This window comes from Excalfactoria chinensis, chromosome 2, assembly GCF_039878825.1.
Source record: "Excalfactoria chinensis isolate bCotChi1 chromosome 2, bCotChi1.hap2, whole genome shotgun sequence".
NCBI lineage: Eukaryota > Metazoa > Chordata > Aves > Galliformes > Phasianidae > Excalfactoria > Excalfactoria chinensis.
Window position 1 is genome coordinate 89,005,073 of NC_092826.1, and position 576,716 is coordinate 89,581,788.

General features: G+C 40.3%; 14 protein-coding genes and 1 long non-coding RNA gene across 39 annotated transcripts; 8 read left to right on the top strand and 7 right to left on the bottom strand.

Annotated features, from left to right (window-relative positions):
* Window positions 1-1,629: 1,629 nt before the first annotated feature.
* KCNG2 (potassium voltage-gated channel modifier subfamily G member 2) lies at window positions 1,630-70,883 on the top strand. 7 transcript variants are annotated; one of them, XM_072330331.1, is made up of 4 exons: window positions 1,904-1,960; window positions 42,485-42,558; window positions 44,574-45,391; window positions 68,537-70,883. In XM_072330331.1, exons 3-4 carry the CDS (start codon window positions 44,636-44,638, stop codon window positions 69,347-69,349), a joined length of 1,569 nt encoding a protein of 522 aa, XP_072186432.1. In that variant the 5' UTR covers window positions 1,904-1,960; window positions 42,485-42,558; window positions 44,574-44,635; the 3' UTR covers window positions 69,350-70,883. The 7 variants fall into 7 exon arrangements, with proteins under 7 accessions (XP_072186434.1, XP_072186432.1, XP_072186428.1 ...); XM_072330330.1 differs by lacking the exon at window positions 1,904-1,960 and adding an exon at window positions 2,372-2,430; XM_072330333.1 differs by lacking the exon at window positions 42,485-42,558 and having other exon boundaries at window positions 1,630-1,917.
* A 5,582-nt stretch (window positions 70,884-76,465) lies between these two features.
* SLC66A2 (solute carrier family 66 member 2) lies at window positions 76,466-130,349 on the bottom strand. Of its 4 annotated transcripts, XM_072330016.1 has the most exons (7): window positions 130,334-130,349; window positions 125,523-126,020; window positions 124,924-125,219; window positions 117,252-117,385; window positions 110,857-110,910; window positions 95,036-95,252; window positions 76,466-79,513 (listed from the first exon to the last, which is right to left on the bottom strand). In XM_072330016.1, the coding sequence occupies exons 3-7, from the start codon at window positions 125,124-125,126 to the stop codon at window positions 79,306-79,308; spliced, it is 816 nt and encodes a 271-aa protein (XP_072186117.1). In that variant the 5' UTR covers window positions 125,127-125,219; window positions 125,523-126,020; window positions 130,334-130,349; the 3' UTR covers window positions 76,466-79,305. The 4 variants fall into 4 exon arrangements, with proteins under 4 accessions (XP_072186117.1, XP_072186116.1, XP_072186120.1 ...); XM_072330015.1 differs by lacking the exon at window positions 130,334-130,349 and having other exon boundaries at window positions 125,523-126,071; XM_072330019.1 differs by lacking the exons at window positions 110,857-110,910; window positions 130,334-130,349 and having other exon boundaries at window positions 125,523-126,071.
* A 949-nt stretch (window positions 130,350-131,298) lies between these two features.
* HSBP1L1 (heat shock factor binding protein 1 like 1) lies at window positions 131,299-134,143 on the top strand. 2 transcript variants are annotated; one of them, XM_072329757.1, is made up of 4 exons: window positions 131,299-131,979; window positions 132,076-132,142; window positions 132,725-132,819; window positions 133,788-134,143. In XM_072329757.1, the coding sequence occupies exons 1-4, from the start codon at window positions 131,854-131,856 to the stop codon at window positions 133,791-133,793; spliced, it is 294 nt and encodes a 97-aa protein (XP_072185858.1). In that variant the 5' UTR covers window positions 131,299-131,853; the 3' UTR covers window positions 133,794-134,143. The 2 variants fall into 2 exon arrangements, with proteins under 2 accessions (XP_072185858.1, XP_072185859.1); XM_072329758.1 differs by having other exon boundaries at window positions 131,299-131,898.
* Window positions 134,144-137,459: 3,316 nt separating this feature from the next.
* On the bottom strand, window positions 137,460-146,736 carry TXNL4A (thioredoxin like 4A). The gene is made up of 4 exons (XM_072330069.1): window positions 146,618-146,736; window positions 146,308-146,487; window positions 139,277-139,380; window positions 137,460-138,303 (listed from the first exon to the last, which is right to left on the bottom strand). The coding sequence occupies exons 2-4, from the start codon at window positions 146,458-146,460 to the stop codon at window positions 138,132-138,134; spliced, it is 429 nt and encodes a 142-aa protein (XP_072186170.1). The 5' UTR covers window positions 146,461-146,487; window positions 146,618-146,736; the 3' UTR covers window positions 137,460-138,131.
* An 8-nt stretch (window positions 146,737-146,744) lies between these two features.
* Window positions 146,745-167,431, top strand: LOC140248935 (probable 2-ketogluconate reductase). 5 transcript variants are annotated; one of them, XM_072330070.1, is made up of 8 exons: window positions 146,756-146,937; window positions 147,471-147,580; window positions 151,248-151,632; window positions 152,710-152,881; window positions 153,930-154,105; window positions 154,301-154,397; window positions 154,809-155,158; window positions 167,057-167,431. In XM_072330070.1, exons 2-7 carry the CDS (start codon window positions 147,503-147,505, stop codon window positions 154,963-154,965), a joined length of 1,065 nt encoding a protein of 354 aa, XP_072186171.1. In that variant the 5' UTR covers window positions 146,756-146,937; window positions 147,471-147,502; the 3' UTR covers window positions 154,966-155,158; window positions 167,057-167,431. The 5 variants fall into 5 exon arrangements, with proteins under 5 accessions (XP_072186173.1, XP_072186171.1, XP_072186172.1 ...); XM_072330072.1 differs by lacking the exon at window positions 167,057-167,431 and having other exon boundaries at window positions 146,745-146,937; window positions 151,161-151,632; window positions 154,809-155,858; XM_072330071.1 differs by lacking the exon at window positions 154,809-155,158.
* On the top strand, window positions 167,280-191,204 carry LOC140248936 (probable 2-ketogluconate reductase). Its single transcript, XM_072330076.1, has 6 exons — window positions 167,280-167,406; window positions 185,080-185,464; window positions 186,755-186,926; window positions 188,228-188,406; window positions 188,592-188,688; window positions 189,705-191,204. Exons 2-6 carry the CDS (start codon window positions 185,083-185,085, stop codon window positions 189,859-189,861), a joined length of 987 nt encoding a protein of 328 aa, XP_072186177.1. The 5' UTR covers window positions 167,280-167,406; window positions 185,080-185,082; the 3' UTR covers window positions 189,862-191,204.
* A 2,959-nt stretch (window positions 191,205-194,163) lies between these two features.
* LOC140248937 (probable 2-ketogluconate reductase) lies at window positions 194,164-199,352 on the top strand. Of its 3 annotated transcripts, none has more exons than XM_072330079.1 (6): window positions 194,164-194,185; window positions 195,402-195,786; window positions 196,720-196,891; window positions 197,837-198,012; window positions 198,576-198,672; window positions 199,009-199,190. In XM_072330079.1, the coding sequence occupies exons 2-6, from the start codon at window positions 195,405-195,407 to the stop codon at window positions 199,160-199,162; spliced, it is 981 nt and encodes a 326-aa protein (XP_072186180.1). In that variant the 5' UTR covers window positions 194,164-194,185; window positions 195,402-195,404; the 3' UTR covers window positions 199,163-199,190. The 3 variants fall into 3 exon arrangements, with proteins under 3 accessions (XP_072186180.1, XP_072186178.1, XP_072186179.1); XM_072330077.1 differs by lacking the exon at window positions 194,164-194,185 and adding an exon at window positions 194,327-194,457 and having other exon boundaries at window positions 199,009-199,352; XM_072330078.1 differs by lacking the exon at window positions 194,164-194,185 and adding an exon at window positions 194,478-194,673.
* A 772-nt stretch (window positions 199,353-200,124) lies between these two features.
* Window positions 200,125-211,230, top strand: RBFA (ribosome binding factor A). Of its 2 annotated transcripts, none has more exons than XM_072329298.1 (7): window positions 200,125-200,308; window positions 200,710-200,752; window positions 201,991-202,167; window positions 204,299-204,411; window positions 205,512-205,596; window positions 208,317-208,384; window positions 209,891-211,230. In XM_072329298.1, the coding sequence occupies exons 1-7, from the start codon at window positions 200,193-200,195 to the stop codon at window positions 210,276-210,278; spliced, it is 990 nt and encodes a 329-aa protein (XP_072185399.1). In that variant the 5' UTR covers window positions 200,125-200,192; the 3' UTR covers window positions 210,279-211,230. The 2 variants fall into 2 exon arrangements, with proteins under 2 accessions (XP_072185399.1, XP_072185400.1); XM_072329299.1 differs by having other exon boundaries at window positions 200,154-200,409; window positions 209,891-210,616.
* A 10,698-nt stretch (window positions 211,231-221,928) lies between these two features.
* On the top strand, window positions 221,929-251,419 carry ADNP2 (ADNP homeobox 2). Of its 3 annotated transcripts, XR_011902774.1 has the most exons (8): window positions 221,929-222,294; window positions 226,503-226,660; window positions 228,912-229,031; window positions 232,778-232,867; window positions 236,462-239,989; window positions 240,825-240,875; window positions 245,642-245,749; window positions 246,582-251,419. XR_011902774.1 is itself a non-coding variant. In XM_072327711.1 (5 exons), exons 3-5 carry the CDS (start codon window positions 228,924-228,926, stop codon window positions 239,432-239,434), a joined length of 3,171 nt encoding a protein of 1,056 aa, XP_072183812.1. In that variant the 5' UTR covers window positions 221,929-222,294; window positions 226,503-226,660; window positions 228,912-228,923; the 3' UTR covers window positions 239,435-239,990. The 3 variants fall into 3 exon arrangements, 1 of the variants encoding a protein (XP_072183812.1); XR_011902773.1 differs by having other exon boundaries at window positions 245,642-251,419; XM_072327711.1 differs by lacking the exons at window positions 240,825-240,875; window positions 245,642-245,749; window positions 246,582-251,419 and having other exon boundaries at window positions 236,462-239,990.
* On the bottom strand, window positions 250,745-315,221 carry RECK (reversion inducing cysteine rich protein with kazal motifs). 3 transcript variants are annotated; one of them, XM_072327715.1, is made up of 23 exons: window positions 315,100-315,221; window positions 312,085-312,143; window positions 304,445-304,519; window positions 300,529-300,565; window positions 291,036-291,121; window positions 285,891-285,938; window positions 284,839-284,905; window positions 283,177-283,229; window positions 276,819-276,852; window positions 275,689-275,886; window positions 272,251-272,518; window positions 270,878-271,057; window positions 269,788-270,000; window positions 269,043-269,179; window positions 265,690-265,830; window positions 263,648-263,836; window positions 261,853-261,975; window positions 261,179-261,350; window positions 258,779-258,971; window positions 258,122-258,332; window positions 256,813-256,886; window positions 253,492-253,647; window positions 250,745-250,972 (listed from the first exon to the last, which is right to left on the bottom strand). In XM_072327715.1, the coding sequence occupies exons 1-23, from the start codon at window positions 315,179-315,181 to the stop codon at window positions 250,757-250,759; spliced, it is 3,012 nt and encodes a 1,003-aa protein (XP_072183816.1). In that variant the 5' UTR covers window positions 315,182-315,221; the 3' UTR covers window positions 250,745-250,756. The 3 variants fall into 3 exon arrangements, with proteins under 3 accessions (XP_072183816.1, XP_072183813.1, XP_072183814.1); XM_072327712.1 differs by lacking the exon at window positions 283,177-283,229 and having other exon boundaries at window positions 284,864-284,905; XM_072327713.1 differs by lacking the exons at window positions 283,177-283,229; window positions 284,839-284,905.
* Window positions 315,222-327,719: 12,498 nt separating this feature from the next.
* On the bottom strand, window positions 327,720-363,875 carry TGFBR1 (transforming growth factor beta receptor 1). Of its 2 annotated transcripts, none has more exons than XM_072327487.1 (9): window positions 363,653-363,875; window positions 356,980-357,231; window positions 356,181-356,423; window positions 349,021-349,251; window positions 341,664-341,831; window positions 340,447-340,603; window positions 335,764-335,888; window positions 335,006-335,136; window positions 327,720-331,615 (listed from the first exon to the last, which is right to left on the bottom strand). In XM_072327487.1, the coding sequence occupies exons 1-9, from the start codon at window positions 363,729-363,731 to the stop codon at window positions 331,490-331,492; spliced, it is 1,512 nt and encodes a 503-aa protein (XP_072183588.1). In that variant the 5' UTR covers window positions 363,732-363,875; the 3' UTR covers window positions 327,720-331,489. The 2 variants fall into 2 exon arrangements, with proteins under 2 accessions (XP_072183588.1, XP_072183590.1); XM_072327489.1 differs by lacking the exon at window positions 363,653-363,875 and adding an exon at window positions 361,833-361,967.
* A 72-nt stretch (window positions 363,876-363,947) lies between these two features.
* Window positions 363,948-392,822, top strand: LOC140247672 (uncharacterized). The gene is made up of 3 exons (XR_011902741.1): window positions 363,948-364,736; window positions 365,436-365,593; window positions 392,545-392,822. It is a non-coding gene; the product is annotated as an uncharacterized lncRNA (long non-coding RNA).
* COL15A1 (collagen type XV alpha 1 chain) lies at window positions 371,528-474,817 on the bottom strand. The gene is made up of 36 exons (XM_072327486.1): window positions 474,697-474,817; window positions 474,487-474,569; window positions 453,859-454,406; window positions 450,582-450,656; window positions 450,002-450,097; window positions 442,417-442,543; window positions 441,357-441,475; window positions 434,522-434,584; window positions 433,145-433,252; window positions 431,233-431,295; window positions 427,091-427,126; window positions 426,707-426,850; window positions 419,629-419,682; window positions 418,819-418,854; window positions 418,642-418,725; window positions 412,423-412,488; window positions 411,014-411,049; window positions 409,405-409,467; window positions 406,315-406,392; window positions 406,162-406,197; window positions 401,678-401,731; window positions 401,520-401,579; window positions 399,788-399,856; window positions 398,647-398,688; window positions 396,522-396,567; window positions 392,570-392,659; window positions 390,238-390,287; window positions 388,795-388,896; window positions 387,490-387,625; window positions 383,232-383,293; window positions 380,858-380,986; window positions 380,613-380,672; window positions 379,251-379,310; window positions 378,222-378,407; window positions 375,791-375,906; window positions 371,528-375,387 (listed from the first exon to the last, which is right to left on the bottom strand). The coding sequence occupies exons 1-36, from the start codon at window positions 474,705-474,707 to the stop codon at window positions 375,171-375,173; spliced, it is 3,405 nt and encodes a 1,134-aa protein (XP_072183587.1). The 5' UTR covers window positions 474,708-474,817; the 3' UTR covers window positions 371,528-375,170.
* A 15,949-nt stretch (window positions 474,818-490,766) lies between these two features.
* LRRC14B (leucine rich repeat containing 14B) lies at window positions 490,767-494,022 on the bottom strand. The gene is made up of 2 exons (XM_072330048.1): window positions 493,118-494,022; window positions 490,767-491,412 (listed from the first exon to the last, which is right to left on the bottom strand). The coding sequence occupies exons 1-2, from the start codon at window positions 494,020-494,022 to the stop codon at window positions 490,767-490,769; spliced, it is 1,551 nt and encodes a 516-aa protein (XP_072186149.1).
* A 22,184-nt stretch (window positions 494,023-516,206) lies between these two features.
* SLC9A3 (solute carrier family 9 member A3) lies at window positions 516,207-567,965 on the bottom strand. 3 transcript variants are annotated; one of them, XM_072328458.1, is made up of 17 exons: window positions 567,489-567,965; window positions 542,171-542,473; window positions 536,760-536,920; window positions 535,626-535,704; window positions 534,760-534,937; window positions 533,602-533,822; window positions 531,470-531,672; window positions 530,564-530,653; window positions 528,719-528,789; window positions 526,134-526,263; window positions 524,858-524,973; window positions 524,139-524,268; window positions 523,488-523,664; window positions 522,827-522,902; window positions 522,218-522,331; window positions 520,087-520,330; window positions 516,207-517,037 (listed from the first exon to the last, which is right to left on the bottom strand). In XM_072328458.1, exons 1-17 carry the CDS (start codon window positions 567,682-567,684, stop codon window positions 517,034-517,036), a joined length of 2,493 nt encoding a protein of 830 aa, XP_072184559.1. In that variant the 5' UTR covers window positions 567,685-567,965; the 3' UTR covers window positions 516,207-517,033. The 3 variants fall into 3 exon arrangements, with proteins under 3 accessions (XP_072184559.1, XP_072184557.1, XP_072184558.1); XM_072328456.1 differs by lacking the exon at window positions 520,087-520,330 and having other exon boundaries at window positions 567,489-567,957; XM_072328457.1 differs by lacking the exon at window positions 516,207-517,037 and having other exon boundaries at window positions 519,952-520,330; window positions 567,489-567,951.
* Between the last annotated feature and the right edge of the window lie 8,751 nt (window positions 567,966-576,716).

Below are 576,716 nucleotides of genomic sequence, written 5' to 3' on the forward strand. Positions count from 1 at the left end.
GGCTCATGTAAGGACCAGACATGGATGCATGCCATGGGAGAGCATCTTTTGGGTCTGGGCTGCTTGTCTGAAGAAATGCTACATAGCTAGAGATCTCCTTCCCCAGTTGGGTTAGTTCAACACTTCTTTTTGTATATGGCCACTAACCTACCTGCAAATACTCTGCTTAGTGTTACCAAGAATCTGTCAGAAACAACTTCACTGCTTTGTGAACAGAGCAGGGTCACAGTGAGCACTGTAAGCATGTAAAGTGCGTTTTTAAGACTATAAATCTAAAAGACTGTCTAAGACATTTGAAACTAATTAAAGAAGTTAAGCTGGTGTATGTCATGGCTTCAGTGTATGCCCTGTCACTGTTCTCATAGTTACAGTCTGTGGAACAGAATCTAATGGTAACACTAATAGAATGGATCAAGAAGAAATGCGTAAACACACCTGCAAAGCATTTAATCATGCTCCCTTTCTTATAACTGGGACTTAAGGTGGTGTTTTCTTTGAAGCAGGATCGAGCTCAACCAGTGTTTTCAGGCAGGAAGAATGATGAGGCCATACTCATACTTCTATGTAAGAAGAGCTCAACACAGAAATGTCTTGTTAACTGCAGTAGGAAGGCTTGATAGTAAACAAAGCTTACTAGATTTACTCCAGGCAAGCAGAAGAACAAGAGTAAGAAGGGTCAGTAGTTCTCATACTTTATGGGCATGAAATGAAACTGTCCTACCTTTTGACTTACAGCCCAGTTTTGCTGCTCCAGAAGTGAAACTGCAGCTATGCAGTTATGCTCACTACTCAATTATGGGACACGTATCAAACTTGCACGCAGAACAGCTTGACCCGGCTAACTTCTGAATGTAATAGTACCAAACCAGCATGTGAATAGCTGAGCTCGTAATGTCCTAAAGTGTAAGCAACAATTAGTAAAAGGATGACATCTGCAAGTATGTACAAAGAGCGCCTTCCTAATGCCTGAAGCTAGGATGAATAGGATGAACAAAACCACCTGGGGACAGAGAACATCACACCACACAAGGCATGCAACCCACAGGCTTCTGCAGTGGGCATCCTCATGGCTGCTTACAGAAGAGGTAAGAGTTTGGTAAGAGTTTACTGTTTTGTTTGAAACATGCAGAACTGACCCCTGTCCAAGCAAAGGGCTGCCTGAGATTAGCACCTCTATCAAGTTCCTATACTCTCCTATCAGATCTGCATATATATATATGTATATATAATATATATATACACACATACATATAATCTTTGCTTCAGTCTTAAGAGGCAAAAAGCATAACAGAGAGCAGAACTAGGCAGAAGTTTTCCCTGGGGGAAGAGGAAGAATACTGAAAGAAAATGGAACAAATGCCAACATAAGCAGTAAATAAATAACAGGATGTTAAGACTGACAAGAAAGTCAGGACCCAGAAACCATCGAGAGACATTTAGAAGAAACAGGCAGAGATACAGGGGGCAGGAAATACACTCCAGTGCACTTCAGTCTTTTTGGACGCGAGGTGTTGTGACCCAGGGCAGCCTGGAGTAGCAGCTATTCGCGAGAGCGGGTGGAAGGGCAGGACAATGCCCTTGTTATTACAAACACGGCAGGCATTACTCTCGCTGTTTGCACAGCGGAGCAGCCTCCTCTGGGTGCGCGGACCGTCTCCCCACCACATAAACGAGCAGCACGAGGCTTTACACCTTCCCAAGTCCTGCTCGCAGCCCGGCTCCGCGCACGGCGGTCACGGTCCCTGCGGGCGCATCGCCCCACTAACTCCGCCTGCCCGACGGGCCCCTGGAGAAGCCCCGCTCGGCAGCCCTGCCTCGTCGGGGCTGTCGGGTACTTCTTCACGATGCGTTTCCACGCCGGGATCCCCGGTCGTAGCGGCAGGGCAGAGGCACCGGAGTGATGCAGGAACTCAGAAGGTAGCTCTCCCAGGCGCCGAGCCCAGGGCAGGATTTCAAAGGGGTAAACGTACCCGGGAGGAGCGGCACAGCCGCAAGCGCTCACCCCTCGGGATTGCATTAGGTTTAAGCTGGCGCTTAGCTTTAGGGCGCCTCGCCCCGCAGGGTGCTCGCAGGCGGCAGCTTCAAACCGGGACGACCCGGTGCGCCTTTCTCCGCTGCTCTCGCGGATCAGTGATAACATCGGTGCCGCTTCCCGCTCGCAGGGGCGCTACCCTCCCGGGACATCCTGCGGGCAGCCCCCTCTCCACGCACAGCCTGGCGGTTACCGCCGTCCTTCCGAGACCCGCTGCGGCAGGAAAACGAGCCCGGTGGAGGGTCGGCCACCGCAGCACCTGCCCCTCCGCTGCGAAATGGCCGCCTCCCCGCGGGTGCCCCCCGGCGGCAGGCGGCGCTGCGCGGTCGGCTGGCGGTGGGCGGAGGGGCGCCGCGATGGAGCGGAGAGCGGCCAGCGAAGAGGAAGCAGCGCCCGCGGTGAGAGGGGGAGCGTGCGGGGGGACTTAGCGGTGACGGGCCGCCGACTTTGCGGGAGAGCGGCCGGCAGGGAGCGCGGGACGCAGCCGGGCCGCCGTGAGCCGGGACCCCCGCGCTGTAGTCCCCGTGGGGCGGGCTCGGTGCCCCGGCTGCCGGCCGTGCGGCTCCTCAGCTTCGTGCTGAAGGTAACGGAGCTTGAGGTTGTTCGGGGGGGCTCGGGACTGCCGGGCGGAGCGTGGCAGCGCGGTGTCTGCCGGTGCTAGAACTGCCCGAGAGCGCTTCTCCCTTTCCTTCGTCGTTTTAGGGGTGTTTCTCTTTAGTTGTAGAAATGAGATTTCCTGGGCTGTCACTGGTATAGGGGTAACGTACTCTGGCGTGCGAGCACAGACGAGCCCCTGCTCCAGGAGTTCGAGCTCAGCCCACCTCCCGCCGGGTTCCGGGATCGATCTCGAGGTCTGTTCGATATTCTGTAGGGTTGCCGTATCTACGAAGTAACGCGTGTAGCCAGCGTGACTGATTGTGGATTTCAGTTCGGATCTTAAGCTCTGAGTATGCATGTCAGTTACAGCGATGTTTGTTACACGTGTTACTAAAAGTTTGGGTATTGACGTGTTCTAAGTATCAGTGGATTGTAAATGGGGAGGAAATGTCGAGGGTCTGCGGTGGCTGTGAACTGCACTGTGCAGTGTTCGCATGCCCTGTGGACCTGAAAGCAGGGGTTAAGGTTTCTTCCAGGAACGAAGACTGTTATCTGTAAGACCCTGGATGCCCATGATCACCTTTAACAGCGCTTTTCCCTGAGAGACGAGCTCACCTTTCTGCGTAGCGTTGATTCAGGAGTGACTTTTACAAGTAGGAGCTTTACAGCACATCCCTTGTTCCTGAGGAAGGTTGGCTGAGTCCATAAAAAGTGTCGGACTTCAGCTGAGGACTTATTCTTGGTGCAGCCCGCAGTGCCAAAGTTGTTTCAGTAGGAGAGGCTTCTTTCGGGTCTCCTTATCTGCCACAGCGATTTCCACGGAGCTGGAATTCCTTGAGGATGACCTTCAGAGAGGGAACTCGGCTTTGCTCAAAGGATCACATACCTCGTTTGTTTGCTCTACTTAAGTCTTCCCTAAAGCAATAAGTAGAGCATTTGAAAGGAAACTCACGATTGAACATTCAGTACTTTGTCTCCCTTATGGAAAAGCCAGTAGACATTCGGACTTGTTATGGGTCCTGGAGAGGTTTCTAGCCAAGCACAGAAGATCAAATTTGGTACTGCTACAGGAAAATGTGAGGTGGGGGAAGGGATACTATTCCTTTTCTGTTTCTCATCCTTTATGTGAAGAAAGAAGGTTAAAAATTGGGCATGTTTATTTGTTTGTTTTATCTGGATCACTTTTAGTTGTTTAATCGGCGTGTTTGTTTCTCTGGAATCTCAAGACTTCTGCCTTTAAAAGAACATTGCATGATATTCTCAGGCGGTATGAATCTGAGATATTACTGCACTTGTTAGGAGATGAACAGCACTTGGTCTTGTGCCTAATAATACATTGTGGGAGCAGTGTGTTAGCTGTCAATAAATGTCTGTCGTCTCTTAGGTTTTAATTATAAAATGGTTTTTAAATGGCACACAAAGGAAACTTTCAGCTCAGTGTATGAGTGTGGTAGAGCCCTGTGTGTGAATGACACGGTGCCCACATCTATCAGCACTGTCTCCATTAATAAAGCCCTGTGTTGCTTCTGTGGCTTCAGTTTCAAAGCCCTAAAATATGTGCAGTTTTCAGTATGGTGGTTAGTTGTGGTTTTTTGCCTCCTTTAGCAGTTCTGTGCTTGTAAAACAGTTGCATTTTTTCTTAGAACAAGATAGAGGCAGGGTTGAAATATTTGCTGGATGCTTTTTACTTTTTCTTTGCTGTCACGTTTGATTCCGAGAACAATTTCAGGACAGTCTGAGGTTGCTACTAAGTAATCTGTCCTGTATCGGGCACTAAACGCAGCACTGTCTGGAAGGGCACTGTGAGTCAAGCAAATGCTGGATGGCTTTTGACGTGCTGTGGAAACCCTCTGTAAAAAAAACAAAAAAAAAACAACTTGTACTTCTGTAGCAGATCTGTCTAGCTTTGCAATCTAGTGCCAGAATAGCTGGGGGGAACTATCTGAGTAGTAGCTAACCTACACTAGTATCCTGCACATGCATGTTGTTTATTGAACTTTGAGTAGAGTTTTTATCTTGTTAACTTGCTCCTGGCAATCATTTGGTTGCTTATCTTGAGCAATTGGGAGCACAGAAGAATTGGATGTGATTGCTGTGTCCTGCCTTTGCAAGGCAGAAAGGTAAGGAAGCATCTTGAGACTGAGCAGATGATAAAATACATTTTCAATTTGTGCTATTAAAAGAAGAAACAGAAAACAGGAATAGTAAAAACACCAATTGTTTTCTAAAGCTAGGAATGATCGAGGAGGCTGTATCGTATTTTGAAATCTATGTGGATGCTCTAGGACCAGAATTGATTTTTCATACAGGTTAGTGTCGTTAGGGGGTTTATAAACTTTGGCAGGTGTATGTAGATGATGAGATTCAAGATTGTTTTTGAAAAAGGCTCCAAAAAAAAGCCTGAAAGGAAACTGAAAAGAAACTAAGATACCTCAGGTACCTCATAAAGTGTGCAGCGTACATTGCAGTGAGTTGACTAGCTTATTTGCTTAATTAAGGCATCCATTTTGGGTTACTGACTTGCACATTTCCCTGCTCAGATTAATGTCTTCATCAGAGTGATCGTTACAGCATTTATATTCAATGAACCTTAATGCTTTTTTTTTTTTTTTTTTTTTTTTTTTTTTTTTTTTTTTAAATCAGTCAGATATCTTTAAGTATTCATAATATTCTTGATAACTTTAAGATGCTTTTCCTTCTTTTCTGGTTACAGTTTATATTCTTATTCGGTATCACGGCTGAACCCATTTTCCATTTGAAGAATGTTCAGCCACAAGGCAGGCTCTTGCTTCTGTATGTTTGTGTACCGTCTTGTGTGGAAGACTTTTTCCATGCTCCTTGCTTTTCTTTTTCAGTGGGCTGAAGATGCCCAAGTGAATTCAGATTCTGTGCCGTGTGGTTAAATGTTAAGCAGAAAAAAAGTGTTTGAAGACCTGGCTAATGCAGGACAAGCGCCGATGGTTGTCTCTGGCTTTCACCTGACTTCCCAGAAGAGCAGACTGATGCTCTTCTTTGATACTCAAGATGAAAGAGGGGCCAGAGTCCCTCTGCTTCCTTGATGCTGCCTTTCTGCCCTTACCAAGTCAGAACTCATTTATAACGTCATACTAAAAGGCAGTATGCTTTAGGATGAGTGTTGTACATTTAAAAACTTTCAGAGCTTCCACTAACCTTAGGTGCGTGTGAATACGTTGAAGAGCAATTTCTGGAGCATTATTAAATATTTACAATCTCTGCATCTTTTTCACCCTTGGTGGGTGGGGGGTGGGGGAAGGATAGTCTCACAGCTTCCTAACACGAACTGACATCTCTGTTAAATGTTCAGGTTATGCCAACAGATGTGTCATTTCAGAGCCATAATGATGATAAAATCTGAAACTTCGAAGTGAAACGGACATTTGTGGTATGTTTTCCTAATGGTAGAAAACAAAAGGAAGAGCTTAAATGACTGTAATTGAATCAGGTCGCTTTAACATCTTTCTACTCCGGGTTAGAAAAGGTGCCAAACGATCTCTTTGTCTTTCAGGATTCTAGATAACTAAATTAAAATGGAAGGGATCATTAGAACTGTTAAATGTGGTGCCAGCTATTGAGAAAAATTGACACAAAGTTGCTTTGTTTACAGGGTATTCACACAAATAATGGTTCTCTGTGCTTACTTGGTTAGCCACTGCATTGCATTTTCTGAGCAATCTTGGCAGAAGTGGTAAAGTAAGTTGAAAACAAAGGTTCCAACTGAAGTGTGTTAAATACGAGTTCTGCTCAGCTGACAGGAGGTAAATCAGTATTAGGCAAATGGGAAAGAACGTGAGCGTTTAAAAGGAAAAAGAATTGTATGGAAGATTCCAGGAAGCAATAGTGATTAAACAAAAATAAAGCATTAAAAATGCATCCTTTTGGCATCACTACGAAAGGTGGAAAATTATGAGTTAGCTGAAATTTAAAAATCTACTTAGGAAATCAGGAAAACCTACCAGAAAACAGGTGCTAGGTTGATACAATACATTCAGGCTGGATGTTAGGAAATACTGCTTCTCTCTGAAAGGGTGGACAGGTGCTGGGATGGGCTGCCCCCGTGGGGGAGGTGGTGGAGTCGCCGACCATGGGAGTGTTCAAGAAGCATTCAGATATTGTACGGAAGGACACAATTTAGTGGGAAATGTTGATGGTAGATGAACAGTTGGGCTGGATGATCTTGGAGGTCTTTTCCAACCTTGATGATTCAATGAGTCTATTGATTATGCATGCCAGTGACTGTTGAGATTATTAGATTCTTCTTTTTGAGAGCTTTGAACTTCTTGAAGAAGCAAATACTGTTTAGGTTGAGATGATACGCACAAGAAGATCTTTGAAAGATTAATGTTGTTGGGTTGACTTAGAGCCATTTGCCTAAGTCCTCTATTGATGGCTCCACTAGCAGAATGATTAGACTGGTATCAGCTGGGCAGGAAATAATGAGCCAGTTCTGGTGCTGTCTGTGCTTGGGTTTGTCTTGAGCCCAGGAGCTCGAGTGAGTAGCTGTGGGTATGCTGGTTATACCCTTCTCACTCTGAACTGCATCCCTGCCTGCAGCAGTAGGAGCTCAAATCTTGGTGCATCAAGGATTTGGTGCCCTGGAATGATAAGTAAATTCAGTTTACTGAGAAGAGACGTTCAGTATATACAAATATCCTGTGCCATCCTTTCGGGTTGGTTTGTTTGTTTTAGTATTTCTAGTGAGACATTATTTGAAAGAGCTGAAAATGAAGCTTCTCAGATATACAGAAAAGCAGGTGTGTGTTGGCTGCAAGGCACATTTCTCCATTTAATGCGTATTTACTGTATCTGAATTACAACACATCTGTAATTTCAGAATGTTTAGGAAGAAACTGGACAGGTAAAGAAAAGAGGAAAAGTAAAACAGTCAGATTTAGAATGAAACTATCCTCCAGAGATTTGACGAGGCTGTGAAAATAATCCTTGTGGCAAACCTTGTAGCCCTGAAAAATATCCCTAATATCTTCAGGTCTCACTTTGCTGAGACTTTCGGATTCTGTTTGTTCACGGTGTTGAACAGAGCAGGATTCTGAATCCTAAGTTCATTTCTATATGTTATTTTCTTTTTCCCATTTAGTACTGAACTTAAGGTACAGTCTTTAAATCTTTGGCACATCAAACAAGCTTTGAATCAAAGAAAAAACTGTTTGCCACTGATCTGACTAAAAACAGGTCATCTCCTATGGTAAATCTGCTCACTGTATGAACTTATGAGGCTTTGTGTTATCTTGATATCTCTCTCTCTTTCACCTTCTCCTTTGGCTCTGCCCCTCCTTTACCATGCCTCGTCAGTACACGGATTGTGAGCCCTCATTTCTGTACCTCACATTGCTGCTGTGTTGGGCTGTCATTGGCATGAGCTAGAACAATCTTGTTCATAGCTAAGCTGAAAATTTGGTTACAGCTGTACTGGCTTTGATGAGTAATAATATAACATCGTATGCAGCAGCAACAGGAACATGCCTGTTTAACCACAGAAATTATGTAATTAACAAAGGGAAGGATGTGTGATTCCCTTCAGTGAGCTGAGGTCATGTTCTTTGCGTGGGTAGTGTGAAGGAATGTCAGCCTAAGGTTTAGCATGCTGTTCGAATTGGATTATCGAACGTACTGATGGATTTTTCAGCACACAGGATAATTGTTGTGATATTTGTTTTTAAAAAGATAGCCATCCTGTTTCAGAAAAGAGATGGAAACAATTGCTAGAGAAAGTGCATCATAAACACTGGAGAGGTCAGAATAATAGGGAAAGGCATAGTCAGGGCTTGAGGAATAGGAGGGTCTTTGAACTTGAGACTGAAGAATCCTGGGTACTTCCCTTTGGTGGCTGGTGAGCAGTAGGAGAAACAGTTGTTTTCCTTCAGATTTTCAGTGTGTTTTTTTTTCCAACCAATAAGGGCAGGAAGCTGGAGCCTCCATGGAGGCTCTGCAATCATAATATAAATCTGTTTGACAAAAGTCAGAATGAAGCCCAAATCTCTGTTAGTTCAGAGCTTTCCAAACATTATTCCAAGACTAAGGTCTGTGTAGCTTAGGATTCTGCTAACTGACTTGTTAGAATTAAATTCTTATGTGGCTCTTAAGAATGATTTCTCTTCTCACAAACTGTCTCTGATAGTATGATTGAGTTAAGGAGGTAATGCATTTAAAGCAGTTGATTCCCAGGATTCAGAATGCACACTGAGAAGTTTTAGTTTGTAATTCTGATATACTAAGTGACTCTTTATGATGACTCCTGTAAATTTTGCATGAAAATTTTGATACACCATCAAAATTGACACCATACTTGTATGCTTTGTGTTTCCTTTCCTCTTCTATTTTTTCCCATTAATGAATTTTCAATTATATTTTGAGAGCAGAAGCTTGCTGTGTTTCTCCACACATTACTGTTACTGGACCTCTTGCCATCTCTTCAAGCTGTGCAACATTGTCAATCAGCTGAGCTGTTAAATTTATTTGCAGTAATACTAACCTAGTTGTAACCTTACCTGGCTGTTCACAATAATGGATGATTTTACCTTCCAGCAGATTGTAAACCTAAGAAATCAGTGAAGCCACAAGAAGCTTGTTTGGGATTTTTATTGACATAAACATGCGCTTACATTGAATGACATCATTTATATGATGTTGCTTAATATCCAGAAGTACACATTACAATCTTGGCCCTCCTACGTTTAATCACAGTGATGGTTCCTGTGGAAGTACTCACAGTAATATTCACAGTCTTACTTACAAGCTAATTTTATGTACAACATTTAAGTTCAGCTGAACTTGTGTCTGCTGATTAAGGGAAAGTCATGGTTCCACAGCAGCACATTAGGACTTCTCTACTCTTGATCCTACACAAAGGGAGGAGCAATGCCAAGCAAACCAGTTCTAGTTCAGATATGGTTTGTTTCCAGAAGTTCTGTAGCTAGAGTAATTTTTTTGTTCCTTTGTTGTTCCTGATGTTTGTCAAGGGACAATTCAAGGTCAATTCAGGGTTGTCTTTCAGCTGTGATTTTTCATTTTATTAGATGCCTGATATATCATCGAAGGCTTCAAAAATGACTTTTCTGAGTATGACTCAAAAACCCGTGAAAACCTTTGAAAGTATATGCGGTCAAATGAAGCTGATTAGTGTTATATATGAAATAAAGAAAAGGAATTTTTGGATTGTTCTTTGTGACAAGCTGGAATGTTCTTGAAGCTAGGATAAGGCTCCGTTTTGTACTTAGTGGCTTTGAAACCAAAGACTGAGTCCTCTGGGGTTATGCACAACTTTATCAGAGAGTATAAACAAACAGCATATCCTCCACATTTTTGAGTCGTAGCAGTTGGTAACTGTAGATTTTTAATCTTCCCTCTTGTATGTATGTTCTTTAATGTAAATGTCACTAAAATATTCTCATTTCAGTATTACACTTAGTATTTCCTGAAATTTATTGAGTTCAGTCTGTCTTTGTGGTTTTATGAGGTTTCATGCTGTGAAGGCTTCCTCTGACTGCAGAAATACTTGAATTTGTTCTGGAGACTGCTGTTAAGGGCTCGCAATGGAAGCAGTTCCTGGGGAATGTTCTTGGTTGTACCGATGTAAATCAAAGGATCCTGACCAGATTTGCCTTTGTATAAATGAGAGCACATCTGAGTCCCAGATGCTTGTTCTAGTATTTCTTTGTACTTGTACTGTAAGATAGAGTTGAAACCTTCAGTCATGGATTAATAATATATTACCCTTGGTCTAAGCAATGGTGAAAGTTCTGATTTGATTTCTTTTCTACCTTAAAAATAAAAGTCTGTGAAAAGAGCATACGTTCAGTTCAGTTCCCAATCCTGGCTGGCTTTACCCTTATTTGCACAAATGTTCCTACTGAATACATAGATATCCTGAAGCGAGTATGGACTCCTGCAAGCAAGGGGTTTCAAGAGTGGGGTTTTACAGAACTTCTGAACACTTTGCATTTATCAAACCTCATACATCCTCATTACTGCTTCACAGCTGTGATGCTTTGTCATGTTAAGAAGCGTGGTAAATTGCTTTTGATAGCCGTATTGTTACTCTATAGGTTCTGATAGTGAATTACACTGTGGCACTTGTTCAAATTTTAGATATGTGTTTACTTCTCAGAAATACGCTTTTTAGTTTCATATCAAAGGAGAACTACAAAGATGGTGAAAGGTCTGGAGGTCAAGGTGTATGAGAGTGACTGAGGTTCTTTAGTTCGCTCAGCCCAGAGAAGAGGAAACTGAGGGGAGGCCTCATGTTGGCTTACAGCTTCCTCACGAAGGGAACAGGCAAGCAAATGCTGATCTCTCTGGTGTCAGCAGCAGGACTTTTGAGGATGACGTGGAGTTGCATCAGAGGGTCCTAGAATCACCAAGGCTGGAAAAGACCTCCAAGATCATCCAGTCCAACTGTCCACCTGTCATCAATATTTCTCACCAAACCACATCCCTCAGTACAGCATCTAAATGTTCCTTGAACGCCTCTGGGGACAGTGACTCTACCACCTCCCTGGGCAGCCCATTCCAGTGCCTGACCACTCTTTCAGAGAAGAAATTTTTCCTGAAGTACAACCTGAATTTCCCTTTGTGCAACTTCAGCCCATTCTCTCTTGTCCTGTTGTTAGTTACCTGGCAGTAGAGGCCAACCCCCACCTTACCACAGCCTCCCTTCAGGTTGTTGTAGGGAGTGATATGTTCTCCCATGAGTCTGCTCTTTTCCAGACTAAATAATCCTACCAGCTGTTCCTTATACGACTTGTCATATTGACTATTGGCTGAAGGTTCTTTACCAGAGGGTGGTTGGGTACTGAAACAGGCTCCCCAGAAGAGTAGTCACGGCACCAAGCCTGCCATAGTTCAATAAGCGTTGGGCCATTGCTCTGAAGACATGGGGTTTGATTTTGTGGTGGTTGAGTTGGACTCAGTGATCTTTGTGGGTCCCTTCTAAACTGGGATATTCTATGATTCTAACTCTTTGCCACTATTGCTTCAGGGATTTCTGCAGGATGCTGGCATGGTATGCTACGATTCTTGCCTTGTTCTTTGTCAGAAGAGGTATATGAGGCCCATAAGGATCTATTTAAAGAATTTTCATAGTATTTTTCTTCTCAATAACCTAGTTGTTCCCTGTGTACCTTAGCTCAATCAACCTCAATTGCAGGCAGTACTGTTGAAGAGACAGTGTACAGATCTCAGAGGAATGCGCAGAAATAATTTGCAATCCTGATGGAGAGCAATGTTTTCTTAATTGTCTTTTTTCCCAAATGTTAAGAATTCACTGGAGTATGTTAGATTATGCCACTCTTGTTATTCTTAAGAGTGAACATTATTAGAAAGAAAAAAGAAAAATTAATCATAGCATAGAATTATCCTCCTTTATAATTTTGAAGTTATTCTATGCATCACTGGAGACTTCAGCACAGAATAATGAAACAAGAGAAATGGCCTCAGTTACGTTAAATAGGATAGAAAGGTATAAAAGAAATCAAACAGCTTATTTTCAGAATGTAAATGAAAATGCAGTGTTTGGATTTGCCTTTGTAGGGGCAAACTGCCTGTGTGAGCAAGACAGCCATTATTGTGCATTATGAACATTTTATGTCTTGTTTCCTTTCATTATTAATGAAGGATCTCGGCAGACTTGAAAGGTGAGCCCTTGTGAACCTAGTGAAGTTCAACGTAGCAAAGCACAAGATTTTGCAGTTTGTTTAGAGGAGCTCCAGATACGTGTACAGACTGGGAGAAGCACTCCTTAAGAGTAGCCCTGTGGAGATGGGCCTACGGATCCTGGTGAGTGAAATACTGAACATGAGCCAGCAGTGTGCTCTTGCAGCTTGGAAGGCCAATGGTATCCTGGGCTCCATCAAGCAGAGACAGGAAGGTGATTTATCCCTGCCACGTGACGCCCCATCTGGAGTTCTATATCCATGTCTGGGGCCCCCAGTATGGCAAAGATGTGGAACTGTTGGAGAGAGTCCAGAGCATGGCCATGAACATGATCAGAAGGCTGGAGCACCTCCCCTATGCTGACAGGCTGAGGGAGCTGGGTTTGTTCAGCCTGGAGAAGGCTGCGGGGTGACTTCATTGAAGCCTTCCAGTATTTAAAAGGGGATTATAAATAGGAGAAGATTGTAATCAACTTTGTACGAGGGTAGATAGTGATAGGACAGGGGGGAATGGTTTTAAGCTCAAGGAGGGAAGGTTTAGATTAGATGTCACAGGTAAGTTTTTCACAGAGAGAGTGGTGATGTACTGGAACGGACTGCCCAGAGAGGCTGTGGACGTCCCATCCCTGGAGGTGTTCAAGACCAGGTTGGATGGGGTCTGGGTAGGCTGATCTAGTACCAGATCTGGAGGATGATGGCCTTGCCTGTGGCAGGGGTTGGAACTTGATGACACTTCGTCCCTTCCAACCCATACCATTCTATGATTATTATACGTAGATCACTCTGAAAGTAATGCCTCCTATTTATGTCTGTGGTAACTACAACAGACACAAAGAGCACAATAACTCTATTTGGTAAATTCTCAGCTACAGAATGTTATTTTTCAACATGATCACCAGCATTAAACATTTTCATTGGCCATTAACAAGAGCCCGCATTCCATGCTTATAAAAATCTGCACCAGCAAAGGAGACTCACTGTTTCACAACTGCTGTAATGGCATTGTTGCTTGGTAGGTAGATGTTGTCCTCACAGTCCATCTTTCATTGGCTTGAACAGATGGAAGTCAGAAGGCACTAAATCCAGACTGTGCAGTAGGCATGGTATGACATTCCAGCCAAGATTGGTAGTGTGCTCCATTGTCTCAAGACTGACTGGTTTGGGGTTGACATTACTGTGTTGCAAGAAAAAGGTGGTCTTTTTCTCTGTCCTGACTCTGAAATTTCAAGTCTCCAGCTCAGAACTGCAGTGTAGCGGTCACAGTTGATGGTTTGTCTGTGTCCTGGAAGAGACAAAACAGGAGGAGCAAGAGGCTACTGTGCTGCTAGAAAAGTATGATATAGTTAGCTGTCACTGAAACCTGGTAGGACGATTCCCATGATTGGACTGTGGCTATCAAGCTGTTTAGAAGGGACAGGCAAGGAAGAAGGGGAGGGGGTGTTGCTATCTATAATAAGAAGGGAATAGAGTATGAAGAACTGTCCTTTAAGAATAGTCACAAGCAAATTAAAAGCCTATGGGTAACAGAGATTGAGACAACAAAGGGATATTGGTGATCATTATCTACTACAGGCCACCTGATCAAGAAAAGTTGGACACCAGCCAGCAATGTGCCCTTGCATCCCAGAGAGCCAACAGTATCCTGGGCTGCATCAAAAGAAGCAATGTCAGCAGGTCAAAAGTGTTGATCCTGCCCCTCTCCTCTGTGCTGGTGAGGCCTCACCTGGAGTACAGCATCCAGATGTGGAGTCACCAGTACAGGAGAGACATAAACCTCCTGGAGCGCATCCAGAGGAGGGTCACAAAAATGATCAAGGGTTGGAGCACCTCTCCTTCAAGGAGGGGCTGAAAGAGATGGGACCATTCAGCTTGAAGAAGGCTCTGGGGAGACCAAATAGCAGCTTTTCAATATGTAGAAGGGAGCTACAATAAAGGGACAGGCTGTAGTAGAGTCTGTTGTGACAGAACAAGGGGAAATGGTTTCAAGCTTAAAGAGGGTAGATTTAGATTAGATTTAAGGAAAAAGTATTTTACATTGAAGGTGGTGAGACACTGAAACAGGTTGCCTAGAGATGTGATGGATGCCCTGTCCTTGGAGACTTAACCGGGTGAGGCTAGATAAGGCCCTGGGAAACCTGTTCTAGATGTGTATATCCCTGTTCATTGCAAGGGAGTTAAACTAGATGTAAAGGATTCTGTGATAATATGGAAGGATCACTCCTTTCTGGTTCCAAAAGTCAGTGCACATCACTTTACCCACTGAGGACTGCATCTTGAAACTTTTCTTGGGTGAGGAATTTACGTATCACAACTCAATGGTTTTTACTCTGACTCATACTGGTGATGCCATACCTCATCACTGGCAATGATGAAATCTAGGAAACTGTTACCTTCAGCTCTGTATTGCTTCAGTAGGTCCTCTCAGATTTGCATGCAGTGTTCTTTCTGTTCCCATGTAAGTGTCTGTGGGACCCACCTGGCGCACACTCTACAGTTTTCCACTGTTGCCACTGCTATCATTTTCAGTGCATTGAAACTGTTATTCAACTCCATACACAGTTCCCTGGTTGCAATCCACTGATTTGCATGGATGAGCTGATTAATACGCTCTTCATTTTGTTATGTAACAGATGTGCATGGCCTTCCAGCATGTGGCTTATCTTTCACATCTGTATCACCACACACTGGTGGTACCACCCACCACTCCCTGTGCTCACATTCACTGTGTGGTATTCAGGAATGTTCAGCAAGTGTCAGTGAATGTCACTGGATATAATTTTTTCTGTACGGAGGAATTCAGTGACACACCTTTGCTTCATCCACACTTTCATGTCAGACTGCCCCTCTGCTGCCATTCACATGCTAACAAAATGTAAAGGAATATCAGTGGGAAGGTTCAACCTATAATGGCATAAGAACATCCACCTTTGATGTTGTGGGCCAACATTATAAAACAGAAGGCATTACTTTTCAGACAGTCCTTCTAGTTTGCTACTAGTGAGAATGAAGATGAAGGCTAATGAATGAATATGATAATGAAATGGATATCCTTCTGCCATTTCCATCGTTTTACCAAAGCCAAGTAGTGAATGTCAGAGCACCAGGAAATAATGTGTGTTTACAGAAATCTGGAGTGGATTTAAGCATTTTTCTGTCGCTTACTCACCCATTTCTGATACACCATCACAACAGCATAACAATAAGTATAATATTAATACAGTTATGTGTAGATTGTTGTGGGTTTTTTTTTGTTGTTGTTTTTGTTTTTGTTTTTTTAAGTGGTTTAATTTATCACTTTTTATTTCCAACTTGCATTTTGTTACTGTCTTTGGAGCTGCCTTAAACTTTATCTGAGAGCAAGTAATATGGTAGCTGTAGAGGGTGTTAAATGCATAACCCTAAAGGAAACTGAACATTTGAACAAAAAATAAGACAAAGCTCAGTAAGGAAATCTGTTTTTCAGGGTCAGTTGTTTTTTTCCTTGTGTTTGCACTTACTGACTGTGAGAGCTCTGGCCAGTTACTTCCTGCCTTATATTTGGAGGGACAGTCTACTTCCTGGGGGAAGAGGGAAGGAGTATGAGACTTACAGGGCTGGGAAGCTTGTGTTTGTTTGCATAGATGGCTAGAGGAGAATAGGGACCAAACTATCATGGCTTTCAGTTGTAGAGCACTTCAGAGAATGTGTTTACATGGGAGGTACTGCTCAGCATTAATTATAAACTAGTGAAGTTGTTTTATTAAAACAAGTTTTAAAGGGATAGATCTGAGCTCGCTCTCATCAGTTTAGCACATCTTCTTGCCTCTCTCCTGCTCCCTGATGCCGTGTAAGGGAATCAGAACAAAACTATGGTTTCCTTGCACTGCCTCAACCCCATATACTGCTCAGAAGGATTCTGGTGTAATGAATTGAGATAAATCTGTGAAAGGAGAAGATGCTGAGGAATGATAAAAAGTGCTGACGGTTAATTAACCGATTAAATTAGGGTTACATATCTAACAGGAAAAAAGAAAAGTAGTGAAAAGAAAGGAAAATTGATACTAGTCTCTGTCTTAGAAGGTAAAAGATTATATGAGAAAAAGGAGCAAATTAAATTCACAAAACTAAACAGAAAGAGATGGGTGGATTTAGAATAGCTTTCATCAGAGCATAAGATTACTTACAGTAAAAGTTCCAAGAGAAGGAGGAATATAAGTCAGTAAAACAGAATGACTCTGAAATAGTGTTCGTATTCTAATTATGTGTCTGCTTTTGCATACTCTGAATTTTACAATAGCATCTGACTGGATTTATTTTACTGAATCAGTTGTGGTTCTTTTTATGGAAAATCTGCAAATGCTGACAGAAGTACTATAGGAACACATAATTATATTAAACTTTAGCATTTGTTATTCAATATGCAACATGCTCTGGATTTTAATAGCCAAGTCTTCTTTTAGTTTCTGGTTTGTGTGTTTCCATTCACCAAAAAATGAAAAATCTACATTTGAGCATGTGGAGCTGAAGTGATCTTTAGCTCCACATGAACAATGGTGTCCTTCAGGGTCAGTACTGGGACTGTTGCTCTTTAACATCTCCATCAATGACATCAACATTAGGATCAAACGCACTCTCAGCAAATTTGCAGATGACACCAAGCTGTGTGGTGTGGTTAACGTGATTTAGGGATGGGATGCTATTCAGAGAGACCTAGTGGGCCCAGGTGAATTTCATGAAGTTCAAAAATCCAAGTGCAAGGTCTTGTACCTGGGTCATGTGCATAGGAATTGCCAGGTCATGGCCTGAACCAATGGTTGAGCACCAGGTGAGAAGGTGTGCCTAGCCCAGGGAGCTCAAGTGCAAACAGTGCACCTGAGTGACTCTGGGTCCACCCCTCCTTACTCACATTTAAGGGTTAGCAACTGCGGGATTAGCATTTCTGGGTAGAGATAGTGTTCTTTTTGAGCTGTCACCAGTCATCAGAAAGCATGAGCTATTTTTTCTTATTTGGCATCATCCTTTGCTCCACAGTGTTTGCATCCCAGTAGAAGGCAGTGCCGTTGCCTTCCTTTGCTCCAGTCATGACAACTCCTACTGACAGTACAGGTGGGGGGACAAAAAGGTAGAAGACAGCCCTGCTGAAAAGAACTTGAGGGTATTGGTGGATGGCAAGTTGGACATGAGCCAGCAATGTGCCCTCACGGTCTAGAGTACCAACCATGTCCTGGACTGCATCAAAAGTATTATGGCCAGGGAGATGAGTGGAGTGATCCTGTCCCTCTACTCTGCGCTGGTGAGGCCTCACCTTTGTGTACAGATGTAGAGTCCTCACTACAAGAGAGATCTGAACCTGTTGGAGTCCATCCAGTCTGGGTCACAAATGTGATCCTTTATGAGGAGGGGCTGAAAGGCCTGAGGCTGTTTAGCTTGGAGTAGAGAAGGCTCTGGGAGGACTTAGTGGTGTTCTTTCAGTATCTAATGGGGGGCTATAAGAAAGAAGGGGACAGACTCTTTAGCAGGGTCTGTGGTGATAGGACAAGGGGAAATGGTTTCAAACTTGAATGGGAAAGATTTAGATTGGATATAAGGAACAAGATTTTCAAAGTGAGGGTAGTGAAGCACTGGAACAGGTTGCACGGAGAGGTGGTAGATGTCTTATATTTGAGGCATTCAAGGTCAGGCTGGATGGACCAGGCTCCAAGCAACCTGATCTGGCTGTAGATGTCTGCTTGTTGCAGGGGATTTGGACTACATGACCTCTGAAGGTCCCTTCCAACTAAACAATTAAACAGCTGATTAGCTGTTATGTGGGCATACTTCTGTGCATACAGACAAGGAGGTGGTAAAAAAGTGACCATAAACGTAATTTACTTTTGTCACTGTTTGGATAAATGAAAGGCTATTAGTCATTGCTTATTGAAGGTGTCAGGAAATTTTCATTTGTTGCTCATGTATTCCATGATAATGATGCAACAAATCCTATTGTGTTAGAACATGCAGCTATAAGTAATGATGAAGAGCAGATGACATCAGTGTACAGTGCGCTAAATGAAAAGGCAGGGTGAAATTCCTGAGACAAATACTGAAGAAAAGCTTGTCACCTGAAAAACTGTTTTAAGCTGTGACTGTTGCAGAAGTCAGGTTTTAAGGCCTGTGGGGATCAGTCCACAAAAGCTTTGAAGGTAAGTGTTAGGTTAATTAAAAAGTAAACCCAGCTTCAGTAATCCATATTGAGTCAGAGTAACCATAAAGAGCAACTTTTGACTTTGTGGCTTACATTTGATGGCAAGGAATAATTGGGATGAAGTTCTGTGATAGAAAACTATCTCTTACAGGACTGTTTCTTATAACACATGACCAAATGGTATGTGAATTATATGTGTTATGTTGTATAAATGTAATGATGAATGTCTCTGTGAAAGACAAAATGGATCTGATAGCAAGGAGCTATCAGGATTTAGCTGGGAAGTACTGGTAGTGGTTGGACTAGATGATCTTCTAGGTCTTTTCCAACCTTGAAAAATTCTGTGATTCTGTGATTTTGTGAGCTGGAACTGATGCATAATGAGTTGATACTGTGAGGTGTTTGTTTGTGGTGAAAGGATCTATGCAAAGGGAAAAAGTATGATGTTGTACTAAAGAATGACTTATTGAGAGAGTAAATAAACTGTTTACTTCTCAATTGAGTGAATTTATCATTAGTAAATAAAACAGTGCAAGCATCTCCTTTGCCTTTTTATTATTAGGAGAGCAACTGAAAGAAAGCTAAGAGAAGAATAGAGGGTGATTTATTCATGCTCTAGTAAAAAATAAAGTGATCGAGATTTGGTTGAAAGCATTACTCACTTGTGAGGGTATAAGACTGAATGTCTAAAAATAAGGTGCTTAGCAAAAATTATGACATATCCAGGAGAATTTGGAATGGAAATGTCTCTGACAACTATAAAATTTCTCACTGCTGTCTATCTAGAATGGCTGGGCTGGAGGTAGTGGAACTTCTGTAGTTCCAGTCTTTCCTGTATGGAAATAAAGCCAATTGGGAATGTGAGGTAGGGGGTGGAAGTGAGAATACGTGTTGGGTCTTCCACTGCCTTATCCTCATCTCATTGCTATGATTTTACATTCTGGAATGCTCCTGTGCTGTGGTTTCTCATTCTTTGCTTTCTTTTTTTTATCTCATAGAGTGGAACCTCACTGGAGCTGAGGCAGCGCTGTTTTGTTGTCTTTTTTCTGTGTGTAAAAAAAACAGAAGTCTGAAAATCTTAACAGACTTACATGTAAAATGAGTGAGGATGTTCTATGCTGATCTGAACACAAAATTAAAACAAACCTTCCTAACTTAGATTCCAGAAGGCTATTGTGAGACTGCATCTACAGTTTTGGGGCACCTTATTAGCTGTATATTTATAGTATTTTATGACAATGTGACAAGCAGCACAATATGTAAGTATTTTGAAATAGCAACCAGTTTAAGCCTGTTTTATGTTTATACATACATCATAGAAAATTTTTTTACTGTTCTGGACTGGTGAATTCTGTGGCCCTAATTTTCTTTTGTTGTAACAGATTGTAAATTGCCTTAAATTAAGTGTGGATGCAGAGCATACATAAAAGTGGTGCAGTAGTAGAATGTGAGATCCTTACATAGGTATTACAGAAGGGGATATTCATTTGATTTTTTACTTTTATTTTTTTTTGACTGATCAGTGTTTTTATATAAAATAGTGGATAGTAAGAGTTTTGAGGAAACTTGACTTCTTTTGTACTGTGATTCCTGGAGAATGCAGTTCAACGAGAGTATCTCATATTTTTAGATGACAACATTTACCCAGCAGCAGAACAGGTGATAGCTCCTGATGTTTGCTGACCCTTTCACTGGCTTCTCTTTTGTCATCTGGCTCTTCCATGTGCATATGTGCCTTAGAAGGCATGTGTGAGTACTGTCTGAAAGGAAAATCCATAGCGCTTCTGTTATTTAAGGACTGTTATGTCTTTCATAAAGCCATTATGTGATCAAGGTATATTTTTTTTTAGAAAAAAGAATAATGATTTCCCTTTTTCAGCTTAGATAACACATGTATTGTCAGAAATACACATATTTGTTTCTAGCTGCCTCTCGTGGTAAATACCTGTGTATGAGCTGACACTGGGTTGTGCTATGCACACTGGGTACATGGAAAAAACCAGCATCTGCAGTAACTGCATTTAACAGAAAGACACATACTTCCTGATATAAATTGTTAGAATGTGATTTCTTTCAGTAAAACAAGAAGCACTTAATAATAAATATACCTCCCCAATGTGAATCTTATTGAAAGCTTCTTCAAGCATGGTACTTAAGTGCAGAAAAATTCAGCTTTATATGCATTACAACACCGTGGAAATCTATTCATTTATAACAATACTTTTGTTGTTTCAGACAGTAACTTAGAGAGATCAGCTGATTCACAGTGCTGACTTTTGATATAAGAGTGCCATGCTAAGGTCCACTTGGAATTAAACTCAGCAAGAGATAGAGTCCACCCTCAGCAAGTTTGCTGAGGGTATGAAGCTGGGAGGGAGGGGGTTAGGGACCTCAACATCTTCTTTATGAGGAAAGGCTAAGAAATCTGGGATGACTTAGCTTGGAAAAGACCGAGGGTATCTTATCAACACTTACAAGTACCTGAAGGGTGAGTGTCAAGAGGATGAGGACAATCTCTTTTCAGTAGTGCCCAGTGACAGAACAAGGGGCAACAGTCATAAACTGGAAAATGGGAAATTCAGTCTGAGCACGAAGAAGAACTTCATTGTGTGAATGGCAAAGTTCTGGAATGGGCTGCTCAGAGAGATTGTGGTGTCTCCTTCTCAGAAGATATTTAGACCTACCTGGTTGCATTCCTGTGCAACTTGCTCTAGGGAACTTTCTTTGCTGGGGCTTTGGACTCAGTCTCCAGAGTTCCCTTCCAACCCTGTAATTCTGTGATACTTATAAAAATTACAGAAATTGAGAATCATTTGTTGCTTCCAAGAAATTAAAAAAAAAAACAACCAACAAACAAACAGCAGGTAGTGTTCCCTTCTGTCCTCTTGCATGGAGACTAGGAACCAGGCAGAAGGAGGAAAGCAGATGAGTTAAATGTATGGCTGTGTGTATAGTGTTTTGCAGGGCTTTGGGTTCTGCCTTTGGTAGGCTGGGCCTGGTGATGTGGGATGGGATGCAACTGACCAGGATAGGCCAAGAATATGCTGAGCTGCAAGCTGTCTGGGCTAGTCACCAGTGCTTTAGAATGGATTTGATGAGGAAAGGGACTGTACTGCTAAGTGAGGGAGAACAGCCAGGGAATATGGCCATTTTAGGAGGCAGCAGAGGAAAATGTCAGATTTGTCCTGGAGAATTCTGGGAGTTGCCCTTCAATGTAATGCAGCTGATAGCATAGCTGAAGTGCCTTTATGCCATTGCACAAAGCATAGGAAATAAGCAGGAGAAGATGGGAGCTGTCGTGCAATTAGAAAACTGTGAATTAATTGCTATCACAGAAATGTGGTGTGACAAATCACACAACTGGAACACTGCAGTTGAGGACTGGAAGCTTTTTATAAGGGATAGATAAGGAAGAAAGGATGGGGCAGATGCCCTGTATGTTAAGAAGTTGATAGACTGTCAAGAGCTGCCACTTAGAAACAGCTATGGTCATCAGGTTGAGAGCTTGTGGATTAAAAGTGGGGACCAGACTAATAAAGGATGTCTAATGGTTGGGTTCTATTATAGGCCAACTGATCAGGGGAGGGCCTGTTGACCAGGTCTTCTTGCTTCAGCTACAAGAAGCATCCTGCTTGTAGGCTCTCATCCTGGTGGAGGATTTCAACTACCCAGATATCTGCTGGGAAAGCAACAGGATGAACTGCAGGCAACCTAGTAGAGTCTGAAAATAACTTCTTGATATAGGTATCTGACAAGCCATCCAGAAGTGAATTGTTACTGGGCCTGTTGCTCACCATTGTGGATCATTAAGGAGGTTGAGACTGGTGTCAGCATGGGCTGTAGTTGTAGTGACCATGCCCTGGACAACTTCATGAACTTATATGAGCCTGGCAAGGGGTGGTGCTAGGACCGTGAACTTCAGGCTGTTTAAGAAATTGTTGGAAGAGATCCCTGGGAAACTGTCCTTAGGGATATAAAGCAGAACAGAGATGGAAGTCCTTTAAGGACTCTTTTCTGAGAGATTAAGAGCTCTCCATCCACCAGCATATGAAATCAAGCAGTGAAAGCAAGAAACAAGCATGACTGATCAAGGTCTTGCTGGTCAAACTGAGAGATAAGAAGGAAAAACACAGGCAGTAGAATCTGGGATGAGTGACCTGGGAGGAATACAAGTATGCTGTTAGGACTTGCAGAGGTGAGATCAGTATATGGAACTGAACTTGGAAGAAGATGTGAAAAATAACAAAAAGGGATTCTACAGGTACATTGGTCAGAAAAGAAAGGCAAAGCAAGCTGTATCCTCTTTTGTAAATGAAAAGCGAGAACTAACTACAACAGTTTGTTCTTTGCCTCAGTCTTCACTGGCAGTCAGGCTTCCCATGCCTCATGTGTTGCTGAACATCTAGTTGGGGGGTAGGGGAGCAAAATCCCACTTATTAAGAAAGGGAGAAAGGAAGATCTGGGGAACTACAGGCTGGTGAGCCTCACTTTTGTGACAGGGCAGATCATGGAACAGATAGATACCTGTGGAAGCTATGTTAAGGCATATATAAGATGAGGAAGTGATCTGAGACAGCAAGCATGGCTTCACCAAGGAAGCCTGACCAATCTGGTGGCCTTCTGTAATGAGGCAATGGCATCAGTGGGCAGAGGTAGGGCAACTGATGTTATCTACCTGGACTTGTGCAAGGCCTTTGATATGATCCCCCACCAAATCCTTATCTCTCAATTGGAGAGATGTGGATTTGAAGAGTAGACTGTTGGGTGGATAAGAACTGGTAGGATGGTCGCAGCCAAAGGGTTGTGGTCACAAGCCACCACCTGCACATAAATCTGTTGACAAGTGGTGTGCCCCAGGGATCTGTCTTGGGACTAGTTCTCTTCAGCATTTTTATCAGTGATGTAGACAGTGAAATCAACTCCCTTTCAGTATAAATCATCATGTGAAAACCAGATTAAAAAACCTCTGCTGGTGAAAGGGCTGGAAAGCATGTCCTTTGAGGAGAGGCTGGGGATACTTGGGCTGTCCAGTCTTGAGGCAGCCAAGAGATCACCTCATCACTCTCTGAGGAGGGGAAGCAGAGGGAGATACTGGGCTCTGTTCCTGGTCATCGGTGTCAGGACTTGTGATAATAGCAAAAAGCTGTACTGGGGGGGAGTCAGATTGGATGTTGGGAAACATTTGTTTACTGTGATGGTGCTGTAATAGGTTTTCTAGAAAGTTGGTTGATGTACCATATCTTGTAGTGTTAAGGAGATGTTTGGAAAAAGCCTTGATTAGTGCGCTTTAACTTTGAGTTAGCCCTGAAGAGGTCAGGCAATTGGACTAGATTATTTTTGAGTGTTCCTCTCAACAGAACTTTTCCATTCCATTCCAATGTGTAAAGGTATTCAAAGGCACAAGAAGATTTTGCGTACCTGGATCAAGTCTGGTTGCTTAAACACTGGTATCCAGTACTCTTTAAGATGTGCTAGCATACTTCTCTTAGTGTTTAGCTGTTCCTACATAACATCTATTGTTTTCAGATATTGAAGAGGCACTAGATGCCTCTGTGCGTGCACTGGTTTAAAACTGCCTTGTTTCCATTGGAAACCAGTGGGAGCTGATGGCTGTTTTGACCGTTGTCCTTCCTTGCACCGTGCTCCTGAGAGTTATGCTTGCATACCCACAAATGTTTAATGCCTCAAATCTCACGTTTGTCATTCCTCCATCTGTTCAGGGGAGTATATGTATGTGGAATACATACATAAGTGTGAGAAGTAGAGGGAATACACAGTGTGTTTGTGCAGGCACATGCACAAATGCGCATGTGATTGTGCTTAGTGCCAGATACGAGTTTACTTGTAACTGTTTTCTTAGCTAATATTCCAGACTAAGGACCTGATTCTGAGAGAAGCAGAGAGTCTTTCAAAATGTTTGACACTTACTGACTTAATGTGAAAAGTGCAGAGATTCTGCATATACTTGGATTAGTCTCTAAAATAATTTAACAGCTTAATAGCTTATTTGACTCTATTCAAAGCCTTTTGTCCTTTACTGTGCCTTATCATTCACGGTCTTGCAGGAAATTACTTATTTCTTTTTGACTTTGTAATTATAAGCATAAAACCACCAAGTGATTGTAGTTCATTATCATATTTTATCTAAACCAACATGATTTATATTTCCCATCAAGCACAGAAATTTATGCTATGAACAGGGTTTATTTTATAGCATCAACAGGATCTTTTCTGTTGGTTAGTTCTGTCAGGCAAGCATTGCCAGTGATCCCCTCTGTTATAGCAGTGCAAAAGGCCTGAGGATTTACATGTACAGGAGGATGTTTCCATCACCTTTTCAATTACTCTTGATTGAGTTGAAGCTAGGGCTTATGTAGTATGATGATATGCTTCAACACAGTGCTTATGAGACCAAATGGGCCTGCGTTTTGCTGTCCAGGTACAGTATTATTCAGCAGCCCAGTATTTATTTATTTCATGCAATTGTGTGGGATTGAGTTTGGAGCACAGATTTTCTTATAGGAATGGGGACTGAACAAACTGGAGAGCAGCTGCTCATTCTGAGTTTAAGTGTAATGATTCTGTGTTGGTACAGCTTTGTTTAATGCTGAATGCATTAAATAAAATGAGGTTGTTTAAGGTGCAAAATACAAAAAGAATTATGTGCTACAAATCAGATTACACAAAATTGCAGAAGTTGAAAGAGACCTCAAGAGTGCATAAAGTCCAACCCCCCGCTAAAGCAGGTATCCTACAGTAGGTTGCTTGGCTAGGTGCCAGTGGGTCTAGAATATCTCCAGAGAAGGAGACTCCACAGCCTCTCTGGGAGACCCGTTCCAATGCTCCATCACAACTAGCATAAAGAAGTTCTTCCACATGTTTATATGGAACATCCTGTATTCAAGTTTTAGGCCATTACACTTTGTCCTATCACTTGGCACCACCAAAGAGCCTGGCCTCATGTATTTGCCTCCCACCTCTCTTTAATGTTTATAAATACTAATCCCCCCTCAGTCTCTTTTGCCCAGGCTGAATAGACCCAGTTTACTCAGCCTTTCCTCATCATGGAGATACTCCAGGCTTTTAATAATCTCTGCAGCCCTCTACTGGACTTGTTCTAGGAGATCCCTGTCTTTTTTTTTTAACTGGAATGCCCAGAATTGGACACAGTGTTCTAAACGCACCCTCATTAGGACAGAGTAGAGGGAGAGAATCACCTCCCCCAACCTGCTGACCGTGCTTTTTAATGCACCCCAGGATGCTATTGGTCTTCTTGGCTGCAGGGACACACTACTGGCTCACGGCCAACCTGTTGTGTACCAGAATACTTAGGTCCCTCTCTGCATAGCTCCTCTCCAGCAGTTCATCCCCTAACCTGTTCTGATGCATGCAGTTATTTCCTCCCCAAGTGCAAGACTCTACACTTACTCTTGTTAAGCCTTACCAGGTTCCCCACTGCCCAGCAATCCACCCTGTGCAGGTCCTGCTGAACAGCAGCACAGCCTTCAGGTGTGTCAGCCATTCTTCCCAGATTTGTATCATCTGCAAACTTGCTGCAGCTGGACTATATCCCTTCATTCAGGTAGTTGATGAAGGTGTTGAACAGGACTGGACCCAGTACCAACTCCTGCGGAACAGCGCTAGTTACAGGCCTCCAACCAGACACTGCTGCTGACAGCTCTGAGCGCTGTCAGTTCTCATTCTACCTTACCATCCACTCATCTGTCCTGCACTTTGTAAGTTTCATAACAAGGATCTTGTGGGTGACGATGTCAGATGCCTTGCTAAAGTCTAGGTAGACAACATCCACTGTTCTCCCTCCAACTACACAGCCAGTTATGACATCATAGTCGGCTGCCAGGCTGGTCAAACATGATTTCCCCTGGTGAATCCATGTTGACTACTCCTGATCACCTCCTTCTCTTCCATTTGTTTGGAGAGAGTATCCAGAACAAGTTGTTCCATCACCTTTCCAGGGTCAGAGGTGAGTCTGATTGGCATGTAGTTTCCTGGATCCTTATTCTTGCCCTTTTTGAAGACCGGAGTGACACTAGCTGTCCTCCAGTCTTCAGGCACCTTTCCAAAGCTAAGACCTTTCAAAGATGACAGGGAGTGGTTCAGCAGTCACCTTTGGCAGCTTTCCTCAGGACCTGTGGGAGCACACCATCGGGGGTATGGATTTTTGTGCATTGATTTTTGGGCTAGATGCTTTCTAAGCAGATCATCCTCAACCAACAGGATGTCTTCTTTTACCTAGACTCTCTCTCTTTTAACTCTGGGGTTTGGGAATCCTCAGGGGTAGTCTTAGCATTAAAGACTGAAGTCAAGAAGGCATTCAGAATCTTCATTTCAGCATTCCCTGTTACCAGGGCAGTCAGTTCGTTTAGTAGGGGACCCACATTTTCAAAACCAAAAAAAAACCAAAACCAAACACAACAAACTTGTTCTCCTTTACCTCATTTGCATGGTTTAATTCTCCAATACGGCCTTAGCCTTCCTCACTGCATCCCTACAGGACCTGGCAACATTCCTATATTCTTTCCAGGTGAACAGGCCCTTCTTCTACATTTCCTGAACTCTCTTCTTTCCTTCTAGTTTATCTGTGAGTTCTCTGTTTATCCATGCATGCTTCTTGCCACCTTTCCCCTGTTTCTTACTCTTATGGATGCACTGATCTTGAGCTCAGAAGAAATGATGTTTAAGCATCAAACAGCTCTCCTGGACCCCCTTTTTTTCTAATGCCCTGTCCCATGGGATACCTCCAAGTGGGTCTTTGAAGAGGATAGAGTCAGCTCTCCTGAAGTCCGGGGTAGCAATCTTATTACTTGCTTTGCTTCTTCCACACAAAATCCTGAGCTCCATCATTTCATCCCAAGCTGCCCCAGGCTTCACATCCCTGACCTTTCCTGGTTAATAAGAGCAAGGTCAAGTAAGGCACCTCCTCATCAGCTCCTTCACTGCCTGTGTCAGAAAGCTATCTTCATTTCGTTGCAGGAACTGCCTAGACTGTGCGTGCATGGCTGTGTTGCTTATCCAATATCAAACTGATTAAAGCCCCCCATAAGAATCACTGCCTGAGATCATGTGGCTACTTCCAGCCGTTCCATTGCATCGCTTCACCATTCCTATGGCAGATATAGCCATCCATAACAGCATCCCTGTCATGTGATTTGTCCCACCTTGTCTCCATGGTTGCTGTGAGATCACGACCCTGTGACCACACACACATCTCTAGTTCTTCCTGTTTATTTCCTGTGCTATGTGGATTGGTATACAGGCATGTTAGAAAAACAGAGGGTGCAGACATCCCTAGAGGGATGCTAAAAGGTTACAGCAGGGCTGTTGACTCCTCTGAGAAGTCCTCACAAAAATCCTTTTGAATGATTGAGAGGTTTTTCCCCACAGTTTCCTAAAATGACAACATTCCCTGGCCCTCCTCTTTCTCAAAGAACTCCATCCCTTTCCCCCACTGAATCTAGTTTAAATTTCTGGTAATCAATCCAGCCACCTTGCACCTCAGAACACTTAGCCCCATCTGCTCAGTCACATTCCATCTGATGCCCACATACCTGCTCTCTCAAAGACCTGCCCAAGATTATAGTACCCAAAACCGTGATCCTGACACCATCCCCTCATCCAGTAATTTACCTGACCTATTCTCCTGCTTCTTTCTGGCTCCCAGCCACTGGTTGAGAGGGCACTAATTGCACTCCTGATCCTCCTTTGTCTTTCCAAGGGTTGCAAAGTCCCTTTTAATGTTCTGTAATTTCCTTGTTGCAGCCTCCTGTGACCCTACTTGAATGACAAGTGGGTAGTAGTTGTTTTTAACAGTTGCACTAAAGACTTCTTAATGTCTCTGACATGTGCCCCTGGAAGACAGCATACCTCTCTGGAGACGTTATCTGCCTGACAGATAGAGGTCCTCAGTGCTTCCCAGCAAGGAGTCCACAATAGCTAGCACAGTAGCACAGTAGCCCTTTTTTGGTGGCACTAGTTCTAATATGATTCCTCAGTTGGCCCTGATCCGTGTACTTGCTGCTTCCTGGGCTCTGACTGGTATCCAGACACTCTTGTCTCCAGCCCCAGAGCCTTGTATCTGTTTCTTGGGAGGACTGGGGGAGTAAGGGAAAGGTATCTCCTCCTTTGAGCAGAGATGAGTGTCCCTCTCCTTTCATGTTGGGTGCTATCATGTCCTTTATCCTTCAGGTGGGAAGCTGGCTTAGATGGTATGTTTTCCTTTCAAACGTCCTTTTGAGTAGGTGTTACCTACTTATCTGCCAATTTTATTCACATTTTTAGACGACAGTATCTGTGTTTACTCCTTACTGTGCAAGAAAGTAAATGGAATATGAATTTGTATTTTATGAAATATTTATTGAATTATTTCAGGAGGAGAGAGAACAAAAGTTACTTTTGTGCGCATTTCCTCCAAAATTATTGTGTCAACAGTAGAGGTGGTTTATTAGTGTGAAAACAATAAAATAATGACGTTTTGTTTGGAAGTAACGCTATAGAATAAGTGTATGGGAAACTGGCAATCGCAGCCTGAACCTCTGATTAATCAGCTGAGGCAAGTGTCGGGTCAGCTGTTGGAGCACAGGTGAGGGTAATTCAGTTGTGCTCCCAGAAGGAGTAGAGCTTGATTCCACCTCTCCTAGACTTCATTTAAGGGCTGACCACCACTAAGGCAGCACCTCTTTGAGATTGCTCCTTCGTGGAGATTGGATAGCCAGCCTCAGCATTTTCCAGCTGGATTGAAGGCATCCATGTTGGTGAGTTTTTCCTATAGATAGCCTTTTGGATATCTATCACCATCCTTCTTGTATTATTACCATCTTTTGTATTATTTCCCCTTACAAATAAGTAAAATAGAGGTAGGTAAATCTGGGGTGTTCTACTGCATGGCTCGATACAAATATCACAGAACTGTTAAAAACATAAGCATTGTGCTATAAAAATGCTTTTAATCAATACTGTCACTGTGATAGCAGAGGAAAGTAGGTCTTTATTGAGAAAACCTGTGTGACCTGATGAGTTAGCCCAGCTGCAGCATACATTCTTTGGTACTCAGTAAGCATAGTCTAAAACAAAACAAACAAACACAAAAAAAAAAGGTATGGAACTGTTCCTACATGTGTGAGTATCCAGTTTTCCATGTTGGAGTCTCTGACCACAAAAAAATTAGGACAGTCTTCCACTGCTGAAAGTGAAATAATCACGTGTATTTTCTTAGCTGCAAAATAAACTGTTTAGCTGCTGCTAGATAAAGGTAAAATGAAGAAGCTGCAAACTTAGAAAACCAAATTCCTCAGCTCTGTATACCCAGGTCACCAAGGTCTTGGTCAGTTTTTTCTTTTCCATTGGTAATGGAGTTTCCACATGTCTCTTTTCACAGATCTAGTGCATCTTATTGTTGGCAAGGTCATCAAGGCAGGCAGTAGTATGATCCTGTAGTACACAGTTTTCACGTTCAGTTTTGGAGTTACAGTTCTGCACAGATATCCAGTGTAATTCAGATGTGGGATAAGTTTGATTTGTAAGAAAGATGGGGTGAGAATACAGAGGCATGTAGGACAAGGAGTAATGGTTTTAAACTAAAAGAGAGTAGACTTAGATTAGGCATTAGGAAAAGGCTATTTCCTCAGAGGGTGATGAGGCACTAAAACAAGTTGCTCAGAGAAGTTGTGGATGCACCATCCCCAGAGAAGTTCAGGGCAGGGCTGGATGGAGCGTTGGGCAGCCTGATTTAGTGGATGGTATCCCTTCCAGTGGCAGAGGGGTTGGAACTAGGTGGTCTTTAAGTTCTCTTCCAGACCAAAGTGTTTTGTGATCTGGCAGAGGGATTTATTTTTTGTAGCACTTGCAGAATAGGTATGCTTTGTGAGTAACAGGATGTCCTTTTTCAGCATGAAAACAACCGCTCAGAAACAAAACCCTGTCAGTAGCAATGATGCTTTAAGATGAACTCCATAGCTTTATTTTATCCCGATGTTTGTGTTGCTGCTAGTAGTTGCAGTAGAATAATGGTGAGAAATTTGGTGGAAGCTGAATGTGCTCTGAACAGAGCAGTACTTTCTCTTGGGGCGCATGAGTTGTTCATTTGCTAGGCCAGTACAATATCTGCAAAATTAATTAGTAGGTAAATAACCCAAGTAAATAACCTCTGAGCATTACCTGAAGTCCTGTATTGTTTTCATATAATATCCAAATATAGATGTGTACAAAACAAGGTTTTAAAAAATGCTATCAGCATTGCTCAGCAGTTGGCTGAAATAATTGCACAGATAAATGAAAAAGTATGTATTTGAATTAAAGGGTTTATCTGCAGCATGCAGCAATGGCAGGTAAGGGCAGGAGAAAGCAGGATGCTGAGGATTGGAATTACATGGAAACCCTGGACTATTTTAGTTCATTTTCATCCTCAAGATCAAGAGTGTGAGGGATGTATAACTATAACCCCAAACTGTGAAAGGTCTATTTTATTACCTGTTTGAGGAAAAAGTCCAAATGTCTCCTGCTATTTTAGCAATCAAAAGCATCAACGCTTCCACCCAGAACCTCTGGCTTTATCCTCTTAACTTTTTTAGGAAGGTTAATGTAAGTACAGGCATCGATCTAAGAGGAGTTCAGAATAGAAGATTATAACATGAAGTTGGATGGCATTTTAATATAAATACATGAGTGATACTTTGCTAGTTACATTACTAATTTACATATTTATTTTTTTAATTCACATTGTTGCATAATTTCTAGTTTACCGCACCTGAAAGCTGCAAATATACATGTTCCTTAGTAAATACTACGTAATACAGAATGACAGTGGGATATGCAGATAGAGATGTGTATTAATTGTGAAAATATAAACTTGTATACAGGGTAAGATCTGGAGAGTCATCTCATTTAAAAACAGGTCTGGTAGACAGGATTCCTTAATTCTGCCTATGTAGTGTAGGACAGAGAATGCTCACTGCATTATGCAGAAGATATTAGCATTTTGTCATTATTCCGAGTGTTCCGTTTGTGGCACCAAGCCTTAATGGAGCTCTGCAGCCGCGTTAGACTCCTCACTGTTTAAAGGTCACTTCATCTTGCAGCTCTAGAAACTGCAGTCTCATCTGTATTGTGCTAAAATACATGTCCCTGTCCATGTGGGTAGTTTTATTGGGATGAACAAAGCAGAAGTTCTGGAGACAGAAGAGTCTAAAAGCAGTTGTTTGTTTGTTTTTTAAATGTTTACAAGATTTAGGTAGTACGTGCATGTGAGCATGCAGGCCTCAAGGTAAAAATAATTTGGTAGCATACAAACAGTTTAAATGTTTGATATTTCACTTGCTTAGTACCTGGGGGTTCGCTTACATTATAGGGCAATGCTGAAATTTAGAAAGAAGTTTGTTCTTGTTGTAGAGTCACAGAACTGTTAAGTTGGAGGGGACCTGGAAAGGTCATCTAGTCCAACTCCCCTGCAACAAGCAGAAATCTAAAGCCAGATCAGGTTGCTTGAAACCTGGTCCAGCCTGACCTTGAATGTCTCAAATATAAGACATCTACCACCTCTCTGTGCAACCTGTTCCAGTGCTTCACTATCCTCACTGTGCAATGAAAATCTTGTTCATTGTATCTAATCTGAATCTCCCCCATTTGAATTTGAAACCATTTCCTCTTGTCCTGTCACCACAGACCCTGCTAAAGAGTCTGTCCCCTTCTTTTTTATAGCCCCCTTTAGATACTGAAAGGACACAAGTCTCCCCTGAGCCTTCTCTTCTCCAAGACGAGATGTGTTGGGGCAAGTAGAAGAGATCATTCCTCAACTCTAGCTTCTCCTTTTCCTTATGGGCTGGAATCTGACAGATCCTGTCTGCTTGGAGTCGCTAGTAATTGCTTCCAGCTCCACAAATGGCAGAAGTACTTTCCGAAGAGTTTGTGTCTCTTTCTCCTATCCAACAAAGTGCTACAAAGATGATCAAAGGGTTTGAAAACCTCTCCTATGAGGAAAGACTGAACAGGCTAGGTCTTTTCACTCTGGGGAAGGCCTAAGAGGGACCACATCACAGTAGTTAAAAAGAGCTCCTAAAAGAAGACAAGGGCGCTGTCTTTGCAAGGAGCTACATAGAGAAGACAAGGGGCAGTAAGTACCATTTGCACTGGGAGAGGTTTTGTGCTGATGTAGAAAAGCAGTGTTTTACAGAGAGAACTATCGGTCACTAGAATAACCTCTCCAGAGGCATGGTGGAATCCCCTTCGCTGATTTTCAAGATGCTCAGCTAGAGACAGTAGATGTCATCTAGTGTCCCTTTTCCCACAAAAAGATGGGCTTCCTGATCTTTTGAGGTCTCTTTCAGCCTGAACTGTTGTGCAATTCTATTCCCTTTTTAAAATGAATTATAAAACTCCCTGCTCTTTCAGACAAAATTTGGAGGAGTGAAGGGCTTATCATTTTGCATCATGTTATCTTTATGCCTAAGTATGTTTTAGTCTTCTTGGGACTTACACCCAGTCATGACTTGAGTCAGTGCAAACCTAGCATTTCTGGATAAAAAATTTAGAAAGCATTTTGGAAATGTGCATCCAGACATATAATACAGAAACTGAAGTGAATACCTGAGACAAAGTGTGCATGATGTCTCCATCAGAGTCACAGGAGTGCTCTCATAGAAGAGTGGATTGAAAATCCCTGGGGTCTTTTTCTGTCAGATAGGTATGATCATTTCTGAAAGAAGGTTACATTCAGCAAAATGGAGCACTAAGGTGAGTGGGCTGCTTCAGAAGAATCCCAGTGATGCATCTGTCCAATGTCAGGTGTCTCCCAGAGGCTTCAGAATATCTTCCTGCTCCCCATCCCAACCTCTGTTTATGCTTTGTATTCCCACTGACTTATGTTCATGGTAGTTTTAGTCCCCTGATGCCAGAGTTTCTGTACTTCTGTGAATCATGCACAAGTTTATTCTGAGAGACAACAGACTCTGGCAAGCACAGCTTTGCCCTTGTGAGGCCCCACCTGGAGTACTGCATTGAAGTTGTAGGCCCTAGGGGCCCTCTGCACAAGAAGGATGTGGAGTTCTTGAAGCAGGTTCAGAGGAAGACCACGAAGATGATTAGATGGCTGGAACACCTCTTTTTAGGAAGGCAAAGAGAGTTGGGGTTGTTCAGTCTAGAGAGGAGAAGACTCCAGAGGGACCATACAGCAGCCTTTCAGTATAAAAGGGAGTTTATAAACAGTAGGGCATCTGACTTTTTACATGGGCTGATAGTGATAGTATGAAGTTTTAAACTGGGAGAGGGAAGATTTAGATTAGAATTCAGTGTTAAGAATACATTATTTACTTAACAAGTATTGAGGCACTGGAACAAGTTGTCCAGAGAAATTGTAGATGCCCCATCCCTAGAGATGTTCAAGGCTGGGTTGCATGGGGCCCTGGCCAGCGTGATCTAATTGGTGGCAATCCTGCCCATGGAAGGGAGTTGGAACTAGGTGATCTCTAAGATCCTTTTCATCCCAAATCATTCTGTGATTCTGTGATTCCATTCTGCCTCTGTCAACTACTGTGCAGTTGAAGGGTGCAAATAGCTTCATAGGAACAATAAATAAACTCTTTTTTTAGGACTCTCAAAGTGAGTGGAGGTGCACAAAATGTTATTTTATGCTACTGAGAAAATGGTAAGGATCTCATACTTAAAGGTAGCTAGACAGACCAAGTCTCTGATTTCTTAAAGATTTCATGGCAGTAATACATTCACTATACAGCTCTGGCAAATGTCGTAGCTCTAGATAACTCATAATCTGCCTAATAGAGACAAATAGCTATGGATGCATGTCATATTCAAGTTAATTTAATTTGTTCATCTTATAAATTGAATTGTTTCAGCTAATTGCATAGTGTGGGGAAAAAAATGTGATGAGGGTGTTCAGACAAGAAAAATTCCTTTTTACCTCTACTAAGTTAATGAAGCTATTAAAGAAAATGTGCATTCTGGGTATGCAAACAATGTCCATCTTAGACTGAACTTTGCCGTGACACTTCCTATTTTATTATCATTTTTTCTGTTGCTGTTGGGTTGCCTGATGCAGCCTCTCATCATAGCCCCATCTTATTCTGGGAAAGCCTTCTGTAGCTATTCTGTTCCAGTACTACACAAGGGGCTTATCTTTATCAATTAGATGAGGGCATCTCATCTAGGTCTGTAAAGGCTGTCCCCCTGCCTTATGTAATTCTGATAAACCACCAACAAAAAAAGTTCAAAGTTCTACTTCTTACCTGTTCTGAGTAAGTTTATGAAGTTCTAGACATTGAAGTTTATTTTCAATAAATAGAAAAATTTGAAAAACTCAGATTTTGTTACATGGAAATTACCCTCTGTGAAATAAATGTATCTCCCTTCTGGTATACCCTTTAGAAGCTCATAGTAATCTTATTCTGTGCTAATTTTTGTTTGTGTGGGTTTGTTTTTTTGTTTTTTTTTTGCCTCGAATGCTTTGAGTGTAAATCTGGCAACATCTACTGTAATGTAAATGTCTTCATGAATTTTGAAATCTAGTTTTGTTTGAAAACTCCTTTTTGCACTGATGCCTCTACTTCAGAAAGTTTGCTAAAGAGTGCTTTAGCTGCTTCTGATGCTACCATTCCATTTTATTCCTTATGAAGTGCTTTTTATGACATAAGAGTAGGAAATCAACAGGCAGAGTTCAGACCCCTATTGTACATGGAGGAGTACAAATGTGTGGTAAGATTGTTTTTGCTTAGAAAGCTTGAAACAAAAACTTGGAAAGAAATGTGAGACAAGTACTGTCTTTACTGTATAGTGATGCTTTAGCATGAAATGGGGAACTAAGTTTGAAAGACTTGGATCTGTATTGATGTAGTTGACCTCTTCTCAATTCTGAGTCCAAGTCACAGTCTCCTATTGACTTTACTGTATTTGTCTTGGTGTGTTGCTTCATCTACTTGAACACATGTGGAACAGTTACTTTAGCATGGGAATTTGAATGCAGGCATAAGTGTTGCCCAAGGTAGTCTAATGCAGCTTTTATGAATGTTCTGTTGTCATGGAAAAGTATCAGATAATGCGAAAATATTCAATGAGGACAAACTCAGAAGCTAATCCACTGAATTAGAAGACTGCATTTTGCTAAGCAGTGTCTATTTTATTGTTTCCATATGCTGGTTGTCTCATTTTCTTTTTTAAATTTCTGTATTGAATCCCATCTGTTCTGTATTCTCTAAGCCTCTGGGGCAGGTGCTGTTGTCTCCTTATGCTTCCACTATGCCTGGGAGGAACTCCAGGTTCTACCAGAATATAATAAGTACTAAAGTAAAAGTGGATCTTCTGAATGTTTAACATTGTGTTAATTCTAACGGCACCAAATGTAAGGTCAGTTACATGTGTAAGTTTTACTACTAAAATAATTGTGTACATTGTAAATTATAAATAATGTCACAGTAAGTTGTGGGAATTGCTTTGGTAGTAGGCAGCAGTGTCAGTTTCCAATATGTTTCTGACTGAAAATGGCGGAGCACTGCAGGATGGATTCACTCAATCAAGTCTCCTTGGACTTGAGAGAAAACATTTTATGTTCACCCTAATCTATGTTTCATGTAAATGACTTTAAATTATGATACAGTAACCTATGCCCTGTCAAAGTGTGTTTCATTTCATGTGGAAAATTTTAAAACATTAATTAGTAAAATGCCTTATGATTTCCTTTTGCCTCCATAGCATAAGTGTAAACCTCCAGAACTTTGTTACTCACAACAGATGTTTAAAAAAGAGTATTCATAAAATCACAGAATACCTGAGATGGGAAGGGACCTTTGTAGCTTATTTACTTTGGCCCCCACTGCTCAAAGATGGATCAGCTGGAGATTGTATCCAGGTGATTTTGAGTATTCCCAACCTCTCTTGGCAGCCCTCACAGCGCCAGCTCTTAGGCTTAAGGAAAATACAATTTCCTATATTTCTGTTTGTGCCTCTTGTCCTTTCACTAGACACAACTGAAAGAGTCTGGCTCCATCATCTTTACTGCCCCTCACTGTGTACTTATACACAGATGAGGTCAACCTGAACATTCTTCAAGCTGAACAACTACAACTCTTAGCCTTTCCTTATATGTTGGATGTTCTTAACTCTTAATCGTTTCATGACCCTTTGGTGGTCTTGCTCCAGGACGTCCAAGTCTCAATTCTGGCCTCCCCAGTATAAGTGAATGTCACTGCAAATTGATCTCACCAGTATCTCACCTCTCTCAAACTGCTGGCAACAATCTGCCTAACACAGCTGAGGATGCTGCAGGGGTCTTGGCCAGCTTGTATTCCACCAGGACCTCCATTTCCTCTTATGCTTTCTAGCTGCTTGGTGCCCTACTTGCATAGGGATGTGGGGTTATTCTTTCCCAGGGGCAGGACTTCACATTTCCCATTTCTTGAACTTCAAGAAGTTACTGTCAGCCCATTTCTCCATCATGCCCAGGCCTCTCTGTGTGTAGCTGATGCCTCAGCAGCTACTCCTGATTTCATTTTGTCTGCAAAATGGGTGAGTACTCTGCCTCATCATCCAAGGTCATTAATGGAGATATCAAAACGTACTGGTCATTACAAGTGACTACATTCAAGTTGCGCTTTTTGCCATTTGATCACTACCCTCTGAGCTCAGCAATTGAAACAGTTTTCAGGTCACTTCACCATCTACTTAGTCTAGTTTCAGTTTAGTCAGTTTGTCTATGAGGCTACTGTGGGCATCCCTGTCAGAAGGATTGTTAAAGTCAATATGAAGAGTTTTCACCTCTCTCTCCTTGTCAGGCGGATTTCTCTCTTCTTAAATCCTTGCAATCTGTTCATAATCTCCTTTTTCATGTGTTCCAATAGCTTCCAAGATTATTTGCTCCATCACATTTATGGAATCTAGGTGAGGCTGATTGCCCTATAGTGTCTCTGATTCTCCATCTGGCCCCTCTTGAAGGTAGGAGTGACATCTACTTTCTTCCAGTACTCAGGAGTGCCTCCTGATTGAAAGATTTTTCAAGGGTGGCCTAACAGTGACATCAACCATCTTGCTTGGCATTTGTGCTGTCAGGTCCTATAGGCATGAGTATGTCCAATACATTCAAGCATTCCCTAGCTGGTTATTTCTTTACAAAGAGTAAGTTTTCCATGTTTCATGCTTTCCCCTTCAGTCGTGAAAGCTTGGGATTCTGGTGGGCAAGTCTTAGCAGTAAAGACTAAAGCAGATGGAATTAGTTAACTTGGCCATTTCAATTACCACTGTCTGCTGTGCCATTCAGTTGAAGGCCAATATTTTCTCTCATCTTTATTCTGCAGCTGATACAAACAGAATCTCAAAATCACAGAACTGTGGGAGTTGGAAGGGACCTCTAGATATCATCAAGTCCCTTGACAAAGCAGGTTCCTTACAGTAAATTGCATAGGTATGCGTCCAGGTGAGACTTGAATATCTCCAGAGAAGGGGACTCTACAGTGTCTGGACAGCCTGCTCCAGTGTGCATTCACTATCACAATAAATTAATTTCTTCTTCATATTTGTTATGGAACTACCTGTGTTGCAGTTTTTGCCCATTGCCCCTTGTCCTGTCACTGCACATCACTGAAAAGAACTTGTACCCATTCATTTGACTCCTACATTTTAGATATTTAGAACAGTGATGAGATTCACTCTCAGTCTTCTCTGGGCAGATCTCCAGATCTTTCAGCCTTTCCTCGTAAGGCAGATGCTCCAGGTCCATAAACATCTCTGTAATTCTCTGCTGGACTCTCTCCAGTAGTTCCCTGTCTTTTTTGAGCTGAGGAGCCCAGAACTACAGGCACAGTACTCCAGATACGGCCTTATCAAGGGAGAGGATATGGGGAGGATCACCTCCCTCAACCTGCTGGCCACACTATTTATAGTGCACTTCAGGATACCATCAGCTCTCTTAGCTATAGGGGCATACTGCTGTCTCACAGTCAACTGTTTGTCCACTGGGACACCCAGATCCTTCTCTGTGGAGCTCCTTTCTAGCAGGTCATCTCTTGTCCTGTACTGATACGTGTGGTTATTCCTCCCCATGTGTAGAACTCCACACTTGTATTTGCTGAATCTCATAGAATTCCTCTCTGCCCAACTCTCCAGCCTTCCCAGGTCTTGTGGAATGGTAGCACAGCGTTCAGGTGTGTCAGCCACTTCTCCCAGCTTTGCGTCATCAGTGGATTCACTGAGGGTGGGCTCTGTCCTTTCAGATGTGTTGTTGATGAAAACATTGAACAAGACCAGGCCCAGAACTGACCACTGGGGACCACTGCTAGGTACTGGCCTCCTAGTAGATTTTTCACCACTGCTCACTACCCTCTAAGCTCTGCCAGTCAGCCAGTTCTCGGTAAAGTTCATTGTCCGCTCATCTATCCCACTCTTCTTAAGCTTACTGATGAGGATGATATTGGAGACTGTCAAAAGACTTGATGAAGTCAAGTTACGCAGCATCCACTGCTCTCCCTTTCTCTGTGCAGCTGGTGATGACATCAGAGAAGGCTGCCAGATTGGTCAAGCGTGATTTCTCCTTGGTATATCCATGCTGACTACTCCTGGTAACTATCTTTTCTTCCACTTGCTTGGAGATGGCATCCAGGATAAGTCATTCAATCACCTTCCAAATGATGGGGGTGAGGCTGACTGCCCTGGAGTTTTCTGGGTCTTCTTGCCTTTTTGAAGTCTGGAATGGCACTGGCTTTCCTCCAGTCTTTGGCACCTCTCCTGTTTTCCATGACCCTTGAAAGAAGATAGAAGCAACTGCGGAACCACACACTGCCGGCTTTCTCGGCACTTGTGAGCGTATCTTATTGGCTCACATGGTTTCTGCCATGTTTGCCTAGACAGTCTCTGACTTGATCATCCTTGACCAAGGGGAAGTCTTCCTTTCCCCATACTCTCTCTCTTACTTCCAGGGCCTGGGATTCCTAAGGGTGATTCTTAGCTGTAAAGACTGAAGCAAAGCCTTTTTCACTAACTCTGTTTTCACAATGTCATCTGTTACAAGCATATTCACCTCACTTATTTCCAGCATAGGCCATTTCTGAGCTTGGAGGAGGTGATACTTATAAAGTGACCAATTTTGGGCCTTCCTGAGGACTGCTGCCAGTAGGATTCTTTGAAGCAGTGCCCCGAACAAGCCAAAGTCTGCTCTTCTGAAGCACAGTTGTGATCCTGCTGTTCGTCTTGTTGCCTCTTCTCACAGGATTTGAGCTCCACCATCTTATAGTCAGTGAGTATTCACAACCCCAACTAGTTCTTCCTTGCTCACAGAAGTGAGGCCCAGAAGAGTACCTTCTCTCATTGGCTCTTCAGTTACTTATGTGAGGAAGACATCAGCATGCTTTAGAAGCCTCTTGGTTGCTTGTACTCTACTGTATTTCTCCTCTAGTAGATATTTGAGTGGTTAAAATTCCTTCAAGAGGGGAGTGCATATTTGAGTTGTCTGAAGAAAGCCTTATGTACTTCTGTCTGTAGTAGAAACTTCAACAGTGTTGCCTACAGTGGCTGGCCTGCCAGCCCTGAACCCTAAGCTCTTGTCTGTTTTCTTGCCATCCCTAGGCAGAGCACCATGCATTCCCCTGCTCCTGAACATGCCAGGCAGATCCCTCTCCTCATCCTAGGTTGTCCTCTTTGAAGGGCTTGTATGCAGTCATGGTGGCACTCCAGTTGCATGAGCTATCCCAATCCTCCCTGTAATTCCAATGAGGAATAGCTCTGCAACTACACACAGATCTTTAATTCTTCCTGTTTGCTTCCCAGGCTGCACACATTATTTTACACACACTTCAGAGGCACCTAGTCATGATGATTTCCCAGAACAGGTAGAAGCACTGTACCTGTGGTACTCTTATTTATGTGCACATGCTCAAGGTTGGTCACGCTTTAGCCCTCTTCTGCTTATCACAGGGTCTCTCAGCTCCATGAGCCTGTACCCACCACTTCTTCCTTTGACTCTTTTCCCTTCTGTCACGTTTTAAGTTCTCTTCACAAGGCTGACCATTCTGTTGGCAGATATGCTTTTGCCATACTTTTCATCCTTATTCAAGGCAGTTTGAGACCAATGAAGACACATGCAAAGCCAGATATGACTGAGATGCAAAATTGATGATAAAACAGCATGCTGATCAGTGTTTGAGAGAGGAAGGTTGATGAGGGCAGGCAAGGTGAAAAGGCCATGAGTAGGGAAATAACCACCTCTCCATTCAGGGGAAGGCTTTAGTCATTCATTAAATATTTAAGTGAGAAATATCTGTATGCTGTATGAATAGCAGTATGCTGTTCATTGCATTTGTCTGAACTTGTACATGTATGGAGGCACATACTTGCATACGTATAGAAGCCAAAGAAATCACTTCTCAGTGTGTGAAAATTGTTTGACCCTGCTTTAAAAAGAAAAGAATCTTCAGTTTGTATAGCCCACCCTGTATGAGATCGTGTAACTGAAACATTTATATAGCATTCCTTCCACAGCATTTAAAAATGATGAACAATAAATATCAAGTCAAATTCTGCCATGTGTCATTTCACAGGGCAGCTTATACCATTTTATTAGTATTTTAATAGTTCTTCCTGCACCCATGTGTTTGATCAAACAGTATAAATGCCAAATAGATTATAATATAGTATCATTTCTGAATGCATTGGCTTTTAAAGTTAATCTTGAATGGGATACTTTACAGAGAATTTGTTTTGTCAAATAGTGCTGTTGTGCTCTTTATATTTGTTGTAGTTTGCATAGAAATAAACGGGAGGCATTACTTTTAGAATGCTCTGTGTACATTCACAAAATACAAAGTTAACCATCTGTTAGTCAGAGATTTTGTAATAAAAAATGTACTTCCAGGTTTTCACATTCAGTTAGCTGCTTCTTGGAAGAAAGAAGGAACAGATAAAAGGTGATATTCAAAATATTTCTATGAAATGTTTCTGGTTCCTTTATGCAACAACCTGCTACGTGGAGTAAAGGGGAAAAGCAAATCCTGACCTTGATGTCAAAACAATGTAAATTAGTTTTTAAATGTTGACTTGTGTAACAGGCAAGGCATGAAAACAAAAGCACAGTGCCTGGAGTAGTGGTGATGAATATTTTATCTTACTGACAAAAAGCAACAAGAGACTAAATCCTTAAAGCAAATGCTGTGCTGACAGTGCACTCTCATTATGACAGTAACGGTATTTGCAGTCCCAGCTGTACTCAAGCCATTGCTATAAAAGCACCCATTTCTCAAAATACACGTTGCTGCTACTTGTCCTTTACTGGCCCTTATACAAAGAAATGTGCTTTGGTCTGTTGTTTGGTACTGGATATCCAAATAACATTTTTTTGATCGAAATGAAGCTAGAGGCATTTTTGCATCATTAGCTCTTCTGAAATGTTAACACTGACAAGAAGTATATGCTGGTGTTAGAGCACGCTTTTTTGTATGTAACCGAGCCTTTCCCTAACTTTTTTCAAATGTACAACACAAATGCTTTAGTAAAATTTAAAGCCTATCTTCAGTGAAATATAGAAGGAAGAATGCCACTGTTTCTGCTGCATGACTGTAATATTTAGTGAGTGACTCATGGCCTTGAGTAGCAAGCATTCACTACTTGTTGGAGATTGTTTTGATTAAGTCTAATGAACTGAGAGGTAATGAGTTGATTATGGATTAAGGGAGATGCTTCTCTGTCAATGTATTCTAATGCGTGCTCTATATTTTCCTAGCACCCGCTTGTTCAGTATTCCCTGCAGCCTGAAATACGAAGCTCAAAGGGAATTACAGAATGTTGCTTCTAAATTATGGAATTAATGCCTCATGGTAACCATCAGGATGAGGACTTTCCTTACGTTTTTTCTTCTTTATTTTTTTTCAGCTTAGAAGTTTTCCACATTCTGTGTTTAAGATTATTCACCATCGCAATCACTGCATCCATTCTTTGTCCAGTGTTTTACGTAGTCCTAATACTGACACCAGTTTCTTGTTTCCTACTTTACATGCAATTACACAGTAGCATTTCAAGACATCCGATTGCTGATTTGGAGAAACAGGTGTGGAGAACTTAGGTGGAGAGCTCTTTTAAAGGTGAGGAAGCAACATAGCAGGTGGAAAAAAATGTTTGGGAGATCTGTGCATTGTGATGTGGTAAAGGAGGGGTAGGCAGAAAGCACAAACTGAATCGTAGAGTTACAGTGCTTAATTTGGTAAGGCAGAGTGGAACAGCAGATTAGACTTCTTAGCCCCCTGAGCAAAGCTTCTTGCAAGGAGAATGTTTTGCCTTACGTTAAAAAGCTTCCAGTTTCCCTCTTGTCTTGTAGCCTGAGTAGGAAAGCATGGTAAAGTTACGTTCCCAGTTTCTTTCTTTCTGTCATCCTTTTGAGAATACAGTCACACAGAAACACAGAATTATTGGGGTTGGCAGTGGCCCATGGGGATCATCAAGTCCAGCCCCCTGCTAAAGCAGCTTCCCTACAGTAGGTTGCACAGGAAAGCATTTAGGTGGAACTGGCAGAGGTGATAGCTGAGCTACTTTCCATCATCTATGAGTGCTCCTTGTTGACTGGTGAGGTCCCAGAAGACTGGAGGCTTGCCAATATGACTCCATCTACAAGAAGGGTTGTAAGGAGGACCCAGGGAACTGCAGGCCTGTTAGCCTGTCCTTGGTGCCAGGGAATGTTATGGAGCAGATTGTCTTGGGGGAGATCACGTGGCAAGTGCGGGACAATGGGGGGATCAGGCATGTGTGGGAGATGTTTCTGACCCCGAATAATTTTAGTGGCCCTTCACTGATCTCTCTCTAGAAGTTCTCTGTCTTTTTTTAACTGAGGAGCCCAGAACTGAATGCAGTACTCCAGATGTGGCCTCACCAGGGCAGAGGAGAGATGGGGAGGATCACCTCCTTTGACCAGCTGGCCACATTCTTCTTCATGCACCCAAAGCACTGTCGTTCTTCATGGCTAACCTGACAGTCATAATGACACCTAAGGCCTTCTCAGAGCTCCTTTCCAGCATGTTAACCTCCATTGAGACCAATGGGAAAAATCCAGATTATTTCATCCTGGTTGTTTGTTCAGAAATGTCTATCAGGAAGAGGGCAGAGCAGTCAACACCTTATGCCACCCTGTAGCCTAATGTGATCAAGTGGATTCTGCATTATCCAGACGTAAAGGCAGCAGGTGTGTTGCTTCCAGCTCTGCTTGATTGTAAGGTTCAGTCTCACATCTTGGAGCTGCTGCCAGGCTGCAGGGTGCCCTTTCTACCTCCATCAGACAAAAACACAACAGAATCTCAGGCAGCACCCATGATCCCAGAACATTTCTGTTCTAGATCACCACCTCACTCACTTCTGGGATGTGTACCTCTGTGTGGGAGATGTTATTAGACTTTATGGCTGTTACCTCAACATTGAGAGCACAGCTTTTCTTCTTTTTGGAGGTGGGACTCTTCCAGTAGATATGCCTGATACAGCTTTTAATCCTCTTTATTGGGCTGCCAGTGGCAAATGAATTTTGATACTACATGCTCTGCACTTAAGCAACCAAGCTGTTTTGGGTGCTGGCTGCAGATTCTCAACTCCAGCATATTCACTGCAGTTGGTATCTAAGATTGGGAAATCTTAACTAGGAATTACAAGCCTTGCCACAGTCATATTTCTGATTGTACTGTAGGCATACGCTTTATCCTCATGCTTCAGGCATTTTTGTAATTAATAAATGAAGTAGATGGGCCAAAATAATAACAGTTTGCAACTACATTTCATTAGCAACTTAAGTTGCTGAAATGAAAATTGCCATTTATCTAAAACCCCCAGTTTCTCTTCCCTTAATGCCTGGGATATTGCTTGAATCTCTAGAAGAGGCTTTTCTGAAAATGGTAGTATACTGTTTGTTTTTTCCAGTCATTCACTGACAAAACTTCTAGAGAGTTTGGCTTCCAACTTTACTGCAATTTAAGTTCTTACTTTCCACTGGGTATAGAGGAAGTATAGTTCTAAGGTAATAGGATAAAAAGTAATATCATGGAGAAAAGATTATTGGGATAGTTTTTTTTTCTCTGGCAAAGCCCTCATTTTGTTGCCGTTTAAAAATTCTGTTTCACAGACCGACTCTCCAATCAAGGTCCAGATGCCTTTCTTTGAGTAGCCACCCAATGACCTCAGCAAATGTATCGAGAAATGGCATTACTCACTGGGAATGCAGATCCTGCGTTCAGCTCCTACTCCTTCAATAAGTTGGAAAACTTGTGTGAAGTGCAAACCAAGAAAGGATTTTTCTACAGAAAGGCCAAACTTTTGCACTCCAATGAAGACTTGTGCTACTTAGCACACCTGGATGACCGGACCAGGTTTGTGATCATCAATGTAGGTGGTATCAAATACAAAATTCCGTGGACCACCTTGGAGAACTGCCCTTTGACCAGGCTTGGGAAGCTAAAGTCTTGCAACAATTATGATGAGATCATGAACATCTGTGATGACTATGATGTTAGCTGCAATGAATTTTTTTTTGACCGTAATCCTAGTGCCTTCAGGACGATCATGACTTTCTTGACAGCTGGGAAGCTGAGACTTCTCAGGGAGATGTGTGCCCTTTCTTTTCAGGAGGAGCTTGTGTACTGGGGAATAGAAGAGGACCACCTGGAGTGGTGCTGTAAAAGGAGATTGCAGCAGAAAGAGGAGGAGGCAGCTGAAGCCAGGATGTATGAAGGGGAGATGATGTGTAGTGAAACTACTCAATGTGCCTTCCAGGACAATAACTGGTTGAGTTTGTGCATGAGAAATCTCAGGGATATGGTGGAGAACCCCCACTCAGGGATTCCAGGGAAGATCTTTGCTTGTATTTCAATCTCTTTTGTTGCCATCACTGCAGTCAGCCTCTGTATCAGCACCATGCCAGATGTCAGAGAAGAAGAAGATCGGGTGAGTGCAGCATTTCTCAGAGTAAAGTGGGTTTTGCCTTGTTGACTCCTCAGGGAAGGTGACAGGCAAAGCAACCAAGGAGGTATGGTCTTTGATATTCATTTTTACTGGTTGCCCAGAGAAGTTGTGGTTTCCCCATTCCTGGAGGTGTTCAAGGCCAGGTTGGATGGAGCCCTTAGACTGACTTATTGATTGGCAGCTCTGCCCATGGCAGTTGGGGTGGAACTAGATGATCTTTAAGGTCCCTTCCAGCCCAAGTCATTCCATGATTCATGCTGTGGAAGGCATAGAAAATGTTTATACCGCTTAATCTTCACCAGTTTGCACAAGCAGACAGCTTTATCTAACAGATTTATTTTCTGTTATTGTTAACAAGATGACAAACTAGCTGCTGTGGTTATAAAAATTAGCTTTGCTTGAGACTTAATACTTTGAAGTGTTAAGAGCTAACAGATCGATTTTCCTTAAAAGTACTTTAACATACGGCTTTTAATGAATTCTCAGTACCTGACTGTAGAAAACACATTTAAAAATACTTTGATGCTATAGGCGAGGTAAAGGGCAGGGAAGCTGAGGGAGCAGTGTAACAGCAGAAACAGAGTAAATGTCCCAGTTTTCAGACGTGCGTAGTATTCTCAAATGTAATCTGTGGATGCTTCATGCCCTTGAAAATCAAATCTGTGGATATTTTGTTTATTTCAACAAATTTCCTAAGGGTTTTGTTCTTCATTCGTGTTTCACATTCCTAGGATTAGTTGTATGTAGGCCAATGAGACTCATCTGAAGACTGATAGAGAAGGGCGCTTACATTTTCATTAAATATGTGCTAAAGTAAGCTTGGGGTGAAAGAGTTTGTGGCCTCTTTCATTAGTTATACTCAGATCTGACAAAAATGTGAAATATTTGGGCATCTTTTCCAGCTCCATGGTCATTAAGGTGATTGTGAAATTGACCTACTGAAAACAGTACTTCATCCAGTTGAGTTCTGTCTATTAACTGAATGCTCAGCTCACCTCACAGTAGATTTTTCCTTGTGTGCTGTCATCCAAGTGCTGAATGGCTTGTTGCTCACTGCTGTTAAGAGAGTGGTCATTAACTGACGGGAGACACTTAGTGTTTTGTACTGTTGAAAGTAAAAAGCATGTTGATGGAATGGATCCAGTTATTCCACGCTGCATTTGACTGAGTACTTCATGTTCAGTTCAACCCCACTCTTCATTTGCTTGCTCAGGTTAGGTATCAAATGAGTTGCGTGATTTGAATCAAGCTTCTCAATAGCAGCAGTTCACTCCAAGAAAAAAAAAAACAGAACATCACATTTCGCATGTTGCTTAACAGTAGAGTCATTATAAGATCTTTGTTTTTAAGGCTTTCTATTATCATCATCATCATAGTATCATAGTATCGTGCGAGTTGGAAGGGACCTTAGAGATCATCGAGTCCAACTCCCGGGATTCAAGCCCCTCTGTGTAGCAGAGCAGCGTTTCTACCACTTGCGCCACAGGGGGGATTCGAACCCTGGGCCTCCGGTGCTGCAAGCAGCACTTTATACCACTGAGGACAGCTAAACCAGGTTAAAAGTTATATTGTCCTAATAAATAAATAATTTTTTAAAATACTATTTCCAAAATGCATGCCTTGTACTGTAATTAACCAGAAGTGCTAGAGTATGCTGGAATTTTAAGCACAAGGGGTATTTTGCTGTTGAAAACTGCAGTGTGTTTAGTGTTTAGATGTCCCTGGGCTTAAGTGAGAACTAAACAATTGCTGTAAGAATGATCAGCTAGAGGTTAGGCGCCTTATATTTTTACTAATCATCTGAATGTAAACGAGGACTATCCACTAATAAAATTTCTTGTGTGGAACACAGTAATTGAAAGGATAAAGTAGACTTGTGGCTGGAATTGTTGGAAGGCTGGAGCCGTTAAAAGCACACTTTCATACAAGCAAGTACAAAATTGTACAATGAAAATGAATACAATTTTGCTCTCACAGAAGTAGAAAGTCTAAAAAGGATTTAGAGGAAAAGCAACTGAAGGTGAGTTTATACTGCAGTATAAAGTCAAAAGGGTTAACGCAGCCCTTGAGCAGGGTGCCAGAAGGTTTTGTGGCTGTACGTGGCACTGGTGAGACTGACATAAGAATACTGCAGTCAGTTCTTGAGTTCATATTTTGATAGATTTTTCATTTATATATATATTAATATTATATATAATATATAATATTATATATTACATATATAATATATATTATATATAGATAGATATATAATAGGAGAAGCTGTGAAAAAAAACGTACATATTAGGCATCTGGAGAAAATGCCATATGGTAAAAAACCTAACATTTTCATTTGTCTGAGTTATAAAAAAGAAGATTGTAGGGTAACCTGATGAAGCAAAAAAGAAGGGTTGGGTTTTTTTTGGTTTTTTTTTTTGGGGGGGGGGGAGGTGGGGGTGGAAATATATCAACTAGAAGACCTTCAAATTAAGCAGAGAAGGGATATGTGATTCAAAGCTGTAACCTGATAAATTTATATGGGAAACTACATGCCTATGTTCGGTATCACGGTGATTAATTACTGGCGCAGAGTAGGAAGAGAATGAGTGAGTCTTGTATTTTTTGATGTTTTCAGTTCAAAGCTTGATGCCCTTCTGGTTGTTAGCCTTCAGCTAAACACATTCTACTTAAATCAGAAATAAACTACTGATTTCACTTCAAGTTGCAAAGGTGAAACGCTTGTGATATAAAGGAGATCAGAGTAAATTATGTGTTTTTCCATGCCCTTATATTCTAAAAGTGCAGAGCTCCTGTAAATAAGCTTTGTTCTACCCTTTGCACAGAGGACAGTGGACAGAGTGGAAATTGTTTCTTATTGAGACAAAGGTATTTCTGTAGTGCAAGGAATAAATGAAGGATCACTTTTAGCATAGCTTACTTTATGTAATGTTCCTTGCCTGATAACTGAGTGCAGACCAGCATTGTATTTGAGTTGTAATTAGTTGTGCCAGGATTTCTACATGGTGGCTGATTTTGGTCATACACAAATGGATGTAAATTTCTATGGAGATGGTCTCAGCCTCAGTGAGGCTGAACAAGAAATCAAGCATCTCCCATGTGGAATGACTTGTAGGATCAGAGACCTGAGTTGCATGTCATCTGTGCATGGTTCAGCAAGCCAAAATAGCTCATCAAATAATAGTGTGGAGAGCCCATACGAATTCAGAGTCATGCTAATCATCCTAAGTGGTATCCTAAGTACCTCGTGGAAAATCTGTGCCCAGGGTAGCTATTTGGTCTGATTTTGCAGTCTCCTAATAAGAAGAAAATGTATCTGCATCCCTTCTGGCTGAGGAACAAACAAACAGTAAATATTGTTTCAAGGACACACAGTACTCAGTGTGTACATTTTGCAAGCTATCTGGCTGGAGTTATTGTTGTGATTCTATGTCAGAGCTGTCCTGATAGGTACTCTGATTAACAAGCAGTGGTCTTTTCCCTGAGATGGCATTTTCTGGAAAGCAGTAGATTTTTATGCCATTTTATATCCTGTTACTGCTACAGGGAAAGAGAGGAACCAATAATGAACAAAACACACTGAAGTACAATTTTTCACACCCTGATTTTTTTAATATGATGTGAGTGGACCAGCTGTTACTTCCAGTGATGTTCTGCAAAGGTGTAAGTGACCTCACACAGTTGCAAATGTAAGACCTTGAAAAACTTAATTAACAAGTACACAAGAAGTTATGTGTTTGCCTATCTCTTTTATAAAATACTGAAGAAAAATAAGTCAGATTTTGTTAATTTTATTAGCTGCTCCAGATGTTCTGGGTGACAGTGACAATCCCTAGTGGTAAGAATGTGGGAAGGATAGTGTTCTGTAGCACTGTAGCCATCTTGTTCTGATTAATGGTTGCCCTGATTGATCTCAAATGTTACTGCTGTCAGTTAAATGTCAGATTCAAGGTGCTGCACAATAATTGATAAAGCTGGCAGAATTTAATCCTAAACAACTTTTAATTTACCAAGTTCAGACGTGTTCTGTGCTTAAAACAGTAAGAGCTGAACAACCAAATGACTTTGAGAGATTAATCTGAAAGGAAGATGGTCATTGTGCTAGATTCTTCATGTTTTCTTGATGAAAACAGAAATTTCATCCATTTCTACTTGAAAAAGAAAGCTCCCTGCTCACAGAAAAATGGTGATAAGCACAGAAATTAACATCAACCATTTTGTCCTAATTCACAAAAGCACTGAGCTTAATTTGTAGTGGTGTTGTGTAAAAGCAGGAGAAGGAAAGCAGATGGTAATGGTACTTCCTCCTTCACTGTGCTTTCTAATGTATTGTGAAATGCTAGTCTAATTAGAAATGCTCTGACAGGAAGTTACAGTTCAGTAACCTTAAGCTGAAGAACATTACAACAAAGAGGAAGATTCATAAATAATTAAGTTAATAATATCTCATAACGAAGCCTGAAACTACTTCTAGTCTTAATTTACACGCTGTGCTTCAACATTCAGGAGAAACAGATAAATTGTGAATATGCATTCTAAACTTGTGACAAAAGATTTCATTTTGCAAAGGTAGATGACTAATTTCAGACAATGTTAAGAGAATGTTGTGTAATGAGTTGCCATGAGAAGCCGTTAATGTATGGGCTGGACAAGCAGTCAGTGAGGTGGGTTGATAACTGGTTTAACAGTTGGGCCCAGACAGTGGTGATCAGTGTTGCTAAGTATGGTTGGAGGCCAGAAACAAGTGGTGTCTGTTTGGAGTCAATTCTTGGTTCAGTCTTATTCAACATCCTCATTAATGATCTAGATGATAGGTCAGATTGTACTTTCATCAGGTTTTCAGACAGGAAAGCAGAAGTTCTGCTGACATAATACTGTGAGGCATGGATGATACTCCCAGAGTCATGCTGAGTATCATCTAGAGGAGACAGGCCAGAGAAATGATATGGTAGGAACCTCATGAAGTTCAGCAAGGGGAAGCAAAGAGTCCTGCAGCTGGGGTTGAACAGCCCCAGATCGTAGGACATGCTGAGGACTGCGCAGCTGGAAAGCAGTTTGACAGAAAAGGTCATAGGGGACCTTGTGGACATCAAATTGAACATGAGCCATCAGTGTGACTTTTTCTGCTTGGAAGGCTTAATGGTACCCTGGGCTCCATTACCCAAAAAATTGCCAGCAGGTTGAGGCAAGTGATTCCTCCATTCTAATTAATTGTTGGTGATGCCAACCCCTAAAGTACTATGTCCAGCTCTAGGCTTTACAGGAGAGTACAGGAGGGACATGGAGCTACTGAGAGTCCAATGAAGGGCCATAAAAATGATGGAGGGTGTGGAGCATCTATCCTAGGAGGAAAAGATGAAAGAGCTGGCACTGTTCAGCGTAAAGAAAAGAAGGCTCAGAGAAGTCTTATCAGTGCCTATAAAACCTAAAAGGAAGGTGCAAAGAGTACAGAGCCAGGCTCTTTTCAGTGGTGCCTGGTGACAGGACAAGAGGCAGTGGGCATAAACTGGAAAAAAGGAGGTTCTGTGTGAACGCCAGGAAGCACTTCTGCATTGTGCATGTGCCTGAGCATTGGTGCAAGCATCTGAGAAAGATGGTAGCGTCTCTTCTCCTTGTGATAGTCAGATGCCACCTGGACATGGGCCTGGGCAGCCTGCTCTGTATGACCCAACTTAAGCAGGGGGACTGTACCAGCTGGACCCAGGAGTCCCACCCAGCCAATCTGTGATTATTAATGTTGATTTAAGAAGAGTTGTTATTGTTGGTGTTTTCTGTCCTAAGATTGCACTCTGTTTGAGGCTCTGGAATGAAGCTTTCCACTTGTGTGGAGTTCTTGATCTAGCACTTTGTTTTGTGGCTGTTCAGCTACTTTTTTGCATGTGATACTGAGGTCTTCTGAATTTTAACTCAGCCATGTTTGTGTTGCATAGATAATTTGTTATCATGAATGGAAGTAATAAAATCATAAATTACATTTTTCTTTTCTTTGTGGAATAAACTCTTAAAGGAATAACCACATAGTGAACATAAAACATATTTTAAAAAGATTCACTTCTGGAATTGTGAATAACTATTTATAGCATTTAAATAGAGTGCCCTCGCTAGACTCTGTTTACTGATATGCATCGGTCACTCGAAAGATAATCCCTCTTATTTATTTCTGTGAAGACTTCTGTAGATAAAAAGGCCACAGTAACACTACTTGATAGAACAAATTATCAGCCACATAACACCTTTTTAATATAGTCACCATTAGCTATGCATTTCAACCAGTGATGAACAAGAGCCTGCATGCCATGCTCATAATTGTATAGCTGTAGCAAGAGCTTGTCTTTCACTATCACCACAGCTGAAATGCACCACCTCACTGTGATCACATCGACTGTTTGGTTTCCAGACATGTTCAGCAAACACAGATGAATGTCAGTTCTTGCCACATGGAGAAATTCAGTGACACACCTTTGCTTCATTCTCATTTCCATGTCAGACACCATTTTGTCAGACTGCCCCTCTGCTGCCATCTTCTGCACAGCAATAAAATGTAATGGAGTATTGGCTGGAAGGTTCAACCACTACAGCCATCCTACCAACATCCGCATCTTATCTTATGATCCAATGTAATAAAATAGAAGGCATTACTTTGGGAGCAGCCCTTGTGATATGTATACAATAAAGTGATTTAGCAAACATTAATTGTAAATAAGGCAGTGACTTAACAAGATCTGAGGTGGCTGCATACACTTTTTACAGCATAAACACGCTCTCACAGGAGACCTTCCCATTGAGTCACAATTGAAGCACAGAGGTAAGGAGCCTGGGTGCAACCAGATCCAGTCCTAGTCCCAGACTTGGTTGATGGTTTATGTTTAAAATCAATCCAAGGTATGATTTAGCAAAGCAAACAAAGACTAAGACAAACTTAGTCACTTACCAAAGATATGTATCAGCAGGGAATCTTGATGTCAGAGTGGAAAGAATCTCTGTGCAGGTGCAACCAGCTCAAGAGGAGGTCTTGTAATGTGGCCTGCTGCCATGCAGGAGAGCTCAAAGGGCTCTTGGGCTTCTCACTGTTAATGGGGTTAGATGATTGACTCATAGTCATAGTTTGCTTTTTAGGCACATGCTTGATTGGTCCTCAGCTGTTGAGCCAGATGTCTGCTATCAGTTCTTTTGTCCCTGTTTGCCTCCATGCCTTCCCCCTCTAGTTTGAGACAGATTGGTGGCTGTTATCAGTACTGTTGCTCACTGTCCCCCTGTGTAAAGCCCTGTGTAGAAGGCCAGGCCAAAGGTAGGAGTTGAGGGAAGAAGGTGAGGCCAGGGAAAGCTTACCATCACAATCTACCCCGTGTAGTTTCATCTCTTATTTTGTATTGTCTGTACTTGGATTATGAGTGCATTTTCATACATTAGCCTGGGAACTAGGGTTCTAAGCAAGGAATTTTTTAATTATTATTTTTGTAAAAGAAACCATCTTAGTTCATACGAGATGCACTTCTTAGTGTTTGGTATCCTTACTAACTGAGACTGAAGAGTAGCTGCAGGATTCTGTGTTGTAAGTCTGACTCATCATGATGTGGTCTCCCAGCTCCTATCTGATGTTATAGAGAAACTTGCTGTGCTCGTAGCTTTTCAGACAGCTTAAGTTCAACAGACAGTAATTGAAACTGATGAGGTTTGAAAGATAAAATGGATTTTGCTTTTGTGGGTCACACACTTAGCTTTAAAATCAAGTAGTCAAGGACCTCAGCACTGTACAATCTAAACCTTAAATGTTGAGTTATGTAGGGGTTCTTTTTGAGTTGTCAGCATCTTTTATCTGGCTCCCACGGAATCTGCAAATCCTAATGGCAAAGTATTCTCTACAAATACCAAGAAGTAGTGGTCATGTCCTTTGAGTTTTTTACAGTGAACCATGCTTTGCCCATGATTCATCTGAATTACACAGTCCTTAGTGTAGAAGAAACATCATAGTCTTTTTTTTCTGAGTCGACATCTAAATCTTTACCGATCATCCAAATCCAGCAATTTGTGTGAGAGTGTATCTTAGTATCAGCTTAGTTTACTGAGTTTGCGGTTGTTGTATGTGCACATAAGGGAAACACATTTGATGCTGCAAGTCCTCAACATTGCTGTTTGGCAGAGTGCTGCTCAATGCCGCAAGCATTCTTGTTGTCACCTGCCATGCCCTCCTCTACCCAGGCCTCCATCTGCCTGGAAGGTACCTGGTCAGGTCACACATATCACACTAGCTTTGACAGCACTGGTCTGAAATAACCCTTCTCCTTTTGCAACCCTACCTTAAGATGCTGACGAACAGAAAATGATTTAAGGAATGATTAGTTACTCCTGATAATGCTTGTGTGGACAGAGTACTACAAACTATCTGGTATTTGGTCATGGCTGCTTTTGGAGAGCTCCCTCAATTTCTCTTTCTGCTTGGCTTGATTGCTTTTCATGGAAGAAAGGAGATTACAATAAGGATTTCTGCAGTGCTCCTTCCCTTGAAAAAATATCAAGCCTTCCTGATTTATTCAACCTATTTAAACTTCAGCAGATATGTCTAATTGTTGTGTCATGGCTGCTTCATCAAGATGAAGTATAGAAAACACAGTATTAAAAAAACAAACAAACAAACAAAAAACCCGAAGTCATTCTCTGTTGTAGCAGGGGTGTTAGGAGAACCTGAGAGTTTCCTTTAGACTGCAGGCAGAGCATGATACCATGATGCTGTGGAACAGCTTTGCAAAGAGGCCCTCAGTGAGACAGTCTGTGGACGCTCTGCTCAAAATTCGCCATTACAGCGAAATTAGAGTCTGTTGGCTTTTACTAGTTTAGAGTCTCAGAGCAGGGTCTGGAATAGCTTCTCCTAGGTAAAGAGATATGGTTTTAAGGAGCTGCCTTGGAAGATTTTGAGGACAGGAGGTTACTCTATAGAATTTGGGAACCACCTGAGAATCTACATAGTGTTTTAGGCTTAGAAATAATAAAATGAAGAGAGCATTTCTTTGCACTGTTAGCTTGGGGATTCAGCAGGAGTTGAGTAAGATAAAATTCCCATTGACTTGTTAATAACTTTGTGATGTACTAATGAACTCTCTCTGTCTACAGAATATCTTCTCATGAATAAATAGCAGGCTCAGGTTTTCTTTTAAATATTGTATAATATGCTGTAGTATGACATTAGTGATAAATAATTAAACAACTAAGAATTGTCTGTAAAAGCACTGGTAACTCTGCCACGGTATTAACTGGTTTGTCTTTGATACGGTGTAGCTCGCCAAGCAAAATGTGATCGTTTTTAGTTTCTTTGGTTAATTTCTGTGGTTTTACTGCCATAGGTATCTGTACCTACCAGATCTCCAGGTAAATCATCCAGGGAGTCTTTGGAGCAATTTCATGGTAATAGTTGCTTAGCCTCTAGCCATGTTTGTAAAATTAATACAGCAATTCAGTATAGCCTGTGTTATAATATCCTCAGGGTACAGCAAATTGTCAACTTTCCATAGATTGTTCCACTGCCTTTTGCCGAACAGCTTGTGCTATATGGTAATATTGAACACTGTCCTAGTGTTTTGAAAGAGAGGAATCTTTTATTTATGTGTAATAAAAATAGCATCTCGATATTTACCTCAGAACTCCAGGGTATGTCACTATCCATCCCAAAGGCTCGGAATAAAAGAAAGCAATCAGATTTATGTTTGGCTAGCTCTCTTATAACAAGGCTGGGGCAATGAACTGATTGATGTGCACAGCACTAAAGTAGTTAAAATTATACTTACATTTTTGTTGCTTAAAATGTAGTGACTGAGATGAAATATAGAAGTTTTTGAAATTGAAGAATTTTGATAGTGTCCATGGGGGCATTAAAATTCAAGATGAATTACGATTGGAGCGGCATACAGATGGGAAATTTTGCATTAGCTTTTATAACAAAGGCTGAAGAAAGGACTGTAAGAAAGCTCTAAGGCAGGTGAACTTCAAAAAGGTAAACATAATGTTAATTCCAACTAAACCATGAAATACTGGGTGCTGTCAGCAACATTTTTGAGAACAACAGCATCATTAATTCTACTCTGTTCAGAATAATACTCATTAGTCAAAGTTAATAATACAGTTTCTATAAGGTTATGAAGCTTCCTGATAAAATAGCTTCTAATGTAGGCACTTTATTTCTGTAAGGTACTAGAATTAGTGCTACATAATGTCCTCCTTCAATAAAAATGGCACTTCTCAAAAACTTACCTCCAGTGTTAAATGTTATACAAATTTCTATTAGCTTTTAAACTAGCAGGGAAGTAACATGAGAAATCATCGCCTAGCGTATGTGGAAAGACATGCAACTGTCTTTGGTTTTGGCCTGGTGTTACTTAGGTGTTTTGTTAGTGGTTTGGGAGAAAATATAAAATGTTTGCAAATGAAATTTACACATAGCATAGAAATGTGCTAGAAGTACCTGACTGTGAGCTTGGCACTGTAAACTGAACTGAATTGGATGAGTGCCATGAGATGAGTCTGACCCTGTGCTAGCTAAATCCTGACAAAGGGGCCATGCCCATCACCAGCTGTAGCTACAGGACATGCTGCAGGGGCATACTGCAGTCAGGGCTTAGTCCCAGCGGTCCGTTCTCTTCAGACTTTGGCTTGCAGGTTCATTCACAAGCAGAATGCTTCAGCCAGAACAGACTGTTCACTTGGATAAATCCCAGCCCTCTGACCGCTCTGGCATTCCCATGCAGGCACACCTACATTCTCCTTCTCCCTCTGCTCCAGCTAAGCCTGGATACAAAGAGGAAATACAGAGAATAGTGTGAAGGTTCCAGCCCTCCAATTCATCCTGAGTTGTGATTGGAACTCAGCATGCTGTGCAGAGATGATGACAGAACAGAAATTCCAGCACCTTTCTGAAAAGTCTGCACACAGTTCCTATGGGCGGAAGCTATGGATGTTTTCTCCCCATCCACAGATAGCTGCCTCTGCACACAGCGCAGCCTAATCCTAAAGTCAGCCATGCAGTTTTTATATTCTGCTTCAGTGTCACAGAAAGCCATTGCCATTGTCTTGTGCAGAAGAAAGGAATATGGAAGAGTGCAGGCTTTCACAGTGGTCAGATCCATCTTGTAAAAATTCATCCACTTCACCAATTCAGGAACACAGTTTTATAGAGTTTCAGCACAAGGCTAATGCAGGAGCTGATTGCCAGCTGTGACTGAGCCACTCCCCAGCAGGAGAGCCAATCCAGCCAGAGGCAAGATGTGCAAATACTTCACTTGCTTTCAATTAACAAGATAAAGGGAAAGATGGGAAAAGAACAAGCTTGAAAGAAAGTGTAGGAGGAAAAGAGCAAGCCTGACTCTGTCCTCCATTCCTCCAAGATGAAAAAACAGGCAGCCCCAATCTTTGTTACAAAAAAAAAAACAAAAAACAGTAAAACTGATGTGGATCACTGAAACAGAACCAGTGATGAGTGGGAGGCAGGAGGAGAAAAGCCTGTAAAACGAACTGAAAGAAGGTGAAGGAAGGGGGATACTGGGGAAAATAAGAGGGAAAATAAACTTTAAAGTGCTGTAAAGAATCAGTTGTTCTTTTTAATCCTATTATTAAGTTATAAAAATGTTTGCGCGTGAAGGTGAAAATGTGGTGTGTGTAACTTGGCAGCAGCTCGTCACCACGCAGCCATTTGTTCACTTCCCATGGGTTGAGGTAAAAACAATTTTCTAATGCACACAAGGAAAACAGAAACAGAAATGTGGTTATAACAACATACGTAGCCGCAATGCAATTACTTGCTGACCAACTAACAGCACCAGCATGATGGCCACCAGCACCGTGAGGTCTCACCGCCACCAACCAAGGCCAGCAGCCCCTGAATAGCAGCCCCTCCAGCCAAGTGCCCACATCATTATGGCCTTCCGTATGGTGTCATGTGCTATTGAACATCCTTTGGTTCAATTCAGGCATCTGTCCTGGCTCCACCCTGCCCTGTACCGTCATAGTGGCAACCCTGGGTGTGTTCCCATCCCTCAGCAACAAACAAAATATCATTGGCTGAAACCAGAGCAAAAAACAAGATAGATATTTTAGTGTATGAGGCAGGTTTGAAAAAGAAGAGGATGGTGCTTGGCTTAGGAAGCTCACAGTTGCATACACTGCTCATGTGTTTGGGAGTACAGCTAGAGACAACAGTATTGTTTTTTCCCAGATGATAGGTCAGTGAGAAAGAGTTCATAATCCTACTGCTTTGTAAGGCAGCTCTGTCTATCTTGCACTCTTCCTTTCAGAGGAAAGTGTTGAGTCTGTATGTAGTTACTTCCTATAGAAACTGTTCAAACTGCATGTAAGTGCCCTTGACAAGTACTCAGCCCCGTGCTGGTTCTGCAGTGTTTTGATATATGCTGCCAGTTGCGGGAGATAACCACCATCTTAACATTGCAATCCTGCATGTTTATGAGAAGCAAACGTGCTCTAAATGCTAAGTGTCATTCCTCGAGTTTTTTGAAGCAAGGCTGCAGAACTGCGTCTGCCTTGTTTTCAGAGTGCTAGAATAGAAATTACAAACTAGGATTCTCCAGAAATCAGGAGATAAGTTTATTTGCAAGGTAACTGGGCTTCTTCACATAAAAACTCAGAACCAAGCATTTACTTAGGTTTGCATATAGTTACTTTTTAAAGTTATTATTGTAGTTCCAAGCCCCAGGGGCTTTGCTACCATTCAGTGAGACCTGGACAGGCTGGAAAGTTAGGTGGAAAGGAATTGTTTGAGGTTCAACAAGAGCAAAAGTAAGGTCCCACACCTGGGAAAGAATAACTGTATGTATCAGTACAGGTAAGGGGATGACCTGCTGGAAATGAGCTCTGCAGGGAAGAATCTATGTGTCCCAGTGGACAGTGAGGTGATCGTGAGCCCACAGTGTGCACTTGTGGCCAAGATGGCCAGTGCTATCCTGGGATGCGTTTTAAAAAGAGCACGGCCTGCACATCAAAGGAGATTGTCCTCACCATCTCTTCTGCTATGGTGAGGCCACATCTGGAGTACTGTGTCCAGTTCTGGGCTCCTCAGTTCAAGAAAGGGAACTTGTAGAGAGAGTCCAGAAGAGGGCTACAAAGATTATTAGGGGCCTGGAGCTTCTGTCTTACAAGAAATGCTGAGAGTCCTGTGGCAGTTTAGCCTGGAGAAGAAAAGACCAAGAGGGGATCTTAGCAACACTTAAAAATATCTAAAGGTCATATATCAAGATGATGGGACCAGTAGTGCCCAGCAACAGGGCAAGGGGAAATGGGTGCAAAGAAACACAGGAAGTTCTGAATGAACACGAGAAAGAACTTCTTTACTGTGAGAGTGATGGAACACTGGAACAGGCTGCCCAGAGAGATTGTGATGTCTACTCTGGAGATATTCAAGACCCACTTGGGCACTTTCCAGTGCAGCCTACTCTAGAGAACCTGCTTTGCCAAGGGAGTTAGACTAGATGGTCCCCAGAAGTCCTTTCCAACCCCCATCACAATTCTGTAATTCTGTGATTCTATGACCATAGACATGTTCTTGAACATAGAGGTTGTAGGTAACGAGATATCATTAATAACTTACTTATATCTTTAACACAACCGTGTGCGGGCAAGTAAGATGGGGATATCAGATCCCAACTCCCAGCTTCAACAGTTTTAGCAAAGGGCATCATTTCTTTTGCTAGCTGAAAGTTACAGGAATGCATGTGGAAGTGAGTACAGTGCCCTGTTGTCATGGGTTACCCCCTCACACATTTCCAGAAATGGAGAAGCCTCATCATAAAATGTCTCAAGGCTTTCTTGATCTTGCAGGAGGGCTATTTTGGAACCTTATTTGTCTTCTATAGTCCAGATTCTAAACTGTTCTGTAGCTATTTACTCTCCTGCTAACACTGTCCTTCAGGTTAATAATAGCCATAGAAACACAGAATAGTTGAAGTTGGAAGGGACTTCTGGAGGCCATCCTATCCGAATCCCTGCTCAAGCAGGGACACTCAGAGCAGGTTGCTCAGGACTTTGTACTTCTGAATGAGTTCTCTTTGCAGTCCCTCTCTTCCCAGCTCCTGCCTCATCTGTTGGTTGCCATTACTTCCACGGCAGCATTGCCCTTGCATTGAGTCATGAATAACATTGGCTGTTGTAGCATAACCAGCCAGCATGGGAAGCTTGAGATATCCTGTTTGACTTTGTGCTGAAGGGTACTTAGGAATGCTAATTAAGGATTAAGCAATTAAAGATTAAGCAGCTAAGCAGTAAAAGAATGAAAATGATTAAATGCCATTTTGTGATCTGAGCTGAGGACTATAAACAACCAGGTAGCAGATGGAGGTGATACTTTCAATTAGTCCATACAAATCTGAAAAAGAACATTTGACCACGCCATGGTGTATGTAGACAGAAAGCATGCCTCTTTTCTGCCTTCATTTGATGGTGGCAGACAACTCAAGTGTGTTTGTCTGTTCTTAAGACATCATCCTTCTTGAACAGAAGTGGTTTTTGAACAGACAAAATCCTATGCTTACATTGGGACTCAGTGAGCTCCACAAAAAGATATCAGTTGTTTTGTGTATGTGTGCTTATTTGCTAAGCAAGAACTCAGTGTCAAGACTTGTGTCAAGGGCGAAGACTGACAATGGTGAGAAGCTGTGAATATTCATTATAGTGAAGCAGAATACAAAGTGAAGGAATACTAGCCCCATGAGGAAGTCACTAGGCAGTGAGTATGCATCATAGCCTTAAGAAGCATCCTCAAGGAAAATGTTGCCCAAGGTGCATTGCTCCTCCCTGTGATCTAGCCTAACCCCTTCATTCTTCTATGCAGTGTGATTCGGACAGGAGATAGACGGCATCAGCTGGCTGCCAGAGCACAAACCATAACCACAAGTTGCTCCCAGCCAAGCCACAGAGTCTGAGGAGTTCTCAAGATCTTGAATGTCTTCTTCCCCGGTCTCTCCATGTGTGGTACTGTTCTGTTACTGATAGGCATCTGAAGAGTTGGGAAGTTGATGGTGTCCATGGGCATTTATGGTCTCTTTAATTCTTCACATGCTGTGTATTCTTTGCATTTCTTAGTTTTTGATTGCTTTCCATAAATCACAACCAGATAATACATTTCCCTCCAACAAATACTGTTGCTCTTTAAGAAGTGGGTGGATGCAGGTGTGAGAAAAGCTGGTTGAGAAGAACATACTCATGGGAAGACATTTTGTGCAACTGCAGTACTAGTTACTTGCTTTCCATTCTTCTCAGCAATTCATCTCCCTCTGATATTCAGATATATGTGCTCAATCTGTGTTAAGAGGACTAGAGGATTTGCAGGGAAAAAGGTTAAATGGGTCTCTTGGCTTAATGTTTATCGCTTAGAAATCTCCAGCACTATCTTTGGTTACACTGTTTAGAGCTGTGATCACAGAATCACAGGGTTTGGAAGGGACCGCTAAAGATGAACCAGTCCAACCCCCTGCTAAAGCAGGTTCCCTGCAATAGGTCTCACAGGTAGCCGTCCAGACAGGTCTTGGATATCTCCAGAGGTGACTCCACACCTCTGGGCAGCCTATTCTGGGGCTCTGTCACTCTGACAGTGAAGAAGTTCTTCCTGTACGGAATTTCCTGTGTTCTGGTTTATGCCCATTAAATACTGTTAAGATTAAGCATGAAAGCTGAGGCACCTCCGTGGCCCAAAGCAGCAGGCTGCTTATGGATTGAGCACAGTACTTCTAGGAGCTGGTTCACTTCTTGAGCCTGTACAGTCTCCTGGGTCATGAAGGCCACCTGTGTTTGTTTATTTTGCATCTCCCTTATTTCTGTTGGTGTTCCATGTTTATTTGCAGCTTCACCAGCAAAATAAAAGCCACAGGCTGAAAGGGTTTGAAAAGTAGTGATTTGGGGCTGTGTTGTATTTGGGGTCAAAAGAAATCCACAGAGAGAAATCTAAAGTCGGTATAGGGCCTGCCCATCTCCTCCTTACTCATCAGTAATGCTATATGGGAGCTATCTCATATCAGTGATACCACTAGAAGCTGTTCTTGACAATCCTCCCTCATAAAGACGAGGCTTTCATTACCTTTTCTAGCAGTTGGATGAAGCATAAACTAAGCTTTGGTTGCAGATCAAAGTGTCCATGGCAAGAAGCAGAGGGCTCTTCCATGGCCCCTTTGTGACATCACAAACAGAAACCATTACTTTGAATTCACAGCCAGAGAACTCTGAGAACAGACTGTGCAGCAGCTGAATCATCTGACCCTAGGAGTACAAAAACTGCTCACAGCAGGCGAGCTGCAAGTTCAGACTAACCCCGGCTTTAATGGCCAGTGTACCAAAAGACAACAGCAGAGTCTGCAGCTGGTCAGCAGGAGAGAAGCATGCCAGTGCCTTAGGGCAGGGGCTGAACCATTCCAGCACTCCTGCAGCAGGTCACATAGTCAGGCACTCATCCTTACTGTGAAAATTGGCTGGAGAGTTAAATCAGAAAGTCGCTTTCCATCAGGATTTTTTTCTTTTCTCATCAGAAAATGCCAGTGAGTGAAATCTTTGGGTTTTCTTCGTGCGTGTGTTTGTGGCTGGTAACCTTGTTGATTTTGCTGGAACATTTCTCAGGAAAGGAGTCTTCATTTCAGAATAATTCTTGGGACAAGAGAGGATCCCAACCCAACAAGATAGTGCCAGGCTGTGGCAGAGCCCATAGCAGGTTTTCATGCCTGCTTCAGAGCAGAGCTGGCTTACTTACCTGCCAGGCAACAACCCCAACTATTGGACTGCTGCATAACTGGAAGTGGGGAGGAGAGGAACATCCATCCTCTGTCCGCAGGCATTCAGTGAAACAAGCACTTCAGCCTCACCCCCATATCTGGCAGGAACACCATAAGGTGCTGGGCTGGGGGCTGCCTCTCTGTGACACCAGGCATGTTTTGTACAAGGGCCTTTCTTGGCAGGTCTCTGTTAAGCTGCCCTCCCATGCTGAGACCCTGGTTACATCAGAACTTCAGATTCCACATTTCTATTAAATAACAGTTTAATCTGGCATGCACAGAGCAGCATTTAAAAAACATGACCCAAAAGGCAAGGAGAATCAAAAATACCTTTCAGAAATGCCATTATTTTAAAGCTTATGTAAGGACATTTGTATGCAATTCTTCTCATGGATTTGGGTTTTTTTTTTTCTTTATATTTTATGGGGAGATAAATCCTTCTCTATAGGGGCAAAGAGAGTGGGACTGAAACATATTTGTGGAGCTGTTGACTCTACAAAAACTACACAAAAACTGAAACAAAGAGAGGTCATCTGACATTTGATGTCTCTTCATATCGGAGGGGGGAGGTGGTGTCACAGCGTGGGAGATTCTAGAGAACATTCATTGTTTGTTCTCAGGAGAGATCAGGGGACAAAGCAAGGATCAAGAAGTCCAGAATTTTTTGTAAGCTCAGTCCAGGGGTGTGCTAGTGAAAGGGACCCCGCATCCAAACCAGAACACTTCTGAAAGGAGGCCACAACGAGTACCGTGCAGAGCAATGAGTACAGCTGGATTTGAACTCTGGTGACACCAGCTTTTCTTTTAGTAATTTTCTCAGTAGTTCCTTTGGCAAAGAGAATGCGTCCCCAGAAGAAAGATTGCAGTTGGCTTTTTGACAGCAAATTTCTGTAAATCCTTGTGAAAGAGGCACTTTAATTTAACTGCACAGAATTACTCACTAAGACCTTTCTTTCTTTGTGTGTGTGTCCTGAATTGACGTTAGCATATGGTTCCAAAATCCTGTGCAACTGCAGATACATTTTTACCACACCACTGTTTTTAGTAATCAAAAACCTAGAACTCAGTTTATTTAATTACATGACTGTACACACGTTTAAGACACTGTTAGTCTTTCAATACTAGGAAGGTGTAATGGGAATGTCTTTTGTGCTTGCCATTTGTTGATTTTCGTTCAGACACCTAAAAGAAAAAAGAAATGTACAAAAACTACAAGAAAATAAGTCTTCTGTGGCCCATCTTTATGAAGCTAAATATGAAAGTGCAACCATTAAAGTATATCAGATGATAAGACAAAGAAACCTGCTTAGTTAGAATGAGAGCCAGCTGTTTGACTTAGGAAAAGCAAAAAGCAGTTTATTGTGGTTAATGTGCATGTTTATGGCCATGATATGACTTGACATTTTTTTGGGAACATACAGTTTTGACACAGATTTGTTTTGGACAGAACACTATCCAGTTCCCTTGAGACTTGTTTTTTTTTCTGTGTTCTGATCACTAATTAATTATTGGTTTCTGTTTTTTCCTGTCTGTGTGTGTGTTTCTTCGCTTCTTGATTTTGTTTTCTTGAGTGGGAAAAGAACTCAAAAACCTCAGCAGAGTGGCCAGACTCCTGTGTTCGTAGTTAAAAATTCTGGAAAGGAAAAGTTGCTTTTTTTTTTTTTTGCAGTGGTATAATCAAAGGGGAAAAAAAAACAACTGCAGGCAAAAGCAGCTGCGAACAAAAGTAGCAGAGCACAAAGAGCATGAAAGGCGTTTATGCTGTTACTGTTTGTGATTTCATGTGAGGATTGGTTCAAGTCATACCCAGATACAACTGAAGCGCAGTCCAGGGAAGGAGAAGACATTTCATTAAAAAAAAAAAAAAAGGCCTCTGGCAAGATAACTGACAGACAGGTCTGCTTTCTAAGGCCTGTACAGACCCTCTTATTCTCAGGACAACTACTGGACAGAGCCTGCCCTGCTCAGATTGCAGTGGGTTAATAATGATATTGAGAAAGTGTAGCTCTTTGCTAGAGATAATTACGCATTAGGTAAAAGAGGGGATTGTTTTATCAATTAAAATGAACTCTGAGGCAGGACAGCATCACTCCACTCTGCTGAAAGTAAACATCACAGCATCCACAATGTTTGCTGCCAGCTGCAGAAAGTGGGGAGAGTGGAAAAAAGCCAGAGGCCGCCATTAGCTCTGAATGGAGTATATTGCAGCTCTTTATTGCAGTGATGAGTGAAGATGCTCGTTTGGTTCTACTGTACTGGATGGTCCAAACCTCAGATGCAGCCAAGCCTTTCATGCTGTGCTGGTGAAGCTTGCCAGGCTGCTCCTGTGCTTGTGTTCGTTATGTAGTTCTACAGGAGGAGTGGAGATATAAATAACAAAGTTCTAGCTTTGTGAACCTGCACGGGATAAACATGTCACAACGTAGGAGGGCAGATAGTCTTATGAAAGATGTCTCCACCAGTATTCCATTAATGAGGAATAATTTTCCCTCCTGTTTGCTCCCCCACCAAAACTCATACAGAAGGACTTTGGAGACTTACCTTTCCTTTTGTACAAAGTGGAGACCATGGGGACAAGTTAGATGCCAAAAAAAAAACAACCCAACAATTAAAATTAGCACCTTTGTAGGTCTTCTCCATGCCTAAATTATACGTAGGCTTCACTGACCTTTATCATTGAATGGCAAGAAAACTATACACAGTACATGTCAGAATCAAGACCATCAGCTAGATCTCTTAAAGCAAGCTACATTTTAGCCTCCATACGTGGCAGTCCAAGTAGTGACGTACCCTTCAGAGAAATAAAATGTGCATTTTAGGTTTTCCTTCTTGCCACTTCTTCTGCTTTGCTCCAGCCATAATCATTATTCTGTGGGTTTTCTTCAGAAAGTCTAAGCTTGATCCTTTTCTGCAAGTGCAAGGATAGTATCAGGAGCTGCAATTCACCTGCAAACATTGTCCTTAGGCATGAGATCAAGCATATTCTGATAAGAGATTCCCAGGCAGCAGGGCTCTAAGACAGCAATGTCTAGTTTCCTGATAATGAGATAATGAGTTACTATAGCACAGATGGAGCCCTTCCACTGACACTGCGAGCTTTATCTCTGGCCCACAGAGCCAGATTTGTGCAGTGGTATTAGTTCTTATCTAATGGGAGAGACTTGCAGCATAGTTGTGATATGATGGCAGAGAAGTCCCTAAGAGCAGTATGTTTTGTCCCATGTGTTACATTTGCAAAAAAGATACTTAGGACCAAATAATTCTATGATTCCTGATTTTATTTTTTTTTTCAGTAAGGCAGATATAAATTTTTAGCCATTGCATCCATCAAGATTAGAGAGGAACTAAAGGATTCTAGAAAAACAAGATTCTCTCTCCTCTCTGCAGTATGCTTAAGATTTGGTAGCAGCAGTTTTTTCAACGGGATAAATAATTTTTCTCTCCATATCAGCATGACCCCCTAGGAAACAATGGGATGTGTATCATGCTAATTGAAAGTGGAATTAAAAAATCCTTACAGTTGTAGAATCATAGAATCATCATAGATTGGTTTGGGTTGGAAGGGACATTTAAGCTCATCTAGTTCCAACCCCTTGCTATAGGCAGGGACACCTCCCTCTAGACCAGGTTGCTCCAAGCCCCTGGCCTTGAATGCCTCCAGGGAGGATCCACAGCCTCTCTGTGCAACCCATTCCAGTGTCTCATCACCTTCACAGTAAAGATTTTCTTCCTAATACCTGGTCTAAATCTATCCTCTTCCATTTTAAAGACATTTCCCCTTGTCCTGTCACTACATGCCCTCATAAAAAGTCTCTCCCCAGCTCTCCTGTAGGCCCCCTTCAGGTACTGGAAGGCTGCTATAAGGCCCTGTGGAGCCTTCTCTTGTCTAGGCTGAAGAGCCCCAGCTCTCACAGCCTGACCCTATAGGGGAGGCTCTCCAGCCCTCTGATAATCTTTGTGGCCCTCCTCTAGACCCACTCCAACAACTCCATGTCCTTCTTGTGTTGGGGATCCCAGAACTGGTCACAGTACTCCAGGTGGGATCTCATGAGAGCAGAGCAGAGGGGCAGAATCACCTCCCTCAACCTGCTGGTCACGCTTCTCTTGATGCATCCCAGGATTGGATTGGCCTTCTGGACTAGCTTATGTTGAGATATCAACTGACACCTCCAAATCCTTCTCCTCATACCTGCTCTCAAGCCATTCTCCACCCAACCTGTGTCTGTGTTTGCTGGATTGCCACAATCCAGGTGCAGGACCTTGTGCTTGTCCTTGTTGAAGTTCATGAGGTTGGCACGGGTCCATCTTTTAAGCCTGTCCAGGTCCCTCCAGATGGCATCCCTTCCCTCTAGCTTCTTAATCTTTTGTATTGTTTACTACAAGGACCATAAATGCAGGCTCCGAAGATTCCTTTTCACATTGTCATCTCTTTATTCACTGTCTTGGAGAAGAGCACCTCAGCATTTTGGGTTATGTCTTGGGGTAACAAGTCTGTTATGTCTTTGTGATGACACTGCTCTTTCTGCTGACAGTCCTGGAAACATGCATCCAGTCACACCCCCACATTTGGGGAAATGCTGTAGCTAGCGCAGAAAGTCCCATCACTCCTTTGCTGTTATGTTTCACAACAAGGATAAAACAGTGTATAAACATTTAAGGGGTGATTAAACTAGGATGTATTGCTGTGCAGTAAAAATTTCCTCAGCTCTGTGTAGCAAGAAGACACCTGTGGTTAGTGTGTGGGCAGAACTGTTGGTAGTTCTGCTAGATTCTCAGATTGTCTGGTGGTAAACTGGAGAACAGCTTGACGCAGCCTAACTGCTCTTTAATAGGATTTCATTGCTGTAATTTCGCATAGGCAAGCAGAATGAGGCTTTACATTTGTATCTCATACCCACTGCGTTCACCGGGAGCTACATACCCACTATTGTGGATGAACTCCTACAGGAGTAGAAGAGTTTTCATGAACTGTTCCAAGTCAATTTGTTCACCAAATACAGCCCTTAGATAAATATACACTTCCCTTTCTCTCAAAGCCACCAGCACATTAACACTTTTATATGAGCATTTACAGAGAAAGTGGTACTAGCCCTATAATTGTCCACATAAAAGTATATTTAGAGAAGCTGGGAGTTACTAGCAGCCAAGTAGCGGAGAATTACCACAGCATTTCTGTTGCTGAATTAACAATCAAAGAACAGTTATCATCAACATTATTGTTCATCACTGTTCAAATGCTCCAAGGCTAGCTTGCTTTCAGGCTTTGTAACAAAAGAAGTGGGGTTCTGTTTATTTTCCACTAACCGAGCTTGTGGCACTTCGTTCTAACCCTTTTCTACCTCATAAAGTTTGAAGGGATCATCTTGGGTCAAAGAAAGCTGTAGAGAACAGGTCTTAATGAGAAGCAGCTGTAGGAATTGGGGTTACCTACCCTAGAGAAAAGAAGGCTCAGGGGAGCCATGTTGCTCTCTGCAATTACCTTAAAGGAGGTGGTAGCAATTCAGAGGTCGGTCTTTTGTCCCAAACAACAAGTGACAACAACACAAGAGGGGATGACCTGAAGTTGCACCAGAGGAGATTTATTTTGGATATTAGGAAAATATTTCTTCACTGGAAGGGTTGTGAGGCTTTGGAACAGGTTGCCCAGGGAAGTAGCTGAGTCGCCATCTCTGGAAGTATTGCAGAGGTTCTGAGGGTGTGGTGTAGTGATAGGTTAACAGTTGGATTGGATGACCTGAGAAGTATTTTCCAACTTAAATGCTTTATGATTCTGTGGTCATTATTTGTTACAGGTTTCATAATTAAAAAGTCAAGTCCCTCTTATTTTTCTTTGAGAAATACCTACAGTTGTCAGTACTTCATATAAGCTTTTTACTTTAGGGCTAGTGGGTTAATGATTACTGTCATTTCAAAAACATTCTGTATTCTGTGAGCATCGCAACATAAGTTCTATAGGTGTTTGTGAGCCATTTATATGCCATTTGTTGATCAGAAAAGGTGGAATCTTCAACTTATCAAAATCTTTGAATTGTTTACTAATCATTTCTAAAAGGTGTTAAAAATCTTGGAAATGAAGTGTGAGCCACCAGCCTTTCAGCAGGGGGGCTGTCTGGCTGACAGCTGATACCATCACACCAAATTCATGGCAGCCTGCAGAATATCATTAACCTGTCTTGCAGACAAAGTCATGGCTAGTTGATCTGCTTTTCAGTTATCAGTTCCAACTGCTCTTAGTAGAGATGATTATAGCTTGGTAGCTAGCAATTTGTATCACTGTAACGCGGTATTGGTAATTTTAAGAGCTACAGCTCTGTTTCTTCAGTATGTTCTCTAACTAAATTTCTTCCTGTTTTGTTTTTCCTGCTCCTTTCCCCCCCAGGGTGAATGTTCACAGAAGTGCTATGACATCTTTGTGCTGGAGACAGTGTGCGTGGCTTGGTTTTCGTTTGAGTTTCTCCTGAGGTCCATCCAGGCAGAGAACAAGTGTGCTTTCCTGAAAACCCCGCTCAACATCATTGACATCCTGGCCATCTTGCCTTTCTATATCTCCCTCATTGTGGATGTGGCCTCCACAAAAAACAGCAGCAAGCCTGGTGGGGGAGCAGGGAACAAGTACCTGGAACGAGTGGGCCTGGTGCTGCGCTTCCTGCGGGCCCTGCGCATCTTGTATGTGATGAGACTGGCAAGGCACTCGCTGGGGCTGCAGACTCTGGGGCTCACTGTGCGCCGCTGCACCAGGGAGTTTGGGCTCCTCCTGCTCTTCCTTTGTGTTGCCATGGCCCTCTTCTCACCACTGGTGTATTTGGCTGAGAGTGAACTGGGAGCCAAGCAAGAATTCACAAGCATCCCTACCAGCTATTGGTGGGCCGTGATCTCCATGACCACTGTTGGCTATGGGGACATGGTGCCTCGTAGCATCCCCGGACAGGTGGTAGCCCTGAGCAGTATCTTGAGTGGCATTTTATTGATGGCCTTCCCAGTCACTTCCATCTTCCATACCTTTTCCCGTTCCTACAGTGAGCTAAAAGAACAGCAGCAGCGAGCAGCAAGCAGGCAAATGCACCAGCTGGAAGAAAGCACGAAGCTCGCTGGTGGGGGCAGTTCCCAGTGGATCACTGCTGCATTCCCTCCAGATGCTGCCAGGGAGGATGGGCAGCCAGTGCTGAACCAGGAAGCCAAGAGAAGTTGTTGACTTTCCGCAGCTAAAGAAGTGAGTTGGCTGCACAAGAAGCAGTGAACATGAGGGGAAGGATCAACCTGCAAGCAGAACTCCCCCAAACTGCATATATTAGGGACAGACACACACGAGTTTGTCCCTTAAGAGCAACTTTGGATTTTAAGGGCTCACTGAAAAGTGTCCCTAGAACCTCTACCAAATACAGCTTTGCTCCATCGCTAACTGTAGGGCAGCTCTTTTCTCTTGAGCACCTGTTTTTGTGAGCCCCTGGTAGCAGCCAGCCAGGAGGCCATAAGGGAGCACAGAGGGTGGCCAGGTGCTGCTGCTGGGGCAGTGAGTGTGCCACCTCCTCCCAGCCCCACCACTGCCTGTGACACTCCTCCCATGCACCCCACACCCTGAAAGTCTGTTCCAGCAGCTCTGCCAAGGAACCCAAGGAACGCCAACCTCAGACAACCAAAAGGATGAGGAGATGAGAAGGACAGAAGAATCCCTTCAGCTTTCCAACGGGCTTGGTTTGGTCTCATAGAAATCAGCACTATGGTCTGGGCTGCCAGCTACCAGCTCCAACTTGTGCTGTTGCTCAGTATGCATTATTTAGTAGATACGTGTATTTACCACAGCAAGCTTTGTGTCTTAGCCCCATGACAGAAATATACAATCTTCCTGACTATGGTACTGAATGTTAAATTGTTGGGTTCTTTTTCTTTGCTCACTGTAGAATATAACAAATACCTTTAGAAATCACATTTCTCCACCTTCTTTTAATTCTTTCCATCTCAAAAAACATATTTAACAGATGAATAAGCCTCAAATATATGCAGCACAAGAAGGGGAGGGCAATATTAAGTCAGCAGTAGCTTCCAGCTCTGCGTGATCTTCCCTGGCGGTGCTGTCGGTGATTGCAGCCATGTGCAAACAGGGCTGGTCCAGGATGCAAGAAGTTAGTGTAACTCCTCCAGTGGGCTCCGGTCCGAGCCACAGCACAGCAGCTGAGACCTGCATTAGTTGTTCTTTTCTCCTACTAACAAGAAGACATTCCTCTCATCTAAAGATTAGAATTATTATTCTGGCTGTTCCTCTCAATTTTCCAAACAAATGCAGTCACTTGAAAGGGAAAATGAATCATATGGTAGCATCCGCATGTTTGCTTACTGATGCCATTCCCACGAGTTCTGCAGTACTCTAATGTGCAGATTCATGCTCAGAGGAGCTGTGCAGCTGGCCTCTGTCAGCACACTGCATGCATCTCAAAGGACTCTTACTTTCAGGGAGGAGATGGAGCACAGTTACTTCCTGTGCCTACACCTCTGATGGTATTAGCAGAGCTGTAGGACCAACCATGGTGTCACCTTCCTGTTTGCCTCTTGCCAGGAAGGGAGCAAGAGCAGATGTATTAAAGGTGGGATTTGTTGGGTTTTATCAGCTTATATTATAATGCCTAGCCTACACTAGCAAACCTCTGTATTGAGCCATTCCTTATAGGAATGGAGCAAGGGAAAATAAATGTCACACTTTATTTTAATAAAAAGTGGAACCTTTGTTGCTGAACAAGTGCATCTGGTAGTGTTTACAAATCAGGTGACGTGGGAGGTGATGTTTCTTTGTGCTGGTGTAAAGGCGTGCATCCCAGCGTTCAGCCCCAGTCCCCTCTAACAAACACAGCTGCCTGCATAGGGCTCTGCCTGCCGTCCGTGACCTGGGCACAAGGAACTCGTCTCCCTGTGCCAAACGGGGCACAGGGGATGCGGGATGCTGCTGGGGCTGACTCAGACTCCTGGCAAATCAATATCGGCAATTACGTTGCTGTGACTCACTGCAGATTGTATTTTTTTCTTTTTCTTTTTTTTCCTGACACTGGAATTTCTTGCATTAAGGCTTATTAAGGTTTGGCATCAACGCACAGCATTGTGGCTGGCTAAGTGCATGCCAGCAAAGTGAAGAGTGTGAGTGGGCACTGCATGGCATGGTGACGGAGAGAGCATTTGTATGTTCTGTCTTCAGGTAGGCCCTGATGGATTCAATGGGCAAACACACAACTGAAAGCATTTCATGGCATTTCATATTCCATGCACATCACACGCTGTTCAGAGCTACACATCTGCCATGAATGCAGTGATCACGCAGTTCTCCATAGGGTGCAGAATGCATCTCATTGGAGTGGTGAGGGCCACGAATCAACAGCAGCATTATGTTATTCTTAAAAGAGCCATCTTAGGGCAGATATCCTTGAAGAATGAAGAGCTTCACGCAGGCAGTGCTAAATGTTAACCATTAATTAATACCTTTATTTGGGCCTACAGCATGAAAAAACTGCACTGAGACACCTAACTGCATCTCAGCAGCTTTGTAGAAGAAGATGACACATCATATTATTGCTGTGCTCCATGAAGTTGATATAGTCCTACAATAGTGAGTTCTTTGTGATATTAAGCAGCATATAATTAATTCCAGCATGCACAGAGTTTTAATAAAGTGACGAAACCCACTCATTATGTCTGTTAGTCAGGTCTGGCTCTTAATGAAGCTTCATTCTATCGAGATGACAAATGAGGAAACAAATATAAACCGGGAACTGTTTAAACAAATTATTTTTGGAAGCCGTCCCCCAGCATGACTGCTGTGATGAGTGACGCTCACTATTTTGATCAGCAGCTGGACAGTTGTTGGCTTTGTGCACGGTTGTTGGTTTTCCTTTGACACAGCATGCAAATTACAGCAGGCCATTTATCTCTTACCCAAATGCTGCACTGTTGTCTGAAGGCATTCCAGTGCCACTAGGTAGCATAATCCTTGATGGGTGTAGCACATTCTTTTTGCATCAAAGAAAAAGTGTCCTCTGTTCAGTACATGACCAAGACTCTCTGCACGTGGGAGCAAAGCTGCCTCTGCTGAGCAGTGCTTAGAGATGGTACTTGTGGGGTGGGACATGGGGAGCAGAAAGTCCCCAGGCCCTTAGGATGGGAGCACTATGACATGAGCTCCCAGATCAGAGGCTGCAATGCTACACACTTGTGCTGCCCAACAGGACTGGGAAAAATGCAGAGTCTGAAGAACAGAAATGCAGAATGCAAAGTCACATCAGATAAAAAATGTGAAGGCATACTTGCACTAATGTGTTTTATTTTGTATCTGAAGTCTCCAACAAGATCCTTGTTAGGAAACTTATGAAGTGCGGGACAGATGAGTGGATAGTGAGGTGGATTGAGAACTGGCTGCCTGGCAGAGCTCAGAGCTGTGAGCAGCAGAGTCTGGTTGGAGGCCTGTAACTAGCAGAGTTCCACAAGCACTGATGCTGAATCTGGTCTTGCTCAGCAGTTTCTTCAGCTACCTGAATGAAGGGATAAAGTCTGCCCTCAGCAAGTTTACTGATGATACAAAGCTGGGAGGAATGGCTGACACATCTGAAGGCTGTGCTGCCGTTCAGCAGGACCTGCACAGGCTGGATTGCTGGGCAGGGAGGAACCTCATAAGTTTAAAAAGAGTAAGTGCAGAGACTTGTACCTGGGAGGATGCATCAAAATGGGTTAGGGGATGACTTGCTGGAGATGAGCTCTGCAGAGAAGAATTCAGGTGTTCTTGTGGACAAGTTGTCCATGAGCCAGCAGTGTGTCCCTGTGGTCAAGAAGGTCAATAGCATCCTGCTGTGCATTAAAAAGAGCATGGCCAGCAGGTTGAGGGAGGTGATCTTCCCTCTCTGCTCTGCCCTGGTGAGGCTTCATCTGGAGTGCTGAGTCCAGTTCTGGGCTCCCCATTTCAAAAAAGACAGGGATCCTCCTGTAGAGGGCCACAAGGATGACTGGGGGCACGGAGCATCTCCCTGCTGAGAAAAGGCTGAGTAACCTGGGTCCGTTCAGACTGGGGAAAAGAAGACTGAGGGTGGACTTGATTAACATTAATAAATATCTAAAGGGAGGTGGGAGGCCAGGCTCTTCTCAGTGGTATGTAGTGACAAGATAAGGAGCAATGGTCTAAAACTTGAACATAGGAAGTTCTATACAAACATGCAGAAAAACTTCTCCACAGTGAGGGCGATGGAGCATTGGAACACATTGCCCAGAGAGGCTGTGGAATCTCTTTCTTTGCAGATATTCAAGACCCACTTGGATGCCTAGCCATGCAACCTATTGTAAGGAACCTGTGGACTTGATCTCTAGAATTCCCTTTCAATCCCTGCAATTCTCTGACTCTGAATTCTGGCAGCTGCCAACAATAATCATTTGAAAGATATTTGAGAACTAAAGATGCAGTTAAAAACTTGTAAAGGGACAGTGTTGGAGTAGCAGAGTTTCTGCCACTCATATGGCACACGCACAGCCAATTCCCACTTCCTTGCAACCTTAATTGAGAAAAATGACTATTCTTCACTGTCATACATCAACAGGGCCAGAACAGGCAGAGCTTATGGAAGCCTCACAGTAGATTTACAGAGGCAAAATACCTATTGATCTCACAGCATGTGTCTCCTCCTAAGTACAGCCTTAAGAGAGTACAAGGCTTGGCACAGAAGTGGGAAGAGACAGATGAAGAGACTGATGGGTAAACAAATTCAGCGTGGTTCTCCTGGTCACAGAAGCAGTTGGACAGAGGTGGGGAAGTCATGAGCCTGTGCTTCCCATCAGGACATTTCCAGACACAGATGCAGCTTGGGCTCTGGCTGCTTGTCACAGTGTTATCTAGATCAGTGTATGTCCTTGACAGGGGGGCAGTAGGCCCGTGCCCCCCCCCAGCCCCTGACAAATGGGAAGGGAAAAAGGGAAAGGGGTAGGGAGATGGGAGCTGGGCTCAAGGAAGCAAACAGAGAAGCAGCAATGACCTAAGGAGGAAAACTTATTTTACTAATTACAATCTAATTGAAATTGAGACTAATAAGTCAAGTAAAACAAAAGAGAAAGAGAGAGGTTTCTGAAGACCGAGAAGCCTGCTTTAAAATTGAAGGCGCCACGGCTTGAAAGCACACCCACACTCACTGCCAGGCAGTGAGAGAGAGCCAGTGTCACTTCCGTGACGTGTTTCCCTCTCCGACCGTGAGGTCCTCTGGGACATGTAGTTCTTCTCCATGCTCCACATGATGATATGATGTGGAATACCAATAGCAAAAATTACAAAACCATGGCACTGCTCTACGATGAATGTATGGGTATCTGTCCAGTTTCTGGGTGTGCTTCACATTTTATTTTATCAGTTTATCTTACTTATTGCTGTTGTCACATGTATTCAGACTGTATGGTTATTTACCAGTATATTTTGAGTCCATTACTGAAAGCCACTAACAAAGCTAAGGCTGTCAACCCTTGAAGCATTCTTGGCACTTAGCCCTAAACTACAGATCACAGAACCATGGAATGGCCTGGGTTGTAAAGGACCACAAAGATCATCCAGTTTCAACCCCCTGCTATGTGCAGGGTCACCAACCACCAGACCAGGCTGCCCAGAGCCACATCCAGCCTGGCCTTGAATGCCTCCAGGGATGGGGTAACCGCAGCCTCCTTGGGCAACCTGTTCCAGTGTCACCATCCTCTGTAAAAAACTTCCTTCTAATGTCTAACCTAAACCTCCCATGTCTCACTTTAGGGCCATTCCCCCTTGTCCTATCACTGTCCTTGTAAACAGCCATTCCCCCTCATGCTCCCTTCAAGTACTGGGAGGCCACAATTAGGTCTCCCTCATTCTCCCTCTCTTCTCCAAACTAAACAAGCCCAGTTCCTTCAACCTTTCCTCGTAGGAGAGGTGCTCCAGCCCACTGATCATCTTTATGGCCCACCTCTGGACCTGCTCTAAGAACTCCACAGCCTTCCTGTTCTGGGGGCCCCAGGCCTGGATGCAGTACTGCAGATGGGGCCTCACAAGAGTTGAGCAGAGGGGAACAATCACCTCCCTGTAAGTTCACAATGCAATTTAAAACACAGCATCTCCACACCAAGTTCTTTTACTGTCCAATGTGAATCAAAAGTGCCAGACCTGAGCCTTGCCTTTTAAGCATTCTGACCTGCACCTAGCTCTGCAAGTAGCTACACACACCCAAGTGTACAATGAAATACTGACACTTCACACTGCGGAGCTGTGGCTTTGAGTGCTGTCCAGGTCTCGGCAAGCCTGGTGTCTGTAGGCAGTGGGACGAGAGCCCTGTGGCTATCTTTAGCGCTCTGCCAGAGGCAGCTGAGAGCACAGGGGCTTCCTGCTGTTCCACTAAGGGCCAGTCCCACCACTGGCTTCCTTCAGCAAGGGCAGCATCACCTAGGACAGAACAGACATTGAGAAATGAATGCATGCAGCCTCAGCTGTTGCTAGAATGGCTTGGGCCAGTCTCTCCATTGCACACAGAATGTAAGAAAGGCAGTTCTCACTCTTAATCCCCCACCAACTCATTTTCCTCTGTCCTTACTTGCACTTCACAGATTAGCCTACCATTACCCTCCCATACAGGACTCTCCCTTCAGCCCCTTACTTCTGCATACTCTCCCACCTCCCTCCTCTCCACTCCCCAGCCTGCCCTTTATTTTTACAAAATCAAGCTCCCTCATCTCCCCTCCCTAGCCTTCCTTCACTTGTACCCAGCCATCCCTCCTCACTGACTCTTGTTCTCCAGCCTCTTTAGCCACCGCAGGTAGCAGCAGCAAACCCTCTTCCCACTCTGAAACAGCCAGTGGCAGCCCTACAGTGCCTGGAGCCATGCACTGGCCACAAGGGACATAGTGGCTGGCCAGGAGATTACACTCATTTTCCTCATCTCTTGTGTAGAGGCTGAAAAATCATGTCCCTCGGCTGTATCCCACCTTCTACCTCCTTGTGCAGTTTGCACAGTACTTTTTTAAGCTACATAAAGTATTACTATCTCTTAGCAACTTGTTTTTACAGGCATAGAAGAAGGTAACTTTAAAAAAGCAAAAAACCAAAAACCATGAGGCTAAGTTTACTCCAAAATGTATGAAGAGCTTGGGGCAGATTCCAGAATTCCTATCTTGTACCATGGCCTAGGGCAAATTATGCCTTGTGCTCACCCACCCCTCAGGAGAAACAGAGCATGCCAGTTATTCCTATGAAGAATGCTTTATGCAAGAGAAATTACAGTAGCAGCTAAGAGGCATATATTTTATGTCTAAACAAAACAAAACGAAGCTGCAATTTATGTGTAATAGATAACTTTTATTTTAAAAAACATTGCAACTGACAGAGAAAACAAACTCCGTGACATTCAAAGAGATGTATTTAAAGTAATTCATTTCTTAATCTCTGAGGTGATCACTGATACAGATACTTCCCAGCAAGTAAAGAACAAAGTCCTGTAACATTTCCTTTGTAAAGTATCTTGCAAAGTGATATTCAGGAGTTCCTGGCCAAGAGTCCTACCTTATTCAATGCCATTATACAGAAGATAGATGTGTTTTCACTGGCTTCTCTTCCAGTATATACAGCTCTGCTGTGAATGAGACTGGTCTGGGTACTTACAACAGACTCAAGAATCTGCCCATGGAGGAGTCCCATACAAAAATAACAAGTTATTTTATCAGTAATACCCATAGTTCAAATTCAAAGAGGTGGCCAAAAGCATGCACTCCCAAGTGAAGCTCTCACATACAGAACCATTTTTCTTAACACCAATGTATTCCCGATATCCCCATTTCATAGATTAGAAAAAGACTAGCATATACAAAAAATTTTATCATTACAAGTTATTAAAAAAAAACAACCACAACTAAAACCCAGATCATTAAAACACACAGGAAAGTGTTCATTTGCATACAGTAGAAATACAATCCTCATTAAAGCAGCATATCAGAGACGCCAGCTGATAATTATGTTTTTGATTTAAAAAGACAAAAGCCAAGCTGTTCTTTAAACGCAATCAGAACACTGGGGAAAAAGGAGGAGCAAAACATTCATAGTCTGCCATGCCAGGGTACATTGTCATTGTAAGGTCACTTCAGGCCTAAGAGTAAGGTGTCAAACAGGGAGTATGGAGGCAGCACCCAGGCAAAGCAGCTGGGCCCAGCCCTGAAAACAGCTCTGCTCAGCCAGATCTATTGGATAGCTGGCTCCTAAGGGAGCCCCCTTTCCTCCCCCATCCAGCAGTGCCCAATGAAGGAAGGGTGGCTCAGCCTCCAAGCATGATCTCTGCTTTCTGCCAGCAGTACGCTCGTGCCAAAATGGCACATGTATCAGGAGCCCTGACATCAGCCTGGGCTGCTGGGAGCGAGACAGGCACAGGTCTGCCAAGTGGTGCAGCCTGCAGGGCTGACTCACTGTTCCCTGACTCGCAATGGGCATTTCTAACCCAGTGTCACACAGCTACTGCTGCAGCCTGGTGCTGGTGCCCCACAGAGAATGGCTTGCCACCCCTGAAGACAGTCCAGACTCAGGTCATGAGAGTCTCAAGTAAAACAGCATGGGAAAAGTACCTGATTTAGATACTGAAGGTATGAAATCTCAGACTTGGTGTCAGTGATAAGAAAACATAAGCTCTTATGCTAATCTTGGAAGAAAAAACCCAAAACTATTCTGAAGAATCCGGCCCCTCCCTCTTGCCACACCTGCACTCACCCAGGGTTCACTGGCAGCAGGGAGGGTGTCTCGCTGGGAGGAAGGCAAACCTCAGCTGGGCTGGGGTCTCACTGCAGCTGCCCTCACACCAACAGCAGCAGTTTCCCTACAGCAACAGGCAGAAGCACAGGAGCTTGGACATAGTTCCCTATGGGTCACGCAGCACCCACAGCTTCCAGACACATGCAGTGCTCAGAAAGGGCATGGTGACCTATGGTGGCAAACAGCCAGCATAGACAACTACATCTATAAATAAACTCTCTGCCCCGTCCCTCTTTCTAACTGTTGGTTCTCCTGAGAGCTTGAAAGATCTTAAGAAACAGAAAAAGGAAAACGTGGACCAATGCCAGAAACACCCGAATATACCAACTGGTTCTTGTTTGGCATTAAGCAGCACAAATGTGAATTTCAGCCTCCATAAATGAAGTGGTGAGATACTAGTCTTATTCCACTGGAGTCCATAAGAATTGGACTCTTTCAGACTTCTTCGCTGCCTGCTCTGAGGCAATGAAAGGGGAGACACTCGGTGGCTCACATTTGCCAGCTAGAACTACCTCCTAGCAATACTGGCAATGCACATCTACTGGCCTCTGGGTTGGTGGCAGTGCTGCACTCTTGAGCACGGCACAGTCTGTCTGCAAAGCTTGATGCACCAACACAAAACTGAGCCGCAGCCCCTCCCCTGCAGTCTCCTGTTCACATCTCCTGATGGCTGACCACTCGACTATCTGTGCCTGCTTTACATGTGGTGCAGCATCACCCATATGCAGACCCCATTCCTCACCCTGATGTATCTGTCTGCCACACTGAGCAAGTATCAGCATCTACCCACTCGCTCTTCTGCATGCTGATGCTGTATGTGACAGCTTCGTTTTCAGTTGCTCACCTCTTTACAGGGCCTCTCTCCCTACCCCTCTCTGCTTACTAGACACTCTTCTTCAAGAAAAAAAAAAAAAAGCTCCTGCATTTGCTCTTCAACACTTCTTCCTACATCGTGGAGATACTGAATGCTAACACATACCACAACCTTCCTACCAATATACAGACTTTATATAATATAAATAGGTGAAGGTTTCAGACAAAATATAATATAATTTCTGTGGTGTAACATTTTTTAAATAGCATTATAAACAAAATGCCTAGCCCTTGTGATTAATATACAAACATCTGTGAACTGATAAGGCTCATAGGTACATACACAAAAATAAAGTGCCCCCCTCCCACCAGGAAACAGTTTTGTACAGCAAAGTCTGAGAACAGAGAGAACAAGTTATTTCAAATAAAACCTCCAGAGCTGGAAGCGCAGCCAGATTTTCAATTCTTCTCATTTCTGCTTCAACTCAGCAACGCAGGAGTACTTAGAAGTGGAAGAGGAGGTGCATGGCAGACTCTCAAGTGCCATGGGCCTGCAGCCCACCCTGCTGCACATCTCACAGAGCCTTGGTGCTGGCAGGGTGTGTGGTGTGAGATGCGGGCTTTTGAGGGTAGGAGCTGTACAAGTAAACCTGCAGCAGAATAGCCATGTCCACAAAAACCTGCAGGAGTCCACAAATGGAGAACTGTAACGGGGCCTTATTCAAGATGAAGTAAACAGTCTTGAAAGTGTCCCCGCTGGTCCACATCAGCACCATCTTGACACTAAAAGACAAAAGAGAAGGGGAAAAATACTTATTGAAAGGAAGCTTAGTGTGTGACTAGAGCTGTTCCAGTGGGTGCTAGTATCCTCCTGCACCAGCAAGGGTTGATGCTCTGCAGTGGGTCAGGACTCCTTCTCTACCAGGACAGAACACTTGCATAGCCACAAGATGTGGCACAGTGCTTGGAAGGGAGGGCCAAGTTCACACCCACAGCCTCCAGCAACCTGACCTCAGCCATTACAGCTACAAATACCCATGGCTATGTTGGCATCCAATATTTTAAAACATCCAGCAAGAATAACTGACTTGGGGGTGCTCTGTAAACATGACTGCCACATGCTGATAGCATTGACTACAAAACAAGATAATCTACTGCATGGAAAACAAACAACCAGTACCTACTTGTTTATGCATGCCATTTTCTACTCACAAGATGTGAAGTAACACATATACATGCTCTCTCATACACAAAGAAAACACAAGACCTAAAACCCAAAAAGTCAGGTTGTCCAGTAATAAAGATGGAAGGAAAATGACATGTCTGCAGCTGTTTACCAGAAGGCTGAGTATCCCTAAGGATTTTCCTCAAGGACACAGAACAGTGCCAACCCAGACTTCCTTCTGTTTTGCTGTATCACCAAGCCATCTCCTGTCCTTCAAGTCAGCTCTTGCTTTTCCATATTGTGAGAAACTCCGGGGAGCAGAAGCAAGTTCTTCAGACTTCACACAGACCAATTCTCAACAAGACACAAACAACCATTTCCTGAAGGCTGTTTCTGATCTTTGTGTACTTCAACTGAAGGGCTTTCTAAGCAGTCACATAATTTGCAGTGGACAAATACTTTGTAGTTCACAGTATGAGCATTATGCACGATTTGTCATAATTATGAATAATTACATTTTACCAGCACTGACTTCATCAATTGTGGTCATGCACATGCAGCAGGGCAGGACTTAATTTCCTAAATGTTCAGACAGGGAGCTAGAAACATTTGTATTTTGGACGCAAGCATACAGTACTGTTGCAAGCCAAATACTGCAGCCAACTCTTCCCCCCAAAAGGTGGGCAAGAGCATCAGTTTATACTGACCCAAAGCTCTACAGAAACATAAGCCTTTTTAACTCATATCATACCACTGACAACATAAAACAAGAAGCCTATGATGTTATGAACACCCCAAAAGGAGGCTACATGTGGAAGCGTAAGCAAGGGCATGGGGTTGAGGGAGCAGCCATTCCTCACCCAAAGTTATTAAAAAAAATGCAAATAAATAACCAGAAAAGAAGGAAAACAACTGCTAAACCCACAACAGCTGCTCTGTGCAAGCCTGCACCACCTGCCTTGCACACATTCTGAGTCTCAGCGGAGAACATTATGTCCCACTTACAGGAGGTTCACACATGTAGGGGGTAGAAGGGATTGCTCAGGTTTTTAATTAGGGAGGGCGATAACTCTAAGCGTAATAAAACTGACACTGCTTGCAGGCAGCCAAAATCTTTCCTCCTCCGATTTTCTGCTTATCAATTCTTCTGGGCAACTAATCACAATGTAATTGTTAACCTGCCCCAGTATGGTTGGAGATTGGCATTAAAAGAGCAGCACAGGCTAACCTTGGCAGGCCAGATAAATTAAACGCTGTCAACAAAAAGGCAGCTGATGCATGCCACAAAAGATCTGAATAAGAATTTACAGGATGTTCATCACATATCCCATATGTATATAAAGCTAATGGGATCTTAAGAATGACGCTATTGGGAACTGAAGCTGTGGACAAAATACAGACTGTCTGATGGTTTATAGTATGCAAGTTTCAAATTCCACATAGGGAATAATGTCTGGGGGAAACCTTATGGATGCCTGTAGTTCAACAGCACCTTAGGCACCAAGCCCTAGATACACACCTCTAGCTGTATCTCACATTATGCTGAGTTTGATTTAGGTTTACATGGCAAGGTTTGGTAACCAGGGGCTGCACAGGTGGCCTCTGTGACCAGAGCCCAGAAGCTGCCCCATATCAGATCACAGCCAGCTCCAGCCCATGGGGAGGGCCACAGTGGAGTAGGCCATCCCCCTGCAACCCATGATCTCCACAGGTGGTCATGGTCTGAAGAAAGCTGCAGCCCACAGAGAGACCCTGCAAGAGCACATCCCACGCCAGACAGCCTGCTGACAGCAGTCCCCATTCCCCTGTGCTGCTTGGAGGGAATTAGGAAGGTACGGATGGCAGGATGTGTTTAGGTTTCTCACTGATGCAGGTTGTTATTAAAAGGCAATATAGTGCATTAATGTGCTTTAACCTGAGTCTGCTTTGCCCATGATGATGCCTGTAGGTCAGTGATCTCTCTGTCCTTATCTCCAGCTCTTTTTTGTTGTTGATTACGCATACCTGACCAAATAGATATACTGCTCACATATTTCTAGCTACCATGTCACTTCAGGATGCCACACAGCTATTTTTTTTTTTTTTATCTGCAGCTTCTCAACATTGTCCAGTTGATTGGGAAAGGGAGGCAATTCTTGCATTTGTTCTTACTTTTGAGATGGAAAACAAAGCAACCAACCCTAGCCAGATCAACTTCCATCTTATCTGCCCTGGAGAAGGAAAGGAGAGTGTGCCTGTGCAGAAACAGAATTACTGCCCAAGTAAGTGTTTTTGTTTTGCAGTTGGTTGCATGGAATAAAGAGTAAAAACATGAGAGCACACCTCAGCCCTTCTTCCACTGCTCTGTTATAACCTCCATTTGCTGAACAAAGCTCCAGTCTGTTTCTGTAAGATGTGTGGGACTCATTTTTAACAGGCTACTGATATGCCATTTGAGGCAGCTGATGAGTCCCTTAATTTTCTTTCCCTGCAGAACTACATAGGCAACATGATAGAAGATGTGCAGGATCACAGCAACAGTGTGAGCCTCTCCCAGAGCAACACTATGCAGCAGTGGCCCTACTGCAGGCTGCCAACAGTGGTGAGCAATTGCTTGACTCTGCTTCTCTGCAGCAGCCCGTACTGGGTGCCACCAGCTGAGAGACCACAGCTCATCAGTATTCATCTGACCCTCAGCACCATGGTGCAAGGGACTGCTGCATTGCTAACACAGATGAGCACTGCTTCAAGGGTCAGGCAGGTTCCTCCACTGCCACTGCCTGACACTGAGCACAGAAGAGGCTGCACACAACAAAGGCTTTCCAGCCTATTTCACAAGGCCCAACTTCACATTTGATCTTTCTGACATCTCCAAAGTTGTGTGAGTGAACTGAGCTTTGGTGCTCTGTGCAACAGTCTACACAGTAAAAAGCAGGAGTTAAGAGTAAATAAACTGGTATCCCTCCTGTAATATCTCAAAGCCACACTGGAGAGCTGTGACTGGCAGGAAAGATTTGCCTTCTTGATATGAAGAGTACAGTCATTAGGTGAGCACAATGGCCATTCTGCTCTTAGAAGAAAGGAGTGGGTGTGAGGTAAGTGGTGCTACAGAGCAAGCTGGGGAGTCAGAAGGTACATACAGCAGCTTTTGGTTTTGTGATTACAGCAAAGCCAACGGGAGAGGCAAGAACTGAGCAGAAATAGATGATACTGCCAGGGGCTGAAACAGACTTGAAGGAAAAATAACACATCCCAGTAATGTAAATCATGACTGCAGTATCCAATGACAACAAATCTCCTAAAAATCAAGCACTTTCCTCACAACTAATCTCATTACAAGGAGTTGCTAATGTGGCAGCAGTCAGTGTCTGTGTAAATTGCAACTGACCACGAAGAGGAAAAGCTCGTACTTCATCTGCTTTTAAAATCTGAAAAAGCACTTATTTATTCTGCTGTTGGAATGAAACCCCAAAGTTACATCATAATTGCTGATCAGACACTGACTAGCTGTGGGTTGTTAAATGCTATTTTTTAATACAGTAATATAAAAATGTCCTGCAGTGCTGCCGCTCTATGCCACTGATAGCACATGTTCTGAAGACTGTACCAATCATCATTTACTAAATAAGATGCAAGCTGGAAAACAGCATTCATTGGTCTCAAGAAACAAATTACTTGTCTAAATCAGGCTTTCTGTATTTTGTGCGTCAAGTCTGAGGAGACAACACTAGAGATTAAACATCTCTAAGAGCACACTATCTACAATTAATGAACCATGATTTTTAAAGAATACTCAAGTTTTTCATGTGTAGAAATAGTCAAGTATACTAACAAGAGAAAAAAAGTATTTCTGCTCTAACTGTACTAAAGGCTGCGTAACTTACAAAACAATGAGCTTAGCAAGCTTTTTAGGCTCAAAATACACAATATACAAATTACCGAGGACTAATTCTGCTGGAATCAAAGCTTTTCAGCATCTTCATTCCTCCTGTTCAAAAAGCAGAAGGTTGTCACAATCACAAATGTTTGATTTTCTGCTGGAGCATTACTGAGCATGCTCTGCTCAACATTAGTCATTTCTTGATCATTACAATCCCTTTTCTGCCTTCAACTGAAAGAGCAAAACTGCTAAAAAGATCCTGATGAAAAAAAGGACTGAAAGAATGTCCTCTCTTCCCTGCTAAACCACTCTGTCTTAAGATTAGCTGCAGACATCCATCAAAATAACAGTAGCACATAGCTGAGCTGGAGAACAGCAGTTTGCAGACCATGGGCTGATACTTGGCACTAGCCTATGCAAGAAGAAAGATGACAGCACTCGCTTCCTGTTTGCTGTGTCGATTTTCTCACATGAATGTTATGACTCTGCATGTTTGGAGCTTAACGCACAAACCCAAAAATACCCTGCAAACTGGAAGACACAAAAAGAATCAGATGTTAGACAGTGACTTCTACAGAGAAATTCTGTAGTGGTCTGACCAGACATATCAGCAGCACAAATAGCAACAGGAGTTGCCCTCATGTAATTACATCCTGCTATAGCTACAAAATTAGTACTAGTAGTGCTCAATCAATAAACACAGATCTGAACAATCATTTTCAATAACAGAAAAATGAATATGATGTATTAACCAACTACTTCAAGTATCTTGTTTACTGTTTTCCTTCTGTCCTAGGCAAGTGGAACAAAAAAAGAATTAGCTTGGATTCCTTTTGTACAGAGAAAGGTGACCACAGCTTCCCCAAGTCAGGGCCAAGACAAAGGCAAAGACAGATTCACAGCATGATTTTTTAGACTGACAGTCTCAGGCATTTATTCATACACTGGCACATGGCTTCCATATAAGTTAATGTTAAATAAAAATAATGGCAACAGTTCATAGGATATAAAAACAGAACAATCATTTAAGATCTGAGAAGTTGCATCCCCTTCTGGAAAAAGGTCCACATCAAAACAGCTTCTCAATGAATATTCCAAACACTGTGTTTGGTTTTGGGAAGGGAGGAAGAAGGGACAGAAACCATCTCTCTTGAAACTCAACTGACCTCCCCCAACATATTTGCATAGGAATGCATGAGAGAGAAAGTAGATTTAGTTTGAATATCCTGACTCAAGAAGTAACTTTCAGTTCCCATTTGATGCTCCAAAACAAGTTACTTACAGAAGGCAGCAAGTATCCCTAAAACTTCAGTCAGAGGGTGATAAGTCTCTACCAGTGCAGTGCAGTCCAGAAAACGCAAAACCCTCATGCCATGGTATTTTTTAACACTGTACAAATGAACAACAACAACAAAGTAAATACTGCATTTATTCCAAGCAAAAAGCCACTAGGCTTAACAAAAGAAGCCCTCTTCTAACGTTAACTAAATTGCTACGCGTACCAGAAACTATTTTTAAAAGAGGAAGGGAAGACAGAAGAATCAGATACCCAGGCCAGTGTCTAGAGTTTAAAAATCTGGGAAATAAACAGGCCTAGCCAGACAGGACCTTCTGCGTGACCAAGCATAGATCCTGTTTTTAATACTACACAGCCAGCTAGGAATTCAAGAATGAAACTATCCTCCAATCCTACATGCTCTCTCTCAAAGAGAGTCCCTTACCTCACTTTCCAGCAATTCCCCCAAGGCTGGAACAGCACTGACAGTCTCCAGGAGTCAGTTGTCCAGCCCCACACTGATAGCAGAATACAAATTCAGCATTTATTTTGGATTGCTGGAGCTGAGTTACAGTCACATCCTTAAGTAATGGATACCACACAGGGCTACATACAAGAGCAATCTGAAAGTTCCTGTAATTACCAAGCACTGTAAACTTCGCTGAGGAAAAACAAAATGTGTGATTTTGTTCTGGAACACAAAAAGACACACTCATAGATAGACACAGTCTAAGTGACTTGGTAGCATCTTCAATATTTGCATTTCATGCAGAAACACAAAAGAGACATCATAGAAAAACAAGGTGAAGAGATAACTTGATTATCTTTCCTCACGAACAACTGTTTCTGAAACTCCCAAGAGCATAAGCATCTCAGGCATTTTGACACTGCTCAGTATATTCTAACAAAGTGACTTTTGTGAGTATATATCTGCTAAAGGAGAGTTAAGGGAAAAACTACAACACGTAGCGTTGGGGATAGCAGACGACCCAGAATCACTGCTCTAGCTATTTCAAGCAGCTACGCCAAAAATTTAGTCTGTAGCAGTCCACAGACTGGTAGTCCTTGACATCTACGAAGTATTTCCTAGAGCTCTGCAAGTTAGACCATATGGTGCTGCACAAAGACAAGTGGCAGCTCTTAACAACCTTAAACACCCTAAGGCTACACAGCAGGTGCTAAATCTCATCTGTGGATCAAAGGAAAGACTTGAAGATGAATGTCCTTCCTTATAGGATATGGATAAATGGACACAGTCCAGACTCCAAAGCTTAAGTCTACTCCTACATCCAGCACAAACACGTATCCAAAAGGCTCTAGGTTCTGCTACTGATGGATTTGGAAATTTCAAGAACTGTCACAAGAGGGAACTTCTTTCCTCAGGTGAAAACAGAGGCTTGGGAAACAAATCACACCTTGTGCTGCTCACAGTGCAGCCCACAGCACCATCTGCTGCCAAAACAATGCCTTCACAGTAGTGTCAGTTTGAAGGAAATGGTGTAGAGCACGCCTAAATTATACCATCCTTTATGATCTCACTCAATTTCTTCTTGAGCGGTTATCCCCTTCACTCTTCTCCCTCCCCTCAAGGCACTTTAATCACCAGGGCTGCAAGTATAGCTGCTAGCTAACACTTCTGCAGACACTGTCCTGCTGCTCATCTCCAGCGGTTGTGCACAGCTAGCTGAGCCTGCCTGTGCTCCCACACCTCACATTCCAGCACCTGGTTACAGCAGCCTGCCCATGCGATGGGACTCCATTGCTGCTCCCACAGGGCCAGTGCTCAAAATAGGGAAATAATGCCTGTGTGTAACACCATTTAGAGTCCTTCTTTTTGTAACTTTAAATATGTTGGGACACAATCAATTTAAAGAGGAATAAAAAGATGGGATAAAAGAGTATTGCTTCAACACAGCTGTATATCCCAAGGCTCAAATTGTAAAACTTTTAAATCTTCCTTTCCTCCTGCTCAAGGCAACAAAGAAATAATCAAACTCTTAGTTCCATTTAACTTAGGGTTCTTTTAGCACATTTCTTGATATGGACTAAGCATATTTTTAGTGTTCCGGTGATCTGCAGTTCTCACTTTGGTCAACAAACAGCATATCAGGCCTAGTTCTCCTCCCTGTTCCAGATGACTGGCATTCAGTCTCCGAAGATAGCACACCTAAGAGAATACAAAGTCTAATAATAGTCATTTTTTTAAATGAAATAACCAAATCCTTCAATATCTCTCATTTTAAGAAAACACTGGAGAAGTAGAAATCCCAAATAAAGAGTTACTACTTAGGAAAAAGGACTAACATTACTCTCCAGTCAACTAGATTGGAACTAAGATAAGGTATTTGGTGTTTGCTTCTCCGAAATGCTTCACTGTTACAAGAAAATAATCCTTTGCAAACACTACACAGAAATATGTCAGTACCTATGTTCTCACATGAAACACTATATGTTTCTTGAATACCTTCAGGGATGGTGACTCAACCACCTTCTACAGCAGCCCATTCCAGCACCGGACCATTCTTTTTGGTGAAGTTTCTCCTAACATCCAGCATGAACCTCCTCTAGGGCAAACAGAGGCAATTCCCTCTCATCTCAGTGCTAATTACTCGGACCCCCCATCTCACCACAACCTCCTTTCAGGCAGTTGTAGAGGACAATAAGGTCACCCCCTAAGCCTCTACTTCTCCAGAATAACAATCCAGTTTCCTCAGTCACTCCCCAACAGACTTGTGCTCCAGACCCCTCAGCAGCTTCATTGCTGTCCTCTGGACACACTCCAGGGCCTCAGTGTCCTTCTTGCAGAGAGGGCCCCAAAAGTGAACACAGTATTTGAGGGATAGCATTTACCAGAGAAGAGTACGTGGGACAGCCACCTCCCTGCTCCTGCTGGCTACACCATTTCTGATACAAACCAGGATACCTATGACCATCTTGGCCACCTGGGCACACTGCAGGATCATGTTCAGCTGAGCATCAACCAGAACCCCCAATTCCTTTTCCTCTACACTGTTTTCCAGCCACTCTGCCCCAAGCCTGTGCATGGAGTTGTTAACACTAAAGTGCAAGTCCTGGCACTTGGTCTTGCTGAACTTCATCCCACTGGCTTCAGCCCAGTGATCCAGCCTGTCCAGATCACTCTGTAGGGCCTTCCTATCCTCAGGCAGATCAGCACTTCCTCCAACTTGGTGTCATCTGCAAACTTATTAAGAGTACAATTAAAACCCTAATTCATATCATCAATTAAGATTTAAAAAGGATGAGCCCCAATATCAACCTCTGAGGAATGTGATCTGTGATTGGCTGCTGGATTTAACTCCACCACCACTCTGTGGCCTTGGGTCTCCAGCCAGTTCTTCACTGTCATGGGGTTATCCTTAGATATAAATCCATGACAAGGGGGCACAGGCCCTAGGAAAAAGGAAAAAACAACAACAACAAAAAAAAAAGGACCCAGCCAGCCCCAGGAGCTGGGGAAAGGAGAGGGGAAGGGCAGAGAGTGAGCAGATGGTTTTAACAAATAGAAAACACAAGGAGAGACAAGAGTACCCAAAGTAGGAGTCAAACCATGACAGTGTGAGGGAAGCACATGCTTTTCTCCATGACTAGCTGAGACAGACAGAGGCACAGAGAGAAAAATGCCCAAAAAGGCAGTAACATGGAACCAGAACGTTAACACTTTAACTGCCACTGTTCTGCATGATGTTCTGATGTGGAATACAGACAACAGAAATCACAAAACCACAACATTCATCCAGCAAAGTGTGTATCTGTCCAGGCCACAGGCTTCCAGCTTCGCTGTAGAATACTGTGGGTATATCAAAGGTTTTGCTTAAATCTAGATAGACTACATCTAAAGACTTTCCACCATCCACTATACTGATCCCTCAATCACAAAAGGAGATGAGGTGAGTCAAGCAAGGACCTGCCTTTCATGAACATAAACCTATGTTGCCTAGGCCTGGTCCCTGGGTTGTCCCACACATGCTGTGTATTTTCACTCAAGATAATCTGTTCCATAACCTTCCCTGGCACTGACACCATGAACTCTAGCAGAACTACCCAGGTTTTGGATTTTCAAGAATCAAAGCAGTTTTGTTTCCAGATTTTAAAGTAACAGAGGAATAAGACATCTTTAGAAAAGTTTCCTCTTTCAGACCAACTCTGACCCTTTGTAACTTGGAAAGACTTGACTTCATGCAAAATATCTTGTACTAAACTTCCCTGCCAGCAGAAAACAGCATTACCACCATTCATCCCATGTTTTCATAAAACATGTAACATTTTCTCTTGTATTTCAAATTTTCAGGGTAGAGAGAAAAGCATTAACTGAAGACAGTGCTGATTAGACATGCTAGCAGTGTTTTATTTCCATCACAGTGAAGAAGCCTTGAACTATTTGTAAAAGAGAAATGCATTTTGTTTGAAGTAATTTCCTTTGAATTTGCTTCTTGAACTGATGAAATCAGGTGCTAAGGGAAGGAAAAGAAAAAAGACAAGAAAGTAGGAAGGATGGGACACATACAATATGTGCAAGAGCTTTAGCAATTCACACCATACTACAATCTAGGCAATGCTTAAGGGAAGTGGCTACTGTCACTCATACTGTTGTTAAGTGCTGGAAGCATAAGGGAAGGATGGTTCCATTCTGCACCCTGGGGTTTTCTTTAACCTATCTTCTCTTCGTTCCGTTCCTGAAATCCCTACACATGTTGAGTACACAAGCCTCACAGAACAGTCTTGGGAGCCCCACAGTGCATTATGGCAAATCTTGAGGGAACAGCTCTGAGAAAACACTGTAGGCATGCATGGAGATGAGCACAGTGCTGAGCTCTTTGTAGTCACCTTCAGACAAAGCATCCACAGAAAGTCAGCAGAAATTGGAGTACAGAATAGGAAAGGAAAAGAACATGGGACTAATGGTAGAGAGAAGAGGTTCCTGGAACAGGAGAGTGGGTGAAAACAGAAGGTAAGCTGTTCACTTCTGGGAAAGAGTAAAATGGTTTTCAAATCATCTGCTTGCACACTGAAAGGATTCTGTCTCCGGTCTGAGAGCACCGAAGAGTGTCTCCGGTCTGAGAGCACTGTTTATGTTTGTGATGTAATAACACTTAGAAAAAACTTAGTAGTAGTTTGAGTACTATTTTTTTTTTTTTTTTTTTTAAAGTAAAAGGCTGCACCATTCTGCAGCCGTTCCATCATCTTATTTGTTTTGACTGCTTTAAGGATAAAGCATTTACTATTTTAAGGGTAGACATTATGCCATAGGGCATCTGGAGACTACAGTTCCAAAGACTCTCTAGAATGGTCCTCTCCTCAGCACCTTCCTTGGTGAAAGTTCTGGATGGGACGCAACACTTTAACAACCCAGGTCACCACTGCATTGTACAGCATCTACTTCAAAATTCTCATAAAGGCATCTCTTATTCCTACTCCTATTTGATTTTGATCCATGCAAGTTCTGATAAGGAAAAACAAGAGCTAGGGGAAGCACAGCCTACACTACCATTGTTTGTATCCTCCTCTACTTCCCTTCCTATTAGCACTTTTACAAGTCATTTTCCAGTTATTTATTCTCCAAAGTATATATAAGTAACAAAATTGCTGTAATGGATGCTAACTGCATCTACCATCTCTTTTCAATGAAACTAAATTAGCCAATATGAAACTAATATAAAAAGTTTGTGCCTTAGCAGAAACACACATAACTCTTGCTCATTCTCTGAGTTGTGTTATCTTGTTATCTACTCACTATTCAAAAAAATCCTTCCGCCTAAAAAAAAAAAAAAAGAAAACCCCACAAAAAACATATCAGTGCCATTTTTACAGCACTTGCCCAGTATGCTTAAATCCAAAATGTCATTACAGCAGGTGACCAGACGCTGAGTTAGCCAGTACTCTATACAGCTTTCTACATCTGTCCATCACAGCACCTTGCTAATCAGGCGAAAAGTCCAGCAGCTCACATTAACCTCTGCAGAATTTGGATACAGCAAGGATTTGTTTCTGGGACAAACGCTGTCCTTAGAAGTCCAAAGCTTCCCTTACAAAATTGATATAAAGAACTGCTTTACATCAGAAAGGAACAGTATTGAATAAAAAAACCTACAACAAAATTTTACCTCCCCAAGAAATACTGTCTTCTAGTATTCATTATCTGTAGTAGAGAAAAGGATATACATTTTGTATGGATTTATCTCCCTTCACACTGCATCTATTTTACTGGATACATTTCAGATAAACGCTTGCTTGGAACTAACTTACAGCTACAGCATGTCTCGTAGAACAGTTCCAAATGGAAAAACATTAAGATTTACAACTCTTGGCTCCATCTGCTTGTGAGACAATAAGGGTCAATTATTTCTCCTTTAGTGACTTATGTTTTTTTATAAAACAAACAAACAAGATAATCACAGTGACCAACACTGCACAATGATCTGATTCAGTCTTTTCAGTCCAGTCTTCTCAAGACAGACTTATATGAACAGAAAGACGATATAATTGATTGTGCTGTCTCAGTGTGTTAAAATGCTTAGCCTTTTACCCAGTATCAGCGAGTCTTGACAAAGGATACACAGAAAAGAGGTTCTTTTCAAGAAGACAGAAACAGGACAACAAGAGAGACCACAGCCCCCCCCCCCCCCTTGTTCTGTCTGTCCAACCCCCCAAGCTACATGAATGGCCCTAAGCTATGGGCGTTCCTCCTGTACAGGAAGCAGCTGTCAAGAGACAAAAGCACACAGCCAGGAGCTAATCAACCACTGAAAGAAGGCCTTCCTTACTGGAACCACAAACCTCCAAGCTAACTGTGGGTGGACAGATTTGGCTATCACCTGTACTGTGGCATCTGAGACTCTGCAACATGCAGTCCAGTTCAGTTCTGCTGCTGGTCCTCCCTTTCCTGGATCTGAGGAGTTTCTACCATCCAGTGACTCTGAAACTCCAGGCACTGGCTGAAAAGAAACCGTAGCTCCATGGAGTTGGAGCAGCAGTTCACTTTTATAGAGGGTCTCTGACAAGTGACTTCACTGAGCTTTTGTGAAAATCTTTCAATGAAGGGCAGTTATCATTCCAGAGCAGAGTATGGCAGGGCAACAGACATAAATGAAAAAGCAGGCTATCACAGAGCAAACCTACCCTTCTGCAGACCCAGAAGATGTAGAAGTGTTTAGATAGGACAAAGGTGGTTTTAGCTTGCTTTTAGTTCTCACTGATCTAGCCTATTAGTAATAGGCAATATATCACATTCACCTCCCTCAAGCTGAGTGATGGTAACTGGCAAGTGATCACCCTGTCCTTATCTCAACCCACAAACTCTTTTCATCTAATTTTCCTCTGCATGTCCTGAGAAGTAGTGACAGAGCAGCACGGTGGTGGATGTAAAACCACCTCAGACTTTTCAAAACAGAGTTCCAAGGGTTTTCTGCCTTCCGCCACAGCCATGTGTCCCATTTACATCTCTCTCCTGGCTTTCCACCTCCAAATCTGTTTATCTGGAAAGAATTACTACCTCAAGCATGAGATACCCCCAGTTTCTATTTTAAACAGATAGGAGCGATTGGGATGGGGAGTGCATAGTGTTATTTGACACCTTTTTTTCGAAAAACAACACCATATCTGCGAAGTCTGGCAGGACACCTTGTTCAGATGTGATCACATACTGTAGTTTTACTTTCTATTCCTATTTTGACTGTTTAGTTTCGCTAAGACAAAAACAGACCTAACATATGAGATGTTATGTCCCATTCAGTCCTACTTCAGAGACAGATAATTCTTTCTGTCTGTTTTCCTTAGTCAGGCCACAAGGATCTTTAAAGAACCCCTTTTCTGACCCTAGTAAACTGCAATGCTTTTATCAGAGACATGGCTCCAGTTATACACTATAGGTGACTGTGGAGAAAGAAGTTATCATCATCCAAAAGGTCGCTAAATAGACTTAATCAGCTTAATTCTTAGTGCTTTCTCCATTAAGCTTAAAATGGAAAAGATACATTTCCACTGAGGCCAGCTAACAGACTATCTGGCAGCTTGTCCATTATGGCCCAGTTGACAGGCAAAGGATCACCAGCTCAATTGTTTCTGACAGTGTAAACTATTTCTGCATGGAGTAGTAAATGTATCCCAGTGGGCATCAACTAGCCCCTGATAAATACCTATCAAAGTTCATAAATTCAGTTCTACAAGCTGCATGGCAGGACTGCTAGATGCTTACTTCAGCACTTGCAGGACTGAGGTCTCTTCTCTGTTTTTAAATAGAGAAGTAGGCACAGGAAGGGAAAAATCAGAAGAAACAACAGCTCCTTCAGCAGAAAGTAAAACATCAGCAGAAGTCACTGTCATAGTAGGAAGAGCTTGATAACGCTTATAGACCATCAGATCAACTCAGGATTACACAGTGCTAGAAAATGTATGTGGTTCTTGCAATACATATAAAGCTGCAATGTGACCTGGAAAAAGATAAGAGCAACTGCATTTGCATGAACATACCCCAGCTGCAGTAAAGTAGCATACAGCTTGTACTGCTATCTTATCAGTACCCACACCTATCAATATCCAGTAGTATGCAAAGTACTGCTTTGGGAGTAGAATCCAAGGGAAAAATCTGCAGGTACAGCAGATAAGGAAGGTGGCTATCCTTAGATCTAGTCCTGTTTGATGGCAGGGGAATAAGAGTTTCTACACTATCTTCTGTTGACTGAACAGTGGTCTTTACCAAAGCAGTTCTGCATGAGAATTATGCAACTCTGTGTTTCCATGCAAAGAATTAAACCATTCATTTGAAGCACAAAGTTTTTTCCTCATTTTACTAAATAGCAAATACAAGAAATTAGAAAAAAAAGAAGCTCAGGTCCCCAGACAGGAGCTAAGGAAGCATTATCTGGAAGCAGCTATCTTAATATGGCATTATAATTCACAGATTAAAAACAAAGGGGAAAGTCAAACCAAAGTATAAATAAGGTCTAGAAGGTAAATAGTCTTCTGGATATCACACAGAATTGTCCAAGGCAGTATGTGCATGCAGAATACCCAAATACTTTGGAAGGAAATCCTGACTCAATATCAAGGGTGTTCCAATAAGAAAATGCCTCGAGTATCAAAGCAGATTTCTAAATGAGTAAAAGGAATAGTATCAACAGACATAACTTGCTTTGGTGTAAGGGAGGCAGAGACAATTATTTGTTTTCATCAAAGCAAAAATTATGTCAGCAAGTTTAAAGGCAATTAAAGAGGAACTGTTTCAAAGCAATGAATGAGAAGACAGTCACTGATGACCAAAGTACTTCTTGAAATGAATTTGTTGCTGTACTGTTTCCTACAAACTGGTGCACTGATGCAGTGTGGTGAATGTTTTCTCACTGCAAAAGCTCTACAAGTTGCATTTGCAATTTGGAAGCCTTAGTGTTAATACTGATAAATACAATAAATGGTATGAAGTGATAATCTAGTTCAATGTCTCGAAAGCAGGCATAAGATTAAAGTTCTCTGTCCTACACCTGCTTACACAAATAATCTCCCTATGTTTGAGCTCTTTTAAATGTCAGGTACAAGTTTTTACATACTGATGTTATTTGCCACTAACACTACTAACATATTACAGAAAAGACCTGAGTAAATTTGTAAGAACAAGCAATGAGCATGAGTTACAACAATTAGTAGCTGTAGACTTTTTGTTTAGTACTTTAGATACAGAGGACCTCTTCAGACCATTTCTAATGGCAATAGCAGTAGCTCTACGTATTATTTTAATACAACACATTTCATCTTGGAACTGTCCAGCTAGGCCTGAACAATGGTTCAGATCTTGGGGATATAAATAAGCTCCTACTGTCTACAGCAGTGCTGTGCCATTTTAGACTGACAGAGGGTCTATCCCGATAACTGCAGTATTTTCAATTAAAGTTTAGAAAGATGACACTGCCCTGCACAGAAAGCACTCTCACGCTGTAAAAATATTTACCTAAGCACACATGCACATACTTGTTTTATTTAAGGCAAACACCATACCTCATTCCTTCTGTGGACCTATTCTGGTAGTTACGGTAGAGCTGAGGAACGCCTAACATAGCCTCTGTGAAAACTGCAAGGAAGCCCAAGGTTTCCACAAAGAGAGATGAATCAAGCCAGAGGTAAGTGATGTAACCAGTGACACCAGTGAAGGTCAGGACGCACTGCACGTAGTCTGTAAACTTGCTCCAATGCCAAAAATAGTTCAAGTCAAAATCTGCAACAGAACAGAAATGGAAGAAGAATAAAACTTCCCAACCTGGTTCAAAGTTTATCAGAGTAGAACTGAGAACTGGTAAATATGAGAAAGTCAGTCTTTGGGAGCACAAAGAAATAGAAAATAAGAGAATAAGGACTTAAAAGGGAATAGAGGCAACTCAACACCACCAACAACAAAAAAAAAAAAAACAAACCATGACTTGATCTAGAAAACTTTTTTTTGTGGGGTTTGTTCAACATGGAAACAATAATAACAACAAATTACAAATTATCAATATATTTACAAAAATGAGTTTTAAAGATAAAGTGTTTGTCTTCAGATATGAAGCACAAAACTCTGGCAATGAACCTAACAGAGCTGACGTAAGAAGGGCTCACAAAAAAACTTCACACTGCCAAGTACAGGTGCCCACCACATCAGTACAAGCATGCTCTTATTTAGGACTATTGTCTTCACTTTCAAACTGCATCAGTCCAGCCTGAAAGAAGGTCATGTTAAGTCCATATCTCTGCTTCCTGGTGTGTTACTGCTGCCTGCAGTAAGGGCAGGCTTCTGTGCACAGGCAGCACAGCTTTGTTGAAGAAGGTGCAGGGCTGTGAAGAGAATCCAACCTGGAACAAGACTTCCCATAGACAGCACCACTTTCCATTCCAAGGACAAAATGCACTTTCACATTTGTACTTCACTTTGCCAGCAAAATTATGTGCAGGGCTTATACCCATTTTTATATCTCTAAAACCAAAGCTCTGTATCACTAAACAATACCCACATGAGAAAACAGGACAAAGAACAAACCAAACATGATACTTGCTTACATTAACATGCTGCTGGAAGATACACAGCTATCTTATTGACAAATTATACACCGATTTATGTCACTGCCTTTTAAGCAGAAGTACAGAACACTATAAAAGAAGTCCTGCTGTTAACTCTGGCAAAGAAGATACTGACCTCTGCTGGCCAACATTAACACCAAACTCAGTGAAATGAGAATGAATCTGCACAGACAGGTAGGTGCTTAAGGGTAATACATATTCCAAATAATGTCATTTTCTGCACCTTTTCACATTTCAGTGTGTGGTAGACATTCTTTATTAACTTAATACCCTTTTTTCAGTACTCAGCAGCAAAATCATGCCTCAAGACTGCATTCAGTTAACTAATTTTACTTTGTCATACAAAGAGGAAAGCAAAACTAGCTAGAAGCTGTATTTAACCTATAGAATAGCACTAACCTATAGAATAGCATTATGTCACCCATTATCCAGAACTAAAATAATGACTACACTGACAGAGCTGTTCAGTACTTTCTGGCAGTGGCTCCTTAGCCTCAGAATCCACTGGCAGGGATGCACTAAATAAAACAGTAGACCTAGTGCCGGCATAGCCAATTCAACATGACAGCATTACACATGCACTGTGTGCTCTGTTAAGGCTTTCCTTTTTGGAGGTTTACAAAAGAACAAAACAAAATGAAGCAGAAAATGGGAGACATGAGACAGACACTACAACAAAAGTAGGAGATGTTACTATTATTATTATTATTTTTAATTCCTACTGCATCTTCTGGAGAGAATAGGAAGAACCGGGAAGATCTGCAACAAGGAAAATGATGCCCAAACTTTCCGTTCCCTCCACTTTGCTGACCCTACATCTGTGCCATGAGGGTGGACAGACACTAGGAAAGGATTCCTAGAGAGGTGGCTGATGTTCCATGAACCTATCAGGGTTCAAAACGTGTCTGAACAATCAGTCATTAGCGTGTTTTAACTTTTGGTTAGCCCTGAAGAAGTCAGGCAGTTGGAGTTCAAGATCTTTCAAGGTTCATTCCAACCAAACTGCTCTGTCCTATCCTTATTCTAACAAAGTAGAGAGAGGGAGAACAAAGGAAATTCACTCAAATTTTTCCATGATCTTCTCAGCTTCTTAAGCAATACCAAGAAAATGACTTAACAGATGTAACACTATTCCAACTGTTAAAATAGCAAGAGATGGTCTCTGGTAAAGAGGCATCTGGGCTTACTATGGAGACAAAATAATTAACAGCAGAAATAAAGTAGATGATAAAATAAATAAATAAATAAATAAATACAATTTAAAAAAGCAACCTCCACTACAGAAAAGAAGAGCTACTAATAGTTTGTTGTTTTTTTTGTTTTTTTTTTTGGTTTTTTTTGAGTAAGATGTGATTATTTGCTTTTACCAGATTATTTCTTTAAACCCTAATTCTGAGATGTTCTCAAAGAGTCTTATGCCCTTTTAAAAACATTTCAAGCACTGTCTTTCAGCCCTTAAAAATAAAACTGCTTTTCGTAATTCAGACCTCTTACATTCAAGCACACTAGGAGGAAAACCTGAGCTGACTTTTCAGTAAGGGTCAATGTTCAAAACATTAATTCAGACCAACACCAGAAAATTAGCAGCTAGTGGCAGCCATAGGCGAGAGCACATAAGCCTTAATCCTCCAGACAGTACCATCTGTAGAAGAGACTGTCTTGGCTATCAAGCTGCCTATGCAGTCATCATACCTCGAATCAGAACCCTACAGCTCAGCTTGGAACTTGCTTGCATGGCACCTTCTGCAAGCAGGACCATGAACCCATCACTTATTAAACCCTCAATGCAGCTCCCTAGTTGCCCTGCATACATTGGGTTTCTCCCTTTCTTCTCCACGTGCTCAAGAGTCCTAAGATATTTATCATAGTGCAGCAATTCTTTATTTCCCCAAATTAATTTTATTAATAGAAATGAAAGAATCATACCTACATGCAGATGTCAAAGTTACAAGTTTGTGTCAGTGTTCACACGGCTTTTGTGAAGTCAGCTACAAAATCCATGAGGTAATCACATGCTTAAGTACTTGCATAAGGCCACAGATTTTGTAGCTGACCTCACTGAAGCCATGTGAACACTGACATGTGCTTACTCAGTGTTGCTATACTGTAGTCCATTTCCACTGATGTTAAGTACTCACATCTCTGAACCTAGTATTGGGCAGACAAGAAATCTGGTAATTAAGTCATTTAGTCATCATCCTTGGCCTGAAAATCTTACGTATTAGTTATGTTATAATGACATACATAACTGAGAGAACTGGTGTGTGACACAGGGCTCCAGCTGAAGCAATAGTTAATTACTAAAAGGAGAGAAACAGATTCTCTTCTGTTTAGTCTCTTGCTCAAAATCACAATGATGCTATACAGTGTCTGATCCACTGCACTAGATTATGAGTACATTCTAGTTTCCATTATAATTTGATTGATAATGTTTTCCTTGAAATAAAGGAAAAGAGAGAGATAAGAACAATCTGAACTTTTGCATTAGCCTCTCAGAAAAACATCTGAATTATATTAAAAACAGTCCAGTCGCTAATTGTTGTATTTAACAGGCTTACTTTCCAAATGCTGAAGTCTACTTTAAGACACTGCACGTCAAAGTCTGCATTACCAGCTACTTCCAGGAAAGAAAGGAACAGCCTAGCTAAAGAAAAAAAAAAAAAAAAAAAAAAAAAAGTAATTGCATATCTGTCCTTTAACGTAGGTCCCAGTTTTTGTCTCCCCTGCAGATATCACTCTTTTTCTCTGAAAAGGTATAACAGGAAATTCTACCATGCCACAGTGTATTTCTACTAAATATCTTAAAACCCGACCAAGACCAGATGCATATCTTTCTGTTCTCTGAAATGGCCGGGCACTGCTTGCAACGTTCACTTTACTGTTCACAAGACCCCAACCTGCCCAGAAAAAAATTACATGAATTTCTAACCATACGTAGTCAATTTAGTTGGAATGGTAACTCCCAAACACTAATGTCCTGAACTGATCTGAACTGACATTACTGCAGTGAAAGGTACAATCTTATTACCTATGTTTGAGATCTTTAATCCTCTCAGGGAGCCACATTTTAAACATCTTGATCCATTTATAGATGAGATACTTATGTTGGAAAATCCTATTCATGCCAGGGAAGGAGCAGCTCAGCTGATCTTTCGTGCAGTAACTGTAGAAAAGTCTTAACCAACTGAGCTATGATAAGACAGGCAACAGGCTCCCTCTCACATGCTCTTGAGTCAAAGCTTGTGATCTCTGCCATAAAAAGGGGTTCATCTCTGAACAGCAGGCAAACATGATGTCCCTCCTTATCTCAGCCTGACAACAAGGCCAACTCTTAAACCAGTTGGAAAACAGAGACTTGCAGTCCCTAACTGAGAAACATACTCAGAGCACATACATCAATTGACAGCTCTAAGGTATGCTCCAGCACTGAAATCAACAGTTGTATCATAAAATAAATTTTTCCATATCCTTGAAGAGGACTCAGAAGGCACCTACAGCAGGGATTAGGGCCATGGCACTGATTTCTGTACACCTGCAGTCCTTCAGTTGTACCAGATCTCTCCTGCTTCCAGCATCATTCACCTCCCAACAATCCCAATTTCAGGGTTGCAGCAGGATGCAGAAAAGCACATGTGTTAGCAGAGGCATGTCCAACCTGTGGGCTGTACACTATCCAGCGCTGCTCACAGTGCAGCCTGCCCCTTGCCCCACACCATCATGGCAGCCCAACTGTGCATTCCTGGGCATGCAACCATTAATCACCCGCAGCCAAACATCAATATGCTGTTAACCCTATCTGGGCTGAAACCAGGGCACAGGGAAGGCACAGTGCTTACTCAAGTTACAACAAATAATTTTATGCATTTTGATACATTGGCTAAATACAGTCCTGTGAATAGAAAAAAAAACATGCAGCTGTGCTTTCCATTTTGATAAAGGAATTTGAGAATAAGTTTCAAGATAGCCCAAAAAATGATCAATTTTTTTTGTATATTTGAGTTGACATAAACTCATTACTTGTGAAATTTCAAATGGAATGTATAGATTTGCAATCCAAAATTCGATCCGGTCTCTTTATCATACTTTTATGAGACTTATCTTACTAGAGAGAAATTGCCCTCACTTCATTGTCATGTCTTACTCATTATCAATTCTTGGCAGTATGCACATTTGTGAACAACTGTTTTCAAGGATGAAGAACAGGAAGAGCAAAATTTCATCAAAAAAACCTGATGAACAGCTTGAAAGCTAAGAATGGCAACTACTGCCATCAAACCATCCTGATGTGTTAGTCGCACAAAAACAAGTTCACATATCCCACTAGTTTTATGTCTTTTTTGCTCTCTTTTTAATGTTTTAAGAAAGAGACATTAAAAATTAAAGTTTTGTTGTTTACATGCATTAGCTATATTTTATGTATTTTACAAGGACTGATCTGAAAGTAATGCCTCCTATTTTATTATGTTGGCCTATGATGTCAGAAATGGACATCAGTAGCATGGCAGTAGAGGTTCAACGTTCCTGCCAAAATTCCATTATATTTTGTTATGTGACAGATGGCAGCAGAGAAGTGGTCTGACAAAAATGGCATCTGACATGGAGGTGTGTATGAAGCAGAGGTGTGGAAGTGAATTCTTCTGTGCTGAAAAAATTACACCCATTGACATTCACTGATGCTTGCTGAACACTTATGGAGGGCAAACAGTAGATGCGAGCACAGTAAAATGGTGTGCAGCGCATTTCATCAGTGGCAACGGCAGGCTATCCCTTCTGGTGCAGATTGTCATGAGAGTGGTGCACACGCTCTTGCTCATGGCTAGTGAAAATGCATAGCTAATGTTGGTGACTGTTGTAAAAGAATGTTTCATAGCTGAAATTTTGCTCTATTAAGTAGCGCTACTGTGATATTTGCAGTTTCTTCCATGAAATTAGGAGGCATTACTTTCAGAGCAATCTTTGTAAACACAGCCCTTAAACAATTTTTCTTCACGCAGTACAGCCCAGATAAGCCAAAGGTTGAACACCCATAGGTTAGCACCTCTCACCTTGCCTATTCCCAGCAGCACCAGGCCAGCTAGTGAGTTTCTCCCATCTCCCTTCTGAAATTCCTGCATCCCTCACAAGGCACTCAGGAAATAAGTGGTGTTATAAGAGCTGGAAGACTTCAAATGACTAGCCAGATAGGCACTTTCTTCCTTCATTTCAGAAGGACAAAAGGATTTAGCACTAGAGAGTGAAAACTGATACATTTAAATTTGCTTTCATAATTTTTTTGAAGAAATGACATATCTTCAACACACTGCGTGAAGACGGTGTGTTTTTTACATTCGCTGGAACTGAAGAGGAACTTGCTATCTTTCACTCTTACAAAAGAGAGGAAGTGAGAGTTTAGCACCAAGAAACTCTTGCTCTAATTCTACCTCCTCCTCTTAAAAAAAATAAAAATAAAAAAATTAAGGAATCCTTCATCTTGCATAGATGAAAATGTTACTATCACTTCTTTTTGTCTTCATTCCTTCAGGCCTGTGATTTGGGAATTTCTGCATCACTACAAACTTCTAAGCACCTGCACAGCCCTCCCACCACTATATTCAAGCATCTCATGTCAATCTTACAACATTCCTGTCCTACAGTCCCTTCTTACTTGACATTCACACTAGTAACTAAACACTGACTCCCTCTTCAGAAGTGAAGTAACTCAGAGTCATGAACCTTCTGGAAATAATAGCCCAGCCCATATAATAATGAAATCTATGTTTTATTTCTGCTGAAAGCACCTACTCAGCTTACTTCTCCTTACCTCATTTTTTGTGATGTCACCAGCTTTTATAATCTCTTATTACTACATCTCCATTTTGTCATATCAAACTCACCTCCTCAAAAAAGTTACACAAGAATGGGGGAATATCTGTCTTATTTTTGGCCCCATCTCAAAGCTTCTTACTTTCCATACTGTTCCTCAGCACAACATACCTCTAAGTATAGGACTTTCCTCTGGGAGGAAGATTAGCCTTCTCAAACACGTTAATACTGAAGTTATCTACTGTATTATTGCTATTTCTGCACTCTGCTCAGTACAGAAGACAACTCTCTTCTTCCTATTCCAATGCACTGACCATCCTTCTCACACACAGTCTCCATGAAGTTATCTGAAAAGCTGGAAAAAAGCAGCTACTGGCTGACTTACAAGATGACTGACAGAGAAAGACAGCTTAACAGCTAGATGAATCATAGAGCTAGGATTGCCACTGAAACATACTAGCGGTGAACCAATTAGTGCTACTGAAAACCAGCTATGTACTTGACAGTTGGGAGTGAGAGGGTCATGAACAGCCATATAAAGCACACTGAGACAGTGAAAGCACAGACTTCCAGGAGTGTCCCAAGGAAGACAGGAAACCCAGGGAGCACCTCAGCAGAAGAAGCTTTAACAACTCTGGCCACAAGCATTCCTGATTCTGCTCACCTCCTGGTCAAGAGCATCAAAAAATCCACAGCAAGTCAAACTAAAAAAATAACCCCCCCAATCCTGCACCAGCAGGCACAGTTCTGAAGTCAGGCCTTTGCTCTCAACTTCACTAAGAATGAAAGCAGCGGATTATAGCCACGCTCAGTCTTCTTTTGGCTACATACTAAGGTAACTATATAAACCAGCTTCTTTTTTAGACATTAAGCTAAGCAGAGATGATACGGATGCTACAGCAACAAGAACACATAGCAACGAGATACCAATTTTCCAATCATTTCAACAGCATTTTACATTATCCTCAGCATGGTTTATCTAAGCTATCACCCACAATCCTATCAGGCTGTACACGACATCCAGACAAAAGATTTTTTTCTAAGCAGGCATTTCCTGAGTACTGCAGAGCAGATTGCCTTGGCTCCACATTCTTGTAGCTGGAGTTATAAATTCTCTATGAAAAGTTTATTTTGAATAGTAATGTAGCTTATTCTTTGAAGTCTAAGTCTGAAAAGATATTAGGAATACTGTGATACTGGAAGTAATGGGGACTCGTCATAGTCATACTCCATGCAAAGACTACAATTAGATAAACAAAACTATTTCTAAATCCTACAAAAACAAAATCTTAGCATTAGCCCAGATGCAGGCTGCCTCAGATACTACAATGCCACAGATAATACAGAAAATTATGCCTGCTTCAACATCAGAATTGGTTGTTACACAAGATGCATTTCTGAATATCAGAACACCCTATGTCTGCAGTTTAATGCTCCATTACTCAAGGCACCTCCAGGATCTGCAAATAAAGGTAACAGTAGGAGACTTAATTAAGTTTCTATCTTCATTACTATTAAAGTAAAGGTAATGCAATCAGAAGCTGCTCGTTTCCAAACAGAAGTACAAGCCCCTCTCATTCCCCTCAAGCTGCTTAGTTCCCTGAAACACTTCCCACTGAAACCACACAACATGAGTTTTTCCTCTTTTTTCAATATTCTACCTCAAAAGAAAAAGAAAAAGAAAAAAAAAACAACAAAAAAACCCTGTAATTTCAGCCAGATCCAAAATGTATTCCCAGAAACTGCTATGTCAGTAGTAACTGAAAGAGTAAGACAGGACCAAGAGGAATGGAGCTAGGGGTGTAGGGGTTGCACAAGGAAAAAGGAGTATCAGGAAAAACTTGAGTGCCAAGGTGCTTGACAGCAAGGTCAGTCTAACTGCTGCTGCTTTTTACTTTAGCTGCTATATCCCTTTATAAATATAACCAGTTTAAAAATAAAAACATAATAAATAAATAAAGCAACACAAGTAGAAGACAGTGCACTGGTAGTGTTTGCCCAATTAGATGACTTTGCCACCACAGGGTACAGCCCTTGGTTCTTCTGCCCGTATTATGCAGGGTTCTGCCCTCCTCTGCCAAGTCCTTGACACATCCCTGAACCAGGAGGGCAGAGAATGGCAAGAAAGACAACAGATGAACCATAAATGATCAACTGCTTAATAGTAGGCGTATCCATGAGTAATTCATTAAACTTCTGTGTGCAGCAGATGCCAAAAAAAATGCTCAATTTTTGACATCTACTGCACAGAAATTTAATGAGAAACTTGTGGATAAGACTCTTAAGTCATTCTGACATTTTGCACTGTTCACCAAGTGAACAGTTACATGTTCTACTGCATCCCACTCCCAACAAGAAGAAAGGTCTATCTAAAGGAATAAACAGTGTCTCTGAAGACACAAAGAATTTAAAGCAAAAGAAACTTCCTTAAAATAACTCCTGTGATAATTACAAGATACAGCATACAAAGACCAGAGAAAGGCAGCAACATAAAATTTCAACATAAGCAAGGAGTCATTTCAAGTTTTAGTGGCTATAATGACTTAAAAAACAAACAAACAAACAACAGATGAAAGGGAATAGAGAATCATTCATAGAATGGGTTGGTAGGGACCTTAAAGATCATCTATCCTCAGCCCCTGAAGATTTTCCAGCACCAGCTACGTCTATGGAATTACACAACTCAAACAAGGCCTGTATAATATAAGTTAAAATTCATCTGTCAAAACTAAATTCTGGGTTTTGGATTTTTTCCCCTGCCTATGGGAGATGATGCAATGGATATAATGCATATTGATCACAGAGCAGAACAAGGAGTAAATAGGGCACATAATAAATACATATGAAAAGCAGCTCTCAGAACATCAGGAAGGCCAGTCACGTAGTTTCTTTCATACGAAGGAAACACACTTATTACAAGCAATCAAAGAAGCTGGCTACGTATGTCCTGACCCTTGCTATAAATTCATGATTTGCAGAAAAAAACTATATATATATATATATATGTATATATATATATATACACACACACATACGTGTGTGTGTATATATATATATACATACATATATATATACACATACACACACACCCTTTATCTATTGCTGATTCAAGAGAATAGAAGGAAACACTTTTTCCATAAATGCCCTATTTTTCCTCAGCCTCACTCTATTATCATCTTCTTACACAAAACTTACATAATTATTTTAGTAACAAGATAAAGAGAAATTTAAACATTAAAAGAATTTCTCTGAGGAACATAACTAATCAAAAATTTAAAACATGATTATGCATGCTTACTGAGGCCTATGTTTACCTATCTATTATTTAAATAGCTCTGCATCTACTTCATAGGTTTCAAGAGTCAGATACTAAATTCAAATACTTACTGGCTACTTCACTGGAAGCAGAGCTTAGAAAGCTTTATTTGCTTCTGCAAGAACCATTTTTAACTTTTTCAGTTTAGCTCAGTAAAAATGTTTCATTTATTCAAACATCAGGAAACAAGATGAGTTCAATGAACACCCACTTTCCTCTCTGTCTTTGAATAATGACTCAGAGCACAGTAGGATGAGATGGCCAGAAAAATAAGTAAAGCTTAGTAAAAATGTATCTAAAAATCAATTTTTTTTTAAGCCTTCAAAATATAAGTGCAGTACGCTGTAGTTCATTTATTATTATTGTTTTTGTTACTCCACATTTGAATTCGAAATAATTTTGAAACAACGGAAATTTGATAAACTGCAAATAAAGATAATCCAACACATGACCATTTAATATATTTCTAACATGCTAAAAAAAAACAAAAAACAAAAAACAAAAAAACCCTGCTTGAATGAATAAAGGCTCCAAGGTGTACTCAGCAATACATAACTTGCAAAGAAATCCTTCTCCTTTCATCCTGTCTCTCCACTGTCACAATGTCCTGCTCAAGCCTGTACAGGTTGTGACCTGGAACAAGCAGCTGTTTAAGCCAGCACTGCTGAACACAGCACTGTCACACTATAGGCTGCAATGGAAAACCTTTTATCTATTTAATCATGAAAGAGATGGGCTGGTTCTTCTTCACAGACACATTATAGTTTTATTACCTTCTACATACCAACTTTAACAATAACTTTGACTTTTTTCTTTTAAACACATCTCTAATTGGTACAAGTTTAAATTGTTTGTTCTAATATTTAATGCAATCATTTCCTCTAAAACAATTTATTCTATTAAAGTATCATGACAAGAGGAAAGGAAGGGTACTGTACATCCTCAGAAGTTGACTATCATACCCTAGCAAAGATGAGACAGCATGAGCATAGAAAGATATTTAAAAGACTAAGTTCAGAAGAAACAGATTTCTTACACTACTGAAAGCACAACTAGCCAAGAGTTCAGTTATCAATGTCTATAGCAAAGCCTGTGCTACTGCAGCATTCCCACCAAAGAGTCCTTGCAGTGAATGCCTAGCTCTATACTGTCCTCTACAATGCCTATTCCCTCCAATATTCAGAAACAGGAATAATTCATAGGCAACTTTTTTTCCTCATCAACATTTGTAAACTGCTCTTCAGGCAACCTGTTAATTTACCAACATCGGAAGTAACAATCCAGTGCTGCACCAAAGGGGTGTTTCTTTCAGCTTCTGCTCTTCAGCATGCCTTGTGTCTGCAAGTTAACTTAAAAAAAAAAAAGACTCAAAAAATCTACATTAATAAGGACTACTGTGAACTTATGGTCAGAAAACTGGCAAGCAAAATTTTGTAACAGAGAGTGGGAAGCTTTATATGATGCACTCCTGATCTTCAACACCACAGCACGCAGTATTCATCCCAGCAAGTCTGAACAATCTGAATGAAGTACAACTGAAGATTCTGAGCTAGTGATTCAAGCCCTATGCAATCAGCAGAGACAAAGAGGCTTGTCTTCACTGTCTGCAGATGACAGACGAGTCATTAGTCTTTTCTTTAATATAAAAAACTGAAATTTAAGATGTTTCTCCATGCTGAGCCCAAAGCAATGAGCAGCAGCAGCAGCCCCAGACTAAATGAGAGCTTAACAATCCTTTTCCTTGTAAGTACATCTTAGGTGAGAATTGTCATTTATGAATTGGGAACATATAGTGGAGGACAGTGGGAATATTTCAGGAGAATAAAGCTATCACTAATTCTTTATATTCAAGGATCATTGGTGTAGTGCATTACAGGCTGAAAGCATGACATACAAAATGCTCTTTTGTAGTAAAATCCATTACACAGAAGCCATCCCTTTCAACAGATATGATGTAATTTTCCATTATCTGCATAGTAAATGATTATACAGTATCACATAATTTTAGAGTATACTACCTTTAACATGCATAGTTGCAGCCACGAAATGTATAAACACTATTTAAAATAGTAAGTGAAACCACACTTTTGCTAACACAGTATTAACTCTAGGTAATGATCTTCTGTGATCCTGTTGTAAGCATGACAGAGCACTGGAATAGGTTGTCCAGAGGTTGCGCAATTTCCTTCTGTGGAAATACTTAAGATCCATCTGGATGCCCACCTGTGCGACCTATTGTAGGGAACCTGCTTTAGCAGGGGGGTTGGACTGGGTCATCTCTAGAACTCCCTTTCAATCTCAACAATTCTATGACTAAGGTCTGAGCTCACAAGATCATATTTTATTCTCCCTTGATGCAGTAATGAAAATAGCAAAGCACTGGTGCTTCAGTAACATATGCCTTTCAGTATCCAGCAAAAGGAAATACTACATTAATGTCTTCATTTATAATTAAGGTCTTCTGAAACTTAGTCTTATTAAATACATTCCTTATATCTAGCTTAGAAGAAACTAGTAACTTCATATTCCAAGCACACTTTAAATGACAGACAGCTAATAAGACATATAGGACACTGGATGTAATGCAAAAAAAAGTTAGGCTAAGTGCAACGAGTTGGAGGCACCTGGATCATCACCTCCACATACAGTTCCATTCATTAAGAGTATCATTATTGTTATTTCTTTTCCAACTCAATGCACTGTATGATTCAGTGAAAAAATTGATCACCACAGGGACAGTCAGGCACTGGCATAGGTGCCAAAGAGGTTATGGAATTCATATCTTTGGACATACTCAGTTCACCTAGACAGGACTCTGAGCAACCTCATCTGACTGGACCTGTTGTGATCTAAATCTGATCAAGCATGCAGAAGCAGTGACATGCTCAAAATGTAGGCAACTGGAAAAGTTTCAAGTCTCTCTAACACTCCAAAGCAGGACCTCTGCAGCATATGTTCCCTGATCAGCATGATCAGGAGACAAATATATTGTATATGAATATTCAGATGTTTCATCACTGACACTGTGCTTAACTGATTAGTCTGGCTCCCACCACAAGGAAAAAGATTTCTCAAAATTTGTTTATTCGCTGTTTTTACAGCCCGGTAAGATTGAGTCTCTTACAAGTTCCAGTTTAGGGCTTCACTCAAGATTTAGAAACCCAAGTGCACCCCCATGTGGCTACAGGTTGCTTTTTTCACTCCAGCTAAAGTGCACACAAACAAAATTTAGACTTTATTCACAGGTTTAATTCTTCACCGCAACAAGGAATAGATGTGGTAGTCATGCCAGAAGCAGTATGCTCATAGCCACAGTATTCTCAACAGAACCTGTTCAAGCCATCTTTCTTCTACAAGACTACAAACAGCTGAGCTGCATGAAACTTCACAGACGCTTCTGAAGGGCCAAACAAAAGGCACTGGCAGCCCAACCTGTTAAGACATCAGGAACACAGTGCTGAGCCTACATGCCTGTTGTATCTCTTGACCAGGCATACCCAACCTGCAGCTGGTAGGCCACATGAGGCCTGGCGCAGATTGTCTTATGGCCAGCTTCCTGCCCTGCACCATCACAGCAGTGACTTTTCCCCATTCAAGGTGCCTGGCCCAACCCTGGGCACACACCCATCACTCAACAACAAACAAATATCAGCGTGCAACTGGCACTGTCTGTGCTGAAACTGGGACACAGGGAAAAGGCAGTGCAGTACAAACTCAAGGATATCGCACAATCAGTTAAACCCCCTGCCAGCTAAGGCATGACTTATGCGATGATGTAAAGCACTCATTAAACCACCAGGACATACTTCCAAATGCATATTAAACATAAAGACATCAAAACTTCTCAACTGTTTGCACCAGTAAGAATTATCCCATTTAAATAGAGAATAGATTTGCTAACTCATCACTAAACTTCACAGAAGTAAATCAACGACTGTCCTGAATTGGAGGAAACCCACAAGGATTATCAAGTCCAGCTCCTGGCTTTCCATCTACAAATATGAACAGATGCCTGAGAACACTGTCCAAATAATAATTGAACTCTGACAGGTTTGGTTCCATGACCACTGCCAAGGGGAGCCTGTTCCACTACCCAACTACTCTCTCAATGAAGAGCTTCTTCTTAACATCTAATATGCCCCTTCTTCCCTGACACAGCTCCATGCCATTCCCTTAGGTTTTATTACTAATCACCAGAAAGAGGAGATCAGCACCTGCCCCTCTGCTCCCCTTGCAAGGAAGCTGTGGGCCACCATGAGGCCTCTACTCAGCCTCTTCTTCTCCAGGTGGAACAAATGAGGGACTTCAGCTGCTCCTCATATGGCTCTGCCCTCCAGACCCTTCACCATCTTCAAAGCCCTCCTCTGGATGCTCTTCAACAGTTTTATGTCTGCCTCATATTGTAGTCCCAAAACTTAACCTAATGCTCAAAGTGATGTTTCACCAGTATAGAACAATCCCTCCCCTTGACTAAGTAGCATATAACTCACCAAATACTTCAGATTTAAATTAGTTAAAATTATGGTGTTTTCTTCTTCTACAAACTTCACCTATTTAAGCATTAGAACCAAGTATTTTTTTTTTAAACAATAAGAACTTTAAAAAACACCCACACAAAAATGAGTTAAAGGTCACGTTAAGTTACTTATTTCTGTTTAACTTTAACCACTTTAAATAGAATGTTTAAAAATGCTTAATCACAGGCAGCCATTTCTAACTCTGCTACTGTAAATAAAGAACTGCTGAATACTAGTAAAAAGGCAACAGGAAGATAGGCACAACAAGGACAGGTCTGTTAAAGGTTTACATTCCATTGGTTAGTGTTGCAAGCCAGTGAAAATGATTACACATGAAGACAAACAGCAAAATAAAAGCTGGATACCAAGTCCAGAAAAAAAACATGTTTTGAAAACAAAAAGGTGCCTTGCAAAATACTGCTATCAAACCAATACATGGTACATTTTGGCACTAAATCTGAAAGGAGAAATCAAGAAGATGAATAAAATCTTAATTTAAAGAGTCTATTTAATCTTTACATGGTTGATCTTTCAAGAAAGTACTCGAATTATAAACAGATTAATGTCATTCTGAATTTCTCAGAACTACATCCAGATTCCTTAACTGTCTGTTGGTAAGTATAGAAATAGAGACCACATAAATCATCGCAATGACGTAGGCTGAACATCAGATGTTGTAAGAAATTTCTCATCTAGCATTCTGAACAATGATGAAAGATACTCTTGTCCTGTAATCTTCCTAAGCTGCCTTTAGAGTCAGGGCTAGAAGAGGAGAAATACAACCCTAAAGACATGAATCCCTTTATCAATTTTGCTTTTATAATTTGGAGAAGAAAGAGAAAGATATAACTGCAGAAATGCACAATGGAATTAATTCAACTGGTCATTAAAAACTGATTTATAAAATAGAGCTGAAAGCATCTTTTCCTGTGAAAGTTAGAGATGAGGAAGGGAAAATTAAAACAAAACCACACACCAGGCTTTAATACGTCACAAAAATGAACATTTGTCATAGAAATGATAATACAATCATTTCTAATAACGGTCACAAAAAATAAATAACATAGCAAAGCACAAAATATGTGGTTGGGATGACAGCTTCATGCAGAGTGGGTTTGTACAGTACATACCCAGGTAAGATCTCTTGGGAGGTGCTTTAATTTCTTCATCCTTACTATCTGCAGCTGCATTAAAAGAAAAGTTGAGAAGGAAAAAAGAAAGGAAAGACAAAATAGATTTGTGTGATTATATGAAGCAATGGGTCTTTTAGTTCATATTTAGACAGTCAGTACATTTTGCCAAAACAACGCAGGACAAGTTTTAGTCTCCGTGCTTTCTATAAAGCTCTCACTCAGTGATTTTAAATAGGGTTGAAGAGCAGGAAGGCCCAAAAGAGTCTCAATGCACAACTCAACAGCAATTCACCTAGGGAGAGAAACAGTCAACTCTCTCTATTTTTCATTATCAGAGAAAACAAGTTGTTACCCAGTAACTTCGAGTATATAAATGCATGTTTAACTAGCTAAGACAGTATCAGTTGCATTACTTCCTGTGGATAATGCTGCTCTAATTTCAAAAAGTCTCAGTTTAAGCTAATCACATCAACAAGGATGGAGTAGACCCCAACTGCAATTATTCTCCACATTAAAATGTTATCACTCTTTAATACACCCAGTGGAAAATAATGTATTCTGCAACAGGGCTTTTTGGTGATAATATCAACACTCTTCAGGAGATCCAAGTGCTAAAATAAGATACAGTTTATAAAACAGATTAGGACAACAAGCAGCTGGAAGGAAGACAAAAGTGGGTAAATCATAAGGAAAAAAAAAAACCTTAATGTAATACCAGAAGATCACAAGTTCTACTTGAGCCTTGGATCTACTGTGAGAAGATGCTGAAGAGCCTGTTTTTAACAAAAGCCGTTTACTGATTTTCAGCATATGGTGCAGAATACCTGTCACAACACCTTGGATGTAATTGGAATTGAGTGTTTGTTAGAGAAAGAGTGAAGGCTTGCTTAGTTTGGGGAAGAAAAGGAAGACTCTTGGTTGGGTGCCATTCAAAGTCTCTGTGAAGTTTCTGTCCTGACCTGTCAACACTTTTGCAAGTGATTATATGCTTTTTAGCAGTCTGTTTCCTGAAAAGGTCTTGGATCTGGAGTCAAGACACACAGATTTTGTTTTTCAGTATGTAGGTGACTATAGCATGGTAGTACCTTCATGCTCTAGAAATAATACAGAATTTTGAACAGGAACAATTTTAACGAAAGAAACCATCACTGAACCTTGAATTTTTCCGTACTGGATCACCAACACAGCATCAATATGGATGCAGCTACAAAAAACTATTTTCAACATAGTCGCTATTAGCTATGTGTTTTTACCAACAATATACAAGGATCTGCTTTCAAAAATCTCAAAAATCTGCAACAGCAAAGGTGACCTATTGCTGTTGTTGTCTCTCCTGAAACATACCTCCCACCACCTCACTGTGCTTATATCCATCGTTTTGTCTCCAGAAACATTCAGCAAGCACAGATGAATGTCAATGGGTACAATCTTTTGAGAACTGGGGAATTCAATTTATTTCTATACCTTTATTTCACATGCACTTCTATGTCAAACATCATTTTGTCAGACTGCCCTGCTGCTGCCATTAATCACACAGCAAAACAGAATAATGGAATACTGGCAGGAATGTACAACATGTACTGCCATTTCACCAACATCCACTTCTGCCACTGTGGGCTGAGATGATAAAATAGGAGGCATTACTTTCAGAGCAGCCTTCTTCACTGAGAAAACAACAGCTGATAGGAGTTTTCCTAATTAGCTCCTCATAAAGAAGCTAAAAGAAATAATCAAGCAGTACTAGAAAGAGTCCGCAGGAGACTGTATTTTTCCTTCTGTGTCAGTCTGTAAATGAACAGCTTTACATCTAAGTTCTGAAAAAGGACAAACATTTTAAATCAATGATACCACAAATCAGGCTAGAAAATACAAAACAAGCTTGTCAGGATTAAAGGAGCCTGCTCCTTAACACTTCAGTAAAAGTGTGCTTAAAATGTCTTGAACTAGCCATTATGAAGCGACTTTACTGTGAGAAAAATGGAAAAATAAGGGAAAGTCCCACATAAACCAGGATCAATGATAAACACATACCAATGTGGCTAGGAAAGAAATACAGCATTTACTAGTAATGCAAGAAAGGAGAAAAAGCTTCACTTCCTAAATATTTTGGATTACTTAATAGAAACACTGAGGTAGAGGACAAAAACGAAAGATACAAATTCCAGATCAGTCACATGAAGAATGATATTATCACAGAGATACTGTGCACCCTCCACTCAGGATTCTGTAAGGTTCATGACAAACACTGACTTCAAGCACAGCTTCTTGCTGACCTGGCAAACTATGAGGAAAGAAAGTAAGAACACAGACTTATCAGTTTGTCTGAATCACCATAAAACCAACACGATAAGATCGGGAGTAAGATTAGAACCACAGACCTCACTCCTACCTATACTGGGTTTGAAATGCAAACCCAACTCCCTGCCCTCCTTTAAAGAAATTCCACATTATTGCAACCAGTCAAATGTTTGAGACATCACATTGTAGGTGGCAGAGTCAAAGTCCTCAGTGTGCCTGTTTTGTACAGCCAGATGATTCTTGAGATAATTCTTCTATCAAAACCAATTACACTTAAGAAAACAATTTTAGCTAGTCTCAAAGAATGCAAGCATTCCATAGACTAACAATTAAGGTCCACAAGTAGGCAAAAAAGAAAAAAAAAATACAATAAAATAAAATCAGTCTCTTTAGCTAATTAAATGTAACAAGCTGAGTTTCAGGAAGGATCAAATGACACAACACAACCTTGAGGAGTCTCCATGACCTGGTAAGGGAAAGACTAATTACTCTTTGGAAGATTGTATGTCTTTCAGGGAGAGTTGTTTGAAGAGAGCTATATACAAAACTGAATAACCTCCCTTTTTGTCCAAAGGTTACTGATGGTTACTGCAAGAGAGTGAGTAAAAGGGCAAATAGAGAAACCTTTCAGCAAGTTCAAGAAATGCTAGCTTTGAGTAGCAGAAAGCATGGTACTCTCTCTTCTAAACACTCTCTGGATTCTAAATTTTAATCGCTGCTAAATCTGGGCTGAAAAGAGCTAAGTTATTCATCCTGCTAGACTAACGTTACCAGACATGGCAATTGGTGTTCAAGAACTGTATTACAGACCCTGTTCCACACGAATTCACTTACCTTGACAATATCATACTACATGTCCTAAGACATTGAGGGCATGGAACGTGTTCAGAGGAGGGCTACGAAGCTGGTGAGGGGTCTGGAGCACAGGCCTTATGAGGAGTGGCTGAGGGAACTGGGACTGTTCAGCCTGGAGAAGAGGAGGCTCAGGCGAGACCTTATTGCTCTCTATAACTTCCTGAAGGGAGGTTGTAGTGAGCTGGGGATTGGCATCTTCTCACATGTAATCAGTGATAGAACTAGAGGGAATGGTTTCAAGCTGCACCAGGGGAGATTCAGGCTGGACATTAGGAAATATTACTTCTCGGAAAGGGTGGTCAGGCACTGGAATGCACTGCCCAGGGAGGTGGTGGAGTCGCTGAACATGGGGGTGTTCAAGAAACATTTGGATGTTGTGTTGAGGAATATGATTTAGCTGGGAAGTATTGGTAATGGTTGGACTGGATGACCTTCTAGGTCTTTTCCAACCTTGATAATTCTATGATTCTGTGATTCCATAGTAAGCAGGAATGGAATGAGTTTCCTCAGCTACTAGATAAATTACCACACAGCCAATGTCTACTGCATTCTAATAAAGGCTGTGGATATCTCGACCTGAATCAGACCCTCAATTATTAGGGAGTAAGGAAGGAGAACAGAAAGAGAGAATAAGTTATATACTCACAATTGCAAAAGACTTAATAAAAAGCTGATAATATTAATTCTGATCTTGTTTGTAATACGCTGCGATACAAAATTCTACAAGTCAAACACAAGAAACTATTTTGCTGTTTACCCTTCTTCTATAAGAAACAAAAACTACTGATGTTTCTCATCCAGGAGGAAAAAATGTGAAGACCTTCTGCTGAGAAAGAATATTTGATTACATAAGGAATACAAGATTTTAAAAAATGACAATACCCATAAATTCCATGCTAAAAAAGAAGCAAGGAAATTATGTACAAAAGGACAATCTTCCATCTCTGATATGACAGCACCTCCTGTTTTGATCACAGAATGGCTTGGGGTGGAAGGGATCTCAAGGATCATTAAAGTTCCAACCCTCCTGCTACAAGCAGTGCCACCAACCTCCAAATCTAATACTAGACCAGGTTACCCAAGGCCCCATCCAACCAGATCTTGAACAGTTCCAGGGATGGGGCATCCACAGCCTCTCTGGACAAACCTTCCCTCCTTGACCTTAAAACCATACTGCCTTGTCCCGTCACTGCCTACATCTAGTAAGAAGTCAATTCCCCTGTTTTTTCTAATCCCCTTTTAAATATGGGAAGGGTGCAAGGGGCTCCTTGCAGCCCTCTCCTCTTCAGGCTGAACAAGCCCAGCTTCCTAGGCCTGTCCTCACAGAAAAGGAACTCCAGATGGGGCCTCGGAAGGGCAGAGTTGAAAGGGACAATGACACCCCTGTCCTTTCTGGCCTCTTCTTATGAGCCCAGGATACCATTGGCTTTCTGAGCTGCAAGAGAAAACGGACAGCTCATGTTCGTGTTTTTCACCCACCGGGACCCCTAGGTCCTTCTCCATAAGGCTACTCTCAAGGAGTTCTTCCAGTCTGCACCCCTATCTGGGCTTGCACTTTGTTATACTGAACTTCATTAAGTTCACATGGACCCACCTTTCAAGTTTGCTGAGATCCCTCTGGATGGCATCCCTTTCTTCTAATGCGTCAACCGCACCACTCAGCTTGGTGTCATTGGCAAATTTGCTGAGGGTGTACTCAAGCCTGTCATCAGCATCATTGACGAAGATTTTAAAGAGCACCATACCAAGACAGAACTCTGTGGACACCACTTATCACTGGCCTCCAACTGGATATAGTGCCATTCACCACAAACCTCTGTCTATGGCCTTCCAATCAATTAATTATCCACCAAACAGTCCACCTCTCAAATCCATATATTTCCAATTTAGAGACAAGGATGTGGTGGGGTACCATGTCAAATGCCTTGCACGAGTCCAGGTAGATGACATCAGTTGTCTTCCCTTTGTCCACTGACATTGTCACTCTATCATAGAAGGCCACCAGATTGGTCAGACACAGCCTTCCCTTGGTGAAGCCATGCTGGCTGTCTCAGATCACCCATTCACCTCTTGCATGTTTTAACACTCTTCCAGGAGGACCTGTTCCATGATCTTCCCAGGCACAGAGGTGAGGCTCACCAGCCTGCAGTTCCCTGGGTCCTCCTTCCTCCATTTCTGTAAATTGGAGTGACGTTTCCTTTTTTCCAGTCCCTGGGGACTTCACCTGACACCTATGACTTTTCAAATAAAATAGAGAGCAGCTCAACAGTCATATCAGCCAGCTCATTCAGGACTCTGGGATGCATGTCACCAGGCCCCATGGACTTGTATACACTCAGTCTCATGAGGATGTCTCAGACTTGCTCAGCACTTACAGCGGGGGTGAGGGGGATTTATTCCCCCAGTTCCCAACTAGAGGCTCAGCGATGCAAGCTTCATGGATGTGAGAAATACAAGAATCCTGGCTGCCAGTAAAGACCAAGGCAAAGACCTCATTTAGTAATTCAGCCTTCTCCAAATCTGTCGTATACAGTTCTCCTTTCTCATTTACCAAAGGAGGTATGCCCTCTTTGGCCTGCCTCTTCTGTTCAATTTACCTCAAGAACCCTTCTTGTTGTTATTAATATCCCTCAACAAGTTCAGTGCCTTGTCTTTCCTAATCCCCTCTCTGCAAGTCCAGACAGCATTCCCAGGTGACATGCCCTCGTATCCACAGCCATTACAATCCCTTCTTTTCCTCCAGTCTGACCAGCAGGTCCTTGCCAAGCCACCACAGTTGATGGCCAGAAATTTAATAAGCAGAAAATAAATTCTGTGCAAAAGCAAGTGTTGGTAACTACCAAATAAGATCTCAGGTAACAGCATACAATCAGGATCTAACCTATGAACTTGACAGAAAGCAGAGCTCAAAAGACATTTTATTATACATAACAGGATCTTAAAAAATAAAAAAAAAAAAATATCCACGGCTAGCAAAACAATATGAAACTCAGTTCTGTATCCTATGAAATCTTAGTCAGAACTTCCATTTCCAGACTAAGCCAAGACCCATTTAAAACAAAACTACAGTTTTAAGTACTCACACGGAAGAGAGTGATTTCAAAGAAGAAGTTAGTAAAACACTGATTTATCAAGAAAGGAGGCTAGGTTGCAGTTTAGGCAGAACTTTCGTTCAAAACACAGTGCACAATATGTTTTCAAAAAGACTCAATCCGCAACAGCTAGTCCCTGTCACTAACCTGAAAAAGAGCGGCGTTTTATGTTTAGGTCGTTGGACACACGTACTTCAGTGCACAGTTTCAGCATCAGTAACATAGTAATGATCATGATAATGCTTTGCCACAAAAGAGGGGATTCAAAGCGCCTTCCAAACCTAAAAAACAAACAAACAAAAAAAACCATAAAACATCTCAAAGATAACAACTGTTGCATTCAGTTACTTTCATTCTTTCACCTTAAACACCTGAAAAAAAGAAAGCCTTAGCAACCCCTTCTGTAACAGCTATGAAAGGCTGATAAAGTCACTAGTTAAATCTAGATGCACATATAGTGCAGTTACAATCCCCCTGTTGGAGTAAGATAATTATTATATAAAACACCCCTGTGGACTGGCCCTAGAAACTCTGAAACCAGAATCTTAACTGTTTTTGAAGATAGCAGCAAACATTTTGAAACAAGCAGGCTTAGTGAGTAGTTGAATCAATACGAAGAGACCGGTGAGTTATGCTCTGCTTCACACTGGTTACTTGTTCTCTCCATGCTTAGTCTATAGATCTCACAGAGACACCTGTGTGAACCTTACCTCTTTTTTTTTTTTTTTTTTTTTTTTTTTTAAATTCAAGTGAAGTCATGAAAACAACTTTGTAGAATTACAACAAGATCTTCTGAAAGAAAAAGGCAAAGATAAGGCTTATATCTTATCTGCTTCTAGATATCTGAGTGGAAAGATCAGGTCAACAGAACATATCAAACAGGTCATCAGTTTGTTTCTAGTATGCATAAAAGCCTGAAGAAGAAAGAATTCTAGAAAGAAACTAGAACCAAGCATGCATGCTTACCCCTCTCTTCTTCAACCCAAAGTAAGAAATTAATCTCTTTACTCACAGATGACATTTGGTGAGCACTCCTACAAATAATGCAGAAAAAGCGACTGTGGGCAGTCTCTGCTGCAGGGCTTTCTCCTAAGTGATTGCATAAGGTTCTACCACGTGAAAATGAGATCTTCCAAAGAATGGTGACCTTCCAAACTCCTCTTTCCACATTACTTGATGGAATTTTAGTCATCTCCACCAGGACTCACTAAAATGGGTCAGGAGTAACAGGTGGAAGCTTTTCTTGAAGAGTCCTTAATGGATATCAGATTATAATGGGAAGCCTGCAGACACACCACAGTGGGCTGCTTCTCTTTGCTCAGTTATTCCTAGTTTTTAGCCTTGAAGACAAAGATGCTGAGGATAACATGTGGCAAAAAAAACAAAACCACAGCTGCACTCCCCAGTTCCTTCAGGCTGTGCCACACAGCTCACTGGCCTTCTTGATTCTTTCACAAGAAGGCCTTTCTCTGTGCACATCATGCTATAAGAGACCTCAACTGTACTGCCACCTGAAGCTATGTTCAAGGCCTACCTCTAGACAGTTCACATTTTACAGAACTCTGGTAAAACCTAACTTCTTCTGCTTGGACTACTTCAGTGGCAGAGCTGCTAGTAAAAACTAACTAGGTTTGTCATCATATTCTCTTAAACAAGAGAAATGGCCAGCACATCAAGAGAGATGATCCTGAGCCTTGATTCTGTCCTAGTAAGGCCACAACCAGAGTACTATGCCCAGTTCTGGGTTTCTTAGTTCAAGAAAGACAGGGAACTTCTACAGAAAGTACAGTGAAGGACTGGAAGCTGTTTCTCACTTGGTTGGCAGGAAAACCTCCTTATGCAATAGCTTCAAGGCTCTAAACTCCAGTGATAAGTAAATGAGGATTATGGGAAGATCCATTCAAGAAGTTGTTTAGGGCAAGGAAGTTGATTCTACACCTCAAGACCGCCTCCACCAAGACAGAAAGAAGGCTAATTGTCTTAGGTCACTCCTTTCCAAGGGGAATGGAGGGCCCCCAGATGTCAGACAGATCCTACCCATAGGTAAGAACACTGTCTTTCTGTGACCAAGATCAGGAGTATTACTACAAGGCTCTCTAGTGTGGTTCAATCCTCTGAATTTTAACCATTACTCACGGTTCAAGCTGGCAGGGGTGAAGTTACTGAGAGAAGCCTGAGGGCTATCAAAAAAGACTTCAGGGGACTGGAGCAGTTAGTTAATGGAGTACAGATGGCATTTTCCTCTATCCCTTAGGCAGCAGGAAGGGATACCAAGAGGATCAGGAAAACCTATCTGATAAATACATGGCTGAGAGGCTGGTGTCCCTGGAGGAATTTTGGCTTTTTCAGCCATGGGGGCAGTTTACTCAGCGTCTGTCCTGATGGAATCCATCTAGGTCATAGGGGAGTAAAGAACTCTGGCCCAGGAGATATCTGAGTTTATTGACAGAGTTGCAATGCCATACTCCATCATATTTAAAAAAAATCACGGCTGCCAGGCAAAGTTCCCTAAACTGGAAAAAGGGAAACACCACTTCCATATTCAAGAATGAGACAAAAGAAAGACCCAGGGGACTACAGGTCAGTGAGCCTCATCTCTGTGCCTGGGAAGATGTTGGAATGGTTCCTCCTGTAAAAGATCTTAAGGAACATACGAGGTGTGGAGGTGATCAACACAGCTCCACCAAGGGCAGATTGCGCCTCACCAATCTGGTGGCCTTCTATGATAGAGTGACAGCATCAGTGGACAAAGGAAGAGCAACTGATATCATCTATCTGGACTTGCACAAGGTGTTTAACATGGTCCCCCGTTATATACTTACCTCTAAATTTGAGAAAAAGGGATTTGAAGGCTGGACTATTTGGTGGATAAAAAAATTGGTCAGATGGTCATATCCAGAGGGTTGCTGTCAACGGGTCTACACCAAGGTGGAGGCCAATCAGGAGTGGTGTCCCCCTGGATTCTGTCTAGAGATCAGTGCTCATCAACATCTTTATCAATGACCTGGTTAGTGGGATTGAGTACACACTCAAGTTTGGAAATAACACTAAGCTGAACAATAAAGTCAACACAACAGAAGGGAGGGATGCCATCCAGTGGGACCTGGACATACGAGTATCTAATGAGGCTTAACAAGGCCAAGTGCAAGGATGCCCTCAAGTAAAGACAATTCCAGACACAAGTACAGACTGGGAGAACAATTGATTGAGAACAGCCCTGTGCAGAAAGGTCTTAATGGATGAGAAACTGGACACAGAATAGAATCACAGAATTGCTCAGGTTGGACAAGGCCCTCAAGATCACCAAGTCCAACTACAACCTAACCATACTACACCAACTCCAACAACTCACTGCACAATCATGTCCCTGAGCATCACATCCAAACAGTTTTTAACACACTCAGAAGGATGGTGACTCAACACCTTCCTGGGGAGCCTATTCCAGTACACTTTGGGCCCAGCCACCCAGCCATTGTTTCACCCAGCAGAGCATACACCCATCCAAACCATGGGCAGCCAGCTTCTCCACAAGAATGCTGCGGGGGGCAGTGTCAAAGGCTTTACTGAAGTCCAGGCAGACCAACCACATCAACAGCCTTACCTTCACCCAGCAGGTCACCTTGCCATAGAATGAAATGAGGTTCAAGACTTCATCCAACTGTCTATAAAGTGTCTTGTTCATCTCCTCATCCTGGTTCAGAGGCCTGTAGCAGACTCAGTGAGCCAGCAGCGTGTTCCTGCAACTCAGAAGGCCTGTAATATACTGTATTGCATTACAAGACTTGTGACCAGCAGTGTGAGGGAGGTACTTATTCCCCTCTACTCTGCCTTCGTAAGGCCCTATCTGGAATACTGTGTCCAAACCTGGGGCCCCAGTACAGGAGGGATGTAGAGCTGTTGGAATATGTCTAGAGGAGGGACATGAAGATAATCAAAGGGCTGAAGCACCCTTCCTGTCATGAAAGTTTGAGGGAGTTGAGCTTTTTTTAGCTTGAAGAAGAGTAGGCTCCAGGGAGAGCTCACTGCAGCCTTCCAGTACTTGAAAGGAGTTTACAAGCAGGAGGGAGACTGACTTTTACATGATTTGATACCAATAGAACAAGAGGAAATGGTTTTAAACTAAAACAGGGTAGATTTAGGTTAGCTGTTTGGAAGAAATACTTCACTCAGAAGGCAGTAAGGTGCCAGGACAGGTTACCAATGCCTCATCTCTGAAGGCATTTCTGGCCAAGCTGGATGGGATCATGGACAACCCAGCCCACATCAACAGGGTTGGAACTAGGTGATCTTCAAGGTTCCTTCCAATCTAAGCCGCTCTATGAAACACTACTTCAAGCTGCTTGCTCTACCTCACAATGATATGGGGACCTGCCCAAGCAAGACTCCTTAAGCTAGCTTGATCTAGGAGCACTAAAAGATGCAAGCCCCCCTGCAAAGTTAGGTGACAAAATGAGCAACTGTGACATCCATAGTACTCAAAAAATTTAGACTTCCAGTGTCAGACTGTATAATCAACAAAAATAGAGTGGTGTGGTTAGAAAGAGATAATTGGAAATAAATGAAAAATGTTCACTTGTGTAGACTCACAGGGAAAACTTCAAGAGCAACCTCCAGAAAGAGATCCTTCCCCAGTGGCAGTCAGTCCTTAAATAGGATTTAGGAGAGGTGGAGCTCCACCCCTTCCGGTCCCACAACTGAATTACCTTCACTCGTGCTCCCACAGCTGACTCATTGCTCACCTCAGGTGATCAATCAAAGGTTCAGGCCATGATTCAACAGTTCCCATACACAGACTATGAAAAGACATAACTTTTCACGGTAAAAGAATATTGTTTAAAAGACAGAAACCACCACTCTCTTTTTTCCCCCTTGTGCTAGATAAATGCAAAACAAAGAGGGGGAAGGCTCTTACATTTTATCAGCATTTCAACTGCCTCTAATACACCTAATGCAAGGTCAGGTGATGAAGACAAAAGAAACATTGAAGCCACAGTGGAGACTAACAAGTCACTGGGAAAATATCTGACTCCATCAGCACACCTCAATCCTACAGCAACAATCCTGTTACTCCAGTTCTGAGCACGCGCAAAACAACAAATGTCAATTGTGCAAAAGAAGCCCAAACAAGAACAAACACGTTGTGTCCCTTCCAAAGATGTCTCTTGCCTAATGTAGTTCTGCCTCACCTCACGAAGACAATTCCATTTACTGTGACAGCAGAAATCATCAAGCAGTAAAAGCTACTACAGGCTATACTACTCTGAATCAGCTTCCTCAGCTCTTTGGGAAGTTAAAAGACTAAGCACGAAAGTACACAGAACACTGCATATCAACACAAGGGCCACAGGAAATAATCCACAGTTGACAGCTGTCTTAAAAAAAAAACAAAACAGCCCATGCAATAACAATTTAGTCAGCAACAAGTTCAAGAAACAAACTAGTTTACAGTAAGATTTCTCAATATGAATTTCTGCTTGACATGTAAACTTCCAGGACTTTATGGACTAAACTGCCTTTAAAGGAAATAATCATGGCCTGCAAAGCAACACTATTAGAACTCAAAAAGTTTTTAAGGAGTACCACTTCAAGTACTTAAAGGTGGAGAGGAAGTTGTGATGGCACAAACTGTATCCATAATAACCAAGAGCAACAAAGAGAAGCTAAAATGAACTGAAAATCACAGTCAAATGTCAATGAAGATTTCAAAAGTGAGAGCTAGATGAAGGTCTGGATTGGTCTGATAAAGGAAAAGACTTGTCATATCAAGTTACTGATCAGACAGGAAAGTTTATATGCAAAACTAAGCAAGTTGTAAGAACAGCTCTGTTCTAGCACAAGAACAGGTGTATTAAGTTTTAAATTTATTGAATAATTCAATCAAAAGTTCCCATTTCCCTCCAATGACAATTAGGTATATGATTAAAATAATTATTCTGTTAACATCAAATTATCTAGAGTGCTACATATCAAATAAGGTACATGCCATCACCAACAGATAACACTAAACAACACAAAAATTGTACTGCCGAGCAGCTCTATCAGTGCATTTTAAGCATGTTCACATAAATCAGAGGCTTTTGTTCTGCTACCTTATTCTATTCATCTTACTGTTATTTACTGGGTACCAGTAGGGATACCTGGTCTTTACAGAGAAACTATCCTCTTGCTGAACGCTGAATTGCCATTACGCAAATCTTTTCCTTCCAACAAAAATCAGAAGGCCATAGAGTGGTTTCTGCAGGCTCATGCCTGTCATGGAAGTGGCTGCACCACAAGCCAGCAGCATCCCTTACACTGTCACTGCAGCCAGGCAAGACACACCTGTGCACATGCTGCATGACGCCATTCAGTATCACCAACAAGCTCTGATACCACCAGAGCTTACACAGACCTAGTATGTGTCAAGAATAATATTAGATAGCTTAGACACACACAGGATAATTTTTTTGTCCTTTAAATTAGTCAATATAACTACATCCTCCTTCTTTTGAAATGTTGACAGAGCTTTTAAGGTTGATATCAAATATAAATTTTTCAACATCTGCAGTACTTGTTCTTCTGCATACACTAGTTACACATAGCTATAACCAACTGAAAATAAGTTTTTCATTTCTGTCAAGTCTCATTTAACAGCTGCACTCTCCTGGGCTACCTACAAACTGCCAGCAATTCCATTCTGGTGCAAATTCGAACCAGAAACTCACTTCCCCACTCCTGCCAGCTCCTCTACCTTCCTTTTGCCCTGTGCTGCTTTCTCCAACTCCTGTCCTACACATTCCTCTTGTAAATGCTTTCTTCCCAAGATAACACAGCTCTAATGTTAACAGCTGGCTCTGACGTAGTGACGTTTCCTCATTTCAACTGCTATTTGTAGTCTCAGGAAACGGTCCCCAGTGTTTTCTGCTCCAGCACAGCGCCCACATGCTGTATTTTGCTGAAGATTACTCCAGGAAGACACATACACTTCAGAAGTCTGAGAAGCTTTAAAAAGAGATGAAGCCAACTGTAGGAAGCAGCCTGTTACCTGTCAGTTCATTACATTCTACAGAGCAACACATTACAGTCAAAGTGTTCTTAGAATAACTGTTCTTTAGTTGCAACCATTTCCTGGACTCTTTTACCTTTGAGTTCTAAAATACATTCCCACTGTTGAATCCTTCCCCTTACTGGGAGCAATGAGGAATACAATAAGTAAATAAAGTTCCCCTACAGAAGCCATGCTCTAACAAAATTTTCTTTGTTCAGCAGCACAGATCCTAAACGTGGAAACAAACGTGCCCTCAGATGCTGAGGAGTGTGCTGAACACAAGAACAACGTGCTGTAAAAATACTCCCCACCTGCTTATCAAAAACATGTATCTGCAGCTGCGCATGGAGCTCTGGAAGTGAAACTCCTCTGAAGCCAGTTGGCATCTCAGGAAAACGCACAATCTCAGTGGTTTTAACACTGCCTGGATACTAAAGTACACGTGCAAAACCGGAGCCTTCACTCAAAGAACAGAGCTTTAAGGGCAAGGGAAACACAAGCCACAGCAAGGAGCTCCGGCTTAAAACAAGCCTATTTACCAGCGTTCGAGAAAGCCCCGTTTGGAACATCAGAGCACTGATCGCCAGTTCCGGTAAGGGCAACAGGCAGCGCTGTGCGCCCAGTTCCTTTAATCTGAGCAGTCACCCACGCAGGACCGGGCACGCTGCGCTCTTCGGGAGAGGGGAAGAAGCACATCGACGACGTTACCTCCCCAGTCGTTCTAACTAAGAGCTCGGAAGCCGGCAGGGAGGAGCCGCGGAAGCACGCCACTCAGCGCACATCCCCACTCACCAGAACAGTATCCGCAGGATGTTCGCGACCAGCAGCACCAAGCACACGTAGGTGGAGAAGCCCTCGGCGTTCTGCGTCCTCCTGATGTCGCGGTACTGGGGCACGTAGGGCACCACGCCGCCGAACACCATGGCCCCCGCCGCACCCCACGACACCAGCTGCTGCATCGGGCCCAGCAGCCACTCCAGGCCGGCCGCCTCCATGCCGGGCGGCAGCAGGAAAAGGAGACAGCCGCGCCTCCTCCGCCGAGCTTCAGATGGGTGCCGCTGCCGCGCCCCGCCTCGGCTGGCCGGGACCTGCGGGCGGGCGGGAGAGTCAGGGGCTGCTCGCGGCACCGGTGGAGCCCCAGCAGCGGCGCGGCACGGCGCCCGGAGCGGGAACAGAGCGTGAAGAGGGAAGAGAAGGGGTGGGGAAATGGGAAAGCTGGGGGAACGAGAGCAGCGGCGGCAAGGTCGGACGAGAGAGTAGCGACAGAGCCGCGGCTCCGCACTCGCAACCCCCCAGCGGCCGAGCAGGCCCTCGGGCGAGATCCCTCGTGCACGCACCAACCGTCCCTCCCCTCCCCTCCCCTCCCCTCCCCCGCACAGGCGCGACCCGACCTGCTCCCCGCGCGCCAGCCGCCGCCATCCCGCTCCGCCGCGGAGCTCCAGGAACGCGGGGCCGCCCGCCGTGACGCTGAGGTAAACGGCCGCGTTCCCACCAATGAACCAAGGGACCGCCCCGCCTCGGCCGCAGACCCCCCTCCTCCCCCGCCGGCGAAGGCAGCTTATCCGGATCTCGCTCTCACCTCCGGTTTTTTCCTTCAGAGGGACTGTGAAGATTGCGCGGCGGTGGCATTAACAATTGCTGCTCCTCCGCACCATAAAAATACATGCAGTCTTCCCGGCGGAACCGAGCAGCCGTGTTCAGTCAGGTTCAACAGCGAAGCCACTTCTTTCCAGTTTGGGCTGCTTTTTGGTTGTGGGTTCTGGATTGACGTGGGATTTGTGGATGGCGGTTGCTTCACAGGTGAACACTGCAGCAGCGGATGTAGCACATTGCCGCGTCTTCTAACTCGTCTGTCGTTCTGTCCGTTCATTTTAAAATCATTTCATCTCCTGCATTAGGCAAATATTGCTACGTCATCCGAAATTCGGGAATAAACTCATTAACTCCGATGTGGTGTTAGCGAGTAGGCATTCTTTATTTATGACCTCAGATGTGCGAGGGGATATCCCCACACTAACTGCATACCTTCATCAAAAGACCTTCAGCTTATATACACTGCATGTAAAAGGTTTCCCGGTCTGTACATACATACTCAATGCTCCTTGAGTAAGTCAACAATTCCTGCTTAGCATCAGACCAACCTTGTTTTACTTCGCGTTTGCTAGCTTTGTGAAAGCGAGAATTGTTTAGTTCAGTGAAGCTAATTTATTGCTATCAGTTACACTGAAGCATAACGTTTTCCTAAGGTTGGCTCAGCCCATGGATGCACTTCTAACACAGACAACTGCTTTGAAAATATGGTTCATATTATAGAAAATGTATAGAACAGTTAAACTCTAAAAAACTACGCCCTCTGAAGAGGGAGAGAATAGTGGATAGCAAGGCTATTTCAGCAATAGATATCTCAGTGGATAGCAAGGCAAAAGCTGAGAGTGCTATTTTAAGTATATTCATTGCTAAGCAAAAATTCTGTCTTCTGTTTCTTCTTTGGTTTTCTGAACTTTGGAACTTTTCTAACTTTTCCACAGCTATTTTTTGGCTTTACAAACACTTTCATAGAATCATAAGATATCCTGAGTTGGGAAGGATCTATAAGGATCATCGAGTCCAGCTCCTGACTCCACAGCATACCACCCAAAAATCAGACCATTTGTCTGAGAACATTGTCCAGATACTCTGGCAGGCTTGGTGACATCACCACTTTCTGGGGAGCCTGTTCCAGTGCCCAGCCACTCTCTCAGTGAAGAATGTTTTCTTGATATCACAGAATCATAGAATCACAGAACGGTTTGGGTTGGAAGGGACCTTTAATATCATTTTGTTTCTAACCTTCTGCTATAGGCAGGGACGCACTTCCCCAAGACCAAGTTCTCAAAGTCCCATCCAGCCTGGTCTTTTAATCTACCCTCTTCCAGTTTGAAGCCATTTCTCCTTGTCCACTCACTACATGTCTTTATAAAAAGTCCCCCCCTTTGAGTACTTCACACAGTACTCAAAGTGAGGCCACATCAGTACAGTGTAAACCAGGACAATCACTTTACTTAACCAGCTAGCAGTGCTGTGCTTGATGCACCTTAGGAACTCGTTGACCTTCCTGGCTGCCTGGGTAGCTTGATTCCAAACAAGACCCCCTTTCTGCAGGGCTGTTCTGTAGCATTGCATCCCTCAGTCTGTATGAATAGCCAGGGTGCAGAACCTGGCATTTGCTCTTGTTCAGCTCTATGTGGTTGGTGGGAAAACTAGCAAGACTGTTACCAGGAGTAAATAAATAAATAAATAAATGCAGAAACAATACAGCTCTACTACGTACTCCTAAGGGAAAGGAGAGCACTTAGCAACTAATAAACAGGTGAGAGGCAGCAATTATTTATTATTATTCATGCATCAGAATCACAGAATCGTAGGGGTTGGAAGGGACCTCCAGAGATCATCAAGCACAACCCCACTGCCAAAGCAGGTTCCCTACAACAGATCACACAGGTAGGCATCCAGGCGGGTCTTTAATATCTCAAGAGAAGGAGACTCCACAACCCCCTGGGCAGCCTTTCCCAGTGGTCTGTCACCCTCACCATAAAGAGTGCACATTCGTGCGGAACTTCCTATGCTCCAGTTTCTGGATATCATCCCTTGTCCTGTCTCCACACAGTGCTGAAAAGAGTCTGGCTTCGCCAGGATGCCCAGGTCCCTCTCTGCAGAGCTCCTCTCCAGCAGGTCATCCCCCAGCCTGTACTGGTGCATGCAATTCTTCCTCCCCAGGTGCAAGACTCTACACTTGCTTTTGTTAAACCTCATCTGGTTTCTTACCCAGCTCTTCAGCCCGACCAGGTCTCGCTGAATGGCAGCACAGCCTTCAGGCTTGCCTCCTCCCAACTTCACATCATCAGCAAACTTGCTGAGGGTGGCTACTATCCCCTCATCAAGGTTATTGATGAAGATGTTGAACAAATCCAGACCCAGCACCAACCCCTGGAGGACACCGCTAGTTACAGGTCTCCAACTGGACTGCACTGCCAATGACGACCCTCTGTGCTCTGCCAGTCAGTCAGTTCTCAACCCACATCACTGTCCACTCATCTATCCCACACTTCCTCAGCTTTGTTATAAGGATGTTGTGGGAGACAGTATCAAATACCTTGCTGAAATCAAGGTAGACTACATCCACTGCTCTCTCCTCATCCACCCAGGCAGTGACAACATCATAGAAGGCCACCAGGTTGGTCGAGCACGACCTTCCCTTGGTGAACCCATGCTGACTACTCCTGATAACCTCCTTTTCTTCCAATTGTCTGGGGATGGCATCCAGCACAAGCTGTTCCATCACCTTTCCAGGGACAGAGGTGAGGCTGACTGGCCTGTAAGTACCCAGATCTTCCTTCTTGACCTTTCTGAAGGCCAGAGTGACACTGGCTATCCTACAGTCTTCAGACAAGTCCCCCATTCTCCAAGACCTCTCAAAGATGATAGAGAGTGGTTCAGCAGTCACCTCTGTCAGCTCCCTCAGTACCTGTGGATGCACCCCATCAAGTCGCATGGATTTATGAACATTGGTGTTGCCTACGTGCTCACAGACCACCTCTTTCCTGACTAAAGGGAAGTCTTCCATTCCCCAGATCCTCTCACTAACCTCTGGGATTCCTGAGGGAGAGCTTTTCCACTGAAGACAGAAGCAAAGAAAACATTCAGTATCTTCACCTTCTCAGCATCCCCTGTTACCAGAACACCCCCCTCACTTAGTAGGGGACCCACATTCTCCCTAGTCTTCCTTTTGCTGTTAACATACTTTTAAAAGCCTTTTTTATTATTATTTTATTATTATTTTATTATCACTTTTGCCAGATTCAATTCCTGGTGGGCTTTAGCCTTCCTAGTTGCATCCCTGCAAGTCCTGACAACACTTCTATATTCTTCCCAAGTGGTCATACCCTTTTTCCACCTTCCACAGACCTTCTTCTTCCCTTCGAGTCTGCACATGAGCTCCTTGCTCATCCATGCAGGTCTCCTGCCACCCTTTCCCAATTTCTTGCTCACAGTGACACACTGATCCTGAGCTTGGAAGAAGAGCTGTTTAAATGCTGACCAGCTCTCACAGGCTCCCTTACCTTCTAACACCCTAGCCCGTGGGACAGCTCCAAGTACATCCTAGAAGAGATCAAAGTTGGCTCTTCTGAAGTCCAGGGTAGCAATCCTACTTTTTGTTTTGCTTCTTTCACTCAGGATCTTGAACTCCACCATCTCATGGTCACTACAACACAAGCTGCCCCTGACCTTTACCTCCTTAACAAGTCCTTCCTTGTTAGTGAGAATAAGGTCCAGTAACACCCCTTCCCTTGTCAGTTCCTTCACCACCTGCATCAGAAAGTTGTCTCCAACACATTGCAAGAATGGTCTGGACTGCACATGCCTGGCTGCATTGCTCATCCAACAAATATCTGGATAGTTCAAGTCCCCCATAAGCACCAGCACCTGGGATCGTGATTCTACTTCCAGTGCTTATGCATGGCCTCATCAACCTCCTCCTGATCAAGGGGCCTGTAGAACACACCCACAACAGTGTCACCCTTACCAGCCTGCCCCTTGATTCTCACCCACAAGCTCTCGACTGCTACATCACTCTCCCCCAGGTGGAGTTCAATACATTCTAACCGCTCTCACAGAAAGAGCAACTCCACCACCCCACCTCACCTTTCCTAAAAAGCACATAGCCCTCCATGACAACATTCTAGTCATGCAAGCTGTCCCACCACATCTCTGTGATTGCAATGAGATCATGGCCTTGTGACCGCATGCAGATCTTCAACTCTTCCTGCTTATTTCCCATGCTGCACACATTAGTGTACAAACACTTTAGGGAAACAGCATCTCCCTGCCCCAGAATGAAAAAGCTACATGGATACAGATGGTGTTTATATATAAAAGCAAACCATATCAACACAGAATCATTAAGGTCCCTTCCAACCCAACGGACCTTTAAGATCACCTAGTTACAACCTTCTACTATTGGCAGGGACACCTCCCACAGATCCAATTGCCCAAAGCCCCATCCCTCAAGCCTGGCATTAAAAGCTTGCTTTCAGGGAGTGGACTGTACAGTTATACAATTGTACAGTTATACAATGTATAGGTAAACAAAGGTTAAACAGATGTTTTGTATGAAAGATCATCATGATAGAAAGATAATCTATGACAAATGGAAAATGCTCACCGATGTTGAAGGTTCGCAGTAAACTCCACACAGGAGCAATCTCCATAGAAAGAGATTCTGCCTTAGTGGTAGTCAGCCCTTCAATGAGATCTTTACCTCCACCTGTGCTCCCGCAGCTGACTCATTGCTTGCCTCAGGTGGTCAATCAGAGGATCACACTGTGATCAACAGTTTCCCATACAGGGACATACACTGCTAGATTATTCAGATTTGATTTTTCTTTCTGTAACATGAAAAACAAGTAGGAGAATCTGCAAGAGTGGGATGACGAGGATGTACAGAGGAGATGCCATGATTATGAGAAGCAGGCAGCAATGGCATCTGCTTTGATGCCAGCATCTCTCCACATGTGTTTCCACCCCTTCCTAAATCAGGTAGGAGAAAGTAAAGAGGGAAAACTATTACATTTAATAAGAAAGATACGAAGTAGTAGACTGACAAGAGATAACCTCTCCAGCATTTGAGGTTATTAGCTCAGGAGATAAACTTATAGATGAAAGCAATGCTAAGTCTTTGCCATATCTACAATGCAATAAGACTAAGGAAAGCTATTGCCTAACAGTAATATTCTTCTAACTATACAGGCGCTGTTATACAGTGTTATTACAGAGACCTTTGCAGCAGCTGTACCAGGAGCTTTTGATGCTGCAGAGCTAAAAGCTGTGGATGACCTACATGTTGGCAGGACTGGTAGGAAGCAGCACACAATTACCATTGATAGTTTTGGTCCTTCGCTTAGAAATTCAGGCATGGTACATTTACATAAGAGCAGGTATTTGTACCACTCTCTATTATGAGACTAATTACAAGAGAAAAGGGAAGCAAACAGAACAGCTTTGGCCTTGTTGGTTGGCAGACATTTTTCTTCATTTATCACTTTGGTTGTGTGCAATTCTAAGACACTTGACGCTCAAACCTTATTAAGAACAACAAACCAAAGGTAGATTATATTAAATATGCTTTAATCAGAAAGTCGCTTAGAGAGTGTGTAAATATTTGCAAGACTTTAAGTTTTGCTCTACTTCTAAGATTCTCAGCAAAGAACCACGTGCAGAACCACCAGCCATATCTCCAGTGCTCTCCCAGTAACTCAACAGAAAACGCAGCTACTCCTGACCTTGCCCCTAAGCATTCCCCTGATCAGCCTCCCAGAGCCATTCGGCACAACTCTGAGTGCAGCCAGCAAAGAGGACTGCCCGCAGCCAGCAGGGAAGGGCAGTCATCCTTCTCTCACGTCGCAGCGGTGACGCCAGCAACTCGGCAGGGAAAAAACGGCCACGCTGCCTCCGTTTGTCGCCACAGCAGGCACGCCCGCGCCAACTCCTCCCGTGTTGACGTTTTTCAGCACAGCAGCCTCCCGACGGGAACAGCGCGGCCGCGAAGTTGCAGCGTGCCGGCGGGGAACCGCCTGATACCGCAGCGGCCGCCGTCCGTCCCGCCAGGGAGGGAGGGCGGCCTCCCTCGTCGCATTGCGACCGGCCCGTGCGAGGCGCGGACGGCCCCACCTGTCCGCAGCGGTGATGGCGGCCGCGGAGCCGCCGGGCGCGGAGCGGCTCTCACAGCTGGTGAGCTCGGGGTTCGCTCCGCTGGAGGCGGGGCTCGGGGGCTCCGCGGCTCGCTGCTGTTGGAGCTTTCCTCTGAGCCAGGTGGGAGGTAAAGGGTTGCGCGCTCTCTGTTGGGAGGGAGAGGAGCAGTTTCGGTAGGAAGCTCCCTAGCGTCGCTTTCTGTTTTTCCTTTCCTAGGCGGAAAATCTGCTGTATCAGCTGCAGGAGAATTTTCAAGCACTGGCAGAAAGGATAACGCTGAGAAATATCCTTTAAACAAACAAACAAACAAACAACAACAACAAAAAACACCGAGACAAAAACCCCAAGCCAACTGGGTTATTGCTCCTGTGGCACTAGTTCCAGGAGAGCTGCAGTTCCTCCACGTGTCTAGTTTTGCTTTTCTGACACACACACATATCCCCACTTCCAGGAATTTGCTTCTTTGGAGATAATTAACGCTAAGAAATTGGTGTTTATCAGCAGTTATATTCTGATCACGTTTTGGTTATGTATGTTGACCACGTGCTATTACCTAAAATAGTTCCTTGAACAGGGACAGTATTTTACACAGAAAATAGTCCTGTACACTCATGGGCAGATAGGAAACCACTTGAAAATCTATAGAACTTGAGTGCTTCTGTGTTGCAAGAGAAATTGGGATTGCCTTGTTTTAATACAATCTTGTGCTACAACTGCAAGACTCATACTGCGTTGGTGTTGAGCATGATGAAGCCAAAGGGCTGAGGCATCTCAAAGAAAGCTTTGTATTTTTCTCACAGAAGAAAAAGAAATAGTATACAATGATAACAATTCTTATTTATAGAAGTTCCCTTTAACTTTTTACTGGAAGAAATGGGTGAGCGCATCAGTGACCTTGAGAAGCACGTTGCTGACCTAATGGTGGAGGCTGGAATAGAGAACACTGACGATGGATTGAGAGTAAAAAAAAAAACCTTCAGCTTTCTTGGTTTTTTTTTTTTTTAAATTATTTTTTTTTTTTTTTGGTTGTGTGTGTGTTGCCACTTAGTTTAGGAGAAAATAGTTTCGATTTTTGTCATAACTTGCTTTACTTTGATTTTAGTATATACTGAGGATTTACTTTAAACATCTAAACTTACCTTGGATTTATTTTTGCCAAGAGCCAAAAAATGCTAGCACTTCTTCAGAAGAGCCAGAACTATAGCTTGCCGCATCTGTCTCACAAATCTAAGCAGTAGTGCAAACTAAATATGTAAACTCAGGCTGCATGTTTGCAAGAAACTATGTGTGGCTTAAAGTGCTTCTGTCTATGGGTTGTGTCCCTCAACTATACTAACAGGACAGGCTGAGGAATCTCTCTGCTATACATTCATGTATATAACTTTTAAAAACTGCTGCAGCTTCCTAGTGTGGCTCAGAACACACCTCATAAACACCATTTGCCCAGACCAGAGCACTGATTCATCCTTGCAGCAGTAAGATGTGGGGTTGAAGTGGTAAGTATTGTTAGGAGTTATAAACAGTGATATAAAAATCATGGGATGCTAAGGTACCCTGCGTGATTTTACATCACAGTATGTTGCAAACAACCCCACAGATGGTTGCCTCAGTGTTGTCAATATTTATTACACATCATGCAGTAGGTGCTTGTGTTTCCTTCTTCCTGTTCTTGCAAGCTTTCCTTGTTTAAACTGACCGAGACTGCTTACTCAGCAAAAGACAGGAATGTTTTAATTATGCTGAAGTAATTTTGGTTGTCTGTTCATTTTGTTCTTTTCCTGAGGATAAGTTATGTAATTATTTTTACAAAAATAGAAAGGTAGTCTCTTGAAAGCGTATTGAAATGTATAGAGATCTTCGTATTTTATGCTGAATCATGTCCATGCATAATTTAACCGCTAACCTACTTATTCACTGTTTCTTTACAGCACTGAAATAAGCATGTGAGCAAGGAAGATAAAGGGAGAACAGCTCTGCGCTGAGTCTGGAGTATGTCATCACTTACAGTCAGTATTGCAAAAAGTGTCAGTGAAACAAAGACACTTGTATCACATAGTGATAGAATCTTCATTTTTCTTTTCCTTTGAATTCTTGTCCCAGGAAAGGAGTAGAAAGATAGGTTTATTCATCTAAATGGGACGCTATTTCCTATAACTGGGAATAAATCATTAGTCTCGGGGGAGGAAAAAAAATATGGATGGAAGACTATCCTATATAGTTGTGAGCTTACTAGTCACAAACTTTTTCAATGTAAAAAGTGTATTTTATTTAGTATTACTAATATTAAAATTTCCTTCATGCTTCTTCATTGCCTTTATGTTTTTCATTCAGCACCCCCAAGTCCTCCTTAGGGCTGCTCTCAGTCCAGTGATCACCAAGCCAGTATTCATTTTTGGAATTGCCTTGACCCAGGTGAAACAAAATGACTAAGATTTGAGAGGACTGGTTGATAAATATATCCTAGCCATAAGGACGTTCCATTGAACTAAAAGCTTAACAGCGTTTTTATACACCAAGAAAACCCCCAGTACTTTAGGCATGGAATATTTTGGCCAAAATCATGAAATCTCTTTCAACAAATGCGGAAACTGAAGAGCTATCAGCTAAATATAACACCTCAGCTAATGAAAGATATGTTTATAAAACTGGGATTTGTTAATGCTTAGCGTCTACCACAGATTACTTCATCCAAATCAAAATATAATTCCAGTTGATGTTCTAAGCAGTGAAGATTTGCAAGCACTGTCAAACTGGGAGAAAAAGTTGGCTGCTTTTCAGATAAATTCATTGACAAGAACCTCATGAAGTTCAAAGACAAGTGTCAGATCTTACCTCGAGGACAATAAGCCTGTGCCACAGTTCAGCTGTGAGAAGTTGACTGACTGGCAAGTAGGTTTGCAAGAAAAGGGGGAGACTATACACAAGGTAGAGGCACAGGAGTTTCCAGTTGGAACACTTTTCAACTGTGAGGGCGTTCAAGCAGCAGAAATGCCCTTCCAGAAAGGCTAAGGAATCTCAATCCATAGAGTTATTCATCACTGCTCAAAGGCTTATGCAATTCAAGCATGACCTGCTTTGACTGGGACTAGACTTTAAGCAATGCCTTCCACCATAAACCAAAAACTGGGAATATGCAGTGTACTTTATTCACTCACAGTCATCCTTCACACCTTCTAAATTCTCTAAAAATGAATAACAAAGTGCATTCTGCTTCTGCTTTAACTGATTAGACAAACACAGGCAAGGCCTGGACAGCAACTGATGATAAATACAGACTAAGCCTCTTACCCACTGTACTGAAAAACACTGTTCAGTGATACACCCAACCCAATACAGTCTCTAAAATTATTTCAGAAGCAACCTCTTCCAGAAGCTGACATCCACCGCATGTTGAAATGGTTTACATCATTATCCCCAACATATGCATGCTTAACATGCAACAACTTGCTAAATAAATCACATTGATCCAGATCACACTGCAGATCAGTGCTGGTAGGATGTTAAGTACAAAAACTTTGTTTTTACAAATATGCCTTTAAACAACTGGCAATTCACAATTGGCAAATAAGTAGTTATTATTTGTATGTGCTCAATTGGTAACAAACAGGTTTTTTTAATTAGTTTTGTGGAAGTAACTCTATAATTAGACTTCCTCCTCGATGTCAAAGAAAGGAATTGAGTTACAAGAGCTGCTCTGAAAATAACACCTCATTTTATTATGTTGGCGCATGATGTCAGAGGTGGATGTTGGCGGTATGGCAGTAGAATTTGAACCTTTCTACCTTTCTGCTAATATTCCATTATGTTTTGTTGCTGTGTGACAGATGGTAGCAGAGGGCAGTCTGACAAAACAGCATGTGATGTGGAGGTACAGATGAATCAAAGGTGTGTAATTAAACTCCTCCATGCAGAAAAAATGGCACCAACTGACATTCATGGATACTTGCTGAGTGTTTCTGGAGACCAGTGCATGTAAGCACAGTGAGGCAGTGGGTGGTGTGTTTTGCCAGTGGTGACAGCAACATGACTGACTAGCCGTGTTCTGGATGCCATGCACAGCTGTCACACCACAGAATAAAGCGTGACAAATCAGCTCAACACAAACTGGCAGATTATAACCAGAGAATTGTATACAGAACTGAGTATCAGCTTCAGTACACTGGAAACTATGGTAACAATGCTGGAATATTGCGAAGTTTGCACCAGGTGTGTCCCACAAATTTTCAACACAGAAACAACACTATATGCAAGTTTGTCAGAATCTAATGAACCAATACAAGGCTGAAAGTGACACTTTCCTCTATTGCATCATTACCTGTGATGAGACGTAGTGTCACCAACTATGAGTTGCAGTCAAAACAGCAGTCCATAGGATGGCTACATGTGAATTCACCTTGAAGAAAAAGTTCAAGATGCAGTTCTCAGTAAGTAAAGTGGTGTTCGGTCTTTTGAGATAAGAAAGCAATGATCCTTCTGGGTTTCCTGGAACACGGACGAACCATCAATTCTGGCCACTACATCGTGATGCTAAGCTGAAGGCTTGAATCTTCAGTCAGGTCAGGTCAGAGGAGTCTTCCTCTTGTAACACAGTAACTCCAGACCCCACGACTACCTGGACTATCCTACCACACCCACCATACAGTCCCAATTTGGTGCCTTCTGACTTCTGTTTGGTCCAATGAAAGACAGACTGTGTTGGCAATATTTTGCTATCAATAACACCACCAAAGCAGCTTCTATTTTGATCTTCTGACAAACTGGACTTAAAACACAGGCACCTCCTTCTGCACAGTCTGACTTACTTTTTGTTAATTCTGTAAACATGCATGTATCAGTTACAAAACAAAAAAAGCTTTGCTTTTCTTAATTTTTTTGTTCTTAATTCTTCTTTATGTTTATGAGAAATGCACCAGGATTTGAGTTTTGCATTCCTTAAAGTTCACTGTTTCCACGATGTTAGCCAAACACATATGAAACTTCGAAAGCCATACACAGAATCATAGAATCACCAGGGTTGGAAAAGACCTACAAGATCATCCAGTCCAACTGTTCACCTATTACCAATAGCTCCCACTAAACCATGTCCCTCAACACAACATCCAATCGTTCCTTGAACACCCCCAGTGTCCACCACCTCCATGGGCAGACCATTCCAGTGCCTGACCACCCTTTCTGAGAAGTGCAGAACCCAATGTTAGCCTCATGAGCATATTAACATTTTGCTCTGTCATTTGATAAATGGGAGCTCACACTACAAGAAGTTTACCCTTTAAGCATCGACACTGCAGCCAGCTCCAGAACTGCTATTACTCTGCCTACTACAAATTACCTCAGACTGAATAATCACCATAAAAAATAAATTCCATCATCACATCCAATTGGATTTGCTGGAAGATGAGTTGTGAATCACAGACGTTTTAATTTTTTTTAAATATGAATAAATACACCTTAGTAAATTCCTATTTTTTATTGTATACAAAGACCAAGATGCTATGCAAGAAAATCCTGAAAAAAAGTGATAACCCTTTCTCTGCAAGGTTATGACTTTGCATCCAATAACATCTATTTTCATTCCCAACTTCAAAGAACATTAAGGCATATAAGTGGAACTTGTTCAATTCTTTATTAAAAACAAACAAAAAACAAACAAACAAACAAACAAAAAGAAACCCAACCTCTATTGTAATTTCCCCAGATATCTGTGTAACAAAATGTCTTAGTTTCAGCTGGGACAGATTTGTTTTCTTTAGAACACTTGGTATGATGCTGGGTTTTGGTGTGAGAGAGAGAGAGAGAGAGAGACAGAGAGAGAAAGATAAAATAGATATATATAACATGTTATTATCCTTATCTCTCTCTGGGTAAATAGCTTTATCTCATGCCCTGAGTCCTACTTTCTTTTTTGTTTCCCTTAATTCTCTCTGCCATCCTACTGGGAATGACAGGAAATATGCTTAGCCACCTGCTGGATTAAACCACAACATAGAAGTAAACAGCTGAAATATTTTTCTATGAACAGGCTTTCTGTGTACCAAAATACATCATACCAAAAGAACAACAAAAAAGCCTAGAATGCTACTACAGTCATACACTTTGAGGCGTTGTGTGAGGCCTTCCTTTTCCAAATGGAATTCAAAGTTCTTAAATAATTAACGCACTCAAAATTGAAAGACTGTTTATTTCTTTTTTAATATACATATGTATGTACACACAGAAAAATAAATTTAAGTGGAGAAAGGGTTAAAAAAGAAAAGCACAGCCCCAACAAAATGTCAGTATCTGTACTTAGTAGAATAATCTTTTGGTGATACCACTAAACCTCGACCTTTGCGGGCTCCTCTATAAACAGTTTCTATAATGTCAATCATCTCTTGTTTATCTTCCATTGCCCAGTTGATCTTGTTGTTATTACCTGTACCTAAATCAATCATGATGTGTTTGTTCCTTTAAAGGGAGAAAAGAAAACAGACAGGTTAGTAGCATAACAATAATTAAAAAATAAAAAATCAGCACCCCCAAGAAAACTCAAACCTGCATCCCCCTCCTTCAAGAATGCTTTGTAGGTTTCAAAATAAATCTTTACACATAAAGAGGTTTGCTAAGAAGCCTCAAAGAAAAGTGAAAGCTCTTTATCACCTCCCAGTTGATATTCTATTGCCTGTTCCTAAAGCTCAATCAAGACTGCAAACATGCAAGATTTCTACTCCATGCAATCACTCTTCATCATAATCCTTGTTACTTGCATTTATTTCCCAGGACTGACTAATGTGAGAATTCCACAACTGTCAGTAGTACATTTTATCTTTAAAGAGGCGTCATAACTCCAAGAAACTTTTAACACTTTTGGTACGTCTTCAGAGGAAGTCTGACTGCTGTATTAGGGCAACATTTTATACATGGATTTTCAACTTATATTAAAAAAAGCAGTTTTTACCATCACTAATTTGTGCTTTGTTATCAAAATAGTGATACTGTGCTAAAATGCCTTGCAAAACAAAGCATTTTCTATTCAGTCATATAATAACAGAGTGGCTTGTGCTGGAGGGTCATCTTGTTCCGACCCCCTTGCTGTGGGCAGGACTGCTTACCACTAGATCAGGTTGCCCCAAACTGCATCCTGCCCAACCTTGAACCTTCAGAGATGGTGCATTCACATCTCCTTTGATAAACCAGCACCTCACCACTCTCTGAGTAAAGAATTTCCTTCAACATCTCATCCAAAAATAAAATATTTTATTTTAAAATTATTACCCCGTCCTATCGTTACATTCCCTGGTAATAGTTTATACTTTTCTAGAACAACTGATGTATAAGTACCACCAGTATACTGATATGAATCTCTAAGGGACCTGTAGTTCTACTGATACACTGTACTATAACACATTCATTTGAATTATATTCTAGAACCACTGCGTACCTGAAGAAAAACATGACTGTACAGGGATCATACAACTCATACATCTTGTTGAAGTCTGGTACTTCAGTGATATCCACAAGATAAATAACGGCAAAGTTTTTTACCTGAGGAGAAGGAAAAAGAAAATACAAAAGCAATATATCAGACATGTTCAACCCATGAGCCACATGAAGCCACTCATAATGCAGCCTAGGACAACTCGTAATGAAGCCCATGTCTTGTTACGTACTACCATGGCAGAGGTACCCTTGCCAACTAGGAGGCTTAGCCATGCACAGATCACTCAGGAACAACCAAACAATGGTGTAGCACGCTCCTTTCATAGTTAATGTCTTAAATCCTGAAAGAAAATAACCTTTTTGTTTTTCTACCTAGAGCCATTCGTGGCCATTTCAATTTTATATGAAAGATACCTAAGAAACTTAAGAGGATGTTCAAAATGAACAGTTCTACTAAGAACCAATTGGTGTTACTCTCCAGTTAGCCTTAGGAGGCAAAAGGTGGGTTTTAAAAAGTAATCTGAAGTTTCCGTTTTAGAAACAAGAATCAGAGTTCAGGAATACTTTAGCTTATCTTCTGAAACTTAGGTATCTCATTCAAGTCAGCCGAGTTATTTAAGAAAACTCATTTTGAAGGATCATTTCATTCAAATCATCTTTGCACATTGCAGGTTACCTCTATAATCCAAGTATCTTAAACATTAACTGAATCTTCCTTCTCTCCTACATATGAATAAGAAAGCTACTCATCTAAAGAAGTGCAACAGACAAGAGGGTGGCTAGTCCAAAACCCTGTATGTCCAAAGTGGACCTCAGACATAGAGAGGACTCTTCACTTTGAATTCAAAATTGTGGAAATACTATTATTTTCAGTTTTCTTTCTTCTTTCAAATTTATTTCTTCTTGCTTTCAAGTCTAACAAGATTAGAACTAAGGACCACAATGAAGATACTCTTTCAGAGCGGTTACCACTCTGAAATCACTTAGCTCTAGAAAGTACACTGTTTTTTATTCTGTTTGGATGCTGACTGCTACATTTGCCTATGACGCGGGCCTCACTGTGCAACTAATCAGCAGGCCTAGGATTTAGGTCTGAGAATAAACTAAAGACAGGGGTGAGATGAAAGATAGGGTACTGAAGAAGCTCAACAGTGCCCATATCACAGTATCATGCGAGTTGGAAGGGACCTTAGAGATCATCGAGTCCAACTCCCAGGATTCGAGCCTTCTGTGTAGTGAAGCGGCACTTCTACCCCTTGCGCCACAGGGGGGATTCGAACCCCGGGTATCTACTGTTCAGTGGCACAACAGACTGGGCAGGCTTGTCACCAAGAAGCATTTTCTTTCAATACTGTCCAGAGCTCTGAGTACTTATGCAGATGTCTCTGTGCACAGTACTGACCAGTTTCACAGCCAGAAGGAGCACTTACTATCTTATCTATCATCACAATACTGGAGCCAGTCCTCAGCAATACAGAGCCCCTGAGCTGCCTTTACAGCCAGCTGTGTTTTAAAAGGTTTGTTTAGCTTTGGCTACATTTTAGGCAAAAGCAAATCCAGTACTGCTGAATTCAGGCTGGCACGGTGTTACAATCAGAAAGATTAATGCAGTGGAAGGGTGATACAGGAGTGTAACAGCAAAGGGACTAGTGTGGATGGAATGGTGTTCCAAAGCAAAAGTGCTTATCCATCTCTGAAGATCTAGGCTCACAGGAAAGACTCCACAAGGGAGGGATCAATCAGTGGCTGAACCATGACTCAACAGTTACCATACACATGCAAGCAAGAGCTGATCTATATCTGAGCTATTAAGTTTGTGGAGACTTATTCCTTACTATTTTAATTTCTCCCTATCCATTGCAATGTGAATGCATCTCTCAGGTAATTGTGAATCCCCATACAGAACAAGCTCTAACCCTAACCAAGTTCTGATGGAGGTGAAACTATTTTTTTTTTCCCTTATAATTTCAACTCCCTGGAAAACATAAGTCTTGCAATGCTAGCTGATGGTCCAAAGCACTCAAAGCAACTACATAAGGAAATCTGACATCAGAACAAAGATTACATCTTTTAATTTTCCTAGCAAGTTTCTAGACAAAATGAGGTTTTTGTATGTCTGTTTTTATGTTTAGATGTCCTGTGGATAAGGAAATTGCAGGAAAAAAATAAAGGAACTGAAAATAGCTTTTGCAGTGATTCAAACTGAAGAAGCCTAGCAGATCTGTATTATTGAATTGAAAGGCTGTAAAAACAGTGAGGCAGGAATTTTCAGGTCTGTTGTCAATATCTGACATTTTTAAAATTACAATTATTCTGTAAGTTTAGGTGTTAAATTTACACGGGAAAAGAGAAAAACACTGTATTGCTTATAACTAACAGTTTTGTTACTGCTAACAATCTGGCCAGGCATCACCAAGACAAAGACTAACGGAAGAAGAATTGCTTCTCAGTTCTACAGACTGAAAAGGAAAAAGAAACAGTAACAGGTAAGTCCTCAGAACTGAGTAAGGTAGCCCAACCCATTTCCTTTTGCATAACTACCACAATGAAGAAGAAGCAATGCGTGATATTGGTGGCTGATTCAACTTCTCAGCGGTAGAGAGCCATTTGTCATCTTGACCAGTCACTACCTAGAGAGGTCTGCTGTCTGCCAGCGGCCTGCATCAAGGATTCAATAGAATGGTTGCCATACCTTGTACATCCTACTGACTACTGCCTGCTGCTGCTGTTTCACGTAGGCACCTGTGACACCAGCGAAGTAGCTGTGAGCAACCTGAAGAGTAACGAAGGGACAAGATGGACCTAGAAGCAGCACTGGAGGACTTAGGAGCACAGTCTTTTCATCAGTCTTCCTTGTTAAAGGGATGGGGAGGGAAAGGGCTAACAAAATTGAGAAAAATCAATACATGGTTAAGGGACTGGTGTTGTGGCTTCAGCCACTTATGCCATGGAACTAGCTTTGAGAAGCTGGTCTTCTGGGGACAGATGGGGTTCGTTCATTCCCAGAAGGGGGAAGACTGTCTTTGGCAACTAGCTTTCCCATTTAGTCAGGAGCACTTGCCGGGGAGAGGATCCTCAATCCATCCCACTTTGAGGCTGATAGCAGTGATGGATGCCCTGGGCCTGGAGATGGATCACAGGCCAGCAAAACAGCACCTAAGGTGCAGGACAAGGGAACTTCCAATTGGTAAATCAGTCTCAACGGAAGTTCAAATCAAATGTCTGTACACTAACACAGCACACATGAGGAACAAGCATGAACAGTTATAGACATCAGCATGCCTACATATTATAATGCTATAATGTCATGGAAAGTACAGCAAGAATAGCAGAGTGGTAAAGTCTTTGGCTGCAGCAAATGAGGATGAGCCCAGATGCAACAGCCATGGATGCAGAAATGAAGGAAGAAAATTTGCTTACCTCTGGAAGGCCTCAAGTAGGCAGGCGCACCTGAGTTGGCCCTGCCTTCCCACCAGGTGCTCAATCACTGTTTCAAGCCGTGACTTAGCATTTCCACTACACTGGGCTATGATGTCATTGGCATCACTGAGATGTGGTGGGATGGCTCTCATGACTGGAATGTAGGAATAGATGAGTATACACTCTTTAGGAAAGACAGGTAGGGAAGAAAGGGGGTGTCAACCTCTACATCAATGGCCAGCTGGAGTCCACAGAGCTCCATCAGGAAATGGATGAGAAGCTGACACAGAGCATATGGATTACGATTAAAGTGATGGCAAGGTAAGGAGACATCATAGTGGGGGTTTGCTATAGGCAACCTGACCAGGAAGACTGAGTGGATGAGGCCCTCTATAAACTGACAGGAGTAGCTTGTACCTTTGTATTCACAAAACATAGTCCTCATGGGGGACTTCAGCCGCCCTAATATCTGTTAGAAGGACAACACAGAAGGGCATCAGAAATCAAAGAGGTTCCTGGAATGTGTTGACAATTATCTCCTCTTCCAAATGGTACAGAAATCCACAAGAAAAGGTGCTATATTGAAACTTACCCTCACCAGCAAGGAGGGGCTGATGAGTAATGTGAAACTTCAGGGCAGCCTTGGCTACAGAGACCGTGAAATGGTGGAGTTCAAGATCCTTAGGGCTTCAAAGAGGATGTGCAGCAAGGTTGCTGTTCTGGACTTTCACCTCTTCAGGGTGGAAGAGTGACATGAAGCCCTGAAAGGAAGAGGGTTCCAAGTATTTAAGGACCATGCTCTCCAAGTCCAGAACAGCACATGCCAAGGAAGATGGACAAGAACGCCAGGAGGGCTCTACGGATGAACAAGGGACTCCTGAACTTACTTGGGTGCAAAAAAAAAAAAAAAAAAAATCAGCAGAGGGCTATAGGGAGCGGAAGCAAGAATGGGTTACCTGAGAGGACTACAAAAGTTGTTTGAGCAGCCAGGGACCAGGTTAGGAAAGCTAAAACCCAGACAGAATTAAATCTTGCCAGGGACGTAAAGGGGAAGAATAAGGATTTCTACAGCTATATAAACAATAAAAGGAAGGCTACAGAAGATGTGGGCCCTCTCTGGAAGGAAACTAAAGATCTGGTCATGAGGGGTATGCAGAAAGGTACTTAATGACTTCTCTGCCTCAGTCTTCAATATCAGGGGCTCTAGTTGCATTGCCCAAGTTGCAGAAAGCAAAGGTGAGAACTAGGAGAAGGAAAATCTGCCTACTGTAGGTGAACATTAGGTACAAAATTACCTAAAGAAAATGTGCTATGCTACTATAGGACCCAATGAGATCCGTTCATGGGTTCTGAGGGAACTGGTAGATGCCAAGTCACTATCCATCAAATCTGAAAGGTCACGGCAGTCTGATGAAGTTCCCACTGATTGGAAAAGGGGAAACACAACCCCCATTTTCAAGCAAGGAAAAAAAAAAAAGATTCAGGAACTATCCCCACCTCTAGGCCTAGCAAGTCACTACTAAGGTATATGGGAAATAAAGAGGAGGTGATTAGTGGTAACCAACACAGCTTCATCGAGGACAAATCACACTTGACAATCTTGGTGGCCTTTTATGATGGAACTACAGCATCAGTGGATAAAGGAAGAGCAACTGATGTAACATACTTGGACCTGTGTGAAGCATTTGACACCATCATGCATGACATCCTGGTCAGCAAATTGGAGAAAAATGGATGTGATGGATGGACCACTCACTGGATAAGGAATTGACTGGATGCTTGCACGCAGGGAGTTGTGGTAAACAGCTCAATGTCCAAGTGGAGACCAATGATGAGTGGTGTTCCTCAGGGGTTGGTGCTGGGACCAGTGCTATTTAATATTTTCATAGGCAACATGGACACTGTGATCAAACAACAGCAAGCTGAGTGGTGCAGCTGACATGCTAGAGTGATGAGATGCCATCCAGAGGGACTTGGGCAGGCTTGAATGGTGGACTCATGCCTGCCTCACAAAGTTCAGCAAGGACAAGTGCAAGGTTCTGTGCCTGGCTCGAGGCAATCCCAAGCACAAATACAGACTGGGCAGAGAACAGCTTGAGAGCAGCCCTGGGGATGCCAGTTGATGAAAGACTCAATATGAGCAGGCAGTGTACACTTGCAGACAAGAAGTATCCTGGGTTGCATCAAGAGGAGCATGACCAGCAGGCCAATGGAGGTGTCTGCCCCTCTACTCTGCTTTCATGAGACCCCAGTTCTGGGGCCCCAACACAAGAAGGACATGGAGTTGTTGGAGTAGGTCCAGAGGAGGGCCACAGAGATGACCAAAGAGCTGGAACAGCTTCCCTACAAGGACAGGCTGAGAGAGTCGGGGCTTTTCAACCTGGAGAAGACTCCAGGGGGGACTTTATAATGGTCTTCCAGTACCTGAAGGGGGCCTTCAGGAAAGCTGGGGAAGGACATAAGGGCATGAAGTGACCAGGGAAGAGGAAATAGCTTTAAACTAGAGGGAAGATTCAGACTAGATATCAGGAAGATATTCTTTACTGTGAGGGCAGTGAGACACTAGAACAGGTTGCCCAGCAAGATTGTGGAAGCCCCCCCCCAGAAGCATTCAAGGCCAGGATGGACAGGACTTTGAGCAACATGGTCAAGCAGGAGGTGTCCCCACCTATAGCAGGGGGGTTGGAGGCAGATCTTAAAGGTCCCTTCTAACCCAAATCATTCCATGATTCTGTAAGTAAACGGATTAACTTTCCTTCTACTTTTCATGTAACCTTAATAGAAAGGCGGTGGCACAACTAAGGCTTAAGCAAAAAAAGGCACAGCTACTCACAGTTGACTACAGTTAGTAAATGCAAAACATCTGAAAAATCCTCCCTGAACCAGCAGTTTTCCAAAATAAGCTATTCATTGACACGAACAAGGAAGGACTTCCCAATTTAATCAGGCAGTTCCCCAGATGGAGATTTTTAAATAATCAGTTCTGTTGTTCTTTCTTCCCCCAGTGAGTCCTACTAGAAAAAAAAGTCTGTTAAATTGCCAAGCATCCTGCCAAAATTAAACACAAGAAGTAATCTGAGCATAAGATGCTTCTGCCACATTAAACATAAAAGTACAACATCAAATCATGGTGCAAATCCTTGCTGCATTCTGTTACATCTTAATATTTAACTGTAGGTGTGAGTCCTGCATGGAGCCAGAACTTGGGCAATGATCTTTGCAGGTCCTTTCCCAACTCGGGATATTCTGTGATTCTAAGTATTCCTATTGAGAAGCGTAAGTGCCGTGTTACTCAGTCACAGCAGCCCTACTGCCAAGCACCCGCCTCTGTCTGAACACTGACAATTCGTTAAATGATGGAGTATGAACAGCCAGTGGTTCTGAGTTTTCTAAACTTGCACTATTTTTCTAACTTGCACTATTTTTCACCACATTGAATACCACAAAGATCAGGGCAGGCGAAGGCTTCAGGAGATGCTCGTGAAAGCATGCCAAATAGCTTCACCACGAGTTCACATCTCCAGAAACCAGATCAGAGTCCACCTCACACACTGCACAGAACGCTTAAGATGGTGCACACAGAAGGCCTATGGCGGCCCATCTCTGCCTTACCTTCTCAGCAATGCTGTACAAAACTTCGTCCATTTTCATGCACGTTGGATCCCAGTCGTGCCCGAAGCGGATGACCACCACTCGATCCTCCTCCGACAGGATGGCCTGGTCCACCTGCCAGCCGTTGTGTAGGTGAGGCAGCATGTACGACATCCTGGCGGGCAGAAGCGCGGCGGCGGTCTACGAGGAGATAAGGAACAGCCGGCAGCTGAAAGCCCGGCCAGCCCACACGCCGCAGCTGCTGCAGCTCTCGCACCGGTACCCCAACAGCTCCCTGCTCGGGCCGCCTCACGCTCTGCCCCCTCCGCACCCCAAAGCCCCCACGCCGTCCCTCTCTTCCTTCTCTCGGCTGAACTCAGCCGCGCGATCGCCACCTGAGGCGCAGCGGAAGTGACGTAACCACCGGAGCGACCGGGCACTTCCGCTCTGCTGCCGCTACTGCGGCGACAGGGGGCGCAGGTTTTGTCACGGGGCGCGGCGCGGGACAACGAGGGGGAGCGGAGGGGAAAAGGGGCGGGGAGGGGGCAGAGTTGTTTGTACAGTAGTTTGGAGTAGTGGAAGCGTTGGGGCTGGTGGGCTGTAGGCCGTGTCGAGTCGGGGACGTGGCGGAGGAGTTGAAGGCAGCGCGAGGTGAGCGGCCGACCTCTCGGGTGTCTCTGAACCCCCTTCCCACCCGCTAAGAAGCCGACACAGCTGTTGGGGCCTGGAATGATGGATGTTTCCCCGCGGGCCGAGCGTGCTCAGTTAGAGGGGCGTGTTGTGCTGCCCGTGCTGCAGACAGCCAACCTGTTATCCACACGTTATCCACAGCGTGGAGCTGTACTAGGGTGTCTGTGCAGCCAGCCTAGGGGAGGGGCTGGATGGCGGGAGGAAAGTCAAGTAGAGAGGTTTTCTCAGTGTTCTGCAGGTTTGTGCTACTGTCGCTCTCCAACATTAACAAGTCCCTGTGCTTCTGCGGGCTATGATAAAGGAGCTTCTGCATATGATTCCTGATAACAAATGTTCCCAATTCAGTAACCCATGGTGATAAACATCCTAATGCTCGAGCTAGTGCTGATTGTGGCTTGAGTGTTGGGTGAAAATATGGATATATTTTAACCTGCTGCAGTACAGCTGCATATTTGTATTCTGTGTTTCTTTACAATATGTCTCATACTGCCCAGCTTATCCTTAGAAGGGGCTTCTGCTAGCAGTCATGCTCAAATATCGTATGCTCCATGGCCTCTGGCAAGTGGCCAAAGGACTACAAAGGACAGTGCCTGAACACCCAAAGGTAAATATTTCTGTTGAAATTTCCAGTTTTTAAACCAGGATGCTTCCATTGCCCGTGCTGGGTTTCAGAATGGAATTGACTGTTGAGATAGGCCATTCCAGGCTGTTGTGGTTCTGGCCCAGTTTGGCCTGGATCCACAATGAAATGGGACCCGCTGGGTGTGAGGGGGATAGTGAAAAGGTGTAGAGATGGGCCTAAAAACAAAACAATGACAATGAGCTAAGGGAGAAAACTAATTTGCTAAATATGATAGTGGAAAGTGTGATAATACAGTATAATATAATTGGAATTGAAAATAATAAATGAAACTGTCCAAAACCAAAGGATGCTGATGCTGAAGGCGAGATGGCTAGGAAGCACACCCCAGTGACCAGCAGTAAAAGAAGGACAGCCTCATGACTTCCGAGCAGTTTCATCTTTCTCTCTGAATGGAAAATGGAAATGGAATACTGAAGTCTTCTGGGAGATGTAGTTCTTTTCTCTGAAGGGTGTCTGGAATCGATGAACAATCCATGGAACTGGAGTATTAATTTTTTAACTCCCAGTGCACTACATGATGCTGTGATGTGGAATACTGGTAACATAATTCATAAAACCATGAGACAGGCTGATCTTTTTGCTTCCTGAAAGTCACATCTGTACTTTGTATGGTTTTTTTTTTTTTTTTTTTTTTTTTTTTTTTCAAAATGTTAGCTTGTAGCAGACAGCAAAAAAGAAAAAAGCATTTTCAACAGAATCCACAGAAACCTGAACTAGTGCTTTGGGGAGTAATCCCAGGAGAGTCAGTGGAGTTTGTATCAAGTTACTTTGCTACAGAATCGTGTAATTAAAAAAACCCAACAAACTGTATGAAGCCCTTGTTCTACAGTAGCTCATGGGATGTCCCCTAGAAAACTCAATTTCAAGAAAGTAAGAGGAAGTTAGTTTCACTTCAGATGGCCCTGCAGAAGCAAGGAGTGATCTCCCATTTGCATGCCAGGCTGTGTTGGAGTTTGGTGCCGCTTGCAATGATTTTCACTGAAAGCTTTCAGAGACATTAGCAGTCATTTGTCCTCCAGACAAAAACAGTCAGGGAGAGCAAGAGTTAAACAAGTGCTTGAAACAGTGGATTGCTCAAGTTTCTATGAAAGGAGATTCTGACACTAGCAGCCAAGTCACATGATATTGGCCTTGACTCAGAGGCTGCAGCAGGTAATAGGGACTGTGTTGCAAACACAAGGAAGTTACATGCTGCCGATTCATCCAGGAGTGGTGAAATCTGTTGGTAAAAGAAGCATCAACAGAAAGGCACCATTCCAGGCTAATTCTTTGATTATTATTGAGGTAATTAGTTTTCATCTGTAGATAGTAAGTGGGAGGAGTTTATTCTGAGTGATGTACATTATTAACTTCAATTTAAAACAAAGATAGGAAAAGCTATGGAGGCTTGTTTTGCTATGATTTGGCTAATTCCAAAGTGATACAGCAGTGCCAGTCAATGGCTGTGAAGGTAAGTTGTGAGTCAAGCTCCACGAAAGAAATAAGGCTAGTTTATGAAAACACCAGCACTGAAGTTAATACCTATGAGTAGGTCTGTTTATTTGCCTCAATCCGTTTGTCTCAAGCTGAGTCATATATTCAAAATTTTCAGTGCAAGGACTAGAACTTGATATCAGTATACATGCATTCTGTTAATGTGTTACAAGTGGTTTTGGATGTATACACGTGTGGAAGCAGATCATTTTATGTGAAAACATGGAGAGAGGAAATCAAAATACCCTGTCATACCCTGAGCAGGTGATATATTTAGTATATTAGACAGGACATTCAGCATCTGAATAATTATGCTCAGGAGCAAAGCATTCAATCTGTTAAAAACTATTCACTTGATGGTTGACCAGACAAATTTAGCTTGTAAAGGTATTCATCCAGCTGTCACTTCTCATGGACTTATGCATGACAGGAAAAGTGTAGCTTTTAGACGGGGGTACAAGACAAGCAAAGGTAGTGCTCCATGAGAGCAATATGCGCTCATCAAACCAAGGTTAGTATCTGGAATGCCTCCTTCCCTTTGCAGGATTCCTTTAACTGTATTTATGCTGTTGCTACCATTATCATTATTTTTAAGGTTGTACATTGTAGTTGCAGAAGACTTGCTTTTGAAGCAACACTGCAAGCAGTCACTGTGCACATCAGATGTAGATGAAATTGTGATTTATTCAGCATGTCCACAATAATGAACAATTGCAAGGAACACAGCCCTCTCTTTCTTTCTTTTGCTTTCTTTCTTTTGCTTTCTTTCTTTTGCTTTCTTTCTTTTGCTTTCTTTCTTTTGCTTTCTTTCTTTTGCTTTCTTTCTTTTGCTTTCTTTCTTTTGCTTTCTTTCTTTTGCTTTCCTTCTTTTGCGTTTCTACAATAAATGTGGGTCTGACTCTGAGCATCACAATGATGGTGATGCAGTCATCATGGTGAAAAAAGGAAATGGTGTAGTACAGTCCTGTCTTACTTGCTTATATTAGTCAACTGATCATTGTCCAGGCAGTCTTCTGTCATGTGGCTGCATAAGGTTTAGTTGCTGTTCAGTCTGACTAAGTTGCTGAAGTAGCATCAAGTTCTGGTAGTCGAGATGCTGGATAACACTGTCATGATATGACATTGTCTTGCCTTTCTGTCTGTGTGTTCTTTCCAGAGGAGGAGTCTAACTTTTGCTTTTGAAAGTCATGTTGTATGATACTCTGAAAAATAAACAGACTACAACTGGGAATACTGGCAGTGCTTTCCCAACCACTTGGGGACGGTAGATTTCAAAAGACTTCAGCTTATAGCAATAAACAGATGACATACAAATATATATAATCATATAAATATGACTGTTGTTGAGACTGAAATCATTTAATAAATGCAGCTGTATTAAGTTTGAGTTTGCACAGGAGAAGGGTAATCACAGCTTACAGTATGTTGTTTGTCCCAGGGCTGGATTCTGAAGTTTGCCTGAGAGGACGGGAGTAACAGGAAATTTCTGCCTGGCACAGCATGCCCAAAATTAATCAGAATACTGCTGTAGAAGAGAGGTGCAGACTCATTCAGCACAACCCAAATCTAGAGTATGGTATATGGGACAGAGACCCATATGTGTGAGTGGAGTGCAACAAACAGAATCATAGGAAATGAGACAGGAATATTCCTAAGATATGTAGTAAATCTTCTGCTGCTGTTTTTGTCACTGTGGTCTGTTTTTGTCATTTAGGGCTGCATTTTCAGCCCTCAACTTGCATACATGGCTATCTGAGGAGCCTTTGTGATAAATTTGCGCAGGTTGTTGCAGACAGGACCAGGCTCAAGGTGAAGATGATACCACATTTGTATGAAAACAGTAGAGTTTCTGGGCTGAAATAAAGCTGTCTATCTGAGAGCATCTTGTAGGACCTGAATTGGATTTAGACCTGAGAAGGTGACTGTAGCTTGGTGTTGCAGTGCAATCTTGTGCTTAATAGACATATTGAACCATTTTGTAGTGCAAGGCCACACTGGTTCCAAGTGACTGAATTTGTTCTGTATCATTAGAAGGACAATGCAGCTCCATTATTTTTCTGATTCACAGGTGTGAAGTTAAATGATCACTACACCATCACGGTTTGAATGACATTCTCCTAAATAGCAGCGTGCTTCTTCTATTGCTCCACTGCAGGTCATGGCAGAACCACAGTTGCCAGGTCTTCTGATTATGGGTATTGGAGGAACTCATGGTGTTCAAGAAAGCCTTGCTGCACTTCTGAAGAAACACTTTTGTCTTATCACCATGAAAGAACTACTTGAAAACAAGAAAGAAATGGGCAAAAAAATCCAATCCATTTTTGTGTCTGAGTTCAGGCCAACTATCGACCGGGAGCTTCTAGAAAGCCTGCCTAATTTAAAGGTCATTGGAAACTCTGGTGTTGGAGTGGATCACTTAAACTTGAAAATGATTTCTAACTTTGGTGTAAAAGTGACTAATACCCCACACGCCGTTGCTGACTCCACAGCAGACATGGGAATGGCCTTAATGCTGGCATCCGCCAGAAGACTAGTGGAAGGTAATGTTTTAAATCTGGTTCCATCTTCTCCAGTTCTTTGACATATCTCAACTTGCCACCTTAGAGATGATCCATCAGAATCAATATTTGTGATGCTTTTGCAAGAAAAGAAGTGTTCTGAGATCTCTCTTTTCAGAGGCTTCTACTATTCTCAAGTCCCACTTCTTCCCAAGGCAACAGTGACAGGAGTAAGACATTTGTCTAAACTATGTGCTTTGAATTCCTGTATGATACCCTGGTTAGAATAATGTGTGGGCCATATTTCTATCTGAATAGTCGTTGAGGGTGTTGTTTATAGCTTGAAAACTGAATATGAAATGCATCAAAATATAATATTACTGCTTTTCTTTTTCCTTTTTCTGTACTTCCTAATAGTTGTGCAAAGGTACACAGCATGAGTATACAAAGCAATAGAGATAGTCATCATAGAGATGACCTCATCCCCACTGCTTGAGCAGAAATTATTAGAGTATGTTGAGTGCTGCTCCAAAAGTATTGCTTCCTAATTTATCACTTTGGCCCACCATGTCAGGGGCAGATGTTGGTGGTATAGCAGTAGAGTTTGGACTTTCTTGCCAGTATTTTATTAAGGTCAAGTCCAGAATTATAGAGGCTTCATGAGACTGCTGGGCAATTTAGAATCTGCAGCATAACTTCACCCCTTTGAAATAGTATGTCTGGACTGGGTTGAGATCCAGGAGATAGACGGTGAGTTTTACTCCTGGCAAAAAAAATTAAGTGAAGGCAGTGCTTGTGGGGTGGTAAACACCACAGAAGCTGTTTTTAAACTTCAAAGAAAATACTGCAGACACTTAAGCCTTATTTCCCTAAGGTGGTCATTCCTCTCACCAGAATACCACCATCAGGAAACATTTGTTACTGCTTCCAGTCATGTCTGTTACACCATCCAAGACTTTCTAAAAACAGCCCCCACCCACAACCCCTTTAAAATTATTTAGGATGCTCTGTAAGGGCCGTTTCAGAACCCAACTACTATGACAGTGAGAAACTTTTCCTATCTTTTTTGACCTGAATTTGTCATCAGTTTGTATCTGTTTAGCATGTTTTTACATTCAGGCTCCCAGATAGCAGTTTCTCCAGACACGAATTATTTTGCTGCTGACTGGCTGGGAGTTGAAGTTACCAGGGCGACTCTTGGAATCATTGGGATGGGCAGAATCGGGTATAAAGTAGCTCAGAGAGCCAGAGCCTTTGAAATGAGGATCCTTTACCACAACAGGAACCGCAGGTAAAAACGTTTGTTTGCTGTGTGGAACTGGTCCAGGAGCAGAAATGGAAACCACAGCTCTGGCCTGTGTCTCCATTCTTCCTAGGCACTAGCAACATTTGTAAATAGCACAGAGATCACCGCCAGTGTGCCTCCACTGCTTACCTCTGCTTACCTTGGTTTCCTCCTTCTCCCTTCATGAAGCAGCCCCCCTTCACCTCCCCGTATTTGTGCCTTCCTTCTCAGCTATCGGCAGGCTTGGAGGAAGGGTGATGCTAACTTTTCTAAAGATGTGGGCCAAGCAAGCCAGACTCCATCCTGCCAGAATCTTCTCACAGGCTCTGGCAATGTCCCTAGTCATCCAGGGTGTCACTCCTTTCTTCAGCCCAGCCAGTTCACTCATCACCTTCATGGCAAAAATCCTCACTTTTGTTTTATTGTTCCCTTTCTTTGCCTCCCCTTCCTTCCTTTTCCATTGCAAGTTCTAACTCGCAAATCAGGCAAAGAGTAGACAGTGACTGTACAGATACATCAGCAGGAGAGAACAATGGGAGACCCTCTACACACTCATCCTAATATACTTAATACCACCTGTGTGCTTTGCTTTCACATTTACATCACTCCTCCAGGGTTCTGCCACTCCTCTATCCTCTTGGTCTCTCTAAACCACTTCTGTCTCTCCTCCCTTCCACCACTTTGACTCACACACAGGGTGGTGATGCACTGGAACAGGTTGCCTGAGAAGGCTGCGTATGCCCCATCCCTGGATGCATTCAAGGCCAGGCTGGATGTGACTCTGGGCAGCCTGGTCTGGTGGTTGGCGACCCTGCACATAGCAAGGGGTTGAAACTAGATGATCATTGTGGTCCTTTTCAACCTAGGCTATTCTATGATTCCATGATTCACTGGTATTTAGCAATGTCTCTTCCTTTATCCTGGCCCCAAACCTCTTTAATATCTGTACTTTTTGAGACAACGCTTAGGATTGATTAATTGCTTGCTTGGTTGGTTTAAAGTTAAAAACAGTTCAAAATAGTTGTGTCTAGTAGGCTGTGCATTTTCCCTTCAGGAGCAAGGAGGAGGAGCAGGCTGTTGGTGCCTGCTATTGTGAGATGGAAGACTTGCTGCAGAAATCTGACTTTGTTATGCTGGTTGTGAACCTGACACCTCAGACTGAAAAACTGATTGGGAAAAAAGAGCTGGGGCTGATGAAACCCACAGCCACTCTTATAAACATCAGCCGAGGTAGGCATATCTCCCAGAAGTAGTTATAGCTCCATGGTGAAGGCTAATAAATACAGTCTCTGTTTTGTTTGGTTAATGGTTACTAGAAAGACATTCTACTTTCAAACAAGATGTAGATCATTGAATTTATTTCCACTAGGGTTTTGAGATGGTTTCCCACTCTCAGGTGAAAAAATGTAAACTAATTTGTTGCAGGTGCAGTTATTGATCAAGATGCATTGGTAGAAGCTCTCCAGAATAAGACCATTAAGGCTGCTGCTCTGGATGTGACATACCCTGAGCCTCTGCCAAGGTAGAATAGCTTCCTTTTCATTCTATTAGTCTGAAACTTGTAAAATGATAAGCAAAAGTGTACTCATGACCTTGATCTCTTTGGGTAGATTCTCACTGTTTAAGGGCACAACCTAATCTCATTTTGCACAATCCTAACTTGATGACCAGCTATTATCCCTACCCAAATTTTCAAGTCAACATCACTGCCAAGTAGACAGTGAGGCTAGTAGAGAGGAGGAAGAAATGGGAAAGCAAATTTACCATCATTTTCTGTTGCCCTATGTACGTGGCCTCTTTATATAAATGCCATTGCTAATTCCTGAGGGCCTGTTCTAAGCAACTAGCAGAAGAATTAGTTTCTTGTGTGATATCCTTTCTGTTCTTTCTGCTTCTTGCGGGTGTAATATGCTGTCTTTGCTGTTTCTTGCAGAAATCATCCTTTGTTGAAATTAAGTAACGTCATCATCACCCCACATATTGGAACTGCAACAGTTCAAGCCACCCACATGATGGCAGAAGAAGCAATAGCAAATATGCTGTCTGTTCTCAACTGTCAGCCCATTCCAAGTGAAGTGTTTCCCCAGTGATGTGCACCAGACGACAGCGCTAAATCTCTGACCTGTGAGAAGGCACGATTTCACACAGAGCCACTATTAGTTTTAAAAAGGAAAGCGGCCGTGTTCCTGCACAGCTCTTTTTGTCACTGCGCTTCAAAGCTGTCAACTCACTCAGCTTATTCTGTACTGGCATTTACAAAATCAAACCAACCAAGTGGAACAGGTAAAACCGTTTTGTTTGAATACTTTGATGTCTCCATCGTGTCAGTGTATTATTTCTTCAGGGTTCCCTCAATGAGTGCTGGTCCCTTTCCAAGCACCATCTCTTTTTGAAGAGCAGGGGAACTGGCAATTGCAAGATGTCAGAAGTCGTGCAAGCAGGGTACAGGATGGGCTTGGCTTGATCTTCTAGAGCTGCGGTGGTAAATCGGTGTCTGGCAAAGGGAGGTAAAGTCAGGTGACAGGAGTGAACAACAGATTTGCTGTTCACCTCTGTAAGAAGAATGTTCACGTGGCCAAAGCACCTTCACCGGAGCTGAAGGTGGCCTGTACTGTGGGAGACAGCTATCACAGAGTGCGTTTTAAAATACGCCAGTAGCAAGAGGAGGATGAGATTTTTCTGAGTTACTGGAAAACACACGGAAGATGGGAAAAAGCAGCCGAAGCAGGATTGACAGGATGTTGCCTCAGTTCTGAGGGGCTCAGAAAGCCCCACTGGGTGAGCATCTCACCTTTTGAGCACAGACATTCCCTGCTTCAGCCATGGATCTGCCAGCAACATCAAGGGGTAGGCAGTGGAAGGGGTCACCTTCCGCCCAGCCAAAGAAGCTGGAGGCAAAGCTGTCAGCGTGCAGATGAAATAGCCACACTCGTGGCACTAGAGAAGAGTCCCCCTCCGAGATGGAGTAGGGACTGGCCTTCCATCCCCGTCTCCTCACGCAAGGTTCCTGCCTTGGATTTCACCACCCTCGCAGCACACCGTGGTGCCCATGCAGCTCCGGGCAGCCCTGCCAACGCGGGCCCGGGAACTCTGGACAGGTGGGCACCTGGCTTTACAAGGCACCCGCTGTAAAGCGTGCGTTTCACAGCGACCAAGGAAAGACTCGCAGTGCTTGGGTTATGGGGTTTTATAGGGCAGGGGTTTTATAGGGTAGGCGTTTTATAGGGAAAGGGTGGTATGGAAAATGGCGACTTGCTTTTAACAGTGTCACCATTAACGTCGCCAAAAGTGAACGGTGGTCCTTGTTGAGCTGTTGGGTGACACTGGCTGGATGTCTCACTCGGGAGTCTCGGTGCTGGCAGAACTCTCGTGGTCCTTGTCGTCATGCACAGACACTACTTTCCGGACCTAAGGAATTCAGTGTAAAGCTCTGTAGTTTTGTGAATGCGGAGACACGCAGCGCAAGTCTCCCTGCAGTACAAGAGTGGCTCTGCTCATGCGTGTCTAGAGAGAGCAGGCTCACGATCCCTGTCATGTAATTGCAGCCCTTGTGGCCAGTCCCAGTCTGGGGTAGCCTGCTGTGGGGCTGACTGACCAGGCCCTGAGTCAGGCAGGGGCTGAGACTTTGGCCTGAGCAGATACAGGCTGTGAGGGCGAGGTGCTCAGGCGGTCCGTATTCTGGGAGGAGAAGGAGGGACTCAGCTTGGAGAACGGAGGGCTGCCAAACACTTGGACGACCCTTCCGTCTGCAGCTGCCTGAGCTGCACTGTGAGACTTCGACCGGAGGGGGTGTCTGTGCGGAGGTCTCCAGCTCCACAGCCAGTGCTCTCCATCCCACAGGCCCAAGAGGGTCTTCCCGTGGCTTGCTACGGCTAGCTATGACATGGTGCTTACGGGAGCCCACACCACCTACCCGTATTGCCTTGCCCGGCCGTGGCCCAGCAGGGGGTGCAGGTTTTAATCCAGTCCCAGCCAGATGAAGGATGCTGGATTCTTTTATCGGTCGCCGACTCCACCGCAGCACTGCAAGCTCGCTGTAGGCACACAGTGGGAGGGGGTGTGAGCACAGGGAGACGGCTCTCTTGCTGGGCTCCCAAGCTTGGTGCCTGCCGCAACTGCAGGAGGTGGCTGTGCCGAGAGCCCGCTTCCAGGAAAAGCCCCTCTTTTGCCCCGCTGCTGCAGGGGCGGGGAGAAGGGCAGCGTGGGACAGCAAACTCTGCCTGTGCAGAGAGCTTTACCTCTGGAGCCGGTCCTGCAGATCCCTCTCTGCATCTCTCTGTCCCTGCTGCTCACGGGCCACCTGCCTCGCAATACACTGCACCACTTCCCGCAGGGTCTCATCTGTCCTTGGAGAAAGCCTCCTACCACAGCAAGGACAAAACCTGTCTCACTCTTCTGCTGTGACACCCACGCCTCTTCCCTCACCCAGTCTACTCCACACGCGGCCCCATTTGGTCCCATGGCCTCTTTGATGCAGGACGACGTCCATGCGTAGGCTGCTTTGGGCTCCAGGGAGCCTCGTGGCATTTGGCCCTAACCACAACCACACTCATGGCCTCGCAGGTCTCAGGGCCCTGTGTGCGGCACTGTGGCTTGGAGGCTGGTGCCCTTGATCGACAGCACGGGTGGCTCACCACCACCCTGCCTTCCCAGGCCTCGGATGGAGTTGGTGCACGCTTACCGTTTAGGGATAGCAGTGCTGTCCCAGAAGACTCTGGGCGGCTGCTCCTCGTCCTCTTCCTGCTCCCCCATCATTCTCTCCATCAGGCTGAGACTGGAGCTGGAGCTGGAGCTGGATTGCTCTGATTCGCTCTCAGACAGAGAGCTGAAATACTCTTCCTCTGGGGCAGAGGATTCCTGTACAGGAAGAGACACCCAGCCCTGTGGTGCTGCTTCCCAGCATGCAGTTCCCTGCAAGACCGTTCCAGTGGGGACTGCAGTGGGACAGGACCACAATCAGGAGAGGGACCTCAGCACGCTCTTGGGGCAGTGTCCCAGCGTGACCAGTTTGGTCCTCTTGCTCCCAAAAGGCAGCAGTCACCCATCCAGCTGTGCTGCACCAACAGTACTACTCTGGCCCAGGTGCTAGAGGTACCTAAGAACCTCAGGCCCCCTGGATGGGAAAGTGCTGCTGCTCTCTCGCAGTAATGCAAAGTACCTGAGCCGCTGGCATCTCCGCTTCTTCTGGCTCAGCCTCCATCTCCTTCACTTCCACCTCTTGCTGCTTGCTTTGCTTCTTGCTCTCTCTCTGCAGCTTTTTGTTCTTTTTTTCTGCCTCAGTTAAGAACTTCTGGACATGTTTTGGATATTTATGCTCCTCCTGCTTCTTGGCCTGCTTGGCCTGCTTGACTTGCTTCCCCGGCTTCTCCTGCTTCACCGGCTTCTGCTTCACCGGCTTCTCCTGCTTCACCGGCTTCTCCTTCTCCTTCTTCCCTTTCTTCTCCTCCTTCTCCTTTTTCCCCTTCTCTATCCTCACCTTCTTCCCCTTCTCCTCCTTCTCCTTCTTCATCTTCTTCCCCTTCTCCTCCTTTGCCTTTTTGATCTGTGCGATCTTTTGCTGGAGGGCGACCTAAATGCAACAGCAGGCAGCGTTAAGTCTCTGTGGAGGCTGAGGGGTTTCCCTTCCTGCGCTCCATTCCACCCTTTGTCTTATGCCTTTCTGCTTTACTGCCAGGCTCCTGCGGACCCAACTGAAGAGCCCCTCTGTAACAGCCAGGAAAATAAACAACCTCTGGACTAAATGCAGTCTGGCAGCTGGCAGTTCTAGACAAGCCTTCAGGAACATCCCCAAATTAGCTCTTGGGGTGGCTTTCGGGAGGCTAATGGAAGTCAACAGCTTATTCTCAAGTGTCATCATAACTGATCTCTCTTCAAGCGAGATGTCACGTGAACGCGCAGTAAGGAACGCTGTGAGAATCAGCGGAGCTTCTCTACAGTTCAGTAAGACAAATGCGCTGCAGCAGTCTGTGACACGTACCGTTCTTCTCTCCACCTCCTTAGCAACAAAGTCCACCATCCTGGGAGTCACCAGAGGAATGACTTTCTCTTGCTCTTCTTTTTCTTGTAAGGGTCTCCTCAGGATGGCCGGTAGCTGCCTGCAAAGACATGGTGGGGAGAGCTGACAGGAGGGCAGGAGGTGCTGGGTTTGCACTGCGTGCTTGAAAGTGCTTCAACATCTTCCTCAGCAAAAAAGAGTCTGCAAGAGCCCCCGAGTGACCCATCTGGTGTCTACCACTTCCCTTGGAGACCCGGGAACAGCCTGCGGTGCTGACAGCAGCCCAGAAGCACGCACAGTGCTATTCAAAAGCTCCTAGGAAAGGAACACCCCCATCCTGTCTCAGGATGTTTCTTGTCACTTTGGGCAATGGGCTCGACAAACAGAAAGGTCCCTTTTCCTTCCGTCTGAAGGCAAGCAAGAAAGACTACGCGCTCTCGCAATGAGCATTTGCCATTGGTTACCCAGCTAAGAAGTGATGCTACGGGACGTTTGTCCTGTCGAGCTGCTCGAGTTCATACAGCCTCCGGATCCGGGAGAAACTTCACTCCCACAGAGGCAAGAGCACGGCATCACCCATGTTTCTTTTGCCAGGAGTCTCACCTGGTGCGAGGCTCTTTCTCCTCGGCTTTCCGGACACTGCCTGGCATTACAGTCAATGCCGGCAATCTCTCTGGAGAAAACGCTGCTCGATGAAGGAGGCGCGTCTCGCAAAGGTCCCCTAGAAAGAGGAAAGGAGAAAATGCCAGAAAAGTTGCGTTTCTGGCACGGTTTTGTTCCATCTCTTCACGGCTATGGGGCAGCGTTGTTCCCCGGGGAATGCTATTTGGATGCCTTCACCTCGTCTGTATGCTGAAATGGGGGAGGCCCCGGCAGATGCCAGTGGTCTCAAAGAGCCGCTCCGGGGAGGGGACTCGTTTAGCACAGGAGGAGCTGGCTCTTGCATCGCTCGATGCATGTCCCACGCACACAGCTTTGCTACTGGGGCGTGCTCACACCAGAGGAAATGGCTTTTGAGACATCTGAGAATACGAAGGGAAGCAAGGGTAGCGGTCTCTCGGGCTGGCAGGACAGGCTGCTGAGTGGAGGCCACCGGGCAAGTGTCTTCTGATGGGGAGATCCCAGTGGCCACTTGTGTGAGAGGGCTGCCCCGAGAACTCGTTCTGCAATGGATCGCTCAGGCTTTCCCATAATGGGTACAGAGAGTCACCGGAAGTGTCTCATGCTCTTCTGGGTGCTCTGTGGTAATGTCAGCCCTAATCGTCTCCAGATGAGGAGGAAGGAAAACAAAGAGCCCCCTGCTGGCAGCCTACGGGTCCCTTACCTTTCCTGCCTCTGACACCAGCTCTAGCCCAGCCTTGCTCGTGTCTGGTCTTCAGATGGTATTTCAGGTCCACCTTTGCTGTTTCGGTCACTTTAAATATGCTCTCGTGCGTGTACCTGAAAGAGGCAGAAGCAGGCTGAAGGAAGTGCAACACTTCCCCTTGCAGCCTGACCCAACAACGGAGCGACAGACCGCAGAGACACTGGAAGGCCATCATTTCACAGAGCAGCTCATTCTGGAGAACCGTACAAGGATCTCCAGTGTCTGCAGGGGCAGGCGAGGCCCCATCAGTATGTGCCAATGTTTTTTCTGTCCTTGCTGTGAGAACGGTTTTGCTCCCAGCCAATCCTCCTGGCTGCTTCAGAGGAGGAAATATTCCTCTCACTCAGAACGCTCACGCAGAACAGACCGGTCGCTCGCCACCCAGCTACCCAACGGCCCTTTCCATTCCCTTCTTGCCCTCCAAGTTTCTTGCAGATTAATGTCTTTGCAGCTCTCCAGGCTCAACTCCATGCCCACCACCACTTTTGGATGTCACTGCGCAGCAGCTACGATACGAGACAGCTCTGCGGAAGCCCACCACACTCAAGCTCCCGTTTGCACGAGAACCTGTTCCTCCTCTAACCCTTGGGTCCCAAGTGGTACACACTCTCATTTGCAGGACGGAAGAGGCACTGGGAAAACCGGAAGGAAGACTGGCCTAAACTCCCCCCAGTTCCGACACTGGCATGGATGTGAAACGTGATTTGCTTCTCCAAATGCAATCCAACTGAACTAGGGCATGCAGGGAGTTCCCTGTGAACCAGGCCCCTAAACACTGAAAAGTACCGTAGCGAGTACCATCGGCACCTGAAAAGCGGCCGTCTCGCTCAGGCACGGGTGGCAGGAGCAAGCATACTCACATTGGGAAGACAATGACACGTCCAGAAGTTGTCAGGGAAGCTGCGCAGTCGTTGCGCGAGATGACCGATTTGCTCATTTCTGGCATCTGCAATCAGAACGGAGACAGATGATGGGAGATGGGGACACTGGGAATGGCTGGCAGCTCCAGTCTTCTTAGCCCAACACAACGAGAGCTGCCAAAGGGAAGGGTTTGGGCCTCAGCAAGCCTTGCTCTGCCTGTGCCTCTGCTCCATGCTCCGAGTTGGGGCTGAGCAGTGACGCCCACCGTTAACTCTGGTCGCCTGACAAAAGGCAAGGCCTTTTGGAGGAGCATATCCAGGCGCAGAGCTGGGCCGCCTCACGTAAGGGAAGAGCTCTACAGAGCCTGCTTTCCTGCAGACCACCAGGAGCCCGGGTGGCTGAAGAAGCATGGCAGGCCAGGAGAAAGCAGTCCCCTAGTCCCCGGAAGGCCTTTCAGAAGAATCTGAGGTAGTGCTGCCAAAACGCAAAACCTACCCCAAGAAGAGCCTGCAACGCTTCAGTAGTCCCGTTGAGCTTCCCCAGGTAGTCCTCATAGAATTTCATTTGGACCCGTTTTCCTTCAATCAGCAGCATGCCAACATCCCTCCAAATGAAGGCAATGTTCTGCCTCTTCCCTATGCAGGCACTGAAAAGGCACACGGTCCTTTCCACGCAAAGCAGCGCCTCGCTTTCAGAGATGCCGCATTCTGCGGCTATCTCATCATATGGAAGTTGATGAAACGGGTCGGGTCCTGGAGAAACAAGAGGAGGGGGAACGTGAGCACTTGGAGAGCCACTGAGCGCGCTACAGTCAAAAGTCAGTGGCTCCCAGGCCCTCAGGCAATACACTTAATCTGTGGAGATTATGAGGCGGAACCGTTGGTACGTCTCTGACAAGACGCTGAGACACGGAGCCAGTGAGACTGGAATGAAAGCCATTGCTGAAGCAAGTGAGAGAGAGCGCGCTGTTACGCTGTACTGCCATCTGTAATGGTAATCTGGCACACCTTCCCCACTCTGGTGCCAGGGCGAGCACCTCTGTCAGACTCCTCTCTTCCTACCTGCAACATCTATGAAGTTGTACTGGAGGTCGTGGTCCTGCGCAAGAGCCTTTGCCAGCAGAAACACGGGTCTGTCAACAGCAACCAGATCCTTCTGCTGGCTGGCTACGCGCTCTCTGACAACTGTGAAAGTCCCCAGTCCAGGAATGCTCACAGCCTGAACGAGAAGAAAGGGTGGATCAGAAGCAGTTCTGCAGGGAAGGACGGAAGGCTACTTCCCTCTCGCCCCTCGTCCCCGTGAAGAACCAGAGAGCGCAGTCCTTTGGCTCGTACAGACGCGAGCGGGATTCCCAAACTTGCAGTCACCCCCAAGGGATCCACTTTGGTCATTCAACTCTGCCAGCAGAGGACTCGGGAAGGCCCAGAAAATGTCCATCCCTCTTTCCATCATGAGGCCTGGACCTCCTGGCATTTCTGAACTGACACTGGAGCTAGCCTGTGGTCCATTTTGCATTGCAGTGTCCCTCTGGGGCGTGCTTCCTGCTTCCACGGAGGGGAAGAATATCTGCGCTCCGTGGCTGATGGGCTCTCGGGGCTAAATCAACCACGAGAGGGAGGAAAGGAGAAAGAGGCAAGTCCCACCTGGTAGAGAGCCAGCTGTTGGCCAAGATAATAGGATGCGCTGGACCAAATCCGGGCGAGCTCTGGAAAACAAAAGGAAGGACATGTCATGCTCCCAGGCGGCCACCTCAAAAGAGTTCAGCACACGGAATTCCTGTCAAAGGAATGACGACAAGCAACTCATTTCCACCGGCGACTTCTGCTCGGCGATCCCTGCGAAGGCAGGGGCCACGTCGGGAACACAACCCAGGAGCCACGCCTGCCCAAGTGCTCCTTCGGCCCCTTGGGTGCTGAGGCAGCTGCCTTCTTGCAGCAACCATCCCCAACTTCCTCCCTCACCTCTCTGTTTTCAGAGATGTCCCTGGGCCTGACAACACGTGTGAAATCGGGCCTTACCAGACTTTCTGAGCTTCTCAACAGTTGGAGGCGAGCGAGGTCTCGAGAAGAGGGAGTCTGCCATCTTACTTCCCCCCTTGCTGCAGCAGGTGAGCAGCCTTCCGGCAAAACAGCCCTCCTCCTCAGCCCTTCACCCCTGCCTCTAGTTCTGCTGCTCTCTGCCTACTCCTCCTCACGGCACAGCAGCTCGTCCAGAGCACAGCAGTGGCGAGATGAGCTCCTCGGCAAGCGCCTGGAGTCTCGTCGGCCTCTCTGCGAGATGTGGGGAGGACGCGTGGGCTCGGCGAGCTTAAAGGGGGCGGTCACCGCCGTGACGCGGGGCTGTGCCATTATGACCCCCGACCGCGTCACAGAGGGGCTGCACACGCCCTGCCGCGGGGCCTGTCAGAGCGGGCTCTGGGCAGGGACGCTCTTTGGGCGCGGGCCTCGCGGAGCTGCGTCCCGATCACCAGGGGCTTTGCCGGGGCGCGGGGTCGCTCTGCCCCCCGTCACGTCCTCGGACGGAAACACCGGGCTGTAACTGCTGGCGCCTCCTGCCCACCGTCGTGTGACTCCTCCCGCCTTTGCCTCTTGCCTGGACGTGGCAGGGTTGGGGCAGCAGGTGGTGGCCTGTGCGAGCGGAGCCCTGCGGCTTCCCCGTGTCGGATCACAGCCAGCCCAGACGGCTCCGGCGCTGACTCTGGTTACGGCAGAGGGTTGTGAGCTTTGTGATCCGTCGGCTAAACGCAGGCCTGCGAAGAGCCAAGACTACGCAGTCTTGCTTTCCCTTTGCTAAGGGAATTGGTGGCTGGGTTTCAAGGTTGCTGAAAAAACGCTTTAATAAAAAGTATAAACACTAAAATGATCCTTGCTGGCTGTAGCCATCAGCTTCATTACAGATTCTGTACGTGGCCCAAGAGAGTTCCTCTTCCTTTGTTCAGGGCAGCCCAGGCAGGCCAGAAGGTTGGATGCTCACGCAGCATGCGTTATAAAAGCCTTTGGTTGCTTGCGTTAGTCATTCGAAGACCCGGGCTTTCATAATTGCAGCATTTATTTTTACGAAAGCTGAAGTGGTGAACGGTCTTGCCGTTCTTATTAAACACACAAGGACCAGTGACAAGGAACGCGTCTTGAAACACAGCCGATGCATCAATTTCACATCCAGTATCAAACAGAGAGAGGCTATGCTAAATGGGTGGCCAGGGAAGCGAGCTCCCTTTGTGCACAGCTGAGACCTCACCGTGACACGCACAGCTCTCAGCAGAAATCAAACCGATAACCCGGTAATAAAAATTGAGACGCTTTTGAGAGCTGCAAAGCTGAGAACGGGAGACTGAAATGGTAATCGGTAACAAAAAGAGGCCCTGATGAGAAGCTGTTCTGTGGGCAGTTTTCCAGGGCTGCTCCTCGGGTGCACTAGAACCCTTCCCCTTCATTGTCATCGTCAGTGTCTTAATTCCTGAAGGAAAACGATGTCACGTGTCTGTTTCCTACGCCTGGCCTTTTGTGGGCCGAAAGGAAGCTTTCATTTCTAAACGTAGCTTATCCTTATGCAGGTACAGCAGAAATTCGTATTCACATGGGAATTAAAAGATGTGCCTGTAGGCTTCTACGTTGCACACACCTTTAGCCCTAAGGTAGACGACTGAATACTCACGCGTTATACTGTGGACACAAGCGGTCTTCAGACGTGTGACAAACCTAACGGCTTCCAAATGCTTTACGCTTACTAACTTGGCCATCAAACGTCCGGCAGTACTACAACCGGTGCAATTTCTGGTTGATGCAAAGATATTTCACTTCAGCCCACAAAGCAGGAGTGAGCCGTACTAGAACAACACTACGCAGAGTGTAAACGACATTGAAACCACCTGGCAGGCACCTCAGTTGAGAAAGAAAGGAGATGCTCCACAAAGCAGAAGTGCATCTGTTGAATAAATTTTGGCCGTCTACTTCTAGAGCACAACAGCAGAATCTTGGGAAATGAGACAGGCATATTCCTAAGACAGGCAGCAAATCTGCTGCTGCCATTTTTGTCAGTGAGGGCCGTTATTGTCAGTAAGGGCTGCAGTTTCACCCCTCAAACTGCATACATGGCTATCTGAGCAGCCTTTGTCTTCCTGCAGAATATGATATACTTGCGGGGGCTGTTGCAGGCAGGACCGGGCACAAAACTGCCTAGGCAAGGGGAAAGCTCTAGCGAGAAGGGCTGTGTTGCCAGCGGGCCTTAGCCTGTCACCTTTAGCACTCTTCCCCACTGGTTCAGCCTCTAGGCGTGTGGATGTGCAAGAGATTGACTTTTAATGCTGAATTTCAGAGGCTGTACGTTCGCATGCAGTGGTTTAAAACCGTGGGAGCAAGCAGCGCAGTAGCTGTGCAAGGATGGTCCTTCATTGGGACGTTTTTGTTTGACCTAACCCGTTCCGGGTCCGGTAGGTTTGTCAGACCTGTCTGAACCTCTGGCTCCCAACACAGCCTACAGCTTCACCAAACACAATTCATAGGCAAGCAACTTTGAGTAACTTCCTGGCAGCAGTTCTGTACCACCCTTTGCCATACATCAAGTTGTTGGTTAGGGTTAAGAAGCTGCCAGATTTGTATGAAAGCGGTAGGGTTTCTGGACTGAGTTGAAGCTGTCTGAGGGCACTTTGTAGGACCTGAACCACACTGAGACCCGAGAAGGTGACTGTAGCTTGGTGTTGCAGCGCAATCCTGTGCTTACTGGAGATATCGGACCATTTTGTAGCGCAAGGCCATGCTGGTCCCAAGTGACTGAATTTGTTCTGTATCATTAAGAGGACAATGCAGTTCCGTTATTTTCCTGATTCACAGGTGTGAATTTAAATGATCGCTACACCATCACGCTTTGAATGACGTTCTCCTAAACAGCAGCGTGCTTCTTCTATTGCTCTACTGTGGGTCGTGGCAGGACAGAGTTGCCAGGCCTTCTGATGACTATGCCTGTTGGAGGAACTTGTGGCATGCAAGAAAGCCTTGCAGCGCTTCTGAAGAAACGCTCTGTGTTATCACCAGGAAAGAACTACTTGAAAACAAGAAGGAAATGGGGGAAAATAAAAACAAAAACGATCCATGTTTGTGCCTGAGTTCAGGCCAACTATCGACCAGGAGCTTCTAGAAAGCCTGCCTGACTGAAAGGTCCTCGGGAACTCTGGTGTTGGAGTGGATCACTTAAACTTGAAAATGATTTCTAACTTTGGTGTAATGGGTCTCCAGGTTTGCCAAGCTCCAACCACCTTGCCGCAGGCGCAGGGCCTCCAACCTCCGGATTCAATACTAGACCAGGCTGCCCTGAGCCCCACCCAACATGGTCTTGAAGGCCTCCAAGGACAGGGCATCCACAACCTCTCTGGGCAGCCTGATCTAGCACCTCACCACTCTCTTGGTGAAGAGCTTCCCCCTGATATCCAACCTAAATCTTCCCTCCCTCACCTTAAAACCATTCCCCCTTGCCCTGCCGTTATCTATTCTTGTAACGAGTTGACTCCCCCCTCCTGCTGCTCTGGATGTGACATACCCTGAGCCTCTGCCAAGGTAGAATAACTTGCATTCATTCTATTGCCCCGGAACTTGTAAATTGCTGAGCAAAAGTGTACTCATGACCTTGATCTCTTTGGGTAGACTCTCACTGTTTAAGGGCACAGCCTAATCTCATTTTGCACAATCCTAACTTGATGACCAGCTATTATCCCTACCCAAATTTTCAAGTCAACATCACTGCCAAGTAGACAGTGAGGCTAGTAGAGAGGAGGAAGAAATGGGAAAGCAAATTTACCATCATTTCCTGTTGCCCTGTGTACGTGGCCTCTTTATATAAATGCCATTGCTATTTCCTGAGGGTCTGTTCTAAGCAACTAGCAGAAGAATTAGTTTCTTGTGTGATATCCTTTCTGTTCTTTCTGCTTCTTGCGGGTGTAATATGCTGTCTTTGCTGTTTCTTGCAGAAATCATCCTTTGTTGAAATTAAGTAACGTCATCATAACCCCACATATTGGAACTGCAACAGTTCAAGCCACCCACATGACGGCAGAAGAAGCAATAGCAAATATGCTGTCTGTTCTCAACTGTCAGCCCATTCCAAGTGAAGTGTTTCCCCAGTGATGTGCACCAGACGACAGCGCTAAATCTCTGACCTGTGAGAAGGCACGATTTCACACAGAGCCACTATTAGTTTTAAAAAGGAAAGCGGCCGTGTTCCTGCACAGCTCTTTTTGTCACTACGCTTCAAAGCTGTCAACTCACTCAGCTTATTCTGTACTGGCATTTACAAAATCAAACCAACCAAGTGGAACAGGTAAAACCGTTTTGTTTGAATACTTTGATGTCTCCATCGTGTCAGTGTATTATTTCTTCAGGGTTCCCTCAATGAGTGCTGGTCCCTTTCCAAGCACCATCTCTTTTTGAAGAGCAGGGGAACTGGCAATTGCAAGATGTCAGAAGTCGTGCAAGCAGGGTACAGGATGGGCTTGGCTTGATCTTCTAGAGCTGCGGTGGTAAATCGGTGTCTGGCAAAGGGAGGTAAAGTCAGGTGACAGGAGTGAACAACAGATTTGCTGTTCACCTCTGTAAGAAGAATGTTCACGTGGCCAAAGCACCTTCACCGGAGCTGAAGGTGGCCTGTACTGTGGGAGACAGCTATCACAGAGTGCGTTTTAAAATACGCCAGTAGCAAGAGGAGGATGAGATTTTTCTGAGTTACTGGAAAACACACGGAAGATGGGAAAAAGCAGCCGAAGCAGGATTGACAGGATGTTGCCTCAGTTCTGAGGGGCTCAGAAAGCCCCACTGGGTGAGCATCTCACCTTTTGAGCACAGACATTCCCTGCTTCAGCCATGGATCTGCCAGCAACGTCAAGGGGTAGGCAGTGGAAGGGGTCACCTTCCGCCCAGCCAAAGAAGCTGGAGGCAAAGCTGTCAGCGTGCAGATGAAATAGCCACACTCGTGGCACTAGAGAAGAGTCCCCCTCCGAGATGGAGTAGGGACTGGCCTTCCCTCCCCGTCTCCTCACGCAAGGTTCCTGCCTTGGATTTCACCACCCTCGCAGCACACCGTGGTGCCCATGCAGCTCCGGGCAGCCCTGCCAACGCGGGCCCGGGAACTCTGGACAGGGGGGCACCTGGCTTTACAAGGCACCCGCTGTAAAGCGTGCGTTTCACAGCGACCAAGGAAAGACTCGCAGTGCTTGGGTTATGGGGTTTTATTGGGTAGGGGTTTTATAGGGCAGGGGTTTTATAGGGTAGGCGTTTTATAGGGAAAGGGTGGTATGGAAAATGGCGACTTGCTTTTAACAGTGTCACCATTAACGTCGCCAAAAGTGAACGGTGGTCCTTGTTGAGCTGTTGGGTGACACTGGCTGGATGTCTCACTCGGGAGTCTCGGTGCTGGCAGAACTCTCGTGGTCCTTGTCGTCATGCACAGACACTACTTTCCGGACCTAAGGAATTCAGTGTAAAGCTCTGTAGTTTTGTGAATGCGGAGACACGCAGCGCAAGTCTCCCTGCAGTACAAGAGTGGCTCTGCTCATGCGTGTCTAGAGAGAGCAGGCTCACGATCCCTGTCATGTAATTGCAGCCCTTGTGGCCAGTCCCAGTCTGGGGTAGCCTGCTGTGGGGCTGACTGACCAGGCCCTGAGTCAGGCAGGGGCTGAGACTTTGGCCTGAGCAGATACAGGCTGTGAGGGTGAGGTGCTCAGGCGGTCCGTATTCTGGGAGGAGAAGGAGGGACTCAGCTTGGAGAACGGAGGGCTGCCAAACACTTGGACGACCCTTCCGTCTGCAGCTGCCTGAGCTGCACTGTGAGACTTCGACCGGAGGGGGTGTCTGTGCGGAGGTCTCCAGCTCCACAGCCAGTGCTCTCCATCCCACAGGCCCAAGAGGGTCTTCCCGTGGCTTGCTACGGCTAGCTATGACACGGTGCTTACGGGAGCCCACACCACCTACCCGTATTGCCTTGCCCGGCCGTGGCCCAGCAGGGGGTGCAGGTTTTAATCCAGTCCCAGCCAGATGAAGGATGCTGGATTCTTTTATCGGTCGCCGACTCCACCGCAGCACTGCAAGCTCGCTGTAGGCACACAGTGGGAGGGGGTGTGAGCACAGGGAGACGGCTCTCTTGCTGGGCTCCCAAGCTTGGTGCCTGCCGCAACTGCAGGAGGTGGCTGTGCCGAGAGCCCGCTTCCAGGAAAAGCCCCTCTTTTGCCCCGCTGCTGCAGGGGCGGGGAGAAGGGCAGCGTGGGACAGCAAACTCTGCCTGTGCAGAGAGCTTTACCTCTGGAGCCGGTCCTGCAGATCCCTCTCTGCATCTCTCTGTCCCTGCTGCTCACGGGCCACCTGCCTCGCAATACACTGCACCACTTCCCGCAGGGTCTCATCTGTCCTTGGAGAAAGCCTCCTACCACAGCAAGGACAAAACCTGTCTCACTCTTCTGCTGTGACACCCACGCCTCTTCCCTCACCCAGTCTACTCCACACGCGGCCCCATTTGGTCCCACGGCCTCTTTGATGCAGGACGACGTCCATGCGTAGGCTGCTTTGGGCTCCAGGGAGCCTCGTGGCATTTGGCCCTAACCACAACCACACTCATGGCCTCGCAGGTCTCAGGGCCCTGTGTGCGGCACTGTGGCTTGGAGGCTGGTGCCCTTGATCGACAGCACGGGTGGCTCACCACCACCCTGCCTTCCCAGGCCTCGGATGGAGTTGGTGCACGCTTACCGTTTAGGGATAGCAGTGCTGTCCCAGAAGACTCTGGGCGGCTGCTCCTCGTCCTCTTCCTGCTCCCCCATCATTCTCTCCATCAGGCTGAGACTGGAGCTGGAGCTGGAGCTGGATTGCTCTGATTCGCTCTCAGACAGAGAGCTGAAATACTCTTCCTCCGGGGCAGAGGATTCCTGTACAGGAAGAGACACCCAGCCCTGTGGTGCTGCTTCCCAGCATGCAGTTCCCTGCAAGACCGTTCCAGTGGGGACTGCAGTGGGACAGGACCACAATCAGGAGAGGGACCTCAGCACGCTCTTGGGGCAGTGTCCCAGCGTGACCAGTTTGGTCCTCTTGCTCCCAAAAGGCAGCAGTCACCCATCCAGCTGTGCTGCACCAACAGTACTACTCTGGCCCAGGTGCTAGAGGTACCTAAGAACCTCAGGCCCCCTGGATGGGAAAGTGCTGCTGCTCTCTCGCAGTAATGCAAAGTACCTGAGCCGCTGGCATCTCCGCTTCTTCTGGCTCAGCCTCCATCTCCTTCACTTCCACCTCTTGCTGCTTGCTTTGCTTCTTGCTCTCTCTCTGCAGCTTTTTGTTCTTTTTTTCTGCCTCAGTTAAGAACTTCTGGACATGTTTTGGATATTTATGCTCCTCCTGCTTCTTGGCCTGCTTGGCCTGCTTGACTTGCTTCCCCGGCTTCTCCTGCTTCACTGGCTTCTGCTTCACCGGCTTCTCCTGCTTCACCGGCTTCTCCTTCTCCTTCTTCCCTTTCTTCTCCTCCTTCTCCTTTTTCCCCTTCTCTATCCTCACCTTCTTCCCCTTCTCCTCCTTCTCCTTCTTCATCTTCTTCCCCTTCTCCTCCTTTGCCTTTTTGATCTGTGCGATCTTTTGCTGGAGGGCGACCTAAATGCAACAGCAGGCAGCGTTAAGTCTCTGTGGAGGCTGAGGGGTTTCCCTTCCTGCGCTCCATTCCACCCTTTGTCTTATGCCTTTCTGCTTTACTGCCAGGCTCCTGCGGACCCAACTGAAGAGCCCCTCTGTAACAGCCAGGAAAATAAACAACCTCTGGGCTAAATGCAGTCTGGCAGCTGGCAGTTCTAGACAAGCCTTCAGGAACATCCCCAAATTAGCTCTTGGGGTGGCTTTCGGGAGGCTAATGGAAGTCAACAGCTTATTCTCAAGTGTCATCATAACTGATCTCTCTTCAAGCGAGATGTCACGTGAACGCGCAGTAAGGAACGCTGTGAGAATCAGCGGAGCTTCTCTACAGTTCAGTAAGACAAATGCGCTGCAGCAGTCTGTGACACGTACCGTTCTTCTCTCCACCTCCTTAGCAACAAAGTCCACCATCCTGGGAGTCACCAGAGGAATGACTTTCTCTTGCTCTTCTTTTTCTCGTAAGGGTCTCCTCAGGATGGCCGGTAGCTGCCTGCAAAGACATGGTGGGGAGAGCTGACAGGAGGGCAGGAGGTGCTGGGTTTGCACTGCGTGCTTGAAAGTGCTTCAACATCTTCCTCAGCAAAAAAGAGTCTGCAAGAGCCCCCGAGTGACCCATCTGGTGTCTACCACTTCCCTTGGAGACCCGGGAACAGCCTGCGGTGCTGACAGCAGCCCAGAAGCACGCACAGTGCTATTCAAAAGCTCCTAGGAAAGGAACACCCCCATCCTGTCTCAGGATGTTTCTTGTCACTTTGGGCAATGGGCTCGACAAACAGAAAGGTCCCTTTTCCTTCCGTCTGAAGGCAAGCAAGAAAGACTACGCGCTCTCACAATGAGCATTTGCCATTGGTTACCCAGCTAAGAAGTGATGCTACGGGACGTTTGTCCTGTCGAGCTGCTCGAGTTCATACAGCCTCCGGATCCGGGAGAAACTTCACTCCCACAGAGGCAAGAGCACGGCATCACCCATGTTTCTTTTGCCAGGAGTCTCACCTGGTGCGAGGCTCTTTCTCCTCGGCTTTCCGGACACTGCCTGGCATTACAGTCAATGCCGGCAATCTCTCTGGAGAAAACGCTGCTCGATGAAGGAGGCGCGTCTCGCAAAGGTCCCCTAGAAAGAGGAAAGGAGAAAATGCCAGAAAAGTTGCGTTTCTGGCACGGTTTTGTTCCATCTCTTCACGGCTATGGGGCAGCGTTGTTCCCCGGGGAATGCTATTTGGATGCCTTCACCTCGTCTGTATGCTGAAATGGGGGAGGCCCCGGCAGATGCCAGTGGTCTCAAAGAGCCGCTCCGGGGAGGGGACTCGTTTAGCACAGGAGGAGCTGGCTCTTGCATCGCTCGATGCATGTCCCACGCACACAGCTTTGCTACTGGGGCGTGCTCACACCAGAGGAAATGGCTTTTGAGACATCTGAGAATACGAAGGGAAGCAAGGGTAGCGGTCTCTCGGGCTGGCAGGACAGGCTGCTGAGTGGAGGCCACCGGGCAAGTGTCTTCTGATGGGGAGATCCCAGTGGCCACTTGTGTGAGAGGGCTGCCCCGAGAACTCGTTCTGCAATGGATCGCTCAGGCTTTCCCATAATGGGTACAGAGAGTCACCGGAAGTGTCTCATGCTCTTCTGGGCGCTCTGTGGTAATGTCAGCCCTAATCGTCTCCAGATGAGGAGGAAGGAAAACAAAGAGCCCCCTGCTGGCAGCCTACGGGTCCCTTACCTTTCCTGCCTCTGACACCAGCTCTAGCCCAGCCTTGCTCGTGTCTGGTCTTCAGATGGTATTTCAGGTCCACCTTTGCTGTTTCGGTCACTTTAAATATGCTCTCGTGCGTGTACCTGAAAGAGGCAGAAGCAGGCTGAAGGAAGTGCAACACTTCCCCTTGCAGCCTGACCCAACAACGGAGCGACAGACCGCAGAGACACTGGAAGGCCATCATTTCACAGAGCAGCTCATTCTGGAGAACCGTACAAGGATCTCCAGTGTCTGCAGGGGCAGGCGAGGCCCCATCAGTACGTGCCAATGTTTTTTCTGTCCTTGCTGTGAGAACGGTTTTGCTCCCAGCCAATCCTCCTGGCTGCTTCAGAGGAGGAAATATTCCTCTCACTCAGAACGCTCACGCAGAACAGACCGGTCGCTCGCCACCCAGCTACCCAACGGCCCTTTCCATTCCCTTCTTGCCCTCCAAGTTTCTTGCAGATTAATGTCTTTGCAGCTCTCCAGGCTCAACTCCATGCCCACCACCACTTTTGGATGTCACTGCGCAGCAGCTACGATACGAGACAGCTCTGCGGAAGCCCACCACACTCAAGCTCCCGTTTGCACGAGAACCTGTTCCTCCTCTAACCCTTGGGTCCCAAGTGGTACACACTCTCATTTGCAGGACGGAAGAGGCACTGGGAAAACCGGAAGGAAGACTGGCCTAAACTCCCCCCAGTTCCGACACTGGCATGGATGTGAAACGTGATTTGCTTCTCCAAATGCAATCCAACTGAACTAGGGCATGCAGGGAGTTCCCTGTGAACCAGGCCCCTAAACACTGAAAAGTACCGTAGCGAGTACCATCGGCACCTGAAAAGCGGCCGTCTCGCTCAGGCACGGGTGGCAGGAGCAAGCATACTCACATTGGGAAGACAATGACACGTCCAGAAGTTGTCTGGGAAGCTGCGCAGTCGTTGCGCGAGATGACCGATTTGCTCATTTCTGGCATCTGCAATCAGAACGGAGACAGATGATGGGAGATGGGGACACTGGGAATGGCTGGCAGCTCCAGTCTTCTTAGCCCAACACAACGAGAGCTGCCAAAGGGAAGGGTTTGGGCCTCAGCAAGCCTTGCTCTGCCTGTGCCTCTGCTCCATGCTCCGAGTTGGGGCTGAGCAGTGACGCCCACCGTTAACTCTGGTCGCCTGACAAAAGGCAAGGCCTTTTGGAGGAGCATATCCAGGCGCAGAGCTGGGCCGCCTCACGTAAGGGAAGAGCTCTACAGAGCCTGCTTTCCTGCAGACCACCAGGAGCCCGGGTGGCTGAAGAAGCATGGCAGGCCAGGAGAAAGCAGTCCCCTAGTCCCCGGAAGGCCTTTCAGAAGAATCTGAGGTAGTGCTGCCAAAACGCAAAACCTACCCCAAGAAGAGCCTGCAACGCTTCAGTAGTCCCGTTGAGCTTCCCCAGGTAGTCCTCATAGAATTTCATTTGGACCCGTTTTCCTTCAATCAGCAGCATGCCAACATCCCTCCAAATGAAGGCAATGTTCTGCCTCTTCCCTATGCAGGCGCTGAAAAGGCACACGGTCCTTTCCACGCAAAGCAGCGCCTCGCTTTCAGAGATGCCGCATTCTGCGGCTATCTCATCATATGGAAGTTGATGAAACGGGTCGGGTCCTGGAGAAACAAGAGGAGGGGGAACGTGAGCACTTGGAGAGCCACTGAGCGCGCTACAGTCAAAAGTCAGTGGCTCCCAGGCCCTCAGGCAATACACTTAATCTGTTGAGATTATGAGGTGGAACCGTTGGTACGTCTCTGACAAGACGCTGAGACACGGAGCCAGTGAGACTGGAATGAAAGCCATTGCTGAAGCAAGTGAGAGAGAGCGCGCTGTTACGCTGTACTGCCATCTGTAATGGTAATCTGGCACACCTTCCCCACTCTGGTGCCAGGGCGAGCACCTCTGTCAGACTCCTCTCTTCCTACCTGCAACATCTATGAAGTTGTACTGGAGGTCGTGGTCCTGCGCAAGAGCCTTTGCCAGCAGAAACACGGGTCTGTCAACAGCAACCAGATCCTTCTGCTGGCTGGCTACGCGCTCTCTGACAACTGTGAAAGTCCCCAGTCCAGGAATGCTCACAGCCTGAACGAGAAGAAAGGGTGGATCAGAAGCAGTTCTGCAGGGAAGGACGGAAGGCTACTTCCCTCTCGCCCCTCGTCCCCGTGAAGAACCAGAGAGCGCAGTCCTTTGGCTCGTACAGACGCGAGCGGGATTCCCAAACTTGCAGTCACCCCCAAGGGATCCACTTTGGTCATTCAACTCTGCCAGCAGAGGACTCGGGAAGGCCCAGAAAATGTCCATCCCTCTTTCCATCATGAGGCCTGGACCTCCTGGCATTTCTGAACTGACACTGGAGCTAGCCTGTGGTCCATTTTGCATTGCAGTGTCCCTCTGGGGCGTGCTTCCTGCTTCCACGGAGGGGAAGAATATCTGCGCTCCGTGGCTGATGGGCTCTCGGGGCTAAATCAACCACGAGAGGGAGGAAAGGAGAAAGAGGCAAGTCCCACCTGGTAGAGAGCCAGCTGTTGGCCAAGATAATAGGATGCGCTGGACCAAATCCGGGCGAGCTCTGGAAAACAAAAGGAAGGACATGTCATGCTCCCAGGCGGCCACCTCAAAAGAGTTCAGCACACGGAATTCCTGTCAAAGGAATGACGACAAGCAACTCATTTCCACCGGCGACTTCTGCTCGGCGATCCCTGCGAAGGCAGGGGCCACGTCGGGAACACAACCCAGGAGCCACGCCTGCCCAAGTGCTCCTTCGGCCCCTTGGGTGCTGAGGCAGCTGCCTTCTTGCAGCAACCATCCCCAACTTCCTCCCTCACCTCTCTGTTTTCAGAGATGTCCCTGGGCCTGACAACACGTGTGAAATCGGGCCTTACCAGACTTTCTGAGCTTCTCAGCAGTTGGAGGCGAGCGAGGTCTCGAGAAGAGGGAGTCTGCCATCTTACTTCCCCCCTTGCTGCAGCAGGTGAGCAGCCTTCCGGCAAAACAGCCCTCCTCCTCAGCCCTTCACCCCTGCCTCTAGTTCTGCTGCTCTCTGCCTACTCCTCCTCACGGCACAGCAGCTCGTCCAGAGCACAGCAGTGGCGAGATGAGCTCCTCGGCAAGCGCCTGGAGTCTCGTCGGCCTCTCTGCGAGATGTGGGGAGGACGCGTGGGCTCGGCGAGCTTAAAGGGGGCGGTCACCGCCGTGACGCGGGGCTGTGCCATTATGACCCCCGACCGCGTCACAGAGGGGCTGCACACGCCCTGCCGCGGGGCCTGTCAGAGCGGGCTCTGGGCAGGGACACTCTTTGGGCGCGGGCCTCGCGGAGCTGCGTCCCGATCACCAGGGGCTTTGCCGGGGCGCGGGGTCGCTCTGCCCCCCGTCACGTCCTCGGACGGAAACACCGGGCTGTAACTGCTGGCGCCTCCTGCCCACCGTCGTGTGACTCCTCCCGCCTTTGCCTCTTGCCTGGACGTGGCAGGGTTGGGGCAGCAGGTGGTGGCCTGTGCGAGCGGAGCCCTGCGGCTTCCCCGTGTCGGATCACAGCCAGCCCAGACGGCTCCGGCGCTGACTCTGGTTACGGCAGAGGGTTGTGAGCTTTGTGATCCGTCGGCTAAACGCAGGCCTGCGAAGAGCCAAGACTACGCAGTCTTGCTTTCCCTTTGCTAAGGGAATTGGTGGCTGGGTTTCAAGGTTGCTGAAAAAATGCTTTAATAAAAAGTATAAACACTAAAATGATCCTTGCTGGCTGTAGCCATCAGCTTCATTACAGATTCTGTACGTGGCCCAAGAGAGTTCCTCTTCCTTTGTTCAGGGCAGCCCAGGCAGGCCTGAATTTCAGAGGCTGTACGTTCGCATGCAGTGGTTTAAAACCGTGGGAGCAAGCAGCGCAGTAGCTGTGCATGGATGGTCCTTCATTGGGATGGTTTTGTTTGACCTAACCCATTCCGGGTCTGGTAGGTTTGTCAGACCTGTCTGAACCTCTGGCTCCCAACACAGCCTACAGCTTCACCAAACACAATTCATAGGCAAGCAACTTTGAGTAACTTCCTGGCAGCAGTTCTGTACCACCCTTTGCCATACATCAAGTTGTTGGTTAGGGTTAAGAAGCTGCCAGATTTGTATGAAAGCGGTAGGGTTTCTGGACTGAGTTGAAGCTGTCTGAGGGCACTTTGTAGGACCTGAACCACACTGAGACCCGAGAAGGTGACTGTAGCTTGGTGTTGCAGCGCAATCCTGTGCTTACTGGAGATATCGGACCATTTTGTAGCGCAAGGCCACGCTGGTCCCAAGTGACTGAATTTGTTCTGTATCATTAAGAGGACAATGCAGTTCCGTTATTTTCCTGATTCACAGGTGTGAATTTAAATGATCGCTACACCATCACGCTTTGAATGACGTTCTCCTAAACAGCAGCGTGCTTCTTCTATTGCTCTACTGTGGGTCGTGGCAGGACAGAGTTGCCAGGCCTTCTGATGACTATGCCTGTTGGAGGAACTTGTGGCATGCAAGAAAGCCTTGCAGCGCTTCTGAAGAAACGCTCTGTGTTATCACCAGGAAAGAACTACTTGAAAACAAGAAGGAAATGGGGGAAAATAAAAACAAAAACGATCCATGTTTGTGCCTGAGTTCAGGCCAACTATCGACCAGGAGCTTCTAGAAAGCCTGCCTGACTGAAAGGTCCTCGGGAACTCTGGTGTTGGAGTGGATCACTTAAACTTGAAAATGATTTCTAACTTTGGTGTAGAAGTGACTAGTAGCCCACATGCCATTGCTGGCCCAACAGCAGGTATGGGAATGGCCTTAATGCTGGCGTCTGCCAGAAGACTAGTGGAAGGTAATGTTTTAAATCTGGTTCCATCTTCTCCGGTTCTTTGTCATATCTCAGCTTTCCACCTTAGAGATGATCCGTCAGAATCAATATTTGTGATGCTTTTGCAAGAAAAGAAGTGTTCTGCGATCTCTCTTTTCTGAGGCTACTACTTTTCTCAAGTCCCACTTCTTCCCAAGGCAACAGTGACAGGAGTAAGACATTTGTCTTAACTATGTGCTTTGAAGTCATATCATGGAATCACTGAATGGCTTGGGTTGGAATGGGTCTCCAGGTTTGCCAAGCTCCAACCACCTTGCCGCAGGCGCAGGGCCTCCAACCTCCGGATTCAATACTAGACCAGGCTGCCCTGAGCCCCATCCAACATGGTCTTGAAGGCCTCCAAGGACGGGGCATCCACAACCTCTCTGGGCAGCCTGATCTAGCACCTCACCACTCTCTTGGTGAAGAGCTTCCCCCTGATATCCAACCTAAATCTTCCTTCCCTCACCTTAAAACCATTCCCCCTTGCCCTGCCGTTATCTATTCTTGTAACGAGTTGACTCCCCCCTCCTGCTGCTCTGGATGTGACATACCCTGAGCCTCTGCCAAGGTAGAATAACTTGCATTCATTCTATTGCCCCGGAACTTGTAAATTGCTGAGCAAAAGTGTACTCGTGGCCTTGATCTCTTTGGGTAGTCTCTCACTGGTTAAGAGCATATCCTTATCTTTCCCATTTCTGCATTGTCCAACTATTGTCTCTTCCCACATTTTTATGTCATCATGCCTGCCAAGCAAGGCAACGCAATTGGAGAGAATGGTGAAAAAGGTCAGCAAATTTACCAATGTTTTCTTCCAGTCCTGTGTATGTGGCTCATATATCAATACTATTGTTGTTTGTATAAATTGTAATCAAACCACTTAGTTGGCACCTTGGTTGAGGAAATACGGAGATGCTCCATTAATTATTAGTGTTGTTGTTTAAATAAATTTTGATAGTCTTCTACTTCAAGACAATTTCTGAATTTTGGAAATGAATAATCCCAGTTCAGTGAGAAAGATAAGTGTCAGTAGCAACAAGAAGTCACGTCTCTTCTGGCAGGAATCACCTTTTGATCATTTTTATTTGGCTTTTGTGGGGCTACTTGTAACCCCAAACTCTACCATAATCTCATGAAAGTATCCCGTTTATGCAGTTTTTCTAACGTAGCAAAAGCTAAAGCCTAAAAAACCTAAGTTTGCCATAAGATTGGAGTCAAATTAAACGTTCTCTAAATTGACCATTTGTGGCCATTTTAATTTTGAAAGAAAGATACCTAAGAAACAGGACATTCAAACTGAACAGGTCTACTGAGAACCAACTTCAGTTATTCTTTTGTTAGGGTTAAGAAGTAAAAGGACAGGTTTTCAAAAGAAATCTGAATATTCCATTTAGATTTTTCCTGTCATTCTTGTTCTGTCTTTCTGAGAGTATTGGCATCAGATGCACAGCCTTTCTGTGTAGGGGAATTTATGCAGTAAGAAGAACCTGACAAGAATTTAAAGACTTTTCATAATATTCTAAAGGAACTTCTTTGTTCACTGAAAGGCTAGTCTACAGAGATATGTTCCACCTGAAGTCCAGTACAAAGGCCCCGCTATACTAAGGAAGGTTTTACTTCCAAGAACTGTATGTTTCACATAGACCTGGGAGAAGAAAACTTCAGTTTTCAGTTTTGTAGTTCAGTCAGTTTTTTATTATATGCATTTTATTTAGTTTATTTATTTATATGCTGCGGAAACAGAAATGTTTGTCCCTGCCCATGAAGCCCAACAGTGTAGAAATTAGAACAATATTTTATAAATGAGAACCAGAGCTTAGGAATGCATTAGATTGTCTTCTGAAACTCTGGTGTCTCATTCGAGTCATAGCCATGCTATTTAAGAAAACTTACTCCAAAGGACTGTTTTGCTTAAATTCAAATGACCATATGTAAATTACCACCATATCCCAAGTGTCTCAGGCTCGAACTAAATCTTCCTTCTCTCCTGCATGGTAATTAGCAAAGCAAACCAGGTCACACAGGTAGGTGTCCAAGTGGGTCTTGAATATCTCCAGAGAAGGAGACTCCACAACCCCCCCTGGGCAGCCTGTTCCAGTGCTCTGCCACCCTCACTGTAAAGAAGTTCTTGCGCACATTCGTGTGGAACTTCCTATGTTCCAGCTTATGTCCATTTCCCTTTGTCTTGTCTCCACGTACCACTGAAAAGAGACTGGTCTCACCACTATGGCCCCCACACCTCAGATATTTATAAATCTGGATTAGATCCCCTCTCAGTCATCTTTTCTCAAGGCTAAACAGACTCAGTTTGCTTAGCCTTTCTTCATAGGGCAGATGCTCCAGTCCCTTCACCATCTTTGTGGCCCTCCGCTGGACTCCTTCCAAGAGGTCCCTGTCTTTTTTGTACTGGGGAGCCCAGAACTGGACACAGTAGTCCAGATGAGGCCTTACCAGGGCAGAGTAAAGGGGGAGGATCACCTCCCTCAACCTGCTGGCCACGCTCTTTTTAATGCACCCCAGAAGGCCATTGGCCTTTTTGGCTACAAGGGCACACTGCTGGCTAATGGCCAACCTGTTGTCCACCAGGACGCCCAGGTCCCTCTCAGCAGAGCTCCTCTCCAGCAGGTCTTCCCCCAGCCTGTGCTGGTGCATGCAATTCTTCCTCCCTGGGTGCAAGACTCTACACTTGCTTTTGTTGAACCTCATCTGGTTTCTTACTGCCCACCTCTCCAGCCTGTCTAGGTCTCGCTGAATGGCAGCACAGCCTTCAGGCATGTCAGCCAATCCTCCCAACTTCGTATCATCAGCAAACTTGCTGAGGGTGGCCACTATCCCCTCATCAAGGTTATTGATGAAGAAGTTGAACAAGACCGGACCCAGCACCAACCCCTGGGGGACACCACTGGTTACAGGTCTCCAGCCAGACTCTGCATCACCAACAGCGACCCTCTGCACTGAGCATAAGATGCTTCTGCCACATTAAACACAAAAGGACTATATCAAATAGCTGAAGCCTTACAGTAACATGCACAGCTCTCAAGGAGTAACTGCTTTATGTAAACCACCTGAAACATTTTACCTCTGTTTTTAGCTGCTTGCACACTCGAGAAAGTTAGCAATCTGAAATACCCCAGATGCCTACCTCCAAGTTCTTTTTCTCCTCTAAACTATCTAATTTGTTTAATGAGGCCCATTAAATGGAAATTGTTGGGGTACTAAGTTGTCTTAGCAAGGATTTATGAGTGCATACAGTAGTTCTGAGTAGATGGAGTGTTCTAGAATAGCTAAGTTAGGCCTGTAGGTTAAGAGTTAGTGGGCGGGGGGTTTAGGTAGGTGTGTGTACAGGTTCACTCGTGTGCATCAGGTTTTGTGCAGCGGGTGTACGCGTCTGTGCGGGATTTAGGATGGTATATAAGGAATGTGACGCAGCAATAAATTGAGAGAAGACATCATGGCATCCATGTTTGTGTATCTCCCCCGGACAGTCGAGGTCCTGGGATAAGTCGGGTTAATTGGCGAATACGTCAGAAATCAAACTGGTAATCCAGTAAGAAAAACTGATAAATTTTTGAGAATTGCAAAGCTGAGAACAGAAGATTAACACTGTAAGCAGATCAATAATACTTTTGAATTTAGCTTTATTATATGTACATTTTACTTAGTCCAGCTACTGTAGAACCAGAAATGTTTGTCACTACTAATAAATCCCAACAGCGCACAATTTTTGAAATCAGAACCAGTGTTCAGAAATGCATTAGCTTATCTTCTGAAACTCTGGTTGTAACCAACTTACTTAAGAAAACTTACTCCAAAGGATTGTTTCACTCAAAACCACATATGCAAAGACATGGCTCTCAAGCTGCTGTTGGCACAGTTTTGTGTGTTTCAGTTGCAGGATGGTCTACAAACCCTGATGGGATGCACCTTTCTCAGAGGGCTTAAAAAATTTTTGCACAGGTGTTGGCAGAATTAATCATTAGAGCTCTAAATGAGATTTGAATGGAAAACTGGCTAAAGCCAAACTGACCAGGAATAAGCCAGGCGATAGCACACCAACATTTTAGAGACTGTGTGCTGGTGAGATCCTTGAGTATTCTCCATGACATGCTGAGTATAATGAAGCACGTTTGAAATATTTGTACACCAACATAAGCAACATGAGGAACAAGCAAGAGGAGCTAGACATCTTGGCTTAGAACCAGAGACATGCCATCCTTGGTATAATTAAAACCTGGCTGGAAGAGTTTTGTAACTGGTGTGTCACAATGGACTGACATTTCCAGGCTTTTCGGAAGTGATAGGCAAGGCAGGCAAAGTAGAGGAGTGGTGCTGTATATAAGAGAAGGTTGGGGCTGTATGAAGCTTGCATTTAGTAATGACACTATTGAAAGCCTCTAGCTTAGGAAAGAGGAACAAGCAAATAGAGTGCCTGTTATCACAGGAGTCTATTTTAGGCTATCTAACCAGGATGATGAGACTGATTAATTTGCTTTAAAGGAACTAAGATAGATCAGCTGCCCACATCTATACGGATGGCTTCAGCTAATCAGATGTTAACTGGGAATACGAGATTGCTGATATAAACAGGACCAGGTAATTCTTAAAACACCTTGATGATAACTTTTTTTGTACAGGAAGTAAGGAAGATGACTAGGTGAATTTGTTACTTGTAAACAGAAAGGGTCTCATTGGTGAATCAGCGCAGATGGCCATCTTGGCCATAGTGATAATGAAATAGTCAACTTCAAAATCTTGGATGATAAGAGGAAAACTGCCAGCAAAATTTCACCTTTGGATAGGAGGAGAGTAGATTTCAGGCTGCTCAGGGAACTACTTAGCAAGATCCCCTGGGAAACTGCTTTTGAAAGTACTGGAGTCCATCAGAGCAGGTCACTTTATAAGCACCACCACTTTTTTCAGAGCATGGGGATAAGCAATTGCAGAATGTCAGAAGCCATTCAGGTGGAGAAGAAGGTGGGCACCTGAAAGACAGGAAAAAGCAGCCCAAATAGGATTGAAGTGGATACTGCCACCTGACCTGACAGCTGTTGAGTGTGCTTGGGCTCAGAAAGTCCCACCAGGTGAACATCTCCCTTTTTGATCATAGACATTGCCCACCATTCCTCATGTTTGCTGGTAAAGTAATGGTAAGCAAGTACCTTACGCAGTTTGTGCAAAACTCTCAAATATATTAAAGGAAAACTGAACACTAGTGCCCTGTAGAAACTTTTAGCCCATATTACAGTATTCTATTTTAACATCAAGACACTCAAGAGAACGGACTTTTTTGAAACTGTTGTGATCCTAAGGTTTTTTACTGTAAGAGGTGCTCTGCTTCTCTGCTTCATTTAAAAGTTTAGTCCAAGTGAAGCCAGCCACTGAAAAAATCTCTCTGATTTTCCTGAGGGAGTTCTTTCTTCTATTCTTTCTTTCTTTCTTCTTTCTTCCTTTCTTTCTTTCTTTCTTTCTTCTTTCTTTCTTTCTTTCTTTCTTTCTTTCTTTCTTTCTTTCTTCCTTCCTTCCTTCCTTCCTTCCTTCCTTCCTTCCTTCCTTCCTTCCTTCCTTCCTTCCTTCCTTCCTTCCTTCCTTCCTTCCTTCCTTCCTTCCTTCCTTCCTTCCTTCCTTCCTTCCTTCCTTCCTTCCTTCCTTCCTTCCTTCCTTCCTTCCTTCCTTCCTTCCTTCCTTCCTTCCTTCCTTCCTTCCTTCCTTCCTTCCTTTCCTTCCTTCCTTCCTTCCTTCCTTCCTTCCTCCTTCCTTCCTTCCTTCCTTCCTTCCTTCCTTCCTTCCTTCCTTCCTTCCTTCCTTCCTTCCTTCCTTCCTTCCTTCCTTCCTTCCTTCCTTCCTTCCTTCCTTCCTTCCTTCCTTCCTTCCTTCCTTCCTTCCTTCCTTCCTTCCTTCCTTCCTTCCTTCCTTCCTTCCTTCCTTCCTTCCTTCCTTCCTTCCTTCCTTCCTTCCTTCCTTTCTTCCTTCCTTTCTTCCTTCCTTTCTTCCTTTCTTCCTTCCTTTCTTCCTTCCTTTCTTCCTTCCTTTCTTTCTTTCCCTTCCTTCCTTCCTTCCTTCCTTCCTTCCTTCCTTCCTTCCTTCCTTCCTTCCTTCCTTCCTTCCTTCCTTCCTTCCTTCCTTCCTTCCTTCCTTCCTTCCTTCCTTCCTTCCTTCCTTCCTTCCTTCCTTCCTTCCTTCCTTCCTTCCTTCCTTCCTTCCTTCCTCCTTTCTTTCCTCCTTCCTTCCTTCCTTCCTTCCTTCCTTCCTTCCTTCCTTCCTTCCTTCCTTCCTTCCTTCCTTCCTTCCTTCCTTCCTTCCTTCCTTCCTTCCTTCCTTCCTTCCTTCCTTCCTTCCTTCCTTCCTTCCTTCCTTCCTTCCTTCCTTCCTTCCTTCCTTCCTTCCTTCCTTCCTTCCTTCCCTCCTTCCTTCCCTCCTTCCTTCCCTCCTTCCTTCCCTCCTTCCCTCCTTCCCTCCTTCCCTCCTTCCCTCCTTCCCTTCCTTCCTTTCCTTCCTTTCCTTCCTTCCTTTCCTTCCTTTCCTTCCTTTCCTTCCTTTCCTTCCTTTCCTTTCTTTCCTTTCTTTCCTTTCTTTTTTTAATAAATAATAAAATTATTTAAAATATTAATAAAATTAGGGGGAAACAAACAAACAAACAAAAAACCAGAACACCAAAACCAGTACAATATTTGTCCCCTTTATAAAACTGTAAACACTTCCCATTATTCTGGAATACAGTCAGGCTTCTTGAAGTGGTGGTAAAATGACTATTTAGCACAGTAACTATAGACAAAGAGCTAGATATTCACAAGCAAATAGTGAAAATGCTACTAACAAGACAACAGTCTGCATTGCTGTAGGGAATCCCTGTCTTGTCAGCCCTTGAACAGCACCCTGCTTTCTCTTCATACCCAGCTCTTAACAAAATTCCCACTGAAAACCAAAGACAACTATAAATAGTCTATTTTTTATTTTTATTTTTTTTAAACAGCTGTCTATTCACAGACCTGGAAACCACAAACAAGTAGTCAGTGATTTTGGAGGAAAAATAAACTAATGCCTTTTTATTTGAGCACTGAAGTCAACTTGAAGAATTTAAAAACACATATCTAGGCAACTATTCTGTTGTTAATTTCTGACAGCCTCAGGCGAGGGAAGCACAGTTAAAAAGTCACTAGTGTCATTTCAGGACAGGAGGCTGGAAAAATAGAGCACTGAAAAATTAACCTGCACCACAAAGTTCATGATGAACCTGTGCAATTTACTTTCAGGATCTAGATTAGTTCCAGTGTTCTTCTAAAATACTTAGACACAGTAATTTGTGATTTTTGGACAGGACCGGAGATTTATACACATTTAGGGCCTGAAACTCAGTTATTAATAAGAAATAACTGCATGTTATAAACCTGGTGACAGTGACCTTACAGCCCATGAGGGACAGAACTGGTTCGTACTTCCTTATATGAAAGTTAGGGTGACTTTTGTTGTTGTTGTTTGTTTGTTTAGTTTTTTATGTTATTTTTGCTTGGTTGTTGTTGATTTTTTTTGTTTCGTTTAGTTTTTGTGTATAATTGATAGTATACTTAAAAGAGCTGCTTTCTTGTCCTAAATTGTTTACCCCCCCTATCTAAATATATAGTTCATTATCTCTCTTGTCATAGTTGTCATGAAAAAAGAGAACGGAAGCAATGATTCTTTAACATATTTGGAAAAAAAATTATTTGTATTTCTTTTGATGCCATGTCTCTTTCTTCTTTGTGCAGATCATGAAGGGAGAAGAGCTGCCTGGGCTTTTGGTAAACGAAATTGGAGGGATGCATGGGATATTGCATGACCATGTGGAGTTCCTGAAGAAGCATTTCTGCCTCATCACTATGAAGGAATTTCTTGAAAACAAAAAGAATATGAGTAAGAAGATCCAAGCAGTCTATTTGTGGTGGCACAAACCAGTCATTGACAAAGACCTCCTCCAGAGCCTGCCAAACTTGAAAGTGATTGCAAATTCAGGAGTAGGAATGGATCATCTGGATCTGAAACTTGTAGCTAGCTTTGGTGTGAAAATGGCTAATGCTCCATGTGCTGTTTCCAGTAGCACAGCAGATGTAGGGATGGCTTTGCTGCTGGCATCCGCTAGAAGACTAGTAGAAGGTAATATCTGATTAGTTTTTTGTGTATCTTCTAGAAATGATATGATTTACATGCCATCAGTTAGTCTTTTTTCTGGAGATATCCATAGTGTAGTAAAATGTGAATAGCTAACCATGCTGGAAAGTTGAATATTTTGTATTTTGATATATTCTATATATAAACAACATCAAAATTGTTACACCTTACACAAATGCTTATATTTCAGCAAGGTATAAATAAAATCTTAAGAATTTATTTTTCTCAGTTCACCAGCATGTGTTGAAAATATTTGAGCAATGCATTATATTCAAATAAAACTTTTTTTTGTGCTTTATGGACAGAGCTTGGTTTTAGAGGCTGGAACTGAGGAATTTAAGGTGCATCAGCAAACAACAAGGCAGGTTGCTCCAGTTTCTATTAGTAGCACCCCTCCTAGATTCTTCCAAAATTTTCAGATTTTTTCTTGTTTTTTCCCCACATTAACACATCCTTGGCTTGATTAGAATGTCTCCAGCATTAGGAAAAGATTATTCAGATTTATCCTATAAAATGTACTTGCCATTCATTTGCTACCTTTACCAGAGGATTCACAGAAACTCAAAGGGGAGAGGCTACCCTGTGGTGACATTTCTAATAGCTGCCCTCTGGCATGACCTGAGGCATTTTTTGTTATTTTCACAATATTCTGTTTGCATTTTAAAAGAGCTGGCAGTATCAGATAACTCAAATAACAGAAGCCTTTCTCCTTACTAGCTGGCTAATAATCTCTGTCTCTCTGTGCATACAAGTTTATTTTCTGTCTGTGTGACTACCCAAATTTTGGCAGATTAACAGATAAGCTATGGAAATAATCGAGTAGTGATTTTTAAAGAAGTCATGCTTACTTTTCAAAGAGTGGCAGAGATTAACAGGAAACCTGTTCTTATTCTAAATAGCAACATCAACATCTTGTGGTATTCTAAATGTGGTTTTTCCAAGCTCTACATTGTTACTGGCAGTAATTGTTTTGATTATTGATGAAGAAGAGATCAATATTCTTATAAGTCTCATTTATTAAAATGATTTTAGGGGAGATTTATTAAAAGGCTTTTTATACGATGGTAAGAAGAAATGGGAAACGGTCATATATGACAGGGAAATATGTTATATTAGGAAATCACCTAGGATATTACAGAAAAGATTGCTGCTTAGAATGGTATGTTTGTGCTTGTTAAACGTCTGTGTTGTAGTAGCACTTCGAGTGGATTCTTTTGTCATGTTCATCTGTGTTGGACCTCATTCATTCATCATCATGGATATTTATTTTTGTAGGTTATCATGTTGCTGTTTCCCAGGGTATGGAGTACTATGAAGCTGATTTTCTTGGAGCTGAAGTTACTGGAGCTACTCTGGGAATCATTGGCATGGGCAGCATTGGGTATAAGATTGCTCTGAGAGCCAAAGCGTTTGAAATGAAGATTTTATACCACAACAGAACACAGAGGTAAAAACCCTAATTACAGCAGAAACTGTCTTCTAGATAGTCGGTGTTTCTTTTCCAAGAAATTATGTAATTATGTCAGGAATTCATAGAGAAATGTTATAAAAAATACTAGAACAATCCCTACTTCTGCAGGATTTTGAAAGAAGTCCTTCAAGCTTTCTTTATAAACAACAGAAAAAAAGAAAATGAAGCTCAATTTTTTATCTACCTATCCATTTGTACATCTATCTATCTATCTATCTATCTATCTATCTATCTATCTATCTGTTGATCTTCACTGTCTCCCTCTGTTTAGCATTTCTTAGTCTTTAATGTGTATCTGAGAGTGCTGTCATGAAATAGCAATGCACATTGCAACAGAAGTGAAAAGAAATGGATTGTTTTAAAGTCCATTTACATTTTCTGCCTTGTGTGCTGAAGCAAGATGCACACTGCACGTTGCTAAACTGGCTGCAATTCTAATCTGTTCCTTATTCAATCATTGTCTGTTGATCTCAACACTGAACAAAACCAACAAAATGCATGCATTTGAGAGGCATGATCCAAAGTGACACTGAGCTTATTTTCCTAGTGTAATTTCTTTCTTTATTTCTAGATTAGAGATAATTCAAAGTCATTTTCTTGCAATCAAGAGCAAAAAATTGCACACACAGTCTCCTGTCATTGCTTCTTTAGTTCCTGAAGTTCAGGCAAGAAAACAGAAATGGCAACTATCCATTTTTACTGTGAAAAATTCAAACTAGAAATCTCACTTTAATTTGGTATCTTTTGGTGTTGCTCCATGCTTTATTACTTAGAGAGTCCCAAGAACCCACACTTAGAAAGTCCTGGAGTGGCCAGGAACCATCCTAAATTACAAGAGAACTGCCTTGCTGATTCCATTCACTGCAAAATGACAAGTTTGCTGGATTGTATGAATGGGATGAGCATTCTCAGAGGTCCCATGGATGAATTCTGGCAAATTTGTCTACTCCAGTTTGAACAATTACTGTATCCCGCGAGTTGCACCTTTCCCACAGAGATCCTGGGGAATGGACTGTGTCCACTGCTGTGCTTAGCTTCAGTCCACTTGCAGACTTTAAAATAAGTCAGTTGGACCCTGCACTGCAGAAGCTGAGAGGCAGGCAGGGCTTGCTGCCTTCCAGAGACAGGACTCACACAGCCATTTGACACTAAACACATCCTAATCTGCCACCTGTTTACTGTACTAATGGGATACTTACGTGCTAGTGGCATCATGGAAAACATATTTTCATGACTGGTGCTCTGAAATGCAGTGTGATCCTTTGTTTCCCTATCAGGAAAGAGCAGGAAGAGCAAGCTGTTGGTGCCATTTACTGTGAAAAAATAGATGATTTGCTCTGCCAGGCAGATTTTGTGGTGGTTGTGGTGAGCCTGACACCTCAGACGCACAAACTGATTGGAAAAAGAGAGATGGAACTGATGAAACCCACAGCTACTCTCATTAACATCAGCCGAGGTAATATTTGGAAAAGTCTGCTGGTCTGATTACCAAATATGAGCCAGCTTGTTTTGTGAAGCTGGTGCGTGTGTTAAAAACAGAGCAGGCATGGCAAAATGTCCTCACTCTCCCTGTCCACCCTCTTTCCTGTCTCAGACTATTACCTGCAAATAGTGCTCAGAGTTACTTTTGTTCCATCCTAGGTGCTGTAGTGGACCAAGAGGCGTTGGTGATAGCTCTGCGCACTGGTGTTATAAAGGCTGCAGCTTTGGATGTCACCTACCCAGAGCCACTGCCCAGGTCACCATCTCATTTGTTCTTATTCCTCAGAAACACTGCATGAGGCCTATCAGGCTCTCAGCCATTAGGGTCAGGAGATGTATCTCCTACTGCTCCTGTGCTGCAGGTTTGTGCAAAATTGCTGTGCATAAGGAATGCAGCCCAGATATTGGAACTGATAACAGGCACCAGGAAACAGCATGACCAAGCTTGAGCATGAGGGGAGTATCAGACCACTCCACAAAATCGCCCACTGAAGATACACGAGTGCTTCACTCACTGTTTTATCTAAAGGTGCAACATATTGAATGTGTTGAAGCTGACTTCCACACAACATCGGAGCACTGGAACAGGCTGCGCAGGGAGGTGGTGGAGTCTCCTTCTCTGGACATATTCGAGACCCGCCTGGATGCCTACCTGTGCAACGTGCTGTAGGGAGCCTGCTTTGGCAGGGGGGTTGGACTCGATGATCTCTAGAGGTCCCTTGCAACCCCTACAATTCTGTGATTCTGTGAATCACCCCTTCTTAGATCTGATGTATTGTCCCAAATTTTCCTTCTCCACAGCCTTGTTTCTGCAGTGCAAAGCTGAAGCACTGCATGCCTCCTGGGCCCAGAGGCTACAGGCACATTTACCAGGATGGTTGCTTGGGGAGATAACTGTAGTGGCTGGCTTTTGGAGCTTGGGGACCCTCGGGGTCCAGGATATTGCCATCTATTAACTGAGTTGCATAACTATAGCTTAAAGCATTGTGTAATGTTAATATGCTGGGAGTGCTTAATTGTCTATTCCAATGTAATGCATGGCAAAAATCTGTTTCTGGTCCTCTGCAAAAGAGCATAGTGTAAATAATTAACACATCCTTTTAACATCCAGAATTATTTGAACATAGGTGATAAGAGTCTACAGACGTAAGTAAGTGGGATTTGTAAAGTTATATTAAATTATAGTTAATTACAGTGTGAAAGCCTAAACAAGACTCTTCATTGGGATAAATGACAGCATGTTTTAACTTTCTTTTTTTTTTTCCCTTCTAGAGATCATCCATTATTAAAATTGAAGAATGTAATTATAACACCTCACCTTGGCATTAAAACAGACAAGGCTACCCGCATGATAACAGAGGAAGCAGTTGAAAACATATTAGCAGCTCTTACTGGTCTTCCCATGCCTAGTGAAGTGCTCCCTAGCTGAAGAGCGAAAGGAGTTCTAAATATTTTTATTTTTTTTCCTTTCTCCAATCAGCTCTAAATGCTTTTTTTTTTTTAAGAAAATTGTTCAGAATGAGTAGGGAGAACAACTCTGGCTGAGTCTCACATGTAATGAGACCTTTAACATTTTAGTTTTCTTGTGGAGGAACAAACTGCTCTTCAGTTTCAGCTATGGATAAATGCATGCAGACTTCAACAGGCTCAGGGAGAAATAACTTCTGGTTGCCTACTTATTTGTAGCTTTTGAAAGGCTCCCTAGAAATAAGGTTTCAATTTGCCTACTGGTGAAAGAAACAGGACTTCACAAGACCTGTAACAGACCACTTTATAGTTATTTTTATCTTTATATAGTTATAGTTTATTAAAAATACGTTCAAACATCAGCATTCCTGGCTGACAGGTCCTTGTTACCAAGACTAATTGTTTTAAAGGTGCTACCACGTAGTCATGAGACAAGAAAAAATGTCTCCACATTCTGTACTATTCTTAGAAAGCTTTGGAACTAGTATGCCAGACGAAGGGAAAGAGTTAATACAAAGGGGAAAACAGCAAATTTACATCAGTATTTAAAAAAAATGTATAGGAGTCCTAAAGAAAATGTCTGTTTAGATTACACAGTTCGCTTTGTTCATATTGTATTAGATATCAAAACAAACAATGCAAGCTACCTGCTAGAAATATTGCTAACCTTCTGTATGGTTTAAAGTAGCACCTTAGACCTGAAATGCTGAGGCAGAAAAACAATGTTCAGAAACATACTCAGAATCATTTATTAAAAGCAGATGATCAGAGCTGACAGTTTGAAGTATTAGTTGCAAACAACAGCACTAATGAAAAATAGACACCAAGATGGATGTGCTGCAATGTTTGTAATACCAAACTTATTTGAAGACTATCTTTAATATTTTCAGCTTAGCAGAAAATATTCAGAAGAATGCTTGTAAAACTCCATCACCATTCTGTAACTCAGAAGGAATGCAAAAAATGTTTGGGAAAAAAACAAACACCATTAAAGCCCAAGTCAATGATTTCCTTTGTGTCACTGTTTCTGCAAGAATAACTCTATTTGAAGCAAGATATAACAGTGAGCATCAGTACTACAAAGATTAAAAACAGCAACTTGACAAATTGTTTTTAAGACTGCAATAGTCATAGTAAAAAAGCAATATGTCATGGCTTTACCATGCTAGAAACAGCATATCTAATACAATTAATTATTTCAAATTCCACAGGAAAACAATCTCTTTGAATAGAAGAAAGTTCATCCACCTCACTAAAACCTATGTACACTCTGTTGTCTTAAAATACAAATAAACTACCAATGCACAACTCAAAGTGGCACTGCTATGTATTCTATTATTATTTAGTATGGTTTTATGATCAGCGTGATTATTCATTAGTAAAATGTATAGCAAAATTGCCCATAAGTGCAGCCTGGATTTTGTCTGTAGTCTTATAAGTCTTCATAAATCTTTAAAGAGTCATTTCCACCTCCTGTTTCTTACAGCAGGTTGTCACTTGTGCTTGCCAATTGTCACTTCCTTCCACCAGCTTTAAGTACAAGGGCTGTTGGCCCACCACACCAGAGGCAGATGTTGTTGGTACGGGAGTAGAAGTTGAACCTTCCTGCCAATACTATTCCATAGTATTTTGTTGTCATGTGACAGATGGCTGCAGGGCCGTAGTCTGACAACATGATGTCTGACATGGATGTGTTTGAAGCGAAGGTGAGGAACTGAATTCCTCCAAGCAGAAAAAATGGCACCCACTGGCATCCATTGATGCTTACTTAATGTTTATGGAGACCAAATAGGAATATTAGCATACATAGGTTTTGGATCAACCTGTGTATAGCAATTTTAGTGTCTTGGGGAAACAAATTACTGTAGCTTTTAAGGAGCAGCAATTTTGCTGACAAGAATTTTAAGACTGTCCCATGTACCTTTACAAAAGACTTCCTGTTCCCTGAGGTGCAGGTACCCAGCATGTGTCTGATCATCACCATCATTATCTTGACAAATTTAAGCCTATCCTTTCATAATTAAAGGCTAAGTGATAAATTGCAAAGCTGAAAACAAAGTTACCAGTATCTATAATAGCACATGGGAAAAAAAAGCAATTATTAGATTAATATCCACAAATTAGAGAAAATGGGCAAGAGCTTGCGCATACAAACTTTTCTCCAGATGTGAAACAGAAACAGCAAACAATCAGTTACATCATTTCACTAGCACCTAAAACAACAGAATGCACTTGTCATTTGCTTGGTTTTACTTCCACTGCTGCAGATACTTAGGTGTTTGTGCTGATCTTCTAGAGAAGTGCTCGAGGCCAGTGCAGTGCTTCAGAGTGCCGGGCAATTGTCAACTCGGAAGGATGGGTTTGATTTAAATACAACACCTAACTACTCCACACTGCCTTACAAAGTGGAAATCATGACTTGATGTATAGCTTCCTAAAAATGTCCTCAGGAGCCAACTACGTCTTATTTTCAAATTGCACCACCTCCATTTCCTACCTTTCCTCAACCTAAATATTTATTGAATAGTATCAAATTAATGTACGTGCAGTTAAGGAAATCTTTCCATGCTGTTTCCCACTTCTTATTCTACTTAAATAGTACTTAGAAAACATAATATCTTCAATTTTAAAATCTCTTAACAAAGAATAAAAATGCAGCGGGCCCTGTATTGCAAAATGTGGTAGATATTCTGTTAGTTCAGGTTTGTTTGGTACAGTTGGACAGGCAAACTGTATATGATCTAGCATAGATTGCTGCTACAACAGTCTATGCAGGCCTTACCTAAAGCAAGCAGGCAGGTTAGTGATAGTGCTTCATGATAGCTTCCAATCATGAAATCAAATGCATCAAATGTTCTTGCGGTGTAATTTGAAAATAAGAGGTTCCTGGGGTTGCTTCCTGGGATTGGCCTTGCCTGAAAAGTAAAATCATGAGAACACAGACCTTCTAGTTGTGTTTTTTGTTTGGTTGGTTTTTGTTTGGTGTGTGTGTGTGTGTGTTTAATATATTTATTTTTTCCCTATGAATCCTGGTCACATATAACACTACTTTAAACACATGAGCAGTATATATCCCTATCCAGTTTCATGCTTAAACCAGGTTAAAAATCCCAGCTAGTAAATGTATTGCGTTATGCAAAGGTCTCTAAGGCTGATGCAATATTTCAAAACCTTACCCTAAGAAACAATTATTATGCAAGCACCTTATCAACAATGCAGACATCAGCTTGTCCTGCAGTATTACATAGAGACCAATGGCAATTTATAATAGTTAATGAAACTAGGAATTAAGTTGTGCAATACTTCTTTCTTTGTCATCACAGAAATTGTGAATTTCAGAGAACTCTGTCAGAATGCCAGCATAACAAATTTGAAAGTTTGCTGGAGTTACACAAAATAGCTGAAGCTGTCTGATTCTATCTGCATCTACCCACATAACCAAGCTCGCTTTCTTCACATGTGATATGTGTCCTTGATTCTTAAAGAATTCGTTGCTTTGGATATTTGATTGTTTATTCTTTGTCTAAATGTATCTTCATTCTGTTAATCCAAGTGCACTGATGTGTAAGTGGGATAACTATTATATCGTTCTTTGAAAGGTTTTAGTTTGTTGGAATTTTTGACCTTCTGTACTAAAATTTGGTAGAAAATCAGTTGCTAGAGAGTCTCTCCTCCTCTACTTTACAGTGACCCTTTAATCTCAGACATTGTTACATAAGCAGTAAGTTAAAAGATCACCCATTATGCCTTACCAGCAAACTTACAAGAGGTTGATGTGAAACGCGGAATGTGTGTTAAGTGTTTACTGCTTTCTTTTAAAGAAAGGTCAAATAAACTGAACTTATACTAGGAATCCAGTTAATAGGCTTGAACTCTAGCTAGCTAGTTCATGAATTTTTGGTTTAAAGTCTAACCATGTGAATCTGAAATTCGTGCCAATAAATGATACTCAAAAGCCATCAGCAGGATTAAAAAAAATAATATGGTTATGTATAGTTTTGTATTACATCAGTCTATTGCACTTCATTTTTTCTTATTTTAGAGAGGATCTCACGTTGAACTTGATTGCCTGCATGTTCAGCATATTGAAAGGTGTTTGGTAGAACTTCAGGAGAGAGAACTGCATTTAATTGTACAACTGCAAAGTGTTGCAGCGCTCGGGACAGGTACAGCAGTACTGGTTATTTATCAGCTTGGAAGGAAAAGAGATCCGCGAGTTCAGGCAGGGTTTTCTGGCTCTCCTTCCTTGAGTGTTTTGCTCACCATCTGCGCAGCAAGAGGACAAGGTACAATCCCCACGACGCGAAGCCGTCATCCGCGGCACCTTTACAGGGAACGGCTCCTCCCCACTGTTCTCTTTCTCCTGCTCCTCCTCCTCCTTCACTTCTCGCCCCTCCACAGCCCGGAGTGCTGGCCCGCCTTCCGGCGCTGTTGACGAGCAGCGCTGAGCTGAGCAGCGTAGGGGGGCTGGCTCTATCAGCTGGTGTGCCTGCGGTGAGAGCTTGGCGGCGCTCACCGGGTATTCTCGAGGGCAGGGCGGAGGCCGGCTGTTTCTCAGGTGCGCTCCCATCTCCAGTCCCGTCCACAAAAGCCTTCTGAGAGGACTTTTTTCATGTCTCGGTCCACCCTAGCTCTGCAGAACCCGTGCTTCGGTGGCTGAGATCTGGTGGGGGAGGGGACGGGACGGGACGGGACGGGACGGCGTGGGGAAGGCGTATGCTTGTTTCAAGTAGCCAGTGCCAGAGAGTGGTACTTGCTTTCCAGCAGTCCCGGGGTGAGTATTGCTGCTTGTTCTTAGCCAGCAAAGCAGTCTTGCTAGCTGGTATTGGAGGCATCTCACACTTTTCTGTAACTCTGATGCCAGGACTGTGCTTACAAAGCAGCTGAGAGGCAGCATGTTACCTTGTCTTACTCATAAACAACACATAAGCTTGTTTGTTTCCAGAGTCAACTGAGTGCAGCCATGTCAGGATACTGAAGGAGATGGGAAAAAAAAGAGTAACCTTACGTTGAGAAAGTAAATTTATAACTCCAAAGTCCATAGCTGACAAATTATTCTACAGAACACCTTTCCTGAGATCATAGAATGAGATAATCACATTTATGCTTATTGATGCATAAGGCTGTGTAGATAGTGATCAAAGGCAGAACTTGGGGACTAAAAGACAGTCTTGTGTGGCCACATGCTGAAATTATGAAGACTTTGGCCTCTAATGGGCTAACCATTGAACAGGAGTAACATCTCGTTCAAAAGTTGAGTGTTAGCACAGTTGGTATGCTAGAAACGATAACCTTATTATCAAGATGATATAAAAATTGAACATCCTTCTGAATACTGGGGGAAGAACACACGTGTTCTACTCACAAGAGCAAATATATTTGACCATGTCTATCCTCAAGTGAGAAAAGAGCATATAATTGAGCCAATGAGTTCCTATTTTCAAAAAATTTACAATGGGTCACTTTAGGAGATGTCATTTTGGTTTGTCATTGCTTTTGTAGGACATGGAGGGTCAGGAACTGCCCTGTGTGCTAATTGACTGTATTGGAGGGAAGCATGGAGTATATGAAGACCATGTTGAATTTCTAAAGGAACGTTTTTGTCTCATCACCATGAAAGAATATCTTGAGAACAAGAACTTTCTTGGAAAAAAGATCAGAGCTATTTATATGTGGTATCACAAACCAGTTATTAATGAAGAGCTGCTGCAGAGCCTGCCTAACCTGAAGATAGTTGCAAGCTCTGGAGCAGGAATAGATCACTTGGATCTGAATCTCCTCTCTAGCTATGGTGTGAAAGTGTCAAACACTCCGTTTATTGTTTCCACTGACACTGCAGACTTGGGGATGGCTTTGATGCTGGCATCTTCCAGAAGGCTTGTGGAAGGTAACAACTGAAATGCTTTCTGACTTTTTATAGAGAAGCTGACTCTTCAAAGCATCCAATTAGAAACTGTGTGCTGATGTAAAAGTAGGCTTAAAAGCAGAAATACTGAAAGAAAAACAGATGAGGAAAAGGATAAATCTGTCACACTGGTAGTAACTTGTATGTAGTGCATTCAGTTTCCCAAAAGATATACCAGTAAGGTAGGTATGCTTCTTTTTCCAGATAGCCCTAAATTCTTGAGGGTTCTTCTTCAGCTTGTAGCCTCCCACTCATTCTACTTGTCCATTGTAATCTTGCTTTTCAAGTTCTAATAGAAAGAGATTTTTGCAAGGAACTCTAGTGCCTGTCTTTGCCTCGCTAACATAGATTTGAGTCATTTTGAACAAACTGTTAAGAATTTTTTCATTGACTGTTAAGAATCCTGTCCATTCTTTCTGTGTTTCTGTTCTCTGCCAGTTGTGGTATATCTGCATGGTGGCAGGGAAACGTACTTTGGCCTTACTGAAAGTCTTGATGATGCTACAATCTAACCTGTATTACATCCGATGCACTGTTAAGCAAATACAGCACAGGTGATATCACTGTCAGTTACATTAGTCCTGTTGATGAATCACCACGAGTAGGAAGCTGTGTTGCAGAGTTGCATTTTAATGGGGCAATCATTTATTTGTACTGCAGACAGAAAAAGATGATGGGCAGCTCTAGCGAGGCTGCTTTTTGCCCTTGTCTTGTCTTCCAAAGAGGGTCTGCTTATATGCTAAGAAAGAAATCAATGTAAGAAATTGCATTGCTAGTGCGTCACTACTCAGGTCTTCTCCAGAAATATAACAGCATGTTACTGTTCGTCTGCTTCTGTGTTCTGTGACAGAAAGTAGCCAGATGCCAGGAATTGTTTCTTTACATGACTTTTTTTCTTTTTTCTTTTTTCCCAAGGCCATCAAATGGCAATATCCCCTGATACTGAATATTTCCCTGCCAACTGGCTGGGTGCTGAGGTTTCTGGAGCTACTCTAGGCATCATTGGAATGGGCACCATTGGCTACAAAGTGGCTGAGAGAGCCAAAGCCTTTGAAATGAAAATTTTATACCACAACAGGAAACAGAGGTAAAACTGGTCACAGCTCCAAAGAAAGTCTGCTTTGCCTTTGTAGCCCCCTCATGACTATCTCTAAGTGGCAAAATGAGTGCACTGGCTTCAGAATGGTCATTAGTTTCATGCCTTGTATGAAAACAAAGTCAGAAAGGAACAGAACATGAACTCCCTATAATGTTGGTGACATCACAATAGACTGAGGAATGGAGAAAACAGTCCAGGGTGATGTTACTGCTGTGATTTACAGTGGGAATGCAGATATAAACACCTCCTCCTTTTAGAACTAGCTGGTCATAATGGGAGCCAGTCTTGGCAGCCCTTCTGACTGTCTTCAGAAAGAAGCACATGTATTGTTCTGTGTATCTGCCTCTCAGGGACCCTTCCCACATGCTGTGTGTCCTCTACATCTGTGGGAAGCCAGTGTGAGCAGTGCAGTGCACACCCCACTTCGTCCTGATGAAAGAACATGCTAACAGATCTTACAGCGTATGCTTCTGGTGAGATAGTACTGATTCACAGAGCAGGCAGGCTTCTGTTGGCATCTTTCTGCTCTGTCTCATCTGTTTCCTCAACAATTTTTGGATGAGTTACTATTCACAAGGAAGGGAGTTTATGTCAAACATCAGTTCTGCATTTGGGTTGGAAAAGAATCTCCATAATATCCAAAAGCTGGGACATAGATGCATTTATCTTATTATTTACTCAGTGTGTTTATATGCATTTCTTCCTTGCCATGGGTGTAGTAGTGCACGTTTTTGCATAGTACGGCCGATATTATGATAAACAGGGCTTAGCATTTCTCTTAATTTAGTTTCAATCATATAATTAACTTCTCACTAAAGAGCCAAAGGAAAAAAAAGAAAAAAAAAAGGTCCTGTTTCTAACTATGATTTAAATTTTTTCTGCAAACTCCTGGTTACTACTAGAGTTCTTTCCTCCCTTTCCTCCCCTCCCCAGAAACAAGGAAGAACGTGCTGTTGGAGCTACCTACTGTAAGAAGATAGATGACTTGCTCCAGCAGGCAGATTTTGTGATGCTGGCTGTGAACCTAACACCTCAGACACATAAAATGATTGGAAAGAGGGAGCTACAGCTGATGAAACCCACAGCCATTCTCATTAATATCAGCAGAGGTAAGGTGCAAGATAAATAAAACTACATTATGGTTCACTGGTAGTTATTAATCTCATTTTTATTTATTTCATATAAATAATTCTAGGAAACACAACCCTAATAAAGTGTCATTTACTCTGAAATGTTCAGTTAAACATTACAAGATTATTTAGCCTGTGGTCATATCTCATTGAATATTCAAGCATTTCCATAACAAGCAAGTATGTCTCTAAAATGCTTGGAGAGTTAGAAGTTTGCATTCATACACTGTCTTACTTTTGGTTTTTGTTTGCTATTGAATGCGGTGTTCTCGATAACATATAGCCACTCTGAAGACAGGCACTGCACTTTGTTTTATGCTATTACATAGTCTTTTAAAATTCCTGACTGTCCAACTCTGATGCACATACCCAAGCTTCCTCTTCCTGGTTCACCACCCTCTGCTGCTGCTTCTGCTTTGTGAATATTACTAGCCCTACAATTTCCCTAATCACTGTGCCATGAAAGATGATAGGGAATTATGTGGCAATATGAAAACAAGAGGTTTGGTTTGTCATTTTTTTTTTTTTTTTCTGTCATCCAGGTCTGGTTGTAGATCAGGATGCTTTGGTGGAGGCCCTTCAAAACAAAGTTATTAAGGCAGCTGCTCTGGATGTGACATATCCTGAACCTTTGCCAAGGTTAGATATATATTTAAGTCAAATAGAAGCATGTGTGTGCTGCAAAATAAGAAAAAGTTCATGAGCATGTCAGAAACTATGTAATTTTGTTGCTAGTCCTACTGAAATGATGTCCACAATCCCTTTGCAGCAGCAAAGCAAAATTCATGCTGAATCATTTGGAGAATTTGTTGCATGAAAAGCTGCAAGCCAGGCTTGAGTTTGAAGTCTTGAGTATGCTTGGGTCATACGATTATTTTTTGTGTTTTTAATCATTATTTTAAACATTTCCTTCAGGTGCTGAAGAAACATGCCCTGTGAGTAACTCTCACCTCAGTATTTCTTCTCTGTCCCCAGGGATCACCCTTTGTTAAAACTGAAGAATGTTATTATAACTCCTCACATTGGAAGTGCCACTGTAAAGACGCGCCACCTTATGAAGGAAAACATGACTGAAAGCATACAAGCAGGTCTCGCAGGTCTTCCCATCCCTAATGAAGTATTACTGTGAAGTGACTTGCATTTCATGTTAATGTCATTAGCAGTTACCCCAGAGTGAGGAAACATTAAGTTGATAACATTTCCCTGTAATTCACAAAGGTATATAATTCAGATAAGATGTAGAAGTATAACTTTAATTAAATGTTTCTAATTTATGGTTTAAATAGTTTTAATTTAAATACAAAAACTGCTTCTGTGTGGAAAAACTGCCATATTTTGCCAGTAACTTAAAATATGACAGACCAGAGTCTTAAACTGGTGCAATTTAAGTTGTTAGCATCCTCTGAAACCACACACCAGCACGATGCTGAAGGACATTTAAGACATTCCCCCGTCCCAAATTGCGTTGTGGTGCTACTGATGGCCTACACTGTGTGACAACCCGAAGGCCTTCCTGGAACAGCCCTTTGAATGAGATGTAGTGACTTTACTCTTCTCAGATAACGCAGTTACCCAAGAGCATGGCCTGCAGTGGCTTGCTGTGGGCTGCACGCACTAGGGCTGTGAGTCTGCCTCGCCCCGGAGTGGTACCTCCATGCTGCTGGGACCAGCCTGGCAGTTATTAATACCTTGTTGTCGCCACTTGCTGCGGTGGCTTTCTATGCTTCCATAGCATTACGGGATGCCCCGGGGTAGAACAAAGAGGAGTCTGGTAACATAAACGCCTTGAGACAGAGGTGAAAAGAAGCAGCCGTGTCTCCTCCAGATCACCTGCAGACCGTTAAGCAGAGGAAGCGTACAAGACGCACGGGAGATATCGGTATTGCCGTTCCCGGTGAAGCCGCGTACGGAGAGCCAACAGCTCCCCCACCCGTCGCGGTACCGAGAGCGGCAGACACCTTCTCTGCCAAGAGGCTCTGGCCTCCGGGAGAGCCCGCCTACAGCGGGCCGTCCTCGGCTCAGCAGCGCCCCGCCCTTACTGCAACCTCCATCGGGCACTGCCGGCCGGGGCCGCCGCGCCGCAAGGGGGCGCCAGGGGCGCAGGCCGAGCCGCCGCCGGTGACTCCACGGGTCGCGCTGGGCCGAGGCTGTCCGGGAGCATGTGGGGGGCCCGCGCGGCGGCGAATGCGGCTGTGCCGTGCTGCCGTGCGCTGCGCAGCTCCGCTGTCCTGGGCGGTTCCAGGAACCTGCTAAAGAAGATGCTCCACAAAAAGAAGTACGTGCTGTGGCGGCTGGCGTGGTGAGGCAGTTCTGAGTTGGGCGGGCTTGCTCCGCGCGTTGCTCCCGGCTTGGGTGGGCTGCTACTGTAGGACTGTGGTAAGGGTGCTTCAATGTGCCTAGTGTTTCTGAGCCGTGCAGGAACGTTCGTGTTTTTATTCTCTTCCTCCATCCCTCCCCGACCCGCCTCTCCGGTAAACTTCTCCAGCATGTTGTCTGCATGTCACCCCAGTGCATAAATACTGTGTGAGGCGCTGCGAGCTGGTGGGTGTGGAACCAGCAGCTGGTAGGTGTTCTATTGGTGTGTCTGTGAGTGGGTGGCATTCTAATGTGATGGGGAACCTGTCAGTTCTAAGGTACTGGAAGGGAATGCTGTATGCCTTCTTTTTTTTCCAACAGGAAGAAGTTTTGGTACGACAGCCCTACTCTGGGATCTAAGATGGTAAGGAAATACTTCAAGTGCTACATTCATCTGTGCTAGGAGGAACACACTATTACTTCCACTATTATGCGTAACTTTGGAAAAAGTGTTTATCAGTGGAGAAAGAGCAGAATGTAATGAGTGAGCACTAGCATTCCAGTTATGGTGTGCTAGAAGCGCTGTAAAAGAGAAGCTGTTTCTCTCATCTGCTGACCATTTCCTTTGTTGTGCCATTCTTCTATCTGCACCAGTGCTTTCCTGCATACTCTTGAGCCTGTATCAAAGCACTGATTCAGGTTAAAATTTCTCTAAACCTACTCTAGTTTTAATCCAGATCATATCTCAGCAAGGCTAGAATTCATTTTATCTGTGTCTAGCACAAAGGGGAAAAGCTAGAAGAGAGACTTCAGCAGGAAGGTATCAGTTTCCTGTATAAATGGCACGTTGCTTTATGGCAGCAGAAACAGCCATGAAACTATGGCAAACAGGAAAAAGTTACTTTTAGATCAAGTACAGCCTTCTGTTCTGCTCTTGTAAGAGGAGTGGGAATGTGTAGAATAGATGTTCTGTGGATCCTTTTGAAAAAGTATCTGTGACGTGGTTGCCTGTGTTTGCAAGGGACTAGATTTTGTGACCTAAGAGACTTTTCTCCTGCCCAGTTTTCCTGTACTGAAAGTAGTGTTCATGCTACAAGAATCAGTGATTGGAACTGCTTTGAATTCTTAACGGAAAGGAGACAAATTCAGGTCAGCAGTCTGGAGATTGTGTTACCAGTCATAGCATGATAGTCCTCTGACTTTGTTGCCTTTATTTCCTTTATATGCTGAAATTTCTTTTACTTCTAGTTATAGTGCTGCTCGTAGTTCTCTGTGTGGATAAACTACATTGCAAAATATAAATATGTGAGATGCGTATGGAAAACAAGTTTTTATGTTTTCTTTTCAAGCAAGCAATGTTTTTTCACTTATTACTAGCTATATTTTAGAAAGCTGATTTGAGTGCTGTAACTTGCTACAAAATAATAAAGTAAGAGGGTTTTTTTTTTTTTTTTTTGTACTACATGAAGACTGAAACTGTGAGCAGAAATATTCTTTACTGAAACACCTGGTACCTAAAACATAAAAATCTTGGCAGCTGCAGCTATGACATTCTAAAACTAAATAGAGCACACAAAACTGTACATAATTTCTAAGCATTAATTTGTACTGACTGTTTTGTTGTTTGTTTGTTTTTTTTTGTTTTTTGTTTTTTTTTGAAAGATGTATGAGCCAACCAAGTTGTCCGCTATAAAGAAAGCTGACCAGACAAAAACTAGAAGAGAAGATACCATACGCTGCCGGGTCTTGAATGGTCTCATTCATAAAGCTGTGACAGAGATGATCAGTAGCTGTGAAATTAATAAAGAGCTTTATGATCTCAAGCTGGAAATCTGCAAGGCAAGTAAAAAAGCTGCAGCTTTTCTTGAGGTGTTGTGATTACAATTTGAGGCTGGTAAAAGGTCTGTCAAAGGAAGTCCTGGGGTGTTGTAACATGTGCATCAGTTCTGCAACATTGCTGCTGACATGGCATGGCAGAGCAGGATGAGCTTTGGTTTACCTTGTGTGCTAGGAGAACTTTGCCACCGTTCCACCTAGTTTAGTAGGCCTTTGCCAATATAACAGTAATGCTGCTTAGGCCAGCTAAATAATGATGCTGCTGTTGTGTTTTTTTTTTTTTTCCTATTAGTTGGACATGTAATATCTGTATTGTTCCTTTTGAAGGAGGAGCCTGGTTTTAGCACTGTAAACTTGTCTTTACCCAGAGTCTTTTTCTTTGTGCAGCTGTGCAAAAGCTAATACCTCACTGTGTCCCTTACCAGCTTCATTATGCTGGCAGAAGAGTTAGATGCAACGTGAGCTTAGGTTAAAAACAAAAAAACCCAAGCACTAAGAAAATGGCACTGACAAACAAGGTTTCAAAAATAATTGAAATTTGTACCTAATTGTAGCCAGTTCCATCATAATTCATACGTTTGAATTGAATGTCTTCAGACAAGGGATTAAAACTACACGAGTCAAGTGATTTTTTTTGTCAGTATGTGTCATGTCCTGCATATAGTATTTTGCTTTGTAGGGCTTTGGGGATTGCTTGCCTAACCCTGATGGCGCACAAAAATACTGGCTTTAGTAGGCAAGCTGTGGTGCTTTCAGGAGACATTGCTATAGACAAAACAACATATTTTATTTAAAAGGGGAGAAATAAATAGATTTTTTTCCAAATACAGGGCAAATTTTATAGAAATAGCACAGTGTTTGTTGTTTGTGCTGCACTAAGTTGTGGCTGAGATTTGGTATAAGCTAATTCTGATCTGGTATTGTTACTTCTATTATCAAAATAAACCCTTTCAAAGGTTTTCTACTATCCATCCTTGTTTTTTCCTGTATCAAAAGTGAAATTTACATACTACAGGCTTGAAACATTGAAGTTTTTATTCACTCCATAACATTACTCATGTAACGATCAAGGAATGGCTTGTGTTAGATTGGTTTGTTCATGTGCTTATGTTAGACTTAATTGGGGAACTGGACAGCCCATTCTGTCTTAGGAAGGAGAAGCACTGTTAACTTACTGACTTGACTGTGATGCAGTTTTCATTCCTGACAATGAACTCTGAGTTGGCTTTTCCTGCCAATTGTCTGTATGTTTCAGGAATTGTTTACCAGACTAGATGACCTTTGAACTGTGCCATCCAATGGGGTGTTCATGCTGCCTTCTTCCTCAGCCTCTTCATTTGGTTGGGATGGATAGGTTATTAGAAGTTTGCTGAGCTTGTACATTTGGTAATTAGACGTGGCTAGATGTGATGAATGGTAGTTATGTAAATCTTTCACTGCTGAATTAATTTTTCAAAAATGTATTCTTCAAGAGGATTGTAACCTGTCTCACAGAATTGTAGGACTTTGGCCTCTGCATACCAAGCCTTTTAAATTGTGTGCATAAAAGCTATGAAGATTATGTTAGTAAGCTAGAGATCCAAGCGCTAGAGGTTCCCATTAGAGGTTTCCATCACATGATATGGAGGGCATTCTTTTTTCTGTCAGTATCTAAACCAAGTTCTTGATGCCAACAGACCAGGCTGTATCACATGTTTTTCTTTAGCAGAAACATACATTTTTCAATAGCTGTACTCCAAAAGAGCATGGAATAAATTGCTGTTATGGGCTAGTTGTGATGATAGTATCCTAATACTGACTAAATGTGGCACTGTCAGTAACACACAGTTGCTGACAGGCTTCTCCTTTGTGTAGTTTCAATTGATGGGGAGACTAGACAGTAACTTGCGTGAATAAAAAAGCTCCTTTGGGTACCAAACAGAGATCTTAATTAATATTAAAACATGGCTCTGTCACAGCGGTATATATTTTTGTTTTTTAAGAGCAAGAATGGAAGAGAAGATTCTCTTAAAAATTTAGGTATTTAGTTTGGATCACTGAATGTTTATTTGTAAATCAGAGACTTGGTTGTACGTGAAGTGTGTGTGTGTATATATGGATATGGAATTTTAAAGAGACATTTGCCTTTTTGCAGGTGTCCCTGGCATCAAACTTTTCAGCATGTCGCGTGTACTGGAATCCTGCTTCTACTACAGAAAGTGATAATTACATTGAAGGGGTACTGCGGAAAAGCGCTCCACGTATACGGTACTGCTATTTGACGATCAGTTAGGCTGCTTCATAAATTCTTTGCCACGTATTATTAACATTCCTTAAGTATTTCTAGCAGTCTAAATCTGACCTGTTGGGCTGTTCTAGTATGTTTGGAGACAGAGCATCTCCTGTGATGAGCTTCACAGGGATGGGTAGCTCTGTCAGACCAGCTGTGAATTCTCCCCCTGAAGTGCAGCTAGCTTGGTTGAAAGCATGGTTTCTGTGCTTTCAAAGATTTGGACTGGGCTGAACAGAAGAAAAGTTGTACCCAGTGATGGTGGCTTTGACATACTGTGCATGATGGGCCGGAATATGATGCTGCACAAAAGGATTGGCAGTTACAAGTGTCTCATTAGAGGTTCATTGGGCAAACCTGATCACTAGAGACACTTTGGACATCTTGAAGAGGTGACTGATGTTAAGGAAACTCTTCACAGTCCTGATAATAAAAAATAAATGTCAAGATGATGCTATATACTGTGATATGATTACACACTTTTTGTAGGGTCCAGTGAGTTTTCAGGATACCATGGAGACTTCCCTCTCCCTCTTTGCTTGGCTTACCCTCTGCAGTCCAGCTTGTCTGTTGGAGGGTCAGAATTTCACTCCATGGGGAACGTGTTGAAATATACTTGTAGGTCTGTTTCCTATGACTCTGTTTCCTTATGTTTTGTAATTCTTGATCCAACACAATGCTCTTTCCACACTTTGAGAGGGAAAGTTTCTAGCTGGAAAGACAATGAGGGGAGCCTAGTCAGTCCATCCTGCAGATGCCATGTAGGCGTAGTTGTCTTGCCATGTTGTGTATCAAATCAAAAGCAGAAAGACTTAGGTTAGCCTGTGCATATAGGATACAAACCTAATGTTACTTCTGTCCAGTGAGATCTGCAGCTTTTGTGTGTTGTACAGTCAGAGCTGGGATTCTGCACTGATGTAAGTTAGTGCCTTAGCACTAACTAGAATGGATATTTTTCAAACTGTAAGTTTTGCAAACAAAATCCTTAAATTTGTAGTATTTGTGGAATTAATGCATTTTATCTTTCCTCAAGGTGCTGTACTTTTATTCACACTGCTTGATATTGCATTTTTGCCAGGTATCTTCTAATGAGTCAGCAAATTCTAGGAAATGTACCCCCAGTAGTGTTTGTAAAAGACAAAGAAGCTGCAGCTGTAAAAGAGGTAATTGTAATCCTTGACTTAATGTACAAGTACTATGATATGCAAATGTATATGGATACTGAGAGACCTGATTGTTCAGTAGATAAACATTAATTGCTCCATTAAAAATCATCTATATCTAAACCTGTATCTATATTTTTTCATCTTCCAGAGCATTTTAGAAAATAATGTTTAGTAAGATCAATGCTTATATACATAATAATTTGTAGCTATTATTCTTTTAACTTTTTTTGAGGCTACTGTTAAAATTTCTGAGGTGAAGTATTCAGAGATGCTTGTGATAAATAATGAGGCCAATAAGTAAGCCCTGAAATATAACGTTATACTCTTAAGGAATATATGGTAGTTGTTTGCCTAGCATATGTAATTATGTGTGAAATGAGTTCTGTGAAACTGTGTTCCACACTTTAAATATTATGTGTCTTTAAAATGCTAGTAATTCTCATCAGTGCTATTATTTATTTATTCTAAAGCCTAACTTTTTCACAGTTGTGAATTGCACATCTTTGAACTCTCTAGAATTGCACATCTTTGAACATTGCATACTTTCACCCCAACTTTTTAAGTTATCTCTAGTATTCCAGATTTTCTATCATGATGTGGAAATATTTTTGGAGTGTTATTATCTGGGAATTTGCTGTTATTGAGACTATGAAGTGAAATTTCTAAAACAGAAAGGTGGCACCAATGAGTGAATTTTCATGCAAAATTGCATCCCCAAGCTGTTGATGTGAATTTAGAGAACATTAGCTGAAGAGGGCAGATGTTTTTCGCCCACATTAGCACAAAAATAAAAACAAAACTAAACACTTCTGAAAGTTCTTTGTATTTGTTCTTACACTTCTTCTAACCAGCACAATAATTCCTATATAGTCTACTTGTGATTCTGGAAGAGCTTTGTCATTACAATTGCTGTGGTATTAACATGTCTAGCTGGAGCTGCAGATATCTATCCCTGCAGGTAGATACCTTGGTTGTGATGAAACTTGCTCTGTCAATAACCGTTTCTCAAACTTTTTTAAACAACCACTTTTTTGAAGATGAAAAACCCTAGCATCATCTTATCTTAAAGTTGAGTGCACAAACTCTAGGACAGTTAACCACTCAAGATGCCTAAAAACCCTCCCTACATAGTTTCTGTCAATGAATGGTACTGGGAAGCACTTATGTAATCCACAGATTCAAGTGACAGGACTTGAAATAACTTAGCTTAAAATGATTTTTAAGTATTGCAAGACAGAAGTACCTTCCTAATTACCTCCTATCAAAAAGATAAAACCATGAATTAGAAGGTATGTAGACAACACCAAGCTGGACGGTATAGTTGATAATGGAGGAAGGGATGCCATCCAAAGGGTCCAGGACAGGCTTGAAATGTGGACCCATGTGAACCTCATGAGGTTTAACAAGGGAAAGATGCTGCAGTCCTGGATATGTGTACGCACTGGGAGAAGAACTCCTTGATGGGGTCCTGGTAGATGAAAAGCTTGATATGAGCCAGCAGTGCATGCTTGAAACCTGGAAGGCCTACTGTAGCCTGGGCTGCATCAAAGAAGGAATGGCCAGCAGGGGGAAGGAGGTAATTTCCCTCTACTTTTCCCTCACCTGCAGTATTGCACCCAGGTGTGGGGCCTTTGGCAAAAGAAAGACATGGGGCTGCTGGAGAAGATCCAGAGGAGGCTATGAGGATCATCAGAGCCTTGGGGCACTGCTCCTATGAAGACAGGTTGAGGGAGCTGAGGTTTTTCAACCTTGAGAAGAGAAAGCTCTAAGTAGATGGCGTTGTGGCCCTCGGTTCTTAATGGGAGTTTATAAACAGGAGGGAGGCCAACTTTTTATACAGTCTGATAGTGACAGCACAAGAAGGAACATTTTTAGACTAAAAGAGGAGAAATTTAGATTAGATGTTAGGAAGAAATTCTTTACACAAGGGGTAGTGACACCTGGTTGCTCAGAGAAGTTGTGGTTGCCTCATCTTTGAACTGTTCAAGGCTGGATTGGAAGGATCCCTGGGCAACCTGATGTAGCAGATGGTAATTCTTCCTGTGTCAGAGGGTTTGGAACCAGATGATTTGTAAGGTTCCTTCCAACCCAAGTCATTCTGTGATTCTGTTTCTGTGATAAAAGTAGAAATAAAAATATCAAATGAGATAAAATGTACCTAATGGGGAAAACTTTATAAGCACTAGATATACTAGATTTTTAGCATTTACTAGTTAGATGTTAAAAGAGAGCTAGGAAATTGCATTTAACAGACAAAATATCTCAGAAAGCGAAAAAAAAAATCCTAGTGTAGGGATGTTATGAAAAAGGATTTCAAAAGGTGATATAAAACCAAATAAAAATAATTATCTCTGTCACACAATCCCTAACCAACTGTACAGGATGTATAAGGCTAATAAATAAAATTGTGGGAATAGCAATCCATGGCTCAGTTACAGTACTTGGAATAAACATTCTAGGTAAGAAGAGAAGCAGTTCCTGGCATTTAAGTAAACTTAACTGAGCAGATGTGACTTAAACTTGTCTCACAAACAGTGAAGAATTATACTAAGAGTATAATTAAGAATTATACTAAGAGTATACATTAAGAATGTGTATTTCACAGTATTGAAAAAGCAGTTTTGAAATGCAGAAAATATATAGTATTTGAGATCTGTCTGTTAAGGTATGACCTAAATATATTGTTTACAATATATTATTGTCTTACGTATTTACAGATTGAAGAATTATTGGCTGTTGCTGATTTTGGACCTCAGGAAGAAGAAATACCTCAAAATGATTCCAGGTGGGCTTTTTGAATCAAAATAGTACAAATGTCTGTTTTCATCTATGTTAGCCACCTTAAGTTGGAGATTATTGTATGTGACACAAGGTATATTTTAGTTAGATTTATAACTAAAATTGTTGTCTCAGAGCTGCAAGGTATAAAAAGTAGAAAAAAAGATACTCTATGGAAGCCTTTACCAATTAGGAGCCCTTTTATGAACAAACTTTCAGAATAACCCGGGACAAAAAACCAAATAGTTATCCATAAGTTAAATGTAGTATTTTAATTTGTGGTTTAAGCTTTCTTTCATTACAGCCATCTTTTAAAATGGAGTGAAAATGTTTCTTATTTTATGTGCCCTGATTTACTTTCAGATTCAGGTGCAGACGTTTTTGTCTTTAGTTCTTGTGCACACGTATCTTCCTGAAGTTTTGCAAATATAGAAACGGAAATTCTATTTTTTTTTTGTATATAAGTGGACCTCTGTTAAGCTGTGGAAAATGACTGAATTGCAATTTGTAATGATGTAGTGTGTATACTTTTAGTGGCAGCTAACCCATTAGGTGATAGCAGAACATGGTCATTAAACTCAGCTGTGTTTGGTGTCTGTAATTAGAGCAACATATTAATAAGACTTGGGAAGCCAGTACTTACTCTGGTGTTAATACCTTCTGTGAGAGAAATAATTTTGGAACTTGGAATTCAAGACTTAGTATGTTTGCAATAATTATTATTTTTTTTAAGTGTTTCATAGCAGTAAAATTTGTTTCTTGCTGAAAGTCTTATCATGACTATAAAAGCCTTACATTTACCAATATAGATACAGTGCTTCCCCTCCATTTTGTGACTTTCATACTGGTAGAAGTTTGGATTGGTATGCTTGTACATGGGTAGAGTTTAGTGATAAATCTCCTGGATTTAATTAAATGTTACTTACTTTATCATTATCTATAGCTCTTGTGATATAACGTTGAACAATCTGTTAGATCTTGTGGGCTGGACATTCTCAAAACCAAAAGCCTCCACTTGTGTAGTTTGTCAGTGGGAATTACTTTTTATGCCTCTTTGTCTCACAGGGCTGTGCATTAGTTGCAAATCAGAAATTTCTTGGGGGAAAAATCACTTTTGTGATAGACTTTCCCTTAGAACACCTAACAGCTGGCTCTAATTTTGTCTTGTGGAAATACTTCAGTCTAGTTTCTGTTTCTGAGCACAGGCTGTTACTTTTCACTTCTTCAAAAATCTAGGAGTTGCATAACTTTCTCCCAGGTCCAGTGCTCATTCTGTTGCATTTTTTTATAGAAACTGGCAGTTTTGTCTGGCATATAGTTGCTTTATTTACTTCCCCCACTTATATATGAACTTATATGTAGCCAGTCCCCAGACACGTGGTCCGGTGATATCTCTTCCAGTTTATGTATCACTTATTCATGTTGTCCTAATTAGTATTGCTCCTTAAATAATGCACAGGGGAGGAAAAATGACAACTTTATTAAAATTTTATTTTATTTTACCTTTTCACAGTGAATCATTCTCTTCAGCAACTCAATCTTCAGATTCACCTGTCCGCTCTAATCTTTTTGGTATTGATCATGAACTGCTGAATAAGCAGATAATGGAATACAAAAAACTGAAACTGTCAAGAATTCTAGAAAGTGTTCCATGGACTCAAAGCCAGGGGCAGCAGCTGTCTAAGATTCAAAAGAAAATGAAAAAGAAAAAAACCAAGAATATCCCTGATGATGACATTACTCCACAGAAATACTTACTGGACAGATATGAAGCTGATTACTTTGATGATAACACTGAATCCATCTCAGACTATGAGCTGGAGGATGAATTACAGGAGGTAAATGAACTAGAGGCAAATGATGGCAAAACTCAAAGTCAGCCTACCGTTAAACTGAAATGAGGTGGAAGAAGTTGTTCCTTTAAAACTGAGAGTGCTAGTGGCGCAAAAAAGACTGTCACAGCTACTGAAAGATTAGTTTTGTACCTCCTGTTTACCACTTCTTTCAGATTTGCAGGTCTGCCACACATGGTGTACTACTGCATGGTATATTGGAAAAATAAAAATACTGTTTGTAACAAACTGCTGAGAAGCTTTAAAGCAGCTGTAGTTGTAGGAATTTCAGCTAGAGAGCAGCATTCTAATAACAAAAAATACATGGTGCAGCAGCATGAGCTAAATCTTCTTGCAGTTTTGTTATTTCCAATAAAATTGTTGTTTCTATCCTGAAACGCTGTTTCAAAAATAATCACAAAGTGATGCTTTCTGTTATTCGAGGATCAGGAAGGAGGAAGAAAATGAAATAATGATGATAGTGTTGAAACAGGGTTTAGCATGTGAAGACCAGAGCAGGATGCTCTCTAGAGGACCTAATCTAATGGACAGACTTGTTGACCTTTTCATTCCACTGCTGATGTCATAGAAGGCACATTTCGTTCAAATTTGGTGATAAGGAAAATGAGACAAAAGCAGCCAGATTTAGAGGAGATGAAAATCTTAAGACAACCAGGCAAGTCATGTTATGGGACAGACTGGAAGGAGGAAACAGCCCATGGGAAATGAGCCTGTCCTTCCCAGAGTGGCCTCGACAGGGTTGAGCAGCAGGCCCAGGAGAGCCTTTTGAAGTACTAATGAACATGGGTTAGTGGGCAAGTAGTTTGATGGTTGGACTAGATTATTTTAGAGTTCTTTTCCAACAACGATTCTATGATTCTGTTTCTTGCAGTCACAATCCTCCAAAACACCCAAGCATGTTAGTTCATCACATCTCACATAGTTACTGCTCTGCTTTAAAGCTGCTGAACTGAGGCCAAGATGTAACACTTTAGAAGTGTTACCTGAGTGCTTTCTGTCAAAAATAAAAAAAAGGTAAAATAAAAAAATAAGATAACTGTGGACAGGCAGTACTAAAAGTGATGAATTTGAAGAGACAAATTAAGAAGGCAATTAACATGCTTATTCTACTGCAATTTTCACTTTCATATGACCAGCCACTATGATCAGACTATAATTATGTAGAACACACCAGTGATCTTGGGAAATCATGCTGTGTTCAATTCTTTGGAATGGAAGACTGTTCTGAAAGCAAAATACTCTTATACTTCTGCATAAGGTAAATACATGTATCAAAGCATTTCTTTCCATTAATGTACTCAGGATTCTCTACTTTAGCTATTTTCTAACTTGGAAACGTGTGAAGAACTATAATGTGGACATTAGCCACCTGAATATTTTGCTTTCAACTTCTGCATAATCTCTTCATTCTTTATTCTAACATTTCTGTAATTAGGACAGTTACCTCTTGTACAGCCCTGACCATTAAGCTCTCAGTGTCCTCCTCATCCATTGCCAGGTAGAACTCCATGCACTCCAGCTGCTCTCTCAGTGCAACTCCCCTTATCCTTCATAAAGAGCCTGTATTGCTTCATTGCAACTCTCCAGTCAAGGGAGCCATCCCATGCTTTATAGCCACTTCATTTGCTCACATATAAGTCATGGGGATGATCACACTTCAGCCCCTTTTAGTTGATCATGTTATCCTTCCCTGTCACATCACCCCCTTTGCTTGTCAAGTCTGGCTGTCATACCTTCACAGGTCTTCTATTTACTTTCTCCCTTCTCTATCATTACCAATTAAAAGCCTTCCTTACATGGTCAGCCATCCTGTTGCTGAGAATGTCCACTTACTGAGGTGGATTCTTTCTCTCACAGTCAGATGCTGATCTGCAAGAAGGGTCCCAGTGTCACAGAACCCCAAACCCTGTCATCAGTACCAGTTGTACAACCAGGGACTGGATGCCCTCCAGAGAGACCTAGACAGGCTTAAGCAGCAGATCCAGGGCCTCATGAGGTTCAGCAAATCCAAGTGCAAGGTCTTGCACCTGAGTCACAGAAATCCCACTATCAGTATAAGCTGGGGGACAAAAGGATTGAGCACAGCCCTGACAAAAAGATCACTGGTGGATAGTAAATTGGACATAAGCCATCAAAGTGCCTTTGCAGTCCACAAAGCCAACTGTATCCTGGGATGCATCAAAAGAAGAATAGTCAGAAGACTGAGAGAAGTGATCCAGCCACTCTGTGTTGGCAAGACCTCACCTGGAGTTCTGTGTCCATATGTGGAGTTCTAAGTACAGGAGATATGGACCTAATAGAGCACATCCGGAGGAGAGGCACAAGAATTATCCAAGGGACAGAACACCTTCCTTATGAGGGCAGGCTGAGAGAGCTGGGGCTGTTCAGCCTGGAGAAGAGAAGGCTCTGTGGAGACTTGAGGGCAGCCTTTCAATATCCAGAGGAGGGGGACTATAAGAAGTAAAAAGAAAGAATTTTTAGCAGGGTTTTTTGTGACAGGACAATGGGAAATTGTTTCAAACTAAAGAGAAGAGATTTAGAATGGATAGAAGAAAGAAGTTCTTCACAATAAGGGTAGAGAAGTATTGGAATAGGTTGCCCAGAGAGGTAGTGGATGCCCTGTCCCTGGAGACATGCAAGGTCAGGATGCATGGGACTCTGAGCAACCTGAACTGGCTGTGGACATCCCTATTCATTGCAGGGTAGTTGGACTAGGTGACATTTAAGGGTCTGTCTCTTCCAGCTCAAAAGATTTTATAATTCTATGATAAGAGATTTATAATAACTACTCAGATAAAGTATGTATCTCTCCTAATTAACTTGTTTAGCTCTGTCCCTCTGGACCTCTCTTATGCAACACAGGTAGGCCTGTACCTTGAGTAACAGGTTAGGACCTGTGGTAAGAAGTGCTGGAGTCAAGTATGGAAGGATGGGATGTAGGAGGAGACTATCAGGTCAAATGGAGGTTAAAAGGATAAGTGTTTAGTATGTGTGATGAAGTAGCAACAGTGGTCCAGCACAAGACATGGGAAGCAAGAAAACTGAGGAGAGCAGAAAAGATTTGGAGCCACTGATCCAGACCGTACTCTTCACTATCTGTATAGCCTTGCAACAGCCTCACTCAGGGAATAGGGCTATAGGGCTGCCCTCCCTTGCTTGTGATTATGTGAAGTCTAATTATGAAACTATGTTTTGTGTTATGCAGGTAATTTTAGCATTCATGAATTTCCATTTATCTATTTTTCAGACACTTATAATCTCAGTGGGTTAGTCATTCGCATGTAGTTGAACTGTGAAAACTGCTGACTGACCACACTATTGACCAGATAACTTAACCACATTTAACGGATATGAGCATTTCCAAAGAAGTAAACGATGCCAATTTTGTATTAGTATTATAAGTATTAAAATTATCTCCTAAGCATTAGTATATCTTAGTAATCTTTGGGAGCAGAAAGAGAGCATGAGTGGACACCCTGTGTCTAAAAACATCCTGGATAAGAGATACAAGAGAATCATAGAATGGCCTGGGTTGAAAAGGACAAAAGTGATCATGTAGTTTCAACCCCCCTGCTATGGGCAGAGTCACCAACCACCAGACCAGGCTGCCCAGAGCCACATCCAGCCTGTCCTTGAATGCCTCCAGGGACGGGGCATCCACAACCTCCTTGGACAACCTGTTCCAGAGTGACACCACCCTCTGAGTAAAAAACTTACTCCTAATATCTAACCTAAACCTCCCCTGTCTTATTTTAAAACCATCTCCCCCTTGTCCTATCACTATCCACCTTCACAAATGGTTGTACCCCCTCTGTTCATATGCTCCCTTCAAATACTGGAAGGCTACAATGAGGGCTCCCCAGAGCCTTCTCTTCTCCAAACTAAACATGCCCAGTTCCCCCAGCCTTTCTTCATAGGAGAGGTACTCAGAATCACAGAATCACACCTGGGTTAGAAGGGACCTCAAGGATCACGAAGCTCCAACCCCCCTGCCTGGCATGGCCACCAAACTTCCATGTAGACTAGATCAGGTTGCCCAGGGCCCCATCCAACATGGCCTTGAACACCTCCAGGGACGGGGCATCCACAACCTCCCTGGGTAGCCTGTTCCAGGACCTAACCACTCTCCTAGTAAAGAAAATACTCTGGATACTCCAGCCCTCTGATCATCTTGTCCCTCATCTGGACTTGTTTCAAGAACTCCGCATCCTTCTTGTGCTGGGGACCCCAGGCCTGGACGCAGTACTGCAGATGGGGCCTTCACAGGAGCTGAGTAGAGGGGGACAACCACCTCCCTCTCCCTGCTGGCCACCCCTTTTTTAAGGCAGCTCAGAATACAGTTGGCCTTCTGGACTGCAGGCACACACTGCTGGCTCACGTTCGACTTCTCATCCTCCAGAAACCCCAAGTCCTTCTCCACAGGGCTGCTCTCAAGGAGATCTTTCCCCAGTTTGTATTGCCCTAACCCAAATGCAGCACCTTGCATTTGGCCTTGCTGAACCTCGATAGGTTCACTTGGGCCCACTTCTCCGGCCTGTCCAGGCCCCTCTGGATGGCTTCCCTTCCCTCTGATACGTCAACTGCACTGCTCATCTTGGTGTCATTTGCAAACTTGCTGAGGGTGCACTCAATGCCATTGTCTGTGTCCTAAAACTACTTGATCCTCTTTACACTTATTCTCTTCTTTCAGTTTCACTTTTTTTTCAAGGAACATCTAGATGGGCTGTAATGATCTCAGACTCCTCTGTTCTGCATGTGACCTTCTGTTACTGGAAGTCTGGAGTAACATCTGATAAGTCACGTTCAAAGTATGTCTGTGCACCACAGTGATGTCAATGTCATCACAAATTTCACTCCATGATGGAATTCTGGGTTTGTTCCAATAACTGTACTTCCATGGGAGGTCACAAAAATTCGGACAATTACAGCCTACACCAAGGCTCCAGAGATTGCAGGTCTGAACTCAGCAACAGTCCAGTTCACTGTGGGATACTCCCTTTGAAGCTTCTGGAACCCATTTGGTGAAGAAATGTTACTTATCTCCTTGTTTTGCGAAGAAGCAATAAGTCACTAACTCAGCTGATGGAGTGAAGCAAGCACCTTTAGGTCAGTTGACATATCTCAAAGTAGAATGCAAACCCTCCTATTTTAAGTATGGCTCACTCTCATCTAGGCTACTTCCCTTCTACGATATTCATACTCCCTCTTCTGCTGGGACATCTAAGAAGAGCCCATTAACTCAGGAACCTCAACATGAACTTCCCTGTCACTAATTATCTCACTGATATTTGAACAACAGTAGAAGCTATACCAGCCACCTTAAACCTGGCAACTTTGTTATCTGCTTGCAAACTGGACTTTGATAGCAGGGTTAATCTTAGAAACAGCTCCAGAGTCAGCTAGTTAGGTATGAAACGTAACCATGAAACATTTAATTCAAGGAAAAATTCTGAAGCAGGCATGTAGAATAAGAAGTCCAGTCAATCAGTGAAGAAGTTGAACAAATACATGTCTGGAAGACATTCATAACAGCAGCTCCAAAGACATTTCTGGTATTAAAAATGTGATAAGAACTAAGTTCCTCACAAAGACCTTCCAGTGCTGCATTTTGAAGAAATAAGTGTTCCCTAAACATCAAGATTCCACTCTGCATTTGCTGACACTGAATCCAACTGAATCTGTCTGTTAGTCCTATATCACAACAATATCACTTTCCCCAGCCCCCACTTTTCTTGATCAGTTTTTAATTGACTGCTTCTCTTTGTGATTTCGCAACTTTCCTGAGATTCCAGCAGTCTTCAATTGGACTTTTCTAACCAAACACAGTACATGTTCCATATTATTAGTAGATTACATGAAATCTAATTTTGATAAGGTGCTCTGAGATTATTGTATGAATCAGCTTCATAATCCATGTTATTTTCAGGCAATATCTAGAATTTTAAGAAAGCATATGCACCCAAGTTATTTGGGATTTACTTTGCTACACTGACAAAATGAATTCCTTCCTCTTCAAATCCAGATATTTTTAGTCCAGACTAGCCATCAAAAGCAGACAAGTTATCTCCTTGCTGTTCTGTAAGATGACCTGTACATCTTTCTCACTCACTCATCTCTCACAGCATATAAGGTAAAATATAAGGTATATCTTCCTGCTTGGTTTTAGGAACATGTCAAGATAATGGAAGAATCTCTAAAACTTTTAAAATATTGTGATTAGTTAGACAAGTATTTTATTTGTCAACTCTGGGAGAGGGGATAACATCACAAACATTTTTTCACTTACACAGCTGAAACATCTCATTTCCAAGAATAAGTTTGCCAGTCATCAGTGCTGCACACTGACTAAGCTGTCTAGATGGACCACAATGATTCCACAGTAAATAAAATTCTGTTCTGTGGGGTTTTTTTGTGTGTGTTTTTCTTCCCTCTCCTCTCCTCTCCTCTCCTCTCCTCTCCTCTCCTCTCCTCTCCTCTCCTCTCCTCTCCTCTCCTCTCCTCTCCTCTCCTCTCCTCTCCTCTCCTCTCCTCTCCTCTCCTCTCCTCTCCTCTCCTCTCCTCTCCTCTCCTCTCCTCTCCTCTCCTCTCCTCTCCTCTCCTCTCCCCTCCCCTTCCTTTCCCTTTGTACTGTGCAGAGAGCAAAGAAGCTCCTACCATAGAAAAACTTGAATGTTATTATTATATTTTAAAGTGAAGGAACTTTGAACTGTTTGAGATCGACTATGAAGACTTGTAGCTCCCACTTTTAATAAAATTGTCAACTGTTTCTGACTTAAAGTTATTCCCTTATGTATAAATAGGAAAATTTCCTTTATAGCATAAGATGAAATACTTAAATATACATTCAGTGATTTTAAGATGTATGTAGCATACTCCCTGGAAAAATGAAGCTATAATTTATTTCAAATAACTATCCAGACATTGGGTCTTGTTTGGCCCAAATCTTCCTAGCTTCATGGAATTTACTCAAATACATTGTTTTACAGCAATATCTGCTTGATCAGATAACAATTCCACTTCATATTATATCTGGCGAAAATGAGCAATCAAGTTTGGCTCTAGTTACTCTCTCATGGATTACATTGCAGTTAAGTTCAACTTCAGCTATTCTGTTTTGTTTTATGCTATCTTCCATGAAATGACCAGCACACCAAGCTAAGCTGAGATGGGATACACCCCCTGAAATGTTGCTTTTTCTTAAGGAGTACACCCTGTCCAGATCTGGTCACTACTGTGCCTATATATACAGTAAAACACAAATACAATTTATTCTAAGAACTTGTTAAACATTTCTGAACACATAATATGATCTATTTGCTTTGTTAAAATATTCTCATGAGGACTGAGGCTAGAGATTTGCACATGCCTCTTCTTTTGTTATTAATATGTCTAACTTTTAACTTTAATGTGTCTAACTTTTAACTTCAATATGTCTAACTTTTAACTTTTATGCATCGTGTGCCCCCAGTGGCGCAGTGGTATAAGCTGCTGCTTGCGGCACTGGAGGGCTCGGGTTCGAATTCCCCCTGTGGCGCAGGGGTAGAAGTGCCGCTTCGCTACACAGGGGGCTCGAAACCCGGGAGTTCGACTCGATGATCTCTAAGGTCCCTTCCAACTCGCACAATACTATGATACTATGAACTTCAGCACTAAATGAAAACCTATTGGGCAGTTTCCAAGTCAGGGTATGGGTGTTAAAGAACCCTCAAAAAGTCACATGCCTTCTTGCTATGACAGTTGCTCACAGCAGAGAGTGGAAATGAGAAGATCTGATTTATTACAGTAAACGAGAGAAGAGCTTTAAGGGATCATTTGTTGTTTTCACAGTAGTATTCAATGCTTTCAACTCTGTCATCCCTTTAATTTCTCCAGCTCTTACTTGGCAGCATGCATTAAGCTGTAAAAGCAGCCTCACTTTTTGAATATGGTTTCTTTTTGTGCAATTTCTGTTTGTGTTTCATTTTGCTTTATCTTCTCTTTGTGTGTTGCTTCTTGGCTTCCTTCTCCCAGAGCTGTTGCTCTTTTATTCTTGACACAAACTTGCTTCAATATCTACTGCATTCGTTCAGAGGCTTTTTAATCTCAGTGGAATTTTGGGGTTGGTTTAACGAGATAGGCTCTATCAGCACCACCAAACACTGAGCATGTTCAAAAAACTGTTATTTTTATCATATGTTTATGCACTTAACTGAACTTCAGCTCTCAGTATCTAGTTTCGTTTGAACCAGGAGAATCCAGGAGTTGTGACTGTAGGGTATTATTGCTTAGGGGGGATGGACAAGAGAATGCAGAGAACAATGGAAGAAGGGAGCAGAGAGAAGCTGATGTATACTGCCTTTAGGAAACTCTTCCCAGGTCTTCTGTTTCTTGAGAATTGTGGCAATACTACCACTATAAATGAAACACCTTTTTTTTTAGTGGAGTAAACACATGGACTAGGACACATGGACAAAGGGAGAAATTGGAACTTCTTGTGGGGAAGAGATTTTGTAAAGCAATTTACATTAATTTTTAAAATTTAGAACTGACCAATGAACATATTCATTAAGTGATTTTGAAAATGATTGTTGGGGCTGATGTGTGCTTCTAAAGGAATTTTGTTAATTTGTGTTAATATGAGTTGATGTAGAAAATGTACATTGCAGTTGAAGAGAAAATATACTAGACAAAACTTGCCCAGATGAGGCATTCAGGTCAACTACCATTTTGGGAGGACCTGGAAGGCAGCTATAAAACTTAATTCTTCTGTCTTTAAAACGGATACTGAGGATTTCCTTCTTCCAATGCAACTGATGGCTGTACAACTGCAGGCATGTGTGCTGCTCCTGCTGTTCTGAGTAGAACTAATGAGAAGTAGACAAAGTTGTGAATGTTAATTGCTAAGGCACTCACTCACTGCTGTTTTCACTTTCTCCAGACCTAACTGTCCCACAACACAAGCAAAAATGTTACTTAACCTGTTACCGTTAAATGCTAGTTAAAATGCTACTTCAAGATTGCTATGAACTGAACAAATTTTTAACTCTGGTATGAAAACAAAGGTACATGTAAGGAAAATGGAATCTCCCAAATTCTTGATGTCTAAGGAAAATGCCTTGAAGAACTACTTGTCTTAAAATACATTTCCAATTTAAATGTCTAATACCATTGAGTTTATTTGATCAAGGCTATTTTATCCTAAACAACTAATCTTTTTTACTTTTTATTCTTCTCTACATAGTGTGTTTCTGAATTTTCTTTTTTCTCTTCACTCTGCTGTTGAACCACTTACTGACGTTGTTGATATATGGGAAAAATACAAACATTGCTCCTCCTTTTTATCCCTATCCATTTTTATTTTTCCATGTCCTTTCCCTACTTTAATTTTGCATGTTTCTATCCTATTTCTTTTCATCAACTGGAGGAATCTGACCTCTTTTCACAGGTTTCACTTTGGAAAGTCTTTATCACATGCTGGAGATGAATGGAACTATTTTTGATGTGTATGGTTAAGTTCCGGACCTGCAAGGTGAGAATGCAACCTCTTTTCTCAAGTAAATGGGCAATAACTTCAATTAATTCAAATAGGAACTGACTTCTTTGAACACTGCAGGATTTCACTGCTGAAGATAAGCAGACAACCAATTTACAGCTCAAGTTCCTATTATAGGTAGATTAATTCATGCACTTTGTGAAGTACTCCTCATTTTTACCACAGTGCTAGAAACTTGCAGAAATTGTCTGTACGTTAACCTTGGGTATCTTCTCTGGGTGCCCCTGCTTGAGCAGGAAGATGGACCAGATGACCTTTAAAGGTCCCTTCTTTCAAGACTAACCCTTCTTTGACTCTTTAATGTGAAAGTAAGAGATATTTTATATAGTTTATCTTTTTAATACATACACTGAAGGGTGAAGGGTATAGAGAACAAGTCTTTGGTGAAGTGGCTGAAAGAACGGGGCTTATCTAACCTAGAATAAAAAGGGGAGACCTTATTGCTCCCTACAGTTACCTCAAAGGAGGTTGCAGCAAGGTGAAGATTGGTCTCTTCTCCCAAGCAACAAGTGACAGCACAAGAGGGAATGGCCTGAAGTTGTGTCTGGGGAGATTTAGTTGGATACTAGGATACGTTTATCCTCTAAAACAGACATGAAGCTTTGGAGCAGACTCCAAGGGAAGCAGTTGACTCACCATTCCTACAGGTACTGAGAAGACACGTAGATGAGGTTACATGGGACACAGCTTAGTAGTAAACATGGCAGTGCTAGGGTAATGATTGGATTTGATAATTCAGAGTTTTTTTCCAACCTAAATGATTCTAAGATTGTTTGAAACTCTGTATAATTATTTGGTGGTACTCCATTGCAAAAGAAATATATTTTTGATTATGCCAGACACACTGGCCATTTTCATTCTGACAGTGCTGATTTTCATTATTTATTAATTATTAGATAGCAGCTAATAACTTTGTTAAAAAAATATGTTTTAACTAGGACATATTGTAACTCCTGGCACTGCTTAGTAACTTTTTATAATATTGTGGTCAAGTGTCTACAATACATAATTTATCTTTCAAAGATGGTTGTCATTTTTTTGCATTAAATTTTCTGAGTCTTGACTTACCTCCACAATTACTGACTATACAATGGCGTAGAAAATAATGAAATAGATAATATTGATTTTTAATAACAGAAGGGTATCGTACAAAATGTTTTACGAGTAATTTTAATACACTTGTTAGTGTTGATTGCAAGCAATTTTTGTGGTCACTACTGTAAAAACAAACAAACAAAAAACAACAGGATAATTGCCTGTCTGGATAAAAACTTGTTGAGATGATTTCAGTATGTTTAACTTTGATAGGTTTTGATGGGAGTTGGCCAATATGTTGACTTGCATATGATCTACACATAGACATATGGTGAAATTTATGACTAACAAGGCCAAGAGCAAAATTCCCATTTGCTTCCACGAGATGAGAATTTATTTCACAAAGTAAACGCTTAACGAAACTTTGGTTGAAGTAGGTAGTTGGTGAATCCTTTGGAGATGATATTAAGAAGATAAATACAGCCAGAACAACCATGTAGGGAAGAGGACTGACAGTTGCCTCAGGAAGGCAGCAGAGGTGGGGAAATATGTCCTGGTGTGCCCAGAACAGGTTCAGAACAGTGCCATACTATCAAAGGGCCTCCCCAAGAATTCTCCATCTAGAACTCCAGCTCTGCAGTGGCTCAGCTTCAGTGCTAGGATGGCCACCAGCTTGGAGAAGAAGTGCTAGGTGTAAACCACCATGGAAGCGCCAAGCGAGACCTCCTCCAATGTGAAGACCTGTTGCAGGGCTCTACTGGCTGCTGGAGGGGGGCGGGGCCTCCAGTCCCTACCAAAGGCCAATGAAGCATCACTCATCATTCCATGCAAATTAGGAGAGAGCTTCTGGGTGAGCACAGGGTGTCCTCACGTGCCTTCATCCAGACTCCTGGATGACGTCATGACTCCAGTTGACGTAAGAGCGCCCCGCAGCGTACAGCAGAAGAACAGGTTAGGAGGGCCCAGGTGAGCCCCGGGCCCAAAGCACACCCCTCGGAGCTGAGACCCCACCCTCAGCCCCGCCCATTTCTTCTGAGGAGCCAATGGGAGCCTTGACCAAGGTCTCTTCTGATTGGCTGGCTGCTTGGCATGCAAATAAGCCTCAACGTCACTTCCTGGGGTAAATCGGGCGCCATTTTCTCTTTCTGGCTCTGGATGGGGAGTGGGCAGAGGCTGAGGTGTGGGTTCTAGACGCTGCATTTACAGGCTGAGTCGCACGCAACGGCAGCGATGCCGCTATCGCCTCCGCGGTGCACGGAGTGAGCGCGGCAGCTAGTGGGAGGAGGAAGTGGTGGTGGTGGTCGTGCTGTGGTGGTGCTGGCGCTGGCCGCGGAGGAGGAGGAGCTGCGAGGTGCTGGGCACGGCGCGGCTGCGGCCGAGGCTGCGGCTCCTGTACTGCGGCGGAGCCCGGCCCTGTAAGCTGCAGCGTGGGCCCCCGGCCCGGCGGGAGCGGCGGCGAGGCAGCGGAGAGGCGGGCTCCCCCTGCAGCCCGGACGTGTAAGTACATCAGGGCTGAGGCGGTGGCGCGCACGTACGGCCCCGTGAGGCGCGGGGTGGTGGAATGGACGCGGGAGTACCCGGCTGCGCGGGAGGATTTCCGGAGGCGGTGCGGCGTGCCTGAATGCGGACTGAAGTGGCCTTGTTCTCTTGTCAGCTCGCGCTCCTGCATCCCCATTCCCTTCTTGTTGAAGGATGACGGCCGACAGGGATGTAATGGGGGGTGAGGAGGAGGTTTTGGGATCGTAGAACGGTTTGAGGATTTTGGGAGCTCTAGCTCCCAGCGAGGCTGCTGGAACTGAGGGAAGATTTCAGCAGAGGTTTGCTAAACTAAACAATGGTGATGTCAAGCCTGTGCAGCTTGTGGGCATCAGTCACGGACTTGTGTCAAAATCATCTCCCCGTCCCCTGCTTGCAGTGGGTATGAGCGGAGGAGGGACTTCCGGGTTTGGCTGTGATCTGGAACTAGAAATCAGTGCACTGTGGCTTTCGAGTGCGGTATTAATGCTCTTTGTTTAGCATTTTGTACACAGGTGTTTAGGATGTCGTTTTGTTCCAGCTTCTGTCTACACATAAGTGATCGTGTATCTAAGGAACTGTTCTGTTGTGTTGCAAGATCTCTGGAAGATAACTCTTAATTACTTAAAGGCAGTATGGATATTTGAAATAGTTTTATTGCCACAGAACTGTAATGTTCGTGTTAATAGCATGCATGCAAAATGAGAAACATAGTGCTAATGGGATGTAGAAATCTTCTGTTAAATTAATGTGGTTATTCAATGTTACGTACATCTTTGAAGGTATAAGAACTTTATGATGAACAGCAAACATAACCTGTAGAGTGCAGCCATATGGGTATGCTTGCCTTGTGTTTGAGAGTGAGTAGCAGTGCTTTTTTCCCCTCCTGTTTGTAAATGGCATAAAATATAGGTGTTTGACTCCTGCTGCAGCAGTTCAGTTTTGTTCTAGGAAAGTTACATACAACTCTCTACCAGCTGATATGTAATATTGTGTAGGAGAAAACAGGTTGATTTTTTTGAATGTCTTTGGTAATCAAGGACACACTTAACTCTTCAAAGTATTTAATAATAGTAATAAAGGCTGGCTCTTGGGATCTCCAATCTATATTATGAAAATCGTAATACTCTTTTTAAAAAGTCTTTTGTTTGATTTTGGACAAGAAGAGGGGAATTCTAGCAATATTCAGTGTGTGGTAATTATCCATTGTTCTTCTTTATGACTTATTATTACCGTTCTTAAAGATTATATTAGCGAGTGACTTCATGAAAGTTTTATTAAAAGCAAGGCAAAAGTATAGCAGCCCTTTCTCTCTTCATGCAGTTAAAACTATCTCAGATTTTGAGGAAACAGCCATAGAATGGCTTAGATTGGAGTACACATTGAAGATTGTCTAGTTAGAACCCCTCTACTGTGGGCAGAGTTGCCACCCACTAGATCAGACTGTCTAGGATTGATTGCATCCAGCCTGACCTCGTATGCCCCCAAATACGAGGCATCTGCAGTCAGTGGTTCATCACCACCTGAATAAAAAATTGCTTCCTAATATGGAACCTAAATCTCTCCTCTTCTAGTTTAAAGCCATTCCCTTGTCATTATCAGACTGTGTAGGAAGTCGGTCCCCCTTCCTGCTTGTAAGCTTTCTTCAAGTACTGGAAGGCTACAATAAAGTCTCCCCAGAGCCTTCTCTTCTCCAAGCTAAACAAGCCCAACTCCCTTTACCTTTTCTTCACAGGAGAGGTTCTCCAGCCCTTTGATTGTTTTTGTGGCCCTCCTCTGGACCTGCTTTAACAGCTCCATATCACTCCAGTACTGTGGGCCTCAAGCCAGGACACAGTACAGTAGGAAAAGCCTTGTAAGGTCAGAGTAGAGGGGACAGTCACCTTCTTGCTGGTGACCCCTCTTTTGATGCAGCATAGGATGCTATTGGCCTTCTAGGTTGCAAGCGCATGCTGCTGTCTCATGTCAAACTTCTCATTCATCCGGAGTCCTAACCCCATCTTTGCAGGGTTGCTGTCAATGAATTCTTTGTATCTGTATCTGAGATTGCCATGAAGAACATATATTTCAAGAGGCACAGATAGAAGTGCAGGGAATGGAACCATCTGTCTAATGCGTGAGATGTTAAGAGTAGATAAATGGGTATGACTTTTGAGGGCTTGTATACCTTGTAGAACGGTACTTGGTTGAAACAAAATTGATGAAAGTAAAACCATGACCAGGCTGCCTGCAAATTCTAGGCAGTTTTTTAGTGTGTGTGTCTTCCTAGCTGGTGTCTCTGCTGTTTTTGTGTTTGTTCTTTAGATTTTAAGAATTAGCTGTTATTGCTTACTTCCATTTCATTTTCAGGAAGTTATTTTTCTTGTTTATTTAATGAAATTGACTTATCAACTTGAAACGAGTTTATTCAAATGAATTCTGTATTTCAGTGATCTGAAAATCACTGAAAAATAAGTTGACAAATAAACCTTTTAAAATACTTTCAACCCAAATATCCCCAAACAGTATTCATTAAAACAAATCAAACCAAAAAACCTCCAAAATTTTTGTCCAGAGTTGCTCATTAAGCAGCTTATTAGATGAGGACAAATGCTCAAGTTGATTGAATTTTCAATACAGATATTATAAAGAGGAAAAAAATTCTGTAAGCATGTCAAAATTCTGCTGTTGTAAGCAATTTTTTAGACTACTGTGTGCCAGCACCCTAACAGGTTTGTATATCAGTTTTTGTGCAGATTCTGATGTCTGAAAAGAGCCATATTGCAGCCTTGTCCTCTCTGGATTTTCTAGTAGGGTTTCTAACTGTTCTCATTAATTTTCTAGAAACTTCTCATCTAGTATTCTTTCAGATTTTGTTGGATGTATTTGCATGTGTGTGGAAGGTATACTTATATGTTGATGCTCCAGCCGTATTCCAACTCCATATTTGATTGGATTGCAGTTGTCTTGTTTCCATATGAGCACAAGCTAAAATGGTACTGAATGATACAAGGGGGAAGAAATCATTGTGTTAATTGGCGCAGGTTTCCCAGGGACTGTTAAATCTGTCTGTGCAGGTTTGGAAGACATGAATAGGCAAGGCACTCAGTATCGTGGTTGTGATTTGTCCAGGTTGTTTCCTAAGGTCTCTGTCAATGTGAATGAGAATTGTTTGAAGAAATACTTGTAAAAGGAAGGCAAATGGGAATTTCAGTTTTTGTGGCTACTTATCACTTTAAAGAGTTGAAATGTGGACATCTCTGCTTTTTTAATGCAAGAGTTACAGTCAAACATAATTACTTGGTGAACAAGTAGTATTTGTCTTTGACAGGTACGGCAGTGTCCACACAGTTGCTTTGTTGTTAGTATTAAAATACTTGGTACTACTGGAAGGGGAAGAACTGCAGTAGTGATCTCTGTTGAAAAGCTGAATGTAGTTGTATCTTATTATGGTTGATTACAGATAATATAGAAATAATGGGTACCACGAGTGTTGTGTAATAGTTCCAGTTGGGTGTATTGTTATGGAGTTTGAAGGAATGAGCTCCAAGTTGAACTTTCATGACCATTATGGTAGTGTGTTGCTGTATCTAATGGATACAGAGCATACTAGGTAAGTTTAAAATCTTACTGACAAGCGGTCTTTCAAAGACCAGCTGAATAACCTTGTATGTGGTACAGAGGTATCTGTCTTACTGGATTGAAAATCAACTACTTGAAAACTGTAAGTCATGTATACTCAAAACTTTTTGTTGCTGTTATTACTTTGTCTTTCTTCTAGATTAATGACTTCTATTTTGGAAAGTTTGCTTGTCTTTAAAAAAACAAAACAAAACAAAAAACTAAAACAGATGGGTGCAGTGCCTGTGTATTACCTTTTTGTACTAAGGCTTGCATCAAAAAGTGTCTGCTTCATCTTCTACAGTAATAAGTTAAAGGACTGAGATGAAGGAGCTGTTTCCAGTGGAACTTACATATTGGCTGAGCTGAGCTTGGTGTTGTCCTGTCAGCTCTGTTGTTGTCTGAAGTGGATCTTGGGGTTGGTGCACATAATCTGCCTTCATGGAGAAACTGATAATAAAGTGTTAACCAGAGACTGCAAATTCAAGTAGACTTTGGTTTAAGAAGAGGACTTCTAAGTCTTTATTTTACATCTTGGAATTTTATAGTGGAATGCTGGACTAGATAATGTGGTATTGTATTCTTTGTAGGTTCCTGACCCACACCACTGGTGGTATCAGAATGTCTTCCAGACTTCCTGTCAATAAAAAAGATTAGAAAACAAGACTAGCATCTGTCCAATGGGGCTCACTCTCCATTTTTCTCTACACGCCTTTCCTTTGCGGGGAGAAGAAGAGAGGAATAGCATGTGAGTTCTTTGACTTTTAATTTGATTATATAAATAATTTGTGTATTTTGTATATAATTTTTTGTTTTCCTCGAATGATGATGTAAATTGGAAAATTTGATTTTTGTTTTTCCTTCTTTGCTGTGCCTGAGACTTCATTCAGCCTTCTGTGGGAGGCTTTTATTTTTGTAAGCTGTTTTCAGAGTAAAGATACTGTTTTGACAATGAACATATTTCAGTTTGTTGAGAAGTAACTTTTCATGATGCTCAGGACCATCGAGACTCAGGTACTGTTTTGGGTGTTTTTCCCTATGACCCCTTGCCCTGGATGGTTGAATTGTTTAGAAATAGAACTTTGCTGTCTCATAAACTTCAGGGAACTATTTAAGATGGAATAGTTGTGAAGCTTTCATTAACCTGTTTCAGTTTGGGCTTGTTTTGTGACATTTTGTGCCTATTTAAGTTTTGGAGATTTTAGATACTGGAGAATAAACTGCAGTTCCCTGTCATCTATGGAGGTGATAAATACACCTGTTTCTAAAGCGAAGTCTGTAGATGTTGCTTATGTTTGCACCGGGAGCTGGAGTTTTACAGATGATAGTCTCATAACACAGATGCCTGGGTAGAGACAACAGCCCAGCTGCTGGGGATGCTCTAGGACCATGGTGGTGGTATGTTCTAGAACATGGCTGCACAACCTTTTGTCTTACCTAGACTGCATTGAATGAGGAGGAATTTTCTGGGCCACATGTAACATGTAGTTAATGTAACAAAGCTTTTTATACTTTAATATTTTTATTACAATATTTTTAAAAACAGCAGCAAAAGGGTAAAACTAGTGGGATGTTTGACCTTGTTTTTGTGAAACTAATGTGTCAGTGTTTGATTTGGTGGAAGTGATTGCAGTTCTTGGTTAGTTCTCCAGGTGTTCGTCAAATTTGTGATGAACTTTATTCTTCCTGTACTTCACACATGAAAATAGTTGTTCACAAATATGCACTGTCAGAAAGGAGTGGCATTAATAAGGTGTTGCTGTGAAGCAAGGAATATTTTTCTCTGGTAAGAAAGGGACATGGTCAGACTTTTCTTTGAGTTGAGTATCTCTACATGTTCTGTTTGAAGTCTTGCAGGTAATTGTTGACTGAAAATAGTGTTGGAAATACAAAAAACTGATTATTTTTTCCAGCAATCTCAAAATCTGTTCTCAAATTCCTCTATCAAAATGGAAAGCATGGCAGCGTATCATACTGTTCACAGGACTGTGCTTAGCCAGTGTATCAAAATGTATACAGTTATTTGCCATAACTTAATTTATAGACTGCAGCGTACCATGTGGCGGCTTTTATATCATGCTGACAGTTTGGTTCTTGCTGAGTAATGGATGTGTGCCCCAGGGCTGGGCTGGGCCTCCATGAACTACTGTCATGATTGTTTGTGGGCTACATTGCTGACTGTGCTGGGCTGCGTGTGGCCCATAGGTTCTAGACAGATGGATGCATTGTGCAACAGCCCTTCAAGTCAGTGACCACCAGCAAGTATTCTGTCTTGTTGTGATCTTATCTTAGTGAGATGTTTAGTCTGTAGTTCATAACCAGCTATCCTACCTTTCAGGAGAGTGCAGAATTGGGTGTAAATTCAAATTCTAGTCTAGTTCAAGGTGATAAAGCAACATGTGCTTCAGAAGAGGACAACAAAAAGTATATATGCTTTGAATGCTTGTTCTTTTTCAGGTAATTTAGCCATCGGTGTCATACAGCTGTAGTTATTAATTACTCTAGAAGCCTTTGTTATGCTAGAGTCAGCTTATGGTAGCAGATGTTCATGGGGGGGTGGAGAGAAAAGGGAAACCTGGGTTTAACGAGCAATTGTATTTAAAGCATATACATGAGATGCCTCTCTTTATAATTTGGTTTGTTTCTTCGCATTGTAATATTCAAGGTGAAAGGCGTTGGTAATCCTCTTTCCTGAAAGAGTAAAATTCTTATATTTGCTCTCGTCTGCAAAACCACAAAGTACGCTACCATAGCTGCCATATAGACATGAAGAGATATGAAAGAGGAGACTTGTTTGTTTGGATAGAAGAAACCAAGGGGTTCATCCCGACTTTGTTTCCTCCTTAACAGGAAGTGATCTACTGGTTGATCATTCCAGCAATTGATTTAAGGCTTTTGCTTTTATTTATTGAGTATATTTTTGACATTTTATTTTTTAATACTGTTAAATGTGAGTGCCTGTATTCAATTATGACAACATTTTTAAACTTCCTTTTCAGGAAAAGTTCAAAATGTTTCAAATTCCTGTTCAAAATCTTGATAATATCAGGAAGGCTCGCAAAAGGGTGAAAGGCATTCTTGTGGAACTTGGGCTTGACAGCTGCAGGGAATTGTTGAAGGTAAAGTATTTCAAGAAATGTAAAATGTTCTTGAAGAAAACCTGTAAAAATACTTTGTTTATTGTATGGGTGATGTTCTTCTGGCCTAGGTCTTTATGATGAGGTAGAGGAGAGAGTTGCATCTGTAGCTGAAGGACTACTTAAGTCTGAGTGCCTATGTGCTGGAAGTGGAACTTGTTTTTATTTTTTTAAACATGGTGTTGAAAGAAGCTTCGCTTCTCAACCAAATAGGTTACAGATGGTGCTGTGTGTTCTCTGCTAGTTATAATTTCACCAAAAAGAAATGGTACAACTTTAGGAAAAATGCTACTGACTCGTGAAACTCTGTTTGTATATTACGTAGTAACTTTTTTGTTCTTTTAAAATCACAAGGGAAGACTTGATATGAGGGAGCTTAATTGCTTTGAATAGGTTCAAGAAGAAACCTCTGAAAGATGTACAAATAAATGTAATTTCTGAAAATCAGCAAGCAATTATATCCAAATCTTTTTACAGGCTTTTAAAACTTGTCTCCAGGAAAAAATACCAAACTTGGCGTATTGAGTCATGATTCATTTCTGTATCTTTGAAAGCATATGCAAGTATGCTGAGGCAAAGTAAATCTAGTACCACTGTTACCACATATTGGAAAAAGTACTGTACAGTACATCAGAGGCGTTTAAACATCAGATTGGCAGTCCTAATAGTGGGAAAATGTATAGACATAGCAAGTTGGTTACTGAACACAAGCTTTTCTGGCTCTGGCGTGTTCATGACTTTACACTGCCTGTATCCAAGAGCTGGGATTAATTCTGTGGGATGGTACTGAAGTAACTTTTTCTGTTGTCTGTTGGGGTGTTCCTGGAACATGTGTAAGTGAATAATTTGAAGAAGCACTTAAACCCTACATGTGTATCTAAATCTGGAACACGGTTTTTGCAGTTGAACAGTGCTATATGTAAATAAATATAAGAGCTCAGAAGTGTATTTGTCTAGTATTTTTATTTTTCACTTTTTATTGTGCTGCATTTTGTAAATAAACCTTCAAAAACTCATCTACTCATCTGTCTTGATGCGCTGAAGAGGTTTTGATGTTGGGGGTTTTATTTTATTTTTTTTGCTACAAGTTTGGTTGCAGTATTAAATTTATTATCCTTGGGATGTTTGATAGTAAAGAAGAAATACAGTTTCCTGATGTGGTTTTTCTTTTTTTTTTTTTTAAGAAAATTTTAAAAGGTATTGACATAAAACAGTTGTATGCAAGTTTATGTTCTGGAAAAATACTGTGAAATATGGACCCAAAAATACTGAGTATTTCTCCTTCAACCAAATCTATTACTTAAAATCTGTTTTTCCAGACAGTCTAGGGCTGTTTATTTTGTTTGACTTTTCTTTCTTATGAGAAGGGTGTTTTTCTTCATAAAGAAGTAGCTTAAGGTATTATTTTTTTTCTCCTTCAAATATTAAGGTGGATTTCTGGACTTTGTGCTTTTGGGAAGACAGAACAATAGAGGAAACGGTATGAAGTTACATAGTACAGACTTGACTTCTTGTCTGGACTTAAAAATTGGTCTTAAATGCTCTGAATAAGGCAGGATAATGGATGGTAGCTTGAGGGAGATGTAGAAATGTATAATGCATGGTAGCTTGAGGAAAACAAAGGAATGTTTATGTACAATTTAGTAACTCTTGGTAGACTGACCAGACAGAAGAATTATTTTTTAGCTAAAAGTTCTTAATTGTTCTCCACTAGGAAGCAAACTCCTATCTTCTGTGTTAAACTATGTTTGAACGTCAGTGTAACTTATGCTGTAATGTCAAAGGATTTCCTTTGGGTAAATCTTTCTAGCTTCTTTAGTATACTATGTGACCTTGTGTATAAGCTTTTATTTAAACTCTGGGCACTTAAATCTGTTCTGGATAACAATGATTTTTTTTTTTTTTTAATAAAGAGGAGAGAACAATTCTCAGTTTTAAAAGGCTTTTCAAAAATGTTTTTCCTCTTCAATTTGATGTACTTCATTAATCACGCTTCTCAGATTAGCCTTATTCCCTTGTTGCATCCTTCCCCCTGCCCAGTTTTCCTACTCTTGAAATAAACCTGGAAAGAATGTAACATGTTGCTTCTGGGATGTCAAGCCTATTACAGTGATAAGAATTTCTCTGTGCAAGACAGACATTTCAGCAAAAAGGGCTAGGCCTACTTGCACATGTATTTGGGTTGTGTGTTTCGGGCATTCAATCATAGGAGCCTTTCTTAATGGAGCGCACTCAATCCAAAAGTAAACATATTTGAACTTCACTATAAACTTTAGGAAATGCATTCCAGTGTGTTCAACTGAACAACTGTTTGTGAAATTGTCTCTTTATTTTCGGTAGCAAGCACTTACAGGAAAAACACTATCCTATAAGGCTGTGGAATTACAAAGAATGGTTACCCATAGTAAGAGAAAAGTTGTGTACTTCTAGGAATGTTTGGTATAAGGACAAGTAGTCTTACTTATAAGACTTATACAGTTGTAAGATCCTGTTTAGAGTGGTTTGTTCATTGTTGCCTTGAGCCCTTCAGAATTTTCCTTAAGGAGATATGCAGGCTGAAAAAGCTAGAACTCTTATTGCAAACTCGAGTGTGCTTTCCTAAACTTAATTTTAGGAAATTAATTTTTGGCTGTTGCATAGATAATGATGCTCCCATGAGTACAGTGCAGGCAGGAGTCTAGCACAGGCAGCCGGCATCAAGTAGCCTTGTTTACCTGCTCCTGAATCTTTCCTCCTCCTCTTGTTGGCCCATGTGTTCTATTTTGCTTGTAAATGCTATGATTTTTTTTATTTATTTTTTTATTTTTTTTAAACTTCTGACTATGAAGATGTATAAATTCAGCATCTCTTGAAGGTGAGCTAACCTTAAATAGCCCTAATTACCTACTCCTGTTTTTTCAGTGGGTTTTGGTGCACATTTGAAAACATAATACCCTCTCTTGTGTAAGTGTTAAATTGGAGGGAAGGTGAGGTGAGAAATATTTTAATTTTCTGTAGGTTAAGCCTGGATTTGTGATCTGTGTTCTGTTTAAGACACTAGTGCACCATTGAAGCTGACCTAGGGTCTTTGGAAATGCATAGCAATCAGCTTTTTATTTTTTTTTTCCTTGCCATGAAAATGGAGGGGAACTTTTAACAGGACCTCAGATTCTGATAGAATTGATTAGAAGAATTCTGTTAGGAGAACTTACTCTGTGGTTGTTGCAGACAGAGTAGTAATGCTGCTTTTACAGCTAGAGAAAATACTGCTACTCTTCAGAATAAGTCTCAGAAATGTCTTTGCAAGTTAAAAGCATAATAATAGTGTAAAGACTTAACACTAAAATACATGCTGCAAAGTAAGCAATTGTCATAAGTAAATACATGGAAGTAAATGCTGAAATACTGTGGATTGAGGAGAAGGGAGGTGGAGGCAGAGAACATCTGTGTTCACTGTGAACTTGGCCAGAAGCAAGGGAAAAAAACACTTTCATTTCTTTGTTTTGAGTAACAGTAAAGTGTTCAGAATACCTGCTGTGTTACGTGAGGCAGTTATGAGCTGGTAATTGAGGTAAAATAAATCGAACAGGAGCTAGAAATAATTTTTTTTTAGTTGTTTTGAAACCTCTATATGAATGCTGCATGAACTTCCATTCGTCTTGTTCCTTGGTTTTGAACTGAGACTAAATTGTTCCTACCAAAGCAGATTATTTCCTGTGTGCTTTTTTTTTTGTTTGTTTTGTTTTTAGAATCTTAAAAGTTTTGACCCAGGTGAAAAATACTTCTGCAACACTTCATGGAGTGATGTCTCTCCTTGGGAGTCTGCAGGCAAAAGGAAGGTATGTGCATTTGAAATTGAGTAGATGTGCACATGGAATTGCTGAATCTTGGTGATTTCAGAAGTTCTGCAAAAACAAAAATATAATAGCTCTAGTAATTATTTTCTGAATAGTGTTTGGGAAATAATCTTCCATTTACTCTGTTCTTTTCTATTATGCTGCAGGTTATAAGGACAATTCTATATGCTGTTTGGAGACCTTAAGTCCCAAGCATCAGTATTTCATGTGTCACACCTATGTTCTACAACTGTAGCCTCACATTATATAAAGTTGTGACTTGCTTTATTATACACTACATTTTTTTTTAACAGAACAATGAAAATGTGACTGTATAGTTAAACATTGATTAAGCTGAAATTTTCATTAGTTGCTTGAGACAGTGTTGTTTTGCTTTACATATAGCTGGACTTCTGTGTGGATTAGGAATCTGCAGAAAAGACAGGGTTGGTATGATCAAAACAAAGTACCTTAGAAACTTGCTGGAATATAAAATTAGAAAAATCAATAGGTAAAGCACAGAAGTATACCCAGGAAAAAAAAAAAAAGGTAGACTTTTTTTGAATCTTGCTGAAGTCTCAAGGCTGTTTCTATGAGGAAGGCCTTAAACAACTTGTAGATAGCAGTAGATATCCTCTTTTCATCCTGGTAAATAGCAGTGATTTAGAACAGTATGGTTGGTAGCTTGACTGAAGTTCATCTACATTTACCATTTTCAAAACTAGAATGGAGGCTACAAAGTTGCATTCCATTAACAAAGCCCTCAACATGCGAGCTGACCAAATGCAATTCAGACTTAGCCAGGCTCATTTAGTAGAAGGTGATCTCTCCAGCGCTTAGGACCTTTGTCTAGATTGTCTTCTAGTTTTTCTTTCTTAAATTTGGATTCACAGCTTTAAGATTGGATGTTGATCTCATTTGCCAAGTTGTCTTTTCTTCAGACAACTTTGTTTCTTTAGTCTTTATTATTTGCTTATCTTCATGCTGCCTACGTAAGAGAGAAAATTTGATCCTTTAAGGTGTTTTATTTCTAAATTGCTGCAGTGAGGAAGAAAAACTTCAGCTACATCTCCAGACTCCAGAGTTTTCAGAAGTTATCTAAATAAGTCTGTGGTTTCTTTCAGTTTCTTTCTTACTGAGATTTTTGGTAATTCAGGAAGAGCTTGGGTTTTTTGGAGGCTGTTGTGTCTTTCAACTTGTCTCTAGGTTGTGGGGAAAGCTGAGGCTCTAAAACAAAGTGTTATTTTGTTTTTGGAGTGTGTTCTTTGGAACAGAATCAATCGTACTTTCCTACCTGTGCTTTTAGTAAGATTTCTTTTATTCCTGTTGTATGGTTTAGTGTTGTGCTGGCTGAACTTTTAGATGTGCCAGCTTTCTTAAGTGTTAATTTTCAAAAACATCCCTACAACTGAGTTGTTATTCTTGAAGGAAGAGGTGGCTTTGGAAGCACTTTGAAACACTGAAGGCAGCTGAGAGTTGTGTGGAGAACATGCTGACCCAGTGATCTCCTCAGGCGTCTGTGTGGAAGAACTCTGTTTCACAGACACTTAAATAAAAAAGTGACTTTCATGTGTTCCTGTCCTGCTGCAGTGTTTTTTTTTTTTTTTGTTTGTTTTTTTAATTTGAGCTAAGTAGTGGGACTTCAGGTTTCTTCCTACTTCAGCAGAACAGGAAATATGAAGCTTATTTTTCTTCACCTGAAGTCTTGTAATTTTGACCTCCCTTAAAAAAAACAAAACAAAACAAAAAAAACAAAAAAACAAACAAACCAAACCTTTAAAAAGGCATGAAGCAGAATTTTACCTTAGACCTTGCCTGCAGGTCCTGATGCAGTTTCTTAGTGGTATACTGCAATGCTTGTTGTATAAAGAAGTTAAAACTTCTTTACTGCAGAATAGCAAATTCGTCACTTGGACCACTTACTTGTGAAGTAGTATTCTCACTGGCCCTAACTATAAATGTATGTACTTCCATATTATCCATATTTGACAGCAAAGAAACTTTGTTTACAGAACGGAATTCTATTTACAAGGAAGTAAGCTGAGAGTGACAGATACAAATCAAAAGTGGTGGTGATGGGGTGTGTTGGCCCAATCTTTTTTAAAGGTATTATAAGCTTTTCTAAGCCTTTGCCAGCTAGTTAAAATATGCGGCAACATCGGTTTGTCACCTGATGTAATCAGTAGTGGAATGGAGCTTTTAATAGTGCTGTGTGCTTCATTAGTTCTCTAGTGTCGATGTCTTTTTTCCTACCCAGTGTACTCCCAAAGACAAGTTTAAGCCTATTCTAACTTGATATAGTGCTTTTTACCAGCAGCTGAGAATGGACACCTAGAAATTTTTAGGAGCAGAAAATTACTTGGTCATATTTTCCCAGAATGTGCTTCAGCAGCCCTAGGCAGGCAGTCTGGAGGTTAGATTTTCTTGGTTTTGCTTTATCAACTGCATAGATTCTTAGTGTTGCTGCTAGGTGATACCTTCGTGGCTATATAAAATGACAAAACAACTGCATAGATTCTTGATTCTTAATGTTTATTGGGCATATATGTGGGTGATAGAGCTTATAGTTAAGTAATAGCTTTTAGACGTAATTTTGTAAGTGGTAGTGGTCAGTAAGGTGAAATGACATTTACAGAAACAAATGTGCTGCTAGGTCATTGAGTGCAGGTTTGTCGTGTAGATGTTGCTGTGACTGGTTGTATAATTAATAGAAGTTAGGGCTAACTTCCTAGGAAGTGGGTAACTAGAAGTGGTTGATAGGTGTACACTTCTAGAAAGGACTGGTGTTCATGAACATATGAAAATGAACGCTTTTGAGGGAGTAAACCAGTGTTAAGTGGAAGACAGTCTTATTAGAGCAATTCTGGGAAGGGTCTCTAATAAGCGTGCTAGATTAAATTTCTTGCAGGAATTAGTGTAATAGGATGTCCAGTATGTTGAGATTATAAGGTGATTGCTGTTCTATGATAAAAGGGATTTTTACTGCTTTCTCTTTCCATTAGTGATCTGACTCAAATAATATGCTTAGGAGTTTAGTTTTCTATGGCTTCGCTGGGGGAAGTACTTTTCAGCCAGTGGCAGGGCACTAAAATACATACACAGACAAAATCAAAAAGCTTCTTACTTCTCACTTCTCCTTTCTCTTCCAATAAATAGGTGACCATGTTGACTAGACAAAGCTTTAATAGTTCTATAATATGGAGAGAACTGCTGTCGCCACCTGCTAAGACTTTATCTCACTATACACATATAGTGGAGTACAAATTCTTCTTATCCTGTTTTGTGATTCTCATCCTTAAATGGCTTCATAATTTTTTTTTTTTTTTAATTTTTTTTTGTTAACTGGAATAGAAACTACCTCGCATAAGGCTTTTTTGATAAATTACAGAGGAACAAAATGGTTCCAAATGTTCCTCCCTTTGTCATCTTGATGTCTTGTTCTCAGCAATAAACAGATCTTTATGGAATGGTGAGGATACATGCTATACATCCAGTAAAGTTGTTTTTGACAGATGATAGGGTAAGCTTCTTTTGAAACAGAAAATAGAGTTTCAGGAACTGGAAGTTTCTAAGTGGATTTTCTTGTTTTGTTTGCAGAGATACAGAACAAAGCCGTACTGCTGTAGTTTATGCAAGTTCTCATCAAAATTACTTTCTTCATTGAGGAATCATTTGCACCGTTACCATGAAGATGAAATGGATCAAGAGCTTGTTGTACCTTGCCCAAAATGTGTGTTTGCTTCTGAGCCAAAAGTAGTGGGAAAACATATCCGAATGTTTCATTCATCTAGTAAGAGAATACAAAACTATACAGTCAGCATCTTGGATGGCATGAAACAATTCAGGAGTGACATCATAAACTTTACATGTCTAAAATGTAACTTTACAGACACGTTGTATTATAACATGAAGAAACATGTGCTGATGAACCATTTTCAAAACTTAATAAGTATGTATTTTGGCCAGAGACCTGATGAAAATAATGAGGATTCTATTGAGAACTATTGTAAAAAATGTAATGCTTCTGCCAACAGCCAAGATTCTTTAATGTATCATGTCTTGACAGCTGAAACACACAGAGACCTGGAGAACAAACTTCGGTCTGTAATTTCAGAGCATATTAAGAAACCAGGACTTGTGAAACAAATGCAGATTGCTCCAAAGCTTCCCCACAATGTACCTGCAGCTGCTCCATCTTTAATTCCTCCTGTGGCCCCAGCAGGTTCCATCACAACTCCAGCTTGTATCCAACTTGCATTCCCACAGAATAATCAAAACCAGACTGTGGTGCAACCGAAAGTTCAGAACGCAGTCACATCGCTGACTGTTCCAAGTGCCTCTTGTAGTGTTCCATATATAACTTCTACTCCAGTTGTTACCCCATCACAAGTTACCCTTGTTTCCAGTCACCTTCCTGTAGGTCAGAATAATGTTAATAATATTCAGCCATCTCCTTCTCAACCTCTTCTTGTTTCTCACGGGCTTCCTCTTAATCAGCCTGTCACAGCTGGGCCTGTTCCTCTGAATCATTCTGTTGGGACCCTAAACAGAACTGTGGCCCCTGCAGTTCTTCCTGTTAATCAACCAGTCAGGCCTGGACTCTTTCCTGTTAATCAGCCTGTTGGTACTGTAAATAATCCAGTTGCAGCTGCACAGTTACCTGTTACTCAGCCTGTCAGCCCTGTCAATCAACCAGTTGCAACAGGAGTTCTCTCAGTTAGCCATTCAGCTGAGAATGTGAATGGACCTGTTGGTCCTACAGTCCTTCCTGTGGCTCAGACAGTTGCTTCAGGGGTTCTGCAGCTTAATCAGTCTGCTGTGCCTGGGGTCATTCCTGTCAGACCGCCTGTCAGACCTGGGTTTCTTCAGCTTAATCAACCTGTTGCTCCAGCAGTTATCCCAGTAAATCAGCCAGTTAGATCTGCAGTTTCTCAAAACGCAACTTTTTTGGCAGCAGGTTCTATACTTAGGCAGTTGATTCCAACTGGGAAGCAGTTCAATGGAATACCTACCTACACACTTGCTCCGGTTTCAGTTACTTTGCCTGTACCTCCTGGTGGTGGAGTAACTGTGGGTACTCCACCACAAGTGCCTATCCAGCTGATGCCGCCTGGGACAGTAACTCAGTTATCTCAGTCACCAGCTAGTGCACCCTCTCCTCCAGTGGTTTTAACAACTCAGAGTATATCATTACAAGCTTCTCCACCTGATTCTGAAACAAGTCAGACCCTTGGGAAGGCAAAGCAGTGGAAGATTTGCCCTGTTTGCAATGAGCTTTTTCCATCAAATGTCTATGAGGTGCATATGGAGGTCGCCCACAAATGTAGTGAAGTGAAAATAGAGGAAACTCAAGAACCTGACAAACTTGCAGCTTGTGCACCCTTTCTAAGGTGGATGACAGAGAAGACGGTCCGATGTTTCTCTTGTAAGTGCTTTCTCTGTGAGGAAGAGCTCATGAAGCATCTCTTGATGCATGGCTTAGCTTGCTTGTTTTGCACAGTTACTTTCCATGATTTAAAAAGCCTTGCAGAGCACAATAGATCTACACACAGTGGAAAGAAGCAGTTACATGCAGATTACAGCAACAGAGGATTTCAACTAGGTAACGAGGCTCAGGGTGACCTGGTATTTCCCCACTTTGATTTCAGTACGGTGTTACCAGAAGAAGACATCGGTGAAAGAGAAGTACACTTGGCAGTCCTTGCTGGAGTAAATTCAAGGACACTTGTCCCCATTTACATCAAAGTGAAACCTCAGACAGCAGAATTGAACAATGAATGCAACAAAGTGTTAACCTGTCCATTTTGTTTCAGTTTGTTTAGTAGTCAAGAAACCTATGAAATGCATTTGAAAGAGAGGCATCACGTTATGCCAACTGTACATACAATTTTAAAGTCTCCGGCTTTCAAGTGCATCCACTGTTGTGGTGTGTACACTGGAAACATGACTCTAACAGCTATTGCTGTGCATTTGCTCCGTTGTAGAAGTGCTCCCAAAAATAGCAACTCGAGTGTAAAGATGCAGCTTGAGCGTACTGAGAAGAAAGAGCTACTGTTTGTGAATGGTGAAAAGCATGATTCTGTAACGAAGAGGAAGCAGTCTGATACCTGCTTTGTTGCAGAAGACCAAAAGAATAAAGAACAGCAGCCACTGAGCATAAGTACTGGACTAGCTCTGTATCCAGAAGATGAACTGTATTCAGGGCTAGTGCCTTTCAAACGACAAAAGATTAGTATTAGGACTGAGCTAAAGAAAATTTCTAGTGAGGATCTTCGTGTTCTAGCAGTAGATCCTAGACAATATGATCACAGTTCGTATGAGACTCAAAAACAGTTTTTGACGGACTATTTCCATGTGAGGCCATATCCTTCAAAAAAAGAGATGCAGTTATTGTCCACATTGCTCTGTGCTTGGAAAACTGATGTTACATCATTCTTTGGAAGAAGGAGGAATATGTGCTTAAAGGCAATAAATAGTCACAAACCATCTGTGCTGCTGGGTTTCAGTATGTCAGAACTAAAAAATATTAAGCACAAATTGAATATAAAAGATGAACCATTAGTAATGTAAAAAAAGCTTTTTATAACATCTAAAAGCAACCAATAATTGCATACTTATGAATGTTGCAATTTATTATGATGAATTGTTAAATTTAACTTGCAGACTGGCCTGTTGGAGGACTGTGGTAGTATAAAAACTTTCAGTTGTGACTTATTGTGAAAGGTACACAGTTGTGTATTTGAAACAGCTAAAACTTTCGGATTTACACTTCTGGAGTTTGTTTTAGCTTTTTACTTTTTTTAGAGTAGTAATTTTTTGTTGGTTTTGTTCCCTTTTCCCCCTCCTCCAGGCTGCCAGTTGACTTTTTATACCATTATGTACAATGTTTGTGCTGTTAAATACAAATTTTATTTTATTTTTCTGCAATGTCACCATGTTTTCTAAACAATAAAATGTATAATGTTGTTTAAAATACTGAAGCAAACTAGACATATTTCATCTATTTGATTGTGTTTTTAGTCTTCATAGCATTTATTTATTTATTTATTTTGTTCTCTTTAGTATAGTCTTTACATCCATTGCTCCCTTCAAATTCTACCTGCACTGGTAACAATAAAGTACCTGGTAAGTGGTTGTTTTTTTGGCTTTTCTCAGTCAGTCATATTACATGGGCCTGTTAAGTCTGCAATATGTAGCTGCTATTACTGTGGTGAGGAATTGAGGGGCTGAGATGGGGTCTACTGAGGAGCTACCAAATTGAAATGGTTGCACTTATCAACTGTGAAGTAGCTCTTGCTAACTAGAAGCCTTTAGTCTTTTTACTGGTGTTGAAGCCTGTAACTGTCTCTTGTTCAAAGCTTGCTAACAGCATTTAGTTTCTTTCCCTTTTCCAAAAGTGCAGCTGATTTGGAGCATGTCACATTGCTCTGATAATGCGGAATATACAACTTCCATAAACATGACTGATCTATAGAAGCTCTGTTCAAGTGACGCTGAAGTTTGGTGAAAAAAGTGATAAAGTGATTTTTTTTTCTTTAAACTTTTATTTTAGATCGATTTTGTATGAGGCAATTGAGCAGTGCCTTCCCCTCAGCAAATTAGATGTGCCTTTAAGTCCTTCGGGTTAAAAACAATACAGATGGGTTGAGCTGGTGACATCAAGATCCTAAACTGTTCATTATTTGAACTGTGATCATTTCTCATTACAAGCAGCATAAGTACAGTATAAAATCAAAAGAAATGATCTTGCTTGGTATGATCTAGCATCTCTGCTGCAGAAAAGTTGGTGAGAACAAACTGCGTAACAAGTTACTGGTGACCATATTGAGGCCTTTAGATCTGTTCCTTATTTCTGCATATGCCTGGTTTCACTTGGCTTGTGAAACTGTCTCAAAAATAGCGAGTTTTGTAACAATCTATCATATTTATTGTTTTTCTTCTTTCCCCTCATATTTCACAGGAATAAAAAAGGGGAGGCTGGCTACTGGTACCTTGTGCTGGTAAGGAGAAGGTAATGTCACCAGGCTGTTCTTTAAAGTTAATTAGTATATGATTGTGCTAAGCAACAGTTTTTAATGCAGACGGAACGTTATTTTTGTGATTTTTCTAAAAACACCTGACATTTTACTAGGATTGGTGACTGTCCACTTGAGCCTCTGTGAGGTAGGTAAAGGTCTGTTTCAGATACAGTCTTGATATTTACATGGTGACACCTTCAGCAAATTTTAATATAATGTGTGGTTAATTTAATGTAGAGAGTCTGCCATTTGGAAAAGCTTAGTAATTTGGTACTGAACAGACTTAGTTGAACAAACTGAATCACTATTAATGGAGGTGCCCACAGCTCCTATCCTGACAGGTAAGACAGTAAGTAGCAACGCACTTGTGTAGCTTAATAATAGCAGATGAAAAAGTCAGTGGGCAGTCGGGATTTGGGCACAGCACAATTCATAAGCCAGTCTGAAGGACTCTTAGTGAGAAAGAGGGAAGACCTAAAAGTCTAGGAATCTTAGGCAGTCAATTTCAGTCTTCAAATCTTGATATTTTGAGCTGCATCACCTTTGAGGTGGTTCTGCTGCTGTCAGTGGCACTCCAGCAGGAAGGAATTGTCACTGTGCATCTAGGGAAGGCTTGTGGTAAATAGCTCAAGATTGCTCTTTTGAGATGTGAATGTTGGTTGGAGTTGAGAGCTGGGAAGTTGGATCAGAGTTCATTTATGCTTGGTTCCCCAAGGAAGCAGCCCAGTCTTACTAGAGTTTAGTTGGCATCCATGGGTGATATTAAGGATCTTATATATTGGAGTTGGGTTTCAAGTTTTCAAAAAAGAACTTTCTAACTTTGGTGTGTGTGCAGATCACAGAATCACAGAATTACCCAGGTTGGAAAAGACCTTGAAAATCATCAAGTCCAACCGCAGCCTAACCAGTACCCCATCTCTAAAAAAAAAAAAAGATAATTGTCTTGTTACCTCACTATTTATTTAATATTCAGGGGACTTCATATCACATTCTTTTTGTTGTTACAAGACACAAAAGCAAAGTGGGCCTGGATCATCTAGATGTTTTAGGTAGACCGTAAAATAAAATAACACAGTATAGTAACTGTTATAGTTTATTAACCACAGACACCTGCTTATTTTCCAAGAAATTGAAGTTCTGCTACTGATTTGCTTTTGCTAAATGCTCCTATCCTCATTCACCAAGGCCTACAGAAACAAAGAACAAACATGAATTTTTATATCTGGAGTGATAGAAAAGCCAAAACATGTTTGTCTGTATGGTTATGATTTTCAGAAAAGCTGAGGAACCTGGAAAAAAAACCCAAATCCATCTTTTTTAACCTAACTTTGCTATAGGTTTCTCAAGTCCTTTGGTGAGACGTTGCTACTTTGATTACACAGGGGTGGTATGGTAAGTGTTTCACTGGCATTTTTGTAAGGGAGAAGCCTAATGCTACTGGTATATGCTGTTGGGGAAGGCAGATCAACGAAAGGAGCTGCTCTCCCTGCAGCAGACTTTCTGAATGCAAGCCCTTCAAGTGTGTGAATAAATCTGTGGTCCACTGTGAAAGACATCCGTTTGGGAAGAATACCTGATTGGTTCACGGGAAGACTGTCACATTAGTTCTTCATGGAAATAAAAAAACACCTGTATTTATTCTGCTTCTGAAATGTATTGGTTAAAAGTAGCATTTGAGAAACACTTTGTGGTCTCTAGATTTTGGGCAGAAAATAGCATTTGTGAAAATGAGGTAGCTTACTATTTGATCGCATAGCATGAAGGATGATTGTTCTTATAATGAGACGTGGTCATGCTTGTCCTGTTTACATCTGTGTGCTAGGAATTAAGGTATTGGTGGGTAAACTGACTTTTTGATAGAGGACAGAACTAAAAGAGCCTTGCAGTTCTGATTCAGTACAGTAGTTCTTGTGTATCAAGCCTGTTTTATCCCACACTGTTTTTGAATTGTTCAGCTAAGCTTAGGGTTTTACTGAAGTAGGTGTAATACATAACTTTGGATGTGCAGTTCCCAACAGGCACATCTGTATAACTTAATTCTGCTGCAGTTGGCAGAATAGAAATGTGGCTGATTTTAGGTTTGTAAGAGTTTTTATTCTTTTCTTTGCAAAACATGTATGAAAAATACATAGTACTGAATGAAGCAGAAATTGGTGGTGCTGCATGTGAAATCTGGACTAACGCCTTGTTTTACTACCTGTATGTTTCATCGTTCATGCTGTTTGTGCTGGAGGGGCAAGTTGCAACTGTGACCACGTTTCTCTTTTTACTTGCTAGATCCCCAGACATGTATGATGTCTTGTTTTGTTTGTTTCTTTGAATGTGTTTAATGTTTTGAGCTGCACTATGCATATACAGTGTGAGCTTAGTACTCTTCTGCAGCTTTGAGGAGAATGTGGTTTTGCAAATACTGGGAACATGAATGTGAACTAGATGCCTGCCTTCTAATTCTACGTGAACTATATTTACTAATCCAGTATTCTACTTAGTGGTATGTTTAAAACAAAAAAAGAAAAGAGAGAAAAACAACAACAACAAAAAAACCATCTCATTCCAAAATCAAGGGAAGGAGAGGCTCCAAACATCTGCAAAAGTGCTGTTCTTTTATTTTGGCTGTCTACCTGTTAAAGTAGCAGCACATAAAGTCTTAAAGACTCTGAGATGGGTAGGTGTTGTCTGTTAGCCTGCACCAAGACTGCAAAGAATTCTACAACTGACAGTACGGGTGTTTGTCATGGGCATTTCTAGGCAGAGTGCTGATTAGTTTGCATTTTCAGAATCATTTTGTTGTTTTGCTAACAGTCCATTTGGAAGTGAAAAGATACTCAGATAAAATGAAAGGTCTATAAAGCAGTGTTGCTAAGCATGGGCATATGACAGGCTTTCTAAGTAGGAGATGTAGGCCAGAAAATAAACACCACATCTAGAGTTGGGAGATTGGGTGTTAGACCAAAAAAAAAACCAACCAAACAACTCGAGGACAGTCACGGTTAATAAATGAGTAGTAGAAGAGAGGTTCCAGAGCAAGGGCTGCAGATACATTGTTTGCAGAAGGAACTGTAGAGAGGTTGAGAAGTTAATCTGGTAGATACCAGTCTCCAAGGAGAAATGTGGAAGTCTGTTACTTGTGAGCTGAGTGTGTTAGCTGTACTGTCAAGCAAAGGGTCTGTCAGCAGTGTCTCTCTTTAGAAAAGGTGTTGCAGAAAGACTGGACTGGTGTTGAACATGTAGAGATAGATGGGATCAAGTTTTGTCAGATTAATGTCACACTGGCAACACTTAGTCCTCTGGTTGTCAACAGAGCCAAAAGTAAGGTGGACTGATAAGCAATGATCCTTCATGTGGGAGGGTTGTATGTGGGCAGAGATGGAAGGCAGAGCATAGATATGAGGGGCAGTGCAGCTGAATCTGCTGTGTTGTGGCTTGCTTATTCTGGAATAGAATTCCTCTTAAGATGGCTTTAAGGACAGGTTTTACTAATGTTACTAATTATGTGAAAAATTGAAATGTTGTAACCAGAATTGTTAACTTGTTAGACTTGGAAGAAAAGCTGTGAGCGTCTTTAAAGAAATGAGTGCTAGGGTAACTACAATATCATGTTCAGGGAATTGTCTCTTGTAGAGTGTATGACTAGCTCAGTTATCCTGCTGCCATTATGACATAGCTGTAACAGTATTGTGTGCTTCCAGGCATTGGAAATAGATGGTTGCTGGAAGCAGAGATGATGCTTCATCTGAAACATGACTTTTGGTCCAGTTGTCATTCTACCTCTAGTTATTTGTGAAAATGAGAAAGATAGTTCAACCTAATAGGGATGTAGTAAGGGCTACAAACTTTACCAAGCAAATAAACTGAATGTTTTTCCCTATCTAAAATTCAGTGATGTGATTTACAATCACATATACATAGAGGTTAAGGTTCATATTCTTTACTGTTGTATTTCATGGTACAAACCTGATCCTATTCAGTGTGGGTTCATGTAATAACAGCACTTTGTCGGGGCGGTAGACTCAGGTGCTGCTGTACAGAGGGAGCTTGGAGTGCTGGAGGCCTCCATCTCTGTTAGGAACTAGAGAGGTTCTTTTGTAAGCATGACCTCTGCCTGAAAATCTAGATTCTGAGAATCTCCTCATGAATCCATAGGTTCTTCTGCTACTGTTTCTGTTCTTTTTCAGATATATTGAGATTAAGTTGGGAGAGACTTTCTAAAAAAAAAATAAAAAAAATAAAAAAAAATCAGAAGTTTTTTCCAAATAAGAAAAATGTAAAATGCTTACAATATGTAAAACAAAACATTCAGTAATAATTAAAGGCTCCTGGGTGAACTGAACTTAAATATATATATATAAATATAATTTTTGTATATATTTATTTATATATATAAATATTCTCAAAGCAGATATTTCATGTACTTGCACAGGACTACAGAAACAGTATCTATAGCTGACAAAATGAAATACCTGAATAGAAATATAGAAGTATCTGAAAATACTGATGTGGGTTTCACAGTTCTCATTCAGTGGTTTTGAATTAGGTCGAAGTGGTCACTGTGGGATTTCTGTTTGCGTAACTATTTTGCTGTTTTCTGCTTTATCGCAGGAAGTTGCTAAATCTGGATCTCGTGTTTCTGCCGCCCAGGTTTTCATGGAACGGTTGGGATATTTGTAACACACTGGGAAGTAACAGATTTCAGTTTGGGCATTTTTTCATTATAGTGAAGTTATTGTTAGAAGGTTCTTGTCCTGTTCGTTGTCAACAGGAGGACTGAGGTGGACTTTGAAGGGAATCAGAGGGGAAAAGATTGACGTGAGAGCTTTTTGACAGAGGAATTTATACAGTGTATGTGGACTCAGCCAAGATGGGAAAGGTAAGCTGTGCTGGAAATACTAATGCTAGTGACAAATTTTGGCAATAAACCCTGCAAGAATTATTATTGTTTTTTGTATTATTAACTAAAACCATACAGTCTGTTCATGTATGAGGAGTCAGTTTCTCATCACCAGCCCATATCTGAGGAATCATAGGGGCAGGTGAATAACGCTGGAGGAGTGCAGTCTGGGGCCTCCAGAAGTGGAGCCAGAGGTACATGTGGCCAGTAGAGAGTGTAGCTAAGAGGAGGTTGGAGCAACACTGGCTGTTGCTTTAATGCAAGATTCAGTATATGTGTAGCTGTGGGATTTTTGGAGCCACTGCAAGTGTGATATACAAGGGCTGCTCTGAAAGTAATGCCTCCTATTTCATTTTGTTGGCCCACAACATTGGAATATACAGTGGTGGTATAGCAGTAGAGGTTGAACCTTCCTGCCAGTATTTTTTAGCATTTTGTTGCCATGCGCCAGATGGCAGTGGAGGGGCTTTCTGACAAAACGGCGTCTTACATGGAAGTGCAGAGATGTGTAATTTAATTCCTCCATGTAGAGAACTTTGCAGCTATTGACATTCAGTGCTTTCTGAGCATTTCTGGAGACCAAACGGGGTGTGAGCACAGTGAGTCCTTTGGTGGTGCGATTCAGCTGTGGTAACAGTGACAGTGGCTCACCTCTGCTGGTGCAAATTTTTCTGAGTGAGGAATACAGGCTCTTGTTCTTCAGTGGTGAAAATGCTTACTGACTGGTGATGACTATGTTGATAAGCAGTGTTTTGTAGCTGAGAATTTGTTCTATGCAGTAATGTTAATGTGCTCTTTATCTCTGCTGTAGATGAATAAACAGAAGTTAAAACAAACAAACAAACCCACAAGAAACAAAAAACAATGAGTAGATTGAAAACCTTTGGCTGTATTGCTGCTGATACCGACATCAAAACATGAAGAAGTAAACTGACGAATGTTGCCAAAAAAAGAAGAAGGGTGGCTGTTTATGGTAAGACCTTTTAGGATTACAAAGTATATCAGTTTCAGAATCATCAACACCCTTTGGCTCGTCCTGTTCTCCTTACTATTCTTGGCCAAATGGAGTGGAAGCCAGCTTTCAGGAAGGCAGACTGGAGAATAAACTGGGGGAGTACATTTAGTCTGTTTATAAGAAGGGACTGAGTTTTGATTACTAGTCCCCTGTTATTACAACAAATTGGAAAGTAACTTGCAGGTTTGATGTATATACCCATCACAACTGTGGTCATTAAAAAATTAAGGTTGACTATCTTTTTTTTTTTCTTTTTTTTTTTTTTTTTTTTTCTTTTAATGTCTTGTATTCTCAAGGACCGCCCTTTGTCATTACTCTCATTTATGTCTTAGGAGACGTCGGGGGGGGGGGAAACCCCAACAAAAACCCAAAGCATTTTCCAAAAGCTTCCACTTAGTAAACTACTGCATTCAGGTAACTCACCTTGAAAAAGTACAGAATCTGTTTAGAATTGCAGCTGCTCGTGTTGAAGAATGCAAAGGGTCTGTGTGTTGGTGGTAGGGGGTCAGTGCATGTAGGATTTATCTGAAACCTTTAGTTTCATTGTATTAATTCCCAAAGTTGATTTATTCCTTCTGTGCTAAAGGGTAAAATTTACTGCACTGTGATAACTTGTGACAAAAAACCTGTTAGTGCCTGGAAATGTTTTTCATAAAAAGCTTTTAGTTTTTCAGATCAGGGTTTCTTTGCCTCATGCAGTCAGGATGGCAAAAAATTTGTAGCCCAGAGAGAAGTAGGAAAAAGCTGTGTTTAACCATTTACACGGAAGGCAGAATGCTGTAAATGGTAGCTGCAGCCTCTGCTAGAAGTACAGTTGTTTACCTTAAAGTGTAGTTCATATGAAGCAGCTGGGGTTACTTGTGCTAAGAATATGCAGGAGTTTGAGTCTCACGGCAGATAATTAAGCCTCTTGTTTCCAGTGTTATGCTTTTTGGGTTTGGTTTGATCTTGGGAGTCATCTTGTAGTCCAGACTTCAAATATGAAACATCTAGTCCACAGTCTTTGAGAGAACTCACGTATGTATATTTATAACTCACTGCCGTAGAAAGAACTTATGTGTATTTGCTCATGTAAACACTCCCAGGGCTCCCTGGCAATAGTGGTGGTGTTGAAATGTGTCATCAAGCTCAGTATGGATATATAAGTAACACATTACTTTTCAGACAAGATGCATACATGTAAATCTGTTGTTTATGATGCTAAATAAGGTAGCGTAAAACTAGAGAATAAAGGAATTGCAGAGTGACAGTGTCATTTCAGAGGCCTAAGTGCTGGTTTTGTGCCCTCTGTTCCCCAGGTAAGTTTCACAGTACTGAACTGTGAATTGAAATTCAGAGATCCCAACTCCTGCTGGACTTAAAACTCAGCAGTAACTGTAAGCCAGAAAGCCCTTGCTCTGTATGCTTTGGTATTTGTTCTCTTGGCTAATCCACTGGGGTTTATAAGCAGGCATTGCTGGTATCTCTACCTTGCTACCACTCTGTTAAGAAGAATCAAACTAAGCAAACCTAAACAAAACTGAAGCATCTCTCTAGAGCTAATACATTAACTCTGGTTTTCCGCAGACAAGAAAATAATGTTTTATAAATGTTTCTGCTGTGTCCTGTTAGACAATCAACAGACAGCCTTGTGTTCTTCTGATATTCTCATGTATCATCTCTGTTATTATGCAAACATAGACTTCCACTTAGTGACAGTGCTTCATTAGCTGTGATACGGAAAACTCATCTGAAACCTCTATCAAATATCTCCCCACTCAGCTCTGATTTTGCAACTTGCAAGTAAAATTGGGTGTGGTTTCCTCCATCTCTTCAGGTTCTTTTGAATTCAAAATTGATAAATAAAAAGTTTCATCTTACCTTTGAGGGAGCCAGAGATCCTGAGAAAACCTTAGAAAATAGTCAGGTACTTTTATTTGCTCAGCAAAAATAACCTAAGCCTAATATGTTGGAGTTTGGATTTATATGCAGAATTATGTTACGTATTATTGCTTCTGTATGTATTTAACATAGCCACTCAGAGCTTCATTGTTTTTCAGGAAGTACTGAACGTGCACATATGATGGCAAGAATCTGTCAGTTGAAATACTGCTTTTTCTAGATTCTTAATTCATCATATAAATTGAGACAACTTTTTGTTGTATTATCTTTCATCAAAGAAAATCTTCACAGCTGTACAAAAAAGAGTCAAAATGTATCCTGTTCCACTACAGATGTGCTTCTGTGCTATTCCTTATTTTTTCCAGCATGGCATATATAATTCCATTCACTTCATAGCAGGCATCAAATTGCCTACTATTTCCTTCTGTCAAGGCTTTGATATGTGCATTAGTCTTCCTGTAGATACTTGGTGAGAACAATTCCCAAGATTAACAGCATTTTTACTCATCTGCCATGAGTGCTCAGAATCTGTACTGAAAGTAAAAGAGCACTTAATGAATGCAGAGCAGTTTTATATTATAACAGACCAGAGCAGCAAGAGATTCGCTTGGGAAAGCAGCTGATGGAAGACTGAAAGAAACTCATTGTGTGGGCTTGCAAGAATGCACATCTGAGACTTGGTTTGCTTTGGAAGATGCTGAGCCTTAAATTTTGGGTACAAATAAGGCACCGAGTCTGTCTGTGCAGATTTACTGCTGCAGAGAGTGACCAAATCAACACTAAGGGTGATCATAACCTTATGACGATAGTCCCATAAAAATATCCTTCCTCTGTAGTTAATGAAGTCTTACACGTACTTAAGTGTGCATACATTACACAGAAATGTGGCAAAGAAAAAAGTAAAACCCAAATACTTGAAATTCACTTTGGAAAATTTAAGCTATGTATGTATGTAATAATTGTAGTTAGTTCTATGGGTTCATTTGGGAAAGAAAGAAAGAAGAAAGTGCTGTAGTGCAGAATTCTATAATATCCTGTATAAGGACAAATGACAGTGTTATTAAGATAAAAAAAGCTTTAATACTTTCAAATTTAGAAGATTTAGCATAAAATATTTGCTACAGACATGCTACAATAACATACATGTTCAGAAAGTTTTCAGTGCTTTCAAAGTTCAGCATTTTGGCAAAAAAGAACCTGTAAATACTTCAGAAGTTGGTTATCATAATACTGATATAAAATACTTCATGCAGAGTAAGGTCAGGTGCATAGAATATAATAAGAAATAAAACACTGTTTGTGTAAACATTTAAACATATTTAAAGTATAATTTTCATTAGATAACATGCAAATACTGCAATATTTTAAATGGCACTTAAATATAGATACTGAAATTCTTTATAAATTTGCATCTAATACAAGATTCTGAAATATACAGAACTATAAAAAGAACACATTTCTTCATTTCTTCAGGTACTTCAGGTATAGAGCTTGATTGTCGTTTCAAAAGCACTGAGCCCAATGTCCCACAAATCTTCACTAGTCCAAGTAAAGACGTCTATTGAAATAGGCTCAGGACTAGTTAGTTTCCTTCATAATAAAATATGAAAGTGTATTTACATGAGAATAAACTCATATTTTTGGTAAGGTAATGAAGTAGCAGCAATTTGGTTCTTCAAAGAATAATGCTTTGAACAGGCATGAGTGTTTTGTTGTCACTGATATTTGTCCAGATAATATGTAGTTAACATTTTTCAGTAAACTGAAAGCACTACTTGTTCATTGCCAGAAAAAAAACCATTAAGAAGCTTCTCACAAATTCTGATCCATAAAGTCACAACCTTCCCATGCACGTTTGTGGTTATCAGATCAGTGGAAAATGATCTAATTGTGCTGAAACACTTTGCTAGTCATGAATAAAAGAGTCTTCTTTCAGCTTATTCCAAGCACTCTTCATTCTTCAGTGAGAAATATTAGTACACCAAAAGTCAAGTCTTCTACAGTTCCTGTTTTCTGGTTCAGTGATCAACAATTCTCAATGTTCTTCACAATGTAAAATCCCTCGATACTTGTGTATGTTTTCTACATAACTATATGTAATACATTAATTTTAGCAAGGTAAACGAAAAACTGATGAAAAGGCAGTGCAGAACAGGCCCCACTTTAACAGAAGGAGAAGAAATGCTAAACGAAACTTGTACTTGAGATGCAATCAGGGCTGACAGAGGTACGTGTGATGCTAACGTTGGACTGTCTGAATTGATCAGTGACTCTATCTTTTCTGCTTCTTTATTGCAGGCTTCAATCTAGGAAGAAAATAAGTTATTGTTTTTCTTCTTGTCATGTAACATGCCAGTGCAGACATCTTACTAGTGACAGAAAAGTTACTAGTGACAGAAAAGATTTTTATCAGTGATTCAGAGTAGCCACTAAGAAAGACATGTTGGAGCTCTCAGCATAAGCTTTGCTACTGGAAAAGTGCTGTGGAAGCAGCAGCAGCAGAGGAAGAAGGATGCTGTGAAAACTAGCAAGAGTGACACGTTTTGAATGTTGACATCACAAAGCTCAGAGTAAATTAAAACTAGAAGTAAGAGCGGCCTTCCACATGGAGCAAGACGGTGCCTTGAAATCTGCAACTGGAAAATCAGGGTGTTATGCTTAATGGGCTTTGCTTTTTTTTCCTCCAGTCAGGGGAAGCAGATTTCTTTTATGGGAAAGGAGAAGAAAAAAAAATAAAAACTTGAGAAAACTGAGATGTGAAGTTGTTTGCAGCACTGATGTAATGAATTCATGTTGGAATTGTTTCTTCCATCTTACCTTCTACTGTATCCCGGGAATGAAGTAATGATCTTTAGCAGCCTCAAGGGCTGCTTCTTGTGTGTTTGTATTTTCACAAACATAGTGCCTGGAGGACTAAGGCTTTGAATGCTGAGGAACTTCTCAGCTCAGTAACAGATAATGGCAGTGAGCTGATCAGCTAAACCAGGTGTGTTCAACCTGCACACAATCCCTAGGCTTTGAGATCGCAAAAACAACCCATTGATTTATGCTTGTGACGCTGTTTTCAGTTGATTACGTTGCCTGCACACTTTCAAATGAGACGTAGTTACAATCAGGTATCCTACTCAACAATCTGATCGTGTCTCTTCACCAGACTTCCCCAATCCCTGCCTCACCTCTCTTCACAATCACGCCCCATTCATCTCATTGCTTTTGGGCAGTACACACATTCTGAACACAGCACACAAGAGTCAAACTTCATCAGCCATCTCTGATGAACACCTCGAGCCCTCACTACAAACTGCAGCCCCTTCCATCCAACTGCCCGGATGCGCTGATTCCACAAAAACAGTTAATCCCTGGTTTCACATGGCAGCTCTGATTGCAGGCAGTCCTCACCAGGGGTCTGACAGCATCTACTGCAGACCAAGTGAGAGCTGATCAGGTGAACAATGCCCAAGACCTTATTTCCTAAGTACTGGTAAAATCCTGAGCTATCTTTGTTACGGAAGGAGATAAATGTTGGGGCAGAATTGGACATAAGCTCCAGCAGCAAAATATATGCAGTGTTTCTGTCTTAGAAACAACCTATTTAATACTGCAGCTTGCAAAATTTATGTCATTTTATACACTCAAACTTCAGACCAGCCCAGAAACGATTCTAAGCATGCAGAATTAGATTTTAGAAATGAAAAGAAACACACATGAGTATAAAATAAACAGCAAAAAAAAAAAAAAACCCACAAAAATAACAGCTTCCGCCTACACACACACAGAAACAAAAGCAACCTGCCTAAATTGTATAGTAAAAGATCAGAGACTGTACAAAGATTTCCTCTTGTCTCCCTTTTCAAAACTAAATCCTGTTTTCAACTAGCGCACATTGATAGGTAAGGGGACAGAGCATCTGTTGCTGTTTCAACAGGTAATTTTCTTCATAGTCACCAGTATCATCCTATTTTTTGGCTTTAGGAGAAAAAAAATGTTGATAACAAAACAAAGTTTTAGCCTTTTCAGAGCAGTGCTGTACAGAGCCAAGGTCATCTCAGTTTCTCAGCTTCTTGTACTGCCCTGCCAGCATGGGGGCTGGGAAAGGACAGAACGAGGACAGCTGACATAAACTGGCCAAAGGGATATCCCATACCATATGGTGTCATGTAGAACTATAGAACTGGGAGGAATTGGCTGCAGGGGGCAGTTGCTACATGGTGTCTGGCTGGACATAGGTTGGTGGGTGGTGAGCAACTGTGTTGTGCATCACTTGTTTTGTAAACATACATATATAATTTTATATATTATTATTATTATTATTAATCTCAGAAAGTAGGCTTTATCTTAACTTACAAGTTACACTTTCTTTCCCCAATTCTCTTCCCCATCCCACTGGGGTGAGGGAGTGAGCAAATGCTGCATGGTGCTTTGCTGCCTGCTGAGTGAAACCACAAAAGCATCCCAATGGGCCTTCATTAGAACATGCTGTCAGCAGGGCAAAGCACTACTATTAGGAACAACTACAAAATGGCAAGGAGTTTTGTTCTAAAAGGAAAAAAAAATAGGAAGAAGATATCCTCATTGGTCTTGAACAGGTTAACAAATTAAAACTGAAGCAATAGATCCACAGTAATAAAAATGCAACACACAGCCAGAGTCCTGCTTCTTCTGCTCTAAAACATTCCTAAGAAAAGACTACAAGAATTTTGACCTGCATTTGTTGGTTCAACACATGGAAAGCAATTTTAAGACTGCTATATTGAAAATAATGAAGTATGAACATACTAAAATGATGCAAATCCATGTCAGGTAATAAAATAAATATATAACCTACCTGCAATGGTTTGGGTTTCTGATCCACAGGAATGATGAGAATCACAATTTCAGATTCTATGCTTAAGTATCCAAACACATCACACTGCGGCACGGAAACATGCAGGCGGAGTTTTTCAAGTATGTCAAGTACAGTTATAGGCTTTTTATTTGTTACCTGAAAAAAATAAAGCACTTCCTGTATGATACTGTGCAAAATTATATCATCATTTCTCTCAGGCAGGTCCTACGGGCATTTGCTCCCTAAGCAAGTGGAGAACTTATTCTGGTTCTCATTAGTTTGGCTCCCTACTACCTCTCCCTTATTGGAGTAAGAGAGCTTTTAACTTCCTGTACTCAGGTTACTTTCAGGCTTTGCACCATTCTCCAAGTGAGTGGGTGTGATGAGTTACAGGTCATCTCTGTGGGCTTACTGAGTGACATCTGATTGAATTTTCCAAAGGGAAGAATTAAACTTCAGACAAACTTCCATAACTCACACTATATGCTGAGAGAAGCATTTGCTTACCTGAATGTTTGACAGGTTGCAATTCTGAATGTAAAGACTGTTTTGTCAACACATATTTATAAGAGAGATGCTCAAAAGTAACGCCTCCTATTGTATTATGTAGGCCCACAGTGTAGGCTGTATGGCAGTAGAGGTTGAACCTTCCTGCCAATATTATGTTACATCTTGTTGCCATTCAACAGCAGAGGGGCAGTCTGACAGCAGCAAGACAAGAGGGAGTTAGCAAGACTGCTGACAAAGAAAATAGAAAGGTAGTGGTGAAGGGTAAAGGAAAAGAGAGGGGGAATCCCCAAAGGGCATACTGATTAACTGGAGCCCAGTGGAGTTCAGCTTGCGAAATGTCCATTATAAAAGATTTTCTGTAGGCAACTGTCCAAACGGGTCCAGCTGGAATTAATTTCGCCTTGAGCAGGAAGTTGGACTGGACAATGTCCAGAGAACCTGCTCCATCTATTATTTTTCCCCTGTGTTCTTATAATAGTTAATTAGAGAAATACTGAATCATAGGAGTTGGTAGGGACCTCTAGAGATAATCTAGCCCAGAACTGGACACAGTATTCCAGATAGGACCTCACCATGGCAGAGCAGAGGGGGATGATAACCTTCCTTGACCTGCTGGACATACTCTTTTAAATGCAGCCTAGAATATCACTGGCATTCTTGGCCTCCTTGGCTCATGGTCAGCCTTTTGTCCATCAGGACACCCAGGACCTTCTCTGCAGAGCTCCTCTCCAGCAGGTCAGCCCATAACCTGTACTGATGCACGCCATTTTTCCTCCCCAGATATAGGACTTGACCTTCAATCTTGTACGGTTCCTTTCTGCCCAACTCGGGGTTGGGCACAGTGCACCTTCCTGCCTGCTTGGGTCTAGCTGAAAGTTATTATCTACTTCTGAGTGTTTAAATAGGTTAGTGCACTTCAAATGTTTTGAGCAAATTATTTCTCTTTGATTTTTTAAATGAAAATCAGATGCAGATACAAACATACTTCAATAAGCAACACGTTTTGTTGTGATGTGGTGCTAAAAATCAATTAAAGCCTTTGACCTTGTCCCCTCATGGGGACATCCTCATGGAGAAGCTGTCTGCCCATGGTTTGGACGGGTGTACGCTCTGCTGGGTGAAACACTGGCTGGATGGCTGGGCCCAAAGAGTTGTGGTCAATGGAGTTAAATCCAGGTGGCTGCCAGTCACAAGTGGTGTCCCCCAGGGCTTGGTACTGGCTGGGCTGCTTCCATTGAACATCTTCATTAATCATCTTGATGAGGGGATGGAGTGCACCCTCAGTAAGTTTGAAGATGACACCAAGTTGGGAGGGAGTGTTGATTCGCCTGATCAGAGAAAGGCACTACAGAGGGACATGGATAGACTGGATCAATGGGCTGAGGAAAACTATATGAGTTTCAATAGGGCCATATGTCAGGTCCTGCAATTGGATCACAACAACCTCAGGCAATGCTAGAGGCCTGGGGAGGAGTGTCTGGAAAGCTGCCTGATGGAAAGGGACCTTGGTGTGCTGATGGACAGTCGGCTGAATATGAACCAGCAGTGTGCCCAGGTGGCCAAGAAGGCCAATGGCATTCCGGCTTGTATCAGGAATGGTGTGGTGAGCAGGACTAGGGAAGTCATCCTGCCCCTGTACTCAGCATTGGTGAGGCCCCACCTCAGTTTTGGGTACAGAAAGGATATTAAGGTGCTAGAGCAGGTCCAAAGAAGGGCAACAAGGTTTGAGAAGGGCTTGAAGAATATCCCCTACGAGGAGCGAGTGAAGGAATGGGGGCTGTTTAGTCTGGGGAAGAGGAGGCTGAGTAGAAACCCTATTGCTCTCTTCCAATATCTGAAAGGTTCTTACAGCGAAAGCAGGGTTGGTCTCTTCTCACTGGTGATAAGGCGAGGGGAAATGGCCTTAAGTTGAGCCAGGGTAAGTTTAGGTTGGATATCAGGACAAACTTACTTACAGAAAGGGTTCTTAAGCACCGGAATAGAGTCACCATCCCTGGATGTGTTTAAAAAGCATTCGGATGTGGTGCTCAGGGACATGATTCAGCAGTGGGTTGTTAGAGTTAAGGTTAGTATGGTTAGGTTGCAGTTGGACTTGATGATCTTGAAGGTCTTTTACAAACTGAGCAATTCTGTGATTCTATGATTCTAAGTGCTATACTGTGTTCCATATACTGAAGCATGAAAGCAGAGGTTAACAGAGGAATATAATCCTTTTACACACCACATGGTAAGGCTGGACCTAGAATGTTGTGTTCAATTATGGGCAGCCAGCGTAAGATCCATTTTAAACTAGAGGTTTTCAAAGAACTTAAACAAAGAATGCAAGCATCTAACTTATTGAGATGTTAAATACAAACAAACAGAACAATTTAAAAGATATTTTAACCGAAGAGCAAGATAAATCAGTGATAACCATCTAAATGAAGATGAAGAGTGTAAAGCTATCCAAAGACAATGTCAGAACTAAGTTATCAACATTAGAAAACAGCCAGCCAGCAAACTAATCTTAATAAAAGTGCCATAAATAACAAAACACAAACTGTTAGTACCACGAGATAAACATAGTTTTCTTAGCATGCCTTTACTATTAAAAGTCTGCAACATAATATACTTTTTCTTGTCTATGCTAATTCTGTTTTGTTTTGCATTGTCATTCAATTTCTATATCCAAATGTTAAGAAATAATGGAAAGTATATTAAAAAAAAATACTGAAAATTAACTGATTTTATAATACTTTAACTTTTCAGAAGGGTATAAAATAATTTGACTTTTCCACGTACCCTTTAACACAAGGAATGACTGAACTTTACCTTTGCAAAATTATCCAGCTTGTCTTTGTCATATAATATTCTTAGCATTCCTGCACACAGTGGACAGCAAGCTCCTGTATGATAAAGCAAATTAAAAAAAAGCAACAAAATCTCTGAAATAAAAACAAACTTTTTTCACTTTAAGTAAAGCTCAAAACTGAATATTAAGAATGAAAATACAAAAAAAAAAAAAAAAAGCAAAGTAAATCTTTCAATTTGATAGAAGTGAACAATCTTTTTTTTCCAAATGTTGAAAACCTTCACAGTGCAAAAGTAGTCACATATTTACAACCACCAAAGTGAAACAACAAGACAAAATAAATATAACATCACCATAAGCTAAAAAGTGTAAATAGGCTGCGTACTGCAAGACAAGATGCTGTATGAATACAAATGCACCTACAGAATTTTTGAATTTGAAAACCTGAAACAGTGATGATATAACAGATGCATCACTGCACACTGCAAACGTTACTCTGTGCAGTTGCACCATGTCAGAACTTTATACAGCCTGAGGTGGAAAACCCATAGATCTGTTCTAACACAGAAGCATGTACTTTCCCTACTACTTTCCCTCACTATCTTGGAAACAACTTTCTGCCTACTTATTGTTGTATGTTTAATTCCTGCCCCTAAGTAATTCACATTCTAAGAATGACTGTTACTATATTAGACATAACAGCAAAGCACATAAGCCCTTTTTTAAAGTACTGAATGGGTTTTCACATGAAACTTTGAAAAACTGACCTTTCTTTGTGACTAGCTAATTAATAGTTCATTGAGGAAGTACTTGTGAAAAGAATGAAAAAACAAAAAAGCAAAACTATTCCTACTGTCTTCATTCTTCACAATATTGTAAATACAACTGGTATCCTGCTCTGTCTTCTAATTAAATATAATGTTTGTTATTCCAGGAACTCTATTTTGAAGATAGCTTGGTATCCCCATGTTGCATCTGTGCTGTCAGTTCTGAAAAATTACTCATCCAGTTCCTACTGACATTGTACCCTACACACCACAGACTTCATTCATTTCCCCCTGACAGGTCCTAGGGGCACAGCTACAAGTTTCTAAAACCTCTAGGAATGTGACTCCTAAAGCCAAAGGCCTTTCCACTTTGAAACCACTTAGTTGAGTCCCAGCACTGCCTTGTTCTAGCCTTAACTAAAGATCTCCATTCTTCCTCTTGGATGTGTCATAACAGAATTCTGTATTTTAAAGCATAAGTTTAGTTCTAAGTATACATATATTAATACAAATGGCCTGGAGACTCCTATGTGTAGTAAACTTCAACAGTGAATTAACATACCTGGTGCAATGACTGGTTTGCAGCCAGTAGCAGAAAGCTGAGGACATTTAACAAAGGCACACTCTGTATGAAAACCATAGTCTGAGAGAACACCTACAGCCTGGCAGGGTCCATAATAGTCAACAGCTACACGATCAGAATAGGCAGCGCACACGCTACTGTAGGTTTCGCCATTATGTCCACACACAGGTTCTACTGATTTGCAAAATGGCTGAAACACATAGAAACTCCCATTATCATCATAAATAGTGAAAATTAACATGCAAGTAAAATTGTTCTAAAATATTCAGAAAAAAGATAGACCTACTACAAAGGAGACATGATGAAGCACTAATTTTCAGTTATGAAAAGTTCAGTTTGGTGTTATTTGGTATTCCTAACCAAGGAATTGCTTTAATTAAAGCTTGCACTGAAGTTTGCAGTAACAGTGAACAATATAGAAGACTTAATACAACCATCAGAGTATTTCCCCTAAGAAAGCAGAAGCCAAGCTTCTGATTGGTTTTGAGATGTCTACCTCAAATATTCGACTCTTAACAAAATCCTGAGTATTATTTTGTGTATTTTTATACTAGTCATATGAATAAGAGCAGGATATTGTAAAACTGAAGATAAAAGAACAAAGATTTAATATTCATTCCTTAAAGTATTTCTTACCTGGCATGGTCCTCGATATGCTAGATTTTTTCCTTTTTGGTATAAAGTGCACATATTACTGTATTCCACACTGTCTGTGTCACAAACAGGATCCTGTGTCTGGTCACAATTTAATTGTCTTGGCACACATTCATGTTGGCTACATTCAAACTTTCCAAAGCTAGTCAAGCAAACTTGTTTCTTTGGAATGCACCTGAAGAAAGTTATAATCCCAAGTTTATTAAAAAGTTTGAGAGTATTCCATGGAAACATTTTCAATAAAAACTTTTGGAGTGCTTTAGAGCTAACTACTATTAAGCAGAACTACAGGAAATACATGTGACAGAACTTTCTGAATAACCGATTACAAACTCGTTACAAACCTGAAAATGATCCACAAAACATTAGTCATGCACACAACTGTAGTTTCTATAAAAATTAATCTTCTTTACAGAAAGGGTAGTTAAACACTGGAATAGGCTCCCCAGGGAGGTGGTTGAGTCACCATCCCTGAATGTGTTTAAGAGCCGTTTGGATGTGGTGCTCAGAGATATGATTTAAGACAGGGTTGTTAGAGTTAGGGTACTATGGTTAGGCTGTGGTTGGACTTGATGATCTTTGAAGTCTTTTCCAACCTGAGTAATTCTATGATTCTATTAATCTTTGAACAAATATTTTTCAATGGATTTTGGAAAAAGGCTTCAAAAAACTCCTTTCTCCCAAACCTCTCTTTGTAAAGATATATTTATGGAAAACTACATCCAACACCAAAACAGTAAACTGTGAGGGAAAATGCTTCTATTGCAGACGTCTGGTCTGCACTGAGAGAAGAGTGAAAACAAACGATGACACGGATCCAATTGCAAGCATGCAATTTGATTCTAGCTTTGTACATTCGGTATGCTCTATCACATCCAATCCTGGGGATGACTAAAAATAAACAAAAAAATCAGTACTAACCATTTCATTTCTAGCTAATCATTCCTCTCAAGTGTTCACAAATAAGTAGAGAGCAGCAAACACCAGAAGTACCTTTTCTTTCATATTAAATGGATACCTTCCATGGTCTTATCTCTGAAACATTTGCCATATGTCTTGCGAGATATCTCTCTACTAAATAAATGACAACCAAGGGGATTTGAAAAATAGACTGATTAAAGTCCAAATTGCTTTTCTAACAATTTCCTTTCTCTACAAATTACAGTAATCACATACAGTATGCCCTTACTCTTTTTCTCAGTGTTTCTGTCTTAAGCATTATTTATAAAAGGAAAGACTCAGAAATTCTGAGATTCAAATGCTTTAAACATACAAATGGAGCATAAAGCTTTAAATACACTTTTAACACCTCAGAAATGTCTTAAAATGAAGTTTTACATGTTTAGTTATGTTATCAGACTTACCCAGAATAATCTATTCTGTACAGTCTTAAATGAAATAAATTGAGGTTCTAAGCATAATGATTATTCTGTTAATCTGAAAAGAAAGCCACTCAGTACTTTCCAAATTAAAAATAAAGAAGATAAAGAATGTATACCAACAATGAAGCTTTAAAATTTGTAGTTTCAACAACTTCTATTCTATAATAGCTGCAAAACAATGCTGTTTTGTCTGCAGTTTTCTGCTTTTAAATATACGGGGGAAAAAATATTTTCACCATTTGTCATGAAAGCAAAGTATTACACAACCTCTTATGGTAATTTTCTTTCCAAACAGAAAATTTACAATTCCAAATTGCACAAAACTGAGAAAACGAAGAACTCTGTCTGAAGACAGAGACCAAAAAATAAAAGCCATGGACTTTGATTTCTTGAAGAACACTCAGACTTTGTCTTGTCAGTGGCATAAGCCAGTTTTTGTTATGTTTCTCTACATAGATTTTTCTCTTACATGAAAAAAGACCTCAGAGATTGTACAGATATGGTTTGCACCATGAAATTATGTCAGAGAAACTTAAAGCCTTCCAGAGTTATACATATATTTTCCAATTTCAGAAATTAAAAGCACAGATTATTAACTGAATTAGCAGGAATTAATTCAAGTTTTCAATTCAGGCAATTTTTCTTTGGTATTAGAAGAAATTATGAATCAGAGTAGTAGTAAAATGGTAAAATGTCCAGTAAATTTCTTTCTCCTCCCCCCCCCCCTTTTTTTTTTAAGTACACGAGTACTGTTTTATTTCTTAAACTGAGATGTGTGTAAGAAATCTAAATGATACAGCACTTTATACAGAGAACCAACAATTGGCAGTTATCACAGTCAATCGCTATGATAAATGAATAAATTAATAAATAAAGGAGACTGCTTTTATCAAACTATTCCAAAGTAAACCATTACTACACAATATACATTCACCAAAGAAAAAGGTCCATTTGCTTTTTAAGCAGAAGATGTCAAAGCGTAAGAATGTTTTGCTTTTACCTTTGATTTTTACTACAAGGGTTAGGGTTACAAGGATCCTTGGAAATACATGATCCAAATTCAAATTGATTGTCTTGGAGACCAACACATCGAGCTATACATGCACTTGGATACGTGCGCCCATTTTGACCACATACTGGTACAAACTGATCTACACAGTTACATGGCAAACCTGCAAAAGCAACACACGAAGCAAGAATATGGTTCATACTTATTTTCTCTGATGAAACATACACAAGAGATCACTAAGCCTCCTAATCATCCAGCAAACATGAAGATGTACTGTTATCTTCAACCTCATATCTATTAGCAATTAAGCAATACTGTAGCATGTTACATGTAGTAGGAAAGGAAGTCTGTGTTCTGCCTACTCCCCGATTCTACTCAATTTTCTTTACTATTTCCACAGACTCCTTGTCTGTCATCCCCACTGGCATTATCCTGTCTCTGCTTATTTCTACAGACTATCTGAGGTTTAACTTTCCTGTACTGATTTAAAAACTAAATTTTTTTTTTTAAAGTATTTTCTTCCAGAAGTGCAGGTTGGATATTAGAAAATAAACAGATAAAAGAATATATTTATACTGAATTATTGCCATGAATTCAGTAGAAAGGATTCAGGAGCGAATCCTTACTCTAAGAATAATGAACTTACAGTTTCTGTTGTTTATTACCTGTAAACTTCCGACGTTCATCTTCCGAACTATGCTCGGTTAAGCACTGACGTGTGGAACATATCAAGTTTCCAGCAAAACATGAACAGACATTGCAGTCTATACTAAAAGATGTTCCGTGGCCTTAATAATAGAAATAATTAAGTAAATGTATCCAGTTAATACAAATATACCAGAAAACAGTAAGTACAGCTGATTTTTTAATTATTGTTACCTTTCAGAGGGTTCAGTTTAAACAAGTTTGCTGAGGACACCAAGCTGAGCAGTGCAGTTGATAAAACTGAAGGAATGTCATACAGAGAGAAACTGATGGACTTAAAAAGTGGGCCGAAGAGAATCTAATGAGGTTCAGCACTTGGGTCAGGGCAATACCAGATACGTGTACAGACCGGGAGAACTCACTGAGAGCAGTCATGAGGAAAAGGATTTGAGGATCCTGGTGGATGAAAATATGAATGAACCAGCAGTGTGTGCTTGCAGCCTGGAAGGACAGCTGTACCCTGAGCTACACAACAAGGAAGGTGGCCTGCAGGGCAAGGGTTGTGATTGCCCCCCTCTTCTCTGCCCTTGTGATGGGAGTGCTGTGTCCAGGCCTGGGACCCCAGCATTAGAGAGACATGGAGATGTTGAGCCAGGTCCAGAGGAACACCACAAAGGTGATCAAAGGGCTGGAGTACCTCTCCTATGAAGAAAGGTTGAGGGAGATGGGCTTGTTCAGCCTGGAGAAGACTATTCCAGGGAGACCTCACTGCAGCCTTCCAGTACATAAAGGGAGCTTATAAATGGGAGGAGACAGACTTTTTACACGGTCTTGTAGTGACAGGACTTTAAATAAAAAGAGGGGAGATACAGATGTTATGTGGATTTTTTTCACTCAGCGTATGGTGAGGTGCTGGTACAGGCTGCCCAAAGAAGCTGTGGATGCCCCATCACCGGAGAAGTTCAAAGCCAGGTTGGATGGATCCATGGGCAGCCTCATCAAGTGGATGGCAACTCTGCCCATGGTAGGGGAGTAGGAACTAGATGATCTGTAAGGGCCCATCCAACCTAAGCCATTGCATGATTCTGCGATAACGTGATGTCACATTGTGAAAGTTAAAATACTTTACTGTCTCAGAGCTCTATGAGAAATATACCAAGGAAAGCAAAGTATTCAAGTTGCTATGGTAACATGAGTGATTAAGTGCAAACATAAAAGAAAAGAATATAACATCCAACAAAACAAAGATTTAATGACTGCTTTCAGCACACAAATGTTCAGAGTCCCTGAATATTTTGCAGTCGATTTACACAAAGTATCACTACTTTTGTTTCTGCAGAGTGATGCACACTGTGTTTAAATCTCAGCACCAAGCTTGTTTAAAGCAAAGAAATTTGTTTTACTGTTATTGCTTCATCCCTGCTGCCTACTGGCTCTCCTCAGAATGTTTCCTTGACAAAGCCCTCATAAGCAAGTTCTGCTATTAGAGGAGAAGCTATGTATTATGAAGTACTATAAAATACAAGGCATGTGAAGTAAGTCAGTGACCCTTAGGTTGAAAATGGCATACTAAGAACACGTTCACAAAGAACTCTTTCATTGATTTAGTCAGGCAGTATTCAGTATTGACTTAAATCATGCAACTCACCAGCACTCAGAAGTACTAAGCGTGTTAAATATAAGGATGCAGGTATTAACCACTGTATTTTCTGACAAATGTTGCATTCTATTCCTCTGATCTTCACATACACCTCAGATTTCATTACTTAAGGAAAAGGTACTCTGTAAAGATATAATTACCATTCTGATACTTACTCTTTTTTTGTCCTCCAACAATGCATGATTTTTGGAGGTCAACACAGTGCATTTCTACACAATTTTCTAGCAATCCAGTTTGTCCACAGGTACAAATCTTGTAACAACCAACATCACCAGCTGAGGATGGAACCTGAATAAGTGTACCTTGACGAACAATAAAATCCGAGGCTTCTCCAAGTTTGCAGCCTATATAAAAAGATAAACTGAACTAAATATGTATTAAATTGAATTTGTGCACCACTATGAAAATCACTGTTCTTTTTTTTAACAGATAAAAAATTAAAAAAATGCCAAAGCAGTTTTTCTCTACCTTTCATTCATTACAGCAACAAGTAGGAGAAATAGAAAATAATTGTTTGAGACTGTGTAATGAAGTACTTGCAGAAACAGTTAAGATAAAGACTCAGAATTTCAACATCTCTCAAGTAATCTTTATTTTCCACAATTCTGTAGTAGTAGCAGACATATGTGATGTAGTAAATTTCACATTCTCTGTCACTTCCTCTAGTAAAGGGGCTACTGCTACAAGCAGTTCAGGTTAAAAATCAGTGCTTCTCACTCTCCCTCACTCTAACTGTGCTTTTAAGCAGTTACCAAATGCCAGCTTTCCTCTTTGCTTCAAGATCCACAGGTGATTCCTCATATCACCCAGTGACACCTTCTGACTGAAAGGGAGCAGAAAAATTTCAGCAAGCACTGTTGGTGTCTAAGGTAGAACAAAGAAGGGACTGTAGAATTTGGACATAGTACAATCTCCTGCCTCTTTTTGTAGATTCAAACCTTGTTATCATCACCATTAAAGCCTGCTATTCTGAAGTTAGATAACAAGCTCATTCTAGGTGAGGCACTCTCTCAAAGTTGGTTCAAGTTAAAGCTCAATACAGAAGTTAGACCTATGTTAAAAAAAAAAACTGTCCCATATGGCCATGAATTCCTTTCTAGTAAGATGCAGCTACATTATCACTCATCCAAGCAGCGGCAGAAATACAGTCAGTTGTGTACCTTTGCATCTCCAGACTTCATCTTTAATAAGAAGTAACATTGGCCTTAAGCAGAAGGACAAAATTGCAATACAATATTTGTTATTTGTGTCTTTGTTGTTTCCCAAGCTCAGTGTCACTTTCCTTGAAAGTACAAGCCTACAGATTTTGTAGAGACATGGAGTTAAAATGCCTTGGAGTTTTTATACTTGAAGTTTTCCTGACTCAATAACCTCACAGTGCTGTTAGTCACTAAAGGGCAAAGATACTACATAACTGCTGCAAGCTCGAATAGTAGAGAGAAAGGAGGACAGGCAAATAAATTATGTCTGTGCCACTTTCTTCTCAATCCCCGGAACTCTGAATCTTGTTAAGTAAAAGACTGTATTAACAAGGAAGCTATTATGCAAAAGCATGGGTATCCACTTAGACTTGAACTACTTGCCTTTGAGCCACTAGAGAGAGTTCGAGAAGTTGTTATAGCCAGTGGTGGATTTGGGACAACTACACATAAGATACTATCTTGAACTTTAATACAATATCAGAATTGCTGTGCCAGTGCAAGGGCACATCCTTGATCCCCCTGAATTTGATCAGATTCTCAGAGCTCTCAGAATGTCGTTTGAAGACTGATATCCAAATTTTCATTAATTTCAAGGCAAGAGACAATGTGCACTTATTTGACCAATGAGGAAAATTATGTGGATATGGCTAACAATACATGGAAATACAGGGTAACACATGCTATTGTGTTTGGAGTTACAGTGAACTGAAGTATATTTTTCAGTACTGTATGCTTGCAATTTTAAATAGTGGGCAGAATGTCTAGAGATCATGTGTGGATACTTATTTCTTCTGAAGAAAAAGTAAGAAAAGGTCAAGAATAAAAAAACAAACATAAGAAGCAAGAAGATCTACAAGGTATGCTACAGGTTTTGAAAAGATAATTGTGATAACAGTTCTTTTTGGATATCAGCAATTCATTTTAAGGCTTTCATAAATCTTTCAGTACAATTTTTATCACCAAAATTCAGGCAAACAGAAGTTCAAAACCCTTACCTGGTACACACAAATATGGAAGACACAATTCTCCAGACTGACATCCTTTTCTATTTACTTCACACAACTGATTAGCTGCACATGGATTTGGATTACATGGATGTGTAACATCTTCTACAATGTTTCCTAAAGAACTTGGACCTGAAAACAAAGTATGTAGTATCTATAATGATTTAAATGAGGTTAATTTATCTGCAGGAAAACACGGCATTTGTTATACTCAGTAAAACCTTATGTTAGAATACTGTTAAATCTTTTTTATATATCACTTTTAATTACACTTGTAAAACTTTGACATGACAATGCAGTTTGCCAAGTTTAGTACTCAATCGTGGAAGTACTGACCCAAGTGATTCTTCACAAGCAAAATACAATTCCCTAACTTGTTTCTCTAAGACCTTTCTCTAAATAACAAAAAGACAAACTGGCAATGACTGCTAGTTCAATCAAGAAAATTCTTACAACTAAGAAATTATTGGTTTGAAGTAGATTTTGTTTTACCAAGTCTGGTATCATTGATTAAATTTTATTCTGGTTTCAGAATCAAATTCACTAGTAATACTCTCTGATTCTCCTATTACAAAAAAGAGAACATATAATGCAAACAAAGCAACTAAGTTGAAAGAACCACCCAAAGCTTTAATACACCATCTCTCTGGAATCAATTTATAAGGTCAGAAATATCTTCAGTTGTAGCTTTAACCAAAATTTTACAAAACTCCAATTTTGTACATCAAGAATTTGTGTTCTAAATCACACTATTGTTAAAATGATATTTATTTGTGATCAGTCCTCCCAGGCATGATCTACCTTTTGCTCCACAAATAAATTGTACTGGTGTCTGTATAATTGCTCAGTACTCTTTTGGAAGAAGAGATGACTTCCCAAAGAACTGAGTTTTCTTAAAGTGTGATCAACTAGTGCATTTTCAAGTAGGTAAAAACCACCGAAATTCAACATGCCAGATTATCAGATGATTCAGATGACTGAACTTGCATTGAATGCATGAATTCCCAAAAAGGAAAGCATGATGTGTAATTTGGCCTTGGCTAGCAATCACTGCCATCCAGCCCCTTTACTCAAAAAAGGACTATAGGGAGAAAATAGGCAGAAAAGGTACCAAAATGCTCAGGAGTTGAGGTAAAGACAGAGGATCTGCTTAGCAATTAGCATTACAGGCAAAATCAACTCAACATGGAGAAAATGAATTAAATTTATTGCCAGTTAAACTAGGTATTTAATTACTGGTTCAAGTAATAGGAACAAAACCACAAACATTAAAACAACATCCATCTTTCCCTCTTTCCTGGGCTCAACTTCATTCACAGAATCATAGAATCACCAAGGCTGGAAATGACCTCCAAGATCATCCAGTCCAAGTGTCCACCTATAACCAATATACCCCTAGTAAAGCACACCCCTTAGAACAAAATCTAAATTATTCTTGAACACCTCCACGCATGGTGACTCACTTCAATCACTTCCCTGGACAGCCCATTCTAGCACTTGATCACTCTTTCAGAGAAGAAATTTTTCCTAAGATCCAACCTGAACATTACCTGGTGCAACTTAAGTTAGTCCTCTCTGTAGTTACATGGGAGAAGAGGCTGACCCCCACCTCACCACAACCTCCCTTCAGGTAGTTGTAGAGTGCCCTCCAGACTAAACAGTCCCAGTTCTGTCAGCCACTCCTCATCAGACTTGTGCTGCAGACCCTTCACCAGCTTTGCTGCCCTTCTCTGGGCACACACCTGGGCCTCGATGTAGCAAGAAGTCCAAAACTAAACACAGTACTCAAGGTGCAGCCTCACCAGTGCTGAGTACAGGGGGATGATCATTTCCCTGATCCCACTGGCTACACTACTTCTGATGCAAGCCAGGATGCCATTGGTCTTCTCAGCTACCTGGGCACACTGCTGGCTCATGTTTAGCTGAGCACTGACCAACACCCCCAGGCCCATTTCCTTTACACAGCCTTCCAGCCACTCTGCCCCAAGCTTGTAGTGTTGCTTGGGGTTGTTGTGGCCAAAGTGTGGGACACAATACTTGGTCTTGTTGAAGTTCATCCCGTTGGCCTCAGCCCAGCAATCCAGCCTGCCCATATTCCTCTGTAGGGCTTTCCTACACTCAGGCAGATCAACACTTCCTCCTGGCCTAATGTTACCTGCAAACTTATGGAGGGTGCACTCAATCCCCTCATCCAGGTCATCAATAAAGACATCAAGCAGGACAGGTACCATTATCAACCCTGGGGGAACACCACTCATGACTGTTCACCAGCCGGATTTAACTCCATTCACCGCTCTGGGCCTGGTCATCCAGGCAGTTCTGTACCCAGTGAAGAGTTTATCTGTCCAAGCCACAGACTGTCAGTTTCTCAAGAAGAATACTGTGGGAGACAGTGTCAAAGCCTTTGCTGAAATCTAGGTAGACTACATCTACAGCCTTTCCCCCACCCACAAGCCAGGTCACCTCATCATAGAAGAACAAGCTGGTCCAGCAGGACCCACCTTTCATGAACCAATGCTAGTTGGCTTGATCCCCCGGTTGTTCTGCACATGCATGTGATCCCAACTCAAGATGATCTGCTCCATAACCTTTCCTGTCACAGAGCTCAGGCTGACAGACCTGTAGTCTCCCATATCCTCCCTGTGACCTTTCAAGTAGACAGGATTCACACTGGCAAGTCTCTAATTATCTGAGACCTCTCCTGTTAATCAGGAACCCTGGTAGATGATGGAAATGTGCTTGGCATTCACCTCAGCCAGCTTGATTTTGCACTTCTCTATAGGAGAAGTAGTGCATTAGGGATTAGAAGTGGGTAGTTCTGGTGGTTATGGTCAGTATGTATGCCACTTGTTCCTCCTCACAACATTTCTCTGTTCTAGTGTGAGCTCTCCATGGGCTACAACTATTTTCGTTGCATATCTTACTGCTTTGGTGTGAGCCCTCCATATGTTGCAGGGTGTATCTGCTCTGTCACGAGGATGTCACAGATTCACCAGCTAGCTCAGCTTTGGCTGCTACTGAGCCAGCTGTGATTGGCACAGGGCATTCCCTGACCTCCTCCTATAGAGCCTGTCATGTTTTTGTCATTTTTTGTTATTGATATTTTACATCATAACATCATGTTGTGCACTGGAATTTAAAGAGTTAATGCTCCAGTTCTGTGGACTGTCAATATTTCTGGGTACCTGGTTCTCAGAAGAAAAGTACTACCTCTCCCAGAAGACTTCACTGTTCCACTTCCGTTTTCCATTTAGAGGGAAAAAATAACAAATGACCAAAACTTGTGATAAGCATTCAAAGCATCTCTGTTTTCTAGTCTGTTGTCTACATATGTCAGTACTTACTCAGGTATGTATCCAAAGGAATGCAGTTCTCCAAGTCATCTGTTGGAGATAAAAGCTCACAAATACTCTCAGCTGAGTGGCCTTCAGGGAATTTATTATGATCTCCACATTTCTTCAGTATTTCCACACAATCTGATCTTCAGATAAATAAACAAAAAGAACTTCATGAACACCACTTAAAAAAGAAAAGGTCCTGCGTTACTATTCTTCTCCCTCTAATTCACACCTGCCTTACAGCAGAGGCGCGCACGCACGCACGCACACACACACACACACACACACACACACACTGCTTGGGCTTGGTGAGTTTTGTTTGTTTTCTATGACTTCATTTGCATGTATCTTTCAAGATCTAGTATTTCCTTGGGTTCAACTTATGGGTTGAAATCTCACTACTGGTATGTATTAACCAGTTTCTTTCTATCCAGTCACGTATTTCAAATTTTGTATTTTCCTTCAAACATGTGTTTCCCACAGCTGTCTGTCATTTGAAAACAGATCCAGAAGCTCACCTATCCATCTCATTTGGAGGCAAGCATCTTCAATTTGCAGTGATGGAACACTTTACAGGGATGGAACAACTATGCAAGCTTACCCATCCCCCCCACCCCCCTTTTGTGTTTGCTCTGCAATGTATCATTTTCTAACAGAAACCATACACAATTCTATAGTAATTTTTCATTTCTCATTAAAATCCTTAGCAGAACCACTGAACATTTTTTTTTCTCTTTTTCATTGTACTTACTTGCAGATAATACTTCCTCTAGATTTGCTGTGGCAAGGTTTAATCTGCAGTGAGCAGGCAATTGCCTTCCACATTTCTGGTTGGCATTTATTAATATCAAGAACAGGAATATTTATAAATGGCATCTTAATACTCCCTTTTTCCCAAAGTTTCATGTCATTCATGGCTCCTTGGTCTGATTGTGAATTGCAGCTTCTGAAAAGTTCTGTTGGTCTTAAAAGAAAAAGTTAAGAAATTGCAAGTATACAAGAGAAAGAAAACACCACACATTTTACCCTTCACTCTATGAATTCTACAACTTTGAAAGCCCTTGCCTTTTGTAGCATAAAATACACAAATCCTTTCCACAGTTAAGCATGACCAAAATCAGTTTAATTTCTATCTTTAAGAAAAATAATCTCTTCAAGGCTCAAGTCTGAAATGCCTTCTCCATTCCTCTCTCATCACTCATCATTCATATTTTTCTTACCTAAAGAAAACTGATATATTGAGCAAACATTTAAATGTAATGAAAGTCTGCTGTGATGTTTTGGGGCAAATCACTAATGCAAGTTGATTTATTTTTGCCCAGGCTGCATTTATCACATTTACTATTCAGTATAAAGTGGCAAGACTACATGACTACAGAGTAGCATGGTGATATATTTCAAAGAAAAGCCAGAAATCCCTAACAGCTAAATGATAAACTTCTGAAACTCAAACATGACTTAACTAGTAACCTTGCAATGACTAATTCAGGCAGCACTTAAAATTATACATTTTGTCCTGTAGAGAATAAAACCACACATATCTCTAAAAGAAAAGGAATTTTGAAAAAAAAAAAAAAAAAAAAAAAAAAAAAAAAAAAAAAAAAGGAAGACATAAACACTCTTAGGAAAATATTATCCTTTTACTTATTTATAGTGTATAATAATGTACTGCTAATATACCATCACATTCTACAAGCTCATGAGTTTATTCTAATATTCTAAGCAATAACTAATTTTAAAATATCTGAAAGGTAAATATAGTTAAAGCAAGCCTGGAAAAACATATTTTTTAATCAAAGCACAGAAATTATTTTTAAAAATATCCAGTGTCTCTTTCCTACCTGTTATTAAAATTAGTGCAGTAAGAAAGATTTCTACAGCCCAGCTGACAAGGTTCTCGTACATCTGCTAAACAGGTCAACATGGAAACTTCAACAGCATTATACTCACAAAAGCGATCAAATTCTTGCCAACTCTGTGAACTGCCCCAGCTCGTGCTATAAAGCTTAGTACAGAGCTCCCTTGGAGGGAAAAAAAGAAACAAAATGAAAAGAACAGCAGTTGTTCAGCTATAGCAGAGCCTGTAGTCTCCTTGGTGATTACAACAGCCTATACTGATTGGAAATTAGTGCCAATAAATACTGTAGGAGCATCCACATGGGTTCTAAGCAAATCCCAATGGTTTCAACATTGTTCAGTTTTGCTTAAGAATGTTAGCAAATCTTTATACCACTAAGACTGAAAAACTTCAGAATATAAAACTGTAACTTCCAACATAAATGCAGTACCTGGAGTCTGAACTTTGATATATAATAAATCAAGTTAACACAACAATGCACAATTTCTAATTCCATCCTTCATCTTCAGATCACACCTATTCATGCTACAGAAAAGACTAGCAATCCAAGTGTACTTCTTCCTTTGACATGATATTTGAAACAAATGTAGTGTTTGAGATTTTTCTAGCGTTAACAGTACTCAGGCCCCCATTGTTCACAGCAATATCCCATAAACTAGAGACGTCCCCACCAACTGATGGTATGGTACTTCATTACACTATTAAAGTCTATTGCATATTGAAAACATAAGGGAAGGATCAATTTAAAGAAATGATTATTAAAGCCAGCAACTAAAGGTTATTGTATCAACTGCCCTTTGCTACAGTGTTCTACATAATAACATAATTCTAGGGCTATACTACAAACCTGACCATAAGGCAGCAGGTCTGCTGCTTTGCTAATGAAAACTTAAACACAAAAGAAAGCAACAGCACAGAATTCAATTTCACATTGTCAAAACGATGAATTTAAAATGCAGCAATTATGTTTTTAAAGTGGGTGGATAACTGCTCCGAACTAAAAAGGGCCCAAAATCAACCATCTGCAACAATGCTGTTCATTGTCCCCTGGATCAGCATCTTGGTAAAATCTCTTCAGCTTACTTCAATACTAGTATTACCACCAGCAAGGTACAGCTTCCATTAACTTCAGTGTGTCTGCTAAATTCTGCCAGTGCTAAAAATGAGAAGTTTGATTTTTCCAATGGAACAGTTTTTGTTTTTGTTTTTAAGTAAACATGACACTAAACCTATTTTATCTCCACAAATTCGCAGAACTCATTATTTAATGTACACAGTCAGATGTGGGCAAAGGCCTGACATTAAAACAACTTCTGAAGCCTTTTCACAGTTGGAAAGGAAGGTAGAGATACTGACCTACATGTGGAAGAGTTTGCTTTAGAACAGCAATGGAGTTTAGCTCCATCGAGGCCTGTTGAAGGTGGAGGGTGCACAGTGACTCCTGGGTGAACAGATCTTGAACTCTCAAGAAAACATTGCCAAAGTGGATCCTGAGGAAGAGGCATTGTTTTACAGCCTTCTATAAGTCCATCAACAATTTCAAGCTCTGTTTTCATTGACATTAGAATTCTTTTACAAGCAGTCTGACATGCATAGTCTTCTGCTCTATCACAGCAATACAAACCTGTTTAAGAAATAACAATTATTAATTATCAAGCATACAGCAACAACCAAGATAAAAGACATAAAAGCCCTCACAGAAGAAGTGTCATAGGGCAACTTTTCTTTCCTTTTTTCAATATATATATTTATATATATATATATGTATGTATGTGTATATATATATATATATTTTTTTTTTTTTTATTATTTTTTTTGTGGGGGGTGGGGGGTTGAGGGGGCAAGTGAAATGAGAAAAAAAGCAGCATTGTTACCCCAGCTTTTAAGAGAGCAGACTTCAAACTTAGTTAGATGAGTCCCCTAGGAATTTGCTTTTGAAGAATTTGTAGATCCATGAGAGACAGCCACTTATAAGGACTACCTTTATAAAACACAGGAGCATGCAATCCTGTTCTGTGACATGCCAAGCAAGCAGGGCATTAGACTAACTTAGCTGAAGATGGAACTCCTCTTGGAACTCATGCAGAAGGTGTATCATCACCCTAAAAAAGGCCAGGCCATGCAGGAAAATTATAGGGCTGCAGTTTGCATTTTCAGGAAGAAAATACAAACAGTCAAAGCTTAACTAGAATTAAAGCTAGTCAATGATTTTTCAGTTAACAAACAAAAGGCTTTAAGAATGCCAATAGCAAGTAGAGGTCTACGAAAAACTCTGGACCATTACTAGATGAAACCAATCACTTGATAAATAGGGATTACAAAAAGGCAGAGATGTTCAGTGTCTTCTTTGCTTCTGTCTATAATATTAATGATGAGCCCCTGAGTTGCCCAGTCCACTGAGCTAGATGACCTAACTGGGGGAGAAGCAACTTTCTCTCAATTTGTGGACGCCAAAAAGCAGAAGGAACCAGTTATGTCAGCTGAAAATTTATAAGTCCACTCATGAGATTCAACCTGAACTGCAGAGTATACTATCAGATCAGCTGGATCTCTCAACAATTTTATCACAGGGTTTGGGATTCTGGGGAAATTCTCACCGACTAGAAACTAGCCAACATTATCTCAACTACAAGAAGGACATGAGAAAACACCCTACAAATTATAGACAGTTTAACTTCATTACCTGTAGAAAGTATGGACAAGATGAACCCAGGTGCCACTAAAAGGCATTTAAAGGATAATGTAATCACCAGGCCCAGCCAACACAGATTGATGAAAGGAAAGTCCTGTTTCACCAATCTGATATCCTTCTATGATAAAATCACCTGCTTAGTGGACACAAAGGTAAAGTGGTGGATGTAGTTTTTCTGGACTTTAGTATGGCCTTCAATGCATGTCACAGGCATGTCACAGTGCTCTTCTGGACAAATTATCCAACTTTGCAAAGGACAGGTTCACGGTACACTGGGTGATAAATTAGCTCAACAGCAGAGCTTGAAGTGTTGTAATAAGTGGGGCTGGCAGACAGTCACTAGTGCAGTTTGTCAGAGCTCAACCCTGGGGCCAGTTCTGTTCAACATATTTTACAGATCACCCGTGGATGCAGCAGCTGAACACATCCTTAGTAAATTAGATGAAGATACTAAACTGGGAGGTGCTCATGACTTAAGATTGAGGAAGAAAAGCCTTTGCAAAGGAATCTAGAAAGGCTGGTGCAATGCTGTGAAATTTAAGAAGAACAAATATCAGACTCTGAGATTGGGACAGAGTAATGCTAGATGCGGGTACAGACTGGGAGATAAGTGCATTAAACACAGCACAGTCACCCAGTCAAAATAGGTGATTATCCCACTATGTTCAGCACTGATACAATCTCACATTGAACGTTTTGCAGTTCTGGACTCTACAATATAAAAAAGATATTAAGATACTTGATTGCATCCAGAGAAGGGCAACAGAACTGGTAAAATACCTGGAAGGCATGCCCTATGAAGAGAGCCTGAGGATACTGAACTTCTTAAGCTTAGAGAGAAGGAGGCTGAGGGGTGACCTCATTGCCCTCTGCAACTTCTTGTGGAAGTAGAGAGAGCTTGACTTTTCTCCCTGGTATCTACTAACAAGATATGTGAGAATGGCTAAACTTATGCAAGGGCAGGTTCAGAGTTGACATTAGGAGAAACTTATTTGCAAAGACAGTAATTAGATGCTGGAACAGACTTTCTAGATAAGTGCTTGATGTCTTGTGCCTGTACATGTTAAAAAGGCATTTGGATAATGCTCTTAATGATAGCCTTTAATTTTGGGTCAGCCCTGCAGAAGTATGATGATTTTTGCAGGTCCCTTCCAGCTGAACCTATTTACCTATTTTCTATTCTATTTCAGAATAACACTGCTTCTTTGAAATGCAAACAAGAAAAACAGGAACCAGTATGAAGAATAAAAGAAAATAATAATAATAATAATAAAAATAATCAGTGCACCTATAAATAGAAGTAGTCACTGTATAAATTAATATAATTACTTAGTACTAAGCAGTGTACTAATATAGTTTATCGAATACATATTCATAAATATGATGACTGCTCCAAAAGTAATACCTCCAATGTAATTTTATTTTGGCCCATGATGTCAGAGGTGTATGTTTGCGGTATAGCAGTAGAGGCTGAACCCTTCCACCAACATGCAACTACATTTTGTTGCTGTGCAACAGATGGCAGCAGAGGGTCACTGTGACAAAATGACGTCTGACATGGAAACATGTATGATGCAAAGTGTGGAATAGAATAGGTGCGGAAAAAAAAAGGCACACACTGACATTCATCAGTGCTTGCTGAACGTTTCTGGAGACCAAAGAGTGGAGGTGAGCACAGTGAGGTGGCAGGTGGTGTTTTTCAGCAGTGAGAAAAAAAGTAGTTCACCTCTACTGTGTGCCCCCAGTGGCGCAGTGGTATAAGCTGCTGCCTGCGGCACCAAAGGACCTGGGTTCGAATCCCCCTTGTGGCGCAGGGGGTAGAAGTGCCGCTTTGCTACACAGGGGGCTCGAAACCTGGGAGTTGGACTCGATGATCTCTAAGGTCCCTTCCAACTCGCACGATACTATGATACTATGATACTGATGCACATTTTTACAAGCTTGGCATGAAGACTCCTGTTCATTGCTGGTGAAAATACATACCCAATGGTGTTGACTATGTTGCAAAACAGTGACTTGAAACACATAGGAGGCATTACTTTCAGAGCACCCTACATACATCTTTAGAGGAAAAACATTCATAAAAGAATTTTTATACTTACTATCTGTAGGATTTCTCATTGGATAGGATTGTGTATAGTTGTTGACACAGTGTATTAGCTGAGGGCTAATAGATGCACAGTAACTTTCAACTGCTTTTATTTGTGAAGGACCAGGAGAAGAATCTGTCCGAAAAATTGCTTGACAATATTCTCGACAGTTTGTATGATGACCTGCATAACTGCAACAGATTGACCCCACTGAGGAAAAAAAGAAAGACAAAGAAAAATCCATGGTTTCCTACACAGAGGAACAAAGATGTGACCGTGTCTGTACCCCACATAATGATGCACAAGATAATACTTGGAAAAAAAAGACAAAAAAAGCAACACAGAAGACCAAATTCTCTTCAGCTCCATTAAAGTAATCTGTCTAAGGAATCTCTGTTTAGGGGAGTATCTCTAATTAGTCAAAGCACGTTTTCTGGTCCCTAGAAAACATCTGGAATTCATGTTTAAATCATCAACAAGCCAGCTGAATTATATCCTCAGATATTTTGTTCCTATTTAATGTAACTAATCTTTTTCTATAACTGAATTATTAGACAAATACAAACGGTAAACACATAAATAAGAAACCGGTATCTTAGAACTCATTAGAACAAAATAAGAGAGCGAGCTTGAATCATTGTGATTCATACATTTTTGCCATGTTACTGAATACACTGTTCTTGAGAAAAAGAATCACAGAATGGCTGGGGTTCAAAGGGACCTTACAGACAAGCTAATTCCAGCACCCTTGCTATGGGTAGGGTTGCCAACCACTAAATACTATTACTGGAACTGAGACACCAAGTTCTTTGTGTCCAGCTATTTCGTTTTCTAAGCAGAAATCAGGCAACATAATGCATGGCATAAGACTTCAAATGTATCTGCTTTATTTTGTACAAAATAGAAAAAAAACATATCCAGGTACATAAATTGAAAATTGATAGCAATTATGCAAACAGCCCAATCCTCTTAGCACTTGAGCAAAAAAACCCCATGTCTGCCTAGCCCTTCTGTGGAACCAAATCCACGCGAACTGTGTAACACCTACAGAATTTCTTGCATTTCTGAGGAACAGTTGTTAACTTATAAAACTAAAAAAAAAACAAAACCAAAAAACAAAAAACTATTCATTACATACTTACTTTCATTTCTGTTAATACAACTAAAGAGAGCATTCTGAAATCAAAACAAAAATAGCATTACAAGCCTGAAAACTTCCAAATAAACATTTAGGTGCCCAATCATTTCTAATGTTTTTGTTCAACTAGTTCAGTTTAACTGGAACAAAAAAGAATGCTAAACAAAAACCCTGAATGAAAGAAATGAAAAGATCAAGTGTCACCTATGTACTGTGTTCAATACCAATGGAATATATTCAAGCAAAGGGATGGTTTTTCTGGACTTCCTTAGAAAGAACATGTCAGAATAGGATATACCAAAATGTTTTTGCACAACAATTTTAAAGGATCTCTGTGGAAGGAAGGAAAAAAAAAAAAAAAAAAAAAAAAAAAAAAAAAAGCTTTGCATACGCACACATGAAAACAGAAAATGTTAAGAATCTCAGCAATCTCAGCAATATACCTTAAAATCTAACACATGCTATAAATTCCATTGAACCTCGGTCACCCAGCAGTACACTTGGGGGATACACAACATGTTAAACAGCAGGAGGAAAACACACATCCAACCATTTGGTTTCAGAAGACTCTATAATGCACAGGACAACTGACCTAAAGACTATATATTGAACTCCTGCCCAAAATAACCAGTCTCCCCCACATTTCTTCAAAAAGAACTACATATAGGTTTTCTGGAACTCAATGGAAAGATGAAGCTCTGAGGTTAAAATTCTAAAATACAGTTGCCAGTTATGAAAGACTAAAATTACACGAGTCTGAAAAAGAAATTTGAAGCCTCCCCACGCTTGTTAGTAAGATTATCAGAAGCGATCAAGACTATTAACATAAAGACAAAACACAATCCACATCTTCATTATCTTCCTGATCTCCTTCATTTCTCCTATCACCATCTAACAGTATTTCTGTTATGAGAAATAGAAATTCCCTCAAAAGCATTACTTTAAAATATGTTTACTCAGAAGACTTCATGATCCTTAGCTAGATTTTCTACAGCTGAATCTTCTAGTTGTGGGAACCCCCTCTGCACTGCACAATGCAAGTGCAAAGATGCTATGTGGGCTACAAGTCAAAAAGCAGTATGCTGAGGTCTTCCATTATCAGCTGGCAAGCGGGCAGCAACTGTCACCTTCTCTGAGGCAAACAGTAAATAAGTACGTTTGCATATAAAGTTTTCTTGAGATTCTTCATCTACATTATTTACTAACATTTCCAACATTGCAGAGAGGTGGATATCCCCAGTAATATCTGATTTATTATTATTGTTTGTTGTTTTTTTCTGAAAAAAGTTGTACTGCTATAAACAGATTGAAATGTTACATTTTCTTCACTTAAAAATATTTAAACATTCTATTAGAAATTGTCTTTATTTTTCTTTTTCTCTCACAGTTTACAGTGCAGGACTTTGTTTTTATAATTCAAATTCTCTATTTACTTTGTTCTCAGAAACCATTTGTGTCAATCTGATTTGGCATTACAACCCTATTTTCTCTCCTGAATCCTAGTCTGGGTAGTACTACATAACAAAGTAAAGCCAATATCAAAGTAACCAGTTCTCCCTGTGGCTAACTCATAAAAATACAAGTAATTGCAACTTCTGAATGCTGATTTCCTTTCAAGCAGTGTGCTCATGTTTGGTTATGCTTAACAGGGAAAGGTAAATATAGAACATATTTCCTTCCACAAGGGCAGAACAGTCAGTCAGTCTCACATTTTCTGGACAGATTCACCATAGGCAAGAATATAATCTACAATTTCTGTACCCTCTTCCTTATCTACTCATCTTCAGAGACATCTTAGCTCCTGACACTGAAACCTGTAAGTCCCAGTCTCTTATTTGTTGGTGTCTTATTCATTATTCACATTTATTTTACCAAAAAACTGGAGAATTCTACAAACCTGTTTTACCCTTTTTAAACTTTTTTCCTTGTGAAAGTTTTGAATGTACCTAAGTGTTTTTTTGTTTGTTTATTTGTTTGTTTGTTTTTTTTAATGCTGTTCTTTATTTTCGTAGCTATCTACGTAGCTGTCTTCTGTTGTTCACTGAAAAGCAAGAACTTTCAGTACACAGATCGGCTCCCTACACATGAAGTAGCACTCCCAAGTAGGCAGTTCTGATGAACATCTGAAGTCACAAGAAACATTTATGGTAGCAAATGATGGATGATTCATGTTTTAACCTAGATCTGAAAAGCCTCAAGTCTTAAAGTTTCAGTTTGTATCATGTCATCGATGATTTTATTTCATTCAAATTTAAATCACAAGTACCAGCTCATCAGCTAACCTTTATGTCATGTCAAACACAGTCCTATAATCCTGCTTTCTACAGCATCACAATGAAATAATCTTTTGGATAACTTATTCTTGGCTTTTATTTTAATTTTTTAAATAAAACACATCCAGTACTGTAGTGAGCAGAGTGGCTTTCTTCTATTTACAGTCAGAAACTAATTTACTGGGTAAGCCATGGCAGATACAACACTGATGCAATGTAAGGGAATAGAAAAGCTAACATATTTTAAAGTTAGATTTATCTACAAACTTTACTATTTGTGATTTTATTGATCACAAATAAAAGCAGATAAAATAATTCATAAGCCTACTCTACATAAAATAATACACAGAACCTCAATGAGTAAGATTCCAATATTTTTAATCCTTCTAGAATCCTGTATCAAATTTTAGATCCTTACTGACAAGAACACTGTTACTGCAGAAGTTCTCTAAGAGTATGAACGACTTTGCAGCAAAACTACTCATTCCAGGAGCAGGTTTTCATCTGATTCAGTTCAGAGACTATCTGCAAAGGAAATTCTGTCATCCATTCACCTATATAACAGGGATGACAGACACAAGTACTAATGGAAGCAACATGTAGACAGAACAATCATCCTACATTAGTAAAGAACAGATTTATAATGCTATGTAAGGGGTCATTTATATAGCATTGTACTTTCTAGCTTGGGACCACAGAACTATCAGAAATGACCTGCTGTCACACACATCAGTCTGATCCAAAACTGACTAATTTCAGCAGCTTCTGAGGATGGACTCTTACGCACTCACCGTGCATTAAACACTGCAACATTGTGTACACAGCAGCAAAGTAGAAAGCAACACTATTCTAGAATCATAGAATGGTTTGACTTGGAAGGGCCCTTATGGATCATCTAGTTCCTTCTCCCCTGCTGTAGGCAGAGCTGCCAACTTCTTGATAAGGCTGCCCATAGATACCTCCAACCTGGCTTTGAAATCCTCCAGGGATGGGGCATCCACAGCTTCTTTGGGCAGCCTGCACCAGCACCTCATCATTCTCTGAGTGAAAAAATTCCACATAACATTTATATCTTCCCTCTTTTCATTTAAAGACATTTCCTCTTGTCCTGTCACTATCTGTCCATGTAAAAAGTCAATCTCCTTGCTGTTTTATAAGTTCCCTTCATGTACTGGAAGGCTGCATGAGGTCTTCCCAGAGTCTTCTCCAGGCTGAACAAGCCCATCTCCCCTGACCTTTCTTCATAGGAGAGGTACTCCAGCCCTCTTGATCACCCTTGTGGTGTTCTTCTGGACCTGGCTCAGCAACTCCATGTCTTTCTAATGCTGGGGTCCTACGCTTGGAAACAGCACTCTAGATGGGGCCTCATGAGGGCAAAGGGGAACAATTGCAATAAGGTGGTAAAGGGCGCTGAAAAGCCTGACGTCTGTTTGTCATGGTTATGTCTAGCTACTGAACACACTTTCAGACAGCATAAACAATATTTAGAATGATTAAACACTGAGGAAAATTTGTCAAAGTTGAACATTATGAAACAGCTTATTAAAAAGCAGTTTGGAATAACAGAATCACTATCCCTTTTTCACTCAATTTATAGCCACCTCCCACCCCCCAAACAAACCTACAAAAAGGCAAGAATGTTGAGAAGGTTGTGGTGTCTAATAAAACTCCTCCTCTCAAAATGGGCTCAAGTTGAGATAAAGTTATCCACATCTAACTATTTTATACATCTATTCTTTTCCTCCCCTAAGACAGGCAGGATCTTCTAAGTGTTCGGTCTTACTTCTCTTTTCTACGTTGTTTTCAACTCTTCTTTCCCTGCTCCTGATTGTATAGTCTCATGTATGTATCAGCTTTGACTCCAATAATCTTTTAATGACCTTATTTTTCTCAGTAACCCTGACGATAATTTTTCTCTCATGCTAAGAATTTACACAGTCTTTTAGAAGGACCTGCCAGATGTCAGTTCCAGAATAAGGGAAGCAAAAAAGGTACTGTATGGCTAGCAAAGGGAGAGTGGAAAAAGGGCAGCTGCAGGAAAGAACAGGAAGAACTTCAGGTACACTGAGTTGTTAAAGCAACTCAACATGCCTCATGAAACTGTAGCCTGTAATATCACTGTATTCTGTGGTAGCTAAGTATTCTGTGCTAACTTTGTCCTTTGTGTAGGTCTAGAAAACCATTCACTGTCTCAGAAAATAGATCTATACATCTGAGAAGTGCAGCTGTATAGACATTAGAAAAACATTAGAAAAACTAATGTACATTCACCTATTTGTAAATAAAGCTGATTATAGCTTTAAACAGTCACAGTCTGACTTTAGTTACTAACCCTAACTTCATTACAGAACACAGAGTTAAGTGCTATCTGTACTATAAAGTAGCAGTCATATTTAAGTCTCATCAGCCCATTCAAACTTCTTCCTGAATCTACTATCAGCATCTCTTGAAATAGTGAACTATGAGAAAGGAGAGAGAAAATGATGGAAAACATAAAACAGATGTACGTAAAGCAAAACAACTCCCTCCCATGTCCAAACAACAATATCAGCAGAAAAGGGTGTTAGCCTTAAAAGAAAAAACTAACTCACCAAGATTTGTAGAAATGAAGATTAAAAAAATATATATTAATATTTGAACTCCCTCTTTCAACTAATAAAATATTAAGAGAACAAAGATGGCAATATTGAACTTCAAACGACAAATGTAAAATTATTTGCTCTACTGGTGCATTAACCCATTAACCTCATCTTTCAGACTCCTCCTTTCAAGAAAAAAAGCTATAACAAGCACCGATGAAACTAGTCGCTAAATGAGATTATAAGTATGAGAAATGGTAAGTAGTAGACAGACACAGCTAAAACAAGTGCATGTGCATTAAGAAAGCAGTCTCAAAGACCTTCTGCCATGATGGAAATTGAAAAAGGTGATCAAAGCTTATCTAGTAGAAAAGATTTTCCAGTCTTCCTCAACAGAACCCTCCTGAAGAAAGATTTCAGCCAGTACTGCAGGACCTAACTGGTTTCGCTCTTTTTGGAGCTCATCAGCTGCAGGTAACGGCTCAAAACCCAAAATGTATGCGCATGAACAGTGCAGAACAGTTTGATTAAGGATAGAATCTTTTGCATTGGAAGGCATGCTTTTTCATTTTTTTCTAAACAATTTCTTCTTGTATTTTGAATGAAAAATGGCAGTGAAGCTGCTCATTTACACAGGAAAACAGAGAGGATTTAAAAATATATATGCATATTACTCCTTTTCCTGAAAATTATAGTTATACACGTATTCTATCAACCCATGAAAAAATAAGTTCAGTACTACTGTCTTGGGCATACTAACCATGTAAAAAAAACTTGTTGAAATTCTGTTCATCTTCCCTCCTCCTAATTTAATCTCAGAATTTAACCAAAAGGATTTAAAGTCAGAAGGTAACATACTAAGGCTTAGTGGAGTAAACTGGAATTTCAGATTATGGTGCACAATTGTTCAGATTTAAAAAAACAAACAAACAAACAAAAAAAAAAAACAACAAAAAAAACCCAAACCTTCCAAAAAGTAACAATTAAGACCAAGGTTTTCCTCATTTGTGTTAAATAATTAAAAAAGAAAGAAAGAACAAAGAAAAAGCCTGGCAAGGTAGAACATAATCACTGGAATTCAAGTTTTGGCAAGAACACTGGGTTTTCCATCAACTTTCTTTGAACTGCGCAGAACAGTAACAAAAAGCTCCCAAAGATCCCATTATTATTAGCTACAACGTGTAATATACAGAGGTCAAGTCTGCTGCAAATTCTTGAATGACGCTGTGCTTCCAGAGGCCACACACAGCTGCATTTTTAGGAATTCATTAAAACCATTCTGTAATCTTTTCTATGTCATTAGCATCTTAAATATGATAATAAACTATTCACAACTTACTTCAAGCACTATATATTACTTTGCTACTTTTTCAAGCATGCATCCCACGTAGCCTTTTCAAAAAAATGAATCTTCACACAAAACTTTTAAAAACAGGACATATCAAATCCTAAAACCCTACACACAATCCATACAACCCACTTCCTCCTTCTTTCTTTGATTATCACCTACCTTCTTTTTAGATAAAGATGAACAAGACAGTAGAAAGCTGGTAGTAGTGAAAAATAAAAGATAAGAGGTGCACAGAGCTAGAGAGAAAAGGAAGAGGACAAAAATGAGTGTCTGAGAAGCAGAAGATGGGAAAAAGGAATTCCGCAATAACATCTTTCAAAAGAAGCCAAATAATACACAATCAAGTAACATGTGCTTTTTTTTTTTTTTTTTAAATAAAATTTCTGCATGCAGTGCCTCTTGCAAATAGAACATGCTTCATAGGGTATGCTTTAAAAGCTTCCAAGAACGAACAGCTTATTATGCCACAAAGAAATTTCTAAAAAGCACATAATCTCTGAATGACAAGAATCACAAACTTTACTAAGAGTAACCACAATCAATAAAAGCATTTTCAGTTAATCTTATGAAAAGTTGGCACACTGGTGATAAAGTGATTCACTTCTTGCACAACTTTAGACTCTGCTTAGCAACTTCTAACTTTCTGACAACTCCCATTTGGAGATTTCTTTTTTTTTTTTTTCTCCTGTCTTCACTGCTCTGAACCCTGTGCCTTACTCTTGAAGACTTATCTCACTCTGTGCGCTCACTAACTTAGTGGGAAGCTGAAGGTAAACTAAAGGAGTTGTTTTCCTACTCTCAAAATGCTACTAAAAAGTACTATGCAATGTTTGGTTAACTACTGTAAGCACCTTGTGCAAATTCTCTGAAATCCTTATGCGAGTATAGGAGATACAACAGTTAGTAAGCTATGAGAGATTTTACAAGAAGATAATTCAACTTCTACATTCTTAATTCAGCTAGCTCTTACCTACATGTTATGTCTTTATCATATTCAACACCTCCATAACTAGTTCTCAATAAACACTCAAAATGGATCCTTACTTTTAATGAGTCATGGCTTCTTAAACAAAAAGGCAAACACAATACATAAAACACTGCATTTAACATGATTCACAAGCTGTTTCTGATCTAGTCACCTAGTGTTTTAATTAGCCACTCACCTCCCAGTCATTCATTTTTTCCCCAATAAACTCAACTGAATACAAAGTATTCAAGTAGTATACAAACTAAAGTAAAGTATACAAACTAGCCAAAGACACGGAAGCTACTCAGCAGACTTCACAATGACCATGCAACATTCACTAAGCAACTATTTCAAAATAAACAAACAGAAAGGAGGGGAAAAGGGAGGGTAGGTTCCCTCTAGAAGCAGCGTTTCAAATCTCATACCTTGTGCAAAACTGCCTTGAATTTTATACATGCAATAAGCCTCTTGAAAGCATAGCAAATACTATTTTTCATGACTATCCATAAAGCCTAGATACATATGGAAAATCTATTTTCATACCAAAAAAAAAAAAAAAAAAAAAAAAAAAGTAGGATCTACCATATCAGACAATTTCATTTCTATCCCTGAAATAGTATCTGTGCCTACCAATCCTAGTGCTCATTAGAAAGTTATTTCCTCCTTCATCAACCAGAAAATTTGATTTCTCCTCCTGTCATTTTGCTGCCTTTCCTAGTCTTTTAAAACACTGCACAGATAGAAAGAGTTAAGGTTTTCTGTGCAATAATAGCAACATCCCATTTTCATCCCCAATTCCAGACAAGAACTGGAAAAAGGGACTAAGAAAAGTAAGTAAGATGACTATCACTATTTTGTAAGTGTTCTTTTTTCTCTTACCTTTCCTCTCCCGTTCTCCTTCAACACATATTGGCCAACCTCCTACAGCAATGCAGAAATGCAGAAAAAAAGAAGGAAACAGACCAGCATAATAGAGGGGAAGCTTACAGATGTTGACAGTATAGCATATTACAGCATCAGAAAAGACAGAACTGCTTACAATGAAAAATAATTTTTGAGACAATAAATGATAGTAACTTCAATGGAGAAGAATCTAGGAAAATACTCTAGACTGATTAGGTAGAAAGACCAAAGGAAAATCAAACAAGGAATTTAATGTTTTCTGGAAAACAACAAACCTGCTATGTTTCTTCCCAAATCAAAAAGAACTGTGTGATACCATTCAATGTGAGCAGAATTAACAGAGGACTGTCTAATTCAGGACCGCAGGCAGGATGAAAGGGGATGAAAAGGTGGGAGAAGGAGAATTCTGTTTTTTAAATTAAGAGACATTGAAAAGTCCTAGCAAACTAACATTTCTACAAAATTCTATGAAAATAATATAAATCTTCGTTTGCACATTTCTGAAAAATATTCTAATGATTAATTTTAAAGGTAGAACAGTATAAATAAGTGCTGGCATCCACACTTTTACTGACATTGGCAAAAATTATTAATTTTGAATAAGGATAGGCTATATAAAGGCTTATTCTTTCCTGTATTTATTCTCTTTATTTTTTAGAAATTTTTAAACTAGATACACCATTCTAGAATTCAAAACATTGCTGACAATGAATGCTCACAATATATGCCTACTTTCATTAGAACTCCTATGAAACAATTTTAGAATCCGTATCTCCATTTTGAAAGCTGTACCTTTTTCATTCAAATTAAGATATGTCTTAAAAAAAAAAAAAAAGCCATTTTTTCTTTACAGAAAGCAACTGTACTTTTACAGTAATTGCAGAGAGCTAATTTACATTCAGATGGATGTATCCAGAAATGCTACTATAAGACTGAACTTTCCCTCATTATTTATATAACAAATGACTTAATAAGATATATATGCATGTAAATACATACATACCTCATATTCCTTTCTACAGACTTTTAAAATATCATTCTTTGAAGAAGCCTGAAAACAAAAAATGTCTTAGTTTGAAGCAGAAACCAATAAAACCATGTTGCAAAATAAAAATAATTCTAACTTTATGTTAACTAAACTAACTATGGATACAAGATCTATTTAAATGCTCCTTTTTAGGAAACTGAAGAACCCATTTAAAGCTTTAAGAAAAAAAAAAAAAAAAGTAGAAGCCACAACACTGTCTACATTACATTTGATTAAAACCCCCAAACACTTATTTCTGCATCAAGTTAGTCGATACTGGAAGCACAGACAAAGCAACTTAGTTTTCATCAAAGGTTTGTCAGACAGAGCAGAATACTGGAAAAACCAAGGAAATGGAAGAGCCCGTGCATCAGTTTTCTTCATTTTGTATGTTCAGTGACATTAATCCGTTTTGTTCCTTTCTTCTCCCTCTAGAACATGAAGTTCTACAATTGCTACTGTAAAAGCAATTTGCAAAAAAAAAAAACCAACAAAAAACAAAAAACAAAAACAAAAAAAAACAAACCAACCAAACAAACAACAAAAAACCCTTTTGAAGTACAGATCAGCTTTTTTTTTTTTCTTTTTTTCCTGTAGGTCTGCCCTATATATCACCTTCAAAATGCCTGCAAAACACACTTAAGTTTTAAGAATCAATATTTACATCCAGTTACTTCACCATTATGCTTAATGTTTTGCCAAAGCATGTCTATTTTAGCTTAAATGAAAATCATGTGAATTGTATCAACCAGAGTCAGTACAAGTTATAGCAAGATATGGAGACAGCAGGGTCTACAATCAAACAACACATCATTTGATGCTGAGAACAAACAGAAATGACACAGTAATCTTAAAATTAGATTAAGTTCCACAGGACACAACCATAAATGAAAGATCTGGAAAAGAATTAAACATTAGAATAAATTTGAAAACTTTGCTATGATATGTATTTGGGTACAGACGCATTTCTTTTCAGAAGAACGAAAATACTTTTGGAACTACAGTTATATTTGTCTACTATTTCTCTTTTCCTCACTGTACCATGAAACTTCAATGGCCACCTTACATGCTGTCTTCCACTATGTGCTACTTTAAAGTAAAAACTTTCATTCAGAGATGTCAAAAAAAAAAAAAAAAAAAAAAAAAAAAAAAAAGAAATCAAGAAATTATGCTTATTGTAACGAAAGTAAAGAGGGCTCTGGAATCTCTACAGATGTAGTAAATACATTACTGCTATGAAACAACAAAACAGAGCACATCAGCAATCACATACCTCCAGTATGCAAAGAAAAACTGAACTTGTTATCTCAGTTTGCCAAGTGCCATGGTTACAACATCCCAATAACCCAGCACTCACGCTTGAGTTTCTGTAGTGATAAGATGGCTGCCAGAGCAGGGAAGTGATCATTCCTCTGTACTCAGCACTGGTGAGGTGGCATCTCAAGTAATGCGTTCAATTGTGTGCACCTCACTGCAAGAAAGACGCCCAGGAGCACATCCAGAGAACAGCAATGAAGATGGTGAGGGGTCTGGAGCACAAGTCTGATGAAGAGTGGCTGAGGGAGCTGGGATTGTTGAGTCCAGAAAAGAGGCAGCTCAGGGGAGACCTTTTTGCTCTCTATAACTACCGGAAGTGAAGTTGTAATGAGCTGCAACTCAGTCTCTTCTCTCATGTAACCAGTGATAGGAATAGAGGGAATAGCTTCCAACTGTGCTGAAGAGATTCAAGCTGGATGTTTGGAAATACTACTTTTCCAAAAGAGTGGTCAGGGGCTAGAATGGGCTGCCCAGGAAGCTTGTGGAGTCGCTGACTGCGGTGGTGCAAAAGAAACATTCAGACGTTGTGTTGAAGTACATGTTTTAGTGAGAACTGTTGGTGATAGGTGGATGGTTGGACTGGATGGTCTTGTAGGTCTTTTTCTATGAAGCCCTAAGAGTGCAAGTGAAGAACACTGCTAACCCAAGTTACCTTCTCTTCAATTTTGTCAGTAGAGAAAAGCCAGAAGCAGACATAAAATGCATATGAATTCTGGCTACATGGCTGGTGCCTGTGTGAGGGTTTTAGTTTTTATGAAACTAAACACAGTTCTGGAGCACAGGCCATATGAGGAGAGGCTGAACGTGCTGGGAATGTTCAGCCTGGAGAAGAGGAGGCTCAGGGGAGACCTTATTGCTCTCTATAACTACCTGAAGGGACGTTGTAGTGAGCTGGGGGTCGGCCTTTTCTCTCGTGTCATTAGTGATAGAACTAGAGGGAATGGTTTCGAGCTGTGGTAAGGGAGATTCAGGCTGGACATCAGGAAGTATTACTTCTCAGAAAGGATGGTCAGGCACTGGAATGGACTGCCCTGGGAGGTGGTGGAGTCACCGACCCTGGGGGTGTTCAAGGAAAGACTGGATGTTGTGTTGAGGGACATGGTTTAGCGGGAGGTGAATGGTTGGACTGGATGATCTTTTAGGTCTTGGTGATTCTATAATTCTAAAATTGGACTTTCTATGAAGATTATGACCTGTTAAAAAGGAATGGTCTCTACCTGTCTGGAAAACACTGACTGAATATAGTGAGGAGAATGTTCAACTGTAGGACTTGAGAGGTGGGTTCCAAAATGCCTCATACTACTGTGAGCACCTAGGGAATAAACCAGGCCAGCAAGAAGAGTGACTGCTGAATAAGGTGGGTGCCCTGGTAACAGAAGACACAGAGAAAACAGTTACTTAACACCTTCTTTGCTTCAGTCTTTACTTCTAAGACTGACCCTTGGGAATCCTAGACCCAAGATGCTGGTCAGAGATCATCCAAGCAAACTCAACACGCACAAATCCATGGGACCCAATGGGACACACCTTTGAGTGCTGAGGGAACTGGCAGAAGGGACTGCTCAACCACTATCATCCTTCAAAGGTCATGAAAAAGGGGAGAGATACCTGAAGACTGGAGAACATCCAGTGTCACTCCAGTCCTCAAAAAGGGCAAGAAGGAAGACCTGAGAAACTACAGGCCAGTCAGTCTCATCATCATCCTTGGGAAGGCAAGGGAAAAACTTATTCTGCATGTCATCTCCAAGCAGGTGGCAGAGAAGGTTATCAGTAGTAGCCAACATGGATCCACCAAGGGGAAATCAGGCATGACCAACGTGGTAACCTTTTATGATGTCATGACCAGCTGGATAGATGGGAAGATAGCAGTAGATACTGTGTACTTTAACTTCATCAAGGCTTCTGACATTGTCTCCCATATTATCCTCATAGTCAAGCTTTGGAAGTGTGGGACGGATGAATTGACAGTGAGGTAGTGTGAGAACTGCCTGAGTGGCAGAGCTCAGATGGTTGTGATCAATGACACGGAGTCTAATTGCAGGCCTGTTGCTAGTGGTGCTCCCTAGTGGTTGGTACTAGGTCCAGTCTTGCTAGAATGGTCCCTGGAAGGATGTTTAGCTTCACTTCTAGAAGGATTCATCAGTATATCAGTAGTTACAAGCAGTATAGGACTCTGTAGAAGATGCATCAAAACATATATGGAAAGTATATGGAAGTAGTTAGTAGTTAACTACAAAGGGGAAAACTGATACCTGTCAATAAATTCAGGGCTTTTGGCAATTAATTTAAATGTCTCAGCAGAACTATTCACCTGGGAAAACTTTTGTTTCTAGATAAAAAGGACTTCAAGAGCCTAAAGTGCAGACTCAACATTCCACCAGTTGTAAGTAGGAGGTAAACTGTACCATGGTAGGGCTGATAATAGGCACCATAACAAGGTCAAAACACAAACCGAAAACCTCGTCAACACCAATACCCATTTGTAAATAGGCTTCTGACTATATATGTGGCACCTGGCTTCTGTAACATGCAACATTTTGCCTGGATACAATCACCTAAGACCTCTTACTAGAACCCCAAATTAACACAGAACATGCATAGTACTAGATTTTAATATGTGTAGCAGTCCTAGGAATAGGCGGGCACAAAATAGAAACTGTATGAATATTTACATATAAAAATGCCATACATAGAGAAATAAATAAAACACAAAAAACAACAAGTAACTACCTAACAGCTGCAGGCTAGCATGTCATAGCAGTAAGCATTTGTTATACAGAGGAACGAGACACTTGACATACACTGAAATTCAGCTTCTTACTGAATCCCAATGTAAATCTATTATGATTAACTATTAATGATACTTTTTCTAAGTGTTCGTGATCTTAATGATCATGCTCAGGTCAAAACATATCGGTAGGCATTAAACATTAATTTGTTACCACCTACGCTACCAAAAGGAAAGATATTAACTGTTACCTAATTCCTTCCTTTAATCATTTGCAGATTGTATGTAAAAAACAACAAAACCTTCAAATTTATAAATATTAGGTCTCAGTATGAGAAAAAACACTTTACCTGAAGGATCTGAACACTTCTTAATTCACCTGATTATAATGAATTGAGTCAAAATCAAATGATTGCCTTCTGCCACCTTCCCAGTGCTAAGAGATTGCTATGAGTCCTGAGTACGTTAGACAACAAACAACAGATCTTGTAAACTAGAAAACTCATCCTGGAGCGTAGCTGCATGTTTTCTTACACATGTACATGCAACGCATCACTCATTAGAAGAGCAAATTCTCTCCACGGAAATGCTAACAACCAAGCTCTTCAAACTTCAGGGTCATGAAGTCTTTCTTGGCAAGCAGCCATAAGCTCAATCCTCTGGAATGGTTGAAATCACAAACACACAAAAAATTCCACAAAACCACCACCACCCACAACAAAAAGAAAAAAAAAAAAAAAAAAAAAAAAAGCAGTTTCTTTCTTTTCTTTTTTTTAACTAGGTTTCCGTCTCAGCAGAATTTAAGTTTTACTTTTTTGTTGTTATTGTTGAAAACTCACTTAAAGAATGTAAATTCCCTGCTTTGCTTCTTAAAATTTGGTTGGTGATGCTTTATCATCCTAGCACTTCCTAGGTAGTTTCACATATTTTCTGATTGTAAGAAATCTGTGTGATAGTTTAATTTTCATATTAAAAATTTCTTAAGCCTGTAAATCACAAACAGTAACACGAGTGAATTCAACACTGAGTCATTTGACATTAATAACAGAAAAAAACACACAGTTAGAAAGCCTTACCTGTTTACATGCTTGCCGACATTCCACAGCAATAGCTAGCTCACAGCAACCTAAACCAACCCAACCATCAGACTTCTTCAGAACTCCTTTAAAAATAAAATTACAGTCCATGTTACAGTAGCAAGAGAACCTGTGCTATAGTTTTTCCTTCCTTCACCATAAGTAGGCTACTTTTCAGGTATGATAGTCCTGTTCCTGTTCAAGAAGTCTACTTACAGATTATTTAAATTAGAATTTAAATGTTTCCAAATCAACTTTGAGCAAGAAAAGAAAAGCAAATCCATGAACTTAATAAATTTGAAATTTGTCAATTAGGTACATTCTATACACTGACTTTTAAGGTGTTTTATCCAAATCATTTTATGCATTTACTGGAAATATCAGTTTGTTCTTACCTAATATGAAATACACTCCAAAAGAAAACGAAAAAAAAAAAAGTTATAAAAGAAGCAAAACTGCATGTTCTGACAAATCCTCTTATTGGCTTCAACAGCACTACACTTTTCTATAATTCTCCTTAACACAGAATATCATTCTTACTTTTTCTTCGAGTTTTGTCTGTAGTTTCTTTACCTTAATAACATGCATTAATATCCACAACTGCCTTCAACGTTTTCCATCTTCCATTCAAACTTTTTCTATTTAATTTGCTAGTCTCATTTTCTACAATTATGATGAAGTTACACAGTAAAGAGAATTATGCAATAAGGAAATTTATAAAGAAAAGTCAAAATCTTTAGCTAAATTAACACTTCCCAGAAAATTAAAAAATATATATTTTCAATGCAAATTAGAACATTAACACTTGGCATAAACATGGTAGCAGCATAGTGTATTTGAGTGGAAAGGAAGAAGAGGCAAAGGTGAAGAACAGCTTTACTGTTGTCAGCATGAAGAGGCACTACATCATCCTTATGTGCCAGACCTTGTTGATGCACAGTGGACAAGTGATTTGACCATCATTTTGAAGACTGTCCTCTTTATCTCTTTACTTCTGCTCAGCATCTAAGGCTCAAGTTTCCAATTCAGCTCAGCTGAAAGCAGAAGCAAAGGCCATAAACAACTGCAAACTCAGGTGTCACGGGTTAACTGAAAATCTACCTGCACCCATGACAGGGGGGCAGCTGGCCCAAAAAGGAAAGGAAAAAAGGGAAAGCGGCAACAATCTAAGGAGGCACACTTATTTACTAAATACTATATCGAAATAGAGGATAACACAATATAATACAAATTAATTGAAATTAAGGCTAATGAATCAAGCAAAATAGGAGAGTGAGTCCCAAAACCGAGAGGCCTACTGTAAACTCTAGGTGAAACGGCTGGAATGCTCCCCCATGCTCAAGATTCAAGAGAGAGATTCCAGCCTGGGAGTGAGATTATATAGTGTCCTTGTCCCGTGACTTATCCCTGACCGTGATGTCCTCTGGGATCCTGACCGTGATGTCTTCTTCTGTGAGCTGAACATTCGGTAAAATTATTCACATTTTCCATGGTGTTATGATGTGGAATACTGATAGCAAAATTATAAAACCATGACATCAGGTCACCCTAAACACCCACAGGTGGGGTAAGGATTTTATTTTTCAGAGACTAAGAATTAATTCGGAAAGTATTAAGGACATTATTGTTGTGTATACATCACCATTTTAGAAACAATGCTCAACAATTCTCAGTTGATGCATTATTTTAAACTAGTTCCAAAAGTAACTGCATGTCCACACTGAAGTCATGCAAATACATTTAACAACACATCCATTAGGTGAAAAAAAAATAAAAAAATATTACTTTCTACATTCTGCTTTAGGCTTATAAATAACTAGACTGGACTAAATGATCTTAGTGGCCTTTTCCAACCTTAATGATTCTATGACAACATAGCAGCTAGTTGTTTCAGCACTTTTTTTTATGTGGAGCTGTTATACAAAAATTCCTTTTAATCAAAACAATAATTCAGTGGGATTTATACTCAAAGGTTCATGTAAGGAAAAAAAAATAAATTAAAAAATATTAAATATCATGTGCAATATAAAAACAAGTTTTTCAGAAAAGAACTTGCAATAACCATTGCAATAGCTACATGCTAGAGAAGAAGTATGATAAATTTCTGTACAGTTTTAGTGGCAATGTCACCACTGAATAAATCAACCAGTAAATAATCATAGCTGAGACAAAACAAAACAAGACAGAAACAAAATAGACCCAACAAACATCCCTATCTTGTGCAAGACAGAGACAGTGTTTTTTTAGAAATACCTTTAAAGAACTCTGCTAAAAGAATGAAGCAAACTTGCATGCCAAATTAGGAAAGCCGGTAAGCTTTGGCCATGGTTACATTTTCTTGGGAAGTGGCCCTCATGATATTTCAGCCTATCACACAAGCTTGTGGAAAAAGAAGCCATGGCACGTGTTCATAAACTACTGCACTGCAATTTTAAAATATCAACTTTAACATTTAAACATTAATTTTCTAATCAAGATAATTGAAGTACAAGCATTTCTTAACAAAAATGCAGCTTCAGTGCACAATTAATTGACTGAAGACTATATTTCTTATGGGTGTCCAACATTCTGACTTGCCTAGTCTACACTCAGTGAAAAGCAATTGCCTTAGGTCACGTATACATACGTTGTTTCAAAAGTAATGTCTCCTATCTATTTTAATGGAAACTACAATAGCTAAAATAAGCACAGTAATTCTCTTGATAGAGCACATCCTCAGCTACAAAGCACTGTTTTTCAGTACAGTCACCACCATTAGCTGTGCATTTTTTCCAGCAATGAACAAGAGGCTGTATGCCATGCTCATAGGAGTCTGCACCAATGGAGCTGACCCACTGTCACTGATACCACTGCTGAAACGCACCACTAACTGCCTCATTGTGTTCACATCCACCCTCTGGCCTCAAAAAATGTTCAGTAAACACTGATGAATGTCAGTGGATATCTTTTTTTTTTCTCCTGCACGAAGGAACACACCTATGCATCATATACACTTTCATGTCAGATGTCATTTTGTCAGACTGACTCTCTGCTGCTATCTCTTGCACAGCAACAGGATGTAACTGAATACTGGCAGGAAGATTCAACCTCCAGTGCCATATCATTGACACACACCTCCAACAAACATTAAGGGCCAAAATAATAAAATTGGAGGCATTACTTTTGGAGTAGCCCTCAGCAAAACCATAGAACTAGTGTGATAGCTGGCCATTTTTGTGAAACCAATGCATCAGGCTGGTTTGAAAGAAGGGGCTGCAATTCTTAAGGCATTCTCAAGGTGTTCATTAGAGATTTTTGAAGAAATTTTACTCTTTTTTTGTGCTTCATCCTCGACAATAATTGTTCATAAATATGCATACTGCCAAAAAGCGATTACATGAATAAGGTGTGATTGGGAAGCAAGGGATACTTTTCTCTGCTAAGAGAGCTCTTATTAAAGTCTAGTAAAAAGACACGTTCAAAATTTTCAGCTGAATATCTGACTGCAACTCTGTACATTCCGTTGGAAAACTGACAGGTAATGTATTTATGTTGACTGAAAATGGAGTTGCAAGCAAATTGATAATTATTATTATTATTATTTCTTTTCAATCTTGAAACCTGTTCTCAAATTCTTGTATGAAAAGGGAAAGCAAGGTTGCATATTTTTCACTAGTTACAGGGCCACATTTACCCAGTGTATCAAAACGTATACAACTACATGCTGTATGATGCATTCTCTTGTCAAAGATCTCCTTTCAAAGAAGTTTCCAGATGCCACACTACATTACTGAGATGAATAAAAACACATACATTTTTCTTCCTTATTAAAAATGTTCTATTATAGCATCCACAAGAGTATTCAAATCAGAAACAAAGAATAAAAGTTGCACAGAAGTGAAAACATAGAATGTGATCTCTGATGCATGTATTTTATGATGAAACCAATCACACATGCTCTGAAAATTTAAGAGAAAATGGATCACAGTGGTTCCCAAGAAACAAGAGGAAAGATTAAAAAGGAAGATGGGAAAAGGAGAAACTGAAAAACAACTAGGCTCATCATATTCATAGTTTTCATGTGGCACAAAAAAGATCAAGTCAGCATTTTGTTGTCTCTGGAGAAGTCTTCTACAGTATGCTTACAGAAAATGAGAAAGAGAAAATCAAAGCATAGTCATCTAGAATTATGGTAGCTGACCCACCCCTGCTGCCTTCCAATTTTCAACTAGTTTCTTCAATAATATAACGTATGCAGAATAACAAAGAAATTTTAATTTCTTATTTAAATGCCAATTAATTAACATATTGTAGGTCCATTAGTTTTCATAAACAAACATCAAGGGACTCACAGTTTTTAAATAGAAATCTTCTATTAAAATACTAATTAGTATTTACCCTCAGAAAATATATTTTTCTTAACCTGAAGTTTCTTAACATTTAGTACTGTTTTGAAGCTTGTAATACTGTACTGGCAAGGACAATAAAACACAACATAGTTTTGTTTTTTGAGGATAAGCTATAAAAGAAAGTTAATAGAACACGGTTGTGGTTTAACCTGGTGGGTGGCTGAGTACCACATAGCTGCTCATTTCCCTCCTTCCCAGTGAGATGGGAGAGAAAATTTAAATAAACAAACAAAAAACAAACAAACAAAAAACCCCACAAACATAAAAACCAGAGAACTCTTGGGATGAGATAAAACTCTTTACTAAGATAGAGAAAAGGAAAAGGATAATAGTTATTGCTATACATACAGTAATTCAACTTTGAATGTATACAAGAAGCAAGGCACAAGCAATTGCTCACCACCTCCTGACCAATGTCCAGTTAGCCCCCCAAGTAGCAGAAGAAAGTGAAATGAACTCCCTCTCTCTTCAAAATTCATTTTGCATGATGTCATATGGTATGGAATATCCCTCTGGCTAGCTTAAGCCATCTATCCTGGCTAATTCTAGCATTATATCAGAAACTCTGAAGAAAAAATGCATCCCAACTGAAACTAAAACAATGTCTATACCTTATTCCATGCCATTTAAACCATGCTGAGGTCCCACAGTTTGTAAACATCCTAACTAATTACCATCATCTATCTTGCTTTTTGATACATATACACTTGCATAATATTCCCATAGTCTATGGGCCATTCATGTACAGTGGTTCATGGCACTCATTCCACTCATAACTTCAAGCTTCATCTGTCAAAGTAGTCTTTCAGTGCAGGAGGGATGATTCATAGTTTTGGGTTACTGCATGAAGAAGTTAGTTTGGTTCCTCTGGGGTTATTCTTCTTTAACCGGGATAGTTCTCACTTTGCTACTATGAACGAGGTATATAATAAACACAGTAATGATGACACGCAGTAATATGTAACCATTTAGCATCATACAATTTACATTATTGGCTGTTCTCACCCAAAACCAAATCACCTTGATGTACACAACAGACATCCCTATCCTTCTGCACCTACCCACTGAAAGCACTCAGGTCCTTGAGCAAAAGCAGTCCCATAAATAGTATTGCCTTTGTCCAAGACAAGAATAAACCTGACTGTCATGCCCAGTCTGACGGGGACAGCGTCAGGTGGGGAGTTTGACTGGGGCGGTACACCAGTCAAAGCGTAACGCAGGTGTCCTAAGGCGAGCTCAGGGAGGCCAGAAACCTCCCATGGAGCAGAAGGGCAAAAGCTCGCTTGATCTTGATTTTCAGGACGAATACAGACCGTGAAAGCGGGGCCTCACGATCCTTCCGACCATCAGGACTTTATCCCCTTCTACAGTCTGTTGGAGGTTTGATCAGGATGGATCAGCTCAGCAGGCAGATCCCCAACTGTTGACTAAGCAGGTAACTTTTGCAAAATGTGTCCCAACATTTGAATGTGACAGCATTGCTCTCAGTGTAATCTTTAACACTCTGTTATACCACTCAGTTTTTCCAGAGGCTGATGCATGACAGGGATTGTGATATACCCACTCAGTGCAGCACTCTTCGGCACAGGTGGTTATAAGATTGTTTTGGAAATCAGTCTTATCGTCAACTCAATTCTTCCTGGGGTACCATGCTGCCAGAAGACATACCTCTCAAGACAAAGGACAGTATTTCAGTCAGTAGCATGAGGCACAAGATATGTTTCCAGCCATGTGGTGGTTGCTTCCACCATTGTAAGCACCTGGCGTTTGCCATGGTGAGTTTGTGGGAGTGTAATCCATGTGCCAAGCCTCCTCCCCTATTAATATTTCTGCCATCATCTCCCATACCAAAGAGATTTTATCCACTTGGCTCACTTAACTACAGCATATGTTTTACACTCATGGATAAGCTGTGCAATGGCATCCCTCGATCTCAAGCCCATTAAATGTTGCATCTCTTCCTTGATGGCCTGAACTGTTATAGGCCCACTGACAGAAATACTTCACCCTTATGTTGCCAGTCCAGATCCACCTGACCCACTCAATCCACCTGCTGGTTGTTTTGCTATTCTTCAGTGGCATGACTCTTTGCACTGTGATCGCCTATGTGACCTACCTTTACAGCCATATTCTCTACCAGGGCAGCAATATCTTTCCTCAGTGCAACAGCCCATACATGTTTGCCTCTGTGCTGCCAGTTGTTCTGCTTTCATTGCTGTAATCACCCCCTTTGGGAATTTGCCACCATCCAGGAGTCCATGCAGAAGTCGAGCCATTTATCCTGTTTAGCAATGTCTAAAGCCAGCTGGATGCTGGATGCCACTTCTGCAAATTGGTTCGATTCACCCTTTCCTTCAGAAGCTTCTGCAGCTTGTCATGTAGGACACCATACAGCAGCCTTCCACCTCCAAAGCTTTTCCATAATGCAACAGAACCCATCACTGAACACGATCTATTTCTTCGCATTGTCTGGCAGTTCATTGTGCACTGAAGCCTCTTCAGCATATCACCTCTTGTCCCGATGATACTCCAAATTCTTTGCCTTTAACCCAGTCTATAATCAATTCTAAGATTCTGAGATGACTGGGATTCCCAATCCAAGCCCACTGTGTGATCAGTGTGATCCATTTATTCCATGTAGCATTAGTTGCATAAAGTGTGGAGGGGAACATCCAGCCCAGCACAAGCAGACAACTTCATATGCTGCTAATCTCCTTTTCAGTTGCAGCATAGCAAAGCTCAGATCCCCCGTATCTTTGAGTCCAAAACCCTAGGAGTCAACCTTGAGTCTGTCAGAGGCTCCAAGTGTGACCATTCTCCCTGGCTGCAGTGTAGAGCATGTTTTTTCCACCTTGTCCTTCCAAGTAGGCCTGAGGACTACTGCATGAGCTATCTCCAGTTTAATTTGTTCAAAGGCTTGCTGTTCCTCAGGGCCCTGTGTTAAAGCATTTTTCTTCTGGGTCACCTGATAGACAGGGTTTACAATCAGACTGTAATCCAGAATATGCGTCCTCCAGAAGCCTACAACACCCAAGAAAGACTGTTTCCTTTTGTAAGCTGGTTGAGATGTAACAGTTATTTTATTGATCACATCCATTGTGATCTAATAACATCCATCTTGCTATTTTATTCCTAAGCATTGGATCCCCTGTCAAGGTCTCCTGACCTTACGTTGCATTATGACAAAACCAGCTTTTAGAAGGATATGAATTATTTTCTTCCCTTTCTCAAAAATGTTGCCCAACATGAGGACATCATTATTGTAGAGAACAACTAACTGACCTATCAACACTCCTTCCCATTTTGTATCATCTGCAAACATGCTGAGGGTGCACACTGTACCATCATTAATGAAAATGTTAAAACTAGTATTGACCCCTTGGTCCTGGCCTCCAGGAAGACTTTGTAACACTGATAATAAACTTTTGAGCCAGTTTTCTATCCATCTTCACTGTCCACTTATCTAATCCACATTTACCAGTTTGTCTATGAGGATGTTACAAAAAAGAGAACAATTTTTATCACTACCAAGGAAAGAGCTTCTCCCTGTATGTTAGAGGATAATAAAATCCTACCATATAGAAACTGAAGTGGTCTCACATCAGTCCAGATAGCCCAGAAAGACAATTAAGAAGTGGTTACACAAACCTCAATTTCAAACTAAAATGTACGTTGTGTACATAGAGCAAAATCATTACCACTCAATTGTATGTGTTAAGCTACAATGAAATCTAGGTATTATAATATTGTAGACCCACAGGATATGTGGGTTGGAAAGGATCCAAGAGGATTGTGCCCAACTCATTGCTCAACAAAAGACAACCCAAAATTCAGGCTGTATTTCTGAGAACATTGTCTACATGCTTCTTTAACTCTGGTAGGCTTAGGACTGTGATCACTGCCCTGGGGATTCTGTTCCAATGTGCCCAGTCACCCCTAGGTCAAGAACTTTTCTCTGACCCAGCCTGACCCTCCCCTGATGCATCTCCATGCCATTCCCTTGGGCTCTGTCACTGTCACCAGAGAAGAGATCAGTGTCTGTCCCTCTGCTCCCCTCGTGAGCGAGACACACGTAGTGATGAGGTCTCCCCTCAGTCTCTTCTTCTCTGGGCTGAACAAACTAAGTGACTTCAGTTGCTTCTCATATGTCCTGCCCTCTAGACACTTCACCACCTTCAAAATGCTCCTTTGGATGCTCTCAAAATAGTTCTATGTTCTCCTTATCTTGTGTTCCCCAAATTGAGAGAGTACTCCTGGTGAGGCACACCAGAAGCAACTAAAGAGTTCTTAGGTGAGACAAAATTACTACAGCTCTTTAAGAAATTATGTGTTTTACCAGTTTCACTTATACTAAGGCGGCAAATCTCTCTGCATGTGACTTAGATTTGCCTCTGAAACAGTGGCAGAAATCTGAATAGATCTAAAACTGCTATATCCTCCTCTTTACTTAGTGCCACTTTTTCAACCAATAACATGCTAGTTTCACTTAAACCTTTGAGAATAACACATAAATACAACAGCACTAGTTAAATCCACATTCATCTACTTTTGTCCTCTCCTTTTAACATAACAGTCTCATCTTTCAATCAATGCTTTAACTTCCCAAATCTGTGTTTACCAAGCAATATGGTTCATGATCTTAGCATCTGCATACCTTAAATTATTTTTGTCCGGTTCTTACTCTTTCCTCCCTATTACTCTTTTATTTCCTCCCCTCCCCACAATGATACTGCAGTTACATCAAAGTTGCAACAACCCATGATTTTATACATTGGGTTAAGGTATATTCAAACTACAAATAATTGAAAACCTTTAAAGGAAAGGAATTCCCTGTTATTTCCTAGGTGGATCACAGAAGCATAGCCATTTAATCACAAAAAGACATATTAAATATTTTCCAACTAGGAAAAGAAAAGCATTTTAAGAAGATGCTTAGATAACCCCGTGTAGACTAAAAGAAACTAGAATCAAAACACAGTTTGCAACAGAAGCCTAAAGAAAGTTAAGCCATCATGAAACCTACAGGTGCAAAGTGGCAGTCAGAACACTGTAAACAGGTCTAGGGAAAAAGCATCACAACTGAATAGTAAACTAGTATTTCTTACCTGGCAAAGAAGAATTTATACAACCCCAAACTTCTCCCTGAAAATTAAAATACAAAAAAGCAGTAATCAGTCTACAGAATAAAAGTGCTTTTAATATACACAAAATAACATTTTCAGTAATTTATCCTTGTGTTCTAAAAGAATTATTCCAATGGAATATTTGTATCTACACTTTCTTCTAGGAAGAAGTTATACAAGCTATGTACCACTCACCTGCTTTGAAAAGAACATTGTCATCTACAGAGTACCTAATCAGTAGCAGCATTTTTGAAGGTGGAGAACATACTCTTATGATATCACCTAAGCTAGACAGTCAACTTTTCCCATCAGTATTTAGAAAACTAGTCGCTGTTTTAAAAGAAAAAAAGCTTATCTAGGATCAAGACCTGTTAAGAAAACTGTTACCATACCACTCCTTTCCAGTAGATTCCTGTTTGTTTTTTTCTTCTAAACAGCAACAAAACCAAACCATACTAAAACAAAACAAAACAAACAAACAAAAAACAAAACAAAGAGGTTTTAAAGTACCCCAGATACAGGCAGCTTCATGGAGAGCCAGATGTATGGAAGAGAGTTCTAAAAGTTAAGCTTACTAACAGGAAAGGTTAAAATACAGATCTGTGGTGTTTCCCCACAGCCCAACGGAAAAACAATAAAAATAAAGATTTCTTTGTCCTCATCTCCCTCATTACTAGTATTAACAAGACTACTTGGCTGAAATGATTATAGGGAATTCTTTACTGTAGGGCTAACATAAGAGAACTCTCAGGTCAGATGCCATTCTATTGCAGGTAGTTAGAGGAAGGATTCAACCTAAGGTAAGAATTTAGGTACTCAGCACTGGTGAGGCTGCACCTCAAGTACTGTGTTCAGTTTTGGGCCCCTCATTACAAGAAAGACACAGAGGCCCTGGAGATTATCCAAAGAAGGGCAATGAAGCTGGTGAAGTGTCTGGAGCAGAAGCCTTACGGAGCAGAAGGAAGTGCGATTATTTAGTCTGGAGAAGAGAAAGCTCAGGGGAAACCATATCACTCTCTACACCTACCTGAAAGGAGGTTGTAGCAAGGCGAATATAGGTTTCTTCTACCAGGTAACAGTGACAGAATGAGAGGCAATGGTCTTAAGTTGTGCAAGGGGAGGTTCAGGATAGATTTTAGGAAAACTTCTCTGGAAGAGTGCTCAAGCATTGGAACAGGCTATCCAGAGAAGTGGTGGAGTCACTGTCCCTGGAGGTTTCAAAGGAAAGAGTGGCACTGAGGAACATTAATTGGTGGGCCTGGTGTTGATGGGTTGACAGTTAGATGATCTTAGAGGTCTTTTCCAACCAATTCTATGGTAATTTACATTGTCAGAAGGAAGTAAATAACAGTGGGTGTGCTGTAGTAAAATGCAGAAAAGATAAAAGGTATGGAATTTTCCCTATAGTATATGTTTGATGATTAATGTCCAACAACTGAAATCTTACAATGCTTAGTCAACATGATTTTACTGCATTCTAATCAAAAATGATACAAGTACATATACTCACAAAGATTATGATACTCACTCAACAAAATTTACAAATGTCCTGGAATAACAAGGTTTAGGCAGTAGAAGAAGGATTCAGTCTAAGGTAAGAACTCAAGTATTCAGCGCTGCTGAGGCTGAACCTCAAATACTGTGTTCAGTTTTGGGGATGTATTTTAGTGCAATCTAACTGAAATCAAACCTTTTTGAACAAGCACTGGGAAAAGCCTAAACAGGTGAAATAAGAGGAAAATTCTGCAGCATTCAAAAGCAAATTAGAAGTCTTAAAGGGGCTTTAAATGAAACAGCATTAAACATTTCTGAGGAGAAAAGTTCAATTAAACCACACAAGCAACCTGTATTGTCATGTAATGACTTTGTCATCACAGGAATTACCGACTTTCCAAACTTAGAATCAATCTGTATCTAATGTACTAAAACTATCTTCTCTGTCTGTGGGAGTTTACAAAGAGGCAAAGTCAGCTCAAAAGGAAAACATTAGAGCTGCCACTTCTACTAGTTCTGCTCCTTTGGTTCAACAGATTTCCTTTATTTCATGAAAAAAAAATAGTAGTATCTCATTTTGGCAATTAAAGTATCACTTAGTATCGGGCAAAACTCTTATATTACCTGAAAGAGTAGAGACAGTGTCTGCAATCAGTATGCCAGAAAACAGACCAATTGATTACATTTACAATCTATGTACTCTTCTGTGGAAAGTCACTAGAACAACTTTCCAGGAAAGCGGAGTGTTATCTGAAAGCAGCAAATATGGCACTAAGATGAACTGTCAACTACTTCATAAGTAGAAGTCTTTAAAAATGTTTAAAAATATTACTAGTGTAGCAACATTAATTTAAGATACACACTAGATAACAAACTTACCATCTATAAAGATGGTAATTGGGAGTTTATATATATATATATATATATATATATATAATCATAGAATCATAGAATTACCCAGGTTGGAAAAAACCTTGAAGATCATCAAGTCCAACCGCAGCCTAACCAGTACCCCATCTCTAAAAAAACCTCTGCTAAATCATATCCCTGAGTACCACATCCAAACAGCTCTTAAACACATCCAGGGATGGCGATTCAACCACCTCCCTGGGGAGCCTATTCCAGTACCTAACTACCCTTTCTGTAAAGAAGTTCTTCCTAATATCCAACCTGAACTTGCCCTGGCGCAACTTGAGGCCATTTCCCCTCGTCCTGTCACATGTCACTAGTGAGAAGAGACCTGCCCCACTCTCACTGTAAGAACCTTTCAGGAATTGGAAGAGTGCGATAAGGTCTCCCCTCAGCCTCCTTTTCCCCAGACTAAACAGCCCAAGCTTCCTTAGCCTCTCCTCGTAGGGCTGATTCTCCAAGCCCTTCACGAGCCTCATTGCTTCAATCATTTTCCTATTTCATATACTCTCTGGTACTGTCTTCTAAAAATCTAGTATCTACCATACAGACAAATCACATTCTCACCATTAGAGAGCAAGAAAAAAAAGTACCAAACAGTACCAAAGCTACATGCCACTTTGATATGTTATCCTACCACTGATTTTACTCATGCCATCAGATGTCTACAATTTCCCAAGGTTTTAGAGCTGGTGATCCACAGAAACCAAGCCTTGAGAAACATATTTTTGAGGCACAGGAGGAAGGGATCTATAAGCACATTATGGGAAGAATCCTGCAAAATGACAGGCTCAGATTTACCACTCCTACTAGATGGAAACAGCATTGATACCATTTAGAAGTAACAAAAATTACATGACAGAAATAAAATCTTTTTAAAAACAAACAAGTTGAGATATTATAAATTAATTCTAGAGTCTTCTCTAATGGTAACATCAGTGCTAGCACTCATCTCTTCATATGTAAGATCATTTCCACCACAGAGATAGGAAGTAGATATATACGTACATTTTTAATACACTGCAGAACTTTTAGGAAACCATGATTCAACAAAAGCCCTTTTTCAGGTTGTCAGAACAGACCATTCAGAGCAGCTATGCAGATGTCCATGCCTTCGTATAACCAAGACCTGACAGTTTTGCCCCATACAAACTGGATCACGTGTTTTCGCTCATCAGTCACTGCTATTAACTTCTAAATGACAATCACACAGTACAAGTTTTCATAACATCAGATAGGTTTTCATTCCATTTCATCGTTTAAATGACCACCAAGTAACACAGTAAACAGGTTTTTACTATGAGGATCAAATCTCAATTTAAGAACTCTTCTAGCCTTTGTAGCAAAGAAAACTCTTGAAAACATTCACAGGTTCAAAACTCAGATAGAAAGTAACTCTGCAAGCTAATTTGAAATTTTCCTTTTGTAAGCAAAACTGTGTTGATATAAGATTAGTGGTTTTTGTTGTCTTTTTAAAAAATCTAACAAGCCTTACCATTGATTCTGGACAATATTCAGGTGCCCGCTGCAGTAAATGTTTTAAACGAGAATCACTCTTAGAAGACAAAATCTGTAAGAATCAAAACACATAGAAATTGTAACCACACACTGAATATCAATTGATGTCTTCCGTTTTTAGTTTCACTACTGTCTACCTTTTAGACAACTTCTGCTAATAGTCAGCATGTAAAGAATACGCATTGAAGATTTTCTCTTATATATTTATAGCCATCCAAATACTTCTGTGAAGGAGGAATTTTTAGTTTTAGAATTTTTTCCTAAAACACATCTGGAAGTTTCTATAAAATTGGCAGTGTGAAAAACATAAAGAAATTATGCTTAATGTATCATACAACTCTGTTTACTTAACTAAACTTCTTGCATGACCTCAGGCAACTAACTCCTTCCAGAAGGGAAAAAAAAAAAAAAAAAAAAAAAAAAAAGCTACTATTATGGAATAAACATGAACGGAAGGTAAAGATGCTGTCAAAATAAACAAAGGCAAATAAACAGTAGAGCAAGATCAAGCATCATCTAATCAAACTGATCATCCAGAAGTTCACGGGATGTGAAAAGGTGGCTACTATCATTGCAAGGCAGCATACTATCACTTTTGAACAATTATGGCAATCAGACAAAGTTCCCAACGACTGGAAAAAAGGTAAACTTCATATCCATAAGAAAGGCAACAAAGATAATTTGTGGAAATAGAGGCTGCTCACCACACAAAGATTGTGGAGTAAATCCTCCTGGAAGCCACATCAGGGCACCTGAAGTACAAGAAAGGTGACCAGCAACAATCACAACATTCAGCACAGGCACACACCTACAGCAAATTTAGCCTGACAGATTCCCATAAGAAAAAGACCAATTCAGTAGGGAAGTGAAAAACTGTGTGTGTTGCTTATCCTTACATTAAAAAGGTTTTTACATGGTCTCTTTCAGTATTTTACAGCCAAATCAGTGAAATGTGGATGAGATGCGAGGACTGTATGGTGGATGACAAACTGCCCAGACGGCAGGCCTCAAAAATTAGTAGCCAGCAGTTCAATTATCTAGGTGCTGGCAACTTAGAAGTGATACACAGCAGCAATTACACCAACACTGTTTAATCACTTTACAGAAATAACCCTCATGAAGTATACAGATGGTTCTAAACTGAGAGCTGTCATTAATACAGCAGGGAGCGGAGCTGCTATTCAGATTGGTTTCAATGAGTAATGAGGTCAGTCAGTGTAGTAATGAGCTGAAAGGAAATTCAGGAGGTTCCAATGCAAATACGGAATCTTATAGCTGGAACAGAAAAATCCTATGCAACAGTACAGGCTGGGTGCTCACTAGCTAAAGAACAGCTTTGCAGAGAAGGGTGTTGAGGTTCAGGTTGATGGCAAGTTGAACGTGAGTTAGCAGTGCACCCATGCAGCGCTGAAAGATAACACCATACTAATCCTCATTAGCAACAGCATTATCAATAGGTCATTGACAACCACTCCCTTTCATAAGGCACTGAAAAGCCATATCTGTAATATCACATCCATGCAACAGACAAACTGATGAAAAGTCACAAAGACTCTGGAGTCTGAGACACAAAAAGACAAGCTGTTTACTGATTAAGAGGGGATAAGGTATATGTATCTAAATTCCTGTCTTCAAGTACCTGAAGCTGGTACTCTGGAAGACAGAGCCAGACTGTTCTCAGGGGTTGCACAGTGGAAGGATGAGCTGCAAAAGTAATGATTTTGCAGTAAGTTAAATTTTGAAGGGATGCAAAGGAAGAAAAAAAAATGTTCCCATGAGAGTAGTTAAGCACTAGAACAGTTTTCCCAAAGAGGCTGCGGAAAGCCCATCCTTGAGGGCATTCAAAACTTCACCAACAAAGTCCAGAGACACTTGATTTTATTTTGACACGAGCACATTCTGAGCAGTAGGTTAGACAAAATGGCCACCGGCAATATCTTACAAGTGAAAATATTTGAACAGCCAAACTTGGAAAGAAGTCTTATCCTTACCTTATTAACAATTCTCAATCATGTACATTTCTGCTTCCCCCCCCCATGTTTCTTTCAGACTACTTTGTACTGTTGCTTCTCTCATTTCCTTTATCATATAAATCTTTTTCTTAAAAAAAAAAAAAAAAAAATCATGGATGTGTTAAATTGAGTCCTCAGTGTATTTTAAATTGTTTTGTGTTCCCACACTGATTATGCCTTCAATTCTTATTTCTTTTAACACTCAATCAAGTAAAACACTTCTAAATTAAAGTATGAAGCCAGTCAATAAAAGAAATGGAAACATCTATTCATGTGGGAACAAAACTGGAAGATACAGGAATAACTGACACACGGATGCATTCCATATCCTTAATAAGAAATACAATACAGTTTGGTAAACCTACATCAAGGAAACTAAGATAACAGTAGTTGCAGGTTTCAGAAAAGATAGCAAGGAAAGAACTGCAGTAGCATTTGGAATCTTTCAGGGTCACAGATCAATAAAATAATCCAGATTTGAAGGGATTTATTCCAAACTCCAGCTCAAAGCAGGGTCACCCATGATGTCAGACTACGTTGCTCTGTCAGATCTTGAAAACACAAAAGGACAAAGAATGTACAGACACTCTTCTGTCCTTACAGTGGAGAAATTTTACTTTATAACCAGCTAGAATTCTTTGCTTTCAATCTCAGCCTCCCACTAGGGACCACTGTGAAGAGCCTGGCTCTACCCCCTGAACAACCTTTTACAGATATCAAAATGTTGCTGATGTATTCCTTCCTCCCCTGCTAAAACCAGTTATCTCAGCTTCCCCATAAATGGCATCTGCTCCCTGATCATCTGAGCACACCCACCTTCAGTTAACTGATGTCTTGTAACAGCATGGACCAAAACTGGACACTGTATTCTAGATATGGTGTAACAAATTCTGGAGACGATCATTTCTCTAGAAATGCTGACTATGCTCCTGTTAAAATATCCCAGGCTCTCCTCTTCTCTGTCAAAGCACAGCATCTCTCATCCAACTTGCTGTCAGTATACTAACACCACTGGATCCTCTTCAACAAACCTGCTCTCCAGTGAATAAATCTCCAATCTGTATTGCTGCAAGTAATTATTGCCAGGTGTAGGACTTTGCATTTGTCCTTGCTGAGTTTCATAGACTTATTGTTGGCCAATTCCTTCCAGCAGTCCAGGTTGCTCTGGATGGTAGCCTTGCTTCTGAGATTATCAATTCTTCTTCCCAGTTTGGTATCAACTTGTAACTCAACAAGACTGACTCAACTGCCTCCTCCATGTCATTAATAAAGATGATAAACAGGACAGGTTCCAGTACAGATCCCTTTGGCATTCCACTTCTTACTGTCCTACAGATAAAGTATGACTTCTTAACTTCTCTTCTCTGAACCCGATTATTCAGACAATTTTTTAGTCATCTAGCTGTTCATCCACCAAGGCCATAATATGCTAAAATGGACAGAAAAATATTGAGGGAGACAGTGTTGAAACCCTTAAAGTCAGTGCAAATGACAACTACTTCTTTGCCCTCACCCAGAAATCCAGCCATTTTATTATCAAGAGCAATGACATCTCTCAGGCATGACTGACACATGATCAGAAATGTGTTTCAAGACTCTGCCTATGATCTCTTCAGAGATTTAAGGAAAGATGGATAGTTTTCTGGTTTGGAAAGAGTAATTCAGCTTTTTTATTTATTCTTTCCACTCCACTCTTTTTCCTGGGGAAAAGAGAGGCAAACAACATACCCTTCTCCAGTCACTAGGAACATCTCCCGAATTCTACCTTTCAAAGATGATAGTTTGCATCTGAGGGAGCTCGATGGTGTCACTGCAAGCTTATATATGCTATCAGGACGACTTCCTACAGCAAGTAGGACTCTGTGTTGCCCTGACACCTTTTGCTGAGATTTTCTTTCCTAATATAGTCCTTACATGCCTCTGCAAAATTTTTTGATTCTTCATCCAGAACTTTCCCCTGCTTTTACATCCTGTATACTTTATACTGCCTTTCTGCACTGTAACTGACCTGACTGATTTTTGTTTAGTTGATCTTGGCTCCTGAAACATTTACTTGTTTTCCTAAGGACTGAGATAGACTGCTCTTATCCCACAGAAACCTCTGGACTGATACAGAGATGAATACCACCAAGAAAAGCATCATTGTGAAACTTCCCTGACAACAGCTTAGGAAGAAAGGTTAGCTAAAGAAAGACAAGCCCACTTACTTCTTTCTATGCTATCTAACAGAACGAATCAAATAATCATGACAAGGAGGAAATACTGTGATAAAGCTTTTAATAGTGCTTACTACGAACGAAAAAAAAAAAAAAAAAGAATAGATGTTTGAGTCACATTAGTTGTAGGGAAAAATAAAAATAATCAAACAAACCTGTAACCAGAGTTTTCTTTTTTTAATGGTGAGGGCAGCCATAACGGTGATGTGGGTATAATGGTAAAAATGCTTACAGAAAACATCTGGTAAAACACTGGCAGAAGAACACGTCTGCCACCCTGGGAACAAGGTCTGTGAACTAAGAACATCCACAAGAATGGCACCTCTGCCATTCAGGTGGCATCTCTCACGTGCAGAACCAAAGACATTCTGAATATACCTACCACCAATAAAGTCAAAAACAAGCAACTATAACAGCAGCTTATTAGCTGGAAAGAAGAGAAACAGTACACAGAACTAGGGAAACATTCTCATAAAGTAGGAATCAGCTACAGAAACTGGCTGTTCTAGGTGAAAGAAAAAATAGTCTGAGAAAAGTAAAATGTCTGAGAGAAGAAAGTGTCACAATATACTGCTTGTCTCAGTAAAAAACAGAAAATAGCAGCATCTGTTGGCTATTTCTAAGTGGTGTCACGCTATCTCATCTTAAGTCCCTGACACCAAAGACTTAAGCAACTTAGCATTCAAAGAACAAACCGCTTGGAGTCATAAGCAGATTATACTTTGTGTACCTCAACATAAGGACCACACATGGGCAAACTGAAAGACCCCATGCAAGAACCCCTTGACTGACAAATGCAGGCACTAGATTTAATACGTATGACAATTCTGGAAATAAACAGGAACTTCATGGAAATTTTATGAACATTCATGTTAAACATATAAAATGAGTGATTTGGCTCTAGGGTGTGCATGCTTTGTGGAGAGATACTCATGCACTCAGCACTGTAATAAACTATTGTTGACTTTCTAAACTATCATTTGGCTTGGAGAATTTTCTTGGGTACCGTTTTATCTAACATCCTTGTTAAATTCTCACTTCCAATCAAAAATAGAACTTCTGTCTCTGAGAACTTCCTGTGCAGGAACTTTTCCTACAGGATTTCCCAGACAGATTGTCCCCGTGGTGGGGACACCTGGCTGACTCCAAATTGAGTGACATAGATCATCTCCAACATGAAACTTCAAAGAATCACAGAACGACTGAGTTGGTCAGGACCTTAAGTCCTTCCCTCCCCATGACAAAAACCCTGACTTCAGTTGGCCCCACTTCTGGGACTGGTCTGATGCATGATTGGTTCCATTAACATAACACAAAATACTAAGAGAAAAAAAAAGTGCATATAACACGCATAATTAAATGTACATAATTAAATGTACATTTGCTACTTTACTAGTGATAAGTTTGTAGCAGTTTGTAATATGAAAATATATTTGTAGCTACTACTGATTGTTGCTACTATTGTTCTGTAATAACTAGATATATAATGTTATTAATCATAAATGTACTTGCTACTGGGGATTTGTAGCAATCTGTAATAAAATCAAGAAATTTAGGAAGTAGTCTACATGTTCTTGTCTACTATAGAATCTTGTGAACCCACTGTTGTGATAACTATATACTCACATGCTGGGTAACCACTTAATCTGTGACATAAAGTAGTTGAGCGAGGAGTTATCAGGATTCCTTAATCTTACCCAAGCCTTTATTCCTAATGTGTAGGAAAGTGCCTGTAGCTGCCCCTTATCCATGTGAGGCTTTTCTCAGTAGGAACACTGATGTCCAAGCAGATCAACACATTAACATAAACAGTCCAAGGACAAACCTGGAAATTTCTGCAACATCTTAAACCCCCAAAAACCAAACCTGATGATGGAGCAAGTCTAGTCAGGAGATGATTCCCTCCATCCCATACAGAAGTAAGACTTTGTTCTGGTGGCACTGTTATCAATCCATAAGTTAAACACATATGGCTCCTTGGCAGAGCCTGTTCTTCCTCACCCACTGCAAGACCTGAGATCTATTACTGAAGTGCATATCTGAAGACAGATAAATAAACTTCTTCCTACTGTCAGAAGACATGAATTTTAATATACAATAACCATATAATCTGGCAATCTTTCCTTCCATGAGTAGACAGACACCATCCAGATGAGGCGAGACCATAAAAACAACACAACTAGAACAAACCAATCAGGTAAACAACACAAAAACCCTACATGCTAAATAGAAATTGTGTAGCAGAAACAGGATGAAATTTGACGATGAAAAGCTCAAGGCCTCATGAAGAGCTAACATGAGGAACTAGTAGGAACTTCAAGTTGGTGAAAGATAAGAAAAAATTGAATAGATTATTCCAAATGCTATCTCAACACAGTGGCCAAACTTGCCATTTGGTAACAGTTTCTTACCATAAAAGTTTGAACATTTCTTCAACTAAGCGCTATTTCATTTATAGTAATGTGTTTACATGTATACAAAGACAGAAAATTAAGCTGGAAGGCCTATAAGCATAATTATAGGTTCTTAAGGCATCCTAAGACAAATAGGGAAGCTGAAAGGGGATTTGGCTGAAGTCCATACCAAAAAGGCAGAAGAGCAATTTAAACAAAATTTTCAGTATTAAACTGTAGTAAATAAGACTTCAATCATAACCAGGTTCAGCGCTTGATAGCTTCAAAACGAGTAATATATATAAAAAAAAAAGAGGTAACTATGATGCAAGGGCACAAATTTGACATTAAATTTGTGCATGTTTACGTATCGTTTTTTTAATTTAAAAAAATCTTGGTACATACAATTACATAAATAAATACACATGCACACTAAGATGAACAATGTATTATCCAAAGCTACAAATCTAAACAGATGTAATAGAAAATGTTTTCCAGGTTTGGGTTCAACATAAACAGCTCTGTACGAACAGAGTAAGTGCATTTTTGCTGGATTCACAGACAACGCAATGAGTATCTCACTCTTAGTTAAGAAGCAACAACTAGGAGGAGAAAAAAAACAGCACCAACACTTTGCTCTTCATTTGAAATTCTCAAAAAAAGCACATGATCCAGAAATGTAGTAAATTACCCTCATCCCTCACATTTTCCAATATGCTTATCACTTCTTGGCAAAATCCTGAATTCAAGTTTCAACTCCATGTCTCCTGATTTTCACCAGAACCTGATGAAGAATCCACTTTGAAAGGGAAGAAGACTACACATTTCTTTATGAAAGAACATTTCTTTATGTTCTCATTTAGATAACAATACTACATTTTGTGATTCACATGTACTTACACATAGATAGTTACTTACTTATACCATTGTTTTTGCTAAATCATTGTCTAAAAGCATGGTTTTAACTCTGAGAGATAAATAATACAGTAAGCTTACCTGCTCACAAACATCCCGGCACATTAGATTGTCCTTCGCATGGTAACAACAAGACAGACCTATGTAAAAGCAGGAAAGGGAAGATGGTGTTCAAACAACTTAAAGTACTTTACCATCTCCTCTGAAGAGAATTACTGAGCTGATGGACGATGAATCAGAACAACCTGTCTGGTCCACTGGTTACTGTGAGAAATTTTCCCTTCCAGAAAGCAAAACAACAAAACAGAAACACCAAAAATCCAAGAAATTTTTTTTCCAAAGCTGACACTGATTCAGTTTGCCCAGCCTCACACTGAACATTTACTGCCATGGCTGGAGCAGCACCATGTGCATTATTCTTCCAGCTATGTTTCCGCTCTTCGATTTGCATGAGCTTAGCATGGCCATCAACAAACCCAAAATCCTTCAATACTGAGAGGATGTTAAAAATAAATAAACAAATAAATGAATAGGAGAATTCAGCTTGAAAATGTCAAGGAACAGGAGAAAAAAAAAACAACAAAACAACAATATCAATCAAAAAGCTGTCACAATTTAAAATAGCTAATAGATTTCTGAACTACGTTTTAATGCTGAAATCTATAATTCATGAAGATAAACTGAAATTTAACTCATAAGTTGTGAATGTTTTCACTAATAAATAGAAACAGTGCAGCAAAACACCTGTAACTAAAGAAGAAAGCAGAAGTCCTGCTTAAGATATGGGGAGATGAAAGAATGAAATCATAAAATTGACTTTAATGATCTACAAATGCAGAAAATGGCCTAAAATGTTTTCAAATTTGAAGACAAAAAATGGCACACCTTGCAGGATTGCTCCCCTTGTTCTTGTGGGGGACTTCAACTTCCCAGACATCTGCTGCATTTATAGTACAACAGTTAGGGAACAGTCCTGGTGGTTACTAGAGTGTGTGGGAGATAACTTCCTGATGCAGCTGGTAAAGGAGCCAACAAGGGGAAGCAAAATCCTGGACCTGCTGTTTGTTAACAGAGAAGGTCTTGTGGGGGATGTTAAGGTTGGAGGCAATCTGGAGCAGAGTGATCATGAGATGCTAGATTTCTTAATCCTTGCTGAACCATGGAGGGGAGTCAGCAGAACTGCCACCTTGGGTAGACTTTAGTCTCTTTTTTGACCATGGTTGAAAAGGTCCCTGGGGAGGTAGTTTTGGATGGCATGGGAGCCCAGGAAGGCTGTGAATACTTTAAGGAAGTAATTTTAAAGGTGCAGGAGCTGACCATCCCCAAGTCACAGAAGATGAGCTGATGGGGAAGGAGACCAGATTGGCTGAACAGAAACCTTTGGCTGGAACTTGAGAAACAAAGGAAAGTTTATGGTTTTTGAAAGAGGGGGCAAGCAACTTATGAGGTATGAAATACACAGAGAAATGGTGAGGGGATAAAATAGAAAGGCCAAAGCCTAGCTAGAACTGAACTTGGCCACTAAGGTGAACGATACACATAAAACATATGTTTATAAATACATCAACAGTAAGGATGGCTAGGGAGAATCTCCATCCCCTGGCAGATGCAGAGTAGAAGACAGTGACCAAGGATCAGGAAAAGGCTGAAGTACTTAATACCTTCTTTTCCTCAGTCTTCAATAGTAAGACTAGTTGCTCTCTGGGCACGCAGCCCCCAGTGCTGGTAGATGGGGTCAGGGAACAGAGTAGGCCTGCACAATCCATGATGAGATGGTTTTGAACCTGCTCCAAAAGCTGGACACCCACAAGTCCATGGGACCTGATGGACTGCACCCTAGAGTGCTGAGGGAGTTGGCAGATGGGCAGATTCACACTCTTCAAATACCTGAAATGCGACTGCAGCAAAAGCGAGGTTGGCCTCTCCTCACTGATGACAGGATGAGGGTTTAGGTTGGGTATCAGGAAAAAATTATTTACAGAAAGGGTTGTTAAGCACTGGAATAGACTCCCCAGGGAAGTGGTTGAGACACCATCCCTTGATGTGTATAAAAACCATCTGGATGCAGTGCTCAGGGACATGATTTAGTGGTGGGTTAAGAGTTAGGGCAGTATGGCTAGGCTGAGGTTTGACTTGATCTTGAAAGTCTTTTGCAACCTCAGCAATTCTATGATTCTGTGATTCCCTGCACACTGTTCCTTGGGCCAATTTGACCAGTATCAGTTTTATCACTAACTAACATGTTCCACCAACTTTAATTTTCATTTATTATTTCATTTAAGTAATTGACAAAGCCATCAAATTGCAAACATATCAATATAACATTGGAGAAAGGGGTCATAATAAAAAAATACCCACCAAATTAATTGTCAAAATAAACAACAACCCTCTGGGTCAGATGTACTTAAATGTATGCTTTCCTCACAACCAGAAATTGTGGTTACTCACTCAACTTTCTCACTGCATTGTTTCACTGTCTCAGACATTTTTCATCACATCAATTTCCCCTCAGAGTAATCCTTACACTTCAGAGACCCAAGAATTCAGAGCTTCCAGCCTATGACGAGAATTTACATTGGCTACTAAGACAATGCACATGTTTAACTGTACTTGCCACTTCATGAATATCTTAGACAACATTCAATGTTTCTGCTATCTCAGTCATACGATCAGCCTTATCAAGGAGCTGGGCTATACTACGTCATGTTCCAATACACCAGTTTTTCACTGCTTTCTTCCTTGAAGTGGAAACCAGAACTGCAGTTCAACCGTGCCGTGCCCTCAAACGCTTTTGGTATTGCAGTTTTCTACTTGAAGGTGTTACATTTTTCACGTTACCCACTCACGCTGCCAGCGCGACATGTTTAATTAAAGCTATATGCCACTACCTACATTCTCGCTACCTTCTTTCATTGAGCTTTTGAGCACTGCCAAGAAGAGCCGCAACGGATACCACGACCGCAGTAACAACAAACGGGCGGCCCCAGCCCCTCTCCGGAGGCTCCGACACCCCCCGGCCTCGCCCCTGCGCCATGTTGTGGAGCAGGGTCCTGCCGAGCCGTCTCCCTGCCACGCTCCCCGCACCCCGTTACTCACCGGCCGCTAACGGGGAGAGCAGAGGTGGCACCGCCGCCAGGCACAACAGCGTCCAAGGCCACGCAGCTACCGCCGCCGCCATGGCCGGTCACAAACCCTCAGCCAGCAAACCAGGGGGCCGGACAGGCCGACGGGCAAGCTATGACGCCAACAGCCCCCATTGGCTGTAGCTCGTCCGCCGGGCCCCGCCCCGCCGCCTGGACGCCGTGGACATTCCGGCTAGCGCCCGGGGACTCGGCGAGGTCTGTAGTAAAATGAGCTGCCAGGATGGAGCTATTGCGGAGTGTGGGCTCGGACTGAGCAGGATGCGAAGGGCTGGCTGCAGCTCTACAGTAACCGCTCTGTGAGCTCTACTTCTAGGAAAGAGCCTGAAGCGCTTTGCTGGTCGCTGCTGCTTTTGTTCTTCTGTCCTTCAGACTGTGTGTTCTTCGTGAGCATCCCGTCCCCGTGCTCCAGCTCCGTGTGGGAAGCTCCTGTCCACGGCGGCTGGAAGACAATGTAGATAACCCATGGAGATTCGGCCCGTGGAGACAAGTGAGGAAAGACTGCAGCTGTATTTTGTCTTATTTTTCTATCCGGATCAGGTTTTATATTTATATAGAATTCATGAGAAATTAAATCTAAGTTATCCAAAGCAGATTTAAATCGCTGCTCAATGCATGACTGTTAACTCCGTCTCAGAGAATTCTGACTGTTTCAAAGTCGGATAGGCAGGCTTTTGATACTTCAGGCTTCTTGGCTGAGTGCCACAGCCATTCCGTGGTCAGACCTGGGCAACAGCAGCACAGAAGTCGTCTTAAAAACATGGAACATACAGCATCTTGCAAACTCTGCTCTTATCCTTTCCCCAGCCCCTCATCCCAGTCGGTTTTGTCCCAATCCCAGTTTTATATCTGGCCATCAGCTATCGAGCAATTAAATCATATTATATCTTTATGGAGCAAAGCCATAAGAAATAACACTACATTTAGTTACATTTTAATTTGAAGTCAAATTAAAGTTGTTGCTCTGCATGTGACTTCATGAAACTGAAAAGCAGCCAGGATAATCTCACTTTTTTTTTTTTTTTTTTTTTTTTTTTTTTTTTTTTTTTTTTTTTTTTCTCTTTCCCCTTTTGCTGCTAATATATAACTGTGCTTGCATGCAAGTTTGAACAGCTGGGCTTTTCCCCCCTAAACCCAAGGTTAACTTCTGTTAGTCTTTTATATATGCACCTATAATTCACCAGAGGCCCACTAGATAGCAGCAGATCCAAAAGCAGCATCAGCCAAAAGGCCAAGTTTTTACTCTGGTTCAGTTACATTGAAATACAGTCAGGCCTGAATGAATTTGATACGCTTTTCCCAAGTAATGCTCAGTGGTTTAATTTGTCCCAGTTTAACACGTGGGTGAAGGCTGTTTGCTGCACAGACTGTTCTCTCTGAATGCCAGCCAATTAAATACAAAATTATTATCAACGATGATAGTTATCTATTCTACAAGAAAAAAGGCAGAGGAAAGATGCTGGTATTGCTGGTAACTTAATAGCTCTGGGTATTCACAATAAAGCTTTTAAGAACTGTTGAGCCACCAGATTCAACATGCTACTTTCCTAGATGAAAAGTCATTTTCACCTTGGTTACCTTCTATTTCTATTTATTATCTTAATACTAGAAGACAATCACAGAAATGTGAGGGTTGGAAGGATCTTGGGAAATCATCGAGTCCAATGCCAAAGTTTTCCAACAAGTACCTTGAGAACTCAGTCAAAATGTCAACCAATTTCATTGGATCAGACTGATGCATTAGTTTCACAAAAACAAGGTCAAAAAAAATGCCCCTAGTTTTATGTTTTTGTTGTCCACTTAAAAAAGAAAGAAAAAAAAAGTTTTAATAAAAATATATATTGAAAAATATTTTCTGTTACTTATATATACTGCAAAAATAATGCCTCCTATTTATTTCCATGGAAACAGCTACAGATACAAAGAGCACAATAACACTATTTGGTAGAGCATGTTCACAGTTACAAAGCACTACTTTTCAATATAAGTCACTACCATTAGGTATGCATTTTCACCAGCAATGAACGAGCACCACTGCTGAAACATGCCACCCACTGTCGTCACTGTGATCATATCCACTGCTTGATCTCCAGAAGTGCTCAGTTAGCATAGATGAATGCTAGTGCGTGCAATTGTTCCCCCATGAAGGAATTCAGTGAGACACTTTTGCTTCAGATGGACTTTCCTGCTAGATGCCATTTTTCCACACTGCCCCTCTGGTGCCCTCCCTGCTATGGCAACAAAATGTAACGTTTGGAGGAAGCTTCAGCCTCTACTGCTGTACCACCAACATCTGCCTCTGACGTGGTGGCCATCATAATAGAATAAGATGCATTGCTTTCACAACAGCTCTCATATGTCAGCTTTTGGGGCCTGTCCTCTTCAATATCTTTATTGATGACCTGGATGAGGGCATTGAGTGCACCCTCAGTAAGTTTACAGATGACACCAAATTAGCTGAGAGTGTGGATCTGCCTGGGGGTAGTGAGGCCCTACAGAAGGATTTGGACAGTCTGGAGAGCTGGGCTGAAGCCAATGGAATGAGGTTCAACAAGACCAAATGCCATGTCCTGCACTTCAGCTACATCAACCCCGGGTGATGCTACAGGCTTGGGGCGGAGTGGCTGGAAGACTGCGTAGAGGAAATGGCCCTGGGGGTACTGATTGATGATCAGCTGGACATGAGCCGACAGTGTGCCCAGGTGGCCAAGAAGGCCAACAGCACCCTAGCGTACATCAGAAACATCAGCAGGAGCAGATGAGTGATTGTTCCCCTGTACTCAGCACTGGTGAGGCCACACCTCGAGTACTGTGTCCAGTTTTGGGCCACTGCAAGAAAGACATTGAGGCCCTGGAACATGCTCAAAGGAGGGCAACAAAGCTGGTGAGGGGTCTGGAGCACAGGCCTTATGAGGAGCGACTGAAGGAGCTGGGAATGTTCAGCCTGGAAAAGTGGAGGCTCATGGGAGATCTTATTGCTCTTTATAACTTCCTGAAGGGAGGTTGTAGTGAGCTGGGGGCTGGCCTCTTCTCTTGTGTCATTAGTGATAGGACTACAGGTGAATGGTTTCAAGCTGTGGCAGGAGAGATTCAGGCTGGACATTAGGAAGTATTACTTCTCAGAAAGGGTGGTCAGGCACTGGAATGGACTGCCCAGGGAGGTGATGGAGTCACCAACCATGGGGGTGTTCAAGGAATGATTGGATGTTGTGTTGAGGGACATCATCATATCATAGTATCATAGTATCGTGCGAGTTGGAAGGGACCTTAGAGATCATCGAGTCCAACTCCCAGGTTTCGAGCCCCCTGTGTAGCTAAGCGGCACTTCTACCCCTGCGCCACAGGGGGGGGATTCGAACCCGGGCCCTCCAGTGCCGCAGGCAGCAGCTTATACCACTGCGCCACTGGTTTAGTGAGAGCTATTGATAAAAGGTGAACGGTTGGACTGGATGATCTTCTAGGTCTTTTCCAACCTTGTTGATTCTATGATTCTATGATTCTACAATATATATTTTATATGTGGCCCAAAACAATCCCTCTTAGTGCAGCCCAGGTGAGCCAAAAATTTGAACGCTTGTGGTTTAAACCATTATGAGATTCCTGTTTTGCACCTTTTAAGCCAAGCCTACAAGGCAATCAACCACAGAAAAAACTGTCATGGTGATAATGTTCTCTCTGACATTTGTAACAAACGCCATTGTTACTGCAGGGCAGTCTGGAAACAGCAATACAAAAATTTTCCTGACTGCAGTCACTGTCCGACATACAGATATGGTCTTCACATCTGCATCTTCTGCTATGCTGCTTTTCCACAAATGTGCTGTGTAATTGCACTTATATATATTAATAATGGTCATTTTCTCAGTAACTGAAGGGTGAATTGGAGCTTGCAGTGGGAAACTAACACATGGACTGCATTTACCAACAGAAAGATTACAGCTTGCTACAAAATAAAGCTGTCAGTTGCTTTTCTGTGAAAGCAAGGCATCAGCCTCATCACAGACTAGCAAGCCAAAGCTCACTACTTTTTCTGGCTTCCTTAAGCCATAAGCAACATGCCCTTTGCAGGATGGAATAATCAGGAATAATTTATCCACTACATTCACAATAAAAACATACTTCATTTTATCCTTTCTCTATACTAGAGATGGCTGATGTATGAAAAGTATAATTGTTTTCCTTCCACCTATGAAGAGTGGTGTCCTTGAGTGTTTATAATAATTTCACTCTTTTCTATAATGAAGATGTTTTCTCCCTGCCTTGATGTTTTAGCTGCGCAGATTACAAAGATCCATGTCTTTTTATTTTTTCCCAAAAGCCACATGAAAACAAATCAATTCTGTTTTGATTTTCTATATGAAAAATAACAGTACAGACAATGCTTGCAGTATCTTCCCCGCTGCCTTCAAAATAGAATGTATCAGCAAATTTCTGTCTAGCACCTCTTCAAATGCACAGATGGCATGAGAACTGTTACACATACAGCTTTGTTTCTTTCCCGGTCTTGATTTTTCATCCTTGATTTCACTGACTGGGTACAAAGCCATCAGCCTATACTAAGTTGTGCATAAGCAACACCTAATGATGGCCAGCTTTTCCACATTCTTATTCTCTCTGTGATCACCTCTGACTTTAAATACCCTTTCTTTGCTTTTAGTAGGCCTGGCATGAACAACTTTGCTTGAGGATCAGCTTTGATTTCTTCCATTAATTCTTCAAGTTTTGTTTTCTTTGTGAAAACTTGTCAAGTCCGTGTCTGTTCTGCCTAGGTACTTCATGTCAGGCCCACAATCACATACACTGCTAGGACTTGTAGCTTATACTTCCTGAATGTCAGGATTCATCTAGAGAGACAGGTTTAAAGAGGCCCCCAGGGAACCCTGAAAAAAGCACACAAGTTTATATTAGAGAGATTAACTCATAACCTAATGAGATACCCATGTGTAAAACATCTGTAATTGTTTATAAAGTTACTGGATTCAGCTTAGGCTGGGTTAAACTCCAAATGACAGTCTTCTGAACTTTTGCTTAATATAAGTCACCTCCAGTAGTGTTTTAAGATAACTGAAAGTAAAGGAAAAATAAACACATCAAAACTTGAAAAATTCAGTGGTGAGACAACTGCTTGAGCAGTTATGTCTTAGTAAAGGAATCAACAATACAAAGGCAGACATGGAAGCTCTCTCAATACTGCTGCTGTGTCACAGGTGAACATCTGTCTGGGCCTGTTTTTGGTAAACATTTGAACTGCTTTTAGCCTAACAGTTTGGGAGAGACTTTGAAAGTTAAGGATACTGTCCAGTCAATACCAACAGACACATTTGCTTCTGCAAACATCAAACCTAAAACAGAAGAAAAGAAAGTTTCATCCTGTACACTTTAAGCAGCAAGAGGTCAAAGCAAAAGCAATAATCTGTAAAGTGTTTTGTGCGAAGGAGTGAAAAGTAAGGGAATTCATGTTATGAACAGACAAAAATTCTTCTCTCCACATCTAAACAGAAAGAAAGCACTCTAGCCTGACAGATGTTCTGACTTAGAAGAAGCTAAACAACCCTGCTTCACTGCTTTATCACTACAGGCAATACAGCATATTTTTAGAGACATTTCCCTTGGAGTAGGGGACCAGAGAAAAACAGCTGGGGCTAGAAGAATTTGGATGTCCTAGTAAAAAACAAAAACAAAAAATCAATTTGTTTTAATGCAAATCCCTTTTATAATGCAGCTGCTAATGCAAAACCAATCAAACAACATCAAAGGTTGTACTGCGGAGACAGGAAGACCTACAACTGGGATAATGTTTCTTGTGAAAGACTGTTTAGGAGGGTAGTCTGCAAGAGATAGGCTGGAAAAGAAGCAAGATATTTGTTCTAGAAATTATAAAGATTGCATTTTCAAACAAACTCAAACCAACTGCCCTCCAGCTTTTGAAGTGGATTTCTCTCATGGAACAGCAAGTAAAATTGCTGCTGTCTCTTCTGTGGAGACACAGGTTGCAAAATGCACATGAACTTGAACTTGCCAACAAGCAGAATTTTGCATTAGCTAAAAAGGGATAGGAAAGCAAGCAAGCAAATAAAGTGAGTGCTGGAAATGTCTGATAACATGACACAACACAAAATGCACATAAAATGCAGCACAAAAATGCCAGTGTAATTATCCCCAGCATAGAACATCAGTGATGTGAAAAAAGCCACGCTATTATTCACCTTCTAAAACTGAGTGATGTGTCATGAAAAACAGTACCACTTCAATGTTTATCACTTGAATCACATAGAAAACGATTTAATTTAAGCCAGCTTTCAAATAGTCTTAAAAAACAAAAACACAATACCACCTGCTTTTAATTAAAAATCAAAAGAACTGTACTGAACATAGTGCCTTTAGCATAAATTATTTTGTGGAATCATTTGAGTTGGAAGGGATCCTTAGTGGCCATCTAGTCCAACTGCCCTGGAGTGAACAGGGACATCTGCAGCAAGATCAGGTTGCTCAGAGCCTGGTCCAGCCTTACTTCAAATGTCTACAGGGACAGAGCTTCCACCACATTTCTGGGCAACCTGTTCCAGCGCTTCATTGCCCTCTTTTAAAAACAATTTGGAGGTACTTTCAACTGCAGACTGCAACAACTTCAGAAGAGGAAACAATAAAATGGACATTTCACTATCAGAAACTAGAACATGACTGCAAGTGACACATTGTTACAAAGGAAGAAAACATCAATAGCCAAAACTGTGTTGTTTTTCTTTTGTGGTAGAACTCAAAAACTACCAAAGTGATCAATAAATTTGGGTTACCTACCAGGTTATCTATTTGCACAGCTACAATGGGAGTATCAGTAAGCAAGCACTAAGGTCAATGTTACGAGCTTCCTCAGTATTCTTCAATCTTCCTGCATGCAATTATGGCAACAATAAAGGGAGCAAAGTGTGCAAATTCTCTGTCAGTCAGTCATCTTAGCAGATTTTGACTTCAAAAGAGAGGGCCTAGGTCATAGTAACAATACTGTCTGAAGAAGTTTTATAAACAAAAGTTGTAAAACTTTCTTTTCCTACAATATTGCATCCTAATTCCTCAAGTTCAATACTGTTCTGAGTATTTCAAGCTTTCCTGAAGTACCAGTGATGATATCCACAGCAACCTGAACAGGCTGGAATGGTCTACGTGGAAACCTCTGCAATCACGGGTCTTAGTAGAGAGAGCTTCTGTAAGTATGGAAACCAGCAGTTTGACAATATTATCCCAGTGATGAGAACAACGGGACATGAATAACGGATACTTCAGGTACGAATATATGGAAATAAGAGGTTCTCCACGAGCCCGTCTATCTAAAAATATAAAGACATCTAAGATCTAGTGTTCAAAGCAAAACAAATGCAGGAAAATCAGTTTCCTGAGAGAGAGAAAAGTAATTATTGATCATTCTGCTGTGTAAAACGACCATTTTCACGGAAGTAAAAAAGAATAAGATAATAAAGTTTCAAAAAGTTTATCCTCTAGGAAAGAGGGGCAAGTCAGAGAGTCTATTCTATCACTATGACATTAGTAGAAGAAAGCTCAGATTGATTAATGTCTGACAGCGTGTAAGACCTGAGGTTTATCTCAGCCGGTGAAGATGGCAACAAATAGGCTCACATGTTGTAATAGTGAAGACAGCTTAATTAACTAAAATACTCAGTCACAACAGTAGAAATCAGTATTAAGAAACATGATCTTAGCACCAAACACCACCTCTTTGTGGTGTGCATTCTATCCCAAGAGCCAATCACCACACAAGTTAGGTGAAGATCTTCTCAATTTAGGCAAAACACTGGTAATCCTAACAGAGATCTTAAATTGCCCCATGTAGAGTAGAGGCAGAGGGCGACCATGAAGTAGCAATGGAGATTAAGCGTTACGAACTACAATTTACATTCACCTGCACTGCTTGTGGGGAAGAGGTAGAAGAGGGTGGATGTGGAAAAGATATTTTTAGTATAATTAGAATAATCTGTTATCAATAGGCAATAAATTACGAGTACATTCATCTCCCTTAATGCCAGGTTTGTTTAGCCGGTGATAGTTGTTTATCCTGTTCTTACATCAAGCTTTCATTCATCATTATTTCCTCCCAATATCCTGAGGATAGGGAGTGAGAGAATGGCATGATGGTGCTGAAGCGATGGGCGTTTTAGACTTTAGAATTTCTTTCCTTGGAAATGCGTACTTGCAGCACAAAAGGCCATCAGTATCCTGGTCTGCATATAGAGGGGTTGTCAGCAGGGTGAGAGGTGTGATTGTCTTCCTCTGCTCTGCCCTTGTGAGGCTCCAATCAGGAGTACAACATCCAGGTCTGTGGCTCCCAGCACAAGAATGGGAAGCTGCTGGAGCAGGTTCAGAGGAAGCTACAACAATCAGATGGCTGGAGCATTTCTCCTATGATGAAAGGCTGAATCTGCTGGGGTGGTGGTTCACCCTGAAGAGGTGGCTTGGGGAGACCTCGCTGTGGCCTTTCAGTACCTAAATGGTGCTTTTTTTTTTGTTTTTGTTTTTGTTTTTTTGTTGTTTTTTTTTGTTTTGTTTTTTTTTTTTTGTTTGTTTGTTTGTTTTTGAGATGGAGAGCAAGTTTTTACACAGCCTAATAGCAATAGGACAACGGGGAATGGTTTTAAACTAAAGAAGGGGAGGTTTAGATTAAATGTTAGGGAAGGATCCTTTATTTAGAGGGTTATAAGGCACTGGAACAGTTTGCCCACAGAAGCTGTGGATACCCTATGTCTGGAGGTGTTCAAGGCTGTGTTGGTCAGGGCAAACTGAGCTAGTGGAGGTGTTCCTTCCCATGGCAGGGGGGCTGGAACTGTATGATTTGTAAGGTCCCTTCAAACCCAACTCATTCTATGCCTTTGTGAAAGATGAGAATTTTAATTATTTTTCAAGAGGTTATAACTCAACAAACACAAGGGAGACAAAGATTCAATTCTTTAGAATATAAACTGCTAAAATAAATAATGGCTTGTTTTAACAAAAGCAACTACAAATCAGTGTGCAAGGAGTAAAATAGTACTTGGCTGGTGTTTGGACAGGTTGGTCAACAAAAGCTACATCCAGCAGTAACCCTACATCTAGTAACCACTGGCCTTCGTGGCCACAAGGGCACGGTGCTGCCTCATGGTCATCCTGCTGTCTACCAGGACCCCCATGTCCCTTTCCCCTACTCTGCTCTCCAGCAGGCCAGTCCCCAACCTATACTGGTAACTGGGGTTGGCAAGACTACACACTTAATTATGCACCTGTCACTTTCTGTTTAGCAGTCAAGGATATTTCGAATCAAGCCATTTTGAATCTTAAGTTGCTGTAATCACTGCTCAAAATACCATATAATATATCTGTTTCATATTAGTAAATATCCTTTCACCTTCCTCCAATGAGTGAAGTGGGCAGTGCTCTAGTCTCCATCCATGACAGGTACATATAGCCTGCTACATATAAAGTATGCTGGCTACCTTGCATTCCTTGCTCATACCTGGTAGGACAAGTGAACGCATCTTTCATGAAATCATATGAAATCAAGCAGCTGTTCCTGACAAACATCAACATTTGCAAAGCTAGTTTTTATGATCACTTTCTGCAGCTAACAAAATTATTTAGCAATTCAAGCAATGAAATAGTGGACTGCAACCAAGAGGGTAACACTTGCTTAGAGCAACTCCATGAAGATGGTTATGACTGTACTATTTTCTTTTCAATATTCATATTTATACATCAGAGAAATGGCAGACATCAAACCTTTTCCCCTTCCTAAACAAACATTATGAGGCCTAACACTTGCTTAAGTTGTATGACCACAGGTCTCAGCCCTTGCACTGTTTCAGATGTGTAGATTTTTCACATGACATGTGTTATGTGAAATTCATGCTATTTGCCTTCTTTAGGAAATTTTTTAAAGCATTTGAATGTAATGAGTAGAAATCTATGACATCTCTTTCTGATATCATCATTTAGTTTTCAAAATAGTTGCTCAGGCTTTCTAACAAGTGCCTAGGAAATGTGGATAAACACACAGGTAACAGGTGGCTTTTACTAAGTCTGTGACCTCAAAGCCTTCACTATCCTAAATGGAACAAATTACTGAAGACTGACATCTTTCCTACCATTCTTTGCTGAACTACTGCTTTGAGTGGGAACTGCCTGCATCCTTTCTCAAGCACCAACAAACCACAAAAGTCATTAAAAGCCAACAGTATTCTTAGAAACAAATAGGCTAATACTTCCACTAAAGAAGCTCAGGTCTACTGAGCAAAATAGAATAAAAACAGTATACAATTTTTCTCCTCCTCAAGAAACATTAGGTGGTATTTTTTTTCCCCCACTGCTCTCATTCCAGTATATGTTTTAATTTCTGAGCTTACAATGAACTCCTTACACATCCTTCTTTGTCCTGTCATCTCCAATGCCTCGTTTCCCCATCTTGCAGGCCCTGACTACGTTTCTGCCTAATCCTCTCTGTACTCCAGAACCTTCCAAGTTGATCATGCTCCCCACTGAAGTTTCAGATGACTATTTATTTTCCAGTGGTTTGGACTGGTTGGTATTTGGTTAACTAGTATCGCTTTAAAGAATATATGAACAACATTAGCAAGCAATGATCCAGTTATTATCCATCGACATTTTGTCTGGCCACATACTGCATTTCAATGCATAGAAAATAGTAAAATAGGGAAGTTTTGTTTTTTTGTTTTTTTTTTTTTTTTTTTGGTCAAGGAAAAATTGTCCTTGACTTGGACATTGCAGATTTTGGAAGTCATCATCTTCAGTCGTAAAGTATACATTTACCTTGGGTTCTACATGTTCTGCTACTTGGGGGATTTTTTTGCACCAGTTATTCTAAGACCACATATAGAACTTTGATGGGAGATGAGTGTACTCCATTTTCCAAAGGAGTTTGAGAAATCACAACAACAACATTAGGCTTGTACAGGGTTTTGTGATAGCATTAAGTCTTGTAAATAGGCCTTTGTTATGTTTTTTTTTGTTTCCCCCCCCCCCCCTCCCCCTTAGGGGATCTCTACACTCATCTACAACCCACAGTGATTAAAAAAAAAAAAAAAAAAAAAAAAGAAAAAAGGAAGAGATATCTGATCTGCACCATGGCTATAATTGGCCATTTTGGGGCCTTTCAGTGAATAAATCTATAATAGAACAGTGTAAGAAGTAGAAGCACACACATTCGTCATCCTACCTCATCACAGCACTACGAGGTTTTGATTTCTAAAGCGGAAAATACCCTCAAGTCTTCCCAAGACATTTTTTCCATCTTGAACTTTGATAACAAACTGAATGACTGTCTCAGATACACACAACTCATGCATTCAGCAGCACCTCTTACATTATCTTAAAACAGCCTCACAGATGTTTCCTGTTCACAGACTATCAGCTTCTAGGTCTTGTCTGTTTTCTAAACTATGCATAAACCACAACAAGACCTAGAAAGACCACGTACATTTGATCAAATCCTTGCAGCAATGTAAAAATAAAACCATGTAAGTCGATATTTCACTCAAAATTAAAAATTGCCTGACAGAAGAACAACTGCTTGCTATCAAGTGTATTTTTATAACGTGACTTTAAGTTCTGTTTCACACTTTCAGGATAAGATTCAGAAGTCCATATTTGATAAAATTAAGCTTGGTAGGTAGTAACACCTTTATACTATTTTGAAGCCATATATTTTCTCTGCCAGCAAATTTATGAGTGGGGCTTCAAATTTGATTGCATTTTGGTAGTTTGTAGTGCTAGGCCTTCCTCTGGCAGCTTACAGCGTAGAGGCATGTTTTCACCCAAATATACATGTTTTAATCTTCTGTGAGAGCTTTTAAAGAACAAATTTTGATTTGGATTTTGACTTTCTCAGGACACCCTTTCTAGCAAGGTAGCTGATGCCCTCCACCTGTCCATATTCAAGAGCTATGAGAATAATGGCCCTAGTAATACTCTTTAACTTTGTTAGCCCCAAAGAGGTCAGGCAGGTAGACTACATGGCCTTTGTAGGCCTTTCCAGCTGAAGAGTTCTAATAAAAATAGGTGCACATAACGCTGTAGAGGACCAAGATAACGTAATTTTTGTTGTGATATCAGTTGAATTCAACACACACTGATTTTCTGGCTATTCTGCAACGCGCTGAGGTTAGCTGCTCAAGTCTTGAAATTCTCTTATACATAAATTTAAACACTAACTTATTTCTAGGTAAACATAAAAAAGAAGTGTCATGGCAAGACTTTATAGCCAGTCATGCTGTCTTACCTAGAAAATCAAAGATACCAACACGGTATTTATCCAAAACGTACTTTAGGATACGAGGAAGACTGGGCACATTATCATAATCTGTATGGCATACATGGGATGGTTTGCTTCAGCATTAGCAAACCCCTTCTTATGATTTTAACGGCAGCAGAAATTCCTTCAGAGAAGAGGAATTCACAGGTACCTCACTGTAAATCCATGCTTTGCCAGTTCGGAACGTACCTGTAATGTCTTCCCCTGAAAGACAATTCAAATGTTTTGAGGGGAAAAAATAAAATAAAAAAAAATATATACACACACATTTTCACTCCTTTAATCTCTCTGTTGTAGTGTTAGCACCTAATGTAAGCATCCACTCTTCTACTGTAATCCTATTTACAATCCATTGAAATGTATACTCTAAAAATACAATACATTTTCAGGGAAATGCACAGTTTTCTAAGGTTTAAAAAAGTGACAGTCATCTGTACAGGATCATCAAATTTATCATCCAAGAAATAAAATGTACAAGGCAGTATCCATCCACACAGCTATGTAAAGGGGTAGGTGCTACACTCAAAGCAGCAGACTTGCTAATACAATAAAATACGGAATACGGAAGTGTTTTGGGGCATGTGATAATACACTTAGTACCACTGAAGCTAAAAACTTAGGATTAGCCATATTCTAGAAATGTGTACCTGCAAACCTGGAAAATGTTCTGAAAATATTAAGCATTATATACACGAGGTAAATGTACCTTGGCCTTTTAAGAGGTAATTAGAGTTTAAAGCAACTGACAGTGATTTTTTTTTTTTTTTTTTTTTAAACATAAAATGATTAACACCATACAATCATTTCAATGGAACGATATAAACAAGGAACTAACTAAAAGCTGGAATCCATGGCAATCACACTCAAAACAATTACTGAAAACATAATATAGCCTCTTATTCATTTGACACCTTCATGTTCCCATACAGTCAATGTTTTTATATACAAAGTCTTTCTCAGAATTACAGGTGAGACCACAGGAGGGTGACAGTATGTCGTCATGCCCAGAAAGTCAGCTTGATAAACACCTCAGAATTCCAGCTTTCAAAATTAAAAGGTCCCTGAAGAAGTCCAGCATTCCAAAAGCATCATTTTGGGCTTTTCAGCATCAGAAAATTTTCAGCACTCTTTATTCTACATGTCAGTATGCATCCACATGATCGCTGAGGCTTCCACTGCTACTAAAATATCAAACTGATTGAATCCATAAAACTTAAGTGAACATATAATGTACGTATATTTACAATAAACATTTGCATCAGTATTCAAACTGTTTTGGTATATACTTGAAATGATATAAAATTAGTATTTGAATGCTAAAATATTTTGGTCCCCCTGGATTTCCAAGAGCAGATCCGGTGATAATAAAATCTTAATTTAAAAAATACTTATGTGTACCTGTGTCCATACATATAAGATATGATCTTGCACAGGCAACATTTAAAGTTACGTAATATATACAGACACAGCCTTTGTAAAAGGTGTTCAGTTTTTATAATGTAAAAGAAGAACACAGCATGAAGTTGTGGTATCCGAACTGAGGATACATACATATCCATTCAGAATTTTCCTGTACTGTATTCCAATATGAACAACATAGTTGTTCTAAAATAATATTTGTAATGTCACACAGTATTGGGTTTCCTTCCCATGGCATGATGTTTCTAAATTATGAACTATACCATTGGTATCTAAGATAAAGAATCAGGTAAAGCTATGACGAACATCAAAATTTAACATAATTTAAATAGGAAGTCTTTAAAATTAGTATGGAGCAAAGAGTACGTCTTCCTTTGATGCTAACTTGTTTTCTATATGCATTTTTCTGCATCTATAGGATGCACTAAAGGGGCATTCCAAATAAGTAGAATGGAGAATTCAGTTACATTTGGTCTTTTTGTTTAAATGGTCATATTTGGAAAATTGGTCACTTGCATAAAGGTAGTTTAAAATCCCGATATGAAGTCATTTTGGTTTAACTTTGACTGATAGTGTCCTGAAAGCAGTAATGCCAAAAAGAAATACAACACATAGGCGTGACAGTTGTATGAACATTTCAACCCAATTGTTATCTACTAAGAACTTCTCTTTCATTGTGTTCTGTTCTCTGAACTCATCCACAGTGGTGGCTGAAGAAATAATTTCATTACATGCAGTTCAAGCTCTGCTAGTCTGTAATTCCCACATCATTTAAACCCATCTCCAAGCAAGCATTAAGTATGGGAAACTACTCAACACTTAGCTAACACTAAGCCTTGGCCAAGACTTTTGCAACCTACATAGCCTTTTCACTAGGATCTGCCCATCTTACTGCTTTTAACAACTATGTATCACAGACAAAGCGGCAAAATCTCAGCTATGCTACTAATAGCAATCACCTTGCCATCCCTACTAGCTTTGTGAACAACCTTCCAGGTGCTGTATGTTGAAAAACAAAAAGAAAGCAGAATTAAGGTTACTGTGTGTTGCTCACCAAGATTAACTGTTAGTTTACATACTAATTACCAGGCACGTTTACAAACAGAAATCCTGGTAGGCATTAAGGAAGTCAAAGATTAACCAGACTTTTCCCAACAATGCCACTAAAACATATCCTGGAAGGAATTTTAAAAAGTTTCCCTACCCTCATCCAGTAGTTGGGCAGGAAGGAATTCAGTTTCTACATAAGTTTGTGCAGATGTTGTCATGTCCCTAGAATTTCAAGCAAAGTTTAACTAAAGCCAGGCACATTCTTCTGTATTCTTATGGTAACACAAACCATCATAAGGTTTGTTCTTCTAACTCTGAAGAACACTGATAGAGTCCTCTGGTATTTGCATCTAAGCACCTCCAGCTCACTGGTTTCTATAGCTCATCATTTTCTTTGTATGTGACACAAAAAATATGCACAGAAGATTTACAGGCAGCTTCTAGCTTTCTTGTACGAAAGCCTAAATAAGTCTTCCTAGTACACTTCATGCTCATTTAATTGCAAATATTCGTTTTTAAGCCTAAAGCCTTCACAGAACTGCACAGAATATATGCTTCTATTATTTAATTTGATGGGGGAAAATGACCCTTAATGTCATCTTAATTTTCTTGCTATTTTTCTCAAGTAGATCGGTGCTTCAATATTTCAAAATTAGCACATAAAATAAATCTTAAATTATGACTCATCACTTGACAATTACAAAGTGTGATAGCAAATTAACCAGTTTATGATTTGAGACTCATACAATGGTTTAAAGAGTTAGATTTTGGCAAAATTCAAGATATTCCACGAATTACATACTCGGCTGAAATGAGTGTGAATTACATCTCAGCTAGGGAAAGGAACAGTTCATTCTTGGAAATCAAAAGTACCATGGGCTTTGTGCACTTGCTGGTATGTATTAAAAGACTCAAAAGCAGCACTTACTGATATAATACAATCTATTTTAAAGGCAATGTAGTGTTTTGAAAATATGGAAAAAAAACAGTAATCATGTCTATAGTTGCATAATTTATGTTCCCCACTACTGAATGAGGTCAATTTGCAAATAAAGGTAAGCATTCAAAAGACATACAACCTCAATGGGCAGCAAAGCATACTCCAACAGCACATTCAAAATCTGAATCAAAGAACTGTACCAGTGGTTCAGAATACTCAATGTACCAGGCAGGAATAACATTGCTTAAGAAGCCTTCAATGCACTCTAGAACAATACAGTGAACCATTTCCATTTTAGAAGTGATCTCATTTTCAGTACAGTTTACTAGAAATTAACACCAGCTATGAACTTTCCAAATACAAAATTGTAGGTTAATAAAACTAGTCTACACGATGTTTTATAAGTAACCTCAGAAAGAGGTTCATAGTGCACAGAAAGGACCCAAAGCAACTGCTTAGCACATCCACAGAAATCCTAGTAAGTGATGTTCCTATGAAGTATTAAAAGGCAGCAATATCCTTCTGTTCCCCCAGTGAGGTAGAACAATTAACCTTCTTAACACGCCACTCTGGTGCAGATATGGATTTTTACAGTTTTTTGTTTTGTTTTTGGTATCAAATCCAGGATTACATCTTTATCCCTTCCTGTTGACTAAGTTGTGACAGTGTTTTCTTAATACGCAAAGCTGTTAGCCTAGCAGCTCCATTGGCATACCAGCATTCCCGCATGATTTTTGCCATTACTCGTAATGCCTGCAAAAGAAACACAAATTATTACATGCATTTCTGTTCCCATGTAACCTCTGTTCTGCCTTAGCTTCCTACAGTACATATTTGTAAAGTCTATTGCCAGAACTACATCGGCATGCTGTATAAGAAAAGTCAAATTATTGAAGATTTTTTTTTTTTCCTGTAAAGAAGAGAACACTGGTATTATTCAGCATGTGCAAAAATATTCTAGCAATATTTAATAGCTTGTCTGTAACTATTTTCTAAACTAAATTTTTGCATTAGAAAAAATACACTAACTGTGCTTTAAATCCAGGTAAAGAAAATAGAAGGCACTCAATATTAGCATGGAAGTGCTTTGTAGCTGAGAATATACTCAAACACTTTCTCAACCATAAAGTGCTTTTCAAGTAGTTAGTTAAATACACAGCAATCCAGTACATTTTTTATCGGTACTTTCCTCAAGCTTGAACTTCACAATATTCTGAAAATTTGGAGCCTTTTTATCCCACAACCCCCCTCCTTTTTTTTTTTTTTTTAAAAAAAAATTTGTGCTACTATCAAGTCACAATGGAAAGAACAAACATTAACGATGAAAAAAGTGATATACAAAATTTTACACTCAGAGCCATATGACAAGAAATTGCTAAGTTTATTTGCAATATTTGAATAGCAGTGTTTAAAAAATAAATAAATAAAAATTTTGTAGCCTGTGGGTTTGTACTGCCTTTCTCTCCTAGCTGCACTCTGTTGCCTGATCTTTCTGAGGCCTTCAGTATGTATTAACTTCACACATCCCACAGTCCAACTACGTCTTCCATCTAATGGACATCACATCGGATCAACTTCTTACTTCTGTTACTTCTGTCCTATGCTCTGGCCCTGGCAAGCAGTGACTACCAGAGTAACAAACTCATTCCAGTATCAGATAAGCACATAGGCAAAGAGGCACTATCAGGAGCACATGTATCCCAGTTTTGTATTTCTGGCTTATATGACTCCCAGCTTCCTACTGACTGTATTTGTATTTTAGTAATTGCAAACAGTACAAATTCCGAGAGAGATTAAGTATTAAGACCATCACAGTTTTGGATGAAAATTCATAAAGATGTTTACTATTTTGGTCAACCTAAATTCTACAAGATATGCCTCTATCAAACAGGGGAAATGGGAAAAGGCACCTAACTTAGTTCCAGGCTGGCTTCACATCAGGCAGGACAGCACTGTTGAAGATGAGCAGTACCGCTGTGCTGGCAGAATGCTGAATTGAAACTATGCCTGCTTTTCAAAAAAATTTACTAGCCAGCCTAGCTATAGACCAACTGGCACCGACCTAATAAGAAGCTGTTCACATTAAACAGCTCAGGAAAAATTTCTCAGGAAAATTTAAACATTTTTCCTGATTAAATCAAATGTTTTTTACTGCCTCAGTTGAGGGTTGATCCTGACAGGCAACTGACTCCCAATCCACAGAGCTGCTTGTTCACTCACAGTGGAGTGGAGAAAGAAAATTAGAAGGGCAAAAGAAGAAAAATATGAATTGAGGTAAAGTCAGTTCAATAATGAGAATAAAAAAATCCAACAAAGAGAAAAAAAACATATAAAAGCCATTGTTTGCCACCAGCTGACCCAATACCTAGTCAGTCACTGAGCAACAGCAGCCTGACCAGAATTAAATTGCCAAGCATGACATTGAGTGTGACACTGAATATCCCACTGATTAATTTAGTTATTTGTCCTGTGTTCCCTTCCAGCCTCTTGTCCACTAGCAACCTACAAGCTGCGGCGGCAGAGCTGAGTTAAAAGTGTGCTCAAGCAGCTAGAAGGGCCAACTGTATCCCAGAGTACATGAAACATGGCACTGCTAGCCTGTCTGGGGAAATGACTATCCCACCTGACAATATACTCATGCAGCCTCACCTTGAGTACTGTGTGCGGTTTTGGGTGCCACAGTACAAAAAAGGACATAAAACTATTAGAGTGTCCAAAGGAGGGCTGCAAACATGATGAAGGGTCCGGAAGGGAAGATCTATGAGGAGCATCTAAAGAACTTTGGCTTGTTCAGCCCAGAGAAGAGGAGACTGAGAGCAGACCTCATTATGGCCTAAAGCTTCTTCATGAGAGGAGCAGAGAGGGAGGTGTTGATCTTTTAACTGTTGATCAGCAACAAAACCTGAGGAAACACCATGAAGCTGCAATAGGGCAGCTTCACACTGGATATCAGGAATAGGCTCTTCACCACAAGGCTGGGTACTGGAACTGGCTCCCCAGGGAATATCTCATGGCACTGAGTCTGCTAGAGTTCAAGAAGTGTCTGGACAATGCTCTCAGTCATATTGTCTGATTTTTGGATGGTCCTGTGTGGGGCCAGGACTTGGACTCAATAATCCTTACAGATCCCTTCCAACTCAGGATAATGTGTAATTCTATGATTCCAGATTATATGTATCCTAGCCAGATGCTGTACAGCCCCCTATTAAGCTGCTTATTCACAATGACACTTGACAAAAAACGTTAACTGATACTAACTTTAGCTTATGTTAGCTTCACATATGCTTCACAAGAAGGAATACTAGAATCTTCCAACACTCCATAGAACATAAGCTATTCAGTTTTATAGGACTTCATTAAATATTTAGTTACAATCACAGATTCACAGAATTGTAGTGGTTGGAAGGGACCTCTAGAGATCATTGACTCCAACCCCCCTGCCAAAGCAGGTTCCCTACACCAGGTCGCACAAGTAGGTGTCCAAGTGGGACTTGAATATCTCCAGAGAAGGAGACTCCACAACCCCCCTGGGCAGCCTGTTCCAGTGCTCCGTCACCCTCACTGTAAAGAAGTTCTTGCACACATTCATGTGGAACTTCCTATGCTCCAGCTTATGTCCATTTCCCCTTGTCCTGCCTCCACATACCACTGAAAAGACAGGCCTTGCCACTATGGCCACACACCTCAGATATTTATAAACCTGAATTAGATCCCCTCTCAGTTGTCTTCTCTCAAGGCTAAATAGAACCAGTTCGCTTAGCCTTTCTTCATAGGGGAAACGCTCCAGTCCCTTCACCATCTTTGTGGCCCTCTGCTGGTCTCTTTCCAAGAGGTCCCCGTCCTTTTTGTACTGGGGAGCCCAGAACTGGACACAGCACTCCAGATGAGGCCTTACCAGGGCAGAGTAGAGGGGGAGGATAACCTGCTGGACACGACCTTTTTAAAGCACCCCAGAATACCATTGGCCTTTTTGGCACACTGCTGGCAGTAATAATCGAAGTTCAAGAGCATTCAATATAGCCACGATGATTAGAAAGAAAATTTTCCCAGAGGCTACCCTTCTCCCTTTCACAACAAGCATAACAAGCTGCTGAAATCAATACAAGTGTTCAATAAAACAACTTTATATAAGTTAGCCAATACCTCACAGCTCTGCCATCTGTTTGGGATATTGGGCCTTAACTTCTGCTCACAAACAACTTTTTTCATTTCTTCAACAGAAGGATCTGAAGGGACTAGGTCATAATATGGCAACTGGTAATCTTCATGGATTCCTGTAATTAGTTGAAAAAAATATTTTTTACCTAACACTGAAACATGCACTCTACTTTTTACTTATGGTCCTTATTGGTACCATTTTATTTTTCTACTTTTATTTTTATAGAAAAGATTACATTAGAATCTACAATAACATTTAAAAAAATCCTTAGACACACCTGTACATTACCTTTGAAGAAATATTGAAACATATGTATTTGGAAAAGATGAAAGCTATGTCAAATCTTTCCTATGCTATTCTAAAGAAATCCTTTTTGTAAACATACAATTTTGAATAAATTGTACACTTTACCTAAACACATTACATTAAGTCTTAGTTGTGGTGCTTGCCCCTTGATCTCAAGGGCATTTCGCTCTACTCTTTTATTCTCTCTAGGTCAAAAGTTTTAAAGAAAAAAATCAACACAATACAGGCAAGACTATCTCCCATATTCTTCAATTGGTAAGGTTCATTATTTCACACAGAGGTGGAATCAACCAGATATCACATACAGGATTAACAATTAGAGAATCTGAAACATACTGCAGTGTTTTTAGAGAAAACTGTGTAAAGCATGCTTCTGTTTGTAAGGATCTTTAAATTACAAAATCTGACAGAACAGTAAGTAAAGACTGCTACATACCACCGATTGAACATCGACGAGCAATTTCCCAAAATACTAATCCCATTGCATAGATGTCTGCTCGTTTGAATGACTCAAAATGTTTCATATTTATGGAATCGTCTAAAACTTCAGGTGCCATGTACCTATTTGCAACAGAAGAACAAAAAAACATTTGATTTCATAAATACCTCCTGTAGAAGAAATTCAGTGTTACTGTTCAGCTCAAAAACATTTATGTGGAAGAGACAGAAATACAAAGATTAAGATGTTCAAAGTTTCCCTGCTTTTGGCATGTACATCATTATCAAAAATAAATAAATATAGCATTCAAATAAACAGCTGCAAGATTTAATGTAGTCCTTAAATAGAATTTATGAGGGATATTTAGATTTGATTACTAACAGAATATATACTTCACAATTTAGAACACAGAAAAGATAACTGAGTGCCAATTTAATCAGCAAGTGACTGGAGAGTAGAGAGCCTGAATCATGGAACAGCTTGGTTTGGAAGGGACCTCAAGGATCATCAAGTGTCAATGCCCCACCAGACAGGGAAACAGGCCAATAAATCAACTGTTAGATCAGATTACCCATGGCTCCATCTAACCTGGCCTTTAATGCTTCCATGGATGTGGCATCCACAACTTCTCTGGGCAGCCTGTTTTAGCACCTCACCACTTCCCCCTGACATCTGATTAAAATCTCACTTCCTTTAGTTTTGAACCGTTCCTCTCTATCCCTATGTACCTGTGTGATTTCTCTCATATTTATGAACTCCTTTAAATACTGGAAGGCTGTAATGAGGTCTCCCTGCAGCCTTCCCTTTTCCAGACTGAACAAGCCCTTCACCTTCAGTCTATGCAGTCCTTGGATCATCTTCATGGACCTTCTCTGGACCCTCTCCATAAGCTCCACATCTTCCCTGTGTTGGGGGTCCCAGATTTGGATGCAGTACTCCAACTGGGGCATTGTGGGGGCAGAATAGAGGAAGACAATCACCTCCCCTGCCCTGCTTGCCATCCCTCTCTTCTGATGGAATCCAGGACACCACTGGCATTCTGGACTGCAAGTACACACTGCTGGCTCAGTTTTTCATCTACCACAACCCCCAGGTCCTTCTCAACAGGGCTACAAGACTGAAAAGTTTCAACGTTTCATAAAAGACAGAGCCAAAAAGAATTCCCACATAATACACTGGCAGCAGTTTACAGGAATGCTAGTTGTTCTTTACACAGAAAAGAGTACATCAGAAAGAAAAAAAAAAAAAGTAGGATTTCCTGAGAGTGTGCTGAGGCACAGGGGAATAGACTTGTGGGGTATAATACTAAAAGGTAGTTGTAATGTTATATGGAAGCTGAGAGCACCTGCTTCAATAAGGTTATGCAACCAAAGACCTCTCACTGTAAAGAACATAAACAGAAAGCAATAGAATAAGGGGGAGTAAGTACAACGTGAAAAGATAAGCAAAAAGGGCCATAAACCTGGTAGACGTGTGGTAACAGAGACAGTAATGATGACTAAAAGCCTCAGTCACTGATTGATGGGCTATTAAGAAACTCCAAGCATAGCTTTGGAGAAGGCCAGTCTGGACTTTTTAAGCACTAATAAGTGTGGAAACAAGAGAAATATAAGGACTGTGGATATTCATGCTGTACTCTGGGACAATATGAAACTTATTAAGCAATATTAAGGAGAAGGGAACCCAAAAGGAGCAAAACTGAGGGAATACATAAAATGACCTAACAAAGTGACCAGGTGCATGTAAACATTTGCCCGACAGTCTGCTTTGTGTCTTTCTGCTCAGTGCTGTCTTATTAAATCTTTTTTCTTTTTTTTTTTTTTTTTTTTCTTTTAAACTACCATTCCATATAGTCTAATTTGCCACCCCACATTGCATATGTGCTCCAAGGTCTACAGTCCACAACTGGAAACAGGTGTGAGTCAGAGCCAATAATGGAAATCAGATCAGGGATGAAGGTGCCACTGGGCCTGGAGTCTATCAGCTAGAGAGGAAGAACGTTCCAGCAACTGGAAAGGGAACTACATATCCTAGAAGTCTACGGAACATACATCTGGAGTAACAGCTCTCATGAGAGGAACAGTATGAGTGAATTCCAGGCCAGCAACTACAGTTAAGCAGTGGGTGAAGACATCCCTGGGACTGGGTTGTCGGCAACTGGAGCAGGTCATAGTCGTGCTGCCTGTGCCAGCAACTTGAGAAAACGAAGGTCTCTGCTTCAGACACTGGAATGGGGATCATGGGCCACAGGGCCCACAGCTCCAGCTGACAGGCACTGAGAGAAGCAAAGTATAAGGGCTATCAGTGTCAGAGACTGAAGATAGGACTGCAGGCAGCAGCCCCTACAGATTGTTAAACTCATGAGGTCTCAGATTAAAAAAAAGCATTCTTAAGAGTTTTCATGGAAACAGCCTCCATGCCTTGTAGTATTTGATTCTTCATGATGTAGTCAATACATCTTACCACAAACCAGCATGCATTTCATACATAGGTTTTTGTTATTCTTTTTTTGTTTGTTTGTTTGTTTTGTTTTTTAAATAAATCCGATTTGGGTTACATGCTCTGACAACCATGCTTACAAATTGACCTAATAAACATTCCTTGCAACAGAAAATCTCCTATAGCCTCTGAACAGAGAAAAAGAGATTGAATACTGCTTATGGTATCTACCTGAAGGTTACCTTTATTGGTAGTACTTAATGTTGGAAGATTAAGTAGCATGCTAGTGCATAACTCACTGAGTTAGTGACAGCAGCCTGTGGAAATGCTGCTGGAAAGAACAAATGATATTTATCTGTCAACAAAGATTGTGGCATTGCTTTTTCAATCTGGTACTGGTCTGGCAGATAAACCCAATATGTAACATTTAGCAGCATCGAGTGCATTTTCCCACATCACTGCCTCATCAATCTCAAGCTGATGTACTAATGAAGCAGGCAAACAAATGACACCAAGGCTCTCTGCCCGAAGGATAAGGGAAAAAAAGCACAAACCAAAATACCACAACCATGATGCTAGTCTGTTAGGCATAATCTCTTACACAAGCACTGGAGACCATCTCATTTCTGTAAGTCATCCTAGGGACAAGAATTTTAACAGAAAAAGCTCAAGAGGCCTGTGGTAATTGAGTTGAATTCATACCCTCAAGGAAGAACAGAAAAACAAGGACATCCTCACCCCTGAAAACATGCCTTCTAAGAGGAAGCTTAGCTTGCTCTCTAGACCATATGTTTTACTGTAGATAATCACTGGAAAAATATTAACTTAGTCAAGTCTCTCTAAATTTGCATACAGAACTTCCATGCAAAGAAGAGATACCAGTACTGGTATTCATCAGCTGAAGTAAAGTTGTTATTGAATAGGTGCAAGCTGAACTTTACTATGGAAAAATAAGTGAAGATACAGAGTTACTTACCTAAGAATACACAAGAGGGAGGAAGAGGGGACCAAGCCTTTTTATGAGAATGTACAATTGTCAAAGAAGTGACTAAACTCTAAAGTGGGCAGTGGACTTAGTCCTGATGCTGCCCATTGCAGAAAGAGAGCTGCTACATCTTCAACCTTATGAAGAAGCATGAGGCAATGATTAGTGAGGATTCTGAGGAGGAATAATTCCCAGTATTTTGTAATCTAGCAGAAATTCAGAAAGTAAATCGTCTGACCACTTATGTAGCATTTTTAATTTGGTAAAGTAGCAAGAATAACAGAGCTTTAGAATGAAGTAATCTCAGCAGTGTAATTGTCAGTAAATTAACTTGTATTTAAAGTTCTGAAAGCTTTGTTCATACATACACATAGCATTGTTCACTAAAGTGAAGAGAAAAAAATAAATCATTTTTAATTTAACAATCAGAGATCAGGCAACATCAGTATAGAATATTCTCCAAGACAGCTAGAGCAATATGGCATAGCTCCAGATCACAGTGTTTCCACACATTTCTCAGTGACAGATTTTGGTACAAGTAGCATTACCGATCTAACACTGAAGCACTTAATTGTATGCAAGTGCAATTATACATTTCTTGAGTTACTTTGAGATTGAGAAAAATCTACACTCCCAAATTCAGAGGTAGACTGAGTATTCATCCATTAATGATTCTGTTTATGCAACAGATGGCAAAAAAGACCGCCTTTTAAAGATCTTGTATTTGTCTCAAAAATATAACTCCATGAAAGTCCATATTCAAGACTCTGCACTTTGTTCTACCATGTGAGCTTCAAATTTGAAACAAACAAATCTATGCTCCTCAAAAATCAAGCAAAATTGACAAGCAAAAACAAAACACACATTCTTTACTTTCACTATCAACATCCTGTCTTATATGTAAGCAGATGTCAAGAAGGTATAAAATACAAAGACAGAGCAAGTGAGATCTCTGCAATTGTTATTTCTGAGGTCTTCTAATTGTTTTAATACATACTTTTGTCCTACTGCATTTCTCATATTTTCAAGCATTTTATATACATGCTAGCAGTAGAAGCCAATAACCAACGTGTGCTTTAAATACAGTATAAATCACCTGCTGAATAGTGTGCAATAGAACTCTACTCGACACTGTTTATATTTACTTGTTACTTAAGTTTGTAGCTAAACAAACAAACAAACAATCTTTTAAATGGAAGAAAAAGCAAAGAATTTTATTAAAAAGACACCTGATGTATCACACCAATAATTTTTACCTTTTTGTTCCTACTCTGTGGTTGGGGGCAATGTCAATTGTATCTGTAGCTGAATCATGCCTAACTGCCAACCCCAGGTCTGCAATGCAGCATGTTCCATTCTTTTTTACCAATATGTTTTTTGATTTCAAATCTCTGTGGGCAATCGCTGGTTTGCCTGTAAAGAAAAAACAAAAACAACACATATATAAAAGACAATTGCTAATATTCTAAACCTGGTGCAGATTTTGTTTCAAATTATGGAATTCTTTCCAAATCTGCTACTTTGAACTCTTCCTCAAGATAGTCCCTGAAATAATTCATTGTGGTCTAGCTAGCTGACCAGAAAAGAGCACTAAATGTTTATTGTATTACCCTAGTCTATGCTGCTCCCCTCCCTCATCCTATGTAGATATATACAGTGCATAAGTACTACTTGCAGTCAAAAGACTTCCGTCTCTTGAAATAGATCCATAGTGCTGCCATGAATCAAAATTAGGCACTGCATACGTGTATTGTATGAAAGATAATTACATACTCATGATAACTATATATAAGTTATATAGTTGTTATATATAACTTCTGTGATATAACAATATAACACAGAAGGGAAGGTTAAAAAAGACCCAACCCCTGAAAGCCTCAACAGATCACCAGTTAAGAAATTACAACAGCTATCAGTAAAACTAGAAACTTTATATACATATTAACAGTAAGGAGGTTTCTGACAGTTTATTTTCTATGTAAGCTTTTGAAGGAAACCAAAATGATTTTGCTGTAGTAATACAAGAGCAGCCATTTTTGCATGTAAAGGAACATGGCTGGTGCATGACAGTTGAGAGAAAGGTTGTGGTAATCAAAGAAGAAGGGATAAGCATAATAGTATAAATAATATACTTTCAGAAGCTCACCCTTTTTTTTTTTTTAATTTATTAAGTAGTAGAATAAAAACTTCAATTTCATATAAAAATTTTTCAGTAGAAGGAGATACTGAAACACACTGTCTACATCAAACTGACATCTTATTTTAGTTCAGAAATTATTATAGGTCCAAAACAAACATTTCTCCGTTAACTCAGCTGCTCGAAAGATTACAAAAGCAGGCAGTTGTCTGCCAAAAGCTAGTCTGAGAGAGTTCAATGTTCTAGTTAAGACAACTACAGTAGAAGGAGCTAAGCGTCATTAAAAAAGATTGGATCTATTTAGCCATGTAACAGACTGAACAATTTTAGGATTACCTTGTGTCCCTACAATTTCCATGTGAAGATGAGCAAGGCCACTGGCAGTAGACAAGGCTAATTTTATCATTCCTTCCACGGTTACTGTATACCTGTTCAGGTAATCAAAGAGTGACCCATGTTCATGATAATCCGACACCAACCACAGCTGCGTCCATGTACCATTGTCTGCAAAACAACATTGGCATGAATACCATACACACAAAAACACACACAGACCCCATTCTTATATACTGCTTAGGAATTAAAAACTATGTTTTGTAATCTGCACCAGTTAGACTTCAAGTTTTTACTTCCATCCCTGAAACACTTCAATGCCTCTTTGAAGGGCTGGTCTTACCATGCAAAAGATAATGAACAGTTTAGGGAATATTTATTTATTTAAATTAAAAGGCAAACTACAGAAAGCAGATGTCGCTATTGTTCCTGCTTAGGGAACAGTATGAAAGCATGATGCAAAGCTAATGACACCAGTACCAGTCCAGTTTAGTACAAAGTTGTCCAGACTGCCCACAGGAAAAAAAACAACAAAAAAAAACTGTCTAAAAACTTCTGCAAGCTTTTAGCTTAACTTGCTTCATTTCTTACTGCATTTTTGCTTTACCAGGCTAATTATTTAGGGTATTAAGTGTTAAAAAGGAAAATAACTAATTATCTCTTGCCCACAATAATAATACTGCACAACTATGTGTTGCCTCATAACTCTGTCTCTCCCTGTTACCACCAGCCTCAAAATGTGACACAATGTCCACAATTATGACCAGCTATTGGATTTTTCTCCTGGAGTGGAAGCTTGCAAGCAGCAATCTGATGTTTTATTTCAAGAACTAAACCAAATCCCACCACCAGTGACCTCAAAGTAGCTGTCCAAAACTGTGGTTTCCAGGAAGAATGAAGAAAATGAAAAACACCAGTTACGAGAAAATCTGTTTGTTGTATGATTTTCCACTGAACTACAAGCCAGCCAGACAGGCTGTAATACATTTGCAAATACCTCAATATACAAAAAGTGACAGGCAGGAATCCAGTTGTTCAAACTGTAAAATCACTAGACACAATGTCTTGAAGTTTATCTACAGAAAGAAGACTATTTAATAAGTCAAATAATGGAGAAATGGAAGAAAGGCTTTCTGATCTAACAAGCTGAAGTACATCCACAAAAGAAAAGTCTTGCCACTAAGCAGGCTAAGCTCTCAAGAGAGATCTGAGGAGCATTTTTTATAGCTACTTTTGTGGCTGTATTTTGTAATTTTAAAATTATAAAATTGTAATTCAAGACTTCTATCCCAAACTACGCAGCCATTATTCCCTAATAACAAGTGACAACACAATACAAATAACATAATCTGAAGAACAGAAAGAAATGAATGCAGAAATTAGTTCCTATCATAAATATACTGCTGACCAAACTGAAAGTTCTGCAGCTTCTTACATTTCTTTTTTCTTCCTCCAATCTCCTCAAAAACACACTTAGCTTGGAAAAGTCAGAAGCACAATATACCACATCTGCAGATCAAAGACTACCTATATTTAAGCACTGTTGAGTGGGTGAGAAAACTTTAAAACACTTCTACTTGTGTGTTTCTAGAGAGGCCAGAGTTACCATTAAAGGAAAAACTACATCAATAATAATGCATTTTTAAAATAATCTGAACATTTCAGAGCAGGAAAATAAAAGCCTAATTTACATTAAATCAATTCTTAAACTACAAAAAGAATTCTAGCTCACCACATTCACAGCTTACTTTCAAATGGGCATTGCATATAACTTCACTGAATCAGTTTCATGGAACTATTAGAGAAGGATAAACATTTACAGGCACATAAAACGTTCTTTCCAATACATACATTCAGTAAACTAAAAAAAGGTGTAGGAGTTCAAAATGATATAACCCAGTCACAAGTCAGATCATCTCACTTTTATTTTACTGCTTCACCAGTTATATCCCCACAGTGACTAAAACACTGCCTGGCCATTAACACTATATGCATGGTTATACACACAGTCCTTGACTCATTCTCTGTGTTTCTTATGAATGGGATTTCTCACTGTGTGTTAAGCTAGACAACAGCAAGTACAGAATTTAGCAGAAATACTTAAGAGCAATTTAGTTTAAACGACCTACAAGACCTACTGCATTGAAACAGATCTTTCAAAGATGCTAGATTGTTTATGAAAAACCACCATTGCCTTGAGCCAAGACTGTACTGTCTATGCATAAAGTGTTTTTCTCTGAACTCTCATCTAAGAAGAGACATATTTCTAATCCATTTTCTTTTGTACAACTCTACTGTCTCTTTTGTACAACTCTACCTGCAAGGTGCAAAATCACAGAATATCCCAAGTTGGAAGGGACCCACAAGGATCATCACGTCCAACTCCTGGTTCCACACATCACCCACGGTTTAAACCATGTTTCTGAGAGCACTGTCTGAACACTCACTGAACTCCAGCAGGCTTACGTCATGACATGGGAAGTGTGCTATAATGCCTGACCACCCTCCAGCAAAGAACCTTTTACCAAACCCCAATAAGACCCTCTCATGATGCAGCTCTATGCCATTCCCTACAGTCCTGTCACTGCCATCAGAGAAAAGATATTGGCACCAGCCTCTCTGCTCCCCTCATAAGGTAGCTGTAGGTTGCCATAGGGCCTCCCCTCAGACTCTTCTCTGGGATGAACAAACCAAGGGAATTAATCTACTCCTCACAAGTTTTGCTACAAACCCTTCACCATCTAATAGTTTTATGTCCTCCTTACACTGTAACGTCCAATACTTCACACAGCATTTGAGGTGAGGACTCACCATTTTAGAGCACAGCATGACAATCTCTCCTCTTAACCATCTGGCAGTGCCAGGCCTGATACGGCCCAGGATACAGTTGGCCCTTCTGACAGTCAGGGCATGATGCTGACTGAGATTCAACATGCTGTCAGCCCAAACCCCCAGATCCCTTTCTGTGGAGCTCTTCCCCAACCTCTCATTCCCCATTCTGTACATTTATTCAGGGTTATCCTGTCCCAGGTATAAAAATCCAGTGCTTACTCTCCTTCATGTTCATGTGGTTGGTAGTCACCCCACCCTCCAATCTGTCAAGAACTCTGCAAGGCCTCCGCATCCTCTCATGGGAGTCAGCAGTCCCTCCCAAATTAGTATAATCTGCAAGCTTGCTTAGTATACCTTAACGCTCTGTATTCAAGTAATTAAAGAGAACTGGCCCTAAAAGAAAGCCTTGCAGAACCCCACCAATGACTGGCTACCAGCCATTTAGTGTAACCCACTGGGCCTGACCATCAGTCAACTGCTCACCCATCCCATTATGTTTTTGTCTAGCCGCATGCTGATTATTTTGGATACTAAGAGAAATAGTTCTGAAAACTTTACTGGAACCCAAAAATATTACATCAATTGGTTTTGTCTGGTCAGCTAGGTGGGTAACCTTATTATAAGAAGCAATTAAGTTTTGTTAACAGGATCTTCATCCCACAAACCCTTGCAGACTGTTAGCCAATGACTGCTGTGCCTTTAAGATGTTTTTCAGTAACTCACAGAGTATTCCCCATAATTTTGACAGGCACTGAAGTGAGACTGACTGGCTTGTAATTACTTATCTTTCTTCTTGATCTTCTTGAAACTTGAATCAATGTTTGTCTGCTTCTACTTAACTGGCACTTCTCCAGATTCCCAAGACCATGAAAAATAACTGAAGGCTGATGTTATTTTTTGAGACCCATCTTCAAAGAACCAGGGATGAATTAGGTCTTGTGGATTAAAGTGCATCCAGCTGAAACACCAAATCCAACACAAGGTCAGAGCTGTCTAGGAGTTTATTGTGAAGACAGTCATAGTGCTCTAACTCCAGGGGTTCCAGATGTTCACTGATGCTCAAGACAGTGGTGATGAAGGCTTTGAACATCCCTGCTTTATCTGCATCCCTATTTGTAAGGTATCCACCCTCACCAAGTATGAAACATTATCTATGATTCTTCTTTTGCTGCTGACACGTTTTAAAAAGCCCTTTTGGTCATTCCCCATAGTACTGGTCAGTGTCAACTCATACTGAGTTTTAGACACACAAATTTTCTCTCTTCAATGACAAACAGCATCTCTGTATTCCTCTCAGCCTTACTTCCATTGGTTGTACGTTTTCTTTTCCCACTTCAGCTCCAGAAGATGACCTCTGCCCTGTCTGACTTCTGACACATCGGAATTGTCTGTTACTGTTGCTTTAAAGAGGCAACACTTAAAAAAAAGACCAGAATTGACAAACCTGAATATGTTCAAGAACAATTTCCAGGGGATCTTGCCAACTTGTTTCCTGAACAGCCAGAAGTCTGCACTCCCAAATCTCAGACTGAAGTTTTGGTGGCAGTTTTCCAATCAAAGATTTTAAACTTGACTACTTTATGGTCTCTGTGGCCAAGACAGACACCAGTTACAACTTCATTCAAAAGACCGTTTTTGTTTACAAGTAACAAATCTAGGTGGGCACCTTTCCTAGTCAGCTCCTTTAGTACCTGTAGCAGGAAGTTATCATCAACATGCTTTAGGAACCTTCTGGACCTGTTTGTAACTGCTACATGATATACCCAGTTAACACCTGGCAAGTTTAAATCATCCATAAAGACAAGGACAGCCAATCCAGAAGCATCTCTCATTTCTTTTAAAGAATCATTCACTGTTGATATCATTGTTGCTGCATGGCCTATTGTAGGCTCTCACACTAACAATCCACTTTATTTGGGTAAGGATGAAGGGATAAGAAGAAATTTTCAACTGTGTCACTCAGCTGTGAGCTGCCTATAGTCCAGCCCCTTCCTCACACACGCACTGCCTCTTGCATTACTTGCCCTACCTATCCCTTCTGAAGACAGAAGAATTGCCCACTGCGACACACTAGTCTCAGGTCTCTTCCAAGCAGGTGTCACTTACTCCTATGAGATCAAAGCTCTGGGACAGAGCCAAGACTTCTAGCTCCTCTGGCTTTTATTCCTCATGTTGCATTGCACTGCAGTAAAAACATTTTAGATGCAATTCAGTGAGCCCAGTACCTTGAAAAGCAGACTGAAGACTATCATGATCATGCAGCCTTTCAAAGAGTGGTTTGCCATTCCATAGTTTATCACAGGTTCACCAGTTTTTTTCCTCTTTCTCCCTTTGAATCTAGTTTAAAGCTTTATAAATCAGCCCTGCTAACTCCAGCAGAAAAAAATTCTTTCCAAACCCCCTAAGAAAGGTGCTTCCCTTCAGATGCCAGCAGGGCTGATGTCGTACAGGAAATCCCATAATCAAGAAACACAAAATTCTGCTGGTGACTCCAGCCTTGAAGCCATGTATTGATCAGCTGGGTCTGCCTGTTAAATACTGTTCCCTGCTACTTGAAGGACGAAGGAAAATACTACCTGATCCTTTAACCAATGCCCCCTAGACCCCAGTGCCCTTTTTGATTGCTCCTGGACTTCTTTTTGCTGCTTCATTCACCTTCATATTCAGTGTTTTTACCTGCTTTCCAAAGGAAAAAAAATAAAAGCTTGAATTCTTACCCTTTCTGAAAGAAGCCTTTTTTTTTTTGTATTATGTTATGTTTGAGGCCTTCCAGTTAGATTCTAAACAAGCCACAGTTGTACATACAAGCTTACACTAATATTATTAGATGCAGACAAGTTAAAATGCAGCAGTAAGAGGAGTTCAGCTTTTAGATGGAACCCACTACTGCATCTTCGCCTTAATCAATCTGACAAGCTATACATTTATATTTCTTTAGCAATATTGCCAGAATACAAATTATCATGAATTTATTAAGTCTCATACTGTTGACAGTATGGTTAATTATTACTTGGTGACCCTGAATATTCTGGTTGCAGAGTAAACAGCATCTGCCATGAAGTTCTCAATTATACAGCTCACACTGTCAAGTATAAAAAAAGTAGTTATACTCAATCATAATTATATGCATTAGAACAACTTTCCACGACAACACAATCTAATCTATCTAATACAGACAGTATGATCAGGAGCTTCAAGCAATATCAGAATGGTCAAAAATACTGCAAGAATCTAGGTTTCTTCTTGGAAACCAATTTAAAAGAGTTTAATAATTCCATCCATCTGTAAGAAACCTTCTGAAAACATTTTAAGATCAAAATAACTCTGAAGTAAAAATGTTTATTTCACAAGATTAATAAAATTTGAAGTTCTAAATAACAAATCTTTCAGATTTTATTTTAGTAAACTGATTACAGAATGTGAATTGCAAGTAATCTTCACTGTAGACAGTCTCCCTCAGAAGAATATAATTTATTACCAGTGCCTCAGCAAACCTACGCAACCAAATTTCAATTAAAATTAAATGCATGTTTGTCCATAAGCCAAGCACTAAGTTTTAAAGTTCAACAGTACTGCTAGGTAATGAGAATTCTGACCTCAGACTTATGCTCCAAGTCAAATGTTTAAAAAGAAGCCATGAAATCTACCTAATTGCTTGTGTTCTCTAGTATCCTGCAGTAGAATGTATCCCACTGAGCTTTCAAACATTATTTTTTTTGAACTGAAACTTTTTTCCTTGAAGTGAAACAGCTTGACTATCACACTAAGATAGTCATCTGATAAACTAATGAATAACATGTTACTTCTGTAAATTAGCAAGACCATCCAGTCAAATAACTTCTTTCCCAGCTAATATCAGGGCTTCAAACAGAATGGCAAAAACATTTCTCAAGAGCAAGGTAATTGTACTCATTCCTCTGCAGTACATTGCCTAACATTCTTAGAAAGAGACTTACCAGTAAGACAGGCTGATTGACCAAAGCTAACTTTTACCTAGAGAGGTACAGCTTTTAATTAAGGTGAATGAACAGAAGTTTTTTAATGCATAAATTTACCTAGAAGTATGTAGTATAACTTCAACTTACAGTACAAACAATTATTTCCAGAGACAGCTAAACCCATAGCATTCATGAGTACTGGGAACAGAAGTTCCTGATACTGCCTGCATAGTACTGCAGATACCTAGCACATTTTAAACTTGGGCATCAAACAAAACAAATAAAAACAAATAAAGAAGCCACTAAAACACCAAACTACATGCTTAGGTTGTTCAGAACAAGGCAATACATTGCCTCAGCAGCCTGTGGAAATTATACCTTCTTAAGTAGGTGATCTTTTAAATAAAAGATGTAAAGATGTTTTCCAGAAAAGAATAAAGTGTAGGTTTTGATTATTAAACATGTCAAATAAAGTGTTCAAGTAACAATTTTTTTTTTTCAATTCTTAACTGCATATTTGCAAAATAGTTTTTATAATTACCATTCTGAGAATACAACAATCAGCAAAATTAATTAGTAACATATCTAACCTTTATTGTCTGCAGCTATGAATCCGAGAATGTTTTCATGTCGTAGCATAACTGTCTGATAAATTTCTGCCTCACGAAACCATGAGCGCTCTTCTCTTGAAGAGAAGATCTTCACAGCAACTTCTTCTCCTCTCCATTTCCCTCTCCATACTTCTCCAAAGCGACCCTTACCAATACTTTCTTGGAGTACTATAGTTCGTGCAATTGTCCTTTGCACAAGTAAAGGTAAACCTAGAAAGAAGATATAATGTTACATTTAAACATCAAAGTGAGCACTTAGCATAAGAACTAATTATAGTAGTGTATGCCACTGAGATATTTCTCTTAAAATGCACAGTTTCTTAAGATTTTGACAGCTTGCTGAGAACTTCTAACAAGCATATAGGTAAGATGTTGCCTGCAACCATAAAAGCCAACAATACAAAAACTGAAACATATTATGCTACCAGCTGCCTCTACAGTCATTCAAAGGAAGGCACAGACTTTCTCTTTAGGAATCTGGGATGGGACACAGATGAACAACAGTGACAAGACATGAAGCACAATTAAACAAAATACATAACATGAAACAATTAGGAATAAGGATGATTTTTCTTTCTTAAGGATCTGCCCATAACTTTCTTGGCAAAGCCATTCAAGAGCATGTCTGCCACTAGTCCACTTGATTTCTTTCTAGACAAGACCTGATCAGTTTCTAAGTTAAAACATGCTTATCAGCAACACTGTCAAACACTCATGCTGATACCCAAGTACACTAGCAGCCTGTTAGTACCATCAAACACCTCTAACAACAGAAAACATCCTTTTAATATTTTCCCAATTTCTGAGGTCACTCTTGTGCACTTCACTAGCATTATACTTGAGAAGAATGCTTACATTCATGCAGGTTTTATAGCTTCAGAACATCTACATGCTTTCAACTCACAGCACCTCATAACATGCTGCCATAAACTTACACAATAAACAAGAAGCATTGGTATCCCCAGGCAGGGTGGGTTTTTAAGTCCCTTGTAACTAAAAGGCTTGTTGTAGAATTCTGCATTGATACTACGTTACAGGATGAATCCATCAGCAAAGTTATCTGCTCACAATAAGGTCTTTTGATATTGGGTCATTTCGCTTTTATCTAACACCTGAATCTACTACTCCATAATCACTACTCCAGTAGCTGACAGAAGAACAAACACATTTTCAATTTCTTTAAACTACTGAAAATAAATCAACTAAAAGTCTGAATAATTATTTTCCTTCTATCTCTGAATATTCTTTGCAGATAACAGCACTAGAAGATTATCTGGTCAACAGCATTACCATGCTTATGCCTCGGTCTTTGAGAAATGCATATTAAAACATTTTAGTATACAGAGAAGTCCCTTGAGAGTTTCAGATCTAAAGGTATTTCCTGAATGAGCTGTATTGATAATTTATGTACTTCTACATGAAGAAAAAAAGGGGAAAATGTGTAGATAGAAGAAATCTGAACATTTCAGGTACAACAACATTACTTGTAGAGAAACCTCTTGCAAAATAGCTATCCTCAGGTCAACTGTATTGTCTGCTAAAACTGCAAGTGCTTATCTGTGAAGCCTAATTTTTATTCTTTATGGACATATTTTTGAACTGCAGAAAAGGCCGGATAATGACAGGACCAAACTCAACCTCAACTATTAAACTAGCACTACCAAGTCTACCACTACACTGTGTCCCTGAAGACCACATCTGGCCCCAACACAACTGAGAAAAAGGAGACAGCTCCTTCATAGCCCTGCTGACTGCACTGTTTCTGATACAAGCCAGGATGCCATTGGTCTTCTTGGCTTCCTAATCATGCTGCTGCCACATGTTCAGCTGGTTGCCAGTCATCATGCCTAGGCCCTTTCCTGCAGGGCAGCTTATCTGCCACTCCGTACCACTATACTGGGTAACCACTTAGCCTTCTTGAACCTCATACAGGTGGCCTTGGCCCATCAGTCCAGCCTATCCAAGTCCCTCCACAGATCCTTCCTACCTTCATGCAGATCAATGCCCCTATCTAACTTTGTGTCATCTGCAAACTTACTGAGGGTGCACTCAAACCCCTTGTCATTAAGACGCCACAGTACAACTGTATGGGTTGGGTTTTATATATATATTGTATAATATAATAAGTATAATATAATAAGTATAATATAATAAGTATAATATAATAAGTATAATATAATAAGTATAATATAATAAGTATAATATAATAAGTATAATATAATAAGTATAATATAATAAGTATAATATAATAAGTATAATATAATAAGTATAATATAATAAGTATAATATAATAAGTATAATATAATAAGTATAATATAATAAGTATAATATAATAAGTATAATATAATAAGTATAATATAATAAGTATAATATAATAAGTATAATATAATAAGTATAATATAATAAGTATAATATAATAAGTATAATATAATAAGTATAATATAATAAGTATAATATAATAAGTATAATATAATAAGTATAATATAATAAGTATAATATAATAAGTATAATATAATAAGTATAATATAATAAGTATAATATAATAAGTATAATATAATAAGTATAATATAATAAGTATAATATAATAAGTATAATATAATAAGTATAATATAATAAGTATAATATAATAAGTATAATATAATAAGTATAATATAATAAGTATAATATAATAAGTATAATATAATAAGTATAATATAATAAGTATAATATAATAAGTATAATATAATAAGTATAATATAATAAGTATAATATAATAAGTATAATAAGTATAATGTATATATATTATATTAATTTACTTCTATCTGTTGCAACTGTTTGTTCTTTTTCTACCGTTGGTTGTCAGAAAGTAGGAATTCCTGCCTATCTTAAGGCCATAAGAATCTATCACCACACAGCACTGTTTTTCAACTGAGCACTTCTCTCATTTCGGTGTACATGAAAGAGCTACGTATCACCAGTAACTTGAGCAACTACGTTCACATATACCAGACTGCTGAAAAGTAGTTGCTAGAGAGGGCCTCAACAGGAGGAACACCTCCCCTAGAGCAGGCTGTCCAAAGTCCCAAGAAACCTGGCCTTGAACACTTGCCTGGAGAAACTATGAATATCCCATCCCTGCAATTTGTTCCGGAGCCTTGCCACACTCATAGTAAGAATTTCTTTGGAATATATGACCTCACCCTAACCTCTTTTGCTTCAAAGCTATTACCTCACATCTTGTCACTATGTTCTCATGTAACAAGTCCCTTCCCAACTTCCTTGTAGGCATCCTTCAGGGAAGCCTTCTCCCAAGACTCAACAACACCAACTCTCTCAACCTGTCTTCAAGTATGGATGCTCCAGATCTCTGACCATCTTCTTGGCCCTACTCCGGACTCACTCTATCGTTTGAGAGTATAAACAAAAACACATTTTAACACAATGCTGAATTTACCTTGTAATTTACCTCAGCCTTAGAAGACCTTTCCTAAAACCCCACAAAGTGGTAAAGTTTCATTCTCTTCAAACCTCTACAAACTATCAATAAGTTTAAGTAGCTATATACCAAGTTCAAGTGACTCAGCTTGACAATGACTTCATGATATTCTGTTTTTTCAAATGCTTCAAGTTCCTGGTTGAACTCGCCTACCAATAACAAAAGCTTCTCTACAATTTTATACTACTCTGTCTCCTTGCAAACAAGTTGCTTTGGACACTTATAAGTTGGAGAGTAACAGCTGTGCATTCCAGCATACATAACATATCACTATTTCAGACATTTATATCATGATCTGAAAATCACTCACAGCTCCAAAAGACTTTGAAATTCTTCCCTTAGATCCTTCTGTTGAAGTCTTAGCTTCTACTTCAAGTGTTTTATGAATTTCTTCCATCAATCTTCTAATTGTTTTAGGTCTAGCATTATTGCCTTTAGTAACAGTTTTGCATTTATTACCATGGACAATGAATCCTAATTCCCTAATTCCCTTCATATCTGAGCTCACCCTCAGAATTCTGTATACTTTGATATGCTTCTTTTCAGAGAATACCATAATACAAAATAGAGGGAATCCTTATTACTTGACTACCATTGCTTTCAGTCCCTTTGCAGGATTTTAATAGAACTTTTGGGCCAGCAGCCTGTTCACTTTCTTGGCTGTGTTCCGTGCTGATTAACTAATGCTTTTATGTCTAAACTACTTCCATTAGGAGCTCTGACATTTCCTCCTTCAGCACCTCTGTTTCCACTCCCAGCTTATGTCAAAAGTGAAAAGATAACATTTGTAAGTGTGTATAATGAAAACCTAGATTAGAATACAGTCATTGCAGGCATTTCAGGACACTGAAATTATTATTTAAGTATTGGAGCACAAAAGGATGATAATTCAGAAAATGACTGAAATTTGCAGACAAAATGATGTGTCATGGAAAATACATATACTACCAATGGCACAGGAAAAAAAACAAAGCACAAAACTTGAAACACTTCCACAGTTTGAACTACTGCTCACAGCTTGAATGCCAGCAGAATATGGATTTCACTGTGGCTCAAGTTGGACTGTGTTAGGAAACACCCGGCCTTCTTGTTTTACAGAGAATACGATTCTGTCTTTCAGGCATGGAACAAATTAGTGAACAGCTTTCCTTAGCAGAAACTCAAACTCAACTTATTTGCTGCTTTTCTTCCTCTGATGCCGCCAGCAGAAGAAATGCTCTGGTACTGTATACCAGGCATGACTGTTCTGAAAACAACTCCCCTAGTTTGATATATTGAACACTCCCACTGTTTCCATGCTCCACCCACCTGCCTCACAAATAAAAAGAAATCTAGGAAAACAAAACCAACTCCCTGCTTGCCACCCCTCCCCCCCCAAAAATCAACCTCCTCTGATACACCCTTCCTCCCCTCCCCCCAAAAAAAAGAAACCTCTCAAAAAAAACCCCACATTTGCAAATCAGGAAGGAATGACTCAATTAACCACCACCTGCTCAGGAGTAAGAATCCTCTAAGTTTATTCTAACTGGGACTCCCAGTTATTAAAAAGCCTACTTTGAATGTGTACTTACAGAGAATATCTTCAAGCATGAAAAAAGGCTCAGAATCACCAGAGGGAGGCAGTCCAGAAGACAAACAATGGGATATTGCCAATAACAAATAGAAAAGTCAAGTCCAAATTAACATAATCATAAACTTGACTTTCAATCTAAAGTCCTATGGGAAAATGGCCATGTAGAAAACAGGATAAGTACTGTGATTATCTATAGAAGTTAGAAAAAATCTGCCCATCAGACAGTACTTTGAAACTGTTAGATGTATTGGTTTTAAAGGAATACCTTAAAAGCTTCCTCTCCTAGGTTTACAGGAGTAGTAGGAACTAGCACAGTGCAGAAGATGACTTACAAACAGTACATACAGATTGCTCTCTAACTTTAAAATGACTATTTCTGACTTTCTTTAGAAATAGCCTGTACCTGTAGACATTAAGTAAATAGATTTCTGCTTTTTAACTGCACAATTTGCTGTGGCTTAACCCTGGTAAACAGGTAATGGCTGCACTTCTTAAGCTCTGCTCAGAAACATCTAAGACATGAGTGCATTATCAATGCTGCTTTTAATCACAAAGTCAAAACATCATATAAGCTACTATGAGGAAGACTAACTACAGCTCAGTCAAAACAATCATGTAATTATGTCATAGCTTTTCCACATTCCAAGAAACGTGAGTGTCAGATTCTCATTCTTTATTAAAACTCTTCTGTAAACCCCCACATGAACAAACATAACTGGAAGACCAAGTTCAGAAACTGCATTTATCAAATTGTACCTCAATATATTAGAAGTTTTATTAATTGCTTTCATTACCTTAATTTAGTATCTTTGTTAGTAAATAAGAAAACTGGCATGCACCTGAACTGCTACAACTCCAGCTCTCCTGAAATCAATTTACTCTGTCATGATCAAGTCACATATGAACAATGGAAAAAACTCTCAACTGAAACTTAATTGTTTACACAGTTAGCATAACCTCAATGAAAATGTGACCAAAGATTACTTATTTTAATCTGTATTCTGAATGTGTGCAGCAAATTATGTTGATTTTATATTGACTTGACAGAGCAGTGGACTCTGAACAGCTTTACCAGCTACTGTCATTAGGAAAGAACTACAAACTAGATTTTTAGATTGTTTTTATTCTATTTTTTTCTGTGAAACTGAAGGATTCAAAAACTGATAATCAAATACTAACATTTACTGGCAGAAAACAGCACTGTGAAAGCATATGCATGTTTCAGCACATATCTACTAGTAAAAGGATCAGTTTTTGACTTCTATATAGTAGAAAGCTGACAAGAAGTTGCCATATATGTGATACATCACTCCCACAGGCTGTAAGTAAATTAAGGTGGATCAGAGTTGAATTAGTCTGTGCCATTTGTGAGATGTATCATCTCAAATCAATGCTTACTGTCACTTACATTACAGACCAATACAACCCTACTGGAAACTATGTCAGAACTATAGCAAAAACTACATGCAAAACAAGACTACTACCTCATTCTCCCAGAGAAATACCTACTGAAGTCAGAATTAAAATAAATAAATAAACAAACAAAAATTATGAAGTCAAAGGATAGAAGTTCTTTGGGCACAGTATGCAGTTATTTGTAACTAACACATCTTCTCTGAGGGGAGAATTGCTTAAAATATTAATTTGCAATTAGAATTCAGAATATCTCTCATATACCAATAGCTACAGGTATTCTTTAATGTAAAACTAAAAGAAACAGTTCCACATATTAGTTTAGAAATAAAGGAGACTGGAATTTAACCATGTTGTATAGAACAAAATCAATATGACTGGACCCTTACTTATAGTTATAGTAGAAAACGATATTTACAACAACTGAACGTACAATATTGCTATTCCATATCAGCTTGAAGAGAAATAGTATCAGCAACTCAGCATGATTTTATTTCATTTATTTCTATGTACTGGAATCAGTTCTGATACCAAATGTATCTATACGAAAGCAGCATATTTTCTAATACATTTTCCAGTTACTTGTAAGTTTAAGTACATTTGACTTTTTTTTTAAATAAAGATTGCAAAGTTCTTACAAAGCTATTCAACAGAATATTACTACAAGTATGACATTACCTGACCCAGAACCTGAAGTTGTCATATCATAAATTAAATCCTTTAAAGTAGTCCCCTCAGATATAAAGGGACGATCCAATGAAGGATCTTCTTCACTTGGCACACGATGATGAATTACGGTACGGTTATGACAAAGATAGAGAATCAGCATCAGTGAAATGCAGACAAAGCAGACAGGTCCAGCAATAACAGCTGCCAGTTCCACAGGTCCTAGACTAGAAGCTGGTCTTCCTGGAGTAGGACCTGATGGTAAACAAATAAGACAGTTTTACTGTTTCCATCTATGTAACATTAAGAAAATAAGCTTGATGTATTTCATAATGATATTTGAATGACATTTCTTAAGAACTATTCTTCAAAAAGTTATTGCACAAAAAAAAAAATAAAAAAATATTACAATGGACAAAGTAACTATTACAAAGTATGCCCAAAGTTGGAAGGGATCCTCAAGCCCAACACATGACCGCCAAAAATTCAAACCCTACATGTGAAAGCATTGTCCAAACACTCAGTGAACTTCAGCATGCTTGGTGTCAAGACTACTGTGCAATGAGTAAACCTGTTCCAGTGTCTGATCATCTTCCAAATTCAGTTTATATTTAACTTACACAGAAGCCTTTGAAACTAGCCCCACTGTTCCTATCCAGAATAAGAATGTCTTATTCTAAAACTCTTGAAATTTCATTTGCAGAATCTAAGGTATACTTCAAACCTACAAGTTTATCAGCAATCCCAAAGCTAGAACTCTTTTAGAACTCTTCATTGTTAAAAATAAATAAATAAAATCAAAAACTATTACCTGGTGTTGGAATTGGAAGTTCTATTTTATTGCAGTGGTCTTTGTCACAGCAATGAGGCAAAGTAGTAACTCCATCTCTGGAGGATGGTGCACAAACAAATGGTCTGTCCCGGGGAATCAGATCAATTTCTGCTATACACATGCTATTGTGTATGACTCTATCTGCAATCCGCGTTACTGAGGTAAAACAAAGTCCATCTGTCACACAGGTAAAGTTGTCCTTTGTGCATAGATGGCAGTAACACTGCAATGCTGTATTGAGGAAAAAAAAAAAAAAAAAAAAAAAAAAAAGTTAAGTCTTGAGACCCATTTTGAATCACAAAGCAACTCCAACTACAGAAGAAACTTAACCCTGGAGAAAAATGCTACAAGGTTTTTTTTAGTGGGACAACAGAATCAGGAGATACACATATGAAAGACTGTCATACAAAGTCATCTCTCCTTGTACAACTATGGAGGTAGTCTGCCATGCAAAATGCTTCTCCAGGTAGAGAAATCTTGTTAGTTTCCCATTCCAAATTTCAGTATATTTTATAACACTATCTTCTAAAGATAACTGCATAAGTGTTCTTTTTCAAAACCAGTATAAACAACTTTTATTTTTGTTCTAACAGCCAAAGGAGCAGTTTTAGTAATTAAAAATAGGATACTGTTGGCTACCTAACTAGATTAATACTTCATACTTTACATTATAACTTTACTATTTTCTGAGGAAAGCACATATAAATGCTAAATTCTCATTAAAACAAACAAATCCAAATGCTAAACAACCCCCAAACTACCTAAGAATATATCCTTTCACACAAGGAGAATATGACTTAGCTTTTGTGCGTGTGTGTGTATGTGAAAATGCAAGAAAACAATGCCTTAACATACTCAAGTTTACTACAGCCATCAGCGGAACTAGTAATTTGAGGGCAGGGACAATAGGGCAGAATCACATACAGGGAGATGTGAAGATCTGGTTTCATTCTTTAAGTTGAAAAATTTCCTGGGAAGTCTGTTACTACAAACTTCCTTCTCCACTCCTTCCCATATATACAGTGCCAAAGCCAGAAAATAGTGCAACACAAATAAAGCTAGCAATACACTGACTCTACTTGTTCAACTGAGTAGAGGACAAGCTGTATGACAGTCTTGAAACAGAAGTGAGAACATGCTACTGCAGAAATGAAAACATACTTCTCAACTACAAGTAGCACAGAAACTGTGAGCGCATGTAAAGACCAAAACAATCACATCATCGATGACCAACCTCCAAAATGCAATGAACCATGAACAAGTCTCTTTAAAGGGTACAAAATCTCACATTGAATGGATACTAAGGGGAGTAGAGCAGAAAATGCCCTGAAACACTATACTTGTTTTTTCACTGAAACTCTGGTTTCCTCATTGAGTTTAAGATAACCACTGCCTGAACTGTCTTGGATTTTCCATCTCTTTCTACTCTTGGACAACACTGACCAGCTAAAAGATGATATGAAAAGACAATCCAATCTCAAATATACATTCCTTCTCAAATTCTTGATTCTAAGTTGTACCCCTTCTCTGGCATCTTATGACTGCATGATTTTCAACCAAACCAAGATACAGTGTTTTCCATCCTGAAAGAAATCAGGAAATTCTCACTATTCAGAATTCAAATATGAAACATTAACCAGAGGCACATCAACAGGAAAATAACTTGATCCACACTTCAGCAAATTATTATTTCTACAACATTCACAGATGACTCTTTCTTTCTTTCCCATCCAGTTTTCAGAATATCACTTTATTTAAAAACAAAGAAACAACGAACCAAAAACTTGCAGGCCTTTACCAGCCTTGCTTCATCCAATGCTTTTTCCAGTTAAATAATCCTCCCTGCTTATCATAACTGCAGATGCATCCGAGTGCCTACAGCAATAGACTTCCAGTGGTTTGTTTATTCATCTCCCTGATCATACACAACCTTAAAGAGACACTAATCTCACTCTTACTAAATAAAGCATTTAGTAAGTGTCTCACCCACCTTTCCTTTGTTAACAGTTCCCAGTACAATTTTATTCAACAATTTATACTTTTGTCCAGTTTGACACCATTACCTTTTAGTCTGTTACCAAGACAAGTGCACTGTTACAAAAACTAAACAGCTTCCTACACAATTAAGTCCTTACTTTGTTGTGAAGCTACACTCCCCTTTTTCAAAGGGGAAAATGACACCTAACGAGCAAGAGGCAACATTCTGGGAAGACAGCTTTTTACTGCTCTCTTGTGGACATATCCTTACCAAACAACAACAACAACAAAACAAAACACACACACAAAAAAAAACAACAACAACAACAAAAAAAAAAAAACAAAAAACAAAAAAAACAACAAAAACCAAAAAGTGGCAGCCACCTTCCTCCTTTAGTCATTTACAACTCTTAATGCCTTACAACTTAACTGTTTAATAGTGAGGTTTTTTTTACACTAGCAGGAAAACCAAATGAGGCATCATTAGCAACAATCCATATCAAGTGTAGCGGAAAGAACTGTAATATCCATGCCTACATCTCGCCTTCTTCCAGTTAGTAACCTGTACTCAAGGAACAAGTGTATGAATGCACAGATCACATGCACAGAATTGTAGGGTACGAAGGGACCTACAGAGAACACTGAGTCCAGCTCCCCTGCAAAGCAGGGCCCCTACAGCAGGCTGCACAGGTAGGCATCCAGACAGGTATTGAATGTCTCCAGAGATGGAGAATCCACAACCTCCGGAACACCCTGTAGATGAGATTGAACACTAATGGGATGAGAATGAATCGCCAGTGACTGGCTTATTAGAATGTTCTAACTGAATGCCAGTGTTTTCACCTGTATTTTGAATCTCCAGGAAAAAAAAAAAAAATAAAATCATCCTGCTATCACCTTGGAGAGAAGTTTTTGCCTCATCTCTAAGCATTCAGTTTTTTTTTTTGTTTGTTTTTTGTTTTTTCTCCTGACAAAAGCATTTAAAAACAGAATCTAGTCAGATTGCCACTCAACATTCACATACACAGACTGCTCCAGAAGTGATGTGTTCAATTTATTTCCACAGAAATAAAGAGCACAATGCTATTTGATAGAGCAAATTCTCACCTACAAAATGTGATTTTTCAACATAGTCACTACCATTAGCTATGCATTTCTTCAAATGATGAACAAGAGTCTGCATGCTGTGCCTGTAAAAATCTGCGCCAGCAGAAGTGACTTGTTGTCACCGCTGCTGAATTGCACCACACACCACTTCACTGTGCTCACATCCATTTTTTGGTCTCCATGAACATTCAGTAAGCACCTATGAATGGCAACAGGTGCAGTGTTTTTCAGCATGGTGGAATTCAATTACCTTTGCTTCATCTGCACCTCCGTATCAGATGCATTTTGTCAGACTGCCCCTCTACTGCTCTCTGTTGCACAGCAACAAAATGTAACAGAATACTGGCAGAAAGATTCCACCTCAACTGCCACACATTTGACAGTTATTTACATTACCTAATTTTATTACATAAAAGTTGAATGCAACAGTGTGTGGATGAAACAATTAGCATGGAGCCCACAGTGCAGATATAATGAGTTGGGAACATAAATAAGATGGAAGCTACGCAGCTTGCCAAGAAGAGCTCTGTTATTTGTCATAGAATTACTTCTTCCATAGAAAATACAAGCGACATCTTGTAAACCCAACAACAACAACAACAAAGCAAATGCTAAAAAGAAAAACTGTACCACCAGAAGAAAAAAACAAAAACAAACAAACAAACAACAACAACAACAACAAAAAAAACAAACAAAAAACCAAAAAAACAGCACTCTTATTCCATAAGTTGTAACACTTGGCGGAGAAAGGAGCAAGGCTGTGGTATATCAGGGATAATGAAAGATGTTGGAGACAACCAAGTGAGTAGTGGTGTTTACTGGTAGCTTCTTCCCCTCTCCAATAAATTTTGTCACAAGCAAAAACATAACTCTGACAGGTGATGTCAGATTCCCATCCCCTCATTCATCCACTTCCCTCAAACAATACACTTTGACTTATCTCTGAACTCCTAGCTGAAGATACTGTTTAGGTACAATATCTGAAATATGGCTAAGACATTTTTCAACCATGATACTTCAGGATGTCTACAAAGCTATTATTCTCACAAAGGCACTGACCAAGTTAAATGCTCAAAGGTGACAGCACTGGTTATCAAGTTGCCAGGACAGCTTTTAGATGCATTTTAGCCTTCGTTAAACAAAGCTTTCAAGGAAAACAACCGTTCTTGGCAACCAGTGATGCACTCAAACAAGTAGTTAGTCTATCTATAACTTTCAGGTAAGAATAAAACCTTGCAAGAAATCCCAGCTTCAATGAAGCAATAATCTGTCTCTATAGTGCAGGGGAAAAACGGTAATAGCTGTTAAACAACTCATCCATTCATCCCACTTACAGCAAAACACATGAAGTGTTTTGGTTATCTTTCATATAACAGCATGGTTTAGAAAAAAAATCAAAGGAAGTTTAGATTAAAACCTGTCTTTACCTTTCAGTTTTATTAATTTTATGAAAAAAGGGAAACTTTAATTTGCACTTCTTAAATATACTTAAGAATGGAAATCTGATTTGTACACTTATGTTAAGGACTAACTGTGTGAATGCATGTTTACACAGGCTGCCCTGCAGATTAGGGCTATCTGAACAGTAGTTTGACTAGCCATTGTGATTCATGACGCGCCTAATCTTCATCTAAACAATATGAAAGTGTTCAACCACAAAATAACACCAGCCCGATGCAAAACAAAAGCATCAGAAAACGCTTAACTTCAGTCAAGGTAAGACATATGATTTGCCTAATGTTACTTACCATTCTTATATCATGATTGTTTGCCAGCTTAAATCGCGGTGAGTGAACAAATCCATCACTTTAGTAGCAGAAGACTTGTGTATAAGCTACAGATAAAGAGCCCTAGAGCTCCTACTGCCTTGAATAAGGCTGACATCTTTTCCCACAACCCCCTGCTTTTTTTTTAAAGCAACAGAACCAAAACAAAGAGAATAAACACTGCCCCTTCCAATCTTCGGGTTCTGTATGGAAATTTATTGCCATATTTTCACATAATTAATGAGAACTCTTGACAGATTAGAAGCATCAAAAGGGTTCAGAACGGTTCAGAACTCAAATCAAGTTAAAATGTCCCTCATCTAGACTGGATGTGTTACACACAAAAGTTGTCAATTATTCAAACCTGCTGCACCTTTTCGAGTACATGAGAAAATAAAACAATGGATAACTTAAGCTTACTTCACTGTTTCTACAACAAAGATTCTCTGCCTTCTTTAGCACGAATAGTGACAATGCAGCATTCTAGCTTAGCAAATTGTTTTGCTTTAAGTAATACTTTCTTTACTGTATCAGCATCACCTTAAAGTGAGTTGCAGACAGCATGCAGACACCCCATCTGTCTTAAAGCTTGAATAAAGTTATGGTGCTCCTCCCCTTCCTCTTTAAAACCCAAAGCAAAATACAATTCATTAAAGGATTTGTTAGAATTCAGTACGATTGTAAAATGCAGATTTCGTGCACGTGTTATCGTTGTTTAATCACAGAGTCAAGCAGAGCCTAAACCAATTAGAGCCAGGTGTTTTGTGTATCGCATTGCAGAACTGCTATCCAAAGAACAAAATGTATGTATTTCCACGTTTTTTTTTTTCTTTTTTAAGACAGCGCATCTCTTTCCTTTCTGATATCAACTCCTGTTAAGTGCACGAGTTCAACCACAGCACAGCTCTCCCCCTAGAGACCATAGGCACAGAAGAAAGGCCGAGGGAATAAAACCATCACACCATAAGACGGTCATTGAAGATCTGCTTTCCTCAGGCTTTAGTACTCGAAAAGCAAACACTGCTGACCGTACCGAAAGCTCTCTGCCTACACAGCGCAACACAGTCGTCAGAGCAGACACCGCTGCGTCACACAGCGTCGCGGGCACCGACGTGGTCCGGTCCCCGCCGGACACCAAGCTGCGGCCCTGGGGCTCATGCTCAAACCCTACTAGACACGCTGTCCGCCAGCGCCCTCAGGACGCCGACAGGACCCGCAGGTCGCAGCGGCACTTCCAGTCCTATGACGACGGCGGCACCCGGGGCAGCAGACAAGTTTTCCGACGAGACCTCCTCCGCTGAAGCAGGTTCCTGCGGGCTGCTCTGCCCAAGCCGCCGACACGAAGAGCGCTCCACCACGTACAACCCAGAACCGCGGCGGCCTCCGTGGGCGTCTCGTGTCCCCGAGGCGCGGCCGGGACCGGGCTTCAGTCTACCGGCACGGCGAGTTGCTGCGGGCGGCCGCCGCCGGAGCCCCCGAGGGGCCGGGTCCAGGCAGAACCACGGCGGGCGCCTCGCGACACAACACCCGCCCCGCGCTGCCGACTGCCCCTCCCTTGGATCCGACACCGCGTTCGATCAACAAAGGGACGAGCAGGGCGCGGGCCCCGCAGGGCTCGGACACCGGGTGAGGCGGACGACTCCGCCCTAGCCGGCCCCTCCGCCATGTTGTTGAAAGGAACCGACGTGGACCCGCAGGCTGCCGCCTCCGCCGCCACTCTCCTCCCCCCGCCCCAGGCGCCGATCGCTCGCTTTTTCCCTCCCCCCCGTTCCCCGTAGGCACGCACGCACGCACTCGCTTACCGGCCGTCCCGGGCAGCAGAACCACGGCTACCAGCAGGCGCAGCAGGGCCCGGGGCCGCCGAGTGCCCGGTAACGCCATAGTCCGGTCCTGAACCCGCAGACCCAGTGCGCGCACTCCCGCGCGACAAATCCACCCCGCGCCCCCTTCGCCGCTCCTCCTCCCCCCCCTCCCGCCGGAGAGAGAAACATCAACGCACTCGCGCCTCCCCTCACGCCGCTAGCGTAACTGCTGCGGGGGCGCTGCCTGATTGGCCGCCCTGACGCGCTCTCCATCCGCCCCGCCCTCGCGGCAGCTGCGGGCTGCCCCGACAGCAGGAGGCTGCGGACCGCGAGCTGAAGCTGGCCGGCGGACGGGCTTTTCAACAGGGCGGGAGTCAGGAGCCGCTGTCGCTCGCTGGCTCGGCAGCCCGTCGGAGAGAGCTCCCGGCGGGAAGCGAGCCGCCATCGACAGCACGGCGCAGCGCGATGAGCTGAGCTGCTTTCCTCGCACACGGAGCCTCTAGCGACTCGAGTACCTCCTTGGGAATCGTCGCCTTTCTGAAAAGGCGCAGCTGGGAAGCCCCCGGGCGTGCGGCTGAGGCGCTGCCCCGGCGCGGCGAGAATTATCGCTGTGGAGTGGGCTCCTGGCCGTGGCTGGAGAAAAGTCGAGGGGTCGCGGTGGCATTGACTCCGTCGGAAGGAGATGTACGCGGGAGTTGAGCAGCTCTCAGGTTGTTATAGGAGAATGGGAAAAAAACAGCACCTGAAGGATTCCTCTTTGGAAACTGCGGGTGGGACGTGAGCGGGGAGAGGTCCTACTGCTTTCTCGCCGTAATGCTTTTCACTGACCAGCGCTGTTCAGTCGGGTGCAGGTGTAGCACTCAGACACTTGACGGTCCACTCACCTGGCATACCTACGGGACGGCTTTCCGTTTGTGCTACTAGTTCTGCAGCCTGTTAGCAATTCAGAAGGGAAGGATGGGTCTTCGTGAAGGACGGAGTCATAACGTAGAGCCTGCACACATCATTTCTTTGTGGAGATGAAACAGCGCTGGTCCCGGTGCGCAGCTCCATTGTTATTTCACTGCCTGTTCACTCACCCCATGTAAGTGCAGGAATTATTTGGGAGTCAGAAGCAAACTTGCATGATCCAACAAGCTGTCTGAAATTCTCGTTTAAAGCTCTGGCAGCTAGGATCTGCCTGGGATTGCTGCTTTTATCCCCAGCTTCATTAGCTTTTTTTTATGGTGGGAAAGAAGACAGGCCCTCTTCGTCCCCCTTTCTGATCACATAACCACTGTCTCGGTGGTTACCTGCTCCCTCTGGAAATTTCCCTTGTCTCACCTTGGTTCTCTGGCTCTTGTACGTGGCTTTTGTTCGGATCCTGAATCAATGCAAAGTCTCATAATTCATTGTAAGTTTTTATACTACCTTTGTTGCTAGGCTTGCTTGCTGCGTAACATAAGACAAGCCGATACAGATCACAGGTGCTTTTTGTACTTGCTTCCTGTAGTCTCAGTTTTTGACAAATTTTTGCAAGCCTTATATACTATCTCTGCCAGATGATGACTTCCCAGTTCATTGTTCTGGACAAAAGCTTACACACACTTCAGAACCACACTCAATTCCATGTGACAGCAATCTGCTTTCTCCTTCCTATTTGCAGTTGTTCTGCTAACATATCCATTGTAGAAAGTCTTGTTTCTCCTGCAATACAGTTCACCTGGATAAAAATCCTGATAATGGAACGGTTCAAAGTGAACTGAGTATTTGTTAATTCAGTCTTTTTCCCTTTCTCTCCTAGATATGATCAGTGTTACATACAGTCAGAACCTAGTCAATTTTTCTCTCGCAAATACTGTTTCAGTGACAGTGTTCTTTGTGACCGATGTTGGACTGAACATCTGGATTCAATACAAATGCATGCTGTAAGGAGCTACCGAAGTTGACATCATCAGGCAAGTATGTTCTTAGTTATCCATATATAGAAATCTGCGAGGGATTAATCCTAGTAATATGCTAGCAGCAGTAAGAAATAGAGACATCTCTGAAAATCATAAAATACTAAAACTATAGTTTAAGGAAATTGTTATACTTGGAAAAAAAAAAGCACCCACTATTTGCTTTGTTACCACAGGCAATATGAATTATGGGTGAACTATAGGAAATCTCTCTAAAGGAAAGCAGGGAACAGGAAACAATGAGTGAGTGAAGGATTTCTTTCAGGGCTCCCAGTTCAGCCTTAGGGGAAACAGTGAATGAAAATGCTGAGCAGTGTTTGGCTAAGTTGCAGTTGTTAGCTCACCAGGATGGTTTCATGTCACTTTCAAGTGATGAACGCTGCCAGCACAAGTTATTTTCAACAGGCCTTACTCTTCTTTCATAACATGCACTATGTAAAGACCTATACCCATGAAATACCTGCAGTTAAGTCACACTTTGTCCTGATTCTTAGCTAACCAGCTGTAACCAAAATAAGCTCAGGGATGAAGCAGCAGCTACAAAGCTACCTAAATTGAATTTGTGGGTACAGAGTTGCCCCTTTTCCTCCCAAGGGGCTCTTGACCTTAAAAGAGTTCTGGTAGAGACTTAGATCTTGTTCATGTGGGAAGGTCACTGACCATGAAGGTCAGTCCCCCTTTTTCCTGTTAGATTGATCCCTGTGTTCTTCTGTCATCTTTCTTCCACTACTGCTTCTGCACTCAATTATCCTTTTACATTATTTTTATGTTCTGATTCCTTTGTATGAGCATCACTGCTTCTAGTGCAGTTAAGGTGGTCTAGGTGGGACCTTTTTGCTACACCAGATGAAGCAGTTAGGAAAAAGAAAGGAAGGAAGGAAGGAAGAAAGGAAGAAAGGAAGGGAGAAAGGAAGGAAGGAAGAAAGAAAGAAAGAGAGACAGAAGGAAAGAGAAAGAAGGAAGGAAAGAAGGAAAGAGAAAGAAGGAAGGAAAGAAGGAAAGAGAAAGAAGGAAGGAAAGAAGGAAAGAGAAAGAAGGAAGGAAAGAGAAAGAAGGAAGGAAAGAAGGAAAGAGAAAGAAGGAAAGAAAGAAGGAAAGAGAAAGAAGGAAGGAAAGAAGGAAAGAGAAAGAAAGAAGGAAAGAAAGAAGGAAGGAAAGAAAAGCAAAATACAAATGAAAGCTTGAGAACATTTGAATTATCAGGATGGTTCTGTTGGGACTGATATGTTTAGATCATCCAAAGTTGTTAAACCTATTTTTAAGGATTCTTGCTTACTGAACTGAATACATTAGGTTGTTATACAGGGAATATCTGCAAATTAAACACAGGATTATTTTTTGCCTCTACTAGTATATGGTATTTAGACAAATTACACAAAATAAACAGCACCCACAGGGAGATAGTACTAGTTTCATTTCTGTCAAGAATTATTAAGGTGGAAAGTGAAATAACTGAGGTTATATGAAAGGTTCTGTAATGTAAAAAAAAAAACAACAAACAACAAACAACCCCAAAACACCGGGGATCTACATAGAATGTTAAAATAGAACTAGTTCTGAAAAGGGACAAATAATAGAAAATTGTACAAAAATTGTTCTATGAAGTGATCTATGATTAAACTCAATGGGTACATGCATTAACATGCTACCTGATCCAGCAGGTGCTGGACTAAAGGACATGGGCAAATATGTTTCCTTGTTTGTTAGTGCCGTACATCTTGGTAGTAGCTATCAGTTGTATGGGAGGGCGATAACAGGACCCTTTATTTCTCATAGATTTGAAATGTATAGCTATGTGAAGAGCCACTTCTTGCCTTAGACAAGGTGCCTATCACTGATAAATGAGATGAGAATAACAGGATGGCTCAATGCCTCTGCATAGGGCAATGAAATGGCTTTAAGAGGATCCTCTTTGTTTCTTAAATGAATGGGGTGTGAACATGTACATTGCATAAATGGCTGTTTGCAAGAGGGCTTTATGTTTTATGTTAAGTTTGGCAAAAATGCATAAAGAGGTATTGCTGTTCGTCCCACGAATATCAGATATGTATGTCCCAAGATTTCACTGCAGGCTTTTTTTTTTTTTTTTTGGTGAGAATTCCAGTTAGTCCTGAAGCCAGACACAATGGTTAAGTATTTGTTAGTGTAATTATGCCTTTGTGTTTCCAGAGAAGTAGTGATTGGAACATATTGTCCCCAATACATACTGCAAATCCAGTTACGTGAGCTAGAACTATGCCAGAGAATAATTCAGCAATCAGTAATGCCATTTGTACTAATGCTTGTACCCTGGCTTTGATAATTTTCTAGTATAAATGCAGTCTCAGAGATTGAACTAGCTTCAGCTAAGACCTTGTAGCTTGAAAAGGTAAAATATATAACTAAAGCAGAGCTAAAGATCGGTGAACTATTTTTCTAGGATTTACATGATTAACGTGGCAGGGATCCTCATGAATGTCTGGAGACAAAGAAGGCTGAACAAAACCACTGCGAGCTGGTAACAGTACCAACCAGTGGAGAAACACAGTTGTATACTGGTGCTGTTGTAATGAATGCATTTGTTGTTTTAAAGAGCAGAGTACAAAACATCTTTCCTGAAGAAGCATTATTGTCACCATCTTGTCACTCATAATTGAGTTTGCTTGTGATCTCATGTCCTTCTTCTAAGGTCAGGCAGGGCTATCACCCTCTTTTCTATGAAACCATCACTGGTTCTGGAACTGAGACCAGCTTAAGAGAACAGATTATAATATTACTCCTGATCAGTGCTAAGGTATGACGATGAACTCACTTCTCATGTAGAAATTCTCACAGCTTGTGCTGTCTATTATGTGCACTGAGCTTGAAAGAGATACAGTACTTTGCAAGTGCATACAGGAGGGTTCATTTCTTTGTAAGGGAAAGAGGAGTTGTTTCTTGTTGGACCTCTCTAAATTCCTTACCAAGCTACTGCTGTACACCCAGCAAAACATGTACAAATTGGAGTTGGTCTTCAGTGTTTATTTGGGTGCTGTGGAAAATAGGATGCAGCAGATGTACACAAAAGGTGGAACCTTTGTGTGCAGCATGCTGTACCACTGCAACTGACAACTCTGAAAAGTGTTGAACTTTTCTGTGGACAGCAGCTGTAGATAAAAATAAATGGTTGGAGAAGATCAAGTGAAGAAGGAGGATAATCACAAGTTAGGAGAAAGGACAAATGAAAAAAATTCTCATTCAATTTATCTCCTGCCCATAGAGGATGAAGATGTGTTCTGATTTACAGATTTCTCTCCCCCTGGGCAAAGACCAGTACACCTAGAGCTAAGCCATCCACTTTGGATGCATTTTTGAGTTAGGCTGTGTACACGTTACCATGAGCATTACTTAAGAGTAGGACAGGTTTTGTTTTGTTTTAATTACAGATAAAATGGAAGAGGATCTGGCAAGTAAAAGGTCAGAACCACTGGTAACAGTGGAAACTGCACTGAGTTACAAAATAGACCTTTTAAGTGAACAAGTATTGACCCTCAGACAGGTTAAAAAGGGGGGACTAAATTCAGATGAAAGCTGAGTTGGAAAATAATTGGTCATCTGGAAATATATCTGTCTCTAGCCAGTTATTGCTGAAGCATTATGGACAGGCAGCAGAGATGAACTGTTATAACATAGACTCTAACTAGATATGTGACCATCAAATAACAGCCAAACGCTGAGCAGATTTTTAAGATATGTGCTTATCATTAACTGTGATATTTGAACATCGAAGTGAAATTGGAATTCTATCATCCAATTCCTTTAAAATCTAGGAGACAGATTCTCTTCTCTGGGCAGACAGGAGAAAAAAGCAAAAATTGGAAGACTACCTAAACCTAAGTACAGAAGCAGAGTATCTGCAGAATTCTTGAAGAGGAGCACACTGCAACACATTCTTTTTTCCCCCACTTAAATACACAGCTCAAAAGCAAAACCACATGCTCTTTGACTGCATCTAGACTGATTTTGTTAATTGTCAGTCCTTTGAAATATATGTGTTGCACTTCAAAAACTCACAGCTTTGGCTTGCATCTTGTAGCAATCAAAGGAGAGAAACTGCTCATCTCACTGTAGTTCATCCAGGCAAAGCAGGACTCTGCTGATCAGTGATGACATATCATGTTTCGTGACATTCTATAGAAAAGGTCTCTAAACTCAATAGGGCATAAGGCCTCCTGATACCTGCCTCTAACAGTCAGTGGGCCAGAACAGGACTATGGAATGTCAGCAGCAAGAGAACTAAGGGAGAAAACTAATTTACTAAATATGATAGAGGATTGCAAGATAACACAATATAACACAATTGGAATTGAAACTAATCAAATAAACGAGTGTCCAAAACTGAAGGCCTTACTCTAATGCTGTAGGCGAGATGGCTAGGGACCACACTGCAGGGATGAGCAGAAAAAGAGCAGTCCCATGACTCCCAGTTAGCTTTATCTTTTCCTGCTGAATAGAAAACACAAATGGAATAGTGAAGTCTTTGGGAAGCCGTAGTTTGTTCTTCTCTTCCAAGATTGGAGTTGCATTATTAATTCTTTAACTCTCAGTGCACTGCTTAATGTTATGATGTGGAAAGGCAATAGCAACAAAACTATTACAACTTTCAATGGTGCTCTGGTGCTAGTCTTGATGATATATTCATTTGCTTTAAATACAGTACCTTACCAGAATTAGCAAATCTTCCTCAAGTGTTCTTGACCTTTGTGTTGAACTTCAAGGGTATTCATCTTTAATAGGGAAACTAATTTAAGTACTGGGTCAAATTTATCTCTGTCTTACACTTGAGAAACATTACTATTTCTCTGTGGTTTTACAGATATAAAGAATCTCATTGGCTCTGGTTGCAATGACAGAGATTGTTTTTTTGAAGGAAAACCTCAGCTTTCTAACAGGTCTCTCCTATTGATTCCAGCTAGCTGCCTTGCAGGCATGTGAATACAGTGAGTGTACTTGGCATTGGGACAGCTTGTGTAATACACAGTTCATGCTCTGTATTAAGTTGAAGAATGTACAATAGATTCTTTTAGCCTGTCAATTAATGTTAGAGGTGGGAAGCAACTGTCAAGACTTCCCTAGCACCTCACTGATGGTGTTTGATTATCTCAGTTCCCTCCTAAGCTCTGTTAGCTATCCAGGATATGGAGAGAAATTAGTTCTGTGAATGACTTATAGAAGCAAAATTCAGCACACATTTATTTTGGGTCAGACATAAAAGCAAGTTCAATATCTCCTAAACACTGAATGTTTTTCAGTCTTCTGCCTTACCCCTTTAAGCACTCCTTCGTGATTTCATCTCTCAACACACCCTCCCCCCCACCATTACAATTCTAGGCAAGGAATCATAGAATCATAGAATTACCCAGGTTGGAAAAGACCTTGAAGATCATCAAGTCCAACTGCAGCCTAACCAGTACCCCATCTCTAAAAAAACCTCTGCTAAATCATATCCCTGAGGACCACATCCAAACGGCTCTTAAACACATCCAGGGATGGCGATTCAACCACCTCCCTGGGGAGCCTATTCCAGTACCTAACTACCCTTTCTGTAAAGAAGTTCTTCCTAATATCCAACCTAAACTTGCCCTGGTGCAACTTGAGGCCATTTCCCCTTGTCCTGTCACTTGTCACTAGTGAGAAGAGACCTGCCCCACTCTCACTGTAAGAACCTTTCAGGTACTGGAAGAGCGCAATAAGGTCTCCCCTCAGCCTCCTTTTCCCCAGACTAAACAGCCCCAGCTTCCTTAGCCTCTCCTCGTAGGGCTGATTCTCCAAGCCCTTCACGAGCCTCGTTGCCCTTCTCTGGACCTGCTCCAGTACTTCCATATCTTTCTTGTGCTGAGGTGCCCAAAACTGGACACAGTACTCGAGGTGAGGCCTCACCAATGCCGAGTACAGGGGCAAATACCCAATATACCCAACTCCCTATGACTGCCGGCTCAAGTTCAGGATAAAAGCATAAGAACTGACTTCAATTATCAACGGTGATGTTAAGGTTTGGGTTAGGTTAAGTTAGAGTTGGGGTAAGTATTAATAATAATTGCTGACTGCAATCATAAATAATCACTGTGCTGATTTGGAGAGGCTGAGATCTGCATGTAAAACAATTTATTCTCCTCCTTGACTCAGAATGAAACCGCGCTGTACATCTTCCAACTCTTCAAATTGAAGGAATTTTCCATTTCTCAAGAATGCTCAGCATTTTAGGGGAAGGGATGGACGAAAGATGAGAGAAATTAGTTGTTATTCATACATTTAAAGTGTAATATAAACATTTTTTTCCTCATTAACATGTAATAATGAAAATATTGTCAAAGAAAACAGAAGGTATGATTCAGCTGACTTTATATGCTTTTATAGTAAATTAAAGAAATAAGGCTGGATTTCACATTTTCATGTTACATAATAATTAGATCAATTTGGTATAGTAAGCATGATTTGGCTTCTCTTGTCTTTTGAAAGTAGCTGTCTAATAATTTAGTAGTTTATTTGTCAGCAATTTGGTGTTTTTAAACTAATCTCCAGGTTAAATCTTTAAAAATGATAACATGATGCTCAATTACCATAGTTACTGCCAGTTAAAAAAAACAAGTAAATGCTTTTTTAAAGTACATAGTAGGCAAATATTTAGGTGAGAGACTTAAGGTACTGTGGTGATAATGCTTGTGAGGAATAATAGCATTTAACAGTCATTCCTGTCACTAATACTGCAATTTTATATTACTAATTCTTTCACTGTCTGAATGCCAGAAGGATAAATTCACTAAAAGGAAAATTGCATATAGCATAGTAAGATAACAATGCCTAGAACCTATTGTAAAGAGACCATGACAGATATTTTTCATTCAGTTTACATTTGGCACAACAGGAAATGATTTCCTCTTATGCTAAATTAAATAAATAAAGGTCAGATGATGGCTTGTTTATCTGCATTTATGTGCACATTTCTGCCAGTTAAAACAGAATGTTTTCTATTAACATTGCTCCGGATTTCCTGTTAACAATAGCACCAAAGTAAGGACCACACTCTGTCTAGTTCAGTCCTCCTGCATAAAACACTATTGCTAGAATCTATGATGAAAAATGGAAGTAAGATATCAGGTTGCTAAATTCATGTGTAAGCACCAAGATGAAATCTGTCAAATCTTTTGAGAGTTAGGTATTTAGGTATTAGTATTGAGTTTCCATTGAGACTCCAAGGAGTCAAGTCCCTTTGTTCTTAAAGCTTTTTGAGAAGTCTATCGCTGTAAAATTTAACAGCATCCTCTTATTTGCTCATTACACATGGGACAGTATGTATATATACATATATCAAAGAGAGGAGGCAGGAAACTAGCAAAGCTAAACAAGGACCTACAAATCAAACTGATGAATAAGAAGGAAACGTACAAGCAGTGGAAGCAGGGACATACTGTCTGTGAAGAATACAGGTATGCTGTCTGGATTTGCAGAGATGGGATCAGGAAAGCCAGGGCACACATGGAACTGGAGCTGATGAGGGATGCAACAAGAAGGGATTCTATAGGTATATTGGTCAGAAGATACAGGCCAAAGAGAGTGTACCCTCTCTGATAAATCAGAAACAAGAACTGGCTTCAAAAGGCATGAAGAAGATCAGGTACTCAAGAAGTTCTTTGCATCCACTGACTGTCAGGCTTCTCAAATATCCCTCCCCTCCTGGAGGAGGAATAAGGTAAGGGCAAGTTCAAGACCACTTGATGAGACTGAATGTATACAAGTCTGTGGGACCTGATGACATGCAACACAGGGTCCTGAAGGAACTGCCTGATGTGGTAGCAAAGCCACTCTCCATCATATTCAGAAAGTCATGGCTGTCAAGTAAAACCTTTGGTGATTTGAAAAAGGGAAACATCATTCCCATTTTTAAGGAAAAATGAACCCAGGAAACTATAGGCCGATGAGCCTTACCTCTGTGCATGGGAAGATCATGAAACAGATTGTCCTTGGAAGCTATGTTAAGGCACGTGCAAGATGAGGAGGTGAGCTAAGAGCCAGTACAGCTTCACCAAGGGCAGACTGTGCCTGATCAATCTGGTGGCCTTCTAGGAAGGAGCAATGACATCAATGGACAAAGGAAGAGCAACTGATGTCATGTACATTGGCTTCTGCAAGACCATATCCTTACCTCTAAGTTGGAGATATAAGGATTTGAAGAGTGGACTATTTGGTGAATAAGGAATTGGTTGGATGCTCAGTCAGAGGATTACGTTCAGCAGCTCTGTGTCTGGGTGGTGGCCTGTGATGAGTGGTGTCCTCAGCGGTCCAAGCTGAGACTGGTACTCTTCAACATCTTAATCAAAGATGTTCAGTGGGATCAAGTGCACCCTCACCAAGTTCGAGGATGATGCCAAACTGAAAGGGATGCCATCCAAAGGGACCTTAACAAGCTCAAGACACACCCACATGAACCAAGTGAGATTCAATGAGGTTAAGTGCAAGGTATTGTACTTGGGTTGGGACAATCTTAGATATGAGTACAGACTGGGAGAAGAACTCTCTGAGAGCAGACCTGCAGAGAAGGGCTAGCAGTCCCCATGGCCAAAAAGCTTGACATGAGCCAGCAGTATGTCCTTGCAGCCTGGGTTGCATCAAAAGAGGGATGGTCAGCAGGGTGGGAAAGGAGATTGTTCCCTTCTACTCTTCCCTTCTGAGGTCCCACATGGAGTACTGGCTTCCCCAGCTTAAGAAACACGTGGAACAGTTGGAGTGGATCCAGAGGAGAGCCACAAAGATGATCAGAGGGCTGGAGCACCTCTCCAATGAAGAAAAGTTGAGAGAACCTTGCTTATTCAGCCTGGATAAGGGAAGGCTCTGGGTAAACCTCACGGTGGCTTTCCAGTGATTAAAAGTAGCTTATAATGACCAGGGAGAACAACTTTATACATTGTTATATAGAGTAAAGGGGAATGACTAAAATAAGGGAGATTTAGATTAGATATTAAGAGGATTATTATTATTTTTAATGAGAGGGTGGTGAGGCACTGGAACTGCTTGCCCAGAGAAAAGCAGTGTAAGTGTTGACTTACACTCCCTGGAAGTATTGAAGGCCAGGTTGATTGGGTCCCTGGGCAACCTGATCTACTTGTTGACAAGCATGCCCATGGCAAAGTCCCTTCCAATTCAAGCCATTTTATGATATATTTAAATAGTGCCTTGGATATTCAAAATCAATGCAAGTGAAAAGAAGACTTAACTGGAAGAAACAGCAGCGGTGAAGGCAGGCTACTGAATCTTCCTTGTAGTCCGTACTTGACTAGTGACCTTCACTGAACTTCGACTCAGTCAGACAAGAGGCTGTGAGTGAAATGTTGGCATACCTTCAACCATACAAAGTTTGAGTGGAAAGAAAAGCTTTAAGTGTGCCTCATGAACAATGCATGTTCCACTCAACTGGAATATGGATTGTGTTGAGGTATGTTTTCTTTGGCTATTTTTTCCTGAAAGGTGCAATTACAAAAATTAAAATATTTACATCATTGCAAATGAAACTTCTGTGTCAGCTTTTTCTGTCATAATATTGAATATTATGTACAACAGATGAGTTATTTTCCCTGGGGATCAGATACAAAACTGTTTTCAATACAGAGAACAATAAACTGATTATTACAGCCATATGCTTTCTGATCAAGAAGTTTTCCCATCTTCAGTGGTGATGCTTGTCCCATAGCTGCCAAATCAGCTGTGTGCCAGGCTTCACAGTAGTTGCTGACCAGTCGGATCCCATTTGTAGTTGAACCATGCCATATTATCTTTTGAGGCCTGAAAAGTGATGTTAAAAAGTTATTTGCTGGGGAAAAAAAAAAAAAAAAGAAAAAAGAAAAAAAAAGAAAAAAGTTATATATATATGTATATATGTACATATTTCAATTCAACTGCATGCCTACATATAGTGACCTTGTTCTGTTCATACTATTTAACCATTATTTTTTGTTCTTCTGCTTGAAGCAGAGAGTGGGTGTGAAAAGATGAAGACAGAATGCAAAGGAGAAGGAGAACACAATCTGATGTCTCAGTTGTAGCCTTTCTGAAACAGAGAAGAAAGATGGCATAAGAAAAGGGAGAATTTTTTATCACATTTCAAGTAACTCAATATATTGCCACTTGTCCTATCTGGTGAAAATAAATGTCATGTGAAACTTAAAAAATAGTAAAATGAACTCACCAGAGTGGATCTGTCATGACATTCCTCCCATCAAAGGAGTATATTGGAACATGAGTGTTGAATTGTCCACCATTTCCATTAAATATAGATTCCCAATTGTTGAAAAGTGTTTCTCCCTGTTAAAATTTCAATGCTATTTTTACAAACAAAATAAATATGAATCTATTTTTATAAGGTGTGTCTGTAAATCTAAAATCTTCTTTTAAAAGCACTTAGGATTCTGGCTTTAACATCTCAGATTCTGCTTGATGCTCCTGAATTTACTCATCTATCATCTCTGTGCAAAGAACTTTCTGATCCACACCTTTACCTTATAGTTTTATCTCTGCTCTATTGTCACTCCAGATATTCAACTTGATCATAGAATCATAGAATGGTTTCGGTTAGAAGGGACCTTAAAGATGGTCTAGTTCCAATCCCTTGCTGTGGGCAGGGAGTCCTCCCACTAGACCTGGTTGTCCAAAGCCCTATCCAGCCTGGCCTTCAGGGATGAGGCAACTTCTTTGGGCAACCTGTTCCATTGCCTCACTGCTCTTATAGTGAAGAATTTCTAGTCAAATCTACTTGACTAATTTTAGTTTTAAACCATTACACCTTTTTCTGTTACTACACTTGCTGGTAAATAGTCCCTTCCCATCTTTCTTGTATGCATCCTTTAAGTGTTGGAAGGCTGCAGTAGGGTATCCCCAGAGACTTTTCTAAGCTTAACAACCCCAACTCTTTCAACCTGTATTTATGGGAGAGGTATTCCAGCCTTCTGATAATCTTTGTGGCCCTCTTCTGTGCCTATTGCAATATGTCTGTGTAATAGACACAACTCTCAAGACTGTAGAAACTGTATCATCATCATAGTATCATAGTATCGTGCGAGTTGGAAGGGACCTTAGAGATCATCGAGTCCAACTCCTGGGATTCAAGCCCTCTGTGTAGCAGAGCGGCACTTCTACCACTTGTGCCACAGGGGGGATTTGAACCCCGGGCCTCCAGTGTTGCAAGCGGCAATTCTACCGCTGCGCCACTGGGGCACACTGTAGAAAGAGGTCTAGCTATAACATTCATTAACACATTCAGTACTTAGATAAATCCCAACAGGATCCATGGACTTAGGAATATTGAACTGATGCAACTGATCCCTTACAATTCTGGTGGTCATGAGTGGAAAGTCACTGCTTCCTCAGTCATGGTACTTCTCACTACTCATTTCCTGAGTCCTTTAGCCATCCTCCCAGGGCCCTGAAATCTCTTTTGATAGACCTCTGGCTTCTTGATTTGACATTGTTGGTACCCACATGAAAGATCAGGAGTGGGTAATAATCTGAAGGCTGATAATTCTTCTGTTTACCATCCCTGATCTGAGCCCCAGGGAGGCAGCAAACTTTCATCCCTTGAGGAGGTAGTCACTAATACTACAGAAACTGACGTTTCTTCATGCTGCTTGTCTTGCTGCTGCACTTGCTACAAGGGTTTGTTTGACCTGACCTTGGTGGGCAAACCTGCATAAATATCTCTCCTTCAATCTTTTCACATCCCTTGAGGAACTGGTTACAAGTACTGTAACTATAGAGAAAATATAGGGATAGTTTGCAATGGAAATACAAATTCAGCACAGTTTTGCCACAGTTTTATGGCAGATGTTGCAAATGTGAAAGTCAAAAGCTTTGTACCCGGCTACCTCTTGAACTGTTTTTAAGTTTTCTTCCAGTAGAAGTCAAAATAACATTAAAAATTTACTATTTTTTTTTTTTTTTCCTCAAAGGTTTGCATGTGTTTCAGAGTAGCATCTATTCAGCATGTTCCAATCATCATGTGTTATTCCTTTTGGCTTATTTGTCTGTTCTTCTCTGTGAGCCACCCAATACCACAAAGACATGGTTTGCTTTTCTCAGTTTTAGAATATGTGTGTTTATGTGTGATCACAACTTGACTCGTGCTGCAGACTTCTCCTCAGTCTTTCTCCCCAGGTTCATGGGGGTAAATCCAGAATCACTCCTAGGCATAGGATCTTAAGAAATTAGAGGAATAGTTGCTTTAGTCTACTCTGTGCTCTGTAGTGATACTAAAAATTAGAACATAAAAACTACCTTTGAGACAAAAAAAGAAAAGCACTTTTCTGTGTTGATATACAAAATATCCAGAACACAGAACACCATGCTGTTGCTTTGTCAGCAGTCTACCTAAAGTAAGTCATTCTCACAGCTTTATTTCAGCCACAACCTTTAGAACACTGAGAAAAGTAACCCTTGGAAATGCAAAGGAAAGATGAGCCTGTAACTTTCATTACCTTTTTCCTCTTGGAGCCTGACTCCAGAATATTAAGCAAAACTTTATAAAATGCAGCTTGCATCGAAGCGTTGTGCTTTTGCCATTTTCCGAGATTGTGGGGCACCCTGAACTTATCATAATCTAACAAGTACTAAGCACTTATTTTTACCTTAAGATTTACTATTGGCAAATTGTATCGGTCTGTTTTTCTGACAACCGCGACCAAATCTTGCAAATGTGATGAGAGAAAGGCCCTATAGGTAGTCATCAAACCTGCTTGCTGGGCCTGTTGAAAACAGTGAAAATCTGCTCTCATGTCACCAGAGAATGGTAAGTTTAAAGCCACCAGGTGCAGCTGGAGAAAAGAGAATAAAACCACAATTTTAAAAGAAGTTTATAACATGAAAAAGATACATATTTGAAACAAACTAGGCCCCATCCCTTGCCAGCACAAGACATAGTGCCTTCCATACCCATATAGAAGTTATTTGCAATTGTAAGATTACATTTCTGAAATCTATGCAGCAGCTGGGAAACCATAAAGATATATACTCCTAAAAAATAAAACTTTTAGAAGTAGCTAGTATTTTTAAACAACAATCTTGGATTTATCACACAAATAAAATCCCAAATCACACAGGACTGGAAATAAATGTAAGAGGTGACCATGTAAGATTTAAAAATTGACTGCTGCCAAATACAAGCAGTAACATATTCTATTCAAACAGTACAAATGCAAGCAGTAGTCAATATTTTTGTTTTTACATGTAATTCTGTTATTTTACTTCCCTCAACATATATTTAAAGTATTTTAAATGAAAGCTTATATTCTAAAGTAAATATTTAAAAACAAGCAGCATCATGAAGATAGAAAAAAAAACTCTGACTAATATTTTAATGACTTAATTGTAGCACAATTGCTAGCTTAAAAATTAATGTGTTGCAGATTTCTTGGAATAATCACTAAGTGAAGAGGTATTCTGAACTCAAAATCTGTTGGGTTTTTGTTTCAGATATGAAAGAAAGTTGGGAGATTAAAGTAGTCTGAGATGTCTAAACCAATTTTAAAAAAGATATTTTTAACTTTCTGAAGCAAAATATGTGAATTTGAAGATGAAATACTACACATCTCCCTGAACATACAAATTACATTGCTTCATAACTCAGTACACAGTTGCAATACAGAACTCATACTTACTGCTGGTTTTCCATTGTTTGTGTTTGATATTGGATTCAGTACCGGAAGAGATTGAAATCCCTGTTATTTTAACACATGCAGATATATATGTTAAACATACTGCTCAGATCAGAATTTTAGGCATTCAATGATATTCTAAATAAAGCAAACACTGTACACTGGAGAATATGGAGCTGTCCTGTCTCAGAAAAATAAATCTGAATTGTGTATCCATGTGTAAATTTAGTCTGTCACACAAATATGTGTTTGAATGTTGTCCCAGCACCCTGGTTTCAGCTTGAACAGAGTTGTTTTTGTCCATAGTGTCTGGTATGATGCTATGTTTTGGCTTTAGGAGAAGAACAGTGTTCATAAAACACCGATGTTTCTGTTGTTGCTGAACTGTGCTGTACAGAGCCAAGGATGTTTCAGTTTTGTCACCTTCTTGTACTGTCCTACCAGCAAGAGGGCTGGGGAACACAAGGAGCAAGGAAGGGACAGAACCACAACACCTGACCTAAACTGGCCAAAGGGATATTCCATATTGTATGAAATCATGTGAGAAAAATATTAAACTGAGGGAAGTTGGGGGGCTTCTACTGCTTGAGGACTGGCTGTTCATCAGTCAGTACCTAGTGAGCAATTCCACAATGAATTACTTGTTTTGTACGTATACATATATTATAATTATTACTGTTATTTATCTCTCTGTTCTGTCTCATGAGTTTCATAAGTTTCACTTTTTTTTTTTTTTTTTTTTTTTTTTTTAATTATTATTATTATTAATTGTCTCTTGCATCCTACTTGGACACTGTGGAGTGAAAGAAAGGCTGTGTGGTGTTAGCTGCTTGCCTGGTAAAACCACAACACCCAGCCAGCACTGCCTTTCTAGCATTCTCCTGCCCTTTCATTATTGCAGCATTCAGATCAATTAAACTGTTCTCAACAAGACTATGTTTCAACAAGCTATATAAAGATGATGATGATGATGTATCATGAGAAAAGGACTATAAACTTTTAGAGAAAGTCTTCCCTTCAGATGTAGTTTTCTGAAATTCCTTGGCAGGAACCAGGGCTTGATACAACTGACTTCAGTGTTATGAAACAGAACACTGATTTTCTTTTTTTTAGTAGGAAGTCTCCTTTGTCCTGCCTTTCAGAGAGGATGCTTTGCCTCTGTCATATTTGGATTCCCAGAATATAATGTAAAAAACAAATGTCTGGCCTGCATGAACTAGTTTGCAAGCTTATTTAGTGGCATTTTGAACTGACAACTCTCAGAAGAAAATTGTGTTATGCAGGGGCCTGCAACTTCTGCCAAGTGAATCACCCATTTTTACACATTTAGACTCAGTTTTTCACAGTCAAATATTTTATACTTACATAACTTGATATGGCTGGAGGAGGAAGGCTATCATCAGGGACAGGAATTAACTCACTTAGCTGAAATAACACAAAAGGAAAAACAAAGAAAACCTTATCAGTAGTAGCTGCTGACCTAAAAAAAATATATATATATAAAAAAAAGAAGAATCTTTGCATGTGTACTTTTCCATCCCTGTAAAAAATACCCACAACTCTATTTTGAGTAAGAGAGCTGGAAAGGGTAAGACATAGTGCAATAATACCTGCAATTTTCTCCATCCATTTCGAACACGGATAAAAACATCGCTGGTTTCTCTAAGATAGATTAGCGTACCTTCTGTTACCAAATGAACCTTTTCCAACATACCTTCAATGTTTTGAAATGTTGTAACCTGTCAAACAGCAAAACAAAACATTTTGCAAGTTAAATACATGTTTCATTGGAACACATTAATGTCATGGCTGTTTGCTCAAGAAACTCTCATCATTTCATACAAAAAGCTTCAATAACAAAGACATACTCTGACATATCAACACCATCATTCTGTTGATTTGAACAGAACTATACCAATAGTCCAATAAGGACAAGTGCAAGGTCCTGCACCTGGGTCAAGGTAATCCAAAGCACAGATACAGACTGGGTAGAGAATGGCTTGAGAGCAGCTCTGAGGAGAAGGATTAGGGGGTGCTGGTTGATGTGAGATTCAACATGAGCTGGCAATGTGTGCTTTCAGCCGAGGCCAATTGTGTCCTGGGTTGCATAAAGGGAAGTTTGTCCTGAAGGTCAAGGGGTTTGATTCTACCCCTTTATTATGTTCTCATGAGTCCCCATCTGGAGCACTGCATCCAGTTCCTGGGCCCCCAACACAAGAAGGATGCGGAGCTGTTGGAGCAGGTCCAGATGAGGACTACAAAGATGATCAGAGGGCTGAAGCACTTCCCCTGTGAGTACAGGCTGAGAGAGCTTGGGATCTTCAGCAAAGAGAAGGCTCCAGAGGGACCTTATAGCAGCCTTTCAGAACCTGAAGGGGGCCTACAGGAAAGTGGGGGAGGACCTCTTTATAAGGGCAGGTAGTAACAGGATGAGGGGAAATGGTTTTAAGCTGGAGGAGGGTTGATTTAGTCTAGATATTAGGAAGAAATTATTTCCAGTGAGGGTGGTGAAACACTGGAACAGGTTGCCTAGAGAGGTTCCCCCTTTCCTGGAAGCATTTCAAGGGCAGGCTGGATGGGACTTTGAGGAACCTGGTCTAGCAGGAAGTGTCCCTGCCTATAGCAGGGTGATTGGAACTAGATCTTCAATGTCCCTTCCAACCTAAATCATTATATGATTCTATGAATATGACAAGCATAAATGGTTTGGAATTGCACAGGGGGAGATTTAGTTTGAATATTAGGAAAGTTTTTTTCACTTCATAGTATCATAGTATTGTGCGAGTTGGAAGGGACCTTAGAGATCATCGAGTCCAACTCCCGGGATTCGAGCCCTCTGTGTAGCAGAGCAGCACTTCTACCCCCTGCTCCACAGGGGGGATTCGAACCCGGGCCCCCTGGTGTTGCAGACGGAAATTCTACCACTGCGCCACCGGGGCACACTTAAGCTGTTGTGAATCTTTGGGATAGGTTACCTAGCAATGTAGTTGAGTCACCATCCCTGGAAGCATTGAGAAGATGTGTAGATGTGCTCCTTAGGGATGTGGTTTAGTGATAGACTTGGCAGTGCTAGGTTGATGCTTGAACTTGGTAATTTAGAGGTCTTTTCAATACTACGTGATTGCCTGATTCTATTAATGCTTTATGCATTGTGTTGGGGGCCCGGGAACTGGATATATTAAAAATATATAAAAAATTTAGATATTAACAAGACGTAAGTCTTAGTTGTCATTTTTGCTTAGTTTGTCATTTTGGATATCTGGATACAATTCTGATTTGAGTCATCTAGTAAGAAAAGGAAACAACTCAATTTCAGTCTACCTTCTGGCACAACAATTCTTAGATTTGTTAGAGAAGAATTTTTTAGTTTTGATCTTAATAGTTTTGATCTTAGAATCAAAAAACCTGAATTGCTGGATCAGGCTGCCCTGAGAGGTTGTGTATTCCCCATTCCTGGAGGTGTTCAAGGCCAGGTCAGTCGGATGGGGCACTGGGCAGCTTGATTTAGTATTAGGTATGAAGGTTGGCAGCCCTGCCTGCAGCTGGGGGGTTAGAGCTTGATGATACTTGAGATCCCTTCCAAACCAAGCCATTCTATTATTCTGTGATTCTATGAATGTGAAGTTGTTTTTTCATTTGTTTGGTTGGTTTTTTACATGTTGCCAAACTCTTTTGGACTTACTGAAGTTGGAATACGCACACTTTTCCATTACTTTATCCCACTGCATCCCATTGCATTTCTTAAAATAGGAAATGGACAGATGACTCTCATTGCCTTTCCCAGATCTTTGTATTCTTTTATTTATTTATTTATTTATTTATTTATTTTTATTTTTTTATTTTAAAATCAGGCTCAGAAAACCAGAAAATATCTAATAAAAACACAGGACTGAGCTTTTCCTCCTCTTATCATCGCTAACAATGGCCACCAATAGATTTGAAAAACAAGCTTCAATGACAAAATTCCATATTTTGTTGTCTTACCAGATTCCTGGTTACAGGTGGCCCTGGTTCTCCAGGAGGACCTGGTGGTCCAGGCATTGCGGCTGTTAAAACACAAGAATATGGTACATGTTGAGGGTCATCTGTTTTGAGAGAGAGTGAATGACAGAAAGAAAGGACTTGGCAGTGTTGCCTAGGAGTAGTGAGAGGTTAAAATGGCCATGGTCCATACATAGCCAAGTTCTGGACAGCTTTGTTCAAGTCAACTACAGAAAATGCATTCTAAAGATTTTTATTTCTTTAAAGCAATAGTGAAAGTTAGTCTTTTCTCTGTTCTTTGGGAAGGTAAAATCATCAGATTGGAATATGTTGTGGGTATTCTGCAAATAAAGATCAACTTAAATCAACCAGAACATTTGTCTGCTGTTAAAGATATATAGCTCTCACCCATATAGACTTTGAGAGGGTCATTTTGTCCTTTGCTATAAAAGTAAACAAAACCAAACTTTTTATGAGATTAAAAAAAAATCACAAGTATAATTTCAGTTTGTGTTTCAAAGCAACATAGAATTATTTGGTGGTATGAACCTGAAGCTTTAAGAGTGCAGTCCACAGCATAAAATTACCTAGTACCTCTCTCAAGTTCAGTACTGAATTTTTTCCACCTTGAACTGAAAGTCACTGCTTACTACAGTAAAAACTACAGGGAGGAAACAAAGTAATATTTAGAAAACTGAAAGCAAGAATACTGTGTGAATGCATGTTATGATAATGGCACTTTGAAGCTGCTTAGAAGAAAGAACATCTACATGCAGATCCGAGTGAGAATCATGGCAAATCCCAGAGAAGTCAGTAGCTAATACCTAGACAGATCTTGTATTAACCACAAATAGAAACTCCTGTGGAGGAAAAGAAAGACACGAAGTGTAAGCAACAAAACAGGTCCAGGGGTATTCATAGGAGTACACTAATATACTTCTGGGAGTGAAAAGGCTCAACAAGAAATACAATTAGAAATAGGAAGTCATGATGTGAGCTGGTATGACAGAAAAAAGAGAATTAATAATTGTTGGAGTGCTGTCAAACTATGAGGGTTGCTCTGAAAGCAATACTCATATCATGTTGGCCCAAAACATTATAAGTGGACGGTGGCAGTAGAGATTGAACCTTCCCACCAATATTCCGTTAAACTTTATTTATGTATGGCCAGTGGCAGCAGAAGGCCAGTCTGACAAAATGGCATCTGACATAAAAGCATGTAGGAGGCAAAAGTGTATTATGTAACTGAATTCCTCCCTTTGTAAAAAAATTGCACTCATTGACATTCATTGCCATAGCTGATGAAAGATGTACATATCCTATGGGCAACATTTTCCTAACAACTATGCCATCATAGCAGCTGTGAAACAGTAGTCACCTCTGCTGGTGCAGATTTTCATGAGCATGGCATGAAGGTTCTTGTTCATCCCTGGCAAAAACGTAATAATGGTGATTATGCTGAAAAATGGTGTTCTGTAGCTGAGAATTTGCTCTTTCAGTGAGTTAATCTTTTTATATCTGTTGTAGTTCCCATGGAAATAAATAGGAGGCATTACTTTCAGAGTGACCTATGTATCTGAGCATGGAGAAGTCTAGCTAGTTTAAAGCACACTTGTGGATGTGTTTTATAAAATACACACAAAAGCCTGCAAGGTTCAGCTCTTAGCCACTTCCCAACTCCTACATTGCTGGGCACTTTCGAAGTATCCAGTTGCTCTTAGGTGTTCAAAGAGTTCCATAATCCCAAATGAGGACAGAACTGCTCTTCAGTGCTGAAGGAGAAATGGAGGAATGCAGAAATATTCTCTGAACCACACTTAGGAAAATTTGGTTGCACACATCTGGTTGTCTTCCCTGCAGTGACTTAACTCATTATCCGCAGGTTACTGAAAAATTTCGATCTAAATGGACTGAAGGAGAGTGTCATGGTTTTATGATTTTAGGCTATTGGTATTCCACATCATAACATCATGTAGTGCAGAGTTAAAGTCAATACTCCAATTCTGGGCACCTGTCCCAGAAGAGAAGAAGCACGACATACCCCAGAGGACTTTTCACTGTTCTGTTACAATTTTTGCTCAGAGGGAAAGATAAAAACTGCTAGTGGATTACAAGTCCACTCTTTTCCCTTTCTGATCATCCAGCTTGTTGCTGTAGTGGGTGCCATATCGCCTCAGCTTACTCAGTGTAAGGCCTTTGGTTTTTGGACACTCTCACTTTATTTGTTTTATTAGCTTCAATTCTAATTATATTGTATTATATTGTATTATATTGTATTATATTGTATTATAGTGTGTTATATTGCATTCCGTTATCTTATTTAGTAAACTAATTTGTTTCTCCTCAGATCATTGCTGCTGTTTTCTTTTTTAGACCCATCTCCCTACGCTTTCCCCTTTTCCCCTTTTCCAGGTTGTGGGTCTGTGGGTCCCCCCCATGCTGCTAGTCAGAGAACCAGGCTGTACCAGCCCTTAAACCACTGACAAAGAGGAACAGAAGATAAGCTAAAGGTGTGTATAAGTTCTGCCTTCATAATTTTCAAAGGATTGGGAACAGTGATCTAGAGTAAGAATAGAACTAGAGATTCCTCCTCTCCTGCAAAATAACCTCATTAAAATAAAATAAACATATAGAACATCTGCTTTTTTGTATCTCTTCACTCTGAAGTAGTTTGATAGTCTGAATAAAACAGCCCAAGATTTAAAATATCTTCTGTTCAGTCAGTAAAAGCTAACCTTACAAACAATGCTGCACTCTAGAATTTGGTTTTTACTGAACTATAACTTTCAAATCAGGAGGCTGCAATTACATACTAATAAAGCAAGCTCTAGCATTCAAAACAATTTTTTTTTTTTTAATTTTAATTTTTGGTGAAACTGAGAAACCTTGAAATTGCCTTTCAAAAGTTGAACAATTTATGTTCTGAGGATTCTCCAGAACAATTTCTTCATACAAATGGCTGCGTAAGGGGGCTCACTTCTTGCAAACATCCAAAACTATTTATCTACAGATAAGAAATTCCTCTTTCCCCTATTACAGTAAGAGCTTTAATAGCGATGCCTAGGTGCCTTAAAGATAATAAATAAACAAACACCTGTCTTCACGACATTTAGTAAAATTGATGTCCATCAGTGTGGTGCCAAAAGAAGCTTCTTACAAAGCAAAGAGGAAGATGCATAGAAGGATGATGGAGACTAGCAGCAAAGCAGATAAGCTAAAGTGAAAGAGATGGAACGCAAATACATATATATATAATTTGCCTGACTAGCTAATATTCAGAAGCACTTGATGTAAGTTATCTGAGAAAAGATCTAAAGGCCTCTGTGAACTTTATGGATGCCAAGAATATGTCCATTTTATTATGATCAGAGGCTAATACAGGTACATGCCTATGTTCCAGTGTTGAACATAGTAAGGATTACTGCTTCCTCAAATACTCATCAGAGGACGAACATTTGAATTGTCCCCAGGCAGCTGCATAAACCAGTCTGACTAATTTCAGAAAACACCTGGAGAGAACAAATTGGAGACACAGGGATCTGCTTCCCAAACCAGCATACTGGAAGCACAGATATTGTTGAAAGCAGTCTGATCACTAGGTCTCGGAAACAGATCTTTATTAAGTAAGCCAACCCAAACTTTAGGCAAGACAAATTTGCATTATAATCTCTCTACACAGTTAACAGCGCTGTTAGTATGCTTGCTTCCTTCAGCTAAGATTAGGGAATGCTTTTTGCTGGAGTTTCCTGACAGAGGAACAAGAGTCTCTTACTCAGGCATCACTGATAAGTGATCCTCTGACATCACACTTGATGTGATGTCAGTGGAGCCCTGGATCCTGTCCATCAGAACCTAGTTTGAGCACTGGACATTAATAGTATGAGGCTTGTGACTATCAGACCTGTGACACAAAAGAAAACAGAAGTGTTGTTGTTTTGGACTCTGACACTTGATTTAAAGCCATGCTTGCCTTTAATGTAAATTTGAGGGAACTTCCAGCACCATCTCATTAACAAAGCTTATTTATGCTTTAATAATATATGCTTTAATAATAATGCTTTAGTGCTCCCATAGCACTAGTCAGAGAAAACTGGCTGTATACTCCCTACAGAAAAAAAGCATAATTTGGGAGATAGGGTAGATATGGAAGAGTAGATAGGTAGATGGAAGAACACATACAAAAAGTAAGGAGTATGTGGGGGCATGTAAGTATGCCTATGTGCTCACATACATAATGAAAGGCAAAATCACACCCTCTCACCTGATCCATATATTGCAGGGGGTCCTGGTGGGCCTGGTGGGCCAGGTGGTCCAATTTTTCCATAACCTGGTAAACCAGGTAAGCCAGGCAACCCTGGAGGTCCTCTGGGTCCAACAACTGAATCCCCTTTAGGTCCCTATTGATGACAAAATGTATTTATTTGAGTGACAAAATGTATTTATTTGAGTGTATCAATGTCTGCTATGATATGCTCTACGCTTCTGTCCCTGAGCTTCCTCCTTCATCCTGGTCATTATGCCCAAGGCCTTACTCATACAGTGAGGTTCAAAAACCCTTGACCTTGCTCGGGACTGATAACAATCAAGGTATCACTGGAGTCTACAATACTGTCTCAAACTGGGTGCTCAAATAACTGAGAGCAGAACCCTGGTTCAGCAGATGCCAAATCTAAATACTACACCTATGAGTAAATCATCTTACTTTATAAGCAAGCAGACCAAGAGTCCCTTTGAACTCCCCTAGCTCTTCAGCTAGCTGCATATCAGGATGTCCCCTCCTCAAGGTTATTCATGCTTGTGCAGAGATCACCTAGACATGGTGATGCCTTTCTGACACAGATCCTCAGTGATTTATAGTTTTAAGCTGTACTACTTTCACTGAGATTCAATTTTAGATCAATTGTGCAACCCCATCCTGTATGTAGCAAATTGTCAACAATATCTAGCCATTTTAAACCTTGTTAAAGTCAGTCTTCTCTGTTTAAATTACTACACTTTACCTATTTCATATAAACAAGTATTTTCCTGCTTCTCTTCTGATTGAAATGTATACCGCTGTAGTTTCCACCTGTGATGATACCATTGTTGCAGGTCCTTCATCTCTCATGGCCATATTTTCTGATGACAGGCAACCACACTAAACCACACTACTTTTTTAAGTTGTAAGGATTTTTTTTTTTTTTTTTAATTTTTATTTTTTTTCAAAGAGCCCTGGAAACTGAAAGATTTACTCATGTATTAATTTATATTCAAGAAATGAAGTTTCAGACAAGAATGCTTTCTGATAGTTCTTGCATTGCTGTTGATAGCATGAATCTATTTACTGATACAGTTGCGTTAGGCAGCTGAGCACAGCATCTATTTCTCAAAACAAATTAATTCAATTCACAATAGTGAAGTTTCTGTGCTTATGCCTACTGGAACTCTGCCTTATTGAGCTAGTGGTCAGCATATAAGTATATATATAGTTCTTAATATCATCTTGATGCTTGTCTCTATTAGTGCCTTCTAACTTAAAGCAATGCATATTCACAAATATTTATGTTATACAATTTGTGTATCTTACAACTAATCCTGGTCTTCCAGGTGGTCCAGGTGGTCCTGTCAGGTAAAAACCTCCACTTGGTTCTCCTTTTTCTCCTTTTACACCATTGTCTCCTTTTTCACCCTTCAAAGATAAAACAGTATAAAACGTTCAGCTGAAGCAAGATCAGAACCCTCATCTTTTAAAGTTATCTGAAATTTCTAAGCTTAATAAAGAAGAGCATCTGCTTAACATCTTTTTGACACCAGTTCCTTCTTCTGTGATATGGAATAAAAAGCAACACCCCTTCTATTGAAGCTGCAAGAATTTCTTAGGGTGTAGACTAAGTGAGATGGGACCTAGGTGGAAACCTAGGAAAGTGACTCTGTTGCTGTTCCCTGCATAGAATAACACAAAAGGACGGGGGAATATACAAGGATAATGGAAGAGACACCACACAAAACTGCAGACGCTTTGGACTGCACCTCTTCAATTGTCCTACTTCATTAACAGCTTAATTAACAGCTAATTGGAGAACAGAGTGACAGATAAGAAGTGTTTAAATTCTAGATCCGTGCAAAATGAGCCATAGCAATTGTGGGTTCTGCTTCACATTATTTCCTTTTCTTTGTCTACTCTTTTTTTTTTTTTTTTTTAAATTTTTCCTTCAATTTTTTTTTTTTTTTTTTGTCTACTTTGGTTCACCCTTCTGAGGAATAAACATGAGGACAAAAGCAGGACAAAGCAAACAGGTAGATGGAGAAAGCCAATAGAGATGTCCAAACAAAGTCTGAATACAAGATGGCACTAAGAGTCTTTCAGGGAAACTGAAAATACACTGATGAATACTGGACTTTTTTTTATGTATCATTAAATGATAACTTGATTCTACTTTTTCCATATATTTTACTGATAAATAACAGCCTTGTTCACTTAAAACTGTATTGTATATGTATTCATTTTTTGTCATTATCATAGTCAGGTGAAAAGAGGATCAGAGAGAGACTAAAGACATTTTGTATGAATATGCTTTCTTCTAAGAGATTTCAGGAGATAAGCATAAAGAAGCAGAAATGCATTTTCCATCATCTTAAATTATGTTATTCAATGTGCTTGAAAGACAGATAGTGTTACAAAATGTGTGTCTCTTACATGAATTGTCACAAAAACAAAAACCTAATTTATGGCAAATAATTTGTACCAACTTATGTTAGATAACTGAATTATGCCTTAGTTTAATACCTCTGTGAAGGCAAAAAGCCTCATTAATATATTTTTTAAGAAGTTATCTTTAGACAACAACTACCAGCTCTATCTTCATAATAAACTTGTCTCTGCAGCTGGAGAAATTAATATAATTTCTAATTACTAATCTAGTTATCTGTTTTGTATTTTTCACCATAGTATACTATTCTATGCTTAACATGTAGTAAAGAATAATTTAAAAAAGCTTAAATAACTCAAATATAAATGGGATATAATTACCTTTATGCTATTAATAAAGTGGCTGAAATGTGATGGAGGCAGAGGTGGACCTGAAAAATGAAGAAAGTGTGATAATTATCTGTAATTTCCTCTTTAAAAGCACTACTGACTTAGAAGTTTAATGGAAAATGATTCACAATATCAGTATTTAACATTTAAATCTTACATTGTTAGTTTTGTTTCCTAACAAAGCCAGGTTTACCTGCCTGGTCCTGTCTGTTACTCCAACTTAACTTTTGAACCTCAGTGTAGATTTCACTCAAATTTAAAAGCAAAGAAGTCTTAAAGATGAAAAGTTCCTAGTTTCCAAAAAAACCCAAACTTGTCAGGCATCCAAATTAACTCTGTTAGTAGAAACCAAGAGACAAGGAAAGTGTTCTATATGTTTTGTCAGCAAAGGGGTAGCCAGTCTGTCCCTCTTCAATTATGAATTAGTTGCAGTTCCTTTCATGGAAGGGCAGTTCCATAGCCAACAAAAGAAAGATCCAGGGTTACTGCTCTGCTTCTGATCATAGAATAACTGACATTTTTCTGCAACAAAAATTAGTAGCATTATCAATGATTAAACCAGCTGCATTGTCAGCAGTGGTCTGCCAGTGCTGCTAAGGCAGAACAAATAAATAAGTAAATAAATAAATAAATGAATCTAAAAAGCCTTTAAATGCTCTCTATTTGGCAGATACTTGGAAAATGTTGCTTTTTCCAGGTGCCTATAACAGCTACAGACATTTTCTTCAAATGCATTCTGAACTTTGGACCCTACACTGTTCTAGCCACAGATTTGAGATCTCAATATTTAATCTTAGATGCAGTTAAATCATGCAGACATTTGATACACCAGTACTTCAAGTGTGAAATGTATTGCTACTCTTGCAGCTATTTTGATTTTATTTCAACCTTGCCAATCACTGTTCAGTCCATGAGAGGTGATGGATTATAGACAAGTGGATTGATAGGTGTCCTTTTCAGATATTGCTTAGTATTACTTTCTGTTGGGTAATATTTGAGATCTTTCTTGTAAAAGAAGGCAGAACAGGCCAGTGCAAGGTATCATAGAATCACAGAATGGTTTGGCTTGGAAGGGACCTTTAAGATCATCTAGTTCCAGTCGCCCTGCTATAGGCAGGGACACTTCCTGCTAGACCAGGTTTCTCTAAGTCCCATCCAGCTTGGCCTTGAGTGTCTCCAGGGAGGGGCATTTGCAACCTCTCTGGTCAACCTGTTTCAGCGTCTCACCACCCTCACTGGAAATAATTGCTTCCTAATATCTAGACTAAATCAACCCTCCTCCAGTTTAAAACCATTTCCCCTCATCCTGTCACTACTTGCCCTTATAAAAATATCCTCCTCAGCTTTTCTGAGAGAAGAGACATTTTCATTTTGTTTTGTTTTCAGACATTGCTGAAATAGACTAACAGAATTTTGCATGAGCGTTCTCAATAGTAAAATCACACCCTCATTCATAGGAGTTTTAGAATGTTGGTGTGCATTCTTTCAGAATAAGACTGTACTGCTTTCAGATCTGGGTGTTCTTCAATTCTGCAGTTTCTAGCTAGTGAGTTCCACTGTCAGAGCTTATGTGGATATCTGTGACATCTGGAGAAATTATTTGTATGAAAGGATAATATAGCAACTGTAGCAATGGGTAAGAAATACACAGGAAAATGTTTAGAGAAGAAATAGAATTGGTTTTAGTTGGTAGGTGAATGAAAAGATATGTTCTATTTTAGGAGAAAGATAGAGGCAAGACAATTTAACCAGAATTCTTGTTTTTTCTGTTCTTAACAAGATGCAGCTTTACAACAAAGCCACAAGCATAATCCTTTCCTTCTTAAGTACCTGAAATCATCAGGCATGGAAAAAAAACCAACAACAACTCTAGGACATTAAATTGCATTAAATACAAAGCTGGGGAATGAACAGAAATGTAGACAGTGAGTACATTTGCACGGAAGAGGAAATGTTCTTAATTTCCATATAGGAATGTTTCTTGCTCTTTCTTTTTCTGAATTTATTAATGAATCTACCGAGTACTAATCTCTATTTCAAGGATCTGGATATCGACCAGTAAAGATTAATAAGAACAAGACAAGAAAACAAATTTGATTGGATGCCCACTTAAAAATAAAGCAGTCCAAATAGATGTCCTCTTAAAAATAAACAAAATGGCTTCAGTCAGGTGAACTGTGGCTCTGGAGCAAAGTTATGGTTACAAGAAACTAGGTATAAGCTGTAGGCAAAGCTGTAGTGGTAAGTACCAAAGTACTTTGCTGAACTGCTTTCTAAGATAAACACCTTCCTTTACAGGGTGCCAATGACAGATTTAATATACCTGGTGGTCCTGGAGCACCTCTGTTTCCCTTTTCTCCTTTTAAGTCCACCGAATTGTGAAGACTCCAACAATCTCCACTTCCTTTAGCACCTGCAATAAAAGCATCACAAAGAAGCAAAATTGATAAGAATTTTCAAACAGCAGTCTAGAGTAGTGACAACCAAGTCATTTAAAGTAAGAGCAGATTTTCCTGCAGGATCTGTCACTCGAGGTCTCTATATGCTTGTCTCACTCTTCTCACAAACACTGAATGGCTAACTGATTGCCCTCCCTTGTTTATCAACCCCAACATGTGCAAAATGATCTTTCTCTTACAAATCCGTCTTTCGGTTTCCCTGATCACCTACCCTACGACCCACTGAAGAAACCTGTTCTCGCTGCATTTGTGGATTTCATGGGACAATAACAGAAATGATTCTTGAAATTAAGTTTTTGTATTTGATAACAAATCTTATACTGTCTCTATAATATAGAAGAAATCAATATATGATATCTGTAACTATGAATGTCAAAAATATTACAGCTTACTGTTCCCCTACATCATAAAAATATTATTAATGAAGAAAATATTCCCTGAGATCACAGAATCACAGAATTGTAGGGGTTGGAAGGGACCTCCCAGAGATCATCAAGTCCAAGCCCCCCTGCCAAAGCAGGTTCCCTAACCAGCTTTGTTATAAGGATGTTGTGGGAGACAGTATCAAATGCCTTGGTGAAATCAAGGTAGAGTACATCCACTGCTCTCCCCCCATCCACCCAGCCAGTGACAAAAGATCAGGAAAGCTTTTATTATCATTTTCCCTCCAGGAAACTGAACTGAACTGAGGATAGAGTTATACTCAAATACATCTGGATAAACCTATTTTTTCTAGGTATTGTTCATCTTTCATGCTAAATGAACAAGGTGGGCCCCAGTACCAACCCCTGGGGGACACCACTTGTAACAGGTCGCCAGCTGGCATTTAATACCATGTTCTACAATTGCAGTATTCAACTTGTTTTGTACATACAGGCTCTGACTTATTTAATTAGATTGTAAACTCTCCAAACTCCATTGTACAGTGAGAAGAACACAGTAACTGGGAAAGAGATTCAGGATGTATACTGGAGAAAAAAACACAACGGGGTTTATCCACAAAAAGTCTGTGAAAGTATAATAAATCTCAGGCAGGAATAAATCTTTAAAGTAAGCTAAATAAAAGGAGGAAGATCAAGCATTTCTGACTTATGTTCTCCATAATCTTAAGAAGACCTTCTTCATCAGTGTATACTGTTGGACTATCAGCTGACTACTTCCTTTGGATGCTCTGGAACTTCATTTTTGTAGCTCCAAAAAGCTCCAAGGAGCAAAACTGTCATAGAACATTGTACTATTCTTGGAATTGAAGGCCTTCTACGGTATTTGGTCATGGCATCACTGACACAGTCAACATTCACCTAAAAAAAAATAGCACTGTATGTGCATGCACACAGAATTGCAACCCGTTTCCATCTACATGCAATTGAATCTGTCTCTGGAGCACGATTTTGAGAATGGGCAAAAGACCAAACTACAGACAGTGGCTAGGTTTATTTTTAATGCTCGATTCACCTAGTAAGATACAACTTTTAGTTTGTCTGATGGAGTCTAGCTTCAAAATGGAAAAGTCAGTAATTTTACAGTAATTTTTAAATGGGATGGAATTCTAATGTAAATGGTGATGTTTCCTCCTGAAATCAAAGTAATTACTGTTTGGGCTGGGAACTAGTATGCACTGAGAGAAAAGAAACTATAATGAGGAACTGAACAAAACCTAGAAGGTTTAAACAACATTGTCATAGTATAAATGCTCACATTTAAGTTCTTATTTAGACTGCAAGTCTAAAAAGAGATGGATATCCTTTTATTAGCTTGAAATATTGTAGGGAATTCATTGTTTTCATTAACTAATAAATTAATGACCATTTCTTGTCACCCTCTCAAGTACAGGCTAATGGACTGATATAATGAATAATTAAGTGGAATCAACTCAACCAAAGAAAAAAAGCATGAACTCCAGGCTCTCTGTGGGCATTTATTCCATTGGATCATGCATTCTTCTTTATCAAAAGCAAATATATGTTCAAAGAAATTAAAAGAGTCCCTCTGTACAGAAAGAAACAAAGAATTGGAAGATTTTGAATTTTGGAGCAGTACTCTTCAGCTTAGGCTCTCTGGAATTAATTCTGGACCACAGAACAAATGTGGACAGTTTTCCAAGCGCAAGACAGATTTGTAAGAAATGAGTCAGCTGTTCAGTCATAAGGATTTAGAAACAAAGCTCAGGCCTTCACTGGATCCTGCAGATTGTACCCTCCATTAAAGGGTACAAAATAACTGAAAACAACTTCCAGTAACAGAAGTGAAAATTGACAAAAGTGCCCCAGTGTGGTGAGAATTTTTCCAGATGTCCCATGTGTGGGACTTCTCAACTTCCTTTCCATTTAGTCTTATTTACTTAATCTGCCTTTCAGATTTTTATTTTTTTTTTTCCTAGCTATTTCTGAATCCCAGAAATTACTTTCTTTTGAACAGGCCTCAACTTCCTAGTGTACGAGGGGTACAGCAACATTTCTATTGTCTCACCCCAAAACTCAAACCCCTTTAGAAAAAGTACCAATATCTCATGCTTTACCTCAGTAATATTCTCTGTGGTTCCAGCAGTCAATTTGTTCATTTTGTGATAGTTTTCTTTTGAGCAATAAGATAGTGAAGTACTTAGGCTAGAACAGTAGGCTCTGAACCAAAGCTGACTTCTAGATGAACTTCACTACCAAATGCTATACCACATATGCAATACAATATTTATCTATTTTGCTGTTTTAACATGAATATATATTTTGTTGCCAATTTATAGAGGTCTGTTGTAACAATTATTGTGTTACACTAAGCCTGATAGGGGATTTTTCTTTATTTAGGGTCATGTTTATGAGGCAATAAAACCTTGTGAGCATTGGAACCAGACATATGATCTTGTTGAGAAATTTGTGGTTAGAACCTGAATAGACAGAGACACTCCCCTGAGCCCTGGCCAGACTTTGCATGGAATCCAACAGGAGTATGACACCAGATGTTTCCACACTTGAAATTATGCACGCTTGTTTATTCAACTATGTAAAAAGTGGACCCAGGAGTAGTAAGCTCAGAGACCTCACCTATGAGTGGATGCACTCTGTAGGACCTCCCAGTTGCCAGGAAAGGCTCTCCAAATCCTTGCTGCAATCAGGGCTCCCCAGTGATTGTTGGTCTAGATAATGCTAAAGTGTTTGGGCAAATGGTGATGTATCTTCTGTGATCACTATAGTTATCTTGTGTAGTAATAATTAGGTGCAGTACCTTACTCTGTTTTATTCTTGTCCAATTTCACTTATTGCTTTATTGCTTTAAGCTTAAGTAAAGATAATTTATATTTGATGCCTGTGTCCTTTGTACTGATTCCATTTGTTGCCAAAACTGACAGGAATCATAAAGAGTGTATTTTGGCATCAGTTACCCAGAGAAGGGAAGTATTTCTGACCTCATCAGTATGGCGCTGGAGGAATGAGACAACTTGGCTTGTTGGTAGGATGTTATATCAAGCGGATATTAGAATATGAATATGAGGAGCACTGCCAGAGCAGACAATGACTTGTCACAGCAGTGTGTGATGCCTGCTTCTCTCACAGTCCTTCTTTGCTCTCACAGAGGGCTCCTAAGATTAGAACCTATGGCACCTGTGCTGCATTGCTTCATTTATAAGTCTTAGCCTTCAAAGTGCAGACATACACTCATTTGTTCCTTAGCCTATGTATTGAGACTGGACCAAGATATAAAATTATGACTTCAAAAGAAAACAAACTGAACTCCGTGAACTCAGTTATGCAACAGCCAAGAAAACGCTATTTGTTCACTGCAAGAAGAGCTTATTTAAACCATGTTACAAGAATTACTCACCATGGACATTAAGAACTTTTTGATTTCCAGGGTAAATATTGCTCACCTATAAGCAAAGAAAACTCACTTAAACATCATCCATAACCATTAACTGATGGAAATGCATCAGTTAGTGCTGTTGGAAAGCCTGAAATATTTGCATACTATCACAGAAAGTACACAGCTTCAAAAGTAATGTTTCCTCTTTATTTCTGTGGAAACAATAGATACAAATATACAACAACACAAGATACAAAGAGCACAACAATACTATCTGATAAACTCTCAACTACAAAACACTACTTTTTAACACAGTCACCTCCATTAACCATTTTCACCAGAGTTGAACAAAGCCTGCATGCCACACTTGTGAGAATCTGTATGACTATCTCGAACATGGCTTATCTTTCATGTCACTGTTGCTGCTGTTGAAATGGACCATGCTTCATCTCACTGTGCCAGTATCCACAGTTTGGGCTCCATAAATGTTCGGCAAGTGTTGATGAATTTCAGTGGACACAATTTTTTCCACATGGAGAAATTCAATTACACATCTTTGCTTCAAATGCATTTCCACGTTCACTAGATCAGGTCTCATTCTGAGCTATAACACTTCCAATGATGGGGCACCCATGATTTCTCTGAGCAACATGCTATAGAACATCACTGCTCTCATAGTGAAGAATCTCTTCCTAATATCTAATCTAAATCTATCCTCTTTTAGATTAAAACTCTCACCCTTTGTCCTATCACTAAACTGCCTTATAAAGAGTCTCTCCTCTTTCTTGTAGCCCCCGCTTATGTAGTAGAATGCTGCTATAAGGTATCTTCCTGGAGTTCTCTCTAGGTTAAATAAATCCAACCATCTCAGCCCGTCTTTGTAGGATAGGCGCTCCACCTCAAAGTCAATACGTTCCATATGTTGAAGGCCTCAGAACTGAACACAGTACTGCACATAGGGTCTCAAGAGAGTGGAGTAGAAAGGGATAATCACCTCTCTCAACCTGTTGGTCACTTTTTTTTTTTTTTTATGCAACCCAGAATACGACTAGCTTTCCGGGGCTGCAAGCATACATTGTCAGATGTCATGTGTTTTTTTTTTTTTGTTTTTTTTTTTTTTTTTTTTTTTAAATTTATGTTTACCCCCCAAGTCCTTCTCCTCATGGCTGCTCTCAATCCACTCATTGCCATGCCTGCATTCATTTTTGAGACTTCCCTGGACCAGATGCAGGACTTCTCACATGGCCTCAAATTTCATGAGATTCATATTGGACTACCTCTCAAGACCATCAGGGTCCCCCTGGATGGCATTCCTACCTTCCATTGCATTGACTGCATTACTCAGCTTGGTGTCATCCTCAAATTTGCTAAAGATGCTCTCAATTTCATTGTCCACATCACCAACGAAGGTGTTAAATAACACCAATTCTAATAAAGACCCCTTAGGGGCTTCATTCACCATTGTTCTCCCCCTCTTACAAGTCTTTCAGTGCATTCCCTATCTTTCAGCCAATTCCCTATCTACTGAGTGGTCAAGCTGTCAGATTCAGGTCTTTTCATTTTAAAGATACAAATGTTGCATAGAACAGCATCAAAACCTGTATACATTCATTACAACACTCCAGCCGTGAATTATATGCAAATAGATTGCATATGAGTGTCAAACAAGGAATGTGATCATTCTTTTCTGATGCACTTTCCATGTCACTTTAAAATATATAAGAAGTCTTATTTTGAACAGAGAAATTGGAAACTGTTGGAGCAATAACAACATGGAAGTATTACTTGTACTGGAAGGTTTATGTATATGTATTTGCAAAAGTTAGCTTCTCTAATAATTCTCAGTCTGTAGAAATGTAGGGCTTTGAAAGTCATTGAAAGAGTTACAACCAACTAATTAACGTGCTTTAAGGGAAAGGTTACTGTGTTTTTAGTTCTCTTATATTTTTTACATGTGGCTAACATTGAATATCTAAACACTTGAACATCTGTTACCTTGAAGGCTAAGTAAAGCAGATCTCTGCTGCAAAGTAGAAGTCATGGGGTAAAATGCTGCACATCTACTGTGGTTATGCATGTAACTACTTTGGTTATGCATTGTCATGGCCATGCATCTTGCAAACAGCAGATTATTTTTGTTACTTACTGTATTCTTGCAGTGAGGTCTAGGAGAGACTGGGAAAACTGCCTGTTCAAAACAGGATGGGAAACAAGTTTATTGAATGTAGGCAATAATATATGACATAATATATCTAACATTAATATCTAACTGACATGACAAGACAAAGCCAAGGAACAAAAATCAGTACCCCCTGAACAATGCCTGCTTGCTGCCTGGAGTTCTTAGGGTTCTGTCAGCACAGAATCGTAGAATCATAGAATGGCTTGGGTTGAAAAGGACCTCAAAGATCATCTAGTTTTGATCCCCCTGCTATGTGCAGGGTTGCCAACCACCAGACCAGGCTGCCCAGAGTCACATCCAGACTGGCCTTGAATGCCTCCAGGGATGGGGCATCCACAGCTTCCTTGGGCAACCTGTTCCAGTGTGTCACCACCTTCTGAGTGAAAAACTTCCTCCTAATATCTAGCCTAAGGATCTCCCCTGTCTCAGTTTAAAACCATTCCCCCATGTCCTGTCACTATCCAACCTCATAAACAGCCATTCCCTCTTCTGTTTTTATGCTCCCTTCAAGTATTGGAAGGTCACAATGGGGTCTCCCCACAGCTTCTCCAAGCTAAACAAGCCGAGTTCCCTCAACCTTTCTTCACAGGAGACATGCTCCAGCCCTCTGATCATCTTAGTGGTCCTCCTCTGGACTTTTTCCAAGAGCTCTGAGTATTGTGCTGGGGGCCCCAGGCCTGGATGAAGTACTGCAGATGGGGCCTTAAAGGAGCTGAGTAGAGGGGGACAATCACCTCTCTCCCCCTGCTGGCCACTTCTTATTTAATGCAGCCCAGAACACAATTGGCCTTTTGGGCTGCAAGTGCACACTGCTGGCTCATGTCCAGCTTCTCATCCACCTGGATCCCCAAGTCCTTCTCTGTAAGGCTGCCCTCAAGGATGTCTTCCGCCATGTTCCAGTCTGTATGCATGGGGGAAAAATCTTATGTGACAATGGCTCTTCTTGAGAAATTTCTTCCTATGCACACAAGTAAGTTAACCCACTATAAATGCTGTTGCTTGAAACAAATTTTGAGGTTTTATTTTGCAAAACATTTTAAGAACAGCATATTTCTTCTTCAGAGGAAGAAGAATAGCAGTTTATTGGATTATTCAGTGTACTTACTCCTTTGATGTGAACTACACGTCCTGGAGGTCCTGGGGGTCCGGGGGGGCCTGGCAAACCAGGAATGCCCTGGTAAAAGAAAGTGAAATAAGGACCATTAGGCAAATCTTTTCATATAGGCCTGGGGAACAAAGGATAACAGGATCAGAGAGTGCTGTTTAATCAAGAAGTTTTGTGTGAAATGACCTGAGGGAAAAATGAGCTTTCCATTATAGGGACCAAGCTAAGCTGGAAGGTGAATTTTAATATTTAGCCTAAATCTATGGAGACCAAAGCAGTTTAAAATTATTATTTCCAGGGAAAACAAATAACGAAACATCCAACAAAAAGCATTAAAACTTGATTAGGCCTCCAAGATTGATCTGAGATCCCTAGAACTGATGAGATTCATATATTTCCAAGTGTTTGTCAGATAGCAACATACTACTTAGCATCTTCAAGCTAACATGGCTGCCCTTTACAAAAAACTGTATCAACTCTTCACTGTGTCATTTAAAAACTTAGCATCACACCACATCCAGCTTTCACTCTGCATTGTGAAAGTGAAGTGGCATCTCAGCAATAGCTGGAGATCTAATGGATTTTATCTTTCCCAAGCACTTGAGGAAGTGCTACTATAAGATGTTGTCTGTTTTGCTTGCTTGCTTTGATCTCCCAGCCTAACAAATTTAATCTAGTGACAAAATCTTTAATAGTTTTTGTTAAACAGTCCAGAAAATTAACTCTGCTTGAAGATACAGAGAAATCAATCTTTTCTGACAGGCACTGCTCTTCTCTTCTTATTGTTTTTCTCCTGTTAGAGTTTGCCTAATTTCTGGTTTCATCTTCCAGCAACTATGTTTCTATTAACTAGATCATCTCTTCTGAAGTCTAGCTGATTCCTACCTTATTATGATTTCTATGATAAAGAAGTAAGAGGCCTGTCCTCTTCTTTTTTCTTCCAGCGTATCTCTTATACAGATGAAATATTATTAGCTACTGTTCTACTAAGAGTACAGTTTGTTTTCCAGCACAGATTAGTCCATATCAGAGCAGTTACAATAAATACACTAGACTGAAACAAAATGCTTAAGCTCAGTTATGCTTTTTGTTGTGTAGCCCAGTCTTCATGTTGACCATGAGACCCGTGGAATAAATTCTATTCATAAGAACAGAGCTGCAGCAACAGGACCTTGGTTCATCATTTCTTATTCTATAGTTACAGGACGTAGATGGGCATGTATGTGCTATCATCTTGGGAGCACTATGCAGTAGACATTACTCTGGATGCACGTAAATGACAACTTAAGCAGGCAATGTGTGTCAGTAGGCATCTCCTTGTTAGCAGGGTAGCTGACACTTCATGACATTGTTATGTACTGTTTGGATATATGCTGGTTATTTAAAAACTCAAGGGGAAACCTTAAACAATGAAGACACTACATAGTTACAGAAAGGATTGGCAATCTCAGATTGTTATTTAAACCACTTGTGTAGTGAATCTCACACATAACTAACTGTTACATCTGGGATCTGAAATAAATAGCTATACGTGTAAGAATTGTCCAGGTGGACCCAGAAGTTGACATACCAATGATTGTTGTCACACAGGAAAAATAGCAGGAGTGTCTCATCATTTCTAGACCATTTCAGCTATTTAGTCCTGCTGTCATTTTAAAGGGATTCAAAGAAATCAATTAACTTTATTTATTTAACTTTATTAATTAAGATTCAATTAACTTTAAGAACTTACATTTAATGCTTCACCTCGTTCACCTTTCGCACCTTTCAGCCCATTCAGTCCTGGGCGGCCCTGAAATAAGTACACATAAGCAGAAACACTAGCAGAAATAACAAAGTATATGTCAGAAATGAGCTGCTCTTCATTCATTTTGAGAGCTTAATACATACTGGGCGTCCTGGGAATCCAAGTTCTCCTTTAGGTCCAGCAGGCCCTATTGGTCCCTGGGCAAAACAAGCAAACAAACAAAAAAACACAAAAAAGAAAATGTGACTATGGAAAAAGGAGAAAAAGAACAAAATTGAAAAAATGCTATATGGAATATATCTGAGACATTTTACTGCAATAAAAACTAGCCTGTGATTGTTCGAAATGTGCAGAATTTTCTCTCTTCTCATTCTTCTAAATGACCTTGGGAGCTGAGAGGGCTGTGTATATCAGTGAACTCTGGCCTGGAAAATACTGATCTGAAATGAAACCTGAATTCTCAGCCATTGTAGCATATGCAGTTCAAGATTAAGTTGCCACAAATCAAAGGAAAATTAAATCATCAGTCAATAGAAAAAAGGCTGTTAGTGGTACATGGTTTGTGTGTCTGCTTTTGTTTTGACTTATTTCATTAATTATTTGTGCACGAGATCCTGGAAGTCTGTAGATCAGACCAAGACTTCTGATAGCTCCAGACTTCTACATGTCTCTTGACAGTTTGGATATGGGGACTCCTTGGGCTGGCAGTTGAAGCAGATCCTTCTTTATACAACAGTTACCCCTCTGGCCTCACAAACTGATCTAAGTGACTTCAGACAGTAAGGACAAGCAGGTTACTCACAAAAAATAGTCCAGCACCTTGGATGATCTACTAATTGGCATTTGCAAACATAAAGCTTCCAGGAAACCAGTGGTAACAGATCAACAAAAAGCAGTAAAGCTGCAGACAGCACAAGCTTTTGTCTGCTGTCAGCTTTCCACAAATCACCAAAACCACAGCAGTCTAGACAATCTCTTTACTTCGGTGTCAATCTTTGTTGTTCTTTTCTTTTCTTTTCTTTTTTTTTTTTTTTTTTTTTTTTTTTTTTTTTTTTTTCTATTTTTTCCCCAGCCTGGTGAAGTACTCATGAATACTTTTTGCCTTATTGCACTTGTGTTTCAATTACAGACAAGGTCCCACAAGCAAATGGGAGAAGCTGAAAGCTATGTATGAGCTGAATGCATCAAATCTGAATGTTAATCTTGTGATACATAAAACATTATTGGTTGCATAACCTCAGTGTATAGATCTCACTCAGATACCTCTTATGGTTGACAAATGATGTGTTTAATCCTGAGAAACCACAGTACTTTCAATGTGCTTGCTCTAACAGACTTGTTGCCACAACCTGCAAATTAGCAGTTAACACAGACTTTTGCTGGTGAAAGAGAGACACTGACTATTGCACATCTAACCATATTATCTTAAAGTCACTTTAATAGTAACCAATATTTGTTGACATTGTGGCTGCTACTTCAAAGAATAAACAGGAAACAATTTAAAAAGAGGAAATCCTCACCTCAACACTCATTTGCTATTGACTATTAGGGCAAAAAGAGGAGGCAAGCTTATGGCAGAAATGAGTCTCCTTACCCACAGTTCAGTTCTGCTGCAATTAACTGAAGGCATACAGGAGTACAAGCAAGTTAAGAGCTAGAAAGATTGCAAGAAATTGTCTGATATTAAACGTGCATTACTTGTGTACAGAGTTTGCATCAACAGACTCTTGACAAAGAAATTCCATTTGGATTCAAATACCATTTTCTTGCTAGTTCATGTTCTGAATTAAACTATTGTGAAATAGATACAACTTTCAATTACCAAAATATTTTTTCCAAACTCCTGTTTGTCCTTCTGTTTATATATGTATATACATATATATATGTATATATATATATAATATACACATTTTAAAAGCGATGTTAATTTGTGGAAAAATAATCTGATGATGATCTATCTTAGGCATTTATAGATTAATTTTGGTAATTCTTCACAATACCAACTGTCATCAAAAAGAGTGCACTCCAAAATTAATTGCATGGTACAAATTTAGAGATTATATAGCCTTTAGCTGAATGATCAGTAGTGCTTCCATGTGTGTTTCAATCATATGAAAACTTAGGACTGGATTAGAGACAAAAATTTAGAAATAGTTAACATGTGACTATATGTGAGAATTAAAACTGGCTCATGGCATCTGAAACTGCCTGAAGATAGTACCATTTTCTGTTTCACTTCCTGCTTCTACCCACGTGATCAGCACTAGTGTCTGTTGAAAGCAGTCCACTGCTGTTCACTGACAATCGTACACTTCAGTATTGCACCACCAGGATTTAAAAATGAGTCAACTCATTTTTTACTGCTACAATACAAAGTGATGGGGTTTGATAAAAAAGAAATTAGAATGTTGCAGGTTATTTTTGTACTAACTTCCTGTTACTTGAGCCTTTAAAGAGCATTCAAATCTGATCTTTTATGGGCAATGAAGAAGATAAGGAAAATTCTTATTTTGTTGGTTTAAATAAAGAGAAGTTGTGTCTGGATCTCATGCTTTAACTGGGACTTTAAATGTATGTCAAGATTGCACAGGCTGACAATAACAAAGCCACCTCCTTTGTCAAAGCCTCAGCCTGCCCCAAGCAGATGTTACCCTGAGACAGAAGCCAGCAGTCACAACTATAAGTGAAAGAAGGAAGTGAGGAAGCCACAGAAAACTGCTCATCAGAAAAGCAAATTTGATTTGCAAAGGCAGGGGACATGATTTGTGCAGGCTGACACTAAGATTATCACTCAGGGCTCCTATTAAATAAATGTGGTGGTTTGCTTTATTGATAGTGAATAGCATAATCCAGCTGGTAAAAACTTCTCAGTTCCTCTTTAGCAGGAGGTTTGATTCAGTCTGTCTCTTCCACTTCTTCTACTAATAGCACTAATCTCTTAACTATCCCCAGCCAAACATCTGCTTGTCTGTACCTAGTCTACCATACTCCAAACTCCTGTGATCCTCACTTCTGTCCAGATGAAGTCTCAAAAAGAGGGAAACTGGGGAATTATTTTAAATTTTGGAAGCTTGTCTGTATGTGTTCTGCCCCAGTAACACAGAGGAATGATCATGAGTCCTCATCTATCTCGGAGTCTGTTCTTGAGGCAGAGCTTTACTTTATACCAAGTGGAACAGAACGATTAGCATGGATACTTTGATAAGTTAGGCCATAGACTGACTGGCTAAGTACTCTGAAATTTGTATATCATTGATGCATGGTGACTACAAAAGGATTTTTACTGTAGGAAAAGGCTAAAAAGAATTATGCTTGTCTGCAGCGATGATAAAGCTAGAGTTATGCATTAAGTATCCTTAGGCACTAAGGATCAGAAAGTGTCTGGTCAAAATCTTGAGACACGCTCTGTCTGCAAAATTAATCCCAAAGTGTAATCATTCACATCAGTCTGGCCAGAAATTTCTCTGAATGGCCCTGTGTATACACTATGTATGAAACATCTCATGGCAGTACAAAAGGTGATGTAAACACATTGCTTGGGACTAACAGAAAAAAGGACATGTCCTGAAGGATGCATAGCAGTAGGAGGAGTGGCAAACGACACAAGCTAGAACAATGATAAATTCCAAATAAATGCAAGGAAAAGCTTACTTATCTTGAAGGTCATTATATAACAGGAACTTGCTGACCAGAGAAGCTTCAGCATCTTCTGAGAGATGTTGAAGACTTGATTTTGGCAAGACTAAAGAGACCTGCTTTGGCCAGAGGGGTGTAATAGATGACTCGGAAGTTCACTTTCATTCTAAATTATCCCATGATTTTATGTCAAGGTGAAAAGATAAACTCATCCAGCAGTCATACAAGGAGGACAGAAGGAACTCTCTATTAAGTTAGGATACCTCTGTCAAGGTATTCTAACACACAGCATTCAAGAAGTTTATCAACACATCCAGCTAAAGACCACCTTAACTGATTGGCAAAGTGTCCTGTTCACCTTAATGCACAGAAACCACAGAACCATAGAATCAAACAATCATAGAATGGCTTGGGTTGGAAGTGGCCTTAAAGATCATCTAGTCATGGTCCTGAGGTTGGACTTTGTGAACATTCCTTGTGATCTTCAGCTCAACCAGGACGTGATCGCTGCAGCCCATTCTGCCTCCAGTCTTAACCTCTTTCATGAGTTCATTGATGAGTGCCAGGTCCAGTAACCAAAAAAAGCTACTAACAATGAGTTAGGCACAGTGGAGATCAGGCTACATCAAAAGGAGATGAAAGGAAAGACTCAGTATTCTTGATTTTTGACAAATACTAGACTACAATAAAAACATTTCTGCTCTAACACTATTGAGTCTGTGGAACTCAACTGTACAATATTTTATATCAACATTATTGTTGTGCTCTCATACAACATCTTGTGTCCAGTCAAAGATTTTAGGCCAAGTTTGTGAAACAAACCACTAAATCCCAATTTCAGAAAATGGTCTGATGCTGTTTCCTGATGTGCAGCTTCCTCTGAACCCAAGGGAGTTAGCTGCAAATTCTTGGTTCCTACAGAAACTGGGGCTGATACCGTCTGTTGTTTTAACTTAAATAGAATCAGAAAATAATTTAGATCTAGTCTTACCATTGGTCCCATTGGTCCTGCCACTCCAGCTTCACCCTGTTGAGGACAGACACATGCAACAATTACAAAGAGAACATATGCAGTATCTAGCAGAGGTGGCAGATAACAAGGCCACCAAACATTCTGGAAGAACATAAAACAGTATTAACTCACCTTCTGCCCTTTTCTTCCTAACAATTCAGTTAAAGATCCATCAGCAGCAATAATAGCTCCAGACTCTCCTTTTTCACCCTGCAATTATTGTCAAAGTATTAATACTTTTTTTTTTTTTTTTTTTTTTTTTTTTTTTTTTAAATTGGAATTGCTCTCAATAGATCATCTGCACGAAATGCTCTCCTAAGATCTCTGCCAAAAGGAAATGGGCTATTGGAATCTTCCTGTGTACCATCAGCTTAGATATTGGTTAGTAAATTCTAATGTAACTGTAAATTCTTTATAAAATACTAAGTAGAAAGCAAGAATAATTATTTCTAAGTCCTTGAGACATTATGGGATCTCCTTATGTTTAAGGAAGACTAATTCCCAGCATTCAATATATGAGCCTCTGAGTTCAGTGCTCTTTATTGAATAAAGGCACCACAATAACGAATTTTAATTCCCAGTGCAAACATGTGGTTGCCATCCTAAATCATTCAGTTGTAACTTTCCTCCTACCAGGTCAGATAGTCTGAGCTTTCCCAAGAACTTTAATGGAAGAAATGTTGCAGTTTTGAAACTAACAGTTGCATTGCTAATTAAAATAACTCAGGTTAAAACACTTCCATTGAGCCTAATCTCCTGTAGATTTAAGGAATACTTTGAAGAGTCCTTGAAGCTTAGTTTTACTGACTTTAATTTCTGTGAGATTTTATGGATGAGAGGCTGCAACAGAATCATTTTATAACTGTTATTGGGAAATAACCTGGTGTTTGCATGTCAGAAACAGCATTAGAAACATCACTGTGTTACTGGTGGGTACAAAATACAATGGCTTCAAAGTTTTGATTTCTTTCCAGTGTAGACAACAGAAGCGAAGAAAACACACCAGTCTACCAAGCTGAAAAAAGCAGAGAACTCCAAAGCAAAAAAAAAAACAACCCACCTGGTTTTAAGGTTGAGCTTGACATGCACTGGTTAAAACTGGAATCCCTGTGTCAAAAGCAGACCATTTCTAACATGTTCTGACTTGTAAGAAATTGAGGGTCAGCTACTCGTGTAGAACAAGAAAGAAGTGCTTTTGTTCTAGTTATCCCCAAGACTGTAATAACTCAGATGTTACTCTCACCTGTTTCCAGCAAGTAGATATGAAGGGGAGGAACAGAACAGCAGCTGCATATTTGAGCAAGAGAATTTAAGAGCAAAACTACCATACTACAACCTCTCAGCAATGCCACAAAATGAGCACTGGTGTGCAGAATGAGAGAAAGGACCCAGAGAGAACTCCTGAGGTCTTTCTCTTTCTTTGGGAAAGGAAAACTTCAATCTTCATTGTGTAAGCAAAGTGCTCTGTGCCGCAGAAGCAGGAGAAGATTAATCATTTTTTTATTTGCCTGTCTGGTTAGGGTCCTGGGCTATCAGCACTGAGGACCAAGTTGCAAGCAGAGGTCATTTCATGTTCAATGCTTATGCAAACTTATTCTGATAAATGCATACTGCACTGAAGAATTTCAGCGCTGGGACAAGAATGTCAGCCCTTAGTACTTTGTAGGTAGCTCTCAAAGTAACACCTCCTAGTTATTTCCATGGAAAGTGCAACAGATATAAAGAGCACAATAACACCGTTTGATAGAGCAAATTCTCAGCTACAAAACAGTAATTTTCAACATAGTCACCACCATTATCTACGCATTAGCCGTGTGGTGTGGTCGACACGCCCAAGGGATGGGATGCCAACCAGAAAGACCTGGACAGCTTCAAAAAGCGAGCCCAGGAGAACATCATGAGGTTCATCAAATCCAAGTGCAAGGTCTTGCACCTGGATTGTGGCAACCCCCACTATCAGAACAAGCTGATGTAAGGATATATCAGAACAAGGGATGTAAGGATAGAGGACAGCCCTGATGAAAAGGAATTGGGGTACTGTTAGATGGGAAGCTGGACATGAGCCAGCAAAGTGCCCTTTCAACCTACAAAGCCAAACACGTTCCAGGCTGCATCAAAAGAAGCATGGTTAGCAGGTCAAGGGAGGCAAACTTGCCTTCTACTCTGTGCTGGTGAGGCCTCAGAACAGGAATGATGTAGACCAGCTGTAGCATGTCCACAGGAAGACAACAAAAATGATCCAAGAGATTGAATACCTCTCCAACAAAAACAAACTGAAAGAGCTAGTGTTTTTCAGCCTGGACAAGAGAAGGCTACAAAGTGACCTGAAGCAGCTTTTCAGTATCTAAAAGAAGGGGATGTTACTTTTTAGCAGGGTCTGCTGTGACAGTGCCAGGGGAAATGGTTTCACACTAAAGGAGGGGAGATTTAGGCTGGATATAAAGAAGAAAAATTTTATAATGGTGGTGAGGCACTGGGACAAGCTGACCAGAGATGTGGTGGAAACCCCATCTTTGGAAACATTTAAGGTCAGGCTCAACCAGGCCCGGAGCAATCTGACCTAGCTGCATGTAGATGTCCCTGTTCATTGCAGGGGAGTTGGACTAGATGACCTTTAAAGGTGCCTCCCAACTCTATGCATTCTATGATTCTGTAATTTTTACCAGCAAAGAATAGTGATGGACTATATGCTGTCTTAAAAATCTGCACCAGCAGAGCTGATCTACTGTTGCTGTCACTGCTGTTGAAATGCATTACCTACTGCCTCACTGTGCTCAAACCCACTGTTTGGGTTCCAGAAACATCAAGCAAGCATTGATGAATGCCAGTGGGTACAGTTTTTCACACATGGAGGAGTTTGGTGACACACCTTTGCTTCATCTGCACTTTGGTGTCAGATGCCATATTGTCAAACTGCCCCTCTGTCATCTGTCACATGGCAACAGCATTGAACAGAATACAGGGAAGCTTCAAACTCTACTTCAGTACCACCAGTATATGCCTCTGACATCCTGGGCCAACATAATAAAATAGGAGGCATTATTTTCAGAGCAGCCCTTTTATTATATCAGGTGTTTAGTTCAGCTTTTTTTTTTTTTTTTTTTTTTTTTTTTCAAATTCCACTCACTGTATTTTTTGCTAACATTCAAATCCCTAGTAAAATTAGAATAATAAAACTTATAATGTCACTAAGGATTTGTTATTTAGCACATTTTCTCTTACCTGTTGTCCTTTGAGTCCTTTCAATCCAGGCAAACCAATATCACCCTTTGGTCCCCGTGGGCCCTATAAAAAAACAAATCCATAAATCCATAAATCCATCGTGAGTTCTTCTGTGAATAAAAAGCTAGGCCATTTTACTACATGCCCTTTTAATCAAATGAAACATGTAAACTTGAATCCCTCTTGTTATAATCTAAGTCTTGATCTACAAGCCTTAGACTTACAAGATTGAATTGCTGTCTGAATCAATGTATACCCTAAAACAAATATTAGATAAGGATAATCTGCTGCAAACAACAAAAGGAAAAAGACTGATGTTTACACATATTCACAGAGGGAAATAGGCAAACATTGACAAGAACAGAAATTCAGCCTAAAATCTTCTCTTCCCTACCCTATTCTCTACACTCGTGGTCTGATTTTTTTAAAATTTTATTTATTTATTTTTTTATTCAGTGAGACTGCTTTTCAACAGAATTTTTGAAGTTACGTTTTTAAGAAACAGCACAAAAATAAATAAATTACTTAGAGAGAGATTGCATATTTGAAATAAAGATCATTTATGTATCTCTTCTCTAGTGAAAGCACTCTGTCCAGAACATGTCTTGTTTTACAGTATTCCATAATAAGTGAATTCAGAAAAACTTTCTTGTTTACTCTTCAAGAAAAAAAGTCAAATGTATATAATTTCTGTGTTAGTGAAGAGCTAAAGAAAAGATGTGAAGTAGGGATGAGTATGGTATTTTCACATAAAAAGTCAGGAAGACTGACAATCATATTGTTTTCTAATAATCGTCAGCTGTTTTTAACTGAATAGCATTTTAAGGTTGGTTTTTGTTTAATGTTATTTACTTTGAAAGGTTTCCTGCTCAGCCTATCACACACAGGACCCAGTAAACAATCTTTTGAATAATTTTGGGCAGTTTTCCAACATTATTTGTCAACCTCCCCAGTTTTAATGGTCCTGAGATCATCTGCACGCATCTAAATTGTAAAACACTCAGAACAAGGGAAAATATTGTCATTACATTATATATAATATAAATAGGATAATATTAACAGTGCTATGAGTCACAAACCATAAAATGCTTATATGGGATAGCAGTATGAGCACAATAGGGAGCATAATATAACGCATCGTTGTATAGTCTGGCTGTGTAATGCTTCCAATGTGGCATCCTTAAAAAAAGTAGTTATTCTAAAAAAATTGTTGAATTTTATCTAAGAAAAATAACCTTTTGTGTTCTTTGTATCATTCCTAAAAGAGTAGAGGAATAGAAAACCTAGCAATTCTCCATAGTGGTGACCAAAAAAAAAAAAAAAAAAAAAAGCTTAAGGAATAATACAATTCCATATCCATTTGTGTTTAGAAGCCCATTTATTCCATTTATTCCTCCCAATTTGCTCAGAACTTTCCCTTAGGTTTTTTCATTAGACTCTACTATATTATTTCCCAGGGCTAATTTCTGCTGTAAACATTGATTAAAAGAAAAAAAAACTGTCTCATAAGAAAATTCACTGGACTTCATATGAATTCTGTTCCATATCGTTACAGTATTTAAAACATACTGAAAAACACTTACACGGACTGCAGACACATAATACTTACAGGAAATCCTGGTAAACCTGGCTTACCATCTGGTCCCTGCAAAATGCAAAAACTCACTCATAACCACATAGTACAGACTTCGCAAAATGGCATAGATTTTCATTGTATTGTCTAATTGGTGAATATTAACTGATTTGAAACTGGGTTGAGAGATTCGTTCATCCAATGGTAAAGCTGTGATCATTTCACAATACCTTATCCTTCTAACTGTTTCTGAGACATTTAGATTTACTTTTCAAAACTGAAAGGAAAGATGACCAGGATAGTCTGAATAAACAGGATGTTTTCCCCATGCGAAAGGCATGTAACTGCAGATCAGACTCTTTTAAATCTTACAGAATCCAACACAGAAACCACTGTAGCCCTCTCACCTTTTCCACTGAACACCTGGTTGCCAGTAGATAGAAAATAGTATGTCTGCTAGATCTTAACTATGAACATGGATTTGCATTTGTACTGAACAGATTTAAGACTGTTCAACTGTGTTATCTGCAGAGTCACACTTTAGTTCTCATTTAAACCAAGTGGACGTGGATTACTTAAGTCACTTAAGATACTCCAACCTTCTCCCAGTCTATGGTCAACTACAAGACTGAAGTTGTGAAACCTTTCCAAATGTAACTACATTTCAAGCTACAGGGTCTACTTCTTTCTGTAGGGACTGTAAAAGGTAGTAGAAATCAATGAATTTCTACTGGGCTCATGAGACCACTTGTTTATGTTGTTTTGATATCCTGCTTTCTAAGGTTTGAATGGCAACTACCTGCACTAACAGACTTCACACAAGAGGGTCCATCCTGTGCTGGCATCCTAATATGTCCAGGGATTTGGATTCTTCTCTTAGGTACACATACCTTCCTTGTTTTGTCAGGGATTGAATGTGAGGGGTGCTCACAAGCAAGATAATAAGTAAAATAAAATAAACAAACAATTTAATTTAAAAACCCTTCCAGGAAGCAACCAGCTCTTCAAATAGTTAACCAAACCGTTTTGAAGCTACATGTCTAGCTGCAAAACAGAGCCAGAAATTTCACATCTGTTGTTTTATGAGATTTACAGATTATCATCCACAGATATATTTGCTGTGAAATTATATTCACACACAAGAGCCCAGTATTCCTAGTTGTAATTTCAGGAAGAACTGATTAAAATATTTCATCCCAAGATTTCATTATTTGAAAAACAAGAATACAAAAAAAGTAGGAAAAATGCTACGTACATCTGCATCCCTGTTTCTGCATCAAATTTCACATTTTTGTCATTCTGATCATATTGTTCAGATTCAGAACTAAAGCTAACAGGAATTACACACGTTTTTAAAGCACAGGAATCTCTCAGCTTTGGATACTTGATAGGGAAAATTAAAGACGGAGCCATTTTTGAGATTTAATAAAGGAGCATATACTCACAGGAGGCCCAAGCAGTTTTTCAATTGCAGTGAAGTTAAGAATTCCTTTTGTATCATTGAGAAGTCGCTAAAAAAGTGGTTAAGGAGCAGGTTATTTCAAATACCAAACCAAGTACATAGGGGTAAACATGCATTTTTTAGAATTCTGCAGAAAGTTATAACATCTTGTTTTAAATACACTAAGAAAACCACAAGTAAGGTTACAGGAAATGTTAGCTAATACAACTTTTGTTACAGATCTAGAATAACAATATGTAGCACTTGCATTTCACTCATTATGTAAGGATTTCAGAATGTTTTAAAAGCCTTCATTAACTGACGTTCATACATTTTTAAGTTGAAAACTGTGACTTCGTGTGTTGTGGTCTGAGGTCATTTCTCCATGATTAAAATAAAAAGTTTCTACTCCTGGATGTCACTGGCATTCTGAGATGGTGAATCTAACTGACCACAATCTATCTTGTAAATTCAAAGTTAGAATTACGTTCTGAACATGTCTGCATCACAAAATGCAGTGTCATGGTAGTGATTCTTCAGTTAGCTTCGATTACGATGCTGTGTGTAATTTGTGCAGTGCAGAGAAATCTATGAAACTAGCTTGGATCCCCAAAACTGTATAGTTTATCTGGAATTGTACCATAGCTTATGAGTTCTGAGTCTTCAGAAGTCCAAACAGAGAAAAGTAATAACAGTGCTTTTATACTTCTTTCTATCCTGGTACTAGTAAACTGTACATTATCTCAGACATCTCTTCCAATATTGAAAGTCTAAGAGGGTATACCCCTGCTGCTAAGTGTCCAAGTCAAACTGGTAACAATAGACAAGGAGAAGGCTGAAGTACACAATAACTTTTTTTGCCTCAGTCTTCTCTGATAACGGCTCATCACACAGTTCTCAAACAATTGGTTTGGAAGGAGGGGACTTGGGAAGCAATGTCCCTCCCATTGTGAGTGAAGATGACATTCATGGCCACCTGAAGAACGTGAACATCCACAAGGCTATGGGTCCTGTGAGATGCATCCCAGAGTCCTGAGGGAATCGGCTGATATGGTCACTAAGCCACTCAAGTACATTTGAAAAGTCATGGCAGTCAGGTGAAGTCCCTGGAGACTGGAAAAAAGGCAACTTCACATCCATTTTTAAGAAGGCTAAAATGAATGACCTAGGTAACTACCAACTGTCAGTCTCACCTCTGTGATAGGAAAGATCATGGAGCAGATTCACCTGGAAGCTATGCTAAGACACATGGAAGACAGGTAGGTGATAGAGGAGAAATAGCATGGCTTCACAAAGGGCAAATCCTGCCTTACCAAACTAGAGGCCTTCTATGATGGTATAATGGCCTCAATGGACAAGGGAAGAGCCATTGATATCTATCTGGACCTCAGCTAGGCCTTTGACATTTTCTCCCACAACATCCTTCTTTCCAAATTAGGAATACATGACTTTGAAGGGTCGACTGTTCTAAGGATGAAGAACTGGCTGCAGCACTGAACTCAGAGAATGGCTCAGTGTCTGGATGGAAATCACTGATGCGTGCGTCCCCTAAGGGTCAGTACTGGGACTGACACTCTTAAATATCTTCATTGGTGATGTCAACAGTGGGGCTGAATTGCACCCTCAACAGGTTTGCAGATGACACCAAGCTGCGGAGTGTAGTCAAAATGCCTGGGGGATGGGATGCCATCCAGAGGGACCTAGAGAGACTTGAGCAGTGGGCCCAGGTAAACGCTGTGAAGTTCATCAACCCAAGTGCAAGGTCTTGCACCCGGGTTGTGGCAACCCACACTATCAATATAAACTAGGGAATGTAAGCACAGTCCTGACAAAAAGGACTTGGGGATACTGGTGGATAGAAATCTGAACATGAGCCAGCAATGTGCCCTTGCTGCCCAGAAAGGCAACCATATACAGGCTGCATTGAAAGAAGCATGGTCAGCAGGTTGAGGGAGGTGATCCCTCTGCTCTGTGCTGATGAGGACTCACCTGGAATACTGTGTCCAGGTGTGGAGTCCTCAGTTCAGAAGAGACATAGAGCTGTTGGAGTGCATCCAGAGGAGGGCCACAAAAAATGATCCATAGAATGGAACACCACTCCTATGAGGACAGGCTGAGAGCACTGAGGCTCTTCAGCCTGGAGATGAGAAGGCTGCAAGATGACCTGGTAGCAGCCTTTCAGTATCTAAAGGGGAACTACAAGAAAGAAGGGAACAGATTCTTTAGCAGGGCATGTGGTGACAGGACTAGGGGAAATGGTTTCAGACTGAAAGAGGGGAGTTTAAGTTGGATATAAGGAAAAGATCTTTTACAGAGAGGGTGGTGAGGCACTGGAACAAGTTGCCCAGAGATGTGGAGGAAGCCAGATGGGTCCCTGGAGACATTCAAGGCTAGGCTGGGTCAGGCTCTGAGCAATATGATTCACCTTGTGGATATCCCTGTTCACTGCAGGGGAGTTGGACTAGATGACCTTTAAAGGTCTCCTCCTAGTTTAAGGATTCTATGATTTTAAGCATAGAATTAGATTAATGAAGCTGGTCCAATTTTTCACTTATTTTTTCATCCTTTTATCTAATTCATAGGTCAACAGCTTGGTGACACTATGGTTTAAAAACTATAAGCTAACTTTCTAGTTAAATAGGTGTTCTAATTACTATATAATACAGTCATACATTATGTTGGGAGAGTATTTAAGTATTTTCACCACACACACACAAAGCTGTAGATGAAAAGAGATCCTTACTTATTTTTGTCATTTGTTTCATTTCTTCCATTACAGCACCCCAACAGAGTAAAATCTAACCTTGTTTTGAATTCAGAAATATGTACTGAATACTTTTAGAGTTTTGAACCAGTTCACTTGTTTATCAGGCAAACCTCACCACATATTTCAAGTTCAAGCTTTGTGTGAAGCAATATATTCCCATTCAATGGAGTGAAACACTTCTGAATTTCACAACACCAGGGCAAGGCATGCATTCATGTACCAGGATTCACTCAGCACATGAAGAAGTATGTTGTACTGAGGGTATTGTCAAGTCTGAATGCTTCTTCTGCATGTAACTATGTCCAGATAGCTGTCAGATCACAGTCCTTTTCATCATTTGTTATGAATGTAGTATGCAGGACCTAACTTTGAAACTGGTTAGAAAAAAAATTCTGATTTAAGTCACTGCTTTGAATGGCTGTTTGACCATGTGGTCTCCCTTCCAACTATTGCATGAGTCTCTGAATACTATTTTCCTAATCTGGGATGTGAGGAAAGACACAACTGCATTGTCTTATTGTATGCCCTACTAAGCTATTTTATCCTATCCATCTGAGCATTGGCAGTTTATGGTCAATTTCTGTATTGTGAGGTACTCTACTGGTATCATGATTCATGCAGTAAAAGCCTGTTACTTCAACCAGGTGCTGCTTCCTGCTCTGTGCCCTCATGTTCTAAAAAAAAAACAAACACTGGAAAACTGTCGTTAAAGGAAATAAGAAGAATGCTTAAGTCCCGCGGACAGCACTCATTTCCCTCTCCTTCTCTTAAATATACACTTAAATATAGTATTAGATTGTGTAGTATTTTGGAATATCAAACAGCAGCAAGGTAGACTTCTGATTGAAATAGCAGAAGTGAGTAGAGGAAGTAGAAAGGATTACCAGCTTCTGAGGTGTCAAAAGGTACTGAAGAGGCCTGGAAATTGCTAGAGCCTACTGCAGATCTTAGATTGAAATAATTACTGCAAGCAGACCTAACAACTTCTTTTAGAATTACAGAACTAAAACAAATACCAGAACCAACTGTTGTGATGTGGATATTGGTTTGTCCTGGGTAGAGAAGATTTCTGAAGTGAACCACAGAAGGTGTTTGATGTTTTTCTAAGTGTGGAAGAAAATATCTGAATAATTAAATCTTCTACCTCAGCATACGTATTCTAAGCAAAGGTCCCATCCTTATACAAACATTTGTGAAGTAGGTAGAACTCAATGTCCCAAATACTTACATATATTTAAAACCACAAACACATTTAATCAACTGTTTCAAATTTCAGCACACCATGTCTTTGGAGAAATCATCTGATTATCAATAAGTAGACTTTGTAGCTATGAGAATAGATGGCTCTTGCCATACATCCACGGAAGATTTGTTCATTGTGAATGCCCATAAAGCCACATGTATATGCACCCTACTCTGTGAAGGAGACAACTTCTTAAACTCCAAGCTGTTCAGAAAAGAAAACTGTTTTCTGTACAGATTTGTAATACACTGGATGCAATACAGCTTCTAATAGGATTTATACATTTATTTAACATAATGAATGTAATCCATACACAAGTTATGGAGAATTCAAAGGATGCATGGTAGGTATCTTCAGAAACATAAGATGTGTAAACTGTAACCACCACAACATATGGAAAGCCATGCAGCTTCCAGTAAATTAATGTCATTAGTTAGCTATGTCAGCTAAATTATCATTTTTTGCACTTCTTATATATTCTGCCCTCCCTCTGAGGCTCTCAGTATTTCTGAAGTGTAGATGAGATAAAGAGAAATACATCCAGGTTCATTATGACTGCAAACAGAGCCATCTAGTCACTAGCAGGAAGGAAGGCCCCACAGTTACACTGTAGCAGGGCTGGGAGAAAGAACATAAGTTTTAAATCAATGTTACTGTCACATAGGCTCCTTTTCCTGTCACAGATAATTAAGGAAAGTCCCATAAACTTCAATAGAAATATTATGAAGTATAGAGCAGGTGATACTCCCACTTTGAGCTGGAGTTTGAAGGAGATATCTTCCGATGACTTTTCACACAGAATCACAGAATCACAGAATGACCCGGGTTGGAAGGGACCTCAAGGATCATGTAGTTCCAACCCCCCTGCCTAGCAGGGCCACCAAACATAAGCCTTTACTAGATCAGGTTGCCCAGGGCCCCATCCAACCTGGCCTTGAACACCTCCAAGGACGGGGCATCCACAACCTCCCTGGGCAGCCTGTTCCAGGGCCTAACCACTCTCCTAGTAAAGAACTTCCCCCTAACATCCAACCTAAATCTTCCCTCTTTTAACTTAAAACCATTTCCCCTAGTCCTGCTATTATCAGCCCATCAGCCCTTTCGAAGAGTTTGCTCCCCTCCTGGGAGTAAGCTCCCTTCAGGTACTGAAAGGCAGCAATGAGGTCACCCCGCAACCTTCTCTTCTCCAGGCTGAACAAACCCAACTCCCTCAGCCTGTCCTCATAGGGGAGGTGCTCCAGCCCCCTGATCATCTTCGTGGCCCTCCTCTGGACCCTTTCCAAAATCACCATATCTTTTTTGTACTGAGGGCTCCACACCTGGACACAGTACTCCAGATGGGGCCTCACAAGAGCAGAGTAGAGAGGGACAATCACCTCCCTATCCCTGCTGACCACCCCTCTCCTGATGGAGCCCAGGATCCCATTTGCCTTCCGGGCTGCCAGAGCGCACTGCTGGCTCATGTTAAGTTTCTCATCTATTAGGACCCCCAGGTCTTTCTCTGCCGAGCTGCTCTCAAGGACAACTCCTCCCAGCCTGTACAAGTGCCTGGGGTTCTTCCGGCCCAAGTGCAAAACCTTGCACTTTGCCATGTTGAACCTCATTAGGTTCACCCGAGCCCAGCTTTCCAGCCTGTCAAGGTCCCTCTGAATGGCATCCGTTCCCTTTTCCAACTAACATTTCTGTGCATCTACACTTCTGTTCACCAACGACTTAGCATGACAAGTCTATGTGAGAAGCTAAGAATAGATAATATAATTAAAAAAAAATAATTGTTTGGGATTGGCTAGTCTATGCGATGCCAATATATTTGCTTTCAACAGCAAATAGTATAGGTTGCTTGGTGATTCTATGATTCTAATTTTTTTTTTTTTTTTTTTTTCATCAGTTTGAAAGGGGATTCATTCTAATCTTTAGCCATCATTACTTCTAACTAGTTACTAGTTTCTGCAAGGGCTAATGTACAAAAACAAACCTGATTCCACACAATACATGCATATAGAGGATGCAACTATTTACCTTTTCCCTTCCTCTTTAACCTTCACAAGATATACTCATCAGATGCAGAGAGATAATATCTTTTGTTTGTTCATTTTAAGAAGTGGACTTATGTCCTGCACATCAGCACCAGAACTGCCAGTTAGGCAATTGCTTGGGATCTCTTCATTTTAAGTAGATTTGCAAAGACTTTGATGCTTGACAAACACACTTACCTCTGGTATGGCTATGATTGGTCCTGGTGGTCCTGGTGGCCCAGGTGGACCGACAATATCATTCCCATCCTGCCCCGGTTCACCCTATTTCAACAATGTTATAAATGGAAATCCCATTTAGAAAGTGATACACTTCACATAGGTTTCTCAGAAAGAATTAGACCCACCCAATCTCACCTGAGGTCCTGGGTCACCCTTCTCCCCTTTTGGACCCTTTGCATGATAAAAAACAAAACAAGTGTAAATGCTTTTAAACAGAAAACATTGAAGCTTCATTCTAACTTCACAAAATGCAGATGTTTAAAATTATTTGACAATGTTAAAAAAAAAAAAAAAGCATACGAAAACACAGCATATGATTAGTTGAGCATTAATTCAACAAGCCTTTCTTTCACTGTAATAAAATCAGATGCGCCTCACTGCTTCTTCCTTTTCATCACTGACCACCTCAGTTTTGTTCCAGATTGCCTGATGAAATGAACAGGGAAATACAAATGAACTGAAGAGTCATTTTCAGGCATGTTATTTCTAAGCTTAATCAGCCCCTCAAGATTCAGTCTGCTGGGGACACAGACATTTGATATGAATGAGAGGAAGGTGGCAGTGAATGAGCTTCCAGCTGAAGAATTCTAGAATCCCTGGGGTTATTAAGCAGCAAAAATGCATTAAAACTACCTAAGAGCCTGTTGGCTTCCACGTAATTAAAAGCAGAGCTAAATTCTGAATAATTAAAAGCAAAAGGATCATCAAAGAGAGAGAAGTGGCATCCAGAGAGCTCTGTGTCACTTTTGATTGATGAGGGAGGCACTAGCAAAGAATACTGTGTTTGGTGTCTAGGATAAATGCTCCACATTGGATAGGACAAATTCAGACCCAACGCACCACACGCTGCTAGTGAGTATTGTGAATGCTCCAGCCGAACTGTAAGATACAGGTTTGAGAGCAAATGTGTGCTAGGTGATCATAAGATATGATAGCCCAACTCACCACACCTCCAGGATATCCAGCGATGCCAGGTTGTCCTTCCGTAATTGGGCTTTTCTGATGCACATAAAAAAAAAAGTACTGTTATCCAAGATAATCAGTTTTTAGTCTCATACAAGAAATCATCTACCATCTCTGAGGGACATAGTATCTGGGTGAACTAATAGGGTAACTGGGGGGTTTCCATGGAGTCAAGATCAGTAGCTCTTATTAGTCATCAGACCTCTTCACTGATCCTGCTGTTTCCCTGATTCCAGAAAAGATTTTTCCAATGCAGCTTCAATAATTCCTCATCATTGCTCCCACTCCTCCTTAGCAAAAAGGTGAGTTGTTACTTTCCCATAGGGTTTATTTTGTGCATTACTTCCACTTTCAGCTAAGTGACTCTCAGACCTGAGGTAGAGGTGGGAGAGGCATTGAGCGTAAATGAGAGAGGGTGGTAGGGATGTCAGGATGTGAGGCAAAAAATTTGGTCATTCTTTCTCTAGTTCAATGGAAGACTGCAGTTTGGTGCTAAGAATCTGATCAATTTCTCTACATTCTCGGGGAAAAACAGAAAGCATTGCACTGTAATAATAATGCAGTTTCCCAGAGAAAAATGGATAAAAGAAGGCTGTAAATTCCTAAAGGAACAGATAAATAAAAACTGCCAAATAAAAACAACTGGAAGTGGTTTATTCAATGTGTAGCTAAGTTGCTAGAGACCCTTGCCATAAGATCTTATAAGTTATAAAAATCTATGTAAATGTCAAGGAAGGTATCAAATTAATATAGACGATATCTATGAAGAATTTCAGCAACTATTTCTAGCTGAAGAAGTCCCTGAGTCACAAATTGTTGGAGTCTGGAAGATTACTCCAATTGCAATATAATATGTGCCCTTTTCTAAGGTCCACACATCTGCTCAAACTGTATTGTTGGAAGCAGGATACTTGGATGGATGGATGTGATCCAATAAAAACACTGAGAATTATCTAGTACGCTGCAGGAATCTCTGAAAGAATAACAGAACTTTAAAGCATCCAAAGGCAAATAGCCTTCTGTATTGCAGTTCCTGTGTGACAGAAGAAATTAAAAGTCCATAGAATTCCAAATTCTCTCTCTTCTTGGGCCTTACTGCAGAACCACCCACCTTCATAAAATATCAAATATGTCCACTACATTAAGAAAAGACTCTCTCACTTTTATTTCTACTTTTGTGGGGAAAAAAAAAACATATGTCAGTTTGTTAAGATGATGTTTTACTTTAAAGGCATTTTCATTTTATGCAGCACTGCAGGATAAAAGTTGTTTGTGACTGCAAAAGGGATTTAAAAACCTAAGAAACTGATAGGGGATTTAGGCACCTACATGACTTCTAAAAATGGTACTTGCAACTTCAGTCTCTTAACTTCTTATAGAAAATGGTAAGTATATGCCTACAGCAGAAGTATTTGTGTAGAGGAAATAAGCTTGAACAAATAGCATTCTTCAACAGAATACTCTCCTTTCAGGCATGCTGGTACGGGGAGATCAAATTTCTATTATTACAAATGCTGAGTAATTTTATCAATTGGTTTGACTAAGGAAATTTAGTTTGGAAGAAAAGACCTAGGACAGCATGATGTTTCACTGTAAATAAACTACACAAAGACATCCTCATTTCCAACTTCATGTTTCAAGATTGTAGGCCTTTTCATTACTAAAATAAAAGAGAACTAAAACTGGGTGGATCTTTGTTACCTTTTTCTTCCCTTGTGGATTTAAGAGATTGATAGTTTTTAATAACATTAGAGCCAATCCATTTACAATATATGCATGTGATTGAAATGTATCTGTCATAGCAGCAATAACAATTACAAGAACAACGACCACAGAGCAAAGCAATTGTATTAATAAAAACTAAGAAATTAATTTACAGCTTCAAGCAGATTAAAAAGAAAAGCATAAAACAATTGTCCCATGTATCAGTGCATCACCTTAAGTGATTACAACTACAAATATCCCTGTGAAATGGCAATGCTCAAAATACATAGAGCAGATAGTATTTATGTCAAGTAGAGTCTTGGTACATTATTTTATTTTAATAAATAAGCAGCTGCTGGTAGAAGACTGTAGTAATAATTCTGTAAACATTCAACAAAGAGAAGGGGAGATTCATAATTACTTTTATGCTGTTTCATATGGCAACTCTTGATTACAGTGTTGTCTCAAATGCAAGAGAAGACACTGTTTAATCTTGTTCTGTTCTATCTTTCATTTCTAGATAGAGGCGGGCTCCAGGAAGGATCAAAACCAGAAAAGACAGGAACGATGATGGAGAAGACTGGAGAAGACATATGGCGTTGTGCTCACAGGTTCACATTCGGATGAAGAATTTCAACCACCCAGATATTTGTGAAGAGAACAATATAGCAGGCTGCAAGCAATCAAGGAGACTCCTGAACTGCACTGAGGACAACCCCCTGGTCCAGGTATTGGACAGACCGGACAGAGGTGAAGCATTACTGGACATGGTGCTCACCAATGCAAAGGAGATAATTCATTAAAGATATTAAGATGGGTGGCAGTCTAGGCTTTAGTGATCACATTCTCTTTGAGCTTGTGATTTCAAGGAATGTGGACCTGATAAAGAACAGAGTCAGGCTGTTGAAATTTAGAAGAGTGAATTTTGGGCTGTTAAAGGAATTACTGGAACAGATCTGTGGGAAGTTCTCATCAGGGATGTAGAAATGGAACAAAACTGGCAGCTCTTTAAGTACACCTGTCTGAGTTCACAAGAGTTCTCCATCTCCCCATATAAAAATAAATAAATAAATAAATAAATCAAGCTGAGGAAGCAGGAAACCAACATGACTGAGTAAGGTCCAGCTGGTCAAACTGAGGAATAGTAAGGATAAGTATAAGCAAGGGAAGCATGGATGAGTGAGTGGCCTGGGAAGAGGATCAGAATGCTCTCCAGACATGCAGAGATGGGATCAGAAAAATCAAGGAACTGAGCTTGGCAAGGGATGTGAAAAAATAACAAGGGATTCTTTAACTACTTTGATCAGAGAGGAGATGGGGAAAGGAGAGTGTACTCCCTCTGATAAATGAGAAGGGAAAACTAGCTACAACAGACATGGAGAAGGCTGAGGTACTCAGCAAGTTCATTGCCTTCACTGGCAGTCAGCATTCCCAAATCTATCAAGTCTCAGAACCTCTAACAAGGGGTTGAGAGATCAAAATTCTTCTAAATGTAAGAACAGAGCAAGTCCAAGACTGCTTCATGATTTTGGATGTGTACAAGTCTACATGGCCAGACAACATGCATTCCCAGATCCTGAAGGAACTGGCCTATGTGATTGCCACGCCACCCTGTATCATGTTTGGTTGCAAGTGCCAGTGACTTGAAAATGGGAATAATTACTCCCATTTTTAAGAAAGGGAGAATGCAAGACCTGGGAAACAATAGAGTAGTGATTCTCACCTTTGTGCCTGGGAAGACTGTGGAGCAGATCCTCCTGGAAGAAATGTTAAGGTACATGCAAGATGGACAGTCACCTGGTTGAGGGAAGTGACTGTCCTCAGCTCTTCCCTATTGAGACTTCACCTGGAATACTGTGTTCAGGCCTGGAGCCCCCAGCACTAGAAAGATGTAGAGCTGTTGAAGTGGATCCAGAGGAGGGCCACAGAGGTGATTAAAGGGCTGGAGCACTTCTATAAAGAAAGGCAAAGGGAGCTGTGCTTGTTCAACGTGGAGAGAGAAGGCTTCAAGGAGACCTTATAGTGGCCTTTCAGTATTTAAAGGAAGACTGTAAACAAGCTGGAGATTGACTTCTTATGTGATCTGATAGTGACAGGACAAGGGGGAATGGTTTTAAACTAAAAGAATCATAGAAGCATTAAGATGGAAAGTAGATGGAAGGACCACTAAGATCATCTAGACCAACCATCATCACCATACTACTAAACCACGTCACCTGATACAACACCTGTTCCTTCCTTGAAAAACTCTAGGGACAATGACTCCTCCACTTCCATGGGCAGCCTCTTTGAACACCTCACCAATCTTTCTGAAAATAATTTTTACCTAATTTTCCAACCTGAATCTGTCTGTAGTGATGCATGGGGTTGTTATGGCCAAAGTGAAGGACGTGGCCCTTGGTTTTTCTGAAGCTCATAAAATTGGCCCCAGTTTAATGATCCAGCCTATCCATATCCATCTGTATGGCATTCCTACTCTCAAGGAGATCAATAATTGTTCCCAACTTGGTGTCATTTAGAAACTCAATCCCCTTGTCTGGATCATCAGTAATATACTAAACAGAGACAGCTCAATACTGATCCCTGTGGAACACCACTAGTGACTGGTCACCTGCAGAATTTAACTCTATTAACTACTGTCTTGATCTGGCCATCCAGCCATTTTTTTTTATCCAGTGAGTAATACACCTGTCCAAGCCATGGGGTTTTAGATTTGCCAGGTGAATGCTATGGGAGACAGAGGCAAAGGCTTACTAAAATCTAGGTAGATTAAATCCACAGCCTTTCCCTCATCCACCAAGCGTGTCACACAATCACAGAAGGTCAGGTTGGTCAAGCAGGACTTGTCTTTTATTAACTCATGCAGGGTGGGCCCGATTCCCTGGTTCTACCACACATACTGTGTGATCACAAGCTGATCTGCTCTATAGCCTTTCCTGATACCAAGGTCAGTTTGACAGATCTGTAGTTCCCAGATCCTCCTTAGGACTCTTATAGATGGATATCAGCTTTGCAAGTCTCTAGTTATCTGAGACCTCCTCAGTTAACCAAGACTGTTGATAAATGATAGGAAGTGGTTTAGCAATCTCTTATGCCAGTTCCCGCAGTGCTCTCAGGTGGATTCTAATGCCATGTAGCAGTTCACTGTTTCCTCAAGAACTGTGGAAGTTTATTTTGCTCTCCATTCCTGCCTTCCAAATCAGAGGTCTGAGTACCCTGATGATAACTGGCTTGACTATTAGAGACAGAATAAAGAACGCATTGAGAACCTCAGCCTTTTCCTCATCTTCAGTGAGAACATTCCCTGCCACATCCAATAAAGGTGGTAGATTCTCCTCAAGATATAAGAAAAGGTCTCTAAACAGGCAATAGTATTCATATCTGTTTTTGGAGAACTTGAAATATCTCAAGACTAAGGGGGAGAGAAATACAAAAGGGGCAGCGCAGATACCAGCAGAAATGAATGTATTCAACAAGGCCAAGTGCCAGGTCCTGCACTTTGGTCACAATAACCCCACTCAGTGCCATAGGCTTGGGGATGAGTGGCTGGAGGACTGTGAAAAGAAAGGGACCTGGTAGTGTTGGTCGATGCTTGGCTGAACATGAGCTAACAGTGTGCCCAGGTGGCCAAGAGGGCCAATGGCATCCTGGCCTGTATGAGAAATAGCGTGGCCAGAAGGTTCAGAGAAGTAATCATCCCCCTGTACTCAGCACTGGTAAGGACACACCTTGAGTATTGTGTTCAGTTTTGGGCCCTTCACTACAAGAAAGACATCGAGGCCCTGGAACATGTCCAGAGAAGGGCAACAAAACTTGTGAGGGGTCTGGAGCACAAGTCTTTTGAGGAATGGCTCAGAGATCTGGGATTATTCAGTCTAGAGTACTGGAACACAATATTCAAGGTGAGGTTGCACCAGTTCTAAATATAGTGCAGTAATCAGCACTTTTGACTGGCTGGCTATGCTGTATTTAATGCATGCCAAAATGGAATTTGCTCCTTGGTGCCAGGGCACATTGTTAACAGCAGGCTCAATGTGAGCTGACTAAAATGTCCAGACCCATTTCTGCAGCACTGGTCTATGATCACTCATCTCTCAGTCTGTACCTCTGACTAGCAATTCTCAGTTCCAGGTGCAGAACCCAGCATTTACTTTTATTGAAACATGCTGATTGTCCAACATTCCAGTGTTTCTGGATATCTCTGCAAGGTCTCTCATCTCCTACAGATGTCGTCAGCACCTCCCAGATTAGAATCATCGGCAAACTTGCTGAGAATACACTCCACTGCTGTATTCAAATCATTGATGAGAATGCTGAACAGAACTGACCCTAGAATTGATCATTGCTAGCGATTATCTGCTAGCTATGTGAATCTCCATTAACTACAACCATTTGTGCTCTGCTATTGAACTGGTTAATCACCAAGCATAGTGTGAAACTGTTTACCTCACAGTTGGATAAAACATCCAGAAGGATACTGCGAGAAATGATCTCAAAGGCCTTACTAAAATCCAGAAAGATTATCTCTGCCACTTACCCTTCATACACCAAGTGGCTAACCTTATAACAGAAAGACCAAATTACAAAGGCAGGAATAATTGATGAATGGCAAAATTCATTAATGAATTCATATTGAGTATGTCCGAAAATATCTTTGTTCTTTAAATGCTTTTCAATATCTCCCAGGACAATCTTTAACTTTTTCAAGGACTGAGGTTAGACTACTGTACAGTTATACAGTCAATAGGTAAACAGAGGTTAAACAGATGTTTTGTATAAAAGATTATCGTGATAGAAAGATAATCTATGATAAATGGAAAATGCTCACCGATGTTAAAGGCTCACAGTAAACTCCACAAAGGAGCAGTCTCCAGAGAAAGAGATCCTGCCTTAGTGGTGGTCAGACCTTAAATGAGATCTGGGAGAGGTGGAGTCAAGCTCCACCCCTTCCGGTAGCACAGCTGAATTACCTTCACCTGTGCTCCCACAGCTGACTCATTGCTGGCCTCAGGTAGTTAATCAGAGGTTCAGGCCGTGATCAATAGTTTCCCATACAACTACTTTCTGCAGTTTCCTGGATCTTCTGTCTTTCTTGTAGATGGATATAACTTTGACTGTCTTCCATTCACTAAATAAATCCATTCCTGGCATGATCAGTTACATTGTCCAACTGCCCATATTAAAAGGAATTGTACATTTCCCAGAAGAAACTGTCAGTCTGTAACAAATGGTTCTGTCTGTAACAAACGATTTATCAATTCCTTCTTAGACAGTTGTGAAATATAGAGATGATTACATTGTCCCTTCTCAAGAGAGTAGATCCACAGATATAATAGAGTTCCTAATAGCAAAATACCTCAAATCCTGAATTGTAGTTTACACCTGCAGGTCCAGGAGGTCCAGGGGGCCCTGGGGGCCCAGGGGGTCCAGGTTTCCCAGGAGAGCCATTAGCGCCGGCTTCTCCTTTAGGGCCTACTGATCCAGTAACTCCAGTATCACCCTAAAATAGAAGGTCAGGCTAATATTAGTTATACTGAACATGAACAAGCTGATGCAAGTAAGCACTTGGGTTCCAAAATCATAACCTTTTACACTTCTTAGCCCTTTCTCTTTGTAAATTGTAAATAACATGTTTTATTGGAGTGAAACAGTTTTCCCATAAAATCACTGTCTTTTTTCCTTTCTTTTCCTTTTTTATTTTATTTTATTTTATTTTTATTTATTTATTTTTATTTTTTACCTTTGCACCAACAGATCCAGGAAGACCTCTGTCACCCTGTAAAAGAAAAGCAATCCTTAATATTAAGAGTATTAATCATGCAATAAATAAATAAATAAATAAATAAAATCATATGACTGTGATTGCTTAATTAAAATACTCACAAAATTCTGTTTTGTTTAACTTGATTTCAAAATGTTCAATACATGAAATATTAGACCCCTTAGAGGCCCCTTAGTTAACACAAAAACAATCCACATTTCAGAAATGATTGTAACAAGTGAATAGTTCTGGTTTGGTATGCATACAGATGGCAATTTTGTATTTCAGTTTTGCTGGAGATTTTGACGGTCAAGAGAATCAAACACTGTAGGTCACATCTTCACAATTCTCAACATAAATGAGAAAAATTTACATGGACGGTAACAGAAGCAGAAGCTGATACCACAGGGGTTGTCTAGGACACCAAATAAAGGATATGATTATCAGTGTGGTTTTAGGTTCTTCTGCAGTAATCAAGTTATTTGATTTGCTTGTATATACTTCATTTAAATGTCATTTCCTCATGTCTATGTATAGACAGGACAGAAATGCAGCATGTATTTCTTTTCTAAGTGGCACTGAAGCTAATGGACTTAATTGTTATATTGGCAATCTCTTGTCCTTGCACATTCAATAAAAACTGCTTGAATGAGATCTGAAAAAAATGGGTAATCATCAGCATCAAAATGATAGCAATGACTTCTTCCAAAATTAATGACAAAAAACCCCAAACTTATGAAATATCACTCTAGGGAATAAACTGACTTTACTTTCCACTCTTCAGTACATTCAGCATCTTCTCCCAGTAGTCTTCTTTGCATAAACAGTGAAAAAATGTTTATAATCAGATATAGCAATATAGATTAAGCCAAGGCTTAAAAAAATAAGGTAGAAAATATTAGAAATCTTATTATTCCAAGGTGCTGGGGATCATATGGAGAAGGAGCAAATATATAGTGCTTCACTTTTAATTAAATTTTATCAATATATCAGAAAACACGTACAGCAAGGGAAAACAACTTCTTGCTTGGAGTAAGATAAACAGCATGGGAAAGCAAAGCAAGGCTGATAGCCAAGGACATCTCTAGAAGAAGAAAAAAGCAAAAGGAACAGCTCAACTGATTGGATAAACTCCTGCATGAACGTTTAAGGAGTGTTTGTGGAATACTTTGTTGACATGTAAAGGCGGATGGGAAAGTTGTAAGGGCAAATGGGAAAGGGAAAAAAGGAAACTTGTGAATATACATAAGTGATGTGAGAACCTGTAATAAACAATCTGGATCGTTCACATCTGAGTCTGAGCCTGGTTGCCACATTTTTTCTTCCAATTAATACAATTTACAAGTCAAGTTTTTTTTCCCAATAAACAGAAATTCAAGTCCAGTGTGCTTCAGGTAGACTTTCTTCTGTTTAAACTACTGATTATAACAGGAACGTTCTATTAGTTACCATTAGTTACCAGTTACCACGTGACTTCCATTTACAAGAAAGGTTGTAAGGAGGATCCGGGGAACTACAGGCCTGTTAGTCTGACTTCGGTTCCAGGGAAGGTTATGGAACAGATTGTCTTGAGGGAGATCATGCAGCATGTGCAGGATGGCCGGGGGATCAGGCCTAGCTAGCATGGGTTCATGAAGGGCAGGTCCTGTTTGAACAACCTGATCTCCTTTTATGATCTAGTGACCCATCCGGTGGATGAGGGAAAGGCTGTTGATGTGGCCTATCTAGACTTCAGCAAAGCCTTTGACACTGTCTCCCACAGTATTGTCTCCCACCTGCAGAAGCTGGCAGCCCGTGGCTTGGATGGGTACACTCTTGGCTGGGTAAGGAGCTGGCTGGAGGGACGGGCTCAGAGAGTGGTAGTGAATGGAATTAAATCCAGCTAGTGACTGATCACGAGTGGTGTTCCCCAGGGGTCGGTGCTGGGGCCTGTCCTCTTCAATATCTTTATTGATGACCTGGATGAGGGCATTGAGTGCACCCTCAGTAAGTTCGCAGGTGACACCAAATTGGCTGGGAGTGTGGATCTGCCTGGGGGTAGTGAGGCCCTACAGAAGGATTTGGACAGTTTGGAGAGCTGGGCTGAAGCCAGTGGGATGAGGTTCAACAAGACCAAATGCCATGTCCTGCACTTTGGCCACATCAACCCCAGGTGACACTACAGGCTTGGGGTGGAGTGGATGGAAGACTGCATAGAGGAAATGGACCTGGGGGTGTTGATTGATGCACGGCTGAACATGAACCGACAGTGTGCCCAGGTGGCCAAGAAGGCCAATGGCATCCTGGCTTGCATCAGAAACAGTGTTGCCAGCAGGAGCAGAAAGGTGATTGTCCCCCTGTACTCGGCAGTGGTGAGGCCGCACCTCTTGAACTGTGTTCAGTTTTGGGCTGTAAGAAAGACATCGAGGCCCTGGAACGTATTCAGAGGAGAACAAAGCTGGTGAGGGGTCTGGAGCACAGGCCATATGAGGAGAGGCTGAAGGAGCTGGGAATGTTCAGCCTGGAGAAGAGGAGGCTCAGGGGAGACCTCATTGCTCTCTATAACTACCTGAAGGGAGGTTGTAGTGAGCTGGGGGTTGGCCTCTTCTCTTGTGTCATTAGTGATAGAACTAGAGGGAATGGTTTCAAGCTATGGCAGGAGAGATTCAAGCTGGACATCAGGAAGTATTACTTCTCAGAAAGGGTGGTCAGGCACTGGAATGGACTGCCCTGGGAGGTGGTGGAGTCACTGACCCTGGGGGTGTTCAAGGAAAGACTGGATGTTGTGTTGAGGGACATGGTTTAGTGGGAGCTATTGGTAATAGGTGAACGGTTGGACTGGATGATCTTTTAGGTTTTTTCCAACCTTGGTGATTCTACGAGTCTATGATTCTATGATTCAAAGATGCATTCTTTATTTTCTGGATAGCTACTAGATCCCATCTGTGCTGTAGTTCTATTAACCTTAACCTTTTGAAAACACAGTTTAGAACCTTCATTCTTCATATGTCATGTTAAAAATGTTATTACTTAGTAAATTAAAAAACTGTGTCAGTATTCTGGTTGTTTAGGAGTTGCTTTTTCCTTTCCTAGTAGTATATGAAACTTCAATGTGCACTTATAAAACTACTTTCAAGCTCCTGTGCATAAACCTTGATATAGAAGGTCATTGAAAATTGAATTTTTCCTGTAGTTATTTAACTCTGGCAGATGGTATCACAGAAAGAGGGTTGTACAGGGCCTCTGGAGACCTTCCAATCCACTGTTCCCCTTGAAGCACAAACATCACCATCACTACATCAGGCATGAAAACCACAAAGAATGGAGCTTGTATATCCTTTCTAGGCAACATGTCACAGTTCTGCTCGCCAAGTAGCAAACAGGATTCTCCTTAAGGCCTCGTAAGACACAGTTTGTGGCCATTATAATTTATTGCATCATCTGGCACGAGGAACTGTTGGGCTTCATCAGCTTTGCTGACAGCCCTTCAGACAATTGCAGACAGCTTTAAGATCACACCTTTGTCTGCTTTTAGCCAAATGTAACAGTTTCCCACTCCTCCCCCTGTGCTGGCTGTAGTACTTATTTAATCCTGCACGAAGCCATTCAGCACGTCAACAGAAAACGGAGTAGTCCTCTGCTACCATTTGAAGTGTTTCACCAAATGCTGCATGAAGTCTAAAGTTGCCACAAGCGTGGGGTTGGGATATTATGATTGAGAGTGACAGCACTGCAGCAGTAATCAGTTAAGACAGATATGAGCTACTACAGAAATGCACAAAACTTGCTGTTAGTGGTCAGCAGGACTGCTCTTGTGCAGCTTGGGATAAAACACATGCAACAGACTACCGAATCCAAGCTTAAGTAATTCCAGTGGCCCATGTATGCCTGTAGGTGAATTGGTGAATCCCAATGGAGTAGCTCATTCTGCATTTAGAGCACATCATGCTGCAAAAAATGACACTGCAACCACCTGGATTTCTCAAAATGCCTTTTATGATATGTTCTAATACTCTGGATTATATATAAAAAAATGAAGCCAGCCAACACTGTGTTGCAGGGACAATAATTCGCTTTTTTTATAGCTTAATATTGACAAAAATATCACATTGAAGTAGAAGCAATACAAATGTTTACCTTACCTTTTCTCCTTTCCGTCCTGGTGGGCCAACCACTCCATCAAGCCCAGGAAGACCTTGCGGACCCTGTCGATGACAGCAGATCTATAGCAGATGTGATTTGATAGTCTTTTTCTTAGCACACACAGGAAAATATTTTGGGCCAACTTGTGAAACAGCAGTATAAAACAGTAATGTGGCAGACCTTCATGTGGCACCAGGAAGCAGCTCACAAGTTCTAGCACTTGTATTTCTTGGCTTCTGACAGTCTGATTTTGTAACAAAGCATTATTTAAATGTATATTAGTAGAAAACTATATCAAACAATCACATAATAAGACAAAAAGTAATTAAAAATTACATGATATAAGTATGATGCTTGCATGTAAAATAGCCAATTTATGCAAACAGATTACGCAGACAACACTATATCAGACATCCTGGGATTGAACTCCTCATGCACTTCAGACATCTGTACTTTTGGCTCTCTGAAGACTAGATGAGAACTATCTGAGAAAATGTCAGTATTTATGAAGTCAGAAAGTGGCCCAGGTTTTCCTTGTGATGTCTCACTGTACTCTTCACTTGAAAAATGCATATTTAGCTCTCCACCTGACTTACTGTGTTGTACCCCTGACAGAGCATACATTCAAGAGGGCAGCCAGCCTGGGAAAAACTGGCTTTGTAAAGTCAGCCCATCAGTTAATGTGTTAGAGCACGGGTGTCCAACATTTGGCTTGCCTGGGCCACACTGAGTGAAGAGAAACTTTCTTAGGACACATATAAAATATACAGTAGAGTTACTGTATATAAGTAATAAAACTTATTTGTGTACATATTTATTTGTTTATTTATTTATTTTTTAAAAGGGCAACAGTGGCATTATAATCATTGTCAATACCTCTAATGAAGATGGCAAGTTGAGCTATACCTATAGCATAAATAAGTACTTACATCTGTTGCCAAAGCATAAAATTATTTACTCAAAGAGTAGTGAGGCACTGGTACAAGCTGCCCAAATAGACTGTGGATGCCCCATCCCTGGGGGAGTTGTAGGCGAGGTTGAATAAGGACCCTTGACAGTCTGATGTAGAGCGTGGCAATCCTGACCCTGATAGAGGAGTTGGAACTAGATGATCATTAAGCTCCATTCCAACCTAGGCAATTCCATGATTCTATGAATCTATTAATTTGCAACATTACCAGAAATTACATAGACAATAAACTGTTAAAATTGAAAGTTTTAGAACAGCCATCTATATTCTGAGGTGTATTAAAAGAAAAGTGGTCAGCAGGGAGAGGGAGGTGATTGTCCCCCTCTACTCAGCTCTTGTGTGGCCCCACCTGGAGTACTGCATCCAGGCCTGGGGCCCCCAGCACAAGAAAGACATGGAGCTCTAGGAATGGGTTCAGAGGAGGACCACTGAGATGATCAGAGGGCTGGAGCACATCTCCTGTGAAGAAAAGTTGAGGGAACTGGGAATGTTTAGCTTGAAGAAGAGAAGGCTTCGGGGAGACCTGGTTGTAGCCTTCCACTATTCAAAAGGAATGTATAAACAGGAAGGGGAATGGCTGTTTGTGAGGGTGGATAGTGACAAGGGGGTCTGGTTTTAAATGGTTTTAAACTGAGAGGGGGGAGGTTTAGGTTTGGTATTAGGAGAAAGTTTTTCACCCAGAGGTTGATGACACACTGGAACAGGTTACCAAGAGAAGTCATGGATGCCCCATTCCTGGATGCATTCAAGATCAAACTGGATGTGGCTCTGTGCAGCATAGTCTAGTGGTTGGCAACCCAGCACATAGCAGGAGAATTGAAACTAGATGATTATTACTGTTTTTTTCAACCCAGGCCATTGTATGATTCTATGATTATGAATCTATGATGCTGCTTTAGGGCACGAACAACATCAAAGCTTGTCTGTGAATGGTTACTCACTTCAGGGTCCAGTTCACCAGCAGATCCATCTTCCTCTGGTGACTCAGGAGGTCCTACATCTGAATCAGGGGCTGGTTTTCCTGGGATGCCATGCAATCCTGGGCTGCCCTGGATAAATTGATAGCATTGTTAGAATGCCATGATAAATATACTCAGTTCTCTTTTGACCAAATTCATTTATTTATTAGACATGGAATGGGAGAATTTCATAAAACTGTTCAGGCTCATAAAACCTCTTGGCTTTGCTTCCTATTGCCCTTCCACTTCTAGTATCACAGATATACTCCTTATTCGTGATCACACTGACTTTTTCCATCCTTGCTCTCTGAATTGTGACACTTTGTAATATGTTACATTTGGAAATCAAAAACTGAAAAATTCTGTGCCTGCTTTCTGTAATTCCATAAACATCTTAGAGATATTTCACTGATTAATCTGAAATGAATTCAGGGGAACAAAGGAAAATGGTTAGGTATTTCTCCATTGATTTCCAAGGACTTCTTCTATGCTGTTAATAGAGCACTCATGATCCATACTTATGGTTAAGCTTGGCTCTTTTTAAACCCAGAACTCTGCTTTTGTGAGTACTGTCTCTCAAAAATACAATAATAGTGCACCACTTCAGTCTCTAAAACAAGGCTTACTTGAGGTTGTTAACAGAGTATGGTAAAAGTGACAGATTTAGCTAAGATGTTAAAGAAGTACACATCATCCCATTTGTCTGATTCCCTTTGTGGAGCCTGTTGATCCTGCATACAGCTGAACAGCACATGAACCAGCTCTCAGCTACTTCCTTTTACAACACAGCCTACTGAAGTGAAGCTAGATGTTGCAGCTGCAAAATAAAGTGGTTTATTTGATTCCTAAGTTATGCAAGCTCTTTCTGAAGCTGAGGTAGCCATCTCCAGGAAGATGCTTTGACTACCCTAATTTAACCAGAGGCCAAGTATAAGTTAATGTTCCAAGACTCAAATTTTACCCAGCATGAATGCTCCTTTTTAACTGTTGCTGAGCCAGAGCATTTTCCTAGCCAACCTTCATACAACAATTACATTCTTCTTCACAAAGGCAAAGATACTGCCTTCTCGGAACCAGATTAAAAGCATCCTCTCCTTTAAAGAGTCTTCTTGAAGTTACTTCTTTGTTGTCCTCTTCCTTTCCCACATTTCTTCCCCACTTACATACACGTATGTCTTTGAGATCTTTAAATGAAAGCGTTTCCTACAAAGCATTTTTGAATGCTTGGTATTAAACATATATTTATATTTCTTTGGGAAACTGTACTATTGCCAAAGAAAATGGATCAACTACAACCTGGATGGGTAAAATGAAGCTCTTTGTTATGCTAATGTGAAATAAACATCACAATATACTTACTCTTAAAATTTCAGTTTCTCTATCAGCATATCCAGAGCCCAGTTCTTCAGGTTTCATTCCAATCTGAAATTAAGTTAATCCATTTTAAAATGCTGCTTCCAAAGATAACAAAAAATATCACTTGTCAGTTGTAGCCAATACAGTTTTAGTCAATATAACTGCAGTAGAATGTCACTGATGAAAGAATTTATAATTCAACAAAACTATTTCAGTCACGTCTGGTGATTTCATACTATTGTATTTTGTAGATACCCATCACTGCACTTACGATGCTTTATGAGTTGTGACACAGTCCTTCAGGACATATGTAGAATGTAACTATTTAAATTGACTGAAGATAAAGTAGTATCTCAGACAATTTTTAACTTCAGAAAGACACCTGTCACTATTAAGAATATAATAAAAATAATATCCAAAACTTAGCAACTGTTTCCTACAACATGTATCCTACTTCAAAAGCCAGATTCTGAGATTCCTACAGTTGCAATCCAAAGAAACTTTTTATAATGAGAAATCAATTTAACAAAGCATTCTAAAACATTTCATTATAAAATATTGTTGAGTTTTAGTATTACAATTTGATTGTATTAATCTATATGCAATTTTATGAATCCAATATTTTATAACTTCAAATAAACTTTCTATATTATAACCAATAGTGCAAACTATAGTCAGAAAGCATACTGCTAATGAATTAAAAAATAAAAATCTGTAAAGAATAAAAAAGTAATTCTTAATGGAAGAGACCTCTAAGAATATCCAGTTCAACAGACCACCAATATTTCCCCCTAAACCATGTTCCTCAGTAGCAGGTCTAAATGTTCATTGAACACCTCCAGGGTCAGTGACTCCACCACCTCCCTGGGCAGCCCATTCCACCTCCTGATCACTCTTCTGGAAGAGAATTACTTTCTAATGGCCAACCTGAATCTCCCTTGGTGCAACTTGAGGCCATTCCCTCTAGTCCCATCACTAGTTATATGGGAGAAAAAGCCGAGACCCACCTCACTACAACCTTCTTTCAGGTAATTGTAGAGAACATTAAGGTCACCCCTGAGCCTCTTCTTAAGTCAGAACAGTCCCAGCTCCCTCAGCCACCTGTGCTCCAGACTCCTCACCAGCTTTGTTGTCGTTCTTTGAACATGATCTAGGGCCTCAATGTCCTTCTTGTAGTGAGGGGCCCAAAACTGAACACAGTACTCAACGTGCGGCCTCACCAGTGCTGAGTACAGGGTGACAATCACTTCCCTGTTCCTGCTGGACACACTGTTTCTGATGCAAGCCAGGATGCCATTGGCCTTCTTGGCCACCTGGGCACACTGTCGGTTCATGTTCAGCCAAGCATCAATCAACACCCCCAGGTCCATTTCCTCTACACAATCCTGCAGCCATTCATTCCCAAGCCTGTAGCGCTGCATGGGGTTATTGTGGCTACAGTGCAGGACCTGGCACTTGCTCTGGTTGAATCTCATCCCATTGGCCTCACCCATATATCCAGCCTGTACACATTCCTCTGTAGGGCCTTCCTACCCTCAGGGAGACTGACACTTCCTCCTAACTTGGAGTAATCTGCAAACGTACTGAGGCTTCACTCAGTGCCTTTAATGTCCCATTAGCCTCAGGACTAGAGGGAAGGGCCACAAGTTGTGTCTGGTTGAACATTAGGAAATACTCTTCTGAGAGTGTGATCAGGCACTGGAATGGGCTGCCCAGGGAGGTGGTGGAATCACTGTCCTTGGAGGTGTTCAAGAAATATGTACACATTGTACTGAGGAACATGACTTAGTGAGAAATACTGGTAATAATGTGGATGGATGGACTGGATAATCTTAGAGGTCTTTTCCAAACTTGGTGAATCTAGGATTCTATATTTCATGCCACAGTCACATTTTACTTTGTATCTCACATTTTTACTGTGCATTGTATGTTGCTCCAGAGTAAATGAATAAGTACAAAGTTTGATTACATTGTGGTACTTACTATGTTTCTTCATATTATCATTACCACCTGTAATGCTTTTTCCACTTCAATCATGTAATGATTATTTATCTATGTGTTGAACTTTTTCTGCTGTCAACACTATGAATGTCTCTCTTCATTTTATATCATAACTGCTACCATCTCTTGTTCTCTTTCTTATATAATTGACATTTTTGCTGAGGTTAATTTGAAATATCTTTACTTAAGGTATTTGTGACTTTTACAGCCATTTATTCTTGACTTCTGTCAATAAGACTTTTATAATGTCTCTTTTCATTCTCAACTATCCACCTGTCTTTTTCAGGAGAACTCAGTAAGATAGATTTGGCCTTTGTGTTTTAAAATCTTTTGGAAAAGTTAAGTGTCTCCGCATCACTCAAATTGAAGGCAATAAATAGCTGGCAGACCAAACATACCATACTTGCAAACATTGTGTTTGCTTAATATGCATGTTGTTCTCATCAAACAATTGACACTCATTTTTTTTTTCTTTTGTTTTAAAGTTTTGTATATATCTGCAAGTGTTTGATCCTACTTGTTTTTTACCTGATACATCTGATGGACTGAATGAGGAGAAAATACACACTGTTGTCTTCCCCCTGACTATCTCACTTTTCTTGCATTTGACATTCAACAACTCAAATCCCTGGAGTTCTTCAGTGCACATTTTGGACATCTGTCCTGCATGATGGTCCTGATTTCAGGACAGATGTATATTTAAAGGAGAAGTAAATCAGATGTTCAGAGCATCCTCTGTCTTTGGGAGTGGAAAACTTAGCCTTTGCGCTACTCTACAAATACATGTACGTAGCACAGATTCCTGCCCATCTCCCCTGACACTGCAGGGACACAAGGTATGGTCTTCCCACCTTGCAGCAGGATTAAAAACAGCCTGGTTGGAGTAAAGCTTTCTTAAAGAGACAGAAGTCAGAGAAATATAATTCACAGTATTAGCTTTTAAAGATATATGCTCTACCCCCAGTTATGCCAGTTTCTTACCTGGACTTACATCTCTTTCCACTCTTAGAAGTATTTTAATTATCCTTTCTGCCTTTACATAGAAGCACTGAATTTCACCTGTGTGTTGTTCTCATGCCTTCTACATTTGAGAATTCACTGGATAAACACACTGACCCATATATATATAATTATTATTATTTTTCCTCACTGTAGCTATCCCAAATGGTAGAAGTGCATTTTCTTTATTTATATTTGTTTTCACTGTCTGGCAACATGTTCATTTCCACTCATTTTAATATATCTGCATAGCTCCTGTCAGTATTTTGTGCTTGTTTTTCTACCACTCTGTATGTACTACAGTGATGAGAAAAAGTCCAGTTTCCACATTTGGGTCACAGTCATGTTTAGTAACTCAGAATTTGATATAATTTATCAGTTCTTTAGGAGCACTTCATGATTGTACCTGTGCACAAGAATCACAGTGAGAAAGTGACAGTCGAGGACAGAGAGATCCCTACTTCTAGTGAGATGCAGAACTCCATTCATTCTCAGTGGTGGCCTCTGTGAGAAGAGTCTAGAGGCTGACCCATATCAGCTCCTGTTCCAGCCAGTTCCAGATGGCTCCAAAATGAACATGCTGCTGCCAGAGCTGAGCCTTGAGCAATGCCAGGTGTGCCTCTGTGAGAGCATGTTTGAGAAGAAGAAAAACTCATATGCAACAGCAGCGGGGAGAGAGCAGTGAGATTATGTGAGAGAAACTGCCCAGCAGCCACCAAGGTCAGTGCAGAGGGAAGGCAGGAGGTGCTCCAGGCGCAGAGCAGAGGTTCCCTGCCGCCCAGGAGAGGCTCATGGTGGAGCAGGCTGCCCCCTGCAGGGAGACACCATTATCCCAAATCGCCTTTTTCATTAATTTCAGTGGGTAAAGCGCTACCTGCGCCTTTAACTTGCAATTGCAGCTGCCACAGATTGCACCCATATTTGTGCTTGGATACAACTAAGAACTAGGGATACATTATTTTGAGTTTTGGCAAATACACCTAGAATTAACTGTGGGTCTTTTATATTAGTTATTTCCTACTGAGATTATGCATAAGAGCTGCTGGTTGATACTGACTGCAGGGGTGTTGCAATGTGTATCAGTTACTTGTTGCACCTGGTGCCCTATCTTTGTTCTTCATCCTATCCTTCCCAGGAACTGGTTAGCTGGTACTATCTCAGCTCCATTCATTTCCTGAATATATTTCATTACTGTGCATAACCACAGTTGAAACAGTTAAGCATCAGTCAGAATTAGACTTCGGTCCCATACTCCTACTACACCCCATGTGGGCATCGGACCATGGCCACCCAGTGAGTGTGATAGGGTCAGCATAAGCAATTGCAAATATTAATCCAAAGAAGATGCCTGCCCGAAACAGTGACACTGATGATGCCACAGGGATCCCAGAGAAAGGAGCAAGGTGAGAAGGAATCTGGTGAGGCACAGCAATAGGATCAGCATTCATTAGCATCTGGAAAAGACAAGAGAGAAAACTTCTTGGTTGCACAAGAATCAAGGTTAGAGGAGGCATAGCTGGAAACAAAAGAAAAAAAAAATCCTGTTCCCACAGGAACCACAGTCAGAAGGTAGGTGAAATTCAGATGGTTAACTTTATACATATTCCCTTGATAGCCTTGAGCCTTCCAGATGTGTTTGTGAAGAGGCTCTTTGAGGATTAAAGGGACAGGAGTGATGTGGGGCAAATCAATCAACACCCATTGAGTTAGGGATCACTGGGCCGGGTTGTTGCCAGTGGTGAACACTCCAGGTGCCCAATAACCCTGATGCCTTTTCAGTCAACAGGATCTTGACTTCTCTGTCACAGACACTTTCCACACATATTCTCTCTGATTCCCTAGGGATGTGACCAAACTCTTTCTTTAATTTGTCCATCTTGGTAGCAGAATAGGGAACATCCTTGATATTAACATCAGAGTACCTGTCTTTGCCCTCTTCATATGCTCAGTTTTTATTAGAGGGCAGAGAGGAGTCAGTGGGTTTTCTAATTTGTCTTTTTGGGCTTTCACCTCCTCCAGGCTTTCTCTCAGATACAAGCCACTCCCTGGGGAACTACCATTAATCTCCATCTCATTTCTCATCTGTTCTCTAAAGACTTGTTGGAGGAGGATTGTTGAATATTTTTCTTTCTCTAACTGTCCTGTAAGATCATCAAACTGTCCTGCAGGTATATAATCAGTTCCTGCGAGGACTGAATAATTTGGGTTTCTGCCATGTGCTGCTGGTTGTGGATCTCTATGGCAGCAATAAAAGCAGCTCCTAGAACTGTACAAATGATTTTCCCCTTCCCTCCCCCATATGGGTTTGCTTGTGGAGGGAATTTATATGATCCACAACACCTTTTAAGTTGGACCAATTACTTCATGTCCATTCCATCATGTTTTTGGCATCATGTTTTTCTAAGAGGTCCAGGAGCAGATTCCCATCCTCATTCTTTTCTTTGTTAATGATCATGCCTCAATGTGGAGCAGTCTCTTTGGGGGGAAAAACACATTCTCAGCAACTCAACAGTTTGTTCCTTACACCCTCAAGGGGTACACATGCATTCTAAAACCTAAAAAAAGTGATCTCCTCCGGGGAGAAACGGATATTATCAACAAATCATCAATTTGCTCCTTACATCCCCAGGCGTGCATAATCTAAAAAGACAATTCTCTTACCTCAGGCTCTATCCCAAGGGCTGCATTCAAATTCTCAAAGGACAACACTCTCGCCTCAGGGCATATCCTGTCCTGTGAGGCCAATTTAAGTGTCTTGACCCAGTTATTGGAGGAGATGGTTCAACATAAATATATACATATACCCAGAGGAAAATTAAGGCAGAAAGGGGCCAAATGCTGCCTAATGATTTATTACAAATTCTAAGCAGCTAGGGAATGCGGGGAAGATGGGGAAGTTGCTGACAGTAAAGAGAGAAATCCTAGCAAATGGTTTACAGAGTGAGGATAGTCATCACCAATGATCCAACAATGAAACACCATAACTAAAAAGAAGGCGTTATTTTTGGAGCAAACCTCATATATTTGCTGCCATATTACTGATAAGTAATCTATCATAATTATACCTGTTGCTATCATATTGATAAATTTTGAACTTATAAACTGATCTTTGACTCCTCAGTTCAGTAATTCACAGGTACACAAAAAAATGTAATGTACAGGAGCACAAAAAAATGTATTACGCGTGTTCATATTAGTCTGTGGACAACTAAGGAAACCATTGGCACACCAAACAGGCACGGATCCACGGAGTTTAGTCACCTTTCTTGTCAGTTTTCTGCATGCATTCAACTGCTAATAAGGCACTGACATAACAAAGTGCTTCTTTGCATTTGATTCCTTCACACAGAAGTACTTGAAGAGCACCCAAAGAGTGTCCTTCTAAATCTATTTACATGCCACATTTCTTAAAAAGAAAGCAGGACTTTCAGCTGTAAGGTGATTACTGCAGGGTAGAACAAGATGTCTAGTTTTAGATAATTAATATTCATGGGTTTTTGTGGAAAGGATTTATGTTGGTTATTCTTTTGTTTCTCTCTCCCTTTAATGCAAAATGAAGTGGTGCAAAACTCACAGAAAATTTTTATTTGTGAATTAAAAACATAAATCCCCTCTCAATGGTAGAAATCATTATAGATCCAAACTTCGGCATTTTCAAATTGCTGTAATGAGAGGACATTCAAGAATATATGAAGCAACTTCTGGTTTGGTATGCTGCTATGATATAGTAGATAATGGCAACAGCTCAAGAAAGCACTTAAAGGTCATGTTTTCCTGCTCTTGAGTCAAAAAGAGATAGGTTAGATATTAGGTTAGATATTAAATCCATTGTACAGACCTTCTCTCTGCTCACTCCTAGCAAGACATTAGCACCAGAGCCATCTTCTTCTCTTAAGATTTCCTGCATGAGAGCTGTAGATTCGCTGTTGCTTTGTCCAGTTTCCACAATTACTGAGTCTAAATAAAATAATCACTTATTACTGAAAGACAGAGGAAAATTATTCTCATTTAGAGGTTTTTTATCTTAACATTCTGATTGCATTTAGTTACAAGAAAAATAAATTACTTAGATTATTACCAAAATACACAGAGAGAAACAATCCAAGAATTGATATTAGTCATTTCATAACTCTGAAAATTTAAAAGGCCAGAAAAACAAAAGAAAAGAGAGAATAAAATTATATTTTAAAAGTTTACATTTAAGGATACAGACTGTATTACATCTTCTTTACCTCAAGATCATGTCTAACGGTTGCCTGTTTTTCACCTCTGTAATGCCAAATGCCATGCTTCTCACTGACCTGAGCAGAACAGAGAGGACTTTTCTCCTTTCTTTCCCTTTGCCTAACTCCTGCACAGACTGTTGTAAAGCATTACAGCTGTAGCTCCACGGCAGCTTTGTTTATCTATCTATCTATCTATCTATCTATCTATCTATCTATCTATCTATCTATCTATCTATCTCTGTCTATTTGTCTATCTGTCTATCTGTCTATCTAAAATTGAAATTTAAAATGTGAACTCTTGTTCCATGACTTAAATTTCTACACTATGGAAGGGTAAATTTATTCTCTGCATATTTAACAATGACTGATGTAAGCACTCATATGGACTGAAGTGAGAGATAAGTTGAATGATGAATGTATTTGCTAACACTTATCTTTGCTGCTGTTACAAATTGTAGTGAAACAGACTGCAGTTTCAGTGTTTGAGAAGCCAATCCTTTCCTAACACACAAGATCCTCAAAGTCTTAGGATTTTCAGTTTCTCACAGCACCTAAAATATGTCAGTGGATTTTCATGTATGGGAAAACCATTGACTCTGACCTAAATAACATGAATGACCCCTCTTCCTCCCATGCTACAAAACAAGAAAGCAAACAAGAAAGAGGAAGTGCCTTGTTCTTTAATTTTAGCTGGTTCAGAAGTTTCTTCTGCACTGTGATGTCCTGAGAAATCGTTTTCTTTCAAATAAGATAATACAGTTGGAGGTGCTTCCACTGCCTCAGCCAATGAATCTTCAGGCTAAAAAATGTAAAATCCCAAAAAACAGTTTAGGAAGAAGTCTTAGCACACGTTATAAAGCAAGAATCAACTGATCATGTTTCTCAAAGCATAGTAATCAAAAGTTTATGAAGTAAACCAGAAATCCAGATCTTTCCCCAATACTACCTTTCAATTGTTATCATAACAACTGAAATTTACTAATAGTCAGTAGATACACATTCTTTATTTTAAAAGTATTTATTCCACCTATTTTTTCTTCCTCACAGTACACATTTAGCTTCTGCCTAGTATCAGATGTCACTCAGATTTGGTCAAGATTTTAAGAAAAGCTAACAGTTAGATCTGTCCTTGCAGACCAAGTGATCTACACTTGCCATATTTATGGAAAAAAAAAATATATACAAGGAATGTAAAGGTACTATCACAGATCTAAGCCTGAAGCTGTCCCGGGTAGGTAAGGAGTGGTCATTTTTGTAACCTGGTATAACCTATGAACAGGGATACAACTAGTTTACCCCCTTCAGGAGTTAGAGAACTGAAAGTGTAGGCTCAGTGCCACGGCAATTATTTTATGGGGACCTGAATTTTCTATTTAGTTAAAATTTAGGTGTGATAGCTGCTGCCATGGTAGATTGGAACTGACTTAATGGGCCAAGAATTCTGCTCTAATAGGGAACGTGAGCTGGGTTTAGACCATCGTGAGACAGGTTAGTTTTACGCTACTGATGATGTGTCGTTGCGCTAGTAATCCAGATCAACAAGTTCAACGATTTGTAATGTGGCATGCTGAAATATTTCCTGGATGTTGTGTTTTAACCCCGGTAGTTATATAAGCTCTGATGCAGGCTCCTAAATGCAATCTGGAACATGTCTTAGAATCCCCATTAAAATATTTTTTATATTTTAATATTTTATATTAAATATAATATTTTATATTATTTTACATTTTTAATTACTTTTTTTTTTTTTTTTTTTTACATTTCTCATGATCAATAACATAATAATAACTTTGAAAATAATAAAATCTATTTGGAATCTATTTACTTGCAGATTATTCCATTTACTCTACAGCCAAAACAATAACCCTTACCAGTACAGTCTGGTAAGCCTTACTTTTGTTCCTGGAAAAAGAATGAGGCAAAATCTCTTGGAACACATTTCTAGGCATATAAAGAAGAAGCAAAGCAGAAACAATCAGTGTGGATTAATGAAGGGTACACCATACCTGATCAACCTGATTGCCTTTTGTTATAAAATGACTGGCTTGTTGAATGAGAAGAAAGGGAAACAAACAGCTATCCAGGTCTCAGGCTGCAGAGCGTGCCTGAGTTTTATTTCAGAATCTAATGGCAGAAATTGTTATCCCTGTGGGAGTTGTGCTAAGGTAGAGAATGGCTCAGCCTGGGGTCAGAGGTGAACAAGCTGAGGAGCATTAGGGAGTCAGAGAAGATCAACTGGTGAAATCATACCTTGCCATCCCTGAGACTGATGCATCAGCTGGCCACAATGCAAGAAGTGAAGGATCCTCTACCTTCTTGCAACCAGGCAGAGGGAAGGAATGCATAAGAGACAGGGAGAATGGAACTGTGTTTCAACTTGAAGTGGTAGGCATATCCCCTGCCAGCCTACTTCACTCCACTGGGTGTCCTTATATGACAGATATAAGTTTCCAAAACTTGATGAACAGTCAAGAAAAAAAGAAATATGATTGCCATAGATGACTTCCTTCTGTGGGAAACAGAGGGTCCAATATGCTAACCAAACCTAACCCACAGGGAAGCTGCTCAGGTAAAAAAAGTTACTAGAAAACTCACTAGCCTGACAGAGCCATCAGATTATTATTATTATTATTATTATTATTATTATTATTATTATTATTATTATTCATAAAGGCAGCAATTAAGTAGTGACAAGAAGTCCTATGGCTATCAAAAGAGACTTCAGGACCTTGAGATGATCGGTTATAAGACTGGAGACTCTGGTAATGTTTTTCTGTATCTTTCTAGTAGCACAGAATCATATTGGAAGAAACAGACACATTCAGATGATCAATAAATGGCTCTGATTCTGGTGACTGGTAGAACAGATTTATTTCTTTTATCATGGTGTGGTCTATACAATACCAGGACTACTGGTGCTTGGTGGAATACACTTTTCCAAGGGAGGGAAAAAGATTTTTGGGCAGGGGTGACTGAAAGAAGTTTAAACAAGCTTGCTAGGGTTTAAGTACAAAAATAGGCTTGCCATTGATAAGCTATCAGATGCCATGCCAAAAATTTGAGGAACTGCATGCTAGTGAGGTTCTTCAGTCTTCTCCATGAGGTGCTGTGTACATAGGAGCACATTTGAAATATTTCTACACCAATGCACACAGCATGAAGAAAAAACAAAATTATCTAGATGCCTTGGCTCAGTCCCAAAGTTACATCATTGGCACAAGCAAAACCTAGTGGGAAGAGTTTTATGACTAGTGTGACACAGAGGATGTCTCTCAGCTTTTCAGAAGGGTCAGGCAATGTGAGGGAGGTGTCTGTGTGTGAGAGACAGAAACTCAAAATTGGCAATGACACAGCTGAGAACCTCTGGATAAGGATCAAGGGAAAAACAGATAAAATAGATATCACTGTGGGAATTATTTGACCACCATACAGGATGACAACACCGATGAATAATTATTCTTTGATGAACTAAGAGATGGATGTAGATCAGCTGCCCTTGTCCTTATGGGATACTTTAGTTTCCCAGACATAACTGTTACAAATAGGTCCAGAAGATTTCCTAAAACACCTTGATGAAGATGCCCTCCAAGATTTCTGGCTTGTAAATGGAGAGGGTCTGAGATATGAAGAGGTGACTGCTAGCTGTCTTGGCCATAGTCACTGTGAAGTAGTCAAGTTTAAAATCTTCAGTAGTCAGAGGAAAACTGCCAGAAAAAGATTGATTCAAAACACTGAGGTGAATAGACTTCAGGCTTCTCAGGGAATGAGTTGGTGATATACCTTGAGAAACATTTTTTGATGATCCTGTGGTTCATCAGTGCAGCTGACTTTTTAAGTACCACTTCTTAAGAGCACAGGAATAGGTGATTCCAAAATGTCAGGAATTAAGCAAGCAGGGCAAAAGCCTGTCCTGGCTGAACAGGGATCATTTTCTAGAGCTTAGGCAGAAGAAGAAAGCATTTGGCCACTGAAAGCAAGATCAGATGACATGGGAGGAATATGGAGGTGCTATTCATCACTGTAGGGAGATAACTCACAAGACCACAGTTCAATTAGAGTTGAAGCTGAACAATACTGTAGAAGATAATAAGAAGGATTTTTTTTTTTTTTTTGAAATGTATAAACAACAAAAGGAGAAACAGAGATCATACTGTTTTGTTATTTGATGAGGATGATCACCTCACAAATAAGGAAAGACACAAAAGCAGAGATTTTTAATGCCTTCTTCTTTTTGGCTTCAAAACTAATGATGAGCTCTGGCATTCCCAGAGCCCTGTGGAGGTTCTCTCCTAAGTTGGGGAGACTGTGGTTGCAGTAATGATCAACTCCCAGCCAGCTCCAAACTTGTGCAGGATTTGCTGCTCCATCTTGATACACATAAATATGAGGCCCAGTAGGAATCATCCCCGGGTACTCAAAATGATGGCTGATGTTATTGTGACATTTCTATCAATAATTTTTCAAGGGTCTTGGGAATCTGTATACTTGTATTATTGATTTAGTTTGAGCAATTATTACATATATATCGTCCCCATATGTTGCAAATAGCAGAAAAACTAATGAAATACATATTAAAAACTAAAAACTTTGCATATTATTTTATAGTTTTTGTGAGCTTTTCTAGACATTGAAAAATAGAAAATACATCAGTGCCACATGAGTATTCTGGATACTTCTTCCTCAGCCTATATGTTAAATTATTAAATTATTTTATAAAATAACAAAAGCTTATTTAATAATTAAATCAGAAAACGTACATGTCTGCTTAATAACAAAAATATTTTGTCACTGCAAGCATATAAACATGTAGGTAGGCTGAAATACTATTATTATAATCAATGAGTTTTACTTGCCAAGTGGCATAGGCGCATGTAATGTCACACATGTGGGTTTCAATTTGACTATGTGTGATAGATGTGAGAAGCAGAATAAACATGACATAGTCCCCTGTACTCCACAGTGTTCTGTTGTCACCTGTGTCCACACTTGAGCTATGTGTAATTGACTCATTAAAAAAATACTAAAAGTCACATAGCTAAGCTAAAAGTTAACAATTTCATGGGGCTGCGTTACTAGCTACCCAGAGCCACATGAGGCCCATGGACTGTGAGTTGGACTCTCCTGATCTAGAGAGCAAGATGTACAAGGAGAAGCTGAGGTCACTTGATTTGTTCAGCTTAAAGAAAAGACTGAGGTATGACCCCATGGTTCACATGATTACTAATGACAGGAGTGGAAGGACAGGTAGTGATCTTTCTCTGCTGACCAGCAATAAGATCTATGGTAACAGCATGAAGCTATGCCATAGGAGGTTCAGGTTGGATAGTAGGAAAAGATTCTTCACTGAGAGCATGGTTGGGCACTGGAACAGGCTTCCTAGGGAAGTGGTCACATCACCAAACCTGCTAGAATTCAAGAAGCTTCTGGACATCTCAGATATGTGGTTTCTTTTTTGGGTGATCGTGTGAGTAGCCAGGAGTTGGAGTCAATGATCCTTGTGGGTCCCTTTCAATTTGGGATATTCTATGATTCTGTGGTCCTTGTGAGCCCTTTTCAACTCAGGATATTCTATAAATCTATGAAACCGGGAAGCAGCTATCCAGCTATCCAAAGAAGGACCTGAGGTTGTTAGTGGACTGAAAACTGAAAATGAGCCCATAGGGCATTCTGTCAGCATATATATATATGTATATAATATATATATTGGCAGGAGTTTGGTGATACTTGACTGTATTTTTATGATTGCTAATTGATAAATACACAAAGTTAATGGAAAAAAAAAAAAAAAGAAAAAAAAAAAAGAAAAAAAGAAAAAAAAGAAGCTCCATTCCTGGAAAGAAAAAAAATCTTATAAAACCAGTACTCCAGCACACACCAAACAGCTTCAAGACTCATGAACTAAAAACTAAAAATGAGATCTGTTTTTTTCCTACTTTTCCTTTCTGGCTTTGTCTGTCAACGCATTTCTGATATACAGAGTGGTGGTACTTTTTTCTGGGAATTCCTCTAGATGTGCTATTCAGCATCCTCAAGGCAAAGAGAACACATCTGGATCTGATAACAATGCAATGGACCCTCCAACTCCTGTGATAGACTTTGTGACAGTTCCAGTTCCTGCAACAGGTTCTGTGGTTGCTCTGAGCATTGTGACCACTGCTGCCATTCCAATCCTTGTGATGAGTCCTGTGATAGCTTCTGCTGTGTGTCCTGTGGCTGTTCCAAGTACTATGACAAAAAAAAAAAAAAAAAAAAAAGAAAAAAGAAAAAAGAAAAATATCCCTCGCAAGGGAGGTGCACCATGCCCAGAAGTTCAACCCTGTGGTTGCTCAAGCTCCTTCAGTGAATTCAGTGGCTGCTCCAAATTCTGTGACAGGTCCTGTGGTTACTCTGATTCCTGCACTAAGCCTTGTGATTGCTCCAACTTCTACTACAGAGTCAGTGGCTGCTCCAAGCATGTGCTGATCCCTGTGACCACTCAAAACCATTCAATGAGCCCTGCTGTTGCTCCAGCTCCTGTGACAGATCCTGCAGATGCTCCAGTCTTTGTTACAGACCCTGTGACTGCTGTAATCCCTACAGTGGATCCTGCAGTTGCTCTAACTCTTATGACAGATCCTGCAGTTGCTCTAACCCTGCAGGTCCTCACAAGCAGCCCTGTGGTCACTTCAATCCCTGTAACAAGTTCCATGGTTCAACTAGAGAATCAATCAGTGCCAGTATCGGTGCCCCTATTAGTATGATGAAAAAAAAAAAGTCAGTGAAATTCAGAACATTTAGCAAAGAGAGAAGCTTATAAATTCAGAGAAGAAGCAAATGAAAGTGGACAATGACAAAGGTAAGAATAAGAGTAAAAGACAAAAACCAACTGACTTCTGAGTGAGCTGTGAGATTTGTGAAAAGATTATGGCTGTTATACCGGTGATGGTGGAACCAGTGCCCCGGAGTTTGCTGGTAGTGAAGCCAAGTAGCTGACATCCCTTTTTAGGGAAAATGTCACTGACAAAGTAATTGGAAAGGAGACAGTCTTTCACCAAATGGCAGCAACTTTTGTCAGTGTTGAGGGAAAGATATCTCTACAAGGAAGAACTAATATTGGGCAAATGGATCACCACAGAGAAAGGTATTCAGTACTTCAGGGAAATAGCTTTGTTAGAGATGGTGTATGGAATTAATTAACTTGGCTGATTATACCAACTCCCAAAATCCAGATGACATTAAATGTATTCGACCTATGTGGCAAAGAATTGTAGGGAATGTATCATTGTAGGCCAGTACCTTGGCAGGAATGAACTAGGAAGATAACGAAAGACCAACAGTGAATGAAGTGGCTACCCTACTTGGACAAAATGAAATCTCTCTTTCTCCTTGTGATCCTGTGTCTCAGTTGTGGAAGAAACTGATTCAGAGGCTTGAAGACAAAGGGCAGAGTAGTTTGCACGGGCAGTTCCCACAGGTCAGGCGACAGGTGGGAGTGAGTGCTCTGATGGCTAGAGAGATAAGTTCAGTAGGTAATTATAACGCACTAAATTCAGGGTCATTACACTGTGAAGTGTGGGATTATCACCCTCCAAGGACAGAGACTTGTTAATCATGGTATCCACCAGAAGAAGACCTAGGGTGTCTGTCCCAGTCAGAGATGCTGCAACCCTGACTGAATTCAGAGGCAGTCATGTAACAGTTCTGACCTTTGGCTTCTTAGAGTGTATGAATCTCACTGGCAATGGGGCAGCAGTCAAAACAGCTGTGTGAGGTGTGAACAGGTAGACAATCTGCTCTGCCTTGTGGTCAGGCTACAGGATGAAATATATAAATAAAGTGCCATTGGGGACAAAAAGAAGGAACAGGGAAACCACAGTTCTGCTGCTCACAAGCAGGTTATTTCAAAGGAAAAAACACAAAGCCATGGCAGCCTTTTTTTTATACTCCCACATTCCAATGGGAAAGGAGAGTGTAAGTGAAAGACTGTAGCGCTTAGCCACTTGTCAGGTTAAAACACAACAAATGAGTTTTCTAGGTAATTGTCATATTTGCATTCTTTCCTTGTTCTTATACTCAGGGCACTTGTTGATCCTTATCAAATAAACCATCCTTGTGATCCAATGTTGTGCACTCATTCTTGTGGATGAGTACATATTGTTCCCAGGGGTGCCTTTGGAAGCTGCTATAAAGGAAAAACTAGTGGCAGAATCTACACCTTACTATCTGAAAAAGTAATATTAAACAAGAAAGGTAAAGTGAATAAATCCAATAAATTTACCCTTATGAGAAGGTGAGGAGGCACAAGTTCTTCTTGCACCTCAGAAATGTCTTCATATTCTTGAACGCTGCTGTTGCCACTGAAGTCCCCTGAAGCCTGTGCAAAATCCAATCACAACAGCTGCTTCATAAAAGTCAGAGGAAAAAGCATGTTCTGCAAGGAGTTATCTACTTCTGTGCAGAAAAGAACTTCTATCTATGTATGTACATAGGTATGCATGTATTTATTTATTTTCCCAGATTAGTGAAGCCTCAGTCTCATAATGACGTTAACTTGTTTCAATACTTAGGATATTTCATGAACATGAGCTTTTAGATAAATGTAAAACACTGTTCAGCTTCTCAAAGACGTTACAGACAAAAGAAAATTATGTTTGTTAGTTTTTTAAATCCCAGTTTTACAGACTGCTCAGTAAAAAAAGGTGAGGTTCTTTCACACAGAGAATTTAAGAAGTTGTATAGTGTTGACAAGAAGATAGACTTAGACTTAGGCCTGTGAAAAATATCCTGTGGTAAATGACTTTGAAATCAGATACACAGGCGCTGAGAATAGATAAAGAAGTGTTTGTAAGAATACTCACATCTGGATCATCATCTTCACAATGATCTTCATTAGCTCTTGGGTCAGATCTGATTGTCAGATGTTGAATTGAGCCCTACATGAAACAAGTAAAACAGTTCTAGGAAGTAATATTTCATCAAGTATGCAGAAAAAATGAAAAACAAATTGAAAACAGACTATAAAACCCTCTACTTGCTTGGAAAATTATCTGAGGCATGAATTATTATTGTTATTATTATTATTATTACTTAATAAACTCGTTTTAGAAGTGTAAACATGTTTTCACATTCTAGTCTTGCAGCAAACTCTGAGCTACCAGACTACGAGTTTTAGGTCAAGAGAACTGTTTCATTGTTTGCATACTTTGTCTTTCATCTGAAAAGTAGAGTTCTAGATTCTGACTTAGAGGCTTTGACGTGCTGCCTGCTTTTTTTCCTAGTTAAAAAGTACATTGCCACTGCAAAAATTGCAAGTGAAAATCCATAAAAAGGAGGCAAAGGATTGCGAGGGAATGCAGGTGAAGAGATCTGGGGAGAAACCAGCTTTAAACTTCAAATCAGAAAGAAAGGAGATGGGATTTTTGATTAACAAATGTTTCTGAGTTGCAATTTACATTTCTCACTGACATGCTGAAGAAGCAGAAATATTTATTTTAATCATTTAAATCTTATCTTTTAGATTTCAAAGATTCATCAAAATGTGAGGGACATTCCCTTGTTATGAGGTTTTACGGAGTTAGACATGATAGACATATAAGGTAAACACACAAGTATGGACATCTATCATGCATGATCTGCATCTTCCTGTTCCGCTCACTCTACATATTTTGCTTTCCTACTCTTACCCATTCTGTAGGCAGCAGCCTGAAGAAGCTGCCAGATTTAGCCTTTGTCTCCACATAACTCCTAAAAAATGTATTTATCTGGTGACTTCAAAGAACTAGAGTCTTTACACTACACAGCAACATTTCAGTTCTGTTCTGTGTGCTGACTGTAATCGCAGGCGCATAGCAGGTCTGCTCACACAGAGATAGAGAAAGCCTGAGTCTTGGTGAGGAAAACTGCAACAGTCATCAAGATAAGAGTCATAGTATGGTTTGCTGTTGTTTAATACCACAAAATAAAAAGAAACAAGCAGAAGAACACAAGAAAGCAAATTCCAGTGTAAGAGCAACTGCCATTTGTTTGCCCTGCTATGTCCTACTTTCTGGCTCCGTTTCCACTACTGCTGTCCTTTCCTAGATGCTCTGGGAAATTATAAGCAAGGGAATATTTTGAAAGCAACATTTCTGCTGGATTTCAGAATACTTCAGAAAGGAAAAAGAAACAAACATTGAGGCCCTGCTCCTCCACAATCACACCCAATGGGCCTTGCCAGCCAGGATCCTGCCTTCCACCCGGCCTCTCACTGCCCACAATAAATATCACAGTAGCACAGGTTCTGCTGGAATTGCTTCTAGACCAAAACCTCGCAAGCAAAACAAGAAGCCACCAACTAACACCACCAGATCACTAATCAATAACAGCCCTGTGATTTGAATCACCTTGTTTCTCATAAAATTAAATAATGACCAAATCAGATATTGAACAATGTTAAACTAACCAGACAGTCTACTGAAAACTACACATGAAAGGATGTACAGACCTCTGAGCTATCGCTCGGAAGTGATGAGTAATTTTCATGTTATTGAGTAAACCATTTTTGGAAAACAGATTTTCTTCTCTAGCTATTATCTGCAGCTCTGGAAGGTGAAGGAAGCAAAATGAAGAGCCCTAAGCTTTTCCAAGAAAAGTTACTGTCAGCCAGATATTCCAACTAGGAAAGTAATGGTCAAGTCTGTTACAGTACAGAGGATGGGTACTGTAGACCCTCTGTTGGCCTTGTGCTTGCTGCTACTTTCTCTGTTAAACTGGTTTGCAGGTACTTATCATCCCAATTCAGTATGATTTGGTTCATGTCTTCTTGCACATTTTTTACTGGGCAAGGGTGAGAATTTCCTTTTTGTTCCATAAAATCTGGTTATAGTTACATCCTTTTGTGTTTGGCAGCCAGGGCTTTGGACAGATGAATTCCCATTAGCCAGAACAAAATAGCAACTGAGCTACAGAGACATTTGTCCTATCTGCTGTGAATTGTTTCTATTTGGGGCAAAATGTTCTTCCCTGAGCAGCTAATCAACAACTTAATTTTTCTATTCTGAAACAGTTCTGAAATAAAAGTACAACAAGGGCTCTGTGTGAACTAAAGCATACATCACAATTAATAGCTATGATGCAATCAGGCAAATGGCTGAAATTTGTGTACTCAGTATAGCATACAAAAAAGCCTGTTTCAGTGGAAAGTGCCTTAGGGTGTAATCCACTATGCATTCCTTCCACAATATTTGCAGATTTATTGGTAATAATCTCAGAAACTGATTAATGTAAGTTGTGCAGATAGGATACCTAAATCAACTGATTTTCTTGAATGTTTCTTATTCCTACTTAGTTATCAGGAAGCCACAATAGTCTAGTCATTCTAAATGTCTAGGTAGGGTAGCATAAGCAGGCAGTTATCCTGCCTTTCTACCACATATTTGCTAATAATCAACATATCCCTGTAATTCCTAGGTGCTAAGACTAGACAGATAAATTACACAAACGCATTATTTTTGTTGCTTATCTGATACGAGTTCACAGCCTGTCAGTGCACTTGAGCTTTGGAAAGACAATCTTGTTTTCCTAAAGCAAATACTTTTAAAAGCTTTGTGCTGCTCTACTAAGTTTTGGGAAGAGGTATAAATCTCACAAACTACCACCAGACAAATTTTGAAGTACAGAAGAAGTAAAAAAGCAAGACATAAAGGGTGTGACATTTCCATTAAAGTTTGGCAATGAGCTGGTCGACTGCTGGATAACCTTGGAAGCTCAATGGCTGAGAATTCCAGTCTGAATACAGCTGAAAGATGTTTACATTCAAGTTTTGCAATAGTGGTTTAGGTCCATTCCATTTTGCTAGAACAACTGAAAAGCTTCAAGTAGTATATAAACTGTAGAAACAGCTTCATTTTACATATAACTTTATCTCTTCCTTATATCTTTATCTCTTCCTCTTCCATAAACATGTCTAGAATTTAAAATACTGAACTTTTACAAAGGTACTCTCAGAAATTAAACAAATGTATATGCTGAAATCTGCCTTTCAGATAAAAGACTATACAAATGTAAATAATGAATTTACTTTGATATTCCTAGTACAAAAACCGAGCATTGGGCTCAATATTTGGATCAGATGTGAATTTATTGCATGGTACTTACTGTGAACTTTTCCAGTCCTGTGGCTCCTGCATTACCAACAAATATCCCAGAGCCAGATTCAAATACCAAGGCTCGATCTGACCTCTGAAACTGAACTCTCTGGTACTCTTCACAGTCCATGAACAAAGCAATATCATTTCCCTGAACAGTCACTGTAAATCTATTCCACCTATTAGTCATCACTGGCACTTTAAATGAAGCCACTTCTCGGGAGATACTAGAGCCAGGCTCAGTATAATACATAATTATTCTCTGGGTGCTCTCATCAACTGGTGAAAGTCTAATTCCCAAGTAAATAGTTTTCTGGAAGGCGTCTGTTATTGCAAATAGCACTCCTCCATGATCACTGTTTGGTTTCACTGTAACTACAATTGCAAAATCTCTATAGAAAGGCGATGGTATTATAGCACTTGTCAATCGACCAATGTTGGCATCTGTACCAAAACTATATGCTGGAAAACCTCCGTAGCCAGTGACAAAGTAGACAGAAGGAGGGAGTGGAACTCCTATTAACTCTGTGAGATCAAGATGTTCTTTTGAGCCTCGTTCTGTAAAGTAAAAAAGAGAAAAAAAGCATGTTATTTATTCTTTATGTTAACAGTCCATTTCATTTTAATCAATTAATGATCTTAAAAGCTGTAAAGCAGTGTTAAAGTACCATTGACATGCTGCTAATGCTTTATGCCCCAGTTCAATTAGTGCTTAAACATGTCTAGCTATATGTGTATGAGTGAACTTTTGTTATTTGACTGAGATTACTCACATGCTAAAAGGTCCATGTAAACATTTGTTGAAATTGGCAGCTAACAAGTACTTTCTACAGAAGATATTTTACTTTTGCTGTCTGTAAACTGCAAATAAATCTTATGCAGGTGCTTACAGTATGTACTCAGCAAAGATTTTCTCAAATTAGGTGAGAACAGAGAACAAGAAATCTCTACAAAGTGCACAGCATAGCTTCACTAAGCCAGGATCAAAATTGCAATGGGCAAACAAAGTTCTTAGAGGATGTCTTAATGTAGCTACACCATATAAAACTGTAATGACTCATGCTGTAAACTCCAGTAACTAGGTAACTGTTGACTTTCTCAGCAGACATGAAAAAAAAATAACTCCATGAAATTCGGATTTTTAAATCACTGTCAAGATAAAATGCACCCTGGCTCCTTTCTAAATTCTTCTTCTTTCTTGAATATCTTCAAACCACAGGTAAAAGAGGGGATGTATTTGGAATCGTTGTGCAATTCCTTTCTTTCTATACCTCAAACATAAGTTCACCACATTTCTTATATAAAGTACATTACATAAAAACAGCAGCATGGCAAACATGTCTTGTGTTAGAAAAATACAGATGAGGCAAAAGTCTTGAAACATCACTAAGAACAAATTGAATCTATGATTCATACTTCACGTTTCTGTTTGTCTGCCATGCCAGATGTAGAGAACATCTTCCAAGTAATCTGTGGTGCTTAGGTACTTCTTTGTACCTACTTGGCCTGTCATTGACCACGGCTACCACTATTAGTGTTCCTAAGGCTTTTTCTTGTGACAACAAGAATGGAACAACAATTCTCTATAATAGGAGAACTGATAAAGATAATGGATGATGTGGCATTAAGCAAAATCAGCTTGCTCAATGGTCACTTCAGTATCAACAGAACCTGGGGCAAGCTGATGTCACCTATAGTAGGCTGACACTACCCATGTTACAGAGGCCAGGAGCTAAAAGCAGACCACCTGTTTACAAGTACATTAGTTACAACGGGTGGGAGTTAGTCCCTAGATCTTTTTTTGTAAAAGTACTTACAGAAACTGAAAACAAGCTCCCAGTTCACCTGAGGTGAGTAATGTTGAGGCACATGGAGCTGGCTTCTACTTCTGCCTGCCTGTCCCCTGATTTTGATGCACTTTAAGCTGAAATTATCCACCTACACTACAGTCATGGTATGAGCTGAAGTTTTCTGTCTGTATGCAAACTAATGGCATGTACATGGTTCAGAATAGGTAATACTTGGTTTCTTATGATCTGTATTCTAAGTCAGTATTTTAATTTCATCTCAGGACATTCTGGCAACCTGAAATACCTAAAGTACATGTCCGTAGGAGCTGTGTCTGCTTCCAATTACTGTGGTATCTCTATATCTCCCTCCACTCCACTGTTCCAAGCAGTGTGTTTTTGTACTAGCTAATTAACTCAGGCATGATAATTGGCCATCCAGAATGAGAAATTGAACAATTAACCTCACAGTTTTCACCATAGCTTCTCATTAAGGTACTAAGGTGCTACTAGCATATCAAGAGGTTGGCGGTTTCAAGTATATAACAGGGTGAATGCCTATTATCTACTTACAGAGGGAATGTTGTGTTACAGAGGACTTAATGGGATGAAAATAAATGGAGAAAAGGACAAAATTATTTGAAATGATGAAAATTTTCTGAAAATGCCACCTCTTTGCCTGCAATCTAATCCTTCAAGGGAGACAATAACCCATCCCCAAGCTGACAATTTGAAACAAAACTGTAAAAAACATTAAAAATGATAGTTGGTTATAGAAGTTGGTTATAAAATGACTTCTTGTTTTCAAACATTCCCAAGTTTTTCATAATGTATATTTTTTTGCAGCGTGGATTGATTTTTCCCTTTTTAAACTTATTCAGCTACTGTAGCTGCAGTAGTTATATAGGCTGAAAAAAATCCAAATGGAAAAGTAAAGGAAAAGGTATGGTAGTTTATCTGAACCCTGCCAACAAAGTGAACTGAAAGGCTTTGCTTAAAATACCCAATAAATGTCAGGTAAAATATATACCAATTGCAGTGTGTTCTGATACCTTGCAAGATGGTTCTGATGAGAGAGGGAGATAGAGGTTTTTCAGTTGAGCTATACTTCTGTTATTCATTTCTCATATGGAGTACCAGACTAGGCTATGTGTTGCAGTGTTTTTCATTGTCCTAGTGTCATTGCAAAGATATAAAAAAATGTTTGCCCTGTCCCAAAGGTGATATAAATTCTAATCTCTTATCTTCTCTGTGCATTAGCTTCAACATTCACTTGCTTGCATTGACTGGATGACGTCTGAAGTTCTCCATACATAAATAATTTTTAGAAAGTATCAAAGCTATGTTTAGAAACAGAAAAACTAGCTCCTTATCTAGAAGCTATTTTTCCTCAGACATGTTTTTCCTTTTCATCTTTAGGTGAAAAGAATATTGAGTTGTGTTTATGGTAGTTTAACACTGGTAGGTTGTTTAGCTTTACTATGTTGTCTCTCAGTCCAACTCCTCTAAAGGGCAAGGGGAGAAAATGTGTTGAAAAATGCTTGCACACTGAGATAAAGACAGAGATCGTGTATCAATTATTGCCACAAGCAATACAGGCTAATCATAAGAGAAATTGAAGTAATTTATTGCCTATTGATGACAGACTAGAACAGTGAGAACTGAAAATAAACTCTTTCCCATCCTCCCACTTTACACACTTTCCCTTGAGAGGCATAGGAGAACTGGGAATGGGAGTTAAGGTCAGACTGTAAAGCTTCATCTTTGCTGCTTCGTCCTTCTCACTCTCTTCCCCTGCTCCAATTTTTGGTCCTCCCCATGGGATGTCATCCTTCCCAAATTGATCATACATGAACTTCCCACAAGCTGCAGCTCTTCAAGAACTGCTCCAACTTGGCTCTATACCTCGGGGCCCATCCTGCATAAACAGATCCCCCCAAACTGGCTTCACCATGCACTTCCCTCCACAAGCTGCAGCTCTAGCTTGGGGCCTGCTCCTTTGTGGGCTCCTCCATGAACTGAAGAGAAACGTCAGTCATTCTGAGTGTCTACTATTAACCACACTCCCAAGGCAATAGTGTGGATGAACTGCAAGCAATTTGGATACGTTTGTGGTTTGGTTGCCCTGTTTTTTTTTTGTTTTTGTTTTTTTTTTTTTTTTTAGGAGATTTCCATTTCCCAGACATAAACCAGGAATATAAAACTGCTGTGACAAGCCAGTCTGAAGAATTCCTAGAGTACACTGAAGACCTATTCCTGTGATAAATACACAGTGAGCCAACTAGAAAATGTGATCTTGTAGATCTGTTTGAGAATAGAGAAGACCTTGAGGAGATGTGATGGCTGGTGGCAGTCTTTGCCACAGTGATCATGAAAAAGTTCTAATTTTTTTGGTGTAATGAGAAAAAAGTTCAACAGAGTTGCCAGTAGGCAGCTTAAGAGGGACTTTAAAGGACAAAGGGAGCTAGCTAGTGGATTCACTAGGAATCCACTCTAGAGGGCTTAGGGATCCATGAGAACTGGTCTCTTTTCAAGTACCACGTTTAAAAAGACAAGGACCAAGCAATCCCATTATGTAGCAGATCAAGCTATTTATTGCAAGCCATTTTATCAAAGACCTCTAGCATATTAACTTTGGAGTGGAGGCTCCAAACATGGCTAATCGTACCAATCACCCACACACACATGCAGCTGTCCAGGTCTCTGGCTGCAGGAAATGCTTGAGGATATCACAAGTACAGGACAGTGTGAGCAAGTGGGTGCAGTGTGAGCAAGTGGGTGATCTGAACTGCTTTGTGCACAGCAAAAAAGAGATAGATTAAGAAGCATCAGGGAGCATGAAAGAGAGATCAGCTAGTGGAGCCACACCCTTCCATTCCTGCAAGAAAGTCATTGGCATGATACTCTACAACTAGCAGAGATGATATATGACATCACATTATCATAAATCTTTGTTTCCACAAGAGATTTCAACTGACCCAATGTCGGAAATACAACACAGAGAGTGGAAGCAGCTTAGGAGGTACCTGGAGTATGTGGAAGAAAACTTCCTGACACAGCTGGTAAAAGGGGAAGAGCCCCATAGACCTGCTGTTTACAAACAGAGAAGGATTGGTGGGAGTTGCAGTGGTTGGAAACTGCCTTTTCTGGCATAGCAACCACGAAATGATAAGAGTTCTCAATTCCTGGTGAAGTCAGCAAAACTTCTACCCTGGACTTCTGGGGAGAGCAGACCAAACTGTTGGATGTGACAATCCCTTGGGAGTCAATCCTGAAGGGCAGATGGATCTAGGAAGGCTGGATATTCCTCAAGAAAGAAAGCATAAAGGCACGAGAACAAGATGCACTCTGTTCTATAATATGAGACAGGGGGGAGTAAGACTGGTTTGGCTGGGATTCTTGGGGAAAAAAAAGAGTTTACCATCTTTAGAAGAAGGGTTAGGCAACTCAGGAAGAGTACAAGGATGTTGCTAGGGTAGGCAGAGGGAAAATTAGAAAAGCAAAAGCCCAGCAAGAACTTTACTGTTAAAAGTAATAAAAAATGTTTTTACAGACATACTAACAGCAAGAGGAGGGCCAAGGAGAATCTCCATCCCTTATTGTATACCTTATTGTATATTGTATTGTTGCTCCCTGTGGAGTTTTTCTGTGAGCCAAGGACATGAGTGAGTATTTTCATTTGTTTTCTATTATCCCTTCCCACTGATAATCTTTCCAGTTATACGATCTGTAGATAACAGCCTAACCACAACACTCTGTATATTTGCTGATTATACAAAGGGGCGATAACTACACAGCAAGATCCCCTGGCTCTTCTGTGAATGCATCATTTTGTTCATGACAAACAGCAGCAAGCTAGGTACCATCTGCAGTACACAGCAAACTCACATAGCCCTTTACAGAACAGAAACATTGATATGTAATCACTTATGCCATCTGCTGAGACATTTACATTCATAATAGCAGATGTTTTATAATGTGTGATAGATGAAGACACAGAAATATGTAGAAGGCACCTCCACAAACTCAATTTAATATGGAGTTTGAAATGTTTTCACCAGCTAGTAGACAATACAGATACATTATCATGTTATTATTTACATTCATTAAGTGTTCAGTGTATTTTCTTGCATTAGTAATTTTTAATCTTTTTTTTGCTAATTAATATTTCACATTTAAACAAAAGACTATTCTGTTCTGCTGGGATATATTGTTTATCATAGAGATAAATTTTCCCAGTGAAGTTACTTCTGAGAACCTGCAGCATTTTAACACATCCAGCCTCACTAAGTGAATGAGCTCATTCTGTTTTTATTTTTTTAATTTTTTTATTTTTATTTTTTTTTAGGAGAAATCAGAACTGATCAGTAAGTTTGCCTTAACTTTAAATTTACAATGCTTTCATTGATCACTGCCCTTTAAAAGAGGTCAAATTTTCCTCAGAATCCTGTTTACTGATTTTGACTTCAGTAGGAATGGGCTCATAAATTTCAACAAATGTGACCTTTGATCTTGCAAAGATTTTAACGCGATTTATACCCTTTGAAAGTGTGTTGATCACGAATAGCAAAATATCGTAGCTGAACCATCAGCTCAGCATATTTTTATGAAAGGGCTGTCCAGTTTTTCTACCCAGCTTTTCATCTGAAAGCAAGCATACAGAACTCCAGATGTCTAACTCTCTGGTAATGTAGCTCACATTTCCTTATGCCTAATGCTGACACTCAATAGATCACAATAAGGATCCTTCTTTGCTGGATTTTGAATCAGATTACTACATTTGTCCAGAGGAGGCAGTCTGCAGGTCATTATACCAACTTCTCCATCATCTATGTGATAGATCATTATTGCCTTCCTTGTCTGAAAGACCTGGTTGTGGGACAAATGGTTAAGCCAAAGAAGGTGAGGGGGATGTTTTCAAAACAAATGCCACATAATCAAGCTTCACTGAGTTAAAGAACATTCTCAAGGCAATGCTTTCACCCCTAATCTTGGATATGGCAGAATCTTAGTTTCAGCTGAGGTAGAATTTTTTTTCTTAGAGTGTCTGGTGTGATGCTGTGTTTTGGTTCTAAAAGAAAAACGATGTTTATAACACACTGATGTTTATAGCTTCCTGCTAAGCAGCATAGTATAGAGTCAAGGACATTCTTAGCTAAAGGCTCAAGGATCTGGGAGGGAACATAATTAGGACAGCTATCTTAAGCTGGCCAAAGGGATATTTCATATCATATGACATCAAACAGAAGTTTTGTAGGAAGTAGGAGTGCATCTCACTCTCTTCTGCCACCCAGGGGGCCTAGCTGGACATTGGTTTGGGGTGAATTTCTTGTGCAGCTTTTGTTATATACATTTTTATATATACATATATTTGACAAAATTATTTTCTTTTCCTTTTCTCTAACTTAGAATATTGTTTTCTCTCAACCTACAACTGCTACTCTTTTTTTTGTTGTTTTTTAGTACTCTTTCACCATCCCTCTGGAAAGGAGGGAGTGAACAAACAGCTCTGTGCTGAACCACCTGCCAGGTTAAATGAGAAATGGTAGCTTTGCCCTCAGCTAAGGATGATATTGAAGGATAGTGCACTTTTAATATTAGGCTTTACTATTTGCTAGAACACACTATCTGTATTAAAAACAAACAAACAAAAAACAAACAACAAAAAAAAAAAAAAAAAAAGGAAAAAAAACCTGCAAAAAAATACTATGAATTTAAAATCTAAAGCTTTTTTCTATTTTTTTGTGTAGCGATTCTGATCAGGTGACTACTGTATGTGGAGGAACCGGTGATTCATGTGGCAATTCACCTGCATTGGTGCAGGCCTGTGCTGTGTGGCATATCTGAGCATGGTCCTCTGGCTATGGTGCACTGCCATGTCCATCAGTAGCAGGATTACCTCTGCCAGCTTGTAGTGGCAGAGCAGGCTGTGGGCAGCTCCCGTGTGACAAGTCCACCTTGTGTGGGCTTGTCTTTATCTAATAGTGCACAGATTAGGGTCCCCAGCTCAGAAATAGTCACCATTTTGAATGCAGAGGTGGTGCTAGATGCCAACCTAAAAGACTATACATGATAAAGGAATTCCTCAGTAGGATTGCCTGACAAACAACAGCAACAGCAGGAGGAAGTGACAGAAAGATTAGCTGGTAAAGAGGCACAAACATGTAGTATATTATGGTGGTATCTGTGTCAGGAAGAATATGGCAACTAGCAGGATTAAGGGAAGAGAGTTCTGAGGGTACTGAAGACAACTGTACAGAAGGACTTGAACTGCTAGAGAGTGACGGGGTTCAGAAGAGTCAGGGCTTGGGATAAGCAGGAGCAGTGAAGGGTCTGTCTCAAAAGGGCTTCAGTGCAATGTGGTATAAATAAATGAGAGAAATATAGGTTTATAACATCAAATTATTTTAGAAGAACAAAAGTCTATCCTAGCTACGTTCCTGTGATGTAGTCAGCATTGAGACTGGTTTTATGCAGTCTTTGCACATAGTATGACATAAAATTGCTACTATATTCAGCCTTGCTCAGGTATAGCTGGTGTGTGTATGAGAAAGAGAAGAGCAGACTACTGGGACATCTATGCTCCTAAAGATAACTGGACAAAGCCAAACTATTTAAGAATTACAGAATCTGTACTGAATAGTATAGCTTTCCAATAGAATGAATCTGTGGCAAGTTTGGTCATGCTTTATGGAATGAAAATTGTGTGTAGTGCAAATATGTAAACAACATAAACTGTGATATGGTTGATATAATTTCCATCTTGAGGGACAAGAAGTCTTTAATGATTGCAAAGCAGCAGGTGCTTTTACATTTCACCACTAGGCAGCAATACAGCATTTCATAAACCAGATTAGAGCTTTAGTTTTGGAAGGGAGAGCATTATTATGAATCATCAGTGCTTACGTCTCCTGTGTCTGCTCTTTCACAACTTCTAAGCTGGTACATGTTTAATTTCCATTATGTTCATAACAAAACAGATGTGAATTATCACCCTGTCCTTTTTGTTTAAAAATAACTTTGGAAATTGGGCAAAATGTAATTAACCAAGTCTGTTGAGTATTTTCATGGGGAAAGATTACACTGTTTTTCTCATTTTTCTCTTTGCCTATCTCTTTTTGTCTCTTGAATGTTAAAGGCACAAATTCTCGCAGGGTCTTGACTATTGTTCTCATTACCAAAACATGAGTTTTCAAGATTACGAAGACAGTTCTTTATTTAAAGTACTGGGAGAAGTGTTTGACAGTTTTCCAGATTTAACAGTTAGAGGTGCCAGCAGAGCTGTGTGCCTAAATGGGGAAAAACTGCCATGTATTTAAAGACACTGAACACAGTCTGGCACACTGACCTGGAGCAAAATTCTCATCTCAGATTTAAAGGGAAGCCAGGACAGAGAACAGTTACTCAGAAGACCCTACTGTTGCTCATGCTGTCTTTTCTAGCCCCTCACTACAAGTTTGTGTCCTTAGATTAGTGACAAAAGGAGGGTTATACGAGCCAATAGTAATTATGGCTAACCATTCTAGGAAAATTATAAAAGTTAGATTCATAGAATGGCTAAGGTTGGAAGGGAACTGAAATATCATTGACTTTTGACCCCCCTGCTGTGCTTTTCTCAGGGTTACCACTCACTACATCAGGTTGCCAGAGGCCCTGGCCTTGAAAACTTCCAGGGATGACACATCCACAACTTCTCTTGTTTCAACTCCATGTCACCCTTTTGGTAGAGAATTTCTTCCTAAATCTAATCTAAATCTCTGCTTTTTTAGTTTTAAACTGTTACTACTTGTCCTGTCACTATCAGACTGTGCAAAAAGTCCCCTTCCTGCTTGTTAGCTCCTTTCAAGTTACAAGAAAGCCATAATAAGGTCTTTAGAGCCTTCTCTTCTCCAAACTATACAAGACTAACTCCCTCAATCTATTCTCATAGAAAAGATGCTCCTGCCCTTTTATCATCTTCATTTTCCTCCTCTGGACCTGCTCAAACAGCTCTGTATCCTTCCTTTGCTGGAGACCCTACGTCTGGACACTGTACTCCATGTGAGGCCTCATGAGGCTGCCCTCATCACCTCCCTCAATCTGCTAGCCACCCTTTTTTGATGCAGCCCAAGATATAGTTGGCCTTATGGGCTGCAAGCACACACTATTGGCTAATGTTCAGCTGTTTGTCCATTGGAACCCCAAAATCCATCACAGGGCTGCTCTCAATGAATTCTTATATTACGCATATCTGGAATTACCCCAACCCAAACAATACTTTGCACTTGGGCTTTTTGAACCTCATTAGGTTCTCATGGTCCCACTTTTCAAGACTGTACAGGTTCTTCTGAATGGCATCCTTTCCTTCTATTATGTCAGTTGAATCACTTAGTTTAGTGCCATCTACAAACTTGCTGAGATGCCCCCAATCCCGCTATCTATGCTGTTGATAAAGGTGTTGAAGAAAACCAGTCCCTGAATGGAACCCTCAGGGACAAAACTTGTGATTGGCCTCCACCTGAAAGTAGAGCAATTAAAAACAACCCTCTGGCTATGACCATTCAACCAGTTCCTTATCCACCCAGCAATTCAGGCTTCAAATACTTATCTCTCCAATGCAGAGATAAGGATGTGGTTTAGGAAACATGTCAGATGCCTTACACAAGTCCAGGTAAATGACATTAGTTGCACTTCCTTTGTTTACCGGTGCCATCATTCTATCACAGAAGGCCACCAAAGTGATCGTGCACAATCTGTCCTTGGTGAAGCCATCCTGCCTATCTTGGATGACCTCCTCATCTCTTCCAGAAGGAACTGTTCCATGATCTTCCCAGGCACAGACACAAGGCTCACTGGCCTGCAGATCCTTAGGTCTTCCTTTTCTCTCTTTCTTAAAAACGGGAGTAATTATTCTCTTTTTCAAGTCACTAGGGCCTTTGCCTGACAGCCACAACTTTTCAAATGTGATGTCTGACAATAACATCAGCCCATTCCTTCAGGATGTTGGGATGCATTTTGTCCAGGCCCATAGACTTGTACACATTCAGCCTCATGAGGTGGTCTTGGATTTGCTCTGCTCTTACACTGGGAGGGATTTTGCTCCCTTAGCCCCCACCTAGAAATTCAAGGAAACGATAGGTGTGAAGACCAAGGCAAAGAACTTGTTAGGTATCACAACCTTCTTCATGTCTGAGGAAGCCAATTTTCTCATTTATCAAAGAGGGTACATTCTGATTTTCCTATCTGTTATGAACAATGTAGCTAAAGAATCCATTTTTGGTTATTTTTCAGGTCCTTTGCCAAGTTTATTTCATCTGCACCGTGGCTTTCCTGATCCAACCCCCTGTGTGTGCAACATCTATATTTCTACTATATATACTTTACTTTTCTTTCTCTCCCCTCAGTTTGACTAGCAGGCCCTTACTCAGCTAAGCTTGTTTTCTGCCTCCTCTGCTTGGTATCCTATTCTCCTGGATGGAGAAATCTTACACTCTCAGAAAGGTGTTCTTGAATGCTAGCAAATAAGAACAAGGAGTAATTGAAAGCCTTGCTCTGTTCAGCCTAAAGAGTAGAAGGCTGAGGGGAGACAGTGTGGTGGCTTACTGCCTCTTCAGGAGGGGAGTGGAAGGACAGATGCTGATATACTCTCTCTGGTGACATCAACAGAACCCAAGAGAATGGCGCAGAGCTGTGATGAAGGAGGTTCAGGTTAGATATCAGGAAAAGGTGGGAGAAGCACTGAGGGAGAAGCACAGACTTCTCAGGCAAAGGAAATGGCCTGAAGCTGCTGGAGTTCAAGAAACATCTGGAACCTGTGTGGAGCCAGGAGTTAGACTTGATCCTTATGGGTCCCTTCTAAATTGGGATATTCTATAATTCTTTCATAATTCTTTATTTCTCTTCCCTGTTGATACAGCAATAGAGTTTGAACATTCCCACCAGTATTCCATTAAATTCCATCAATTAATAGTCAAGAAGGGGATCAGGCCCAGTCAGCATGGGTTCATGAATGGAAGATCCTGTTTGACAAACCCAAGGCTGTAGATGTGGTTGGTCTACCTGGACTTCAGTAAGACCTTTGACACTGTCCCTGACAACATCCTCATGGAGAAGCTGGCTGTCTGTGGTTTGTCTCTGTCAGCTCATCCATGTGAACTGGCCAATAGTGATGACTATGTTTTGTTGCTGAGAATTTTCTCTATCAAATATTGTGATTATGCTCTTTGTATCTGCTATTTGTAGTCTCCATGGAAATAAATAGAAGACATTACTGAAGCTAGAGTTATCTATGCATGACATCTTTGATCAGTGTCTGGTGACTAAATGATTTACAGAAGATTATCAGGTAGATAATAATATTAGGATCATCAACTTAAAGTGAAACTATAGATAATACACTTTCCAACTTGCTAATATTCACTTTAACAGCTCTACTATCATGTTAGATTACTGAGATAATTATTTTTTCTCTGCAACATATTGCCAGCAGTTCTCCATGGCTTGTCCACAACATGGAGTTACCAGTAGATGTGGTCTTGAAAAGCTGAATTGTCTGTTAAATTTTAAAAGTTGTACAACCAGAAGTTATACATACATAAAGTATATATGTATAAATATATGTTATATATATATTATTAGACAAAGAATATGTTATGTTTTGCACATAGCCAAAAATGATTTAATATCCTCTAGAATGTTGAATAGCAGAAGTCTTAACAATTTTACTGGTGATAAGCACAGATGTGTGTCATGAAGTAATAGCATAACTATTATGCATAACATTTTAATCATATCTGAACTAAAGCATGCACTTTGATGTGTCAGAATTTCTACAAAGTCTTAATCTAGTTGCATTTATAGAATTATGAAAGCTAGGTTCTATGCTCTCCAAGTTCTGAGCAATCTGAACAATCTGGGAAAATCTAAAAGTGAACAGGATCTAGGTGTTTCTTATTAGTCTGCCAACAAGCTATAAAAGTACTGCAAACGTAATCATCATCCTGCAAATAACCAATAAAATACACATGTGTGGGTTCATCCCCTGAAACCCAGACATCAGAATTTCTAGTGGCACTGTGTAATCTGCTAGATATCCAAAATATACCAGTGATAAGAAATAGTCAAGTAATGGCAGAATATAGCAGTAGATTAAAGCTGAATCAATTCTGAAAACCGGGAGGAAGGATTAACTTTAAACTGCTTTCTTGATTATCAAAACCAAGTTGTTTTTGGAAAATCAGATTAAGGGAACTGATATTCAGATGTGGCAAAATATGGTAGTTCTGCTGCTTTCTCTACAATTGCGGTAATTTTATACAATTTAGGATCTACACACAATGCCCAAACTAAGACTTTGTAGAAGTAAAACTAAACTTATATTCAACAGTTATTCTCATTTAAGTGCTAAGTATGTTTCATAGAAACATTAATGGTAATTGTAGCTAATAGAAAGTAAAACCGAAACACTGACATATACAACACTGAGATTGAAAGTATCAGCTCCCTTACACCATCTTCAGGAAAGTCAATTGCCCACAGAAATTAACTTCTCTGTAAGCCTGGTCAGTTCCCCAGTGATCTTTCTGGCATCTGTATTGCTTGATTGTGAATGACACCAACAAACTTGTTGATACAGCCTGTAGAGTCCTATGTAGGGTTTTTAATGTTATTTTAAAGAAAGTAATTTTGGCTAACAGAACACAGCTACAAAACATTGGAATCAGTAGAACAATACATTTATCTTGGATCTGACAGATGTCCCTAAAATTGAAATGCTGTGATTCTCTTACATGACCACTCATCATATCTGATATGTGAACATCTACAGTGACCTGATGTAGGGAATTCTGTTAAGTACAGAAACAGGTTTTTAAAATAGAGGGTGTAGGTATTTAGAGTTGTGTCCCACTGAGGGGTCTATGCCTATCTCATAGAATCACATAAATTATTCTACTTGACTGACAGACTTTCAGTTTCTTCTATTTTTTTTTTTTTTCAGTAGAAAACAGTGATGTTTAGTCAAGTCCACAGAAGATTTATAATTAATACATATTACTCAATCTTATACATATATTCATGTAGTGAGAATATTTCCAGAGTTCAGCTTCTCTAATGAAATAAACATCTTCTACTACAGAAAATAAATAGAATGTATCATTTCAGCTTTTGGAAATCTAGAGCAAGGGAAAGGTAAATACAAACTGCATTTGAATACTTGTCAAATCTTTCCTTTTAATTTCCAAAAGCATTCCAAGTTGAGAGAGGAAGCAGATTACGAATGCCTAATCATGATTCTCCTCCACTTTTGATTTCATCTCTTTATCCTTATCCTTTCATCATACACATTTATGACAGTTGTGTTCTTGGCAAGTAGATTCAAAGTTCCCTTCTAAGTCTGCATTTTAAAGGTGAAAATAAATAGTAATTTATTGCTTAGTTTTTTAATCAAATTCACTTCTGACAAAAGATGTTATAACTCTTAAAATGAAGTTTAGCATAGTATTATCCATTAAATATATTATCTAAATGCTTCAGTCAGCATTATTTCTAAAGCATATCTATGAAGTAAAAGGATTTTTTCACTTTATGTTTTTCTTTATGTACACCACTCTAGTCGCTACCTTTCTTGTCCTACGTTCCATAGGAATCTCTTTCATTCCAGAAGCTGATCAATGGAGTTACTGTTTGAATTACAGTGGTGTGGATTCACAGTTTTCAAAAGATGTTTTTTTAGGTGCAGGCTTATTAAAAAAAAATCTTCCATGACGTTGTTTTAACTTTATTTTATTTATTTATTTATTTATTTATTTATTTATTTATTTTGTGCAGTTACACTTCATTTATCTCCAGCATACTAAGGGTTATGAGAGGCCAGCAGGAGTGAAACTATTTCTTTTAGATATAGATTCACATTTTAATAATTCTCACATTTTTAAGCACAGATTTTCCAAACCATGCTTATAATCCAGAATAGTCACAATTCTGTGCTCATTCAATATGTAGTTCAGATATGCATTGCAACATAAATACACAACAAAGGAAAATCTGATTGAAACCCAATATTATTTAGAAAGCAGTCCCTAACATCACATCATTTATGTGCCTAAAACATGAGCAAGGTTAATTTTAATTCCTTTCTCTTCATTGCTCATGCAAGAACTACTAAGGAAAAGTAAAACCACATGCAACTCTTGCTAATTCCTTTCCAGTCACTGGAAAGCCTTTCACAGACTTCTGTGGGTGTTGAAGCATATGTAAAATGCTTATGGGATATACTGTGGTCTTTCAAGGCTCCATGCTCCCCCTGCTAGATTTCACTTTCAAAATAAGTTGCAATTCGAGGCTCACTCCTTTGAAAAGAGTCTGTTTCATTCACTAGTTCTCAGTTACTGGCCTCACCAGAGTTCCTCACCTGGGGAGGAACAATCTCATGTGTGAATGCACTTTGGGGAACAGTGAGCAGAAAAGCAGCTTTGCAGAAGGGGATCTGAAAGACACCAAGTGGGACATGAGCCAGTATTGTACCCTTGTATTAGCAGAGAAGGCTAATGATATCCTGGGCTACACTGGGAGAAGTGATGTCAGCAGGCTGAGGGAGGTGATCCTTTCCCTCTACTCAGTGCTGGTGAGGCTGCATCTGCAGCACTGTGTCCAGATCTGGGCTTTGCTGTACAGAGAGCTACTGGACAGAGTGCAACAAAGTGCCAAGAAAATGTTTACATTTCTTCTGTTAGAACAGGTTTAGAGAGCTGGGACTATTTAATCTAGAGAAGAGCAGATTAAGGAGAAATCCTTTCAGTGTATATAACTATCTGAAGTAAGGGCAGAAAAAAAAGATGGAGTCAGACTCTTTTTAGAGACCTCTCTCCATGCATAACCCTCTACTCAAATCCTGTGGTGCAAACCCAATACACCATCAGGCCACAGAGACCTCACATGAACATGTGTGTCCTGTAATACGCACTTCAGCATTCTTCAAGTGCTTCCAGAACCAGAGGGGAAAAAAAAATAGGGTAGCAAAATACTTCAGGATGGAAGTACACCTACCCAAACATAAAGTTCTGCTGTTCTGGTAAGGCCTCACCTGGACACTGTGTCCAGATGTGGGGTCCTCAGTACAGGGGAGGCACTGACTTGGAGTGCATCCAGAGGTGAGCCACAAAAAGGATACAAGGGATGAAACACCTCTCCTACAATGACAGACTCAGAGAGCTGAGGCTGTTCAGCCTGGATAAGAGAAGGTTCTGGGGAGATCTGATAGTGGCCTTTCACTATCTATCTAATTGAAAGCTACAAAAAAGAAGAAGACAGACTCTTTAGCAGGATTTATGGTGATAGGACAAGGGGAAATCATTCCAAACTTAAAGAGGGTAGTTTAGGTTGGATATCAGGAAAATGTGTTTTACAGTGAAAGCAGTGAGGAACAGGCTGCCCAGAGAGGTAATGGATTCCTGGAGACTTACAAGGCCAGGCTGGACCAGGCTCTGAGAAACCTGGGGGTTGGACTAGGAGATCTTTAAAGGTCTCTTCCAACTCTAAGGATTCTATGATCCTATTATTTTGTGCTATTTCTCAGTTGCACACATGGGAAAACTCACATGCATTAATTTTATTGACATTTTCCTATCTTAAAATCTAAATTCAGACAATTCAGGTAAAACATTTGTCTCAAGAATTAAAATGTACTTAAATCTCCACAGATAACAAGATATATATATTTTTTATCTTTCATTATGTAGGTGTTTGTAAAAAACACTGAGACTATGTTGGACAGGAATGTACATGTATTTTATCAGGACAGTTAACTCTTTTGTGTCAAGATTGGCATTCACTGTTAACCAAGGGCATGATTGACAGAAATCGACCTAAGCAATGGAGAATGCATTGCTTTCTCCAGGAATTCACTTTTAATAAGGCTACAACACTAACAAGTCATTAGCAAAACAACTGTGCTCCAAAATCACACACAACACACACAAACAACAACAACAACAAAACAAGAAAGGGGAAGAAATCACAGCCAGAAGAACAGAAGACTTCAAGGAAAGTACTTGATTTGGAAAACATCTCACAGTAAGAGAGAAGTTCTTTGAAGCACTCTGAACATCCCAGACATGAAAGTTTTTTTGTTTGTTTTATGTTTTTATTAAGGGATTTACTAACAGAGAGGGGAGCAGCATTAGGAAGATATTACCTGTTTTCTGCACCCTGAAACTTGCATTTGATGCAATAAAAACCTCAGATTTTACTGGTAGAACTTGCATCTATTATGCAAAAGGTTTTCTCCCACCCACCTCAGAAACACTAAGCAGGGCCAAGGATTCAAAGCAGCTGTGTCTTGGGGATACACTGAAGCAACTTTTAGCCTAGATTAACAGCTGTGCAGTAGGAGTCCAGTAGTTTGCATCCAAGAAAAATTTGGACTATGAGCGACAATAAAAAGAGGCTAAAATCTTTCCCTTTTCATTTATTGAAATGGCAGTTGGCGGTTGAAATATGCATTTGTGCCTGCATTCAACTGCATGAACCAAGGCTGTTCTTATGCCAGCACGCAATGTAAAGTATTCTGTTATTCCCAGTCACCTGAAACAGTACTTCATTCTCTCCAGTTGTGCATTCACTTCTGCGGAGAGGAGGTGTAGTTCAATATATAGATATATAGCACAAAATCAATGAGATCAGGCATTGTGCTTAGTGTGTAAAAAATAGATCAGAGTTAAAATATTATAGTTCAATTGATACTTGTTAGAAAGTACTACAAACAGTACCTGGGGCTAGCAGTTTTTACACAGCAGCTCCTCCATAGGACACAGATTGAGTAGCAAAGCTACAGGATAAAGCTATGAGAAATGTATGAATGGGCATGACAGTGAATAAACAGATGTATATGCTTTTATACATTCAGGTGACCACTTGGACTTCAAGAAATTGTGTTGCATCATCTACAGCTGAGTCAGAGCAATGCAGAAAGAAACTACTTCATGATGGACTTTTCAGCAGAATAGATCCTTAAAACGCCAGTGAACACAGAATTGAAATTTTAATTTCTGTTTAGATCTTGGAAACAGCTGCTTGCTGCAGGTTTCCTGTGTTCCTCTGTTGCTTCAGAGAGGAAATTAAGATAGCTATTATAACACTATATCCACACCAGGTGGTTTTCTATTAAGAGGCTTCAAGAAAGAACATCTGCTAACTGGTAGAATAGCTTGGTAAACAATAAGTTTATTGTCCTAGAGAATTATCATGTAGAAGGTATTGCACTGAGAATGAATCCATTTAAGACAGTGAAAAAATGGAACAAATTTATTAAATCAGGTTTGTTCTACTGCTCATACAGACGATGCCAACTTAACCAAATGATTTTCTATAGTAAATTAGCTATGTTCTGCATGGAAAGATATTTTCAATGGCTAGGAAATAAGGTTCAACTCTGTGTTAACTACATGCACAACAGCTGGTAACAGCCTGAAAATGTGTCTGAAAAATATATGGTGCCTTGTTCAGTTTAAATTCAAGAACAGCTTGATGCTGCTCAAATGCTCAAAGTGAAACAAGAGTATACAGTGACATCTAAAGCACTTTAACAAAACACTGTGCTCCATAAAGAACAGAATTACAGTAATTATCCCATCTTAGAAAGGAATACATTGAGCCATCCTTATCAATGCATTCATCAGTGTGATTTTACACAGGTAACACAATGCAAATCACATACAATTATTACTTGAGAGAAACGGATCTTTATATATATATTAATTTACACTCATTGTGTCAGTTCATCATGGATTAAAAATGCAAGTCAGCTGATTTTATGCATTTTACACTAGCTGATCAACAGTCAAAGAAAGGTCTATAATTTAGCATTTCTCCATTCAGCTCATGAAGTCAACCACCATATAACAGCCAAGCTATTGCAGAGCATATTATTTGGGGCAAGAAACTGCTTTTTAGCTTGGCTAATAATAAAATCCAGATGTCAGTGAGAAATTTGTAAAGCTTCTTTTAAAGAACATAAACCTGACAAAACTGGTACCACCTGCGCTTAAACAATTTGACTATGAAAAAATGCTCATGCTAACTTGAATGACAGGAACTGAACAACATTGATAATTGTATAGATATCCTGGAAGAATTCTTCATGTCTTCTGCAAGAGGCTAGAGCAAATCAGAGGGAAGGTCCTCCAATTCAAATTTCAGTAGTGTTAGAATTCAGACTTTATATATTTGATACTGTTCATAATCTGAAATGTTTGGGACTGCCTTCCAAGAATCTTCTATTCTAATAATTTGAGGTTGAAAATTCAAAGAAGTGTACGGAAAACAGCCTCAGATAATCAAGGCAAATCAAGTCACATTATAAGACGTGCAATCAAAGGTAAAGTACTTACATCACAAAGAGAGACCAGATAAAGCAGGTCAATTAAACTCCCCTTGTTTCAATGCATTATTTTTAGAAAATGTATTATCATGCACTCTATCACTAAAAGGAACTGTAGACAAGGAAGTAAAGTTATATCTGCAGTGGTTACACTAAAAGACCTGAAGCATATACCTCTTTACTATTCAGCAGTGACAGGGAGAACCTATACCTTTCATAAATTTGCAGCATGACAAATCAAGGAAGATTTTATTTCTGTTTCCAGCACTCAGTGCCTCATTTCAGCAGAAGAAATATTTAAACCAAGCACCAGGGAAAAAAAAGCAATAGTTCTCTCCAGTTCAGATCCCATTCACCACACTACCATTCATCAGATCAAGAAGACTTACTATGTAAGAGATGGAGGTATCTTGGAAATACACATGTATCTCCATAATTTGTGTCTACATTCAGACATCCATTAACATTTTTCTCTTTCTAATAGCTGAATATAGCGCGTCCTCTGAATTAATTACATGTAATATAGCAGAATATGTTCCTCATTTGCACTTACAGTATCTATTTACTGAGACAGCTACCTAGATCTTTGACTCCTAGGTGCACAGCATCTGATAAAAGGAAAAAACCTGTTCTGAGTAATACCGAGTTCTTCATCATAGTATCTGTTTCCCTTAGATTATTTCTAATGCTCTTATCAGATAGTGACCTAGCATCCATTTACATAACAAATTCACAGTCTGTTTAACTCTGAATCAAGAAAAAGAAAAAAAAAAAAAAGATTGATATAAGAATAATAGTCCACACTGCAGAAGGAATACGCAAAGTTTTTTTCATCTTTTTCAAAATTTCACATAGAATTTTAAAACAGTATTCTGTTTCTTAAACTGAAATGTGAAGCTCTGTCTTCCAGAGAAGAAGCGATTCGGCTCAGTTACAGAAATATGTGATCCACAATTATAGAAAGACTTGTCACGAAAAGGCCAAAAAGGCTGGTAAAAAAGTGTAACTGAAAAGATCTGAAAATAACGATTTGCTCAGGCTCTTACTGAGAGAATTCTCAGTACAACTTAACAAGTATCAATCACATCTGTACTTGCACTGTGCCTGGCATGTTTCTTACATAGCCAGAATGGCTCTCACCTTTACACGAGTTGCTTTCTGCTACCTTTTCCTGATTTGACACACAGAAAAACATTCAGTATTCTCTAGTTCTTTAAAGCACTTTCTGTTGGATATTACAATCTGAAGCAGTCTTGAGAGAGAAGGCATAAGAGGCTATCATACACATGGGGACCAGTACATTTATTTTCTCTTTTCCAGAAGGAATCGCAATTTAAGCACTTAACTTGCAACAGCTTACATATATGAAACCAAGAACAATAAGCAGCAGTGAAAATGAAGAACAACAGTTTAGAGTCTCTATCTATATTGAGAAAGCTTACTTTAAAATTAACTCTTACTCTTAATTTATTGATGTGATTTGGAGAAGTCTTACCTTCTATGACCTGAGCTGCTGAACAAGCATGGACTGACAAGCCTAAGAACAGTAGTAGCACGTCCCAGGTCCACCAGGAATGACTGGAGCAGGTGAGCAGAAACAAAAAATAAATAAAAAAGGGAGGAGGGTAGGAAAAGAATGAGACAAAAGAGCGTAATAGAGAAGCATGAGGGATAAAAAAAGGAACACAGAAGTGAGAGTTCTTACCATGACAGCATTTTTTGAAAGTCAGTTGAAAGACCTCAAGCAGGGAAGAAGTTTGGTGAACATGAATTTTGTACTTCTGAAAATAAGTTAACGAAAACTGGAGCCTGCTGTTTCTCCTCCAACGTTCAGACACAAGTGGAACAAAGGCAGCTCTCAGGCTCTCTGTGTGACTCACTGCAATTCAGTGCTCCAACTCTGAAATTTGACTCCACGTAAACTTTCCGTCAGACCACAGCCTAAAAGTTCCTACTGTATGCACTGTGTGTATGGATGGACACCCCTTCATGCTGTTCATCACCCCAGTGCTGTCACTCTGTGGTACTGCCTGAAGTTACTGCGTTCCCTGAGAAACAGGAGCACGGTACTTTCTCTGGTGCCAGGAAACACAATGAAAAAGGAAGTAACATCTCTCCTGCTCCCAAATGTGATGCCATTCAAGCAGATGATCTACATGAAATGCAGCTGAAAGAGCCATTAATTTTGTGTGGATACTTCAGTGTGGATTTCTGACCAGTGCTGCATATTTTAGCACTGCTGGATAAAAGAAGGCAGAGCAAAGCATTTGCCCCTGCATTCCATTAGTTTTAAATCTCTAAATATAAATGGTCAGTTAACTCACCCTTGATGGGTCTTGAGATTTTGCGAGTTCCTGGTGGTCATTTGTAGCCTTAAGAATTACACAGTGTTAACAGGACCTCACTGTCCGCTGGATTTTTCCCGCTGGTTAAAATGTTTTCCAGGCAGAAGATCTGTCTACTTTTCTCGGCTCTGCCAACTGTTTGCATTCCTTGACACTTGAAACAGAAGACTACAATTCTGCTGTTGCAGTTCTTACTTGTTCACTAAGTTAGCTGGGCTGTGTGTTCTTGTTCTTCTGGCCATCACTGTGTTAAGCAGCTCATTTTTTCCTCCTGACTCTGCTACTCAAACTTCTTAGCTGCACGCTTTTAGGCTCCATATTCATAAGATTAAAGAAGCACGAGAATATTCTCTTGCAAGAGTAGCATTAGAGAAGCAGCATGCACTGAGGCCCCAGGGACTCAAGAACTGTGCTAGAGAGAACAAAGGGTTTTTCTTTGGCTGAGAGCACAGGTAAATAAATGTCTGACATTCACAGTATCCAGCCACAGGGAGGTCCACTGCTCAGTCAGGCCTTTCATACAGAAGTGCCCTCTTTTCTGTTTCGAACTTCAGCCCTGCTGATGTTCTTTGATGCCTCCAATTTCTAGTATTAGTGAATTGCTTGTTCACCATCATTCTCTTTTCTTCATGCTCTTTGTGGAGATGGAGTCATCATAATTGTACAGATGCAAATAATCTCAGGAGTTCTCTAGTGATGCAGCCAGGTTCCCTGTATGCCTCCTGTTAACAGCAGCTTTACTTGACTGCAGTTGAGATGAAGTTTTCACAGAACACGCGTAAGCCTAATAAGTCACTCTTGAGATGTAACTTTTTATGCAATTGGCTTTTCTCTTCCCTCTGCCAATAAATTTATTACAAATAATAGGAATGAATTTCATCCACCATTTTATTTTCCATTCATTCACACTTAGGTGTCCCCCTTTGTAACTCTTCACAAACTTCCCTTGCCCATACTAAAATAGCAGTAGCAACGACAACGACAACACTCGTATAATGCGCAAATCTAAATGCACTCCCTGGAAACTCTTCAGGAGGGACAGGCAAGGAAGGAAGGGTGGCGGCGTGGCTCTCTATGTCAGGGAATGCTTTCATGCTGAAGAGCTTGAGATTGGGGACAATGTGATTGAATCCCTATGGGTTAAGATCAGAGGAAGGGCTGACAAGGCAGATATCCTGGTGGGCGTCTGTTATAGACCACCAAGATGAAGAGACAGATGAGGTGTTCTACGAGCAGCTGGCACGAGGTGCACGGTCGTCAGCCCTTGTCCTCATGGGGGACTTCAACTTCCCTGACATATGCTTGGAGTAAAGCACAGCACAGAAGAAATAGTCTAGGAGGCTTTTGGAGTGCATAGAGGATGCCTTCCTGATGCAGCTGGTCAGAGAGCCCACGAGAGGAACTGCCCCACTAGACCTGCTGTTCACAAACAGGGATGGTCTGGCAGGAGATGTGGAGGTTGGGGGCTGCCTTGGGCAGAGTGACCATGAAATGATACATTTCTCGATTCATGTTGGAGCTTGGAGAGGGAATAATAAAACTGCTACCTTGGACTTCTGGAGGGTGGACTTTGATTTGTTCAAGAGACTAGTAGGGGGAGTCCCCTGGCATTCAGTCTTAGCGAACAAAGGAGTCCAAGAGAGCTGGTTGCTCTTCAAGAAGGAAGTCCTAAGGGCGCAGGAGCAGGCAGTCCCCCTGAGCTGCAAAATGAGCTGGCGGGGAAGACCGGGGTGGATGAATAGGGAGCTGTACTTGAGGCTCCGAGAGAAAAAGAGAATCTACCGCCTGTGGAAGGAGGGACGGGCAACTGAGAATGAATTCAAGGAAGTCGTTAGGATGTGTAGAGGGGAAATCAGAAAGGCAAAAGCCCAGCTTGAATTTAACCTGGCCACTGGGGTGAAAAGGAATAACAAACTCTTTTATAAGTACATTAACAGTAAGAGGAGGACAAAGGAGAATATCCACTCTTTACTGGATGAGGCTGGGAATGTGACCACTGTGGATAAGGAAAAGGCGGAGGTTCTGAATGCCTTCTTTACGTCTGTCTTTAAAGGTCAGACCAGTTATCCTCAGGGTACTCCTCTCTCTGAACTGGTAGTCTCGGTTGGGGAGCACGCTAGCCCCCCGGTTCTGGAAGAAACGGTCAGAGACTTACTACTCCAACTGGTCTGCCATAAGTCCATGGGGCCGGATGAGATCCACCCGAGAGTGCTGAGGGAACTGGCAGAGGTGGTAGCCGAGCCGCTTTCCATCATCTACCAGCTCTCCTTGTTGACTGGTGAGGTCCCAGAAGACTGGAGGCTTGCCGATGTGACTCCCATTTACAAGAAAGGTTGTAAGGAGGATCCGGGGAACTACAGGCCTGTTAGCCTGACCTCGGTTCCAGGGAAGGTTATGGAACAGATAGTCTTGAGGGAGATCACACGGCATGTGCGGGATGGTTGGGGGATCAGGCCTAGCCAGCATGGGTTCATGAAGGGCAGGTCCTGTTTGACCAACCTGATCTCCTTCTGTGATCTAATGACCCATCTGCTGGATGAGGGTAAGGCTGTTGATGTGGTCTACCTAGACTTCAGCAAAGCCTTTGACACTGTCTCCCATAGTATTCTCCTGCAGAAGCTGGCAACCCGTGGCTTGGATGGGTACACTCTCGGCTGGGTAAGGAGCTGGCTGGAGGGCCGGGCTCAGAGAGTGGTGGTAAATGGAGTTAAATCCAGCTGGTGACTGGTCACGAGTGGTGTTCCTCAGGGGTCAGTGCTGGGGCCTGTCCTCTTCAATATCTTTATTGATGATCTTAATGAGGGCATTGAGTGCATACTCAGTAAGTTCGCAGGTGACACTAAATTGGCTGGGAGTGTGGATCTGCCTGGGGGTAGCGAGGCCCTACAGAAGGATTTGGACTGGAGAGCTGGGCTGAAGCCAATGGGATGAGGTTCAACAAGACCAAATGCCGAGTCCTGCACTTCAGCCACATCAACCCCAGGCAGTGCTATAGGCTTGGGGCGGAGTGGCTTGAGGACTGTGTGGAGGAAATGGACCTGGGGATACTGATTGATGCACGGCTGAACATGAGCCGACAGTGTGCCCAGGTGGCCAAGAAGGCCAACGGCATCCTGGCTTGTATCAAGAATGGTGTGGTGAGCAGGACTAAGGAAGTCATCCTGCCCCTGTACTCGGCATTGGTGAGGCCTCACCTCAAGTACTGTGTCCAGTTTTGGGCACCTCAGCACAAGAAAGATATGGAAGTACTGGAGCAGGTCCAGAGAAGGGCAACGAGGCTTGTGAATGGCTTGGAGAATCAGCCCTACGAGGAGAGGCTAAGGAAGCTGGGGCTGTTTAGTCTGAGGAAGAGGAGGCTGAGGGGAGACCTTATTGCTGTCTTCCAGTACCTGAAAGGTTCTTACAGTGAGAGTGAGGCAGGTCTCTTCTCACTAGTGACAAGTGACAGGACAAGGGGAAATGGCCTTAAGTTGCGCCAGGGCAAGTTCAGGTTGGATATTAGGAAGAACTTCTTTACAGAAAGGGTAGTTAGGTACTGGAATAGGCTCCCCAGGGAGGTGGTTGAATCGCCATCCCTGGATGTGTTTAAGAGCCGTTTGGATGTGGTACTCAGGGATATGATTTAGCAGAGGTTTTTTAGAGACGGGGTACTGGTTAGGCTGTGGTTGGACTTGATGATCTTCAAGGTCTTTTCCAACCTGGGTATTTCTATGATTCTATGATTCTATGATTCTATGACTAGATGGACAATGTGGTGGTGTCCTAACTCTAGTACAGAGACTGACCATATATTCCTCATTCTTTTCTCTTTCTTTTAACCAACTGTTCATATATAATCTTTACTTCTTTGTGACATGACTTCCTGAAAAGCTATTGCCTGTCTAGGTCTTGCTGAATGACAGCACGGTCTTCTGGTGTATCCGCCACTCCTGCCAGTTTTGTGACATCAGCAGACTTGCTGACTGTGCACTCTATTCCTTCATCCAAGTTACTGATGAATATATTGAATTGTACTGATCTCAGTACTGACGCTTCAGGAACTCAAGTAGATACAGGCCTCCAACTAGATTCTGTCCCGCTGACCACAGCTCTCTGGCTTTTTTCCTTCCAGCAGTTCACAGTCCACCTCACAGCCCGGTCATTCAGACCACATTTCTTCAGTTTAGATGCAAGGATGCTGTGGGAGATGCTGTCAAATGCTTTACTAAAATCGAGACAGACTGCATCCACTGTTCTACCATCATCTGTCCTCCTGGTTATGTCTGCTTAAAATGATACCAGGTTGGCCAAGCATGACTTCCCCTTGGTGAAGCCTTCTTGACTGTCCCTAATGGCCTTCTTGTCCTTGATACAACGGTGCCAAGAGTACGTTGCTCCATCATCTTTCTAGGGATGGAGGTGAGACTGAAAAGTTTATACTTACCCTGCTCCTCCACACTTTTATAAGCATAAAAACTGATTCACTACTACTCTTTTCTGCTTTACCCTCCTTTATTCAAGATATCATATAAAAAACAATAGCTTATAAACTCTATCTTTAATATTTACGTAAGAAGTAGTAAGAAAGTACATTCTAGCAGCTGAATCCTGTACCATGTCCTGTCTTGCAGTGGGTTCAGACTAAGATTGTTGATGCAAAGAACTGAGGCATTTTCTAGTCCTTTAGTGCTTCATTTCTCATAACCTGAATGTTTCTGCTTCCTCTACCCCTCTCTCACAGTATTATAAAAAACTCTGGGGAAAAAAAGGTGAAACCTTTCATGCAGTTGAGGCTGGCTAGCAAAGATATCAAAGAGGAATAAGGGACTTGATGAAGAAAGGAATCTCCTACCAGTACCTATACTGAAAGATGATTTTTAGAAGGGATGAGACCATGTCTCCTGGTCACCTGGATGTCTTTGAGGGGAATCAGATAAGTGGGGAAGATGGATGAGTGTTACAAAGAACAGCATGCAGAAAGGAGTTTAATCCATTGTGAAAAGTGTGGGACAAGAAACTGTGGAACAAAATGAGAACAAACTAAGAAGAGCACTGAAAGTCAGTTAGAAAGCCAAAGGACAGGATGTCTGGAAATGTTAACTGTCACTTGGTGGCAAAGAAAGCAAGTATAAATATTTAGACATACATATTTCCCCTCTACAGACTCTGACTCAATCTTCCACTAGACAGCATGACTAGAAGGGAAAACACTGTGTCCAAAATGAGAAAGTATTGGAATGGAAAAAAGGTAGGCAATGACAAGTGAACTAGAGACATAGCCAGAAAAAGGTTTAAAAGGGATATGGTAATAAAGTGACTCACAGTAGGAGGGTAGATGACTGTGCACCTACTAAATCATTACTGCCATATACTGTCATACTTCTGCTATAAGCCTGCATCCATGAAATCTAATAGGAAAGCACGTCTCAGTGATTGTGCAATACTTTAATAGTGTATACTGTGAATCAAGATATTTCAGCACTTTTGATGGCACACACAAGTGTCAGCATTAAATTGTAAGTTTGTGCTCTGAAAGGCGAAAACACAAGAGTTCTTAACCAAATCTGTGGCAGTTTATCTTGCAAAACCAGTGCTTTCCAGAAATGGCTGAATTCTTTCTGATAAAGTTCATGGTACTGGGCATGAGACACAAAATTAGAATGCAAAGTACTGTGTTCAGGAAATGCAAAAGCAATTGAAATTATTGAATACTTTAAGGGAGACAACTCTACAACTGAACATAAGAAGGTATTCTGCCTGTAATTTAAACTCACTTGCATGTTAACACTGATGCTATTGCTACATTAATTTATCGTTGGCATAAGGGTGCATAGTTTTTAAATCATATTCAGGAAATAAGTCTTTGCTATATTAAGGACATGCACTGAATTGAAAGGCCTTATTCAGGCAAAATGTCATGTATTCCTTTTCTATGGTGAGATCAATAGTCTAACTGAAATGCATCTACACTGATGTATGCAGCACGGGCAACAAAAAATACCATTCCTGCCATCAGATTGCGACACCTTAGTCCAAGTTTGTTAAGCTTTTCATACAACAAAATGCTATGGCAGACAGTCTGAATAGGAAATAGTAGCAGCTATTTAGTCAAAGCTTAGTAAAATATAAATTTCTTAAGGGCCTGAGCACTTCAACAAGCAGTTCTCCTTGGCAAGCATACAGCACATCCCCAAAGCCTTCTAGGAACTTAGTCAGCTCTCAGCTGAAAAAAAAATAAAAAAAAAAATCAATTACCATGTGTTTTCTGTGTTTTATTTTCATCAGTTTTAAATTAACAAGATCAGGTAGAAACTTGAAGTGTGTGACAGAACTGAAGGAACAGAAAAGCTGAAACAAATCAAAGATATACATTTATCAGCGCACCAGTGTACCAGTGTCCTGTGATACCCACTCCGCTACTATAATTGGAAGCTTATATATTGATACTGACAATCAGTTCTCAAGACTTTGGACATTAATTTCTTGCTTGTAACATGTCCAGAAAAGCTAGGTTTTTCAAAGTGTTGTGTAGCCAAGTCAGCTAAAGCTAAATTGTTAAGTGTTTATTTCAAGAAAAAGGAGGAAAAGCAATTTCAATTTTCAGAAATAAAACATAGCAGTAATTTGTAGCTTCTCCCATTCTCTCTGCTTTTAACTCAGAGTGTCCAGAATATTCTGCTACTTGGAGAGAAGCAAAAAGCAGAACAGGACACTTACTTAGCAGTCAAATTTGCTAATTAGAGTAACAAAATCCTAGTTTTACCAACTTTTATCCTGACTAGCTTCCATTTTTTGTGGTTATACAGAAAGAACTGAGCAGTACGTATTAACAAGTTACATCTCTGATAGCAACAAAGGCAGAATAAGTGTCCCAACTCAGAATAACTGGGATCAAGGATTTACTTTGTGTCAGTTATGATAGCTGAAAATACACCAGCAAAAATAAAATTTTCCTGTGATTTTTGGACCACAGGTGAAGTTGCAAAAAGCAGTAAATATATGAATTTTTAATGTAAAACTTGGTGCATTTATTGTCATGTGACTAATTTGCAATCAACACAGGCTCTGTGTAAATATATGAAGTTCTTTAACAGGTCAAGCTGCATGCTGATCACAGAACTGCTCTGTTACCCAGTAATTTTCTCTTCTCCTTTGAAGTGCTACACACACCAAGAGAGAGGGCACTAAATGAATCATTTACAGGCTATATCAGCTGCTATAGAGCTATAGAGCACAGTTGAGGTTTGCATCTACAGAGGTGACTTCTTAAAAACAAACAAACAAAAAAAAAAAAAAAAACAACACAAAAACAAAACTGAGGTTTTGCATTATTTTTGTTATTGCTACTAGTCTTGATTTTAGCATATATAAAAATGGCATTTTACAAGCACTTGTTTGCACATCTGGACAGTCACAGTACTAATAAAGAAACTGGTGTTTCCTTGGATCCAAGAAAGTACAAACAAAGAAGAAATGGAAAGAAACCAAGTAAGATTAACAGAGTGTTCTTTTAGCTTAGACTTGTTTTAGATTTCCTGTAGCATTATAATCCAGTGCAGATGTTCCTTTGCCTCATTCTTGGCAACTCCTCAGTAACATTTTCTCAGGGATTCATTATCCCCTTGCTAATTTGACCTCAATTTTCTAATTCCTTTTATATGACAACAAACATTCAGAATGGTGTGAGATATATGAAGAATATATGAAGAAATTACAAGATGACTGTAACACTATGTAAAATTACATACAATATTGAGGTGAATAAAGCAAAAACTGTGATCTGTGCTTTTATTTTATCATTTCTTCTAGTGACAATGGCTCGTATTTATGAAGTCAAAATGTGTAGTTACATAAGAAAATAAAAAGAGATGAAACGGTAGTAATAAATGTAATAGAATGTACAATGTTTACATGTAGTAATAGATTTATACAAATGTGCCTTACCAGAAGTGTTATTTGAAAAATATCCTTATGCATTAATCTCTCAGATAACTTATTTCTAGTTGCAGCATGATAACACCCAGACAAAGAAAGGCAATCAACGTCAGCTCTTTATTTCCTCCATAACACTGAAGCCTGAACCACAGCTAAGGTTCTGACACTACTAATATGGGTGTGAAGACAATACTGCCAAGTTCTTTAACTTCTGAATTGTTCTTTTCTTAAATTTGTTTCCCTTCAGTTTGATGCAAGAAAAATTGTAGCAGACTATTTGTATATTAAGCATACATTTTTGGGAGAAAAAATGTTGATAATGCATCAGTGTTTTATTTATTTCTGAGCAATGCTGCACAGAGCCAAGAACATTACAACTCCTTGCACTGTCAGGCCAGCAAGGAAGGCTGAGGGGGCACAAGTAGCCCCTTCCTGGATGTTAGAGCAGTGAGGCAGTGGATGGTGCATTTTGGCAGTGGTGACAGTGATGGCCAGTTGGTTTTTCCATGTGTGCTGATTTGACTGGGATAGAATTAATTTTCTTTGCAGTGGATTGCATGGTGTAGTGTTTTGGATTTATGACCAAAACAGTGTTGATAACACACCAATGAACAAAAGTAACTATATCATAGAATGTTTTGAGTTGGAAGAGACCCACAAGAATCATAGAGTTCAACTCCTGGTACACAGGACCATCATACATTCAAGCCATCTTTCTGAAAGCATTGTCCAAATGTTTCCTGAACTCCAGAAAGTTTGGTTCCCTAATCACTGTAATGAGAGGCACCCTGTTCCAATGACTGACCATTCTCTTGTGATGTGTACTCAGTTTATATTTAATTCACATAAAAATCTTCAAAATTGTCTCTCTTATCCCTATGCAGATGCTTTAGTCATTGCTGAGAAGTGCTTACAGAGCATCAAAGCCTCAGTTCCTCATGCTGTTCCAGCAGAAGTAGGTTGGGGATGCACAAGCAAATGGGAGGGGACACAGCCAGGACATCTGATTCCAGGTGGCCACAGAGATATTTGATACCACACAATGTCATAATAGAATCATAGAATTACTCAGGTTGGAAAAGACCTCAAATGCTCAGCCTAATAGCTGGGTGAAAGACAGAGTGGGGAATGCAGAGTTACGGCATTTGCTGTTATGCATGGTGAAGCCCTACTTCCTAAAAATGGCTGATCATTAGCCTGCTAATTGGAAATAGTGAGTCTTTATTTGACTTTGCTTGTGTGTGTAGATTTTGCTTTACCCAATTAAACTGTCCTTATCTAAATCCACAAGTTCTCACACTTTTACCTTACCAATTTTCTCTTCCATCCCACTGGGGGAGAGGATGAATGAGCAGCTGTGTCTTGCTTAGCTATCTATTTGAGTTAATTAAAAACCCACACTTTTGGAGAACTTCTTCCATGTGTCAAACCTGTTACTTCTCCACTTTGAATTCCTATAACAGAAACACATTTCCTTCCCCATGCTATCCACAACATATTCAGATTATCTCATACCACTGTATGCCATGTGAGACTGAGGAAGACTGATTCCACAAGAGTAGTCCTCTCCAAAAATCTCAGCCCAACTGGGTCCTCTATTTTATAGAATACTCACCCTAGAAACCCTTCATAGTTTCCCTCATACTCTGAAGGGTGGTCAGATGGTAAACTTGTGGATCTCCACTTTGTAGAGGCAGAAGTCACAGTTCTAAAGCAAACAAGGTATGGGCTGTTGAGCAAGCTTTGGCTTATGAACTATTCTGTTTAGCCAGTAGTTTCAATCTAAAAAGAAATCATAGCTTTCTAGCATTTATGATGGCTTGTATGATTTTATTATCTCATCTATAGAGAACATTATCATTATTATTATCATTGCCACAGTAGCACCCTCCTGTTTTCAGTTTTGTTGTTCATTCTTGTGCAGTTATGCTACCTGCAGAGACATTCTTCACCAAGGCTGATGTAATAGCAAAGGAAGGCTTTCAGGAAGGAGTTTGGCTCTCCCCCAAACTCTTCCAAAGAACTGGAAGATAAATATCTTTTCTCATGCAGCATGGCATTTCTGAAAGTAATTGCAGTAAAGAGAAATGTGCACAGATGAAACTGTTAAGGCAGGTAAATAAAAAAAAGCCAATATTAGTCTTTGGGACTACAGAAGACAGTAATACTTTGAAGGGGTGATATGGCACCATGGGCTGCTATTTGTCAGTCCATTACTTCAGAGTTTGTCACCAATCAGTTACTAACTTACTCTGCTAACTGCCACCTTTACCTTCTTTCCCAGACTTTGCTTTTATTTGGCCTTGATTCCTGTAAGGAAGATGGTGATGATGGCAACATAACCTTTCAGAATGAGGCAGCAAGGATGCTCAGAAGAAAAAATTGCTTCAGCTTCATTGCTGAAACAGTAAAAATCTTTCAGAACTGTTGTTCACTCCTAAAAGCCAACGCTTCTTCCATTTTCTCTTTCTGCTTCAAAATCCTCTATAGTTTCCTGACATACATTGTCCCGGTTATGTCAATATTCAGTATCATGACATCTTGTGACAGGCTGTTGCTCCATTGCACTGTGGAGCTGTGTTTCATGTTTTTTTTTTTTTTTAGCAGTCTCACATAAGTTCTGACTCTCCAAGAGGAAGATACACTGAGATGTACTACATTTCCAAGGAGCCTCCACATGCTGGGTGATTGGGGTGATATACTTCAGATTTCAGCAGCACAGTGAGCAGCACAGTTGTAGCCTTCTAGTCTCTCCCATCTGAGTTATTAATAGTAACTATTTTTCTTATTATCTTACATTCTTCTACCATTTGTAGTAAATTTGTTATTTCTCTTTATCTTGATTTTGTTGTTTTTCTTTCCTTTTCCTCAACATGAGAGAAAACCCTTTTACACTTGGAATCGCAACACACATATACCGCTTGTGTTTCTTACAGCAGCTGTACTCTGTCCCTGCCCCAGCATTATATTAATTCTTAAGGGAAAATTTCTTTGCTACCAAGGAATTGCTAACCATCTCACTTATAATGGAAACTATTCTTCATGGGTTGCGGCTGTTTAGCCATGTAAGGCTTCTGAAAACAAAATGCTGCACAAAGGGGAAGGATCTTTGTAACAATATCCAATGCTGTTAACAAAATAAATGTACCCATATATCCTTTCATAGTGTTCAGTATCAACAAACATTTGGAACTGCTGAGTGATTGCAACCTAAGAAATCTTATTTCACTTAGCATAAATGAAGCTGGAGCGTCAGTATCATGGTATTGTGAAACTGGACACATTTTTGCCCTGTATTGCATTATTTTACTGCCTAAGACAGCTCAGAATTTGCAAGCATGAGAATTTCATCTTTTTCAAAAGCAGCAAGAGGAGTTGATCCTTTGTCTTTATTGAACTTTGTGCTTAAAGATAAATCTAAACATGAGAATTGGTTACAGCATAAACTTGTAATTAGAATTATAGAATCATAGAATCACCAAGGTTGGAAAAGACGTAAAAGATCATCCAGTCCAACCACTCACCTATTGCCAATAGCCTCCACTAAACCATGTCCCTCAACACAACATCCAGTCTTTCCTTGAACACCCCCAGGGTCGGTGACTCCACCAGCTCCCAGGGCAGTCCATTCCAGTGCCTGACCACCCTTTCTGAGAAGTAATACTTCCTGATGTCCAGCTTGAATCTCTCCTGCCATAGCTTGAAACCATTCCCTCTGGTCCTATCACTAATGACACAAGAGAAGAGGCCGACTCCCAGCTCACTACAATCTCCCTTCAGGAAGTTATAGAGAGCAATGAGGTCTCCCCTGAGCCTCCTCTTCTCCAGGCTGAACATTCCCAGCTCCTTCAGCCTCTCCTCATATGGCCTGTGCTCCAGACCCCTCACCAGCTTTGCTGCCCTCCTCTGAACATGTTCCAGGGCCTCAATGTCTTTCTTGCAGAGAGGGGCCCAAAACTGGACGCAGTACTCGAGGTGCGGCCTCACCAGTTCTGAGTACAGGGAACAATCACCTCTCTGTTCCTGCTGGCAACACTGTTTCTGATGCAAGCCAGGATGCCATTGGCCTTCTTGGCCACCTGGGCACACTGTTGGCTCATGTTCAACCGAGCATCAATCAGAACCCCCAAGTTCATTTCCTCTACGAAGTCTTCCAACCGCTCCGCCCTAAGCATGTAGCATAGACCGGGGTTGTTGTAGCCAAAGTGCAGGATGCGGCATTTGGTCTTGTTGAACCTCATCCCATTGGCTTCAGCCCAGCTCTCCAGCCTGTCCAGATCCCTCTGTAGGGCCTCACTACCCACAGGCAGATCCACACAACGGAGGCAGATCCACACTATTCCATTAATAGCATGGAAAGAGAAACCTGAACCAGCTGGAAAAGTGGGCCCATAAAAACCTAATGAGGTTCAATAAGGCCGAGTGCAGGGTGCTGGGGGAAGATCTCCTTGAGAGCAGGGTACTCTCCATTACTCTCCATGGCCTACTGATTTGACTCCAGCTTGTAGTGGTGACACCACATCTTGTCACCAGTAATGATGCCTTCCAGGAAACTGGCACCTTCAGTCTGTAACTGGTTCAATAGGTCCTGACAAATTTGTGTATGTTGTTCTTTCTTTGAAAGAAAGGAGGAATTACTACCCGTAGGTTTACATCTATTCTAAATGGAATAATGGAGCAACAAAATATGGCACTTCTCACACCAAAGATGCAGATTGTCAGCCTAAAAAAATTCAAACCATCTATGGCTGATAAAACATGAGTCAAGACTAGGATAGAAAGAACATCAAGATCAGAGGGAGGAAAATATTAAGAGAAGTCAATAGCCTAGGTCAGCTGTTAGTCCTTATACAAAAGGACAAAGGGAGGCAAGAAAAAGGGCTCATCTGGAACTCTGTGCAAATATAAATTAGACCTTATGTAACCCAGTTTTGTTTTCTTTTTTCTATGTCATGAATGCTTGGATTGACAACTTTGATTTCTTTTAGCTCTCTTTTAGCACTTTGTAAACACAAATGGATCTTCATTCGATTTCAGTCTTACAATCATACATTTAATAGATAAAATACATTAAAAAGAAGAATGTAAGTTATGTATTTATTTAGCAGCCTTCCCTTTTCCTTGTCCACAGTTCTAAATTGGCTTTTGATTCTTTTTTTTTTTTTCCACACTACTTATTTTTGCATTAATACCATTGTCCTAGACTATCTTTAAGAGACAGCTGAGAGCTGTTTAGCTGAGGCTAAACAGACCCAGTTCACTTAGCCTTTCTTCACAGGGGAGATGCTCCTGGCCCTTCACCATCTTTGTGGCCATCCGCTGGACTCTTTCCAAGAGAACCCTGTCTTTTTTGTACTGGGGAGCCCAGAACTGGACATAGCACTCCAGATGAGGCCTTATCAATGCAGCGTAGAGGGGGAGGATCACCTCCCTCAACCTGCTGGCCATGCTCTTTTTAATGTACCCCAGAATGCCACTGGCCTTTTTGGCCACAAGGGCACACTTCTGGCTCATGGCCAACCTGTCGTCTACCAGGACACTCAGGTCCCTCTCAGCAGAGCTCCTCTCCAGCAGGTCATCCCCCAACATGTACTGGTACATGCAATTCTTCCTCCCTAAATTTAAGACTCTACACTTGCTTTTGTTGAACCTCATCTGGTTTCTTACTTACTGCCCAGCTCTCCAGCCTGTCCAGGTCTCACTGAATGGCAGCACAGCCTTCAGGTGTGTCAGCCAATCCTCCCAACTTCGTATCATCAGCAAACTTGCTGAGGGTGGCCACTATCCCCTCATCAAGGTTATTGATGAAGATGTTGAACAAATCCAGACCCAGCACCAACCCCTGGGGGACACCGCTAGTTACAGGTCTCCAACTGGACTCTGCACTGCCAATGACGACTCTCTGTGCTCTGCCAGTCAGCCAGTTCTTAACCCACCTCACTGTCAACTCATCTATCCCACACCTCCTCAGCTTTGTTATAAGGATGTCGTCGGAGACAGTATCAAATGCCTTGCTGAAATCAAAGTTGACTACATCTACCACTCTCCCCCCATCCACCCAGCCTGTGACAATATCATAGAAGGCTACCAGGTTGGTCAAGCATGACCTCCCCTTGGTGAACCCATGCTGACTACTCCTGATAACCTCCTTTTCTTCCAATTGTCTGGAGATGGCATCCAGCACAAGCTGTTCAATCACCTTTCCAGGGACAGAGGTGATGCTGACTGGCCTGTAAGTACCCAGATCTTCCTTCTTGCCCTTTTTGAAGATTGGAGTGACATTGGCTATCCTCCAGTCTTCAGGGATCTCTAACATTCTCCAAGACCTCTCAAAGATAATAGAGAGCGATTCAACAATCACCTCTGCCAGCACCCTCAGCACCTGTGGATGCACCCCATTGGGTCCCATGGATTTATGAACATTAGTGTTGCCTACGTGCTCACAGACCACCTCTTTCCTGACTAAAGGGAAATCTTCCATTCCCCAGACCCTCTCACTAACCTCTGGTGTCTGGGATTCCTGAGAGAGAGCTTTTCCACTGAAGACAGAAGCAAAGAAAGCATTCAGTATCTTCACCTTCTCAGCATCCCCCGTTACCAGAACACCCTCCTCACTTAGTTGGGGACCCACATTCTCCCTAGTCTTCCTTTTACTGTCAACATACTTTAAAAAGCCTTTTTTATTATCCTTTATCACTTTTGCCAGATTCAATTCCAGGTGGGCATTAGCCTTCTTCATCGCATCCCTGCAGGCCCTGACAACATTTCTATATTCTTCTCAAGTGGTCAGACCCTTTTTCCACCTTTCATGGACCTTCTTCCCTTTGAGTTTGTTCATGAGCTCCTTGCTCATGCATGCAGGTCTCCTGCCACCCTTTCCTGATTTCTAGCTCACAATCATTTGATTTCCCCAGCAGAGAAGGACTTGGGGGTCCTGGTGGACAAGAAGCTGGACATGAGCCAGCAGTGTGTGCTTGCAGCCCAGAAGGCCAACTGTGTTCTGGGCTGCATTAAAAAAAGAGTGGCCAGCAGGGAGAGGGAGGTGATTGTCTCCCTCTGTTCAGCTCCTGCAAGGCCCAGTACTGAAGTTCTGCATCCAGGGCTGGGCCTACAGCAGAAGAATATACACAGTCATTGAGGGATACTGCTGGACCAGGGGAAGACTTTCCTGTCTTTTCTGTTTAGTTGCAAGCCTCATTCCCAAGTCTGAAGAAAACTGTAGAAGAAAGTAGCCAATTTCAGACACCTTGTTTTACTAAGAAACAAAATGCTTTTTTGTGTAAAATAATAATCTATTGAGGGTTTTTTCCTCTTTTGAGAACAAACTGTATTTACATAAATAGTATGCAGTAGAATAGTTAAAAAACCTCTGATGATCATAAGCTACTAAAACAACAGTAAATTCAACCCAGAAACTAAAGGAAACTCAAGATTGATCAATGAAGGACACTGTACCAGAAAAGAATAAACTAGCTTCTGATTTGGCAGGCCAACTTATCACAAATATGTTACATGCTTAACTCATTTTGCTAAGAGAAGTAGTTAATTTTTCTAAAGTCTCTTTGAAGGACTTGATCAAATAAGCTCCCAGTTCATCATTTGTCTCCTGAACAGCTGCATCGTAACTGCCAAAGAGTGGAGTTGAAGCTTTCACATCCTCCCGATTTGCTTGGAGTAAAATGAATTTAAGCTCCTCTGCTATACTGTCATATTTTTGATGATCAAATTTGCAGAGACTGGCATCATCAATTGGGTAGGTGATATCAAGAGGATAACAGTCCTTTGGAACTGGAAACTCCACATTTTTCAGCTCTGGCAGCTCACAGAGAAATGTGAAAAGGTGTTTTAGTGCTTGGGATGACAATGGATTTCCAAGAAACTTAAACTCCTGCAGTTTCTGACAAGAGCTTAATGCTACAATCAACATGTTGATATGAGTGTCCTGGATGTTACAGTCCTCCAAGATAAGATTCCTAAGAACTGGAGAGGAATGGCTAAGAAGCTTAAAGAATGTTGATGGATAAAGTTCAGGAATATTGTGCCCACTCAGGTCCAGTGCTTCCAAGTGATAAGAATGGATGCTATTGGCCAAATAGACCATATCAGCATGGTTCAACGAACAGTTAGAAACATCCAGCATCTTCAGTGGAGTTTTTAGTGGGCTGTAGAATTAAAAAGAAAGGGTTTTATGCCATGAAACATTGAAAAACTATTTTCATAAAATTTCACACTTCTGTCCATGTTATAAGTGCAGTCATCAGCCACAATCATTATTTTTTTTAATCTCCTTTTAGACATGAAGATCATGCCAACAATGACAAATATAGTCTGCTCCCCAAGCCTTTCATAACTCTAAATGTTTTGGTTTAAAGGGAATTAATTTTGTAATAATCTATGTGTATGTTTTGTAAACATTTATATGTTGTCAGATTCCATTACTTGCTGAATTAATAATAGATCAGTACTACAATAAAAACATCAATGACTTCTTTCACGATGCTGTTATAATTCAAGAGACTTTAATCATGTCCATTAAGGAAGGATTCATTCCAAGAGGAAATCCAATCAGTGTTCTAACATACCAGTATTTATTTCTAGTTTTCTTTTTGCTTTATGTTTTTAGGTACCCAAGAGTTTTACATGTTATTTTGTTCTGAAGTTTCAAATAGAAATTCTGATGAAGAAGGTGGTTGGAAAAAGTGTACCTGAGATTATGTGCAAACATTTTAGTTGAATATAAAATAATCTTAACCAATGAAAATCAAAAAGTTCCCTTTCAGATGTAGAGAACCTCAGCTAGAATTCTTCCATGTATCTCAACTGGATAAAGATTAGAAACTCATTAACTTATGCATGTCGCTTTAAAACTAATGCATCCTATTTATTTCTGTTCAAACTACAACTGCTACAAAGAGGACAATAATGCTATTTCATAGAGCAAATTCTCAGCTACAAAAAAAATATTTAATCAACATAGTCTCCACCACTATCTATGTATTTTCAGCAGTAATGAGCAACAGCCTGCATGCTGTGACCATAAAAATCTGCATAGATGTCTGGAAAATGGCTTGTTTTTCACATTGCTGTTGCCACTGCTGAAACATTTAAATGAAGTGCCTTCTTTGTACGGGAGGAATTTTAGACCAAGGGGATTTGTTTCAAAACTCTTTTCTACCTTTTTTTCCCCCGATGCTCTGGAAAGAGGAAACTCAACTTCATTTTCAGTTCCAATATGAACACAGATCACTGGTAGCTTGTTATATATTTAAGAACAGACATTATTTTATGTAAATAATTATGAATATTCATAGGTCAGCTTAATTTGCAGTAGAGACATACGTCAGATCTCTCCTGCCCTGAGACCAGAAAACACAATGAACAACTGAAATCAAAGTCTCAAATCAGTTTAATATACCTCTAGTTATTTAAAAATAAATTATCTGTGAAATCTGTATTTACTGTCCAATTTTAGCGGAAAAACATTCACTAGAAATTCTGAAAAATAAAACAATTTGAGTATGACTTAGAACTTGCACCAAAGGCCAGCCCAAGCTGACTGAGATATAAGCTCAAGATTGTGACAAACATAGGTGTATCTCTACCTTGTGTTAGTAGCCAAAAGCATATTCAAATCATACTTATAAGATGGGCTCTGGAACCTAACAGGAACAATCAGTTCTTCTAATTCCATTTGACAATATATTGACTTCTCCCCAGCAAATACTCTTTCCTAGTTTTCTGCTTCCCATACTCACACCACCTGAGATGAGATATTCTCACTTCACTTATTCTGTAATGTTCTCAAATTACTGATGGCACTAGTTGCTGTTCTTTACATTTTGATTGACAGTAAGATTGCCAAGTTACCTGAGCAGTTTCTGCATTCTTCCTGTGAGTATAGAAAATGCCAGACTGAGCTCAGTCAGTTGTGTCATTTCACCCATTTTTTCTCCAATGGTAGTAAACGTCAGTTCATCTGCAGCTGTGAACCTCCGCACATTAAATGTTCGAGCTGGCAAGGTCAAAGACATCAGTAGAGGGAAGTGAATACTTTTGAAGAGTATTTCCAAGTGTTCCATTTCCAAGCGAACATTGTGAACTACTTCCAGTTTGCGCAACGAAGAGGGGTCAGCAAGCTTTATGATATAGAAGAATTTCTGCAAAGCCAGGTTGTCAGCTCTAAATGCCACACAGCAGATCTTCAGAGGACAATAACGCTTCTGCAGCAGGGCCTGCACTACCAGCTCATAGTTGCGTTCTGTAACAAACAAGTCTATTAGCACATCAATACTGATTTCAAAGGTACATGGCTTGCACTGCATTTGTTGCAGGTGAACCAGCACTTCTAGACAAAGCTTTGAGATCAGCTTTGTCCTGGCCCACCTCCCCATTGTCTTCTTACATTCACAAAGCTGAACTTCAACGTCTTTTATACCTGTCAGGTCCACCACTTTCAGCCTTTTCACACAAGGAGAAGGATGATTCAGCACATAATCTCTCAGCCCTGTTAGACAGCTCTCCAAGCACACTGAGCATCTTCTATGGCTCAGATCTTCCTGATAGTCCACAGTAGTTCCCAGAAGTTTTCCTATGTTAAAGTCAGAAAGTGGCCAGGTCTCTACCAAGTCATGAATCACTTCCTTTTGCTCCAGTAAATAGCTGGCTTTAAAAAGAAGAGGAAAAAGATTATGGGCAACACTGCCAAGATTCTTCCTTGCAAACTCTGCATCTGACACGAACGCTTCAGCACTAAGAAACTGGAGAGACTTCATTGTTCCTTTGAACTTCTTGCTGTTACGGAGGGTGACTTCTGGGTTTAATTAAAGATCCTAGTTGCTTATCACTTTCTATTTTTAACTACAGCTGCTGTTTGCTACTGAGGGATGCCTTGTTGGGAATGTAGAATGAAGAATCACATGCTGATCCTCTGCTTTCTATTTTGGAGCTCTTACTCTGCGACTGCAGCAGATAGCTTCTATGAGACCTTTCTTTTGAGAGCATTAATTCATTTAAATGCTCATATTTATAACAAAACTAATAACTAAGCACAAACAAGCCATAATATTGAGATCAGAACAAGATATTTATGTGAGAAAATTTCTGTATCTTTCCTATGCTATGCATAATGCATTTGGGGTTCCAACTTACACAAAGTGATCTTTATTCCACTTCCTTTAATGAAATACGCTACATTAAGATGAATAAAAACTGCTGTTGCTGTTACTTTGAGCAGCAGATGGTCTTTCCCTTCCTATCATATGACAAATCATGGTTTCATTATGGTACAGAATGGGAAAATATTTGAAATCTATTACCTGTTGATGGTAGCAGAGATGAAGCTTCTTACTTTCAACCTGGCAGTTGACAGACAGGGTAAAGAAATACTGTCTTTTATGCTGCCTTTTGTTGGGCAACCAGTGAGAAAGAGAATGAGCATAGCTTGGAGTTACTTCAAACATTATAGCATACACTTTATATATACATATATTTGCCTTACATTTGATGTTTTGTGCTGTGTATTTTATTCCCTCCTCTTTTTTTTTTTTTTTTTTTTTTTCCTCTCTTCCCTAAGTCACTATCTTCTTTACCTTCTACCCCCTACAAACAATCTCTGCCTCTTCCACATTTTCACATTTTCCATCTCTTTAATGTTACCTATACAAACTAACTGAGATAATAAGCCTGGCTGGTGAAACTGTCTCTGTCTTGAGCTGTTGACAGCCAAAACCAGATTATTGACCTGAGCTCCATGCCTTGTCTCACCTTGCTGTTTGAAATGAAAGATTAAACTTCAATCAAGAAATGCATTAGGAATTTACAGTCACAGTAAGATGATAATAACAAATGTAATGCAGCAAAAAATTTATATTTTGTTTTGTTTTTAAATATGGAAAGATGATAGATAAAATCTCAAACTCTCTTCCACAGCAGACAAGCAATAGTGTTTTCATATTTAAAAAGTGCTACAAATATTTCATGTTTTACATCTATATATATATTGCACTGATACAGCAGTTTATCTTGGAGCTTTTGGAGCATAAGAATAAAGTAGGTAAGCAGATTAAAAATGTGTATTTATGTAAATAACTGTTTATTCGAATGTTGAAATACAGTAAAACTGTACTTGTGAATGATGCATGCCATTCATGCAATCTTCTTGTTAGACATGAACCAGGTACATGTTTCTGTTTTCATAATTTATAAAACTGTACAAAATACAGTAATATTGATACCATCATCTGTTAAACATGAACATAAGTTAAAAAAGATGAAAAATGCTTAAAGTGCATAAGTTCTATCTATTTAACCTTACACACTCTTTAGTAATTTAGTAATGCTACTCATATAATTAAAGGTAGAACTAAGTTAATACAAACAAAAGTACTACAAAAGTAAAATCAAAATTATACAGATTAATAAATGTATTCCATCCCTGAATATATCTTACTGTAAATATTGCATAAAATATACCTAGGAATTTTATTCTGCTATTCATAAAATATTCTGCAATGGATTTACTTTAAGAAAAAACCTGAATCCAAGAAGTGTGACACTGGTTTTCCACAGCAAAGCAGAAGGATTAGCCGGACAGACAACATAATCTGAAAAAAGGATTCATTGCCATGTGATTAACAGATGTCAAAAATATTTCACCTTTCTGCTTCACAGGAAGCAGAAACATTCAGGTTATGTGAAATGAAGCACTAAAGGACTAGAAAATGCCTCAGTTCTTTGCCTCAAAAACCTTAGTCGGAACCCGCTGCAAGACAGGACATAGTACAGGCTTCAGCTGCAAGAATGTACTTTCTTACTACTTCTTAAGTAAATATTAAATATAGCATTTATAAACTTTTGTTTTTTATATGATGTCTTGAATAAAGGAGGGTAAAGCAGAAAAGTGGAGTAGTGAATCAGTTTTTATGCTTATGAAAGCGTGGAGAAGCTGGGTAAGTATACACCAGTGAGCCTCACCTCCATCCCTGGAAAGATGACATAGCAACTTACCCTTGGCACCGCTGTATCAAGGACATGAGGGCCATTAGGGACAGTCAACTAGGCTTCATCAGGGGGACGCGTATGGAAAACTGTTGATCACAGTCCGAACTTCTGATTAACCAGCTGAGTCAAGTGATGGGTCAGCTGTGGGAGCACAGGTGAAGGTAATTCAGCTGTGCTCCCGAAAGGAGTACAGATCTCATTTAAGGGCTGACCACCACTAAGGCAGGAACTCTTTCTGGAGATTGCTTCTGTTTGGAGTTTTGCAGCATCCCTTGCCTTTGGTGAACATCTCTCCTTTTGTCAAGCCTCAACATTGGTGAGCATTTGTTGTTTATCTTCCTTTCTACGTAAACTCTGGTTATCCATCAACTTTACAATTGTACAATTACAACTGTACGCTGGGGAAAACTTGATAATGTCAACTTATATCACTATACTGATGATCTATTGTTAACATCCAACTCATTAGAGGCAGTGGGACAAGTAGAAAATTTGTTAACCACCTATCTGCAGGAAAGAGGAGGGGCTGTAAATCCTCAAAAGGTGCAAGGTCCAGGCCTATCTGTGAAATTCCTAGGGGTAGTTTGGTTAGGGAAACCAAAGTTCTACCCAGTGCTTTAATAGATAAGCTTCAGGTGTTTCCAGTCCCTAGTGCACCAAAGCAGCTGCAGAAATTTTTAGGTGTACTGGGGTACTGGTGCTCCTTTGTACCTCATTTAGCACAGCTGCTAAGACCACTATATAGAATCACAAAAATGGGGCAACCATGGGATTGGGGGAAAACAGAACGTGATGCTTTCCAATGGGCAAAACTAGCAGTTAAACAAGCCTGGGCACTGGGCATTTTTGATCCTACCCTCCCAGCTAAATTAGATGTTCACATTACTCAGGATGGTTTTGTCTGGGGCCTGTGGCAATGCTAGAGTTCTGTTTGGACCCGTATTGGATTCTGGCCTCAGGTTTGGCACAGAGCAGAAGAAAGATACAGTATGATTGAAAAACAGTTATTGGCTGCCTATTCAGCATTACAAGTGTTTAGAGCCAATAACCCAAATGGCAGAGATCTTAGTTAAGACCACTCTGCTGATCCAGGGGTGGGTAAGGGATTTGCCCCACCTTCCTAAGACAGGGCAGCCCAAACACAAATGGTGGCACAATGGGTTCCCTATCTCAGAGAAGTAATCGATCTTTATCACCACTGAAAGAAGAATTGCAGATTATCCTAGGCCCAGTGACTTATCATAGTGATGTACCAAAAGAAACGTTGGTTGCTCAGTCAGAGAAGATTCCCTTTCAGGAAGGAAAATATTCTATTCTTGAAGATGTGTGGTACACGGATGGGTCCAGCAAGGGCAATCTGAGCAAATGGAGAGAAATAGCATATCACCCCTCTACCGAGACAATCTGGTTTGATGAGGGGGATGGTCAGAGCAGCCAATGGATATCTTGTGATAGTATCCTGAACATCTGCACAGATAGTTGGGCTGTGTACTGGGGACTTGCTCTTTGGATTGCACAGTGGGCAACCAGGAGTGGACTATCCATGCCTGACCAATCTGGGGTAAAGACATGTGGTTAGACATATAGAATACAGTTAAACACAGGACTGTAGGTGTCTACCATGTCTCTGGTCACCAACTCCTACAGTCACCAGGAAATGAAGCCAACACACTGGCCTGAGTTTGATGGATTGAGAGTTCACAGTCCAAGAACATTGCCTGTTGGTTACACCAGAAACTATGGCATGTTGGACAAAAGATAATGTGGGCAGTTGCTAAAGCATGGGGGCTGCTCATACAACTATCTGACATCACCCAGGCATGCTGAGACTGTGATGCTCGCTCTAAGATGAGATCAAGATTGTTGCCCAAAACAACAGCCCACATTGCTAGAGGATACAGTCCTCTCCAGTGATGGCAGGTTGATTACACTGAGCCCCTCCCTTGGTCTGAGGAGCAAGATATGTCCTGGCCTGCATTGATGCTGTAAGTGGGCTATCTGCAGGCCTATCCAGTACCAAAGGCAAATCAGGCATACACTATCAAGGCACTTACTAAACTGATATCTGCCTATGGGACACCTCAAGTTACCCAAGTGACTAAGGGACTCATTTTACTGGTGCAACAATACAGCAATGAGCAGAAGAAAACATCATTGAATGGCAATTCCACCTGCCATATAACCCAACCGGGGCAGGCCTCATTGAAAGTTATAATGGTTTTCTCAAGTCTGTCTGAAGACAGACTCCCAGTCCCTGCAGGGGTAGACAAAGAGACTCTATGAAACCCTGCGGGACCTGAATGAAAGACCTCGAGATTGCAGACCTAGTGTCCTGAAAATGCTACAGACAATATGGGCCTCTCCACTTAGGAGCCAAATTACAGGCACTGATAATCAGATAAGACCCCAGATTGGTAATGAAAATAATCTTCTGCTCCCTGCCCCTGAGAATTTAGAACCAGGCACCTGTAGGATAAGGTGGCCTTGGAAGGTGCAGGTAGGACCCAAGTGGCTTGGCCCACTTGCACCTTGGGGGAGATTGTTGGAAATGGGAGGGTCGGTAGTCCCTCTAGTGATAGGTACATGGCCTATGGATATTGTGGTCAACACTCCAATCTTTATTGCTAAAGGGACCCCCATCATGTCCCTATGGTAGATCAAGATGCCTCCTTTGGTGCCAGATATAGTTATGCAGCTGCAGATATCGGGCCAAAGGGTATGGAATAGGCGACCGAGGCATGCCCTCTTACAAGCTTTCTATCCTACCCAGGATAGAAATACGGCCTGTATCTTACCCTGGAGGGCAGACCTTCCCCTCGTAGTGTCTTTGAAACACCTGTATTACTCCCCCTGAGTCTTTGAGCTTCCAGGACAAACAGAAGGAACAAGATACCTAATGAAAATCCACATGGGACTGATGAAACATGTATGTTTGTCTCCAGTAACACCAATCAAGCACTGGCCCATGGAAGACTGTGAACTTTCATCAATCATTGCTCAAATTGTGTCAACATACATCACAGCAAGAAATTGTATAAGTGTTGCAATGTGTTGGAATTCTGTAATAAGGAAAAGCTCACCTAATCATTGGTTCATTCTGTGAAGGAGTAGTGTGTGTGGGGAAACTGTTGATCACAGCCTAAACCTCTGATTAACCAGCAAAGGCAAGTGACAGGTCAGCTGCAGGAGCACAGGTGAAGGTAATTCAGCTGTTCTCCCAGAAGGGGTGGAGATTGGCTCCACATCTATTAGATCTCATTTAAGGGCTGACAACCACTAGGCAGGAACTCCTTCTGGAGGTTGCTTCTGTGTGGAGTTTTGCACTGAGACTTGGCATTGGTGAACATATATCCTTACCTTGAGTCTCAACAATGGTGAGCATTTATTGTTTATCTTCTTTTCTACATAACCTATGGTTATCCACCAACTTTACAATTGTACAATTACAACTGCTTGGCCAACCTGATAGCATTTTAAGCAGACATAACCAGGAGGACAGATGATGGTAGAGCAGTGGATGCAGTCTGTCTCAATTTTAGTAAAGCATTTGACAGCATCTCCCACAGCATCCTTGCATCTAAACTGAAGAAATGTGGTCTGAATGACCGGGCTGTGAGGTGGACTGTGAACTGCTGGAAGGAAAAAAGCCAGAGAGCTGTGGTCAGCGGGACAGAGTCTAGTTGGAGGCCTGTATCTACTTGAGTTCCTGAAGCGTCAGTACTGAGATCAGTACAATTCAATATATTCATCAGTAACTTGGATGAAGGAATAGAGTTCACAGTCTGCAAGTTTGCTGATGTCACAAAACTGGCAGGAGTGGCGGATACACCAGAAGACCATGCTGTCATCCAGCAAGATCTAGACAGGCAATAGCTATTCAGGAAGTCATGTTGCAAAGAAGTAAAGTTTATATATGAACAGCTGGTTAAAAGAAAGAGAAAAGAATGAGGAATATACGGTCAGTCTCTGTACTAGAGTTAGGACACCACCACATTGTCCATCTAGTCCAGGGAGTGCATTTAGGTTTGTGGATTATACGAGTGTTGTTGTTGCTACTGCTATTTTAGTATTGGCAAGGGAAGTTTGTGAAGAGTTACAAAGGGGACACCTAAGTGTGAATGAATGGAAAATAAAATGGTGGATGAAATTCATTCCTATTATTTGTAATAAATTTATTGGCAGAGGGAAGAGAAAAGCCAATTGCATAAAAAGTTACATCTCAAGAGTAACTTATTAGGCTTACGAGTGTTCTGTGAAAACTTCATCTCGACTGCAGTCACAAAAGTAAAGCTGGTGTTAACAGGAGGCATACAGGGAACACTGCTGAATTGCTAGAGAACTCCTGAGATTATTTGCATCTGTACAATTATGATGACTCTATCTCCACCAAAGACTTAATATAATGTATTAGAACAGAAGGAATTCTGAAGAAGGAAGGCTAAAAAGGTGACTGGCGGTATTAGAATGGCTGTTGTAGAAGAAAAGACCAAGAAAGTTCATACTTTCTTGCTGCAGAGAAAGCAAACAATTGGAAGAGTTTTCTGAAAGCACAAAGAACATAAAGAAAAGTGATGGTGAACAAGCAATCCCTTGTTTAATACTAGAAATTGGAGGCATCAAAGAATATTAGCAGAGTTGAAGTTTGAAACAGAAAAGAGGGCACTTCTGTATGAAAGGCCTGACTGAGCAGTGGACCTCCCTGTGGCTGGATACTGTGGATGTCAGACATTTATTTACCTGTGCTCTCAGCCAAAGAAAAACCCTTTGTTCTCTCTAGCACAGTTCTTGAGTCCCTGGGGCCTCAGTGCATGCTGCTTCTCTAATGCTACTCTTGCAAGAGAATATTCTCGTGCTTCTTTAATCTTATGAATATGGAGCCTAAAAGCGTGCAGCTAAGAAGTTTGAGTAGCAGAGTCAGGAGGAAAAAATGAGCTGCTTAACACAGTGATGGCCAGAAGTACAAGAACACACAGCCCAGCTAACTTAGTGAACAAGTAAGAACTGCAACAGCAGAATTGTAGTCTTCTGTTTCAAGTGTCAAGGAATGCAAACAGTTGGCAGAGCCGAGAAAAGTAGACAGATCTTCTGCCTGGAAAACATTTTAACCAGCGGGAAAAATCCAGCGGACAGTGAGGTCCTGTTAACACTGTGTAATTCTTAAGGCTACAAATGACCACCAGGAACTCGCAAAATCTCAAGACCCATCAAGGGTGAGTTAACTGACCATTTATATTTAGAGATTTAAAACTAATGGAATGCAGGGGCAAATGCTTTGCTCTGCCTTCTTTTATCCAGCAGTGCTAAAATATGCAGCACTGGTCAGAAATCCACACTGAAGTATCCACACAAAATTAATGGCTCTTTCAGCTGCATTTCATGTAGATCATCTGCTTGAATGGCATCACATTTGGGAGCAGGAGAGATGTTACTTCCTTTTTCATTGTGTTTCCTGGCACCAGAGAAAGTACCGTGCTCCTGTTTCTCAGGGAACGCAGTAACTTCAGGCAGTACCACAGAGTGACAGCACTGGGGTGATGAACAGCATGAAGGGGTGTCCATCCATACACACAGTGCATACAGTAGGAACTTTTAGGCTGTGGTCTGACGGAAAGTTTACGTGGAGTCAAATTTCAGAGTTGGAGCACTGAATTGCAGTGAGTCACACAGAGAGCCTGAGAGCTGCCTTTGTTCCACTTGTGTCTGAACGTTGGAGGAGAAACAGCAGGCTCCAGTTTTCGTTAACTTATTTTCAGAAGTACAAAATTCATGTTCACCAAACTTCTTCCCTGCTTGAGGTCTTTCAACTGACTTTCAAAAAATGCTGTCATGGTAAGAACTCTCACTTCTGTGTTCCTTTTTTTATCCCTCATGCTTCTCTATTACGCTCTTTTGTCTCATTCTTTTCCTACCCTCCTCCCTTTTTTATTTATTTTTTGTTTCTGCTCACCTGCTCCAGTCATTCCTGGTGGACCTGGGACGTGCTACTACTGTTCTTAGGCTTGTCAGTCCATGCTTGTTCAGCAGCTCAGGTCATAGAAGGTAAGACTTCTCCAAATCACATCAATGAATTGAGAGTAAGAGTTAACGTTAAAGTAAGCTTTCTCAATATAGATAGAGACTCTAAACTGTAGTTCTTCATTTTCTCTGCTGCTTATTGTTCTTAGTTTTGCATAGGAAAGCTATGTTAGGGCACATTTGAGACTTCCAGCATGACATGAACAAGGACAGATCCTGCCTGGCCTGTCTGGTGGCCTTCTATGATGGAGTGATGGCATCAGTGGACTGGGGAAGGGTCACATATGTCATTTACCTGGAGTTCTGCAAAGCCTTTGACACAGTCTTTCACTATATCCTTCTGTCTAAATTGGAGTGGTATGAATTTTAAGGATGGACTGTTCTTTGAATTAAGAATTGATTGACTTTTTGCAGCCAAAGGGTTGTGATTAATTTTTCTGTGTTAAGGTGGAGCCAGGTCATAAGCAGTGTCTCTAGGGCTAAGTCTTGGAACCAGTTCTTTTCAACATCTTCATCAATGACACAAATGATTGCATTGAGTGCACCCGTATCAAGTTTGCAGATTGCACCAAGCTGAGCAGTGCAGTGGATACATTAGAGGGAAGGGAAGCCATCCAGAGGGACCTGGACAAGCTGGAGAAATAGGCCCATGTGAACCTAATGAGACTTAACAAGGCCATGTGCTGGGTGCTGCACTTGGCCCTGGGCAATCCCAGGTGTTTATACAGACTGGGCAAAGAACACCTTGACAGTAGTCCTGAAGAAGAAGGACTTGGGTGTCCTAGTGGATGATAAGCTGGACATGTGCCAGCAGTGTGTGCCTGAAGCCTGGAAAGCCAACTATATCCTAGTCTGCATTAAAAAATGATGTCCAGCAGGGAGAGGGTGGTGATTGTCCCTTTCTCCTCAGCTCTTGTGAGGCCCCATCTGGTGTACTGTGTCCAGACCTGGGGCTCCAGTTCAAGAAAGATATAGCACTCTTGGAGCGAGTCTAGAGAAGGCCACTAAGATGATTAGAGTGCTGGAGCACTTCTCCTATGAAGAAAGGTCGAGGGAACTGTGCTTGATTATCTTGGAGAAGAGAAGGCTCCAGGGAGACCTCATTATGGCCTTCCAATAGTTGAAGAGAGCGTGTATAAACTGGAGGGGGACTGATTGTTTACCAGGGTGGATAGCAATACGATAGGGATAATAGTTATGACAGTGTATTTTCATATATATTTATATGTGTGCCTCCGGTGGCGCAGCGGTAGAATTCCCGTCTGCAACACCAGGGGGCCTGGGTTCGAATCCCCCCCTGTGGAGCAGGGGGTAGAAGTGCCGCTCTGCTACACAGAGGGCTCGAATCCCGGGAGTTGGACTCGATGATCTCTAAGGTCCCTTCCAACTCGCACAATACTATGATACTATGATATGATGATGATATATAAGTGAGGCACAAAGGATTGCTCATCATGTAAATTCATGCTCATGGAATCCTGCAGACATCGGGCACTATCAAGATCATGCTGCCACTGAAGCCCTTGAGATAGAAGGGATATTTATTATGGGTTAAATAGGCCTGTACCTTACTTTAAAGGTAATTAAGCTTTAAGACCTAATTGCTCTGACTAACACTCATTTAGTCACATGCCCCCTTTAAGTTCCAGTTTGCTTCAGCATTACAATTTATTGTAAAATGATAATGGGTTGTTAAAATCAGTTTTCTGTGCCCTTTCTTCATAGCTAAAAGATACTCAGATTCTGCTTTTTTTTTTTTTTTTTTTTTTTTTGATTGCATATTCTACCAGATAGTATCTTTTTTTATTTTTTCTCTTTTGTGTAACTAACTACATTATGCTAAGTTATTTTTCACTTGCATTTAAACACTATTTGAATGGCAAAAGTAGCTCTACAGAAAGAAATGCCCTGTTTTAAGTTCAGATTTCTAGGAGGAGCTGGTGTAACAGAGAACAAACCTTGCAGTTGTCTTTCTGTTGACAGCTTGAAGCATGTGTTTAGAAGATAATGTCCACATCACATTAAGGGATTTTAACAGAATTGCTCTTCCAGGTATTCATACTCTCATGTTTTTATTTCTTCACTGTCTGGACATTCTTTCATAAAATCTTCAGCCCTGATAGGACATAAAGCTCAGTGTTGTCAACCAGGCTTGTTTTAGCAGGGTGATAGGTTGCCTCAAAATCTTTTCCAAACTGCAGTCAGCATTGAGATGATTTCTTCCTGTAATGCTGTGTCAAATGTTTCAACAAAAGTCATGAAAAACTTCTTAACTATCAGATATTTCCCATAAGTAATTACTGACTTACTCCATAACAGAATTTTATTAAATACAAAATAGAGAAATAAGCATTCATGAAACTCAGTGCTTTTGGTGTTACAAAAGAGATTTCAAGGATAGGTCTCTTTCCAATGGCCCTTGCTGTCAGCATCACAATTGAGTCTTTTCAATTACTTCAGTCATAGTACAAACTTGCTTTGTCATCTCCCACAAAGGTAAGGTACAGATTTATTTTAAAAGGAAACACTTTGATGGCTTTTCCCATTACAGCTTTGTCCATGTTCAAGGCATTACTTTCCACTGATCAGCTGATCTGAATTGCATAGAAATCATCATAGTATCATCATCATAGTATCATAGTATCATGCGAGTTGGAAGGGACCTTAGAGATCATCGAGTCCAACTCCCGGGATTCGAGCCCTCTAGTGTAGCAGAGCGGCAGTTCTGCCACTTGCACCACAGCAGGGATTTGAATCCGAGCCCTCTGGTGTTAGACATTTCCCTGGGTAATATTCATTTCAGAATTTGTATGAAAACCATTACTGAGAGGTAGTGATACATCTTGAATATTACACAAAAGATCTTATGCTGATAACTGCGGTGTATGAATACCAACAAACCACTTAACTAAACCTCAAAAAATTCTGTGGTGTTGTTAGTAAGGTAAATAAGAGAGTTTATTTGGCCCAGATCCATACATGCCAAATGAGTGCAATCTTTTCTTAAATCTCTTCAATGAATAAGAAACATAGGCAATTTATTGTGAGGACAAAGTCTGGTGGGATGTGTCACAATCAGATGTGCAGGGACACTGAAAAGCTGCAAGACTGGCAAGTCAGATGGCATCAGAGGTTTCAGAAAATGATCCAAAAAATGCCAAACATTTCCCATCATGTGTACACACTATCAGTTGGAGGAGACCTGGAGAATATCAAGTTCAACAAAGGTATAAAGAAGTATCCCATATGATTACAACTTGGAAGAATCTACTTGGATAGAGGGAAGAAAATAAAAACACCACATTGTTAGTTATTAGTAGTCATCAGTAGAATCTGGATTTAAAAATAATAATCTTTAAAATAATCTGGATGTATTTCTAAAAATTATTTGTAACATTAAATTAATGGTCACCTTTACTATTAAGTGGGCATTGTAACACAGGTCACTAGAAGATATATAGCTACTGCTTTAGTTTCAATCAACAGGAATAAAGGTTTGTTTGCATATGCTTCTTCAGCAGATCAGAAAAATAAAACAAACAACAATAAAAAAAAGCACAAAAAACAAATTAGGCAGCTAAAGCAATGATGACATCTAGCGGTGAAAATAGGCGTGATCATTTTCAAGATGTGGCAAGTTAAAATTTTTAGACTCAGAGTGGATATGATGCTGACAATGTGACAAGGAATAAAAAAAATGAATATTACCATCGGGTAACTTAATGGAAATATTAGTCCAACGGGTTTCAGTATCTTAAATCTTTTGGAAGTATTTCACTTAGGAAAATAAGAATACATAAATGCTGATCAACAGTTTATTTTCTGAAAGGTATGGAATCTCACGATAGGTTTGTGTTCAAAGAGACCTCTGGAGGTCATCTGGTCCAATCCCCTGCTCAAATAGAACCACCTAAAACCACTTGCCAAGGATCATGTCCAGGCAGCTTTTGTGTATCTGCAAGGAGAGACACTCCACAACCTCTCAGGCCTGCCTGTACCAGTGTTCAGTCACCCACACAATAAAGAAGTGCTTCATCATATTCAGACAAAATGTATTACTTCTAGTACTACCTCTGGGCATCACAGAGATCTCCATCTTCTGTGCATCTTTCCTTCAGGTATTTAAAGACATCACCCCTAAATTTTGTCTTCCCAAGAAGATTGGTCACAGTTCTCAGTCTTTCACCATAGGAGAGATGCTCCAAACTCTTCATCATCATTGCAGCCCTTCATTTGACTCTTTCCTGTATGTCCATATTTCTTATACAGGGGAGCCCAGAACAGAACACACTACTCCAGGTGTGAACTCACCTACTGAATAAAGGGGAAGGACTACTTCCCTAAACTTGCTGGCAAGCACTTTGCCTAATGTAGCCCAGAATATCCTTGCCATCTTCTCTGTAGAAAGTACAAACTGCTGGCTCATGTTCAACTTGGTGTCCACCAAGATTCCCAGATCCTTTTCTACCAGATTGCTTTAAAGTCATAGAATAGAATCATGGAATCACCAAGGCTGGAAAAGACGTAAAAGATCATCCAGTTCAACCATTCATCTATTACCAATAGCTTCCACTAAACCATGTCCCTCAACACAACATCCAGTCTTTCCTTGAACACAACCAGGGTTGGTGACTCCACCACCATTCCAGTGGGCAGTCCATTCCGGTGCCTGACCACCCTTTCTGAGAAGTAATACTTCCTGATGTCCAGCTTGAATCTCCCCTGCCACAGCTAGAAACCATTTCCTCTGGTCCTGTCACTAATGACACGAGAGACGAGGCCAACCCCCAGCTCACTACAACCTTCCTTTAGGAAGCTATAGAAGGCAATGAATCACAGAATTGTAGGGGTTGAAAGGGACCTCTAGAGATCATCGAGTCCAACCCCCCTGCCAAAGCAGGCTCCCTACACCACATCACACAGGTAATCATCCAGGTGGGTCTTGAATATCTCCAGAGAAGGAGACTCTACCACCTCCCTGGGCAGCCTGTTCCAGTGCTCCGTCACCCTCACTGTAAAGAAGTTCTTGCGCACATTCGTGGGGAACTTCCTATGCTGAAGTTTAAGCCCATTACCCCTAGTCCTGTCCCCACACACTACTGAAAAGATGAGGTCACCCCTGAGCCTCCTCTTCTCCAGACCAAACAATTCCAGCACCCTCAGTTTCACCACATAAGACTTGTGCTCCAGACCCCTCACCATCTTTGTTGCCCTCCTTTGAACATGTTCCAGGGCCTCGATGTCTTTCTTGCAGTGAGGGGCCCAAAACTGGACGCAGTACTCGAGGTGCGGCCTCACCAGTGCTGAGTACAGGGAACAATCACCTCTCTGCTCCTGCTGGCAACACTGTTTCTGATGCAAGCCAGGATGCCATTGGCCTTCTTGGCCACCTGGGCACACTGTCAGCTCATGTTCAACCGAGCATCAATCGGAACCCCCCAAGTCCATTTCCTCTACGAAGTCTTCCAACCACTCCACCCCAAACCTGTAGCATCACCCCAGGTTGTTGTAGCTGAAGTGCAGGACTCAGCATGACAATAATATCAGCTATTCCAGCTGATAATCAGCTTTCCAGCTGATTAGCCTACAGCATACACTGGTGCATGAATTGTTTCTCTCCAGATACAGTACTTTTCACTTTATGTTGAATTTCATGAGGTTATTGTCAACCTGTCACTCTAGTCTGCCTCTGAATGGCAGCAGGGCCCTCTGATCAATCAGTAAGCTTTATCTCATTTTCAATCTTGTTTCAAACTTTGCCCCATTATCTAAATCAACAGTGAAGGAATTAAACAAAAGTGGACCCAGTATTTACCTCTGGGATACACTACCATTCACTAGCATCCAACTAATCTTTGCATCACTGATCACTGCATCTGAATCTGGTCATCCAGACAGTTTTTAACCATCATTGCTGTCTGCAACGGCCTGTCTGGGATGATAAAAGTTAACTATTTTCTTACTGCTTGAAGAGAAGATTTAAAACTCAAGAAGAATTTTGTTTCCATTTTCTTTATTTATGTAGCATATGATTTTTTTAAATGGAGTTTTCTGTATTATTTTTCTAAACAATATATTTTTTTCTATATATAACTATAGAACAGAAAGAACTAAGGTGTCATCAATACTACTCAGTGACTATGAATAAAATAAGAGGGCATTTGTTTATAAATTCAGCATCTTAAGGAAGGCTATAAGAAAAGAAAGAGGACAGACTCTTTAGCAGGGTTTATTGTGATAGGATGAGGGGAAATGGTTTCAGACTAGAAGAGTCAAGATTAGACTGGATATGAGTCGGAAGTTGTGTTTTTTTTTTACTATAAGAGTTATGAGGCACTGGAACAGGCTGTCCAGAGAGATGGTAGATCCTGCCCCTGGAGACACTCAAGGTGCCATCTCCAACATGCTTAAAGTGATAGAAAATCAGTCTGTCAAGTAAAGAAGGTAGTTTAGTGAGGAGTTAGAAGAAAAGTAATATTGAGTACAGAGAGCAGCAGAAAAATGAAAATTATAGTAGGACAAAGAAAAGGAAGTGCTAAATCAGGATAGCTTTCTTTTCCAGTCTCAATCTCAAGACTGATAAATACTTAAAATCTCTGTTTTTCAGATAACAAGGGTAAGACTTGACTTAGGATATCTGAAATACAAGGAAAGAAAAAAACCTCGCATGGTAGGACATATTTGAAGCTCAGGTACTTCCCTCACTTCAGACATTCAATACATTTTGTCTCCAAAATAAGTTTTAATGGGACAACATATTATCAAGTACAAGAGAACAGATCAACGAAGATACTGCTAGTCCTTCCTATTTTTCTGCTAATAGGTTTATTTTTATGATTAATTTATTTTTCAGTTAAAAGAAAACAAATTAGTCTGCCTACAGACTTAGGGAAATTTTCTAAACTGTAGCAGCACTGGTGTTTAATTCAAATAGACATCAACAGGACAGCCAATGACTAAATTTAGGAAACTTTGCACTCTATCGGTATCACTGCTTCCAGATATAATACTCAGTAAAATTAGGCAGCTGTAGTCTTTTCCATAGAAAAGTCTAATCAAAATTCCTAACAGTATGGTTAACCTTAAAATAATACTAACATCATGTCAACCTGATTTGATATCTTTAACATGTGATAAAAGATAATTTCTGTAATAATGGGCTAGCAGCAAAATTATAAGAGTTCAGGTACTTAAATCAGCACAGAGAGAAACATTTCCCTGTAGAATACTGCAATGGAGAGAACATTAATGGTTACAATGACTTCACCAAAGACTTCAAGTTCCCCAGAAAGAACAAGAGTGGAAGGCAAAAGGAACAGCTTACCCAATGCATATTAAAATCACGGGAAACTCTCACAATCTGCATTAAATGAATAACCATTTATTAAGTTTCAAATGTTTGTCTTCTGCTCATAGAATGCTTTGAGCTGGAAGGATCCACAAAGATCACCAAGTTCCAACCCTCTCTGCTACATAAACGGGTTGCCCTAAGCCAGATATATCTTAGCCTTGCACACTTACAGGCTTGAGCCATCATCTACTTCTCTGAACAACATGCTCCAGATGCTCCCCATCCTCATAGAAAATAGTTGTTTCCTAACATGTAAGCTAAATCTATACTCTTCTATTTTAAACACATTAGTCTTTGTGTTATCACTACAGTCCCTGACAAAGAGTCCCTCTCCATCTTTCCTGTAAGCCTCCATTAGGTACTGAAAAGCAACTCCATCCAACAATATGTCATCTGCACCACTCAGCTTGGTGACATCCATAGAATTGCTGAGGATGTACTAAATTCTACCATCCAACTTGCTGACAAAGATACTTATGCCAGCTGATGTTAATAACAGTCCTAACACAAACCTCTAAGAGATACCACTCATCTTCACCTGGACATCAAGCCATTGACATGATTTTATCTTCCCTTAATCATTGAAACTACAACCTTCTCATAGAAGGCCACTGTAAAAAAAAAGCTTCTAACCTAAACCTCTCCTGTCTCATTTGCCAAGAAAAAGTATTTACAGAAAAAAAAAAAACAAAAAAAAAACAAAAAAAAAAACTTCTCACTGAAATGAAGAACAATACCCCATTTCTAGAAGTGGGGCAATGAATGGGGTAGAATGGGGCAAGTCCTTTCACAGGTTCTGTCCCTATAACCAGACATGACTTGGTGAAGACCACAGATGCAAAGATGATCTATATCTCAAGATCCAGAGCTGTAATTTGAAGACATGGCTACTTCTTGGGGCAAGGAAATGTGAGCTCATAATGAGCTGCTATGGCACACTGGGATAATTCAGTTCCATAGAAAGATTCTGACTTGGCATATAAGAAGAAATTTTCACCCAGTTATATCACAGCATTAGTATAATATTCTCTTACACGTTTATATAATAAAAACTGAAAGGTAACAATGAAAGCCTGATAATCATTCTAATTTCTGATTAACATTGACAGCATAAACTTTTGTAATAAAATGTACTTCATGAAACAGGACCTCCAGTTCATCTGACAAGGACAGACTAGTAACTGCAGTCTGATACAGGAAAGAAATATCTACCTATATTTTATATATACATACAGAATATTATTATATATACACATCTGTAAGAAATAATCAAACATCTGACAGTTGCTCAAAAATGTAGATGTTTTTCACCTCACATTTCTAAAGTACTTCCCAAATAATTTTTAAATGTAGCCATTCTGTCTCCTTTCCCCTTACATTCAGGCATTTTTTTTTCCCCTGATTCTCTCCCCCATCATACTGAGCAGGAGGACAGTATGTGAAAGGCTGTGTACTGTTTAGCTTCTTGCCAGGCTAAACCACAACACCAGATTTTGAATTCATAATGTGAACAGTGTTGATAACCCATGACTGATTTTGTTGTTGCTAAGCAGCACTTATGCAGAGGCAAAGATTTTTCTGTGCCTAACGCTACTTTGCCCATGAGGAGGCACAAGAAATTGAAGAGGGTGCAGCCAGCTGACTGATCAAAGAGACATTCCATACCATACCATGTCATGCTCAGTAATAAAGCTGGTGGAAAGAAGGTGGGATACGAGGGGGACATTTGGAGTGATGGTGTTCATCTTGCCAAGTAACCACTACACATTATGAAGCTCTGCTTTTCTGGAAATGGCTGAATATCTACCTCCTTATGAGAAGTAGTGAGTGAATTTCTTGTTTTGCTTTGTCTGTATGCACTTTTGCTCTATCTAGAAAAATTGTCTTCATTTCAACCCACAAATACTCACGCTTTCACGTTTCCACTGCAGGGAGACTATACAAGCAGTTTTGTGGTTCTTAGCCATCTGATGAGGTTAAATCACAACATCGGGGATGACAGGATCTTAGAATGTTTTCTTGTGGGTTCCTCTCCAGACCTTCTGCCAGGAAGGTAGGTTTTGTTTTGGTGAGCAGAGAAAGTAGTGTTAAAACCTAGAAGTGTTTGGATGGAAAGAGGTAAATCCTGCTACCACACCTGTCATACCAGCAATAATAATGTATGTATGATGACATATGACAGCTGTAACAGAAATTATCTAGTATTTCTCTGTAGTCAGAATCTCTGTGACAGTTGCATTAGGCTTGTCCTTTGGCAAAATTCTGTGATCTGTTGCAATATGATGTACCTCTTGGTCCATTAAGCTAAGAAGCTGCTAAATCTGATCCTATCAGAATCCTTATCAATGACTTCAGATGCTGATTTACAAGTTTATTATTTGAAATAGAGTTGTCTGTTCATAACTTCTGTATGCTTTATGTAATAAGGGTGACAATGGATGATGCTTTCTTTTAACACTCCAACCACTGATTTTATGACCTATTAGCTAACTATCTATTACATGGATACATGACAAGAACTGTTCCTATTCTGCAAGTGCAGCATCCTGTTCACTAGCTGCAGGATGATCTAGCTGTCTCTGCTGTATTTTTTAATCTCTTCAGTCCTGTGCTTAGAAAACGGTCTTTATGCAATTCTATTAAGTATTTAGTATTAAATACTTAATTCCACTAGATTATAATTTATATATTGATGGAATTGTACAAAGCAGTGTTAGGTGCAGAAACATCTTAATGGCATGATGACATGAGAAATGGTAGTTTTCACTATGGTCACAGAGTCTTCTGGGAATATTAGTTCATCCAATACAGAACAACTTAGATTAGGATTCCTTGGTGTCTGTATAGGAAATAAAGCCATCTGACTACCAGATCTTCAAAAAGTCATTGCACAGTAAAATAGTACCCAAAAAGTGGTTTGAACATTCAGATCAGAAGAATATTATGAGGTGCTATCTATCCTTACATATGTAATGTGTAAGTTATAGTTTTGTTATAATGACATTAGTATGTATGCACATATGTACATACGTACATATGCACATATGTATTTATAGACAAAACACCAGTCCTTCTCTTTTAAGGATGAAAATACTTTATAAAGTCAATGGAAGTCCTGTCATTCACTTTGGTTGAGTTAGAACTCAAAAGTATAACAGTAGTCAAGATATCTTCAAAAATTGCTGCTTTTAATGATTTGAGTTTTATAAATGACATGAACTTATTAGTTTTATAAATGACATGAATTATCAACAATATAATAGTATTTTTTTTCTTTCTTATTTTGATTAAGGAACAGAAATTTAAACAGTCCACTTTCTCAGAAGTCTTGTATGGAAAGCCTTCTCTAAATTTTCTAAATAAATGAGTCTAGCCAAAGCAGAATTATTCCACCAAAATGATACAATTTATTGCCAAATTTTTCATCATGATATGTTACTAAAACATTTCTATAAAGGCGCATTAGCAGAACAACTTGACTTACTTAAAAATATCTGCAATAAATTGACACCTCTCAGAAAGTACACAAAAAATCTCCGAATAGCAGCACTCCACAGAGTGACAATTTAAGGCACATGATCAGTTTACAAACTTTTTTACGTAAATCTCTGACTAGATCACATATTTGTAGAACATAATCATAATTTCATACAATTAACTTCAGAGCTTAGAGAGAATTCATCAGAAGTCACATACTTTTTTTTTTTTTTTTTTTTTTTTTTTTTTTTAAACATTGCTAGGACATAGTGCAGCATAATGAATATTGTTAAAAAGAATCCTGTACATGGAGAAAAAAATATATAGAAAAAACATCAAATATTCAATTTATCATTTACAATGAAGTGGGCCATAGTTACATGTTTAATAACTAGTAATTATTGAATTCCCAACTTGACTTTGTCTGACAGACCATACACACAAAACAATTTAAAGACATTTTTCAGTCAGGAAAACTCAGCAGGAACTGAACTGGCCTCACGAGAGGTGAACTGAATTACTGACTGATCACACCAAACCAATTAACTGCTCTCATTTTTTACCATGTGGTAAAAAATTAAACTGATACACACAGCCAGATCTTCACCAGCTATAAATCTATGTTAATCTGATGGAAATTAATGGTTCCTGACTAATTAAAGTACATTGAAGAAGCAAGAAAATACTTGTACCATCAGGACTTGTAAAAGGAATTATAATCTACTGTATTCTAGCTGGGAATATTTTTCCAGTGTTCAAACTGAAGACATGAAAGACATGAAATGTTTTTTGAGGAGATGAAACATTTCCAACTGAGAAACTTCACCAAGTTTCTGCCTCAAAAGACCTACACTGCCCTTCATAATACAGACAAGGCTTAAGGTATTTGGAAGCCAGTGGAGAGCTAAGCAATTTGTACATAATGCTTTTCCATTTCTTCTGTTGTTGAAAAATGGGCTATCGTTTGTTTTGCAAAAACTCCTATAACCCACAGTCTTCTCAAAAGCAAACAGAACCTTGCAGGCTTCTTACAGAAAATACTGTATTTATAATGACTGTAGTGTTACCGATCCTTTATCATAAGAGCATACAAGAACATGAAAATCTTGTAACTTTGGATTTTAAAAATTGTATACAATAGTGTGTGCAACACTTAACTGGTGAAAACTTGCATCTGCTGGTTATGATTTACACATACTTTATTGAGGTAGCCTAGGATTACTCTAACAAGCATGAAGAAAACACAAGTCATAATATGTCTCTTCTGGCTGCAAGATAGCAATGGCCTCTGTACCATAGCAATAGGAAATGAAAGACTTGTTCAAAGCCAACATCTTACTACAAATTTTCTTGTTGGTACTTCAGCGTTATGATATGAGACTGGAAGTTAGATTTTGGCACATTGCACTTTCTAAGCAAAAATGTCAGTAATGACCCTGTTATATGTCTGTGCTGATCACTAAAATTATAATAACTTTTCCAATTGGAACAGAATTGAAATACTTTACCAAATATTATGTGCGTATATATTCACTTCAGAAAATGTGGTACTTACATCATGGAATTATAAAATTAACTGGAGCTTTTCAATTTTCAATTGAATCTGTGCCCAAGATGGTCATATACAGCTGTTTGTGGACTGATATCCAAGGACCAGTACTCCAAGTCTCTAAAAGCATAGGTTATGTCACTAGGTTTATATGAGATAATTGCCATCGCACCTCTGCAATTTGAACTAGCCTAGCAGTAAATATTAGCAAAGAGTACAAAGATAGATAAAAGCTATGGGCTTGAATTTTCACATATTGCTTCACTCTTACAGGACGCATCAGTAAATCTATAATTGGACATCAAATACAGAGTCAGTCAGAGCCCATTTCAAAATCTCAGTGGGCATAGTGAAACAACCACAGATTTCCATAGATAAAATAAAATTTACCAAAGAAAGCCGTGTTGAATCCAGTATTTGGTAATTCAGATACCCCCCTGAAGCTAACATAGCTCACTTACATTCATATGAAATAGAAATAAGGTACACATTAGGATCAAGGAAGTGGTTAAACACTCATCTCCTATTAATGTCAAAGAACCTTTACAACTTTTAGGCACTGAAGATTTTGAGACCAAGTTTCAGGACTGGAGTCGATTAGGGCAAAGCAGGCTGGCATGCAGTATTATACATGAATGAGAAGTCTTAGAGTTTTCATTTTTGTTTAGTCTTCATGTAGACTAGCTTTCATCGATACCTCCAGTAATCTTCAAAGTAATTTAATGTCAGATTCATACATAACAGAAGTCTAATGCAATCTTATTTACTGTCATTTAACAGAGAAGTGGGAAGGGGCCGGGGATAGAAAGTTCACAACACAAGCATACTGCATTTGTACAGTACATAGAAACATGGACATCCTGAGTCATCGTGGCACTAACTCTTGTGTCAAAAATGGCATCTGAGAGGCCATTATCCCAATCAGTTATAGAAAGTGCATTATACATAAATTAACAAGATAATCCAACAGAGTATTTGGAAGATGTCTTCCAAAACAGCAGGACAAATGACAAATATTTACACTTCTTTGAGGCTATTTAAAATAGAGCAGCTTAATTAAGAATACAAAATTACTTGTGGTTAAATAAAATAAAATTATGAGCTAATTCTGGATATTCTGTCATTCTAATACCACTGAGTTGTGGAAATGAAGATGAATGAAGGAAACTACAATCCAGGAGACCTGGACAAAATTTCAAAATGCAGGACATATCCCTTCCTGCAAATGTTTCTGCCAGAATCAGTACCTCATTATTACTCAGTATCACAAATATTCAGAGCAGTAAAACATTTTTTTTCTTTAGTTTGTACTTATGAAAGGCACTGATCCATTTCAGCTGGAGTAGAATTAGAAGGCATGAGGCTAACCGTTGACTTCTCCTACATTAATTTCACACAACATAAATACTGAATCCCATTAATGAGGCAAAATATGCAACCCATTTTGTTAAAAGTATTTACTGGGAACATATGGCATAATAAATCATTTTTACATTTAAAAAAACCCAACTTCTTGTTTTAGCCTTTCAAAAATAACTTTTTTTTTTTTTTTTTTTTTTTTTTTTGTAACAGTCTACATGAAAAAATAACAAGGAGGCATATTTTCCCTTCATTGCACCCTTTTAATATGAACGAGGACTTAAAACTATTAAGTGCAGCACAAAGCTTTAGAATTTCTGACATTGTGGAATGCCGCTTCCTTTGCATCCAGAATCATTCTACAGTAGGCCCTGTGAACCAAGTGGCTTCTCTAGTTTTACAGAAGACCATTGTTCAAAGTATTCTCTCTCAGTTCCTCTTTTCAGGTAAAGTCCTGGCTCACAACTGTGTTTCCTCTTGCTCCAAAGAATGTGGAGGGATGTGGCAAGAAGCTGGAAGGGATGCTAGCTTTTGAAGTTTAGGGTGTTGAAGAGGTTTTGGCTTGTGAAACGAACGTCGGCTTTGTACACGCCTTGCTGCAATGGATCTGTAATTTCCTTGTACATCAAGCAACATCTTCTTCTCTCTGGGCTCCTTCATGTAAGGGTCTTCCAGTTCTTCAGGAATAAGAAGAGAATTCTCTTCTTGTGAATTCTCTGACTTGTAGCTAACTTCAGAACAGTAACCTGAGTTTATTGTCTCTTTGTTGTCAGTATCTGCATCTGTTTCCCAGAAAAGATCAGGTACACTTGGGTCACAAGAAGCTATATACTCAGAGATAGTAGAAAGAGATATGTTCCCTCTGTTTTCCAAGGAAGAGTAGTTTTGTGCCCAAGGCATTTGAAGACAGGATGGAAAGAAGTGGAGGGGATTCTCTGAAACACTTTCATTTTGGTTTAGTTGGTCAGATGTGTAAGGAGAAAATTTGTCATCTGAAGAGGAGTATTCTGTCATTTCAACATCTTGGTCCATATCACCTAGAGAGTACAATCAAATAGAAACATTTGTAAATACATACTTTGTATATTACTATTCTGACTAATGGTCTTTTCTTTTAGCTATTTTTTATGTCTGTCTTATTAAAATGAGTAGTTTAAGACCATTTTTGAGATATACTCTGTCCACTTTTCTATCTTGAATAACATTAAGTGAGTTTATTAAACCTTTTTTCCTTGTTGAGAATCAGGCAAAACTGAGTTTAGTATTTGCAATCAATGTGGCCTTCCTTAAATACTTAATGTGACCTTCTTTAAATACTATCACTGGGTTATTATAGTACATCTTTATCTTGAGACATTTATTCCTCGTGTTTACCGAGGAAATTTTTTGAAAGAAATTGCACTCTTTAAATCAGGAAACAGAATGTATCACCAAGAAAATCAACTTATTCTTAACTGTCATCTGTTTTCTTTACACTTTAGACTATGTAGAGAATCTTCACATTTCCACACTTGGTTTCCAATTTGAATTGGATTTTAAAATCCATTAATTGTAATTTCAATATTATTTCCCTATTAGGAGAATTAGTATGTAATTGCGAGGACTCTTTCTGAGAATAATCAAAGTCTCAAATTATTTTCTCAGGAAACCTAACTTCCCAAAATACTTCTAAAGAAACTCAGCACTCAAAACCCACCAGCCCACTGATATTTGAAAGATACCTGCACAAAAACTCATACCTAGCAGTTTCTAATAATATAATCACTTATAATTAAGGCAATAGAAGTAAGGAAAAGAATAAAGGTTAGAAGTTATATTTCAGAAAGTATTACAGTGAATAATTTATGACAAACAAAGTGGGAAAAAAGAGAGGAAGACTTCAGTGCAGATAAGGGGAAGTTTTCCTTTTAGAAGGAAAAATTCTTATTCAAGTTTTTAGTAAGGATATCAGAATTTAACTCACAGCTCTTTAATTAATCCAGCATTTTTTTTTAAAACACTGTTTTAATAAAACAATTGAAGATATGTTATGTGAAACTAAATATTCAAACAAACTCATCCCTATAGGTTCCTCCATTAAAGTGATGTACTTTCTGCAGTTATGCTTGAACTAGCACACCTTCTGCAAGACAGAAGCCAGAACAGAATAAAAACAAAACTTCCTTTCCTTTTTATTTTCCAAAGATAATTAAATTCTTCTCCAAATGAAATTATGCAGTGTTCACTCTTATACTGAGATCTTTGTCTGAAAAAAGTTTCCTCAATTAAGTACTTTCAACTTGCCACATTCCTTTATTTGTTGATGAACAAAGGGTACTAGGTCATACATTTGTGATCATGGATTCCACAAAAGCTAATTCATGATGAAACACTGTCACGTTTCATCTCATAATCAGTGCCCTATGTTCTATTCAATTATGATGGTTGAACTGTGACCTGACCCACCTCATTTACTGCACTGACTCTGTAGATTATAGAAATGAAGACTGATTTTATGGTGTGGAAAATTTTTACAGAGCAAGAATTAAAGGGCAACTGAGATATTAATATAAACCCAGAGCTAATTTATTTTTAAACCTCTAAGACATTAGAGGCAACATGTTATTTACCGTGTCACATTTAATTATTTACTGCTTCAAATGTTTTTTGTTTTTTTTTTTGCTTTTAAAATAAGATAGATTAAGAGAAATTCAGACCTCTAAGATCATCCAGTCCAACCATCCACCTATCACCAATATTTCCCACTAAACCACATCCCTCAGTACATCGAAATGTTCCTTGAACACCTCTAGCAACAGTGACTCTACTGTCTCCCTGGGCAGCCCATTACAGTGCCTGACCACACTCTCACTGAAGTGGTGTTTGCTAATGTTCAACTTGAATATCCCCTGGCACAGCTTGAGGCCATTCTCTGTAGTCAGATTAGTAACATGAGTGAAGAGGCCAACACCCACCTCACCACAAACTCCCTTCGGGTAGTTACAGAGCGCATTAAGGTCTCCCATGAGCCTGCTCTACCCCAGACTGAACAATCCCAGCTCCTTCAGCTGCTCCTCGTAAGGCCTGTGCTCCAGAGCCCTCACCAGCTTTGTTGCTCTTCTCTAAACATGCTCCAGGGCCTCAAAGTCTTTGTGGTGAGGCTTCCAAAACTGAACACAGTATTTGAGGTGCAACCCCACCAGAAAGAAGTTCACAGGGACGATCAGTTCCCTTCTCCTGCTGGCAATACTATTTCTGATACAAGTTATTATGCCATTGGCCTTCTTGGCCACCTGGGCACACTGCTTATTTCTTCAGCCAAGCATTGGCCAATACCTTCAGTTACATTTCCTCTACACAGTATTCAAGCCACTCTGCCCCAAGCCTGTAGTGCTGCCTGAAGTTGTCTGAGGTCAAAGAGCAGGGCCTGGTGCTTGGTCTTGTTGAACTTCATCTCACTGGCCTTAGTCCAGCTATCCAGCCTGTTCAAATCACTCTGCTGTTTCTGTTGTATGCCAAAATACAATACAGTCCAGGGAGTTAAATGACTCATCTGAACTCCAACAGGCAAAACATATCTTTTGACATCATCAGATGGATTGTTTTTATAGTACTTCATCCTATATTTGCTTACATAAAGACAGTATTAACAGTATGACTTAAATAACAACTGTTTTTTAAGAGATTTGAATCAGAACTACGTCATTTCAGGGAATTCAAATATGAGTTTAATCTTCTAGAAATGACTAACCAAGAAAAATGAAGTCTTTTGAAACTGGATATAAAAAACATTCGGATACTAGGAAAACTTTTTGCTTGGCATTTTAGAATTTTCAAGACAAAACAAAGAGTAAAAAAATTTCTGTTCTAAAAATGGCAAGGCTTTTGATCTCAAATAGCTGGGCAGGTTCCCTGTAGGAGGAAAATAGAAAGATGTTGTATTATTCAAATAGAAGGAAAACAAAAGATGTTTACTTGTAGGAAAAAGTCAGGAAGTAAAGAGACACTGGGAGAAGAAAAATCAGAAAAAAATCTTGTCAGTACTCAAGCTTGATACTGATTGAGACTGATTAAAATGAAAAGTGATAATTGCTTTTAAGATATTACATATGTGTTGATTCTGGGAGAAAAGGTCTGGGGTGTTCCTCTGGGCCATCTGCTAGCAGGAAGGAATCTATTGATTTATTGCTGAGCCGGAACGGAGTGAGACGTCTGAAGTTGTTTGGAGAATATGGGATCTGCACTCGGGCCCTTTGTGATGGTACCACAGTATCTTCACTAGACAACCATGGTGAGAACTTCATGTAGATGCTTTGATCATCATCAGCTGAAAATACTGGGTTATCAATTCCTAAAAAAATTCACGAGTGACAAATACAGTTAATCAAAATGATTTCTTGGTAACACAGAAAGGTGCTTTGTAAAAGAGGAATAAAAAAAAACAACATAGGCAAAAAGACTATTACATACTCGAAGGTTGCTTTTTCTGGCTTGGGTATAGATAGTTATTTTGGATATTTTTTATAGCGGAAAACTGAATATAATATGAAGCTATGATTGAGATAATAAACTAAAATAAACTAAATCCCTAAAAGAATAGACCAACTCATCCCCTAAGCAAAACAAATCAAAACATGAAATAGTTGCAGAAAAAAATCAGACCAAATCCATTAAAAAAGAAGGAAAAGATGAGCAAAAAATGCAAAAGCATGAGCTGCACAACTCCATGTGGGAACAAGATGTTTGTGAGGGCACTGAAACAAGACATGATAGTAAAAGAAGCCTTTTAATATAAATACCAAATTCAGTGTTTAAACAGATATAGAAATTGTACAATCAGCCTAGACCTGGATCTTGCTAGTCAGTTACTTCTGGATTCATTTCTCTATGTCTTTATAAATATTCAAACATGGAATTTGTCACTGGGCAGTTAAAATACTATATCATACTAGATCATCGAGTCCAACCCCCCTGCCAAAGCAGGTTCCCTACACCAGGTCACACAGGTAGGCGTCCAGGTGGGTCTTGAATATCTCCAGAGAAGGAGACTCCACAACCCCCCTGGGCAGCGTGTTCCAGTGCTCTGTCACCCTCACCGTAAAGAAGTTCTTGTGCACATTTGTGAGGAACTTCCAATGTTCCAGCTTATGTCCATTTCCCCGCTGAAAAGAGACTGGCTTCTTCACTATGGCCCTCACACCTCAGATATTTATAAACCTGGATTAGATCCCCTCTCAGTCGTCTTTTCTCAAGGATAAACAGATCCAGTTCACTTAGTTTCTCCTCATAAGGGAGATGCTCCAGGCCCTTTACCATCCTTGAGGCCCTCTGCTGGACTCTTTCCAAGAGATTCCTGTCTTTTTTGTACTGGGGAGCCCAGAACTGGACACAGTATTCCAGATGAGGCCTCACCAGGGCAGAGTAAAGGGGGAGGATCACCTCCCTTGACCTACTGGCCATGCTCTTTTTAACACACCCCAGAATGCCACTGGCCTTTTTGGCCACGAGGGCACACTGCTGGCTCATGGCCAACCTGTTGTCCACCAGGATGCCCAGGTCCCTCTCAGCAGAGCTCCTCTCCAGCAGGTCATCCCCCAGCCTGTACTGGTGCATGCAATTCTTCCTCCCTAGGTGCAAGACTCTACACTTGCTTTTGTTGAACCTCATCCGGTTTCTTACTGCCCAGCTCTCCAGCCTGTCCAGGTCTCGCTGAATGGCAGCACAGCCATCTTACAAATCACATCATACACTGTCTCTTATATGTAGTGGTTTACTTTCAGTATGGTATTTTGGAGCCTTCCGGGTCAGGAATTAAGGTCCAATGAATACTCCTAAAAATCTGGAAATCTGTACTTCTCAATGACTTCCGTAAGTCTGCACAGAACTGGGGGACTTGTGAATTTAAGAAATACTGCATGAAAGAAGAAATATGAGAGATATCACAGAAAAGTACTGCTAAGCAAGTAGAAATCAATTGGCCTAGTGAGGTAGGGCAATATTAACATTTTCTGTTGCTGGAGATAATTTAGATCTCGATTAGGCAACCATTTTCACAACTTCCGTCAGTATTATCTATATCAATTGCAAACTTGATGCAAATATCAACCCTAAGAAAACAGATCCAATCAAAACAAACAAGCAAAAATACAGCATGCTGAAGCATACTTAGTAATATTTTAAAATAAATATATATACATATATTTGAGAAAAAAATTCTGCATGCAATTAATATTTTTACCAGCGGGATTATCTGTGAAATTTTGCTTGGTCACATTGGCCAGAAAATCAACTCCTTTGCCTAGATGCAAAGTTTCATAATCATTATTTTCTTCTGCTTCAGAAAATTCAGAATCTGGAAAAACAGTAATAAAAAAAACATAATAAAAAACATAAGCCCAGTTTAATCGGAGATTTCTTTCAGTTCTAATGAAAAAGTGAAAGAGCATTATTATACTAGTACAGTTAGCAAAGATAAAGTCAAACTTTGACAGTTTTATCACTGGCATGACAGTGTGAATGCATTTGCAGACCGCAGCTTGGGTACCAATTATTTTGAGAAACACAACAAGGCTTTCAGCCTTTCATTGTTACCATATTGTTTTGCTTTCAGGACTTGAACAAGAGATTTTACAACTATGAGTAAAAACACTGATTCAAGTTTGACTTGTCAACCATCAGCTTAGGAAAAAAACAAAAACAAAAGAACCAACTTCTAAATGTTCCAGATACTGTTTTTAAGTATAGACTAGATCCCTAGTCTGTGTTATGACTAGAAGTCCCTCTTTTAAAGGGATACTTTACACATAAGTTAGCTGGTGAAATGTTACTGGTCTAAAGGTCTTTTTACCTTTTTCCTTCAAAGTATAATCTTGTACTGGATTTTCTGAAGGAATTTTTCCATTTGGTATGACATTGCTGTTTCGCTGAAAAAAAAGAAACAAATTACATTAACAAAAATGCTACCAACATCATAGAGCTAAGACAATAACATTTTTTGAAATCACTGTTGAGCAGCATTACCCTGGTATCTGTTGCAGTCTTTTTTTGAGGCTCAGTATTACTGTCATTAATTTGCTTCTCTATACTGGTAAAGGAAAAAAAAAAAAAAAAAAAAAAAAAAAAAAAAGGAACTTTCTTTTTTCATATAATGTAAGTTCCTCGATTTGTGGATTTGTGCAAATTTTGTGAAATGGTAAATGCTATATCTGTCCTGGAAAAGCTCCCCATAGCATGGCTCCAAATCTGCTGTTTCTCAAGTGATCGAAAAACCTCACCCAAAAAGTCTCACCCAAAAGTGTCTGAAAGCATAGAGAAAAGCAACAACATATGAGAAGATGCCCCTTGATTCATCACATAGTTCAATCCCTTCTTGATTAAGCCATTTAAGTTACTGAAGTTCTGTAGGACAGAGATAGATGCAGGGCATGGGAACCTTGAGAATCCTCCCTGCTCTCCCTTTGTTTTGTATAGTAGGTGGTTACACCTGGGTCCTTGTGCAGATATTTTACCCTTTTTTGGCCTCGTTCTCGTTTGTGGATTTTATTGAGCTTCTTGGAATGATTTATTCCTAGTTTAGTACTCTTGAAAGATTCTAAGCGCTTCCTCATTGTCCTGTGGAAAATCTCCTTGTCTTGTTTCTCATCTTCATTTTGCATGATCTCGTGTCGACTGTACAGATGTTTGTGCTGTTATGAGGAAGAGAAGGCAATATTAATTTATTTAGAAATAGAGGTGGATGCCATATCGATGCATTCAGCTTGTGTCATGAAAATGAAAACAACTCTTTTTAAGAATGAACCAAAGCATAGTCTAAAGGCATTCTACGTTTTTTTTTTTTTCTTCCCCTCTTTCCTTGCATAAGAAGGAATGACACTCATTCCATGTAAGCCTCTCTATAGAAGTGTCTGAACCACTTTGATCTATATGATATATTTATTCTCAATTTATATTGGACCTAGTTCTGTACTGTGTTAGCCCCAGACTCACGCTAGACCCTCTCTATTAAAAAGGCCTGTTGATAAGTGTGTAAGTACATACAAACCTCCCTCAAGGGTAGAATTTGGAGTTAAGATCTTCTGTGTTTTGCTTCCATATTTTTTGTTTCTAATATCCTAATTTTTTAATTTTAAAACAGACTAATGCAAGCCTTCTGCTCTCACCTCCTGTCTGGGTTTATATAGATACTGTTGTAGGGTGTGATGTGCGACTGTGTCTTCTGTGTCCCGAATACTTTTCCTCCTCTGCTCTAAAGCTTGCATGTCAAGGCAGACCGGTCCAGCCTTTTCTCTCCTGAAGAAGAATACAAAATAGAAACAATACATTCTACTGATGAAGGTCATATAAGTAATAACTAAATAAATGTCAAAACTGGCTGAATAAAAATATCTAGTGCAAAAAATGAAAAAGGTATTGATTTTGTCTTTCAGGTGGCTGTCAACATTTATTTCCCTATTTACATGACATATGGGCTGTTGTGTGAACAAGACAGGAAAGAATTAAGGAAGCAACATTTTTTTTTTTTTTTTTCCTTGACTCTCCCCTAATCTTTTCTGGAACAGACACAGAAATGCTGTCTGGTTCTGTCTACAGCAACTGGTGAACGAAAGGTACAAGAAACAATTCTAATGTGGCACTCTGCTTCACCTTACCAAACTTTACTGCAAAACTTGTTTGCAAAATGCAACAGAATAACAATATTCTATCACCTTTGTGTGGGAGGAAAAGATTAATTGTAGTTCATAAAATTTGTGAATGAAGCCCCTGTAATTGACATTTTTGAGACATTGTAACTACTTTTTTTTTTTTTTTTTTTTCACAGCATCACACACAACAAAACAAAACAAGCAGAAGATGCAATCAATCAGTACAAGTTACTTACAGTAAATAAGATACAGAACTTTCTACAGTACTTGGACGTGGGGTACTGAAATCCACATTCACCATGTTGTCTGTACTTGGAGAACGTATAAATGCTAAGGAACCTCTACGCTCTCCCTGGCCACAGAAAGAAACAAGACACATTAGAGCTGTACACTCCTGCAGTAAAAAGGGGATCAAAAATGCAGATCACATGAGGCTGTTTTTTGCAAATGGCACAAGAAATAAGAAAGAAGTTGCATTTAGTTAATGATAACAAATGGTGAGGCAAGTGATTTGTTAGGTCCAACCTGTTTGAAAATTATGCCTTAGTGCTTTTGCAGGCTAACTCTTCTTTAATTAAAAAAAACATTGTTGCTTATCCACATTAACTATATTATGTATTTTACATGCAGCCCAAGGCAATTTCTCTCCACTCAATGTGGCCCATTTAAGACAAAATGCTGGGCACCCATGAACTAGTAGGTATTGAATCAGTTCAGTAGTAGGTATTGAATCAGTTCAGTAGTAGGTACAGACTGACCCCCCCATAGACAGAAATTTGGGGGGGTGGGAATGATATTAAAGCAGAAGGGCAGTAACTTCCTTTCATTTGGTGATTTCTATATTTTATCCTGCAAGTGATAAATTTCTGTGGTTGCATTTACAGTCATTCTAATCCTATTTTTTGAAATGTGGGTATTATTCTGCCACTGAAATAAACTGATCTCTAACTGATTTCTTTTTTTACTTTTCTTCTTCTTCTTCTTTTTAATAGTAATGTGATTTTGCATAAGATAACACTAAAGTCAAATGTTTACACCATGTGGAAATGAGATTCTTCAAATCAGATTTGTTATCATGGATAGCTGGTATTCTATAGGGAAAAGTCATTATTTTAATTGATCCATTTCCAAGTGTAGTGTTCTTTGATGCAATGAACATAGATAAAAAGTTCTTCAGAGAAATCTAACAGAAAGATACACCAACATATGTATAACATACTCATATTGGTGTTCAGGCAGAATACTGAGAACTATGTTCACCCAAGCTGGTGATAACAAGACTCATAACTCTTAAATTCGATTTAGACAAAACAAATGAAAAGATTTTTATTTTTTTTTAGGCATCTCCTGCAAAATGTCATCTTTAGATTACACTGTAAATGAAAAAAAACAAACAAACAACCAAACAAACCAAAAACAACAACAAAAAAAAAAAAAAAAAAAAACAAAACCAAAACCAAAAACAACAAAAAAAAAACAACACCACTAGAAAGGAAAAATAAGTAAAAGTACCTCAGCCACGTAGCTAATTGCATCTTTCAAGTTGAGTTCATGGAAAACATTAAGGATTTGGTCTCTTGATTTTTGAGCAGATCTTCTCATCAGGAGTTTACTGAGGAATTTCCTATCAAAATTGGACCACCTGATAATTTAAACAAAACATGTTAAGGGCAGCAAGCAATTTTAGTGTCCAAATATTCATAATTTCTCAGAAAAGATTATTCTGTGAGCTAACCATGTTTAGAAAATGTCAAGTATAAAATGTGAGGATTTGTATTTTGAAACTTTTCAAATAATACCTAAAGAAAGTGAAAGGAAAACCTGGTACAGCTAGTTATGCAGCTGTTACTAAGCATTTAATAGGTTCACTTAACAAACAATACTGCAGCAGCACAATTGCTATCATTACAATATCCCATTTCATAGTCGCTAGAACATTTTATACTCTGGTAAATCATGCTACTTGCGTTTCTACTTATGATTATTTACTATTATACTTAAAACCTTAATTTTAGAAGTTCAAGTTTCTTCCTCTATTGGAAGGAAAAGTACTTTTCCACAGTTGTATTGTGGTAACTGAGGCTAGAAAGCCAGTTTCCAAATGTTCTATTCCAAAAGCACTGAGAGGGACTCATTTCATGCTATTTGGGTACTCCAGGAGATAGAAGTGGTTCATGTTTTCTGTAATTTCCACTTCTAAAGTCATCTGATAGTAAGATATCTGTCATTTCATGCTTGTGCTCAAAAATTGATCATTATTCCTCTTCTCTAGTCAGAACATCTGAACATCAGTTTCCAGGCTGTTGCACCTGAGCATATAACTGAAAATACTGGGCTACTGCCATTTACTTGATGAAGTTATATTTCCATATTTCCATGTATATATAGCCTAGAAGAGACAGACTTAGTGTGGTCTCATTCAAAATAAATTTCTACACACTCAACTGAGGATCTATGTTAAGCTACTAAGGAGAAGGCTCTTGTTACTCAAGCATATTACATTCTGCCATATGAGAAGACAAACTCTAATCTGTCACTTTAAAAATATTTACTTCCACCCTTAAGTCAATTTCAGACCTGATGTGTCCCACTACAATGCAAGTTACTGAAATTAAAATCACCAGAAGAAAAAAAGATGCCCTATTTGGTGTGCCTAGTGAGAATTCTTCACTGCATAAATGAACACCAAACAAAAGAAATATGTATTATTTCAATGGGTAGATGCAGATATTATAAAGGAATAAGTTATAAGTTTCACAGCTTGCCTCAAACTATTGATCTGCCCAAGCTTTCTTACTTTGTATGAGCTTAAATGCATATACACACACACTGTATACTTCTGAATTAAACTGGGGGAAAAAAATGAAACAAAGCAACTGTCTCTGTGATTGGGTACAGTAAGGTGAACAATTTTGCTTGTGCTCACAAGTTCTTCATCTGCATGAGTATAATACTAAACCTATGCTATTTTCAGCTTCTCAGTAAGACTTTGAGAAAAGTTCTGCAGATGACTAATGCAACTGAATGACTTTTGGACTGGCATTGGTGTGTTGAGTCAGAAGATCAACAAGTCACAACTGTGAGTGTCTGTACCCATGTTATGACCTAAATCCAGAGAGAATTGGCATGTTGAGTCAGAAGATCAATAAATCACAACTGTGAGTAACTTTACCTGTGTTATGACCTAAATCCAGAGAGACAGTAATAGTCCAAATGTAAATAACACTTACAGAAGTCCAGATTTAACGTCCTTTTTTGACATTTGTTCATCTAGCTTATGGAAGCCTGTCCCTCATGATGGTATTCTTCAAATGTGCTTTTATGAAAATAGTGTCTGTATCATTCGGGTGAATATTTTTTCTTCAAGATGAGTAAACATAGGGGGATGTAAGTGAACCACAACTTTCAGTAGTGATTTCAAACTAACAGACTTAAACCATATGACTCACTTCAAAAGGCTCTTCGCAATCACCTTCAGATTCAAAACTCAAACTCATCCTTTGTAGAAGTAGCTAGCACAATAGTATTTGAGTTCATTAGTGTCTCCCCACACAGATAATGTTCACAAAATAAGGTATCATAGTATCATAGTATCGTGCGAGTTGGAAGGGACCTTAGAGATCATCGAGTCCAACCCCTGGGATTCGAGCCCTCTGTGTAGCAGCGCGGCACTTGTACCACTTGTGCCACAGGGGGGATTCGAACCCAGGCCCTTGGTGTTGCAAGCGGCAGTTCTTCCACCATGTGCCACCATATCACAGTGAAAAATCAATATTAAAGTTTTTGGTTAAATTCTGTACAAATAGATATTTCTCTAGTCTTGAGAGAGAGCCCTGGCTGTGAACTGATATGTCTGAAAAGGTGTAGTCTGAACCTGAGGCAGAGAAAGAAAGTATTCCAGTTGTAAGGGGTGAAAATTAACTGTTTTCATATTTGCTCTATTTCCAGAGTTTTCAGTGTACTGTATAATAGCATTTTTAATTACAGTTGACATACTTGCTGTACCTAAATTCACAGGCTTACAGGCTTAAAAAGTCATAATTTACATATAAGATTTCCTAGCAGTATTTGAAACATTACAATTAGTTACTGCTTACTTGTCTCTCAGGTAGTTATGTCCTATTTGTCCGGAGATGTCTTCTATAGCAGAAAGAATGTGATCAAAAGCCTAGGGAAGAAGAAGTGGACTTAGTAACACACATAAATTAAAGGCATAATTAGAAAATATCTCAATTTATGTCAGGTTAGACCAAGTAACTCTGCAGAAAATTTTTATTGCTGCTAAGCAGATTTTTTTTTTTTTTTTCTTTCTTTACAGAAACACTACTTTATGCCTTTCTTCAAAGGTCTGAGCCTTCTAACTACTCCTTTGCAAATTCACTGACTATTCATAATTTATGAGGTCTCAGCAAGAAGGTACTTAAGCCTTCATTTTATTGACATTCAGTTTTAAGACTCATTGTTGACTCATTTTACATCTCCATTTTGGCCCAAAAATTATAGAGTCATTATTAGTGTTGATGATTCAAGTTAGTTGAAAGTATTTCCTAATATTGATTTTTTTAATTTTTCAGTATCTTTCCTCAGAGCAGAAGTAGAAGCTATTCCTTTAGTATCCAGAACAAAATGCCATAGTTTATTTATTATCACATGGTTGATAACAATCCTGAGGATTGCAACTTTTGAGTAAAGACAAGGCAGTTACAGCAGAAGTTGATCTTTTTCTTTATATGCTTGTTAACATTTTAATTTCTATTGAACTAATTACTACAGAATCTACAGCATGCTGCATAAATAACCACTTGTGATATGAATTATTTCTGCATTTATTACTAGATACTGTTTCGGGAGACATCTGACATAGAAATGGAGAAAATAACACTGTAAATAAGGTGCCTCTCTCCCACTCCCTGGGAATGGATACTGCCCTGTTTAAAGGCTGCAGTTTATATTCCTCTTAGGACCACATTTACTAGATGATATGTGCTAGAATATAGTGGTGAATCAGTTAACACAGTAAAGTGTGATCGTTAATATTACTGTTCAGACTTTTCTGCTCAGTGACACAAAGGTATATCCTATGTCAGATAGAATAAATTTCTGGCAAGAGACTTCTGACTTTCAAATAGTAAAACATCAAAATCTTATTTCTGGGTAAATACTCTATCTGTAAATGAAGCAACTTTTCTGCTGGATACTAAAAACATATTTGTTCAGTAGTCTTAAAAAGGATTCCTCAGAAATATACCCTGTCCATTACTAAGTTGTTGCTCGTGTTGCTGCACTTCAGGTAACCTCCAGCTTGAAAGCAGACAGATTAGAAGGTTCCACAAGTACATATTAAAATGTTTAATGCAGGCATAGTTGTGTAAATCTGCAGAGTTACAAATTAAACAAGATGTCTGATAGTCTTAGAGCCTGTTGTGTGAACTGTAAGAGATCCAAGGAGGCACATTTCAAAATCTTTTCAAAGATTAAATAAATGTGGGTACACACACCATTCAAAATAGGACTAAAAACATTACCATTAATCTGCAATTGTATGTCATATGCACACTGCAAAGCCTGCTTTCATTTTGTATTCATAAATATACAATAATTAAGAAGGAAAAATAAACTTTCTTCCACATGCTTTGCCCTATCTACCTTCAATCAAACATCTTCCTCTTTTACATGAAGACAAAGAATATTATTCCAGCTGTTTCCCCAGTTCTGTCTGCACTAGTGTATTTTCAAGCAAATGAACACAAAAAACTAATGTTGCATATGCTTTTGTTGGACTCAATCCAGTAACTCTTGATAAACTTGAAGTCTTTTGCTCTATAAATTAGAATTTGCTTGCCTTCTCTCTCCCAGAAATAATTTTTCTTTTACAGTTTTCTCTCTCAAGGCATTCTGTAAAAATTCAAACGATGTCACAATATTGTTTAAAAGCATCTTACTCTTCCATGAAGTTTCTCATTGAGTTTTGGTTCTCTGTGTTCAGTTTTCTTCACTTTCAGCCACTGTACCAAAGGCTTGATTGTCAGTCCCTAGGCAATTAGACATGATAATAAATACTTTGGGTATTAGATGTTCCTCCAGCTGAACAGTCTTAAATAAAGTGGTTTTATGCATGTATATGTTGTTTATCATACTTTTCTACTTGTTTCCTCTCCCCATTAGAAGTAAAATAATGCAGAACCCTCAGATACTGTTACAAAGGTTTGAAAAGCCATCAAACAGCAGAAAAAAACGTATCTTCTATATAGCACCGCTAGGCTGAGTATTTCCTATACTAGTGCATGTTTGTTTTCCACACATATACATGATTTGTTATGGAAATTACATTTTTGATACTTTTGTGAAGTCTTTCAAATTGGAGTGTACTGATGCATCACAATTTCAAAAATCTTCTTTTTTTTTTTTTTTAATTTTTTTTTTTTTCCATCCACAAATTGCTGCTTTGTTTGGATGCGAAATGCTTTCTTGTCCTACTGCTTATTGCCATCTTATAAAAGAACAGCTTACGCTTGCTCAGGTAGATCAGTTTAATGATCGTATTTGCCAATAAGAAGAACTGTTCCCTATAGTTATTCCTATGAGATGAAGGATGTTTAGCTAGATATTAACTTTAGTACTATTAATATCAAGCAGCTATGACTGAACATTTTTTAGCACAGAGGAAATTGTGTTTTGTCCCATGTGGTACTGTATGAAAACATAAAATAGGATCTTTGTTACTAAAATTACGAAGTCAATTATGCTTTCAGTTCAGTGAAACAATATGCAACCTTCAGCTGAGAAGGCCTAATACTTTAAAGAGACTCCTTTTCCCTGCAAAAAACATGCTTAGGAAGAAAAATTACCTGGAAAATAACAGTAAAAAATACAACAATGATAGTTGTGCTGACAAACAGGTTTTTCTCTTTCACTTTTTCTATATCCAGAAGTGCAACCAGAGCAAAAGCAACTGCTCCACGTAGTCCACCATATGACATCACTACCTGGTCTATTATCTCCAATTGGACCATTCTGTAGTGGTTAAGAATCCAAGTCTGTAAAACTACACCTATAAAAAAAAAATACTGGTATGACTAGAAATGCTCTTATTAAATGTCAGTATCTCAACAGTGTGTAACAGAAACAGTATGAATTTCATAACAAATTCTTTACACCTTCTACTTCACCCACTGTACTTCTACACCGCCAAGGAGGCTGGGGCCACTTCATATCTTCCCCTTCACACTTAGTTAGAGGAGTTAGAAGAAGCTTATTTTATGATCTAAGAATGCTGTCCTTACATATAAGGCAAGAATTTTTCTTCCTCTAACACAGGCGCTGAAGGTGAAATTCTGCTATGTGCTGTTCTTTGAATGTAATGTCTGAAAACTAATAGAACTTCTGCACTGTAGTGAATTACATGCACAGGATATTTTAATAGCACAAAATACCAAAACATAAAATTGTTGCAACCCTGTTGATTTAGGAAGCGTGGTAAGTGTGGTAGTTTTAAAAAATCATACTAAAAGTATCATCACTGTCAGTTCCTTACGCGGAGTTGTATCATTATGCTGACACCACCTTCAGGTCTACAGATGAGATACTGCCTTCTAGAGATGCTTGACCTAAGGTTCTAGAAGTCATAGTATGGCCATTCAGAAGGAAAGCTGCTTCACCACTCTTGTGAGTGGCACAGAATGTGCATCCCAACACAGCAGGCCAGGAGCATTACATTTGTCAGACCAAAGGAAATACTTCTATTTTTAGAGAACTTGGAGGTTATACTAAGAAAAGAAAAATATATATCACTGTAAGAAAGGCCTCTGATGAAAGGGACCTTGAAAATTAATTCATGTCACTAATCTAATTCTCTGAGGGCATAATAGCTGTAATCACGTACAAAGAAAAGGCCCAATATCATCAGACCTTTAGTAATTTATCAAGGTTTAAGTTTAATTACTTACATGGATTCATATTGTCATTGCTGAATATTTACTGTTTAGTGCTCACTCACATTACAGGATTGTAATTAATACTACGAAAACAACAAATGATAAAGTTTAGAAAATGAAAGCCTGTTTAAGCACATTACACACCCTAATTGGTAAGGAGGAGCAAAATGAAAAATGGTTACAGACTATTTAGAAATGAGGACATGGTACTAGATCTTTTATTCAGCTCATTCAGTCTGAATGTGATTGCAGAGTTAGGAAACCTTCCAGCTAGGTAGGTGGTTCAGCTGGTGCGTAACTTAAACCAGATATTCGAATAAACAAGAAAATTCCAAGATGTGAGCACACGCATGAAATCGAAATGCATGTTACTCACAAGAAGTACCTCATTCTGTTCTGAGCCTTTTGCTATTTCACAAAACAGTCTTAAATTGTAGAAGTATGCATTTAGGCAGTGTTACCAGTATTCTGAATGTTTGCAAACTTATACAAGTCCAGTACATTGACAGTACATAATCCTTACCTGCCACACACTTATTTACTCAGTTTTTCACAAGCCCAGAGAATTATTTCTCAAGCCAGAGAACCTGTAGTGTAATTGTATATGGTCTTACATCACTGTGCATCTCAAATATGAAGTCAACCATAAAATTAGCTTAAGACTAATCTCTTTATTACCACATTGAAAGAGCTGAAGAAAAGAGATGGCTGGCAGGACTCACAAGTTTATTTTTCTAGGTTTTAATATAAAGAACAAAGTTCATTTCATTGGGAGATTTTGTAAATAATGTGTTCATCAACAGAAATTAGCCAATAGATGAACTACGTGAATGACTTACTTACTGGGCTAGAGATTAACTCACAGAAGTAAAATCCTATTATATTTTCCACTTACAATAAATATTACTGTAAAAAACTTCCTTACTAACTGACAACAACCATAAATTCAACTAAAACGAATGAGCTGGTTTGATTTGTCTTGGTTTTGTTTGGTTTGGGCAAAAGAATATATACCGACAACACAAAGAAGAAGATTATCCCCTTACCAATGACTCTATATACTGAGATGAATACCAGAGTCAAGAGTATAAAAGCTGTATTCCAAGTCCAAATTTCTGGGTCTACAGCTGAAATTCCTAGGAACATGAAGATGATTGTTTCTGCTCCACTGGCCAACATTTTCATGGTATATCTTACAGTTGTAGAAGATTGTTCAGATATATTAGCCTTGACGTATTTTTGACAGCATATGCCACAGAATGTTATCCTAGGGGGGAAAAAAATGATCCAACTGTTCAAAAAATATTTTATGTAACATTTAATATTAGTCTGTGACATAGTGACAAAGTCTTACCATCAAACATACAAAAAATACAATCAGAGGTCATTGTGCTTTTTCATCTGGTTAAAAAGCATTTCTCAAACATTTCTCCTGAGGTGACTCCCAAAATATCTGATGATAGCATTTCACTGGATAATAAAAGAGCTCCATTTCTTCTGCTTTTCAGTTTATTATACTGATTTGTATTAAAAAAAAAGAAAATTCTTCTTTACATTAGATTGATGCTTAAACTAATGATCTATTTTCAGTAACATTTTCAGGTAATAAATATACTAATAACTGTAATATCTATAGGCATGTCAAGCAAAACTGAGAAGAAAGATATGACAGAAATCAATGGATATCAAAGGAAGAAAAACCACAAAAGGTAAAAAAAAAAAAAAAAAAAAAAAAAAAAAAAAAGACCACAAAAGATCAGTCAAGATAAAACAGAACAAATTCAGGGAAACCTAAAGAGGTCAATCTGGAGAGTGAAAGCAGCATGTAATGCATGCCACAGAGTGCCTTAGAAAATCATTGTTTCAGTTAGAAATTGTGGAGTGTCAATAAAAATGGACAACTGTTAATTACTGAGGTATTATGAACCACAAAAGGAAAGAACCAAAACTGTATTTTGCAAATAATGTTTTTGTGTTGCACAAAAAACACTATAAAAGTTGAATTGTTTTGGGGGGATAAATAATCATGGCATTAGCAAACTATAGTCATCAATGATGAGAAGACAGAAATATTCAACATCAGTTTTAGAACTGTTGTCTTCTGTAGCTGCTTTGTGTAATTTAGGTCTTTCTTCTCAATGTTTTCAGAAACTATGTTGTCTTCTCAACCCCATTATTCACAGACAACAATAAAAAGGACTTACGCAAGGATAGCAGAAAGAGAAAGCATCTCTGCTGTAAGGTAGGACAGGTAGGAAATAATAAAAACAAATCCAGGTTCGATGATTCTGACGTGCTTGGTGAAACGGCTGACCAATGAGAGCAGAAATGCAAAGAAAATGCCAACAAGTGTCCCACCCAGGCTTACCACGAAGAATGACACTGAAATACAAGAAAACAAACACAACTTAAACAGTAGAAATCTAGAATTCTGAACTAGTTCCTCTTTTACTGTATGGCCAGCAAATCGGAGAAGAATTTGGAGAACATTTCACAAAATTATTTCCAGAATACCAATACAACAAAAAGAATTCTTAGGAGTACTTGGTATAGGAACAACACCATGTAGGGAAAACAAAACAAAACAAAACGAACAAAAACCAACAAGCTTATTTTCTGTTGAGCATTACCTTTTTGGGCTTATTCAAAGCCCACTTAGTCTGAACAATTATTTTTCCTCTACTGTTATGGAATATGTCAAAGTCACTGTTAATACATTGACTCACAGGATAACTTAGAATGGGAAAGAGTGACTAAATTTTTAGGCAAATATTGCTGCTTGACACTGAGTTTGGTGATTTTAGCAACTGAAATCGACATCTACTGATTCTCAAACAAATATAAACAGACAAGTCGAAACAAATTTCCCGAAAGTTTGTGAATTTTCACTTGTTTATTTTTTTAAAGAATTCTTTCAGGTTTATTCTCTCCTCATATTCTGTAGCAGTGTAGGAATATGATCAGGGAAAAGGCTGAAAAGCAGCAGTTTCTGACAGCACAATAATAAAATTTTATTTAAAAGTCAGTGTATGTACACCAGTGGTATGATACAGAATTAAACTCTACCCACCTATGCCTTTGACACATTCAATCCCAGTAACATTCTCTGGTCCTATTGCAACAAAAGATTCAAACACATTGTACAACACCTGAAAAGAAAAGTAAACTGTCTTAGTACTTGCTCCTGAATTAAACGTATTGAAATAATCTCGTTATGAGCCCCAACATTATGAATTCTGAACCTATTTATGACCAAGGGTAATTTTGCATGGAGGGAAAAGATTTCACAGAATTTTAATTTTGCAAAAAAGGTACAGTGGAATGAGAACAAACAAATTAGTTTAAAATGCTTTTCCATTCCTTATGTAAATATGATTCTTTATGAACAATTAGATGTATATGAGTTTCATGAGACACTTATCAATGACTCTAAAATACATGCTTTTGGCAGAAGATTTTTTTTTTTTCTGCTTGCATAAGATAAATAAGCTAGTATGACTATAACAAGATATTATTAATAAATTTGGACTGAAACACATTTAACATATGTAAACATAAGAGAGAATTAATTTTGTACTAAAACTTTCAAAAAAATGGATAATGCTGAAAGTAAAGAAATCTATTTACCCAATTTAGGAGATTATATGTTTGTATGAGTATTATTCTCGTATAATGGTAGGTACTTGTCTCACCTGTTTTTAAAGACCTCTAGTGATGGAGGAGTATTTTACTGTGGCTTTCTTTGGTTTTGTTGTTTCAGCTAAACCCATTAATTTTTGCCATAATTGCCATTTCTTACCCTTATTTTCTTCTATAGCAACAGTCTTTTACAAATTTACATTTAAAGAATGCCATATATTTTACAGTAAGACAACCTTACTTGTTTTATACTTTTTCATAAGCTATACTTTTTCTTGGTTATGCTTACTGTTCTATTCTGAATTCTTTTCAACGAGTAATAAAGTTTTCTTGTATTTTTATTCATTACACGGTAGCAAAAGCTTGTTTCCTTGTGAAAACCAGAGATGTTGATACAGGAGTTTATCAAAAGTTTAATATTTGGTTCTAGAAATACCTTGAAAATAAAGTATTTCATTTATGAGAATGCACATCAGAAATAAGAACAAAACAAACAAATGTGAAACAAACAAAAACAAAAGCCATTTGAGAGTTAGAGTGACCTTGGGATATATAATTCACTTACCACAGTTACAGCATCATTCAGAAGTGATTCTCCAAAAACAATGATGAATAGAACTTCGTTGACATGGACCTCTTCAAATACCGCCAGCACAGCAACAGGATCCACAGCAGCAATCAAGCTGCCAAACAAGAGGAAGTCCAGCAATCCACTGTCCAGGTGGCCTTCAAAAACAAAGTACACAGACCATAAGCAGATTCATCTTTGCATTATCTGTAGTAATAATGTCAGACTGTTATATCATAGATAAAACAAAATCCTTCAAAAGAGGGATTCTAAGAATTAACAGGAAAGTATGGCATATAAACTACATAACATGTTCCTCATGGCGTCACCTTGTGTCCTATGGGACTTATTAAATCCAAAATTTTACCATCTAACTCAGATTCTGGAAGCAGTACAGCCTAATTCTTATGGCAAGGCACCTAAGATAATTTTTTCCAGATGTAAACTGCCATTGTAGTTACGTGATGTATCATTTTTCTTATGTAAAATGTCTCAGGATAGTTGAGAACAGAAAAGATGGCTAAAGTAATATACCAGTACCCCTGAAATAAATGTTCCAAAATACTTCATGCCACTTTAGGCCAAATTTGTCTTTCGCTCAGTGAGAATAACTACAGTGGGAGATTAACAACACTCTGTGCACTTATGCAGTATTTCTGGCATTTCTGTACAAGTAGATGTGTATTGACAGCTGTAGTTGACCCAGTTGTTCCCAAATTATGTTCCATGAGGCCAGTATTACATTGCAGGTGAGCTCTATAAATAGTTGATTAAAAGGCACACCTTTAATGTGTTTGTGTTGTAGTTCATGAGATTTTTGAATCACGGTGGTTTTTGTTGTTGTTGTTGTTATTGTTCATTGTTTTTTGTTGCTGCTGCTGTTGATATTTTTATGACATTATTTATTTATTTATTTATTTATTTATTTATTTTAATCGATGGTTTCAAAGGTTTTGGACCTACAGGATTCTGATGACAAAGAAATATAGTATTTATTTCATTAGTTTTTATCTTGTATTAATTATTGTTTGCTTTGTTCACCTATAGAAACAGAAATATGTGCAAACAGAATGAGGCATGCACTATCATTTTAAAAGTAACAGCAAAGGGAAAGCAAGAAAGATGGCTTTGCATACTTTCCTAAAGATCTTGCAAAATTTACCTTCTTCATGCAATCAAGAGTGAGATTCCAGTCCTTTTTATCTGAGGAACAGATTTTTGCAAGAGTAGAGAACAGGAAAAATCCCTCTGTGCTCATTAGTGGATGGAAGAGAAAACAAGGTTCATCAAGAGGAGAAAAAAGATTATATGAGGAAGAACAAAGAAGGTTCAGAATTCATTCACGAAAACACAATGCAGAGGTCCATATGAGGTATGATTTATATAAGTGAGGAAGAAATTGATCTGAAACAGTTATTTAGAAGGAGTCAGAAAATAGACAGTAGCCTTACCTAAGAGATTGATATTACTTGTAAAATGCTTCTATTGCAACATGTCCACTCCCTTAACAGGAACACTTTTTTAAATCCAGAGTATTTAGTGTTTAAAAAGTAACTGAGAGAGAAACTAGATTCCAAATATTTGTTACAAAATACATAGGTATATTTACTCAAGAGAAGGACACTTTTATAGGAAGGCACAGACAGGAGTAGACAATACTCTGTGGTACGCTATAAAAGCCAGTGGTCTGAGGAAGCTGGAGAAAAACACATTCTCTCAGGGGCCTTGCTAAGGCCATGAAAACTAAAACTCATTGCATAAAAAATATATAGAGAACTACTATTAAAAACAAACAAACAAACAAAAAACAAAACCAAATAATAATAATAATGAAGTGATAGATTTGTTCACTTTTGGACATATGGGACAGTGAATGAGGACTGAATCCACTTTTCATGTGAGAGGAAGGTCAAGTCAGTGAGATGGAGACTGTGCCAAAATTTTTGAGAACAGCCTTGAACTTAAATCTAAGTAAAGATTCCAACAAATGATGTCAATTTCTGCCACACTTAAAGAAAGAGAAGCTCAATGATAATAATTATCAGATATCAGGGTACAATAAGCCTTTAAAATAACTTGGCTCACTGAGATTTCTTATCTTTTTTTATATGTTACCAATTATAATCATGGGTACATTCTTTGAAGAGTTGCAAAGCTAGTAAGCAAATATTTATGGAAAGGTTAGGACACATCTATAATTCCTACATCTTAGTGTCAAGAAGCATGGGGTTGCTAGACCAGACTTTTGGTTAGACAAATAGATCTTTCCAAGGGATACAAGATCATTGCTTCCTCCAGATCACTGAAGTCTGGAGTCACTAACTGTCAGCAGTAACACTTGAGCAAGTTAAGTTTGCTGGGCACAATTTAAGACTCGCATACACACTTAACATATTGCCACAAGAACTTTTACAGGGAAAAAAATGCCTTAGTGTTAAGCACAACCACAATTACACAGTGCTATAGCATGCTTGCCAGTGTTGGTTTTATGGCAGATTGTGAAGAGTTCAGTGCAGACAGACAGAAGATTCATTGGATTCTTCTTCCTGTCCTGCATGGCTGCTGGTTAATAGCTAAGTGATGAAAATATTTCTCTTCTAAGGAAAGATTTCTTTGTTATTACCACCTTGACTCTTTCAATTCTGTAAATTATGGTACCTATAAGAACACAAATGCAAACAAAGAGCTTCTGGAATTTTTATCTATGTAGGAAATCTATGTAATTCAACTTGGATTAACCACTTTCATATTGATGATCAGTGTGAAGTAAATGATTACACGTTGATTCCATGGTAGAGTTGAAAGAAAATTTTTTTCTTGCATCTTATTCATTAGTGACTACACATTTCTACATATTAATTATTTTACTTTAAACAGTATCCATTCCAACTATAGAAGGAGCAGTGTAGAAACAAAAATATGTTCTAGAAATTCAACAACAGGGTACTATGAACTCTCCAAAAAACTGAGTAGCTCAGCACTTCTCTGTCTTCAGCAAACAAGAAAAAACAGCAAGGCTTTTCATGAAGTCCGGTGCTCAGATCTTGATGACATCTTGGAGGTCAACACAGTGAATTTAGTGGATTAGTAGTATGCGTCATGTAGATAATTTGAAGTCTCATTTAGTTTTGACAGAGAATGACATAGTTTAAATTAGGGACAGGCTTCTCTGGCCTACTCTGTGACTCAAATTAGAGCTCTAGTAGGTTATGGTATGCCTTGTTGCTAAAACAGGTTGTGACAGTTACCAATTATGCTCTATCAAAACATTTAAATTTGTGAGGCACGTCAGTTAATAGTCTGCCTTGGTGAACATCTTCCACATTTAGCTTATAGAGCTTGTGGTCTGCAGTGCAGGATGATTCTCCGTTTAACTGTAAATTCAGTTTCAGTATCAGAACTAGTTCTAGTACTAGAACAGTTAGAACTAATATTAGTACAGTTTTGGTTCTGTCACTGAAAGATCTGCATAGTGATAAAGCAACATAATCACATAACAATGAAACAAAATATGCAGCTATCAAACACAGCTTATACAGTCAGTCCTGAACTGTGTAAGGATTTGGATGAGAGCAAGAAGGTAAATAGGTAAATGGGTTTTCAAGAAAATATTTCACATGTCATACAGAGGTCAATGCTCTAATGCTCTTCTCTTCATGATTTTTATCTTCCTTTTTTTTTTTTTTTTTTTTTTTTTTTTTTTTTTTTTTTTTTTACATCAGTAATTATCATTCATTCTATTTTCCAAAAGAGGATGTTAATAAAAATAGCTTGACAGTATTTTTTAAACTGTTCCATGAAACTATCAAAACAAAAGCAGCTTGGGTATTAAAAGAAAGAAATTCTTGTCCAATCTGTTGCACTATCAAGCAACACTGTGTGGAAAATTATGCCAGTATTTAATACTATACTGTTTGCTTAATGTTGCTATGTTACAATTAACATAGATGCTATATTTACATAAAAAGCTTTCTGCATTTCCCATTCACCAAAGTCTCAAAGTCAGTTAAGTATCTAAAAAGTAAGGTATCTCTATCAAAGATGCTGATATAACTATTTATGATAACCACAGAAAGATGAATTTTCCTATGAACAAATTTGTAGTCTAGTTCTTTCTTCTTTCATAGATAGGTTTTCATATAAAGACAAGAAATTCAGCTACAGGTTTCCCTTAAAATGAAGGTAACAAGTATCACAATGGTGTGTTTAAAGAAGTCAGCTCCAGATTCCCCTGCTCTCTGTGCTGGGTGCTGGTATTAGACACTAGAAAGTGGGGAAAAATTCTACTACCTTATCTTCTGTAATATTCTCCTAATATCTTCATTCTTCATGAGAAAATATTTTACTCTGAAACATCTGTGAACTTCAATATTTGAGGCATTCATATAGCTGGGATGAAAAAGAAGTCTGGTAAATTACCCTGAGTGTATTTTGCACTACTTTTGTCAGAGAGAAGACTCCTGACAGGTTGTTGAGCCTATTCAACAACACAACACACACCTTGACATCTCAGAGTGACTCACTCCGTCCAGGATCTCAGCACAAGTTGCAAAGAACAAATGGGCAATGTGCACAGGTAAAGCGCATTATATTTATACCACTCTCAATATATTTATACTGTTTTATACCTTCTGGAACTCAATGACCTAAGGGAATTTTGTCCTAGAAGGTCACTTGAGCATCAGTGAGGATACAAAAAACAAACAAACAAACCAACAAACAAAAAAAGGACATAAATAGGATTCCTACTTCAAAACACATGCAAAGCACAATTCGTGCAAATTATTGCTGTTTAGGTGGCAGTACACAGCTTATTTGCATGTCACACCTGCCTGAAGAGAAAAAGAGTCGTTGTTCCATGCCTCTTCTAGCATCTCCATGCCCTTGTATACCATAGCAAAGTTAAGATAAAGTCCATGTGCTACTTGGCTCTGTGAGTCTTTACTCAAAATTTTTAGCATCAGAATACAAAATACAGATGCCATGAGTACATACCCACTCAGTAAACATTGCTTCCTTGATATTAGACCTGTTGGAAGAGATACATTTCCTTTCAATGTTAACTTTTAAGTTTTCTACCACAGTAGGAAGAAACAAACCCTTCAGAATGTATTGTTTTGTTCAGATGACCAGACGAAGGATGATTCCTGAGCTTGATCCTGAGAATGTATGCAGACATTAAGAGCACAGAAATATGAGAGGCATGGATACAAGTCCCTTTTGATTTTCTTAATTCAGAGATGAGTTCTCAAATCATTCTGAAATTTGGAAAATATTATTACAAGTTGCTCCAGTTAAAGCTTGACTTTTCTGATGAAAAATGCTGTTAAGTTGCAATGCATCACCCTATTGTAACAGCTGGCATCCAGTAACTTTCACAAGTGTACCTTCTAACAGAACAAACTTACCCATTATTCCCGTCAGATAGACACCATAGAGAGATAAACCAGTTGTGGCTGCATTCCATACGGTCCCAATGACAGCATACAAAAGGATGGAACCAAGATTTCCAAAGAATAATCTATTTGGCATAAAATATCCAGCATCCAGAACAATGGGAGGCAGCAGATAGAAAAAAAATACCTCTGGTGTAAGCTTAAAAGAGGCAATATGATCTGCTGCCCATACAATGCCACCAAGGAAGACACCAAGAACAATCAGTAGAGCACTCTCTGGAACCACCCGAGTGACTTTGTGAGACAAGTGGAAAACTGCAATGAAAAAAGGAAAACAACGTATGAGAACTGAAAAGAAGAAACAATTTCTATCAACAGTTGCTAGCTGGTCATTTTGAAACAAACTTCCTGCTTTTGTTGCTATTAGGACCCCCAAAGCATGCATGTAATATATGGGATACAGACTGTGTCAGAACCCAAAACCCATTGTCTTGTAAAACAAAACAAAAACATTGATTATCAGATTTTATGCAGAAGGAATATTTAATTCATATTTAACCTCGTATGAAACCAGTATTCCACTTTTATTTCTTTTCTTGGACTATCTTCTCTGTGAAAGATCTGCTTAAGGAAAGATGGCACTAAGTGCAAGAATGAAAAGAAATAGTAAATTGTTGGAAATATATTCCTTTGTGGTTTAGTTCTGTATCTAAAAATATGCATGTAAGATCCCAATATTTGTCTTCAGAAGTTTGCAGTGCACTAGCAGGTATGTTGAAAGAAAAGTAAACCAAAAGAATAAGTAGTTTCAAGACAAGTCTATTTAAAATTACTGAAGAATATTATATGAAAATGTAGCCTGCAAAAGGAACAAAAAGGAGCTGACAAAATGGGAGATCACTTCAGGGCCCTTACCTCAATATATCCCCAGCAAGAATTTCGGTCATTAAATATTCCAATTTTCTAAAGTATAGCAGAAGAATCTTTCCCTTGACTATGCAGAGGTCTTAAACCAGGTTGACTCATTCTCAGAGTCTCCCATTTAAGTATTTGCCCTAGTCAAATATTTGCAAGTTACCTTTCAAAGTAATTTTAGGGCCCCATTTTTGAACTGTCTGTCTTTCTCCTGGCTGCATCTACTCAGGTAGCATTAGAAGCATAGCTCATCACAATGGTAGCAGCAGAAAAAGATCCTTATAGTTGTGTAACATCCACGGACCGATCAGAAGAGAAAACATTACAGGAAAAATGACAGCAGCCTGCCTACATCAGCATTCCCACAACAATGAGCACGAATGCACATTTCCTAAGTGTTTGTAGACGAGATTTGAAAACTAAGCCATTTTAGAACATAGCTTGAGAATGGGATTTAAAAAAACAGCAATCACACATAAAAGTAAACAGCACTCAGTGAAGCTGGCTAACCTATGCTAGTCCACTTTATCATTTGGGTCATGTAATCAGTAGCTACATAATACTCCACAGAAACAAATTCTGTAGTTTTCACAGTTTTTCCTCTTTATAATAAAATCCCTCAAATTTTGCTTTAGTTAAAAAAAAAAAAAAAAAAAAAAAAAAAAAAAAAAAAAAAAAGAGAGAGAGAGAGAGAGAGAGAGAGAGAAAATATAGAAAAAAAAAGCCAATATTCCATGTGTAAAAACTGTAGCTTTTAACTTTCCAAAAGACTTTATTACTGGCTGTTCTTTATTCCTTGAATTCCCAGTTAGTGAATTATCAACTTATTTATTACCTCATGTAGTAGGGATTATATCCTCATCCCTGAAAATGAATAGTACTGAGCTAATGCTACTAAATGTAATCTCTTTTACCTATTCCTATGTTAAGGATAAACTATAACAAGAAGAAGTTAAAACCTTAAAAAAAAACAAAAAAAAACAAAAACAAAAAACAAACAGTAAAACATTTAAAATATTTCAAGACAAGATATTAAGAATCTAACAGATGTCTTTCAGCTAATTCTTGGTTTTACAATCAAGAACTACTTTCTCCCAGTAAGCCCTGAAAACTCAACTAGATTTTGCTTATAACACTGCAGCCTTCTCCCCTTCTCCTAGAAGCTGTTCCCGTGAATCAGCTACAGCAACACCCACACATTTGAGTTTTATTAGCAATGAATTCTTCTACTCTGTTAATTCAGGAATGCAGGCTGTAGAAAGGAAAGTTATTACATAAAAGAGAAATCCAGTACAAGCAAATACAAAAAGGTAAGGTCACTTCCCCTTCTTTCTTTCTTTCTTTCTTTCTTTCTTTCTTTCTTTCTTTCTTTCTTTCTTTCTTTCTTTCTTTCTTTCTTTCTTATCTTTCTTTCTTTCTTTCTTTCTTTCTTTCTTTCTTTCTTTCTTTCTTTCTTTCTTTTCTTTCTTTCTTTCTTTCTTTCTTTCTTTCTTTCTTTCTTTCTTTCTTTCTTTCTTTTCTTTCTTTCTTTCTTTCTTTCTTTCTTTCTTTCTTTCTTTCTTTCTTTCTTTCTTTCTTTCTTTCTTTCTTTCTTTCTTTCTTTCTTTCTTTCTTTCTTTCTTTCTTTCTTTCTTTCTTTCTTTCTTTCTTTCTTTCTTTCTTTCTTTCTTTCTTTCTTTCTTTCTTTCTTTCTTTCTTTCTTTCTTTCTTTCTTTCTTTCTTTCTTTCTTTCTTTCTTTCTTTCTTTTTCTTCATTTGGATGAAGTATAATCTTATCATTAAAACACATTTGTTTTATAGTGACCACATAAGTAATTCTGCAGGCAGATAGTACTTACTAAGATTAGCAGAATCATGGTGTCTGTAATCCTAGAAATAAGTAAAAAGAAAATTCCACAGCTGATGCAATTACATGAAATAACTTCAAACTAGGATTCAACTGGAATGTTGAGTTCATATTTTCACTTAAATTCTTTTTCAAGTTATGTGCATAAATTACATTTAGTAAAGATTGTGCAATGTAGTTATAGCATCTGTGGGACATGATAAACATTAATACCAAATTCATTCCCTAACATTTTTTTAACATTCATTGTTTAGAGGTTATGTCTCCGACATACTCCAAGTATGTTGATAGCTTTGGAGAGATCCAGAAATAGCCCTACAAAGTGGAGTAACCAAGAAAAAGTAAGTAGAAGATCAGGAAGCTTTAATTACATAGGTTGCTCCAAAAGTAATGCCTCTTATTTATTTCCATGGACACTATAACAAATTCAAAGAGCAGAATAATACTATTTGATAGAGCAAATTTTCAGCTACAAATCAGTATTTTTCAGCATAGTCACCACCATTAACCATGCATTTTTGCCATGGTGAACAAAAGCCTGCATGCCATGCTCATAAAAAGTTGCATGACAATCCAGAATGTGGTTTGTCTTTCACATCATTGTTGCCATGGCTGAGAAGCACTGCCCACTGCTTCATTCTGCTACCATCCATTAGTTGGTCTTCACAAACTTTTAGCAAGCATCAGTGGGTACAATTACTTTCACATAGAGGAATTCAATTACACACCTTTGCTTCATACGAACTTCCATGCCAGATGCCAATTTGTTAGACTGACCCTCTGCTGCCATCTGTCACATAACAACGAAATGTAACAGAATATTGGCAGGAAGGTTCAACCTGCACTGCCTTAAAACAAACATCTGAGAGTGTGAGACAACATAATAAAATAGGAGGCATTGCTTTCAGAGTGGCACTCACACATCTGTATGTCTAGCTTGAATAGATATTTCACCTGACTGAGAAGTAAAATACTATCCAGAAATTTTAAACAAAGAGTTTAGCATGAACCTACTGTAGTGAAAGAAACCCAAGCATCAGAAAGCTCAAATAAATTATTCTTTGTGTGACACAAAGGTGAAATTTAGACTGTTTTCACTGCTGTCAACTCTAAAAAGTGCCTACTAGTGAGGCAAGGGAAAGAGCAAAGAAATGCAAATAAGCACAATATTTAAAGAAAATTTTTGCCTTTCATTTGCCATTTCATGCTAAACCTGGCTTGACAGTGGATTAAACTGCACTGTGGATAAACTCCACTTAAATTCAAGTTGAGCATCACTGAAGTAGAAGCTTCCTACAAAGTTGAGAAACAATTGCACAGTATAAACTTCCTGAAAAACAAAACAAAACATAACAAAACAAAAAACCCTGACACTTCTTCCTTTTAAGATCCATGAAAAGGAACTGTGGCATTTGAAATATCTCACAAGTAAGACAAAACAAATTAACAGATTACTATTTGATAGTTGGGTCCAGTTTCTTTTGAATCCAGTAAAAAAAAATATACTTTAAGTAAGTTTCCCACATTTTAAGAATACAGTAACTTAGATTAAATCCTCCAGTGGAATTTACAACATTCAGTGAACTGTCTGCTAGTCATTAAAGTGTCCTGAAACTGCTTTAAAGGAAGTGATTCAACAGTTCAGCCCTTTTCTCATTCACTAAATCAAAAGTCTGGTTTCTAAAACAAAACAGGAAAGTTAAGTAACAAGAATAAAAAAATAAGAGGGTAAAAAACATGATGTCATGTACAGTTTGAGTTCAAGTCATTTAATTCTGTAGATCCACAAACAACAACAACAAAAAAAGCTGAAGTAGGTTTTTCTTGATTTCGTTCCAAACTCTCTAACAGGACCTGTTATTTTTCATCAACACTGGATTTTTAGATATCAAGAGAAACACTTCAGTGAGTGGATTCAGGAATTTTTTGCTTTGTTTCCAGCTGAAATGAATGTTTTCAAGACAGTGTCCTCCTTCTGAAAACACAGTGTTTTAAAATTAAAAAGCTGGAAATATCTGTTCAATATTCTGTTAAATTCCTGAATTGATACAGCAACTCCAACACTTCCTTAAGTGACTGATGACATTTTTCATTAACTTTATCCGTCTAAAGTCAAGATCTGTAAATACTGAGAAAAATTCTGAGTGTCACAGTCACTGCCAATTGCAAAAGCTAGAGCGTGTAAACAATGTGCAGCAGGTCATTCATAAGAATTAAGAGCTGATTTATTATGATGCTATTACTTACCTACTGAAATGTTTGGTTGTCCTTTTATTTATTTGTTTGTTTTAATATATCTTCAAATAAAATCCAAGGTATCAAAAAATAATTTAAACTGCAAGTAGATTTTTCAGCCTTTTGGTTTCCACAGTCATCATGAAAGTGAAGAAATCAATTGGCAAATATTTCTTAGTTCTTTCCACCACTACTGACAATTTGGTTTATATCAGCTGTATTTTCGCCTGGGTCAAGCACACACTGCTAATATGCTATTAGTGTGATCTTCAGTTTTGAGTTTTTATTTTCATATGGAAAGATCAAATTATCATATGATATCTAGTCACATTTGAGATCCAAAACTTGATTCTTTATGAATTCTGAGAAGCCTTGCGACTGACCAAAAGTAAGAGCAAAATACAGAAACTTCTAGTAATTCTGTACATTTTCTTTATAGATATGCTATCCATACTATCTTCCTGCCAGCTCTCTTGTTTATGCAGCCTTCACAGTGGATCTAGGAATTTCAATTATAATCATAAGAACTGGAAGAACTACTTTATCACATATCCAAACCTTCCATTATCACAATACCATGCCTGATGATACTCATTTTGGAGATTTTTGCTCCAGCTAAACCTATGTGAAGGTACATCATCAGCCTTCACCTCTTAGAGATTTTATTCCAGTTTCTATCAGAATATTCATAGCAATTTTATATCCATTTGACTGTGTGAAAATTACTTCAATTTTCTTAAACAGCTCTTTAACCCTGATATTAAATCCTTAATTTTTTGCTATATATCCACAGAGAAAAACCCATTTCTTTTTGTTGTTTGTCTTTGTACTGTTAAATTAAGCTGTTTATTTTCAGTCTCCAGTTGAGCTCTCCCTCTCTATTTCAATCTGAGTTCAAGAGTCATCAGAAATATAGACTGCATTCTGCATCAGTTACCATAGAATCATGTCCAAAAACATTAATAATTTCCAGTCACAGGTATAATCTATAGTTCACCTACACCCTGGATTCATTATCCCATTGATGACTCACAGTCAACAGTTCATACATACACATGCCCCTCTTCTTTTTCACAATGTCACGTAGAAGTTCTTGTTACCATTCCCTTAGTGAAATTTCTCTTAATATTTTAGATATATATATTTTTTCATTTTCTCTTGTTCTTAAGATTGCATACTTATTTTAGTTCAATAATGAGATCTACAGTGCATTATGTTTATGGAAATTACATCAGAAACCTTCAGTAGAATGCTTACATTTTTTGTTTATTATTAAAACAAACAAACAAACAAAAACCTGCATTGACCTGCCTTGTCAAAAAAAAAAAAAAAAAAAAAGAACTTTAATTGCATCTACAAATAATCTCATCATAGTCATCATAGTTTCTTTCTTTACCTTCTCCTTCCTTCCATCACCTAGTAACATGTCTATCCATTTAGGTCTAAATCCAGAAAGAAAAAAAATAAAAATCTTTCATTGTGTTCTAAAAGGGTTCATTTCAAAGAAACTCAAAGAAGCACAAAGCACAGAGAACTGCTTTTCTCATCTGTCCAGGAAATGTCTGAGCAGATTACACTTGGCTGAAGCTGATCATTATAATTTGTATTTGCTTTTTTAAGCTTTATCTACAGAGCACACTCAGTATTTATTTCCTGGTCAGATGACTGATAGTATTTTTTATAGTTTTTCAGGTTCTGTTCTGTGTGTAGTCTTACAAATTGATTTAGTTATTTTTGAGTTGTTTACCTACAGGTGATAGAAAACATTTAAAGAAATAGCTTTTACTTATTACTAATTACTTAGTTGAAATGTAAATTATTGTATTAATCAGTCATATGCTTTTACCAAATCTAGCACAATATAAAAGATTTGATGAAAGAAAATCAGAGATATTCCATCTATCAAGAAATTTGGAGCAAATTGTTTATATTCATGTATCATGTAACAAGCAGTATGGGTATTTCTGGTATAGGTCTTTGGGTACTGTCTTAGAATCAAAGAATCATAGAATGGCTTGGGTTGGAAGGGGCCACAAGATCCAACCCCTCTGGCACAGGCAGGGAAGCCAGCCACTAGATCAAATCCTAGATTAGATTCTGCAGGGTCCCATCCAATCTGGACTTAAACATCTTCAGGAACGTGGCACACACAACCTCTCTGGGTAACCTGTTCCAGCATCTGACCACACTCTCAGTAAAAATCTCCCTGACGTCTAACCTAAATCTCCTTTTCTTTAGTTTAAAAAATTCTCCCTTCCCTACCCTATCAACACTTGTAAAAACTTGATTTTCCTCATGTTTATAAATTCCCTTTAAATACTGGAAGGCCACAATGAGATCTCCCCACACCCTTCCAGGCCCTTTTCCAGGCTGAACAAGACTAGTCTCATCAGTCTGTCTTCATAGGAGAGGTGCTCCAGCCCTTGGATCATCTTCATAACCCTCCCTTGGACCCTTTTCAAAAGTTCTGCATCTTTCTTTTGTTGGGTCTCCCAGACTTGGACACAGTACTCCAGCGGGGGCTTCACAAGGGTGGAATAGATGGGGCAATCACTTCCCTGTCTTAAATAAAGTACTTGAACACAAATATTAATAGTATTCATTCTTGATCTTGGGCGTATTTTTTGTAAGCAAGACAAAGTCCTTCATATTTAACTTGTTTAGATAAACTGGTCTAAGCTTAGTTTTATCCAGTCATGAAAGATTTCTTTATTTGTCACATATGAAGTGTTTACCATTTAAAAAGTGTACAGCATTTTAATGAGCTCATTAAATAGGAGATTTTGGGTCACTGTTCTCTGTAGGTGAACAATTAACAAAATACATTAGCAATTAAAAGCGCAACCAACATACAGGTCAAGGTTCCCAGTTGACAGGTCATAACATAACAAGATAGCCCCAAGTCAAATTCAGAGAAGTGTGTGAGTAAGCAACTATTATCTTTATAAGCAGTTAGAACATAATGAAGTTTAAGCAGTTGGGCACAGATTATCATAATTATGCCAAATAGTTCTTTTTTGAAGGAGCAGTCCCACTGCAGTGCAAGTGTGTAGCACTTGGCCCTTATGGAACTGAACGACACTAAAAGATAAATGGGAACAGTCAAAAATAATATTTCAAAATGAGAGCAGAGTGCACATTAGAGAAACCTTGAAGTGTAATAGAGAATATAAAACGGGACAGCAAATTATCAGAAAACCATTTCACTTTCTATGGAAAGGTATTAGAATTAAGTTTTAAAGACAATCTTCTTGTACAAGAAAATGCTCCTCACAGACTTAGCTCATTTCAGGTTTACTATGGCTTTTCTGTGTAAGGATTCACTTTCAGGACACAAAATTCCATACTTAATAAAGGAAAGTTGCTGTCTATATAAAACAATGAGAAGAGTCAGAAATAATTGTGAGTAAAATCATCAGCAATTTCCTGACCAGTAGGGTAGTTTTGACTCAATCATTGTTTCAGGTTGAAAATTCCAGCTGATTTTATGTACAAACTTAGAAAGTATTTTGGGGCAAGAAACTTACCTTACTTTATATTAAAGTCATATATTGAAATCCCTCCAGCTTTGAAATTATCTTCACTGGCACATTTTTCTGGCTCTAATTTTTGAATGCCAAATAATTTTACAGCAATATGGGAAGAACTGACTGAAATAAATGTCAAGAAATGCTGAGTTGATTCATTTCATACAATGAATTTTAGAAAAATGTTTTCTTATGACCTTTATTTTAACATGATAAATGAATTAAAACAAGTCTCCATTTGAGTATGTTCTGTCTTTTGCTCATACAAATAAAGAACTTCAAAGAAGTGGGTTACTAGTAGTATGTGGAAACAGTTATGGTATTAAGATAAATTACTAAAAAAAATTACCAAAGCCTGAACACACAACAGAATAAGTTATGTTCCTTGATTCAGGTCCATTCTACAAGGTAAAAAAGAAGAAGAGAGGGACCTGGGTGTTCTGGTAGACAATAGGTTGGCCATGAGCCAGCAGTGTGTCCTTGTGGCCAGAAGGTCAGTTGTATCTTGGGGTGCATTAAAAAGATCATGACCTGCAGGTTGAGGGAGGTGATCCACCCCCTCAACTCAGCCTTGGTGAGGCACATTCAGAAAACTGCGTCCAGTTCTGGTCTCCCCAGTTCAAAAAGACAGGTTTCTCCTAGAAGGAGTCCAGTGGAGGGCCACAGAGATTATAGAGGTCCTGGAGCATCTCCCTTGTGAGAGAAGGCTGAGTAACCTGGGCCTGTTCAGCCTGGGGAAAAGAAGGTTGAGGGGGGAACTTATGCTTAAAAATATCTAAAGGGAGATGGGAGGCTTATGGATGAGTCCAGGCTATTCTTGGTGGTGTGTAGTGATAGGACAAGGAGAAGTGGCCTAAAACTTGGACAAAGGAATTTCCATAAAAACATGCAGGAGAACATCTTTACGGTAATGATGATGGAGCACAAGAACAGGTTCACCAGACAAGTTGTGGAGTTTCTGTCTGTGGAGATATTCAAGATGTGTCTGCATGTCACCTGTGTGACCTATTGTAGGGCACCTTCTTTAGCAGGGGAATTGGACTCAATGATCTCTTGAGGTCCCTTCCAACTCCTCTAATGGTGTGATTCTGTGAAATAGTTTAATACTGTTGGTTGAAACTGAATATATCCTTCTACTGTAGGGACTTCCTGTCCTTACCCAGCACCTCCAGTATGGGATGGCAAGGATTACTTACTGGTTGCTGCCAACTGGGAGAGATATAATTATAGCTTAAGATCTAGGGGGAATAGCTATGAAGAGTGCTCCAAATCATAGGGTAGGAAAACACTTTTTAGTAAATCTCAGTTTTTATAGATATTTTTACTAACAAGCTTGAATCAGTTTTAAGAGAAAACACTCTCTATAGGTATTAAGTAGTAGGAATAATAAAATATAAACACAATATGAGAGAGTGCTTTCCTATGGTTCTTATAGGGCTGTGGAAGTCTCTCAGTGAAGAGAGAGAGCTTTGTGAGGAAAACAGAGAAAAGTAAGTTTTCTATGAGACCGTCAGTGAAATCACTTGTCACTCACTTATGTCTCCATACACAAATCCCCTTATGGAGTTCCACTTAATGATAGACTGCTTTGTTTAATATTAATAAGTTCTAATCAAAAGAAGGAATTGAGCAAGGAAGATGATATCTGTGAAAGATATAAGTAAGGGATCTATTGTTACAATCCTTACACTTATTTGTTCATTGGAAGTTTCTGAAAGCAACATTTTCACTAATCTGTTCTGAGAGTTCTATCTTAGGCAACAGAGAGCAGATGACAAGACATGCTTCCTTACTGGATGCATACCTTCCTGCCCATAAAAGAAGTTTGTTGCTCATAAATCCAGGTAGATGATTTATTTTTCCAGAGAGCAAAGATGAGATCTTTTCTCACAATTAGGTGTGAGATGCCATTATTGAATACACTTTAGCATGGCAATTTTTTTTTTTTAATTTTTTTATTTTTTTATGCCGTTACAGCTTTTCTGATGAAGTAATATATTAACTCTCCTATCTTTGTTATCTCCTTTGAGAGCTGAAGAACACAGTAGTAACAAGAAGAATAGTAGACTGGATAGTGACCTTATACTGCATAACATGTCACATGGAAAGTAGCTTTGGTGTTTCAAAATAGGATAGAAAGGTGATTGCGTGACAATTGTTTTTTCAACTATGCATTTGTATTTGGTAGTGCATACACAGAACAAATAAGAAAGCTTAGCTTTACTAAGTATGCAAGATTAGCTTAATTTGTCACGGTGAAGGAAGTTAAAGGAGGGCAAATTCCAACTGTTAAACGTTACATTTGAAACAACTCACATCTCAAACACAGTTACTGCAAATAGCTGCGTGTTTCAAGAAGAAAGGAAGGTGGAAACAAAACACAAACCTCTTCCTACCTAAAAATCAAATCCCATAATGTAGTATGCATAGGCTAAACATAGTACTCAACATAAAATCATATCAGCATAGGATCCTTTACATAGTCAGATCCCTGTCAACAAGGAATAAAGATTTCACATGTACTCCTAAATACGTTAGTGCAAATTTAATTATGTGGGAGAAGTTCAGTAGGAATAAAATGTTGTACCTACTATGTGAAAAGTAATGTCTTTTTTTGTCTTCTTCTCCCACATGTATATGAGCTATCTATATTGAAGGGAGTTAAATTACTTAAGCACAGATAAATGAGAAATGAAAGAAAGACTACAGATGGAAAACAAACAAACAAACAAACAAACAAAAACACAAAAAATGTGTATACAGACTTAAACTGAAAAGCTCGGCTTAGCACCTCCATACATGCATAAATGCCAGGGTAGGTAAGAGAGGGAAAGAAATAGAGAGTCAGGAAGAGAGAAAGAGAGAGAGAGAAAGATGAAAGAAAGATAAGGAAGAAAAATGATAAATGAATGTCAAGCCAAATTTCAGCTGAATTTTCCACAAATATATGAATTCTGCACTTCCTATGCGCACTAGCATATAAGTAATCGTATGATATATGGGATATATTGCACCATTTTCTTTTCAGTCCTGGGAAGCCTCCTGTAGCTGTCTCTATTTGAACAGGGCAATTGGACCAGATGACTTCCAGACGTCCTTTTCAACTTCAGACATTTTGTAATTAATGTTTAGTTTGTGAGCAACTAAACCACTTTTGGACCCCTCACTACAGGGACATTGAGGTGCTGGAGCATGTCCAAATAAGGGCAATGAAGCTGGTGAAGGCTCTGAGGCACGAGCCTTATTCTCCAGCTGGCTGATGGAACTGGGATTATTTAGTCTGGAGGAGGCTCAGAGCAGACCTTATTGCTCTTTACAGCTACCTGAAAGGAAGTTGTGAAGTGGGGTTTTGCTTCTTGCAATAGGACAAGAGGTAATGGCCTTAAGTTACATGAGGGAATGTTCAGGTTGGATATATCTGGAAAATTTCCTCTCAGATTGAGTAGCAAGGCTATGAAATAGTCTGCCCAGGCAAGTGGTAAAGTCATCATTCCTGGAGGTTTTCAAGAGAAGGACAGATGTGGCACTTAGGGCCATGGCTTAGTGGGCAATGGTGATGATGTGTTAACATTTGGACAAGATGATCCTATTGGCATTTTCCAACTTTAAAGATTCTATGATTCTATGATAACCAATAGTCACCATAGCAGTGCTTGTACTGTAGTCCCTAAAACACATTATCTGCACCTGTGAGGTGCAGCCTGACCAGTACCAAAACCAGAGATAATTATCTTTCAAGTCCTGCTGGCTACACAATTTCTGATAGCCAGGACACTGTCATGTGACCGTTACTAATGAATTGCCATTCTCCCTCACTACATTATAAATGTAACAGCTCTTTTTTTAGACCCATATTTGAAGCATAATAACCTTATCCCAAGACTAGGCAATGTCTGATTGTTGATTAAATTAGCATGGGTGAGGGGTAGGTGGAGGTGAATTATGAGGCTCCTATTGATGACTAATTTCAGTGCTGTATCTGTCGCGATATAAAGAAAAAAAAAAAAAGTGTGGTTTCTGGACTTGTTGTGGTTTTTATTTCGAATGAAACTCTTGGAAAAATGAAGAGCTTTTATTTCTAAATATTATCCAGAAAAATGCACAGTAATAAAACAACCCTTCCAGTATCCAGTATCCTGGATAATTCTTTTTGAGTGGAATCATTAGAGTTTGCCACATGATATATTCTGGAACACAGAAGCAGAAAAAAATACAGTAGGTATTAAAATAGAAAAAGTTTCTGCACTGTGGATAGCTGCATCATACTTTTATAAAACCTGTTATGTGTAATCATGCAGAGATCAGCAACTGGCAGATATATAATCCCCCTTTTAAATGTCCAGACTAAAAGAAGGTTTATAGGACTGTTGGGGAAGGATAAGATAGTAGCTCCCTAAATTGAAGGAATATTTAGTATAGCACTGAAGAGAACAAAGTGATGCTTACTATTTACCTCACCTACAAAATGCCTTACTAGTTTGCAAAAAATAAGCCTTGCTATGCATGTTCATTTTACACCTCTAACATGCAATATCCTTGAAGATACAGCATAGTCCTCAAGAAAATATGCAGAGCCACTGAAGAAATCCCCCTGAAAACAGATTTAACAAGACAAGAATCAGTCTTCTTGAAGCCTTATAGAGCAAATTTTACAATAATTTTGCATTACTCATTCATAAGAGATTATAAACAATGGACATATTTATAGAATCTGTCAGTCAGTAGCTTATGAAGAAATTATTTCAATGAATGAATAAGTAAAATTAGCAGAAAATCTTTTAGACTTTAGCAAATATTTATCTTCTTTATGATAACAAAATAAATTGAAGAAAGATATGAAAGTATATAAATTTATTATGCATTCAATATAAAGCTGTTTGAATTTTCTGTGACACATATCTTCACATAATAATTCATTTTGTAATAAGCTATCTAAGACAAGTTGTAAAAGCCACAGAATCAAATAATTGCTGTGTGATTAAGTTTGGAAGAGATCTCTTGATGTCGTCTGGTCCAACCAATATGCTCAAGCAGGGATACCTGCCCAGAACAGTGTCCAGACAACTTCTGAACATCTGTATCCAAGGATGGAAACTCCATTTGGGCAACCTGTGCCAGAACTGCATTATGCACACAGTAAAGAACTGCCTCCTGATGTCAAAAGGAGCCTCTTCTTTTCCAGGTTGTGCCCACCTTGTCCTGAAAAGATCCTGGCTCCATCCTCACTGCATCCTCACTTAAATCACTTAAAGGATCTATAAACATTAAGAATATCCCATCTGAGCCTTGTCTTCTATATACTAAACAGTCTCAATACTGTCAGCTTTTCCACATATGATAGATGCTTCAGTCCCTTGATAATCTTTTTGATACTTATCTGTACTAGACTCTCTCTAGTAACTCCATCTCTTTTGTACTGGGAACCTAAAAACTGGGCATATTACTTCTGGAGTGGCCTCACCATTGCTGAGGGGAAGGATCACCTTCTTCAACCTGCTAGCAATACTTTTCATAAAGAGGCTAAGAATACCATAAGTCTTCTTAATGGAAAAGTGCACATTCCTGATTTGTGTTCAACTTTATAGCTACCAGGAATTCCATGTCCTTTTCTGTGAAGCTTCTTTATAGCTGGGTCAATCCCACAATGTACTGGTGTCTTGAGTTGTTTGCAGTTCTCTCTGGTGGAATGTCATCGTTTTAAGATTTTCGGTTACATTCCACATCATAACATCATGTAGTGCATTGCTAGTTAAAGAGTTAATGCTCCAGTTCCGGGTACCTGTCCCAGAAGAGAAGAGGAACTACACACCCCAGAGGTCTTTGCATTCAGAGAGGAAGTAAAATCTCAGGCAAAGTCACAAGACCTCGCTCGCTTCCCTTTTTCTCACCCCAAATGCACGTCTCACCTCAGCATTAGAGTAAGGCCTTCAGTTTTAGGACTCTCTCCCATTTTATTTGATTAAATAGCTCCAGTTCAAATTATATTGCATTACATTGTATTATAGTGTGTTATCTTGCATTCTGATATCTTACTTAGTAAGTTAGTTTGTTTCTCCTCAGATCATCGCTGCTGTTCTGTTTTATGCCCATCTCTCTATCCTTTTCCCTTATCCCTTTCTGGGGTGCAGATCTGCTGTCCCTCTGCCCCGCTAGTCACAGAACTGGACAAGATCAGCCTGTAAACACTGACAATGTGGTTCCTGTTAGTTCATTTATTCAGCCTGTCAACATCCTTCTGGATGGCAGCACAACTTCCTCCCTCTTCTCCCCACAGTTGAATAATATCAATTTTTTATTCAGCATATATAGTGACACTCCCATTTGCAGCTTCTATCCTGCTCCTTCTCCCATAGTACATCCTATCCCATTACTTTCCACAATAGATCAGTGTGCTGATCAACACAAACTCTTTTCTTTTAAATGTAGACCATATTACTCAGCTTTTTACACTAGAAAGATTGTGCGTATAACTTAAATATATTATTTGTCTATAAATACATGTATCGTTGCTTTTCCACATGACATCTACAGTAGCAAGTGTTATAGAAATAAACTAAAGTGAACAGAATATTTAGGTAATATTTCTACTTGGAAAATGAAAGCACTGACTTCTACTAATGATGATCGCCCATGATCTAAACGGATAACTAAAAAGACAGTTGCCATGCACTCCAAATAATGTACCTTGACAATACTAGCAGTTCAACAGTAGAAGTGTTGCTCATAGCCAGAGTTAGAGCTTACATAGCTAACTGTGCAGTGAAAGAAACTTAGGAATGGAACATCATATAAGGAGTTGATAGGAGAGATCACTATGGACATAACTGTCATAGACTCAGAAATTTCCCGTTCCTTTCTGTAAAGAAAAAGTGCACTGTATTTACAGAATATCCACCCACATAACTCTGCTCTAGTTTTGATTTTTGTTGTGTTATCGTTGTTGTTTCATGAAGGGAACAATGAGAGACTCTTCTTGGGAAAATCCTGTTAGAAACTGGGAAACTGAGATACAATTACATAACACCAGTTCCGCAAGTTAAAAAAGAAGAAAAAAAAAGAAAAAGATACCAACATTGTACAGAGAACTACAAAAGTGTGCAGTTCTGTATGCAGTTGTGGGTGGGAGAGAAATCTGCAGAAAGAAAATCTATTATCCTCTTCTGCAGGAAATAAGGAATACTTGGTATTCCTTATTCTATCCACCACCTCTGAGTTTACATAGGTTGCTGCAGAATCAGGTGGCTACTACCAGTTAACCTATCTTACCACACATACATGTCAAGTAATACTATTTTCTGGAGTATCAGTTCATTCTGGAGTATGATTTAAGTTATCTGAAATAATGGATTAAATTGTTATATCAGTTAAGAGAAGGGCAGAGGAGAGAGTAACGCAGCTCACATAAATCAGTAAAAGAAAATTGAAGTCATTCTACTGAGAAAGCACCCAGGTTAAAGGAGAGCTAAACTTTTTGCTGACATCTTATCATTCCTTCCTTTTAGATATAATGGCATAGCCATCAAGAATTGTATGGCCACCATATATTGTCCTCTCTTCTAGAGAGCCTGCAGGCTATGCATCAGAACAGAAGAACTACTATTCAGACTGGTTAAGTAAAGTTGCATATGCCTAAAATGTCAAGGCTCGAAGATCTACATTCACATACTAAATCAATACTAATATCTCAGAGGAATATAAGGATTTTAGTAACTCCAAACTGAAACAATACTTAGTTGTTAGGTGTGTTATACAATCCCATAACAACTGTAGCTTCAATATAATTGTTAGTACATTAACCTAGAGTTATTCTATGTTATGACATCTCTCATTTCTGAATATCATCATAACACTAAAACAATAAAAAAATATTCAAGGAGTCAGAATATTTTAACTATGACAAAATAGTAAACATAGAATCAGTTTTGTGTTTGGACAAGTCCCCCTGCTTATTTACACTTGGGAGATTTCCATTACAAAATCTTATTGGCTCAAAACTGTTAGAGGTTTCCTAATGTTTAATATTTTACTCCAAGCTCAAATTTTGGAAGAAAATTGACCAATAAAACATCCCCTTTTCAATTTTTAAAACTGGTAATTTTTGAAGTGTTACATCATAATGTAATCATAAGCGTTACATCATAACGTTAATCATAAGCATTTGAAAATCAGTACAAAATCTGGTTGGAGATTTTCTTTCTTGAAGTTTGACTACAGTTTTTTTAACATTAGAGATTGACAAAAGGACTAGGTTTTTGTTTGTTTGTTTGTTTGTTTTGTCTTTCAATAGATAGCAGCTGAAGAACTCAAATATTATATATTAATGAATCCAGAATGCTTTCTTCTATTTTCAGTCACTGGAAGAAGAAAACTCCTGTAACCACCTGCTTAAAAACCCCACCTTCCCATAGCACTTTCAGAACAGCTTTGCATTTTCTTTTTCTTCCACAATGAAACATTAAATATTCGTGCTTTAATTAAAAGTGTTTCCACTTGAGGTCTTGCATTCCATCTCGACTCTTCCTTGTCAGCCTGTAGGTAGTTTCAGTATTTATGACTTCACAGTGCTTTACATAGCAGCCAACTGGGTATCAAGTCACTCTTATCATACTCCGTAAGCTATTTTACAAGTGGAATAAAATTATTACAAGAACAATCAGCAGTTTACAGAGGCTTTTAATAGTCAGTGAATCTAAGTGGGTGTCACTTCTTAACTAGGTAAAGAATAATTAGAGTCCTTAGTAGTTTGAGATATGAATTTAACTGAACTACTGCAGAGAAATGAGAAAAATTACAGGCAGTCTGCTGGAAGTGTAAAAAGAATATTCAGAAAAGAAATAGATGAGAAATAAGGAGTGTTCTAGACACAGAGCATTCTGCCCTGGAATTTTGCCATTTTGCCAAACAGAAGGTACAGAATAATTCAGTTATCAGTTACTTCATTACTTCAGAGTACTTAAAATAGACTAATTAAAACAGAAGGATTGTATTGAATTCAAAACATAAAGGAAACTGGTTGTGAAACATATTAACGTCTGATAGACTTCTGGTGGTATAAGTCAAAACAACTGGAAATACCACCTTTTTACTGCCACATCAAATAAACAAACCACAAATTATAAACCATAAAACAGTGTTCTTATTAAGAATCTCTGATACACAAAAATTTCACAGTAACAAAGTGGACCTCACAAAAACTTTCACTTGGAGAACTTTCGTATATCTAAAAGGGTTTGTTGCTTACACTTAACTACTTGCCTGCCAGTGGTCTTCTGCTGCGTTACCAAATGACAGATTTACAGTCACTTTGGGGTTTGGTAGGCTACTCTTAGGAGTAAGTGACTTCAGCTCTAAAGACAGTAAATCAATGTTTTCAACAAACACGACTACAGTATTATAAGGATTCCATTGTTCTGCAGAGAATGCAGAGTAGTTTGTGCACAGGTGCTTGAAAATAATTGATGGCAGAGATCCTTTCTTTGGTATGCATGCCTGAACTGTTTTCAGTTCAGGATCATTCTTTAAATGAGATTTTTTTCTTATGTAGTTCATAGGAGTTGTCACTGCACATTTCCTATTAGTCAGGGGATGTAATCTGAATCTTGTCAAATTATACTGTCCTGATATCTTCTTCCTTACTCTAAATAATTCAGACTTGAGACTCACAAGACTTGGAGAGTGGAGGGGGGGAGGAGAAAGCGGGATGTATGTTTCAGGTAGGCAGGAAAGACAGGAAAAGGATGAATAAGATACAGGAACAGAACAGAAAAAAAATGTGGAGATAAATATCCATTTATAAATTGTAAATTTAATAAAGAAATGGTGCATGCAATTGTTCCTAGGACTTGAAATGCTAAGGGATTCCATGATGAAAATGTTATTTTCAGCTGCCTAAAACGATGTCTCAAAAGATGTCATGCCTTAGACAGAAGTGATTTTACAATGCTTAACATTTCTCACTAAAAGGTATTCTAGACAGAACTTGACAGGAGAAAGCAGAGTATCTGATTAAAATGAAGGTGCCTCAGTTGTGTAACACTTTCGCCAGCATAGATATATACCATTTTTGTGTAATTGCTTTGCTACTTTAAGTTAGCTAATGAAAAGATATATCCAGAAAGGAAATGTATGTACTTTCTTTTTAAGGATGCCAACCCATTACATTTTCCTCTGAGATCACAATAAAGCAAGAAATTCAGTACAAATTTATCTTTTTCCTTGCTATCCTTATCAGGGTACACGAGAAGGCAGACAAGTCCAGCCTTCCTAGTCACAGTGTGAAATAATTTCTCATCACTTGCTAATGAAAACAGCTTTTAAAGAACACTGTAATTATGACAAAATTTGTGCTTGTACTGCATGGTCCAGTAGTACCTTCACCATCCAATTCTCTCACTCCATTTTCATTTAAATACTTCCAATGAAGTTCTACTAAGCAGTCTTCAACATTTCTTCTTAAAAATAGTATGTACAAGAGATGGACACAGAATTGCCAACATAAGACCTATTCTCACATTTTTACTGTAATTAAAACAATACCATAAATCAGTTTCTCTAAGTAGCCGACACTTTTTACTACTCCTAAAATGTCAGGAGAAATTTGGAGTCAAATGAGATTTTGTTTGCTTTGGAGGGAAAGGTACTGATTTCTTTAAAGGAATAAAATTTTGCTTGAAGAGTCAAAACTAGGTGAACTGTTACATATGCATTTTCCTGTTTCTTCCCTAGCCCATCCCAACATGCTTAACATTCTCCTCAGGAGTGTTGGTGTTAATAACATATTCCTTTCTCAGATAAGTGAAACAATACAAAGTGTCCTAGGCATACAGAAACTGGAGTCATTTCTGAGCATCTCAGATCACTTTTAAAGTCTAGAGAAATAAAGGAAAACTAAAACGTGATGAAAATAAACCCCATAAAGACTTCATTCACTGACTTCTTGTTTTATTTTTCAAAGAATCCCTATATTCCAGGTCAATACGTTGTTTACTTCCACATGAAATAATCTTGACATCTTGAATACAGGGTAATTTGCTGACTGTATTTCAGTAAAATAAACTGATTGTAACATTACTACTGATACACAATGGGAATCCATTTCTCTGTAAGCTTAAAAACACAGTGCACTTCATAGCTCATTTTATCTTGGGTACTTCAGAACTGATGGACCCATAAGGCTGCGTAACAGCATTTGAAGGTGCTGTGACATTCTACACCGACAAAAACAGATGGCAAAAGTTTGACTTGCAGATACTGCAAAGGGTACGCACCATTCTTCCTCATTCCTTTTCACAGTCACATACTCTCCTGCCATTTCTTACACTTCCTTATCTGATCCACACTGAGCAAATCCAGGAGGCTACATGAGTAGAAGAAAACAAATTAAAATATAAAGTGTGGATGGGATGTGAGAGACAGCTACACCAAGACACAAGCAATCCAGGAGGTTTCTAGAGTGCTTTGAATGGTAGCTTCCTTCTCCAAGTGACAGAAAATCCAATCAGAGTTGTTCTGCTGGGTCTTTAACAAAGGGCTTTTGGGGAATACAAAGGTCAAAGGCATCCCTGGCTACAGTGACTATGAGATGACAGAGTTCAGAATACCTAGGGGAAAGAGGACTGTGAGAAACAAATTCACAACCCCAGGCTTGAGGAGAGCGCAAAGAGCACTGTTAAAGATTTCGCTTAGAAGAGTCTCATGGGATGTTCTGGAGAGAAGAGAAATTGAAGAAATATGATCCAATAGTATCCAAGGATCTCCTCTAAACTCAGAAGAAATTCATCCCAGCAAAGAGAAAGTCAGGCAGAAATGTCAGGAGGCCTATATGAATCAACAAAACAAAAGCTGAACACAAGAAAAATGTAAACAGAGGGTGGAAATAGGGACAGGTAACCTGTGAGACATACACATGTTGAAGAATGCAGTGATGAAGTTAGGAAAACTGAAGCCCAGATGGAGTAGAATCTGGCCACAGATGTTAAAGGAAACAAGAAGGGCTTCTGTAAATACACCAGTGACAGAAAGAAGACTAGGGAAAACATAAGCCCACTGAATAAGATGGGGGTTGTTGTTACAGAGGACAGAGGAAAAGCTGACGTGCTGAATGCCTTCTTTGCCTCAGTTTTTACTAGCAAGACCGGCCTTCAGGAATCCCAGGTTCCAAAGATCTGAGAGATAATATGGAGCAAATAAGATATACTGTTGAAAAGGATCACACCAGAGAGTACTTAAGCAAACTGAACATACCCAAGGCCATGCATGCTGATGGAATTCACCCAAGAGTACTGAAGAAGTTGGCAGATGTCATTGTAAGGCCACTTTATCTCTCAGAAAGGTACTGCTATTTGTGTAGACATGGGACAAAGTGATGAAGAAAAATGGATATGGCATTTTAACAGTAGCAATGAGCTTAAGCTGGCCTTACTGAGATAATTTACCTTGTGCAGGCCTGTAATGATTAAATCTGTAAATTGTAAGGTCAGTAGTCTAGGTAGCAAATATAAGGCAGTAAATGTTACTCAGACTTCAGTAATAAGCCTCATTGTCACTTGTTACATTTTCACTACAAAAACAAACAGACCACCACCAACAAAAAAGTGCTTTGTATTTTTTTTAGTGCAAAGCAATTAACTGCTGTTTGAGAAAAGGTTATGGTAGTCAACAAGATGTAAAACACATATAGAAATGTTACAAGTTACCCACATGTTAATGAAAATATAAAAACTTTCTCTGCATCCTGAGATTTTGAACAAGAGCAGCACACATAAAGCAGCACACAGTGGATATGTGCAGGTAAAAAACATACTACCCCTGTTTTTGTTTTTTTTTGTGTGTGTTTTTTTTTTCTGTTTTTTTTTTGTTTGTTTGTTTTTGTTTTTTTGAACAATAGCTATGTATTAAGATACATTCTCAGAAGAGAAAAAACAACAACAACAACAAAAAAAACAACTAACCAGACTTGTATACAATGTTCTTAGATGAAACTTGAATACTGTGTCCAATTCTGGACTCTACAAGTTCAAAAAAGACAGCGATCTTCTAAACAGAGTCCTGCAGAGGATCACAAAGATGATGGCCTGGAGCATCTCACGTATGAGGAAAGGCTGAGACACCCGGGTCTCTTCAACCTGGAGAAGGCTGAAAGGCATCTCATCACTGTTTATAAATATCTAAAGCGCAAGAGTCAAGTTGATAGGGACAGGTTCTTTTCGGTGGCATGCAGCAATGGAACAAGGGGCAATGGGCAGAAACTGGAGCAAGGGAAGTTCCATACAAACACAAGGAACAACTTCTTTACTGTGAAAGTGACAAAGCACTGGAACAAGTTGCCCAGAGAAGTTGCGGAGTCACCTTGTCTGGAGACATTTAAGACCCGTTTGGACACTTCTCTGCAACCTGGTGTAGGGAACCTGATATGTCAGGGGAGCTGTACTTTATGATCTCCATAGGCTCCTTCCAAGCCCTAAAATTCCATGATTGTGTGATTCCGTGATTTTATCTCCCAAGCTTATTATTCCTTGTCTTCTGCCTACTTCCAGAGTTCTTTTTCTCCCACCTACTTTTGGCTTTTTCTACAACAGACTTTGCTCCCACTGTTTGTACATTCTATATGTATATTTATTAAATGACTGTTTTCAAGTTGTGACCCATTAAAGGCATATAAAGAAATAGAGCATGGCAAAGTGAATTTACTTAGTGACATAGTCTGTAACTGTAAATAACAAGCAGTATGTATGTGTTCATGGTTTTGTTCTGGTTTTGGTTTTTTTGTTTGTTTTTTTTTGTTGTTGTTTGTTTTTGGTTTTTTTTTTTTTTTTTTTTTTTTTTTTTTTTTTTTTTTTTTATAAGTATTACTTGTTCAGTTTGGACAACTGAGGTACCAGAAAGTGGACACCTAGTGGAAGAAGTCTACCAGGAGGGTTCTCAGATGTACCTGATGTACTTTCTTCATGCAGATAAGATGTTTTTAAGGCTTAGCTTTACACATATGAGTAGTTTATTAGCCTTATCCCATAAGGATACTCATGTAGTGATAAGAAAGCCTATCAAAAGAGGAAATAAAGATAATTAGCCTAAATGGAACACTGTGAACCTTAGAATAAAGAGACTTCAAATAAAGAGGGTCATGTCAAATCAATTATGAAATGTGAAACAGTAGACTGAGATGCATCAGATGTTTTATATTAGACGCAGACTATCTTATAGTTCATGAAAGCCAGCTGTCTGAAGACTCTTATTCCACAGTTTTGTGCCAATACTTAGAGGTGTTCTTGCTTGTATAAAAATCACTCTGCCCCCCTCTCTAAAAAATCCAGAACAAAATCATCATTTGGACTGTACTCTGTTTGCTCACCTTCAAGTAATACACAGGGTTAGATATTCTTTATTTTCTTCCCTCGTTCTTTTCTGTCTTTTTGAATTTAGAGATCTTGGTCCTGCACAGCATTTTTGCCCTTCAAAATCTGATGGATTTCTGGCCTACTTTCCAAAATTCTTCACACACACAGGCAGGTAAAAGACTGACAGGATTTTCATTTCCCTTTCCCATTGATTTACATGAACTATATGATTTCTGCATCAATCAATGGTTGGGCAATGAATGTACCTTTGTGATCATCTATATCTTATTTGTGGCTGGTTGGGAAAAGGGGAACATTTATTCCTCTGCAGCTGTCCATTGTTTCTTCAGAGACAACATTCAGGACAGTACAAGATTGCAATTATAAATGTGAGAGGAGTCTGAAGTTTGAGAGCTTAGGAAAATGATGGAATTGATGATAGACACCCTCTTCTTACTAGTAAGTGATGTGCTCTGTGCAGCTATGAAATAAGTGCAAATAATTTTAGAATCAAACAGTGGCATTCAGCTTCCAAACTCCAAGAATCAAAAATATCTGTAGATATACTACATAGTTCACAGTAAAATGTCTCATCTTAATTCAAGACAATCTTATTTCAGTCCTTCGCATTTTGAATATAGGACAATCTAAGTCTTATGAGCTGCATTGAGTTTATGCCACAGCACAGATATAGTTGTTACCGCTAATATTCTGAATAAAGCTGGTACATATGGAAAACAACAAAGTCTTAATAACACAGAGAGTTAATACTTAGAAAAGAATGTCAAAAAGAAGGTTCAGACAAGCAGTCTATTTATTAAAATTAGTAAGCATAAATTTACAGAGGCTCAACATTGTCACTGCTTTTTTTACCATATCTGCTTTATCCAGTTTTCTACTCTATATAACCCATCAATACAAGTCAATTAAATCAAAACTGCATTTTTTATATACTCTAGATAATGCAGCTACCATCTGAAATACTTGCAGTTCAACACTGATTTTGTTGACAATATTTAGCTTATGGTTCCATAAGCAAGCACCTAAGTGTAGACACTGCTGAAAAGCACTTAACAATATAACCTCTGCATAACTAGTCCCCTGCCTTTTAGAAAAGCATCATTTGGATTTATGTGAATGTGGAGGCAGTACTTTCTGCTCATCCTTAGTGCATTTAGCTTATGTACAATTGTATGCATGAGCTGTCTGTTTAGATCTTTCATTTGGTGTAACATGCAGAACCCATGGTGTAAGATGCTGGTATCACAAATCAGTATTGTCAGTACAAATGTAGAATATTAGTATGATTTTAAACTGGTCATGCAATTGAATTGGTACTGATTTTAGAGATTACTTACTAAAAACTGAAAATGGCATGGTATCAGCCAAACTGACAGTGTTCTCATTTTAGATCCAAAAGTTAAAAATATCCAGTGGAATGGCATCAAACTGATTCAGGTGAAATTCAGACTGGATAGTAGAAAAAGGATATTCATAAGCAACTAATTGGGCACTGGAACAGGCTTCCCAGAGGAGTGCTTATGACACCAAGCCTTCTGAAATTCAAGAAATGTTTTGTGCAATGCTCTGAGACGCAGGGTTTGAATTTTAGATAGTTCTGTGTGGAGCCAGGAGCTGGACACGATAATCCCTGTGGATTGCTTTCAATACCAGATATTCTATGATACTACAATTCTAATAGAAAATAATAGCATCATGGAAATAAAATACATTCCAAATAAGCAGGCACTTTTCTAGTTCAACAAAGATTGCTTTTGGAGGTGTTACAAGGTTCAGAAAACAAGAACTGGAATATTCGTATGTATTTACACATACTGCATTCAACTTAGACTAAGTAATTGCTTTTCATTAGTTCTCCTTTCTTGAAGAAATTTCTGTGTGCTCTGAAGTTGGTGAATTTTCAGCTGCAACAAATGATCTGAAAATGTTACCCTTCCCTGTAAAATATTTTTTCTTATTTTCTTTCCCTAATTCAACTATGCTTTGCAATGCAGAGATTGCCAAGTTCATAAATTGGTTTTATTGCATTTATTTGTGTTGATGGTAGATAACAAATCTATCAACTACATTTAAAAGGACAGCATACTGTCAGTTGGAATGGGCACTCTATCAGCAATAAGACTTAATCTTTGTTTCAAGTCTGTAAAAAGTTTTTCCTGAGAACAACTTTAATGAAGAGCTTCAAGAAATGCCTTGTATATGTAAGGAGTCGGATACAAAAGCTAGTTCTAGGTGTTGAAAATGAACTACTTAACTCCCTCAGGCAGGTGAAAATCACACTGCTAAGCGCTGTGTAAGGCAGTATTATGAAATCAGGACAGAGTACAGTAAAACCCCTGAAAACGGGTCAGTGGACTTCTGATAAGCTCTCTTCATTTATGTTGGATGTGAGAAGGGAGAAAGAGGAAGGGGAAGGAAGAGGACATATTAATATATAACTCAGGACTCACCAATTTTGGCCAAGCTGGCCACAAGTATCCAGAGTGTAATGACATAAGGGTCCTTTACATGATCCCATCTGAAAGAGACGATCTCAAAGCTCTGAGGATGGCTGTTATTTGTAGGGCTTCCCGAGCTTCTCTGTCCTAGCGCTGCTGGGAGATCCATCAGTCCCAGGAAGAACCCCATTCTAGAGACCTGTCTCATCTCCAAGTCACACACAGAATCCTGTTTCCCCTTCCCGGAGAAATCCCTCCTCTTCGGAGGTCCTTGGGGGAGAGGTCCTCGTCTCCTCGCAGAGACGCTATCGTAAAGACTGTGGAACTGGGGGCAGCGGTGCGTTCTGCAGGCAGCAGAGTGGGTCCTGTCCCGGAACCGTCGGCACGGCTGCACGGGCCGGCCCAGGTGCTTCTCTGCAATCTGTGGTCAAGAAAGGGTCAGGGACTCTGAATATAGGCAGATGCTGCGAGCTGAGTTCCTGCTGCTTTCCCGCACCTGCCTTTATCAAGCTGTTCCAGATCGGTCGGAGGCGGAGCTTTTGTGGCTGGAGCCAGCGGTGCTGCCTCTAGCTGAGCACCTTTTGGATCAGCGAAGAGTTCCGTTCCGCCGAGGCGGCGACAGAAGGTTGTGGGTTGTGCCAGCCGTCCCGGCTCGGCTCCGAACACATGGGGGTTGGAAAGAAGTGACCTTGTGCTCTTGGTGCTAGGGGCCAAGGCTGGGGTGCTTCCGCACGCACGTCCAAGGCGGAGCCCAGGATCCATGCTCAAGTCGGAGCTGGATGAGGAAATTCGTCCGGGTGCCTTTCAGGTGTAGCGAAACGGGTCAGACCCAGTACTATAGTACTGACGAAGGGAGTGCGGTTTTTTTTTCTCTTCAGCTTCAAACCGCGTTCGGATCTGGTTCGCTGAGCTTTCAGTTCTGTCCACCAGGGAGCACCTCCGCCAGCAGTGCTCGAGGAAATTACACCAACAAGAAAGGTTTAACTTTCTGTTTAGATTTGCTTGCAGCTCTTTGATGAGGAGTGCTGTATTAAAATACTCCTTGTCTTCTTTTCCTGTTCCTTTTTTATTTGTTACCACGTGAAATATTTTAGAAGCTTGCTGCCTTTCCCCAAAGTCTTCTTTCTTGCTGATAACATTTGCCTGATGTCCTGGACAGTGTATACTGTATGCCACCAGCATGTGATATACATCACTCTGAAGAAAAAAGACAGCAAAGCAGCATGGTCTCAGCAAACTGCACCTTTCTACACACTGCAGCAACATCTCTCCCCTCTGTTACATGCTCTGAAGCATTCCAACTGCTACATGCTGTCCACAACTCAAGTTACCTATTCAGGAAAAAGATTACCTGTTTCACTTACATAACAAGAAGTTTGGTCAAGAGATCACAAAAGAACAGGATAAGGTCTCCTTTAAAATGCTCAGAAATGAAATAAATAACTTTGATTATTTGAAACATTTCAGAGAAATGCTATGTACTTTTTTGAAATCCAAGTGAGTTATTGTAAATCCCTCTATAAATCAATTAACTGGTAAATCTAAAACAATTTGCATGGGACGTCATTGTTACAAAGGGGGTCTTTCACTATTACATAATCTAACTTAGCCAGGGAGGTCAAGGAATGAAGATTTTATATATTAATTCACTGAAGATTTGCTTATTGTTACTCCAAAGCTGTGCATTGGGCTCTCTTCAAACAATGAAGCATATTACTGTTTCTCTTACCTTGCTTCTTCATTACTTAAAAGAAAGGAAATTATGTAGGACTTTTTTAGCCTGGGAAACAATCTGAAGCTAGAATATGCAATATATTTAGGAAGCATGACTGACAGTAAAATATTTTCTTTACATTTAGGATATATTATAGTCAAAGACCTGAAGAATAATTCTGTATCTAACAACTAAAATCCTATCTATATTGTTTTTATTTTTCTAAGTATCAGTTAGATACCCAAATGTCCTTTAGAATCTGGGCCCATGTTTTCTCAAAGGTTCTAAAAAGGGCCCTGATGCACTGCCATTGTAGAAAGAGAACTATAATTGGAAGTATGTAAGTCTGTAACTGTTGCTGAGACCTGTGGATAGTAGTAGTTCCTAACTGTTAAGGCCAGTTCTATTTGTTGATATTAGAAGAACAATGAACAAGCTGTCAACACTGCTTTTATTATCTCAATGTATTCCACATTCTACCATACTACAGTTAAACACATAATTCTAGCTCCAGCGCAGCACAAATGTACAAATGCTGTAGTGTCCCATTTTATAAATGTCATTCTTCCCAAATCTAGTTCCACAAAATAAGAAGTGGTTTAGAAATAATCCTTATTACTGAGGGGGGGGTGGGGGGGTGGGTGGGGGGGAGGGGCGAGGGAATCTTTTCCACAGTTTAAAAACAAAAAAAGCTGACATTTCACTTGAAACAGCTGCAGCCAAGATCATCATTGCCCTTAGGTAATGTACAATTCATGACAGTAGTGGTGGCTCAGTAACTAAGTTAAATCAGGGTTCTGATAATCCTGGTGGAGGTAAAGCAGTATTAGCAAACAGGAAAAACGATGGAAATACTCTCTTAGCACAGACAAGGAAGTGTTAATCTGCTCATCAGTTGCCAGTATAATACCCAGTGGTATTTTTACAGTTTGTAATAATCCTCGAAAATCTTTAGTCTAAACTATCACAGAAGTACATAATTTTGCTTGCTATACATTTTTTACAAAACATTGTCTACAACACAGTTAAAATGCCAACATTGTATTTTTCTAGGAATAAGCTCATGATTCAAAATGTAATTGTGAAATTTGTCTTATCATCCAATGCCTCAAGGATATTTTCTAGATGTCTGGATATCAAATTGCTGTGTATATCAGAATTCTTGTGCAATTCATTAGAATGTTAGAGTAAGACAAAGCACACAAAGAAAGGAACCAGTGATTATGGATCATCTGTAAGTACTTGAATACATGCTAAACCAACAGTCCATATGTATACCTATGTGAGAATGTATACTTGTGGATGAATACATTTACATTTACGTATTTGTTCACAGATTCCACTTCTTTGAAGTTTCTGTGTGAAATCCCTTAAGCAGTTTCATAGAATCATAGAATCACAGAATGCCCTGGGTTGAGAAGGACCACAATGATCATCGAGTTTCAATCCCCCTGCCATGGGCAGGGTCACCAACCACCAGACCAGGCTGCCCAGAGCCATGTCCAGCCTGGCCTTGAGTGCCTCCAGGTATGGGGCATCCACAGCCAACTTGTTCATGTTCCAGCGTGTCACCAACCTCTGTGTTAAAACCTTCCACCTAATATTTAACCTAAACCTCCCCTGTCTCAGTTTAAATCCATTCCCCCTTGTCCTATCCCTCTCCACCCTCATAAACAGTCGTTCCCCCTCTTGTTTATACTTTCCCTTCAAGTATTGGAAGGCAGCAGTGAGGTCTCCCCAGAGCCTTTTCTTCTCCAAGCTAAACAAGCCCAGTTCCCTCAACCTTTCCTTGTAAGAGAGGTGCTCCAGCCTTCTGATCGTCTTAATAGCCCACCTCTGGACCCATTCTAAGAGCTGAGCTCCATGTCCTTCTTGAATTGGGAGCTGCAGACCTGGAGGCAGTACTCCAGATGGGGCCTCACAAGAGCTGAGTAGAGGGGTACAATCACCTCCCTCTCCCTGATGGCCACCCCTTTTTTAATGGGGCCCAGAACATAGTTGGCCTTCTGGGCTGCAAGCACACACTGCTGGCTCATGTCCAGCTTCTCGTCCACCAGGACCCCCAAGTCCCTCTCTGCAGGGCTACTCTCAAGGAGATCTTCCCCCAGTCTGTAAAAATACCTGGAACTGCTCTGGCCCATGTGCAGCACCCTGCACTTGGTGTTATTGAACCTCATTAGGTTTTAATGGGCCCATTTCTCCTATCTGGTCCCTCTGGATGGCTTCCCTTTCTTCCAGTGTACTGACTGCACCGCTCAGCTTGGTGGCATCTGCAAACTTGCTGTTGGTGCACTTGATGCCATTGTCTATGTCATTTGTGAAGATGTTGAAGAGTGCTAGTCCCAAGACCAAGACCTGAGGGACACTGCTTGTGACCAGCCTTCTCCCTGATGCAGAACCATTAATCACAACAATTAGGCTGGGTCCAGCCAACCAATCCTCAGTCCACCAAACAGTACATCCTTCAAATCCATACCACTTTAGATAGAAGGATGTGGTGAGGGACCACATCAAAGGCCTTGTAGAAGTCCAGGAAGATGGCATCCGTTGTTTCTTGTGGTTTCATTCTATATCAACAACAACAACAAAAGCCTGACCTGGATTACTGTTTGTAATAAACAGAACAAATCACACAATGGCTGATATTTCCTGACTCACTCACGAGACTGCAAAGGGAAGATTTCTTCTCCTTATACTCTCTTTGAGCTTTGAGTGATTTTTTGTAACTAGAAGATCTCCAACGTGGTTGCTTCTAGAAGTATTTTGTAAATAATCACTTAGAGAAAAGAAATAGTATTATCTTGTACACCCTTTGTGTGGTCTATGTGTGGTACAAGTAAGTTCTTATGTACTGATTTCAAGCTGAGGTAAAAGATAATTTCAGTTTAAAATGAATAAAAAATAAAGAGATAGTGTGAAATATTTAAAATGTTATTAATTTTCTTTAGAAGGCACACATTGAAAAATTCGGTTGCTCAAGGGAAGCTCTGAAAGTAATGCCTCCTCTATTTATTATGTTTGCCCATTACCCATGGGCAAACCCATTTGCCCGAAATGGTATTCATCAACACTTGCTGAACATTTATGGACACCAAAGTGGATGCTATCACAGTGAGGCAATGAGTGATGCATTCCAGCAGTGGTGACTGTGTTAGTGGGTCACCTCCTCTGGTGTCAATTTTTACAAGTGCAGCATTCTGGGTCTTGTTCACCACTAACAAAAAATGCATAGCCAATGGTAGTGATTATATTGAAAAAAACTGCTTCGTAGCTGAGAATTTGCTCTATCATAGAATTATAGAATTACCAAGGTTGGAAAAGACTCACAGGATCACCCAGTCCAACCATTCAACGATCACCAATAGTTCTCACTAAACCATGTCCCTCAACACAACGTCCAAATGTTCCTTAAACTCCACCACCTCCCTGGGCAGCCCATTCCACTGCCTGACCACTCTTTCAGAGAAGTAGTATTTCCTAATGTCCAGCCTAAATCTCCCCTGGTGCAGCTTGAAACCATTTGCTCTAGTCCTATCACCAGTTACACGACAGAAGAGGCCAACACCCAGCTCACTACAAACTCCCTTCAGGTAGTTATAGAGAGTGATAAGGTCACCCCTGAGCCTCCTCTTCTCCAGACCAAACAATTCCAGCACTCTCAGTTTCGCCACATAAGGCCTGTGCTCCAGACCCCTCACCAGCTTTGTTGCCCTTCTTTGAACACATTCCAGGGCCTCAGTGTCTTTCTTGTACTGAGGAGCCAAAAACCGGACACAGTACTCTAGATGCCGCCTCACCAGAGCTGAGCGCAGGGGGAAATCACTTCCTGCTGGCAATACTGTTTCCAATGCAAGCCAGGATGCCAAGCACCAAACAATACCCCCAGGTCCATTTCCTCTGCACAGTCTTCCAGCCACTCCACCCCAAGCCTGTATTGTTGCTCAGGGTTGCTGAGGCCAGAGTTCAGGACCAGGCATTTGGTCTTGTTGAAACTCATCCCATTGGCTTTGGCCCAGCTATCCAGCCTGTCCAGATCCCTCTGTAGGGCCTCACTACCCACAGGCATATCAACCCTTCCAGCCAACTTGGTGTCATCTGCAAACTTACTGAGGGTGCACTCAATGCCCTCATCCAGGACACCAATAAATATACTGAAGAGGACAGGCGCCAGCACCGACCCCTGGGAAATACCACTTGTGACTGGACACCTGCTGGATTTAATTCCATTCACCACCACTCTCTGGGCCAAATATTATATGGCATTATTGTGCTCTTCATATTGTTCTTCATATTGTGCTCTGTTGCAGTTTCCATGGAAACAAACAGGAGGCATTACTTTTGGGGCTACCTAAGTACTAACTTCAGAAGCAGAAATTATAATCAACTTGCAATATTAGCATTTACAAATAAAAGTGCTTAAGATAAGATGAAATTAAGAAGCACATTCCTGATACCCTAAGCTTTCATAAAGGAAAGCAAATCTAAGTAGGGAGGAATTGGCAAATAGACTTTGAAAACCTACTGCTATAATGTAAACAACCATTTTATTATCATTCCTGACTTTCCTCAAGAAAATACACTGTTTCTATACTAAGGTCACTTATACACATATATAGGTAAGATTTTGAAAGAAATGTAGTTCTGGGATATTATTTTATGCCATAATTCAAACAACATATCTACTGGCAATTTAACATAATAGTAATGCTGTGAATGGCATTCTATGATGTGGTAAAAATTATTCGAATGTGTTGTATATGCAGGAAGAGTGCAGAACTGTGAATTTTTAAATGTACCTACTTGATTCAGCATCTGGCATTGTCTCAGTTTCTCTCTGAATGAAATGAGTGCAGCTGAGCAAGTTTATGATTGCAAACAGATGGACAAATGTGGCTGGACTGAGTGATGTTGCAGAGTATTATCTTACAGCAGTAATGAATACAAACATCTAAACTGGACTTGAATAGCTATGTACTAGTTCAACCTATACACATTGTTACCAGTTGTAGAGAACAAAATGAAGACCATTAGATTTAGCCATGAATTAGGATGGCAGAGGAATTTTTATTACTCATTTCAAGATGAGATTGAAATTCAGGACAGTAACTGGTGAGCATATTAAACTAAATCCCCTATTTTTAGCCTGTCTTACTGATTATGCTAGGCATTCCAGGTAGATTGTGAGATTTTTCTGTTTTGTCCTTGTTGCTACAGAAGATTTAATGAATCCCTTTATTTATATTAGCAACTAATCTACTAGGAGTGAAAAGAAAGAATTACTTTTCATCTGGAAATGTTAACGTATAATACATGCCAAGGATTGGTATATCCAAAAGAAGTTATGTATGTGCAATCTGTCTGCATAATCTGCAGTGGAAAGGCAATGTGAAAGGGAAATAAGTTGTTACATAGCACTGGATACCTAATACATTTTATCATTTTATGTATTTTTATAAAATGCCACTTGTGATAACTGTCCTTCTGTAAGCTCCAATCACAATGACAATTCTAGCGTGTATTAAGACCCTCCCACACCTGCTGCTAGTCAAAGATGACTACAAAGATTTTCATTTCTGTCAGCCTTTATACCTTTAATTCCTGAACCCTTTGTATTTCCTTGATTTTTGACATCTCACTTCTAGTCTCTAAACTCCTGGTCTTTGCCCTCCTTCCTTTTAATACGTGTCTTCTGTAAATGCAGGAGGAAAAAAAAAAAAAAAAAAAAAAAAAAAAAAAAAAAAAAAAAAGAGGTTTGGAAACACTATCTATTGTATAGGTAATGACTGAGCAATGAAACAAACAAGTTGCCAGAAATTCTTCCTCTTTGGAATTTTTCAAAGCCATCTAAATTACATCCTCAGCAACCTACTGTATGGAAAAATACTGGAGCTGTAACTAGGTATCCTTCTGTGAACGGTCTTGGCTATCCTGATATCTAATACTTCATTGTCTCCCATTGTTATACATATGGCCAAGGTACTAAGTGGGGGTTAGCAGACCCCTTGCCAGCCTGTCACCACCAGTATCTGCTGGGGGTAATACTAGGATGGGCACTATACCAGCTGGCTGCCACTGGTAGTGAGAACTTGGCAGAGACTGACCAGCCAGTCACCACCAGTAACGTGAGTACCTTTCTATTAAACTGATGAATGTTAACTTGCCTCCGCATACTTTCTTTGGGATCAGTAAACGATATGCCAAAGAGCTGGCACTTTTGCAATACGCCTACTGAGCAGGTGGCTTGGACCAGATTACTTCTAGAGGTTCCTTTCAATCTAAGCCATTCTTTGATTCTATGATTCTAAAAAATCCCAGACTCTGAGATGTAAAGAACACTCAAAATGTTATTACTGTATGATGTTTCATCCGTGTTATTAATATCCCACATAGTTTTTTCTATGTTCTTTCAAATTCAGCTTTATTGTATTTCACCACATAACCTCCTTCCAGCTACTTACATGAGCCTGATCAACAAAACCGCATATACAAGGCTTAAGGCATGGTCATAAGTGAGTTTGCATTTGTTGATCTTTAAAAATCAAATGTAATTACACTATGTGTTAAAAACTCTAGTGTATGATTGTGTGACAGAAGCTATAACCATGGATTTCAGAGATAAAGCATTGAGCTGTTTGTAGCTTAACATGTGAAGAAAAGCAAAACGAAAGCACAAGTACTAAATAAAAAAGGCAGATAGATAACATCATCTTAATCTCTGGCAGGATAATTTTACTTTCATTTCTTGCTTTTCTATCTAGTTTCTGATGCTGCTAATTTTTGGCTGAAGTATGGAGAAAGAATCTTTCCTTTTACTTAGTTTCATATACCATGTTTCTCAGAAGCCTGCTGTTCATGCCTTCCTGCCTAGCTTAATGTGCACATATGCACCTTAAGAAATCCAGCTAGTTACTCCTAGAACAGCTATAGAATTCAATAGAACACCCCCAAAGCGCCTCTCTTGACAGTCATGTATGATTTGCTCAAAAGCAGGTGTGATATCTACAAGTTGAGACCACACCCCATTGGACTGAAAAGGACCACCTCCTGTTCTGCTTATTTTCATAAACTACATGCTGAGACCTTTCATTTCATAATGGAGAATTTCAGTACATTAATATTACTGAAGTCCTCAGTGCCATTATATCTTTTTAATATAATCTTCTTCTGTATATACTGCATCTCCCGCTGTGCATCATAAGAAAATCTATATTGAGCATTGATGAAAATTTTTCAGAGCATTGATGAAAATTTTTGACAAACCAAGCCAAAATAATTCTAAATTAACTGAATTCGTACTTTAAAATATGTGGATCTCACAAATATCTGCATCACTGACTCTACTGCTTATACAAGACAGAGTTGCATAAGTTTTGAAAGAGCATGCAAATACAATTGCAGCATGGTGCACACACACAAAAAAATGATGTAAATTTTCCTCCATGGAAAAAAAAAGTTAAAAAAATTTAACTGAATTAAAACAAAATTAGTTTAAGTTGGATACATAATTTCAGAAAATTGCCAAATCA

What these genes read in the sequence shown, in the direction of transcription:
- LRRC14B (XM_072330048.1), bottom strand. Translation starts at nt 494,022, where the DNA reads ATGAAGTCTCTCCAGTTTCTTAGTGCTGAAGCGTTCGTGTCAGATGCA. An exon ending in AGAATGCAGAAACTGCTCAG is followed by an intron (nt 491,413 to 493,117) that starts GTAACTTGGCAA and finishes TTAATTCTACAG; the next exon opens with CCCACTAAAAACTCCACTGA.
- TGFBR1 (XM_072327487.1), bottom strand. Translation starts at nt 363,731, where the DNA reads ATGGCGTTACCGGGCACTCGGCGGCCCCGGGCCCTGCTGCGCCTGCTG. An exon ending in AACTTCAGGTTCTGGGTCAG is followed by an intron (nt 349,252 to 356,180) that starts GTAATGTCATAC and finishes TCTTCTTTCTAG; the next exon opens with GTTTACCTTTACTTGTGCAA. An exon ending in ACAGATGGCAGAGCTGTGAG is followed by an intron (nt 331,616 to 335,005) that starts GTATTGGCTAAC and finishes TTTCTTTTGCAG; the next exon opens with GCATTACGAGTAATGGCAAA.
- SLC9A3 (XM_072328456.1), bottom strand. Translation starts at nt 567,684, where the DNA reads ATGAGACAGGTCTCTAGAATGGGGTTCTTCCTGGGACTGATGGATCTC. An exon ending in CTATCTGACGGGAATAATGG is followed by an intron (nt 536,921 to 542,170) that starts GTAAGTTTGTTC and finishes TTGTTTTTGAAG; the next exon opens with GCCACCTGGACAGTGGATTG. An exon ending in AGTTCTGTATCTTATTTACT is followed by an intron (nt 524,269 to 524,857) that starts GTAAGTAACTTG and finishes ATTCTTCTTCAG; the next exon opens with GAGAGAAAAGGCTGGACCGG.
- KCNG2 (XM_072330333.1), top strand. Translation starts at nt 44,636, where the DNA reads ATGTATCGAGAAATGGCATTACTCACTGGGAATGCAGATCCTGCGTTC. An exon ending in TCAGAGAAGAAGAAGATCGG is followed by an intron (nt 45,392 to 68,536) that starts GTGAGTGCAGCA and finishes TTTCCCCCCCAG; the next exon opens with GGTGAATGTTCACAGAAGTG.
- COL15A1 (XM_072327486.1), bottom strand. An exon ending in CAAACAATGGAAAACCAGCA is followed by an intron (nt 378,408 to 379,250) that starts GTAAGTATGAGT and finishes TCTTTTCTCCAG; the next exon opens with CTGCACCTGGTGGCTTTAAA. An exon ending in TGCCAATAGTAAATCTTAAG is followed by an intron (nt 375,907 to 378,221) that starts GTAAAAATAAGT and finishes AAATTTTAACAG; the next exon opens with GGAGAAACACTTTTCAACAA.
- SLC66A2 (XM_072330016.1), bottom strand. Translation starts at nt 125,126, where the DNA reads ATGGAGGCGGCCGGCCTGGAGTGGCTGCTGGGCCCGATGCAGCAGCTG. An exon ending in AAAACGCCGCTCTTTTTCAG is followed by an intron (nt 110,911 to 117,251) that starts GTTAGTGACAGG and finishes CTTTTAATGCAG; the next exon opens with CTGCAGATAGTAAGGATGAA. An exon ending in AGGTCCACAGAAGGAATGAG is followed by an intron (nt 79,514 to 95,035) that starts GTATGGTGTTTG and finishes TTTGTCTTTTAG; the next exon opens with TGTCAAGATGGTGCTGATGT.
- RECK (XM_072327715.1), bottom strand. Translation starts at nt 315,181, where the DNA reads ATGGCGGCGGCGGTAGCTGCGTGGCCTTGGACGCTGTTGTGCCTGGCG. An exon ending in AGAAAAAAGAACACTTACAA is followed by an intron (nt 283,230 to 284,838) that starts AATAGTGATAGT and finishes CTTATCTTTTAT; the next exon opens with TTTTCACTACTACCAGCTTT. An exon ending in AGCTGGATAATTTTGCAAAG is followed by an intron (nt 253,648 to 256,812) that starts GTAAAGTTCAGT and finishes TATTTTTTTCAG; the next exon opens with GTAACAAATAAAAAGCCTAT.
- LOC140248937 (XM_072330079.1), top strand. Translation starts at nt 195,405, where the DNA reads ATGGAGGGTCAGGAACTGCCCTGTGTGCTAATTGACTGTATTGGAGGG. An exon ending in TTCCAGAAGGCTTGTGGAAG is followed by an intron (nt 195,787 to 196,719) that starts GTAACAACTGAA and finishes TTTTTTCCCAAG; the next exon opens with GCCATCAAATGGCAATATCC. An exon ending in TACCACAACAGGAAACAGAG is followed by an intron (nt 196,892 to 197,836) that starts GTAAAACTGGTC and finishes TCCCCTCCCCAG; the next exon opens with AAACAAGGAAGAACGTGCTG.
- LOC140248935 (XM_072330070.1), top strand. Translation starts at nt 147,503, where the DNA reads ATGCTCAAATATCGTATGCTCCATGGCCTCTGGCAAGTGGCCAAAGGA. An exon ending in CAGTGCCTGAACACCCAAAG is followed by an intron (nt 147,581 to 151,247) that starts GTAAATATTTCT and finishes GCTCCACTGCAG; the next exon opens with GTCATGGCAGAACCACAGTT. An exon ending in TACCCTGAGCCTCTGCCAAG is followed by an intron (nt 154,398 to 154,808) that starts GTAGAATAGCTT and finishes TGTTTCTTGCAG; the next exon opens with AAATCATCCTTTGTTGAAAT.
- RBFA (XM_072329298.1), top strand. Translation starts at nt 200,193, where the DNA reads ATGTGGGGGGCCCGCGCGGCGGCGAATGCGGCTGTGCCGTGCTGCCGT. An exon ending in AAAAGCGCTCCACGTATACG is followed by an intron (nt 204,412 to 205,511) that starts GTACTGCTATTT and finishes CATTTTTGCCAG; the next exon opens with GTATCTTCTAATGAGTCAGC. An exon ending in ATACCTCAAAATGATTCCAG is followed by an intron (nt 208,385 to 209,890) that starts GTGGGCTTTTTG and finishes ACCTTTTCACAG; the next exon opens with TGAATCATTCTCTTCAGCAA.
- TXNL4A (XM_072330069.1), bottom strand. Translation starts at nt 146,460, where the DNA reads ATGTCGTACATGCTGCCTCACCTACACAACGGCTGGCAGGTGGACCAG. An exon ending in TGTACAGCATTGCTGAGAAG is followed by an intron (nt 139,381 to 146,307) that starts GTAAGGCAGAGA and finishes CCTTCTCCTCAG; the next exon opens with GTAAAAAACTTTGCCGTTAT. An exon ending in ACAGTCATGTTTTTCTTCAG is followed by an intron (nt 138,304 to 139,276) that starts GTACGCAGTGGT and finishes CTCCCTTTAAAG; the next exon opens with GAACAAACACATCATGATTG.
- ADNP2 (XM_072327711.1), top strand. Translation starts at nt 228,924, where the DNA reads ATGTTTCAAATTCCTGTTCAAAATCTTGATAATATCAGGAAGGCTCGC. An exon ending in GCTGCAGGGAATTGTTGAAG is followed by an intron (nt 229,032 to 232,777) that starts GTAAAGTATTTC and finishes TTTTGTTTTTAG; the next exon opens with AATCTTAAAAGTTTTGACCC. An exon ending in AGTCTGCAGGCAAAAGGAAG is followed by an intron (nt 232,868 to 236,461) that starts GTATGTGCATTT and finishes TTTTGTTTGCAG; the next exon opens with AGATACAGAACAAAGCCGTA.
- LOC140248936 (XM_072330076.1), top strand. Translation starts at nt 185,083, where the DNA reads ATGAAGGGAGAAGAGCTGCCTGGGCTTTTGGTAAACGAAATTGGAGGG. An exon ending in CGCTAGAAGACTAGTAGAAG is followed by an intron (nt 185,465 to 186,754) that starts GTAATATCTGAT and finishes TTATTTTTGTAG; the next exon opens with GTTATCATGTTGCTGTTTCC. An exon ending in TCTCATTAACATCAGCCGAG is followed by an intron (nt 188,407 to 188,591) that starts GTAATATTTGGA and finishes GTTCCATCCTAG; the next exon opens with GTGCTGTAGTGGACCAAGAG.
- HSBP1L1 (XM_072329757.1), top strand. Translation starts at nt 131,854, where the DNA reads ATGGCGGCCGCGGAGCCGCCGGGCGCGGAGCGGCTCTCACAGCTGGTG. An exon ending in GGAGCTTTCCTCTGAGCCAG is followed by an intron (nt 131,980 to 132,075) that starts GTGGGAGGTAAA and finishes TTCCTTTCCTAG; the next exon opens with GCGGAAAATCTGCTGTATCA. An exon ending in AGAAAGGATAACGCTGAGAA is followed by an intron (nt 132,143 to 132,724) that starts ATATCCTTTAAA and finishes TTAACTTTTTAC; the next exon opens with TGGAAGAAATGGGTGAGCGC.